General features: G+C 45.2%; 2 protein-coding genes across 11 annotated transcripts; both read left to right on the top strand.

Moving 5' to 3' along the window:
• The first annotated feature begins 89,849 nt into the window (after nucleotides 1-89,849).
• On the top strand, nucleotides 89,850-198,740 carry PCNX1 (pecanex 1). 5 transcript variants are annotated; one of them, XM_044272351.1, is made up of 36 exons: nucleotides 89,850-90,209; nucleotides 116,129-116,337; nucleotides 119,468-119,573; nucleotides 119,962-120,001; nucleotides 126,233-126,319; nucleotides 129,653-131,320; nucleotides 136,295-136,424; nucleotides 140,943-141,127; nucleotides 146,148-146,241; nucleotides 147,854-147,911; nucleotides 152,636-152,853; nucleotides 154,312-154,465; nucleotides 155,769-155,801; nucleotides 156,052-156,223; nucleotides 157,747-157,857; nucleotides 159,099-159,190; nucleotides 160,932-161,041; nucleotides 162,720-162,825; nucleotides 171,621-171,713; nucleotides 171,805-171,955; nucleotides 172,095-172,236; nucleotides 175,135-175,312; nucleotides 176,310-176,418; nucleotides 176,589-176,718; nucleotides 176,982-177,040; nucleotides 179,584-179,799; nucleotides 183,702-183,955; nucleotides 184,043-184,273; nucleotides 185,292-185,392; nucleotides 186,647-186,797; nucleotides 186,926-187,156; nucleotides 187,994-188,268; nucleotides 192,605-192,813; nucleotides 194,056-194,480; nucleotides 195,731-195,871; nucleotides 197,791-198,740. In XM_044272351.1, exons 1-36 carry the CDS (start codon nucleotides 90,057-90,059, stop codon nucleotides 197,929-197,931), a joined length of 6,963 nt encoding a protein of 2,320 aa, XP_044128286.1. In that variant the 5' UTR covers nucleotides 89,850-90,056; the 3' UTR covers nucleotides 197,932-198,740. The 5 variants fall into 5 exon arrangements, with proteins under 5 accessions (XP_044128286.1, XP_044128285.1, XP_044128284.1 ...); XM_044272350.1 differs by having other exon boundaries at nucleotides 140,943-141,184; nucleotides 152,651-152,853; XM_044272349.1 differs by having other exon boundaries at nucleotides 140,943-141,184.
• An 85,999-nt stretch (nucleotides 198,741-284,739) lies between these two features.
• SIPA1L1 (signal induced proliferation associated 1 like 1) lies at nucleotides 284,740-517,233 on the top strand. 6 transcript variants are annotated; one of them, XM_044272803.1, is made up of 23 exons: nucleotides 284,740-284,954; nucleotides 338,460-338,554; nucleotides 342,362-342,466; nucleotides 398,385-400,178; nucleotides 417,371-417,501; nucleotides 423,939-424,127; nucleotides 433,541-433,715; nucleotides 440,075-440,178; nucleotides 450,760-450,917; nucleotides 453,675-454,245; nucleotides 454,608-454,882; nucleotides 459,203-459,481; nucleotides 460,083-460,235; nucleotides 471,500-471,624; nucleotides 476,759-476,877; nucleotides 479,760-480,199; nucleotides 485,910-486,155; nucleotides 486,588-486,747; nucleotides 501,905-502,127; nucleotides 502,799-502,945; nucleotides 505,928-506,042; nucleotides 507,799-507,880; nucleotides 515,380-517,233. In XM_044272803.1, exons 4-23 carry the CDS (start codon nucleotides 398,690-398,692, stop codon nucleotides 515,521-515,523), a joined length of 5,325 nt encoding a protein of 1,774 aa, XP_044128738.1. In that variant the 5' UTR covers nucleotides 284,740-284,954; nucleotides 338,460-338,554; nucleotides 342,362-342,466; nucleotides 398,385-398,689; the 3' UTR covers nucleotides 515,524-517,233. The 6 variants fall into 6 exon arrangements, with proteins under 6 accessions (XP_044128738.1, XP_044128739.1, XP_044128740.1 ...); XM_044272804.1 differs by lacking the exon at nucleotides 338,460-338,554 and having other exon boundaries at nucleotides 459,206-459,481; XM_044272805.1 differs by lacking the exon at nucleotides 338,460-338,554 and having other exon boundaries at nucleotides 501,905-502,109.
• The last annotated feature ends 59,483 nt before the right edge of the window (nucleotides 517,234-576,716 follow it).

The raw sequence follows: 576,716 nt of genomic DNA, 5'->3' as shown, positions 1-576,716 counted from the left end.
CCCACCAATCAGTATACAATAGCATATCTTAATATGATGCCATAAAATACTAGGATGAGTAAAAGTTTCTTAAAGGACTTTGCAGCTTTTTATAAGTTTTTTAATTCCACCCTCTTTCCCCACCGGACCTGTGTCCAGCACACCTACCTGCTCCCTACTGCTTTGATCCACCATCCTCTTCACTACACTCTAGTCACCCCATATAAACTTCCTGCACGGATAGGGTTCATGTGCACCGCTGCAGCCAGTGCCAGGCTGCAGCAGTGCCATGTCCCCCAAGCGGCATGTCACTAGGAAGAGAGCAGACTAACGGCGTCAGAACCAAACAGAATGGGTAAGAATGGGTAAGTATGCACAGTTCTAGTGGTGAGGGGTGAAAAGCTGGAAAATGTTCACATTAAGTATTTGCCATCCATTTAACATACATGCCATGCCATATAAGTCTATCAATCTTAGGGTTAAATTGTAAAAACAAAACTATATGATTAACATATATTAATTAAAGAGGGTTTTCTGAGTCTTTGATATTGATGATCCATCCTCAGAATAGGTCATCGATATCAGAGTGCAGGGGGTCCGATACCCAGCACACCTGCCGATCAGCTGCTTGAAGAGGCTGCGGCACTTGTGGCCCCTCAGCTTAACAAACACAGTGCCGTCCATTGTATAGTGGCTGTGCTTGGTATTGCGGTTCAGCCTCATTCACTTGAATGGGACTGAGCTATTCCTGCGCCATTTGACCGATGAACGTGACGTCACTGGCCTAGGAAGAGGCCTAAGTGCTCAAACACCTGATGATGGAGGTCAAGGGAGTCAAACCCCCACGGATCAGATATTGATGACCTATCCTGTGGATAGGTCATCAATATCAAAATCTCAGACAGCCTCTTACTTCTAATACCCTATTCCATGTTTTGTCTCTTTGTGGTACACTGACATACAGTACAGACCAAAAGTTTGGACACACCTCATTCAAAGAGTTTTCTTTATTTTCATGACTATGAAGGCATCAAAACTATGAATTAACACATGTGGAATTATATACATAACAAAAAAGTGTGAAACAACTGTAAATATGTCATATTCTAGGTTCTTCAAAGTAGCCACCTTTTGCTTTGATTACTGCTTTGCACACTCTTGGCATTCTCTTGATGAGCTTCAAGAGGTAGTCACCTGAAATGGTCTTCCAACAGTCTTAAAGGAGTTCCCAGAGATGCTTAGCACTTGTTGGCCCTTTTGCCTTCACTCTGCGGTCCAGCTCACCCCAAACCATCTCGATTGGGTTCAGGTCCGGTGACTGTGGAGGCCAGGTCATCTGGCGCAGCACCCCATCACTCTCCTTCATGGTCAAATAGCCCTTACTTTCAAAGTTTTCCCAATTTTTCAGACTGACTGACCTTCATTTCTTAAAGTAATGATGGCCACTCGTTTTTCTTTACTTAGCTGCTTTTTTCTTGCCATAATACAAAGTCTAACAGTCTATTCAGTAGGACTATCAGCTGTGTATCCACCTGACTTCTCCTCAACGCAACTGATGGTCCCAACTCCATTTATAAGGCAAGAAATCCCACTTATTAAACCTGACAGGGCACACCTGTGAAGTGAAAACCATTTCAGGTGACTACCTCTTGAAGCTCATCAAGAGAATGCCAAGAGTGTGCAAAGCAGTAAACAAAGCAAAAGGTGGCTACTTTGAAGAACCTAGAATAGGACATATTTTCAGTTGTTTCACACTTTTTTGTTATGTATATAATTCCACATGTGTTAATTCATAGTTTTGATGCCTTCAGTGTGAATCTACAATTTTCATAGTCATGAAAATAAAGAAAACTCTTTGAATGAGAAGGTGTGTCTAAACTTTTGGTCTGTACTGTATACACTGGATAATTTTTTGGCCTCCGTCTAGCTAATAATAATATTCATATAGCGCCACCATATTCCGCATCGCTTTACAAGTCAGAGGGTTCATGTACAAAACAAAAGACATCACAACTTAACTGGCTCGTATACAAGTGAAATACTGGGAGTGAGCGCCCTGCTCGCAAGAGCTTGCAATCTATAAGGAAATGGGGGTAACCCTATGGGAACATAGCCAAATTTAAAATAATGTATAGATTTTGTGTCATTGAGTCATTTTCCTATAATTACGCTAGTGAAGAGACCTCGGGTCACCAGATGAATGCTCTCATTATCCGGTGGAGTAGGATTCTGTGCTGGAAGGAAAACATGTTTCTGTGTTTGGAGTGTCCTCTTGGTTTAGGTTTACTGTTGCTTTATCCTTGTCTTTTTGATCCAGGAAGTTAGGCTTGACTTTAGGCTAGCACTATTCATTGGCTGTCAGGAAATGTCCCATTGTTAACAGAAAAAAAAGATTTCCTATTACGGGAGTATTGTGTGAAACTCCCGCAAGATGTTCATCGTAATGACGGGGCCGTATGTACATGTTTACCTCTCTATAGCTTTCTGGATTGTCTTTCGTTCACAACTCTATTTCCTGTGCTGGGCCATTTGACACATAGATGAGCCCAATGCAAAGACTTTGTGAGGTCCGTCCTCCCTCCCCCCGCCTTCCTCCCTGCGCACATATCATGAAAATAATTAAATTATTGAAATAACCTTTTTTAGCATGCACACGGCAAAACGTCAAGATAGTACACAATGCAGACACCTATTTTTTTAAACCTGCCGTGAGCGGAAAAAGTCGCAGTTTTCGGCGCATAGTTAAATTAGACTGTGAGTCATTTGGGGACAAGGATTGATGTGAATGGTGGCAACCTTTCTACAGCAATATTTTGGGGCTTTATATGCTGCCTGTTTGAATTATAATCCTTAAAGGGGTTTTCCAGGGAGATTTAAAGAAAATAAATGGACCAGACTATTTTTGAAGCAAAGAATCCATGTTCACTTCCACCGATCCTATGACGCTGCCCCAGTCTTAGTTGCTCTGTATTTCTTGCCCCGGCTTAACAGGCCAAAAATGCTTAAAAGACCGTTGCTATCCCTTTAGTATAAACAGAAGAGAGGGGCGGTCCTTCACACTGCATGCCTGCATTAGGCTTCAGAGTGAGGAGGCGTGTCTCTCAGTTTTCCAATCTGATTGGCTGGCAGCGAGCTGCTGGCTACAGCAAGTGTGTATGGGAAGTGAGGGAAAGCAGTTTTGGCCTCAGAGAACTGACAGAGGAGCCATCTTGAGAAGGTCCTCATACTGTAAATGTTTAAACAGCCGTAACTAAGGGAAAAACTCAAGGAAAACAGTGGTATGTGAAGAAACTAAAGATTGCTTTATGCATAATGCTGCTGCAGTAGTAACATATGCTAAAATAGATTTTTTTATGAAAACATGACAGTTACCCTTTAACATTGTGTGGCCAAGTAAAGGGGTTGTCTGAAATAAATAACAATCTTGGAAAACTACAATAACGTAAAAAACAAAACAAAAAAACATGATATGCATACCCCTTTCTATAGCACCATTCCCTGTGGTGGTCATCTGGTCCTCCTGCCTCTCTGATTGATTACACATGCCTGGATCAATGCAGCCAATCACTGTCCTTAGTGGTCTAATAGGTAGAAATTTCGATTGCGCTCTTGGATGATAAACCTGGGTGTTGATTATTTGGAATATTGATATTAATATTATAGGGTGCAGTACCTATTAAGACTACTTTTACACTAGCGTTTTTGCTGGATCCGGCAGGGTTCAGCAAAAACGCTTCCGTTACTGATTATACAACCATTTGCATCCGTTATGAACGGATCCGGTTGTATCATCTTTAACATTGCCAAGACGCATTCATCATGAACTCCACTGAAAGTCAATAGGGGACGGATCCGTTTTCGATTGTGGCAGAGAAACTGGATCCGTCCCCATTGACTTACATTGTGTCATGACAGACTCGTCTTGCTCCACATCCCAGGACGGAAAGCAAACCGCAGCATTTTGGAGCGCTCCGTTCTGTTCAGGTACTTTTTGTCCCCATTGACAATGAATGGGGACAAAACGGAAGCGTTTTTTTTTTCCGGTATTGAGACCCTAAGACGGATCTCAATACCGTAAAATATTAACGCTAGTGTGAAAGAGGTTGATAAAAATTAAAGGATAATATTGATTAATATATATAATGTTTTACTCACGTCACCCGAGGGGGTGGGGGAAAAAGAATAAGCTCAAGACACCTGATACCTTACCCCGTTGCACCAAGTCACTTGTAGGTGTAATATCTCCCTGGTCTCCAGATGTAATTCAGAACTTCCAATCAGGGGATATGATGCTTTTATTTCCACTCAACGCATTTTAGGGTTCCGTATTAACTCCCTTTATCAGGAGCAATAAAAGCCACAAACAATACATGAATCCAGTGGCGTGCCTAGGGTGATTGGCACCCGGGGCGGGTCCTTTCTCTGGCACATACCCCCCTAATACTTGACCACACACCTCAAAGGCTACTTTCACACTTGCGTTTAGGTGCGGATCCGTCTGGTATCTGCACAGACGGATCCGCACCTATAATGCAAACGCTTAGATCCGTTCAGAACGGATCAGTTTGCATTACCAGTTTTGTTCATGATAGTGCAAACGGATCCGTTTTGACTTTACATTGAAAGTCAATGGAAACGGATCCGTTTGAAAATTGAGCCATACTGTGTCAACTTCAAACGGATCCGTCCCCATTGATTTCCATTGTAAGTCTGGATGGATCCGTTTGCCTCCGCGCGTTCAGGTGTCCGCCTGCTGAGCAGAGCGGAGGACAAACGCTGCCAGACTGATGCATTCTGAGCGGATACGCATCCACTCAGAATGCATTAGGGCTGGACGGATCCGTTCGGGGCCGCTTGTGAGAGCCTTCAAACGGAACTCACAAGCGGAGCCCCGAACGCAAGTGTGAAAGTAGCCTTACATCCAGGGACATCTCCTGTCATGCAGACCTTCTCTTTCCTCTTCTCCTCCGTTAGACCGCCATGACAAATTCTTTCAGCCGCATCTCGTCTCTACAGAGTTTGTAACACAGATGCGTTAGATTTCTCAGTTTTTCCATCAACCCCCCCATCCTGGTGTCCCCCACAGTGTCATCCTGCTGCCACCCCCAATACTGTTCCCGTTGTGTTCCCCCAATGCCCCAGGTACTATACTGCTGGAAAAATAGTGACCCTAATAGACATAATTGGAGTCATTTATTAAACTGGTGTAAAGTAGAACTGGATTTCCAAAAGAGCTGTCAAAAATGAAAGGTGGAATCTGATTGGCTGCTATAGGCAACTAGGCCAGTTCTACTTTACACCAATTTGATAAATTACCCCAAATGTCCCTATAGTGTCCACAGCAACTATAATGTCCCCTAGAGTGCCCCCAGTAATAATAACATCCTATATTGTGCTCCAGGTAATAATCCCTGTATAGTGTCCTCAGAAATAATAGAATTGCCCCTACAGTGCCTCCCCAATAGCAATGCCCCCATATAGTAATTTCCGACACACTGCCCCCCATAGTAATTTGTCCCACACAGTAATTTCACCCACACTGCCCCATACAGTAATTTCCCCCCCCCACTGCAGTTTCCCCCACACTGCCCCCACACAGTAATTTCCCCTTCACTGCCCCCACACAGTAGTTTCCCCCCCACAGTAGTGTCCCCCACACTGCCCCCACAGTAATTTCCCCCACACTGCCCCATATAGTAGATTGCCCCACACAGTAGTTTCCCCCCCACAGTAGTGTCCCCCACACTGCCCCCACAGTAATTTCCCCCACACTGCCCCATATAGTAATTTGCCCCACACAGTAGTTTCACCCACATTGCCCCATATAATAATTTGCCCCCTACATAGTAATCCCTCCCATAATAATTTGCCCCTACAGAGTAATCCCTCCCATAATAATTTGCCCCTACATAGTAATCCCTCCCATAATAATTTGCCCCCACACAGTATCCCACCATAATATTTCCCCCTACATGTCCTCCTGTGTGCTCCCAAGTCCCCCAAAGTTGGCACATAAAATTAAAATTAAAAAAACCTAAAAGCTAAATACTCACCTGTGCTTGCTCAAGCACGCCTGCGCCGGGATTTCACTACCGCATAGGTCTCAGGCCTACTGGGCCTGGAGACTATCGCGGTGATCGGTGACGGGGCAGGGAACTATGCGCTCCCGTGCCCCGCCGCAATATGTGGGCGTCAGCGCTCCAGGAATGAGCGCTTCTATCTGTATTGATGATGCTCTCATTGCTTCTGGCACCCCCCTGAGAGCCGCCACCCGGGGCGGACCGCATCCCCCGTGGCACGCCACTGCATGAATTAAAAAGACCCATGACATTGGGTTCAATTTACTTTGCATGATTTGTTGATTTGTTGTGTTTTGTTGATTGGAGTGCTCCTTTCTCTTATCTATTGTACTGTTAGGTTACTCAAAAGTTAGGTTTTAGGTATACCCTTAGGGGCAAATTTATTAAGACCAGCATTTTAGACGCCGGTCTTAAAAAAGGCTTATGAAGAGGCGCCAGTTCAGTTATGAAGAGGCGCCAGTTCTAAATGTAAGACAGGCGCCCACAATTTTAGACCTGGTGTGAGCTGGGTGAAGTCGCAGATAGGGGAGGAACTAACCCTTGTGCCACTATCTGCGCCTGAAATACACCTAATTTAGGCTACTTTCACATTAGCGTTTTTTGTGGATCCGTCATGGATCTGCAAAAACGCTTCCGTTACAATAATAAAACCGGTTGTATTATGTCTTCTATAGCCGTGATGGATCCGTCTTGAACACCATTGTAAGTCAATGGGGGACGGATACGTTTTCTATTGTGTCAGAAAAAACTGATCCGTCCCCATTGACTTACATTGTGTGTCCGTCTTGCTCCACATCACATCGCGGACAGAAAAACGCTGCGTTGGGGACGTGACCAAACGGAACGGAATGCATTCTGGTGCATTCCGTTTCGTTTAGTTTAGTTCTGTCCCCATTGACAATGAGTGGGGACAAAACGGAACGCGTTTTCTTCTTCCTACGACGGATCTCAATAGTGGAATTGAAAATGCTAATATGAAAGTAGAGATAGGCGTATTTCAGCTTAGTAAATGACCCCCTTAGTTTTCGATATTTTTGTCTTTAGCCTTTTAAGGGTTTTCTTTTCTCTTTCCACCTCATTGGTTGGAACCTGTATATACTGATTAGGTTTCACCCTTTCACTACACCGATCCGCATGGAGCAGCGGCCTGCGGTAGTGCACCGTGATACCCCATCTCATCGGCGCCACGACCACTCCCTTCCTGTGCACTGGCTCCTCAGGGGTTCGCTGCACATGCTTCATTCCAAGCACGGGATCAGATCCCATCACGAAAGTCTCAGAATATCGCCATACGGTCAGGTTTTTGTGTGCAGTTTTGGAAGCCAAAATCAAGCGTGGATCATAAATGGAACAAAGTGTATTCATCCCACACGAAAACAATGTGATAATGATTGTTCTGCTGTGGACAGCATTTATAAAACGCACTTTATCAATAAGTGCCGTTAAGGCCTCATGCACACTGCCGTGAATGGGTCAGCAATCCAGAGCTGCGGTTTCTGTCTGTGCCTCCGCACCGCAAAAAATAGAACATGTTCTATTTCTTTACGGTGCGGACGGATCACGAACCCATTGAAGTTGAATGGGTCTCGATCCGTGCCAGCCGCCGCACGGACGTTGCCCGTGCATTTAGGACCACAAATTGCAGTCCCCAATGCGCGGAACGGCCACACAATGGCCGTGTGCATGAGGCCTAAGTGTTCTGCCCTACTGTGAGTGAAACCGCCAAATAATCACAGGATGGTAAAGACTGAGTGGTGCCATCTAACGTCCGTAAATTAATTTATAAGATACAGATAGAAATATGACATCCCCTTGAAATACGCGTTCTTCACCACCAGCATGTTGTTCCTAAACCCTCGGCATGTTTTGTAGTATCCTTATTCTGCACTTGTGCTGCCCGGCAGGCCTCGCTGGCTCGTCATAAATAAATCAGATTAGTAATTCACCACACTCTGAATTTTGCAGATGGGAAAGGCTGATAAACAGCAACTTAAATGTATTCACATTGCTCTGGGGTATTGGAAATGCTTGCGAGTAATAGTGCAGCTCTCTGCTTCCTCATGTATGTGGCAATGTGCCTAATGAATTCCAGCATACCTGAATCTGAGATTAGCACCAGGCACAAACGGCTGACTCAACTCCGCTTTGTCATAGCTATGGCTTCTATCATTCTGCAGTGAGAACGCTGCTCAGGTAGTAGCCTGCCATCAAGTGACCGAGAGCAGGAACATCACTCTAAGAGCCATGGTATGGTACAGCCATTCCACATGTACCGCTATAATAGCCACAGGATGATACAGCCATTCACATGTACCGCTATAATAGCCACAGGATGATACAGCCATTCACATGTACCGCTATAATAGCCACAGGATGATACAGCCATTCACATGTACCGCTATAATAGCCACAGGATGATACAGCCATTCACATGTACCGCTATAATAGCCACAGTATGATACAGCCATTCCACATGTACCGCTATAATAGCCACAGGATGATACAGCCATTCCACATGTACCGCTATAATAGCCACAGGATGATACAGCCATTCACATGTACCACTATAATAGCCACAGTATGATACAGCCATTCACATGTACCTCTATAATAGCCACAGGATGATACAGCCATTCACATGTACCGCTATAATAGCCACAGTATGATACAGCCATTCACATGTACCTCTATAATAGCCACAGTATGATACAGCCATTCACATGTACCTCTATAATAGCCACAGGATGATACAGCCATTCACATGTACCGCTATAATAGCCACAGTATGATACAGCCATTCACATGTACCTCTATAATAGCCGCAGGATGATACTGCCATTCACATGTACCGCTATAATAGCCACAGGATGATACAGCCATTCACATGTACTGCTATAATAGCCGCAGTATGTTACAGCCATTCCACGTGTGCCACTATAAGAGTAATGGTATGATACAGCCATTCACATGTACAGCTGTAAGGCTACATGCACACGACGGTTGTTCTGGTCCGCATCCGAGCAGCAGTTTTTGCAGCTTGGATGCGGACCCATTCACTTCAATAGGGCAGCAAAAGATGTGGACAGCACTCCGTGTTCTGTTCGCATCCGTTGCTCTGTTCAGTGGTCCGCCCAAAAAAATATAACCTGTCCTATTCTTGTCCGTTTTGCAGACAACAATAGGCAGTTATATTAATGTCTGTCTGTGCTGTTCTGCAAACTGCGGAATGCACACGGACGCCATCCGTGTTTTGCGGATCCGCAATTTGCAGACCGCAAAACACACAACGGTCGTGTGCATGTAGCCTAAGAGCCGCAGTATAATACAGCCATTCCACATGTACCGCTATAAGAACGATGGTATGATACAGCCATTCCACATGTACCGCTATAAGAGCCGTGGTAACAGCCATTCTACATGTACCGCTATAAGAACGATGGTATGATACAGCCATTCCACATGTACCGCTATAAAAGCTGTGGTAACAGCCATTCCACATGTACCGCTATAAGAACGATGGTATGATATAGCGGTACATGTGGAATGGCTGTATCATACCATCGTTCTTATAGCGGTACATGTGGAATGGCTGTTACCACGGCTCTTATAGCGGTACATGTGGAATGGCTGTAAGAGCCGTGGTATGATACAGCCATTCCACATGTACCGCTATAAGAGCCGTGGTATGATACAGCCATTCCACATGTACCACTATAAGAGCCGTGGTATGATACAGCCATTCCACATGTACCACTATAAGAGCCGTGGTAACAGTCAGTCTACATGTACCACTATAAGAGCAATGGTATGACACAGCCATTCCACATGTACCACTATAAGAGCTGCTGTATGATACAGCCATTCCACATGTACCACTATAAGAGCCGTGGTAACAGCCATTCCACATGTACCACTATAAGAGCCGTGGTAACAGCCATTCCACATGTACCACTATAAGAGCCGTGGTAACAGCCATTCCACATGTACCACTATAAGAGCCGTGGTAACAGCCATTCCACATGTACCACTATAAGAGCCGTGGTAACAGCCATTCCACATGTACCACTATAAGAGCCGTGGTAACAGCCATTCCACATGTACCACTATAAGAGCCGTGGTATGTTACAGCCATTCCACATGTACCACAATAGTGTGTGCTGTGCATTAGATAGATAGGTAGGTAGATAGAAAAAAGAGGGGTAGCTATTGCATGCAAAGAGTCAATTTCTACTGAAGGTAACCACTACCTATGCTTAGCTTTCAACTGGGGCTTTCCAAACTTTTACAAGTGAAAGCCTATTGTTGGTGAAGTTCCGATACCCGCCCCCTTGCCGATCAACTATTTTTCAGGAGCGCGAGATGTCAGAGCTGGACCTACTGCAGAACAGCTGATAAGTAGGGGGTACAGGGTGTTGGAGCCCCACCGATCAGGTAGTGATGGCCTATTCTTAGGATAGGATTGGACTTGTAAAGGGTTGGACAACCCCCTTGTGGTGGCGTGGTGATAAATATGGTGATGATATATAGGCACCTATAGCACTGCCTCCCTGAATCGCGTGGTACGTTGACTTTGAACAAGTATGCTTTAACAAATATACCTTCTCACCATGTCAGCAACAGCATCAAGTTGCACCCAAGCACTGGTGCCAGAGGGGAACCTTCTGCCACGTTCCAGCATTATAAGTGGCACATAGTAAGAGGGACGCCATGTTAAAGATTTTGCATTGTGAACCAAGAGCTTAAAAGGGCTAATCCCATCTTCTACCATAAATGTCTGGTAGGTGCACATCCAACCTCTAGTACCGTCACTTATTGGTCTTGGGGGTCTGAGAATAGGAGTATGTGACTCTGATTTGCCAATTTGCACCAGATGCTTTTCACATAAAAGAGCATGGAGAGGCGGCTATCTACATTAAAGTGGTTTTCCGAGGGTACAGTAGTGATGACCTATCTTCTCCACGTCCCAGAATATCTGTACTGACCTGCTCATGGCGATATAAGGCCCACGACCTACGGTATGTTATCATTACAACTGCCTTGCAAAACTACCTAAAACCTATCAATTAATTTGCATCACGAGTTCCAATTATATTTTGTACCCTGCTCTATAGCGTCAGGCTGGGTGTTCTCCAGTATGTGCATCCTGCCAGTGACCCGATGGGGACCACGGAGCTTAAAACAACAAACGGTGTTGTCAGCGCCAGCAGATAATAGATGGAGCTGGCTTCACACACAAAAAGCCTTGCTAGGGGCACAAAATGGAAGAATGAAAGTACAGGTTTAGAGATTTGTGCTGAATTGTTTAGGTTGTAGTATTTTTTTTTTGTAAAGTGCTCCCGGGGCATTTGTGAAATCTCCAGCAAAGAGACACTGCTGTCAAAATTATTTTTTCTATTATCACAGATTAACAACCTACAACAACCTGTATATAATATTTTATACTTTTTTTTTTTTATAAAAATAATATCAGGTAGATGGTTTCTAGATATTATTTTCTGAAGTCACCATGTATTCTACTTCCTGTCCTGGCTCTTTAAAGGGGTTTTCCCAGAGTTTTAACTGATGACCTATCCTGATCGGTGGGGGTCCGGCTCCCAGCACCCCCCCCCCCCCCCAACCCTAACCAGATGTTCAAGAAGGCACCAGTGCTTGCAGTAGGGCTGTGGCCTTCTTGAGCTTTGCCTAGGCCATGTCCCATCACGTTCATCGGTCACATGGTGTAGGCATTGAGAATGGGGCAGAGCTGCGATACTGCTATCAAATGTACAGCGCTGTGCTTGGTGAGCAGGGAAAAGGCCGCAGTACTACTGCGAGCGCCGGTGCCTTCTCAAAAAGCCGAGTGTCGGACCCCCACCAATCAGATACTGATGACCTATCCAGATCGGTGAGGGTCCTTCACTGTTCTTCTTAGGTTCTGCTCATCCCAATCAAGTCCTGTTCACTTGATTGGGACGAGCAGTTGTAATTACACTGCACTGCCGCTACAAGTTAGACTGCGCGCAGTGAAACATGAAAGAGGCGGCACTGCTCACACTGCCCACACTGCCGGGAGTCAACCCCCTCGATCTGATATTGATGACCTATCCTGAGGATAGATCATCAATATACTTGCACTGCACAACTCTTTCCATCAGACCACCACTGTGACCAGAGAAAGCCCTCTTCTCCTGCAGTGACTCATTTAGAGCTGATAAGTGCAATGCTCTTCTGTAGGCACCTTTATCTAGACCTTTCAAGAGAACCTAACAGCTGTCATACTGTTATCTCAATTCTAAACCTACTGTTATCATGAGGATTACCCTTCAGATAACATTTCCCCCTCACAGCAGCAGTAAACTGACCTCAGATTACCTGTTTATGTAGACAGTCTTATAATTTGTGCGAAGCGCTACATCTTTCTGATGAAAGTATCCCTTTAGGGTTAACTAACTTATAGTGTACCAAATGAGCTCACTTTACAGTCGCCTCACCAGAGTACAGGGGGTAAACATTGCACCCACTGCTCACGTCTGGTCTAAAAAATAAGGTGTGTGGCATGGGGGAGGGCAGACCGACAGGCCCATCTAAATGATCATTTTCTACGCCCGTATATAGGTTCTGTGACCTATATATTAATATGTAGAAGGGTTCATGATAAATGGCTCAGTATTAGCTTTTTATTACAATTTCACAACCGCAACATTCCCAATTATAAAGGAGGCACAGGCTCGTCGCCAGCTAGGACATGTTTGGACCTACATAAAATGTGCTTATCACATACAATAATCCTCTCCTGTGTTGGGTCAAATGTACAAAAACATATATGCTGAGAGAGCGCAAAGACCAATGAGTTCCCCCCACACGGATTCTGACAGAGTGCTCCGCACTGCGGAAATGCACGTTCTATCTAAAAGTCTATCGTTTGTACCATCCCGTTCCTTCAACTTGTTCGAATGGATTAAAGGGAGTCTGTCACCACAATTTGCCCTTATAGACCACTTACATAGCACTGTAGAATAACTATAGATCAGTCAAATAGTACCTTTGTCTTTTTGTTTGGATGTTCAGCAGGGGCAAAAACTGAGTTTTATTCATATGTAAATGAGGTCTCGCAAGTGCCCAGGGGAGGCGTTCGGGCTGTAAGTGCCCAGGCCGCTCTGCCTTCTTCTCACATAACCCCTCCCCAGCCTGTTGCTTGGCCCGCCCTGTAAGCCTCTTACGTCATCCAGTGTACTGGCCGATCTCCCGCCTGCGCATGCGCACTGTATGGAATGATGCTGCTGTCCACAATGGTCATCACAGTGCGCATGCGCCGGCAGGATATCGGCCAGTACACTGGATGACGTAAGAGGCTTACAGGGCGGGCCAAGCAACAGGCTGGGGAGGGGTTATGTGAGAAGAAGGATGAGCGACCTGGGCACTTACAGCCCGAACGCCGCCCCTGGGCACTTGCGAGCCCTCATTTACATATGAATAAAACTCAGTTTTTGCCCCAGGTGAACATCCAAACAAAAAGACAAAGGTACTGTTTGACTGATCTATAGTTATTCTATAGTGCTATGTAAGTGGTCTATAAGGGCAAATTGTGGTGACAGACTCCCTTTAAGGATTTAAACCTATTCAGTCGCAAGTTGAAATGGAGGAAGTTCTTTGCTAACCATGATAAACTAAGGTGCATGGAACTAGGCATTGATGTGGGAGATTTGCCAGATGTGGACCTTCTATCTGACCTACTGGAAGAAAGTAGTAGACCAGTAGGGGAAGGTCCATTTACTGACTTGCTACCGAAATCACTTCTCAATCCGCCGTAAAATGACAACTCGCCATTGGAAACATTCCTAACGGTGATCACAGACCAGTTATCGACCCTGGAAGGGATGAGAGTTGGTCTGAACAATCTGCGGTCGGATGAATTGGAAGCTCTCCTGTTGCTTGAACAGGACACCTCCATAGTCATTAAGCCGTCCGATATGGACGGAAATATTGTGGTTATGGATGGTGACCAATACCTGGATATGTGTAACAGGATACTAGATGATCGAGCATGCTATAGGGTGCTCCAGTCTAATCCCCATCAGATGTTTTGTGCCGAGTTACGAGACATCCTGCGGGAAGGCCTTGAACAGCATTTAATCAATCAGAATGAGTTTAACTTTATGTGCCCTCTCTTTCCACAATAGGCTTGCTTCTATAGCTTGCCCTAGGTGCACAAGGGTCTAGACCTGCTAAAGAGTTGGCCCATTGTGTCAGGCACAGGTTGATTTACACATCCATCTAGTGTGTATGTGGACTTTATTCTAAGGCCCTTAGTCTCGGCATTGCCATCATATGTCCGTGACTCTATGGATATCCTCAAAAAGTTGGATAGTCTACAGGTGGACGCGGGCATAATGTTGGCAAGCCTCGACGTCGAGGACCTATATAGCTCTATACCTCACCAACAGGGCTGTTATGCTGTGGGTCAATTCCTGCAGGAAAGGGGTGCAGCAAGCCGGAACCGCAGGGGGATAACTTGTGAGGTCGACGGTGTACCGAGGAATAATAAACAGTTAGTTCTTTACTCACAGTATTGGCGCTCCCTGGGCCGGGCTGCAGTGAAGGGGAGAACAGCACTAGATTCTCCGGGGCACACTCTATTACAGGGGACACCTGCCAGGTGGTGATCGGCTTTTCTGGGTGCTTGTGCGGCTGGGCCCCTGAATTAAGGTAATGTCGGGATGCCAGCACCTTGGTGGTGCAAAATGATGAGAGTGGTTGTAGTATGGAGATAGAAGAATGAGGCAGGGTTTGAATCCAACTAAGAACTTTACTGTAAACAGGGTCTTGACAGCAATTTACATCCAGATATAAACAGTCTCTTATGAACATGTAGATAGGATGTGGCAAATCCCAGTAACAGGCTGTATATGTGGCTATCTCAGGCTATAGTAGGAGATTGTGTACTGACAGGTATTTAGTCCTGGATCTGGTCCTTGTTTCCTAGCTTATCAATGGTGAGGCTGCCGGAAGATAATAAATCCTTCACCTAGAATCCAAAGGTCCTTAAAGCCTGGTAAAATGACTATTGTCCTTTGTGACTTTATCCACTCCTTCTCACTTGAACTGACTTTCACTAACTCAGAGGGCGACTGCTCCCTCACTCCTACAACTCCTACTCCTCCTCTACCTAAACGAGGGCTGTGGAGTCGGAGTCGGAGTCGGAGTCGAGGAGTCGGAGTCGGAGTCAATTTTGGGTACCTGGAGTCGGAGTCGGCAAAAAATGAACCGACTCCGACTCCGACTCCTACTAAATTTAAATTGGAATAAAAAAAAAAAAAAAGCAAGTTTAAATGTCCGAATTCATAAACCGTTATAATTAATGACTTCTCTACTGTAAGAATAAAGGCCAATGCATGCAGTGCCTCACGTAACCGCAAAACAAACGCGTTCAGTGATGTGAAGAAGCATGCTTTTCATATGCTTCACTATATGGCACGCAATGCACAATTTGGAGTGGCAATACATATACTTTCCATTGTGTTGTGTTCTGATGTTACAGGGAACACAATGCCCATGGTTTACCTCGCCTCTCACTGATAAGGGATTAAGTAAATATGTGTTTTGCAGGACTAGAGACACTTGTATAAGTGAAGGGACTGGAGGGTCAATAGTTCAAGACTGAAGCTGTAAACCATTGGAAAAACTGCTGTCATTCAGCTAAGGCCCCATGCACACGGCCGTGTTTCACGGCCGTGTGCGGGCCGTGGAACCGCGGCCTGGATCCCTCCTGAGAGCAGGAGCGCACGGCGTCACTGGTTGCTATGACGCCGTGCGCTCCCTGCTGCCGGCACAGTACAGTAATACACTGGTATGATCTATACCAGTGTATTACTGTACTGTGCCGGCAGCAGGGAGCGCACGGCGTCATAGCAACCAGTGACGCCGTGCGCTCCTGCTCTCAGGAGGGATCCAGGCCGCGGTTCCACGGCCCGCACACGGCCGTGTGCATGGGGCCTAAGGCTATAAAACGTGTAAACTCAGAATGTTATCTTAAACTTTAAACTTGACTATGGGATTCTTCTAGGGAAATCATGTTTTAAAATAAATGTCCCTTCCTGGATCCTCCCACTGCCCGATGTTCAGCAGAAGATCAGCACACAAAGGAGAAGGCAGCAGCTTCTGCCCAACTACCTCTCTGTGCTAGAAGAGCTTAGAAGAACTTCTTTCTTTCCTTCAAGGAATGTATAAAATACATTTGCATATTAAATACAGAGGAGTCGGAGTCGGGGAGTCGGAGTCGGAGTCGGAGTCGGAAGTACAAAAAACTGAGGAGTCGGAGTCGGAGTATTTATCTACCGACTCCACAGCCCTGACCTAAACTAGGCCTGAACTGTGCTATATATACTGTGGTGCTATCTCCATCTAGTGGTGGAATGTGTGTAGTGCACCCATATGATATAACAAGCTTTTGCAGTGCCCACACAGGGGTCGAGTGGAGGGGGAACGCATGGGAACGGCGTTCCTGCACTTTTTTCATGGCAGGAACGCCGTTCCCTTTCACGGCTGAATCAGATTCACAGGGGGAGACGGAGCGCACTGTGCAGGGCAGGTTAAGGGAGGAGGGGCGGCTTCAGTTGAGAGGAAGCTGTCTGTGCGGTGCCGCTGCCTGCGACTCCTCTCATGGCGCCCCGCCCCCTAATGACATCATCTCCTTCACTACGAGATCATTTAGAATGTCTTTTAGAAAAGTTTGTCCTGGGATTCGAACTCACAACCTCTACACATCAGAGGAAGGCATTTACCCTCACAGCCATGAAAGCCGTCTAGGTAAATGCTTAAAAAAAAAAATATAAGACTTTTAATTATACCTAGTGTACTGATATCTAGTGTACAACCATACACATGACAGCTGCCCACTGTGTATGGATGTAGCAGAGCTGGGTGTGTTGGGGCAGCTGTCATGTGTATGGTTGTACACTAGATATCAGTACACTAGGTATAAGTAGAAGTCTTATTTTTTTTTTTTTAAACAGCTACCTTGACAGCTTTTATGGCTGTGAGGGTAAATGCCTTGCCTCTGATGTGTAGAGGTCATGAGTTCGAATCCCAGGACAAACTTTTCTAAAAGTGTTTTTTTTTTTTTATAAGACTTCTACTGATACCTAGTTTACTGATACCAAGTGTACAACCATACACATGACAGCTGCCCACTGTGTATGGATGTAGCAGGGCTGGGTGTGTTGGGGCAGCTGTCATGTGTATGGTTGTACACTAGGTATCAGTACACTAGGTATAAGTAGAAGTCTTAGTTTTTTTTTTTTTAAGCAACTACCTCAACAGCTTTTATGGCTGTGAGGGTAAATGCCTTGCCTGTAATGTGTAGAGGTCATGAGTTCGAATCCCAGGACAAACTTTTCTAAAAGTGTTTTTTTTTTTTTATAAGACTTCTACTGATACCTAGTTTACTGATACCAAGTGTACAACCATACACATGACAGCTGCCCACTGTGTATGGATGTAGAAGAGCTGGGTGTGTTGGGGCAGCTGTCATGTGTATGGTTGTACACTAGGTATCAGTACACTAGGTATAAGTAGAAGTCTTAGTTTTTTTTTTTTAAGCAACTACCTCAACAGCTTTTATGGCTGTGAGGGTAAATGCCTTGCCTGTAATGTGTAGAGGTCATGAGTTCGAATCCCAGGACAAACTAAAAGTGTTTTTTTTTCTTTTTCTGATACTTCTACTGATACCTTGTGTACTGATACCTAGTGTACAACCATACACATGACAGCTGCCCCAACACACCCAGCTCTGCTACATCCATACACAGTGGGCAAAGTTACCTACAGTAGAAGTCTTATATATATATTTTTTTTAAGTAGCAAGCTAGACAGCTTTCATAGCTGTGAGGGCATATGCCTTGCTTCTGCTGTGTAGAGGTCATGAGATCGAATCCCAGGACAAACTTTTCTAAAAGTGCTATTTTTTTAATTTATTTTTTAGTCCGCAGCGACACAAATTACAGCATGCTAGATTTTCTGTGCTTTTTTATTTTTTGGAGGGGGGGGGGGTTGCAGTGGATCTTGGGTGAGTTCCCACACTTTTTTTCCCAGGACTTGACCCCTGTGCCCACATACACTCGTGGTACGCTGCAGGGGGATTCAGCTTCGGGCACATAATGCATTTACAGTCCGACTCTGTGCCCCATCCTACGCCAACCTCTACCTAGGTGTCATGCCTTGCCCTGTGAATGTGTGGAGATCTGACAGGCTGGCTGCACATGTTTGACTCTTCTCTCTGTTTTGGTTTGAGTTGAGCTGGATCCACCTTCCCTCAGGTGTACTAGGTTGATTGTTAGCAAGGCTATTTATTCCTCCTTCTCCCAGTGGCCTGTGCAGGTTATAGTTCATTCCTGTGGGCTTTGGATGTGTTGTGGATTGTCTTCTCCAGCTCAGCTCAAGATAAGTCCTCTCTGTTTCTTCCCCAGTTGTCTTTTGTCTAGGCCTCTAGGGAGACGCTTACTTCCTCCTGCTTGAGGAAGCAGGTCGCCTCTTCCCCTTTCCCTTCTGCTCAGGGTTTTCCCTGGGTATATAGATGTAGGCATGAGGGCATGTGCATATCCACCATAAGGGTATGCACATGTGCACAGCAGTATAGGGAAAGCTTCAGGGATTGCTAGGAGGTGACCCTTTCTCCCTAGCTTTTGGGCCTAGTCTATTGTTCTGTTTGTTTTCCCTGTGTTTGGTTATTTCCCTGCTGATATACCTTCCGTGACACTAGGTTGTGGGAGAGAGATGTTGTCTTTGGGTAAGGAATGGAGATGTGGGCCGTTTCATTGATGATGTTCTCATCTTATGGAACGGGTCACAGGAGGACTTCCGCAATTCCATGGGGCTTTTCTTTACCTCGTAAATAGACCCCTTCCGCATCACCTTCTTGGACCTAAGCATCACACGTCATCTACCCACTAGCTTGTTGAGAAATCTATACTTACCTGGTTCCTTCCTCTAGGTTCTGGCTCCATGACTCCTGGGCCATATTTACTGGACTTCTAGTCCTCGTCTGTTAGGTTCCTGCACAGATAGGGTGACGTGCGACTGTCACAACCAGACAGCTGAGAAGCTCTGACAGAGGCCTTTCAGAACCTCCTCCTTGAGTTTTCTTTGTTGTGGTATTCAGTTCCTCATCTCGTTAGCCTCTCTCAGCTGTCATGTAGTTGGACTGATTGCTTCCCTTTAAATTCCTCCCCATAATGCTTTACTGGGCGGCTTATACTTCTTCCTGGAGTGTGTGTGCATGCTGATCCTGTTTCCCAGTCTGCTACAAAGTTAAGTGCTGTACATTTATCTGTTATTTTCTGTTTGCTGGATCCCAGGTGACCCTGACTCCCTCCGTGTCTGGTGTAGGGAGCCGGTGGTCGTGTCCCCTCACTATTGTAGGGTGTTCAGGGGTTATATAGTCGAGGTACGTGGATATGCAACCATCCACCTTTGGGATCTTTGCATAGGCTGAGCAGCCAGGGAAAGTGCTAGGTCTTGTGCAGGGGTCTCCCTTTTGGTTCCTTAGCTTTGGATCCAGTGAGTCATATATGCATGTTGCTTTGTCTTGTTTCCTGTTCACCGTCCGTGACAGCGACATTGCAGCCAATGACTGGCCTCTGTGGTGACGTGTTACTTCTGGCTCACATGCCACTTAGGGACACGTCACCACTAAGGCCAGCCATTGGCTGCAGCAGCACATGTGACCCTGTCCGTGCAGGAAATGCCGTTAGTCCAGTGAGCACAGCCCGGGATTTGATCCTTTACTACTGATCAATAATGGTCAATGGGAGTCCAACAACGCTCACCCCCGCCAATCAGCTGGTCTGCCGTTCCACAGCTCCATCCATTGTGTGTAGTGGTTGGGGATGGTTACCACAGTGCTGCTCCAATTTGCTTCAGCAGAATTGCACCTATGACACCGGCTGACCTGTTACATGTGCGCTTGCCAGCTGAAGACATCTGTGTTGGTCCCATGTTCATACAGTATGTGTCCGCGTTGCTGAGAAAAATGATGTTTTAAGGCTACTTTCACACTAGCGTTTTTTACTGGATCCGGCACGGTTCAGCAAAAACACTTCCATTACTGATAATACAGCCATCTGCATCCGTTATGAACGGATCCGGTTGTATTATCTTTAACGTAGCCAAGTCGGATCCGTCATGAACTCCATTGAAAGTCTATCGGACACGGATCTGTTTTCTGATGTGGCATATTGTGTCAGAGAAAACGGATCCGTCCATTGACTTGCATTGCGGGTCATGCAGGATCCGTCTTGCTCTGCATCCTAGGACGTAAAGCAAACCGCAACATGCTGGGGTTTGCTCTCCGGTATGAGAATGGAACGCATTTTGGAGCATTCCGTTCTGTTCAGTTATGTTTTGTCCCCATTGTCAATGAATGGGGACAAAACTGAAGTGTTTTTTTGCGGTATTGAGACCCTATGACGGAACTCAATACCGGAAAACTAAAACGCTAGTGTGAAACTAGCCTAATATGTGCAAATGAGCCACTAGGAGCAATGGGGGCGTTCCGCTTACACCTAGAGGCTCTTCTCTCTGCAACTGCCGTACCCTCTGCACTTTGATTGACAGGACCAGGTGTGATGACTTTAGCAAGTCTCACTTGAAAAAATAAGCATCTAAGAAATGTTTCATAAGGACAATGTACAATATGTTTTTGCCAAACTATAAATTTAACCAGAGCTATAACTGTAATTGCCAGACATACTAATTATGCTCAGATAATGAACTGAACACGTCACATGGATAACGAGGTAGGATATTGCAGGAGAATACATGAGAAGAAATGCATCGCGTATTAATGAAAAATATAGTTTATGGATCTGTGCAAGACATTCAGAGCATTATAAATGCATAATACTCACCTCTGCTAATAGTCGTGAGCATGAATTCTACTCAGCGGATTTTACACATCTATCTGATATCTAACTATTTATCTATCATCTATTTATCTATCTATCTAGTAATAATGGGAGTCATTTACTAACCAGAAATACGCCTATATTTTATTAATCTGCAACTTTTTCTGGTTCACGACAGGTCAAAAAAAGTGAGCGTGACATGGGCAGGGAAGGGTGCCGGCCCGTCTCATTTACCATGTTCTACACACGGTTTAGGCGTAGAATACGGTCTAAATGTAAGACAGTTAGGAAGCTGTCTAATATTTAGAAGTGGCGGTTGATCCAGCTATAGGGGACATTAAGATTGACGTCTAAAATACCCGTCTTAATAAATGACCCCCAAAGTGTCTACTTTGATTCTTCAGATAGTAGGCAACACTTTATCATGATAAAATGATGCGGTTCTTGCCAAAATGAGTAGCATCTGATTATATATAAGGATCCCGTAAACTACAGTTTCGTTGGAAGATCTTCTTCCACTGCTATCCCAGTGTCAATAGAATTTCATAGTATAAGGCCCCTTTCACACAGGCGAGTATTCCGGGCGGATGCGATGCGTGAGTTGAACACATTGCGCCCGCACTGAATCCCGACCCATTCATTTCTATAGGGCTGTTCACATGAGCGGTGATTTTCACGCATCACTTAAGCGTTGCGTGAAAATCGCAGCATGCTCTACTTTTGTGCGTTTTTCACGTAACGCAGGCCCCATAGAAATTAATGGGGTTGCGTGAAAATCGCAAGCATCCGCAAGCAAGTGAGGAAGCGGTGCGATTTTCACGCACGGTTGCTAGGAGACGATCGGGATGGAGACCCGATCATTATTATTTCCCCTTATAACAGGGGTGGCCAACCTTACAGACACAAAGAGCCAGAAAAAAAATCGTATGACTGCCAAGAGCCACAAGCTATCCGTTTACACAAATATGCGTGCACACGACAGTATTACTGCAATTGAGTTATCAAACGTTTAAAAGTGCATTTAAACCACCTCTCCTACCTGTAGTGTAGACAGCTTTAGTGAGACTTCTGGCAATCTTTGTTTTTCACAATGTGTTTCAAGATTTCTCAGATGACATCCTTATGCTCAGATGACCGCCTTATTATCAGATGACCGCCCCATGCTCAGATGACCACCCCATGCTCAGATGCTCAGGGGTGATTTGACATAGGGGAGATGTGTAGGAGGCAGGAGGCTTATCCTACCTCTGCTGCCGCTGCTCTGAAGACTGTGGCGCCCTCTCTACAGTGACCTAATGTGCACAGCGTCAGGTCAGAGCGCGGGCCTTCACGTATTTGCAGCACGCCAGACCTGCAGGGTATAGCGACAGTGAGGTCACGGTATGGGCAATCGAGGGTTACTCACTTTTTGGAGGAGAACCCTGGGCAGGCATGCAGCAGTGAAGGAGAGGTAGACACTAGTTCCTCGGGCACACTCTGGATGTGGAGACCTGGCCTGATGTTGGGTGAGGTGCCCTGGTTGTTGCAGGTGTTTAGAGTGCCTGAGGCAAGGTCCCTTTAAGGATTCGTGACGCCAGTGCCTTTGACGGTGGCACACCGGTTGGTAGTTAGAATGATGGAGGTACACAAGTAGAATAGTGAACCAAACGTTACTTTTAAGGGCTCATTCAGACGGCCGTATGCTATCCGCAAAAATGCGGATCCGTTTTTTTGCGGATTAGATGCTGACCTATTCACTTCTATGGGCCCTTTTCTATTCCAAGGTTCTGCAAAATAAATTAAACATGTCCTATACTTGTCCGTGAAAATCAGGACATGGCCCTATTGAAGTCTATGGGTCAGTAAAAATACTGAATGCTATCCGTTTTTTTGCGGATCCGCAAAAAAACTGATAGCATTCAGTATTTTTGCGGACAGCATACGGCCGTCTGAATGAGCCCTTACTGAACAGTCCAACTTTGTACAGCAGGTATTAACACAGTCTTTCAATCACAGTCCACAAGTAGGCTTATTCACAGAATGGCAGGCAATATTTATGCAAGATACACAGAGGGTAACTTCACAAGCACTCAGCAGCAGGTTGTACCTTTCCTCAGAATCAATGTACAGTGTCCTTTCTAGAACTCCTGCTCTGGCTTTATATCCCAAGGCCCGGATGTCTAAAGGGTGGCTTAAATCCTTGGTAGTTATATCTTCCTCAGGTATTAGATTCTTGCTGCACTTTCTATTTGCATCTGCCCATCAGGGTTACTTATCTTTCCCTGGATCTTTCTCACTTGCCTGGTGATTGACTGTGGATTTCTCCCAGGAGGTTGGGTCCTGCAACTGGGGTGTCTCTACTGAGCTAATCCTAGCCTCAGGAGCTTCAGGTGGATGAAGTAACTCCTCTAGTCCCCTGGAATGAACTAACTCTTTCCTGTCTGGGCCTTCCTATATATATCTAGGGCTCTCCAGCTCCCTCTAACGTCCGGGAGGCTAAACTACACCCTGACAGGCCTGATACCCAGATAATACAGGGAACAACATGCACATAACATTTAATGCAAATAAACACATTAACCTGTGCAGTGCCCACCTTTACCTAGTGGGACACTACATATTAAGGTGGGGGGCACTGCGCCACCAATGACATGCCAATTAACTACCGCGGATCTCAGCTACCTCTCATAGAGGTCGGGTGCGGGCTAAATTATTCTGCAGCCCGCACCCGCCTCCTGTATTTGAATAAATGAGTGAGTTACCTTCATTTGTGGCAGTGGCCACAGCCCCTCCCCTCCTCTTCCCCTCTGTATTCTCATTGGTGGCAGCGGCAGCAGCACAGGGGGTAGGGCAGACTGCTTTCTTCTTCCTTCTCCCCTGTGCTGCTAATATTTCGATACTTGCGAGATCCCTGGCCCGCTCCCCTGCGAGCCGCATATGTAAACGAGAGCGCGCTCCTCTGAGAGCCGCAGGTGAAGGAGCCGCATGCGGCTCGTGAGCCGCGGGTTGGCCACCCCTGCCTTATAACATTGTTATAAGGGAAAATAATAGCATTCTGAATACACAATGCATAGAAAAATAGCGCTGGAGGGGTTAAAAAAATAAATAAAAATTATTTAACTCACCTTAATCCACTTGATCGCGCAGCCGGCATCTTCTTCTGTCTTAATCTTAGCTGTGTGGAGGAACAGGACCTGTGGTGACGTCACTCCGGTCATCTTATGATCCATCACCATGGTAAAAGATCATGAAGAAGTTCGGGTTTGGGTACCAAACAAGCACGATTTTTCTCACGCAAACGCATTACAATGTTTTGCACTCGCGCTGAAAAATTGCGCGTTTTCCCGCAACGCCCGTGTGAAAGAGGCCTAACTGTTGTGGGGATTCGCTCTGGTAAACAGGATCAGCGGACGCACTATAGAGGCACCAACCAGTTTGTAAACCAAAAGTTCAGTGTTTATTCATACGTTAGAAAGTTCACCGAACAAAAAAACACTTTCAAGCAAAAAAAATCACCTTGCAGTATTGGTGTCAGTTCACACCATGCGGCCTGTTCTGCCAACAAGAGTCCATCAGCAGGCTTTAGGCGGCCTGTTTCCCCTCACATGGGTCTCAGCCCTCCACCCTGGCACAAGCCTCAGATCCCAATACAGAGATCCCCTCTGCATGAACCCAGCTGTCTTTTAAAGGCAGCTAGGTGTTAACAAAAACCCGGATCGGCACCTCCGATCCAGTCTGGTGTTTGACCTTACCTGACTGCTAATTAGTCCAGCAGCACACACTGGGAGGAAAATACCTGCCTCCACATACAATTCCCTTTACTGTGTCACACTCTCCATAAAAAATGTAATACTTAAAGGCATTGTCTCATGAAAAATATTCTACAGTTTTCAAACCAGCACCTGGATCTGAATACTTTTGTAATTGCATGTAATTAAAATTTAGCATAGCCACTGAGTTATTCAACAAAATGTATCTGTATAGCGCCACCTGCTGTTTCTTTGTCCTGCTCGCTGAGAAGGCCGCACATGCTCAGTTTCATCCTCCAACTGCCCCCTGAGCTGTGATAGGGAGAGCATGGGCACGCCCCCTGAGCTGTGATAGGGGGAGCATGGACACACCCCCTGAGCTGTGATAGGGAGAGCATGGGCATGCCCCCTGAGCTGTTATAGGGAGAGCATGGGCACGCCCCCTGAGCTGCAGCAAAAAAGACACTCCCCTCGAGCTTCCTGCTTGATATAAATCTAGCAGAGCAATGAATGGGGAGATCTCTGGATCCATGTGAGGTTCAGGGCTGTACAATACAATAATGTATTCTTATTTCTTAGCAAGGGGTCTAATTATCAGATCTGTAAATAACTTTTTTTTATTATTATTTGTTGGCATCCACCCAAACATAAGCTGCAAAGATATGACCATTAGGGGTCTCCCTAGTACACTGTGCTTAGGGATGGTCCAGCTCTCCCAGCAAATACAAGCAGGAGGAAGTGTGGGAGTGTTCTCTTGGAGCCGGTGATGCGTTATACTATTGATTATTACATCCGCACTTGTTACCCTGTGTGAGATGTCTATTATGGTACTTGTGGTTCGCCGCGGGCATCCTCCACCGTATGCATTTTGCTGGGGATCGCCATTAGCAACGGGCCACAAGTGCAGGATTTGCTCCCCTATATATATATGCACGACTGCATGTGGGTTTGAGCACCTCCTGCTAATGCCACTTTGTCTTTTTTGGTTTGTATATATAGATTCCTGGAGGTGTATAAACTCCAATTTAAATGTGCCTGTTTTCCATCTACAGGCCACATTTAGGTGCACCTGTGAGGCCTGGGCCATATCAGTCAGTCTTGAGTGGGACTCACAGACTCCTCCCTCCTCCCATTGCAAGAATGGTTACATGCTGGAGGTAACTGGTGAGCTGTTTGTGAGTCGGCCTCATGCTCCTGTAATTTGCCCACTGGCTCCTGGTATCGCCCATACGGCTCAGGTAGGAGAGCGTTAGGTCCCGGGCTACTTGAGAAACCTTGACGTGGTGCCCGGGCTTAGACATGTTCTACACCGTAGGACATGTTGACTAATCTCTCAATTTTAAAATCAGTTTGAGGGATTAGTGAGACCGCAGAGTGCACCTGTATTTGTTGTTGTTTTGTTATATTGTTATATTGATTATTACATCCGCACTTGTTACCCTGTGTGAGATGTCTATTATGGTACTTGTGGTTCGCCGCAGGCATCCTCCACCGTATGCATTTTGCTGGGGATCGCCATTAGCAACGGGCCACAAGTGCAGGATTTGCTCCCCTATATATATATATATGCACGACTGCATGTGGGTTTGAGCACCTCCTGCTAATGCCACTTTGTCTTTTTTGATGCGTTATACTACCCTACCTCGTGAGATTTCCCTGCCCTCTGACTTCCTGTCGCATGAGCGATGACGTCGGGAGGCGTGTCTCACTTTTCTCCATCTGCGCATGCCCAAAAGGACACTCTAGTGAAAATCTCAAGGCTGAACTTAGCAGCACACCGGGAACCTGCGCATGCGTTGGGGAGCCGAGGTAGGGAAAAATCACGGGTCAGTGCGCAAGCGCAGTTAACTCATTAAAATCCACCCGATATGCGCGCCTGCGCAATGTGGTGGTAGGGAAAAATTACGTCCCAGTGCGCAAGCGCCGAGGGTAAGCATGAATATCCATGCCAAAAGCACTTTTAACCCTTTGCAGGAGCTATTCTCATATTGGTTCTTGATTGATTGTCCTCCTATATATAGGTTCTATTATATAGGGGGTCTGTCTGCACAGTATATGGGGGGGTCTGTCTGCGCAGTATATAGGGGGCTGTCTGCACATTAAATGGGGGGGCTGTCTGCGCATTAAATGGGGGGGCTGTCTGCGCAGTATATGGGGGGGCTGTCTGCGCAGTATATGGGGGGGCTGTGTGCGCAGTATATGGGGGGCTGTGTGCGCAGTGTATTGGGGGGCTGTCGCACAGTATATGGGGGGGTCTGTCTGCGCAGTATATGGGGGGGCTGTCTGCGCAGTGTATTGGGGGGCTGTCGCGCAGTATATGGGGGGGTCTGTCTGCGCAGTATATGGGGGGGCTGTGTGCGCAGTGTATTGGGGGGCTGTCGCACAGTATATGGGGGGGCTGTGTGCGCAGTATATGGGGGGGCTGTGTGCGCAGTGTATTGGGGGGCTGTCTGCACAGTATATGGGGGGGTCTGTCTGCGCAGTATATGGGGGGGCTGTCTGCGCACTATATGGGGGGGCTGTCTGCGCAGTATATGGGGGGTCTGTCTGCGCAGTATATGGGGGGGCTGTCTGCGCAGTATATGGGGGGGCTGTCTGCGCAGTATATGGGGGGCTGTCTGCGCATTATATGGGGGGGCTGTCTGCGCAGTATATGAGGTGCTGTCTGCGCATTATATGGGGGGGCTGTCTGCGCATTATATGGGGGGGCTGTCTGCGCATTATATGGGGGGGCTGTCTGCGCAGTATATGGGGGGGCTGTCTGCGTAGTATATGGGGGGCTGTCTGCGCAGTATATGGGGGGGCTGTCTGCGCATTATATGGGGGGGCTGTCTGCGCATTATATGGGGGGGCTGTCTGCGCAGTATATGGGGGGGCTGTCTGCGCAGTATATGGGGGGGCTGTCTGCGCAGTATATGGGGGGGCTGTCTGCGCAGTATATGGGGGGGCTGTCTGCGCAGTATATGTGGTGCTGTCTGCGCATTATATGGGGGGGCTGTCTGTGCATTATATGGGGGGCTGTCTGCTCAGTATATGGGGGGCTGTCTGCGCAGTATATGGGGGGGTGTCTGCTCATTATATAGGGAGGTCTGTGCAGTATATGGGTGGGCTGTCTGTGAAGTATATGGGGGGGCTGTCTGTGCAGTATATTGGGGGGCTGTCTGTGCGGTACTGTATATTGGGGGATGTATGTGCAGCATATTTGGGGGGGGGGGGCAGTGTATTATATTTGTGGCCTGTGTGTTAGATGTGTACAACCCTATTTTAACAAAAAAAAAAAAAAAAATTCCCTATATCTCCTATGCCATGGCATGTTTTTTGCTACGAAACTGCAGTCATCTCGTCACTTGGAGAAGGATGAGAAGCGGCCCCCATCCAGAGGGACACACCTGCCACCAAATCCGTCTCTCACTGGATTCTGTAATCCCCGTCTGCTGTGTATATGTGCACCGTCCGTCTGCTGCACTGCGTCTGTTCTGCCATTTGCTCTAACCATTTTAATAAAAAAAAATTGTGTCACAACTCTGACCAGCATGTTCTCCTATGGAACACAAAGTACCTGAAGTGGTATGAAGAAGCCCATGTGTGAGGCCCACGCCCTGGCGGGAGCATTGAAGGGGCATCTGACAGGTGACGAGCTGCTCCAGCATTGTGTACTGTGATCACCACGAGTTCAGAAGTCGGCAACCATAGGCTGTCCACATGCTGTGAATTACATCTCCCATCATGCTGGTAAAGTATTATAGGAGGTGTAGTCCAAAACATCTGGAATACCAAATGCGTATTAATGAAAAGCATGGTGTGTGATTGGTCAGTAACAAGGGTTGAAGCCTTGACGTGGCGTTACTGCTCACATGTGTATCCATGTGCCAATTCAACCAATGTGAGTGACTGTAATTAATACTGATTAGGTAACTATAAATACTGTGACAATGGAGAATTAAACGACCGTATCTCCTACACACTGCTTACACCGTGACCGTATCTCCTACACACCGCTTACACTGTGACCGTATCTCCTACACACTGCTTACACCGTGACCGTATCTCCTACACACTGCTTACACCGTGACCGTATCTCCTACACACCGCTTACACTGTGACCGTATCTCCTACACACTGCTTACACCGTGACCGTATCTCCTACACACCGCTTACACCGTGACCGTATCTCCTACACACTGCTTACACCGTGACCGTATCTCCTACACACTGCTTACACCGTGACCGTATCTCCTACACACTGCTTACACCGTGACCGTATCTCCTACACACCGCTTACACTGTGACCGTATCTCCTACACACTGCTTACACCGTGACCGTATCTCCTACACACTGCTTACACCGTGACCGTATCTCCTACACACTGCTTACACCGTGACCGTATCTCCTACACACTGCTTACACCGTGACCGTATCTCCTACACACTGCTTACACCGTGACCGTATCTCCTACACACTGCTTACACCGTGACCGTATCTCCTACACACTGCTTACACCGTGACCGTATCTCCTACACACTGCTTACACCGTGACCGTATCTCCTACACACCGCTTACACCGTGACCGTATCTCCTACACACCGCTTACACTGTGACCGTATCACCTACACACTGCTTACACCGTGACCGTATCTCCTACACATTGCTTACACCGTGACCGTATCTCCTACACACTGCTTACACCGTGACCGTATCTCCTACACACTGCTTACACTGTGACCGTATCTCCTACACACTGCTTACACCGTGACCGTATCTCCTACACACTGCTTACACCGTGACCGTATCTCCTACACATTGCTTACACCGTGACCGTATCTCCTACACACTGCTTACACCGTGACCGTATCACCTACACACTGCTTACACTGTGACCGTATCACCTACACACTGCTTACACGGCCATAGAGGGACATATGTTCTGACCTTTCTGAGACCTGGGGGGATATAAATGCGGTGTCTCCGGAGATATGTTGTAAGAACAGCAATTTTTTTTTTTAAACATTCATATTGTTCTTAACCTTACATCATGTTATGGGTTTTTTTTTCAACATTTAAACAGGTTACACAACGCGTTGCTGATCTATCCAGGACGGCTTCAGGCTGGACTATAAGAAGGAGGTTCAGTCCCGATTGGGTCCGGCGCAACCTCAGGGAGTACATATACAGCGGCCTTGGTTTACGGCGACGCACAATGGCACAAAGAAGGTAAATTATATATATTTTTTAAAGAAATGTAAATGAAATGTAAAAAGAAATGTAATTTAAAGGGAACCTGTCACCGGGATTTGGGGTATAGCGCTGAGGACATGGGTTGCTAGATGGCCGCTAGCACATCCGCAATACCAAGTCCCCATAGCTCTGTGTGCTTTTATTGTGTAAGAAAACAGATTTGATACATATGCAAATTACCCTGAGATGAGTCCTGTACGTGAGATGAGTCAGGGACAGGACTCATCTCAGGTTAAGGCCTCATGCACACGACCGTTTTTTTTTAAGGTCCGCAAAAATGGGGTCCGTAGGTCCGTGATCCGTGACCGTTTTTTCGTCCGTGGGTCTTCCTTGTTTTTTGGAGGATCCACGGACATGAAAAATGAAAAAAAAATCTAAGTCAAGTTTGCCATTGAAATGATAGGAAAAAACGGACACGGATCACGGACACGGATCACGGACACGGATGACAATCTTGTGTGCATCCGTGATTTTTCACGGACCCATTGACTTGAATGGGTCCGTGAACCGTTGGCCGTGAAAAAAATAGGACAGGTCATATTTTTTTCACGGCTAGGAAACACGGATCACGGATGCGGCTGCCAAACGGAGCATTTTCCGATTTTTCCACGGACCCATTGAAAGTCAATGGGTCCGCGAAAAAAAACGGAAAACGGCACAACGGCCACGGATGCACACAACGGTCGTGTGCATGAGGCCTAATTTGCATATGTATCAAATCTGTTTTCTTACACAATAAAAGCACACAGAGCTATGGGGACTGGGTATTGAGGATGTGCTAGCGGCCATCTATCAGCCCATGCCCTCAGCTCTATACACAAAATCCCGGTGACAGGTTCCCTTTAAGGGACTGTCTGTAACAGCAGAGCGTTTGGCTACCCTGTTTTGGACAGCCAACTTATGGTGTAATGTAGACGTAGCATCGGACATGAATGGTGTTTTTAAAGGTAAATTTTTATTTCATTTTTTTCATACAGAACTAAGAGCAGCGCTCTGGAGACTGAACAACCTCCTGATGCGGAAAATGAATGGATCGCCAACGCCAGACCTCCTGTCCCTCATGCATCTGCTTGGGAGAATCCGGGTCCCCTACCGGATCCCTCTGCTCAACAGAGGCTCTTAGGTTGACATCAAAATTTAAGAGCCCTGCTGAGCATGCAGAGATCCGGTAGGCCAAAGCAAAATGATTATGTGGACCGTGTAGAGGTTGTTTCCAACACTGTAGAAGGTTTGGACGAACATCAGAAGGAGTTTAGTGCTGCCTTGATTCGCCGCTGGGAGGGGGCAGAGTCGGCGATCCAATGCAGCCCTAACTACCATTATGGGGTAAGCATAATCAATTTGGTGGACTCAATGACGCCCGAGCAGTTGCATGAGTTTAATATCATGCTTAGAGAATGTGTCACAGAAATTGGCCACGGCCCCCACAACCCCATCCCACACCAGTGACCATTACCGACAACCTTCCCATTCCCAGCCCCCGGGCATGTGTTCCCTTCTGTCTCTTTTCTACTTCTCCGTCCCACTATTTTCCCCACCACCTCTACACATGGTCGGGTACCCTCCTCCTCAGACCCTTATACAACCCACAATTTCAACCTGCATCCTTTCTTGTGGACTGTATTTTTAGCTCAGAGAATAAAGAGGACAGGGGGGCTACCATTGCCAACCTCAAACCACCTACCCGACAGTCCTACTCCACTAAAAAATGTTATTTTTTGTATAGTATGTATATATATATATATATATTTTTTTTTATGGATATATTGTAATTTATACAAAAATAAAAAAATGTATAGTTAACTTCGATGTATTTGTGTTTTCATTGGCCGGTACAGGGTAACAGTAACCTTTGGCACTACCGCTGTGGTGACATTAAAACTACCATAGGGTCACTACTGTACGTTTATTGAAAAGCCCTTGGTATTTTTTTTTTCCCTAAACGACATTATTGCCAAAGGTGAACCATGAACAATACAATCAATAATGAGCTATCTTTTGGCTCTTTATTGATCGTAGACCCTATGATTGGCACATGAACAGCAAAGGCTTGTTCATTGTTCAATCTTGCCCCTTTTCATATGAGCCCTTGTGGGAGTCACGGTCCATCAGCATCATCAGGAATTCATTAATAAATTGTAATTTAACAGTTTGATTAATGATTTCCCTATGACGCTATGACATAACTAGTGTGATTACCACAATGGACACACAAGGGACTAACTGCTGTTAAAGGGGTATCCCAATCAATGGTGGCATATCACTGAATATGCAACCATTGTCTGATAGGTGTGGGTACCACCGATGGGACACGCACCTATATTGAGAACGGAGCAGGTAGCGCTGTGGCTGGAGGACACCAGATTTAATGGGGTCCGTCGACCACTGTTTGCTAATCCACAACTCTCACATAGAGAAGAATGGAGGGCGGCAGAACATGCGCATTGCGCCATACTCCAATTTCGGGGACCAGTTCTCAATATAGGTGCGGGGAACAGCAGCTATAAGACAATGGGGGCATATCCAAGCGATATGCCCCTATTGTCTGAGATGAGAAAAACCATTTTAAGGCCTCTTTCACACGACTGTATTCCCTACAAGAGGGCCATATGTCCCACACTGGCATTGATCATGCCAACAGGAGTACACACAATCATAGATTACAATGATGCTGCGCATATCGAGCTTCAGGTGGGACTATTGCTTAGCACGAATAGAGAATAGATCATATGAATGCGGGACAATAGCCCATTGTGAGGCACAACATGAACAACATCAAGATCCCATGTACTCCTGTACGCACGATCAATATTGCCCGTTAACTAACACTATACATGTTTTAGTGCATATAGTCGTGTACAAGAGTCCAAAAGGTGAGATACGGTCACGGTGTAAGCAGTGTGTAGGAGATACGGTCACGGTGTAAGCAGTGTGTAGGAGATACGGTCACGGTGTAAGCGGTGTGTAGGAGATACGGTCACGGTGTAAGCAGTGTGTAGGAGATACGGTCACGGTGTAAGCAGTGTGTAGGAGATACGGTCACGGTGTAAGCAGTGTGTAGGAGATACGGTCACGGTGTAAGCAGTGTGTAGGAGATACGGTCACAGTGTTAGCGGTGTGTAGGTGATACGGTCACGGTGTAAGCGGTGTGTAGGAGATACGGTCACGGTGTAAGCAGTGTGTAGGAGATACGGTCACGGTGTAAGCAGTGTGTAGGAGATACGGTCACGGTGTAAGCAGTGTGTAGGAGATACGGTCACGGTGTAAGCAGTGTGTAGGAGATACGGTCACGGTGTAAGCAGTGTGTAGGAGATACGGTCACGGTGTAAGCAGTGTGTAGGAGATACGGTCACGGTGTAAGCGGTGTGTAGGAGATACGGTCACGGTGTAAGCGGTGTGTAGGAGATACGGTCACAGTGTAAGCAGTGTGTAGGAGATACGGTCACGGTGTAAGCAGTGTGTAGGAGATACGGTCACGGTGTAAGCGGTGTGTAGGAGATACGGTCACAGTGTAAGCAGTGTGTAGGAGATACGGTCACGGTGTAAGCAGTGTGTAGGAGATACGGTCACGGTGTAAGCGGTGTGTAGGAGATACGGTCACGGTGTAAGCAGTGTGTAGGAGATACGGTCACGGTGTAAGCAGTGTGTAGGAGATACAGTCACGGTGTAAGTGGTGTGTAGGAGATACGGTCACGGTGTAAGCAGTGTGTAGGAGATACGGTCACGGTGTAAGCAGTGTGTAGGAGATACAGTCACGGTGTAAGCAGTGTGTAGGAGATACGGTCACAGTGTAAGCGGTGTGTAGGTGATACGGTCACGGTGTAAGCGGTGTGTAGGAGATACGGTCACGGTGTAAGTGGTGTGTAGGAGATACGGTCACGGTGTAAGCAGTGTGTAGGAGATACGGTCACGGTGTAAGCAGTGTGTAGGAGATACGGTCACGGTGTAAGCAGTGTGTAGGAGATACGGTCACAGTGTAAGCGGTGTGTAGGAGATACGGTCACGGTGTAAGCAGTGTGTAGGAGATACGGTCGTTTAATTCTCCATTGTCACAGTATTTATAGTTACCTAATCAGTATTAATTACAGTCACTCACATTGGTTGAATTGGCACATGGATACACATGTGAGCAGTAACGCCACGTCAAGGCTTCAACCCTTGTTACTGACCAGTCACACACCATGCTTTTCATTAATACGCATTTGGTATTCCAGATGTTTTGGATTACACCTCCTATAATACTTTACCAGCATGATGGGAGATGTAATTCACAGCATGTGGACAGCCTATGGTTGCCGACTTCTGAACTCGTGGTGATCACAGTACACAATGCTGGAGCAGCTCGTCACCTGTCAGATGCCCCTTCAATGCTCCCGCCAGGGCGTGGGCCTCACACATGGGCTTCTTCATACCACTTCAGGTACTTTGTGTTCCATAGGAGAACATGCTGGTCAGAGTTGTGACACAATTTTTTTTTATTAAAATGGTTAGAGCAAATGGCAGAACAGACGCAGTGCAGCAGACGGACGGTGCACATATACACAGCAGACGGGGATTACAGAATCCAGTGAGAGACGGATTTGGTGGCAGGTGTGTCCCTCTGGATGGGGGCCGCTTCTCATCCTTCTCCAAGTGACGAGATGACTGCAGTTTCGTAGCAAAAAACATGCCATGGCATAGGAGATATAGGGAATTTTTATTTATTTTTTTGTTAAAATAGGGTTGTACACATCTAACACACAGGCCACAAATATAATACACTGCCCCCCCAAATATGCTGCACATACATCCCCCAATATACCGTACCGCACAGACAGCCCCCCCCCCATATACTTCACAGACAGCCCACCCATATACTGCACAGACCTCCCTATATAATGAGCAGACACCCCCCCCATATACTGAGCAGACAGCCCCCCATATACTGAGCAGACAGCCCCCCATATACTGCGCATACAGCCCCCCAGATACTACGCAGACAGCCCCCCCATATAATGCGCAGACAGCACCACATATACTGCGCAGACAGCCCCCCCATATACTACGCAGACAGTCCCCCCATATACTGCGCAGACAGCCCCCCCATATAATGCGCAGACAGCCCCCCCATATACTTCGCAGACAGCACCACATATACTGCGCAGACAGCCCCCCCATATAATGCGCAGACAGCCCCCCCATATAATGCGCAGACAGCACCACATATACTGCGCAGACAGCCCCCCATATACTACGCAGACAGCCCCCCCATATACTGCGCAGACAGCCCCCCCATATAATGCGCAGACAGCCCCCCCATATACTTCGCAGACAGCCCCCCCATATACTTCGCAGACAGCACCTCATATACTGCGCAGACAGCCCCCCCATATAATGCGCAGACAGCCCCCCCATATAATGCGCAGACAGCACCACATATACTGCGCAGACAGCCCCCCCATATACTGCGCAGACAGACCCCCCCATATACTGCGCAGACAGCCCCCCCATATACTGCGCAGACAGCCCCCCATATACTGCGCAGACAGACCCCCCCCATATACTGTGCAGACAGCCCCCCAATACACTGCGCACACAGCCCCCCCATATACTGCGCACACAGCCCCCCCATATACTGCGCGACAGCCCCCCAATACACTGCGCAGACAGCCCCCCCATATACTGCGCAGACAGACCCCCCCCATATACTGTGCGACAGCCCCCCAATACACTGCGCACACAGCCCCCCAATACACTGCGCACACAGCCCCCCCATATACTGCGCACACAGCCCCCCCATATACTGCGCACACAGCCCCCCCATATACTGCGCAGACAGCCCCCCATATACTGCGCAGACAGCCCCCCCCATTTAATGCGCAGACAGCCCCCCCATTTAATGTGCAGACAGCCCCCTATATACTGCGCAGACAGCCCCCCAAATATACTGTGCAGACAGACCCCACCATATACTGTGCAGACAGACCCCCTATATAATAGAACCTATATATAGGAGGACAATCAATCAAGAACCAATATGAGAATAGCTCCTGCAAAGGGTTAAAAGTGCTTTTGGCATGGATATTCATGCTTACCCTCGGCGCTTGCGCACTGGGACGTAATTTTTCCCTACCACCACATTGCGCAGGCGCGCATATCGGGTGGATTTTAATGAGTTAACTGCGCTTGCGCACTGACCCGTGATTTTTCCCTACCTCGGCTCACCGACGCATGCGCAGGTTCCCGGTGTGCTGCTAAGTTCAGCCTTGAGATTTTCACTAGAGTGTCCTTTTGGGCATGCGCAGATGGAGAAAAGTGAGACACGCCTCCCGACGTCATCGCTGATGCGACAGGAAGTCAGAGGGTAGGGAAATCTCACGAGGTAGGGTAGTATAACGCATCACCGGCGCTCTAGGAGACTTGCCAGATTCACTGATCTGCAAACCAACTAATCTTACTGTAAGGCCCTTTTTTACACGAGCGAGTTTTCCACGCGGGTGCAATGCGTGATGCGAACGCATTGCGCCCGCACGGAATCCAGACCCATTCATTTCTATAGGTCTGTGTACATGAGCGTTGGTTTTCAGGCATCACTTGTGCATTGCATGAAAATCGCAGCATGCTCAATATTGTGCGAGTTTCACGCAACGCTGGCCCCATAGAAGTAAATGGGCCTGCGTGAAAATCGCATCGCATCCGCAAGCAAGTGCAGATGCGATTTTCACGGATGGTTGCTAAGAGATGTTGTTTGTAAGCATTCAGTTTTTTTATCACGCGCGTGCAAAACACATTAAATCGCATTGCACCCGCATGATAAAAGCTGAACAACTGAACGCGATTGCATGCAAAACTGAATATAGTTGCTTGCGGAATCGCGCATTTTTCACTAAAGGCATCCGCAACGCATCCGGACCTATTCCGCACGCGCTCGTCTGCAAGGGGCCTAAGTGTGCTCTCCCTCCGCTATCTTACATGGCTTATTCATTGATTCACCTCTCTCAAATGTGTATGCAGTTCAATTTTAGCAAGAATAGCTATTTTTCTAGTAGTTTTGAAAACTGTCTAGTCATGCCGTTTTTACTGTATAGCTTCCTCTGATTTGTTGTGCATTTGCAATAATAGACATTTTAGGCATAATATAAGCCAGTTAGGAGATACAGCATGCCTACCTACTGTCCCTCTTTTCAACCAAAGTCCCTCTATCACTTTTTGCAACGTAAAAAAGTTGTCCGAGTTCAGCTCTGAACCCTGTATTGACTCACATAGCCTGTATAAGTGGAGCACCAGAGCTCCCCCTTGCCCTGCACTGCATGACAAGGGCTTTATCTTTACTACCGGTGACGTACTAGCAGTGAGCCCAGTGATGTCACTGTCACAAATGGGCAATCTACAACCCTGCCCTAGGCCGTTTTAGAGCCTAAGGCAGTACTGTAGACCGCCCGTTTGTGCCAGTGATGTCACCGGGCTCACTGCTAGGCGGAAATCTCTACCTAGCATAGTGAGGTGAAGCCCTCTAAGACCTGTGTGTAAAATGGCAGTAAAAATCCCTTATGTTTTTTTTATTTTTGTTGTAGTTGTGAAGCAGCATTAATGTGATGTGTAGCAACACCCTAATGTCTCTCTCACACGGGCGTCGCGTGTGAGGGCCGGACAAGATGTGGGTGCGTTGCAGGAAAATGCGTGATTTTTCCACGCGAGTGCAAAGCGTTTTAATGCGTTTTGCTCGCGCATGAGAAAAATCGGAATGTTTAGTACCCAGACCCGAACCCGGACTTCTTCACAGAAGTGGTAGATTTTATTATTTTCCCTTATAACATGGTTATAAGGGAAAATAATAGCATTCTGAATACAGAATGCTTAGTAAAATGTCCATTAAAAATAATAAAAAAATTTAACTCACCCCATCCACTTGATCGCGTAGCGGATCTCCTCTTCTTTCTATTTTCTTCAGGACCTGGCTAAAGGACCTTTGATGACGTCACTGCACTCATCACATGGTCCATCACCATGGTGATGGACCATGTGTTCAGCGCAGTGACGTCACCACAGGTCCTTTTCGTCAAAAAAGAAAGAAGACATGCCAGGCTGAGCGTTCAAGTGGATTAAGGTGAGTTTATTAATTGTTTTTTATTTTTTAACCCCCTCCATCACAATTTTACTAAGCATTCTGTATTAAAAATGCAATTATTTTCCTTTATAACCATGTTAATAAAGATTGGGTCTCCATCCCGATCGTCTCCTAGCAACCATGCGTGAAAATCGCACCGCATCCGCACTTGCTTGCGTATGCTTGCGATTTTAACGCAGCCCCACTCACTTCTATGCGTGAAAAACGCACAATATAGAGCTTGCTGCGATTTTCATGCAACGGATCAGTGATACGTGAAAATCACCGCTCATGTTCACAGCCCCATTGAAGTGAATGGGTCCGGATTCAGTGCGGGTGCAATGCGTTCACCTCACGCATTGCACCCGCGTGGAAAACTCGCCCGTGTTAAAGAGGCTTAAGGGTAAATGCACATTATCAGGTTTGCGTGAGGATTTTCTGTGCCGATTTGCGTGCGGAAAATCTGCACCGTAGGTCATGTATATTATATTGTATGAGAATTTAAAATTCTCATGCACACGATGAGGAATCTTTTCCATGCAGATTTTGACCTGCGTTGCGGCTTTTATAATCAGCAGCATGTCAATTTATTAAATTTTTCTTGACCAGATTTTCTCCATTCACTTCAACGGGGAGAGTAAAATCAGCATCAAATCGGCACCAATTGATGCGGATTGACCGCATAGATTTCCCTGCGAACATCTGCGGATTTCAGTGCAGATTGTCCACACATAAATCCTGAACGTTTGCATTTACCCTTAAAGGGATTCTGTCACCTCCCCTAACCCAAAAAACGATTTTAAAGCAGCCATGAAGCACAGCTTACCTTGATTAGGCTGTGCTCTTCTAATGTATCTTCTTGTAATCCGTCCAGCAGTTTCTGCAAAAAACTACTTTTATTGATATGCAAATGAGTCCTGAATGTGCCCAGAGGGGCGTTTTGTTCCCCTTAGTGAGCCCAGTAACGCCCCTCTTACAGTGCCCAGCCCTGTAATCAAGGTAAGCTGTGCTTCATGGCTGCTTTAAAATCGTTTTTTGGGTTAGGGGAGGTGACAGAATCCCTTTAAGCTGGGTTTACACATAGTATTTAAAGAGCTTTTGGAGTTCTTTTTTTTACTGATGATCTTTTCTCTGGATAGATCATCTGTTTGAGAAGGCAACGATGCTCCAGGAGCGCCGCGGCCTCCTCTCTGTTTCAGTGGCGTCTCTAGCTTTCAAATTTTGGGGGGGCACACTGGGGGCCAGGACAAAAGTAGGGGGGGCAGCTATAACAACGATACATTTACACAAGTACGCTTAGAAATGCTGCGATACTTTACCCAATACCTAAAACCGCAACAGGGAAGAAAAGTCCAGCTGTCTGTGGATGACACTTTTATAGAGAGGGGGATCTGTGGATGCCACATACCGGGTATAGCATCTTATGCTATATGTGTCATCCACAGATCCACCCCATGACAGTGTCATCCCCATTTCCCCCTCCATGACAGTGTCATCCACAGATCCCCCTCCCCGCCTCTCACAGGAGTGTACATTTGACATTTCTAAACCGTAATCCATATCCTGCAGTAACTTTAACTTTAAATCAGGATTCAGCAGCCGCTCATCTCTACTAGTTACACCACTCGGCTAGCTTCGGTAACAGGGCCAGGCTACAGCCTACAGGCACTGCCTGTTAGTGAGCACTCACACTATCTGGACCATGGGGAATAAATATTATTTAATTCTTATTTAATAATTCATAACACCACTCAGATACAATAAAATCACATAAAATAATAGGTGGTACCAACATAAAATCACACTGGCGGGTGATAGTTGCGCAAGCCTTGTATAGTAATCAATTCACACTTGCCACCAACTGGGATTATATGGTGGCAATAAAACCGCAGACCGCAAATATAATGTCCCAATACAAATTCGTGTGGCTCCGGATTAAAGTGTCCACGTGCATAAAGATGTCTCTCAATCAGGCAGTCTCTCCACAACTGGTACAGTGTGTCCGCAAGGGGCTATAGGTATTATATGCCCAATTCAGGTTCCTACCTTAATCCAAAGTTTTACCAGACTGTTCTCCGCTGAGCCGTCCTGCCACGAGCAGCAAGTGTGCCGGCCGCTTCGGCGTCTCACGTCACAGATCTCGAGCCGCTGACGTCACAGTATCGCGGGAACACAGGATTTGGCTGGTATGGATGGTAGGCAATTGTTGGGACCTGTATTCAGCTCCTATGTCTTAGTGGAGTATTAATAGGATTCCTTATCGCATGGCCATGCAATGTATTTTATCAGAATCCAGTAGATTGGGTGGGTGCTTCTTCCAGTCACCAGACGCGTTTCGGGGCGTTCTACACCCCTTCCTCAGTGGTAAGAGCGCAAGACCTCCCACTCCACCCTTTATAGTCCACTCGGTACTCACAAAAATCCGGATTTGGGACAAATGTGTTCCATTGCGGTTTCGATCCGGTAATGTTGCGGTTTTTCACAACCTCATTGCGTTTTATCACAAATCCAGTTAAAAACATATTAAAATTGACATATACCCCATTCAAAGATCAAAATAACATAATATTATCAATAAAAACCATTGGTAACATTAATATACCTAAAACACTAAAAATATAAATAGGTCCCTAATCATGCAAATTCATCCATATATACTAAGCTGGGAAGTCCATAGAACAAGATCATATATATGCATTTTTATGGAGAAACTGATAGCAGCATGGGAAGATCAAAAACGGACGTGTTTAATGCGGGAGCCCCAACTCCGAGGGAAAGTCCCAGAACCCAAAATGGTAAACTCTGGGACCCCCCATCGGAGATGGGACCCCCACCCTATAAGAAGCCGAAAATCTCCAGATCCGAATTCAGACCTGCCGGTAATAGGCAGCCAAATTCATAGATAAGTTTAGATTCGGCTCTGGACATCCTCTTTATATAGTCCCCACCTCTCCAGTGTTTATTGACTTTCTCTAACGCTGTAAAGAATAATTTAGACGGGTCCCTATTATGTACCTCATCATAATGTTTCGAAACAAAATGTTTTGCATAACCCTTTTTGATATTAGCAATGTGTTCACTGATTCTAATCTTTAATGTTCTTTTGGTTCTACCAATATACTGGCGTTTACACGGACACTGTAGTAGATAGATGACTCCAGATGTATTACATGTGAGACAATCATTTATCTCCCAAGTAAATGTATTGTGTGTCGAGTGTACGGTATCTGTCTTTCTTTCTTGAAGGCTCATTTTACATCCTATACACCTCCCACATTTGAAGAACCCCTTTAGATTTAGAAAAGAACCCATAATAGATGTAGATTTTTTCTCTTTTACTGATGGGGCAATTTTAAGTTTTAAATTCGTGGCCTTTGTATATATTATTACCGGTGTATTTGGTAGCTGTGGGCCAATCACCCTATCACTCAATATGTGATGCCAATGTTTTGTTATGATACTCTTGATCTTCTTATAATTACTACTAAACGGTAGAATCATCTTGATGTCAATCTTGGGATCCCCAGATGTTACTATTGGCCCTTTTATTTCAAAAAATGACTTTCTCTCAAGAGTTCTCACTTTCATCAGAGATTCATCCAAGATAGAGGTTGGATATTTCTTCTCTAAAAATTGGAGTCTCATTTTGACGGCTTCTTCCTCAAATCTAGCTTCTTCTGTACAATTCCTTTTGAGCCTACGAAATTGACCTAGAGGAACATTCAGTAGCCACCGTGGTAGGTGGCAACTGCTAAAGAGGATGAAGCCGTTCTTAGCCGTCGGTTTTTGGTATGTACTACACACATAACGATCATCCACTTTCTTAATTAACAGGTCTAGAAACTCCGTTTCTTCCTTAATGTTTGGTGTGAACACCAGATTACGATCATTGTTATTGATGGTTTCCAAAAATTCAGATAATTCAGTCTCCCCCTTCTTCCAGATAAAAATTATATCATCAATGTAGCGCCGCCATAGGACCAGATCCACCCCAAGTCTGGGCTCAATGTTGGTATGTTCCCATTCTGCCAAGAATAAATTAGCATAACTTGGGGCGAATCTCGTCCCCATGGCGGTGCCACATTTCTGCAAGAAGTATTCCCCCTCAAAATAAAAATAGTTGTGCTCCAAAATATATTGGATACCTTCCAATATAAATTGGATTTGGGGATCCTTAAATGTACCATTTTTAATCAATTGTTGCTCGATTGCATCCAACCCCTGCTGGTGGTCGATGACCGTATACAGGGATTGGATGTCCAGAGTCCCCATTAACCAACCAGGCTCAATATTCAATCCTTCCAAAATTTGTATGACCTGGGTTGTATCCTTCAGGTAGGATTTTATATTCTTCACTAGTGGTTGGAGCTGAGTGTCTATATATTTAGACAAATTGGAGGTAATAGATCCTATTCCGGACACTATGGGGCGTCCCGGGGGATTAATTAAGCTTTTGTGTACCTTGGGCAGACAGTAGAAGGTGGGTAGCCTTCCCTCTGTGCCCAAGATAAACTCTGACTCTTGTTTAAGGAGAACACCCTGTTCCAAGCCTTTGTTACAGAGGTCCTCCAACCCCTGGCTGAATCTTTGTATTGGATTATCTTTAAGTTTAACATATGTCCTCTGGTCCTCCAACAGTCTGAGACACTCTGTATTATATTGATCGGTGTCCAAGATAACTGTTGCTCCGCCTTTGTCGGCCGGACGGATGGTCACATTATTATCCTTCTGGAGCAATTTTATGGCCTGGATTTCCCTTTTCGTTAAATTATTGTTATTAGGGGGTCTAATTTTAATTCTCCTCAAATCGTCCTCAACACATTTTTGGAATGTTGCAATTTCTCTGCTGATCTCATTACGTGGAAACATTTTAAATTTCTTTTTTAGGGAAGTATGATTAAATCCCTCTGAGGGTTTATTAACCGGGAAGTTTTTTATTTGGGGATTTTTTAAAAAGTATTTTTTGAGGCAAAGGCTCCTAATGAACTTTTGGACACCTATATAGGTTGAAAATTTATCTATAGTATTGGATGGGGCAAATTTAAGCCCTTTATTTAATAAATTAATCTGTGATACAGTGAGAATTTTTGTGCTCAAATTAATTACCGATCCCATCTCTGGGTTTGTGAATGTCTCCGGTGTCTTGGATCCCTTTCTCCTACTTCTCCTTGTTTTTCTACGTGGTGGTGCTGTCGGTGATTGGTGTGGTTGTAATGATGGTGTGTGTACTGGTTCCGTGTTTGATAATTGGGATGTGAGTTCTTGCCTGTCGGGTGTTGATATCTGGTGTTCTTGTGCCTCAAATTGTACGGTGATCTGTGCTGTGGTGGTGTCTGTTCCCTGTACCTCGTACGTGTCCTGTGATGTGCCGGGGTTAAATCTAAAAAATGCTGTCCTGCTAATTCCTCATACCTATTATTCACTGGTACATTATAGGTATCCGTCACTTCCTCTCTCCCCAAATCCAACAATTCCTGATGAGAGTTGTTCCCTTCTCCCTCAGTCTCTACCAATCTATCCTGTCGTCTATCAGTATAGACTTCTATATGCTTATTACTTTTCTTATTTATTATATCAACTTCTAACTTATCTAAACTTTTACACAATCTATCTTGCCACATACTGAATTCTGTGTTTTTGGAGAATTTCTCTATATATTCTTTTAGTTTCCCAATCTTTATATTCAAATCACCAAGAATTTCTGTTCTCCTTTTAATGATACAATTCATCAGAGCAATCGACTGACTGGTAAGTAAATTGTTCCACTCTCTAGTGAATTCATCACTGACGAGGTCCTGTGCGGGACTCTTATTAATCAATAAACCTTTTGGGATCTTAGTTTCTTCCACAAAGTATTGTAGGGAACGGATCTCCCAATGCTGCCTTAACTGTTTCTGTAACAGATTCTCCAAAGTCCTGAAGCTCTCTGTCATTGTATTATTAGCTGGAGCTCCATTTTGATTAGAATCATTGAATCTATAGCTCTCAGCTTTCAACCGCTTACTTTCCATATGGTGCCAGATGTCCATAATATATCCAAGGGAGCCCAACCGCAGATTACGGGCCGTAATATAAAAATAGAATAAATTGGTGGTTGGCTCACACTTAGATAATTACGGGCGGGTGCTGCAAACTCACAAATTGGGTACCTGAACCCAAAAATTGATAAACAATATGACAAAAAGAGAAAGGAGTGAGCACTCACACTATCTGGACCATGGGGAATAAATATTATTTAATTCTTATTTAATAATTCATAACACCACTCAGATACAATAAAATCACATAAAATAATAGGTGGTACCAACATAAAATCACACTGGCGGGTGATAGTTGCGCAAGCCTTGTATAGTAATCAATTCACACTTGCCACCAACTGGGATTATATGGTGGCAATAAAACCGCAGACCGCAAATATAATGTCCCAATACAAATTCGTGTGGCTCCGGATTAAAGTGTCCACGTGCATAAAGATGTCTCTCAATCAGGCAGTCTCTCCACAACTGGTACAGTGTGTCCGCAAGGGGCTATAGGTATTATATGCCCAATTCAGGTTCCTACCTTAATCCAAAGTTTTACCAGACTGTTCTCCGCTGAGCCGTCCTGCCACGAGCAGCAAGTGTGCCGGCCGCGGACACACTGTACCAGTTGTGGAGAGACTGCCTGATTGAGAGACATCTTTATGCACGTGGACACTTTAATCCGGAGCCACACGAATTTGTATTGGGACATTATATTTGCGGTCTGCGGTTTTATTGCCACCATATAATCCCAGTTGGTGGCAAGTGTGAATTGATTACTATACAAGGCTTGCGCAACTATCACCCGCCAGTGTGATTTTAGGTTGGTACCACCTATTATTTTATGTGATTTTATTGTATCTGAGTGGTGTTATGAATTATTAAATAAGAATTAAATAATATTTATTCCCCATGGTCCAGATAGTGTGAGTGCTCACTCCTTTCTCTTTTTGTCATATTGTTTATCAATTTTTGGGTTCGGGTACCCAATTTGTGAGTTTGCAGCACCCGCCCGTAATTATCTAAGTGTGAGCCAACCACCAATTTATTCTACTGCCTGTTAGTTGTTATCGAGCGAGTGCTGATTTCTGCAGGTCAGAGGATACAGATTACAGTTTAGAAGAAATGTACACTCCTGTGAGCGGTCCAGTGGCGGATCAGAGCCTGGTCTCGGGAGGGGCACTTCCAGATTATTTTCTGTCCGCCGCCACAGAACAAGGGTGCTTATAGAACAGACTCCACAGTGTAGCGGTGTACTGTATACTGTGTGGCACAGTGTAGCGGTATACTGTATATTGTGTGGCACAGTGTAGGCTATATGTCTATAACATAAACATATTTCACATGAACACTTACAGTTACTTGGCTTGGCCCTTGGGGGTCTCGGTCGCCACTTCCACACTTTGGCCGGGGGCTCGGCGGAGCTGATGTTGTGTTTTATCCTAATGAGAAAGATTTCATAATTAGGATTTGGAGAAGGGGCAGAGGGATAGCAGAGCAGGGAGAGGCTGGTGCTGCTACTAGGGGGTCATACCATGTGGGAGTAATAAAGCCCACCATTATGCCCCCCAGTAGAAATAATTCTCCTTATAATGTGACAATGCAAAAAATACCCCCTTATGCCCCCAGTTGAGCTAATGTCCCCCATAATGTGCCAGTATAAAATACCCCTATATAGTGCCCCCAGTAAATGCCCCCATAGTGCTCCTCTCCCCCTTCCTCCTAGTGTCCCCCATAATGTACCAGTATAAAATGCCCCAGTAGATGCCCTCAGTGTCCCCCATAATTTTGCAAGTATAAATTACCCCTTCTTAGTGCCCCCGTAGATGACTCCATAGTACTCCTCTCCCCCCTTCCCCATAGTACCCACCATAATGTGTCCCAGTATAAAATGCTACTGTACAGAGCCCCCCATATAAAACACCCCTTCTTTGTCTTGCCTCAGTAGATGCCCCTATAGTGCCCACCAATAATGTGCCAGTAATAAGCACCCCATTACGTGCCAGTAATAAGCCCCCCATTACGTGCCAGTAATAAGCCCCCCATTACGTGCCAGTAATAAGCCCCCCATTACGAGCCAGTAATAAGCCCCCCCATCATGTGCCAGTATTAAGACCCCCCATCATGTGCCATTATTAAGTAAGTCCCCCCCTATCATGTGCCATTATTAAGTCCCCCCCCATCATGTGCCATTATTAAGTCCCCCCCATCATGTGCCATTATTAAGTCCCCCCCCCCATCATGTGCCATTATTAAGTAAGTCCCCCCCCATCATGTGCCATTATTAAGTAAGTCCCCCCCCCATCATGTGCCATTATTAAGTCCCCCCCATCATGTGCCATTATTAAGTCCCCCCCCATCATGTGCCATTATTAAGTAAGTCCCCCCCCATCATGTGCCATTATTAAGTAAGTCCCCCCCATCATGTGCCATTATTAAGTCCCCCCCCATCATGTGCCATTATTAAGTCCCCCCCATCATGTGCCATTATTAAGTCCCCCCCATCATGTGCCATTATTAAGTCCCCCCCATCATGTGCCATTATTAAGTCCCCCCCCATCATGTGCCATTATTAAGTCCCCCCCATCATGTGCCATTATTAAGTCCCCCCCATCATGTGCCAATTATTAAGTCCCCCCCCATCATGTGCCATTATTAAGTCCCCCCCATCATGTGCCATTATTAAGTCCCCCCCATCATGTGCCATTATTAAGTCCCCCCCCATCATGTGCCATTATTAAGTCCCCCCCCATCATGTGCCATTATTAAGTCCCCCCCCCATCATGTGCCATTATTAAGTCCCCCCCCATCATGTGCCATTATTAAGTCCCCCCCCCATCATGTGCCATTATTAAGTCCCCCCCATCATGTGCCATTATTAAGTCCCCCCCCCCCTTCAGTATCACTATTGTAAAAAAAAAAAAGAAAAAAAAAAAGAACACTTATACTTACCTCAGTGTCAGCGATGCAATGCAGGCCTCTTCTGGCCTGTGTCCAACGCTGTATGGCTCAGGCGGCGCGATGACATCATTGCGCCGCCTGCGCCGGCCTCTGATAGGCTGCCGGCCTAGTGCCTGCAGCCTATCAGAGCAAGGGGAAGGGACACGCCTCTCCCTCCCCTGCACCGCCGCTGGCACAGGCAGTAGTAAGGAGATGAGCGCAATGGAAGCGCTCATCTCCCTGTGCCCGGCGGCGGCTCACTTTGGGGGTGGCGCATTTTAGTTGGGGGGGCACATGGGGGGGCCCAGCATGATGTAGGGGGGGCCGTGGCCCCCTCTGGCCCCCCCTGGCGACGCCATTGCTCTGTTTCCCTCAGGCCCATTAACGTCACAACTAGTATCGCTGGCCTGGGCGCGGCTAAGCTCCATTCCAGTGAACGTGACGTAGCTGCGCCCAGGCCAGTGATACTAGTTATAGGCCTGCGGTAAACAGTGAGAAGGCCGCAGTGCTCCTTGTTTCGATGCTCCCCTTTGTCATGCTGCATTGCACTGCACTAGCCTGTGTGTGTTTGAGCTGGTGATGCACTGAGCTTCACATCACTATGCTAGTCTCTCCGCCAGTGAGCTATTCACCCCAGAGTTGTGTTACTAAACGCTTTTACCCCGCTACAACCTGTTAAGAGCTTTTACCTTGTCATCTTATGTAATTTCACATAATATCCTCACAAATGTGCATTGAAATTCTTGTTAAATATATATTGCTGTAATTTCAATGTTCACCAGCAAGTGGAAGCAATGTGTCAGCAGGGACTTAGAGTCAGTTTAGTGTTTTTAGGCTGGAATAGTACATTCCAGTTTAGCTCCCCCCTCTATGAGCAAAGTGGGTTGTTCCCATTTCCTGCCTCATGGGGAGAGAAGGAAGTTAAATTAGCGTGCCAGCCACCCCGGCTAGGGGAAGGCTGTGCATGTAGGAGCTCCCAGATATAGGGATCCAAAGCCAGGATCTTGTCTCGGCTGAGACAATTGATCATCATCCCCAGCCTGAGCCTTGCAGCCTCAGCTGGAAGAAAGCAAGCAGCCACCTCCAGTTACAGGAAGAAGCATACCCTGAGACAATAACTGTGAGTACCGTCCAGAGACCCAGGAGAAGCCATATTCCTCCTCAGCTAATCAGTCCCCAAGAAAGCAGAAGATAGTAAGCGCAGAAACCAAATTCCTGCCACATTACAGAGCAAGAAGCAGACGTCCTTTCCTGCAAAAGCTCCAGGCACATGATAGAGCAGAAGATAATTTCCTGCCACACATTGCCAATACCTACTGGGACCAAAGACTATTGCTGTATCTCACTTGGATTAAAGCTGCAACTAGTAATGACAAGTTTGAACTTTACCTAAGGTCTGGATCTCAATTACTGCTGCAAATCCCTCAATTATTCCTACTAGCACCACACTCATTTTATTGCAAGTGAGCCAGGATCCAGGAGTCCAGCCGTACCCAGGTAGGAGACACCGTTGACACCATTATCACTACCATACAGAGACATTACACCACTCTGGCATTCCTAACCTGGGGCCTGAGATACAACATCTTAAAGGGCCCTGTGAAAGTACCCTGCGCACGCTGCAATTGGCGTCACAAACAAAACAATAGACTATTATACCTTCATCCTGACCCACTGCATAATTTGGCGTCCGTGCAACTATACCCACGGTCCGGCTCATTGCACATGTTCTATCTTTTTTGCAGGGCCACAGAACCATGTGCTGTCTGCATTTTGAATTGGTCCACATCTTTGATCCGCAAAATTGCGGAACGGATGCGGACAGAAAAATATGGTTATGTAAATGGCCCTAAATCTTCAACTGCCACCAGCCATATATTCTGTTAGAAACTTTGGCAGGTACAGGACAGGAGAAAGGACATGCCCCGTGATCTGCCAGCTGAAGATAATCTAGCAGAGCAATTAGAGCAATAGATGGGGAGATCTCTGGACCCATTTGCTGTACAGGGCTGGTTCTAGCTTTGTCAGGGTACTTTCACACTAGCGTTATTCTTTTCCGGCATTGAGTTCCGTCCTAGGGGCTCAATACCGGAAAAGAACTGATCAGTTTTAGGCCTCATGCACACGGCCGTTGTTTGGATCCGCATCCGAGCCACCGTTTTGGCGGCTCGGATGCGGACTTATTCACTTCAATGGGGCTGCAAAAGATGCGGACAGCACTCCGTGTGCTGTCCGCATCCGTTGCTCCGTTCCGTGGTCTGCAAAAAAAATATAACATGCTCAACTCCCTACCTCCTTTGCCATTCCTTAAAATATTCTACAGTTTTGGAACCAGCACCTGGATCTGAATACTTTTGTAATTGCATGTAATTAAAAATTTAGCATAGCCACTGAGTTATTCAATAAAATGTATCTGTATAACTCCACCTACTGTTAGTTTTTTTCTTATTTCTTTGACCTGCTCACTGAGAAGGCCGCACATGCTCAGTTTCAACCTTCAACTGCCTCCTGAGCTGTGATAGGGAGCGCATGGACACGCCCCCTGAGCTGTGATAGGGAGAGCATGGACACGCCCCCCTGAGCTACAGCAGAAAAGACACTCCCCTTGAGCTGTCAGCTTGATATAAATCTAGCAGAGTAATGAGTGGGGAGATCTCTGGATCCATGTGAGGTGCAGGGCTGGTTCTAGCTTTGTTAAAAAAGAGATTGTCATTATTATATCAAGGATGCCCAACCTGTGGCCCTCCAGCTGTTCCAAAACTACAACTTCCAGCATACCCGTACAGCCTACAGCTATCAGCTTACAGCAAGGCATGGTGGGAGTTGTAGTTTTACAACAGCTGGAGGGCTGCAGGTTGAGAATCCTTGTACTATATGATGTCTGATTTTCATTTTTTACATTAGTCATGGGATAACCCCTTATTTTAGGATTTGGATATTACCCTATTTACACCTGACTTTGCTATTATAATATGAATTGGTTAGACATATATATTAGGATAATTATACCCAGGCCCAATCCAAGTTTTAGGGACTTTTTTTTATATTTATTTTAGTTATTTCCTTTACAGTAGAGAACTCATATGTATTTTATGTTTTATGCCTGCAAATGTCAAATGTTTATTGGTACACCATGGGTTTGAGAGAGACATGAAATTTCGGTTCTCTGTATGTCTTGTAATGCAGTATTGACAATAAAGTAGACTTTGACTATACTGATAAACCTCATTGCTAGCATTTACTGTGAGCTGTAAAATGGTGATAAAACTGCCAAAATAATTTAGTAAAGTACCACTAGTCCAAAAAAAAAAAAAATCACAGATACATCAATTTTTTTCATGAACACAGGAAAAAAGTCACCTATTTTTATAGACTGCCCAGAAATTTCTGGACAGTTGGCAACCCTGGCGCCACCTGTTGTGTGTTCCTTTGCTCATCTCTCTGTCCTGTATGACTAGGGACGTTAGGCCTTTACACCTAGCCAAAATGCAGTGGAGTCCATTAGCCAGAACCCGTGCGTTATCTCCACAGGCAGTCATCCACACACCTACCAATATGGCCGCTTAACCTTCTGTATATATATCTTCAGCTGCATTCCCTCTGGAAGAGATTCAATGAGCATTTCCAGTACTACATTTTTTTTACCACTGTTTGAGGGGCTTCATTATGTGCATTATTTGTACTGAGAGATGATTGCTATACAGCTGACTCACTTACTGGTCATGGAGTCCTGGAGTCAGCAGCCACTATTATATTTGCCACCTGCTTTTTTGTTCTTTTTCTTATTTTTCCATCCACCTATTGCCGAGGTTACATCTTTCAACTGCCCCAAGAAGGATCTAACATTAGAAGCTGTGACAGTTATATGGAGAGAGCTGCAGCAGAAAGAAATTGTCCCGTGAGCTGAGATAGGGAGAGAGCTGCAGCAAAAAGGAATTGTCCCCTGAGCTGAGATAGGGAGAGAGCTGCAGCAGAAAGGAATTGTCCCCTGAGCTGAGATAGGGAGAGAGCTGCAGCAGAAAGGAATTGTCCCCTGAGCTGAGATAGGGAGAGAGCTGCAGCAGGAAGGAATTGTCCCCTGAGCTGAGAGGGAGAGAGCTGCAGCATAAAGGAATTGTCCACTGAGCTGAGATAGGGAGAGAGCTGCAGCAGAAAGGAATTGTCCACTGAGCTGAGATAGGGAGAGAGCTGCAGCAGAAAGGAAACACTCCCTGTTAAAGGATACACCCCCCCATTTCTCAGCTTGTCATTTTGTCATTTATTCATTTTTTCCAGGATTATACCTGGTGCTAATAGGATTCAGGAGACTCTCCCATCACTTGGAGTAATTAGGTCATTACAGAGGACATGTCATTAAACACTTTCTCGCTGTTTCGTATGATCTGTGATTGTCAGGGTGTACACCTTTGAAAAATCCAGTCGCTCCCCTGCTAAACCATCATGCTTTCCAGGCAAACCCAATGCTATATTTATATTTCCTCACGTTGAGCTGTGTGATTATTAATGATACATATAATACATTGTACAGCCACTCTGACAAGCCTACTATGCGGCTAAACAGGTTGTATTTCTTCTCAACCGCATAGCTGATGAAATTTCTGGTGTTTATGATGTTTTTAGAAAGTCAAAGGAGGGACAGTAACATAATAAAACTAAACTTTTAATATTACTAAGTAAAATTCTCAAGAAGACAAAAGCCCCTACAAACATAAACACACAAACAGATGCAGGGCCTCAGACCATGCTCTACAGTGGTGAAGCAAGGTCACAAAACCTCAGATCCGTACGCCAGAATCCCCTAAACTGATTTTGGATCTGGAAACGTACCTTTCCAGATAAAAAGGAAAGGTCTTACCGGTTTCGGTAGATAATTAACGCTGTTGGAAATAAACGAAATGCCAGTAGAAAGGGAGGTTACTTTGATCCTGCGAGCTCAATACCCGGTATCCATTCTGGAGATGATGCTTCGCCTATGAGCTTGTCAGGTAAAAGGTCTTCAAAGTGGGGAAGCCTCAGGGAGGAAAAGCTGACCCTGTTGCGCCCTACTTGACCTATTGGACCCTAGTAGCCTTCTAACATGGGGTTGTGCCCCGCAAGGGGGGGCCCCGTCCGGAACCTTACCCTGATCTAGGATCCCCTGGAAAGCCCTACCGGAGGTTGTGCCCGGAGGCTAAAGAGCGGGTACCCGATCGGGTGCTGGAAAAAAGAGTGCATTCAACTCGTCATGATACATTTATGTGTTCCAACGCGTTTCATCAAGAGAACGTATCGAACTATATCTATATAAGAAAGCCCCATGAATCATCAGGGGACACGGGGCTTAAAACTAAACTAGCTGCACCTGCTGAAGGGCGTATGGTGTAACTCCGCAGTGTAACCTGAAACATATATAGAAAAATAAAAATAAAAATGGACCCTGTCAGGATACCAATCCTAAAAAGCGTGCCAACAATAAAGTAAACAAAATGACACTTACTATAGACACTCCCGGGAAGCGTATGGCAGATATCCCGAAGAGGGTCACGAGAGGTATGCGTGTCCCAATTAAGGCATTCGGTTTGGCAGCGCCATTAGGTGTGCCGGCTACATTTCAAGTAGAAGGCAGGTATCTGTGCGTGCGCGTGGGACGCCGCAGACTCACGTGACCATCCCTCATCACATGATCCGGCGTACGTCTAACCAGCGTCAGTGCGCACGCGCAGAGGCATACAGCCAGTGGAGGTAGGGACTGCCAATACCTGCCGTGGCCTCTGTGACATCAGCGTCTTACGGCGCCACCGAGGCATGCACACTACTCTTGATAGGCAAAGTCCAAATAACGCTTAACAGAAGAGCATTTAAATCAGGGGGATGGAGCTCCTAGTCAGTCAGGCCACTGAATACAGCTACAACACCTGCACCGTATTTTGAAAGCCCCGGGGGGGGAACGGTAAAAAACACCCCCAGTCTAAGACAAAGAGAAGGGACATTAGAGGCAGGATTAAAAAAACACCCGCCAGAGGGGGAACACTCCAGAATATATCCTGCTATCCATAGCTAAGGGGTAACAATCACCCCCCACTTACCAAAAAAGTAGGGGGGGGGGCACCCCGTTGCAATTTCTTGACATGTTCGATGCCCATAAAAGTGATAGCTGAACTACGGCCACCGTGGGTGATCTGTACGTGTCTTGCAATGGGGGTATCCCTGTTGTTCCGTACGTCCCCAATGTGTTCACCCATGCGCTTGCGTAGTTCCCTGCGGGTCTCAACCACATAAAGTTTGCCTCACTCGCATGTGAGGAGATAAATTACACCCGTGGTGCGGCAATTGATGAAATTACGTATCTGGTGGGCATTACACACGGGGTCCAGCACAAAAGATTTGCCTTGTACCAAAAACCTACAGAAACTACAGTGGCCGCATTTGAAACAACCTGTGACTGGTCTGTCTAGCCATGACCGTTGTCTCTCAGGGGGACTATAATGACTACGTATCAGCTGGTCTCTGAGGTTAGTACCTCTCCTAAACGTCACTGAAGGGTGAGGGCTGAGTACCTCAGTCAAGTCTGGGTCCATCAGTAGGGTTCCCCAGTTTCTACCTAGTATGTCCCTCATTTTGACCTCTGCCAAGTCAAAGGTTTCTACAACCCGTATGGTCTTTTCTGGTTCGATCTCCGGACGCGTGGTCGAGTGTAGGAGTGTGGTACATGTTTGTCCCCGAGCCCTTTCATAGGCCAGTCTCAGTATCTTATGCGGATAGCCCCATTCCCGGAAGCGTCTTCTCAGTTCACCTGCCTGGCGTTTAAACTCCCCCTGCTCTGAGCAGTTACGTCTCACTCTCAGACATTGTCCTATGGCTTTACCCCATTTAATTGGGGTGGGATGACAGCTGTCCCACCTGAGTAGGGAGTTTGTCGCTGTCGGTTTACGATAGATAGAGGTCTGTAGGTGTCACGACCATGGTCATGGTCGTGACTCAGGATCCGCATGCAGTTGCCTGCGGTTTGCTTTTATTGTCAACCACATGGTGAGGGCTGCTGGTATGTTGCCTCACGTGTGGTTGCCGCTGGTAACATGGTTGTACTTGGCAGTATAGCAGCCTGAGCTGTTGCTGGGCAGCTTGCTGTCAAGTGCAAGCGGTAACTCCTCGTTGGGTGTGTGTGTATGTTATAAACTTTATGTCTGGTGTTAGGTGATGTCTTTATGGTTTATCTGTTTATTGCAACTATGGATGTCCTGGTTACCTGTGTGATATGTGATATGTGTGCTGTGTCCCTTAGTGTTTTGTGGACATCAGTAGTCATGCATGGGTTCCAGTCAGCGTGGCTGTGGCAGGTAGGTTTGGAACTGCTTTAGTTCTCCTGCCATATCTATATGTTGTATTTGTTCCCCCATTCCTTGCAGCTTGGCCAGTGAGACTCCTGTTCCTCCGTATCCAGAAGGAACAGGTTGTCTTCCCAGCTCCTAGTCCAGGACCACCCTGAGGGCTAGCAGGGACTATTAGGTTTCGGTGTATGAGCCCTCCTACCATCAGGGTTGGCTCATACGGTTAGGAGTTTAGGGTCAGATTAGGGACGCAATAGGTAGTCACCTGCTTCCTAATTCTCTGTCCTGGCCTTGCACCGACTCCATCTTCTGGCAACGCACGGCTGAGGGTTTTCCCCATCCTCAGCCGTGACAGTAGGCCCCCACTACCGTCCCTGGAAATAGAAATATCCAGGAAATGCAGATAGTCCCTTACAATTATCGAGGTGAACCTAAGGTTAAAGGAGTTATGGTTAAATTCATAGACCAACCTGTTGAAATCACCCTCTAACCTGCTCCACAAGATAAAGACATCATCGATTTAGCGGGACCAGAGGGTGATATGTTCTGAGTACCAGCAGGGCGTGTGCCCAAAGACAACCGTCTCCTCCCACCAGCCCAGGAGCAAGTATGCATAGGACGGCACACACAAACTTCCCATAGCGGTGCCCCTGAGCTGGTGGTATATCCGGCCATCAAACAAGAAGAAGTTGCTGGACAGAACGAAATCCAGCAACTCGAGGACCAAATAATTGTGTGTGGAGTACTGTTGGCCCCTAGCCTTCAGGAAGTGTGCAGTGGCTTCGAGGCCCTTCTAATGGGGAATGGAGGAGTAAAGGGCCTCGACGTCTAATGAGGCCAAGAACCAGTCTGGTGATATACATATATTTTCCAATTTGGTCAACAGATCCCCCGAGTCCCTAACATAGGAGGGCAGGAATTGTACAAATGGTCGGAGGATATGGTCCACATAGATAGCACTGTTCTGTGAGAGGCTACCTATTCCTGAATAGGGCGTCCCTTAATGGGTAGTGTGTCCTTATGAACCTTCGGTAGACAATAGAAGATTGCTATTGCTGGATGGGGGAGATAAAGGAAATCATATTCATAATTGCTAATGAGTTGGTCAGATTTGGCTTTTATGAGAGTTTGTTGTAGCTCCTTTTGGTAACTCGCAGTGGGGTCGCTGGACAAGACCTCATAACCCTGTCTACCATTGAGAATTGCTAAACACATTTCTCTGTAAGTCAGGGTGTCCATGACAATGACATTCCCCCCTTTATCTGAGGGTTTGATCGTTTGATTTGTATCCCTCTCTAAACTCCTAATTGCATCCCTCTTCTCCCTACTGCAATTAAACCTTATGGGAGTGGAATTAAGGGTGGAGAGTTCTGTGATGCTATGTTTTAGGAAAACGTCAATGCATTAAAAACTTCCCCTATTGGAGGCATTTTGGTAGTCCTATTCTTGAGGTCGGTGAAGGGACCCCTTCCTTCAGGGTTGGTAGGTATATTGTCTAAACCAGGGATGCTCAACCTGCGGCCCTCCAGCTGTTGTAAAACTACAACTCCCACCATGCCCTTCTGTAGGATGATAGCTGTAGGCTGTCAGGGAATCATGGGAGTTGTAGTTTTGCAACAGCTGGAGGGCCGCAGGTTGAGCATGCCTGGTCTAAACTATAAAGGAGATGGAAGTCACTCAAGATCTCCACCGTGATGCCCAGTTCCTGACTTTCTCTCTTGTCCCTCAGCTTAAAGTGCAAACAGGCAAACAGGTGGGGATCCATGGTCCAGCAAAATAGGTCGAACCTCGTGGTAGGAACAAATGAGGGACCTCGTCTGAGTAGCTTAATCTCAGTTTGAGTTAAGTGGCGGGATGACAAATTGATGACCAATTTGTAATCAGTTAACACTGTTGTTGGTGATTTAGTATTTCGACTCCGCAATGGATAATGTGTCCCCTGGTCTAAAAAAGAGGAAGAGGAGGATGAGGCAGGTGCAGAAAATGCAGATTGTGGTTGGTAGGTGGATTGATTCATGTTGAATCCGCCCCCTCGTCTCCTAGATCTAGAGCTGCCCCGACCCCGGCCTCTAGTTTTAGGGTGCTTGTCAATCTCGTTATCAGAGGCCTCTGTCTCGGTAGAGAAGAGATCGGTTTTATGGGCAGTGTCAGGATTTGTTAAGAACAAGTATGCCTTATTGTCTTTGAAGTCCTGAAACTCCCTAGTGAACTGTTTATGCTTTCGTTCCTTCAAATGATACTGGAAACGTTCAATAGAACTTGGTGGAACTTTTTGGTTATCTCGATCCGTTCTACTAGATTCTTTTCCGCCCGCTCAAGTATAGCCCTCATTTCCTCTAATAGGAGTTGCATGAATCTTAAAGAACTGCTGGTGGCCTCTCTAACTCTTTATGAAATGCGTTGGGACACATGAATGTATCATGACGATTTGAATGCACTGATTTTTCCAGCACCCGATCAGGTACTTTAGCCTCCGGGCACAACCTCCGGTAGGGCTTTCCAGGGAATCCTAGATCTGGGTAAGGTTCCGGACGGGGCCACCCCTTGCGGGGCACGGACCCCGTGTTAGAAGGCTATTAGGGTCCAATAGGTCAAGTAGGGCGCAACAGGGTCAGCTTTCCCTCCCTGAGGCTTCCCCACTTTAAAGACCGTTTACCGGACAAGCTCATAGCCGATGCATCATCTCCAGAATGAATACCGGGTATTGAGCTTGCAGGATCAAAGTAACCTCTCTTTCTACTGGCATTTCGTTCATTGCGAACAGCGTTGATTATCTCCGAAACCAGTAAGACCTTTCCTTTTTATCTGAAAAGGTACGTTTCCAGATTCAAAATCAGTTTAGGGGATTCTGGCGTACGGACCTGAGGTTTTGTGATCTTGCTTCACCACTGTAGAGCATGGTCTGAGGCCCTGCATCTGTTTGTGTGTTTATGTTTGTAGGGGCTTTTGTCTTCTTGAGAATTTTACTTAGTAATATTAAAAGTTTAGTTTTATTATGTTACTGCCCTTCCTTTCACTTTCTGTATTTACGCTTTGAGCAGTACTTAGGGAGAGGTGCGAACGCACTGTTCTCTCCCAGATTGACAAATCAGTTTTCTTTCTATTTATGATGTTTTTAGGGCTCAGAAATCTGTGGCATATGAAGGTACATGAGATGCCCCATGTAATTCTGTCAGAGCCTGCAGTGTCCTGCACTGCTTAGTGTTGTGATTGTGTTTCATGTAAACTGTGCTTGTAAATGTGTTCTCATAAAGTTGCATAGGGAGGGGGGAGGTTCTAACAAGCCTCCCAGGGCTAACTCCATCCTACACATGCAATGAGCAGGACACTGGTACAATGGCCAATGATGCAGTGGGTCAGGATACTGTATGTGTATATATGTTTGAGTTGTTTGTGATGCCAATTGCAGCTTGCGCAGGTACTGTAGCAGGGCCCTTTAAGTTGTTATAGCTCACGTACCAGGTGAGGAATGCCAGAGGGGGATAATGTCTCTGTATAGTGTCAACGGTGTCTCCTACCTTGGTACGGCCTGGCTCACTTGCAATAAAATGAGTGTTGTTAATAGGAGTATTAGAGGAACTTTGGTAGCAGTAAATGAGATCCAGACTGGGGATATAATCCAACTTGTCTTTACTAAATAGCAGCAGTAATTCATACGAGTTACAGCAATAGTCTTGGGTCCCAGCAGGTATTGGCTATATGTGGCAGGTATCTGTCTTCTGCTCTACCTATCTTCTGCTTGTAATGGGCCTGACTAGCTGAGGAGGTATTTGGCTTCTCCTGGACTCTGGATCTGTACTCACAGTACTCCTTGCAGGGAATGCTTCTTCCTGGAGATCTATAGTTCTGGAGATGGCTGCTTTTCTTGTCGACCAGCTGAGGCTGGGGGCTCAGGCTGGGAAGGTTCTCTGGTCTCAACCGAGACAGGGTCCTGACTTGGGATCCCTATTTTCTGGGAGCTCCTACTAACACAGCCTACCCCAAGCGGGGGTAGCTGGTACACTACCCTAACTTCCTTCTTCTCCCCATGAGACAGGACATGGGACCAGCCCACTTCTGCTCACAGAGGGGGGAGCTAAAACTGGAATGAACTATTCCAGTCTAGCAATACCAAACTGGCCATGGACCTGATCACACATTGCTGCCACCTGCTGGTGTTCATGGAAATTACAGCAAAATATAAAACAGGCCTAGAAATACATAAAAATGACAGTAATGACAATATAATTACACCAGATGACAATGTACATACACCTAACATATTGTAGCGGGGATAAAGAGTTTGGTAACATACTTCAGGATGTTACACACACAGTGCACAGTGCAGGAAGAAGAAGGTCAGTGTGTGTGATGTCTGAGGACAAACTGAACCTCAGCAGCCATTTTGGAGAGTTATCCAAACTCCATACTTAGTTCCATGTACCAGCCCATAGAAGGGAAGAGATTATAGAAGAACCAGGCAACTCTGAGGGGGAATGAAAATATTGACAAAGGAAGGTAATTGTCATTTATCAGCCTCCAGACTCCTTTGCATCAGGTGGAGAGATTCTAAGCTACAAGCTACCCACCATAATTAAAGACAAAAAGGCCATTTGTCAGACTATAGTATTCCTAGAAGAGGATACAGAGGTTTAGGATTATACAGTACAGCAGAGATAGTTCATCCCTCCAACCTGGAGAAATAAGAGAGAGAATGACTGTTATAGAGGACTATGCCTTATGCAACTTCTGGGAACTAATGTGAATCCCTGTAAAAGCTGCCTTGATGTAAATGACTTTTTTATACATTGATGACCTGTGGAACAGCTTCAGTAAAGTACTGGGAGTTTGTTAAAAGCTCTAGTCTCCTTATTCTATATCATCATTACTACTACTCTCAATATTTGCACCTAGGGGTGCTGGCATTACGAACCAGGGGCCCAGCCACCAAAGCACCTTAAACACCAATTACCATCAAGGGCACCTCAACCAACATCTGGCTGATGTTCCCTGCAACAAAGAGTGCCCCGGGGGATTTCATGCTGTCTTCCCATCCACTGCACGCCGACCCTAAGGGACAACTTCACCGTGAGTACTACTATCCTCAGCACCTTATCACTAGTACACTCATGCACATCACCTCTAGCGTGTCCAGTTGTTGCAAGCCCTCTTATGGCTCTTTCCAAACAGATGTATGAGGGCCATGTGCACGTCCACTTAGTGTTAAAGGGCATCTTTGTACCTATGACACTGTCTGACCTGTTACATGTGCACCTGTTTTATACCTGTTTTCAGCAAACGTATAAAACTGCATCAAAAACAGCATATGCAAAAAGGGTCACTAAGGCTACTTTCACATTTGCATTTTCCTTCCCAATTTTGAGATCTGGCAGAGGCCCTCAAAACCGGAGGAAAAAGCTTCAATGTTAATGGGGACAAAACTGAATAAACCGGAACGGAGTGCACCAGAATGCATTCCTATGCCGGACATAAAACCGCTGCAAGCAGTGGTTTTGTGTGCGGCATGGGAAACTGAACATGCCGGATCCAGCACCAAAAACTATGTAAGTCAACGGTGCAGGATCCCATTTTCTTTTGGGACACGAAAAAAACAGATCCGGCACCCATTGTCTTTCGATATAATACAACTGGATCCATTCTGAACAGATGCAGCCGGTTGTATTATTTAGACAGATGTGTTTTGCTGTGGTTTTGAGATTCCATACACAGCAAAAACGCACATGTGAAAGTAGCCTAAAATCCCAAAAGAGCTGAAAAACACCACAAAATACCCATGCTTTACAAGTGATGGCCTACCCAAAATCCTATTCCAGTCAGCACCAGCGCTCATAAGAAAAACATACAAAGCATTGTGAATTTTACGTTTTATTCCTCGTCTTGGTATTAAAATGCTTCAAAACCAATCCACACACTGTAGTACCATGCCTGTGGCCATTATGCAGTCATGCTGTTTGTCTACACAATTTCTCAGATGTGAGTAAATGATGGCACAGAGAGAAGCCTCGATCACCAGCTTTATTACCTCCTCGTGTCTCAGAGAATTAGAGCTGCTCATATCTCATAACACAGAAATGAAGATAATAAATCAGAAGCTGCTGGGACCTCAGCTTCTAAGGAAGAAAAGCCATGAAGCAGCTCTGGGTAATTTACAAGCATCGGAGAATGGGGGAGATCTATCAAAATGGTGTAAAGTAGAAGTGGCTTAGTTGCCCATAGCAACCAATCAGATTCCACCTTTCATTTTCCAAAGGAGCTGTGAAAAATGAAAGGTGGAATCTGATTGGTTGCTATGGGCTACTAAGCCAGTTCTACACCAGTTTGATAAATCTCCCCCAAAGTTTCTCTATAACATTCAGCAGAGAACATGGTATAAAATCAGATTTACCTTCTGTGACCTAATCAGCAGACCTTGGCCAGGGTCATTTTCAAGAGGACCTCTCCGGACATGTCTGTTTTAGGGTACTTTCACACTAGCGTTTTCCATTTCCGCCATAGAGTTCCGTCCTAGGGGCTCTATACCGGAAAATAACTGATCAGGCATATCCTAATGCATTCTGAATGGAGAGTAATCCGTTCAGGAGGCATCAGGATGTCTTCAGTTCAGTCGTTTTGACTGATCAGGCAAAAGAGAAAACCTTAGCATGCTATGGTTTTATCTCCGGCGAAAAAAAACTGAAGACTTGCCTGAATGCCGGATCCGGCATTTTTCTCCATAGGAATGTATTAGTGCCGGATGCGGCATTCAAAATACCGGAATGCGCAGACCGGTAAAAATGTGAAAGAAGATACAAGACGGATCCGTCTGTCCGCATGACAAGTGGAGAGACAGATCCGTTCTTGCAATGCATTTGTGAGACGGATCCGCATCCGGATGCGTCTCAAAAATGCTTTCAGTCACATGCAGATCGGCGGATCCGGCGGGCAGTTCCGACGACGGAACTGCCTGCCGGATCACACTGCCGCAAGTGTGAAAGTAGCCTTAGTAACTCTTTGCATTCCCCATGTAATAACAATCAAAGGTTTTCTTCCGGCAAATTCTTGGCATATTGTGAATAGGGCCGGACGGAGATGCAGCACCTTCCAGCAATGCCGGAATGCAGAGAGGTCCGACAGGATATTCCCTGCTGGAACAGCGTGCGGGATCTCAAAATGGCAGTAAGAAACGAGCCTAACAGTTTGCAGTGAAGGTCCAACTGGGTGTTACCAGTTGGGGGGGTGTCACTGTTGGCCGGCAGAAATCTCGCGCAGGCGCAGTACCGCCTGTGGCCTGCGCAATCATCAAGCTCCTGAGGGCAACAGCCTTAAAAGTCTCACTGGGCATGCGCCGTGCCCAGTGACGAAATCCTAGCGCTGTTGCCTCAGGAGCTTGATGATCGCGCAGTACAGCCTGCGCAAGATTTCTTGCAGCCTACAGGAAGAAGAACAGGGCATTTCTTGAAGGTAGAAGATGATGTGGCGAGGGGGCGGAACCGTTTGCCGAGGCTGTAGGAGGTTATTTCAGGATCAGGAGGCGTTCTTGGGATTCAAATTAAGGTGGGCTGGGCACTGCAGGGGGCGTCACTGGGCTCCAGAGAGGAAAAAAACGCCCCTCTGGGCACCTTGGAGCTTCATTAGCATATCAGAAAAAGATCTTTTTTTTATCAAAATGACAAAATGAAATAAAGTAAGAAGACCACTGCAGGAAATAAGGTACTTTATTTAACATGGTAATGGTGAAAGCTTAAAATGCTAAAAGCAGGTGACAGATTCCCTTTAAAGTAACATTTCACATTGGAGAGCTGATAAAATTCTCACAAACGCAAGCCAGGCTGGCATTTTGCTCAGAAGGAATACTCAGGCACGTGCTACAGGACCAGTTATGGTAGGGGGAATACTGTAGAGCATGGATGTCAAACTCATGGCCCTCCAGATGTTGCAAAACTACAACTCCCATCATTCCCTGATAGCTGTAGTATGCCCAGGCATGATGGGAGTTGTAGTTTTGCAACAGCTGGAGGGCCACGAGTTTGACATCCCTGCTGTAGAGCTTTGTAAGATTGTAGGCTGTTGTGCTGCACCGCAGGCTAGCCCGTACCACACACCCATACTGTGTTTTTTGTTTTTTTAGGGTAATAAAAGGTAAGGTGAGGCAGTTTAGTTGTGCCCGGCAGTAGGTAAATTACTGCACTTTCCTCCTGCATCCATTGGAGGGTGCTGTGCTGTGCAGCACAAGGGTCTCAGCCTTTGGGCTGGGTGTATGTAAATTTATTGTATGTTCCCAGCATTTGTGGTTGTGTTTATTGCCACATTTAAGTAAAATTCTGTTTTGGCAAAAGCTGGTGTTGGGGTTACTTTCCTCGTTCTTGACTTCACTGTATCCTGGGGACCCCACCCCGGTACACGGCTTACACAGGGACACACTCCCAACTAGTAACACCCAGCTGGACCTTCACTTGAGACTGTTTGTAATTCATTCATTACTTCTAACAGGAATAATAAAGGAATGGCACAGCACAGGGTCATAAGAATAGATGATCCAGAATTTGTCATGCCCGGCTATGACTATGTGCGGAGGTCGGCCAGAATATCAGCACATGTTTAGTGTTTGTTTTGGAGTTGTGCTAGATCCGCCTCCCATCAGGTGCACTGGGTGGGGTCATTAGTTTAAATGGCTTTCAATTCCAGTGCTCTGAGCGGGTTATAGAAATCAGTCTGGCCTAGGAAGCAAGCAAGGAAGGTTTTCTGTCCCAGCTCAGATAAGATAAGTGTTGTTTCGGTTTTTGTTGTTTGCTGTTTAAGTTGTGTTTGTGTCATCTCTCCCATCCAGGTTCTGTGCGAGCGGGCTGCTCCTATTCCCCCTTTTCACCATCTCAGGGAATTTAGGGTGTATTAGCCCAGGCACGGGGACACAGCATTCCTACCACTAAGGTCTGCATGTGGGCTGAGCAGTGCAGGGAGAGAGGTCAGGGGTAAGCTAGGAGGTGACCCTTCCCCTGTTTCTCGCCTAGAGCCTGGTTGTTGGTTTTTCTGTGTGTCTGAGTGCTTGTCCGCTGTGCTGAGTGCTTGTCCAACTGAGTGCTTGTCCAACTGGTAACATCCATCTAGACCTTCATTGGAGACTGTTACTAATTCATTCAAAACCTCTAGTAGTAATAATAAAGTAATGACACAATATAGAGTCATAAGAATAGATGCTCCAGAATTATTATTACAAGGCGGATGCAAGTAGTTACCAAAACAGACAGGTCAGCAGAGACTACAGATCCCCTTTTATGTTTGGGAAGACATTTTTAAGTTCCATATGAGGAGCCATTTTACTGTGTATATTAGGGAATCACACTATGACCAATTCCCTAATACCAAGCACTATGTCTAGCACCATACTGCTTTATGCACAGACATTGACAATATGTAATATACTGAATTGCTATACTTAATGTACATACAACTTTTAGGCTCTTTGTGCACATTTTGGACCCATCTCTTAAGGACAATGTGGACTCCTTAGATGGGAACCTACATGATCAGACTTACCTCTCCTGGGTCTAGACCTACAAAATCAACTCAAATCATGTTGGATCCTTCCATACTCTGCAATAACTCATTCTATAGGCCTTAACCCAGGAGGGGCAAAGTCCTATAGTGTAGGGTCCCATCTGAAGAGGCAACCTTGTTTTCGGTAGGCGGATGTCACAAAGAGCCTCATATTTTTATGCAGTAAGGCTACTTTATATTCTGCAGCGTTGTGATCTCAGCCACCAGTTCCTGTAGAGAAAGCTTGAAATCCGACGTACACAAACCGCAGCATGCAGCTGTTTCTGTCCTGACTATTTTTGGGATTTTTGTCAGATAGCGGCCAGGTCTCTGCTGGACCCCATAATAATTAATGGAGCTGGTAGCATTCGGGTTGCATCCGGCAGTGACGGATATGGAGGCTGTTCTCTGCCAGAATTGTGCTGCAGATGAGAAACTAGCCTAACTACAGTAGTGTTGCAGTTTATGATACTCCATGTTTTCAGTGTCCACACATGGGGTACTACAAATTGCATATAGTTGTGCATTGCACTTTACTGTTTTTTCCTGGTCGTTATTACCAACAAGGTAGGTTGGCAAAGGTTGGCAGGAACAGGGTTAACCACCCTGTTCCTCCCCTCTTGGTAGGAGTAGGCTGGTCCTGCTGCTTGCCAGGTGTCACGGACGTTCCTGTCACGGTGCCTTCTGTGACATAGGTTAGAAGATCGGAGAGACTGACTGCACGTGATGTTAACTGAAAGCCTCTTGATTCTCAGTGTTGTAGTTTGGAAATGACGACACCTCTTGTCAGGTGCAGCCTGTGGTCATTACTGCATTCCCTACTTAGTTTGATCTCACACTTGATACCATGCGGTTGATATTCTCTGCTTGGATTTGGAAGAGTTGGTGTGTGGACCTTACCTGTGTTCAGGGCCGGCCTTAGGTGTTCAGGCGCCCTGTGCGAGCTAACCTTGTGGCGCCCTTGGGGATCTCGGACGCCACTTCCACACTTTGGCCGGGGGCTCGGTGGAGCTGATGAGGTGTTTTATCCTAATTAAAAAGATTTCATAATAAGTATTTGGAGAAGGGGCAGAGGGATAGCAGAGCAGGGAGAGGCTGGTGCTGCTACTAGGGGGTCATACCATGTGGGAGTAATAAAGCCCACCATAATGCCCCCCCAGTAGTAATAATTCTCCTTATAATGTGACAGTGCAAAAAATACCCCCTTGTAATGCCCCCATTTGAGCTAATGTCCTCATAGTGCCCCCATAATGTGCCAGTATAAAATACCCCTATATAGTGCCCCTAGTAAATTACCCCATAGTGCTCCACACCCTCCTTCCTCCTAGTGCCCCCCATAATGTACCAGTATAAAATGCTCCAGTAGATGCCCTCAGTGTCCCCCATAATTTGCATGTATAAAATACCCCTTCTTAGTGCCACCCGTAGATGACCCCATAGTACTCCTCTCCCCCCTTCCCCATAGTACCCACCATGTGTCCCAGTATAAAATTGTACTGTACAGAGAGCCCATATAAAATACCCCTTCTTTGTGGCCTCAGTAGATGCCCCTATAGTGCCCCCAATCATGTGCCAGTATTAACAGCCCCCCCCCTGTGCCAGTAATAATAGCCCCCTATGCCGGTAATAGCAGCCCCCCTGTGCCAGTAATAACAGCCCCCAGTAATAACAGCCCCCAGTAATAACAGCCCCCAGTAATAAGAGCCCCTCTGTGCCAGTAATAACAGCCCCCAGTAATAAGAGCCCCTCTGTGCCAGTAATAACAGCCCCCAGTAATAAGAGCCCCTCTGTGCCAGTAATAACAGCCCCCTTTGCCAGTAATAACAGCCCCCCTTTGCCAGTAATAACAGCCCCCCCTTTTGCCAGTAATAACAGCCCCCGCCAGTAATAACAGCCCCCCCTTTGCCAGTAATAACAAACAGCCCCCCCTTTGCCAGTAATAACAGCCCCCACCAGTAAAAGTATTGTACATAATAAAAAAAAAAAAAAACACATACTTACCTCCATGTCAGTGATGCGATGCAGGCCTCTTCTGGCCTGTGTCCCACGCTGTATGGCTCAGGCGGCACGATGACTTTATCGCGCCGCCTGCGCCGGCCTCTGATAGGCTGCCGGCCTAGTGCCTGCAGCCTATCAGAAGAAGGGAAAGGGACACGCCTCTCCCTCCCCTACCGCAGCACAGGCAGGCATCTGTATTGCTGTCCTGAGGACGGCGATACAGATGCCTGGAGATGAGCGCTTCCACAATAGAAGCGCTCATCTCCCTGTGCCCAGCCGCCGCCGCCAGCTCGGGGGGGGGGGGGGGCAATTGCCCCGTTGCCCCCCCCCCCCTGGATCTGCCACTGACACAGGGGAGGGGGAATCAGGTCAAACAGGGGAGGGGGCTGGGGGCCCGCCCCGAGGGAGAACACAAGTGCTGCCTCGCCTGCCGCATATTACACTGCGAGCTGTCGGCCGCCCGCACACCCCAAAGGCCGGCCCTGCCTGTGTTCCTGCTCATCCATTTTCTATAAGATAAGGCTACTTTCACACTGGCGTTTTGGCTTTCCGTTTGTGAGATCCGTTCAGGGATCTTACAAGCGGTGCAGAACGGATCAGTTTTGCCCTAATGCATTCTGAATGGAAAATGATCCGCTCAGAATGCATCAGTTTGCCTCCGTTCATTCTCCATTCCGCTTTGGAGGCGGTCACCAAAACGCTGCTTGCAGTGTTTTGGTGTCCGTCTAACGAAACTAAGCCAAACGGATCCGTTCTGACACACAATGTAAGTCAATGGGGACGGATCCGTTTTCTATGACACATTCTGGCACGATAGAAAACAGATCCGTCCTCCATTGACTTTCAATGGTGTTCAAGACGGATCCGTTTTGGCTATGTTACAGATAATACAAACGGATCTGTTCTGAACGGATGCAAACGTTTGTATTATCTGAACGGATCCGTCTGTACAGATCCATGACGCATCCGCACCAAACGCGAGTGTGAAAGTAGCCTAAGTTGTACAGCTCGTTGTATTTGGTTGTTCCCCTGTGCTTATTGTTTGCTAGGCCTCAGGGAGACGCTGGTTAATTCACCTGGGAAGGCATTTCAGGGCTCCTAGGGTCTAGGTTACGGCGTATGTATTTTTCCACCTTCGGAGTCTATACATACTGACAGAAGTCAGGGCCAGGTTTAGGGGCTTCCTAGGAGGTGAACTTTTCCATCTCCCTAGCCCTGAGGTCTAGTTCTGTGTCCCTCCCCTGTATTTGTGACCGTACTGAAACATACGGACGTCCCCGTGGCTGTGAGTGGCAGGAGATCTTTGAGACTCTCAACACGTGGTTTGACATGTTTACCTTGTGGATCAATTGGTGTCTGTGTTGTTTCTGGTACTGGCCACAGCCTTAACCTCCAGGTGTTACTATTGTGGTCATTTAACTTTCCCTATTTATAGTTGTGTCTCCCAGAATGCTGTGCGGTTTATAGCTTCAGTTGGACCTGTGGATAGCTGGTGTTTGGATCTCGGCTGAGTTCCTGGTGCTGCCATAGCTTCTTGGAAGTTAATTGTTACCTTTCCCTTTGTATTTTGGCTTTTCTGTGTGTTGCATTTCTTTGTTGTTTTGTGTTAGGCCTTAGGGAGACTCCCGTTCATCCTTCATTTTGGAAGAACAGGTTGTCTCGTTCCTGTCATTAGTACTAGGGTCCTTTAGGGTTAGATAGGACTCTAGGTATTCCTGTGTATGAACTCACTTACCTCTGGGGTCTGTTCATACTGGTAGTCAGTCAGGGCTTTCATTAGGGTTTTCACAAGGAGGTGTCCACTGTCCACCTTCCTTTTCTAGCTTTCAGGCCTTATTTCCTTTAACCTTTCCCTCCTATGTTCAGTGTGGGGTTTCCCAGGAGGGGGAGTTCCTGTCCAGAGACAGAGAGGACAGGAAGCATCCTGCAGTGCTCCTGCTCCTGTTACAGATTCTGCAGCGAGAAAATACTTACCGTATTTTTCGCTTTATAAGACGCACTCCCCCCTCCTAAAGTGGGGGGAAAATGGCAGTGAGTCTTATAAAGCGAATGCTGCCATTTTACTCTGGTGACGCTGATGCATCGCCGGCCTGCAATGTATCAGCAGGGAGGGAGGAGGGGCTGGAGGCCGGAAACTGGTGTTGGAATCGGGGTGGGGCCCGGTGCAGTCACTGTACTCTATTACACCGGCCCCGCTCACAGCAGTCTTTATATATAAAGTGTAGTTATGGGAGCTTTGTTAAAGTATGGCAATCCTCTGCAGTAGCGCAATCCTCTGTAGTACTCACTGTCAAACTACCATAGCAGGCAGGCCGGCCGGCAGCGTAACATCACTCACTCCCTCACACGCCTGCTCCTCCCACTTTATTAATGCAAGCAGGCGCGTGAGGGAGTGAGTGACGTTACGCTGCCGGCCGGCCTGCCTGCTACGGTAGTTTGACAGTGAGTACTACAGAGGATTGCGCTACTGCAGAGGATTGCCATACTTTAAAGGGGTTCTGCAGTTTGTTTTAACTGATGATCTATCCTCTGGATAGATCATCAGCATCTGACCGGCGGGGGTTCGACACCCGGTACCCCCGCCGATCAGCTGTTTGAAAAGGCAGCGGCGCTCCAGCAGCGCCGCGGCCTTCTTACTGTTTATTGCTGGCCCAGTGATGTCACGACTAGTATCAACTGGCCTGGGCGGGGCTAAGCTCTGTTCACTTGAATGGAGCTTAGCCCCGCCCAGGCCAGTTGATACTAGTCGTGACGTCACTGGGCCAGCGGTAAACACTGGAGTGCCGCTGCCTTTTCAAACAGCTGATCGGCGGGGGTCCCGGGTGTCGGACCCCCGCCGGTCAGATGCTGATGATCTATTCAGAGGATAGATCATCAGTTAAAACAAACTGTAGAACCCCTTTAACAAAGCTCCCATGACTACACTTTATATATAAAGACTGCTGTGAGCGGGGCCCGGTGTAACAAGGTACAGTGACTGCAGCGGGCCCCGCTGCGATTCCAACACCAGTTGCCGGCCTCCACCCCCAATATTGGGGTCACTATTTGCACAGGGACACTGTTATAGGGGATCTGCAGATGACACATACAGTATATAGCATAAGATGCTATATATGTGTCATCCACAGATCCCCCCCCCATAACAGTGTCATCCACAGATCCCCCCATAAGTGTCATCCACAGATATCTCCATAACAGTGTGTCATCCACAGATGCCCCTATAACAGTGCCATCCACAGATACCCATAACAGTGTCATCCACAGATCTCCCATAACAGTGCCATCCACAGATCCCCATAACAGTGTCATCCACAGATTTCCCATTACAGTGCGTCATCCACAGATCCCCTTCATAACAGTGTCAACCACAGATCCCCCATTAATAGTGTCATCCAAAGACCACCATTTGTTCAAAACCCATCAAAAGCACACCTTTTAGTTCAAAATATATTTTTTTCTTATTTTCCTCTGCAAAAACCTAGGTGCGTCTTATCATCAGGTGCGTCTTATAAAGCGAAAAAATACTACATGTTTGTCCTCAGGTAAACCCTTGAGAGTCTGGACATCAGAGTGACATACTACTTCTGTATCTACAGACACTGCTGCAAAGTGAGGGATCACAGCCAAGCCACCCATCACCAAACAACCACAATGCCAGTATCACCAGTCCTAGGCACTGAATCACCACCAACCAGCCTGCCTCCATATCCTTCTTGGTGCCAGAAGAGAATTGCACTTAGTTTGCCACTGTATGTATTTCAAGTTCTACATTGCAAAAAAGACTTTGTTATGTTTAACTCTGACCTCATTCTTCAGTACTATATTTCCACTGCACCGATCCCGAGGGAGCAACAGCTTGAGGGAATGCACTGTGATACAACACTTCATCAGGGCCACTACCACTCCTATCCTCTAGCCCGGCTTATCAGGTGGTCATTGAACACTCCCCTATCACTGCCCCACTCATGGACATAACATCACAAATAAGAAAGAGCTGCATGGACATGATCACAGCCCAGAACGGAATATAGGAGCAATAAAGGTAAATTAAATACCGGTACATTACAAATGTATAGCCACCTCTATAAATGATTATTTTAAAGCAGGGATGCTTATCCTGCGATTCTCCAGCTGTTGCAAAACTACAACTCCCAGCATGCCCTAATAGCTGTAGGCTGTCCAGGGATGCTGGGAGTTGTAGTTATGCAACAGCTGGAGGGCCGCAGGTTGAGCATCTCTGTTTTAAAGGATTCAGATGCAAACAGGAAAACCCCTTTAAGCAAGCCTGAGAAGTCATTGGACTTCTTTTTAGTTTTTTTTAGTTTTTGCCTGGTTTCACTTTATAGCAGAAATACGTTTTATCCATGTTATTTTTATAAAATCTGTGACGGAGGCCCTGAATGGAGCCTCCAAGGTAGGTATGAACGTAGCTGTTAGGCAGCTACAACAATAGTAAATTATTGAAAAGTCAAAGTATAAAGGATATAAAAAATAATGATGTCTTAAAAAAAAAAAAGTACCAAGCATTGGAATACTCAGTATTTAAAAAACAGAACTGACAGTCTGTATAAAAGAAAACACCACAGAAAAATGACTAGGAGTCAAAAATGAATCATATGGAAACTGGCAATGTATAAAAATCCAATAACCTATCATCAAAAAGCCACTATAATAGAAATACACTAAATGTAATCTCTATTGAACTCCCAGTGGAGGTCCTCTTGGTAGGATGCAGGGTGAAAATGGCTAATTCAGAAATAAAATGAAAAAGGACTGTTTATCAGCGTGTCCTACACTAGATCTCCCCACTACTACGCGCGTTTCACACTACTTCTTCAGTAGACAATTGTTAGTCTATAAAAAAGTTTCTCAGACAGCACCAAGGGGGAGATCTACGAAGAGCAGTGTTTTGTATAGTAGTCATAATCTGATCTGCCGTTGGGTAAGATGTGCCACACTTATTAAGAGATGCTGGAGTAGCTTAGAGGCGCAACATGCATGTACCAGATTTATGACACGTGTGGTTAAAGTGAATTTGTCACCACAATTCTGGACTATTATCTGCAGTCATACATTAGTAGTCCTGCAGATAAGGAGTCCAGATTAATATTTTTATTACTGCCACCTGTTGCACTGAAATACACAGTCCTGACTGCTGTGCTGTCTCTACATAATGGAGTGGACTCATGAGCGTATGCACAGCAGTCCTGACAAAGTATTTCAGTACATCTTTAAAGGGAACCTGTCACCTGGATTTTGTGTATAGAGCTGAGGACATGGGTTGCTAGGTGGCCGCTAGCACATCCGCAATACCCAGTCCCCATAGCTCTGTGTGCTTTTATTGTGTAAAAAAAACTGATTTGATACATATGCAAATTAACCTGAGAGGAGTCCTGTACGTGAGATGAGTCAGAGCTTGAAAATATGACTCTTCTCTGGTCACACAAGTAAGATATGACTCTTTTATGCATAATGCCTATTGAATTCGTCTGCAAATGAAATTAAAAGTGTAATTTATATGTTTGGGGTAACACAATGAACATTTGGAAACGCTCAGTGAGGGTAGCACAGTAGAGGTGACAGGTTCCCTTTAAACCCTGACAGCAAGGAACATGGGGGCAGTAGGAAAATAAAAAGTAGCAATCGGGATTACGTATCGGCAGGACTACTCATATAATACTGCAGGTAATAGTCCAAAATTACTGTGATAAATGTGTTCCAGCATGCTCCTATTTGGCCACACTTCTTCCACTTTTTGCAAAAGTGGCAATGATCTTGGAAAGGGAGAAAAAGATGCAACTTTTGGCAAAACTAGGGCAAGTTTCTCAGAAGCGTAATAAATCTTGTTCTATGTCAAGTCAGGCCATTATCTAAGACCCCCTCCTCCTTCACCGCCCTCACGCAGAGGACACAAGAAATATGTTTGCTGAATGTAATATAGAAATATATATCCCCCCCAATGCAAAGTAATTGTCTTACAAATCACTTTTATGAATGTAGCTATCCAAGAGCAAGGTTTCTAAATGTACTCAAAAAGCAATGCAGCAAGCCGCATTCGTGGCAAGAACTAGCATGATGTGAAATGATGTGCAGCGCTCCCATACATCTCTGCCATCTATAGTTCTTTATGATTTTTAGGTTGTTTTTTTTGGCACGCTGCACATTCTGAATAAAGCTCTGGGCTAGTGTGCAGAGTCCTCCTGTGAATTCTGTCACTCTCAGCATAAGGGCTCATCCACATAGCTGTATGTTGGGTCCGCGTCCGATTCAAATTTTTTTGTGGATCGGATGTAGACCCATTATTCTTTACGGGGCCGCAAAAGATGTGGACAGCACACCGATGTGCTGTCTGCATCCGCAAGTGCAGTGACCAGGAACGGGTACACTGACGCTACTTATGCAGTGGGTCAGGATATGGGTGGTTAATAGTCTATTGTTTGTTTGTGACGCCAATTGCAGCGTGCGCAGGGTACTATCACAGGGTCCTCCCAAGGTGTTATAACACACATCCCATGTTAGGAATGCCAGAGTGGTGTAATGGCCTATAATGTCTCTATAGGTGGTGATAGTTGTGTCGACGGTGTCTCCTACCTGGGTATGGCTGGACTCCTGGCTCACTTGCAATAAATTTGAATGTAGTGATAGTAGGAGTAATAGAGGAATTTTGCAGCAGAAATTATGTCCAGACCTTTAGATGAGGTTCAAACGTTTCTTTACTGAAGATAACTATACTACTACAGAGGGATCTGGATAGATTGGAGGCTTGGGCAGATAAGTGGCAGATGAGGTTTAACACTGATAAATGTAAAGTTATGCACATGGGAAGGAATAATGCAAGTCACCCGTACATACTAAATGGTAAAACATTCAATAACACTGACATGGAAAAGGATCTAGGAATTTTAATAAACAGCAAACTAAGCTGCAAAAAACAGTGTCAGGCAGCTGCTGCCATTTCTGGAGTGTAATAATATTACAGGCTATAGCTACTAGAGAGGGGTCGTTGATCCAGGGAGTTATTCTGATTGCCTGATTGGAGTCGGGAAGGAATTTTTTATTCCCCTAAAGTGGGGAAAATTGGCTTCTACCTCACAGGGTTTTCTATGCCTTCCTCTGGATCAACTTGCAGGATGACAGGCCAAACTGGATGGACAAATGTCTTGTTTTAACCTTATGAACTATGTTACTATGTCGCTTACTATGTTGCTAACTTGTATCCAAGCAGTATACAGCTTTGGTCTCTGGTCCCAGCAGGTTTTGGCAATCATTGGCAGGAATAAATCTTCTGCATTTTAAATCTGGAGCTTGCAGGATAATTCATCTGCTTGGTAGTTCTGTACTTGTGGCAGGAACTAATCTTCTGCACCTTTCTGTACTTCTGCTGTATGGGGACAGACTAGCTGAGGAGGATATGGCTTCTCCTAGGTCTCTGGACTTACTCTCAGATGGTTTCTCAGGTAATGCTTTCGTCCTGGAACTCTGGAGATTCATCCAGCTGAGGCTGAAAGTTCTCAGACTGGGTATGTGATCAATGTCTCAGCCGAGACAAAATCCTGGCTTTCTTCCCTATACAGGGTGACTCCTGAAGGCTATCACACAGCCTTCCCCTAGCAGGGGGGAGGCTACACTGACTCTAACTTCCTTCTCCACTGAAGCTGCAGGGTGTGGGAACAGTCCACACCTCCACAGAGGGGGAGCTAAGCTGGAATTGTTCATTCCAGCCTAGATTTACTAAACTAGGACTTGTACCTGGCCAATGCATTGCTGCCACCTGCTGGTGTACCTGGAAAATTACAGGAAACATTGTATTTAACATGGTTTTAGATGCACATTCGTGAAGACATAATATAAATTATATCAGATGACAATGTAAAGGCTCTTAGAAGATAGTAGCGGGATAGAGGCGCGTAGTAACACAACTCTAGGGTGTTATAAAAGTCAGTTTGGCTGCCCCACTATTCTTGTCCATTTTGCGGACAAGGGTAGGACATTTCTACAGGATTTTAAAAAAATGGCGGCATGCATACAGCCAATATCCGTGTTTTGTGGATCCGCAATTTGCAGAGCACAAAACATGGATGTGTGCATGAGCCCTTAGGGTGCATTCACACAACCGTATTTATGTTGCGTGTGCAAACCGCGGATCCGCAAAAAATACGAATGACGTGTGTATTGCATCATTTTTTTGTGTGGACCCATTGTAACAATGCTTATCCTTGTCCGCAAAACAGACAAGAATAGGAACTATCTTTTTTGCGGGGCTGGGGAACGGACATACAGATATAGACAGCATATAGTGTGCTGTCCGCATTTTTTGGAGCCCCATTGAAATGAATGAGCCCACATCCAATCCGGATCGGATGCAGTGAAAAAATACAGTCGTGTGAATAGGGTCTAAGGGTTCATGCACACACGTCGAGTCCGATCCGTATTTTCTGCAGATTGTACGCGGACCCATTCTTTTTTATGGGGCCACAGTGTGCTTTCTGCATCCATGCGGAGTTTCACAAATTAGAGATTTTCCTAAGTCATGACGTAAAGTCATGATTTTATTAAAGACACGGAGGCGAGTATTTGCTTAACTCTTTCTTTACTGAAAAATAGCAGCAAAGACAATTGAAGAAAAAACCATAAGAATATCCATGGTAACAGCTCCACCCCTTCTACCCCTATATAAGGGACATCACTGGCTGGACACTTCCTCTTTCTTTGCAGTCTTCAACGGCGAAAACTGGACTCTGGAACGGACAGTAACAACCGGAACAGCAGCCGTAGAACAGTCAAACGGAACCTCTGGAAGGTGAACATCAGACGATGGATGACCAAAGTGCATCAACCTGGAGGGAAGAGAAAAACAAACATCATGGCAGCAACTCACCCAACTGCATTGCTTCCGAACAAGCACCACAGCCCAAGTACTTCACATGCCGTAACAGACAGATAAATAATATGGAACAGTATAAAGACTCTAAAAACCCAGCAGGGAGGGTGAAACAGCAATGGGCGGGAAATACTCGCCTCCGTGTCTTTAATAAAATCATGACTTTACGTCATGACTTAGGAAAATCTCTAATTTTATTACAAGACACGGAGGCTCATATTTGCAAGTTTAAAGCTGGGCAATAACTGAAGCAAACACGTGAGGATCTGGCCTGAAATAGAATTCCCGAAAGGTAGAGACTCGGGACCAATCTGCCAACCGCATGACATCCTCCAAACGGGCACCAGCCACCGACAAAGAAGTAGCCGCTGCTCCCCGCACCGAATGCGCGGTGAAGATGGAAGTATCAACACCAGAGAGGGAAAGGATCCACTTAACCCAACGGGAAAGCGTAACACTGGTAACCGGGGAAAAAGGGCGACGAAAAGAGATGAACAACTGCGGGGAATCCCGAGAGCGAAAAGCTACGGTGCGAGACTCGTACTCCCGCAAACAAGCCACGGGGCACAGCTGCAGAGAAGAAGGAAAAGACGGGTAAGTAACCGACTTGATACCCGTCTTAGTGCGACGGGATATATTGAACAGTACCCCATGAGGCGTAAAATAACGCGCGTCAATATCTAAAGCTCGTACGTCCGAGACGCGCTTACAAGATACTAAACAAAGAAGGGTCACCAACTTGGCAGATAACTGCCGAAGAGACAGCAATGAATTGACGGGCCAACCCTCCAGAAACCGGAGAACCGTCGCCACGTCCCAAGTGGTAGAAAAACGCGGCCTAGGAGGACGCGACAATCGAGACCCACGCAACAGACGACAGATCAACGGGTGTTGACCAGCGGGGCAACCATCAAATCCGGAATGTCTAGCAGAAATCGCCGAGCGGTAGACGTTCAGGGTACGGTAAGCTTTACCCGCCTCAAAGAGAGAAGTGAGGAACTGAAGAACCGCGACTACAGGGGCGTGAACGGGATCCAAGTCCCGTGGATCGCACCAACGAACCCAGACGTCCCAAGCCGCCTGGTAGGCTCGTCTAGTGCCTGGAGCCCAAGCCGACTCCAACAGTTGTCTGGTTGCTGTGGAAAACTCAGAGGAATCCCAGGGCCCCCTGAAACCCGGCAAGCTAGAAGCTGCAGAGAGCCGTCTAGCAGAAGAGGGTGAAGGCGACCAAAAGGGTCGAGCAAAAGCTGTGGAAACGACGGTAGGAGTCGAGGCTCCTCCGCAAGAAGATGCAGCAACTGAGGAAACCACGATTGTGTTTGCCAGAAGGGAACCACAAGGACCAACTGAGCCATCTGGCGACGGACCTGGGCGAGCACCCGAGGGATGAGAGCGAACGGAGGAAAGGCATAATGGAGAGGACCCCCCCAGTTCTGGAGGAAAGCATCCACGGCCTCTGCCTGAGGATCCGGACGCCAACTGAAGTACCTGGGCAGTTGCGTGTTCAGGCGAGACGCGAACAGATCGATGCAACATGGGCCCCAAAGAGACACAATATCTCGGAAGACCCCCGGATCCAATCTCCAGTCGCTGGAGTCCGAAATGCAACGAGAACTCCAGTCGGCCAATGTGTTGTGGAGTCCAGGAATGTACTCCGCCACCACCGAAATTCCCCTGGAAAGACAAAACTCCCAAAAACCTTTGGCCAGATAGGCCAAAACCCTGGACCGCGTTCCCCCCAGGCAATTCACATAACGGACCGCAGAGACGTTGTCCATACGAAGGCGAATACACGCCCGTACGGACCCCTGAGCAAAGCTGCGGATCGCGAAAGAACCCGCTAAGAGTTCGAGGGCATTGATGTGAAGATGAGCCTCCTCCGGAGACCATGCTCCACCCGTGGATACTCCCTGACAGTGTGCTCCCCACCCCCTCAGACTGGCATCTGACTCGATGACCAGATCTGGAAGAGGACCGAATATCGCTCGACCATTCCATACCGACAAGTTGTGTATCCACCACGTCAATTCGTCCCTGGTCTCCGTGTCCAAGACAAGAGTGTCTGAATAAGAGGCCCCTGCCCGAAGGTGAGCAATCTTCAGCCTCTGTAGAGCCCGATAATGAAGAGGGGCAGGGAATATCGCCTGAATGGAGGAAGTGAGGAGACCGATCAGTCGAGCAAGGTGACGGAGAGATAACTGAGGAAGCAAGAGAGCATGCCGAATTTCCTTGCGTATTGATTTGACCTTGGCTAAGGGCAGACTGAGGGACTGATCCAAAGAGTTCACGGAGAAACCGAGAAACTCTACCGAGGTGTCCGGGACCAGACATGATTTTTCTAAGTTGAGAACAAAACCCAGCCCCTGAAGCAGGGACTTGGCCATCTCTAAATGATACAACAGAAGGGAAGGATTCTGGGCCATGATCAGGATGTCGTCCAAATAAATAATTAGACGCACCCCTCTCGCCCTGAGCCAAGCCACTACCGGCTTCATGATCTTCGTAAAGCACCACGGGGCGGATGACAGGCCAAACGGGAGGCACGTAAACCGCCAAGTCTGGCCGTTCCATAAGAACTGCAGGAGATCTCGAGATGGAGGAGCTACAGGGACCGTTAAATACGCATCCTTCAGATCCAGTTTGACAAACCAGTCTCCCGGCAAAAGCATATCCCGGAGCAGATGGATGCCCTCCATCTTGAAATGCCTGTAGCGAACGAAGACATTGAGATGTTTGAGATTTATGACTGGCCGAAACTGGCCACCTTTCTTTTGTACCAGGAAGATACTGCTCAAAACCCCCGAGAAGGGATGGGGAGACAATTCTATGGCCCCTTTGAATAGAAGGGATGACAGTTCTGAATCTAGGAGCGACTGGTCCGAGGTCGGACCCCCCCAAACAGCGGGAAGGCCCTGAGGGGTGGATACTAGCTCGATGGTAAAACCCCGGACCGTAGACAGGACCCACTGGTCTGAGGTGATTCCTGACCACACATGGAAAAAGTGACGGAGTCTTCCCCCAACCTGCTGGGAACTCAGGGGCGGCACACAAGGAGGACTTACCATATGGGCGCCTTGAGCCCGGAGTGCCACGGAAACCTCTGGAACGGGAAGGACCTCCGCGAGACGGAAAGAAGGTGGGTTGGTACCTGGAGTCCTGCAGCGACTGTCGATAAGTATAGGAGCCACGGCCCGTGCCTTTGGGCTGAAAGTTGGAGCGGCCGGACAATCGGCCCCTAGGATTGCCGGCCCTGGAGGAAAAACGCGCCTGAAAGACGCGGCGCATGGAGCTCTGCGCTTTATCAAGGGCCGTAAAGGCGCCAACATACTTCCCCAACTCTTTTATGAAGGGGTCCCCAAACAATAGGCCTTGCGCCTCTTTCCCGGATTCAGTCAGGGATAAATTTGCCAATTTAGGCTCGATTTTCATTAAAATGGCCTTTCTTCTTTCAATGGCTATAGAAGTATTAACATTGCCAGCTAGGCAAATTGCTCTTTGGGCCCAACCGCTAAGATCCTCAGGATCTACCTGGGTGCCCGCTGCCTTAGCAGATTCGGCTAGGTCAAAAATTTTGGCCAGCGGACCTGTCATATCCAGTAATTTATCCTGACAGGCCTTTAATGCAGAGTCTAAGCCTTTACGCGGGTTGAACCCCGTTTTGGCTAGAAATTGCACCACTTTTGGGTCCACACTAGGTGTCTCACAAATTTTGTGGGGGATCAGGGGACGTGGGCACTCTGCCCGAAGCTTACTGCGAGCTTCCTTGGAGAGGGGAGTACGAATCCTTGCTTCCAAATATTGCGCCACATGAGTGGCGGGAAGCCATTCTGAGGACCTAGGATGGTGTAACTGGTCCGGATTAAATAGGGGGTCACCCATGGGATCCAGAATAATGTCCTTGCCGGACTCTAAAGGGTCTGTATCGGTCCCCGCTGATTTAGACGGGTCCTCCTCAATAGCAGGATCCACTGCCACATCATGTAAATTATCTTCCCCAGAGTAAAGGGGGTAATCATCATACGCCTCCTCAACGGACTCTGCGTCCGAATCAGATACCTGCTCCGGTAAGGACCGGGCGGTCTTCCATGCACGTGCCCTTTCTGCCGGGCGTGAATTAGCTCTTTTGCGCGATTTGACTGCGCATTCATTGGATGGGCCAGAACCCACATTCACATTTGTTCTGGAGGCAGGAGGGGGCATTACAGGGTTAGTCTGAGCCCTTAGGGCCTGGGATATAGTGTGCGATAAGGACTCTGAAACTGTCCCCATAGCAGCAACTATTGCATCAGAAATAGACTGCTGGAGATTAGCAGCCTGCAATTCCTGAACAGGGGCATCATTAACCCTATGAGGGGGGGAAGGTGAGACCTGACTGGATCTTCTCACCGGTACCGAACTGGCAGGGGACACAGGGACCAAAGACATTCTTTAGATATGTACCTGAGGAGTAGGTCACCCCAACAGATAGCAGAAAAAACGCTGGTAAGAGAGCAGGAACCCGAACGAGCGATGCGGACAGCACTGTGGAGCAATGTAGCCGACGAGGAGCGCAGGAGCAAGAGCCCTCCCCTTCCACAGAAAGACCAATAGGAAGAGAGGGAGGAGAAAGATGGCGTCCGAGAATCTCGCCAAGAAACGCGAGATCTCGGCGTCTGAGGGGAGAAAAAAAAAAAACAAAGATGGCGCCTGAGAATCCCGTGCAACGAGACGTGAGGCGCCGAAGCCCGGGAAAACAGCGCGGGAAGGCACAGGTAAGGAGAAGGAACAATGGTAGTTAAAATGGCCGAAATATGACTAAGGGCTATGGAAAAGCGGCACCGAACAGCCGGAGACTGACCCGGTGTCACAGGGGTGAAACGGAGGGGACCGCAAGCGGCACGATTAACCCCTACAAGTCGAGACAGACCGACAGGGTACACAATAAGAAAATGGCCCTGAAAGATACCACTAGGACCCCTGTTCCCAAAGGAACTGGGGTAAAGGATATAATCCAAACACAATCTCCAAAAGGGGTACCCCTCAGAAACTAAAAAGGAGAAATCAATAAGACAAATAACATGAAAGAAATTTTAGACCACTTATCTGAGCTGGAGCAGCAAAGAAAGAGGAAGTGTCCAGCCAGTGATGTCCCTTATATAGGGGTAGAAGGGGTGGAGCTGTTACCATGGATATTCTTATGGTTTTTTCTTCAATTGTCTTTGCTGCTATTTTTCAGTAAAGAAAGAGTTAAGCAAATATGAGCCTCCGTGTCTTGTAATAAAATTATAAAATATGTCCTATTTTTGTCTTTTTTTTTTTTGCAGACAAGAATAGACATTTCTACAATAGGGCCTGCGGAAAGTGTGGGCTGCACACAGCCGGGATCCGTATTTTGCAAGTCTGCGTTTTGCAACGCCATGTGCATGAGCCCTAATACCCGGCGATACAGATCAAAAGTGTGGAAATCAAGTATCTCTAGTAGTAGTTGCCAGAAGCCGGCATAGAGCTAAAGCCGTGTAATGTCTTACTTCCTGAGACATGGACAGATGGTAGCAGTCCGTGAACACCTGCTCTTTCTGGGGTCACGGATAGTGTGAGTCGGGGGATCAGGTGTCTTTTTGGCTTTTTCTCACACTTTCTTTACACCTATGCCGAGCTGTACAGAACACAGGCAGGTCATTGTCTTGTCACACTGATTATTCTTCTCAGTCCCAATTTTTTATTTTATTTTTGCGTTCTCTTTTCTCTTACTTTTTCTTTAGTGTTTTACTTCAGTGGTTGAAATCAGACTCTTGGTTATAGAGGATGTAACAAAAACCACATTCCTGTGACTGTTATTTTGGGCGTGTTTGTTAATTTCGGACTAGCTTGCTGTTTTTACCATGAGATGCAGGTTCTTCCTAAAGGGGTTCTCCAGGATTCTCAGGATAGGCCATCAATATCAGATTGAAGGGGAAGGGGGCTGACTCCCAGCACTCCTGCTGATCAGCTGTTCTGCGGTAGCTTTGGCACCAGAAATAGGTGCTGGAACTACACAGCTCCATTTATTGTGCAGTAGAAGCAGCTGGTTACTGCAGCACTGGTCCCATTGAAGTGGACCAGTTCCATCCATTACCCAGTGGAGAGAGCTTGTAAGCGCCGGGTCGGGGAGGCAGAGCACTGCACTGGACTGGCACCCCACTGTTTCACTAACTCCTATAGAAGTAAATGGGAGCAGCGCAAGCAGCTCAGCTCAGCACAGCAAGATAGGCTGCTTCCATACCCCCAGCACATCTTGCGGGGCTATTCTGTTTGCGTAGCTCCCAATTCATTACTATGGGACTTACGGAAACAGCAGAGTACCAGTCCTTTCCATTTTTTTTTTAGGTTGGTGGTGCTTGGTCACATTATTTTGTTGGTAATTATCATAACAACTCACAGTAAGGGTCCATTCACACGTCCGTAGTGTATTGCGGATCCGCAAATTGCAGATATGCAATACACCAGGCCGGCACTCCTATAGAAATGCCTTTTCTTGTCTGCTATTGCGGACAAGAAAAGGACATGTTTTATTTTTTTTCGGAGCCGCGGACCGGAAGTACGGAGCCGCAGACCGGAAATGCGGATGCGGACAGCACAATGTGTGCTGTCCACATCCTTTTCATCCCCGTTGAGAATGAATGGGTCCGCACCCGTTCCGCAGAATTGCAGAATGGATGCGGACCCATTCTACGAACATGTGAATGGACCCTAAATGCTGGTATACAGGTGTTATCAGTATATTGAGCTATAGACATGTATTACTTATAATCTTTATCCAGTTATTATGGTTTTCCAATTTGTCATTTTGGGATAAGTTGTCCAGAAAAAAAGAAAAACTCTGGTTGACAACCCTGATTCCAATAGTAATAGGCCTAGCAGCTGCACCAATGTGCATTTCAGGCTTAGAGGGAAAATGTTGTGCCGGAGTAGGAGGGAATGGAAGGTCTCTCTAACAACCTACCCACCATTCTCCATAGGTATCCAAAGCCCATAAAACACTTTAAAGAAACGTGCTTCAGCAAACTACACTTTGCTGAAACAACACAGCTTTCGATTCTTTTTACCTCACTCATCTGAGCATTCTGGGTGAGATACACACTCCCTCCAGTACTTTACCATACACAGTGTTACACCCTTTAAAGGGGTTTAATAAAAAAAAAAAATTGTTTATGAAGGTTCCTCTAATTTTGTAATGAATTTATTTTACCTTCATTACTCCTTTCTTCCGTTCTGGGCTGAGGTCACATGACCATGTCCATGCAGCTCTTTCCTATTTCTTGTGATGTTATGTCCATGTCAGTGAGAGGGGAGTGTCTATGTAACTAGCTGGATGGGAGGAGCTATAAACTAGCTGGGAGTTGTTAGGGGTGGGGCTGGAGGTGTGGCAGGGAAAGGAGAAGAGAAGTGCATAATGGGTTTGGTTGGATACAGCAACAGGAAATGCCGCATACTGGACGGAAACCAGAATCAAGTGTTTAGGCTACTTTCACACTTGCGGCAGTGTGATCCGGCGGGCAGTTCCGTCGTCGGAACTGGCCGCCGGATCCGCCGATCTGCTGCTGCCTGAAAGCATTTGTGAGACGGATCCGGATGCGGATCCGTCTTACAAATGCATTGCAAGGACGGATCCGTCTCTCCGCTTGTCATGCGGACCGACGGATCCGTCTTGTACATTTTTCGCATTTTTACCGATCTGCGCATGCGCAGGCCGGAACGACGGATCCGGCATTCCGGTATTCTGAATGCCGGATCCGGCGCTAATACATTTCTATGGGAAAAAATGCCGGATCCGGCGTTCAGGCATGTCTTCAGTTTTTTTCGCCGGAGAAAAAACCGTAGCATGCTACGGTTTTCTCTTTTGCCTGATCAGTCAAAATGACTGAACTGAAGACATCCTGATGCAAACTGAACGGATTACTCTCCATTCAGAATGCATGGGGATATGCCTGATCAGTTCTTTTCCGGTATAGAGCCCCTGTGACGGAACTCTATGCCGGAAAAGAAAAACGCTAGTGTGAAAGTACCCTTACATGGTTAGAACAGGTCAGGAGGGTTCAAACTGAAAAAAGTATGAGGAAGATGTACATGAGGTAAGCAACTACATCTTAACCACCATAGTTTTCTTAGAAAACCCCCTTTAAAAGGGAACCTGTCATCAACTTTATGCTCATCTCACTGAGGGCAGTATAAAATAGTGACAGGAATGCTGATGTCAGCGGTGTGTCACTCATGAGCTAATAGTAAGTGGTTGCTGAGATCCAGCATCATAATCATTACAGCCCAGGCCTTGAGAAGAGTCACATCTACCTGAGAAGAGTCCTGGTTATTCATGATCTCCTGCTCTCTCCCCATCTGCTGATAATTGGCAGTTCTCTCCTAGAGAGAAAGAGAGAAAACTAGGTAGAAGACTGTCAGCCATCAGCAGGTGGGCAGGAGAGCAGGAGATCATGAAGAACCAGGACTCTTCTCAGGTGGCCCTGACTTTTCCAGGCCCAGTCTGCAATAATTGTGATGTTGGTTCTCGGCAACAACTTACTTTTAACTTATAAATGACAGACCGCTGAAATCAACTCACCTGTCTCTACTTTATACTGCCGTTAGTATGGGCAGCACAAAGTTGATGACAGGTTCCCATTTAGTCTCTAAAACATGCAAATCTGGGGCAATAACCCTGACACGAGGCATGTATGCCAGTTTTTTTTAGTGCACATTGCGTAGATGCAATAATGGTTAATGCAGCTGTGCAGGAATAACCTGAATATATATATATATATATACATACACAAGTACACACCCAATGTGGCATAATGTTGAAATACCTAAAGGAACAGGAAGATTTCACATAGGTCATGGGCAGAGTCTTTTGATCCTAGATAAGGAATAATAATAATATACTACAGTCGGTGTATTTGCCATGTGGCTCTTTATTAAAGCAATGTGTAGAAGTGCAGCCGTCGCTCATATTGTCTATAAAATTATGATGGTGGTAGCATTCTTCTTTGTGAAACAACACCCAGCACACTTTTACAACTGTTCAGTAGTGTTGATCACGAATATTCGAATTTTTATCGCGAATATAGGTACTTCGAAAATTCGAATATAGTTATATATATTCGTAATTTCGAATATTCAAATTATTTTTTCCTTTCTTTTTTTTTATTTTATTATTATTATTTTTTTTTTTTTATCAGTACACATGATCCCTCCCTGCTTCTAGCTTGTGGGCCAATAAGAAGGCTGCAATATACTTGACTTTAGGAGTAGTAGTGTTTGCGAATTTTGCTCTATATTAGGTTTTTTCGAATATTCGCTATATTGCTATATATTCTTGTTTTAGAATATTACGAATATTCAAAAAAACGGTTATAGCAATATAGCGAATATTCGAAAAAAATCGAATATAGAGCAATTTAGCTAATAGTGCTATAATCTTCTTTGTCTAATAGTTGCAAGTTGAAAAATTCGCAATAAAAAATTCGAATCCGAAAATTCGAATTACAAAAATTTGCATATTACACAATCATTACCTTGTCGATTTTTCGAGAAAAAAAAATCGCAAATATTCGAATTTGCGAATATTCGCTGAATATTCTACAAAATATTCGCGAAATATCGCGAATTCGAATATGACCTCTGCCGCTCATCCCTACTGTTCAGACCATATTGGGAGTTGTAGTTTCACTCTGTATAAACGTACATGGCAGGGGCTAACCTACCTATGCAAATGGAATCTGTACCGAGCTGTTTTTCAGCTTAGGGCTGTCACAATATCAATATTATTATCCGATTTCGATACCATAAAAACTATTGTGATACTCGATACCATTCGATACCACGCGGAAAAAAAAAATACACAGAAAGCTGCGTGCATTCCACATTTTATGGAATGTCCGGTTTATAATAGAACAGTCCGATCCTATTTTTAGGGGGGACAAGGTGACTAAAAATGGCAAATCGCGTGTTGTTTTTGTGTCACAGCGTTTATCGCATAGGAGATATTTTTTTATTTTTTAATAGCTCTGACTTTTTTGATGTGGCGATACCTAATATATATATATTTTTTATTGTGTTTATATTTTTATATGTAAAATTGGGAAAGGGGGTGATTTAAACTTTAGCCACCTTATGGGGCTAGAACCCTTGTCCTATTCACCCTAATAGAGAGCTATAAACATTCATGCTGCCCTGTGCTTTGTGCCCACGGCAGCAGGGAGCTTACCATGGCAGCCATGGATGGCTTCAGTAGCATCCTGGCTGCCACTGCCACCAATGAAGATACTGAGGGGGGGGGGGGGGGGTCATGTGGCCACTGCCATTAATGAATATAATATGGGGGGGGGGGGGGCGCACTGTGTCACCATCACCAATGATTATAATACTGGGGTGGGGGGGGCTGCATTGCTCAACCAATGAATATAATGAGTGCCGCACCTAAGGGGTTAATTGCTGAGGGATCTCCGCACCCTGTCATTGAGGCCTACATTTGTATTTAGGGGTAAATTATATTCATTGGTGGCGCAGTGGCCCCTCCCCTCCCCCTCAGTACTAACCCCTACTCCACTGTGCTGCTGAGAGCGGTGCGTCCCATGTTCTCTTACGGATACTAGGTTGTGCATTAGCGCAGCCTAGTATTGAAAAATAGCAATTCCCGGTATTGGATCGAACCAGGTAGAAAAGTATTGATTGGGTAACCAAAATTCGATACCCAGTGCAATCCTAGTAAGGGTACGGCCACACAATCAATTTTCTGGATGCCGTTTCGGAGCCAAAACCAGGAGTGAATAAAAAAAAAGAGTTGAAGTTGTATCTGTCCTTTTATACTTTCTTTCCTTTTATGATCAACTCCTAATTTTGGCTTCCAAAACTGCACTTAGAAACCTAACCATGTGGCAGCACCATAATGCTGTATATAGGAGCTTGGTTCTGGTGCTGTATATATGTACTGAGCTTGGTTCTGGTGCTGTATATATGTACTGAGCTTGGTTCTGGTGCTGTATATATGTACTGAGCTTGGTTCTGGTGCTGTATATATGTACTGAGCTTGGTTCTGGTGCTGTATATATGTACTGAGCTTGGTTCAGGTGCTGTATATACAGGTCCTTCTCAAAACATTAGCATATTGTGATAAAGTTCATTATTTTCTGTAATGTACTGATAAACATTAGACTTTCATATATTTTAGATTCATTACACACCAACTGAAGTAGTTCAAGCCTTTTATTGTTTTAATATTGATGATTTTGGCATACAGCTCATGAAAACCCAAATTTCCTATCTCAAAAAATTAGCATATTTCATCCGAATAATAAAAGAAAAGTGTTTTTAATACAAAAAAAGTCAACCTTCAAATAATTATGTTCAGTTATGCACTCAATACTTGGTCGGGAATCTTTTTGCAGAAATGACTGCTTCAATGCGGCGTGGCATGGAGGCAATCAGCCTGTGGCACTGCTGAGGTGTTATGGAGGCCCAGGATGCTTCGATAGCGGCCTTAAGCTCATCCAGAGTGTTGGGTCTTGCGTCTCTCAACTTTCTCTTCCCAATATCCCACAGATTCTCTATGGGGTTCAGGTCAGAAGAGTTGGCAGGCCAATTGAGCACAGTAATACCATGGTCAGTAAACCATTTACCAGTGGTTTTGGCACTGTGAGCAGGTGCCAGGTCGTGCTGAAAAATGAAATCTTCATCTCCATAAAGCTTTTCAGCAGATGGAAGCATGAAGTGCTCCAAAATCTCCTGATAGCTAGCTGCATCAACCCTGCCCTTGATAAAACACAGTGGACCAACACCAGCAGCTGACATGGCACCCCAGACCATCACTGACTGTGGGTACTTGACACTGGACTTCAGGCATTTTGGCATTTCCATCTCCCCAGTCTTCCTCCAGACTCTGGCACCTTGATTTCCGAATGACATGCAAAATTTGCTTTCATCCGAAAAAAGTACTTTGGACCACTGAGCAACAGTCCAGTGCTGCTTCTCTGTAGCCCAGGTCAGGCGCTTCTGCCGCTGTTTCTGGTTCAAAAGTGGCTTGACCTGGGGAATGCGGCACCTGTAGCCCATTTCCTGCACACGCCTGTACACGGTGGCTCTGGATGTTTCTACTCCAGACTCAGTCTACTGCTTCCGCAGGTCCCCCAAGGTCTGGAATCGGTCCTTCTCCACAATCTTCCTCAGGGTCCGGTCACCTCTTCTCGTTGTGCAGCGTTTTCTGCCACACTTTTTCCTTCCCACAGACTTCCCACTGAGGTGCCTTGATACAGCACTCTGGGAACAGCCTATTCGTTCAGAAATTTCTTTCTGTGTCCTACCCTCTTGCCTGAGGGTGTCAATGATGGCCTTCTGGACAGCAGTCAGGTCGGCAGTCTTACCCATGATTGCGGTTTTGAGTAATGAACCAGGCTGGGAGTTTTTAAAAGCCTCAGGAATCTTTTGCAGGTGTTTAGAGTTAATTAGTTGATTCAGATGATTAGGTTAATAGCTCATTTAGAGAACCTTTTCATGATATGCTAATTTTTTGAGATAGGAATTTTGGGTTTTCATCAGCTGTATGCCAAAATCATCAATATTAAAACAATAAAAGGCTTGAACTACTTCAGTTGGTGTGTAATGAATCTAAAATATATGAAAGTCTAATGTTTATCAGTACATTACAGAAAATAATAAACTTTATCACAATATGCTTATTTTTAGAGAAGGACCTGTATGTACTGAGCTTGGTTCTGGTGCTATATATTTGTACTGAGCTTGGTTCTGGTGCTGTATATAGGAGCTTGGTTCTGGTGCTGTATATATGTACTGAGCTTGGTTCTGGTGCTGTATATATGTACTGAGCTTGGTTCTGGTGCTATATATTTGTACTGAGCTTGGTTCTGGTGCTGTATATATGTACTGAGCTTGGTTCTGGTGCTGTATATATGTACTGAGCTTGGTTCAGGTGCTGTATATATGTACTGAGCTTGGTTTTGGTGCTGTATATATGTACTGAGCTTGGTTCTGGTGCTGTATATATGTACTGAACTTGGTTCTGGTGCTGTATATATGTACTGAGCTTGGTTCTGGTGCTGTATATATGTACTGAGCTTGGTTCTGGTGCTATATATATGTACTGAGCTTGGTTCTGGTGCTGTATATATGTACTGAGCTTGGTTCTGGTGCTGTATATATGTATTGAGCTTGGTTCTGGTGCTGTATATATGTATTGAGCTTGGTTCTGGTGCTGTATATATGTACTGAGCTTGGTTCTGGTGCTGTATATATGTACTGAGCTTGGTTCTGGTGCTGTATATATGTACTGAGCTTGGTTCAGGTGCTGTATATATGTACTGAGCTTGGTTCTGGTGCTGTATATATGTACTGAGCTTGGTTCTGGTGCTGTATATATGTACTGATCTTGGTTCTGGTGCTGTATATATGTACTGAGCTTGGTTTTGGTGCTGTATATATGTACTGAGCTTGGTTCTGGTGCTGTATATATGTACTGAACTTGGTTCTGGTGCTGTATATATGTACTGAGCTTGGTTCTGGTGCTGTATATATGTACTGAGCTTGGTTCTGGTGCTATATATATGTACTGATCTTGGTTCTGGTGCTGTATATATGTACTGAGCTTGGTTCTGGTGCTATATATATGTACTGAGCTTGGTTCTGGTGCTGTATATATGTACTGAGCTTGGTTCTGGTGCTGTATATATGTATTGAGCTTGGTTCTGGTGCTGTATATATGTATTGAGCTTGGTTCTGGTGCTGTATATATGTACTGAGCTTGGTTTTGGTGCTGTATATATGTACTGAGCTTGGTTCTGGTGCTGTATATATGTACTGAGCTTGGTTCTGGTGCTGTATATATGTACTGAGCTTGGTTCTGGTGCTGTATATATGTACTGATCTTGGTTCTGGTGCTGTATATATATACTGAGCTTGGTTCTGGTGCTGTATATATGTACTGAGCTTGGTTCTGGTGCTGTATATATGTACTGAGCTTGGTTCTGGTGCTGTATATATGTACTGATCTTGGTTCTGGTGCTGTATATATGTACTGAGCTTGGTTCTGGTGCTGTATATATGTACTGAGCTTGGTTCTGGTGCTGTATATATGTACTGAGCTTGGTACTGGTGCTGTATATATGTACTGAGCTTGGTTCTGGTGCTGTATATATGTACTGAGCTTGGTTCTGGTGCTGTATATATGTACTGAGCTTGGTTCTGGTGCTGTATATATGTATTGAGCTTGGTTCTGGTGCTGTATATATGTACTGAGCTTGGTTCTGGTGCTGTATATATGTACTGAGCTTGGTTCTGGTGCTGTATATATGTACTGAGCTTGGTTCTGGTGCTGTATATATGTACTGAGCTTGGTTCTGGTGCTGTATATATGTACTGAGCTTGGTTCTGGTGCTGTATATATGTACTGAGCTTGGTTCTGGTGCTGTATATATGATTGTTATGTAACAATATTGGTTCTGGTGCTGTATATATGAACCGAGCTTAGTTCTTGGTTTAAAAAAGCTAGAATATTTATTGTGGGACAACACCTTTAACTAGATTAGCCACAGCCCTCAAAAAAGCCCCTTCTATTTTTTCCACCACCTGTTGCACAATTATCAACCTGTGAAAGGCTCTCCAATGTTGACATCTCTGTATGTGACCGCTGCAGCCAATTACTGGCTTCAGCAGTATACGGACACATAACGTCTGATGGTGCTGGAGTAAAGGGTGTTCAGTAGTGTTGAGCGAACTTGTTTTAAGTTCGGCGCCTAAAGTTCGGGTTATCGAAGAATCTTATCATGTTATGGATTCCGCTACCACGGACCATAACGGAATTTAGAATCCATAACACGATTCTTCGATAACCCGAACCCAAACTTTAGACACAGAACTTAAAACACAAGTTCGCTCAACACTAGTGTTCAGAATGGGTAGTATCTTGGCATTCCTTTTTCAATTTTTCTTAATTTGGACAATCCCTTTAAGGAGAGCTTATATTGGGGGCTAATAATGTGGGTCTGTTAGAAAACTAGTGATTGGGAGTTGACATTTCTCCCCATTCATCTGCACAGTAGGTGTTGTAATGAGCAGGGTCAGCATAGTGTGTCTGCCTACATTATAAAATCATACAGGTACCTGCTGCGATTCTAGGAGCAGCCGCTAGGTGGCGATAAGTCTCCCACCAGATGATGCTAGCAGACGTTCTACACTGCGCTCTATGGTTGTACAGAAGGGAGAACCAGCGCTGAAGGCTAAGGCCGCTCGTCGCTGGAGGACCCGAGCTTCCTCCGGGGGTGAGAGGAGATAAAATGGCCGTCGTGAGGCCGCCCGGGCCTGTCTCCCGTCGTTGTGTACCTATCCCCTTGCGGACGGGAAGGTGAAGACGGCGACGGCCCGGAGGAGGAGGGGGTGACGGAGGACCATGGGGTCTCAGACGCTGCAAATCCTCCGGCAGGGAGTCTGGGCTTCCATCACCGGGGGCTGGTACTACGACCCTCACCAGAGCACCTTTGTCAACACCCTGCACCTCTACATATGGCTCTTCCTGCTCTGCTTCCCCTTCACCCTGTACATGGTGAGTGTGTGTCTCCTGCCTCCTCCATCTTGTGTGCTGTACAGGCCTTGCTCCTACTATAGCTGGCAGCCAGCCCTGGATATAGGCACTGCCAGGCTGTGGTGGGCACTGCTGGAATGTGGGCACCTCACTGCCAGTCTATAGAGCTGGCTCTGCTTCCAGATTTATCCTGTGGTTCATCAGTATACAGCACTGTGTGTGATAGGTGTACGGTGTACAGCACTGTGTGATAGGTGTACAGCACTGTGTGATAGGTGTACGGTGTACAGCACTCTGTGTGGTAGGTGTACAGCACTGTGTGGTAGGTGTACAGCACTGTGTGGTAGGTGTACAGCACTGTGTGATATGTGTACGGCACTGTGTGATAGGTGTACGGTGTACAGCACTGTGTGTGATAGGTGTACGGTGTACAGCACTGTGTGTGATAGGTGTACGGTGTACAGCACTGTGTGTGATAGGTGTACGGTGTACAGCACTGTGTGTGATAGGTGTACGGTGTACAGCACTGTGTGTGATAGGTGTACGGTGTACAGCACTGTGTGTGATAGGTGTACGGTGTACAGCACTGTGTGTGATAGGTGTACGGTGTACAGCACTGTGTGTGATAGGTGTACGGTGTACAGCACTGTGTGTGATAGGTGTACGGTGTACAGCACTGTGTGTGATAGGTGTACGGTGTACAGCACTGTGTGTGATAGGTGTACGGTGTACAGCACTGTGTGTGATAGGTGTACGGTGTACAGCACTGTGTGTGATAGGTGTACGGTGTACAGCACTGTGTGTGATAGGTGTACGGTGTACAGCACTGTGTGTGATAGGTGTACGGTGTACAGCACTGTGTGTGATAGGTGTACGGTGTACAGCACTGTGTGTGATAGGTGTACGGTGTACAGCACTGTGTGTGATAGGTGTACGGTGTACAGCACTGTGTGTGATAGGTGTACGGTGTACAGCACTGTGTGTGATAGGTGTACGGTGTACAGCACTGTGTGTGATAGGTGTACGGTGTACAGCACTGTGTGTGATAGGTGTACGGTGTACAGCACTGTGTGTGATAGGTGTACGGTGTACAGCACTGTGTGTGATAGGTGTACGGTGTACAGCACTGTGTGTGATAGGTGTACGGTGTACAGCACTGTGTGTGATGGGTGTACAGCACTGTGTGTGATATATATTGAAAAAAATGTAGAATAGTTTAGCTTCTCCGAAAGTCCTCTCTGAATGACCAGAAAGGTCTGAAACGCGTAAATGCTTTTTTTGGGTTATGGATTTTATCTGCAGGCATCATATTTGTTATAAAGAACATCACTTTTGGAGAAGCTGGACTCTTTTATCTAGCTATGTACAGCACCGGGTATATATACAGTACTCACAAAAAGGGATATTTGGTGTAAAAAGTTTACTCTGCTGATAAATTAAGTAGAAGCAGCAATGGTGATTTCCTCATCTCAAACTATTTATTGACACAAAAGCCAACACCAGTGCTGGGTACACCCCCACAAAATGTCAGTGTCTTAATAACTTGTCATGTGGCCTGGACCATCAATTACAGCTTGACAACAATGTCTCCTGCTGCTCACAAGTCGTCTTATTGTCTGCTGAGGTATGGCACCCCACTCTTCTTGAAGGGCGGCCTTCAGGTCATTGAGGTTCTGGGGTACAGAGTTACGAGCCTCTACATGGCGACTCAGCTGATCCCATAGGTTTTCAATGGGATTCAGATCTGGAGAAACTACAGGCCACTCCATTTGAGGTCCCCCAGTCTCCAGCAGCCGTTCCCTAATGATATGACCTCGATGAGCTGGTACATTGTTGTCCATGAAGATGAAATTAGGCCTGTGTTGTTCATGCAGAGGCACAATGACTGGATTAATGATGTTCTTCAAGTAGTATAGGCTTGTCAATGTGCCATTCACAAAGTGTAGGGCAGTTCTGTATGGACTAGTCACACCTGCTTCCCCTGTAACACCACCACCAGAGGCTCATCTGGTGACAACAGTTGGCGATGCATAGCGCTCTCCTTGACGTCTCCAACATCGTTGGCGGCCATCATTTCTGCTCAGCGTGAATAGACTTTCATCAGTGAACAGCACTGAGACCACTGGTCCTTCGTCCGGCGTAGATGCTCCCTGGTCCATGCATGGCGCCTGTGCCTGGTGGTGTGGTCAGGTATCCTTGCAGGTCGTCTAGCACATAGACCATGCTGATGTAAATGGTTTTGAATGGTCTGACGTGACACTTAGGTGCCTCTCACTTCCCTTAAATGTGCCTGGAGTTGTGTGGCATTCATCATCTGGTTCCCCTGGGCATTGTTCACAATGAAGCGGTTATCAGTGTGGGATGTGGCCAAAGGACATCCATCTCTATACCTTTCTGTGACTCCTCCAGTCTCTCTGTATCTCTGTTACAACCTGCTGATGACACTCTGAGCTCAGTGGCCACTTCCGTCTGAGAACATCCAACCTGAAGTCACACAATGGCGAGGAGCAATTGTTTTGTGTCGTTTTGGTCTCATGATGTCAAAATGTGAACATCATGATGAGGAGGAGGAATGTTTAAACACCAATTCTGATTGAACCAGGAATTTTATTGGGCGATTCATGGATCAAACATCTGTTGTGAATTTTGCCAATTAGCTCCTTGTTAGAGAACAGCAAGTTGTGCAAAAAGTCACACACAACACGCGCACACACATAATATATATCATTCACATACTGATATATACAGAACTGTGTGATAAATAGAGCACTGTACAATATGCAAATATTGTGATAATATATATATATATATATATATGTATGTGCATATACAGCACTGATATATACAACACTAATGTATACAGCATTATGTAAGATATAGATATATATACACAGCCCTGTGATGTGGGTGCAGCGCTCTGATACGGGTGGGTGTATGTATATGTACTGCACTACTGTTATATATACGTCACTATGTAATATATACAGCACTTCTGTCTAATGTGTGTGTGTGTGTGTGTGTATATAGTTATATCTTTATTGCACTTTTATGTTATACAGCACTATGATATATACACACACACACACACTCACTATCTGTCAGTATGATGGCCCTTATGGAAAGGCGTCTTGTAGATATTAGGTCATGGCTGTGGGAGAGCTTCTAGACCGCCTCCAGCTAGGCAGACTCTTTTCACTTTGTGCCATGGGGCACTGCCATGTTGATGGGGCCTGGCATGTTGCCATAAAGTTTCTAGCTGGTATGTTGCTCATACATCGGTGCCTAGGACTGGGTTTTTGGATAGTGCTTTTTGAACAGGCTGTAGTAGAACATCGGCATCATGTATGTTACACGTCACCACGTCAGAGCTCTTGTACCTGTGGTCTGCGACATTAACCTATGCGTATGATCAGTGAGGCAATGAAGTCCTGTCTCAGTGCATTGTAGAGGTGAACTGCGGCTCTCCAGTGGTGTGTAACTACAACTCTCAGCATGCCCAGACAGCCTGCAGCTTTACTAGAACCGGTAAGCCACTGGCTATAGGTCACGGCTTCATGGTGCCATTTGTGGACTTGCGTTCCTTCTGTGGCCACAGTTTGATGAAATTGGTGATATCTAGACTACTATATTTGACAGATTATTTTTTTTTTTTCCATGATAAATGACCTTGGAGTGATTGTAAGCCGGCTAGTGGTCACCTGAATGATGGCCATGCCTGCCGCGTCCTCTGACAGGCCACGCAATCTGTTATAAGAGGACTGGATGGGGGCAGAATACATATTTGATCCGATTATACATGAATAATCAATGGAGTCATGTAACATCGCATGACCACGGTGGCCAATCAAAGACGTTGTGTGATTGGCAATTATTACATACTGTTTGTAAAGGACAGAGTGGTGAGGTCGGTGGTGTGGGCCTGGCGTAGAATGAATATCGGAAATATAGTACAGTGAAAAAGTCTGTCACCTGATTGGTGGCCTCTTCAGTCATGTGACATACTACTGGCATCATGGCTCCCATCGCTGAATGGTGATGCCAGTACTGTACGTGACTGCCGAGGCCACTCGTGATCAGGTGATTTTTTTTTTTTGCGGCAACATTTAGGCTCATATTTGCCTTGTAATCCTCCGGCGGTACATGGTCCTGTGCTATACTGATAGGTTATCACTGCCCGTAGCGGCGACGTCTATGTATGGCACATGCCGGCTGCTGCCAGTGCAAACAGACTGGCAGAGCTGGAGCAGCAGAGGATTAGACAGGGAATATGAACCATTTTATATAAATCATACGAGCATATTTTTTATTTTATTTTTTTTATAACCCAAAAAAATAATACTTTGTAAGAAATAAGCAGAATATTAGGGCCCCCGTGCACTTCGGTGGGTGCCATATTACCCCTCTGTACAGATCACAGCTTTAAAGCAGTTGTGGAAAAGTGAATGAAGCCAGTGGAGGAAGCAACATGGACAATCACAATACATTAGTAAGTCCCTGGTATTAACGGTCTCTACATGATGAATGCCATTTCCTGAAGCGAGACACCCCTTTAACTTGTCAGTTTGCAAGACCCATCAGTCACGCCGGGGCTAATCCTTGGGTTTTCTCTGTGGAGTTAAGTAGCGTGCCATTTCCACTGCGGCAGCAAAGCAGAAAGTTGGCTTTGCACATGAGGGGTCTGCAGAAACCCAATTCACATGCATGGGGAGTGGATTACGGTCAGATATAAGGCCGTGTTCAATCAGCCTAATGATTAGGATGACAGGGCTCGGCCCTTTGATACGTCCTAGGAGAAGTTGTGTGAGGCTGTTTGTGTCGCTCCATAGACACAGACACCAGGGCCTGAGACAATGGTGGGGAATGTGGTGTTTGAGCTGCTGGTGACCGGTCTGACTCACATCTCCAGTCAGTAATGGAGATGAATGATCTCAGGAGGAGATAAGCTGCAGCCAGAAGAGTCTTGCAGAAGCTTGCCTTTCTCTAACAGGCACGCCCGTCAGAGCCAAGCATGCATGTTTATGGGGTGAATGGCCAGCTTTAGGAACCCATCACCTGACGAGGCATTACCCAGTGGTTTGCCATGTCCTCTAACTTGCTCAAGTTCCCAGCAATGATCTCCCCCGTACATGACCTATGTACAGATTGCTCTCTAATACAGTGAAAAGGGTTTTCCGAGATTTTAATACTGATGACATCTCGGAAATCCCCCTTAACATTGCCGGGGGTGTACTGCTGATTGGAGAGTCAAGCAAAAGAGAACAATTGTAGAGATCCTCATGCAGTAGTTTGGTTTTTCTTGTAGTGTTTGCCCTGATGAGCAAGCTTAAAGAGGCTGTCCGGGTTCAGAGCCGAACCCGGACATATCCCCTTCTTCACCCCTGATTGAACGCGGCCTCATATCTGACCATAATCTGCTCCCCATGCGTCTTCCCCCACCCTCTGATATGGGCATTGGAGCGTTTCGTGTGTTGCATCGCGCAGGGCAAGGGCTTTTTTGTTGTCATTTTTACACTGCTAGCGTAAGGAGGAGGAACTTGCACTCCTGGTACTTGGGCGAGGTGCTGTGGTATACGGCAGAGCCAGTGTATATTTGTAGAGAAAACCACGCACACTCTTTAGAGTTTAGATATGCCAGGTGAATTTATTGTGACTCATACAATCCAAACTGTGAAGTAGGTGCCAGCAACATTAGCAAGTAACTGATTCTGCTGGTAGGGTTACAAAATACTGCCCCAGTCGGGCGTTAATTGCTCAGTTTTTTTATGAAAAATTAAGTTGCGCCGTAAGTAGTATGGAGAGCTGCGATGCTTCAAGACGTTTCGGTCACATGAGACCTTTATCAACCGAAACGTCTTGAAACATCGCAGCTCTCCATACTACTCACGGCGCGACATAGTTGCTCAGTTTTTTTATGAAAATTAACACCCGACTGGGGCAGTATTTTGTGATCCTATCTAAACTCTCAAGAGTGTGCGAGGTTTTCTCTACAAAGGTTTACACTGCTAGGCTGAGGCTTCCACCTAGCAGTGTTCCTGGCAACGTCACCACCACTAATGGGCAGGCTAGGGCAGCACTAAAGCCCGTCCTTTTAGTGCCAGTGACATCACTGGGCTCACTGCTAGGCGAAGGATGGAACTGAGCATGTTTGTCCATTTCAGGCAAGTGGACAGAAAAAAAGGGAAAGAGCAAACAGCAGGTGGCGCTATACAGATAGATTTCAGTGAATAACTCAGTAGCTATAATACATTTTTATTACATGCAATTACTAAAGTATTCAGATCCTGGTGCTGGTTAGAAAACTGTAGAATATTTTTCATGGGACAAACCTTTAAAAGTGAACACTGAGTAAACAAGCCGTTCATTTATGTGAATTGTGAGAACTGCAACTAAGGCCTCATGCACACGACCGTGTTCCGTGCCGCAAAATTGGGGTTCGGGGATCCGTTTCCGTTTTTGTTTGCGTGTGTCTTCCTTTATTTTTGGAGGATCTCCAGACATAAAGGAAAGTAAAAAAAAAAAATCTAAGTCAAGTTTGCCATGCAAATGATAGGACAAAAACTGACGCGCGGATGACAATCTTGTGTGCCTCCGCGTTTTTTCACGGTCCCATTGACTTGAATGGGTCCGCGAATTATTTTCCGTGAAAAAAATAATACAGGTTATATCTTTTTGACGGACTGAAATCACGGACGCGGATGACAAATGGTGCATTAGCCGAGTTTTCAACGGACCCATTGAAAGTCAATCGGTCCGCAGAAAATCACGAAAAACAGAACAACGGACACGGAATGAAACAACGGTCGTGTGCATGAGGCCTAAAGCTGGGATTTATCCAAAAGGAGCTTATATGAGCTTTGTCAATGGGGTATTTTTCTATTTTTTTATATTTTTTATTGGGCTACTTTCACACCTGCGTTAGGTGCGGATCCGTCTGGTATCTGCACAGACGGATCCGCACCTATAATGCAAACGATTGTATCCGTTCAGAACAGATCCGTTTGGATTATGAAGAACAAAGTCGAAACGGATCCGTCCTGACTTACATTAAAAGTCAATGGAGGACGGATCCATTTTCAATTGCACCATATTGTGTCAGTGAAAACGGATCCGCTCCCATTGACTTACATTGTAAGTCAGGACGGATCAGTTTGGCTCCACATCGCTAGGTGTCCGCCTCCAGAGCGGAATTGAGGCTGAACGGAGGCAAACTGATGCATTCTGTACGGATCCTTATCCATTCAGCATGCATTGGGGCTGAACTGATACGTTTCAGGGCTCTCACAAACGGTTCAAAACGGAATTCAAAACACCTGTGTGAAAGAAGCCTTATTTTGGCTTAGCACCTCTCTGTGTGTACTTGCTGCCATACAGCTGCTATATACTTGTGGTTTGCCATTGGTTGCTATGGGCAACTGCCACAACCTTCTTTTTTTTGCGCACCTCTGAATATTCTTTCTGAGTGCATAGATGGCTGGTGCTGGCGGCTGAGCTTTTAGCTTTATTATTTGGCCAATCAATAACTTGAGATGTAGCTTTCTTCCATGGTTTATAGTAATTTGTTCATGCCTTAAAGGGGTTATCCGGTAAGAAATATTGCTGACCTATCGGCAGGGGTCTGACACCCGGGAGCCACTGCTGATCAGCTCCGTGAGGGCCGCTGCCTTTTCCTAGGCCATGTGACGTCTCCGTACATTGGTTATGTGGCCTACTTGCAGCTCATCCCCATTGAAGTGAATGGGGCTGAACTGTGATACCAAGCACTGCCACTATACGGCGCTGTGCTGGGACAGCTGCCGGGAGTTGGCTGTGCTCCCTAGAGCTCAGGACTCCTGATGTGATAACCTATCCTCAGGATAGGTCAGCATTATCTTTTTCAGGATAACCCCTCATGCACATGAACGTATTTTCTTTCCAAAAAAAAAACGGAAGGTACTCCGTGTGCATTCAGTTTCCATATGTCCGTATTTCCGTTCCGCAAAAAAATAGAACATGTCCTATTATTGTCCGCATTAGGGTACTTTCACACTTGGTTTAAATTTTCCAGCATAGAGTTCCGTCCTCGGGGCTCAATACCAGAAAAGAACGGATCAGTTTTATCCTAATGCATTCTGAATGGAGAGTAATCCGTTCAGGATGCATCAGTTTAGTCCCTCTTACGGTATTTGGATGGAGAAAATACCGCAGCATGCTGTGGTATTTTCTCCATCCAAAATTCCAGAACACTTGCCGGAATGCCAGATCCGGCATTATTTTCCATTGAAATGCATTAATGTTGGATCTGGCACGAAGTGTTCCGGCAAAACTTATCTGGATTTCCGGTCTGCACATGCGCAGACCTTTAAAAATGCAAAAAAAAAAAACGGATCCGTTTTTCCGGATGACACCGGAGAAATGGATCCGGTGTTTCAATGCACCGGATCTGTCTATGAATGCTATCCGTTTGCACAGTGTGAAATTGCCCTAACTGACAAGGATAGGACTGTTCTATTAGGGGCCAGTTGTTCCATTCTGCAAAATACAGAATGCACACGGACTTCGACCACAAAATACATACGGTCGTGTGCTTGAGGCCTCCCAACCTCCACATAAGTGCTCCGTTTCACCGTGTGTGAGGAGAGAAGAGAACTAAACTGCCAGACACCTGTTACAAATGCCTACAGACAAGAATTGGATATTTTTAACATTTTTCTTTTTTGGTGGATCCACAGAATAGACATACGGATGCGGACAGTGCGCTGTCCGCTTCTTTTGCGAACCCATTGAAGTGAATAGATCCCCATCCGATCTGCAAAATTGCAAGCAATGGACTTCACGGAGGGTATCCGCAGTATAATTTTTTTTTTTTTTTGCAGCATGTCGATGAGACGTCTTAAAATCTCATCTACTTTGCAAAATGTTTTTCGGCTTTGCTTCACCCAGATGTGCAGTTTGCAGCATGTGTGAATACACCCTTAGGAGGAGCCCACATTTATCCCCCTGCAGCACTGAAACGTTTGAATTGCTTACATTTTCTAGTTTTATCATTTCCCGGCACCTAAGAAATCACCTCTCAGGAATGTTGTGGTGACATCACCGTGACTCACCACCAGGAAAACACTGGGTTATGTGCTCCCTGCTGTAATATGTCATGTATACTTTTACAGCTAACGTTACCATATAGCTGTGGCTGCAGGAACCTTGGTGGCTTGTATTTCTCTGTGCATCCAGTCCATTGGGGGCCTGTTAGCAGACTGTTCCATCTTTGCAGGATCTGACCTCGCCAGACACTAATCAATTGGCCGGGCTCCTTAGATATTGAAATTCCCAGCTAGCAATGCAGAGTACTGTTGAGTATGTTTGTGCACATCATCAATAATCATCTATGATGAAGTCCTCTGCCGTGCGAAAAGCAAGTGAATGAGACCCCGAGCACCATTGTGCGGTAAAAATGCTGATGGAGATGCAGTGCTTGACCAGCACGGCAGCCACTTCATCCTCTGGGTTAGTGGTGGTTCCACAGGTCACCCGACAACTGATGATAGTGACCAAGTACATGGAGATGGTCCTGCAAACCTTCTACAGATCATACATTTAACCAGTTGTTAGAGGATTGAAGAATGGTGTATGGCCCTCAGACACATGCCTTTGCTCCAGATGTTCTTCAATGTCTTCAGGTAACATCAGGAACCTTGGACCAGAAAGGCTGAATCACTTCATAAAACCAAACCCGCCTAACCAACTTAAGCGTGGCGGCCACCTCATCCTCTGGTTCAGTGGTGGTTCCACAGGTCGCACGACAACTATGATAGTGATGAAATATCTCAACCAGGTACATGGAGATGGTCCTGCAAACCTTCCACAGATCATACATTTAACCAGTTAGAGGATTGAAAAATGGTATATGGCCATCAGACGAATGCCATCAGCTCCAGATCCTCACAAGCAGATCATCTTCAATGTCTCCAGGTAACATCAGGAACCTTGGACCAGAAAGGCTGCATGGCTTCACACAAAAAAAAAGCGCCTAACCAACTCCATATCTTTCAATGCACTTTGGGGGTTTGATTGAGTAGAGAATAAACAATGCCGTTGTGATCCGGGACCTTGATGTCGCAAATTTGGACAGATCCATGCTCCCCACAACAGAGCCTGGAAAACTCATATTTTTATCTAAAATGCATTGGTTTGAGGCAAACAAAAACTATCTTAAATATTCTGCTTGGTACAAGGAATGTGAAGTATAGGATGACCCCCTCATCTCACTCATTATGCAGTAGACTCGCAGGCTACCCCCTTGGCTAACCTTTGTCCGCATCAGGGCTGACTGCTCAGTTTTGGTTTGTGGGTCAGAGGCTAGGATATGAAACTTTTTTTTTTATTACTTTTGTACCTTTTGATTGACAGGGCCAGGCATTGACAGAGCAGTGAGGGAGGGGCTGGCCGCAGAAGGGAGTGGAGCTTGGGTGCAACAAGAGCAATGACTACGCCCTCATTGCACCAATGGCCTAATTGTCATATAAAGATAAAGTATCCTAACGTGGCAAAAAACTAAAAACAGCATTTTAATCAGATGAACTGCAGATATGTGTCTGTGCAAATAGTTTGATTTGGAGGTCGGTCTGCATTCAAGCCGCAAAAACTGCAGCTCGAATGCGGACCAAAACAACGATCGTGTGCATGAGGCCTTATAAAGATGATATCTGTCTGGTGAAAATCGGTTGTGGAGTTTATTCATTATGAAAATATGGCGTTCAGAGCACCAAGGAGCGGGGTCTAGCCCCCTGTGCACCTTGGCTTTCTGATGCTGGCCACACCCCTTGGTGCACAGAAGCCCTCATTTGTATAAATATATATATTTTACCCTCTGGAACTCCAACTGCTTTTCAGAAGATGGATATCAGCAGGATCAATCCTACCAGGTAGGTTGTCTGATTTAATAAAGTTGATCCTGTTGAAAGGTGCTGTCTAAGGGCTCTTTCACACTTGCGTATTTCTTTTCCGGCATAGAGTTCCGTCGTCGGGGCTCTATGCTGGAAGAATCCTGATCAGGATTATCCCAATGCATTCTGAATGGAGAGAAATCCGTTCAGGATGCATTAGGATGTCTTCAGTTCAGGACCGGAACGTTTTTTGGCCGGAGAAAATACCGCAGCATGCTGCGCTTTTTGCTCTGGCCAAAAATCCTGAACACTTGCCGCATGGCCGGATCCGGAATTAATGCCCATTGAAAGGCCTTAAACTAAACGTCGTTTCGGCGCATTACCGCATCCGACGTTTAGCTTTTTCTGAATGGTTACCATGGCTGCCAGGACGCTAAAGTCCTGTTTGCCATAGTAAAGTGTAGTGGGGAGCAGCATACTTACCGTCCGTGCGGCTCCCGGGGCGCTTCAGAGTGACGTCAGGGCGCCCCACGCGCATGGATGACGTATGGGGCGCTCTGGCATCATTCTGGAGTGCCCCGGGAGCCGCACGGGCGGTAAGTATACTGCTCCCCCACTCCCCACTACTACTATGGCAACCAGGACTTTAATAGTGTCCTGGCTGCCATAGTAACACTGAACGCATTTTGAAGACGGATCCGTCTTCAAATGCTTTCAGTTCACTTGCGTTTTTCCGGATCCAGCGTGTAATTCCGGCAAATGGAGTACACGACTGATCCGGACAACGCAAGTGTGAAAGAGCCCTAAGCCTTCAAAATGCTACTAATGTGGTTGTCTTGCAGGGCAAGCCTGATTTAATAGGGTTGATCCTGCTGACAGGTGCTGTTTAAAGAGAATGTTGCAATGAAGGAAATCAACACTTTTTTTTTTTTCTGGTGTTTTAAGGAGACCCTTATGGAAGATGACTAGATTTATGCACGTGACAGTCTGCAGCTCTTACAGTAACAGTAAAGTAACAGCTATACTGCTGCTCAGCTACCATATGATGCTGCACGCAACTTTGGGGGGGAAAATGGAAGAAAACATTGAGTACGGAGCAGTGATCCGCTATACAGTGCAGTAATGCAGCCTCGTTAGCTGTGGTTCGTCTGTGAGGAGACCCCTTCACCCCTACGTGTTGCTTTCCAATATCCTCTGTGTAGACTGGTTCTTGATAGCAGAGCTGCAGAAATATGGCCGATGTGATGGGCAGAGAAGTGACTATCCTTGTTGGGTTCCTGACCTGACCGGCATTAGGCGGTTCTGTTACTATTCCTTAGAAAGCAGAAATGAAAATGGATGTTTATGACAAGTTTACATTTCTGTCCAGATGCGATGCATGGAGTGAACTTGTAGCATCCGAGTAGAAGGTCTAGGCTTAAAGGGGTTGTCAGAGTTATGGGAAAAAAAAGATATAGCACTGTAATCTGATGGTCTGCGATATATAACTAAGCTAAGCAAGTTTTAAGGATAAAAAAAAATATCTATTTCCTCATTTCCCTGGTTCTCTTCTGGCCCTTTGTTTACTTGCAATAAAAACAATCTCTGCCCCTCCCCCTGCTCTGCTAAGGGAGTGGATACCAGAGCTGCCCTGAATGACACGTCTGCCTGCTGGGAGACTCGGCAGCATGTTGTATGTGTAGAACTACAAGTCCTAGCTGTACAATGACACCGCTAATACAAACAGGAACTTCCCCCTACCTGCAATGCTATGCAGAACTTCTCTTTCAGATCCTGCGCCCAGTATTTGTCTCCTCACTGCCTGCAGCTACACAGTAAACACTTCAGCCCTGAGTCTGTGCAGCTGAAGGGGTTAAGAATCCTGGGAGAGAGCAATAAGCAGCAGTGCAGGGGGGCGTGGCCAGCACAGTGACATCTCCTGTACAGATCTCTCAGGCTTGTGCACCTTATCACAGCAGGGAGAGAAGCTGACATCACAGGTCATGTGACCCTCAGTGAAATCTGAGAAACCAGCCACTGGAGATAAAGTGAGTTAATTGGAAAGCCGTTACATTTGCCTAGTTAGAAACATAGAATAAAAAAATAACTCGGACAACCCCTTTAAGGCCTCATGCACACAACCAAATTTTGGGTCCATGTCTGATCCACAATTTTTGCGGATTGTATGTGGACCCACTCATTTCTGTAGGTCCACGTTCGTGCGGCCGCTCTGCAAATTATAGTACATGTCCTATTCTTGTAAGTTTTGCGGACAAGAACAGGCAGGTCTATTAGAATAATGTGGCATGCACCCGGCCGGTATCTATATTTAGTGGATCGGCAGTTTGTGGACCTCTAAATACACACTGTTGTGTGCATGAGACCTGATTTGGTAACTTAAAGGGGTAGTCTCACCTGAGACATTGGTGGTATATCCTAGTGAGACAACCCCTTTAATGGGATCCAGTAGGGTTTATTATAAAGTGGATCCCTTTTATTTGACATGGTTAATGTGAAATGGAGCCTTGCGTAGCCATCTTTGTGTGTGTGGTCTTAAAGGGGTTGTCTCACTTTAGCAAATGGCATTAATCATGTAGAGGCAGTTACTAATGCATTGTGATTGTCCATATTGTTTCCTTTGCTGGATCAATTTTTCCATCACGTTATACACTGCTCGATTCCATTCAGCAGCAGTGGTCGTGGTTGCACACTATAGGAAAAAGCTTTGGCCAGGACTGTGGAAGCGCACATAGGCACGCACACGCGCAGCAGCTCCTGTCCCGACCACCTGGTATCTGCACTGCAGCGGTAAACGTAACAACAGTATATGAGCAGTGTATAATGTGATGGAAAAATGAATCCAGCCAACCAAGGAGGCGATATGGATGATGACAATGCATTAGTAAGTGGCTTGTAGTAACTTTCTCTACATGATAAATGCCACTTGCTGAAGGGAGACAACCCCTTTAATTTGTAGTACCAAACATGTGGGCTTTAGCTGGTGGTCATGCACGGCCAGAAGAATGTTAAGCTGGTTTAATCGTTATAGAAAGCTGTATGCGAGTTATTGTACAATACCGTATTATGATTTGTGTGTGCGGTCACCTATTGAGGTAGTTATCTGGTTCCCTGGCCTGAAGTCACACCCTAATTCCGTGATCCCCCTAGACTACAGACCCGGATGCTGCCTGGCAGCGCCAGCTTTTGGCCGGACAAAGTCATGCATGCAGGACTTTTTTTGGCAGAATCTGCAATGGAGGCTCCAGACAGATCCTCCAACGCAGATGTGAACAAACCCTAACGCTGGGTTCAGACCTGAGCGTTCTGAAACGAGCGCTCTGTATGCGCGATTGTACGGGCGTTTACAATCGCGCATACAGAGACAGGGGTGCACACATTGTCGCGCGTTCCCGAATATCTATGTGCGGGAACGCGCGACAAACGCCCAAAAAAAACCTCAAGCACTTGTTTGAGCGTCGGGCGTTTTACAGCGCGATCGTACGCGCTGTAAAACGCCCAGGTGAGAACCATTCCCATAGGGAATCATTGGTTCTTGCCTGTTGTGCGTTTTACAGCGCGTAGGAACGCGCTGTAAAACGCTCAGGTGTGAACCCAGCGTAAACGTCAGTTTTTTTTTTTTTTCCAATTTGTATCGGGGTGGACGGGGGACTTAGCAGCTCCCTGGCATGCATGAATGTATGCTTCACTGCTACCTTTTTTGTGACGTTGCATGAAAATGATGGAGGTTGTACAAATGTCTGGAATTTGTAGTCTTGTTGCTTCCTTACGGCATCCGTGTAACAAACAAGCTGAGTGCCGCGGTTCTCCTCCGCTCACACCTTATCACCCGGAGATTTCCTTGCCGTCTGAGCAGCTGTAGCTATTGTTTCTAAGCTCCATTCATAACAGGCCATTGTTGGATAAAGTCGCCAGGAAGCCGGTCACAAATGAGTCTCTGCCTGTGAAGTGTGCTTCGTGTCCCCGAGCAAAATCCTTTCCTCCGTGTAGCATGCTTGATAAGCTGATTTTTTATTTTTATTTTTTCCTTGAGTTGGGCAGGAACCTACGAATTCTATGGTAGACTGAGATGATCTTAAGACATAAAGGGTTAACTAACAAATCTGATGTGGTATATTTAAAGGGGCACTTCCAGCAGAAGTTGGTATTTTTGTAAACTCTGTATTCTTATCTTTTTTATTTTAGCGGTACTGTATAACTGAAAATTAAAGGGGGTTGGCCCGTCTCACACTAAGGATATGCCACCAATGTCAGGCATGAGAACCACCCTTGGGGCCCATGCCTATCTCTAGAACGGGACCTCAATGGGAACATGGGTGCACTGTGGAAGCACAGCCACCCTCCGTTTACTTTTATGGGAGTGCAAATGTGGAGAGGTGGCTGTGCTTGAACGGTGTGCTCTCAGTTTTCTTCTATGGGGATGCAAATGGAGAGGTGGTCGCGCTTGCGCAGTGTTCTTTCCGCTCACTTCTATGGGGGTGCAAGTGGAGAGGTGGTCGCACTTGCGCAGTGTGCTCTCCGTTCACTTCTATGAGGGTTCCAGGCATAGCTGATTGCCCTCGCTGAGTTCTTTTCTGATCTCCCATAGTAGTGAATGGAGACCATGCCACACCTGCACGATGCATTCTCCCTTGCTTTGGGGGCCCCTGTTTTAGAGAGAGGTGACAAGTGAGCCTGCGCCTACCTATCTGACAATGGTGTGTGTGAGGGGGGCCAAACCTTTAAATTCCAAATATTGTCTTAGCAGTCAGCACTGGGAGATGAAACCAGTATAGATTCGGCAAGTCATCATTAGTTTACTGCTGCTGTAAGGGAAATATGGGAAATACAGTGGGGCAAAAAAGCGTTTAGTCTCCACCAATTGTGCAGGTTCTCCCACTTAAAAGGATGAGAGGCCTGTAATTTGCATCATGGGTACACTTCAATTATGAGAGACAGAATGGGAGGGGGGGGGGGGAAGAATATAGGAAATCACATTGTAGGATTGAATTAATTGGTAAATTCCTCGGTAAAATAAGTATTTGGTCACCTACAAACAAGCAAGATTTCTGGCTCTCACAGACCTGTAACTACTTTTTTAAGAGTCTCCTCTTACGTTCACATCACCGTTCAGCCTTTCCATTCTCCTGCTCCGTTTAGAGGCAGGAGAATGGAAAGGACGGATAAGCACATAACTGACGCCAAATGGAGCCCTTAGGACCCCATAGACTATAATGGGGTCCGTTATGTTTCTGCTCAAAAGATTATTTTTAAGCGGAGACAAAAGTCCTGCATGCACAACTTTTGTCTCCGCTTAAAAATCATCTTCTGAGCGGAAACATAACAGACCCCATTATAGTCTATGGGGTCCTCCTAAGGGCTCCGTTTGACTCAGTTTGGCGTCAGTTATGTGCTTATCCGTCCTTTCCGTTCTCCTGCCCCTAAACGGAGCAGGAGAACGGAAAGGCTGAACGGTGATGTGAACGAAGCCTTATCAGTATAAAAGACACCTGTCCACAACCTCAGACAGTCACACTCCAAACTCTACTATGGCCAAGACCAAAGAGCTGTCGAAGGACACAAAAACAAAATTGTAGATCTGCACCAGGCTGGGAAGACTGAATCTGCAATAGGCAAGCAGCTTGGTGTGAAGAAATCAACTGAGGGAGCAATTATTAGAAAATGGAGGACATACAAGACCACTGATAATCTCCCTCGATCTGGGGCTCCACGCAAGACCTCACCCTGTGGGGTCAAAATGATGACCAGAACGGTGAGCCAAAATCCCAGAACCACACGGGGGGGGGGGGGGGGACCTAGTGAATGACCTGCAACCTAAGTAACAAAGGCTACCATCAGTAACACACTACGCCGCCAGGGACTGAAATCCTGCAGTGCCAGACGTGTCCCCCTTCTTAAAGGAGTTATAGCACTGTAAATCTAATGGTCAGCGATATATAACTAAGCAAAGCAAGTTTTAGGCAAAAAAAAAATATCTATTTCCTCATTTCCCTGGTTCTCTTCTGGCCCTTTGTTTACTTGCAATAAAAACAATTTCTGCCCCTCCCCCTGCTCTCTACTAAGGGAGTGAATACAAGTGCTGCCCTGAGTGACATGTCTGCCTGCTGGGAGACTCGGCAGCATGTTGTATATGTAGAAGTTAGAACTACAAGTTCAAGCTGTATAATGACAATGGTAAGGGAGTGAATACAAGTGCTGCCCTGAGTGACATGTCTGCCTGCTCGGAGACTTAGCAGCATGTTGTATGTGTAGAACTACAAGTCCTAGCTGTACAATAACACTGTTTATACACACAGGATCCCCCCCCCCCCCCCTGCAATGCTATGCAGAACTTCTCTTTCAGCTCCTGTGCCCAGCATTTGTCTCCTCACTGCCTGCAGCTACACAATAAACACTTCAGCCCTGAGTCTGTGCAGCTGAAGGGGTTAAGAATCCTGGGAGAGAGCAATAAACAGCAGCTGGCAGTGCAGGGGGCGTGTTCAGATCTCTAAGGCTTGTGCACAAACATTATCAGAGCAGGGCGAGAAGCTGACATCACAGGTCATGTGACCCTCATTGAAATATGAGAAACCACCCACTGGAGATAAAGTGAGTTAATTGGAAAGCTGTTACATTTGCCTAGTTAGAAACCTAGAATAAAAAAATAACTCTGACAACCCCTTTAAGCCAGTACATGCCCGGGCCCGTCTGAAGTTTGCTAGAGGGCATTTGGATGATCCAGAAAAGGATTGGGAGAATGTCATATGGTCAGATAAAGTAGAACTTTTTGGTAAAAACTCAACTCGTGTTTGGAGGAGAAAGAATGCTGAGTTGCATCCAAAGAGCACCATACCTACTGTGAAGCATGGGGGTGGAAACATCATGCTTTGGGGCTGTTTTTCTGCAAAGGGACCAGGACGATATATCCGTGTAAAGGAAAGAATGAATGGGGCCATAGATCTTGAGTAAAAACCTCCCATCAGCAAGGGCATTGAAGATGAAACGTGGCTGGGTCTTTCAGCATTACAATGATCCCAAACACACCGCCCGGGCAACGAAGGAGTGGCTTCATAAGAAGCATTTCAAGTTCCTGGAGTGGCCTAGCCAGTCTCCAGATCTCAACCCCATAGAAAACCTTTGGAGGGAGTTGAAAGTCCGTGTTACCCAGCGACAGCCCCAACACATCACTGCTCTAGAGGAGATCTGCATGGAGGAATGGGCCAAAATACCAGCAACAGTGTGTGAAAACCTTGTGAAGACTTACAGAAAATGTTTGACCTCTGTCATTGCCAACAAAGGGTATATAACAAAGTATTGGGATGACAAAATACTTATTTTCCACCATAATTTGCAAATAAATTCTTAAATCGGACAATGTGATTTTCTGGATATTTTTTTTTTTTCTCATTATGTCTCTCATAGTTAAGGTATACCTATGATGAAAATTACAGGCCTCATCTTTTTAAGTGGGAGAACTTGCACAATTGGTGGCTGACTAAATACTTGTTTGCCCCACTGTATGTTATCTGTAAGCTTACTCAATGTAGTTTACAATCCAGTTTTCCAGTATATGTGTGTGTGTGTGTGTGTGTGTGTATATATATATATATATATATATATATATATATATATATATATATCATACACACATATACACACACACACACACACACACACACACACACACACACACACACTATAAAAAGTCTACACACCCCTGTTAAAATGTCAGGTTTCTGTGCTGTAAAAAAGACAAAGATAAATCATTTCAGAACTTTTTCCACCTTTTTAAAGAGGACCTTTCACTAGTTTAAAAACTAACTATATCAGCGGGCAGAGCGGCGCCCAGGGGTCCCCCTGCACTTACTAGTATGTCTGGGCGCCGCTCCGTTCACTCGGTATAGGCTCCGGTGTCTGCAGCTCCATCTGTTGTACTGTGCAGAGTTTTTGTATTAGGGTTGTCCCTTGCTGCAGCGCTGGCCAATCGTAGCGCACAACTCATAGTCTGGGACTCCCAGGCTATGAGCTGTGCACTACGATTGGCCAGCGCTGCAGCAAGGGACAACCCTAATACAAAAACTCTGCACAGTACAACAGAGGGAGCTGCAGACACCGGAGCCTATACCAGGTGAACGGAGCGGCGCCCAGGCATACTAGTAAGTGCAGGGGGACCCCTGGGCGCCGCTCTGCCCGCTGATATAGTTAGTTTTTAGTTTTTAAACTAGTGAAAGGTCCTCTTTAATGTGACCTATAAACTGTACAACTCAATTGAAAAGCACAACCTCTTATTATTGGGGATGTAGCTGTGCTCAGAATTAAGCAATCACATTCAAAATCACGTTAAATAGGAGTCGGCATACACCTGCCATCATTTAAAGTGCCTCTGATTTACCCCAAATAAAGTTCAGCTGCTCTAGTTGGCCTTTCCTGAAATTTTCTTAGTCTCATCCCACAGCAAAAGTCATGGTCCACAGGGAGCTTCCAAAGCATCTGAGGGATCTCATTGTTAAAAGGTATCAGTCAGGAGAAGGGTACAAAAGAATTTCCAAGGCATTAGATATACCATGGAATACAGTGAAGACAGTCATCATCAAGTGGAGAAAATATGGCTCAACAGTGACATTACCAAGAACTGGACGTCCCTCCAAAATTGATGAAAAGACTAGAAGAAAGCTGGTCTGGGAGGCTACAAGAGGCCTACAGCAACATTAAAGGAGCTGCAGAAATATCTGGCAAGTGCTGGCTATGTGGTACATGTGACAACAATCCCATATTCTTCATATGTCTGGGCTATGGGGTAGAGTGGCAAGACGAAAGCCTTTTCTTACGAAGAAAAACATCCAAGCCAGGCTACATTTTGCGAAAACACATCTGAAGTCTCCCAAAAGCATGTGGGAAAAGGTGTTATGGTCTGATGAAACCAAGGTTGAACTTTTTGGCCATAATTCCCAAAACATTTTGGCGCAAAAACAACACTGCACATCACCAAAAGAACACCATTCCCACAGTGAAGCATGGTGGTGGCAGCATCGTGCCAAGGGGCTGTTTTTCTTCAGCTGGAACTGGGGCCTTAGTTAAGCTAGAGGGAATTATGAACAGTTCCAAATACCGGTCAATATTGGCACAAAACCTTCAGGCTTCTGCTAGAAAGCTGAACATGAAGAGGAACTTCATCTTTCAGCATGACAACGACCCAAAGCATACATCCAAATCAACAAAGGAATGGCTTCACCAGAAGAAGATTAAAGTTTTGGAATGGCCCAGCCAGAGCCCAGACCTGAATCCGATTGAAAATCTGTGGGGTGATCTGAAAAGGGCTGTGCCCAGGAGATGCCCTCGCAATCTGACAGATTTGGAGTGTTTTTGCAAAGAAGAGTGGGCAAATCTTGCCAAGTCAAAATGTACCATGCTGATGGACTCATACCCAAAAAGACTGAGTGCTGTAATAAAATGAAAAGGTGCTTCAAAGTATTAGTTTAAGGGTGTGCAAACTTATGCAACCATATTTTATTTTTATATTTTTTTTCTTCCCTACACCTAAAAGATTTCAGTTCGTTTTTCAATTGAGTTGTACAGTTTATAGGTCACATTAAAGGTGGAAAAAGTTCTGAAACGATTTGTCTGATTTTATTAATTCTATTTCCCCATCACAGAAACCTGACATTTTAACAGGGGTGTGTAGACTATTTATATCCACTGTATATAATTTAATTTATTTATTTTATGCACTTATAGATCCAAGGCAGCACACAAATATCCGTGAAAAGCAGAAGGGTATTTTATTCACCCATGTGTAAACTGCAATGTTTCAGCTCTCTCTATGGAGCCTTTGTCCATATGTGTATTATAAACAGGAGATGCCCAAGTTATACCAGCATGCTCCATATCCCTATATACAAGATGTATAACTTATACCAGTCTCCCAGGCCTCCGTGAACTGCACGTCTACTGCACTGTACACCTGACATAATCTCTGTAACGTTGTGACATCATGTACTGTGCCGCTATAGTGGACCAGGCCGATGGTAACGGGACCGCCGCCGAGAATAGTGATTGTAATGTAGAGAACTACGATGATATAATATTCTTCATAGTTGGTTACTTAAATTTGAGATCCACTGTTTCTCCTAGAGCAGTGGTCCCCAACCTTTTTTTCACCAAGGACCAGTTTTATGCAAGACAATTTTCCCAGGGACCGGGGGGGGGGGGGGGGGGGGGGGTTTTAGGGGTAGGGGGTACTGGTCGGCATTGAGTGATTCACACGCATAACAAAACACAAGGTGCATATTAATATATACACTCACCTAAACAATTATTAGGAACACCTGTTCTATTTCTCATTAATGCGATTATCTAGTCAACCAATCACATGGCAGTTGCTACAATGCATGTAGGGTTGTGGTCCTGGTCAAGACAATCTCCTGAACTCCAAACTGAATGTCAGAATGGGAAAGAAAGGTGATTTAAGCCATTTTGAGCGTGGCATGGTTGTTGGTGCCAGACGGGCCGGTCTGAGTATTTCACAATCTGCTCAGTTACTGGGATTTTCACGCACAACCATTTCTAGGGTTTATAAAGAATGGTGTGAAAAGGGAAAAACATCCAGTATGCGGCAGTCCTGTGGGCGAAAATGCCTTGTTGATGCTAGAGGTCAGAGGAGAATGGGCCGACTGATTCAAGCTGATAGAAGAGCAACGTTGACTGAAAAAAACATTCGTTACAACCGAGGTATGCAGCAAAGCATTTGTGAAGCCACAACACGCACAACCTTGAGGCGGATGGGTACAACAGCAGAAGACCCCACCGGGTACCACTCATCTCCACTACAAATAGGAAAAAGAGGCTACAATTTGCATGAGCTCACCAAAATTGGACTGTTGAAGACTGGAAAAATGTTGCCTGGTCTGAGTCTCGATTTCTGTTGAGACATTCAAATGGTAGAGTCCGAATTTGGCGTAAACAGAATGAGAACATGTATCCATCATGCCTTGTTACCACTGTACTGGCTGGTGGTGGTGGTGTAATGGTGTGGGGGATGTTTTCTGGGCACACTTTAGGCCCCTTAGTGCCAATTGGCCATCGTTTAAATGCCACGGGCTACCTGAGCATTGTTTTTGACCATGTCCATCCCTTCATGACCACCATGTACCCATCCTCTGATGGCTACTTCCAGCAGGATAATGCACCATGTCACAAAGCTTGAATCATTTCAAATTGGTTTCTTGAACATGACAATGAGTTCACTGTACTAAAATGGCCCCCACATGTCACCAGATGTCAACCCAATAGAGCATCTTTGGGATGTGGTGGAACGGGAGCTTCGTGCCCTGGATGTGCATCCCTCAAATCTTCATCAACTGCAAGATGCTATCCTATCAATATGGGCCAACATTTCTAAAGAATGCTATCAGCACCTTGTTGAATCAATGCCACGTGGAATTAAGGCAGTTCTGAAGGCAAAAGGGTGTCCAACACCGTATTAGTATGGTGTTCCTAATAATTCTTTAGGTGAGTGTATAATGACTATATAAACTGACTAGGGTCTCTGTTGCACTGTACCCTATTTTTTTGCCCTAAAAGACGCACCTAGGTTTTAGAGTAGAACAATAAGAAATATTTTTCATTACATCTCAGGTCAGACCAGCCGTCAGCCCCCCGTGTCAGCCGTCAGCCCCCTGGGCAAAAAACCCCCAAAAAAGACCTCTCCTGCTCCTGGTCACCATCGCGATCCTCTTCATCCTGCTGTGTATCGCGGTGCACAGTGTGAGGTCACAGAGCGACCTCGCGCTGTGCGCAGCCCTGTACAGCCGATAGCCGAGGACCAGGAAGCGGTGAGTACAGATCCTTCACCGCTTCCTGGTCCTCCTGTACTAATAAAGCACTTCCATAATGGAAGCGCTTCATTAGTACCATGTTAAAGACTGCCCTGATCGCCGTTGCCCGGCAAACAATCTTCCAGGGCCCGTTCCTGGGCCACGGCCCGGCAGAGGATAGCTGCCCTGCACATATAGAAAGGTTGCCAGCCACCCTAAAACTGGCCCTGTCTTTTTTTTTTTTTTGCCTAGCACAAGGATGCCCAACCTGCTTCCCTCCAGCTGTTGCAAAAATACAACTCCCAGCATGCCTGGACAGCCTACACCTATTGGAGCAGGGCTGGCCAACCTGCGGCTCTCCAGCTGTTGTAAAACTACAATTCTCTGCTGGAGAGGGCATGCTGGGAGTATTAGGGCATGCTGGGAGTTGTAGTTTTGCAACAGCTGGAGGGCTGCAGGTTGAGCATGCCTGACCTAGAATATTCTGGAATCTGTCTGGTCCCTGATAAGACGTTATATGCCCATTTTCCATTTCTCCGTAGGTTGCCATACAGTCCTGCGCTACGTGTTTGTGTATAGACCTACTGAGGACTGTATGGCAGCCGGTGGCTTCCTACCACAAGAGGCAGTGATCTGCACAATGCCACATGTGCTGCCAACAATGGCTGCCCCCACCCCCAACAGTTTTTCTTTTTTGATATGCCGTATGTTCAAGCACCGTTCCCCTGAGGAATGGCCGATAGAAATGAATCTATACAGTCATAAGGAAATGGCTTTTATTGTTGACCTCATTGTGGAGGTCTTGTGATTTCGGAGCTGCGCTCATTCAGGAGGAATCGGTCTGTTTTTAGACGATGAGTTATGATTAAGTCCCGGAGTATGTGTCGCACTGTTCTCCTCTGCCTGGAAAGGAAATGAGTCAGTCACAACAGAGCGGTATAGTTAGTGGTTGTTCTTAGACAAAAATGAATGTGCGGTTTTGCACAACGGGTCTTGTGAAAGCGTAAGCTTAATCTGCTGTTGCTTTCTTGTTCTGGAAGGTAATGACTGTGCAGTTTACAAGTGGGGATGATGCAGACGCCCAGCTGTTCTCCCTGCCTCCTCCTCTATTATGATCACCGCCGGTTGGAAAATTGCCCACAACACCTATTCTAAGGTGCAGCGGCTATGAATGAAGAGATGCATGCACAATCATGGCCTGATGAGGTAATGGGGCCGTGAATGACTGTGCGACAAAGCGAGCAAATAATGGGTAACTGCTGCACGCTGGGGAAGAGGCTCATGCTAGCTAATGAAGTGGTTAGCTTTTAGGATATTAAACCATTGCTCGTAAACAGATATTTTACATATTAAGTGCGTCAATAGACAGTTTTATTTTCTCAAGCTTGTTGAGTTGCAGACATGTAATTTCTGGAACGTATAGGCCAAAAAGATAACCATACCCAGAAAAGGCTGCACACGACCGTATCCATTTTGTGGGCCAGCAAATCGTGGAACCCGTTTTATTTGTGGACCTATGGTTTTGATTAGGTCCGAGGTCTTGCAGATGCAGAAAGCATACAGGAAAGTGTCCCGGCAGCTCTGTGGTATGGAGCCATAGGAATCCTTGTTCCGCCATATAGGCTCCTGCACACAGCTCTGCCATGTCCTGCTGCTGAAGCTCTCCATGTAGCCCTGGTCCTGAGTGTTTGTGGTTGTCCACTTGTATGTCACAGGCTACTTTCACATCTGCGTTGTTAACGCTGGTTTTGAGATCCGGCAGAGTATCTCAAAACCGGAATTAAACGGGTCTGTGCCATTTAATACATCCGGATGTATCAGTTTCGGGCGGATTCGGTTGTATTAAATCAGAACTGAACAAACTGGATCCGGCATGAAAATCATTGTCAATGGAATCCATTTTTTTTGCTAACAAAAGAACTAGATCCGGCACCATTGATTTACAGTTTTTTCTGCTGGATCCGGTTTGTTCTGTTTCGCAAACTAGACACACAGCCGCAGCATGCAGCAGTTTTGTGTCCTGCACCAAAACGGAACAGATGCATACTTACACGTTCTGATCCGTTTTGTCCAAGGTGACAAAACTGAACCGTTTAAGGCTACTTTCACACTAGTGTTCCTATTTTCCGGTATTGAGATCAGTCATAGGGGCTCAATACCGGGGGAAAAGGTTCAATTTTGTCCCCATTCATTGTCAATAGGGACAGAACGTAACTGAACAGAACGGAGCGCTCCAAAATGCATTCTGTTCTCATACCGGAGTGAAAACCGCAGCATGCGTCCTGGGATGCGGAGCAAGTCAATTGGGACGGATCTGTTTTCTCTGCCCCAATAGAAAACAGATCTGTCCCCCATTGACTTTCAATAGAGTTCATGACAGATCAGTCTTGGCAATGGTAAAGATAATACAACCGGATCTGTTCATAACGGATGCAGATGGTTGTATTATCAGTAACGGAAGCGTTTTTGCTGAACCCTGCCGGATCCAGCAAACCTCGGACAGATCTCAAAACCGGAATTGAAAATGCAGATGTGAAAGTAGCCTCGCTTACCACTGAAATTTTAGGTGATAGGGCCTATATCTATATACTGTACCCAGCTTCTTATTAGCAATGATCTTACTGTGGTCTGACCTGCACCATCATATCATTAGTTGCAAATGGCAGATGCAATGACTGGTTCCTTTTATAATCTAACATTTGTGTCTACGGCCTCTGCGTACCTATGTTTCCATGGTAACAGACTGCAGCCATACTGTGTAGTCTGTGTTGTCATGCTTTCTTCAATCTGTTCTCTATTTCTTTCAAACTTAAATTTGGTAGGTTACTCAAAAGTCGGACAAAGAAGGACCAAGTTAAACACAGTAGAGGATTTATCAAACTGGTGTAAAGTAGAAGTGAGTTAGTTGCCCATAGCAACCAATCAGATTCCACCTTTCATTTTCCAAAGGAGCTGTGAGAAATGAAAGGTGGAATCGGAATGGTTGTTATGGGCAACTAAGCCAGTGCTAAATTGCACCAGTTTGATAAGTCTCCCCAGTCTCTTTTAGAAGTACCTTAACCCACCGCTTTCAGACGAGCAAGGGGCATGCTGTGGACTTGCAGCGCGGCACCCTTCCTGAACTTCCTGCTGGATTCTGCAGGATCCATTGCGAATCTATATTTTGCACGTTTCCCCCTCAATGTATATGTTAAACGTGGGACAGAAATTTGGTTTGAACAGCCCCCGAGACATCCACCTGCTGGTCACATAAATGTGTTTAATAACTTCCACTTTTGCTTTTCCCTTCCAGGCTCTTCCCTCTTCTCTGGTGATTGTAGCTGTGTACTGCCCTGTGGTCGCTGCCGTTTTCATAGTGTTAAAGCTTGTCAACTACCGACTACACAGGGCCCTGGATGAAGGAGAGATTGTGGAGAGGAGTGCCAGTGAGTTGACGGAGCGGGTGGCAAAGGCAGAACGTAGTGACAGCTCAGCCAGAAGAGAGGATAGTAATGGACCTGGGTAAGAGGGCTTTTTTTTTTTTTGCAGATATTGTATATGTCATTTACATAGTAAATATAAATTATAAACAAATAGCTTTTCAATGTAATTTCCCCTGTGGGGCTAAAAAATAGAACACAATTTTAATTTGAGCTCTTACTCTTTTATAGACTATAGTAACCATTTTTTTAATTATTTTTATTATTATTATTATTATTATTATTGCAATGTACTCCTTTTGAGAACTAATTCTTTTAATTGGTCTTTATTAAAAATATGGAGCCCTTTTTTCTGTACAGAGTTGAGATGCTCTAGTACATGGATGTCAAACTCATGGCCCTCCAGATGTTGCAAAACTACAACTCCCATCATTCCCTGATAGCTGTAGTATGCCCAGGCATGATGGGAGTTGTAGTTTTGCAACAGCTGGAGGGCCACGAGTTTGACATCCCTGCTCTAGTAGCAGCCTGTGGATGTTCTGTCTTTTCCGTCACACCAGTTGCTGGCGGGCTCCTTATCTCTGCTCTCTGACCTTATAAACATTAGAGCTCAGTTGGTATCTTACTGATATGAATGTGGCTTAAATAAGATTTCTTAGATGACCAGTGAAAGTACCAGTTACACAGCTAGAAAAACAGTTAACTCTTTGTGACAGAACAGCTCAATATTTTTAATAAAGGCCAATTGACAAAATGATTTGTAGCCAAAATTTAAAGCTGTATTAGACCTGCCAATCAGCATTTCGAATGTCAGGAAGGAAGGATTTCTTCCCGGCAATTGCCTGCTCATTAGCGGAGGAGACAGCTGCGTTTACATGCAGCGATCTCCTCCACAGTATGGGGAGGAGCGATCACTTACCCTGGGTTCACACCTGAGCGTTTCTCAAACGCGCGTTTTTGTCGCGCGTTCTTATGCGCGTTTTTGTAATAGTAAACGCGCGTTTTACGCGCGTTTGTGTCATTGACTGCAGTGTCCTATGGCCACAAACGCGCGTCAAAACGCCCCAAAGAAGCTCAAGTACTTGTTTGAGCGTCGGGCGTTTTACAGCGCGTTCGTACGCGCTGTAAAACGCCCAGGTGTGAACCATTCCCATAGGGAAGCATTGGATTTCATGTCTTGAGCGTTTTACAGCGCGTTTGAACGCGCTGTAAAACGCTCAGGTGTGAACCCAGGGTAATGCCATCGCTTGTCCTGAAACAGAATCATTATGTGCTGGCTGCAGATGGTGCTGTCTAATTACGATCTGCTGCAATTGATTATTTTTAAACCTGCTGAAAGATTGATTCATTGATGAATGTTCATGGGGTAATCGGGGCAATAGTATTGCACAGGCAGATCATCTCTAACTAACATTCCTGCGGACGCTTGTCAGCAATGCTCTGCCCAACAGACGGCTGGTGTAATAGAGCCTTTGCTGGAAAGTAATCAGGCCAATTATTGGCAACGAGCATATGGCCCCTGTAAGGTACCTGCACACGTTGCGGATTATCACACAGATTCTTGTGCCAAAAAAACACAGTGTAATACTGCACCAGCAAAGTGAATGAGATCTGATAAATCATGTACACTTTGCTTTTTCATTCTGTGCGGAAATTAACCTGCTGGTTGAATTCTAAATCTGCAGCATGTCAATAATTCTTTGTGTGATTCTTTGGTGCAGATTTCACCGTCTTCAATGGAGGGGTAAGATCTGCTGCAAAGCCGACTCAAATCCCAAAACCCGCAAGTAACATGCAGTTTTTGGGCATAGTTGGTACAGAAGTACACAGAAAGCTGCACAGAAAATGTGTGGCCAGGGGAGAGGGGGGGTTAGTTCCAACGTGACACACGTTCGTCTGCAAGGGGCCTAAATGTTTCGGTGATTAGCCAGCAAATGCTATGGAACATGAAAATGCCCCCTGGTCTGCAACACATCTTCCCCCCCCCCATGTAAACAGGGCATGTGCTGCCCACCTAATGTAAAAAGTTTGTGGATGAATGTTTGCCCCCTTGCATGTTATTTAGGCGTTCACTTACAAGTGCTGATCTCCACTAGTTTATCTTCGATCATCGCTCATTAACCCTAAGTTCACACCTGAGCGTTTTACAGCGCGTTCAAACGCGCTGTAAAACGCTCAACACATGAAAACCAATGCTTCCCTATTGGAATGGTTCTCACCTGGGCGTTTTACAGCGCGTACGATCGCGCTGTAAAACGCCCGACGCATAATCAAGTTCTTGAGCTTCTTTGGGGCGTTTTGACGCGCGTTTGTGGCCATAGGACACTGCAGTCAATCACACAAACGCGCGTCAAACGCTCGTTTACTATTACAAAAAACGCGCATAAAAACGCATGTAAAACGCGCGTTTGAGAAACGCTCAGGTGTGAAAGCAGGGTAAGGGCCGTGTAAAAGGACCCTTTGAGATTTTGCCCATTAGCAGTAAGATATCTAGCTGTGGTTTAAAGGGTTTGTCTGGTTTCATGATATTGATGACCTGTCCACACGATAGGTCATGAATTTAATATCCTTGGGCGGGGTCTCTAACTCCCAGTTTGAAGGGGCCACGGTGCTGGTGCAATCATATGCAACTAAATATAAAGTTGCTATAGAGATATATAGAACAGTTGGGCAAGCCCTGAGTGATGCACAGACAAAACGATAGCCTCACCGCCCATTCTGAGGAATTTTAATCATTTTGATTTAGAGTTGATATTTTAAATGTAATAAATAAAGGTATATGTTTTATGAAATAAAAAGACAGTCAGAGGTGATTCAAGTCACGCTTCGGTCCTAGTGACCTCTGAAACTCATGTATTATATTTAAATAGCGTGGCCACCTCCTGTAGGACCTAAAAGTATGCACGGTGCTGGTGCAAGCGCTCTGTCCTCTTCAGTGTTTACCTGCATGCCGTCTAGGTTATGGTGGTGGTGCCGGGTAATGACAGCTGTTTGTTCATCCCAATGAGAGAGAAAGCTATAATACACTGCACCGCCATTACAATCTACATAATCGGGATCATGAAAACTTGACAACCCTTTTACATTTTATGAATGGTAAAGGGTGCTTTATGTATCATATATGGTAGCAATCCTTTTTTATTTTGAAATCCTTTTTTACTCAAAAAATCTGAGTTGTTCTTATCCTTGTAATCTCCTGTTTTCTCTATCAGTGACCCTGGTGGAGGGATTGAGATGTCAGAGTTTGTAAGAGAAGCCACCCCTCCTGTTGGATGCAGCTCACGGAATTCCTATTCTGGGTTGGATCCAAGTAACCAGGTATAATAGACACAATGGCGTTTTCCCAGTAAGTAAGTACATCGATCGTCTAAGCTAAAAATGGCCCGATTATTAGCATGGTTACATCAGTTTTACCATCGCTGGTCAGAATTTATAGTCAATAAAATGAGACCTGGGATGGAACGTGAGCGATTTACCAAAATATTCTACCACATTTCTACAGGAGTAGCTGGCACTGAACTATACCAGGTCAGCCATGCAGCATCCTTTCATTGCTCAGTAGTCAACCCTTTTATCAAAACCCTGACCATGAACCTATTATTGACATTTTATACAGTGAGGTTTTTGCCATAGAGACCTTATTAAAAAAAAATGTTGATGATAATAATTAGCTTTTTCATTTTTTCTTTTCTTCTTCCCTCCTTAGGTTGGAATGTCAAGATATGGAGCTGCATCGACCAGTAAAGGTATGAGTAAACTCTTTTAGACTTAGGCTACATGCACACAAACGTTGTTTGTATCCGTTCCGTTTTTTGTTTTTTTTTGCGGATAGGATGCAGACTCATTCATTTCAATGGGTCCGCAAAAAATGCGGACAACAGTGTGCTTTCCGCATCCATATGCCCGTTCGTAGCCCCGCAAAAAAAAATATAACCTGTCCTATTCTTGTCCGTTTTAGACATTGTTACAATGGATCCGCAAAAAAAAGAAAAGCGGATGGCATACTGATGTCGTGTTTTTTTTTTTTTTTTTTTTTTGCGGACTGCAAAGCGCATACGGTCGTGTGCATGTAGCCTTAAAGGACCTGTCACTTCTCTTGACATGGCTTGTTTAGTAACTGCTTGCTTTCCCCATGTAATAATTCTGTAGCTTCCTTTCATAAAACTGTGTGGCATTCCTCTATTTTTCCTACTAGATGTTTATGAATGAATTGCAAGCATTTTGTAAATAGGTCCAACTGGGTGTTACCAGATTAGATACTGTGCAGGGAACCCCCCCCCCCCCCCCCCAAACGACAATGCAGTATTACACAAAGAATGAAAGTAGTTTCCAAAACGGACATGTCGGGAGAGTTGACCGATTCTTTTGAACTAGAGCTGTATGTGTAAAAACACTGCCAGTTTGAAGCATAACACATTACTGCCATCACTATTTGGCATTTTATTCCTGCCTGTATTAAAGTTTCAACCCCCTGGCTCTCAGCTTTTATTGCAAAAGGGATCTGCAGAAGGCCATGAATAAGTAGTATTCATACTTTCTGACAAATGGGGCATTCAATGGGACAGCCCATAGAATTATATAAATTCATATTTTGGGAATGTAAATATAAGCCATGCATTTCTTTACACTATAGATAATTTAAATCCACGGGTTACGTCCACCCTGCAATCCTGCAGCGGTGGCCGTGCTTACACACTATAGGAAAAGACACCAGCCTATGCGCACTCCCACAGTCCCGGCCACCGGAGAGGCCAGCGCCTTTTCCTATAGTGTGCAAGCCGACCACCACTTATGGATTGCAGGGTGGTTGTAACCATTGAAACAGTGTATAATATGATGAAAAACTTAATCCAGCCAGCAAACATAGCAAAATGGACAATCATAATACATTAGTAAGTGCCTGGTACTAACTTCCTCTATGTAATAAATGCCATTTGATTAAGTGAGACTACCCCTTTAACTGATGTACCTGTCCTGGAAATGCATAGCGCTGATTACTGCACGCTACAGTGCGGCTACAAATGTATCAATTGACAGCAACTGTATTTAATAATTCCTTGATCGCTACTGAGGAAGTGTAGAGAGTTGAACTCTTTAAAGGGGTTGTCCGGGTTCAGAGCTGAACCCGGACATACCCTTATTTTCACCCGGGCAGCCCTCCTGAGCCTGGCATCGGAGCATCTCATGCTCCGATGCGCTCCCGTGCCCTGCGCTAGATCGCGCAGGGCACAGGCTCTTGTGTTTTCAATAACACACTGCCGGGCGGTAACTTCCGCCCAGCAGTGTGTTCGGTGACGTCACCGGCTCTGAGGGGCGGGCTTTAGCTCTGCCCTAGCCGTTTTACTGGCTAGGGCAGAGCCAAATCCCGCCCATCAGTGCCGGTGACGTCACCGGGCTGCCTGTCAGCCCGGTATGTCTCCGGAACTTAGAAAAATGCCTTTGCCCTGCGCAATTTAGCGCAGGGCAAAGGAGAGCATCGGAGCATGAACTGCTCCGATGCTCATGTCAGGGGGGCTGCCGGGGTGAAAATGGAGGGATGTCCAGGTTCAGCTCTGAACCTGGACAACCCCTTTAACTTTAGATTCTGTTAGGCAGGGCAGTGAGTAAGCTGTTAAACTGTGACACACAACTGAGAAGGGGCCAGAGTTATAGCTTCCTCCCACCCAGATAGTCCGTACAGTAGGAGTGGGCAATATAAACGATATGTGATATAAACTATATGAATTTGGGCAAGGATATAGATTTTGTCTATATCGCCCTACAGCGATAAAACATGGCATGCGCCATTTGCGGCGCGCACCATGTTATCCTGAGCCGTCACAGTGGAGAACGAGTCCCTCCCTCCCCACTGTGTGCGGCTGCAGCTGACCACCAATGAGAACAGAGTAGTAGGAGGAGGATTGGCGGGACTGTGGCCACTGCACCACCAATGAGTATAGTTAATGCCTGAATACAAACGTAGCCTGCGTGAGCCGGCCATATCCCATACCTGGTACCGGCCTCTATGACTGCATGCTGCTATCCGCCGCAATTTGCGGCACCTGAGGGGTTAATTGCGGGGGATCGCAACGCGCAGTCAGAGACCAGGTATGGCAGGCTACGTTTGTATTTAGGCATTAACTAAATTCATTGGTGGCGCAGTGGCCACAGTCCCTCCCTTCTACTGCCCCTCTTCTCAGTATTATAATAATCGCGGTCCCCCCCCACAGTATTATAGTCATTGGTGGCAGCCTCTGATCGGAGCCCCAGCTGTGTAATCCTGGGGCTCCGATCGGTTACCATGGCAGCCAGGACGCTACTGAAGCCCTGACTGCCATAGTCAGCTCCCTGCTGCTGTGTGCACTATGCACAGGGCAGCAGAGAGAGTGTAAAGTCCTATTTACCCTAATAGAGCTCTATAAGGGTGAATAGACAAGGGTTCTAGCCCCCTAAGGGGGCTAATAGTAACAAAAAATATTTAAATTTAAAGGGATTCTGTCACCAGGTTTCACCCCCTTCAGATAAAAATATGGTTATGTTCAGGGAGCTCTAACCATTCCTAATGTGGTCTTATAAATGTAATCTGTAGGCTCATTTTGCTAAAAATACGCTATTACTAACCTGTCATTCATAAAAATAAGGTGCCCAAGGGGATGTAAATGGATCCAAGCTGCCGTTCGTGCCCAGCTCCGCCTTTCCCGACCTCAGCGCCGCCTCATAATCTTCTGTGACGCCTCCCGCTCTCCCTCCCTCCCCCCTCCTCCTGCTGTAAGATCGCTGTGACGCCTCCCCCCTCCTCCTGCTGTTAGATCGCTGTGACGCCTCCCCCCTCCTCCTGCTGTTAGATCGCTGTGACGCCTCCCCCCTCCTCCTGCTGTTAGATCGCTGTGACGCCTCCCCCCTCCTCCTGCTGTAACATCGCTGTGACGCCTCCCCCCTCCTCCTGCTGTAACATCGCTGTGACGCCTCCCCCCTCCTCCTGCTGTAACATCGCTGTGACGCCTCCCCCCTCCTCCTGCTGTAACATCGCTGTGACGCCTCCCCCCTCCTCCTGCTGTAACATCGCTGTGACGCCTCCCCCTCCTCCTGCTGTAACATCGCTGTGACGCCTCCCCCCTCCTCCTGCTGTAACATCGCTGTGACGCCTCCCCCCTCCTCCTGCTGTAACATCGCTGTGACGCCTCCCCCCTCCTCCTGCTGTAACATCGCTGTGACGCCTCCCCCCTCCTCCTGCTGTAACATCGCTGTGACGCCTCCCCCCTCCTCCTGCTGTAACATCGCTGTGACGCCTCCCCCCTCCTCCTGCTGTAACATCGCTGTGACGCCTCCCCCCTCCTCCTGCTGTAACATCGCTGTGACGCCTCCCCCCTCCTCCTGCTGTAACATCGCTGTGACGCCTCCCCCCTCCTCCTGCTGTAACATCGCTGTGACGCCTCCCCCCTCCTCCTGCTGTAACATCGCTGTGACGCCTCCCCCCTCCTCCTGCTGTAACATCGCTGTGACGCCTCCCCCCTCCTCCTGCTGTAACATCGCTGTGACGCCTCCCCCCTCCTCCTGCTGTAACATCGCTTTGACGCCTCCCCCCTCCTCCTGCTGTAACATCGCTGTGACGCCTCCCCCCTCCTCCTGCTGTAACATCGCTGTGACGCCTCCCCCCTCCTCCTGCTGTAACATCGCTGTGACGCCTCCCCCCTCCTCCTGCTGTAACATCGCTGTGACGCCTCCCCCCTCCTCCTGCTGTAACATCGCTGTGACGCCTCCCCCCTCCTCCTGCTGTAACATCGCTGTGACGCCTCCCCCCTCCTCCTGCTGTAACATCGCTGTGACGCCTCCCCCCTCCTCCTGCTGTAACATCGCTGTGACGCCTCCCCCCCTCCTCCTGCTGTAACATCGCTGTGACGCCTCCCCCCCTCCTCCTGCTGTAACATCGCTGTGACGCCTCCCCCCCTCCTCCTGCTGTAACATCGCTGTGACGCCTCCCCCCCTCCTCCTGCTGTAACATCGCTGTGACGCCTCCCCCCCTCCTCCTGCTGTAACATCGCTGACGCCTCCCCCCTCCTCCTGCTGTAACATCGCTGTGACGCCTCCCGGTCTCCCCCCCCCTCCTCCTGCTGTAACATCGCTGTGACGCCTCCCGGTCTCCCCCCCCCCCCCCCTTCCTCCTGCTGTAACATCGCTGTGACGCCTCCCGGTCTCCCCCCCCCTCCTCCTGCTGTAACATCGCTGTGACGCCTCCCGGTCTCCCCCCCCCTCCTCCTGCTGTAACATCGCTGTGACGCCTCCCGGTCTCCCCCCCCCTCCTCCTGCTGTAACATCGCTGTGACACCTCCCCTTGGGCACCTTATTTTTATGAATGACAGGTTAGTAATAGCGTATTTTTAGCAAAATGAGCCTACAGATTACATTTATAAGACCACATTAGGAATGGTTAAAGCTCCCTGAACATAACCATATTTTTATCTGGAGGGGGTGAAACCTGGTGACAGAATCCCTTTAAATTGCCCCTTTCCTAATTTTACATATAAAAATGTAAACACAATAAAAAATATATTACATATCGCCACGTCTGAAAAAGTCCTAATGATTAAAATATCAAAAATATCTCCTATGCGGTGAATGCCGTAACAGGGGAAAACAAAACAACAACTTGCAATTTACCATTGCAAAAAAAAAAAGATGTTGGTGTTTTGAAGGGGGCACCTGTGATTTGAAGGGGCTGATGGCGCTGGCTTGGGGACATGGATGATGGCAATGGCATGGGGCTAGGAGTGGGCGATATGAATTTGGGCAACGATATAGATTTTGTCTACGGTATATCAGCCTACTGCGATAGATGACCACGGAATAATATATGGTGATATAGTTATCGCACATGCTTCAAATTATATTGCGATTTATAGATTTTAGGCCATATCGCCCAGCCCTACTGTACAGTAACACTGGGCGGTGAAAAATGTGGGAGATTTCTGACAGACAGGCACCTGCCTCTATTAGCTGTCTCATTTAACCTGTGTGTGTTATGTACTCATTGACACGAAAATCTGTACAAAGTGAGTCTATTCTAATGATAGTACACCACAGGTTTCTATTCAGGCTACAAGGCATATAAATGGCATTCATCTAGTCCCTCTATACTTGCACGGTATCCTGTTTGCCTGTTGACTGTAAAGGGTGTAGAGGTTCCCTTTATGCTCTTTTATACAATAGCTCTTAATAAATATTTTGTTTTTTTGCTTTTTAACGTTCTATCAGTCTGAGAATTTAATCCTGGAAAGATTCTGGCCCAAAAAGAAAATATGCTATGTTTCCAGTGATAAGCTGTTCTTTTTCTTTCCTTCCACCTTTCCTAAACAAACTTTCTCTCTGAGACCTGACGTGATAAATCCATCTACCTGAGAGTGACAGACACAGAGCTGATTAAGCAGCGATAGTGAAAGTTATTTCTCTCCCCCAAGTGCTTTACTTACATCACTACTGCTTAGTACTTCTCTGTAATGTCCTATATGGTGTTTCTTCGTGCATAACACATAGCAGAATCTCCGTTCCCTTTGTGTCTACTCTATGGGGAAGCATGATGAGCAGCTAGTACTGAGAATCAGAAGATTCTGAGCGGGAAAACTGGTGCTATCCCGCATGCATACACACACTGCAGCTCATTTGGAAAAGTTATCTTAAATAACCAGCATGCTTTAAAAAGAAAAGTTGTGATGAATGCTGTATATCTATGCAAAACTGACTTGAAATGCGTCAGTTTCCTTGCAGAAATGTCTGCAACGGAAAATCTCACATAAGATTACACACACGAGCTATAAGCCCATTCATATAAATGATAGCTTTCAGTAGCAGAAGTTTCTGCGGAAACATCATATGAACACTTAGTGTTTCTATACAAATGTGATCAGTGGCCATGCTGTTCTCTCACACATCATATTTACATGCATCGACCAGGCGTGTACTGTATGTAGCGATCACTGACAAGACACTGTTTTTCTCTGCAGGGGACACAGATGCAAAGACCTCAGATGATATCAGTCTGAGCCTTGGCCAGAGCTATAGTTTGTGCAAAGAAGGAAGTGAAGACCAAGGTAAATCAGTGAATGCAAGATGCCTTGGCTGTTTTATCCCCACCTATTGTTTTGCATCCTGCTATAGTAGTGACAGTTCACCGTCATTACAAACGCTGGTATCTGGAGTTGTCGCACTTAAAAAGACTTTCCAGGGCTTAAAGGGGTTATCCCATCTTAGACAGTGGGGACATAGCGCTAGTATATGCCCCCATTGTCTGATAGGTGCGGGTCCCACCTCTGGGACCCGCACCTACAAGGGGAACGGATCGGAGAAAGTTAAGGGCGCACTGCGCATGCGCAGCCACCCTCCGTTCATTTCTATGGAGCCGCCGAAAATAGCCGACCGCTGGCTCGTCTATTTCTGTTGGCCCCATAGAAATGAATGGGAGCGGTGGCCGCGCATGCACGGTGCGCTCCGATTCACTACAATGGGACAGGCGGGGAGCTGCGCCTGGTGGTGGACGGACCCCGGGACACCCGGGCTCCTGCAGCCACAACTCTCCCCAGCTCCGCTCTCTTTGTAGGAGTGGGACCCGCACCTATCAGACAATGGGGGCATATCCTAGCGCTATGCCCCCATTGTATAATATGGGATAAAACCTTTTAACTATTGATGATCTATCTTCAGGATGGGTCATCAATATCTAATTAATGGGAGATCAACTCATGGTACCCTCTCTGATCAGCAGTTGGAAGGGGCGTTTTTGCCCGGTGTGCTGCTCAGTTCATTATCTAAGGCAGCTCCTTCTCTAGAACAGCAGAAACTGAGCCACACAGTCAGTCCCATCATATAGTAAAACATATAAAACACAATGCGCTCCATAGTGTAAACCAGCTACGCTGGACAGAAATACTCACCAGATTGAGTTATGCAAGGACCAGGTGCAAGGAGTGCATCACCGGAGACTGCCGCTACCACTTTGCCCGTCGATCCACACAGAAACCAGGGGATAGATCAAAGGAAACAAAAGAAGGCTAGGTCCAAAGCACTGTCTACCAAAAGAACATTTATTAAAAATTAAGTGGAATTCCCATGTACAACGCATTTCGCAGGTGCTCTGCCTCCGAAACGCGTTATACATTCCAATTTTGGACCTAGCCTTTTTGGACAGCACTTTGAACCTAGCCTTTTGTTTCCTTGGGTCTAGCCTGATCATATAGTTTATAGAGAGCCTGTGTCAGAACAGATGTAGAATGGAGGTGATTCTGATATGGCATTATCTGAGCACATTTTTATGAAGTTTGATAAAATAAGTTATGGCTATTTCTCCTGACACACCATATGTGGCCGAGCATGCCTGTTTATTTCTACAGGTAAAGAGGATTTAGATTTAGGATTAAACCTCCTTAAACCTACGCTTTCAGACGAGCGTATTGAAATCAGTCAGTATTTTGGCTCAGTATACCATCAGTATTGTCATCAGGATTGCTTCCGGATTTACATGCGTATTTCTTCCTTCCTTCATTATTTATGCACTGTACTGTAATGTGCATATTTGGAAACAAATCCACACAAAATTCAGACATGCTGCGGATTTCAAAAACTGACGGAAATTATACGCCCATGTGAATAGCTCTATTCATTAACATTAGCAGCAGATTCTGGAATATAAAATCTGGACCTTATACGCATTGCAAATACGCTCGTCTGAAAGCGGCCTTTGAGTGTGTGGAGTATGGATCCCATATACCTTCTATGCATGCGTGCTCAAGAAAAGCAATTAGAACCAATGAAAACGGAAGGAACAGAGTGCTCCGAGCAGCGTTTCTGTCTTAGTTTTTTCATTTCAGTTTTATTTACCCTTTAGGGCTCATACACGCAACCGTTGGATGTTTTGCTCTCTGTAAACCTCTGATCTGCGAAACACGGATACCGGCTGTGGGCATTTCATATTTTGCAGAACGGAACATCTGGCCACTAATAGAACAGTCCTATCCTTGTCCGTAATGCGGGCAATAATAGGTCATGTTTGATTTATTTATAAAAAAAAATTATTTTTTGGAACAAACATTTCTTTTTTTTTTTTTTTGCGGTCTTCTTGGAGTGAATGGTTCTGAATGCGAGCCACAAAAAACGGGGAACGGACACGGGGAAAAAAAAGTTTGTGTGTAGGCTGCTGGTAGACACCTCTATGGGAAAAGGATTGGGCATGTTGAAATCCAACATCTGTTGGGAAGCCCCAATACCCATGACAAATTGGCAGATTCGACTTGGTTTTATTGCAAGTGTTTGGACAGCTTTAGCCCTCTTTCAGACGGGCGTTGTGGGAAAATGTGCGGGTGCGTTGCGGGAACACCCGCAATTTTTCCGCGCGAGTGCAAAACATTGTAATGCGTTTTGCACTCGCGTGAGAAAAATCGCGCATGTTTGGTACCCGAACTTCTTCACAGAAGTTCAGGTCTGGGATCGGTGTTCTGTAGATTGTATTATTTTCCCTTATAACATGGTTAAATAGCATTCTGAAAAATAAATATATAATTTAAATATAGAATGCATAGTAAAATAGCGCCTGGAGGGGTTAAAAAATTAAATAAATAATAATTTAACTCACCTTAGTCCACTTGATCGCGCTGCCCGGCATCTCTTCTGTCTCCTTTGCTGAACAGGACCTGTGGTGAGCATTCATTTCAGGAACAGGACCTGTGGTGACGTCACTCCGGTCATCACATGATCCATCACCATGGTAAAAGATCATATGATGGAACATGTGATGACCGGAGTGACGTCACCACAGGTCCTGTTCAGCAAAGAAGACAGACGAGATGCCGGGCAGTGCGATCAAGTGGACTAAGGTGAGTTAAATTATTATTTATTTATTTTTTTAACCCCTCCAGGCGCTATTTTACTATGCATTCTATATTCAGAATGCTATTATTTTCCCTTATAACCATGTTATAAGGGAAAATAATAATGATAGAGTCTCCATCCCGATCGTCTCCTAGCAACCGTGCGTGAAAATCGCACCGCATCCGCACTTGCTTGCGGATGCTTGCGATTTTCACGCATGCCCATTCACTTCTATGGGGCCTGCGTTGCGTGGATTATCGCACCGCAACGCACAATATAGAGCTTGCTGCGATTTTCACACAACGCATAAGTGATGCGTGAAAATCACAGCTCGTGTGCACAGCCCCATAGAAATGAATGGGTCCAGATTTAGTGCGGGTGCAATGCGTTCACATCACGCATTGCACCCGCGCGGAATACTCGCCCGTGTGAAAGGAGCCTTAGGGAATTTTAGTTTTGCCATCTATGAGTAATTCAAGATGCATGTTCTAGAATAATATTACTTACAGATGGCTATATAAACATTTAAGTAAATGTCACATATTATTATTATTTTTTTTCAGATTTAACTGTGGATCAGAAACTTTTTCGCCTGGTCTCCAATGACTCCTTTGTCTCCATCCAGCCTTCTATATCATCTGGAGGCAAGGACTTGAATAGGGACTTCAGTGACAAAGGTTCAATTGCAACACACAGCCACCATCACCACGTGGATCTGTCGCTGTCAAACGCGTGCGACACGGAAATGGCTTCACTCGTTCCATTGCATTCCCATTCATATAGAAAAGAACATAGACCAAGAGGTGTCCCGAGGACTTCAAGCTCTGCTGTCGCTTTTCCGGACACTTCCCTCACCGACTTTCCACTCTATCAACAAAGGCGCGGGCTGGATCCTGTTAGTGAACTTGAAGCTTCCAAACCACATTCTGGGTCCAAAGATTCTCTCATCGAAAATGCTTGTGCTTCAGGGATTTTTCAATTAGACTGTCTCAAAAGCAAAGGAGCCCAGCAGCTTTCAAGTAACGGAGGGGTGAAACACATGAAATCTGACAAGAGCATGGATAGTTTGAGGAGCCTCAGCACGAGGAGCAGCGGATCTACCGAAAGCTACTGCAGCGGGACAGACAGGGACACAAATAGCACCATTAGCAGCTATAAAAGTGAACAGACCAGCTCCACGCACGTAGAGAGCATTTTATCTGAACACGAGGAGGCGAGTGCTGTGAAGAGAGGCCTTTGTAGTGACCCAGAGGAGGAACATAGTTCAGCTACAGATAAAAGGACTAGTAGTATAAGGACTGCTGTAGAAAGAAATTCAGCTCAGGAAGCCAAGGATGCCAATACATCTGATGATGTGCAGAGTCCAAGGGGTCTTAGCTCGTCTGCATCTGAAGAAGCAAACAAGAACCCCCATGCAAATGAATTAACTGCACAAGTTGACTGGCTGCCTGGGAAGCTTTCGGTTAATCATGATGACCTGGGTGAGAAACCAGTGATTTTAGTGGACTTGAGATCCTTTAAGGATACGGGTATTAAACATCGGGATAGCGATGTGCGACCCAAATCATCCAGCTTAATTCACAGAACATCCTCCTCTCATAAATCATGCAGGAGACGGACAGGTAAAAAAAGAGCCAGCAGTTTTGATGCCAGTAGACACAAGGAGTACGTCTCGTTTCAAGGCATAGCTGATACCAAACCTCACAGCACCGGTTTTTGTCACGACGAGGACTCTAGCGACCAAAGCGACTTGAGCAGGACCTCAAGCGTGCAGTCGGCCCACCGTTTTAGCAGCGATAGCTCTTCCAGCACTACGTCGCATTCATGCCAGTCTCCTGAGGCCAGATACACTGCTCTAAGGACAAAATATCACCTCAAAGAAAAAGGAGCAGACTCGCGTCGAACTCACTTGAGTTGTGAAGGGAGCGGCAAAAAGCGCTCCAACCGCAGGACTTCAAGTGCAAGCGGTACTAAAAGTCGTGCCAGGGTGTTAAGCCTGGACAGTGGCACTGTAGTTAGCTTGGGGGACCCAAACAGACTGGCAGCCCCTGAAAGTATCAAACCATTAACCACTTCAAAATCAGATCTAGAGGCCAAAGAGGGGGAAGTTCTAGATCAGCTGTCTTTACTAGGTCGCGCGTCACAATTAGAATCTGTAACTCGGTCAAGAAATAGTTTGCCTAATCAGGTTACATTTCAGGACGTAGAAGAGAGAGAATCCGCTGTTGCAGGTACGTGTTACTGAAGACAAATTGTCATTGGATATGTTTTATACAATATATTATCTGATTAGTTGGATGATTACATTTCCGCCACTAGGCTAGAAATGTAAAGCGTAGCTCTGGTTTGCATGGATCTGATACATCTACTAGTCACAATATGCTCCTTCCCTTAGGACTCATGCACACGACCCTGTTTTCTGTCCGCATCTGATGTGCATTTTTTGCGGGTCGGACCCATTCACTTCAGTGGGGCTGCAATAGATGCGGACAGCACTCTGTGTTCTGTCCGCATCTGTATTTCTGTTCCACGGCCCTGAAGAAGAAAAGTAGAACATGTCTTATACCTGTCCTTTTTATGGACAAGGATACGACCGCTCTATAGAGGGCAGGACGTTCTGTTCTGCAAAGTGCGATTTTCAAACTGCAAAAAAACGGCTACGACCGTATGTATGAGCCCTTAGGCTTGGTTCACATTATGATTTTTTATGATCCCCCCCCCTCACTTCTATTCCGGTTAGATTTAGGGAATTCCAAAGTAGGGAAAAAGCTTTACATTTCATATATTCGTGTAAAACTAAATGCAAAGTATAAAGATCCTGATGTGATAGAATAATTTGCTGTGTGCTGGTAGCGGACGCTTCTTCCAATCTGTACATGTTATGTAATATAATGCTAGAATGTGCTGCAGGTTTTTTTTTTTTATATATTTCCATTTTTAAATTCTGAAAATCCTTTTCAATGGACAATTAGACGTTGCATTTAGGCAACCAGGTCCATAAAGAAACAAAAGGAAAGTGTGTGTGTATGTATGTGTACCAAATCACACCGCTACCATGTCAAGGTATGTTGCCCACATCGTATGTAATTCCAAGGAACCTGCAGCACATTGAAATGGGACAGTGCGGCACTATTCTGTGTTTATATGGCACCAACATGGATATCCTGATTGTGACCTTTATCTTGTGTCTCTGATAATTGCATGCCGGTCCTGCCTCGATGGGTGTCCCTTCTCAGTCCTGTTTGTTTTTATCCTTTTATTCTTTGTATGTGGTTTGCCCATAAGTTTTGATAAATCTGTATTTTTCAGCTACTGTTTTTGCAAAGTCAACATATGGCTTCCTAAATCCGCAAGCATCATTTTATACAAGGGCAGTTAGGACGCTTTCAGAAGACCCTGCCTCTGTGCGTCCATGTCACGGCCACATTACCTGAACCCCCTGAGGCGCATAGATTCCCAGGCACCAGTGTTGATTTAGGGGCGCTCTCACACCAGGATGTATGTTGGCTCATATGTCAAAAGATATGTGCACCAAATGTAAGCGGACGTATGCCTATAGTGATACGTGTGTTGTCCATAGGCTGCTGTGTGAAAGAATACATACCTCACTGTATGGTTATTTATTCTTAACCCCCCCCCCCCCCCCTTCCTTCCTTATACAGTAAAAAAATAAAAAAAAGTATGCTATTTGGACCTGCCCGGTCTACATCCCTGTATATGCTGAGTGGACACACCAAATGTCTTGTGTATAGACCCCAAGTCTTGTAGCCCTGTAAGAGGCATAAGCCCACCCCATGAACCAGTTAAGCTGGCCATACATTTGAGGGATTGATCCTATGCATGATCCCACCATCAGTATCGGCCTTCACAGTTATAATCCGTGCGGGTGAGATCTGCATTTAACATGCAGACTGGTTTTTAAATGTGTGCAGCATGTAAATTTATGTTGCGTGTTTCTGCGGAGGGTGAAATCTGCGACAAATCTGCAGCGTTTCCGCAGCAGACTCTGTAGCCATTTGCTGAATTCTGCCAGAACTTAGCCTTATAGGCCCTAATATCCAATACCATTCCATATAATAGACGCCAGAAGCATGTGTAAATGCACTTTTAATACCTCTTAATACCTCCCAAGATTTCTCCAGCCCGGGTTTAACCTGTTCTGAAACGTTGCTTGCTGGTATTTATTTTTCCCCATTTCTCCCCTTCCCTTGAATCTGTTTGGGGGACTGTGGACGATATCCAGTTTCGGCTTACTGCTGCTCGCTGTTTTTTATTGTCCAATGCAGGTTTTGATTCCTCTTGTTGGTTTCTCAAATCTTCTTTTTTTTATTTTTATTTTTTTTTATAATTTTTCTTCTACGTAGACGATACTTAACCTCTTCCCGGCACCTGTGTCCCTCCGGATCCCTGCATGGCTGCCGCTGCATCTCCCCTTCGCACGGATCAAAACATCCGGCGATGGGGGGAAGCAGCCAATAGCAAGCCGTGACGGTGACCAGCCTCCCTAGTGTCACCCGCAATCTGTACGACAGGGAGCAGCGGTGGCCTTCAGGAATCCGGAGGGACACTGGTGCTGAGGAGCCGGTAAGTATCGTCTGTTGGAGGGCCCGGGCATTGTGAGGAGAATTGGTACTATCGGATAACCCCTTTTAAATACTGGTAAATCGTAGCATTAAATATTTGACATTTTATATCCATATAAATTATCATATTAAGGCCTCTTTCACACTTGCGTTGTCCGGATCCGGCGTGTACTCCACTTGCCGGAATTACACGCCGGATCTGGAAAAACGCAAGTGTACTGAAAGCATTTGAAGACGGATCCGTCTTCAAAATGCTTTCAGTGTTACTATGGCACCCAGGACGCCATTAAAGTCCTGGTTGCCATAGTAGTAGTGGGGAGCGGGAGAGCGGTATACTTACCATCCGTGCGGCTCCCGGGGCGCTCCAGAGTGACGTCAGAGCGCCCCATGCGCATGGATGACGTGCCATGCGATCACGTCATCCATGCGCCTGGGGCGCCCTGACGTCACTCTGGAGCGCCCCGGGAGCCGCACGGATGGTAAGTATGCTGCTCCCCCGCTCCCCGCTACACTTTACCATGGCTGCCGGGACTTTAGCATCCCGGCACCCATGGTAACCACTCTAAAAAAGCTAAACGTCGGATCCGGTAATGCGCCGAAACGACGTTTAGCTTAAGGCCGGATCCAGATCAATGCCTTTCAATGGGCATTCATTCCGGATCCGGCCTTGCGGCAAGTCTTCTGTTTTTTTGGCCGGAGCAAAAAGCGCAGCATGCTGCGGTATTTTCTCCGGCCAAAAAACGTTCCGTTCCGGAACTGAAGACATCCTGATGCATCCTGAACGGATTTCACTCCATTCAGAATGCATTAGGATAAAACTGATCAGGATTCTTCCGGCATAGAGCCCCGACGACGGAACTCTATGCCGGAAGACAATAACGCAAGTGTGAAAGAGCCCTAAGTCTTTAATATTCTCTCTCTCTCTCTATCTATATCTATATCTAGTGAATGAAGTGCAAACCACGAGCAGCTGCAGCATTGTCGCTCCTTTCTTTTCTTGTGTATTGGATTACTACTTTTCTTGTTGATTAGCCCTTGTTCTGTTGAACGCACGTAATCGGAGCGAATATGGCTTTCTTGCTTTTTCTCTGTAGTTTATGCAGTCAGTGTGCATGTTCATTTGAATGCGAAGCAAGTGACACATGGGGTGCTGGGTTCTTTCCTATGGGGACAAAGTATTAGACATGTTGAAATCAGATGTGTGTGATCTTTCCCTATGTCTTTAATGGAGGATTCATTTTCATGAAACCTTTGATGCGTCTCCTGTAAAAGCCGTGCCTTCTGTGTGCAAACCCTCAGTATACTTTGTATGGATCAGTACACCAATCCAAGAGCCGATGGAAGCCAATGCGGCACAGAGTTTAGTTGAGTCCTCCGCACACGGACCCTCACCTGTCAAAAGTACTGACACGTCACTATGGCATGCCCAAAGTGTTATAAAAGTTTACTTACCCTTTAATGTCTGGGTGTGACAACATTCTAAAAAGGTTCCATACGCTTATCGTGACCCAAATAATTGCCCAGTTACATGTGTAGCCAGTCTTGGTTGCCATTTGGTAATTTACAGCGCATCTGTCGGCAGATTTGTACCCATGAAACTGGCAGACCTGTTACATGTGCGCTTGGCAGCTGAAGGCCTCTGTGTTGGTCCCATGTTCATATGTGCCCGCATTGCTGAGAAAAATGATGTTTTGATATATGCAAATGAGCCTCTAGGAGCAACAAGGGCGTTGTCATTACACCTAGAGGCTCTGCTCTCTCTGCAACTGCTGTGCCCCCTGCACTTTGCTTGACAGGACCAGGCAGTGTAAATGTTATCACATCCTGTCAAAGAACACAGGGCGTGGCAGTTGTAGGCAGAGCCTCTAGGTGTAACGACAACGCCCCCAATGCTCCTAGATGCTCATTTGCATATATTAAAACATCATTTTTCTCAGCAAAGCGGGCACCTATCGACATGGGACCAACACAGAGGCCTTCAGCTGCCAAGTGCACATGTAACAGGTCCGCCAGAGTCATAGGTACAAATCTGCTGACAAATGCCCTTTAAGTGTGCCATACTCTTAGATGGGGTCCACACAGGTCACATGCAGTACATTTTCACGTGCACAGTACAGCAGTATGAGGTTTTTCTCCTCCTTCCCAATCCCAGTGTCGGGCATTTTGTGGTGATTCTGTAGGACGCAGGATTTAACATGTAGACCGACACCCGTCATTTGTAGGTCTTACTTATGGGCAAGCCTTGCAATGAGTCACGAAATTTCCAAGTCGTTCTTCTGCTTGCTCAGCACTTGCTCTTTGTAATGTGTTTTTACAGTATTGCCACGAGTTTGACCACAGACTGTTTGTTTCTTGCTTTCTTCCTGTGTTTGCTCTGTTTTTCAGTGTCGGTGGAACTCGTGTTCTGTCCCTTCTGCCTTATGTTCGTCTTATTTTTTATTATTTTTTATGTGTACCATTATGTTTATGCAACTCGTCTAATGTCCAGAGGCTACAACCATGTCGGTTGTCGACTCTCTGGAATGGGGGGTAATCGGGGGGGATCTAAAGTCATATTTTGGATAGTTGATATGGGTTAGTTATTTTGGTTTTTCACCTGAAGTCTCTGTCTTGCTGCTGCAGCACACACCAGCGAGGAGACTGTAACATTTCGTCGTGAACGCAGCACATTTAGGCGCCAGGCGGTACGGCGCAGGCACAATGCAGGGAGCAATCCCACTCCTCCCGCATCGCTCATTGGATCACCCCTCAGGTATGGTATTCCAAGTTCCATCATATGGCATGCTGCAGGCTTCTAACCATTACCCTGAGCTTCCCCCCCCCCCCCCCCCAGTCCCCGTCATCTCTAACTCTGTGAAATACACCCGTCTTGCTTTGAACCCTCTCTATCGGCTTTCTCTGCATGACACCGTGAGCATGTGATCTGCATGGGTCTGCGGCAAGGCAGCCATTTATAGTGAGAAGTAGTCGGAAACCTATAGAGAGCATTAAAATCGCTGACCCCAATACGTAGAAATCCTTCAGCTCTCCTTCTGTCGAGCTGGTAATGATTGCAGTTGTGAGGGCCAGATAGGTTGATCAGACGTCTTGGTGGCATATCTGGCCAGTCATGGAGCAAGAGAATGGGGTTGGCGCCTCCTGTGTAATTTGGCATAAAATCTGCAGATTAGCTCCCGTCAGCCAAACCAGAGACTCCTCCATAAGGCCTCTTTCACACTACAGTATGTTGAATTCAGTGTTTTGCGTTCCGTTTTTCACGGATCCGTTGTTCCGTTTTTTGCTTCCGTTGTGGTTCTGTTTCCGTTCCGTTGTTCCGTTCCGTTTTTCCGTATGGCAAATACAGTATACAGTAATTTCATATAAAAAATTGGGCTGGGCATAACATTTTCAATAGATGGTTCCGCAAAAAACGGAACGGATACGGAAGACATACGGATGCATTTCCGTATGTGTTCCGTTTTTTTTGCGGACCCATTGACTTGAATGGAGCCACGGACTGTGATTTGCGGCCAAATATAGGACATGTTCTATCTTTTCAACGGAACGGAAAAACGGAATGCATACGGAACACATTCCGTTTTTTTTCGGAACCATTGAAATGAATGGTTCCGTATACGGACCGTATACGGAACGCAAAAAACGGACCGTATACGGAACGCAAAAAACTGTAGTGTGAAAGAGGCCTAAAGAAGAGCAACCTGTCTTTAGACAGCTGTCTGAATATCTCTTTGTGTTGGAGGAGTTCCTGGTTACTTTCTTTGGACCGTTGCCTGAAAAGAAGTCTCCTGAACATCCACTGGTTCTATTCCATGATTAACAGTCCCCAGGTCCCTTAGCTAATTTAAAAAAAAAAATTCTCCCCGGAAACAATATAGCAGTAGTGCGAGGAGTGCTGCACCACTATATGCCTGCCGTAGGTCTAGTATAGTAAGTAGATGGATGGCCATGTAGCCTCTGGGGCAAAAAAGCAGACATATCAGCGAGGTGTTGGCCCTTGAACCACCCTGACGTTATTCTAGTGGCAGGGGTCACTACGGTCGTTCCTCCTCCAGTAGGGCATGGATGGTATAACAGAGGCTCTATAAGGAAACCTCCTTTAAAGTAGAAATACTCACTTTACAGAACACCCGCTGTTGACTTTCCGAGTCTTTGCCGATTTTGACTTCATGGTCTCTCTCGACACAGGAAATGTGACTGCTCAGCCAATCGGTGGCCACAGAGGTGACCTGCCTCCGCCAACGATTGGCTGATCTGTCACATTTCTGTGTTGAGTAGGACCACGAATAGAGAATGAGATCAGAACAGTGGCGGGGATCAGAGAGGAGAGTACGCAGCTTTTTTTTTTTTTTTAAAGGCATCAGTCAGCAGATTTGTACCTATGACACTGGTTACATGTGCGCTTGGCATCTGAAGACATCTGTGTTGATCCCATGTTCATATGTGTCCGCATTGCTGAGAAAAATCAAGTGCTAATATATTCAAAATTAGCCTCTAGGTACAATAGGGGCATTGTCATTACACCTAGAGGCTCTGCTCTCTCTGCAACTGCCGCGCCCTGTGCACTTAGACATGACCATACAGAGAAAACATCATCATGTCTGATCCTGTCAATGAAAGAGCAGAGGGTGCAGCAGGTGCAGAGAGAACAGTCTTTAGGTGTAACGGCAACTCCCCCGTTGCTCCTAGAGGCTCATTTGCATATATTAAAACACATTTTTTTCTCAGCAATGCGGGCATGTATGAACATGGGACCAACACAGATGTCTTCAGCTGCCAAGCGCACATGTAGCAGGTCAGCCGGTGTCATAGGGACAAAACTGCTGACAGATGCCCTTCTCACCCTGTATTAACAAATTTTACCAGCCAGACAGCCCCTATTATGTCAATTTGCTAATAATGGAATGTCCTTTAGTTCCAGTTTTACACTGTATTTCTAGACCTATGTGCAAGCATATAGTACTCTCAGATTACATTATATGTGGAGCGGCGGTCTTATTTCTCTCTTTTGTCCTCCTTGCAGTTTGGCCGCTGATAAATTATCTCTTGCTACAGATTAAATAGACCCTAAACGCCACTTTTCTATCGCTTTCTACTTCTTTATTTGCTAGGAATGAGGATTTGAGCAGGCAATGAAATGCATCTTCCCATCCCTAGGCTGTATTTGGGTTCAACATTTTATGGAACCGTATTGGGTTTGATGTATCTGTTCTGAAGATCCATACATGACGGTCCACTAATATGTATATATAGTCCCTGCTTCAGCCTATCTAATATAGTCAGGCTGAACTTCAGCTTTGAATCGATTTACATGAATTCAACCATTAAACCCAGTATATCAGACTCTCTGATCCTCCAGCTGATAGGTCTAGTGGGGGAGCTGCATTCATTTTCACGTACCGCCATATAGGCGTCTATTTCTGTGAGTTAACCTTCATTTTAAGGAGGTACTGAAATGACCGGCTGTGACGACTGCTCTAATTCCTCATCTCAGTTGATTTTGGGCTGTAGGTTGCGCAGGGAGCGCTCCTGTAAGTAGCATCTTGTCTGTACCTGGAGGATAAGCATGTAGATCAGGAATGTATAAAAATGTCTGTAGGAGCCTGCCTGGATTGTTGTGGACTGTGTTACAGCATGCTGGTGCTATGTTATTTCAGCTAGATTTATGTGTATCCAGATAATCCCTTTAAGGCTTTCTTTTAAAATAGATTTTCTGCCTGTCATAGCAGTCTTTTCCATTATCAGAAAAGAGTCTAGGTGGGACCCGTGAGCATGGACCACATCTAGTTTTCAAAACCAAGTCGACCATCTGAACACCTTTTTCTACTGTTCAGAGGTATCCGTCATGGAAGCTTTTAGGTTACAACCAGATGCTGAAAACTCCACCAGAAATAATACTGCTTGTAGTGGAGAGGCGACTACAGCTCTGCGCGGTCTAGGTAACCCTCTGCACTCCAGGTCGATGCACGTTATTTGCACGGATACCTTGTGGACACCAGAGAAGTTTGCTCTGCCCCATACACATCATTGTATCGTCGGCGGAACCCCCGGAAAACAGTCTATAATGTGTATGGGGAGCTCCCGACTCTTCCCCAACAGATGATGTTGAGGAAGAGGACGATCGGGCAAACTGAATTTTGTTCGCCCGATCCCAAGAGATAAGTTGCCACAAGAAGTGTCTGGTAGCAGCTCTTTTCTCTCTCCCAAACGGTGACACACGTACGTTTGGCTGAACTGAGCTTGTACGGGACAGTTGGAAGACAGCTGTTGAATGCGTATGGTCGGCTTTAGTAGCAGATGATTGCTTAGACTGCACACAACTCTATGGCCGTCAACTAGGTGTTTCAGCCCCTGTAAACTAAATTGTTTCCATCCACTGACAGTAGACGGAGATGTTAAAAAAAATATTGAAGTACCTAATCAGGTAATTTTTTTAAAATCATATTTTTAAGTAGAAAATGTTATTAAGTAGTAGAACTTAAAAAAATTAGATTCCTTAGTAGTTGATACCTTCTAATGGCTAACTAAAAAGGTGATGACCAAATTGCCAGCTTTCGCGATTATTCTGGTCTCTTTATCAGACATCTTATAACACCGAAGATTCACATATTTGTACAGAAAAGTTCATGGGAATAATGAGGTAGGTGACACGAGTAATTTCCGTCTATATCTCAAGGAATTTGCCCCTCAGACCTATTGGGTCAATCACATTTGTGGAATGGATTTCTGGATATTGGAGGACAATAAAACTTTCACACTCCTCATCTAGAACTGCTCCAACAATTTACTGCTACAACTGTTTGTTCCTCCTCCACTCATATTGATCTTCATTACATCACTTGTCCCGTCCACCTCGCTATTCCCATGTACTTTTGTGTATAAATATGTGAATCTTCAGATACTATTATAAGATGCCTGGTGAAGAGACCCAAGTAGTCTCCAAAGCTTGCAGTTAGCCATTAAAAGGTATCAACCAGTAAGGAATCACATTTTTTTAATCTTATCACAATATCCCAAAGATATTTCTGACTTGATTAAATAGTAGAACACTTGACCTTATACCAGTGTTGCAATAAACCCATAGTCCACTCCAAGTATTACCTTTTCAGCATCCACTCTCTGCTCTCATCCACATTACAGAAGAGATATTGAACGGGTTATGACACAGAGTACATGCATTTTTGTGATATTGTTAGGATCTAGTCAGGTAATTTGTCACAGGTCTTGTTTCACTTCCCCCTTTAATGTCTACCCAATAACTGTTTTCTTGTAGCCTTCAAGATGGTCATCAAGGCCAGCAGCCATCCACCCAGGTCAAAGTCCAGTCCCGTCCCCCTTCCCAGGCTGCAGTGCTCAGCGCTAGCGCCTCCTTGCTGGTGAGAAATGGGAGTGTCCACTTAGAGGCATCACATGACAATGCATCTGCCGTAGGCAATTGCAGTTTGCACGATGAACTTGGTATGCAGGCCTTATGTAACCTTGGGGACATGGAAGTTTTAATGCAGCACATTTTGGGTAATGATGCAGTTCGCTTCTATTTTTTTCCATTCCAGAACCTGTGTGAATGTGGAGATTTTCTGCTTGATGACATTTAACTCTAAATCATAATTTATTTAATTTTTTTTTTATAATTTACTGATCTCTCTCCTGACAGCTTAGTGAACACAAGTCTGCATCTACTAATATACCCCATGGGGCTCATGTATAAAAAGTATCTTTAATGTGATGCATGTACGAAAACTCTTTAAAGGATTTGGCCCATCTTGCACCTCTGGGATCCACACCTCTCTAGAAAAGGGGCTCCCAAGTCAATGCAAGCACGACCACCTGTTCATCTCAATGGAAATGACAACCATAGCTGAGCGCCTGCTCTGGATCTCCAATAGAGCTGAATGGAGAGGTGACTGTGCTTGCCCTGTGTGCTCTCCAGTCACTTTTATGGGTTGCCCTGTGTGCTCTCCAGTCACTTTTATGGATTGCCCTGTGTGCTCTCTAATCGCCCCTATGGGCTGCCCTGTGTGCTCTCTAATCACCACTATGGGCTGCGCTGTGTGCTCTCTAATCACCACTATGGGCTGCGCTGTGTGCTCTCTAATCGCCCCTATGGGCTGCCCTGTGTGCTCTCTAATCACCACTATGGGCTGCCCTGTGTGCTCTCTAATCGCCCCTATGGGCTGCCCTGTGTGCTCTCTAATCACCACTATGGGCTGCGCTGTGTGCTCTCTAATCGCCTCTATGGGCTGCACTGTGCGCTCTCCAATCACTTTTATGGGAGTTCTGCAAATAGCCGCGGGCGCTTTCTCAGGCCCTTTTGTAACTCCCATAGAAATGAATAGAGAGCATGCTGTGCATGCACAGTGCGCTCCTCTTTGCTTTGGGACCCCGTTCTAGAGAAAGGTGCGGATATCCTAGCGAAATGCCACCGAAGTGTGAGATGGGCTAACCCCTTTAGAGGGGCTGCATCATTCACTCCACAGCACCTTTAACATAAGGGTGCTGCTGCCAAAGGTTGATCCCTGCAGGTCCTGTTCCTGAACCGCCAGCTGGTTTTGCTAGGGGAAGTTGCTGTCAGATGCTCGCTTCTTCTGCAGTGGTCAGCAGAAGGGAAGGATACCAGTTAAATGAATGGGCGCATGATACATGGATGGATCAGGCCCACCAGTGCGAGAGCTGCTGATTTCTGCACTGGGTCTTAGAGAGTGGCTTGAGGTGGGTGCCATCACTATAGGACATCCATCTTTAACTGGAGGCTGTCATTAAGTATTTGGCAAGTGTCCAGTATTGAATAGCGCGTAGTCTGTAAGCGGTCTCATAGCATCCAATTAGGTATAATTGCTGCAGGATTTCGAGACAAAGAAAGGACGTTCACAAGTTTAGTTTCGTTTTTTTCCCCCCCTTTCTATGCATGAGCCCTGTTGAGTTTCATATTTCAGATATGTATGTAGAATCTTTTAGAGTCTGACCGTATCCTGCTCAGCCATGTAATTCTTCTTTCTTTTCACATTTTTATTTTGTCAGAACTGTAAATAAATCGATTGCTGACGTTTTATATCCTTACAGCGTTTTATACGAGGACTGCTTGACCTCCCCTGCGTGCTTTTATAGAGGATTGTGTTTGGGATTTGCTGTTTATTGCTAACATTTACAGACCTTTTTTTCTTTTTTTTTTCCTTTTAGACTTTTAGGTTGCAGGGTCTTCTCATCGTACTGCATACTCTAATGTTTTGCATTGCTTGTGTTTATAGATATTCTAGCCTCCAATTTTAATGCTGTAATTTCTCCCCAGAGTAAAACGTTTGAAACAGTTTTGCATATAAACCACGTATAGTTGTCTTTTTGGCTTCTGAATGCTCATTTCATGTCTTGCTAACTATGTTGGTGCCATATAAACATTTGCAGAATGTGTGTATTATAATCTATAAATCATGGGTGCATCTGGTTGGACAAAAAAATGTCAATGGAATCGAATGTTATAATTCCTGAAATGCTACATTACTTTAATCCCATGCCCTTTTTTTTTATTTTGATCTTTAACTTAACTTTCTAATATTTTAAAGGGATTTTTAGAGATTTTAATACTATCCTCTGGATAGGTCATCAGTATGTGATCGGTGGGTGTCTGACACCCGGGACCCCGGCTGATCAGCTGTTTGAGAAGGCACTGGCTTATGTGATCTCCACGGTTTTCTCCCTGCTCACCAAGCCCAGCGCTGTGCATAGTATAGCGCCTGTGCTTGGTATCGCAGCTCAGCCCCATTCACGTGACCATTGAACGCAACATCAGTTGGCCTAGGGAAAGCTGAGAGAAGGCCGCGGCGCTACTGTGAGCGCTGTTACCTTTGCTTTCTCAAACAGCTGATTGGCAGCAGTCCTGGTTGTTTGACCCCCACTGATCAGAAACTAATGACCTATCCAGACTGAGCTACGCTTAGGTCATGTAACCGATGAATGTGACATCACTGGCCTAGGAGTAGTGCTGCAGCCTCTTTAAACAACTGATCAACGTGGGTGCTGAGTCTGACCCGCATGGATCCTATATTGATTTCCTATCCTGGGGGTAGGTCATCAATATTAAACACCCAGACAATCAGTTTAAATATATTTTGAATCATACTATCCCTAAATGGATTTAAAGGCTATGGACACCTTTTGAGCAGCAATCTTCATGCTTTATTTTCATACCCCCTCTTACATGCAATTTGCAACCTTCTCCTAGTTGCCAACTTTTCTCATACATGCTGCATGTGAAGAAAGTGTGTTCAGGATGCTGCTGCCTTCACTAGCTGTCGTTTATCAGCAAAGCTTCACTGCTGAACTGATTCATCTTTCTACAACCTGTGAGGGATCTCCTTTCTTCTACTAACAGTCACTGAAGCTGAGAAGTGTGTGATTCCTCTCCCCCGGCAGAGTTTGACCTGGGTGCTTTGCTTACTCTCTATTTTTGTACACGGCCAATGTGCTTTCGTACTTGCTTTTCATGGATGCTTTACCTCCTCTCCACACTCTGCGGTTTCCAAGCTCCTCCCTGCTGCTTTCTCTAACACTGAGAGATGGGTGGAGCTGAGGGAGCAGGGATCAGTACTGTTTCAGATCTAGGTTCAATTCAGCAGGGCAGTCAACTTTATGAAGGAGTTACAAAGACTTCATAACAGCATAATGGTAGGACATCATGAATGAGGATAATTTGGGAAGCAAGTGAACAATAAAAATATTCAGTGCACAGGTGTCTCCATAGCCTTTAAAATATTTCATTAAAGAGCCAGTACTCCAGCAGAGTCACTTGTAAAGAAGTGCTGGGTGGGCTCAGATGCCAGTTTCTGCAGGATTTTATATATTTTTTATTTAATTTTTTTGCAAAAAACACAATTTGACTGCACTGTGTGAGAGCTTTGATATATGGGATGTAGATAGGAATGTCCTCTTGTTGGCATCAATCAGGATTCTTGTATAGAGGCAGGAACTGATGCACAGAGCATAATGGAAAGTTTCATTACTACACCATAAAGCTTTATATTAAACAAATAAGGGTAGGTTCGCGTCACGTTTTAGGTCTGTTTGACATATACATTAGTAAATAAATAAAAAAAGATACAAAAACATAGCACATCGTGTTCTTGTATCCTGCACAGTCTGGAAAAAAAAAGGTTAATTTTTTATATTACATATTTTTCAGCGCTTTACATTCAGAGGGTTCATGTACAAACAAAATCATGCAGTCAACAATTAAAACCAGAGGAATGAGGGCCCTACTCGCAAGAGCTTACAATCTATGTAATAGCTGCTTAACCCTTCAGTTAATAGCATAGTGTGACTAAAAGGCTACGTACCTATACAATTGCCAGAAACTAACCGCCGCTTGTCGTAATGTCCTAGTGGATCCTGATCCATTTGCCCCAGCAATAGACGTGTAATTTGTGCCGTTGCGTTCCGAGCCGCTCTTCTGTTTGCTTCTGTACATTCTGCTTTTAGGGTGACATTCGCCGTGTAATTGAAGTGTGCTCTGTGGAATGGTAGACCTGAAACGGATGACTGACTCTGTTCCTTCCTCTCTTTAATAACATGTGATTTCATGTGCTTGGTAGTGCGGGTAGTATTGTTTTTTTTATGTTTTTATATGTAAAGGTGCCCACATGCACATTGATTATTTTGAGATTTTTGAGATTTTATAGGAAAATCTTTAGATGTTTGTAATTTCATATTTGCAGTAAATATTTCTGCGCTTGGTCGAATTGCTGATGGTGATATGCGGTCATTCTGTAAATATAAAATTATTATGACTCTGGCCTCATGGCTTCCATGTGTAATGGAGCCCTGGTGCTGCGGTCTACAGCAGATCCAAATGTGGACCAAAGGATCCCCTTTTACTACTGATGGGGTCTTTCTGGGTTCCTTTAATTCCAGTCATTTTCTCAGCTGGAGTAGCACCGCCTGTGAAAGGGATGTGAACTCCAGCTGTAACTCCCTGTTTGGGAAGTCTGACAGATTTAAAAGGGTTGTCCAAGTTGCAATTTGCAGGGAAGCAGTTAAAATAATAACAAGAAGAATCCTTAAAACTCCCTTTCTGCAGCCCCTTCCGATCCAGCGCTGCTGGTCCTTCCTCTCTGTCAGGCTGTAGCTGTGATGTAATATATACCACTGCAGCCAATCACTGGCCTCAGCATGTACAAGACTTCACCGCAGCCGGAACATATCATGGTTTGGAGAGAATGGAGCAGCGCTGCTGTATCGGAGGGGGCTCCAGAAAGTGATGTGTTTTTTTCTTTTAACCACCTCCCCGCAGTTGGCCTCTAACAAATGGCAAACCGACATCCTTTTACGTTTCTGAGCATCTTTGTGTCTGAGGGCATCTTTTAATGTTAATATATAGTGGGAAAAGTGCATTAATAGATGTTATCAATAGCAGCATAAATCCCATGTTTACTTGTGCAAAATTATTTTAACTGGTCCTATGTGCTCTCATTTTCTCCATCGCCTCCAGGTAAATTCACCCCATCCCTCTATGAAACTGGTGGCTGTGACATGTCACTGGTGAACTTTGAGCCAGCGGCGAGAAGAACGTCCAATAACCTCTGGTTGGTGTTAAAATGTCTCTGTCTAATGTTCTGTTTAATCACTGAATCTGCAAACTGCAATTTTAACGTTAAATTGCCTCATCTTAGACATTGGTGACCTATCACTAGTATTTCCCCCAGGGGCCGCAGGGACGTGCGCTCTGGAGGAAGCACAACCTTCCAGACGGTGTAGTACTGCACTTTGTTAGCAGTAGTCACAGCATATGGACCGCTGCTAATTGGGCTTTGAAGGGGTTGTCTCACTTCAGCATATGGCATTTATCATGTACTCAAAGTGAATACCAGTCACTTACTAATGTATTGTTGTTGTCCATATTGCCTCCTTTGTTTGATTCCATTTTTCAGTCGCATCATACACTGCTCATTTCCAGGGGTTATGACCACCACTGCAGCGCAAATACCAGGTGGTCGGGACAGGAGCTGCTGCACATGTGTGCCATTCTGTGCCATCCCTGTCCTAGCAATCATGGAGTCTGGAGCTTTTTCCTACAGTGTGCAAGCATGTCCACCGTTGGTGTATTGCAGGGTGGTCATAACCATGGAAACAAGCAGTGTATAATGTGATTGAAAAATGAATCCAGCCAGCAAAGGAGGCAATATGGACAATCACAATGCATTAGTAAGTGGCTTGTAGTAATTTTCTCTACATGATTAATGCCATTTTCTGAAGTGAGACAACCCCTTGAAGTAGATAATACAGTTCTCATTTCCTACATTAGTCTTTGCTGTAAAGATTACATGCATTCCTTAGAATGCAATCCACAGGGTGAAGAGCTGGGCGATTTCAGCTCTTTTAAGCCTGCCGGATTGTGTAGTGACCCAATGTGTCCACTCCAATCTTTATGTAGATTAATGCTGTCTATTGAGGGAATGTTGATGTGAAGTATGACTGTATCTGTATAGTCCTCTCCCAGCCTGGGTGCATGATACGGGATACATTCACTAAGTCAAGGGCAGGAGCTCACGCTCACCGGTAACTAGATCCCTCGCTCCTCCCTGCTTTATCTCAGTATGGTTGATTGCAGAAGGGCAAAGTTCTTCATGTCCCCTACATCTGTACGTGACCTAGAACAATTATGTAACTCGGACACACAGATCATTTTAAAGCGATATTTCCATCTTGTAACGCGATGGCATATCGCTGGGATCTCACCTCTGCCGATCCGAAGACTGAAGAGACCGCAGTGCTTATATAGCGTTCATTTGAAGTAGAGCGGTGCTGCAGTTTCATGCACATCTGGTAGATGGCGCTGCAGGGCAAAGCAGTGAAGTGCTAAATCGGCACCGTGTCCCCTTTCTTAGGATCTGTGGTGGTCCCAGAGGTCGGGCCCTCACTGATCATGAATTGGTGGCGTATTCTGTCTTCACTTGAAGATGGGGAAAGCGTTTGGCTGCCGGGGGGAAAGCAATTTACACTGTAATACAAGCGACTACCCCATTCTCGTGAACCTGAAAATTTCCTCACGGAAATGCAGATATTGAAATCCACAGCATGCTCGTTCTGTGCTGGAATTACAACACTATTGGCACATTAAATAATCTTTTCATATTTCTTGTGTTTATAATAAAAAATATTATTCTCTTCTAAACGGCCTGTTACTTTCTCTTACAGTGACACAGATTCCCATGTATCAAGTTCTACCTCAGTCCGATTCTACCCACATGATCTAGTAAGATTATTTTCAGTTCTTTCTGCTTTACTATCCTGAATGCTCCGTTGCCATGTCATTATCTGTACAATGCCCGATCGGCTGCCTGTGCACATTACAAGCCATTTGCTTTTAGTTCTAAAAGGGTATTTATTTTCCCCCTCCACCCTGTATATTACTTTCTGGGCTTCCTGTTTAATGGGTGAGACTGACAATCTGTGGAGCCAAACAGATGATTTATGATTGCAAACATTGTTAGCTGTGAGCCCGAAATGGAACAAGAAGCGCCTTCATTATTTATGTGTTATGGTACTCTTATATAGCGGTGTGCACTGCTGAATGGGAGTACAGTTCCCCCACCAAAGCTTTATATTGTGCAGTAAACTAGACTTCGTAAGGAAATATCTAACCGACCGGCTGCTTAAAGGGATTCTGTCACCAGATTTAACCCTATTAAGCTAGCTGACATTAGCGATGTGCTAATGTCAGCTAAACCTAACTGTCCTATTCCTACTTTTATCTATGCCCCCGTTAGGCCAGAAATCTAACTTTTTATAATATGCTAATTGGCCTCTAGGAGCAGGGGGGGGTAGTTCCTGCTCCTAGAGGCTCTGTTCTCCCACCATTGTCGTCTCCCACCAAGTCCTGATTAACAGGGCCACCGCGCTCGCACCCGTCTGCCAGCTTTGTGTTCTGGTGAAATCTCGCGCCGTTCAGTATCCGGCCCAAGCGCGGTGAGGAAGCTGGCAGCCTGCGCGGAATGCTGAACGGCGCGAGATTTCACAAGAGCACAGGGCTGGCAGACAGATGCGAGCGCGGTGGCCCTGTCAATCAGGACTTGGGGGGGGGGAGGCGACAAAGGTGGGAGAACGGAGCCTCTAGGAGCAGGAACAGCCCCCCCCCCCCCCCCCCACCTTCTCCTATAGGCTAATTAGCATATTATAAAAGTTAGATTTCTGGCATAACTGGGGCATAGATAATGTGAGCTAGCTTAATAGGGTTAAATCTGGTGACAGAAACCCTTTAAAGGGAAGGTGTCATCAGACAATGATCTATCGTTTAAAACTCGTGTTTTATGTTTAGCGTATAAAAAAAAAATTGGGGTGATATTTTTTATTTTCCATGTCAGTATCTATATTTAAACAAAAAACACAAAATCCTGCAGTTTTTTTTTTAAATCAGATGTTTCTTTATTAACATTTTTTTTAGACATGTTCTATCACATCAACATGACAGTTCTTTCAGGTCGCAGACCTATACAGTATCTATCGCATATAATATATACCATATACATTATATTACGCATATCCACGAAAGACATGACATAAATCGTCAAACACAGGTATCAAAACATATCTAGCGCGAATACTAATATTTTCCATGAACAAAAAGACCCATAACCCACCCCCCTCCCATTCCCAATAAGGCAGGGCACATATATAGTCACCTCTTTTATTCCAACATTCCCGGGGTGTCGGCACCACAATACCCCTCAGTAAACCATCTTCCACCATCAAGTTCCAACCCCCGATATTCCATAAGACATCACAATCCAGCAGCCATCTTCCTATACAGCCTCACTTAAACGTCAGGTAACCCATTCACCAACAAGCATCTGTATATGCACCACACACCTGCTACCACCCAATATCCTATGTATCCTCCATCCTCGCTGCATTTACATTATATAGAAAAACTCCTTGTAAGCGCCAACCAGGAGCTGCAACACCCAGAATTATCGATCCAGCTGCCCCAGATTGCTTCAAATTTGGATAGACATTTCCTTTTCTGATATACTCCTCTTTCTAAGCGAATTACTATATTTAATCTAGCAATATATTCTGATATGTCAGGAGGTATGGATTGGATCCACTTTGCTGCCAATGTTTTCCTAGCTTGATATAGCATTCTTCCTATACCAGTAGTTACAACAGATTGTAAATTATTATCCGGTACCAAGCCTAATACACACAGTTTGGGATCTAACTTTACTAAGATTAGCACTGTACACCTTGTTCACCAGGTGTAGTACTGCTTTCCAATAAGACGTCAGTGATGAGCATGTCCACAGCATGTGCAATAGATCAGCCTTCATACTTCCACACTTCGGACAGGCCGGGCTATCTCTCTAGCCTATTTTATGCAAAAATACTGGGGTCTTGTACACCCTATGTATTAAATACAGATGTGATAAACGCGCCGCCTCACTAAGGGATAGAGTAGGGGTAAGTTCCACCACTTCTGTCCACTGCTCATCCGTGAGTTCACCTAGATCTCTTTCCCACTGACGTCTACTCGTTAACGGATATCCCTTAAGGAAATCCTCTAATAGGGCCTGATACACCATGGAGATTGCTCCCCTCACTGATCCAGGCGCAATCACTACATTTAATGTCTGGTTTGATATAAATGTTACCGGGGCTATCTTAGACTGAGCTTGTAAAGCATGCCTAAGTTGCAAATATCGATAAAACTGCGAGGAGGGCAACCCAAATTCAGAGCACAATTGTTGATATTGTTTTAAGATTCCATTAGAATAAATATGGCTCAGATTCCACACCCCTTTATTATTCCACTGGGAGAATACAGTCAGGCTAGTCAGTTCCTGAAGTGCAGGGTTATGCCATAGAGGCGAGATGTTCATTAACCCTATTATCCCTAAAATACTCTTTACCTTATTCCATACTTTTCTCATAAGTAGCAAGGTCGGGATATTTCCCAATTCTTCGCTTATTACTCCTTCAATAGCTGTCAGCGGGGGAGACCTATTCGCAGCCCACCTGACCAACCGACCACTCTTCCCTCCCATGTCATCTATTACCCCCCACCCTTTAAAATGCTGGAGTTGGGCTGATAAAAAGTAAAGCATAGGGTTGGGTAAAGCCAGACCACCAGCTTCTTTATTCCTTTGCAGGATTTCGTATCTTATTCTTCCTCTATTATTTTTCCAAATAAAAAACCGGAACAACTGTTGTATTTTATGGAAGTAATGCACTGGGATCCATATGGGGGAATTATGTAAGATGTAAAGCAGCTGAGGCATGAATATCATTTTAAGCAAATTGCCTCTTCCGATCATAGAAAGAGGCAGTTTATGCCAGACAGCCACCTTGCTCCTAAATTTCCCTAACAAGGGTAGTAAATTATTGGGAATATAATCTGTTGGGTTCATTGATACAGTTACTCCAAGATATTTAAATGATTGCACCACTTTGAGTTCAGAAAAAGCAACATGAGTGGTATGCATTCGAGAGGATACCGGGAGAATTACTGATTTATCCCAGTTTATACGAAGTCCAGACTGGTCACCAAACTGCGATATTATAGAGATCGTAGAATCTATGGAATCCACTAGATTATCTACATAGATTAGCATATCATCTGCGTATAAAGATACGCGTTCCTCGCTAGAGCCCCTCCCTAGCCCTCTCATCAATGGAGTAGATCGTAAAAGACATGCCAATGGTTCGATTGCTATTGCAAATAGCAAGGGAGACAACGGACAGCCTTGTCTCGACCCCCTTTCCAATGCAACTGTGGGTGATAATTGACCATTTACTCTGATTCTAGCTCTGGGCTCGCAGTATAAAAGCTTAACCCATTTTAGAAAACCTGTTCCAAAGCCCATCCTAGTCATGACCGCCCACAAATACTCCCACTCGATGCTGTCAAAAGCTTTGGCAGCATCAAGTGAGATCACCGCAGCTCCACTATCCTGACCTTTCCTCCCTTCCAATTGCAGGTTTAGGAATAAGCGCCTAAGATTTAACGCCGTGGATTTTCCAGGCATGAACCCAGACTCCTCATCATGAATAATAGATTGAATAACCCTACATAATCGATTAGCCAAGACTTTGGCCAGAATTTTCACATCTACAGTTAGGAGTGAGATGGGTCTATATGAGTCCACGAGTGAGGGGTCTTTTCCTGGCTTAGGTAATACTACAACTATAGCCTCTCTCATGGAACAAGGCAATTTACCTTCGCGGTATGCATCTTTAAAGACCATTAATAGATGTGGAAGTAATATCTCCCCATGTTTTTTATAGAATTCCCCAGGAAGACCATCCCCACCAGGTGCTTTTTCATTGGGCATGGACTTCAGTGCCATTTCCAGCTCTTCCAGAGTTATGTCTTCCTCAAGAAGTGAGCTATCCTCCATAGATAAGGCAGGGATATTTATCCTCTCAAGATACCAAAATCCTGCAGTTTTTGCATTGACCACAAAGCCTAATTGGCGCCACTACGTGGTCTGCACATATGATTTTTCTGCAGTTATCTGCATATGTGTAATTCTAATCCTGCCTGTAATGATATCACCGCCGTGTACAGATTTGACCAGATCCACCATTCACAATAGGTGATTGTCAGCGCTTATCTATGTCTCTGCACACATCATGCCTATAGAACACTCCCATAGAAGTCAGTGAGGTCCCCACAATTTTCTTAACGCTTTCTAGATGCTGTTAAGAACAGCTCAGGCAAGATGGCCGTCCCCATAATCATGTTAAGGAAACAGAATAAAGAAATCTGCAATCCGAAAATATACACAGATTGGAAAGATGATGTGCCGCTATCTGGTTTTAACTGGTAGAAAACATTTTTTGGGCGACACATTTCCTTTAAGGTTACATCAGAACGATCATGCCATGTTAGGTGCAGGTCTAGATATTCATATCCTACGTGTCTATTCTTTAATGAAAGTTGGGTTTAGTTGGAGCATAAGGTGTCTAACTCTCTGGTAGCTCTCTCTCCCTCAGATTCGATTAAACCGGCTGCTGACCATAGACACAGACTTGCTGGAGCAGCCAGATATTGACCTAAGCCCCGACTTGCAGGACCAGATGCAGCCCCAGGAGCAGGCATCCCACAAAGTGAAACACTACTACCGCTTCTGGATTCTGCCCAAGCTCTGGGTTGGCATCAACTTTGACAGGTTGACACTCTTGGCCTTGTTTGACAGGTAAAGGCAGAAGCGTTGCATGTGATGTTATCTCTCTTTTGACCTTTTTGAAGGCCTATTTACACCGTGCGGTGTTCGCCAGAATAGTCCTCCATTGTAAATGCGTGCAACAATCGCACAATGAGCGATAATTTGCAGCATACCCCCTGATGTAAACTGGCATCGGCCCGTAATTTGTAGTGGAAACCTATGAGAGAGGGAATTTGAACAGTTGCGTGGTTGATGTTGTATGTGAAAAGAATGCACAATATTATTTTTATATATCTATATATCAATCATATTACTTGAGTTTATAGTGTGGGGTGTGTGTGTGTGTTTTTTTTTTTTTTTTTGCATAGGCGAGTTAAGGCCAAAGTAGTCAAAGTGTTTTTACTGAGTTACTCAGATCTTAAAGGAGTTCTCCGGGCTACAGATATTGATGACCTTTTTCTCAGGATAGGTCACCAGTTTCAGACTGGTAAGGGCTTTCACACCACATCACACTTATCAGTTTTCTCAGACTGCTGCTCTGCTGGAAACTATATAGTGTATGGAGCCAGAGGCTCCCATTCAAGTGAATGGGTGCAGAGCTGCAGTAACCATCCAGCTCAATTTCCAGTGGTAGTGCCAACAGCTTAAAGTAGTTTTCTTAAGCATAGGCCATCAATATCAGATAGGTGGGGGTCCGACACCTGGCATCCCCACCAATCTGATATTAATGGCCTAAAATAGTTCATTAGCCTGGAAAATGCCTTTAAGGGGGTTGTCCGGGTTCAGAGCTGAACTCGGACATAAGCTCCCCTACACTCATTTAGTCTGTATGAGTGGAGCATCGGAGCATTTTTTGCTCCCCCTTGCTGTGCATCACATAGCGCAGAGGCGAGCCAGGTGACGTCACGGTACTAATGGGCGGCCTTTAGCACTGCCCTAGCCTGTAAAACAGCCTAAGGCAGCAGTAAAGACCACCCATTTGTGCCAGTGACATCACTGGGCTCACTGCTAGGAGGAAGTCTCTGCCTAGCCTACCCATGTGAAGCACGGTACGTTACCGGTAGTGAAGAAATAGCCTTTGTCCTGGGCTATGCAAGGGGCAGCATCGAAGCAAGAAATACTCAAGCTTCCCTTCACTCATTTGTATGAGTGGAGCATCTATATCCGGGTTCAGCTTTGAACGTGGACAACCCCTTTTAGTACTGTAGCATTTCTCCTATTGAAGTAACAGATGATCATGGTATACATGGTGATGCCAGAACTGCAGCCGCTCTTTACAGTGGATCTCTGCCCTAGCTAATAAACAGCAGACTGAACTAATATACGACATGCACTTGGATTGTCCTGCATGGACAATCCCTTTTAATCTCCTGTATGTGCAGGTAATTATTTCTCCCTGTTGAGTACAATTTACAGCTTCTTATCTTGCCATACTGCTTTAGAAGTAATGATCTGGGCAGACATTTATGTTCCACGTTACCCTTCCAGGAATCGAGAGATCCTAGAAAACGTCCTGTCCATCATCCTTGCAATTCTCGTTGCCTTTTTGGGCTCCATTCTTCTCACAGAAGGCTTCTTCAAAGATATCTGGGTCTTCCAGTTTTGTCTTGTTATTGCCAGCTGTCAGTACTCCCTCCTTAAGGTGAGCCTTGTCTTTTTTTTCTTTTCTTTTTTTTTTTAGGATTGTTCTGCGTTATGGCCTCATGCACACGACTGTTGTGTGTTTTGCAGCACGGACAGCCATTAATATAACTGCCTATTCTTGTCCGCAAAGCGAACAAGAATAGGACAGGTTATTTTTTTTTGCGGACCACGGAACGTAGCAACGGATGCGGACAGCACACAGAGTGCTGTCCGCATCTTTTGCGGCCCCATTGAAGTGAGTGGGTCCGCAAAAACTGCGGTTCGGATGCCGATCAAAACAACGATCGTGTGCATGTAGCCTAAGAATACAAACTAAAAATGCAATTAAGAATGCAAAAGTTAACGAGTCTGGTTATGGTTATACGTACGGTAGGTCTTTGCCTGTGTGCCGCTCGGCAGGCTTTAACTAAGGGGCTGCATTTGTGGCATTGTTCAGGTCTGCCCAGTGTAACCCAAAATGCATGCTGTTCATGCTGTAGATAACTTTTCTATCCTTCGAATAACTCATCAATATTACATTGGTGATGGTCCGGCTCTCAACACCCCAACTGATCACCTATTTAAAGAGACTGCTGCACTCAGCCTCTTCATTATTTATGGTTTTCCTTGCACTCAGCACACCATATGTGTGTACCGGCCATGCTGGGTATTGCAGATTTGTCCTGTTCTTGTGTCAAAAATGCAATACACAGTACAGCCACTGCTCTGTGTACAATGTGCTGAAAAGATTGCAGTGCTCACATGAGCGCCACTTCCTCTACAGGCAGCTGATTGTCGGGGTGCTGATAGTTGAACCCCCACTGATCTGATATTGATGACCTGTCCTGAGAATAGGTCATCAGTATTAAATTCCTGGAAAACGCTTTTGAAGGGGTTGTCCCATTTCAACAATTTATCCTGATTATCCTATTGATAGGGGGGATAAGTGTCTGACTGGCGAGGGTCTGACCGCTGAAGCGAGATCAGTCACAAGAATGGGCCCTGTGTTCCCCCATTTGATTAAAATTAATCTCTGTGGGGCTGCCAGAGATAGCCGAACACTGGTACATAGAGCTAAGTGGAGTGGACGACGTGCATATGTGTCTGCTGCTCCTTTCAAATGGGGGAACACTGCCCCCTGTTTTTGTGACTGGCAGAACCCCACCAATCAGACGCTTATCCCCAGTTTTCCATGAGCGGTATGGTTTTCACTCTACTACACTGTAGGTAGTATCTGCGATGGCTGACAGTCAAGGAGTCATATGGAGTTATAAAGGTTGCTTTTTGTCCTGTTGAAAAAAATAAATTATTTTTTTTTCCAGAGTGTGCAACCTGATTCTTCTTCCCCTAGACATGTAAGTATGTGCATCTTACAGAATAGAAGTTTTAAGGCACAATTCTGTAATAAAGTTCTAATAGCTAAACATAACTCTACGAAGGATATTAATTTTGCAAGAGCGGATTGAAATAGTGCTGTGATTGATTGCTGTGGGCCCCAGGTTTCAGACGTAGTCACTCCTTACACGTTTCCGCGCTTATCTATTGTGTGACAAATGAAAGGATTGTGTTTTTCTTACAATCAGCATGTGCAACAATTTATTTCAGGGCCATAACCGTATCATAGCCTATAGTAGGCCTGTTTACTTCTGTGCCTGTTGTGGCCTTATTTGGTTACTGGACTATGGAAGCAAAAACCTGTCTGCCACCAAATACAAACTGTATGGAATGGCCTTCACCAATCCTGTGCTCCTCATCTCAGCAAGGGACTTAGTCATTGGTAAGTGTGCCTTCTGCTACTTGTTTAAGGCATTAGATCCTGTTCACACAGCGCAGGTATGTTTTTTTGTTTTTTTCTTGTTTTTTTTTTCTCTTGTTTTCTTTATAATCTAAAACATGTATTGGCCGCAAGCTGTGAACATGGACTCATGCACATGGCCAATGCACGGGCAACATCTGCGCAAATCCTGCAGACTGATCCAGAACCTGTTTTTGCGGTGCGGAGGCACGGAGCAAAAACCCACAAGTGCTTCCGTGGGGTTTCCGTTCCTCTGTTCTGCACTGGACCTTCCGGATTGCAGACCCATTCAAGTGATGCAGGCTGCACATGGCAGGAGCCCGTGTATTGCGGACCTGCTGTTTGCCCGGCCGGCACACAGTCGTGTGCATGAGCACATAAGTGTATATGAAATTTCAGGTATATCCACACATGCAGGTTTTTTTCAGGTTTGCAGCAGCTGATCGGTGGGGATGTTGGGAGTCAGACCTCAACTGATCAGATATTGATGACCTATATTCAGATGAGGCCATTAACATTTAAAGGGACTTTTTGTCAGAATATTTTTTTTTTTCTAATAGTTTAGGATTGACCTATAAATGAATATTGTGGGTGGTTTTCACTTTTTGTGATGTCACTGCTTGTATCTAACTTCCTGTCCTGACTCGTTCACTTCCTCTTTGCTTGGACTTGGTACCGCAAATAGCCTCACTGTGATTGGTTAAAGCTGAGATGCTTGCAAAGAAAAAGACTGATTAATAATTTTCGATTATCTGTAAATGAAAGTTTAAGGGGTTGTGCCAAGTTTTCAAGTTACCCCTTATCAGCAGAATTGGGGATAACTAACTGATTGCTGGGGGTCCGACTGCTGGGATAGAGGACAACATGGCACAAACCCTCTTAAGGGGCTGGCCACTTTCACAAATGTGCTGTGAACAGCATGAGGCCCTTAATAACGTATTGCTCTTATAAGATCAATGCCAGTGTCCTCCTTGGTAAAGCCCTGACCTGGTCCTAAACATGGCCGCTGATGCAGGGGGGCACGAGAGAAGTGTATTAGCAGCCTCCACTGAAAAGCACTGTTTGTGAGCTAGTTTCCCATTCCGTACACATTGGAGGCTGCTTATCTACATGTCTTGTTACGTGCCCCTCCATGTGTAGGACTGGATCATTGTGCAGTCTGTGGAGAAGACTGTAGAAAGAAGGCGACAGGGCGGCCCCATTGAAATGAATTACGGTCGTCTGAATGAGCCCTTAATCGGAGCAGTGCTGCGGTAACCCATTCTGTCCAATGTGTAGTTCTGGCACCTCTGCAGAACAGCTGATGGGCAGGTATCTGCTGGACCCTCACCGTGGGCTATCCTGAGGACAGGCCATCACTTGTAAAGCAGTGACCAACCCCTTTAAATCTGATCCAATGCCTCTTATTTGCTGAAGCTCTGCTGTGTGATCCTGTCCCTCAGAATGGGGGTGTCATAGGCGTTGGCACTTTATTCATACTTGTTGGTCTCTTCTTTCCTCCCCAGTGTTCACGCTCTGTTTCCCAGTCGTGTTTTTTATTGGTCTTCTGCCTCAGGTGAACACATTTGTTATGTACCTATGTGAACAAGTGGATATACATGTATTTGGTGGAAATGGTAAGCACTGCCTCCTGTGACCATTACTAACCTTAGTGTTATGTTATCGCAGGCTTCACGGCTCTCCAGTGTTAAGTACAGCAATATGAATCAGATTGTCACTTGCCTTTTAATTTAGGATGTGGTTTGAAGTTACTTCAGTATATAAAAATACCAGGTTCTGCAGCACATGAATGTTATCCTTGGTGCGAAGAAATGTTATATTGTAGGAACTTTCTTAGTTTACTGTCCTGGTCAGGTGATGGGCATGCAGGTACGTCTACGGCTCTGGTAACTGTATTGGCCACTAGACCTGAATACTGATGATCCCCATGAAGTGTCTGCAAAAAAAAATGCAGAAAGTATATTAGAACGTGATTACCAGTGATATTACAGGGACAGTTGGGCCACAGTGTAGGTCAGGGATGGCCAACCTGTGGCTCTCCAGCTGTTGCAAAACTACAACTCCCAGCATGCCCACACTGCCTACAGCTATCAGCCTACAGCAAGGCATGGTGGGAGTTGTAGTTTCACAATAGCTGGAGAGCCACAGGTTGGCCATCCCTGGTGTAGGATAAATGTATAATTGATGGGGGGCTGACCACTGGACCCTCAACTGATCACAAGACTCAGGTCCTGGAGTCCTCTGCCTGGATAGTGCAGTAGTACGCTTGTGTGACCCCTGCTTCATTATGGTGGGAGCGCTGCCTTTTCTGTCTGTCCCATAGTGAATGATGCAGTGGTCATGCAATACCATTCACACAAGGGACTCGGAGACCCCATTCTTGTGTTTATTATGGTGGTCCAAGTAGTCTGGACACCGACCAATAACTTTAAATAAAGTTGACCATAGACGTAACAGTCTGAATATTGATCTAGCTATAATTTTTGCCGGTAAATCTAATACTATTGGTCCTCGCAGCTCTCAGTGGGAAACCTCTTTCCACACGGGTCAGACATGCTCCAAAATTTGCCCTGTAGTTTTACCCTTTACTTCATTGTTGCTTAATTGCCAATGAATATACCATCAGTACAGATGATTTTCTATGGACATGGCTGAGATTTCAATGTATGTCTTATTTTTTTTTTTTCCTCAACACACATCCTGGGGCAAAAAAAAAGAAGCAAAACTCTTCTTTTTTGATTCTATATAGGGCCAGATAACCCTTTTTAGGCATTCTGACTACGTTATTATTCCTTGCAGCAAAGCAGAAACCTTGTCTTATGGAATGATCCCACTTATTCTGTATTTTATTTTCCAGCTACCACCAGCCTGCTTGCAGCACTTTACAGCTTTATTCGTAGCATTGTGGCAGTAGCTTTACTCTATGGACTATGTTATGGTGCTCTTAAGGTAAGTCATTGGACAGCCATTAGGTATGGCAGTGTCTTTTATCGCATAGGGATGGCTATTGATGAGTCTTACGCTGGGTTCACACCTGAGCGTTTTACAGCGCGTTCAAACGCGCTGTAAAACGCTCAAGACATGAAAACCAATGCTTCCCTATGGGAATGGTTCACACCTGGGCGTTTTACAGCGCGTACGAACGCGCTGTAAAACGCCCGACGCTCAAACAAGTACTTGAGCTTCTTTGGGGCGTTTTGACGCGCGTTTGTGGCCATAGGACACTGCAGTCAATGACACAAACGCGCGTCAAACGCGCGTTTACTATTACAAAAAACGCGCATAAAAACGTGTGACAAAAACGCGCGTAAAACACGCGTTTGAGAAACGCTCAGGTGTGAACCCAGCGTTATAGTCACATTACATATGGATTGTCGATTATAGAGTCCTGTAATCGGCCATTATATTAGACCATTCAGCGTTTTTACTTGGCCCTTCGAAATAACTAGTAAGATGTGAACATGCCCTTAAAACATATTCTGCGGCTGCTGAAGTGTGTATACTTCGCTTACTTAGTGACTTAGTGAAGCTCCTTATCTATCAGCGATTGCAGTACGTGCAGCCGGTGTTAGGAAAAAATCTAAGTACAATAGCGTTGCTGAGGAAAAAAATTACTATTAAAATATTTTCTGGTACTATAGCCGTTGGTGGAATTGCTGCCCTCTTGTTGCCCTCCTGTTAGACCTGGTTTCTTGCCTCAGCTGTTAAGTGATCCTTTCGTACACCAAATTATAAATATTACATAGCTGATCTGCCTCAGATTTCTACACCTTGTCTGTCTCAATGTAACATTTCACTTACGGTAACTTCCTGCATTGGCTTTTATTTGATAGATATATATATATTTATTTATTATTTTTTTGTATATTTTTTCTTTTATTTTAATTTTTTTCTTTTATTTGTTAATTTTTTCTTTATTGTATATTTTTATTTATATTTTTTCTTAATTTATTGTATATTTTTGTATATTTTTATGATGTCTCTCAGCCTCTATATTGTGCTCATACTTGCATATTTTTCAAGATGCCAGTCATTGTCTAGAACTGTTGGACCCCAAAACGTCTGTAATTTGGGTCCGCATCTGTTCCGCAATTTGCGGAACAGGTGCGGATCCCTTCACTTTCAATGGGGCTGGAAGGGATGCAGATCCGCAATTCCGTTCCCGAAAAAATAGAACATGTCCTATTCTTGTCTGCAATTGCGGACCAGAAAAGGCATTTTCTATTATAGTGTCGGTGATGTGCGGTCCGCAAATTGCGCATCACCATTGCCGGTGTCCGTGTTTTGCGGATCCACAAAACACTTACAGGCATGTGAATGGACCCTTTAGGCTCCATTCACACGTCCGCAATTCCGTTCCACGATGTGCGGCCCAAATCCGGAAATGCGGACCCGCACTTCCAGGTCCGCAATGCCGATCCCGAAAAAAAAAAAAGGAACATGTCCTATTCTTTTCCGCATCTGCAGACAATAATAGGCATTTTCTATTAAGTGTCGGCAATGTGCGGTCTGCAAAATGCGGAACGCACATTGCTGGTGTCCGTGTTTTGCAGATGCATGGATCCGCAAAACACACACGGACGTGTAAATGAATGGACCCTTAGGCGGTTTTTGTATGCAGTTAGGATGGCTAAAATCACTAGTACAGAGAGGACTTGAAATCTCACTGTTGCCTTCTGTTGTTCTTCAGGATCCCTGGGATGCCCCGCATGTTCCTGTGTTGTTCTCCATTTTTTGTGGTGTGCTAGTGGCGGTTTCTTACCATCTCAGCAGACAGAGCAGCGACCCCTCTGTCCTCATGTGAGTCAATGATCATTTCCAGCGCATACTAATCAGAAGACAAATGACTTCCCGGTCTGTGACTGTACTATGAGAGAAGCTTATAGGGCTGTTGGAGGCATTATTTACCTGTGACTGGATACGTTCGCACACGCAAAACCTCCCTTTGCCTGTTCTGTAATCTGATTTGAATTTTGTAAGTACAGATCCTCAGGGAATCCCCCTTTATGGTATCTTGCACACAGTGGGACAGATTTATTAGTACTGTCTAAGATACAAATCCCAGTCTTAATATTACAGATTCACGATTCAGTCGTACAGAGCCATATAAATTTGGCATATTGTAAATCCTACTGAGATGTATGCCAGATTTCTGTTCTTGTGCCAAGATTTTGTCTAAGTTCCAGTTCTGTGGGAGACAGCAGGTATATTAGAATGGCGATTACTAACCCTACATGTCGTAGTTTTATTCCGGCCGCCTCTCGGCATGTTTGCCGTGCTGCCTCCGGACCTCCGGCTTGCCCCCTATTATAGCAAATGGTGCCGGAGCGGAATTCCGGCGGCTTGCGTGCACTAGCGGCAGCACGGTCCAGCAGGCTGTTGCTAATGGGTAAGTAGTCTAAGACTAGACGGTCTGTACCAGAATTGTCAGTGGCAGTAACGGTCTAGTCTAAGTTTACACCACCTATAAGCTGGCTTACTTTTACTCCAAAAATGCAACAAACTATTAGCACACAGAGGCACATTTAGGCCAAGGTAAGGGTACTTTCACACTTGCGTTGTTGGATTCAGGGAGGAAACCCATAAAAACATGGGGAGAACATACAAACTCCAAGAAGATGTTGTCTTTGGGTGGATTTGAACCTAGGACCCCAGCGCTGCAAGGTACCAGTGCTAACCACTGAGCCACTGTGCATCCATGTGCTGTGTTGCATTTTTTTGCGGCCCCATAGAAATGAATGGGTAACCGTGTGATCTGCAAATAGAATGGATCAGACACGGACCCAAGATGCGTTCGTATGCTAATTTGAAAGGCATGTGTCACCTATTTTTTTTTTCTGCCAGTTAAAACACATTGGGGGTAAGTTATCAAACTGGTGTAAAGTAGAACTGGCTTAGTTGCCCATAGCAACCAATCAGATTCCACCTTTTTCATTTTCCAAAGAAGCTGTCCATGATGAAAAGTAGAATCTGATTGGTTGCCATTGACAACTAAGCCGGTTTTACTTTACACCAGTTTGTTAAATGACACCCATTATATATATAATATATATTTATATTTTGGTTTTTAATTTTTACTTTCTGATTCATTTTTTTTTTTTTTATATTCAAATTCTTGACCATGATTATGGGGGCGGCCATCTTGTCTGAACTTTTCTTAACAGCATTTAAAAATATGCTTTACAGTAGTCATCATGGGCCATATAGACAGTGGTCTGGAGCTGACCCCATTGACTTCTATGGGAGAGTTTTCTAGAGGTCAGGAAGGAGTAGATAAGCTTTGGCAATCACCTGTTGTGAGTGGTGGAACCTATATTATCTATGTATAGGTGCTATCTGTCGTAGTAATCCTTCCTATGATGAAAAGTGATCTGTATAGCCCAAGAACTGGTACCTATTATTGAGTTTAATGGTCACCCAAAATTGACACAAGTTTCTTGTGCTCATTCTAATGTCGTGTTACCTTGCCTTGTTTCAGCTCATTGGTGCAATCAAAACTCTTTCCAAACAATGAGGATAAAAATCCAGAGGACCCTCTGTCAGAAGTGAAAGACCCTCTTCCTGAGAAGCTAAGAAATTCTGTTGTAAGTGGATTTAAAGTTAAAGAACTTATTTGTCACAGTTCTGTTCTTCATGATTAAAAAAGTGACCTGCATCAGCTATTCAAATAGTAAGAATTCATGCAAAAATTGATCCAAGGCGTCGTCAATCAGCATTTCTTTTCAGTCTTTTTGGGTCCAACTTCTTCTACGTTTTGCTAGGTTCACATCTGCGGCAGAGGTTCCGGCAGGAGCTCTATTGCAGATTATGAGGAAAAAAGAATGAAATGCCACGGTATTTTGTTTAACAGAATGCTGGAAATCCAGTGAACCCCATTATAGTGAACGGGATTCTGTTGCTGTGCTGGGACACAATACTGGAATTTAAACACTGATCTAAACCTAGCCTCTGTGATGTGTGTGCGAAGTGTCTGCATTGTGTGGGGGGGGGGTCATGATTTTGTTTAACCCCTTCAGGACACAGCCTTATTTCACCTTAAGGACCAGGCCATTTTTTGCTAATCTGACCATTGTCACTTTATGTGGTGATAACTTTAAAACGCTTTTACTTATCCAGGCCATTCTGAGATTGTTTTTTCGTCACATATTGTACTTCATGACACTGGTAAAATGCAGTCAAAAAAATTCATTTTTATTTATAAAAAAAAATAAAAAATTTACCAAAAATTTTGAAAAATTAGCAAATTTCTAACTTTCAATTTCTCTACTTCTACAATACAATGTAATAACTCCCCAAAAAGTTATTAATTTACATACCCCATATGTCTTCTTCATGTTTGGATCATTTGGGGAATGCCATTTTATTTTTTGGGGATGTTACAAGGCTTAGAAGTTTAGAAGCAAATCTTGGAAATTTTCTGAAATTTTCAAAAATACATTTTTTTTTTTATTGAGGGACCAGTTCAGGTTTGAAGTCACTTTGTGAGGCTTACATAATAGAAACCACCCAAAAATGACCCCATGTTAGAAACTACACCCCTCAAGGTATTCAAAACTGATTTCTCGCCCAGTTTCCTTGGGGGACACAGAAGACCTTGGGTATAGCTCATCTCCCTAGGAGGCGTGACACTAAGTGAAAACTGTTAAGCCCCTCCTCCACAGCTATACCCTCAGCCTGGAGAGAGAGACTGCCAGTTTTTGCTTAGTGTCCAAGGAGGCAAGACACTCCCTGCTACTGCAGGGCTGTTTTCTCCTGTTTAGTTTTAGTTTTGCTTTTTACTTTTTTTCTTTTCTTTTTCTTCAGATCATCAGGGACAACAGAGACGCACTAGACCTCTCTGTTTCTCCCGGGGTTGAGCTGCGCCAGTGCCGGCATCCGCACTGCTGCCTCCCCCACAGAAGACAAGGTGGACCAGGGCAGCCTAGCTCCCCTGCATCCCGCCAGCGTAAGGGTCGCCCGCACGCCAAGTCCCTCTTCCAGCGTCCTGCCACTACGGTGCCAGTAGCTGAAGGGGCGACCCTGCTGGAACAGACCGAGGGTGAAGACGGCTATGGTGAGAGATTGGCTTCTCCAGCCCTACGTCCCCCCCCTCACCCCTCACCCCACCCCGGTCTCCTGCGTGCCTGACCCCCATACTGGGCCTCTGGACCCTTCTGTCCCTGCTAGACTAGGCTGGCCCCTGGGCTGCCGCAGGGCGACATTCTGCTCCCTCTCTCCTGGTCTCCATAGGACATTAGCACCTTCTCTCTGCAAGAAGGATGCCTAGGGAGCTGCAGAGGTCCGCACCTAGCTGCCCCTGACGGAGGGGTTATGCAGGCTTCCCACCCTCACTGGCACCCGGTCTCAGGTCTCCCTCTCTTACCGGCCACTGCTTCAGGGCCAGGGGGCCCGCGCCTTGCTGCCCCTGACCCTCCTCTACCCTCATGGGCACCGGTCCAAGGGCAAGGTGGTTGTGGCTGCCGGCCATATGGTGCAGTGAAAGGGCTGCCGGGCGCAGGGTCCTCGCTTCCGGGCAGCGGGGTGGGCACCCGCGGCCTGCAAATGAGCGCTATGCTTCAAGCCCCCGGCCGACCGTCGGAACATTCCGGTCGGCCGGGCGCAGCGAAATCAGGGTCCCCGGCTCTTCCGGCCCGCGGGGTGGGCATCCGCGGCCGGTATGTGCAGGCGCCGCTCCGTAGGCCCGGCCGGTATTTGAATACTGTGCGGCCCCGGTCAGCCGGGCGCCGCTACAAATTTAGGCCCGGCTTCACGGCCTGCTAGGCCGCAAAATTCCGGCCTCTGTTGGAGGGGGCTGGAACTTCTCCAGGCGCGAATTCTTCGCGCCTGGAGGTTCCCCCGCCCCCAGGGGATCGCAGCGCCGCCCCCCAGGCCGGATCCCTGTTAACCCTTTGGGTACAGGCCGGCTTCAGATGGGCCTGTGTGGCTGCCCCCCCCTTTTTTTCCCTGCTTCTCAGGGATTCTGTGCCCCTATAGGTGGCTCACCTTTCTGCCTCAGTGAGGCTGTTATAAAAAAAAAAAAAAAAAAAATATATATATATATATATATATATATATATATATATATATATATATATATATATATATATATATATTATTTATTTATCTATTATATATACCTTGTGGGCTGCGCAGGACGCTGCAGCCTGATCTCAGTAGTGCTGCCTGTATACATGCCCCCCTTCCATAGGCGGCATGTCGCGCTCCCCGGCTGCGGCGCTGCCAGGGTCATTTTCCCCTTCTAGGCGTTTTTCTTGCCCTCTTCCGCGATACGGCGCTGGTCAAGTGCATGCGGCCCTTTCTGTAGGCAGGATTCGTCACCCTCTCCAGTTATGACGCCTGCCATGTGCAGGACCCCCCTCCTCGGCGGGATACTGCACTCTCCCTGGCTGCGGGTTGGCCTTGTGCATGAACCCCTCTTCATTGGCAGACTACGGCAGTTTCTCCGGATACGGTGCTGGCCATGTGCACGGCCCCCTTCCACAAGTGGGACGCTGCCTCTCACTGGTTTCGTTGCCGATGATGTGCATGACCCCCATCATTCTTAAGCGGAATACTGCACTCACCGGATACGGTGCTGGCCATGTGCACGACCCCCTTCCATAGGTGGAACGCTGCACTCTCACTGGATTCGCTGCTGACCATGTGCGTGACCCCCTTCCATAGGCGGAACGCTACACTTGTGCGTCGCTGACGCCCATAGGCATGGCTCCCTTCCGTGGACGGCATTCGGCACTCTCACTGGATTCACTGCCAGCCATGTGCATGACCGCTTTTCCATAGGCGGTACGATGCGCTCTCATTGGATTCGTTGCCGGCCTTGGGCATGCCTCCTTCCCTGTGGCGGCATACATACACTCCCTCGGTCGGTGGTTGTTCTCTAACCGGTACGTTGTTGGCCATGTGCATGAACCCCATACGTGGCGGGGTGCTTGCACTCTCACTGGATCCGCTGCCGGCCGTATGCATGACCACTCTTCCGTGGGCGGTGTACGCACTCTCACTGGTTTCGCTGCCGGCCATGGGCATGCCTCCTTCAGGTGACATACACACATTCTCACCGACTGCTCGCACTCTCCCTGGATGCGATGCTGGCCATGTGCATGACCCCCCCCCCCCCCCCCCCCCCCCCCACTTTTTTCTGGGCGGCATACTACACTCTCACCGGATACGTTGCTGGCCTTGAGCATGGCCCTCTAACATGGGTGGAACGTTTACGCTCCCATTGTATACGGTGCTGGCCTTGTGCGTGACCACCCCTCATTCCTGGGCGGAAATTTGCACGCTCACGAGGTTCAAGGCTGTTCTTGTATGTGCTGTGTTGGACTTGCACATGTTTCCCTTTATTAGCGGAGTTGTTACACTCTCACGAAATTTCGGTGTTGGGTGGATTGTTGCACACTCACTTAATGCTAGGATAGCCCTGTGCATGTCCCCCTTTCACTAGGTGGACTTCCTGCTGGATACTGTGTGGCTATGTGCATGGCGCCCTTCTGGGCGAAGTATGGTACGCCCTACTTCTCTGACGTAGGTACGACCTTGGGCATCACCCCCCTTTTTTGGGGCGGGCCTTTGCACTCTTACAGACTACAGTTTGCCAGGTACATTTCCCCCCTTTCGGGGCGGTCAGTTTGCGTTCCATCGCATAAAATACTAGTCTTGTGCATAACTCTTTTTCAGTTTGCACTTTGCACTTCCGTAGATTCTGTGGCGCTCTGTGGCTGGCCCTCTTCGCTGAGTGATATTTTTGCAGTGAGCGGACGCTCTCGTGCGTTGTTCGGGCCGCGTATGCCTTCTCGTTCCGTAGGTGGGTTGGCCTCACTGCTTACGGGGCTACTCGTACGTATGCCTCCTTTCCTCCTGCGACATATTTATTATCTTGGGAGTCGGTGGTTGCAGCAAGACTTGCATTATTCTCTACAGAGATCATTCTGTCCACCTGTGTGAGCCTCAGGTGTTGTCCAATGAACAACAAATGAATACCTTTTATATATATAAGTAAACGGGCTCTACCTGCTCGCTACTGCACCGAGCTGGGCGGTGCTCATTCATTTCGTTGGCCCTTCCGCCCGGGGAGTGTTCGTGGTTCCTAGATACGTACCCATTCGTCCTCCCGTGGCATTGTTTCCCTGCGCTAGTGGTTACATGGTCGAGAGTGCTGTCTGCAGCGCCCGTCGCATTCTATGTTGGCTCTGGCGGGACTACAGTCCCCTCACCTACTACTATTTCCTCCTCTTCGAGTGCGGTGTGGTATGATTCTTTCCGGTTGGCGCCCTCGGCGTTCAGTCTGCTCTGCTACCAGGTTCGGTCACTCTTCTTGGGAAGGTCATCCAACTTCTCTTGGGTGCTCGCTTACCCAGGTCCGGAGGACCTCCACCTTGGGTTCTTCAGGGTATTCGCCTTCTGCGAGGCGGTGAACCGGGCGTCTCAGTGTAGCGGGGTTCTGCCTTTGAGCTGTCCTATGGCTTCTCTGTTACCCACTCCTCCTTTCGTTTGGAGGGTGTTATGCCGGCCTCTTTCTCGACTGCCTTTTCTCGCCGTCTCTGTTTGGCTCCCACTCGGTACGGATCACTCCGAATGTGGCTTCTGTTCCGGCCACGCTTCAGAGGCTGTTCCTTCACTGCCCTCCCCTCTGGGGAGAGCATGGTTGTTCCTGTTGATGGTTCTGGTGTTCCTTTTGGCCTCGTACTGTCCCCCTTGTTCAAACTGGCTGTACTTGCTGTGTGCCTATTTACCGGGTCTACCGCGTTCTGTCCTCCCGCTGGGTGCAGATTGCGTTTTTTCCACTCTAGGCAACGTTTCTGCTATGGACTTACCTTCTCGGTAACTTGGGAGGACTACCATTTAGTCAAGATTGTCTTTAGATCCCCCACACCGGGACTGTAGTCCGTCTTCCTGTGGTGGCTACATCGGCTTGGGCTTTAGCCTGTCTTGTACTGGCATCTGGCGGTTGCTGGACGGACCCTTTGGTCCCTGTCTGTCTGTCCTTCTGCTCCCCCACTCCGGTGGATACGGAACACCTTTGTTCGGGGCCGACGGGACCAGTTCTACGACCGTTCTGCCCGGGTTACTGGTCTGCGCCTGTTCATTGGGTTTTCGCCCGCTTGCCCAGGCGACTATTGTGGGCTCGCTAGTGTCACTCCTGGCCGTGTTTTCGTCCAGGATCTGTGGTAGGAATTAGGGCTTTCCTTGGGGTTCTGTGGGAAGCTGGGCGTTCCCCCACTCTGCCTTTCTCTCTCCATGGTTCTGTCCTTCTCCAGTCCGGCCTGGACCTGGGACTGGGACTCTGTTGCTTGAAGTGTCAGTGTCTGCGCTGTCCTTCCTCTTTCAGCGTTCCCCGCCCCTCTGGGCCTGTCAGGACCTTCTTCCGTGGAGCGGCTCTTGGTTTCCTTTTGTACTGCCCTCCGGTACCGCCCTGGGAACTACATACTGGGCTCTTGGCGCTCCAATCTTTCCCTTGGAACCGTTACAGCAGTTCTCTCTACTCCTTCTGTCCTGTACGGTTGTGTTTCTGTAGTCATCGTGTCTATGACGGGTGCCTGAGTGGCGGCCCTTCTTGTTCCGAGCCTTCTGTCTTTCCCCAGGACAGGGCTGTTCTCCATTCTGTCTCTTCCTTCCTTCTGAAGGTGGTGTTCGCCTTTCCTTTCATCAAGGCAGTCGTCCTCCCCTTCTCACCCCCGGGAACGGACACTTCACTTCACCGTTTTGGACGTTGTTTGGGCCTTGCAGTTTTTCCTTGGGGATCTCCGACTCTTGTCGACGTTTGGTCTCTTGTGTTTCCAGGAGGTCCGCGCAGAGGGTGGATGGCCTCCAGGGTGGCTTTCCTCCGCTTTCTCGGAGTGGCTTTTGCTGTGGTTGCCGCACCAAGGGCAGGGTTCTGCTTTTGGTGTCGCCATTCATTTCACCAGAGCTGTCGGTTCCTCCTGGGCCGGAGACATTAGGCTTCGGCCATGCATTTGTGCAAGGCTGTCACTGGTCTTCCTTGCACACCTTACCGAGTTCTGCAGGGTGCATACTCGGGCTTCGGCGTATGCTGCCTTGGGCCGCCTGGTCGGCAGGCGGCGGTTTTTTGATGCCTTCGGGTGCTTCGCCTTGGTGCTGTGGTCCCTCCCCTCTTGGACTGCTATTGAACGTCCCAAGGTCTTCTGTGTCCCCCAAGGAAACTGGGCGAGAAAACGAGATTTTTGTATAACTTACCAGTAAAATCTCTTTCTCGCTCTTTCCTTGGGGGACACAGCACCCACCCATTCTTTGTTTTTCTTGGCACGGTTTCCGAGTTGTTTTACCCTTTGGGTAGTTGGCTTGTTGGTTCCACTTTTGGACTTTGCCTTTTTTTTTCACTACTTGGACACGCAACTGGCAGTCTCTCTCTCCAGGCTGAGGGTATAGCTGTGGAGGAGGGGCTTAACAGTTTTCACTTAGTGTCACGCCTCCTAGGGAGATGAGCTATACCCAAGGTCTTCTGTGTCCCCCAAGGAAAGAGCGAGAAAGAGATTTTACTGGTAAGTTATACAAAAATCTCGTTTTTACTAACTTTAACCCTTTAGGTGTTGCACAAGAGTTATTGGCAAATGGGGATGAAATTTGTGAATTTAATTTTTTTGCCAGTTTTTCCATTTTAACCCTTTTTTTCACTAAAAAAATCAAGGGTTAACAGTCAAACAAGACTGTATCTTTATTGCCCTAACTCTGTCGTTTACAGAAACACCCCATATGTGGTCGTACACTACTGTACGTCCACACGGCGGGGTGTAGAGGTAAAGGAGCGCCGTGTGGGTTTTGGGGGGCTGAATTTTATGGACCGGTTTATTTGCACCGTGTCCTATTTCAAGACCCCCTGATGCACCCCTACAGTAGAAACTCCCTAAAAGTGACCCCATTATGGAAACTACGGGATAAGGTGGCGCTTTTTTGGGGACTATTTTTAGGGTACATATGTTTTTGGGTTGATCTATATTACATTTTTGTGAGGTAAGGTTACCAAAAATTGAAATTCTGAAATATCATCTCCATTTGCCATAAACTGTTAAACACCTAAAGGGTTAATAAAGTTTGTAAAACTTTATTAACCCTTTAGGCCCACCATCTTGTGGCAGCAAAAACTCACAAGATGGTGGGCAGCGTGATCTCCTGCTGCTCGCCCTGCTCCACGGACCGGACCGGTTAGTCAACCTTCATCCAAGGTTTTTTTGCGAAGGAAATTCACTGGACAATTTGTCGTAAGTATTTAGATTAACCGGTATGACAATTGTCCTAATGTCAGTAGATGTAAGTAAATTATCGAATAGCTGACCAGAAGACAAAGACTCATCCTACATACCTGGTGAGGCCTTGTGGTGAAACCCACTCAACCTGTACTAGACCATTGTTCTAGAGCAGGCATCCTCAAACTGCGGCCCTCCAGCTGTTGCAAAACTAGAACTGCCAGCATGGCCGAACAGCCTACAGGTATCAGCCTACAGCAGGGCATTGTGGGAGTTGTAGTTTTACAACAGCTGGAGGGTCGCAGTTTGAGGGGGCCTGTTCTCGAGGCTTGTCGAGTGCATCCACCCTACCTCCTGTTTTTTATGCATTTGTTATCTCTCAAAAAATTTCTCAAAATGTAAAAAGTGGCATTTCAGTGTAATTTAGGTTGTCACCACTACAATGCCCGTGTACTATAGTTTGCAACACAATTGCAGTGCAAAGCTCTATTTAGAACAGAGCTTGTGGTATGCCTAAATGAGTATTCCCACCTTGTTTATGTATGTAATATCTACAGGATATGCCATAAATATCTGGCAGGCATGGGTCACTCTCTTGGGACTCATACCTGTGTGGGAAATGTCCACGGACTCAGGTGGCCAAGGCAAAGTGGGATTTATGAGAGGATACGGTCTGCACTGCTGTAGGTGTTGGATTTAATTTGGTGCTGCACTGATCGAATGTGAGTAGTGGTGGTGCTCAGCAAATTTATGAAACCCGCTGGGTTTGGTGGCCCCCCATTCTCTACATATGTATGGGTTACAGAGGTTGGGCATGTCCACAAGATATACCATAAATGCTGCTTGAAGGGGACCAAGTTGGGAGCACCCCTTTAACTTGTCAGCACATTTTTCCACATTGTGGGAGGGGATGTGAATTAAGCATAGGGGTGAAACCGAGTTCTACACGTTTATATAAGAGTTAATGTTATTTAGTTCTAAGAAATCATCTAAGCGATTTAAAGGCCGTCATCTTTTCCTGCTGTGACCACAATATTCCACCGGTTCATACTGCTTATGGTGAAGAACTTTTTCTTTTCCAGATGAGGGCAATGCCTCCTTGTCTTTCCAGGGGATTTTTGTGGAAAAGCGTACTAGTTTTAAATGCTCATTACAGCTTTTTGTTTCGTATTTTGTAGAATGATCGCCTACAGTCTGACCTAGTTGTGTGTGTGGTCATAGCCGTTCTCTACTTTGCAATTCACGTCAGCACTGTGTTTACAGCATTACAGGTAAAACGCGCTCCCTGTTCTTATAGAAACCGATTAGTTGCCTTTTATATTTGTGTTGATGTCCTGACTCCTTCATCTCGCTGTTTTGTAGCCTGTCCTGAGTTACGTTCTCTATGCAGTAGTCGGTTCAGTTGGTTTCCTTACTCACTACGTTTTACCGCAAGTACGCAAGCAGCTTCCCTGGCACTGCTTCTCACACCCGCTGCTAAAAACAAAGGAATATTATCAGTTTGAAGTTCGAAGTAAGTAATTAAAGGGTAATATAACTTTAAAGAGGCTCTCACTTGGATGTACAAGATAACAGAATATTTCATTTTATTGAATTCTGTTAAAATTTTATTTATTTTTTTATTTTTTTTATAAACCCCCCCTCTTTCCAAGATGCTGCTCATATGATGTGGTTTGAAAAGGCTCACGTCTGTCTGCTCTTTGTGGAAAAGAATGTTATTTACCCACTCATAGTTCTTAATGAACTCAGCAATGGTGCCAAGGATATAGGAAGCCCTAAGAAGCTTGGTGCAGAGTGAGTAGATTCGAACATTTGTCTTAAAGAGGTACAAGTTTAAAGGGCATCACTGTACATTTGGTAGAAATCCAACCTGTGGTACTTGCACAGATGCAGAGCATTGAAGGAGTTTTATATTCCTCAGGATAGCTCATCAATATCTGATTGGCGGGGTCCGACACTTCTGCTGATCAGCTGTTTGAAGAGGAGGGGGCGCTCCATGCGATTGCTACTTCCTGTTCATTACATTTCACTCAGTTGAGTGGAGCGAGTATTTGTAATTAAGTGTTCTTCCATGGCAAGACCACTTACTGTTATCTCACATATATATTCTTATTATTATAGCCAAATTTACCACCCTAACTCCTATGTAGTGTAACAGTTTTCACACTACGTAGACAGTAATATACCGAAACGTGCAGATTGTTCTCGATTTGGTATGCTATTACTTTGTGGAACGTTTCGACGAATGGTTCACAAAATATCAGCGATTTTGTGGCGAGATTGGTCCCATAGGAATGAATGGCGGAATGTTCAAAACTAGAGTGGGAGCTGACAAAAGCTAGACTGGGAGCTGAAAAATCAGGACATGACTTCTAAACTGCCACCACTCTCATTTTCAAGCCCACCTACATTAATCTTTTATATAAAAACGTTCAGCTATCCCTGCGGTCACTAAAAATGTCCACGACTAAGCCATAGTCCTGATAGTTTTTACAATATGACCATTTGTTTGCAACTCACGCCGCCCATTGACATTCGTTGAAACTCCACTCTAGCCACCCTAACGCTGGGTTCAGACCTGAGCGTACTGAATGTACGCTCTGTATGCGCGATTGTACGGGCGTTTGCAATCTCGCATACAGAGACAAGCGAACGCCCATTGTCGCACGTTCTTGCTGAAGTCTATGTACGGGAACGCGCGACAAGACGCCCCAAAGAAGCTCCTGTACTTCTTGGGGCGTCGGGCGTTTTACAGCGCGATCGTACGCGCTGTAAAACGCTCAGGTGAGAACCCTTCCCATAGGGAATCATTGGTTCTTGCCTGTTGAGCATTTTACAGCGCGTAGGAACGCGCTGTAAAACGCTCAGGTCTGAACCCAGCCTTAATTTGAAGGGCAATTTCTAAATCAAAATGTAGGTCTGGGTATTGTGATTCTCACAATATAAAGTTCTTCGCTGTAGGATTTATAATTTTTAAACTACAACAGTTTGAAGATGGCAACCACCAGTGAATTGAGCAAGTTGGAGCAGTTTGTTCTTAGCCGCTCTTCTCTGCCCTTGCTGTAAAATGAGTTGCCATAGGAACCCAGGTGTGTGAGCAGCCAGCAGAGTGACAAAAGCTAGAGTGCGAGCTGAAAAATCAGGACATGATTTTCTAAACTGCCACCACTCCCTCAATTTCAAGCCCACCTACACAAATCGGCTGCTAATGTTTTTAGAAATGTATATTTTAATGTAACTGTGAAGCACTTTGGGCAACAACATTGCAATTAAATCTGCTATATAAATAAAAGTTGAAATGCATTTCTTACTCTATTAAGGCTTCGTTCACCTCACCGTTCAGCCTTTTCGTTCTCCTGCTCAGTTTAGGAGCAGGAGAACGGAAAGGACGGATAAGCACATAACTGATGCCAAACTGAGCCCTTAGGACCCCATAGACTATAATGGGGTCCGTTATGTTTCCGCTCAGAAGATGATTTTGAAGCGGAGACAAAAGTTGTGCATGCAGGACTTTTGTCTCCGCGTCAAAATCATCTTCTGAGCGGAAACATAACAGACCCCATTATAGTCTATAGGGTCCTAAGGGCTCCGTTTGGCGTCAGTTATGTGCTTATCCGTCCTTTCCGTTCTCCTGCTCCTAAACGGAGCAGGAGAACGGAAAGGCTGAACGGTGATGTGAACGAAGCCTTAGCTTGCCATGTGCACTTTTTAAATTTGATCAATAAATTGGTTAGTGTTTACTATGTTTACTCACTCCAACACTCCACACAGTTACTCTGCCCACTCCACACAGTTACTCTGCCCAGTCCAACCTTTCCACAGTTACTCCAGCCACTCCACCCAGTTACTCCGCCCACTCCAGTTATAGACTACTGGTGGAGGCAAGAACACTTCACACAATTTCCCCAGAAATTGTAGCTTTTCTAGTTACACTATGTCTCCACTGTAAGGGAGACGACGCGTAGTGTAATGAAGAGGAAGCTGCACTGGCATGGAGTGCTGCCTCCTCTACAAACAGCTGATTGACGGGAGTGATGGGTGTCGAACCCCAACCCATCAGATATTAATTACCTATACTGAGGATAGGTCATCAATATGCACAACCCCTTTGCGAAGCTACAATGTTGGTGTAGTGCTGCATTTTCATCTAAGTTCCTCCTGCACAGTGACTTGCCAGCCCCCCGGCTGTGCAGATAAGTCAATAGGACCGCACTGCAGTACCCTGTAAAGCTCTTGGTTAGGAGTGTCGGTGTGCACGGAAAGGGTGAAGGTGTTACAATGCTAAATCGGCACAGGATCTGTGGGTGGTCTCAGAGGTTGGATCTCTACCCTCTATAAAGTAACACATATCCTACCATTACTTTATAAAATGAGAATAACTCTTTATAGTATATAAATCATTTGGACATGCAAAATGAGACTGGGCTTTGGCAAGATGTCCGTATATAGCCTTTCAATCCATGTTGGCCATACTCTGCATCTCCTAGCCAGAATTTCTTAATTTGGCAGCACAGTTTAAGGGGGAAAAAAATGCCTAAGAGGGTCTTGATCCATACCCACATTGCATTTTACTGTGTGACCAGTATCCCTCTAGAACAGGGGTGCACAATGTTTTTTGGTCTGGTGGACACATGGTCACATTGCTTTACTTGTGCTATCTGCTATATATATGGCATCTGTTTTTCTCATCAGGGTTGGAGCATTGTTGATCACTATTGCTGGAATGAAGCTGCTAAGGTCGTCTTACAGTAGCCCCACCTGTCAGTATGCCACGTTCATCTTCACTATACTCTTCTTCACATTTGATTATAAGGACTGCTCAGAGAAACTGCTACTAGACCTGTTCTTTATGTCCATCCTCTTCAGCAAGGTATAAACTCAAACTTTGCAACATACATTTTGTCTTATGCACTACACCAAACCATAGGTACATCTTTTTTTTTCTGTTCTTATATCTATAGATATTTGAATCGTTGCATATAATACATTTGATGCAGGTGAAATGTAGATGATCAGAATTGTCCTCTAGTAATTCAGCTGAGAACTATCATGCCTATTTGTTACCTGATTATTTCCTATATAGATAAGGTTTAGAAAGGAATAAAACTTCCAAACTGTAGCTTTGTGCATTTAATCAGTCTTCACAACTTATAGGGGTTGTGTAAAAAAAAAAAAAAATCTTGATTCCCCTATAATTGCTTAAAGGGGTTGTATCATCTGTGAGTTTGATAGCATATCGCTAGGATATTCCATCAAAGTCAGATAGGTGCAGATCTCAGGGGGTGGGACTCGCACCATTCCCCAGAATGCTCTCCATTCCTTTCTTAGGGAGCTCCTCGGCTATTTTTGGAAGTCACATAGAAATGAATGGAGGGTGCACTGCGCAAGTGCGGCCAACGCTCCATTTATTTCTATGGGGCTGCCAGAAATAGCCAGCGCTTTGCTATTTTTGGAACTCCCATGGAAATGAATGGAGGGCGGCTGTGCATGCGCTGCAGCTCTCTGCTTACTTTGGGGGGGGGGGGGGCGGCCCCATTCTGGGGATAGGTGTGGGTCTCGAAGTTCCTCACCTATCTGACATTGGTGGCGTATCCTAGTGATATATACTACCAATGTCTCAGATGAGCAAACCCCTTTAAAAAAAATATAATTTAATTAATATATATATACCCTTTTCTGCAGTGCTGGTTCTGCTTGTTTGCAAACAGCAGCGGTGATGCACCGTTCTGCAGGACGTCATTGTGCACATTGTTTGTCATGCTGCTTCTTCTCTAGGGATCGGTCCCCAGTTTGCAGTCCTTTTTGGTAAAAGCACATGAGTGCCGTGTTCTTGTGCGGTATAACGACTTTTCTTCATTCTGTTTCAGCTTTGGGAGCTGTTCTACAAGTTACGCTTTGTCTACACATACATTGCTCCATGGCAAATTACATGGGGATCAGCATTCCATGCCTTTGCCCAGCCATTTGCTGTACCTCGTATCCTTTGTGGCTTTAACAGTATGAAAAATGTTAGTTTGCACCAAACTGTATTATTCCACTCCTAACATATTCTGCATATGTGCGCTGGTTGTAATCCCATCAGACCTTGTCCCGTATTGGGCTCGACACCCCGTTAAAGGGTCTGCTTCCTTAACCCTCTACTTCAGATTCTGCAATGCTTTTTGTCCAGGCTATTGTATCTGCTTTATTCTCAACACCTTTAAACCCTTTCCTTGGAAGTGCAATATTCATCACTTCATATGTGAGGCCTGTAAAGTTCTGGGAAAGAGACTACAAGTAAGTGAAAGAAAATTTGCGCATTTTCTCCATTACACTGCTATTATCATTAGACACCTTGGTGACAAGATTTTACTTAATGTATGCTGCTTTTTTCTCATGTTTGTATCAAAGGCAGGGGAAATGTGTTTTTGGGAAAGGCTTTTTCCCTCAGTGTCCGTTCTGTTGATGGCAAAAGTAGCGTATTCTGAGTTCTAATAATCATCAGATCAATAAAATATTTTATGGTTTGTCTGTAAATGTCCCATGGTTTTACGTTACAGCACAAAGCGTGTGGATCACTCAAATACAAGGCTGGCTTCTCAACTCGACCGAAATCCAGGTATGCCGTTACCTCCTTGAAGTTTAATGATCGACTTCCACATTGAGGAAATAGGAAAATAAAAGATAATCCTGGAAAGGGGGAAAAGGTGTAACAAGGTCCCCCAACTCCAGTTGTAGTTTCAGCTCATACACCTGTGAAATGCACACAATGTACTGGGATACTGTTTTTCGCTCTCCTCTGGGCATTCCATTGGAGATATCTTCTTGAATACCCGAAAGCTGTATTGAAATGTATACTGTTCAATTTAATGGGGCAAACAAAGTCCAAAGGATTAAGCTTTTAGACAGTTAGACTGGTTTCCTGTTTGTGTTTGTCTTTTTGCCAGACAGAGTAATATAGTCTACCCCGCTGTTCTGGCCAAAAAAATAAAAAATCCTGCCACAAAGATGATAAACACAAGTCACAATACAGATATCAGCGTATTGATATTCCTGTTAGAAATAATAGAATGTGATGGTACAGTGACGGGATAATAAACACTGATGTCACCGTACAGGCATGATAATTATAAGCACAGTGATGTCACAGTACAGGGATGATTATAACAAACAGTGATGTGTACTGTGACATCACTGTGTTTGAATGGATTTGTTATGATCATTGATGATAACTGATAAACATGGTGATGTCACAGGGCACTGATGACTAGCGGTGATGTCACAGGGCACTGATGACTAGCGGTGATGTCACAGGGCACTGATCACTAGTGGTGATGTCACAGGGCACTGATCACTAGTGGTGATGTCACAGGGCACTGATGACTAGCGGTGATGTCACAGGGCACTGATGACTAGCGGTGATGTCACAGGGCACTGATGACTAGCGGTGATGTCACAGGGCACTGATGACAATCATTAATGCTACTTTCACACTTGCGTTCGGGGTTCCGCTTGTGAGTTCCGTTTGAAGGCTCTCACAAGTGGCCCCGAACGGATCCGTCCAGCCCCAATGCATTCTGAGTGGATATGGATCCACTCAGAATGCATCAGTTTGGCTCCGTTTCGCCTCCATTCCGTTCAGCAGGCGGACACGCGAACGCTGCTTGCAGCGTTTTCGTGTCCGCCTGGCCGTGCGGAGCCAAACAGATCCGTCCAGCGTTACAATGTAAGTCAATAGGGACGGATCTGTTTTGACGTTGACACGATATGGTGCAATTTTAAACGGATCCGTCCCCCATTGACTTTTAATGCAAAGTCAGGATGGATCCGTCTGACTAACAATTAGACTTAGATTTTTTTCTGAAATATAATGCAGACGGATCCGTTCTGAACGGATACCATCGTTTGCATTATAGGAGCGGATTCGTCTGTGCAGATACCAGACAGATCTGCTCTGAACGCCTTAGGCTACATTCACACGTCAGTATTTTCCTATATCCCGATTTTCGGTCCGTTTTTTGCGGATCCGTTGTTCCTGAAAATGTTTCCGTATGTCATCCGTTTTTTGCGGATCCGCAAAAAACGGAACCATGTATAAATTTTAATAATCAAATAAAGTTGTTTGGATTTTGAAAAAAAAATTGGAAAAAAAATAAATAAAAAAATTTGTTTGTGTTTCCAGGAACGGATTCCGCATAAAACGGATGACATCCGAATGTCTTCCGTTTTTTGCGGATCCATTGACTTTGTATTGTACCAGGATCCGAATTTTGCGGAAAAGAATAGGACATGTTTTATATTTAAACGGACATGCGGAACGGAACAACGGAAACGGACAGCACACATTGTGCTGTCCGATTTTTTTCCAGGACCCATTGAAAATGAATGGGTCCAGATCTGGTCCAGATCTGTTCCGCAAAAAACGGAACAGATCAGGAAAGAAAAAACGCAAGTGTGAAAGTAGCCTTACACTGACCCAGCACAGGGGTGATCACCACAGTGATTAAACAGTACAGAAAAATAATTGTTATGGCACACTGCAGTAGTAATGGTCATAGTCTTTCTCAGGGATTATGTACATGCTGATGTCACCAGTAAAGTGGCAATTGGGACCCTTCAGGCATGAGGGACCAGATGAAACTGCAGTTTCTGCACCTCTTGTAGTTGCTGCCTTGAAAGAGAAGTCTTAGGGTTAATTCACACGTCCGTTGTTTCTTTCCTGATCTGTTCCGTTTTTTGCGGAACAGATCTGGACCAGATCTGGACCCATTCATTTTCAATGGGTCCTGAAAAAAAAAATCGGACATTGTGCTGTCTGATTTTTTTTTTCAGGACCCATTGAAAATAAATGGGTCCAGATCTGGTCCAGATCTGTTACGCAAAAAACGGAACAGATCAGGAAAGAAACAACGGACGTGTGAATGGACCCTTAACGTGGATGTTTTTTGGAAAACACGGTTGAACCATGTCTGCTGATATGTGTTACTATATCGGCACGTTCCTTGTTATATGAAACCTTCACATATGAGTTAAATGAAAACCGATTCCAATTACAAACTGGTTGCATAGATAAGTTTGACATTATGAATTCAGACAAAGAATTTTAGACTGAGATTTGCCGTTGCAATTATAATTCTGTGTCCCTTTTGTCCTGCTCTATAGGGTCAGACGACAACAATCTGAATTCAATATTTTATGAGCACCTGACGCGCTCCTTACAGCACAGTCTTTGTGGGGACCTTCTGCTTGGCCGTTGGGGCAATTACAATACAGGAGATTGTTTTATCCTCGCCTCTGATTATCTCAATGCTCTTGTCCACTTGATAGAAATTGGCAATGGACTTGTCACCTTCCAACTTCGAGGCTTAGAATTTAGAGGTACGTAGATTTGGTAACCATTTCCTGTTGTAGAATTGCAGCAATCCCCTTCACTTCTACAGTTATACCACAGCTTAACAGTAACCCCTAGACTCTAGGGCCTAGAGTATTTGCACTGACATCTGAAGAAAACATTGTGACTAAACAAAAGAACTATACTACTAGTAATTCTAGTTATTCTAGCAAATCGCAACATTAAAGCATCTAGAAGAGCTTGAGGGAACTCTGCGGATTATGTCCCCCTGGGTTATTTATTTTAATTTTTTTTAACAAAATTACTTAATGAAATATAAAACAAGCAATAAATTATGTACATCAATCTTTAATTGTTATCACTAAAAATATTGGCGGGTGTTAAAGGGGTTATCTGGGAAATAATACTGATGGCCTATCCACATCAATATCAGATTGGTGGGGATCTGAGTCCCGGCACCCGTCAGCTGTCAGTCACCAGTCAGCTGTTTCGGAAAGCTGCCGTGCTCACCGCAGATCTGGTGAGCGCTGCGGCCTCCTGAGCACTTACCAAGCTCAGTGGGTACAGCGTATAGTGGCTGCGCTTGGTATTGATGTTCAGCCCCATCGACTTGAATGGGTCTGAGCTGCGACTAGGCCATGTTACCAATGTACGTTGAATGGCCTAGAAAGTGGCTGCAGTGCACGCAGCACTGGCCTATCCTAACAGCTGATCAACGGGGGTCCTGGGTGTCTGAACCCCGATCTGATTTTTATGGTCTACTCTGAGGATAGGTCATCGGTATTGTTTCCCAGATAACCCTTTTAGGAAATTTACCTAAATAAATTAATCAAATGGGATATGATCTTCCCTTCCTCCAACTCTGCTGCATAAAGAAATGGTGTTGCAGAATATTACATGCTCAAAGGGGGTGGCTTAAAGGGCTTCTGTCCCCCACTAAATCGTTTTTTTTTTTTTGTTTTTTTTTGTTTACTTATAATCCCTATAGTGCGATTTCTGCATACATAAGGTAAATAATAATTTCTGTTCAGTAGAATTTGTTAAAAACATAATTTTAAATATGCTAATTACCTTGCTACTAGCAAGTAGGGCGGATACTTGCTGGTAGCAGCCGCATCCTCCGATCCTAACAGGGCCAGCACAGAACGATCCCGTTCCCTGGCCCTGTCAATCAACATGCGGAGGGGGCGTCTTTAGGATCGGAGGATGCGGCTGCTACCAGCAAGTAGCCGCTCTACTTGCTGGTAGCAAGGTAATTTGCATATTTTAAAATTATGTTTTTAACAAATTCGAAATTATTATTTACCGTATGTATGCAGAAATCGCACTATAGGGATTATAAGTAAACAAAAAAAAAAAACGATTTAGTGGGGTGACAGAAGCCCTTCAAGACAAGGACCCCTTTCCAGATGCCTTAGTAAGGTATATGGACTGCATGGATGAGCATCTCTTGCGCCCAACCCCCTCTCCATATGTCTACGGCTGGCATCTAGTGCTTCTATTACTTTGCAGCAAGAAGCCGAACCTGCTATGATCCTCAAACTTGTATTTGTAAGACAATCCTTTTAAGAAATGCAATCGATATGTGATTTAGTGGTGGTCCAAACCATCATGTCCCCACGTTTGGCATACTGAACGGAGTGTGGTATATTGCACTACATAACAAAACTCCCCTTTCATCTGTGTCTGTCCCCAGGACTACAACTTGGGGCTCGTTCACAAGACCTTATCTGTTTTTGCGAACCACAAATTGTGGATCTGCAAAACGCGGGATACCGGCCGTTTGTGTTATGCATTTTGCAGATCGGTATGTCCTGCCCTATGATAGAAATGCCTATTCTTGTCCGCAAAACCGACAAGAATAGGACATGTTCCGTTCCTCAGCCCCGCAAAAAGAATAGAAGTGCTGTCCGCATCTTTTGCAGTCCCATTGAAATGAATGGGTTCTTCATTTTGATAATTGGTGGAGACCCAGGAGTTGAACCCCCTACGTGTCGCACATTGATAATCGGGTCGTCAGTGTTATGTCCTTAGAAAATCCTATTGGAAGTTCATTCAAAATCTATTTGGGGTGTGGAATTGTCACATTTTAACATCATTTTGTATATTACAGTTGCAAGAAAAAGTATGTGAACCCTTTGGAATGATATGGATTTCTGCACAAATTGGTCATAAAATGTGATCTGATCTTCATCTAAGTCACAACAATAGACAATCACAGTCTGCTTAAACTAATAACACACAAAGAATTAAATGTTACCATGTTTTTATTGAACACACCATGTAAACATTCACAGTGCAGGTGGAAAAAGTATGTGAACCCTTGGATTTAATAACTGGTTGAACCTCCTTTGGCAGCAATAACCTCAACCAAACGTTTCCTGTAGTTGCAGATCAGACGTGGACAACGGTCAGGAGTAATTCTTGACCGTTCCTCTTTACAGAACTGTTTCAGTTCAGCGATATTCTTGGGATGTCTGGTGTGAATCTTTCTTGAGGTCATGCCACAGCTTCTCAATCGGGTTGAGGTCAGGACTCTGACTGGGCCACTCCAGAAGGCGTATTTTCTTCTGTTTAAGCCATTCTGTTGTTGATTTACTTCTATGCTTTGGGTCGTTGTCCTGTTGCAACACCCATCTTCTGTTGAGCTTCAGCTGGTGGACAGATGGCCTTAAAGGGACACTGACAGGCCCTATAAACATATTTAGTTATTCCTATGCAGTCATAGATCTATTAAAGTGTATTCCAATGATATAAGAGTACCCCCTGTCCGCATTGTAAACCATGTAAAAACAACTTTATATTGATCTGTCCATCACATTTCTTTATGCCCAAGGGGCGTTATGCCCAAGGGGCGCCCGAGAAAAGAGCGCTGGATTCAATTACAGGCTTGGTAGGGTGCCGGCGCACGCGCAGATGGTCCAATTGAGGCCGATGCCCATAAGTATCTATCGGGCATGCCCGACAACTGACAGGATCGGGGTATGTAAGAGCCGCCCAGCGCAGTGAATAATTATGAGCTGGGCGGCGCTAGGAATCGACAGTTGAGGCGAGACTGGGCACGAAGGTAGGAGAAAAAACGCCCCTTGGGCATAAAGAAATGTGATTGACAGATGAATATAAAGTTGTTTTTACATGGTTTACAATGCGGACAAGGGGTACTCTTATATCATTGGAATACACTTTAGTTATTCCTATGCAGTCATAGGTCTATTAAATATGTTTATAGGGCCTGTCAGTGTCCCTTTAAAGGCTATTTGTCCACCAGCTGAAGCTCAACAGAAGATGGGTGTTGCAACAGGACAACGACTCAAAGCATAGAAGTAAATCAACAACAGAATGGCTTGAACAGAAGAAAATACGCCTTCTGGAGTGGCCCAGTCAGAGTCCTGACCCCAACCCGATTGAGATGCTGTGGCATGACCTCAAGAAAGCGATTCACACCAGACATCCCAAGAATATTGCTGAACTGAAACAGTTCTGTAAAGAGGAATGGTCAAGAATTACTCCTGACCGTTGTGCACGTCTGATCTGCAACCACAGGGAACGTTTGGTTGAAGTTATTGCTGCCAAAGGAGGTTCAACCAGTTATTAAATACAAGGGTTCACATACTTTTTCCACCTGCACTGTGAATGTTTACATGGTGTGTTCAATAAAAACATGGTAACATGTAATTCTTTGTGTGTTATTAGTTTAAGCAGACTGTGATTGTCTATTGTTGTGACTTAGATGAAGATCAGATCACATTTTATGACCAATTTGTGCAGAAATCCATATCATTCCAAAGGGTTCACATACTTTTTCTTGCAACTGTATATTTGAAAAAAATGTGGTGTCCTGCATTATGGTGGTGTCTTAGAAGTGAGATTAGACAGAGGTGCTGTATTACAACTAATGCATGCATTTACATTTTTAAAACATTTTTAGGCACCTACTGCCAGCAACGTGAAGTAGAGGCCATCACAGAGGGGGTTGAAGAGGACGAGGGATTTTGTTGCTGTGAGCCTGGACATGTTCCCCACATGCTCTCTTTCAATGCTGCTTTTGGACAGCGGTGGCTTGCATGGGAAGTCTTGGTGACGAAGTATGTTTTAGAGGGTTACAGCATTACAGATAACAGTGCAGCCTCCATGCTTCAGGTTTTTGATCTTCGTCGGATTCTAACCACCTACTATGTTAAGGTATGGACTGTGCACAGTAGTGGTGAAAAGTGTAGGTTTACTTCTTCATTTTAGGATGTGTTAATTGGTGTGTGTATTTTCTACCAGGGCATTATCTACTACGTGACAACTTCTGCAAAACTGGAGGAATGGTTAGCCAATGAAACTATGCAGGAAGGACTCCGACCATGTTCAGATCACTGCTATGTGGATGTGGACCCTACATTTAATCCGAACATCGATGAAGACTATGACCTTCGCTTGGCTGGCATTTCAAGAGAGAGCTTCTGTGCAAGCTATCTGAACTGGATCAAGTACTGTTCCTCACGCAGAGAGAAGGTTAATATATAAGAAAAAGTTCTAAACATAAGCACCTAGGATATTTCTTAACTTAAAACCCCCCCTTATTGTTTTAAAGAGGTTGTCGATAAACCTAAGGATTTTTTTAAAACTGATGTTCGATGCTCACAGGTGCACCTCTAGTCTCTGTAGACTGGCATCCAGCAGTGTTATGTCCTCATACGCATGTAACACTAAAAGCCAATCACTGTTGTAGTGGAGACATGCCGGACTGCTGCGCTCACGTCTGTATCGACATGTCATTGCTGGATGCCAGTATACAGAGACTGGGAAGCATCAAAATTGGAACAGTGGGGATCAGTAAGGTGAGCGTTTCTACTTTTGGTACCTTTTTAAGCATCTTTCAACAATTTAAGGTTTCTACCTTTTAAATTTAAAAGGGTTGTCCCAGTTTCCTCCATTGATGACCTATCCGGATATAGGTCATCAATTTCAGATTGGCAAGAGTCCGACTCATGGCACCCCTGCCTATCCGCTGTTTAAAGAGAACGCAGCGCTGCTGCACGTGCTGCGTTCTCCTCACTCTTTACCTCCTCGCCGTTGGCATTGCCGCATTGAGCGGTGTAATTACAGCTCCTCAGTCCCATTCACTTGAATGGAAAGGAACAGTTGTAAAGAACTCACAGGATAGCTGCGTTCTCTTTAAGCAGCTGATTGGCAGGGGTGCCAGGAATTGGCCCCCATGGCCTATCTTATATTGCCGAGCTATCCTGAGGATAAGATCATCAATATAGGAAACCGGACAACCCCGGCATTACTAGTCTTAGTCCATGGTCATGAATGGTGCTTTTACTAGTGAGAAAAACAAGCCCTCTTATTTTGTGGTTAGAAACAACCCAATTAACACTCATCATAGTTATTGCTATGTATAAAACACTCTTCACTAACAGGTATAGACATTAAGGTATGCAGCTATTATTTATTAATCCCACTTTATTTCCTACGCATAATTATGGACAATTACATCATCTTCATCTTATCCTTGCTTATCTTTCAGCCTATTGAAGCCGAGAAGGATTCCCCTCTGGTGACACTTTGTTATGGACTGTGTATTTTGGGAAGAAGGGCTCTCGGGACAGCCTCCCATCATATGTCTAGGTACAATGGACTGTTTTTTTACATGTATATTAGAATTAGCTCAATTTCCCACTGAGATGCAGTTTAACTCTTCAAGAAAAAAATTTGTTTTGGTCAAATAGAACTATGGGGATCATATACTATGCTAAAATATGCCCAAATTAGGCGTATTTCAGGCGCACATAGCGGCGCAGCAGTTTATTGCGCCGCTATCTGCGACTTTCTACCTGCTCAAGCCAGGTTTAAAATTGTCGGCGTGGCCCGTCTCATTCACCGCTTTCAACACCTGTTTTAGGAATGTAAGACAGCTCAGAACATTTAGAACTGGCGCTGGATGCGCCCAAGTTATGGAGAGGCCAGTGCAGGGGGCTCGGCATCTGAAATGCTGGTCTTATCCCCTTAGTAACCACTAATGCCGCTTTTTACTGCCGTAAACAAAGGAGGTTTGAGCTAAACAGCTGGCTTTAATCAATCATTACATATACCCAAAATGGTGCATTTAAAAACTATAACTTGTCCTGCAAAAAATAAGATCTCATTGAGGAAAAAACTAAAAAGTTATAGCTCTTGGAATGCGATAAAAAAAGATTGTGGTCACTAAGGGGTTAATAGATGTGGCCCTATGTGTTAGACTGCAGACACTAGTTTTGTCAATGTATAATTGGTATCCTGCACAGTAGTTTTCAAATGCACTCATCCTGATAATTTGAGAGCCCTAATGCTGCAATTATTATTTTAGTTGCCTTGCATTGCGCCTGCTGTTTCCCCTGACCCCTTTGCTGTATATCGCCTCATTAACGGTGTCAAAACTTCATTTATTTCTTCTGTGGCTTTGTCACTGTTTTTGCTTTGATGCAGTGTTAGAGCCTGTACAACCCATACTACCACCATTCTTCTGTATTGTATGCTACCTACATTACTAGCTGCTTACAGTCTTGGGGCGCATTCACACGACCGAAGTGTTTTGCGGATCCGCAAAACATAGATATTCTCCCGTTTGCATTCTGCATTTTGCAGACCGCACATGGCCGGCACTGTGAGAGAAATCCCTATTTGCGGACAAGAATAGGACATGCTCCATCTCTGCGGGGCCGCAGAACAGAACTACGGATTGCAGACAGTACACTGTGTGCTGTCCTTATCTTTTGCGGCCCCATTGAAATGAATGGTTCCGCACCTGTTCCGCAGAATGGGTGCGGACCCGTTCATACAGTCATGTGAATGAGCCGTTTGGTTGCTGTAAATTTACAAGCTTGACCTTTTTTTTTCTTTTAGTAACCTGGAGTCATTTCTGTACGGTCTTCATGCCTTGTTTAAGGGAGATTTTCGCATCTCCTCCATTCGTGATGAGTGGATTTTTGCAGATATGGAATTGCTCCGAAAAGTCGTCGTCCCTGGAATCCGGATGTCACTAAAACTTCACCAGGTTTGTGCAGAGGACATACTGTATAAAAGATACACGCTAGGTAGATAAGGCTGCAATGCATTTATAGGAGTAAGTATTGGAGGTGTATATTGTCTGAGTTTCTCATCCAGTGATTTTACACTTTTTAGGATCATTTTACATCTCCAGACGAGTATGATGACCCCGCGGTGCTGTATGAAGCCATCATGTCTCATGAGCAAAATTTAGTCATTGCCCATGAGGGAGATCCAGCATGGAGAAGCGCAGTTCTCTCAAACTCTCCTTCACTGCTTGCCCTGCGCCATGTCATGGATGACGGGACTAACGAATACAAGATCATTATGTTAAATAAACGCTATCTCAGTTTCCGGGTTATCAAGGTGACCTTTTTTTTTTTTTTTCTAACCCTTTTCAATTTATGATGTTTAAGAGGATACAAAATGAATGAGCTGTATATTCAAGGGGTTTACCGACTTTTATTTATTTATTGGTGACCTGTCCTCTGGATAGGTCATCAGTATCTGATTGGTGGGGGTCCAACACCCGGGACCCCGCTGATCAGCTGTCTGAGAAGGACACGGTGCTTGCGACCTTCTCTCAGCTCACCAATCACAGCGCCGTACATTGTATAGAGGCTGTGCTTGGTATCCCATTCACTTCAATGAGGCTGAGTTGCACCTTGGCCACGTGACTGCTGAACGTGACTTCATAAGAACTAAGCTAGAGAAGGCTGTTGCGCTACTGCCTTCTCAAACAGCTGATCGGCAGGGGTGTCAGACCCTCACCAATCAGGTCAAAAAAATAAAAATTGTCGGAAAACCTCTTTAAAGTGTACCTCCAATTTTATAGAGCAACGAATTCTGTTTGTAAATGGCAGCACAGACCGCGTTTCCTGCTTTGTCTCCTAGCCTTCTGTGCCCAGTAGGGGAGACAGCACTGAAGAATGTATTGTAATACGGTGCTGGTTTCCCTACTGCGTACAGGAGCCTAGGTGACAGAAGCCCAAAGTACGAGGTGTGGATGGTCTGTGCTGCTGTTTGGAGACAGAATCTTATTACTGGGCGCACTCTTGCGCAATAATTTCCCCGTATAATTGGAGGTACAGTATAAAAAAATAAAAAATAAAGTTTGTGGCTTGTTTGTACCCTGTAACTTGCAGACACATCTGCTGGTTATAAATGACATTAATAAAAGCCAGGTTGCCCCTTTTCTAACAGGTAAACAAAGAATGTGTCCGTGGATTGTGGGCTGGCCAACAGCAGGAACTAGTTTTTCTCCGGAACCGCAACCCAGAGAGAGGAAGCATTCAAAATGCTAAACAGGCTCTCCGGAACATGATTAACTCATCTTGTGACCAGCCTATTGGATATCCTATCTACGTGTCCCCACTGACCACTTCCTACTCTGATAGCCACGATCAGCTGAAGGAAATTCTTGGAGGGCCGATAAGCGTGGCCAATATCAGAAATTTTATTGTTTCTACGTGGCACAGGTAAAAGAGTACCTTCATTATGTGTTTGATCCATAGAAGGCACTGATAAAATTAAAGAGGACCTGTCAGCTCTCCAGATATGTAAAATATTTGTATCCCCCAGAAATGAACAGTTCTGAAGCTTATTTCCTTCAAACAGAGATGCCCAACCTGCTACCCTCCAGCTGTTGCAAAACTACAACTCCCAGCATGCCTTGACAGTCTACAGCTATCAGCCTATGATACTAGGGGATGATGGGAGTTGTAGTTTTAAAACAGCTGGATGGCCGCTGGTTGAGCATCCCTGCCTTAGAACTATAGGTTGTGCCGTTCCTTTGTTATTCCTCCTTGAAATGTTTGATTTAAATTGATAGCTCAATGTTACCATTCTTCCTGTCAATGGGGCTTTCTCGCTCATATCATTGGGGGACACAGGACCGTGTTTATTGCTTGCTACTGCCACTAGGAGGCGACATTAGGCTGAAAGCTGTTAGCTTCTTTCCTGCAGTCTATATCTCCTCCAGCCTGGAGAGAGCATATCAGTTTTTAGCTTAGTGTCGTAGGAGGCAGACCTCCCTGCATTTAGCAGGGTGGCTCTTCTTTTTATATATATATACTTTTTATATATATATACTGGCTTCCCTCCTCTCGATGTTGGAGGGGGTGGGGCTTATTCTCCCGCTTAAGCAGGTTCTTCCTCCTCTCAGCGCTACAGGCAGGACACAAGACTGAGGAACGCTATATTGCCTGGTAGATCTCTACCCCCTCCAGCATAGAGACATAGACAATGTCTGACCCAGCCACTGCGCCACCCCCAGGCACCCTGCAGGACCACTTACTATGCATGCACTTCATGCTCAGTAAAATTCCATCGTGGCCAGTAATGCTCTGCATGTCATGCGCCTGCACAGAGCTATCCACCTTTTCTTCAGCAGCCCACAGAAGCACAGGACCATCATTGCTATGGGGAACCTGACTGGGCAAGGTTTCTATCCCAGGCAGTGTAAGACCTCTCAAAAATCTCCCATTCCACCCTTTCCTTGCTGGGTCGTTTGGTTGAGAAATCGCCACCGGTTTAATCCTCACCGTCGCAGTGCGTACAAACCAGAGGCAGACTTCCTAGTAAGCGTCCCGGACGCCCCTCCACCTGGCTCCCAATCACAGGCGTTCTCCCTTTTAAGTGGGAGGGTGAGATTGGAGATTTGGATGCGGAATTGGACCTGGACCACTCTTCTCAGATTGCGTCCATGGTAGATAGCCTGATATATCAGCTATTTGGGACACCTTCCAGGTTCAGGTGGATCTTCGGAGTGGGCCCTCCGTTTGAACCAAGACCTAGCGTCTGATCTTCTCCCCGCGGACCTTCAGTCCTTAGCACTCCAGATTTCTCAAGCAGGGAAATATCTCTGCGAAGCGGCTCTAGACGCTGGGACGATGGTCGCTCGTTCCTTGGCTCTCGCGGTATCTATCCGCCGTGAGTTATGGCTCAAGGTCTAGAAGGCAGACCCATCCTCTAAGCGCTCACTGTTGAGACTTCCCTTTGCAGGGTCGCGACTCTTTGGGCCCCGGCTGGACGAGATTATTGCGGAGGCAACGGGTGGGAGAAGCACCCATCTGCCCCAACCTAAGGTGAAACGTCCTTTTCATGCTAGAAATTCCTCCTCCTGTTACCAGTCCTTTTTGTAGCTTCTCTGGCACCTGTCCAGCCCCCACCTCAACGGCGGGACCATCCACTCAAGACCGACGGAAGGGACCGGCGTTTAAGACCCAACAGGCCTGGTGTCCTCGTACTCAACAACCTCGTTCCGCCCCAGGAAAACAGCCTTCAGCATGGGGGGGACGTCTCCTCCTGTTTCCGAAAATTTGGCAATCCCATATTTTGGACGCTCGAGGTAGTTTCCTCGGGCTACAAAATAGAGTTCAAGTCTATCCCCCCCAAACCGTTTTTTCCTCTCTCAGCCTCCCAGAGATCCTGTTTGAGCCGTGGCATTCTTTCACGCAATCCAACCCAATCTATCACTGGGGGGTGATGGCACCGGTACCCCTAGAGGAACGGTTTACAGGTTTTTATTCCAACCTGTTCGTGGTCCCCAAAAAGGAGCGAGATATGCGGCCAGTACTGGATCTCAAGTTCTTGAACAGATTCCTCTGGGTTCAGAGATTCAGGATGGAGTCCCTCCGTTCCGTTGTTGCTTCAATGGTAAAAGGGGAATTTATGGCATCCATAGACATTCAGGATGCCTACCTCCACGTTCCATTCGTAACACTTCACCAACATTTTCTTCGGTTCGCCATTCATTCGGACCATTACCAATTTGTCGCACTACTGTTCGGTCTGGCGACTGCACCGCGAGTATTTGCAAAGGTACTCGCACCCCTTCTGGGCCTACTGCTATCCAGAGGCATTACTCTTCTCCCGTATCTAGACGACATATTGAGCAAGGCCCCTACGGCATCTCAATGCGAGGAGAGCCTTCAACTCACCATGAGCACTCTGTCCCGCTTCGGGTGTATAATCAATCTGCGGAAGTCTTTCCTGTCTCCCGCTACTCAGGTGAGATTCCTGGGCATGACATTAGATTCGGGGGCAGCTGTGGTACGCCTACCACTGGAGAAGAGACTGGACATTCAGAGGTCGGTGATCTTACTACTCCAGCGCCGGAATACGTCTATCCGCAATTGTATGTGAGTACTAGGCCTGATGGTTGCCTCCCTCGAGGTGATTCCATTCGCCCAAGTCCCTGCACTCTTTGGATCTCGGGATCAGTCTATCTCATCAAGTGCGCTCGGCGCTCAGCTGGTGGACCGTGACTGTGCACCTGTCTTCAGGGAAATCCTTTCTCCCATTGACGCGGACCGTCATTACGACCGATGCCAGCCGGGGCGTGGTCTTCACCACCCGGACAGTCCAGGGTGTTTGGTCTCCATCGGAATCCACACTGCCCATCAACATCCTGGAACTCCGGGCCATCTACCTCTCCCTTCCCTATTGGACCCCCCTATTGCGGGGTCGTCAGATCAGAGTACAGTCGGCCAATGCCACGGCAATGGCTTATATCAACCATCAAGGGGGAACTCGCAGCAAGGCGGTGATGTAGGAGTCTGCGAAGATTCTACAGTGGGCACAAGCCAATGTTGCGGTGATTAGGTCCGCCATTACCGAGGCATATCGTTCTAAAGGCAAGGCTTCTCCTCCCGGAATCACGACTCACTCTTTCAAAGCTGTCGGGGCTTCTTGGGCGCACCTCCACCACGCTTATGCGTCTCAATTGTGTAAGGCTGCGACTTGGTCATCCTTGCACACCTTCACAAAATTTTACAAAGTGCATTCTTACAGGCCGCAGTGTAGCGACTTCCATGAGGGAGTATGTTTTTGACGGTTGTTGTTTCCCTCCCCGGGGACTGCTTTAGGACGTCCCACGGTTCTGTGTCCCCCAATGATATGAGCGAGAAAACAAGATTTTTGTGAACTCGCCTGTAAAATCTTTCTCGCTTTATTCATTGGGGGACACAGCACCCACCCAATGTTCTTTTTACGGCAAGTGGGATCCTGATTTGCCCGTTGGGACCTGGTTTTGGTTCGGTCTTATGGCAGTGTGCAGTTCTGGTTGTTTTTTCAGTTAGTACTTCTGCTTCTCCCACTGCTGGAGCACAAACTGATAGCTCCTCCCCTGCAGGCTATAGCCCCTCCAGCCTGGAGAGAGCATAACAGCTTTCAGCCTAGTGTCGCCTCCTAGTGGCAGCAGCAAGCTATACCCACAGTCCTGTGTCCCCCCAATGAATAAAGCGAGAGAGATTTTACAGGTGAGTTCACAAAAATCTAGTTTTTTCCTACACCCCTACAGTCTAAATAGTGCAGCTAGTTCAGAGACCCTGTTGACAAGGATAATGCAAATAATTGTCAGTTTGTGTACTTTACAAGGATGAATAAGAGAGGAACAGCACAGTGCAGCATTCTGTGAAAAGATGCTCCAGAAGTATTTGCTAAAACAGGCAAGTCAGAAGAACAGAATGGTCCTCTTTATGGACCCCTTTACACAGGCTGACGAGTGGGGCAATTATTGACAACGAGGCGTCTGTATACCTCGCATTCCTGATAATTCCCATGAGTTAATGTGCCACCAACCACCAAATGGACTAGCAAAAATGCTCATTCATATGGTGATCGCATCTTTAATGTGGCACTTAATATCCTCATTTCCCAGCAGCACATCACCTTACCTAAACAGGTCGGCTAATAATCTGTATGCAGATGAATGATCACAGTAGTGATCGTTGATCCCCCTACAGAAGAGATGTCTGCTGCATGCATTTTTTTTTTCTTTATCTGACTTATCTGTTGATTTATGACTTCTAGGTTAAGGAAAGGCTGTGGAGCAGGATGTAATAGCGGAGGAAACATAGAGGACTCTGATGCTGGAGGCGGGACCTCCATAAACAGCAACAACCCTTCTAATGCAAATGATGCTCAGATCAGTGTATCACAAGGGGGAATTCCTGGGGGTACAGGACCTGTACAGACTTCACGCCTCCAACCTCCAGGAGTCCCTCATCTATCAACACTAGGTAAGGATGAGCAGGATTGTAGTGCTTGTTACAGCGCAGCCATTGTTCATTGCTCATTCTCGATCTAGCTGACACGCATTAAATGTTAATAAAACTAGATATAAGAAAAGAACTGTCATAATACTGGCAATATGGGGCCATGAGAACAAGTGACCCATGTGACCATTCTAAATCTCTACTTAAGATTTGGCAAGTATTCACTTGATTCACTAACTCATTCCATGCCATTTGCCAGGATGATAGATATGACAGCTGTGACTTAGCAGTGATTATTGAGTAGTATATAATTTTGCCATTGTGGATGTAGCCTGAGAGGCATTGGCAGTACATTTGGTTTTGGTTTGGGAATTTTCGATATTGATAATCTGTTTTTAGGATAGACCATCAATATTAGATCTGACTCTCTCCAGTCCCTGACAATCCTCTGTTTACAACTCGTGGGTCAGGACCTCAGCCTTTTCATGGTTTCCAATGGTCTGTACACTGATGTAAAAAAAGAAAATCAGACATCATATAGTACATGACGATACCTTCCTAACACAGCTAGAACCAGCCGTGTACTGCATGTGGGTCCAGAGAGCTCCACGTTCACTGCTCCAATTGCTCTGCTAGATTACGTTCAGCCTGGCAGCGCAGGGGACGTGTCCTTTCTGCTGCAGCTCTCTCCCTGTATCTGCCACAGCTTCTTACAGAACATATGGCTGGTGGCAGTTGAAGATTTAAACTGAGCGTGTGTGACTGACAAAAAAATAAGGAAAAGAGCAAACAGCAGGTGGCGCTATACAGATACATTGTATTGAATAGCTCAGTGGCTATGCAAAATTTTTATTACATGCAAGTACAATAGTATTCCAATCCAGATGCTGGTTTGAAAAATGGAGAATATACTTCCTGACACAACCGCTTTAAGTGAATGGAACGGTACTGCAGTACTCGGCACGCCTTTACTTTATGTACAATGTGATGTGTATGGGCACTGTGAACAATTAAGAGGCTGATATGCTCATGGAGCCCAGTAGATTTCCTTCAAATAGCTGATCAGCGGGGGTGCCATATCCCCCCCCCCCCCCCCCCCCCATCAATATAAAAATCTCAGACATCCCTTTTTTCCCCTCTTCTTTTTTTTTTTTTTTTTTTTAAATGCATGGTTAATAACATATTCAATAGACATAGTAAAATGTGTGTAGTTCTTTAACATTACAAGACCTCATGTATTTATACTTGGATACTTTCTTGTTTCAGGAACCAGCCACAGTTCTCACTCCATGCAATCAAGTCTTGTCAGACATTCCCCTGCTCGAGGCTCTGTAGCTAGTCAATCATCTTACTGCTACAACAGCCGCCACTCATCCCTCCGAACGTCCAACACAGGGTTTGTGCCTTGCAGGCGATCCTCTACCAGCCAGATCTCTCTCCGTAATCTCCCAACATCTATCCAGTCACGTTTATCCATGGCAAATCAAGCAGACCCCACAAGCCAGTCAGTTGTGATTGGCCTTCCTTCCTCTAGCAGCTCCAGCCAGAGCATACCTGCATGCAAGCGGCACGCTTTAGTGGGGTTTTTGGGACCTGAGGGGGGAAATCTTATTGAAACACAGTCATGTGGCAATTCAAGTCCAGCAACACATTCAAGAGCCAAAAAGGAAGACGTCATGTACAGAGTACAGGTTAGAACACTTCTTGTGCGATACTGCATTGCTTTATGTAATATCCGTAGTGAAAGAACTACCCCCCCCCTAATACCCCGACAAGGCCTCTCAACTAAGATAATTTTCTCTGCTTTGATCTGATAAAGGGCATTAACCTAGTTTTTGTAGATTAGATGATGGCTTAGCTGTTACCCAAGTTATGCTTTAAGGCCTTAAAGGGACACTGACAGGCCCAATAAGCATATTTAGGTATATATATGACAGTACAGGTCTTATCAAGTGTATTAAAATCATCTAAGTATCCCCCCTGTCCACCTTATAAATACCAAAAACTAAAGTTTTATTAATCTGCTTGTCTCGTCTCCAATCTGCCCAAGGGGCGGCGTTTCATCTCAAAATGCGCCCAGCCAGCCGCTCCCAACTGCCGTTCTGAAACCCCGCCCAGCTCATCAATATTCACTTCGCTGGTCGGCGGCAACAACTCTCCCCCCGGCTCAAGTGCCCGGCGCATGCGCATAAAGCAGAGGCTGCAGCGGCCTCTAAGACGCAGACTGTCTGTACGCAGGTGCGATGTGACCCCGGCCGGGCGCATGCGCTGAAGATTAGACGGAGGACGTGCCCAGAGGATTGAATTGGCCATGCGCAGGATCTTGAGTCGGGGAGAGTTGTAGCCGCCGCCCAGCGAAGTGAATATTGATGAGCTGGGCGGGGCTTCAGAACGGCAGTTGGGAGCGGCTGGCTGGGCGCATTTTGAGATGAAACGCCTGCGGAAATTGACCTGCCATGCAGATTTGGAAAGTTGCCATGTTAATTCTTTCACCCTTATTTCATCCTTTTAAAAGCAAGGGTGAGTGATGAATTGTTAATACGCAGTGAGGTCCATGTGTCTACATACAACACGGGCCTGGCGACCGCCAGAGGCAGTTGTCTCCATGTCTGTCCTTTTAGACACATACCATAATGGTGCACGCCCTGAGTTCCTGCATATATTGCACCTTGCTCCCTGTGGTAAAACAGAGGTGTGAACTGCCCCTTTGACTTCTAGGTTTCAGTGTGTTGTCCACATGGTTAGCACACAGACGAAAATTACCGCTGTCCGAATCGGTCCTTATTTGGTCTAGCTATAAGCCATGAGCTTTGATGTTGTCTCTTCCATGGGTGATAACACACTCTATCAGCATAATTCTTGAAACCATACGTTGATATTTTTTTATTTTTTTGTTAGCTGTTTGAATATATACATTTCTGTTGTTTTTTGCCATTCATAGATTGTGGATCCAAGCCAGGTGCTTGAAGGAGTTAATATATCCAGAAGAAAAGAGCTGCAATGGCCAGATGAGCTAGTGCGGCTAAAAGCCGGTAAAAATAGCTGGAAAGACTGGAGCCCTCAGGAAGGCATGGAAGGCCATGTAGGTTGCTACAGTTATGATGATTGCTATTAATATCTCCAAGGGAGAAACTTTTTTCTTTTTTTCTGATCCTTGATGACAAATTTACATTGTTCCATCTGTCAGGATATTTTAAGTTAATAAAGTATTTTTCTTTTTTTTTTTATTAACGGTAGTCGCTAAGGATGTAAGTCCTAATTCCTGTTTTGCATATCTTGGGTATCACTCAAATTTGTCTCAGATGGGACAGATTGTTGCACTGCTGCTTTAATAAACAGGGATTACTTGTAAATCTGAGTTTTCAGTCCTACATTATTTTGCCTGAAGTTGGGGCATTCCCAACTGAAGAGTCGTCTTTGGTTGTGTTTTATTAGGCTTTACATATGATTTCCTAATGTGTTTTACAGACTGCTTGGCATCTTGCATACACCTAGGTTAAGAGCCCAGTAGGAGAAATTAACGTGCCAGATATTAACCCCATAAGGACAACCGCTGTACACGTACGGCAGATGTCTGTTCATTAATGATGGCTCCCACTCAGAAGCCTGGCGCTTACCATAGCCACTGGGTGCCTGCTGCTTTACACAACATACACCTGGAGGCATTGTCTTTGATTGGCGATAGTACCGATCATAGACTTTTAACCCCGTAGATGCTGTGGTCAGTTGTGACCACGACATCTGAGTGTTAAAATCCTTGGAACGCTGCAGTCCCAGGCTCAAATGGCTCCCCCCACACAGAGATCGAGGGAATCATTTGATTGCTATGGCAGCCTCTTGCCTTCTGAAGGATACAAGGCCTGACACAGCAATGTTCCTGTGGAGCCCTGCCTGTGGCTGGGCTCCATAGGAACACAGTAAATCATCTATAGACTGCAATGGTAATTTATTGCAGTCTATAGATGATCACATGTTGATGTCCCAAGAGGGAAAAATAGTTAAAAAAAAAATATAGGGAAAGGGGATGATGTATCCATCCCCTTTTCCCATATTAAAAATTAACAATAGAAAAAAAAAATTGATTACAAAAAAGGAAATGTGTTGCTTTCTGGTTTTAACTGGCCAATACAATTTTTGGTGACACTTTCCCTTTAATGTATGTTAACGAGTAGCTGAGGTGAGATGAAAGGGAATATGACTTTAGCTTCTGAGTGGTTGCCGTCTGTTTCAATCGGGATGTATTGGTCAGCATAACAGATGTAGACTCCAAATCTTAGAGTTGCTTTATTTTAGATGCATTGGGATAATTAAAAAATCTCCCAGTTTAAAGTTTTTTTTTTCATCCTGTAGATATTGATGACCTGTGCTCAGGATGGGTCATCAATATCAGATCGTTGGGGGTGTCGATCAGCTATTTCCAGGAGAAACTGGTATTGGAACCTAAACTATGGCCTGAGCTGGAAGTAGAAGGCTCCGTCCACTTTGTATTGGCCTCGCCGGTGTATTGGAGTAGAGTTGTAATATGCCACCATGGCAGAGCCTTCTGATTCCAACTCGTCTACTGTTTAAATTCTGACACCGGTGACTGCCGAAAACAGCTGATCAGCGGACGCGTTGGACCTCCGTCGATCTGGTATTGATGACCTATCCTGTTCCAGTTCCTGGGTAGAAAATGGGAAGTAAAGGCAATGTATACGTTGTGCATCTGCAGTTTCCCTGTGATGCAAGCCCCTGGTGCAGGCAAGTTTTTATGCCCAATTATTTTTGAGAAACATCCAATTCCGCTACCACAGGATTTTAAAATATTGTCATCGTTCCTATATTTTAATGCGTTTATGACATTGTGTAGCAAGCCGTGTATCGTAAAAGTTATGATCTCCATGTCACGGACCAAATGAAAACGCTGGTAACTTCACAAGACAGTCATCTAACGCCAGTTTCTCTCTCTCGGTCTCTTCCCCCCCTCTTTCTCTCTCGCTCTGTTCTGTCGCTTTTCCACAGGTAATTCACCGCTGGGTGCCTTGCAGCAGAGACCCTTGTAATAGGTCCCACATTGACAAAACTATCCTGCTGATTAAGATTGAGGACAAATATGTTGCTGTTATTGAGACTGGGGTGCTTGAGCTTGGGGCCGAAGTGTGATTCTGCGGTTCAGTCATCTTTTGAAGCTTTCAGACAGGAATGAACTTTTTACTGTTTGGGGACAGAGCACTCAAGATGGAGAAGGGCTCTGACACGGCCCAAACGTGTAAATTATTATTTTTCTGCGTTTGTTTTAATAATCTGCAGATGTTCATCTACATAAAGAGTATAAACAGAAAAAAAAAAAGCTATAAGACCATTATCTTATATGTACAATGGAATAATGCTATGCATTTCATATGCTTTAAGTCAGAAACCTATTGAATTTCTCCATGCAGAATATGATCGTCATATTTTTCTAATTTATTTGCCAAAAAACGATTGCCATGTCTCATACTGTAGCATGTCGTCTTTTCTTTCTTTTATTTTTTTCACATTATATTTCCTTGAAACGTGCAGATTCTTTTTTTTGTTATCTTCTATATGCAGTATAGGCTGCATTATTTTTTTTATCCCAAACTTTTTTTTTTTTATCATTTTGGATCCTGCCCTAAACCATATTTCCTAGAACCGTGCACTAAGAGAAATAAATCTGATATTGGTCAGAGTGTCTATTTATAAATATATAAATATAGAGATATACAGAAATAACCTAATTTAAATTGATTTTTATTGAATCTACACCCTTACTTGCCCTAGTCCAGTGATGTCAAACCTTTTAGAGGCCAAGTGCCTAAACTGCAACCCAAAGCCCACTTATTTATCGTAAAGTGCCAACACGGCAATTTAACCTGAATACTATAGTTCAATATAGTATATATTCCATGTACTTTATCATTTAGCTATAACAGCCTGCCCACATTCAGTGCGCTGCCTGTGCTGTTCATAGTGCGCCCTGCACTGATAAATGGCATTAAAAGTGTAAGGCATATTGGTACACCATAGACATTTTTTACAGTGCGGGTGCCCACAGAGAGGGCTCTGAGTGCCGCCTCTGGCACCCGTGCCAGAGGTTCGCCATCACTGCCCTAGTCCTTCCTATATATGGCTCTTGCCATTCAGTCTTTAATGCAGTGGCTTACTGTCACCGTTCCTTCAGTTTTTTCCTTAAAAACTAAATGTATTCCTAGAAAATGAAATGCCTGCTTGTAATCTGCTGCATCTCATTGTATGTCTATGTGTTACCTTCAGGAACATGTGCAAATGTTGGGCTCCTTCAGCACTAGACATGCGTCTGTATATACTGTATACATTTCTATTCACTGATCTCCCAATTTAAAATCCACTAACACCAGAAAGGGCTCTTCTAAGGGAACCTGCCATATTGAATTTGGTGGAAACTGAGCAGATTGATAAATTTGATTTGCGGGAAAAGATTCAGAACGTAACTTGTAATTTATTCCTTTAAATCCCTGCGCTTTCTATGTGTAGGAATCTCAGGTGTCTGTGCTTAGGCCTTCTTATTAGTGATTGATGGCAGTTTCTGTATGCACGGTGGTAAAAGAAAGGCTGTCTGTCACTGAATAGTACCACCACTGGACTGCTGCATATAGAATGACCAGAGAATTAAATGAATTAAATACAACTTATACTGAATTCACATCAATCCAATAGGAGTGAATAGGGAGGTGAACGATCATGCGGACAGATTGCAGGAGGTCAGACCCCCGACGATCCAACATTTATGGCCTAGCCCCAATACTTTTTGTAGGATGACCCCTTTCACGGCAGTCGTGCCTGATTATTTAGGTTATGATGGCATGGAGTTGGTGTCAGATTTGTGGGAATTTGTGTTTCTTTATTTTATTGGGCATATTTGAGAACAAGAAATTATTCCATTTCCCCGTGGTTGTAAATTTACAACTTCTCCCCATAGTAGTTTGACACCAGGCATGTCAGTTTCTGGTAAGACTTGGGCCGACTTCTTATTGTTTTAGAGAAATGAATGAATGCCTTTTATGCCACAATGTTAACATATCCGGACTATATTTCCTCCTTTCATGCTCCTTGTACTCCCTTCAATATAAAATGGACGTTTTGAGTATTTATAACTGTGACAATGAATTATTACATATGTGTTGTCAAATATGTTGGTTTCTTAGATTGATATCCATGCATTTTCAAGATGTGAGAATACCTTGTAGCTCTGTGTTTTAATACGATTCCTATACTCCTGCCTCAATCTTTCTATTGAAACTGATACTTTTGACTCCAGAAAGAGTGGTTGACACTTGGAAGAAAAGCCCATTATGATATGAATGTTCAATTTTTCTTTTTTTTTTTTTTTTCTTTCCACATTGCCTTTACTTTCCATATTTTTTTTTTTTATCCTGGAAATATTCTTATTTATTTGAAACCTTTTTCATTTTGTATTCAATTAGGTATAGAAGCTCAGGAAAAGCTGTGTGTATTCATCATTTTGCTATTTGTTCTCGTGCTGTTTAGAAACTTGGGCGACATGCCGAAAAATGGAATGTTATCAGTTGATTACAAAACAATTTAATTTAAAAAAAAAAAAAATAAATTGAACAAAAACGTGACCATGAGTTAATATTTATTTCATTTGATGCTTGTGTTCATTGTATTTGCAGCTTTATAAATTTTTGAGTTTCTTCAAACAAAGTGCTTTGAATACATAATTATATTGACTTTCATATCCACCGTGAGCTGTGACCCCTGTCGACTAAGCACTTGTTTGCCCTACAGCTTTGCCTCTCACTTGACTACCCCATACACGCTTGGTTTGGCAGAGCATGTATATGTTTTCCATCGGGAGACAGTAGAAAGCTTCTGCCGGACAACTTTGGCCGCAACATATGTCCTAGGAGAACAAAAGGATTAGACATTGAAATTTCACACCTCCTAAGCTTTCTGTCCAGGGCAAGCTGTGAGCTTGTTAATGCAGTAGTTCGGGCACATACAGTTGAATTATTATCCTTAGCACATCCCTGTTTACACAGGGGGAAATATGTTGCCGACAATTGATTACATTTTCAGAGCTGAACCCGGACATATCCCCATTTTCACCCAGGCAGGCCTTCTGAAATAAGCATTGGAGCATTTTATTGCATCGCGCAGGGCATGGGCTGTTAGTTAACATTTTTTACACCGCTAGGCGGAGACTTCCGCCTAGCAGTGTTCCCGGTGACCTCACCAGCACTGATGGGTGGGTTATATCGCTGCCCTAGCCGTTTTACAGGCTAGGGCAACGCAAAAACCCGCTTATTGGTGCCGGTGATGTCACCGGACTCACTGCCAAGCGGAAGCCTTCGCCTTGCTTTACCAATAGAGAGCCTGGTACGTCACCGGATCTCCAGAAAAAGCCTTTTCCCCGCGCGATTCAGTGCAGGGCAAAAGGGAGGGGCTGCCTGTTTTGAAAACAGTGATATGTCTGGGTTCAGCTCCGTGTGCACCCCATGGTCGTGCTGTGGCCCGCAATGCACGAACACAGTCCATGGGGCAGCCGCAGCCCATCGCGGACCCATTCACTTTAATGGGTCTGCAATCCGGCCGTTCCGCAAAAAGATAGAACATGTCCTATCTTTTTGCGGAACGGAAGTACGGGACGAATCCCCCGTAGTGCTTCCGTAGGGTTCCGTTCCGTGCTTCCAATCCGCATCTCTGGATTTGCGGACCCATTTAAGTGAATGGGTCTGCATTCGCGATGCGTAATGCCCACGGAACGGCACCCGTGTATTGCAGATCCGTAAATGCGGTCCGCAATACGGCAACGGGAAGCACACATTTGTGTGCAGGGGGCTTTTCTCAGTGAGTATCTCCTTCTCCCTGGCTGTGACGTGGACCGCTTCACAGCTAGGAAGGAGATTTGTTCTTGTGACATATGGGAAATCACTTAAGAAAAGGCTATGTAAGAGAGTACAGCAAGTACTATGCTCGCTTACATAGCCTGTTCTCACGAGATCCAGACTTTAAATTTAAAGGGAGTCTGTCATCACAGTTTCACCATTTTAACCCTTCCCATAGCTTTCTAGCAGCATTACAGTTGGTAAAAACGTTACCTTTATAAGCAATCGTGGACTTATAAAACTGTCAAAAATCATCTTAGTAGAATATGCAAATGACGGCTCGCAAGTGCCCAGGGGCGGCGTCAACCTCGTAGGTGCCCAGGCAGCTCTGCCTTATAAGAAGATGGGCGGGCAGAGGGAAAGACTGGGCGGGGGGAAGCGACGATAAGGCAGAGCTGCCTAGGCACCTACGAGGTTGACGCCGCCCCTGGGCACTTGCGAGCCCTCATTTGCATATTCTAAGTCCACGATTGCTTATAAAGGTAACGTTTTTATCAACTGAAATGCTGCTAGAAAGCTATAGGAAGGGTTAAAAAGGTGAAACTGTGATGACAGACTCCCTTTTAAAACAAAAATATATTCTACAGTTGATCTGTTTGGTGCAAACCCTTAAATCCGCCATCTTCAAACTGCGGCCCTTCAGCCGTAAAACTACAACTCCCACGATGCCCTGCTGTAGGCTGATACCTGTAGGCTGTTCGGGCATGCTGGGAGCTGTAGTTTTGCAACAGCTGGAGGGCTGCAGTTTGAGGATGCCTGCCTTAAATGGTCACTAAATTTACACACTGTTTAGGATAAGTTAATAGTACAAGCACCCATAAGAAACTTTGCAATATAGCTTGGTAAATGGCTTTTTTCTTTTAAAATTTTCTTGAATTTGTCAAGGACTGACCAGCTCACTGAAGGATCAGATTGCACATGTCAAAACAAGTATACGGAGAGGGTGAAGGGAGGAATGAGCAGGAGCTGAGTTAGTCAGAAGCAACACACACATAGACTGCTGCAGCTACATTTCTAGACGTTTCTCTCATAGCACAAGTGCCTTATTCACAACCATACAGGTCAGTACTTCTTTGTAATGTCCTCCATGATTCTAGTCAAATAATGTCCAGAATAGTGTTATTCCTCATGTACACACATTGTATTGTTGATTTAATGTAACGTTTGTTAAAAGGTTAGTTACACTTTGACTCTCCCAGAATGTTGATGCGATTGTCAGAATTACGTAGGCTGACTAGTTGGCGCATAGTAAATTTAAAGGGTTTGTCCTTGATTGCAGACACGGGTTTCTCTATTGTTGGTCTGCCACAATACATATTAGGAAAGCTCTATATCAGGGGTCAGCAACCTCCGGCACTCAAGTTATTGTAAAACTACAACTCCCAGCATGCACACTTGCAAAACGCTGATAAATGTGAAACTACACTTCCCAGATTGTCCATTCTCAACGGCTGGAGGTTTCTGACCCCTGCCCTATATTATTGGACCTCAGCCTGTGGCTCTCCAGCTGTTGCAAAAGTAAAAGGCCCATTAAGGAAAATAGTAGTTTTGCAGCAGCTGGAAAGCCTGCTCTGTACAGTGTTCATCTGATTGCTGCAAGTAATAGATCATAGGGGGATCTATAGCAGCTTCTACAGAGCTTTCTGTACAGGGTCAGCTCCTATCCAGGTTGGCTCTGTAATGTCTCTGCCTTCTTCATGCTGGGCAGCTCTAATCATTAACATATACATGAATACTTGATGGCACTGACTGTTCCATAAGTTTGGTATAGGTTCCCACCCTGTGACATAAGGAAAGCTTTTGTAAGTCAATTTTTCTCCAAAGCTTTCCTAACTTCACAGGATGGGATCTTATTCTATCTTTGTCTGTGATTATGCAGCTCATGCAACGAGAGGAATTGCCCAGGGTATTTATGCGTTAATTAACTTTGTGACAAGGGTTACTTGGGTGTTACTAAACCAATCAGACCCACGACTCCTTCCGAAAAGTTCACTGTCTACATGTTCACACAACCCATGAGCTCTGTCACCGGCAACTACCCAATTAGATGCACAAAGTAGGGCCTCACAAGTCCCCACGGAGTCGTCGGCAATCAACGTGCCTCTGTATGGCATTGTATTAAGGAAACCTAAAACTGCGTATTAAAGTGTCTGATGGGCGTGCTACTGGGTTTCCCTGTAAGATTCATAAAGGAATTCCGTTGGAAAGCCTTTGTAGAGAATAGAGATTTACATGGGTGCCAAAGAAGTCTATAGGTACCTACTTGGAGGTTACACAGAGCTGTAATACGCCTGCAGTTTAGCACTAAAAAGATGAAAATGAGGTAAAATGGCAAAAACTTAAAATATGGTCATGAGGCCACAGTTTGACAGCACAAAGAGTTGGATCTTGGTGCTGCCACTGCAAAAAAACATGACCGTGTGGCTTCCCATTCGAAACATTTGTGGTGGTTTTTCCGGAGCTGAATCAAATCAACCTAGTCAAGATGTTAGCAACGTCTCAGCCGCCGTCTTTCAGTCTCTAAGCAGATACCATCCTTCACAGAGAAGACATTTTCTCCACCATGAAGGTGGGTGAGCGATGTTCTGTAAGCGGCACCATGCCGCCATTAAATGAGCAGTATGTAATATCTATATGGTTAATAGATCACTTCAGATATAACTGCTGTCATTCACTACTAATATCACAGTCTATGAAGTCACTATGTAATCCCAGCGATATAACACTCTACATCTACACATTGTTTAATGGATTACTGTCTTCACAATGGCATGAAAAGAAAAGAAATCGTACTTTATGCAATTGTGGTTTTCCTCTTCTAACTTGGCATTATTGATAATACACAGGCAGGAGACTATATAACAGCACATGACCCCGGTTCTAGCAATGTGGAGCACTTTACAGGGAAGCAAACAGTGATGTCTCTGCATTACATCTTCACATGTGTTTTGTGGGTCTGTGTCATAGACTGACTAACATCATTCATCTCATCACTGGGTATGTTGACGTGTGGTTAAATCCAGATCAAAACAGCATTGGAGAAAACATGATTAAACATTTTTTTTTTTTGCAGTTTTTTTTTTGCAATTTGTCTTGGGGTTTTTATAGTGTAGGACCTGCAACTGCAGAGAAAACCACTACCTGCGAACATCTGATCACACCTATGGAAACAGTTTTTTCTTTACGTCCAGTTGAAGCTCAGTCCTCATCTACAGCTGACACACACATATACACATAAGGGCTCATGCACACCACTGTGATTTTAGTCCACATCCGATCCTTTATTTGTTTTGCAGACCCATTCATTTCAATGGAGCTGCAAAAGATGTGGACAGCTCACCGTGTGCGGTCTATATCCGGTCCGCTGCGCCACAAAAAAAAAGTACAAGTACATTTTGAAGACAAGAATAGCCGGTTCTAAACAGGCAGGGAGTATCTTTCCGCAAAAAGCGGAAAACACACAGTTGGTATCTGTTTTTTGCATTTTTTCACAAATAAGCTTTATGCACGTAAATCCCTTTCACTCCAGCAAGTGATGAAACTGCTGATTGGGGGGGGGGGGGGGGGGGGATTGCTCAAATGTTTTCCATACCTCAGTGTAATGTTAGATTTATTATCCGATAACATCTACTGATTGCTTTGGATCTAAACAGTGTGTAGCTCGTTTTGTCTTAAAGTGTTTTTCCATGTAGCTTCTCACCTAATAATAAGAACTTAACCAAGCTGTATGGATAATGGAACCTCCATTGGTAGTCTATGATGGTGCTATAGACAGGTTTAGCTGGGCAATCGTAGCAGTGCCCTGCTAGAAGAGATACCCAGCCCCTATCAGCTTAAATTGAGCACATTAAGGTCTCATGCACATGAACGGATGTATTTTTCAGGTCCCCAAAACACTGATCCACAAAAAAAAAAAAAAAAAAAAGATGACGTCCATGTGACATCCATATTGTATCCAGGTTTTTTTTTTGCGGATCCATTGTAGCAATGCCTATCCTTGTCTGCAAAACGGATAAGACTAGAACATGTTCTATCTTTCGGACTTGCAGATATACGGAATTGGAAGTCATTTTATTTATTTATTTTTTGACCCATTAAAGTGATTTGTTCCGCATACGGGCGGCCAAAATACCCCCAGAAAGGACATGGGGAAAAAAATACTTTCATGTGCATGAGCTGTAAGGGTACAGCCACACGGGAGGGAGATGCAGTGGACAAGTCTACTGTGGTATTTGCAACGGATCCAAAACAAAATCTGTGATGTTTTCACTGCCTGGCCCTGTCGATCAAAGTGCAGAGAGAGCAGAGCCTCCAGGTGTAATGACAACGCCCCCGTTGCTCCTGGAGGCTCATTTGCACGTATTAAAACATTTTTCTCAGCAGTGCGGGCACATATGAACATAGGACCAACACAGATGCCTTCAGCTGCCAGGTGCTCATGTAACAGGTCAGACAGTGTCATAGGTACAGATCTGCTGACAGATGCCCTTTAAATGCATTGCAAAGGGTAAAATCCACAGTGCAGATTTCAATTCCGCACCATAGTTCAATTTACACTGAAGATTTTTTTAATCAGTGTGTGGGTGACATTTGTTAAAATCTCATCCATATGGCTGGAATTGTACAATGCTGCGGATTACCTGCAATGACAAGTCCGCAGCAGTTCAATCATGTGGACGTCAGTGATCGGCGAGGTGCACAGACTTATAATAACGCTTTCTCCAGACATGAAAACTGAGATTTCCTGAGCTCTCGTCCTTCTGTCACTGTCTGTTGTGCATTTTCTTGCAGCCAGTTCTGTCCCTGATCTCCTCCTCTTGTAGTCTCCTCTAGTACGTAGCAGCCTATGACTGCCATGTTTAGCACCTAAAGGACTTTAGAGGTCAGCTTCCCAGTCACTGCATAGGCTCCTTCCACCAGATCCTGCACCAATATGAGTGCAGGGCCAGTGCTAGGCTGTATGATATGAAAGCTAGGAAAAAACAAACCGGTAACATTATAGCAAAATAATATGTTGGGGGCATCACTAGATGATGATGTATAGAAAATAATGGTTGTCCTCCATATTTTCCTATTCAGTGTTTTTTTTTTGTGTTTACGAGCATCAACATTGGGCCCTTCAGCGTGCACAATATCAAGAAATGGAATGAATGAATCTACATACAGTAGTTGGCTTTTTGCATGTGACGCATGCACTTTAGTTTAATAATCAGGTATACAAAGACCCCTCTATTCTGAGTGACCGCTTTAGTGGTCTCGTAGTTGGATGCTACATCTGTCACTGTGAGGAGGGACTGTGAAGCAGCTAACTGCAGAGAGTATTGCACAGTGAGAAAACACCTCCAGGGCATTTTCAGGAGCAGCATTTGGAAGAATAAGGCTGGGTTCACACGGGCGTTGCGGGAAAAGGTGCGGGTGTGTTGCGGGAACATGCGTGATTTTTCCGCGCGAGTGCAAAACACTAATGCATTTTGCATGCATGTGAAAAAAATCGTCATGTTTGGTACCCAAACTTCTTCACAGGTTTGGGAGCGGGGTTGTGTAGATTGTATTATTTCCCCTTATAACATGCATAGTACAATAGCGCTGGAGGGGTTAATTATTTTTTTTAACTCCCCTTAATCGTTAATTTCTAACGATAATTTGTTTTCCCTTAGTCCTAACAGCAGCACAGATGGGGTTAACTGCCCCCCGTGGACTGGTAGGACCGGCGGAATTTTAATGAGCCCAAAGATTAAACCAATAAAAACTCCAGCTCCCTTAAAGGGAGGGGTTCATCCCCCAGCCCACCGTGTATGTTACAAGAAAAAAAGTACTTTAGGGCGGGAAATTTGTGTGCTGCTGTTAGGACTAAGGGAAAACAAATTATCGTTAGAAATTAACGATTCCCTTACGTCCTACCAGCAGCACAGATGGGGAGATAGCAAGAAGAATCCCCTAGGGAGGGTCCTCATGCTCGGCAGAAGTAAGGACTGTCTGCCCAAAGGCCGAGAACTCCGATATCCTAGCATCGATCCTATAATGGGAGATGAAGGTAGACTCAGAGCTCCAGGAGGCTGCCTTACAGATCAACTCTAGGGGGAGAAGACTTCTTTCCGCAACAGAGGTAGCTACGGCCCTTGTAGAATGGGCCCTCACAAACTCCGGAGGATCTAAGGCTTGGGAAATGAAGGCTTCCCTAATGGCCTCCTTAACCCAGCGACTAATAGTCGTCTTAGACGCTTTCCGGCCTTTTGACTTACCGGCAAACAGGATAAAGAGATTTTCATCCAACCTGAATTCTTTAGATCTATCCACATAGATCTGAAGGCATCTAGCTATGTCCAGTGGATGTCGAACTGGAGCATCAGAGGAGGAGGCAGAGAGCAATACAGGTAGAGAGACTACCTGATTAATATTTTGGAAGGTAGAAACCTTAGGTCTGAAGTAAGGTAGAAATTTTAGAAGGACCCTGTCTTGTAGAAACATGGTATAAGGGTAAGATGCGGAGAAAGCTTGAAGCTCCGAGACTCTTTTGGCCGAAGTTATGGCCAGAAGAAAAACCATCTTAAGAGTTAAAAGTTTAAAACTTGCCTCCTCCAAGGGTTCAAAGGGGGGAGATGCTAGCCCCTTAAGAACAACTGACAAATCCCATTGAGGAACGGGTCTCAGTATTGTAGGCTTCAATCTTTCCGCTCCTTTAAGGAAGCGCTTGATGAGCGGGTCCCGAGAATATGGTCTGTTAAGACAGGCCGAGATGGCAAAAACTTGGACCTTCAGGGTAGAAGGGGAGAGACCTCTGTCTATCCCATCCTGGAGGAACTGTAAGATCGCTGCGAGGGGCGGATCTGCGGACGCCACCTGGTTGGAGCTACACCAAGAGGCGAAGATCCTCATAATCCGAGAGTAGGCCTTTCTGGTAGACTCTGCTCTGGAATGCGATAAAGTTCTCAGGACCGACTCAGAGAGCCCTTCCACTCTGGGAAGGGACTGGTCAACCTCCAGGCTGTCAGGTTGAATCTGTGCAGATCTGGGCAGAGATGCGTGTCCCACGACACCAGGGTCTGCTCCGGGGGGAGTCTCCAATATTGTCCCCGACTCATCTGAATGAGCTGGGTAAACCAGGATCTCCTGGGCCAGAACGGTATGATGGCTATTACCGAGGCCTGATCCTGACGGATTTTCATCAATACCCTCGGGATCATGGAAAAAGGAGGGAAGATGTACGCCAGCCTGAACCTCCACGGTATTGTCAGAGCATCTATCGCCAGGGGGTTGTCCTCCCTGTAAAGGGAACAGAACCTCTGTACCTTGGCGTTGAACTTGGTTGCCATGAGATCCACCTCTGGCATCCCCCACCTGAGGATTAACTGTTTGAAGATCTCCGGATGTAATGACCATTCCATGGTCGGTAGGCCACGACTTAGGCGGTCCGCGATGACATTGAGGGAGCCTTTGATGTGAGTGGCGGATAGATGGGATAGGTTCAGCTCTGCCCACCGAAGAATTACCCCAATCTCTAAGAGAAGGGGTACGGATCTTGTGCCCCCTTGCTTGTTTATATAAAGCACGGCAGTCATGTTGTCTGACTGGACTTTCACTGCTTTGCCCCGAATTTGAGGGGCGAAGTGAAGGAGGGCTAGCCGGATAGCACGCATCTCGCGGAGATTTGAGGAAAGATGCCGCTCCTGAGGAGACCAGGACCCCCGAACTGGGGACCCGTCTAGATGAGTGCCCCAGCCTACAAGGGACGCGTCCGTGGTCAATATGAGCCAAGCTGGTTGGGTCATAGACCTCCCTTCTGGTAGATGAAACCACCATCTGAGGGAATTCCGGGATTGATTGGATAGGGAGCACAGGGAATCTAGCCCCCTGGGGCTGCCGTTCCACTTGCTTAAGACCTCCGATTGAAGGGGTCGGAGGTGCCATAAAGCCCAAGGGACTGCATCCGCAGCCGCTGACATGAGCCCCACCATCTTCATGAGGGTCCGTATGGAGACTCGTCGTGGTACGTAAAGGAACCTTGCTAGGTCCTGAATCCGCATTCTTCTTTCTGGTGTCAACCGGAGGGACATCTGTAAAGAGTCGACTATGAATCCTAGATAGTGGATAGAAGTCGAAGGGCTCACGTTCGACTTCGACCAGTTGACCATCCAGCCTAGGCGGAGCAGAAAGGATATTGCGACATGAAGTTGGTGGGAAAGTAGAGGGACTGAAGAGGCTAGAAGAAGCCAGTCGTCCAGGTAAGGGACAATGGTCAGACCTTGGAGTCTCAATGCTGCCACTACCGATACTACCACCTTGGTGAAGATCAGGGGGGCAGAAGAGATTCCGAAGGGAAGGGCGGCAAACTGGAAATGTTTGCACACACCTGATATCTGGACCGCGATCCTGAGAAACTTCCGGGAGGAAGGGTGGATCGGGATGTGGAGGTAAGCGTCCTTGAGGTCCAGAGTAGCCATCACATCCCCAGGGTTGAGGAGGTGGCTGACTGACCTTATGGTTTCCATGCGGAACCTGGTCCTTTTTATGAAACGATTGAGAAATCTCAAATCTATAATCATCCGAAGATCTCCCGTTTTTTTGGGTACCAGAAATACCGGGGAATAAATCCCTGAACCCTTCTCCCCTGCCGGTACCTCCTCCAGGGCTCCCTTGGAAAGGTAGTCTTGGATATAGGCTTCCAAGACCCTCTGCCTGGTTGGCAAAAAACTGCGTGTAGCAATGAATCTTCCTGGGGGGGGGAGAAATAAGGTCTATTAGATAGCCGGTGGTTACTATATTTTGGACCCAGGGGTCTCGAATTTCCTGGGCCCACACGTGACTGAAAAAGAAAAGACGCCCCCCCACAGGGAGGTGGGGGAGGGGTACGGGATAATCGAGAGGCGTAACGGTAGGGACAGCAGGGTCTATCCAAGAGCCTCTGAGAGGCCCATAGTCAGGAGGGTTTTGCCTCCCTGGGTTTGCGGGAACGCCTGGAAAATTTTCTAGGCGGTCCCCCCCAATCCTTACGTCCCTGCTGTCCTGAGCGACCTCCGCGGGCTTGTCTTCCCCTGCCTCGAAAGGGCTGCTGGGGAAGGCTCTTCCCCTTCTTGTCTGATAGACCCTCCATAATAGTGTCTAGCTCAGACCCGAAAAGACGGCTAGGTTCAAAGGGGAGCCCACAGAGGTTATATTTGGATGCGTTATCCGCATTCCAAGGCTTGAGCCACAGAGGTCTCCTGGCGACAGACACCAAAGCCATAGTCTTGGCCGCCAATTTTAATTGGAGTTGGGCTGTGTCACAGAGGAAATCCACCGCTAAGTTGACGGACTTGAAGGCAGCAAGAATATCGTCCCGAGAGACACTCTGGTCAACATCAGTCTGAATTTGGTTCAGCTTGGATCTGAGGAAGGAGGAGACCTCTGTGGCAGCAATAGAGGTCGAGGCCGAGGCTGCGGCCGCTGAATAACCTCTCCTGAGGGTGCACTCTGCCCTCCTGTCTAGAGGGTCCTGCAGGCTAGACCCATCGTCTGCAGGAACCAGAGTGCGCCTGGACAACTTGGCAATCGCCATGTCCACCTTAGGAATGGAACCCCATGATTCCACTAAGGGTATAGCCATAGGAAACATAAGCTTAAACTTCCTAGTAAGGACTGGGCCTTTCTCAGGCTTTTTCCACTCCGTGCGCATCACGGAGAGAAGGGTCTCATCTGCCTTAAAGACCCGCTGGGTCCGGCAGGCGGGATCGGAAGACTCCCCGACGTCAACATCATGGTCTCCCGACCTGATGGACCTTAGAAGCTTCTGGGTCTTTTCCGGTGGAAAGAACCCCGAAGACGTCTCTTCCTCATCCGAGGAAGATGACCCCACAGAAAGGGGCATAGGCCTATCGGTGGGGAGGGGCACCTCCATTGGTGTTTGGGAGGGAACAGGTAGTCTCTCATTAAGGAGACTTACGACCCCTTTAATGGAGTCGTCGACATAAGTCTTAGCCCACTGGTACATGTCCTGCATGGAAGGCTCAGTAGCAGTGGCGGAACGACAGCTGTTGCATCTGGAAAATGGGCAGCTGTCCTCAAGAGGCGTATTGCAGTCATAGCAAGCCAGGTGTTTCCTCTTGGTGGCTGATTTCCGAAGCTGATCGGGCTCTCTGGGAGAGGCCATAGCTAAAAAGGGAACAAAAAGGAGAGGAATTTAAAGCATCATTAAATGGAAAATAAGAAAAAAAACCCTCCAGTGTTCTAGCACGAACCAGAGGAGAGAACAAGATAGCTGAGCAAAAGAGAAAGAGCAGTCTGAAGGCAATGTCTCACAAATCAGGAGACTCTGGAGCTAGCTTGTTAAAGCAGCGCAACCAGAGACCGACTGAGGGAATCAGGGAGCTTAAATAGGATAGCTCCGCCCAGGGGAGTGGTAAAGTCAAGGCTAAAAACCTCCCCCTAAGCACAGCTACAAACAAACTCTCTTTGGAAAGAAAAGGGGGGAAAAAAAGGCATAAGCCTATAAGGAAATGTCCCCACATAACACTCATCCCTGCTGCGCCAGAAAAAAAGAAAAAGAACGGCCGGATAACCCCGGCCGGCCGACGCCGAGGAAACCGGAAGTGACGCCGAGGCAAGAGCCGCGTCACTTCCGGTCATGGCGGCGCCCAGCAACAGGAGCGCTGCCGGCTATCGCAGGGGAGTGGGAGGACCTGTGAGCACGGAAAACACATGCTACAAGGAGCGCAATATAAGCGCACACAGATAAGTAAAAGAGGGACCGAGAACTAAGTCAGCATGGTCCCAAAACCCCTGTCTAATAAACCAGGGGGAAAAAAGAGAGAACTCGCCAGTCCACCTGTCCGCGAGGACAGAAAAAAAACGGTGGGCTGGGGGATGAACCCCTCCCTTTAAGGGAGCTGGAGTTCTTTTATTGGTTTAATCTTTGGGCTCATTAAAATTCCGCCGGTCCTACCAGTCCACGGGGGGCAGTTAACCCCATCTGTGCTGCTGGTAGGACGTAAGGGAATCCACTGTGGTGACGTCACTCCGGTCATCACATCGTATTTTACCATGGTGATTGATCATGTGATGGACCATGTGATGAGCGTAGTGACGTCATCAAAGGTCCTTTTCCTCACTGATGAAGACAGAAGAGATGCCGGCTGCGCGAACAAGTGGATTAAGGTGAGTTAAATTATTTTTTATTTTATTTTTTAACCCCTCCAGCGCTATTGTACTATGCATTCTGAATTCAGAATGCTATTATTTTCCCTTATAACCATGTTATAAGGGAAAATAATAATGATTGGGTCCCGATCGTCTCCTAGCAACCGTGCGTGAAAATCGCACCGCATCCGCACTTGCTTGCGATTGTCACACAGCCCTATTCACTTCTATGGGGCCTGCGTTGCGTGAAAAACGCACAAAATAGAGCTTGCTGCGATTTTCACGCAACGCACAAGTGATGCGTGAAAATCACCGCTCATGTGCACACCCCCATAGAAATGAATGGGCCCGGATTCAGTGCGGGTGCAATGCGTTCACCTCACGCATTGCACCCGTGCGGAAAACTCTCCCGTGTGAAAGGGGCCTAAGGCCTCATGCACACGACCGTTGTATTGCGGTCTGCAAAACACGGATACTGGCTGCGTGCATTCCACATTTTGCGGAACAGAACAGCCGGCCCCTAATAGAACAGTCCCATCCTTGTCCGTAATACGGACAATAATAGAACATGTTATTTATTTTTTTGCAGAAGGGACATGCGGACACAGAGTAATTTCCGTTTTGGCCCCATTGAAGTGAATGGTTTTGCATACGGGCCAGAAAAAAAAAAAAGCCACGGACAAACAATACCGTTGTGTGCATGAGCCCTAAGGGGTTACATTTGCACTACTTCTGATAATAAATGCTCCACAAAAGATAGGTTTGTCCTGCTTTTCCCAGTCAGACCACACATGGAGTACTGTGTACAGTTCTGGGCTCCTGTAAACAAGGCAGACATAGCAGAGCTGGAGAAGGTCCAGAGGAGGGCAACTAAAGTAATAACTGGAATGGGGCAACTACAGTACCCTGAAAGATTATCAAAATTAGGGTTATTCACTTTAGAAAAAAGACGACTGAGGGGAGATCTAATTAATATGTATAAATATATCAGGGGTCAGTACAGAGATCTATCCCATCAGCTATTTATCCCCAGGACTGTGACTGTGACGAGGGGACATCCTCTGTGTCTGGAGGAAAGAAGGTTTGTACACAAACATAGAAGAGGATTCTTTACGGTAAGAGCAGTGAGACTATGGAGCTCTCTGCCTGAGGAGGTGGTGATGGTGAGTACAATAAAGGAATTCAAGAGGGGCCTGGACGTATTTCTGGAGTGTAATAATATTACAGGCTATAGCTACTAGAGAGGGGTCTTCCTCTGGATCAACTTGCGGGATAACAGGCCGAACTGGATGGACAAATGTCTTTTTTCGGCCTTATGTACTATGTTACTATGTTACCCAGCACTGTCAGCAGTTTTGCATGTTTCATGTCTGGCAGATCCCATTTAAAATATACGTCCATTTATAAAGAAATTTTCATAATTGAATAGTAAAGGTACATCTTAGATACTTTGTAATATATCATAGTACAGAATGATGTTTCCTCGTGAGCTTCTCAGGCTGTTTTCCTCCTGCTTCCCTTCGCTCAGCCTCTTATCTCTAATTGCACCCATCTTGTCTTCAGTTTCACACACCCAATTCTATGGAGAGCTGAGGAGTTCACTGCCATCTAGTAAGTGATTTATTACATTGCTCCTAAACAGTGGTAGAGCCATATCCTACAGTAGAGTCAAAAGTGCTAAGTGTAGTAGAGGTAAGAATATTCTGTTTGTGTGTCTCTTGTCCAGCAGCCTTTTCCTCTCTCCATAGATGTCAATGTTAAAACCAGGAAAGAGCGAAGCAGATAGAAGCCTATTTATTTAATACTATATATTACAAGGTTTCTTATATTCACCTGTACTATTAATGTATTATGTTAAAGTTTTTATAATTGAAAGTACGTTTTAAATAAAGATATTTTAAGGGAAAATCTGTATAATCGGTGCATATTTTGTTATTGCCTGCCTATGCCACGTTACACACAGGTGGTTCAATCTGTCAGCAGATTTGTACATATGACACTGGCTGACCTGTTACATATACAATAGGCAGCTGAAGGCATCTGTGTTGGTCCCATGTTCATATAATATATATATATATATATATATATATGCAAATTATATAATGTATGCAAATTAGCCTCTTGGAGCAATGGGGGCGTTGCCATTACACCTAGAGGCTCTGCTTTCTCTGCAACTGCTGCGCCCTCTGCAATTTGATTGACAGGTGGTGAAAATGTCTTCTCTAGGACACACTACTTATGAAGCTCTTTTGCCACTTTTGTTTTTTTATTCTTTTTATTGAAATAGTTTTAGATGTCATAAAACATTGGGAAAACAGAAAGAAAAGGGGAGGGGTAGGGAAGACAATCTAAATACTTTCTGACATAATTGTTAAAACAATTGACATCTCATCTGTAGCATAATTCTAGTCACGTGTCAAACACAGTGATTTTACAACTTAAGGGCACCTAAAGTGCCTTTCAATGAGGAGGTAAGATACCAAGAGGTGTAGCGGAACGGACTGATCATCCCCTGGATTTCAGAGGGACTAAAGTGAGTGGTGAGGAAAATTTTCCATTTCTTGAAGAACTTCGTGGCTGAACTCTCTTTGTGCCTCTCCGCCTCCAATCGATCATGTCTTAGTAGCACTTTTAGTTGTGAGATCACGTCCGGCATCCCAGGCATAAGGTCAGACAGCCAATGCTGTAGCAGAACCTTACAGGATCGAGTGGAGGAAGAAGGGAACAGATTGAGGCGTTGCGAGGTGAATATATTGAAAAAGCATCACCTGGGGTTCTATAGGGAGGTCCACCTTCCAGTTTTTCCTAATATAATCGATCAGGTCTTTCTCAAATCTCGTCACCTTTACACAGGTCCATATTCCATGCCAAAAATCTGTATAGGATTCTTTGCATTTAGGACAATGGGTAATGCAATCTGGAAAGCTAGGTGAAGCGTGGAAATTAAAGCCATATATCGCATTATGCATCATCCTAAAATACGATTCCCGCCATCCTTCATTGATGACACAAGAGCGGACTTTGGTCCATCCCTCCAGTATTTTCTCACTGATGTCCGCATCATCCATGATTTTTTTCCCATGTGTGGAAAAGCTTAGCTGGAGAGGCCTTCGTGAAGGTCCCTGACATGGCTCTGTAAAGACCAGAGTGACACCTCATGTGGGGAGTACCCTAATATGTCATCAAAGTTATGTTTAACCGCTTCTTTAAGCTACTTTCACACTTGCGTTCAGAGCGGATCCGTCTGGTGTCTGCACAGACGGATCCGCTCCTATAATGCAGACAATGAGATCCGTTCAGAACGGATCCGTCTGCATTATAGTTTAGAAAAAATTGTAAGTGTGAAAGTAGCCTCAGACGGATCCGTCCAGACTTTACATTGAAAGCCAATGGGGGAAGGATCCGTTTGAAATTGAGCCATAGTGTGTCATATTCAACCGGAGCCGTCCCCATTGACTTACATTGTAAGTCTGGACGGATCCGTTTGCCTCCGCACGGCCAGGCGGACACCCGAACGCTGCAAGCAGCGTTCAGGTGTCCGCCTGCTGAGCGGGGGACAAACGCTGCCAGACTGATACATTCTGAGCGGATCCGCATCCACTCAGAATGCATTAGGGCTGGACGGATCCGTTCGGGGCCGCTTGTGAGCCCCTTCAAACGGAACTCGCAAGCGGAGCCCCGAACGCAAGTGTGAAAGTAGCCTGAGAGAGGTCATGAATCCTAGATCTGCAAAATCTCAATACTTGCAGGATATGTAAAAATTGGGACAATCAGGGGACAACCATCTCCTTTCCTCCACATGCATCAGATGCTCCACCCTAGTGATCTTCCATGTCTCCAGAAATGCGTTGTGCCTTCCTTGAGGGAACTCCGGGTGATTCCATAGTGGCATCCATTTGGATGTCGAGAAAGGGAGCCCAAATGCTTTCCTTGCCACTTTCCACGCAACTACCGTGTCTCTTATTAATATTGAGTTTTTTTCTTTTATTCCCGATGGTAAAGTAGCTAAGTTGGAGTGGAGGCATGACACCGGGCCCTACGGAGCTACTAAGTTCTGTTCTAAGTCTCTATTAGAGAAATGGTCTGTCCCGTGTAGCCAGTCTAAGATATGTCTCATAAGGCAGATAATGTTGTAGCCCCTAATGTTTGGGAACTTTATTCCCCCTTCAGGCTTCCATAGCATCAGTTTATGCAGGGATATTCGGGGTCGTTTTCCAACCCATATGAATTTAGTGAAGGCTTTGTTAAGTGTGGTCACATCCGAGTGTTTCAACAAAATCGGCAGGGTAAAGTAGCTTGGAGAAACTCATCATTTTGATCAGGTGACACCGTCCCATGAACGACAATGGAAGAGAATGCCATCTGTTCAAATCCGCCACTATGGTATTTATTAGAGGTGGGTAGTTTAAATGATATAGGGAGCTCGGAAGTTTGCAAATTTTGATTGAAAAGGCAAACCTAGGCTAAAAAGCAGCAGAAACAAAGTGAAGTCTGAGCTAGTGTTTTAGGCTATCAACAGGGCATGCAACCTGTTTATTAGGCCTCACGCCAATCCGCAAACTGCGCATCTGCTAAATACGCATACAGGCCGTGTGCATGCCGCAACATTGTAGAAATCCCTATAATTGTCTGCAAAATGGACAAGAATAATAGGACATTTGCAGAATGGCCACACAGATGACATCTGTTCTGTCTGCATTTTTTTGCGATCCAACAGAAATGAATGGGGCCATGAAATGTGGATCAGATACAGCGAAAATACGGTCGTGAGTAGTGGTGAGCGAACTTTTATTTTTAAAGTTCGGTCACAAGTTTCGCATTCAGATCCCTAACGGAATTCTTAGATAACCCGAACCTGTACGCCGAACTTGAAAACACAAGTTCGCTCATCAATAGTTATGAGTATAAGGTCTTAATCTGACACAAGCTGCATGGAGAGAAGATGCTGGCACGCCACTCAGTTACATTGGACTTAAATTCTCTAATATTACACAATCATGGAACTGTAATAATCAGTATTTTCCACCAGGTGGTGACATTGACTCCTGGACTATACACTACTGGAGTTTTTTCATTTCTTGCTCTTTTTTTTCTTTTTTCTTTTTTACCAGATATTAATTGGAGCACATTCAACAACAGAGTACATAGTTTGGGATTCAATAATGTCTCTTTACCTGTATTTCAACATATTTTGCAATGAAAGGCAAATTTATCTTTACATCTCTGTTTCTACATGCTGCTAAACATTTACTATAAAGACCTGGAGATAAAAAGGGAACGTTACAGAGTTCATAGTCTGTGTGATTATATGTGTAAGATATTAACATAGTAACATAGTACATAAGGCCGAAAAAAGACATTTGTCCATCCAGTTCGGCCTGTTATCCTGCAAGTTGATCCAGAGGAAGGCAAAAAAAAAACAACCCTGTGAGGTAGAAGCCAATTTTCTCCACTTTAGGGGAATATAAACTTCCTTCCCGACTCCAATCAGGCAATCAGAATAACTCCCTGGATCAACGACCCCTCTCTAGTAGCTATAGCCTGTAATATTATTACACTCCAGAAATACATCCAGGCCCCTCTTGAACTCTTTTATTGTACTCACCATCACCACCTCCTCAGGCAGAGAGATCCATAGTCTCACTGCTCTTACCGTAACGAATCCTCTTCTATGTTTGTGTACAAACCTTCTTTCCTCCGGACGCAGAGGATGTCCCTTCGTCACAGTCACCGTCCTGGGGATAAATAGATGATGGGAGAGATCTCTGTACTGACCCCTGATATATTTATACATAGTAATTAGATCTCCCCTCAGTCGTCTTTTTTCTAAAGTGAATAACCCTAATTTTGATAATCTTTCAGGGTACTGTAGTTGCCCCATTCCAGTTATTACTTTAGATGCTCTCCTCTGGACCTTCTCCAGCTCTGCTATGTCTGCCTTGTTTACAGGAGCCCAGAACTGTACACAGTACTCCATGTGTGGTCTGACTAGCGATTTGTAAAGTGGCAGGACTATGTTCTTATCACGGGAATCTATGCCCCTTCTGATGCCACCCATTATCTTGTTGGCCTTGGCAGCAGCTGCCTGACACTGGTTTTTGCAGCTTAGTTTGCTGTTTATTAAAATTCCTAGATCCTTTTCCATGTCAGTGTTACCGAGTGTTTTACCATTTAGTATGTACGGGTGACTTGCATTATTCCTTCCCATGTGCATAACCTTACATTTGTCAGTGTTAAACCTCATCTGCCACTTATCTGCCCAAGCCTCCAGTCTATCCAGATCCATCTGTAGTAGTATACTGTCCTCTTCCGTGTCAATTACTTTACACAGTTTAGTGTCATCTGCAAAAATTGATACTTTACTGTGCAAGCCTTCTACAAGATCATTAATATATTGAAGAGAATAGGGCCCAATACTGACCCCTGAGGTACCCCACTAGTGACAGTGACCCAATCTGAGTGTGTACCATTAATAACCACCCTCTGTTTTCTATCACTGAGCCAGTTACTTACCCACATACAGACATGTTCTCCCAGTCTGAGCATTCTCATTTTATATACTAACCTTTTATGTGGTACAGTGTCAAATGCTTTGGAGAAGTCCAGATATTGGCTGTATTTAAATGGGAAGTTTAAGCGATCTGCCCCTTAGACTTATTTCAGCGTGGAACTAGACACACTGGTATTACACCATCTACGTTGGCACTGTTCAGGGGCCAGGATTTGTCAGTGTGGATGCCATGTTGTAACCAGTGCATATGGCTATAGCCACCGATTAGGAGATCTCGTGCCACGTGCTTTCTGAGCCACTTGTTGGGGACCAAGAGTCTCCTGTGATAGGCACAAGTTCCCCGGAGATTACACTTGTGCATGTAACGGGGTCATATTTTGTGCATATTTTGGACGCCTATAAATAATTGACTTTCCATATTGAAGAGACATTTTAAAGCCTCATTCACACATCAGTGTTAGTTAGTATTTTGCACTAGAGATTGTTTTGCACCAGGTGAAGGTCAAAAACACAGAGGAGGTGCAAATCTTAACCTTAAACCATGTAAGGCTACTTTTACACTTGCGTTCAGAACGTATCCGTCTGCATTATACTGTAGAAAAAATTCTAAGTGTGAAAGTAGCTTTAGACGGATCCGTCCAGACTTTACATTGAAAGTCAATGGGGGGGGGGGGCGGATCCGTTTGAAAAATGCACCATATTGTGTCACCTTTGAACGGATCCGCCCCCATTGACTTCCATTGTAAGTCTGGACGGATCCGTTTGCCTCCACACGGCCAGGCGGACACCTGAAAGCTGCAAGCAGTGTTCAGGTGTCCGCCTGCTGAGCGGTGCGGAGGACAGACGGTGCCAGACTGATGCATTCTGAGCGGATCCGCATCCACTCAGAATGCATTAGGGCTGGACGGATCCGTTCGGGGCCGCTTGTGAGAGCCTTTAAACGGAACTCACAAGCGGAACCCCGAACGCAAGTGTGAAAGTAGCCTGAGACCCACTAAAATTTTTGGCTAACAAAAATAATCACTGATGCAAAATACTGACCGTGTGAATAAAGCCTTACAACTGTCTGTACAATGCTTTTCATCCACCCTCCCCCAAGTTTCCCACATTTAGTGGAGCAGTGCCAAGTCTCCGGAGCCGGGAGAGTCAGTACTTGTAACTGGTATATAAAACTAGCTAGGTTTCCTCTGTCTGGTGCAGACATTACTAGTGCAGCCAGCAGGTGGCAGCATCAGTCAGAGACCTACTAAACTCTTCAGAATAGTGATGAGTGAATTGATTTGTCTCCTTACCATAGATGACAAGATATCTAGCCCGGCCCTGACCATCTGGGCCCTGCGCCGCTGCTTTGAGTAGCAACGCAGGTGCAGAAGCTCAAATTTGGTTTTGGGAGCAGAGACTGCACAGTTACCTGGAAGTGTAACTGCACATGTGCAGTCACTCCCAAAGCCAAATTCAAGCTTTAAAGGGGTTCTGCAGTTTGTTTTAACTGATGATCTATCCTCTGGATAGATCATCAGCATCTGATTGGTGGGGGTCTGACACTGGGGACCCCCGCAGATCAGCTGTTTGAGAAGGCAGAGGCGCTATAGCAGCGCTGCGGCCTTCTCACTGTTTACCGCCGGCCCAGTGACGTCACGACTAGTATCAACTAGCGTGGGAGCAGCTATGCTCCGTTCAAGTGAACAGAGCTTAGCCGCGCCCAGGCCAGGTGATACTAGTCGTGACGTCACTGGGCCGGCGGTAAACAGTGAGAAGGCCGCAGCGCTGCTAGAGCGCCGCTGCCTTCTCAAACAGCTGATCGGCGGGGGTCCCGGGTGTCGGACCCCCGCCGATCAGATGCTGATGATCTATCCAGAGGATAGACGATCAGTTAAAACAAACTGCAGAACCCCTTTAATGCCTTTGGTCCCCTCGCAGGTGACAAGCTTTTGCTAATAAGATGACTCAGACATCATATAGATAATGATTATCGCTTTCTAACAAAGCTAGAACCTGCCCTGTACCTCACATGGGTCCAGAGATCTCCCCATTCATTACTCCAATCGCTCTGCTAGATTTTTACCAAGATGGCTGCTCACTGGATGTGTTCTTTCTGCTACAGCTCAGGCGACGTGTCCATCCTTCTGCAGCTTTCTCTCTATTACTGTCATGGCTCAGGAGGCAGCAGAAGGATGGAACCGAGCATGTGCGTCCACCCTAGCGAGGTGGACAGAGAAATAAGAAGAAGAGCAAACAGCAGGTGGCACTATACAGATACATTTTATTGAATAACTAATATACTAAATTTTTGATTACATGCAATTACAAAAGTATCCAGACCCAGGTGCTGGTATGAAAATTGATGAATATTTTTCGTGCGACAACCCCTTTAATTTAGAACGGACCCTGTGAAGAGGCAAGTGTTCTGTGACCTGTGGTCATACTGTACAGGAGACTTACAGTTCACATGCAGAATGTACTGCTGTGTGCATGCTTGTCCCACATTTGGAGGTATGCTTTAGGATTTTCTTTGGATTTCCTTGGCCCATGTTTTTGACCATACAGTGCCTCATTGTCTTGGAGTTTCTAGAAAAACATTTCAAGATTGCAGATGAGCGCTGTACGGATGTCCTGCTACAAGATGTCAGTTCATTAACGTACATTACATTTTAGGCTCCTTTTACAAGCAATCATTTTTAAACAAAGCTCCTCTGATGCCTCCATGAGAAGGAACGCACAGGAGTAGATTAAGTACATGAATGGAATGACAGTGTAGTCTGCAGCTGAGAAGACTATTTGAAGCAACGCATCGTCCCCCAGACTGCCCCAAGAATTTCAATTGCTCAGGCTCTTGCTGGCTCTATTTTGGTGCATGAGCTCACTGGGATTTTTTGGCAGAAGTCCAGCGTTTGTACCTACCCAGTCCAAAAAGAGAATGTAATTCCTTGTGAATGTATTTCCTGCTTTACTGGGTGAAGGAAGCGTTATTTACTTAGCATTATCTTAATGTGATGAGGTTTGCCTCTGACTCCGGTTATGATGTCTTGTTTCTCACTTGTTTTAATTTTAAGCCCTTCTGAGATAATGACAAACACTTACGTAAAGCTGATCAGCGAGCGACACGGAGGTGCGAGAAAGTCCTGGGCGCTGATTGCTGAGCTGAATCACCACAGATCTAGGCCGAGACTTTCAGCAGCCATTACATTGTGCTTCGAGACTGAACGCAAAGAGAAAAGTGTTATAGCCCAGGTTCGGGTCAGTCTCCCACAACCGATGACATGATACATGCATCTTGGATGTTCTCCAGACCTGTTTACCATGGACACAGACAACATGCATGGAGCTGCATCGTGGTTCGAGAGGCATATTACACCCATGTTTCGCCTTCCTTAACCCCTTAGGGACACAGCCTTTTTACACCTTAGGACCAGGCCATTTTTTGCAAATCTGACCAGTGTCACTTTAAGTGCTCATAACTTTAAAACGCTTTGACTTATCCAGGCCGTTCTGAGATTGTTTTTTCGTCACATATTGTACTTCATGACACTGGTGAAATGAAGTCAAAAAAATATTTTTTTTTGCACCAAAAAATACCTAATTTAACAAATTTTTGGAAAAATTAGCAAATTTCAAAGTTTCAGTTTCTCTACTTCTGTAATACATAGTAATACCCCCAAAAATTGTGATGACTTTACATTCCCCATATGTCTACTTTATGTTTGAATTGTTTTGGGAATGATATTTTATTTTTTGGGGATGTTATAAGGCTTAGAAGTTTAGAAGCAAATCTTGAAATTTTTCAGCAATTTACAAAAACGACATTTTTAGGGACCAGTTCAGGTCTGAAGTCACTTTGCGAGGCTTACATAATAGAAACCACCCAAAAATGACCCCATCTAAGAAACTACACCCCTCAAGGTATTCAAAACTGATTTTACATACGTTGTTAACCCTTTAGGTGTTGCACAAGAGTTATTGGCAAATGGGGATGAAATTTGAGAATTTCTTTTTTTTGTCAAATTTTTTATTTTAACCCATTTTTTCCACTAACAAAGCAAGGGTTAACAGCCAAACAAGACTGTATCTTTATTACCCTGACTCTGCCGTTTACAGAAACACCCAATATGTGGCCGTAAACTACTGTACGGCCACACAGCGGGGCATAGAGTGAAAGGTGCGCCGTTTGGTTTTTGGAGGGCTGATTTTTATGGACTGGTTTATTTACACCATGTCCCATTTGAAGACCCCTGATGCACCCCTAGAGTAGAAACTCCCTAAAAGTGACCCCATCTAAGAAACTACACCCCTCAAGGTATTCAAAACTGATTTTACATTCGTCGTTAACCCTTTAGGTGTTGCGCAAGAGTTATTGGCAAATGGGGATGAAATTGGAAAATTTCATTTTTTTGCCTTATTTTCCATTTTAACCCATGTTTTCTACTAACAAAGCAAGGGTTAACAGCCAAACAAGACTGTATCTTTATTACCCTGCCTCTGCCGTTTACAGAAATACCCAATATGTGGCCGTACACTACTGTACGGCCACACAGCGGGGCGTAGAGTGAAAGGTGCGCCGTTTGGTTTTTGGAGGGCTGATTTTTATGGACCGGTTTATTTACACCGTGTCCTGTTTCAACCCCCCTGATGCACCCCTGGAGTCGAAACTCCCTAAAAGTGACCCCATTTTGGAAACTACGGGATAAGGTGGCATTTTTTGGGGGAGTATTTTTAGGGTAAATATAATTTTTAGTTGCTCTATATTACATTTTTGTGAGGTAAGGTTACCAAAAATTGAAATTCTGATATTTCATCTCCATTTGCCATTAACTGTTGAGGAACACCTAAAGGGTTAATAAAGTTTGTATAATCATTTTTGAATACCTTGAGGGGTGTAGTTTCTTAGATGGGGTCAATTTTAGGGAGTTTTTACTCTAGGGGGGCATCAGGGGGGCTTCAAAAGGGATATGGTGTCAATAAAAAAGGCCATCAAAATCGGCCTTCCAGAAACCATGTCGGTCCTTTCCTTTTGCAGCCTCCCTTTTACGGATACAGCAGTTTACGACCACAAATGTGGCGTTTCTGTAAACTGCAGTATCAGGGTAATAAATTTTAACTTTTGTTTGGTTGTTAACCCTTGTTTTCTTACTGGAAAAAACGGACTGAAATGGAAAAGTGCCAAAAATAGCGGTTTTGGCACCGTTTTTTTGTTTTTTTTTTAACCGTGTTAATCTGGGTAGTTAGGTCATGGGATATTGTTATAGAGGAGATTCTTACGGACGCGGCAATATCTAATAAGTCTACTTTTTTTTACAATTATTTAGGTTTTTGACTATATTATCTTTTTTGATACAACTTTTTTTTTTGGGTATCTCTAAAGTCTAAGTGTAATTTTTTTAATTTTCTTTTAGCCAATTATCTTATGTGGGGGCTCATTTTTTGCGGGATGAGCGGACGGTTTTATTGGCACTATTTTGGGGGCTATATGACTTTTTGATCGCTTGCTATTAAACTTTTTGTTATGTAAGGTGACAAAAAAAAATTTTTTTGCACCTATTTTTTTTTTTTTTTTTTACTGTGTTAATCTGGGGGGTTGGGTCATGGGGTATTTTTATAGAGGAGATTCTTACGGACGTGGCGATACCTAATAAGTCAACTTTTTTTTTACAATTATTTAGGTTTTAGACTATATTATCCTTTTTGATACCCTAAAAAAAATTTTGTATCTCTAAAGTCTAAGAGTCATTTTCTATTTTTTTTTTTATCTGATTATCTTATGTGGGGGCTCATTTTTTGCGGGATGAGATGACGGTTTTATTGGCACTAATTTGGGGGCTATATGACTTTTTGATCGCTTGCTATTAAACTTTTTATTATGTAAGGTGACAAAAAAAAACTTTTTTTGCACCTTTTTTTTTTTCTGGACCGTGTTAATCTGGGGGGTTAGGTCATGGGGCATTTTTATAGAGGAGATTATTACAGACGCGGCAATACCTATGTCTACTTTTAATAAATTATTTTAGTTTTTTTGGGTGTCTCAAGTCTGAGAACCATTTTTTTTTATCTGATGTCAGTGCTAAATTGGGATATAAATTTAGTACTCCATGGAAGTGTGATACTCCCTGAAGCAACCGTCAATGCAGAGGCCCGGATGATCGGGGCATGTGTCGCACTGAGTAGTCGTGTCCTTCCGTATCCCCCTCCTGCGACACACTCTGCACTTTTTTTGGGTTCGTCCCTTCTTTCCAGTATGGGGGACCACACCTGGAAAGTGTTGGCCAGGGACGATCCGGGCGCCTACAGTTCCCGAGGTACTCCGGCCTGCTCTTTCCCGGTCCGAAAAGATCAGGGCCTTGAGGACTGCCTCATAGAACTGGAGGAATGTCCCTGTGCTGCCAGCGCTTCGGGATAGTACAAAAGAGTTGTACATGGCAACCTGCACCAAGTAGACCGCAACTTTTTTGTACCATGCCCGGGTTTTGCGCATGGCGTTATATGGCTTGAGGACTTGATCCGAGAGATCAACTCCTCCCATATACCGATTGTAGGCGACGATACAATCGGGCTTGAGGACCGTTGCCGCGGTACCTCGCACAGGGACAGGGGTGATGCCGTTACCATGAATTGTGGACAGCATAAGGACATCCCTCTTGTCCTTATACCTGACCAGCAACAGGTTTCCAGTGGTAAGGGCACGGGTCTCACCCCTGGGGATAGGTACCTGGAGGGGGTGGGCAGGGAGGCCGCGTTGATTTTTCCGCACGGTCCCACAAGCGGACGTGGATCTGGCGGCAAGGGACTGGAACAAGGGGATACTGGTATAAAAGTTATCCACGTACAAGTGGTAACCCTTATCCAGCAGTGGGTGCATAAGGTCCCACACAAGTTTCCCGGTAACACCCAGAGTGGGGGGACATTCTGGGGGTTGAATCCGGGAATCTCGCCCCTCGTATACACGAAATTTGTAAGTGTACCCTGAGGTACTCTCACAAATTTTGTATAGCTTCACGCCATACCTCGCCCGCTTGGAAGGCACATACTGGCGGAAAATGAGTCTCCCCTTGAACGCAATGAGAGACTCATCAACCACGACCTCCCTTCCAGGTACATAGGCCTCCATGAATTTGGCCCCAAAGTGATCGATGACCGGCCGTATCTTGTACAGACGGTCATGGGCAGGATCACCTCGGGGTGGACATGCTGCATTATCGGAATAATGCAGACATTTCCTGATGGCCTCAAACCGGGAGCGTGTCATAACCGTACTGTAAAGTGGGGTCTGATATAGGACGTCCCCACTCCAGTACAGCCTGGCACTGGGTTTCTTGACCAGGCCCATATGCAGCACGAGGCCCCAAAATGTCCTCATTTCGGCTGCACTGACCGGCGTCCAGCCACCGGGCCTGGCCAAAAAGGAGCCCGGGTGTTGAGCGACGAACTGTTGGGCGTACAGATTCGTCTGCTCCACCATCAGATTTACCAGTGGGTCACTGAAAAAATGACAAAAAAAGTCATATTCAGTGTAGCCCACTGTGGAAATCTGGATTCCTGATTGGCCTACAAAATCAGGAATCACGGGCTCGTATCGCTCTGGGCTACACCAGACAAGTTCACCGGCAGGGTGCTCCGGTGGATTTAACTGGTGGGCCGGGAAACCAGTACGAGCCCCAGAGCTGCTCGTACTAGTGTGGGCCACAGGGTCCCTAACATGGCGGTCCCCTTGCTCCGCCTGGCGGCGTCTCCGCCGCCTTGGGGGCTCATCATCATCGCTAGATGATGAGGAGGATGCGGATGACAACAGGAATGTGGGGTCATCCTCATCCTCACTGGGACTCTCGGACTCTGAGGCAAGCTGGGCGTATGCCTCCTCGGCCGAGAACGTCCGGCGGGCCATAGGGGAGTGTGTGTCTGCGTGTATATGTGCGTGTGTGTAACTCTTTATTTGGTGTGCGTGTGTGAGGGGGCACGGGTGTTCACGAACTCACCCTAAAACTAACAGAAAAAAATAAATAAAACTAACTAAAAAAAGGGCAAAAAAGTGAGGAAAAAAAATTCAAAACTGCTGATCAACCGTCCGAAGTTGATCAGCGGTGGGGTGTGCGATGCGCTAACAGTGGCCGGACGCTAAGTGCCGGTCACAGTCAGCGAACTCAAAAAAAAAAAAAAAAAAAAAAAAAAGCACCCCAAAAAAGGTGGGGGGGGGGGGCAAGTGGCAGGGGGAGGGGGGCAAGTGGCAGCACCCCTGGGGGGTCTAGGGTCACACAGCTGTGCTGTGGACCCCAGACACCCTAACTAGGGTGATGCAATGAAAAGTAAAAAAAAACTAACTTTCCCTTTTTTTTCCCTGCCTATCCCAAACTTTCCCTAGCTGTCCCTATGTACCTGATGGGGTGCTGGGGGCACAGATCGGGTCCTGGGGGCACAGATCAGGGGTGCTGGCAGCGATGGTGGACACGTGCAGGCAGCTCCTCTCTCCTCCGGCGCTGGAACACAAAAGGAGGAGGAGAGGGGCGCCTGCCTCTTTTGAATCTGCCGCCGGACCGCCCCCTGACCAATCAGAAAGCGATCCTGAGTGGTGATGTCACCATCACCACTCAGGATCGCTGGATGGTGATTGGTGGAGTGAAATCACACCACCATCACCATCCTGTTCCGGGTTATCGGGTCTTCAGAGACCCGAATAACCCGGAAACGCAGAAAACCGCAGGTCTGAATTGACCTGCGGTTTTTTGCTATCGCATACATGGGGGGGTCACCGGACCCCCCGACGCATTTGCCCCAAGTGCCTGCTCAATGATTTGAGCAGGCACGGGGTTCCGATCGCCGCCGGCCGCGCGGCGGTGATTGAAAATGCACAGGGCGTACATGTACGCCCTGTGTCCTTAAGTACCAGGGCACAAGGGCGTACCTGTACGCCCTGTGTCCTTAAGGGGTTAATGTCCACTATGCAGCCAGCCATACAGATACAGGATCTATTACACTTACCGATGCCCAGGCAATTATAGGGAACAAGACGAATGTTCCTGATAATTACAGCTGCGCCCTCCCTTTCACTTGAATGGGACAGTGTGTTGCTCCGTAGTATTCAAGTGACACAGGAGCGCTGTGTTCTCTTCAAACAGCTGATCGGCGGCGGTGCCGGGAGTCAAACCACAACCGATCTGATATTGATGACCTGTCCTGTGGATAGGTAATATGAGGAGAGCAGAAAACCCCTTTAACGTGACCCTCTGTATGGGGATGGATGACCGCCACGGCAATCGCTTGTCCCCATACAGATTCATTGTTTGCTGCCGGCAAAGAAAAATAATAATTATGGCTTTATGTGCTACATACAAAATACAATCACCTGATGAATGAACATTGGGTGTTAGACTTTACATTTACATGTGAGAGTTATCGGGAACGAGTGTCTGTAGGAACACTCATTCCTGATACTTTCCCTAATGTATAAAAATATATCATGTAAAACAATAAAGTTGGCTTGGATAAACTGGAAAATAATCGGCTACGTTCAGCCCATCCTGCCACGCCACTTTTGTGGTATGAAAATAATATACCCTTATAAATGATGGGCACACGCAAAAATGCTATAAAGCCAGAGGTAGAGGAAAAAAGGAAGATCAGCGGCACTATGTAAATTCACCTGTATGCACTTAACATCTGTGAAAAAACCATGGATGTGCATGCAGCTGTCAAAGGACCAGACTAGCGGTGCTCAGCATAGTGAATGGTAGTCAAGATAAATAGGTAGAGAGAGACGCGGCACTCACCGATGCTGTTGCTGGTTTCTTTTATTACAAATCAGACGACATACTGCGCAGGCAGGGGAGCGGGATGGCCACAATGTGCGTGTATTATCAAAATGTGTATTATCAAAAATGCTATAAATGCAGGTGCAAATACACAATAGAGAGCACCGATAAGGAAAGCACACTGCTACCAATATTTAGACCTCAGTAACATCTTTATTAAAGTACTATCAGTTAAAATACATATATAAGGCAAGGCACACATACCACACAAGTGCCATATAGAAGAGAGGCTACATGTAACAAAAAGTGTTGGGGAAGTTGTGTGCCATATCTTAGTCTGTATCTGTTATTGTATGTGGGAGGACTGTTTGTACTGACTATACCTATGTCTCTACTTTTTGTACTTTAGACTATGTCCATTTCTTTTTGTTACATGTAGCCTCTCTTCCATTTGGCACTTTCTGTGTGGTATGTGTGCCTTGCCCTATATATGTATTTTAACTTATACTACTTTAATAAAGATGTCATTGAGGTTTAAATATTGATAGCAGTATGAAAATATTTTAAATCTCCCTCAAAGTGTCTTTGTGTGGATCCGTATTAACCATAAGAGGACCTGTCACCAGAGATGTCTGCCATAACATTGCTGGAGCATCTATTGTTATAACTATATGTTCTGCCATTCCTCTGTTATCCCTAATTGAAGTTTGCAAGATCCAACTGGGTGTTACCAGTCGGGAGGTGTGTCACACTCTAGTGTGGGAGGGAAACCCCACACCAAACATAGGAGGGAAAGGGGAAAGTAAATGAGGCCTGAAAACTAGGGAAGAAAGATGGACACCTTCTAGTGAAAACCCTAACCAAAGCCCTGACTGACTACCAGTATGAACAGACTACAGAGGTAGGTGAGTTCATACACAGGAAAACCTGGAGTCCCGTCTAGCCCTAAAAGACCCTGGTACTAATGACAGGAACGAGACAACCTGTTCTTCCAAAAGAAAGGATGAACGGGAGTCTCCCTAAGGCCTAACACAAAACAACAACAAAATGCAACACACAGAAAAGCCAAAATACAAAGGGATAGGTAACTCTTAACTTTCAAGAAGCTATGGCAGCACCAGGAACTCAGCCGAGATCCAAACACCAGCTATCCACAGGTCGAACTGAAGCTATAAACCGCACAGCATTCTGGGAGAAACAACTATAAATAAGGAAGGTTAAATCACCACAATAGCAACACCTGGAGGTTAAGGCTGTGGCCAGTACCAGAAACAACACAGATGTCTATTGATCCACAAGGTAAACATGTCAAACCACATGTTGCCAGTCTCAAAGATCTCCTGCCACTCATTGTCGCCGGGTTTCGGTACGTCCGTGACAAGGTGTTCCTGCACAGTCTGACACTATCCAATTAGTGTTGTCAGTGTCAGACACACATTCAGCTAGACAATCTAGTTGGACCTTTATTGCAGACTGCTGGTAATTCATTCAAACATCTAGAAGGTATAACAGAGTCATGCCCCAATATAGAGTGATAAGAATAGATGCTCCAGAATCATTATTACATGAGGAATGCAAGTAGTTACTAAAACAGACATGTAAGATGTGAAATAACAGATGATCACAATATATGTAGTTTTAGTAATCTGTAAGGGATCGCTCTCTCACAGGGGGTCGGCAATGGCAGTCGGGGTTCAAGCTCAAACAGTGCTTTATTTGTCCCACAGCACATCACACTTCCAAGTTTGGCATTACTTGGCATGATGAAGTCGCAGCTTCACATCACAACATGTTACATCAACAAAAAACAATAAATCCTTGCCTGGCTAGGCGCTCACTATACAGAGGTTTACCCTAACTCACCTCTAGGTCAGTGCACTGTGGTATTCGGCTTTACTCAGCCTAGCTGTGACCAATGCAACCCATTGGGGTCTCAGTCCACCAGTCCTCCTGACGGTGACCACACAATACCTTGGGGGTATATGGTCCAGCAGTCCTCCCGACTCTGACCGTGTGACACCTCTTTTCCTCAGGCGTCGCTGGGCCCCTCAAAACTCAAGCTTTACTCCACCAACACTCCTGGCTGGGACCACGCGGAGCCTCTGCAGGCTTCTTTTTCAGTTCCTCTACTCCTCTACACACTGAGGATGTAACAGTCCTACAGGCTCACCTGTGTCAGAGGACCGCTGGCTGGAGGTAGGAGTGGAGCCCAGTGGCAAGGACCGCAGGCAGGTAGTAAGCGTGGTCAGACAATCCGGATGGCAACGGTGGTAGCAGTTCAGTAGGTAGGGATAAGGCAGAAGAGTAGTCGGTAGGCAGGCGGTGGGTCAGGGCAGGCGGCAGTAAGCGTGGTCAGACAATCCGGATGGCAACGGTGGTAGCAGTTCAGTAGGTAGGGATAAGGCAGAAGAGTAGTCGGTAGGCAATTCCTGGTCAGCAGTGGACTTCCAGCAGTAGCAAGAGCAACAGATGAGGAGAAGCTTGATCAAGGCTCAGGAGCTCAATAATCAGCAAGCTAGAGTGCAAGGGGCTGGACTTATATAGGGAAGTACCAGGTGTGGGGAATCAAGGGTGATGAGCAAGGCTTGGCAAGACTGAGGTTAACTAATAGGTTTCAGGGAGGAATGTCCAGAGAGGATGGTAGCCTAGTAAGCAGGGCTACTGCCTGGGATGTGGCTGGTCACGGGTTTGAATCCCGACAGTACTCCCCCCCTTCCAAGGTGACCTCTGGGCACCGCAGGGGCAGGCTTACCGGGGTGCCGTTGGTGGAACTCTTACCAGTCTGGGGGCGTGGACATTCTCTTCTGGCTCCCAGGAGTTATCCTCGGGAGGGTAACCTTCCCACCCAATTAGGTATTGTAGTCTTCCCCGGTGGATCCTGGAGTCGAGGATCTTTGCGACAACGTATTCTTCTTCACCCTGTACCCTCACGGGTGGTGGTGGGGGCGAGTGGCGGCCTGTGAAGGTGTTCTCCACGTATGGCTTGAGGAGAGAGCAATGGAAGACAGGGTGCACCCTAATGGAGTCCGGAAGGTCGAGCCGGAACGTGACCTCGTTGATTTGTGCGGTGATCCGGAACGGACCCATGTATCTTTGGGCAAATTTTTTGGAGGGGACCTTCAATCTGAGGTTCCTGGTGGACAGCCATACCTTGTCTCCCACATGGAAGCCCGGGGTGGGTTTGCGACGTCTGTCTGCTCCCTGTTTAAAGCGCCTCTGGGCAAGCTGGAGGTTGTCTATAATGTTCTCTTGTGCCTCCTGTAGGGTTGTTAGGCGTTCGGCCACTGCTGGGAGGGTGGAGGCAACGGGTAGGTGGGGAATGAACACCGGGTGTGAGCCTGTGTTAGCAAAGAAGGGGCTGTGCTTGGTTGAGCTGTGCTCAGCATTGTTGTAGGCGAACTCGGCCGTGGGGAGATGATCAAGCCAGTCATCCTGCAGGTGGGAGCTGAAACAGCATAGGTATTGCTCTAGGGTCTGATTAGTTCTCTCCGTCTGCCCGTTTGACTGAGGGTGGAAAGCAGAGGACAGGTTCACTTTAACCCCGAGCGCCAGGCAGAAGTTCTTCCAGAACTTTGAGGCAAATTGTACACCTCGGTCGGAGACCACGTCGTCCGGGATCCCATGCAGCCTGAAGACCTCTCTGAGAATAAGATCGGCCGTCTGTTTGGCTGTGGGTAGGCCTTTGTAGGGGATGAAATGGGCCATCTTGGTGAGACGGTCAACCACGACCAGGATGGTGTTCATCCCTTTTGAAGGAGGAAGGTCTACCACAAAGTCCATGGAGATCGAGCCCCAGGGGCGGGAGGGAATCGGGAGAGGTTGTAACAGACCCACGGGAGAGGAACGAGGAGTCTTATTGCGGGCACAGACCGTGCACGAGGAGATGTACCTCTTGATGTCCTCCCTGTATGTTGGCCACCAGAAGGAGCGGGAGAGAAGCTCCTGGGTCTTTCTTGTGCCAAAATGGCCGGCCACCTTGGAGTCATGGTTGAGTTTGAGCACTTCGAGCCGTGCGATTTCTGGTACATAGAGTTGTAGGTCCTGATGAAACCAATGACCGTTCTTAAACGTAAGGCTGACATTGCCTGTGGGGTGGGAGAGGAAGGGGTCATTTTCATATCCTTCTTTGATTGTGCCCAGGAGTTCTTTAGAGTAGGTGGCCCCTACGACCCTTCTCTCGGGCAAGATGTTATTTTGGCCCTTGTTACTCTGTGAGGGCTCGGAAAACATTCTGGAGAGGGCGTCAGCCTTGCCGTTTTTTGATCCAGGGCGATAGGTGATGAGATAGTTGAAGCGGGAAAAGAATAGGCTCCATCTGGCCTGTCTGGCTGAGAGTCTCTTAGCGCTGCGGATGAACTCGAGGTTCTTGTGGTCAGTTAGTACGATTATGGGGTTGGTGGCTCCCTCCAGCAGGTGTCTCCACTCGGAGAAGGCATCCTTGATCGCCAGTAGTTCTTTGTTCCCAATGTCATAGTTCTTCTCAGAGGGGGACATCTGGCGGGAGAAATATGCGCACGGGTGTAATAGCATCCTCTCCCCTGTCCGTTGTGACAAAACTGCCCCCACCGCAGAGTCTGATGCATCCACTTCGACTGTAAATGGGAGCTCGGGGTTCGGGTGGATTAGGATTGGGGCAGAAGTGAAGAGGAGTTTCAACTTGGTGAAGGCCTCCTGGGCCTCGGGTGTCCAGGAGAAGGGGACTGCCTTCTTGGTGAGTTGGGTGATTGGTGCTATGACCTTAGAGAAGTTCCGGATAAACTTCCGATAGAAGTTGGCGAAGCCAATGAATCTTTGTATCTCCTTCTCGTTTTTCGGAACGGGCCAGTTCATCACAGCTTGGACCTTCCCCGGGTCCATACTTAGGCCCTCTGGGGAGATGATGTATCCGAGGAACTGAGTGGTGGTTCGCTCAAACTCGCATTTCTCTAGCTTGATATAGAGAGAGTTCTGTCTGAGCCTCTGCAGTACCCTGCGGACGTGTTCGCGGTGCTGCTCGAGGTCTTCAGAGAAGATCAAGATGTCGTCCAGGTAAACGACTACAAACAGATCCAGCATGTCCCTGAGGACGTCGTTAATGAAGTGCTGGAAGGTGGCGGGAGCATTGCAGAGTCCGAAAGGCATGACCAGGTACTCGAAATGACCATAACGTGTCCGGAAGGCGGTCTTCCATTCGTCCCCAGGGCGGATTCGGACGAGGTTGTAGGCCCCTCGAAGGTCGAGTTTGGTGAAGATCTTCGCTTCCCGTAGTCTCTCTCAAGGAGTTCGGAAATCAGTGGGAGCGGGTACCGTTTTTTTACGGTTATGTCATTAAGCTTTCTGTAGTCTATGCAGGGACGCAGGGAGGAGTCTTTTTTCTCTACGAAGAAAAAGGGGGCTCCCGCGGGAGAGGTGGAGGGCCGGATGAACCCCTTCCTCAGGTCCTCGTCCAGGTACTCTTTCAGAGCCTTGAGTTCAGGCTCTGAGAGGGAGTAGATACTGCCAAAGGGTATTTCGGCCCCGGGCAACAGTTCTATAGGGCAGTCGTAGGGTCGGTGTGGTGGCAGCTTGTCTGCGTTTTTCTTGTCGCAGACATCCTGGAACTCGCTGTATTGAGGGGGAAGCAGATCCTTGACAGATAGTTTTGAGATGGTGGTGTCTTCGGGTGGAAGGACGGGTTTGTGGGAGCAATTTAGCGTGCAGAACTCGGACGGGAATCGTATGCAGCGGGTTTCCCAGTCCACCGAGGGGTTGTGGGTGGCCAACCATGGGATGCCCAAGATCACTGGGAACTTCGGGGAGGCGATCAGAGAGAAGTGGATCTTTTCACGGTGATCTGGTTCTATGAGGAGTTGTAGTTCGGTGGTCTCGTGAGTGTCCGGCCCCGAGGAGAGTGGGGATCCGTCGACGGTTTCCAGGTCAATGGGGGCTGCCTTGATTGTCAGTGGAATATTCTTTTCGCGGGCGAAGGTTAGGTCCATGAAGTTGCCTCCCGCCCCGGAGTCTAACATCGCTGAACAGGGGAGTTGTCGCCCCTCAATCTCGATGAGGATGGGGACGATGAAGTGGGATCCATGAGCCGCCGTGTTGTTATTTTCAGGGGCTGCTGGTGGGGTTGGAGTCTGTGGTTGCTCCTTTAGTTCCGTGACGGCAATAGTCTTTCGGATCTTTTGAGGACATTTGATGGCAAAATGACCCGGCTCCCCACAGTAGAGGCAGAGGTTTTCGGCCAGCCGTCTCTCCTTCTCAGCTGTGGATAGAGACCTACGTAGAGCGTCGACCTGCATAGGTTCAGTTGCTGACCGGGGGTCGCGCTGGGCGGTGGAAGAGAAGGAATAAGTGGGTCTGTGGTCCAAGGACCAGAGTCTTTCTTTCTTCCTCTCGGAGAGTCTTTGATCTATCCGGATGCATAACTGAATGAAGTCATCCAGATCGTCCGGGGCCTCAACTCTGGCGAGTTCGTCCTTTATTAATTCGGACAGGCCTCGCCGGAATTGGCTCCTCTGTGCCGCTGGGTTCCAGGTGGTGTCCGTGACCCAACGGCGAAACTCAGCGGTGTATTCGGCGACGGAGCGTCTCCCTTGCCGCAGACTATGTAGTCGCGCCTCGGCTGTCGCACAGCGGTTGGGGTCGTCGAAGACTTGGCTCATTGCGGTGATGAAGTTGTTTAGGTTGTTCAGGAGCTGACTGTTAGTCTCCACGTATGGTGATGCCCATGCTAATGCTTCATCCGTCAGGAGATTGACCATGAATAGCACCTTCTTCTTCTCGGTGGTGAAGGGGGCCGGGTACGTCTGAAAATAGATGCGGCATTGGTTTAGAAACCCCCGATACTGACATCTATCACCGCCGAATCTTGGTGGGAGTGGCATGCGGGCGTCTGCAGCCGTGCCGCGGACGTCCAGGAGTTGCCTCTGTAGTTCAATAATCTCGCTCTGTTGGCTTTGGACTACGACTTGGAGCTGGGCAAATTTCTCCTGATATGTAGTACCAAATTCTTGAAGTTCAGAGACCTGCTTACGCAGAGTGGCCATTGCGGACTCCATAGTGTGGCTGATTATTCTGTAACAGTCCTACAGGCTCACCTGTGTCAGAGGACCGCTGGCTGGAGGTAGGAGTGGAGCCCAGTGGCAAGGACCGCAGGCAGGTAGTAAGCGTGGTCAGACAATCCGGATGGCAACGGTGGTAGCAGTTCAGTAGGTAGGGATAAGGCAGAAGAGTAGTCGGTAGGCAGGCGGTGGGTCAGGGCAGGCGGCAGTAAGCGTGGTCAGACAATCCGGATGGCAACGGTGGTAGCAGTTCAGTAGGTAGGGATAAGGCAGAAGAGTAGTCGGTAGGCAATTCCTGGTCAGCAGTGGACTTCCAGCAGTAGCAAGAGCAACAGATGAGGAGAAGCTTGATCAAGGCTCAGGAGCTCAATAATCAGCAAGCTAGAGTGCAAGGGGCTAGACTTATATAGGGAAGTACCAGGTGTGGGGAATCAAGGGTGATGAGCAAGGCTTGGCAAGACTGAGGTTAACTAATAGGTTTCAGGGAGGAATGTCCAGAGAGGATGGTAGCCTAGTAAGCAGGGCTACTGCCTGGGATGTGGCTGGTCACGGGTTCGAATCCTGACAGAGGATTGATTTATCCCTCAGTGATTATCGCAGCTGGCCTCACCTCAGGCCAGGTAAATACCTGTAGTGGACTAGGGGTGTGGACTGAGAGACTCCCACTACCAACCTGTCTCCCAGTCCAGAGAAATCCAGCCCATATAATTTAAACAAACCAGCTCCAGTAACTATGTTTGCTGAAGCAACACCATTTCTGGATTTCTGTTACATCACCCAAAAAAACTGGAAAACCGGGTGAGATACATCACCACCACCACACCTATACCATGCACTTCACCACAAATCCTATAAATGATCTCATATATCTGTTTACAGCTTTGTTTGACTCTTAGCACGGTGGCTCAGTGGTTAGCACTGGTACCTTGCTGTCCTGGGGTCCTAAGTTAAAATCCGACCAAGGACAACATCTGCATGGAGTTGTTAGGTCCTCCCTGTGTTTACGTGGGTTTCCTCCCACACTCCAAAGACATACTGATAGGGAACTTAGATTGTGAGCCCCATTGGGGACAGCAAGTGATGATAATAACTGTAAAGTGCTGTGGACTACATTGCCACAATATACAGTGAGTTAAATCATTAGAATAATCACTTGTGATTGGTGTTAGACACACGAAAAGCTTCAGCATTAAGCATGGTTACTTGCCATGTGCCTTCATCTCTGGGCAGAGCTTGTCACCGTATATAGTACTTCCAGTTTTTTGCTGTATGTGCACAGCGGAATTTTAAGTATGCCATGTTATCATGAGTAAGGGGGTTGGGAAGTATTTTTCTGAGTTAAAAGCAATTTAGGAGGACTGTGTGCTCAGGCATAGACGGAAATGGTTCCTTGATAAAAACACTTTCAGGAGGCGCTGTGTGTGGGAAACCATTGACAAGTTTGTATTCAAAGAATAACACCATTGAGATAAAGGTTTTAGATATATAATTGCTGAATTGTGAATATCAAAACAGAGCATCAGATGGAACGGTGATGCCCCCCACCAGGCACCTTGGAAATAGCAGAACCCAGCAGCTCCAGCAAGAATCACTGAGCAGGATAAACATGAAACACATGAAAGCGTCTGAATTGTAATTCTGCTCTTTATGCATTTATTTATTTTGCCTAAAGAAAGAATTGATAGTTTAACTTGTGAGGGCCCTCGCTTGGAGATGCAGAAATATTCATGGAACTGCCACGTTCTCCTATAGACCACATGAAGAAAATGTTCTGCCAGCTCTGAATTTGTAAACTGTTTTGACAAGGGGATTAAGCTCCTGAGATAAGAGTCTTCAGGGAAAGAAACACAATGTCTGCTTCTTTATGAATGAATGATAGGTTTATAAACGCGACAAACTGTGCTAGACTGTATGTTCACGCCACATATTTGGAGTATAAACCAAGTGTATCCATAATGGGCATGACATATGCCAAAGGAGCATTCTACACAGTTTTAATATGAGGCCCGTCGATCATTTCCAAACTTTGGCAACTGCACTAAATTCTGACTTAGGGCTCTTGCACACGACTGTTGCTCGGTCGTTCCATGCATTGGGGACCACAATTTGCGGTCTTCTATGCATGGGCAACATCCGTGCGGATTCTGAAGACTGATCCAGACCCATTCAACTTGGATGGGTCTGTGATCCATCCGCTTCACAAAAAAAATAGAACATGTTTTTGTTTGCGGTGCGAAGGCTTGGAGAGAAACCCCATGGAAGAGCTCCGTAGTGCTACTGTGGGTTTCTGTGCCTCTGTTCCGCACCAGACTTTCCGTGATGCGGTGCAAAAAAAGGCGGGGCCCATATATTGCAGACCCACTGTTTGTGGGACGCAATACGGGGTTGGCCTGCACAGGGTCATGTGCATGAGCTCTTAAGGTGCATTTACATGGCCCGAGAATTGGGCAAATTATCGAGAACGACCGTTGAACTGGCAATCTGGCCATATAAATGTACCACCAATCACCCGAAACGCTCGTTCATTGGGTGATCCTGTCGTTCATGCAGGCATCATCGATCATGGCTTCTGGGCAGCAGATCGTGTGGTGTAAACAGCGATCTGCTGGCCAGAAACAATGATTCTGTATGAGGACGAGGGATCGCAGTAGCGATCCCTCGTCCTCATTTCGTGAAGGAGATCCTCATTTACATGCAGTGGTCTCCTTCACTGAACAAGCAACTGACTGTCGGGAAGGAATGCTTCCTTTCCGACAATCGGTCGCTCAGTCAACCTGTGTAAATGCAGCTTTAGGCTAGGTTCACCTCACCATTTCACTGTCTGTTCTTCTGATCCATCAGAAAAAATGGATCCTTTTTTTTGACCATCCGTTATGCTCATTTTGCCTCCGTTTTATACATTTTCGTCTTTTTTTCCGTCTAAAATAACGGATCTCAGACGGAAAAGGCTAAAACTGATGCAAAATGAGTATAACTGAGGATAACAGATGCTCAAAATAAAAGATCAGTTTTTTTCTGTTCTTCTGATGGATCAGAAGAATGAAAAATGAAACGGTAATGTGAACCTAGCCTTACAAGTATATGGTCATTTTTGTGTGGAAAGTCTTTTTTTAACTTTCTTTATTTCAGTCAGTCTTAGTGAGGAACAGTCCGAATGTGTAGCATGCTGAACAGATTCATGACAATTGAAGCTTGGAAAATTTGACAGGTAAGTGGCTCTACTGTTGGGACCTTATTGTCACCACTTACAGGGGCACTTGGAGACTCTCAAACAGAGGCATGTGAAGAATGTTCTGCACATACTTATCCATGGTTAGGTTGGGGGTAGAATAATCTTCTAAACTTCCATGGATGAGCTTGGTAAACCATAGACAATCAGGTGCTCGTTAATGTAAAAGAATTTTAGAACAGTGTCATATATCATAATGTAGTCATTAAACAACACATTATTGAAGATTAAATGTGACCGTACAGTCAGTTGTGGACACCATGAACACAGTGAAGTTTACTAAACTGACAAGTGGCTTAAATAACTTCAGTTCTAAGGAAAGATTGAAATCTCCAGCAGTATATTCTACCCATACAGGATGGACTTCTCAGAATAAGTAATGTGCAGAACGCGTATAAACTGTTATAATAATCAGCTGCGGGATGGGAAAATACAATAAGGGTGGATTAAGGTTTCTACATTTTTCTTCTAGGTTTCTTTTAAAATGCAATCATGAAGATAACGTCTTTATTCAGATGTTATGTGCGCCGTAAATCACTTAAGGGATGTGTAATTACTGGGAATACTTGTAATTTGATCTTGTGGGGGTTTATATGCGAGCACTTGGTGCATGAGACATAATTATGCCCTGGCAGGCATTACTGAGTTCTCATAGCTCGGCCTTCTTGCCGCAATTAACAAAGTATCACTCGTCCTCTATAAAAACCATTTCACTGAACTGTCATAGTCTCACAGTCCTTAAAAAAGATATCATGTGTATATATTCAAAGAAACGGACAGCACTCCCAGTAGAAAATAAGCGGTGGTTTATTCACCCATTCACCCATGTGGTACACAGTGAGTCAACGATTTGGCTCATACATAGAGCCTTTCTCAAGCCTTTCTTTGACTATTACATTGGGTAAGGAGCTATACCCCTGGACATAGCACCCACTTCATTGTTGGCTTATCAGTGCCGCCATTTTTTCCTATTTTTATATAAATATGTTTATATCAAGGCTTGAGAAAGGCTCTATTGTTGAGCCGAAACATTGCCTTTTTTGCCACATGGGTGAATAAAATTTCTGTTATTTTTGGAGTGCTGTCCGATCTTCGTTTTTTATATTTTGGCATTAAGCATATGCCTTTAGACATAGCACCCGCCCACAGTTTATTTGTTCGGTGCCGCCATCTTTTCCTAGACCTATATATATAGAGAGAGAGAGAGCAGTGGTAACCTGCTGCGTATTTTTACAAGACTATTCTGGAAAATTTCGTAGAAGCTGTTAATAGAAGCCATAAATACCTCTTTCTGCACCATAAATAACTGCCGTAAATATCTTTTAAAAGATCAGTACTCAAAAAAACTTTTCTGTTTAGTCCTCATGCTTCTGAATAGATAGAGCTCTGTTCAGGATGCATCAGGATGTCTTCCGTTCCATCAGCATTCTGTTTTGTCATAAAAACTGATCCGTCACTGAAAACAAGTCAATGTTGACGGATACGTTTTTTAGGAGCCTAAAAAAAACAGATCTCTCACCCATTGACTTTCAATGTATTTTGTGATGGATCCGTATTTTTTTTTTTTCGTTTTAATTTAACACAACCGCATCCTAACGGAACGGATGCATTCTGATGTGCAAAATGAAAACTGATCCGTTTAATTACGGTATTGAGATCCCCTGCCAGATCTCAATACTGCAATTAACAACACAAGTCTGAAAGTAGCCCAAGATGGAAATGTCTGCACCCACAGGCATCCCCTGAGCATAAGGAGTAGAGGCAGTAAACCTTGCTATACTTCTTAGGCGCCATACTGTAGCAATGAAACAGTACAGTAATCATTCATAAGCGTACCCGTCACATTAATTTGTTTTTTCATATTGGACAGGGAATATTGAAAACTTTGTAATTTTACTATATCTAAATAGGGAAAATTGAACTTTCCTTTCTTTCGAACAGTTGGTACTTCCACTTTTCCTGATTGCAGGCTTTGTTCAGAAACCTTTCCAAAAAATGTGTGCAGTAGTTACAGTAAGTGTTCAGTTACACGGCGATCTTGGTCACGTGACAGCTGTCGCACCCAAGGATCACAGTGCCGGTGCTAGAATAGAAATGAATGGGGTTGCAGAGTGACGCACATATTTGTGAGTCACACTGCAACCTCATTATTTTCTATACTAGCACTGTTACACTGCAGCACCACTACGACCCTTGGGCACGACAGGTGTTGCGCGAACAAGATCATCGTGTAACCGAACCCTAAGGCCTCTTTCACACAAGTGATACGGATTGTGTCAGGATCTGTTCAGGAAATAACTGATGGTTTTGCACACAAGTTCAATCACTTTTGTCTGCAATTGTGTTCAGTGTTTCAGTTTTTTTCCAAGCGGATGCAATCAGTTTTTTCATCTGTGTGAAGGAAAACTGAAGAATAACCATCTACATCTCCTAAAAGATGCGAACCAAACACCAACATTGAAGTCTCTGAGGGACATTCATTAAGCTAATTATGCCAGGCGTAAAAAAAAAAGCCACATTATGGCACATGCCATATGTGCGCCATAATTTGTGACTTTTAGGGCTTCTCGCTATTTTTCTGAATTGGCGAGAAAAGGGAGTGGGGCTTAGCGGGAGCAGGCGTGGCTTTTCACCGCCAGCACGTGAAAGTGGCGGAAGCTATAGCTGAAGTCTACGTCAGCCTGTAGCTAGCATAGACTTCAGTTTCTGGCATGCCTGATTTGTTAAGAGGCTTCTACCTCTAGGCGCCTCTCAGGCCAGTGCAGGGAGATCAAGACTGGTGGATGGATGTGCCAGTCTTGATATAATCTCCCCTTATGGATCTGTGAAAACCACAACACTGCGATCATTTTTAACAGACCGTTGACAGGAGATTCTCTGTAAAAAAAATTTCGGCTGAGTGTTATGCAAATGCAAATGAACTTGTACTAGAGACACCCATCTGTAAACAGCACTGTTTTGGGCTTCCGGACCTTCATCAGTACAGAGCTGGATACTGATGAGGGACAAAACCCCCCAAACTGTGCTGTCCACAGATAGGTGTCTTTGGTTTGACTGACGTTAGCTAATCTGTGTACTTTTTTTTCCCATGGAGCATTGCTCGAAAAATACGTTTCCATACACCACTGTGTGTCACAGCTGTGTCATGATCTGGTGGTAGTGGGCCGTGACACTTTAGCCGTACATGCTTGTTACCGGTGTCAACGTGTAGTTTTTAGCATGTTTTCACACTTCGCTTTTAAGGTTGTTGTCCCTTCCCATTCTGGTGGGTATGGGGTTAAAGTGTGAGCTGGGTGTGGGCTCTTATAGTACTTGAGCTTGGAGCCTGAGATTAGTGGGACTTCAGCTTCTTGTGGAGCTGGAGTTATGCTGCCATCCTGGACCTTAAAGAGGACCTTTCATCAGAATTAAACTTCTAAAGTAACTATACAGGCATGTAGAGCGGCGCCCAGGGACCCCCCTGCACTTACTGGTATACCTGGGCGCTGCTCCGTTCTCAGGTAATTGCCTCCGGTATCTTTACAGTTAGGCTCAACCCAGGGGAACCTGCCGGCGCCTCCTTCTCCCATGCTGCAGCGCTGGCCAATCACAGCGCTCAGCTCTCTCTCAGGCTATGAGCTGAGCGCTGTGATTGGCCAGCGCTGCAGCATTGGAGAATGAGCCGACGGCAGGTTCCCCTGGGTGGAGCCTAACTGTAAAGATACCGGAGGCAATTACCGGAGAACGGAGCGGCGCCCAGGTATACCAGTAAGTGCAGGGGGGTCCCTGGGCGCCGCTCTACACGCCTGTATAGTTACTTTAGAAGTTTAATTCTGATGAAAGGTCCTCTTTAACATCTGTCCAGTTTGAGGGCCACCTTGTTGGACATAGATTGTCATCTCTTATGTATCCTTCATGTTCCCTACCTTACCTGTGTTGATGTTTGGTGTGGGTTTATGTTCAAGGTGTGGTGTACGTCTTGTTGTAGTTTTATGTCTGGTCTATTGGTGTTGTTCGTCCAGCATGTATCCAAGGCGTTTCCCTGTGTGTTGTGCCTCCGGTGAGGCGGCTCCTGGGTTCCTCGGAGGGGGAACCGCATTGACCACCTGTCTGTGGAAGTGGGCTCCAGGGTTTAACCGGAGGGGGAACCACTAGTCAGTAGCAGTTGTTGTTTCATCCAGTCGTTGTGGCAGGTAAGTGCTGTTGTTCCAGTGTGTGTTGTTTGCGCTGGGTGCTTACCTGCCAATCTGGTTTATGCTACTGTCTGTCCCTTTCCTTGTTGCTAGGCCTGCTGGAGACTCCGATTCATCCGTGTCATGGATGAACAGGTCATCTGCTAGCCCTGACATTATTACCAGGGATCTCTAGGTTTACTAGGGCCCGAGGTTCCAGGTATGAGCCCTCCCACCATTAAGGTTCGCTCATACAGTTAGGAGGTCAGGGCTAGGATTTAGAGATGTGTTAGAAGGTTACCTGCTGCCTTTATTCCTGTTTCCAGGCCTAGTGGCATATCCTGCCAACCTACATTGTACGGTGTGGAGTTTCCCTCCACTCCCCACCGTGACACTGTGTCTCTTTAATCCAAAAACATAACACACTGAAATGCCAGCTGTCTAGAGTTTTTTTTAGTATGAAATAAGAAAAAAGGAGCCTTAGTAACCAGAACGTAGGCTTGCTTTCACTACTGGCACCATAAGTATCCAAGCAGCAGTCAGCTCCCCGGGAATTAAATCGTAGCATTTCCAGAAACCTTCAGCTGTCACTGTCTTCCAGCTCAGATCTTTCTGTAGAATATTATTGTTAGCAGAGCTATGAATGTAGAAGTCACTTTTGTTTATTATGACGAATAACAGGTCCCTTAACATTTTATAGCGAACACCCACGGAGCCTTTGACTTGTAAAGGAAGAAAGTGGGAAAAAGAGTCTTTATCAGTGTCAACGTATAGACGTCAGTGATACCAAGATCTAAGTATTGTAAAGCATACATACATCTTAGGCCAAGTTCACGCTTCAGTTATTTGATCAGTTATTTCTATCAGTTATTGTGAGCCAAATCCAGGTGCGGGTCAAAAACACAGAACAAGTGCAAATCTTTCCTTTACACCCTATGTCTGACTAGGCTTCACTACTGGTTTTGGCTCACAATCACTGATGGAAATAACTGACCAAATAACTGAAGTGTGAACCTGGCCTACCTAGTCATCCTTTAATCATTCATTTAATCTAATGAGTTATGTGGCTGAAGGTTGTTTGGCTCTTGCCCTGACATACTGGGAAAACTCACCAAACTTTTTACTGGTTATAGAAAGATTTCTAAACTTTAGAAGAATCTGTTATAACTCAAGCTTCCACAGAAGAAAGCCACAAGAATTCATTCAGAAGAGAGAGGGGCTGATGTAGGTGGTGTCAGTGCTGATAATACATCCAGTAATATATTTCAGTGGCTGAATGTAGACGTGGTCCAAGCTAAACTGTCACGCAAGACTCCGAGCCCAGATGGATTACACCCAAGAGTTCAGTTATTGCTGTGCCCCTGTTTAGAAAGATGACAGATTAGTGACTGGTACAGTGCCAAGTGACGGGCGCAAGGCAAATATGGTGCCAATTTTTAAAAGGAGCTCTAGGTCTTCCTAGGTATTTATAGACCAGTAAGCTTAAACGGGATGTCTCACCTGAGACATTAGGGGCACATCGCTAAGATATTCCCCCAATGTCCGGTAGGTGCGGGTCCCACATCTATCTTTAGAACGGAACCCGCAAAATGAAGGAGGGTGCAACGCACATGAGCGGCCGTCCTCCATTCATTCCTACGGGAGCTCTGAAAATAGCAGAACCAGCTGACTCGGCTATTTTTGCCAGTCCCACTGAAATGAATGGGAAGCGCACTGCGTAAGCGCGGCCACTGCTCCATTCACTTCTACGGGGCTGTCTTCAGAGCTCCCGTAGGAATGAATAGAGGGCAGCTGCGCATGTGCAGTATGCCCTCCATTACTTTGAGGGCTCTGTTCTGAAAATAGATGTGGGACCCGCAACTATCAGACATTGGGGGCATATCCTAGCGATGTGCCCCCAATGTCTCAGGTGAGACAACCCGTTTAGGCTTACTGGTCTATAATTACCTGGGAAGATCTAGAGCCCTTTTTGAAAATTGGTGTACCCCAAAATTCAGTGCAAGGTCCCCTATTACTTAACTTATTTATTAATGATATAGTCAATAGGATTAATAGCACCATATCTATTTTTGCAGATGACACTAAGCTATGTAGTACTTTGCAGTCTATGGAAGATGTCCATAAACTACAAGCTGACTTGGACACTCTGAGTTATTGGGCATCCACTTGGCAAATGAGGGTCAATGAGGACAAATGTAAAGTTATGCATCTGGGTAGTAATAATCTCCGTGCATAATATGTCCTAGGAGACGTAACACTACCAATGAAAACTACAAGTCATCCCACAAAAATCAAGCCCTCACACAGCTCCATAAAAATAAAAAAGTTATGGGTTTGGGGATTAGTTTTTTAATAAAAAAAAAGGGTTTTATTGTACAAAAGTAGTAAAACATAAAAAAAACGATATGTATATGGTATCGCTGTGATACTGATCCAAAGAATAAAGTTATTGTGCTATTTGTGCCGAAGAATGAACACGGCAAAATGTATTATGTAAAAACTCTGTGGCAGTATTGCTGCTTTTTCCCATCCCCCTCCCAGAAAGAGTTAATAAAAGTTAATCAGTAAGTTATGTGTACTCCAAAATGGCACCATTAAAAACTACAACTTGTTCCGCAAAAAAACAAGCCCCATACATCTACATAGATAGAAAAATAAAGATTAAGTTATAGCCCTTGGAAGGTGACAATGAAAAAATGTTATTATTCGCTTTGATATTAAGGCCCAAAACAGCTTGTCACTAAAGGGTTAAAATGCCCCATAGTGTTTCACTGTGCTGCAGTGAACATCAGAGTGTTTCAATGGGGAGAGGTGAATAAGTTGTGCGAGGCAGAACCCGGCAATAGCTAATCTCCTGTGAAACTCGATATGCTCAAGCTTCTGTCCCTGGTATATCCCGTCAACTGTGCCGCCTCTCCGACCATGCACATAAAATAGTTGGGATTGGATGAGTTTTGTCTAAGGCTACTTTCACACTCGCGTTTGGTGCGGATCCGTCATGGATCTGCACAGACTGATCCGTTCAGATAATACAACCGCATGCGTCCGTTCAGAACGGATCTGTTTGTATTATCTGTAACATAGCCAAGACTGATCCGTCTTCAACACTATTGAAAGTCAATGGGGGACGGATCCGTTTTCTATTGTGCCAGATTGTGTCAGTGAAAACGGATCCGTCCCCAATGACTTACATTATGTGTCAGAACGGATCCGTTTGGCTCAGTTTCGTCAGATGGACACCAAAACGCTGCAAGCAGTGTTTTGGTGTCCGCCTCCAAAGCGGAATGGAGACGGAACGGAGGCGAACTGATGCATTCTGAGCGGATCCTTTTCCATTCAGAATGCATTAGGGCAAAACTGATCCGTTTTGGACCGCGTGTAAGAGCCCTGAACGGATCTCACAAACGGAAAGCCAAAACGCCAGTGTGAAAGCAGACTTATGTGTATGTTTTCCTTTTAATTTCCTGTTATTTTCCTTTTTTGCTGACAGAAGGTTTGGGGGGAACTTCTGCTGCATTCAGTTGTTTTGCATCCAGACACAATGGTGAATAGGAGGGGAAAATCTCCAGGATCACATATATATGCACTCACTGACAAAAAAATGAACCACCCAGAAGTGTGGAGTGCTGCAAATCTCTGCATGCAGTTATGTAAATGATTACAGCCATGGTCTGATTTACTGGGTCTTGCCACAAGAGGGCGTAAAAATGATTCATCTGCCGCCCTAAAAAAAAAGACTCTTAGAGGCTGCTTTTGGGTATTGTACCTCTTGGTGAGAGATTGTTGACTGGTAAACATGCTACAACGATGCGCTTGAAGACATTTTGCCCCGTTGTCAGGCTTTGAGAAGGAGCGCATCATTGGACTGAGAGAAGCAGGATGGTAATTTCTATGAATTGCCCCACCATCTAGTTCATTCTGACCTAGCTGTTACGAAGTGTTGGGAGCAGGCTTCGAATGGCCTAGACAGACCACCGGTAGAAAGGATCATTTGATCCACTGACAGACATGAGCAGCTCCCATAGTTTAGTTGTCCACCATCTAGACACAGGTAGCACCTTCATTACACACCCCTTTCTCTGCCTGGTTTTGGTGTCACAGTACGCCTTGACAGCCAGCCACCGTCACCTTCATTTGCCGTGGTGTCGTCAACAAGACACCTGGACTGCTACGGACTGGAAACATACTGTTTTTAGTGATAAAGGTTCTGTTTATCCTATGACATTTGGATTTGAATATGGAGCTCATGAGAAATCTACCGGTTGTCGGTTATCGCTCTATCGTTCATTGCTTTTACACTGCTCGATAATCGTGCAGTTTCGCTCGATTTAACAATACTTTACGCGATAATCGGCTCGTGTAAAGGTACCAAATTACTGAGATTTGTTTAGCATTTTTATGGGCTTTCCGGTAACATAAACAATGCAATGGAATAAAATGGAGAAATGCGTCCGTAACAATCAGCAAATGATTACTAAGAGCTCTGCTCTAAAATCGTCTCTAACTCTAGGCCCCCATGATTGAAAGAGTGAAAGTGGAGATGCTGATGCAGATAACCTCACAGCGCTTCCCCTTTGTTAAATGCCTCGACTAGACTAACAGGGCATACCTCACAGTTCATGAAGCGCATCCTAATGGATACCTACTTATCTCTCAAACTGTAATTGGAGAATTAGTCTTTCATTTAACTCACAGGGAAAAGGCTCCAGTAAGAAATTCATTGGAAGTGGTTGATGAAATGTTTTGCTATTACTAAAATAACGTTTCCGGTTTATGTCCCTGCTTACAGTAAGGGCTCGTGCACACGACCGTGATCAGTCCGGGAAACATGGTCCATGGCTCAGCTAGATCTCTCCGGTGGACCACAGCTCCCCTGACCTGAACAGACTGTATCATAAATTATTTAGTCGTGGTCGGCCTGGGAGGTATGGCCGACAGGGACCGTGTTGAGTATTTGTGTCTATAGGCAATTCTGCTTATGGCAGCTATTGTGATTTGGTGTGGCATTTACTGTAGAGCAAGCATGTCAAACTCAAAGGCTAACATGGGCCAAAAAAACTAAATTTAAGTTTATGTGGGCCGCATCAAAAGCAAAAAAAATTTTTTTACAATATAATGCAGACGGATCCGTTCTGAACGGATCCACCGTCTGCATTATATGAGCGGATCCGTCTCAGACGGATCCGCTCTGAACGCAAGTGTAAAAGTAGCCTTAGGGGCGAGAACCTGGGATCTTTCATCCCTTGTCCTATTCAGCTCTATCAGGGTGAATAGGACTTCACACTGTCCCTGCTGCTCTGTGCCTTGTGCACACAGCATCAGGGATGTTACCATGGCAACCAGGGCTTCTGTAGCGTCCTGGCTGCCATGGTAACTGATCGGAGCCCCAGGCTTACACAGCTGGGGCTCCGATCAGAAGCTGCCACTGCCACCAATGATTTTAATACTGGGGGGCTTGAGAGGGGCCGGCGCACTGTGCCACCAATTATTTTAATGGGATGGGGGGTTGAGGGGGGGGGGGGCACACTGCACCACCAATGATAAATTACCCCTTTATACAGGAGGCTGGTACTGGCAGATCAGCAGTTAACCCCTCAGGTGCGGCACCTAAGGGGTTAACTGCCTCTGATCGCAGCTCACTGTCAGCGGCAGGGTGCCGGCAATGCGATTCTGCTGCCGGCACCCGCCTCCTGTATTGTGTTAAAGACTGACTTTCACTATTAGGCTACACAGAGCGGCGCCCAGCGATGTCCCAGCACTCACCATTAGTCCTGGGCGCCGCTCCGTTCGCCCGCAGTGCCCCATTACTGTCTCCTCTCCTGCTCCACATGCTGCTGATTACTATCGGAGCGATGGGAGGAGACATCAGCTTCACTAGTGGGCGTTCCTTCTTCCTGGCTGTAGCGCTGTCCAATCGCAGCGCAGGGAGAAGGAACGCCCACTAGTGAAGCTGATGTCTCCTCCCATCGCTCCGATAGTAATCAGCAGCATGTGGAGCAGGAGAGGAGATAGTAATGGGGCACTGCGGGCGAACGGAGCGGCGCCCAGGACTAATGGTGAGTGCTGAGACATCGCTGGGTGCCGCTCTGTGTGGGAAATGGGAATAGTCCTATCATTGGTGGCTCAGTGCGCCCGCCCCTCCTCCGCCCCTCTCTCCTCATTGGTGGCGCAGTGCGCCCGCCCCTCCTCCCCCCCTCTCTTCTCATTGGTGGCAGCGGCAGCAGCACAGGGGGAGGGAGGACAGCTTCCTTCTCCCTGTGCTGCTGAGAGAACATGAGCGCGCCGATAGCAGCGCGCTCATGTTCAGAGATACTAGACTGCCGGGCCGCAAAGATATTTATTGCGGGCCGCATGTTTGACACCCATGCTGTAGAGGGACTCTGTGAGGATACTGTGGGTTTGCCAGCATGTTACAGGAAAGGTTTACACCAGAAACTTGTCCATTTAGAGATGATATATTCAAGGGATACTGCAGACCACATTCCCAGATACACTGATGAGCAAAAGGGTAACAATGTTTTGAACTTTTGACTTTCAGGCACCATATCTCACCATCCACTACAACTTCGAACATGAGACTCCCATAATTTTATAGTCAATCATCTTGGCTATCTCCTACATAAATTGGACTTGCAATGATTTAGAATATGATTATTTATGCAGATTCTTTTCTGTTTTGCTCCTGGTGGTGGAACATTGTTTTTCTTCTTGTATACTACAAATTGCAACCTGTTCTTACATAATCTAATAGCTCAGTGTGTTATTAAATCCGAAGTATACGTCGAGATTGGCAAAGAAATGCTTAAATGACAATGGAGTAGAGGTGTTGGATTGTCCCCCACAGTCCTCAGTCCTCGAACACTTGTGGGTAGAGTTGAAGAAAAAGCTGTATTTTTTCCCAAGTGAGTCGACCAGTATGCACCAACACTGGAAATGTGTAGAAGAGACCAGGGAACAGATTTCAGTTGAGACTGTCATGCTTCGGTGAGGGAGGGAAACGCCAGACCGAGCATAGGAGGGAAGGGGGAAACAGGGAATCAGGCCTGAGAACTAGGGAAGGAAGATGGACACCTCCTAGTGAAAACCCTAACTAAAATCCTGACTGACTACCAGTATGAACAGACCTCAAAGGTAGGTGAGTTTATACACAGGAATACCTGGAGTCCTGTCTAGCCCTGGTACTAATGGCAGGGACAAGACTACCTGTTCCTCCAAAAGGAAGTACGAACAGGAGTCTACTTCAGGCCTAATACAAACAATAGGGAAATGCAACACACAGAACCCAAACAAAATACAAAAGGGAAAGGAAAGACTTAACTTCAAAGCAGCTATGGAAGCACCAGGAACCCAGCCGAGATCCAACCACAAACTATCCACAGGCACAGAAGCTATAAACCGCACAGCATAGTGGGAGAAGCAACTATAAATAAAGAAGGTTAAATAACCACATAAGCAACACCTGGAGGCAAGGGGTGTGGCCATTACCAGACACAACAAAGACGCCTATTGATCCACATGGAAAACCTGTCAGATCAAACCACGTGTTGCCAGTCTCACAGATTTCCTGCCACTCACTGTCACCCGGACGTCTGTATGTCTCTGTACGTCCGTGACAGAGACATGCTTAAATCTGATCGAGAGCATGCTCAGAAGGATTCAGGCAGTGTTGAAAGCCAAAAGTGGTTTTACAAAATACTAAAAAATTTGATGTAGAACTTTAGGAGCAAAACAGTAACAATGCAGTTACATAACAAGAATCTGCATAACTAATTCTATGCTAAATAGTTGCAAGTCCAATGTATGTATGAGATAGCCAAGATGATTGTCTATAATGATGATAGTCTCACATTCAAAGCTGTAATGGATGGTGAGATACGGAGCCTGAAAGTCAAAAGTTCAAAACATTGTCCTAATTTAATGAATGACACTGGATGTTTTTTACTGTCTACATCGTACAGGTTTAATCGCCAGGTCCTTTCATCTCAACTTATAAGGAAACTTCTAACATGCATGTTTATTATGTATTTTTTAACAGGTTGTTAAAGAAAGGAAACAATTTGACAAAACCAAGACAACACAATTGTCCACCAGGTACAAGTGTCAAATAAGAACAATATAAACATCACATAAGAAATATATATATCGCCATAAAAATATCAATAAGAACAAAGGAGGACATTTATCATCCCCTGTATAGCAGAAAACTGGTGTCAAAAAGTCACAGAGTTTGGTGCACGCCATGGTTGTGCAAAATTCAGCTACTTTTTGTCAGTTTAGAGACCCTCTCGCGCAGGGCAGGGCAGGGCAGTGCAAAGGCAGCTATAGCCGGCACCACACATTTATTATGATGTACACCCGGAAACTGGTGTGGATTATAACTGAAATTTTGGAGCAAAGATGTGCTACAATTTTTAAGAGGCATGTACCCCTTTAATAACTGTGACGCATCTGAATCTAACGGGGGAAAGATTAAGGCCCGCATGAGAAACACTGCTCTTAATAAATATTCCTCAAAGTGAGTGTCACGGATGGTGTTGCAGAAAACTAGAAGACAACAAATGAAGATCCGACTGACTTGATCCCAAACTAAGGAACATAAGGGTGAGCCCTGTAAAAGCCCTAGCGCTCTCCCTGACTTTTCAGCCCATGCAAAGATCTCTATGATAGATAATTGCATGCCCTCGTGCCTCGACTGTATGACACCTGAACACCCTATAATAGTGAGGGGACACGACCACCGGCTGCCTAAACTAAATACAGAGGGAGTCAGGGTCACCTAGGATCAAGCCAACAGGAAAACACAAATAAAGGAACAGACTTATCTGTAGAAGCATCAGTTGCAGCATCCAGCATGAGCACAATCCAGGAAGTTGTATAAACCGCAAAGTGATGCAGTATGGGAGGGGATTTAAAGGGATGCAATCAGTGCAACTAGATGACAGCTGAGAGAGGCTAACAAGATGACAAAACGAAAGCAAAACAAAAGAACCTCAAGCAAGAGGTTCTGAAGGACGTCTGTCAGAGCTTCTCAGATATCTGGCGGTGACAGTGAGCCCCATTGGGGACAGTGTGATGCTAATGTCTGTAAAGCACTGCGGAATATGTTAGCACTATATAAGTGCATAAAATAAATAAAAGTGTCTAAAAACTTGTCATTGTATAAATGTCCATTTTTCACACTCAACATTCACACACACACACACACACACACACACACACACTGCATTAGACCCTCTGATACAACTGACATTTATGCCCGAATACATAAATACCAGTTAGGGATCATGCACACAAACGTATTTTCTTTCTGTTCCGTTTTTTGTTTTTTTGCGCTGCGGACTGTATGCCGAACCATTCATTTTAATAGGTCCGCAAAAAAATGGAAGTTACTCTGTGTGCATTCCGTTTCCGTATGTCTGCATGTCCATTCCGTAAAAAAAAAAAAAAGAACATGTCTTATTGTATTCCGCATAACGGACAAGGATAGGACTGTTCTATTAGGGGTCAGCTGTTCCGTTCTGCAAAATACGTTATGCACACGAACGTCATCCGTATTTTTTTTTTCGGATCCGTTTTTTGTGGGCCGCAAAATGGTCGTGTGCATGAGCCCTTAACTTGTACATTGATAGCTCAGCATTAATCAATTGCACCCACTGCAACACAGTTGGAACCCCAGGAAGCTTCCAGTTGAGAAGAATAACCTTCCTTGCATAGAACATCAAAATCTATGGAACTTCACATATAAGGAGAGGAATTAGTTCAGATACTAGACCCAACAAACTGACTGTGGGAGACCATACTCCTGAGAGCGCCAGTTTAGACTTTATAAAACCATGCACCTCCAACCAATGGTGTCTCGCAAGTCCACACCCTGTGAATCCGAGAACCTCTAGATGAATCACTTCTGGTATAAATGGGTGTTGGAAGCCTATAACCTGAAACAACCTTGGAGGTGTCAAATACACCACGTGAAGCCATTTGACCAGTATGAGTTGATCTCTTGAACTAATTACAGTGGAGGGGAATTCCTTCTGTTTCAACTCTGCTATGTCATCTTTGCTTTTAGCAAAATACCTCACTACAGGGGACTCCTGCTTGCCCAGAAATGTCTTATCAAAAGCAAAGATTTTTTTTATTTTTTAAAGATTTACCCCTCTTGCTACTATCTCCACAGGACCACACTCCAGTGTCAGAGGTCCCCTGCCAAACTGAGCAACACACGCATGTCTCAACTGGCAATACCTAGATAAACTGGACTGTGGCAAATTAAACTCTTGATTCAGGCTGGCAAAAGACCCAACTGTGCCACCTTCATACAACTGAGCTGACTACAATATTTATGACTTACCTGTTAGATCATTTTTGTACTATACCACTTATGTTATTACTGTTCTTACTTATTATGTTATTACTGTTCTTACCTATTACTACTGTCTGTTAAAGATATTTATATTTTTATTTTTTTTTGGGCATGCTCAATCTTGCTAATGCTCAAGCTCAAACTGTTGTATCTGCGCCCCATGCTGGAGCTTCCTTCCTGGTTAAAGTCCTGTACTGTTTGTTAGGGCGTGCGCGGGCGTGTTTCTCCTCCTTTTGTGAGGCAGCACGTACATGCCCTCTATCTCCCCAGCCTATGGCTGGGTTGCAGGATATATTTAAAGGTGCTTCCTGCTTCAGGAAGGCGTTTGAGCAATCTTGGTCACTAGCTAGTCTAGCTCCTTGTGTGAAGATGCTTGAAAGTTTCTGCTTTACTGTGTACCGGACCCTGCTTCTCGTTTAAGCGGACTTTGCTTGATTGCCGCCTGGCCCTGACCTTGCACTTTGATTACGGACCTTGCTTGATCGCTCACTTCCCTGACTTTGGACTTCCTGACCACGTCTTTTACCTTGGTGCTTTGCACGGGTATTATCATGACCAGCGTGCCGATCACATACGTGACGCAAAGGGAGGGAAATGGGAAGGCCCTGTCCAAGGGAGAGGGAAAGGTGGTGACCCCTAACTCACCTTGAGGCTGGCACCTGACTGCCCTGACGTCCCTAGACGGGTTCCTCACCCGTACGCCGATCACATGCCTAAACCCTGGCTTTCCCTAAGATGAGCCCTACGTAGTGAATAGGGCAGTGGGAACACTAGTCCGCACCACTAACACTAAAGGAAAACACCAAGGAGAGGACAGACAATACAGACAAAACATATAATCCCAGGTGGGCGACAACAGCGGACAACAAAAGCCCAACAGGGATACAGAGGGTAACGCTCTGGTACGACAACCAGGAATAACAGCTACACAGCTCCAGTGGGTCAGTATAGAAGTCCAGGCAGGAAGCTCTATATCTGGCAACCAGAGAAGAGGGAGAGGGGAATATAAGGAGGTTGGGAGTGCTGGACAAGAAACAGCTGAGGAGAAGAAGCTACGGATCCCTGAGTGAGCCAAAAAGGATTGCAAGGCAAACCCAGAAAGCTACCATTAAGAAACTGCACTATCTTTAGACATAGAGCGCGCAGCCACCCGCTGTGACTTCCTGACCCCGGGTATAACGGAGTCAGACGTGGCTCTTGACACCCTCGTGACAGGTATCTCTGACCCCCAGGTCAGCTGCCCTGGAGTGGTACCTGGTAAATACCCTCACGTCCCAATCCTATTTGAACATTTAAAACCAATGTGCGCCATCCTTTTTGCACCCAACTGATGGCTCCATGCACATTAGATCTGGCTTAGTAAAGCTAGACCTAGTAAGGCATATGGACATCATCAAAGATGGTTCCATTAAGGAGCCCAGCTTTTTTTTCCTAAATAGATAATGTATACGGAGGAGAGGATATCTTGATGCACACTGTCATAGTTGCGGCTACCTTCAGACACTCCAGATATACAGTGGATATAAAAAGTCTACACACCCCTGTTAAAATGTCAGGTTTCTGTGATGTAAAAAAAATGAGATAAAGATAAATTATTTCAGAACTTTTTCCACCTTTTATGTGACCTATAAACTGTACAACTCAAAAACGAACTGAAATCTTTTAGGTAGAGGGAAGAAAAAAATAAAATAATATGGTTGCATAAGTGTGCACACCCTTAAACTAATACTTTGTTGAAGCACCTTTTGATTTTATTACAGCACTCAGTCTTTTTGGGTATGGCACATTTTGACTTGGCAAAATTTGCCCACTCTTCTTTGCAAAAACACTCCAAATCTGTCAGATTTCGAGGGCATCTCCTGGGCACAGCCCTCTTCAGATCACCCCACAGATTTTCAATCGGATTCAGGTCTGGGCTCTGGCTGGGCCATTCCAAAACTTTAATCTTCTTCTGGTGAAGCCATTCCTTTGTTGATTTGGATGTATGCTTTGGGTCGTTGTCATGCTGAAAGATAAGGTTCCTCTTCATGTTCAGCTTTCTAGCAGAAGCCTGAAGGCTTTGTGCCAATATTGACTGGTATTTGGAACTGTTCATAATTCCCTCTAGCTTAACTAAGGCCCCAGTTCCAGCTGAAGAAAAACAGCCCCTTGGCATGATGCTGCCACCACCATGCTTCACTGTGGGGATGGTGTTCTTTTGGTGATGTGCAGTGTTGTTTTTGCGCCAAACATATCTTTTGGAATTATGGCCAAAAAGTTCAACCTTGGTTTCATCAGACCATAACACCTTTTCCCACATGCTTTTGGGAGACTTCAGATGTGTTTTTGCAAAATGTCGCCTGGCTTGGATGTTTTTCTTTGTAAGAAAAGGCTTTCGTCTTGCCACTCTACCCCATAGCCCAGACATATGAAGAATATGGGAGATTGTTGTCACATGTACCACACAGCCAGTATTTGCCAGATATTCCTGCAGCTCCTTTAATGTTGCTGTAGGCCTCTTGGTAGCCTCCCAGACCAGTTTTCTTCTCGTCTTTTCATCAATTTTGGAGGGACGTCCAGTTCTTGGTAATGTCACTGTTGTGCCATATTTTCTCCACTTGATGATGACTGTCTTCACTGTGTTCCATGGTATATCTAATGCCTTGGAAATTCTTTTGTACCCTTCTCCTGACTGACACCTTTTAACAATGAGATCGCTCTGATGCTTTGGAAGCTCTCTGTGGACCATGGGTTTTGCTGTGGGATGTGACTAAGAAAATTTTAGGAAAGACCAACTAGAGCAGCTGAACTTTATTTGGGGTTAATCAGAGCCACTTTAAATGATGGCCGGTGTATGCTGACTCCTATTTAACATGATTTTGAATGTGATTGCTTAATTCTGAACATAGCTATATCCCCAGTTATAAGAGGGTGTGCACACTTTTGCAATCACATTATTTTAGTTTTTTTTGTTTTCTTCCCTGAACCTAAAAGATTTCAGTTTGTTTTTCAATTGAGTTGTACAGTTTATAGGTCACATTAAAGGTGGAAAAAGTTCTGAAATGATTTATCTGTCTCATTTCTTTGCAGCACAGAAACCTGACATTTTTAACAAGGGTGTGTAGACTTTTTATATCCACTGTATAACGCTACAATCTAATTCTATGAATAAAAAGAATGACAAAAGGCTATTTTGGCAGATAAAAGATGAACGTGAGTCAGCAGCATAATTGATTTCTAATGAGATTTATGAGCAGAATAATTACCATGTCATTTAGTGGGAATGAACATCTGACTGCTTATTCGTGGTTTTCAGTGATCCTATTGCCGACACTATTTGAAAGGTCAAACTTAAGAGAGAAAAACTCCTCAGGCAGAAACGACAAGATCAGAATAGATCTTTACCAATCCACAGTCCACTGGGCAGCTAATGCAGTGTCTTAACGTATCCTAAGTTACTCATCTCAGCGCACAATACATTTAATATAGTTAGCAGAAGGGCATTAAGGGCAGGTTCCTGTATGCCTGCCTGCACACAATTTTGGTTAACTTGAATTTTCATCAGACATAAAATAAAGAATATTCTCCCCCAGTATGTATGATTACTATGAGACTGGTTTCAGACTGCTGGAATACTGCCACATTTTAGAGCTTGTATTGCAGCCACAAAATGTGCATGCATTGTGACCTTCGGAAACCAGCCCAAAGGTAGGAAATACCCAGGGCCAAAATCTCCATGAACTGGCCCAGGCGTCATCTACTATCCTATATAGTTGCTGATCTATACCGATTCTCATTGGTGTGGTAACGGTGCATTATTACGCTGTATTATCGTTAACAAGCCCGACCCAATTTTGGTTTTATTCACCCGAAATTAAGACCTGTGATGCTGTTAGTTCCAGTGGGAAAATGTGTCTGTATTACACATGTGTGAACGTTGCCTTGCATCTGTCCAAACATCACTGATGAATAACCTAAGGAACACCTATAGAACATTTTTGAAGGATACAAAACTGATAAGTCTATAATAAATAACTGGTTTAATAAAATAATGATTGAACCGTATAATAAATAACTGGTAACAAATGTTCTTCAAGTTTCAGTGGAACTAGAGACCAAGCGAATGAGATCACATTATTTAGTAGGACTCACTGAGCGACAATTGGTATATAATATATCTGATCTTTTATTTAATGGGGTATTCCCATCTCAGACAATGGGGGCATCTTGCTAGGATATGCCCCCATTGTCTGATAGGTGCGGGTCCTACATCTAGGACCCATACCTATCTAGTAAAGGCAGCCGGAAAAGTTCCTGAGTGCGCACCACGCATGGGCGGCTGCCCTCCATTCATTTCTATGGGGCCGCTGAAAATAGCCGAGTGCTGGCTCGGCTATTTCCTTCGGACCCATTGAAATGGATGGGAGCGGTGGCCGCACAAGCACGGTGTGCTCCCATTCGCTTCTATGGGAGAGCGCTTGGTGGCCGGATCCAGTGAAACCCAGGTTCCTCTAGCCACCACTTTCCCCGCTCTGTTCTCGATATAGGTGCGGGTCACAGCGGTGGGAACCACATCTATGAGACAATAGGAAATATCCTAGCAATATGCCCCGATTGTTTCAGATGGGAATACCCCTTTAAAACCCCAAACTAAATCATCACAAAACATAATGTTCATGTTCTCAGTATACTTGAAACAAAATCCGATTTGTCACCCTATTATCATAAAAATGTAACCTTTAATGGTCAAATACTTCATAAAATAGAGCTGAACTTAAATTATGAGCCATATTATTTAGAAAATTATGAACTTTTTTTGTACTCTTTACAAAAAGTTTTCTTTAAAAAGACTAAAGCAAGTGGCAAACGGGTTAAACAGAGTCCAAAGATTCCTTTAGACTCCATTATAGAGGATGGATCCATCATGGTATACATTTAAATAATATTTTGGGGTATTCAAGCTTATATCTTCTATGGTAAATCCATCTGAGGGCTAAAAGGGAATCAGTCAGCATTTTATACTTCAACTATCTTGAGGGCACCATAAACTACAGGTAGTTACAGAGACCCTTAATAAAATTCTGGGTCACTTAATTTTTTTAATGCAATTTTTGCTTTATAATCCCTGGTAAGAACCTCCAGGGCCGGCCAAGTGCTAGAGTTCCCATATTCATGAGCTGCGGCTGCTCCCACCCTCTGACAGATAGTTGATAGTTATCTTTGTATTCTGTGTATTCTAAAGAAGGGGAAGCAGGGACAGCGGGGATCTGATGCACACGGGGTCTCCTGAGCTTGTGCACTATATTGGGTGGGCTCCATCGCTTGGTTTTTGCTAGAGCTGAACAATAAGGGTTTTAAAGTAATTGTTCGAGTTACTTTTTTGCTGTGGGGCTGGTAAAAAAAAATAAAAAAAATCTTTAATTATCTTATTATTTTACCGGCCCCACTCAAGTTTCCAATAAATAAAATTAACCCAGACAGCCAGTTTATGATGCCCTCAGATAGGGCGGCAAAATTGGGGACAGATTCCCTTTACAAGTAGAGGTGCACACGTTCTGTATAGATGGAGGTTGGGCAATATTTCCTTTGGTAGACGCAAGGAAACCCATTCTGTCCGACATTGATTGGAAAGCAAAGTGGAGAACCTGATATGCACGTACAGTAAGGACAGGTTCACATCTGCATTGGAGACTCCCTTCAAGGCCTCTGTTGCAGATTTTGCCAAAACGAGCTGCCAAAAAAGTCCTGCATGCAGGACTTTTTTTTCCGTATGCCCAAACGGAAACCGAATGGACCCTGTTATAGTCAATAAGATCTGTTCAACTAATGGAGCAGCACAATGGAAATACCTAGCTGTGATGGGAGCGTGGCCTAGGCGTGCTATGCATTTGCTAGAGTTACAGCTGTGCGTCCTCCTTAAATACAGTAGATGTGTATATACTGTAGCCGTCCTCCTCATCAGAGAGCTCAGTGTTCAGCGCACTGTGCTGAATGTGCAGTTCTGTGCCACCAGTATCTTGTTTCCCAGTGGGACCAGTGTGTACACAGACCATTCCTGTTCCCAGCTTGTGCAGTTCCTGCTTCCTAGTCCACGAAGAGCTCTTCAATGATGCCAGTGTCCTTTTCATTCACATATTTTGGTTGCTAAGCAACATCACTCCCACATTCCGTTCCAAGCGTTTTTTTTCTGAATACATTTATCTCTATTTTTATCTCCAGAATGGAAAAAGCCAGAAATTGTCAGGTGTCAGAAAAGGGGCCAAGTCAGCAAATAAGACGTCCGTGTACTCTCTGTGCCATTCCTTCACAAACTGAGGATCATTATGTAACTCCCCAAGATAGAGCACGCACCGTCACATCGTATTATTATAAAGGGGCAGATTTATTTATCCCGTCTAAAACGTAGACACGCAGCACATTGATCACAGCGGCGCATGGTGGCTAGGCGCCTATGTCTCACTTAAAAGGGTTTTCCAAGACTTTTATACTGATGACCTATCCTCAGGATAGATCACTAGTATCTGATTGGTGGGGGTCTAACACCAGCTCTGATCAGCGGTTTGAGAAGGCACCAGTGCTCCTGTGAGCGCCGTGGCCTTCTCCGTGCTTAGCAAGCACAGCATTGTCCATTGTACAGCGGCTGTGCTTGGTATCGCAGCTCAGCCCTATTCACTTCTATGGGGCTTATATGCTCCTAGGCCATGTGACCGATGTGTCATCACTTGGCCTAGGAAAAACTGTAATATGGCTGCGGCTCTACTGCACGCGCCACTGCCGAACTTCACCCCGAACCCGGACCCCATTTAAGTCAATGGGGACCCGAACTTCACTTTGTTATTTTCCGTTATAACATGGTTATAACGGAAAATAATAGCATTCTTAAAACAGAATGCTAAATAAAATGTCTATTGAGGGGTTAAAAATAAAATAAAATCACCTCATCCACTTGATCGCGCAGCCGGAATCTTCTTTTCTTCAGGACCTGCGGTGATGTCACTGCAGGTCCTTTTGCAGGTCCTGAAGAAGAGAAGATACTGGCTGTGTGATCAAGTGGATGAGGTGTTTTTTTCTTTTTCTTTTTAACCCCTCAGTAGATATTTTATTTAGCATTCTGTTTTAAGAATGCTATTATTTTCAATTATAACCATGTTATAACGGAAAATAATAAAATCACCCGAACACTGAACCCGAACTTTAATGAAAAAGTTCGGGTTCGGGTCCGGGTACCCGAACTCGCAAAGTTCACTACGAACCCGAACTTTGCAGTTCGGGTTCGCTCAACTCTAAAGGCTACCCATCTTTACATACTAGATTAACAGAGAGAATGAGTAGTAGGGGTCTCCTACATGGCACCCTCCACCCTATATTAGCTTGGAGAGCACCACATGGATAGTGGCATTCATGCTGGAGGACATGTGAACATTGGGGGTCACTTATCAAACTGGTGTAAAGTAGAACTGGCTTAGTTGCCCATAGCAAGTAATCAGATTCCTCCTTTCATTTTCCAAAGGAGCTGTCCATAATGAAAGGTGGAATCTGATTGGTTGCTATGGGAAACTAAACCAGTTCTAATTTACACCAGTTTCATAAATGACCCTCATTGAGTTTTCAGGCAGAACAGAGCCATCAGAACAGTGAGCAGTACAGCATACACATATTTTCAAATGTACCTTAAATGTATAATACAGTAGTATGCCAAAATACATGGGTGTAACTACCAGGGTAGCAGGCATAGCAGCTGCCATGGGGCCCAATCTCTAGGGGGCCATTTCCACTCGGAAATATGTGCAGTTAGTGATTTGTGTGAACAATGGAGAAGTACACTATGTGTGCATGATTTCTGTGCTGTGACATCGCTGATTTATTTCTACAGTATACATCACCATGTGCATTATCATAGTATTGTGATATCACTGTGAGCCTTATTGCTGTACTGTGACATCACTGTGCACATTACGCTTGTGCTCTAACTTCATTGTGCACATTATCCCACTATTGTGACATAACTGTGTGCATTATCCCTGTGTATTAGGGAAACCAACAGGGGCGTAACGATCACAGTCGCAGAGGGTGCTTTTAATGGCCAGTCGGGGCCTCTGTGCCTGGCCTGTGGCGCAGCACTGCATACCTAACCTCACCCACCCCCACCCATACCCTCTCCGGCGCCGTGCCACCAGACACTTTCTTGTGATGATCCTGCCAGATCACATGGGATGACGGGGCACACGCCGCATGTGAAGGGGATTGCGGCAGCGTGAGAACAAGACAGCGTCAACTGAAGTCCAGAGCGGAGCAGAGTAGGTAAGTTTTTTTTGGTATGTGTAATGTCTGTGCACACCGCCGGCTTCATACTCACAGGGGGCATCTGGCAATGGATGCACAGTGGCACGCCGCACTTAATAAACTTAATGGTCGACACCACAGCTCACTGCCGGCCATGAGGGCGGGGCACAGCAAATCCTTCATTCATTCCGTCAGCCCCATAGAAATGAATGGGAGCGGGGGCCACGTATGTGCGGTACGCACCAATTCACTTCTATGGGGAGCCGGCATGGTGGTGGCCGGACCGGAGTCCTCCAGCCACCACCTTGCAGGGCTCCGTTCTCTATATAGGTGCAGGTACCAGCAGTGGGACCCGCACGTATAAGACAATGGGGGCGTATCCTAGCGATATGTCCCTATTTCTATGATGAGACAACCCCTTTAAGGAACTTTTAATGCTCTTTTCTCCAGTGATCTTCTAGTTTGTATAAAAAAAAATTGGGAACTGTAAGGGCCAGTTCACATGGTGTTTCTGCTTCAGAATCAGCTCCAAAAAGCCTCAAAACAGCCTCTTGTACATTTCAATTGAGCAGCACTTGTTTTTCCACTTGTAAAAGAGAAGCATCATGCCCTATCTTAGGGTGGAATGAGTCTCCAATTGAAATGAACGGGAAGCATAAAAAAAACTGCTCCATGTAAGTCCAGAATTTTTTGTGCATTTCCTGTGCATTTTTGGGTGTAAATCTGTGCCAAAAACCTTGAGCTGAAAATGTAGCTTTGTATTGGTTAAAAAAGACACTTCAAACAACTGCATCAAATGCATCAAAAACCACACAAAAAAAAACATGCTGAAAAAATACCCTCGGCCTCCTTTAAACACCCTTTTTTTCAGTGGTTGAATCTCAAGGTTTTTTCATAAGCATTTTTTTATTTCTCATTGTAACATATTTTTCTGCCACTTTTCATCTATAGAGAAATCTATTGAAAAATGCCCGAAAAAAATGCCCAGAAGAAGAAACAAGATTCCTTTCACAAGCTTGCCTACACATTTTGGGGACCATTTGCTCCTTCAGTTTGTCTAAAAGTGCCTTTGCCGTGGTAGTTGCTCCCTTTTCCAGGAAATCTTTGCATCTTTGTCCATGAAAACGGATGCCAACAACTTAGTTATTGAATTCTGTGTCTGTCTTTCTCTAGACATTGGTGTAAAAATGTCCAGTGAGTCTCTTCTGGTCATCATTGTGACATGTGGGAACCTACTTGTCTGAGAGCTTTCTGAGCTGTAAAATCTCGTGAATAATCTAACCTCATCGTGCTCAGGTCTCTGTTATATTCATAGGAGACCTTCTTCAGTCTTCTAAGATCATGAAATAAATGACATCTGCAGTTTCTGGAAATATCACTCAAGTTGGTCTGTGTGAATGTTCTTGACCCAACATAGTGAAGTCACCTCGGTGGTGGAGCTAAACAACTCTCTCCCGTGGCCTCCCCATAAATATCTGTGTTTTTTCTGTGGAGTAGGAAGGGCACTTTAAGGCCTCATGCACCCATCCGTGGCCGTATTGTGGCCCGCAAACAGCAGGTCCGCAATATGCGGGCACCGGCCGTGTGCTCCCCGCATCATAGATGCAGACCCATTTACTTGCTTCCTGTCCGTGCCTATAGTAAAATAATAAACTCACTCATATAAAAGCATATTTACTATGCAATATGTGCCAGAATTCTGAAAACGACCAAAAACTGGCATACATGCCTTGTGCCAGATTTATTATGTGTTTTAGATACTTTTTACAACCCTCCAAACGTGTGGCTTAGAAGAAGTGATCTGATATTGATGACCTATCCTAAGGAATAGGTCATCAATATTAAAATCCCGGAAAACCTTTTTAAATGTCAAAACTTGGTGCCGAAAAAAGCCCCAAAAATGCTTTAAAAAAACGCCAAGAAATAGCCACAAAAATTGGTATAGTTCAGAAAACTGCTGTATGTAAACCCCTCCGATAGGATATTGAAAATATTAATAACCATAATAACAATAACATGATATTTTTTAAGCATTTTAAGCAATGTCATTAACATGGGGTGGCAACGCTTTTCCAAGACATTACTTAAATTAGAAACTGTATGCCATACATGCCCATCATGTAAAGTTTTTCTTTAGGGAAAAAAAAAAGAAAATCATCCCCACGTCTGCACACAGACATTAATTACTGGGTGTGGATGTCTGTATTAGATCCCATAACCATACAGTCAGGAAATCCATAAAGCAATTTAGTGCCATTAGGAATGTCAATAAATGTACCGTAAACAAGGAAGGAAAACCGTGTTCATAATAATATGCGATCAGCTTTATTGGCTCACCAAAGGCATGTGTGAACAGCAAGCCAGCGGACGGCGGTGTAATGTGAGTGGATGTGTATGGTGCGGTGTATATAATTCTTTAGATGATCGCTCTTGGTTTTGCAGCCAGCAGGCAACAATATAGGAGACGAGACTAATGCAAAGATTCACCGCATTTTATTGGATCTGCTCCAACGAACAATGTCTCAGCCACTCAAGCCATTCTCCAATTGAGATGCTGCCTGCTTGGTTCTTGGCTTTTGTGGGTCAAGTAAAGATACAGAAAATACAATATCATTAATATTTTGAAAATGTTTTCATGAAATTTAAAGGAATAGCAAACCTAGAAATGATTGCGAACAGAACCCTAGTTGTCTTCATTGTCAGTCTGCAGGATTTTCTGCAAGTTCCTGAAGCAAACAATCTTAGGCCTCTTTCACATAAGCGTTACGGATTCTCTCAGGACCTGTTCAGGAAAAAACGGATGGTTTTAGAAGCAAGTTCAGTCAGTTTTGCCTGCGATGGCGTTCAGTGTCTCAGTTTTTTTCCGTGTGGGTGCAATCAGTTTTGATGCGTTTTTCACAAGCGTGAAAAAAAACCCCTGAAGAATAACAATCTACATCTAGTAACCATGAGTGAAAAACGTATTGCATTCGGATGCCTTCCATTTTTCACTGAAACCCCATTCACTTCTATGAAACCAGAGCTGCGTAAAAAATGCAGAATATAGAACATGCTGTGATTTTTCCTGTACGCAGAAATGATGCGTGAAAAACTTATGTGCACGGACCCATTGAAATGGATGGGTCAGGGTTGAGTCCGGATGCTATGCATTTGCTTCACGCATCGCACCCTGCTGGAAAACTCGCTCATGTAAAAGAGGCCTTATAGAAATCCTGCAGCGAAAATAGGTTTTGCTTATCTGTTCCATTCTCCACTGGTGGCTGGCTGAGGTCTCTCTCTCTCTCTATATATATTCGGTATGTATTTTGTCCTACTGTAGACAGGGCAGAGGGAGGGAGGCTCCTGCTCCAGCCAGCTGGAAGGCCCCAGATCTGCCTGCAGTATATGCGCATCAGGCAGCACCTCTTTGACATGTATTATAGAAGCAATGAAAAGGTTGTCTGTTAAAGTCCCCTTGTGGGACTAGTAAATGGTTAAAAAAATAAAAAATTAAATAAAAGCAAATCTACAATTTAAAAAACAAACAAATATCGTTTTCTATTGAAAAAGGCTCTTCAGTGGAAAAAAAATTACAAAAAAAACATCCACCTGTTAGGCATCGCCGCATCCATAACAAGACTTAATTCATTACGCACCGTGAACGGCGTAACAAAATGGCAGAATCACTGTTCTTTGCTTATTTGTCACCAAAATTATAGATTTTTTTTTTATATACTCTCAAATGGTACCAATGAAAACTACAGGTCTTCCTGCAAAAATCTAGCCCTCATACAGTTCTAAAGAATAAAAGATAAAATTTTAAATATAAATCTTATAAAAGTTGTATGTATTTGCTGTATAGCTTAATCGTACTGACCCAGAGAATAAAGTTATTGCGTGAATGTCACAAAATTTACAACATAAAAACTCAGTGGCAGTCTTGCTATATTTTTCCACCCCCCCCCCCCCCCCCCACACACAAAACAGTTAATAGAAGTAAATTACTGTATTTTTCACCCAATAAGAAGCACCCTTACCCCCCCCCCAAGTGAAGGAAGGGAAAACGTCAGTGCGTCTTATGGGCCGAATACTAGTGATGATCGAGCATGCTTGACCGAACACATGTTAGGCTTGAGCATCTCGATGCTCGGCACATGGCGGTATTCGGCTGAACACCGCATGTGCTCGAGCGCAATGCTCGAGTCTCCGCCCCACACATTTCTTGGCTGCTACGCAGCCAATAAACGTGCAGGTGAGTACTGCCCTCACTGTAATGCCGTAGCATGTTGGCTGATGGCATTACAGTGATTGGCTGGCCGGAACTCGTCATCGTCAGCACCCGATGACGCATGTTCGGCTCATTCTTAGTCACGGAGAGCTGTGCTGAGGAAGGGACAGATAGTGTAGGGAGTGATTTAAGAATATTACCACCAAAACTTGCAGCAGCAATCTGTATTTTTAGCGCAACCTGCGCTAAATAGCTAAAACTTTACAGACCCAAAAGTCCTTCTAAGGACTATTGTGTGTGGCAGCAATATCTATTTTTAGCACATCCTGCGCTAAATCGCGTACAATAGTTAAGCCGCTGCAGACAGTGACATTAGCTGCGCCACATCTCCAGTGTAAAGTGTGCGCATCCCCAAAAAATTTGTGACATCCAGTGTACTTTTTCCGTAGACGGTGTCCGCTGCGGACAGTGATATTAGCTGCGCCACATCTCCAGCGTAAAGTGTGCGCATCCAAAATATATCAGTGACATCCAGTGTACTTTTTTAATAGACTGTGTCCACTGCGGACAGTGACATTAGCTGCGCCACATCTCCAGTGTAAAGTGTGCGCATCCAAAAAATATCTGTGACATTCAGTGTACTTTTTCCGTAGATGGTGTCCGCTGCAGACAGTGACATTAGCTGCGCCACATCTCCAGTGTAAAGTGTGCGCATCCAAAAAATATCTGTGACATACAGTGTACTTTTCCGTAGATGGTGTCCGCTGCGGACAGTGACATTACCTGTGCCACATCTGCAGTGTAACGTGTGCACTTAAAAAATGGGGGTCATTCATGTGGAGGTATGATCTGAGGTCTGTCTGGGGGACTTATGGAGGTCTGACTGGGGATCATTCACATGGAGGTCTAATCTGACGTCTGATTGGGGAATTTATGGAGGTCTAAATGGGGGTCATTCCCATGGAGGTCTGATTGGGGGACTTATTAACATTGAGGGTCTGTTCTGAGGTCTGATTAACATTGGGGATCTGAGCTGAGGTCTAGTGTAAAATATTTTTTTCCTTATTTTCCTCATCTAAAATCTAGGTGCGTCTTTTGGGCAGGTGCATATTATAGGGCGAAAAATATGTTATGTGTACCCCAAAATGATGCCATTAAAAACTGCAACTTGTCCAGCAAAAATCAAGCCCTCATATGACTAAGTTGACAGGAAAATGTAAAAAAATTATATCTGAAGGCGACAATGAATTGATGTAAAACAAAATGCATGGTCACTAAGGCCCCAAATGCATACAGGGGGAAGGGGTTTCAAAAAAGGAATGTAATATTTTTCGGTGTTCAGTCCTCCCTTAGAGAGCGGAGGGCAGAAAGCCCAGAAAGTGAGTCTTTTAGGTAGGATTAATAATTTACTTTTAACTAATTTTGTAAGCAATTTTAAAAGCAAAATTGTAAAAACTAAATAGTGTCCAACAACAGGATTTAAATGACCAATAGTTGTTGAAAGTAAAGTATAATACTATATGAAGAGGAGTGTCATGCCTGCAGCAGCTTCTATTATGTGTGTATTGTATTCACGAGGTTATAGCTCCATCTAGTGGCTGTTCGTGAAAACAGTTTCTAGCTAGTCAGCATTTAAAAGGGAATCTCAGTATTAAATGAAGAGCACTGTCAGATTCCTTCTGTTCTGCTGATTAAAACGTTTCTGCCCCCATCCAGATCTGTGCCTGCGTTGCAAAGAAATCATGTCTATTCTGATATGCAAATTAGCTCTTTGGTGCAACAAGGGCAGCACCCTTGCACCTCATCGCACCTAAAGCTCTGACATAAAGCCCCCTGACTCCTTGCTATTTTACTTACTGAGTGTCAGGAGGGGGACAACAGCCAAAGGCACCCCAATCCAGGGATACCATAACCTCCCGAAAGTCCAGTAACCAGACCCAAGCCGATTTTAGCATAGTAGAGAGAGAAAGCAGAGTATTTATGTTTGCCTGCCAGTTTATGCCAAAGCCTGCTGGAGCCAAGAGAAAGCCTGAATATTGTCTGGATGAAAATTGATACAAGTAAGGGCCCTTGCACACGACCGCATGCCCTCCGAGACATACGGTCCGGAGCGGCATTGATCGTGTGCAGGGGAGCACACAGCATCATAGATTACAATGATGCTGTGCACGATGGGTCGCCCGCGGTGCTATTGTCCTGCACTCATAAGATCATATGAGTGCAGGACAATAGTCCTAAGGGCGACCTGACGTGCACAGCTTCATTGTAATCTATGATGCTGTGTGCTCCCCTGCACATGTCTCGGAGGGCATGCAGTCGTGTGCAAGGGCTCTCAAGCTGTTGAAGTTTAACTTATTCTCCCCCATTACTCTCTGCTTTATTGCTTCGGAGCCTAACCCTGGGGAGCGAGGGTATCCATGTAGGAGCAACGTGACACACACAGAGACTATTAGGGCCGCACGACACCACTCAGCATTCCTATAAACCTGGGACACGGTGCAGCAAACACTTGTAACAGTTCTTGCATCCTACGGATAAAAAAAAAAAGCTGAAGTATGACTACAGATAATAGCAGAACTACAACTCCCATCATTTGCCTTCATTGTTTTGTACTTTTGTTGAGGATTTAGTGTTTTTCTTGAGGAAATTCCCAACAAATACGCAATGTGTATGTACATACACAATACTCGGTATTTACAACATATATGATTTATAGGGCAATGCTATACAGTCTCCAATGTCTCCAACTACGCAGGAAATTTGATGCTATAGCCTTAATTCTATTGTGTTTGCAAGTGATTGTTTAGTTTCCTGTATTTTCACCTCACAGGAAAACTAAACTTCAGATTTCTCAGTGCCCTGCAGTTTATTTAAAATGGACAAGGTCAAGTATATGAGAAATGACTCCAGGTTTCCAGAGCGAGACCATGCGTGGTAGGGAAAAGGCAAGAACTCCCTAATTGGGCAATATGAAGCAAAGATCCTCAATCAGATGTGTTCCATTAGGCTGCATTTACACGACGTATCCATTTTGTGGTCCACAAATCAGCAAAATATGGATGCGGTCCATGTGCATACTGCACTTTTCGTGGGCCCCATTGCAAAATGCCTATTCTTGTCCGCAAAATGGACAAAAATAGGACATCTTCTAAAATTTGCAACATGGCCGTATGGATGTGGACAGTACACAAATGAAATCCGTATGATGTGCGCCTTTTCTTTTACATCCCCATAGACAGATTAAGTGCTGTGCCTGGGGCTTTTTATCCAACTCAAGCACCCTCCCTCCATTTTCCACTGACATCCCCCCTTCTGTGTTCCGCCCAATACGTGCTTTTTTTTCTGTATGAAGAGGCTGCGGTTCCTTTCTACCTAGACCATGTGACATCACATTCATCAGTCACGTGGCCTAGGACTGTGATGGCTAACCTCTGGCACTCCAGCTGTGGTAAAACTACAACTCTCAAGATACACACATGCTTGGCTGTTTTCAGAACTCCATAGAAATTAATGGAGCATGCTGGGAGTCGTTGTTTCACCACAGCTGGAGTGCTGGAGGTTAGCCATCACTGCTAGGAGCAGCTCAGTCCTATCCAATTGAATAGGGCTGAGCTGCAAAACATAGCCACTATCAAATGGACAGCACTGGAGCAACACAAAACTGCTGATCAGCAGGGGCGCTGGGAGTTGGACCCCGCCAATCTCATATTGATGACCTATCCTGAGGATAAGCCATCAATATGTAAATGCCTGAGAAACCTATGTTATTTGTAGTGTTACATAGGACTGCAGGTACCATCTATACATTATCTGTTCTCAGAGGGCTATCACTGTTATCAGTGCTGTTACATAAGACTGCAGTGACATCTACTATATTATCTACTCGGAGAGCTATGACTGTGTTATCTGTGGTGTTACATAGGACTGCAGGTGACATCTACTACATTATCTATACTCAGAGAGTTATCATTGTGTTATCTGTGGTGTTACATAGGACTGCCGGTACCATCTACTACATTATCTATACTAAGGGAGCTATCACTGTTATCTGTGCTGTTACATAGGACTGCAGGTACTATTACATTATCTGTACTCAGAAAGCTATCACTGTTATCTGTGCTGTTACATAGGACTGCAGGTGACATCTACTACATTATTTGTACTTCGAGAGCTATCACTGTGTTATCTGTGCTATTACATAGGACTGCAGGTGACGTATATTACATTATCTGTACTCAGAAAAGCTATCACTGTGTTGTTTGTGCTGTTACATAGGACTGCAGGTGACATCTACTACATTACTTGTAGTTCGAGAGCTATCACTGTGTTATCTCTGTGCTATTACATAAGACTGCAGGTGACATCTACTACATTATTTGTACTCAGAAAGCTATCACTGTTATCTGTGGTGTTACATAGGACTGCATGTACCGTTTACTACATTATCTGTACTCGGAGTGTGATCACTGTGTTATCTGTGGTGTTACATAGGACTCCATGTGACATCTATTACATTATCTGTACTCAGAGAGCTATCACTGTGTGATCTGTGCTGTTACATAGGGCTGCAGGTGACATCTATTACATTATCTGTACTCAGAGAGCTATCACTGTGTGATCTGTGCTGTTACATAGGGCTGCAGGTGACATCTATTACATTATCTGTACTCAGAGAGCTTTCACTGTGTGATCTGTGCTGTTACATAGGGCTGCAGGTGACATCTACTACATTATTTGTACTTTGAGAGCTATCACTGTGTGATCTGTGCTGTTACATAGGACTGCAGGTGACATCTATTACATAATTTGTACTCAGAGAGCTATCACTATTTTTACAATAGTACACGATGTGAAGAACGGGAAAGTGTTGGCGGCACACAAACAGTATCCGTGTTTTGCAGATCCACGGTTTGCAGACTGCAAAACCGATATGGTTTGTTATAACAAAACCGCCCCAAAGCCCTGAAAATCTGATGAAATCATCAAAGAACATATCCCCCACTGTTTCCAGTGCTGCCGGTTTGTGTTTGTAGGCTGCAACGATGATATACTTGTATATGGAACGTGACTGCTTCAGTGGTATACAGCATAAGACTGCTGAGGCCATTAATTGGTTGCAGTGGTCACATGCCATATACGGGTACATCACCACTGCAGCCTTTAAACAGAAAATAGAGGTGAGGACCAGAGCTGCATCACTTATTTTTTTAACTAAGGGAGTTTTGTCATAACCCAGACAACCCCTTCAATATAGATAAATGTAAAGCTATGCATCTTGGAGCTAATAATCTTCATGCAGCATAATTCCTAGGTGGAGTAAAACTGGTTGGAGAGTAACTGGTTGAGAAGGATCTGGGTGTATTAATATATCATAGACTAAATAACACCTTGCAATGCCAGTCAGCTGCCTCTAAGGACAACAGAATTTTGTCTTGTAGTAAAAGAGCTATGAACTCGTGGGACAGGGATGTAATATTGCCACTATACAAAGCGTTGGTACGGACTCAGTTCTGGGCATAAGTCCATAAAAAGGATGCCCTGGAGTTAGAAAAAGTGCAAAGGAGAGCGACTAAACTCATAAAGGGCCTGGAAAATCTTAGCTATGAGCAAAGATTAAACCAACTGAATTTGTTTAGCCTTGAAAAAATACGTCTAAGGCCTCGTTCACATTTCAGTTTTTCACTGACGTGTGCTGTCCGCATTTTCTGTGGACAGCAACACGTACCCATTGATTTAAATGTGTCTGTTCACATTTCAGTATTTTTTTACTGACCGTGGGTCAGTTAAAAAAGTTCACGGGGACATGCACTACTTGATCCGTGATGCGGACCAAGCACACCCATTGAAGTCTATAGGTCCGTGAAAATCACTGACACGCATCCATGCTGTGTCCGTTTTTCACTAAAGACTAATAGAAGATTCTTTGGAAATTAATTTTCAGCTGAGCAACGTCAGTGATTTACAGATGACACACAGATGGTAAAAACGGACACATGGACCAACCATGGCTCCTTCACGGACAGCTTCACAGATGAAACATGTAGTATTTTTCGCCCTATAAGACGCACCGGCCCATAAGACGTACCTAGGTTTTTGAGGAGGAAAATAAGAAAAAAATATTTTTTAACCAAAAGTTGTGCTTTTGGTGGGTTTGGAACTAATGGTGGTCTGTGGATGGCACTATTACTGGGGATCTGTGGATGACGGACACTGTTATGGGGGTATCTGTGGATGACGGACACTGTTATGGGGGATCTGTGGATGACGGACACTGTTATGGGGGGATCTGTGGATGACAGACACTGTTATGGGGGGGATCTGTGGATGACGGACACTGTTATGGGGGATCTGTGGATGACGGACACTGTTACGGGGGGATCTATGGATGATGGACACTGTTACGGGGGGATCTGTGGATGACGGACACTGTTACGGGGGGATCTGTGGATGACGGACACTGTTACAGGGGGGATCTGTGGATGACGGACACTGTTACAGGGGGGGATCTGTGGCTGCCACTGTTACAGGGGGGGGATCTGTGGATGGCACTGTTACGGGGGGGATCTGTGGATGGCACTGTTATATATGTGCCATCCACAGACCCCCACCCCTTAACTGTGCCATCCACGGATGTTATCCACAGATTTCCCCCCCCCCAGCCGCTCCAGTATACAAATATAAAATGTCTTATTCAATTAAAAGTGATTACACATGCCCCCTCACTCCTATTAGTACCGTACATCCTAACAGCTTCAGTAGAATGCCGGCAGGCAGGCCGGACGGCCGGCGCGTCACTCACTGACGTCACTTGCCAGCGCCGCCTGCTTCATTCATAAAGTAGGCGGCGCAGGCACATGACATCAGGGAGTTACGCTGCCGCCTGCCCGGCCTGCCGGCATTCTACTGAAGCTGTTGGGATGTACGGTACTAATAGGAGTAAGGGGGCATGTGTCATCACTTTTAATTGAATAAGACATTTTATATTTGTGCAGCACTGGAGCGGCGTGGCTAAGTACAGTGACTGCACCGCCCCGCCGCAATTGCCGGCCCCCAGCTCCTCCTCCCAGTCCCTCCCCCGCTTGCTCGTACATCGCAGACTGCGATGTTAAACTGTCAGCATTCGCCCCATAAGACGCAGGGGCATTTTCGCCCATTTTTTGGGGGGGGAAAGTGCGTCTTATGGAGCGAAAAATACGGTACTCCTTTTTTCATGGACGCGACACTAAAACGGAAATGTGAACGAGGCCTAAGGGGGGCATGATTAACCTGTACAAATATATAAACTGACTATACAAAAAATATCGAGGGAAGCTATTTTGCGTTAAATCCCCTAAAAAAACAAGGGGCCGCTCCCTAAGCCTGGAGAAAAAAAGATTCAGTCATAAGAAGCGGGAAGCATTCTTTACAGTAAGGGCTGTTTCACACGAGCGAGTCCATTGCGGGAATCGCGCTCCGTGTGTGAGTGTGATCCTCCGCTCTGGACTTGCAGGAGAGCGCGGCATTATCATGATTTATAATGCTGTGTGTCTGCATGGCCTTTTTTCCACAGAATCGTAGTGACATAAAGCTGTCAGTATCATTCTGTAGAAATAAGGTCAAGCAGAGACACACAGCATTATAACTCATGATAATGCTGTGCGCTCCTGCAGGTCCAGAGCAGAGGATCACACACACACACGGAGCGCGATTCCCGCAATGGACTCGCTCGTGACTCGCTGTGATTCTCTGGGATAGCCGCAGGGGCTGGTCACAGCAAATACGGGAGATGCTTCAGAAAAGGTTTAGATGACTTTTTAATTCAAAATATCATTGAGGCTTCTGACAATGTATAGAAATCATGTTCTACACTGCCTTTCTCTTTGGCCCAACCCCTTTCTAGAAGATGGACATTGATCCAGGGATGTGTTCCGTGGATTGATATAGCGGGATTACACGTCGGACTTGATGGACTTTTGTCCTTTTCCAACCTTAACAACTATGTGACTGTAAAAAAAAAAAAGCTGATGTGTATGCGTATGCATTGAGAAAATGACATCCCCATCATATAGATGGCACTGTTGTGCCATCACCTCTGCATGATTGTGTGGTGAACGTTCTGGCATCTTCTTTTTTTTCGTTTTTTTCACGTCGTTACTTGAATACAGTGTTTCCATGGCGTATTTCAAGAACCAAGAACAAAGAACTGGCTAAATACATAGAATTTCCATTGAAGTTCAGCAAGAGTCAATGACTGCTGCCAAGTCAGTGCTGGGATCAGTTCCAGGGTTCGGAGTACTATCACTAGATAAACTTGTATTGCATTTCTCATATTGTGTATTTTAACCCCGTAGCTGATAGCCGTGTCCATTCCACATACAGAGCTGACATCACACAAGGAGGGACAAACAACATAACGCTGGACGCCGTCCAGACTGCTGCTTTTGGTAAATTCCTTGCGAACTCCGTCAACCTCACAAATATTTTATTCCTGGGAATTGGAGGGATCTGAAATGATAAGTATCATAGTACAATAAGAAGATGTATAGGTCCCATTAGCATATGAGAAAACCTTGTGCTAATAAATGTCAAGTAATATGTGTCTGAAGGAAGGAAAGCCGATAATTGCATGTTATGGAATTGTTATGTCTGCAATTTCCTAATGCATTAGGATTTGTCTACGTTGGTGAGCTAGAGATGTTACTTTTTACTGCACATTTACAGTATTCCCCCAATATTAAACATTTCTACCTGTGACTCTGAACTATCCAAGTGAGAATCAGCAACGCAACCGCTATTCTGCGACATCAAGAAATGAAGGCCCCTATTCACATTAGACTGTTGTCAGCTGAACCCGACCTTTTTGATGAGACTGGCTGACAATCTAATGTAACATAGTTTATAAGGCTGAAAAAAAGACACCTGTCCATCCAGTTCGGCCTGTCATCCTGCAAGTTGATCCAGAGGAAGGCAAAAAAAAATGTGAGGTAGAAGCCAATTTTTCTCACTTTAGGGGCGAAACAATTCCTTCCCGACTCCAATCAGGCAATCAGAATAACTCCCTGGATCAACGACCCCTCTCTAGTAGCTATAGCCTGTAATATTATTAAGCTCCAGAAATACATCCAGGCCCCTCTTGAACTCTTTTATTGTACTCACCATCACCACCTCCTCAGGCAGAGATTTCCATAGTCTCACTGCTCTTACCGTAAAGAATCCTCTTCTATGTTTGTGTACAAACCTTCTCTCCTCCAGACGCAGAGGATGTCCCCTCGTCACAGTCCTGGGGATAAAGACTGGTTTCTACAGCTTAGTTTGCAGTTCACTAAAATTCCTGTCCTTTTCCATGTCAGTGTTATTGAGTGTTTTACCATTTAGTACGTACAGGTGACTTGCATTATTCCTTCCCATGTGCATAACCTTACATTTGTCAGTGTTAAACCTCATCTGCCACTTCTCTGCCCAAGCCTCTAATCTATCCAGATCCCTCTGTAGCAGTATACTGTCCTCTTCCGTGTCCTTTACTTTACACAGTTTAACATTTACATAAAACATTTTTATTTTGCTATGCAAGCCTTCTACAAGATAATTAATAAATATATTGGTGAGAATAGGGCCCAATACTGACCCCTGAGGTACCCCACTAGTGACAGTGACCCAATCTGAGTGTGTATCATTAATAACCACCCTCTGTTTTTTATCCACTACTTACCCTTACAAAGGCCTCATGCATAAGGCCGTTCCTCTGCCAATCCGCTATCTGCTGTCCCCAATGCACGGGCACCATCCATGCGGATGCTGCAGAATGATCAGCACCCACTCAAGTTAATCCGTTCGCACTGCAAAAAATAGAACATGTTCAGGTTTTTTTTGCGGTGTGGGGGCACGGACAGAAACTCCACAGAAGCACTCCGTGGTGCTTCTGTAGGGTTCTGTGCCTCCGTTCCACACTGCACCTTCTGGATTGCGGACCTATTCAAGTGACTGCGGACTTTCTGGATTGCGGACCTGTTTGTGGGCCGCAATATGGGCACGGCCTGTGTACCCACATACACACATTTTCTCCCAGTCCAAAGATTCTCATTTTATATACTAACCTTTTCTGTGGGACAGTATCAAATGCTTTGGAGAAGTCCAGATATACGACATGAAATGACTCATTCGCTTCCTCCTTTTCACGCTCTACAACTCCTCCGTTATCAGCTTTAATGGGGTTCTGCACTTTGTTTAAACTGCAGCGCCGCGGCCTTCTCACTGTTTACCGCAGGCCCAGTGACGTCATGACTAGTATCACTGGTTTGGGCGCGGCTAAGCTCCATTCAAGTGAACAGAGCCCAGGCCATTGATACTAGTCGTAACGTCACTGGGCCAGCGGTAAACAGTGAGAAGGCCGTGGCGCTGTTGGAGCGCAGGACCCCTGCCGATCAGAAGCTGATGATCATCAGTTTAAACAAAGTGCAGAACCCCTTTAAATGGTCAACACTTTCAGGTTTAACCTTTTTACCATTTACTGTATATAATTGAAGAACATTTTAGGGCTAGTGTTACTCTCTTTGGAAATGAGCCGCTCCGTCTCCAGCTTCTCTGCCTTTATCCATCTTTTATATATTCTGTTTTTATCCTTATAGTTTTTTTTGTGCTTCCTCACTCAGTATAGGTCATCAGTAGGTGTTCGATGCCCAGAACCCCCACTGATCAGCTGTTTAGGGAGCCTGTGTCGCACTGTGGCCTTCTCGCAGCTTACCCTAGGCTAGTGACGTCATGTGAATTCTAATGAATGAGGCTGAGCTGCAATACCAATAACAGCCACTATACAATGTACAGCACTGTGCATGGTAACCTGTCAGGAGGCTGCGGCGCCCATCGGAGTGCTACAGCCTTTCTTAAACAGCTGATTGGCTTGTGACCCCCACTGATCAGATACTGATAGCCTATCCTGAGAATAGGTCGTCCGTAGGAAACAGTCGGGAAAACACCTTTCATTCACAAATTAGATGTGAATTTCAGAAAACACTAAGAGACAGTTTTAAATGAACCAGAACACAATGCTATTTAGCAAAGCACATCAGCTCCATTAAAACGATTGCCGCCTGTGTTTTCATGGCGCGTTTTTTTTTTTCATGCGGTTGCAAGGATTAGAAATGAGAACGTGGTACTTTATAACACCCCTCTCCATGACACCACCGAAATATCAAGCTTTCCTTTGCACTTAATTTTTTAGAAAAACAAGTCTTCTTAATTGATCCACCAGTTATTTCACATCAACCCGGGAGCAATAAAATGTTTAATGAGCCTGAGCGGAAAATGACATGCCCAGAAAGAAAGAAACTGTCCGTTTTCTGCTGTATACAGGGCCTTTCAGCAAATCGCAAAGAACTGGAGGACAGTTTTGCGATGCTAAGGAGGATGTGTTTTTTTTCTCTGAGTGGGATGTATGCCCAGAATTGCAGGATGACTGGTGGGCCTGTACGTGGCGGATATCAATGTCCATGTAACAGTGGGAGCAGATGACTGACTGCTATACGTATCAGAAGTGTGCGCTCATTCATCAGACACTGAATATACATTTCATCTCATGGTGTCACATTCAGACACATGGGAGTCCATCACTACGCAGCTAAGTATGGTTCTCCGGTCTATGAGGAGCTCAGATTGTGTCGAGGGTCATCTAGGCCCAGTCACAGCAGTGAGCCACTGGCCAGAAAACAGGGCGAATGCTTTCCAGAGACTACAAATGGCACCAAAAATCTTCCCCCCCCCCCCCCCGAGTTTCTGGACAGATAAAATCATCAGCAGATAATCAGATGTCCATAGACATCATTATTAATTCTTCCTTTAAAGGGCTTGTCCGAGATTTTTTTAACTGATGAACTATCCTCAGGACAGGTGATCAGTATCTGATGGGTGGGGGTCCGACACCTGGGAACCCCACCGATCAGCTGTTTGAGAAGGCACCAGGGATCGCAGTAGGGCTGCGGCCTTCTCATAGGTTTGCCTAGGCTACGAGACGTTACGTTCATCGGTCACAAAGGCCTAGGTGCAGCTCAGCGCCATTGAAGTGATTGGGGCTGAGCCGTGATGCCAAGCACTACCGCTATACAATGTACGGCACTGTGCTTGGTGCGCAGAGAGAAGGCCGCGGCGCTACTGTGAGCACCGGCGCCTTCTCAAACAGCTCCCGGGTGTTGGACCCACAGCGATCAGATACTGATGACCTATACAGAGGATAGGTCATCAGTTAAAAAAAACCTTTAAGCAATATTTTATATACGGAAGGATTTTTTAACCCCTTAGAGACAATTTTTTTTTATTTTTTCCTCTCCTACCTTCCAAACTTGTATTTCTTTCCATCAGCTTAGCAGTTTGAGGGCTTGTTTTTCTTTCACTAGGTGAGCTGTATATATTAATGGCACCAGTAATTGTACCATATACGGTAATACACTCATTGACAAAACAAATAACGCACCCAGATAGAAAGGTCAGATTGCTGCAAAAGTCTGCATGCTGTCATGTCTCTGTAATGATCTGTAAATGATTACAGGTGGGGTCTGATTAGACACTGGGTCTTCCCACAAGAGGGCGTAAAAATGCTTTCCCTGAAGCACTATAGGGCGGCTCCCAGAGGCTACTTTTGGGTAGTGTACATCTTGGTGATCCTGCTAGAAATGCCTCTACGACACACTCAAAGACATTTTGCCCAGTTGTGTATGAGAACAGGATGGTCGTTTTGATGAATTGGCCATTCTGACCTAGTTGTTTTGAGAGTAGTAGTAGTAGGAGAGCACGCCTGGGGAACAGGCTCCAGACAGACCACCAGTAGAGGGGATTGATTACAGAACTAGCGGAAGAGAATTTCTCAAAATTTTATCCACATTCTGTAACAAAAAACAAAAAAACCTAGAGAGTAAATTGACCTGAGATGAGGAGTTTAAATGTGCGGCGTGTCAATTTATACTGCAGATTTCACCCTCTGCAATGCATGGGGGGCAATCTGTCACAAATCCACATGTAATCTGCTGCAGAAAATCCACCCTGTGTGGCCTTACCCTTAAGGGAGTCGGTTAGCAGCTCTGAGCCCTCGGTACTGGTGACATTGCCAGATAGGTGAAGTGTAAAGCAAATTTAGGGATACCTGCGTGGATGGTCGTACTAGTTTTGAGCTCAAGAAAAAAAGGCCTTTATTAACCTCACACCATTCCCTTTAGGCCTCATGCACACAACTGTGCTTTTTTTTTGCGTTCCGCAAACCGCGGATCCGCAAAAAACGGAAGCCTTCCACAATTTTCGGAACGGAACGGGCGGCCCATTGTAGAAATGCCTATCCTTGTCCGCAAAACGGACCAGAATAGGACGGCTTATATATTTTTTTGTGGGGCCACGGAACGGTGCAACGGATGCAGACAGCAAACGGAGTGCTGTCCACATCTTTTGCGGCCCCATTGAAGTGAATGGGTCCGCACCCTAGACGCAAAAAATGCGGCTTGGATGCGGACCACAAAAACGGTCGTGTGCATGAGGCCTTACAATGAGGTCTCCTGGCCATTCTGAATTGAATGCTCCCCAACTCCTCGTCTCTTGAGTGCCAGCTCTAGCGGTCTCCCGGATTGATGTTTTATATATATGTCTATCCACTCGCACTGTCTACTGTATGCCGCCGGGCAATTACAGCTACTCACGGGGGGCTTCTGAAGCCAGATTAAATTTAAATAGAGACAACGCTATTAAAGATGGATTTTAGAATATCAGAGTATTCATTTTACAAGCGTGAAACCTTGCCACCAGTGTTTTCACAAAATAATCTGCATTATTTGAACATAACGCCCATAATTGTGTGGTCTAACTTCACTTCTTTTAATATAATACCATAACTCTTACAAGTACTATGTGTATATCGTTGGTACCCAGGGAATGTATGGAATGAGCTCACCAAACGTGACAGCTCCATACGTGGCGTATGCCGGCAGTGTAATACAACTAGTACCCGATTGGAGATGACTCCGATCCTGGTTGTTTAATGGGTTATCCTGCCATATACATTGAGGAACTATCGTCAGGATAGGTCACCAATATCTGATTGGTGGAGGTCTGACACGCCCGCCTATCAGCTGTTTGAGGAGGTGCTGCTTCCTCCTTATTGCGCTACCTGTCGTCTCGGAAGTGCAGTGTAATGACGACTACTCGCTCCATTCACTTGAATACAGCGAGTGCTTGTGATTACACTACACCACCGCTACAGGGGAGATGATATGTAGTGTAATGAAGAGGAAGCAGCACTCGCATTGAGCGTCGCCTCCGCTTCAAACACCTGATCGGTGGGGGTCCTACACCCTGACCATAGGTCATCAATATATATGGCAGGACAACCAACCCCTCAGATACTGCAGTCAATAGCAAACGCAGCATCTGAGGGGTTAGACAGAGGCAGTGGGCGTCCCTCTGTCCTCTGGTCAGCGAAATATTGGTGCTCTGATCTGTTACTATGGAAACCTGTGGCCTTGGGAAGGCTCCCAGGCCTGCCATAGCAAACTGCCTAATAAACCCTGATGCTTAATAGGCAGCCAGTAAAAATTCCATAGACTGCAATATAATACTATGGCAGCCTATGGTATAAGTGATTAGAAGACCACGTATTTAAGTCCTCTACGGCTCTTAGAAAACGGAGATTAGGAATACAAAAATATAAATAAAATAGGCTGAATACTCAAAGGGTTAAGAAATAAAAATTGGAAAAGGTGAGCTAGATGCCACCATAAGATAAAGCTTGTGAGAAGTTGAGTCTTTGCTAGATTTTCACACACACCGAACGTGTGTGTATTTGAGCGGCGCGGCCATCTTGCTTGAAGATCCAGCGCGAAAGCTTGCGCGGTGCGTGATAACGTCATCATGCTGGCTAGCGTGGTGATGTCATACGTCATCGCGCACAAGATTTCACGCGGGATCGCTCAAATGGATGAGGCGAGTATGATTTTTAAAATTTCAGGGAGAATTGATTCGTTACCACAAAGCAAGAAGAAATTAGGCTTCGCGGCAAATCAAATTTTCCCTAAAATTCAGATCGAAGTCCACTTCAGATGCCTCGATTCGCTCAACACTAGTCATTAATAAGATAATAATTCCTCCTTCCGTCACAAACGCCGTGTTGTTGTTTTCTTTTACCATAGGAGACAGGTTTTTATTTGCAGCGCTTTGTACTTATGTGACAAATAGGAACTCAGATGCTTGCATGAAACTATCCACCAGGAGTCACAAGATGCGCAAAGCGGCCACTGTAAAAGGCGAGTTCCTCTATGGGGATGTTTCGCCCGTTGATACTTATAATAGGATGTGATGTGATTAAAGGAAGCATGCTAGATGTGCTCTGAGCAATGCAATAAAAAGCATTAAGCACGCAAAAGTGCCACATGTAATAAAGACAGCTGGATGCCCTTCACAGGCGCCACGACACGCAGAGCCGTTATGTTTTTCTTTCTTTTTTTTTTTCTTTTATTGGGTTTTTAGAAGCAAAGTAGAGGATACAATCAAAAGTAATAACTCTTGGTGCAGAACTGTATTGTACATTAGAGTATCACCCCTAGACCAAATACTGCTGAACAGGAATGAAACCTCTCCAGAAGACCACCTCTTTGAGAAGACTACCCTTTATGCAGATCAGATTTCACATGACAGGTTATAGTCCCATCATGAATTACACATACTGGCTATCTTCTCTGAGAGCACTTCAGCAATGCTCTACAGGCGCACATCTTACCGGAGCCGTCTATCACAAGTCTGAGCGTCCTCCTCGGGTATTTAAACAATTGGTTCATTTTTTTTATGGTACACACCTACGATAAAAGGGCATCTGTCAGCAGATCTGTCCCTAGGACACTGGCTGACCTGTTACATGTGCACTTGGCAGGTGAAGTCACCTGTGTTGGTCCCATGGTCATATGTGTCCGCATTGCTGAGAAAGATGAAGTTTTACTATATGCAAATGAGCCTCTAGGAGCAACGGGGGCGTTGCCATTACACCTAGAGGCTCTGCTCTCTCTGCAACTGCCGCATCCTCTGCACTTTGATTGACAGAGCCAGCAGTATTGACGTTCACACTGCCTGGTGGTGGAGAGGGCATGGTAGCTCCAGAGAGGGCAGAGCCTGTAAGTGTAATGGCAACGCCCCCGCTGCTCCTTGAGGCTCATTTGCATATGTTAAAACTTTTTTTTTTCTCAGCAATGTGGACACATATGAACATGGGACCAACACAGATGTCTTCAGCTGCCAAGCGCACATGTAACAGGTCAGCCAGTGTCATAGGTGCAAATCTGCCCTTTAAAGAAATGTATAAAAGTAGAGCAACAATTCGGGCACATTCCCACCCTTCTGGATAGCGTGGCTGCTGGAGAATCTGTAGAGGTGGATTGGAAGATTCCTTGGCAATCACACTAGCCTGAAGAAGGGTGATAATACTCCTGAAACGTTGCTCTACTTCTGTGCATGTCCTAAAGGCTATGGATGCCTTTGACCTGGAAACAAAAATCTGTATACAACGCGCATCTACTTTCAGACTTTTGTCATGTAGGGGTGTGTGTCCCCCCACCAGTAATAATACATATGGGACCTGTGTGTCCAGGATGCTGCTGCCTTCGCCTTGTGTGCCTAGCTACAGCCTGTGTGTGCTGCCCTCTTTTGGTCCTCTCCTCCTCTCCCAAAAGATCTGCTCTGAACATCCTCTTCCTCCCTGCTGCTATCTCTTAGGCCTCTTTCACACGGGCGTTGCGTGTGAGGGCCGGATAGGATGCGGGTGCGTCGTGGGAAAATGCGTGATTTTTCTGCGCAAGTGCAAAGCGTTTTAACGCGTTTTGCACGCGTTTGAGAAAAATCTGCATGTTTGGTACCCAGACCCAAACCCGGACTTCTTCACAGAAGTTCAGGTTTGGGATCGGAGTTGTGTAGATTTTATTATTTTTCCTTATAACATGGTTATAAGGGAAAATAATAGCATTCTTAATACAGAATGCTTAGTACAATAGGGATGGAGGGGTTAAAAATAATAATAAAACTCACCTCATCCACTTGTTTGCGCTGCCGGGCTCGTCTTCTTTCTTCTTCTTTGATGACCTGGGAGGAAAAGGACCTTTGATAATGTCACTGTGTGCATCACCTGGTCCATCACATGATCTATCACCATGGATCATGTGATGACCATGTGATGAGCGCAGTGACGTCACCACAGGTCCTTTTCCTCCTGGTCATCAAAGAAGAAGACAGAAGAGAAGCCAGGGAGCGCGAACAAGTGGATGAGGTGAGTTAAATATATATATATTTTTTTTTTAACCCCTCCAGCGCTATTGTACTTTGCATTCTGTATTAAAAATGCTATTATTTTCCTTTATAACCATGTTATAAGGGAAAATAATAATGATCGGGTCCCCATCCCGATCGTCACCTAGCAACCATGAGTGAAAATCGCACTGCATCCGCACTTGCTTGCGATTTTTTACGCAGCCCCATTCACTTCTATGGGGCATGTGTTGCGTGAAAATCACCGCTCATGTGCACAGCCCCATAGAAATGAATGGGTCCTGATTCAGTGCGGGTGCAATGCGTTCACCTCACGCATTGCACCCGCGTGGAAATCTCGCCCATGTGAAAGGGGCCTTGGGGTACGGCCACACAGGTTTCCCGGTGCAGTTTTTGGAAACCAAAAAACATGAGTGGATCATAAAAAAAGGAGAAAAAGTACACAGAACAGATGCGTCTTCTCTTTTTTTTTTTTATTCAGTCCTGGTTTTGGCTTAAAAAACTTCAGGAAACCTGACCGTGTGGGGAGCTCACTGCACTGATTGATTTCTATTGTAGCGATGTAAATTCATATGTAAAGAGCTCCACCTAGTGGTGGCTGCAGGCAGCCCCAGCTTTATCGTTTACTGCTTTCCATCCGACCGCTTGGCATTGTGTTTGCCCTGGTAATGGGGATGAGAAACAGCCTCCTCTGTGTAACCACTTAGATGCCATGGTCAGTAATAACCATAGCATATAAGGGGTTAATTGTACGGTATGCGTTATCTCTGATCCCGTCCATTAGACGGGTTGGTTCCAGTTTCAAAATCAGCACCCATAGAAATGATCCATAGTGTGGATTCCCATTGAAAACAATGGAAGGCAGATTTAGGGGCGGAAACTGCACTGAATTCCACAAGGAAAATCCTGTGTGTGAACATGTCCCTAAGTTTATATGCACAGGTGCAGGTTTTTGTGATGTGGGTCATAAAAGGCGAGAATAAAGCACGGATTCTACTTCATTTTTTTAAACCTCTCCGGATTTCGGCTTTAAAAACCCGCACCAGAAAAGCTGCAGGTGTGAATGTCCCCGATGTCCACAGAGGAGGAGCCCCCGAGAATCGTATTGGGAGAGCTAGGAGGCGCGTTACGTTGCCATGGCAACCTGCACCGCCCTCGGTACCGCCTGTCGCCATTTTGGCCAATGGGAAGTCTCGCGAGAATCCGCCGCAGGGGCTCAGTGCGAGCGGGCGGGGAGTAACTTTGTTCTCAACTTGTGTGATCGGAGAAGGGATTGTGTCTGGAGAGGGAGAGGCCGCTGGAGATATCGGGGCTCCGGGAGCACCCCCGGACTGCTGCGGGTGGGGTGCGGGGTGCATGGTGGCGCGCAGCCCCCTCGCTGGATTATTGTGTGGACGGGAGCGCAGCCTGCGGAGGAGCGGTGACAGGAGGTAAGAGCTGCGGCATGTCTGCACGGCGCCCGCATCCCTCCCCGCACAATAGCCCTCCTCACACCCTGCGCTGGCACCAGCACCCGCACAGCCTGGCACCCGGCATCACCCTCCACACTGACTGGCGCCCAGTATCCCCCTCCATACAGCCTGGCACCCGGCATCACCCTCCACACTGACTGGCGCCCAGTATCCCCATCCACACAGCCTGGCACCCTGAATCCCCCACCGCACAGCCTGGCACCCTGCATCCCTCACCGCACCAACTGGCATAAGGCATCCCCATCCACACAGCCTGGCACCTTGCATCCCTCACTGCACTGACTGGTGCCCAGTATCCCCATCCATACAGCCTGGCACCCTGAATCCCCCACCGCACAGCCTGGCACCCTGAATCCCCCAACGCACAGCCTGGCACCCTGCATTCCTTACCACACCAACTGGCATCAGGCACCCAGTGCTCGCCACCGCACAGCCTGGCACCCTGCATCCCTTACCGCACCAACTGGCATCAGGCATCTCCATCCACACAGCCTTGCACCCAGTGCTCGCCACCACGCAGCCTGGCACCTTGCATCCCTCACCGCACTGACTGGTGCCTAGGATCCCCATCCATACAGCCTGGCACCCTAAATCCCCCACCGCACAGCCTGGCACACTGCATCCCTTGCCAGCCAACCAACTGGCCCCGGGCATCCCCCTCCACACATGGTGGCACCCACCTCACAGCCTGGTACCCAGCATCCCCCTCCACACAGCCTGCCACCCTGCATCCTCCACATTACTGACTGGCACCCAGTATCCTCATCCACACTGGCACCCGGCATCTCCCGCTGCACCACACTGTCACATGCTTTGCGCACTGTGTAATACAACACAGTCTTGTTGCCCGTGGTGGACGGTGATGCCACATCTTTAATTTGGAAAAAGAAAAGTTTAATTACACATTGTGCCCCTTCAAGCTGGAGTGTTTATCAAAGAGTGCCCACTGGCAAATCGGGGACAACAACCCCCATCTTCCACACTTGTAACTGAATGGTGGCCATCATTAGCAACACAGGGTGCCACGCTGAGCATCAGCCTTTACTGTACCGGGCACCACGCTACATATGTGTCATCACCTTGAAGCCTGCTGTACCACACTTTGGGTCTCGCTACATATCTTGCCACACTGCATATCACCCCTCACCATACATTGCTGCCACTCCACATGCAGCCCTTGTGTGCCCTGCCTGACAGTGTACCACGGTGCTGAGGTCAGGCGCCCTCTACCACGCCTGGAGCGGACATAATGCACCTGTACGTGACCCTTTGCAAGTAAATGGGAACTGAGCTGCATTTCCACGGCACGGCCACTACAGAGTGGATGGCGCTGTCTGCTTCAGGCTTTGTCCACTTTTTTTTATTTATTGTTTCTGGTGCCCACCAGTCTGATATGGATGACCAGTCCTGTGCCTAGGTCATCAGTATCTAGAATCTGGACAACCCCTTTAATATAGTTATGACACCCTGAGGTCAGCACCCAAGCTTCATCCACTTGCTGGCTGTGGACATGCTGGTGCCGCCCCCTGGTGTATTCCCTGGGCCTGTACTACGCAGTAGGCCAGGGCTGTGTATCGGTGTGCCCAGCAGACGGCCCTGTAATCTCATTTCCAGCTGTGTTACCGGAGTAGTTGTCATGGTGCGGTGATTTATTGCATTCTTCTGGCCTCCAGCAATCTTTCAGCGCTCTCCTGCGCACACACAGCTCTGCTCTACCCATCCCCGCTCTCCTCAGCACACACAGCTCTGCTCTACCCATCCCCGCTCTCCTCCGCACACACAGCTCTGCTCTACCCATCCCCGCTCTCCTCCGCACACACAGCTCTGCTCTACCCATCCCCGCTCTCCTCCGCACACACAGCTCTGCTCTACCCATCCCCGCTCTCCTCAGCACACACAGCTCTGCTCTACCCATCCCCGCTCTCCTCCGCACACACAGCTCTGCTCTACCCATCCCCGCTCTCCTCCGCACACACAGCTCTGCTCTACCCATCCCCGCTCTCCTCCGCACACACAGCTCTGCTCTACCCATCCCCGCTCTCCTCCGCACACACAGCTCTGCTCTACCCATCCCCGCTCTCCTCAGCACACACAGCTCTGCTCTACCCATCCCCGCTCTCCTCCGCACACACAGCTCTGCTCTACCCATCCCCGCTCTCCTCCGCACACACAGCTCTGCTCTACCCATCCCCGCTCTCCTCCGCACACACAGCTCTGCTCTACCCATCCCCGCTCTCCTCCGCACACACAGCTCTGCTCTACCCATCCCCGCTCTCCTCCGCACACACAGCTCTGCTCTACCCATCCCCGCTCTCCTCCGCACACACAGCTCTGCTCTACCCATCCCCGCTCTCCTCCGCACACACAGCTCTGCTTTACCCATACCACACTATTCCATACAAAAGTATACAGTAAAAACCACTGCACGGTATACAACTTTTTGCTATGCTGGTCTGTTGGTGTTGCTGTATGCCTCTTGCAGCAATCTGTCGTATGAGCCTGGTTTTTAAATAGATCGTCATCATTGTCAGATTGGCGGGAGTCCGTCACCTGGCATCCCCTCGATGTTTGAAGAATCTGCGGAGCTCCGATGAGTGCCGGTGCCTCCTCGCAGCTTACAAAGCACAGCGCCCTCCACTGGATAGTGGCTGTGCTTGGTATTACAGCTCAGCTCCATTAAAGTGAATGGAGCTATTGAGCCGCAGCTGGGTCATGTGACTGATGAGCGTTACGTCACTGGCCTGGGAAGAGGCCACAGCGCCCACCGGAGCGCCGCATCCTCTTCATATAGCTGATCGGAGGGTCAGACCCCGCCAATGTGATATTAATGACCTGCCCTGAGGATAGACCATCAGTATCAAAATCTCAGACCACCCCTTTAAAGCATGTAAACAGAGCCTTAAAGGGGTTGCCCGACTTATTGAAAAAATTCCCCAAGCCAGTAATTGTCATAAAGTAATGAAAGAATGCGTAGTCATTTCATACCCTTACCCTTCCGGCGCCGCTGTTCTTGCCTGCATTGAGAGGTCCATATACACCAGACCTGCTGCTACAGCCAATCACTGGCCTCAGAGGTATACTGAAAGAGTCTGCAGAGGTCAGTGATTGGCTGCAGTGGTCATGTGGAGTATATGGGCACGTTATTGATTCTACCAAACGATCAAAGCCTCGACGAGGCGGCAGATGAAATGCTGAGTGTACGTTTTTAATTATTTTATGATAATTGCTGGTTTGGGGGGAATGTTTAATAAGTCGGACGCCCCTTTAAAGTTGTCCAGTGGGGAATCATTTTTAGGAAAGGGCCCAGAGAGGATTGAACTAAAAGAACCATTACTTGCGGATCCCCTGCTGTTATAGACCCTTTGCAAAAATGAATTCCCCCCTAAACCATCCCTTTAAATATTCATGCAATTGTCATCTCCCTTAAAGGGGTATTCCAGTTGTTACAAGTAATCCCCTAGCCACAGAATAGGGGATAACTATTAGATCAGTGTGGTGGGGTCCTACCTCTTGAGACCCCACTAATGACAAGAACGAGGACTCTATGCCCCTCAGACCCTCCTGAAATGAACGGAGCGGCAGGTCAGGCATGTGAAATGCTGCGCCATTCATCTCTATGGGAGTTCCAGAAATCGCTGAGCGCTGTACTGCGTTGTCTCCGGAACCCCCCCCGTACAGATAAAGGGAGCGGCAATGCACATGCTCGACCTGCAGCTCCATTCATTTTGGAGGCTCCGAGGGGTATAGGTTCCCTGTTCTTTTGTTCGGTGGTGGTCCCACTGAACTACCAGTTTACCCTATCTTGTGGAATACCCTTTTAAAGGGGTTGTCCGGGTTCAGAGCTGTACCCGGCCATGCCCATATTTTCACCCAGACAGCCCCTCTGACAAGAGCATCAGAGCAGTTCATGTAAAACGGCTAGGGCAGCGCTAAAGCCCGCCCATCGGAGCCGGTGACGTCACCGAACACACCGCTGGGCAGAAGCCTCCGCCCGGCAGTGTGTTATTGTAAATAAAAGAGCCCTTGCCCTGCGCGATTCAGCGCAGGGAAAGGGAGAGCATTGGAGCATGAAATACTCCGATGCTCTTGTCAGGGGGGCTGCGTGGGTGAAAATATGGGTATGTCCGGGTTCAGCTCTGAACCTGGACAACCCCTTTAAGGGATCCATGCTGGATTTGCATGCTATAGCCGGCGTAGCTACACTATAAAAGTCATACAGACAAAAAAAAAAGCAACGTTTTTTTTTTGGAGCGTTGGTTGTGTCTTGAGGCTGAGAAACCTTGTTACAGTTGCCCTCTAGTGAAGGAAAGGGATGTGTGGATGGCGGTGAGGGCCAGAGGCAGTATACCCAGTGCTGGGACGTGCCGCTAGTGGAGCTGCTGTTTTAGGAACCCTGCGCTGTCGCCTCTCATTGATGCTGCTGTCACTTATTGACTCTGGAATCCACATTTATCACCGGTTAGTCGCGCATGTCGGAGCGGGCTCAGCGCCTTATACCGTACAGGTACAGGCTTCTGGCTGACATATAGGGGGAGGAGGGTGATTGTATTAAAGCTAGAATACTGTGAGTATTCCTCCCTGGTATCATGTAACATGCGAACCCTAACGAGGTGTCATTAATCATGCAGCGTCCATAGCACAGCACCTCCTTTGTGCTGGAAAGAGCGCTCCATGGAGACGTATAGAACAGAACGTCTTCCAGAATAGGCTAATATTTTACCCAAGGTCGGACCGCAGTGACCAGGATTTTGTAACCGTAAGGCCTCATGCACACGACCGTTGTTCTGGTCCGCATCCGAGCTCCGTGTGCTGTCCGCATCCGCTGCTCCGTTCCGCGGCCCCGCAAAAAAAATATAACATGTCCTATTCTTGTCCGTTTTGCAGACAAGAATAGGCATTTCTACAATGGGCCACCTGTTCTGTTCCGCAAATTGTGGAAGGCACACAGAAGGCTTCCCTGTTTTGCGGACCGCAAAAAAACAGAACGGTCGTGTGCATGAGGCTTAAGCCCCCATGCGCACAACCATATCCATTTTGCAGTCCGTAAACCACGGAGCCGCAAAATACAGATCTACCTGTTCACATTTTCATGCGGATTTCTCAGCATTTCCGAGCCAAAATCTGCACGTTACTTGCAGATTTTGATGCAGATTTGCCCTTGATCTGACCCATTACATGGCAAGTCCCTGCTAAAAATCCACAGGCCGCTTTCTGACGAACGTATTGAAATCCGTCAGTTTTCTGTCAGTATACCATCAGTATTGCTTCAGGGTTTCATCAGGATTTACATGCGTATTTCTTCCTTCATTATTAGTGCACGTACTAATGTGCGTATTTGGAAACAAATCCGCACAAAGCTCGGACATGCTGCGGATTCCAAATACTGACGGAAATTATACGCCCATGTGAATAGCTCCATTCATTAACATTAGCAGCGGATTCCGCAACATAAAACCCGGACCATATATTGCAAATACGCTCATCTGAAAGCGGCCAAACAATTGACATAATGCAAATTTCATGATCCTCATGGAAAGTAAATGCAAAGTGTACATGTGATTTGGGAAATCCGCTGCTACTGTATTAGGGCTCATGCACGCGGCTGTTGCACGGCCTTTCCGTTTCGCAATTTGCCGTCCTCAATGCACGGGTACCATCCGTGCGGATTCTGCAGACAGGACCAGGCAAGTGAATGGGTCCGCATCTGTGATCCGGTGAGCACACGGCCGGTGCCTGCATATTGCGGACCTGCTCTATCATGTTTGGTAAAATAGTAAAATGTTATGTGCCTACAAAAATACCACTCTAGAAAGAAAAATTATTGTAAAAAAAACGTGAAATTATATTTTTTACCAGCATTTTTACATGTTTTTTTACAAGCTTAAGGCTGCGGGCCGCATACGGCGGTTCCGCAATACACGGGTCACCAGCCATGTGCATTCAACATCACAGATGCAGACCCATTCACTTGAATGGGTCCACAAATCCGGAGATGCGGTGCAGAGCAGTAGCAGGAACCCCACGGAAGCACTACAGAGTTCTTCTGGGGTGTTCCGTTCCGTGCTTTCATGTCGCAAAAAGGTAGAACTTGTTCTATCTTAACGGGCAGATTGCGGACCCCATTCAAGTGAATGGGTCTGCGAACTGCATGCGGCTGCCCCACGGAGCAATTTGCGGTCCACAGCACGGGCACTGAGCCCTTACATTTGTGTGAAAGAGGCCTAAAAGTAATAAGGCCGCACCCTTAATGTTCTGGATCCGCTCCTAGTTTGGCTACTTAAACAAATATGTACATGTGCTAAATAGAACCAAATCTGCTCTGTGTGAACACGGCCTGAGGGTTTATTTTTTTGTATTTTTTTTCCAAGGCAGCATTTCTTATGCGCAGGCTTAATTCCAGGATGTCCCCTTTCATTTAAGTGAATAGAGGGTAAATGCTTGGTCTTCTTTTCATATGTGTGAACATAGCTTTAGGGCTAATGAGGTTTTAATCCCTCTATTAGCGGTAGCTGGTGGACGTGTAGTAAAAGCTTTGTCCCCTTTCAGCTATTGTTTTTCTCTAAGTACAGGCCTGGAATAGTATCCGTGTGACCCTAACCGAAAATACCTCCTTCCCATCCATAGAAATAAAACTCCAGGAAGGACAGAACCGTGTGAAATGTACGGCAGCCTCGACGTGTAGTCAGAAGATCATTGACCGGGTTTGGGAGATCCCAGGAACCAGGTGGCTAATGTGTCTAGATATTTGCCACCTGGTACCTAACTGGTTCAATGAAGGTTCCTTTTACAGGGGTCAATAAAAAAAAAAAAGTCAAGCCGAATAGGCCTCTTTCACGTGTCAGTGGTTTTCCATTGTCCATGGTGACACCACGGATGCACGCCCTATTTTATCCCTCACGCACATTATAGTCTACGGATCCGTGAAAATCACCAACACAACATGGATGCCATCTGTGTTTGGTCCATGGTTTTCACAGATCTTTCCTAGGAGATGCCCTGGAAATTAATTTTCAGCCTAGCAGGGTACGTGGTCTACGGATGACGCACAGAGGGCAACTGACCATCTCGTCAAGGATCTCATCATGGACACGGAAGGAGGCCTAACTCTGTACTGTTTTCCCATCCCCGAACGGGACCCAGCCTGACCTTCTCCCACTTAAATGCGTCACCTTAGAGGTGGTCCGTTCTACAGGAACAGCATAGCACAGCCCATTAGATGGTTTCTGAAGTTCTCACCACCCTGGAGACCGCATCTAGCCAGGCCAGGTCTGTCTGCCAGATCTTCTGTAGAAAATCTGCAGCAGACCCACCATGTGTGGTCATGCCTTTACAGGAATTGTCTCATGTGGGTTCCCCTTTCTAAATTGAAGGCAGCCCAGTAATCAGCTGGTCTTTGTGGTCTGGCTTTACAGATGGGGCTGAGCTGCAAGACCAGACTCTGCTCATTGGACATCCCTGGTGATGAGCCTGTAGTAGAGAAACGATTTCTACTAAGGTCTCTGGCAGGCTGTTCCGGCTGAGACTAGTGTGCCAGAGCTCTCTGGATCTGGCATAGCCGGATGTTCCCCCAAAGCCCACTGGTGGCCTGCTGGATCCACTGCTGCAGACACAAACGAGGTCTTCTTACCTGTCAGATCCTGCACCAACGTTCCCCCGGCTAGGATCTGTTTATCCGGTGGTTACCTGTACGTCGTCTCGCTTGTAGAGGGACGAGCAGTTGTAGACTCTGTTCCGCCGAGACAGAGCGCAGGTAATTTTGAAGCAGTAGCAGCGCTGACATGGCTTCTGCTACCTCTTCATACAGCCAACTCCTGCTACCCGCCCCCCCTCCGATCTGATATTGATGGCCTATCTGACACTACACAACCCCTTTAAGTGAAATCCTTTCATCCAGGGAATTGGATGCTCTTATGTTTTTATAGACAAATTCACCATGCCGGGAGCAGATCTGCAGGCTGTGTCATGATACGAAGAGCATATCACATATAGCTCTAATGAAAATCTAGTGGTCCTGATTATCCCAGCAACGGATGCTGGGGCGTGTAGTTCCTCAACAGCTGGAAGCACACAACCTGCCAGTGTGCTTCATACGGTCTGGATCATCTCTTTGGATGGCGTGCTGGGTTGTAGAGCTCTTACGGGAACACTTTATAATGGGCTTTTCTGTGTTTTCTTTTTTTATTTCCCCACGGCGTTGTAGTATATTGTTTTATGCAGAATATATAACGTCCCGGCATTTTACACCGTGTTATGCAGTGACATTTGTGAGAAGACTTAAACAAAGGGTAAGCGGGCCCTGAGCATCTCCTTGAGGAGGCGGAAGGTGTGGGCTGTGAGAAGGTGGCATGGTGGAGGACAATCACCGATGTAGTCACTGGTCATAGCAAGGACGTTCCTGAGATCACCAACACTAATCCTTTATAAAAAGCTTAACGAGAAGACTTTATAAAAGAAACTTCAGGTTGCAAATTGACTTCTCTTGACTGGGGGCCTAGAATGTTTGACCTTCATTTAGATTAAGGGGGTATGCGAATATCATCCAGAGTTACAGTCACTCATTTCTATGGGAGTTACAGGAACGTCTAGTACAGCCCACTTGGCTGTTTTTGTAACCCTCGCCGATGGGCTCAGCCATGAACGATGAAGATAGTCAACCCCTTTGGCCACCTGCACACGTTGCATATTTTTGCTTATTTGTATGTAGAAGCTCCCTATGAAAACCGCATTAACAACACACAAAAAAAGCTCATAAACCTGCACTATTTAATTTTTTTATTTTTTTTGGAGAGTTTTTAATGCGATTTTGTTGATGTTTGTGTGCGATCAGAAAATTACTTATTTTTTAAATCGCCCTTTTACTAATATATATATATATATATTTTTTTTTTTTACTTTTTCCATATCACTATCTATATTTAAAAATCGTATATTAATCCCGCAGTTTTCACACTGGCCGTTAGGCCTAACATATGTGTAGACTTACTGGGCCTCATTTATCAAATCCGTCTAACAGGAAAACTGTCTTAGTTGCTCATAGCTAGAGATGAGCGAATCGACTTCTGATGAAACATCCAAAGTCGATTTGCATAAAACTTTGTTTCAATACTGTACGGAGCGAGCTCTCCATACAGTATTAGAATGTATTGGCTCCTATGAGCCGAAGTTATTACTCCCAAAGTCTGTAATAACTTCTTGTCAATTGATTTATACTGTAAACAACCATTTCCCGAACTCTGGTTCGGTTCCAAGTGGTACATTGGAACTGAACCCGAGTTTCGGGAAATTTTTTTACAGTAGAAATCAATTCATGAAGTTATTACCTGAATTCTTGCGAGACTTTGCGAAGTAATAACTTCGGCTCATAGGAGCCAATACATTTTAATACTGTACGGAGCGCTCACTCCATACAGTATTGAAACAAAGTTTTATGCAAATCAACTTTGGATGTTTTATCCGAAGTCGATTCGCTCATCCCTTCTCATAGCAACCAATCGGCGCTCACCTTTAATTTCTTAGTGTTCTGAAAAAAATGAAAAGTGAGCTCTGGTTTCTATGGTCAACTACAGCTACGTTCAAATCTCTGTTTTGGGGGTCCGGAATGCAACGGTTTTTGTCTGGCCGAAACCCGGCCTTTATTGGAATCAATGGGGAACGGCGGTGAAGTAGAGGATACGAAACAGCCTTCCGGATCTCCTCACGGAGATGTGAACGAGGCCTTACAGTTGTCTTTTTAGATGGTTTTCATAAATGAAGCCCCCTGTCATTCGAGAGCGGCCGCATGGGCCATAGACACAGTGGACAGGAGGGGATCATGCCCTGTGCAGAGGTCAGGAGGGAGTAGATAAGCTGTGATATCGCCTATTGTGAATGGATCCTGTCTTATCTACATAGAGGTGATATCTGCCTGTGATAATAATGGCTACCTGTACAGAACAGAAATACATGACCAGACCTAGAGTTCAGTGTGAAAATTGCAGGATAAGGCTACATGCACACGACTGTGTTTTGCGCTCCGCAAAAAAAAAAAAAACAGATGACATCTGTATACCATCCTTTTTAAATTTTTTTTTTTTTTTTTTTTTTTTTTTTTTTCCGGATCAACTGTAACAATGCCTAAAACGGACAAGAATAGGACATGTTATATTATAAATTTTTTTGCAGGGCTACAGAACAGACATACTGATGTGGACAGTACACAGTGTAATGAATGGGTCTGCATCCTATCCACAAAAAAAAACGGAACTGAAACAAACAACGTTCGTGTGCATGTAGCCTATTATACATTTTTCTAATATAGATAGAAACATGTAAGTCCTCTTTCACACTTGCGTTGTCCGCATCCGGCGTGTACTCCACTTGCCGGAATTACACGCCGGATCCGGAAAAACGCAAGTGTACTGAAAGCATTTGAAGACGGATCCGGCCTTGCGGCAAGTCTTCAGGATTTTTGGCCGGAGCAAAAAGCGCAGCATGCTGCGGTATTTTCTCCGGCCAAAAAACGTTCTGTTCCGGAACTGACTGAAGACATCCTGATGCTTCCTGAACGGATTTCTCTCCATTCAGAATGCATTAGGATAAAACTGATCAGGATTCTTCCGGCATAGAGCCCCGACGACGGAACTCTATGCCGGAAGAAAAGAACGCAGGTGTGAAAGAGCCCTAAAAGAAATTTAAAAAATCACCAAAAATTCTAACAAAAGATATAACATAAAAACGTGATTTAAACAATCGGTCGTTTTCTGGTGACCCATTCCCTTTATCAAACCTCATTCAAGTCTAGCCTAGCATCGCGGGTGAAAAGTATAGAATAAAGCGCCGGCCTCTCTGGTGGCCGAGACTTTGTGAGCTCACATAGGCACGCATGTGCAGCAGCTCCCGTCCTGGCAACCTCGTATCTGGAAACAAGCAGTGTATGTGATGGAAAAATGAATCCCTCTGGCAAAGGAGGCAATATGGACAATCGCAATACATTACTAAGTGCCTTGTAATTACTTTCTCTACATGATAAATGCCATTTGCTGAAGTGAGACAACCCCTTTAAGGGCTACATGCATACAGCCGCTCTGGGTACCGGCCGTGGGCATCCCACACTTTCCTCTGTCCCTTTTATAGAAATGCCTATTCTTGTCCCCAATAAAGACAACGGCCACACGGATGCGGACAGCACAGAAATGACATCTGTGTGCTTTCCCCTTTATATAGAAATAAATTAGTCCACATCCGAGCTGCAAAAAATGCGTACCGTCGTGTGAATGTAGCCTCGGGAACATGTTTCGGGGCTGAGGCCTTCATCAGGTCTTATCTGTTTATGGACATGTCCTACTTGCAGCACTGTGAGATTGCACACAGCCTTGGAAAAGTCCACTTCTTCTGTTTGACTTGTCTTATTTGCTCTGCTGAGAAGTCTCCGTCTGGCTGTATACTGTGCTAACATTCACTGTGTATCCTCGCCGGCCGGTGCCAGAGATTAGCGGGGGCTCAGGACTAGCTCCCGAGAGGCTGACTTCTCTCTTTTCCTTGCATACATATTTTGAAGCATTCTCTCCTTGTAATACATCCCTTGGCAATATTTTAGTTAATGGTTCTGTACTGGTGGAAATGTGTCCCTCGTGTGTGTCTCCCCCCCCCATTACTGGATGGCTCGTTACTGGGGTCATTGTTGTGCTTCCTGTATTAAGTGCACACACCGTTTGAAGTAATGTGACTCTTTTAACACTTCTGGAGGCTAAAAAGGAGCTCCCACCCCGTTAACAGAAACCTTTCACACATAATATTGAAATGGAGGTGGGGTGTCCCGAAGAACAAAAGGCAAGTAAACCTTATTTCAGTAATTGGTGAGTCCACACTGAGGGATGATTGCTTACATCTGCCACTAAAATTTAAAGGGGATGCTTAGCAGTATAACATTCTTTATATATGGCTCCCAGTGGGTTAAAAAAAAAAAATAGAGAACCCATACCCACCCTTACTGATCCCCCAATGCTGCTTCGGTTCCTTCTGCTCTCCACTTCCTAGTCCAGGCTCAACGTGCTGGAGATGCCTGCTCAGCCTATCACTGCCCGTAGCTGTGACTTTCCTGCACGTTGAGCTAGGGCCAGGAGGTGGAGAGCTGCCAATTCCAGCGAGATCAGCTCACAATCTAATGTGTATGTGGGTCTCCCCTCATGGCAGATGTTTGGGGAAGGAAGAATCAAGTATGTTAGATTTTCAGAGGAGCCTGGTAGTGGTGTATTCTTCTTTTCCCATTGAAATAGACATGCATGCTTGGCCGGGAATGCTTATGGAATGCTAGGAAAAAGTACAAATTTCAAGTCTATCATCATTTGCCAAATGACACCAAAAATGGTGCATCTTCTGGCTACATGGTCTAGTTTTAGGCTACCTGCACATGTTGCGGATTATATGCAAATTTTTGCATGGGAACACTACAGCGTGATAAAGTACCCGCAAAGTGAATATTTGTACATTTCTTTTTTTCCATGCGGAAATTGACTTAGAAATCCTCAGCATGGCAATTATTTGTGCGGATTTTCAGTGTTAGGTTTCACTACTGGGCTGTCTATGTGCAGCATTACACAAGCAGTTATCAGGAAAGAGCATTGGTAGGAAGGTTTGTTCCTGATAATTGACCCCATAATCTGCTCATGTAAATGGGCCCTCTTAGAATTGATTTTTTTAGCTTGGACATAAAAACCGCCCATAGACGGAGCAAACAACCCAACTTTTTAACTGTTTAGGCTAATATTTATCATCTGATTCTCAGCATACGACTCACAGGGATGCGTGCCCTGATTTGCGGCTTGGCTTATGTTTTCTACTGCCATTACTTTACCTTTTTTATGTGCTGCGGGGTTCCAACAATGAAGGGAAATTGGTGGTTTTCAGTGGCCATTAGCTTGCATGGTTGCGTCCTCCTGTTCTCATGTGAATCCATAATCAAACATCTTTTGTAAGAAATACATTTATTTTAGGATGGCCGATTTCAGGGAGAGGGCTTAGGCTACATGCACCCGACCGTATGTGTTTTTGCGGATCCGCAAAAAAAATGGACCCGCGGATCGATTTTTATTTTTGGGGCGGATCCATTGTAATAATGCCTATCCTTGTCCGCAAACTAGAAAAAAATAGGACATGCACTATTTTTTTACCGGAACGAACATACTGATGCGGACCGCACACGGTGTGCTGTCCGCGTTTTTTGCGGACCCATTAAAATGAATGGGTCCGCATCCTAGCCGCAAAAAAAACGGATTGGACACGGAAACAAAATGCGGTCGTGTGCATGAGGCCTTAGCCTTATGCGTTACATATGCCTATGACATATCAAAGGTTTTCTCAAAACTCAATGACCCTTGAACCTTCTGCAGTGAAACGGTTCACACCATTGGGGTCTGTTTGGTTATTTTCTGATGACCTAAACCAGGGATGGCCAACCTGAGGCTCTCTAGTTGTTGCAAAACTACAACTCCCAGCATGCCCGGTTAGCCTACAGCAGGGCATGGTGGGAGTTGTAGTTTTACAACAGCTGGAGAGGACGCAGGTTGAACAAAGTACCAATGCCAAGAGAAATAATCCTAAAAATTGGCTGTAGGATCTGTAATAACTCCTATGGCACCAGTAACAATGGAAGCCATTATACTAGTGTGAACAGAGTCTAAGGTCTCATGCACACGGCCATAGTTTTGGTCCGCATAAGAACCGCGTTTTTTGGTGGATCCCTTAATCTCAATAGGGCCACAAAAGATACAGATAGACCACAGTATACTGTCCACATCCGTAAGTCCTTTCCATGGCCGTGCAAGAAAATAGACAAGGATAGGATATTACTGCAGGAGTAAAAAAAATACGGTGGCAATGGCATGCTCTCAGCCGGTATCCTTGTTTTGTGTACAGCCTTGTGCATGAACCCTAATGGAGGGAGAGTTGTTCTGAACAATCACACACCCCAGGCATAAAATCTTCACAGTACAATGATGGGGCTTTTGCAAGGCCTCGTTTACATTGGCGTTGGTGGCTCTGATAGGGGCTTTATCACAGATCAAAGAAGCTAGACATAACAAGCCATCATGCTGCCCTTTTTTTGGCCAGTAACACCTTGGCGGTAAACCGACAGATCCCATTATAGTCAATGGGGTCCATCCATGTGTTGGAGTCCACTCAGGAGTCCTCATAGTCATGAGCTGCCGGCTCTCAATGGCTGCTGATTGGCAGTTTTCCTCCAATAGCAATCAGCAGCGAGGACAGGGGGGCTCATGAGCATCAGGACTCCTGAGCCTGCGGTCTGTATTGAGAGGACTCCAGTTTAGCAGAACGACTGGGTCACTTCAAGTAACTGGCGCGACTTTTTTGCTCAGGGTTTCTGTCCTCACACAGGACAACATAAAGCTGGTTACAGACTGCCATTAAAGGTGTTGTGCAGCAATAGATATTGATGCCCTATCCTCAGGATAGATCCTCAATATCAGATTGGCGGGGGTCCAACACCAGATCCTCCCGCCGATCCGTTATTTGAAGAGGAGGCGTCGCTCCATGCGAGCACTGCTCGTCGTCTCCTGCGGAGCGGCAGCGTAGTGTAATAACAAGTACTTGCTCCATTCAGGTGAATAGAGTGAGTACTTGTCGTTACAGTCCCGAGATGATGGGCAGTGCTCGCATGGAGCGACGCCTCCTCTTCAAACAGCTGATCGGCGGGGGTCCGACACACAGCCCCTGAGGATAGATCATCAATATATATTGCTGCACAACCCCTTTAAACCCTCATTTTTATTTAACGTACTGATTTAGAAGTTTGGATCAACTTTCATGTGTTGAAATCTGCTTAGAAATATTACATAACTACTTTCTCCTTTCTTGGCGGCTTTTCTTCTATATGAATATGATACGGTATTAGGTGTAAAGCTTACGCCTTCGGAGGAGAGTCTTCAGGGCAGCACAGTGAGGTTCATGAGTCCAAAACCGACCAGGGCCACCACCTGCATGGAGTCCTTATGTTCTCTGTGCTGCTGTATTGGTTTGGACATAATGGATATTTGCTCCAAAAGATACTGAGAGGTCGATTGACTTCCTGGTTTGCGGGTGCGGATATTTGAATTTGTGAATTGTGGCACAGCATTTGTTTCTAGATGAATAACTTTTAAAAATAAATAAAATAAAAGTTTTGCTCACTTGCCTTTATGATGTGATTGTATTATTTGGCTCTAAGAATGGTGCCCCCCCGCCCCCTTCCCCAAGAGGTCAGTGAAAGGCTTCTGGGGGACACTGACAATTATTTGTATTTTGCATTTTTTTCACATCCAAAGAGCCCCATTTACAGGGGAAAACAGAGCCTGTGGGGGCTTTTGACACAGACAGAGCTGATCGGGGCCTGCTAAGACCTGACAGCTCTGCCCGATCACATGATCGCCAGGTAGGGAAAGCGGTATAGGTCATATTTTCCGTGCCACCATATATTTTGCATACTGGCCATCATGACTTTTCGATTTGGTTCTGCATCAGCACATTGGCTTATGTTGACATGCACACAACGCAGTAGAAATCTGCGTGCCCATCGCATACTGTCAGAGGCATGGTATGCCACCTACTGCGTTCTCTTCATCGTGTTTCCAAGGTGATGTGACTCACGGTTTTAAAAGCCTCTCCAAGTAAGAAAATTTGTACCAACAAGCAGAAACCAGCCTATAAAATATTGCCAATCAATCCCTCTATCTGGACACGAGTCTTGTCCGTGCCTCTGATGGCGTTCCCACTGGACTATTGAATCCGCTATTTACGTTTCTAGAGCACACAGTTTATTTTCATTTTAAAAAGCTAAAAATTAAAGGGGTTTTCTCACTTCAACAAATAGCATTTATCATGTAGAGAAAGTTAATACAAGGTGCTTACTAATGTATTGGGATTGTCCATATTGCCTCCTTTGCTGGCTGGATTAATTTTTTCCATCACATTATACACTGCTCGTTTTCATGGTTATGATCACCCTGCAATCCAGCAGCAGTGGTCGTGCTTGCACACGAGGAAAAAGTACGAGTTTATGTGCACTCCCGCTGTCCCGGCCACCAAGTAGGCTGGCGCTTTTTTCCTATAGTGTACAAATATGACCACCACTGATGAAATGCAGGGTGGTCGTAACCATGGAAATGAGCATTGTATAATGTGATGGGGAAAAATGAATCCAGCCAGCAAAGGAAGCATCATGGACAATCATAATACATTAGGAAGTGGCTTGTATTAAAGGGGTCCTCCGGGCTTTTCCATATTGATGACCTATCCTTAGGTACCACCGCCGATCAGCTGTATGAGGAGACTGTGCGCTCAGTGCCCACGTGCCGTCTCCAGTCTCCCTGCTCTGCTGCTGCGCACCGTCTCCTCATACAGCTGATCGGCGGGGGTGCCAGGTGTCGGACCCTCCGCCGATCTGATATTGAAGAACTATCCTGAGCGTAGGTCATTAGGTAAATATATCACAGAAAATCACTTTAATCCTGCAGGCTGTTTCGGCGTTGACCAGATCGGGCAACTGTGATTGGTTGCAAGATTTACAGTTTATTTTTTGGACAGTTTTTTTTTTTTTTTTTTTTTTGTCGTCTTCGGGGGTCCTTGCTGCTGCTTCAAGCTGTCTCCAAGCAAGAGACCTAGCAGCTAACATGTGCACTTGCATTGGTAGGGGGAGACCTAAAAGGGGCAAATGGGGTGTCCTTTTTCTTTTCTTCCAACTCTTGTGATCTGGAGCAGGATATGTTTGTGGTGAGTGTTGTTGTTTTTCCCTTATTTCTGGGTCATGATATTAGTTTGGAGTTCTCCTACCTAGGCCTGTGAGCAGAACATATAATTTCCCTTTATCCCGTCATGCATGACACGGACAGCCCAGCATTGACTCATTGCGACTTCCATTTATTGTTTGATGCAAGGTCTCATTTAAGCGTTTGCTTTGTGCTGACTCCCTTTCTCATTGTGCGGAACATAAATTCCTCCATGAGTCACACTCCTCACTAATCACTCCCATTTTACAAGATGAGGTCTAATCCCTGCAATCGGGGGGTTACGTCTCATTTTACTTGTTCTCTCTGGCCATGCAGCATTCCAATACAGACAGTCCCCTAAAATGGGAACACACCCTTTAATCTCTGGTGAAACACCGTCCATTCAGGCAGTGGAGCATTCCCATCTTAATGTGTCAGTCTGCTGCCGCGTGTAATTGTTCTCTTTACCTATTAGCTGTTAAGTAAAATTATCTGTCATTAGCTGGGATGTCTCCTGTTAGTGCTCCAGTTTATGAGAGTCATGCTGTCACTTACGTCAGCGTGTGAATGCTGCGGCTACACGGGAGTCTGGACCAGACCAAATTCCTTTACTGGGACACTGGAATTTAAAAGCCTTTTTATTTTATTTTAGTCTTTTTAACTGTTTATCTTTTCAGTGCTTGCAGTTGGTGACTACTGTCATAATGCGGCATGGCATATGACAATTTAAAGGGGACCTGTCTCCTCTCCTGACATGTCTGTTTTACTGATTAGTTACATGCTTTGCCCATGTAATTACCATTCCAGAACATCTATTCTTATGACTGCCATTACACTATTATTCCTGCTAGATGTTACGAATAAACTGCTAGTCGTTTGCTAGCAGGTCCAGATAAGTGTAACGATAAGTGTAACCAGCGACTGGATAGTGGCAGACTGTGCAAGGACACACCCCAACTGGTAACACCCAGCTGGACCTTTATTGCAGATTGCTAGTAATTTATGTATAACTTCTAGTAGGAATATTAAGGGAATGGCACAACATAAGAGTTAGGGCTCATGCATACTAATGTATTTTCTTTCCTTGCCCGTTCCGTGTTTTTTTTTTTTTTTGCAGACCGTATGCGGAACCATTTATTTTAATGGGTGCGCAAAAAAAACGGAAGTTACTCCGTGTGCATTACATTTACGTATGTCCGTATTTCCGTTCCGCAAAAAAATAGAACATGTCCTATTATTGTCTGCATTACAGACAAGGATAGTACTGTTCTATCAGTGGCCAGCTGTTCCGTTCTGTAAAATACAGAATGCACACGGACGTCATCGACACCTGGGACCCCCACTAATCAGCCAGTGCTCACACTATTGACGTGGCCTTGCAGCTTTGGACATGTGACGTCACATTACTGAGAGAGACGGTGCCTTCTCAAACAGGTGATCAGCAGGGGTCCTGCGTGTAGCGTGATAGATCATCAGTTCCACAATCCTGGAAAACCCCCTTAAAGGGGTTGTCCGGGTTCAGAGCTGACCCCGGACATACCTCCATTTTCACCCAGGCAGAGTCCCTGACGGGAGCATCGGAGCAGTTCATGCTCCGATGCTCTCCTTCGCCCTGCGCTGGGGGGGCTGCCTGGGTGAAAATAAGGGTACGTCCGGGTTCAGCTCTGAACCCGGACAACCCCTTTTAAAGGATACTTTCTATTGTTCATCATATTGCATCCACCTCACTCCCCTCCCCCCTTAGGGTATGAACACATGGCGGAAATACACAGCGGAAAAATCCAATATGTATTTGCCGCTTCTGCAGTTTGCACGGCCGCAGACCTGCTTGCAGATTTATTCCCATTCAACCATGGTAAGAATTGACGCGCTCGTTCTTTTTGTCTGCGAGATGGATTTTAAGTCAGCGTATGGCAAAATCTGTACAGTGCGGCTGTCCATTGAAATCAATAGGAGACTTATGTTGGCCCCTTTTTGGCTGGATTCTAGTGTTTAAAAGGCATTGGAGACCTAGCAAAAAATCAGAGCAGATAGATAATAAATCAGTCTGCTCAGCATCTTCCGCTGTGTAGCACACGGACCACAGATACAAGTGCATGTACTATACAATACGGCAGGCACCTGCAGATTTCTACTGTTTCTACTATGAGTGTATTTTATTTGGCAGAACACGGACTTGTGCTTCCTGTGTGGGTCTATAGGTTTTCTGAGAAGTAAACGGCTACAGTTCAGAGGATATTGTTACCCAACACCTTCTCTGTTGCAATCCCATGCCCCAAAGACTTTCCGCAGGAGACACTTGATGTATTTTGCATTTTTGTTCCATTCTGATATCTGCAAAAAAAGTATTCGAAAAAATTATATTTATCGCAGATGCAATGCTTTTACTTTATATTACGTTATGCACATGTAAGGCTACTTTCACACTAGCGTTTTTTTGCGGATCCATCATGGATCTGCCAAAACACTTCTGTTACAATAATACAACCGAATGCATCCGTCATGAACAGATCCAGTTGTATTATGTCTTCTATAGCCATGACTGATCCATCATGAACACCATTTAAAGTCATTGAGGGATGGATCAGTTTTCTATTGTGTCAGAGAAAACGGATCCTTCCCCATTGACTTACATTGTGTGCCAGGACGGATCCGTTTGGCTCAGTTTCATCAGACTGCAAGCAGCGTTTTGGTGTCCGCCTCCAGAGCGGAATGGAAACTGAACGGAGGCAAACTGACGCATTCTGAGAGGATCCTTTTCCATTCAGAATGCATTAAAGGCAAAACTGATCTGTTTAGGACCGCTTGTAAGAGCCCTGAACGGATCTCAGAAACGGAAAGCCAAAACGCGAGTGTGAAAGTAGCTGGTATAAAATGGTAGTATGTGCCTATTCCTTCCCATACTCTACTAAATGCAGGCTTCCTGCTTTGGACTATTTTAGGGCAGCAGATGGTTTTATAAAAGATATTTTGTTGTACAGTTCATCTGAAATAAAATTAAATCGAGCAACTTTCCAATTGATATCCTATTATTTTGTGTTTATAGCTAGTTTTTAACCTGCGTTTCCATGGTTACAGACTACAAACAAAGCCTGTGTAGTCGGATGGTAAAGTCATACTTCCTTCCATCTCTCCTCTACTGCATCCTGATGTACGTTAGGCCTGTTTAGATTTGCGGTAAACGGATCCGGCAGCAGCTTTCGTCCGGCCGCTTCTCGGGCGTGTTTGCCGGGTAGCGTCTGACTCTCTCCTCCTCCAGTGAATGAGGCCGGACAGTATCTCGGCTGCGCATGGTTGCACCCAGTATTAACGGATCTGGCAGGCTGTTCCTGGCCAGAAAGGTCTGTTGGTTCTGTTTACCGCAAATGTGAAACAGACCTAACAAGAAGTAGAGGGCAGATGGAAGTGAGCATGACTGCAGGATTACACCGGTTTCGGGCAATCAAGTGTAGTCCATGAAACGTTTTCTGGACCACCAGTGGCTCAGCTGACCTGAACTCACTGCTTCACGGTGATTTATGATGCTTCAAGTTCCAGCCTGACCACGGACGGTTCCTACACTTGTGACCGTAGACCTGCAGTCTGTCTGGAACTCCTCATAAATGACTATGATGCAGTGAGTTTGATTCAGACGAGCCATGGTCTGTCAGGAAATGTGGCCATCACTTGACCTTTTTCCTGGACCACTTTCTCCCAGGTGACAATAGCCTTAGGGCTTTATTACACTAACAGATGATCTGAGCAATTTCTATCCAATCAGTCCTATAGTTAGTGTTAGGGGTGCACCGAAATTCCGGCGGCCGAAAATGGGCCTAATCCATTTCGGCCGATATTGGTACATATCGGCAGAAAATATGGTTGGCTATATACGTTCGGGCGGCCGGCGGCGCCCCTCATGCTGTGCCTCCTAAACGCTTGCCGCTCTAAAGAATCTCCGGCTCAGTGCTGCGCAGCCTGCTGTGTCTGCTCTGTGCTACTGCTGTTAGTGTAGCGTGGCCGAGCTCTGTTCGTTCCGCGGTACAGGAGCTTTTGTTTCCTGTACCCGGCCGGACTGACAGGAAGTGCTCACTTAGTGTGCACTTCCTTTCAGTCCGGCCGGGTACAAGAAACAAATGCTCCTGTACCGCGGACCGAACAGAGCTCGGCCAGGCTACACAGGCTACACTAGAGGTGACAAGGGAGGGGGAGGGGGGGGTGTAAAATGAGTGACAAGGGAGGGGGGTAGAATGAGAGTGACAAGGGAGGGGGGTAGAATGAGAGTGACAAGGGAGGGGGGGTAGAATGAGAGTGACAAGGGAGGGGGGGTAGAATGAGAGTGACAAGGGAGGGGGGGTAGAATGAGAGTGACAAGGGGGGGGGGGGTAGAATGAGAGTGACAAGGGGGGGGGGGGTAGAATGAGAGTGACAAGGGAGGGGGGGGGGTAGAATGAGAGTGACAAGGGAGGGGGGGGGGGTAGAATGAGAGTGACAAGGGAGGGGGGGGTAGAATGAGTGACAAGGGAGGGGGGGTAGAATGAGAGTGACAAGGGAGGGGGGGGTAGAATGAGAGTGACAAGGGAGGGAGGGGGGGTAGAATGAGAGTGACAAGGGAGGGAGGGGGGGTAGAATAAGTGACATTTTTTTTTAAAATAACCACTTTGGGTGGCATTGTGTGTATAATATCTATGTATCTGATTAACTTTATATTTTAATTCACTTTCCTTTTTTTTTAATCTATAGCTGAGGCATAGTCCTCTTTTTCAGTGACTTTACAATGTCAGCGGTTTGGAAATATTTATTAAATTCATGAAAAAGAATTATTAATAAAATCATTAAAAAAAAAGTATTTGGGCAAAAAGGCGGTTTCGGTTTTCGGTCAAGGGCATCCTGAATTTTCGGTTTCGGACCAGAATTTTCATTTCGGTGCACCCCTATTTAGTGTGTGTAATTGGCCATCTGACCAATTGACGTATTGGTCAGAAAATCTAAATCTGGCGGATAATCTGTTGGTGTAATGCAGCCCCTAGACTACACAGTGCTTATTTGTAGTCTGTAACCATGGAGATGCACAAGTCTTCCTGGGAGCTGCAGATACTAAATGGTAGGGGAAGTTTATTTAGGACAATCTGCAAAGTTCTTCGGCAGGAGTGAACAGTATATAGAGGCTTAATCGGTCTTTTACGGTTGATATAGGCCTGACAGATCCCATGTTGAGGTCTTTTATACGATGCCAACTGGTTGACTGTCTAGAACGTGTTTTGTAAGCCTGATTTTGCTGCATTGTTTTTTATCTCAACACTGTGAAATAAGTTTAGCTATGTATATCTCAGTGTATCCTAGTCCAGTGCGGAACTAGCAGAAGACCGGACCGGGCAGCTGCTGACCCCTCCATTTGGGATGCTGACTGCAGGTGGCTGATGAAAACAAGCCTCTATGAATCGGACTGATTGAGGACAGATTGTGTGGATTTGGCCGTAATGAATGTGTTTTCTGTTTTCCATCAGTATTACTAAATTCCATGGCTAGGACAAACGTCCTCTTCATCCCCATGGAGTATACAATCACAGGAGGAAGGGAGGTAAAAACATTTTGGTAGAGGGGGGGGGGGGGGGGGGATTTTGAAGAACAAAATGAACTTTTCTCTTTTCTGATGATCTTTAGGAAGTCCATTAATTCTTGTAGCCTTTTTAGATCTGTTTTTCTCTCGATGTCTAGCTGGTCATACACATTAGTCTTTTGTCGGGGGTTCGGCAGACACACTAGTGTGTGTGTGTGTGTGTGTGTGTGTGTGTGTGTGTGTGTGTGTGGGGGGGGGGTGCTCCCAACTCTCCACTGACAGGTGATGTTGAGGGAGAGAAGGATCTGGTGAAGTGACCACCAGAAGCGGCTTTTTTTTTTTTACTATGAGCCGATCGTTTATAGGTAAGATGGTAGGGAGATAGGAGAGATAGCTATGAGGTAATTGGGTTGCTGTGGGCTTTGTTCACATTACAGCCATGGCTTACATTCTTAACGTAGATGGTAGTGCGAACTGAGACCACAGGTTGATGCATGTGGCTGTGTCTTACAGATCCGTTTTAGTCATTGCCATGACCCCTTAGAAGTGGGGATCGGAGACTCATTTAATTCTACATGTACAAGGAGCTTTGCGTAAGACCACTTTCACATGGCCAGTATTTGGTCAGTATTTTCCATCAGTATTTGTAAGCCAAAACCAGGAGTGGAACCGACAGAGAAAAGTATTATGGGGACATTTATGTGTCTTATGTGCTTTGGAGGATCTTCTGGTTTGGCCTACAAATAATGATGTAAAATGCAGGCCAACCACTTACCATGTGAAGGTGGCCTTACCCAGAGCGCCTTTTACATGTACAAGTGGCCTTTGTTTAGGGATATGAAAGCAACAAGCAAATTATGCAGAGGTATCTCCCAAGGAAGAGAACCTTTGCCAATGCCACCTCTTGGAAGTGCCTCCATATGACTCAGAATCTGACTTTCCATTTTGACAAGGGAATATAGCCAAGCCAGACATCCATCCGTTTCGAGGTGCTTGCCTCTCGTCGGTAAAGAGTTGATGCTGGTTGGCTGGGTAAGAAAGTTTTATCATGGGTTGGGAAGATCAGAACTACAATAACTTATCTGTTGGCTATTACGGTAACTGGAAGTGTTTCCTAGGCCAGACTTACACAGGATGTGTTAGGGGTGGATTGTCTAGGCCAAATTACTTGGGTATGATTGCCTAAAATGTAGTAAAAATACTAAGGAAAAATCCCAAGTGCATATAAAACCGTTTTGCATTGTTTTAGTTTAGAACCTGTACATAGAACATCTTCTGTAAGTATTTGCACCATAAAACCCGAGCCTGCGCCCCCTTTACTGCTGAGGTCTGTGTCTGACCCCAGCCTCATTGGACTTGTATAGTCCGTTCCTCTACTTTGGTGGTCCTTACTGCCTGTTGTAGTTCTTGTTAGATAGCAGCTGAGCGTCCTTTGAGGTCAGGTTTATCTAGGCTAGTAACTGCAGATCAATAAGCAGATGTTTTCTTGCTACTCACCATGAAGATCATTTAAATAGAAGTCAAATTTAACTTCTTTAAAAAAAAATCTTGACTGCTCCCCGGCAGTTCACATGAGTGGGATGAAGTTTAGAGGAACTAGCACCTTTCCCTTTTCATTACTCATCCAGTAATCCAGATGTTGGAGCACATCAGCCCATCGTCACTTCATCACATCTGTCTGTCCTTCACTTTAGGGCCCAATAAGACAAGTGGCAGTGAACGCCATGTAAGACCCCAAATAGGAGTCACCAGTGACTTTATCAGTTGTAAATGGTAAATTATCTTTTATGCAATTTAGTAAATCTGTACAATTGAAGGGAATCTGTTTTCTCAAAAAGATTTGGTGGGATGTTAATATTGGTGGCCTAGCCTCGGTCTTTGATCGGCACTCCCTGCTGATCAGCTGCTTCAGAGTAGCTCGGGTGTCGGAGCCACACAATGTGGAGTATTTGAAGGAGCTAGCAACTGCAGCGCAGCTCCAATTCATTTTGATAACTGGTTCCATCTACACCACTTATAGAGCTGTGTAGTCATGGAGCTAATGCAGAACAGCTGATCAGAAAGGGTGAGGGGTCAGATATCAGGTATTGATGACCTACAATATTAAAATATGGGAATGCCCCTTTAAAGTCAATGTTGAGCACCTATAGTAGCGCTGGTGCCCCCATGTTCCTGAGCTGATGCTACCTCCCATGTACTACTGACAGCTTGTATTCTGTACTGTATTTAGGGGTGAGGGTGCCGGGAGCTCATGAACACGAGGATTCCCAGGTGCATGCATTGGACCCATGGAGATACTCAACAGGGATTTTAAAGGGGTTTCCTTGAGTTTTTTTTACTGAATACATATCCTCAGCTGCTATACAATGTACAGCACTGTGCCTGGTGATCTGAGAGAAGGTGGTGGTGCTACTTCGAGTGCCGGTGTCTTCTCAAATAGTTGATCGGCGGGTGTCCCGGGTGTCGGACCCCCACCAATCAGACACTGCTGACCTATCCTGAGGATAGATATAATGTATACAGAGCAGCACAACTGTACCTTTCAGCTTGAAAACTCAGGAATGCATCAGCCAGTCCAACTCCCCCGACCCTTGGGGGTTACAGCGATGAATAGTACAAAAATGTGACTGCAGCATCTCCAGTCTAATAAGGCTTTATTCACACACGGTGCATGAAACAGTACACACGGTCGGGATACAGCCACGTTTTGGCTACATAGTAGCCTTTATCAAGCTGAAACGTTGCTGTATCTGGACCGTGTGTACTGTTTCATGCACAGTGTGTGAATAAAGCCTTAGGCTGCTGTCACATTCTTTGTACTATCCTGAAGATAGGCCATCGTTAAAAAACAAAAACTCTCCTTTAGGCCTGTGTTACGCTGTGTGGAGCTGAAACCCACGGAAGCACTATGGATCGCTTCGATGGGATCTCAGTCCGTGCCTCCGCAACGCAAAAAAAAAAAAAAAACGCGCTCTATTTTTTGATGGTGTGGACTGAATCTTGTGGATAGCGGACCCATTCGGTTGAATGGGTCTGCATCTGCAAAAGGTGGCCACGCGGCCTGTGCCTGTACAAATAGCGGTCCGCAGCAAGGGCACTGGGCTCACGCGTTCGTGTGCTTGAGCCCGAATATAAATTTGTGCCTCTTCTGTGTTTTGGACTCGCTCCTAGTTTTGGCTTACAAATAGTGAGCTAATACTGACCATGTGAATTAGGCCTTTAGAAAAGAAAGTAAGTGACCCCTGCCTCTGACATCACAGCATAAATGTGGTGGCCGATTCCCTTTAAATGTACTTTTCCTCTATTGTTATAGAATGTTTGGCACCTTCTTCCTGTCGGGCCTCCTACACACATCGTCTCACTGGCCGGTCTTTTTTCCGTTGTGCTTGTTTGCTAACTCGCAGCCTTTATTCTGGTGGTTTGATGAAATGTCACATTGAAGCAATGAATATCCTTACCCTTCAGCGCTGCATCCGACTCTTTAATTTACCTCATTGGAACAATTTCCTTTTGCTTAATTATAAAGGAAGGGGGTTGTCTAGACAGGCCCCGCGTACGCTCGAAAAGAGCAGGATCAAAGTCCAGCTTTTGTTGACAGGCCAAACATGCCCGGTCTATGAGTGATAGCAGAAATGTGCTGCTCCTGGTCCAAGAAGACTACAGGCAGGCAATGTAGGGCTAGGTTCACACAGAGGTTTTCGGAGGAGGTTTTAAAGGAAGATTTTCCTGCAGGTTTTTCAGCCAAAGCCATAAGTGGATCCAGCAGGAAAGAGAAGGATAAGTCCTTCCTTTTATATTTCTAATTCCTTTAGCTTTGGCTAAAAAAAACCTCTAGGGGAAGGGTAGCTTTTGGTGGAAAAATAGTCAAAAGCCCCTTTTTTGTACTCGCATGCGACAATATTTTGTCCCACAAGGAAACGGGTGTAAAAGAGGAGTAAAAAAAATACTAAAGTCGGGGCCTGGAGTAGTTTTTAGTTCAGACGCAAGGGCTGCCGGAGGTGCTCCTAATTTCTGACCAGGCCTGAACGTCTTCTTAAATGAGTTGCTTTCTCCGCCAGAACAGGGGAGAACTGGCGTAAAAAGCCAGTCTTTGTAAATGACCCCCTCTGTGTGAACTGAGCCCAAGCATGTTCCAAAAGATGCTGATGAGTGTGCAATGAGAAAATGCTTTATATTGTGGGAAATATCCATATCTGAGGAGGATCTATACCGCACGATATCAGTATCTGGAATAGTTGGTCTGTGTTTTAGCCCCGGTAAAATAAAACCCCTGCTCCGGATGAGAGTTGTCATTCAGATTTGGTAATGAACAGGAGCGGATTGGGAACTTAAAGTGGCCCTGGGAAAAAGAAACACTAAAAGTCGCCCCATGTAGGCAGGTCCAAATTTACAGAAGAAGGGCCAGCACAGGTAGGCAGGGCCAACAAAACCATAGTGCAAAATACCGCCCCCGCAGAACCAGATATCACACTACAGCACAAAATACCGCCCCCGCAGAACCAAATACCACAGTGAAAAACCAAAACACAGCACCAGCAGAACCAAATATCACAGTGCATTGCGAATTACTGCCCCAGCAGAACCAAATATCAGTGCATTGCAAAATACTGCCCCAGCAGAACCAAATATCAGTGCAGCGGAAAATACCACCCAATCAGAACCAAGTATCACAAATTCACAATACAGCATAAAATGCCGTCCCAGCAGAACCAAATATCACAGTGCATTGCAAAATACTGCCCCAGCAGAACCAAATATCAGTGCAGCGGAAAATACCACCCAATCAGAACCAAGTATCACAATACAGCATAAAATGCCGTCCCAGCAGAACCAAATATCACAGTGCATCGCAAAATACTGCCCCAGCAGAACCAAATACCATAGTGTAGCACAAAATACTGCCCCCCTCGCCACAGTATTCAACTATATCACCATCCTGTGGACTGTGATAGTAGAATTCAGGAGGGCACCTGTAGCTGTTTAGGAGTAATAAATGCTGAGATCATCGGCCCACAGGGAAAGTTCCCTTTAGGATCTATTGCCAGTCTGCTCCTGGTAATGGTGCCCCATACAGCGGCACACGGAGTGCTTCCAGATCCGTAAAGACTCCTGTGCCACCGCACAGAATCTACACGTGTGACTTTAGCCTAAATGAGACTCGGACACAGCAAATATATGATTGTCTCCTTTCTTTTTTTATCCATTCTTTATTTAGATTTTTTTTATTGTATTTTATAGCAGACACAAATATCATAGATGGGGCGCAGCCCAACAACATCATTAGGTAGCTTGCATAAAGGAACAACTGTCTCCATTCTTTTGACTTGCGAAGGAACCCATTGAACTGCAAATCACTGAGGGGAATGGGTTAACTGCGTCCTTAAGAAGTGGAGCTTCCTTTAGAGGAGGATTAGGTTGTTTCTAATAAAGCCGTCGTTGGCTTTGTATTACTCAGGAGGAGGTTAAAAGACTGGAGAGAGAAAATCAATAGTAAAGCGATCTGGAATAGATTTTGCCCACATATTCTGAGTCGGCTCATTATGAGCGGGGAACGGCTGCGTCTCGATGTGTGGAAAGCTACTCTTCGAAACGCAATGGGCTTTAATTGACTGTTTGCTCAACTGGAAGTGAAAATCTGACGTCTGTGAATGTTTCGTTCCCTTCTTTTCAGAGGTTTGGATTTCAGGACGGATCAGCCATGTCCTCTGGCTTGCAGTCGTACGTTATATGGTTTGGGATGTAGTTAAAAAAAAAAAAAGGCCCTCATGGCACGTCAGCACGTGAAACGTTATACGATCTGTCAGTACAGCAGAGGGGACGGTGTTGGAACGTGGAAATCACATAGTGGCCGGTTATCTTCCCCGACACCTTGGTAAACACACACTCCATATGCCAGGTGCTCATGTTTACTGCCATAGGGAGCGCTTATCTCCAGGGTGCCATAGGGTTGGGTATAGTGAAATCCAGCATACCCATCCCCCGTGCCAGTTAGATGTGCATGGCTAGCTGTATGTGGTGCACCTTTCTTAATCAAATCGTTTTTATTAAACCAATAAAGACAGAAGTTCACAGATCAATACAATGTCTTTTCTTACTTCGTCCACATCACGGACTCAGAGTACATTGGTATCAAGTCAGTACCGACACATTCATGAATCAAGTATCTGCATGTACTATATAGCCATATGTAAAACAATAGACACCAGGCATTATAAATGTCTAGACCCTCCCAGAACCCCTCCCGCCACCTCCCCCATCCCAACACCCCCCCACCCCCCCACCCTGTAAACCAGTCTTGTATCGATCTGAGCCTATATAACCACATGGGTATGGGATAACCAATCACTCCACAGTTTGTCAAACTTTTGAGGACACCCTCTTTTCACATACACCCCTTTCTCTAATATCAACATATCATGCACCTTCCTCTCAAACTCCTCCAATGTAGGCGGACTTCCCTGGATCCATCTCATAGCCACCAGCTTCCTGGCCACATACAACAACCGTCCAACAGCCACCCTGACCGATTCATTCCCTCCAATCTCAGACACATATCCCAATACACATGTGGTGCACCTTTAACCTCTTAAAGGGAACCTGTCACCGGGATTTTGTGTATAGAGCTGAGGACATGGGTTGCTAGATGGCCGCTAGCACATCCGCAATACCCAGTCCCCATAGCTCTGTGTGCTTTTATTGTGTAAAAAAAACAAAACAATTTGATACATATGCAAATTAACCTGAGATGAGTCCTGTCCCTGACTCATCTCACGTACAGGACTCATCTTAGGTTAAATTGCATATGTATCAAATTGTTTTTTTTTTTTTACACAATAAAAGCACACAGAGCTATGGGGACTGGGTATTGCGGATGTGCTAGAGCATCTATTCTTATGACTTAATGAATCGAAATTCCCCCGTTATTCCAGCTAGAAGTTATGAATGAATTACTAGCAGTTTGCAATGGAGGTCCAGCTGGGTGTTACCAGTTGGGAGTGTGTCACCTGTTCCCTTTTATTTCTTTTGGTATTCCGCCACCGCGGCTTTGCTTCCCTCATTATTCTAATCACAGATGACCATCCTATAAAACTTAGCCTTTATTTCTATAAAAAACAGAGTGCCCCTAGTAGACCAATACATTGAAAAAAAGAAAACATAAACAAAACAAGAAACAAAAAATACTCTTGTAGAAGAGACAATCCTCACACTGGTGCGCGCAGAGAGGGCAGGGATTCATGTGATGAACGATGTTTGGGGGGGGCTGTCCCTATAGATGACCCTATCTATGTTCTGCCCTGCCTAGAACAGAGTGGCCGCTCCAATAGGAGTGATCCCGTACCGGGAACCTCCTGGACGCCCTAGAATGGCCCTGATCCGGGAATATAGAGCAAACTACAATTAGTTAGTCTTATTCAAATGAAAAATAAAGGTACCAAAAGTAATAAACAATAGCACTGATATGTGCATGTCCACTCCCATCAACAAACCATGAGTCATTAAGTCACAGTTATTTCATAGTAAAATCCTGGGACGTGTGAGATACACACATCCTTGTCCCAACGCGTTTCGCCCAAACACTTGGAGGGCTCATCAGGGGACACCAAAGAAGATTGAAAAGAAAACTCTTGTCAGAAAACAGCACGTATACGAGGCCCCTCTAGTCTGCTACTATGGTTGTTATTTATGTGTCTGTATAATACCCGACTACGTTAGATGTTGCCCAACAGGGGCAGCTTGATGTACCGAGTACACCTGCATAGGGTACAGAGTAGGGTTGTTGCGGGTATCTGATTTCCATTTTTTCAATACTGGCCTGCGCTGCTGCGCAGTCTAGTATCACAGGACATGAGAGCGCTGCTGCGCAGTCTAGTATCACAGGACATGAGAGCGCTGCTGCGCAGTCTAGTATCACAGAACATGAGAGCGCTGCTGCGCAGTCTAGTATCACAGAACATGAGAGCGCTGCTGTCGGCGCACTCATGTTCCCTCAGCGGCACAGGGGAGTAGGAAGCAGTCTCTCCCTCCCCCCTGTGCCGCTGCCACCAATGAGGAGAGAGGGGCGGGCGCACTGCGCCACCAATGATAGGAGGACCTTTTTTATGGGTTTGGACTTAGTTAAGTTAGCAGGACATTTAGAGCGGCGCCCAGGAATAATAGTAGGTGTAGGGAGATACCTGGGCGCTGCTCTACATGTCCTGCTAACTTAACAAAGTCCGAACCCACGAAAGGTAGTCTTTAACTTTTAATACATGAGGCAGGTGCCAGCAGCAGAATCACATTGCCGGCACCCTGCCTCTGACAGGGAGCTGTGATCAGCGGCAGTTAACCCCTCTGATTTGCTGCCAGTACTCGCCTCCTGTATTAAAAGTTAATTATCATTGGTGGCGCAGTGCGCCCGCCACCCTCCCTCCCTCCCCCAGTATTAAAATCATTGGTGGCAGTGGCCACAGAGTCCCCTCGCCTCCTCCTCACATTAGTGGTGCAGTGGCAGCTTCTGATCGGAGCCCCAGCAGTGTAATCCTGGGACTCCGATCGGTTACCATGGCCAGGACGCTACTGAAGCCCTGGCTGCCATTGTCATCTCCCTGCTGCTGTGTGTACTATGCACAGGGCAGCAGGGAGAGTGTGAAGTCGTATTTACCCTAATAGAGCTCTATCAGGGTGAATAGGACAAGGGATGAAAAAATCCCAGGTTCTAGCCCCTAAGGGGGAAAATTAGTTATTAAATAAAAAGTAAAAAAAACAAACATCAAAATATTAAGTATAAATTACATATAAAATATATAAACAATAAATAAATAAACATTACACATATTGCCACGTCCAAAAAGTCCAAACTAATAAAATAGAAAAAAATTTATGCGGTGAACTCCGGAACAGAAAAAAAAAAACAGCGATTTGCCTTTTTTTTTTTTTTTTGCATGGTTTCGAGTATCGCAATACTTTTTTATGGTATCGAAATTGAATCAAAAATGTGGTATCGCAAAAACTGTAGTACAGAGAGGGACTAGACTGCCTGGCTTGATAAAAGCAAAGAACAGCGTAACATATATATGTTAGATAGGCTGAACAGACAGGGACCCTGTTAGTAAAATGGTTACTACTTGCGTGTCCACGGTATATATCAATGTATCTAAGACCTTGCCATGCAGGGAGCGCCGCCTATCAATAACAGACATCTAAATAGGATAAGGTTAGGGTGCAGGTAACCTAGTTGGATAAGGTTTGAGGGGCGATCTGGTCACCTGTGTGGGCAAAGATGGCATCCACCGGCGCTGTGGCGTGACATATATAGATTACGCTGTTCTTTGCTTTTATCAAGCCAGCAGTCTAGTCCCCCTCTGTACCCTATACAGGTGTACTCGGTACGTCAAGCTGCCCCTGTTGGGCAACATCTAACGCAGTCGGGTATTATACAGACACATAAATACCAACCATAGTAGCAGACTAGAGGGCCTCGTATACGTGGTGTTTTCTGACAAGTTTTCTTTTCAACTCCACGGTTTATATTTGATTTATATTGTTTGACATCAGTATCTACATGAACCGCACCTTTACAATCTTCTTTGATGTCCCCTGATGAGCCCTCCAAGTGTTTGGGCGAAACGCGTTGGGACAAGGATGTGTGTATCTCGCACGTCCCAGGATTTTACTATGAAATAACTGTGACTTAATGACTCATGGTTTGTTGATGGGAGTGGACATGCACATATCAGTGCTATTGTTTATTATTTTTGGTACCTTTATTTTTCATTTGAATAAGACTAACTAATTGTAGTTTGCTCTATATTCCCGGATCAGGGCCAGTTTAGGGCGTCCAGGAGGTTCTTGATACGGGATTATCGGGGCGGCCACTCTGTTCTAGGCAGGGCAGAACGTAGATAGGGTCCTCTATAGGGACAGCCCCCCAAACATAATTTATCTCACAAATCCCTGCCCTCTCTGCGCGCACCAGTGTGAGGATTGTCTCTTTCACAAGAGTATTTTTCTTTTGTTTCTCGTTTTGCTTATACGTTTTTTCTTTTTTTTATGTATTGGTCTACTAGGGGCACGCTGTGTTTTTTATTTTTATACAAATAAAGGCAAAGTTTTATAGGACGGTCTCTGTAGACAATCACTAACTATATTGCCCTCTGACGGGTTACAGTCTGTACTGTGAGCTTTATTTTCCCTCATTATCAGCCTGTCCTCCTCATTGCCCCACACCCAGGCCTGATGTATGCCGTGGCATTCAGGAGCGATGCCTTGTAATTCATTTGCCGTCTGCCCCCATGATCTATGCCCCGTTACACCCCTCCCCCAGGTGATTGCAGGAGGCTTTTATTTTAATGCGATCCATCATCTAGGATCTCTACACTTTGTAAAGTCTGCTGGTCTTTAGATTACTTAAGTGTTTTATGTGCGGCAGATGAAAACCATTTCTTCTCCTGTCTAACTTTTATTAGGTTTTTCTGTATTGTAAATCTGAATTATGTACATTTAGATGTTTTCTGACTATATGAAAGCACAGTACTGCAAAGGCCCTCATACACACTAGACCATTGTCATTGCCACCCACCGACAGTCTGATTATTGGGGTGCTTCTGCATGGACCCCAGCACTCTTCCCATATAAGTGAATGGGAGCGCACCTCGCATGACCGGCCACCGCTCCTATCCACTTTGATGGGCCTGACGGAAGTAGCTGAGCCAGCGCTTGTCTATGTTCGGTGGCCCCATACAAATGAATGGCGGGCGGCTGTGCATGCGCAGTGCACCCTCCACCACTTTCGGGCCTCCATTTAGGAGATAGGGGCAGGTCCCAGCTGTGGGAACCGCTCCTTCCAGACAGTGGGGGCATATCCTAGCAATATGTCCCCATTGTCTCAGATGAGTCAATCCCTTTAATGGGGCTGGCGGGCATTCTGGTTACATCTGGCAGTGCTGGCTCTGGAGAATTCTGGCAGGCTGTACTCTGCCAGGACCCATGCCGCAGATGTGAAACTAGCCTTAGGCTTCTCACACACATAAATTTGCACTTGCTTTTTTTTATTCATTTTTTTTGGGTTGTAAAAATGCCAGAATCAGTGCATGCATTTTCTTGAACACCTGTGTGTTGCCTTTTTGTGCCATATTTTCTGGCTTTTATTTTTCTTCATGGCATCGTTCCCCCCCCCCCCCCCTATAGTTAAGGAGATGGCTAGCCCTATACCATCAAAGCCTGAGATGAGACAAAATAATTCCAAGTACTGTATTATAAATGTCTGCTTCCCGAGGGGCATTTATCAAAGTGTTTATGCCACTTTTCTGGGGTAAAAAAGTCATGGATTATGGCGTGTGCCATATTTGCACGATAATTTACAACTTTTCTCTTGCCACTTTTTAAGTGTGTGTGTGGCGCTTAGTGGGAGGGGCGTGACCTCCCGCAGACCAGCGGATTTACTATTGTTTATGCCAGCTCATAGCTTATGTAGCCTAGCGCCCAGACTGCCCGGAGACCTGCGCCCCCTAATAAATTTGGCACATTCTGCACCAGCGGACCACATACTAAGACCAGCGTATGTATCGGCCATCTTAGTAGATCTGCCCTGTTTCTATAGTCACTCATTTCCCATTATTCTTATAGCACATGCCTATAATGTGGTGCTGTACACAGACTCGGCAATACTAGGCATAGACACTAGGTATATACATTACATAGGACGTGTGTATTAAATGCCTTTTAACTAGTCTGCTGTGTCGTGTGACCGAGCCGGAGACGTGGATATGGGATTATGCTATGATTTGTGATTTAGGCCATCTGAGACCAAGGAGAGTCGGCATGAGCCTAACACCCTCATTATCTGCTTGTTATCTCTGCATGAATTGACTGACGTAAGCTCTGAGAGCACCAGGACCTCTAGGAGATGTTATTCTTCACAGGGTCACCAGTCGGTAAATGACCAAACTCCAGCTGTCCTCAGTCATTAGACCTCTTCCCCCTGCTCTGTGCATTAGGTTATTGGTGGGAAGTCTTGCTGTTATGTCGCCTTTCATTTTGTCGCTGTGACCTTGGCATATGTCTGCAATCATCCCGCGTTAGGTCAGCAGTATTGTGTAGGTTTTTGGTACCACCCACCATAGACCATGAGCTCCGATGGGCAGGGTCCTCACTCCTTTTGTCTCTTTTTAGATACTTTGTAGTGCTTCCGTGGGCTTTCCGATCCGTGCCTCTGATCTGATCTTCACCGCAACGTATCTTGAGGATTGTGTACCCATATGGTGATTCGTGTGAAGAAAATCCACAGCGTAAGGCCCCATTCACACCGTTTTGTTGTTCCCAAATTTGGGATCTGCAAAATACGGATGTGGGCCATGTTGTATCTGCATTTTTTGAGGACCCGTTGACTTCAGTGGGTCCACAGTCCACATTTTTAGGACAAGTGTAGGATATGTTCTATCTGTTTGCAGAACAGACATACGGATGCGGAAAGCACACAGCTCATCTGTGTGTTTTCTGCAAAAAGATAGACTATGTCCGCAAAATGCGACAGACCGATTGAAAACAATAGGTCCATAAGTAAAATGCGGACAGCACACGCACCACATCCGTTTTTTGCAGACCTCAAATTGGATATGGTTGTGCGCATGAGGCCTAATACAGTGCCAGCTAAGTAGATGACTTTGAAAATCCCATCTGCCGGGTGAGGAAACTTTTCATGCAGAAATTCACCAGAGGTGTGGATTTTGAAATCCGCAGCATGTCAGTTGTTTGTGCGGAATTTCAGTGCAGATTTTACCCTTCACAGTGCGGATTTGGTGCGGAAGTGTAGCAAAATCCATGTGGACCATCTGCATAAACTACACTGTTGTGCTCCTATACCCTTTGGCCAGCTGCAGAAATGGCGTAATACGTGCGTTTTTTTCCCCTTGGGGGAACGCATTGCACCCGCACTGAATCCGGACCTATTCATTTCTATGGGGCTGTGCACACGAGCAATGATTTTCACGCATCACTTGTGTGTTGCGTGAAAATCGCAGCATGCTGCTCTTTGTGCGTTTTTCACGTAACGCAGGCCCCATAGAAATGAATGGGGTTGCGTGAAAATCGCAAGCATCCGCAAGCAAGTGCGGATGCGGTGCGATTTTCACGCACGGTTGCTAGGAGACTATCGGGATGGAGACCCGATCATTATTATTTCCCCTTATAACATGGTTAGAAGGGAAAATAATAGCATTCTGAATACAGAATGCATAGTACAATAGGGCTGGAGGGGTTAAAAAAAAAATATATATTCTCTAACCTTAATCCACTTCATCTCTTCTGTCTTCGTCTGTGAGCAATAGGACCTTTGACGTCACTACGCTCATCATATGATCCATCACCATGTGATGGATCATGTGATGGACCATGTGATGAACGCAGTGACGTCATCAAAGGTCCTATTGCTCACAGATGAAGACTGAAGAGATGCCGGCTGCGCGAACAAGTGGATTAAGGTGAGTTAAATTTGTTTACATTTTTTTTAACCCCTCCAGCGATATTGTACTATGCATTCTGTATTCAGAATGCTATTATTACAATGTACACTACCACTACAACTAACCCAAACCTGAACTTCTGTGAAGAAGTTCGGGTCTGGGTACCACAGTCGTTTTTTTATCACGCACGTGCAAAACACATTGCACCCGCGCGATAAAAATTGAACATCGGAACGCAATCGCAGTCAAAACTGACTACAATTGCGTACCCACTCGCGCGGGTTTGCCGCAATGCACTGGGACGCATCCGGACCTAATCCGGACACGCTCGTCTGCAAGGGGCCTTAGAGTACAACCCCATGTAACTAGTCTGCTGCAGATTTTACACCTCGGTCTGTCCACCAGGTGTAGAAATATCATCTGGTTTGTTCTTCCTGCTGTATTTGTTGTATTGCTTATTCCATAAATTGATGATTTTTAAAAAAAAAATCTTTTTGATTTGCACAGTTGTTTGCTTACTTTTAGAAGAAATGTATATGCACGCCAAGCGGAGCCCAGCGTCCGAGCAATCAGCGATTGTGATTGCCAATCCTGATAATGGGAGCGCTACAGAATAATGCTGGCAACAAGCACAGGCAGATTGTGTAATCTGTGCCGCTGCATTTCTGTAGGAGGGGGTTTTTTATTTGACCTCTGACCAGATTCCCTTCTGCCTCTTGTTAACATAACTAGCAGGTCTTTTTGCGCTCATCAGTGAACGTGATGCGAATGCGTTTTTAATGCGGTGTTCTCCCCAGATTTGTACCTTACATCTGAGAAATTTAGGGATACGGTATACTAAAGATGCTTTTCCATGGTCAGTGTTTGATCAGTGATTTCCATTAGTGAATAGCCTCAAGCACACGACCGTTGTGTGTTTTGCGGTCTGCAAACTTCGGATATGCAAAACGCGGATGGTGTCCGTGTGCGTTCCGCAATTTTTAGGAACGGCACGAACAGCCATTGATATAACTGCCTATTCTTGTCCGCAAAATGCGGACAAGAATAGGACAGGTTATATATTTTTTTTGCGGGCAACGTATGCGGACAGCACACGGAGTGCTGTCTGCATCTTTTGCGGCCCCATTGAAGTGAATGGGTCCACATCCGAGCCGCGTGTGCATGAGGCCAAGGGAGTGGTCCTCCACAGAAATAATGGAAAGATCTGCACCTCTTCTGCGTTTTTGACCTGCACCTTGTTTTAGCTTACAATTGCCTCATTCACACGTCAGTGTTCGGTCAGTGATTTCCATATGTGATTTTGAGCCAATCACTGACCAAACACTGACCGTGCGAAAGCTGCCAAAGTCTTCCTGCACATGACCGTATCTGTTTGTGGTCCACAAAACACGAATACCGCTCATGGGTGTGCCACATTTTCCCATCCTGGTCTATTGTAAAAATGACTCTTCTTGTCCACAAAACAGACAAGAATAGGACATGTTCTATATTTTTTTGCAGGATTTTTTCAGAATCTTTTATGTTCCCTCAACCTTTGGTTGTTTGATAATAATGGATTTAATTGCCATTGATCTTTGTAATAAAATAAATTACACTTTCTTTGCTTGTAAGGCATGGTCGCCTAGAGAGTTTTGTACAGTTCCCTACCCTTAGGATAGGCCGTAAGGTTCGGATCGATGGGAGTCCGACCCCCAACTCCCCCGTCAGTCAGCTCTACTGCTTGTAGTGGTTGTGCCTGGTATTGCAGCTCACTGCAGCTGAATCCCACTCCTGTGAATGGGTCTGAGCTGCAATATGAAACATAGCCACAAGTGTGGAGCTGTGCCTGGTAAACAGTGGAGGGGACTCCCACTCATCTGATACTGATGGCATAGCCTAAGGATTAGTGTTGAGCGAACTTGTGGTTTCAAGTTCGGCGTACAAGGTTTGGGTTGTCTAAGAATTCCGTTATGGATTCTGCTACCACGGACCATAAGTTATGGTCCGTGGTAGCGGAATCTGTAATGGAGTTCTTAGATAACCCAAACCTTGCACGCCGAACTTGAAACCACAAGTTCGCTCAACATTACTAAGGATCCTTAGCCACAAGTGTGGAGCTGTGCCTGGTGAACAGTGGAGGGGACCCCCACCAATCCGATACTGATGAAATAGCCTAAGGACCCTTAGCCACTAGTGTGGAGCTTTGCCTGGTGAACAGTGGAGGGGACCCCCACCAATCTCCTATTGATGTCGTATAATAAGGAATGCCTGACCAACATATTTAGGAAGAATACTTATCTGGAATATGTCTGCACGATGGAAGCCTTTGAGTACATTTCCAGGTGGCGTTTACGCCATTTTTAACAACTTACGTTAGATGGTCATTTCGGCACACATAACGTACCCCCAGCATTCATGAGAATGGTGGTCCCCGAGTCTGTTAGAGCCACGCGCTGTACTCAGCAGTCCCACAAAAGTGGACAGTGCGTCGGTCACGCATGAGCAGCGCGGGACCCTCATTCTCATGATCAGTGGGGGTCTCCAGTGGTCAGACTTCCAGCAATCATAAATTTATCACCTATCATAGTAAAATGGAAAGATTTCTTTTGATAAATCCAGTGGCTGACAGGAGGGTGAGGGATCTGGGCACTGTTGTGCTGCTCGCATACAGATGAGATCAAGGACCGATCCCAACAAAATTGGCGTACGGTGTTTGTGTATAGACATTTCTATCTTTTATTGCCTGCAGGATGCGGTCATGTATTTTTACTGCACGTGTCTGAGGCACGCTCATTCATAGAAGGCAGCCCTGGAATAGAACACAAGTGATCTTACATGACATTCAAGATGATCCAGCTGGTAAACAGTTCGCTATTATCCCCCCTCCTGACTGCAGGCCATGCCTCTGGTACGTGCCAAGTAATAAGCGCTTTAGACGAAAGGACACTACGCAGGAGGTTCATATGTGCCTGGCCAAGGAGTCTCTACGCACGAGCTCTAATGAACATGCCACTTAAAGCGAAATGAAAAATGTGTGAGCCATAGGAAGCACTTTGTCTCCGAAAGGAACTGTCAGCGTTCTCGCCTCTAATGAAGACATCGGGAGCCCGGAGAGGGAGTTTCGAGAGGTGCTGATAAAAGATTCCTCCGTATGAGCGGAGAATGGAAATCGTCAGACTAATTAATATGCGCTGTTGATGAGAAGCCGTGTACCTATTTTTAATTAAACCCGCACCCCCACAGTTACATAACGGAGGCCATGGCAGACAAGGGTTGTGTCTTCACCAGCGTTATTTCGTCTTTTCCAAATGTGTCTCCGTTTCCTTGCATTCTGGGGTTCTGCCTAATTTGCTGCCTGCTTAAAGATTCTTACAAAATAAAAATGGGGGTGACCACTTGCTTTGTGGATCAGTGATGTCACTAAACTGTTCAGAACGGGCCTATTGTACCCATGTATCACTGTGTGTTGAACACATGGACCCCTGTGGCTCTAACCAAACAAACCCATGGCACCGCAGATCTTTGGTGGGTCTGGAGCACCCAAGTCTTGGGGCTGGAGGCTGTTGGTCCTGGAGTGCTACCTTCACTCTTGAGTTGTCATATTGCCATGTGTAAGGGCTTGTTGTTGGCATGCACATGCATGGGCAGGTTTCCATTCCAGTTTCCTATTCTCTAGTGATTGTACATGAGGGATGCAGATGAGCAATGGTTCTGTAGAAGGGAATGAGCTCATAGGTGCACTGTACTGACTGAGCCGTTCATACTCCGACATGTCTGGGCCTTGGAATTCACAAGATATGGTTTCCTAAAGGTGCCAGTCCCATCTACTGATGTTCTCTAGGCGGACATCAATATAGCATAAAGGGGGGATTTGGCATGATTGGCTGTTCATTAGATTAGGCACATCTCTGGTCCTCCGTTCTCCAGATATCTACCGACCTCTCACTAAACCCCATCCACGCCACACTTTTTTACACCGATGCCGAGAATTCTGCAAAAACGCTCAACTTTTCTTATGCCATGTAGCAGCATTGATAAATTTCCCCAAAAAGTCCTGATGCTCCAGCCTCTCCCAACATCATCAGGCATGCAAGCATCTGGAAAAACCAGAAAGGCCTGCAATCATTTTTTTGGCCAGAATCCCTACACTCGCATTGTAAAACATTGCAGAAAGTGAAATCTTTCACGTGATGTCAGACTGAGCAACAGCACGCCGCCTTTCATGGAAAGAACCGCACAGGCTGTAACGCGGGTCACTTGAGCTTTTGTATATAGCGCCAGCTAGTGCCCGAGGATTGCACACATTTAAACACTGATGAAATAGAAATATTTTCTTTTGGCCTTGTACGATCAGGAGATACCTGGGAGAGAACGTGACACTGATGAGCGGATAAGTGTGGAACTGGCTTAAAAAAGGGCATTTGTAAGCAGATTTGTACCTATGACACTGGCTGACCTGTCACATGTGTGCTTGGCATCTGTGCTGGTCCCATGTTCATATGTGCCCGCATTGCTGAGAAATATGAAGTTTTAATATATGCAAATGAGTCTCTAGGAGCAACGGGGGCGTTGCCATTACACCTGGAGGTCCTGCTCTCTCTGCAACCGCTCCCTCCTCTGCATTTTGATTGATAAGACCGGGCGTGATGAGGTTTTCACTGCCTGGTCCTGTCAATCAAAGTGCAGAGGATGCAGCAGTTGCAGAGAGAGCAGAGCCTCTAGGTGTAACTGCAACGCCCCCGTTGCTCCTAGAGACTCATTTGCATATATGAAAACTTCATTTTTCTCAGCAATGCGGGCACATATGAACATGGGACCAACACAGATGCCAAGCACACATGTGACAGGTCAGCCAGTGTCATAGTTACAAATCTGCTGACAGATGCCCTTTAATCCAGCGTGCTGGCCACCTTAACAGTCATCTTTGTCCCCTACACATACATTGGCCCTCATAGTGTGACAATGAGGAGAACGTGCATCTGTGATAGCGTTAATCTGCAGCCCCGGCTTTACTCTGCATTCTTGGCAGTTCTAGGTAATTGCATCTCTCCAAGTGGTGCTGGTAGCAGACATGTCACTTCTATTTGACATCTGCAGTCTCTCTGGCAACAGGGTCTCGCTTTATGTGCGGCCCTGATAAAGGAATCCGTGTACAGACAGATACTCCAGTATGCTATCAAAAAAGCAAAATAACTGCATTCTCGTAGAAATTCTGAGCCAAGTTTGAGCGAATATAAAATTTTAGACATGTTTGAAGCAGATAAAATTTTCTAAAGACCTATATTTGCTGTGTTTTTTGCTGAGACCTCTGCAATTTGCTTAGAAGCACAGGTGACCTCTAAAGGCACAGTACCCAAAGAGGTTGTTAAGTCCCCTTTGCAGGGGCCGATGAACGGGCAATTATCGGGAAAAAGTGTAAGAAAATGGGTTCCCAATAATTGCCCTGTGTAAAGGTGACACTGATTACTCAAATGTGAAAGCATGGCAATGGGGTCACCGAAATCATGGGTAGCAGAATGTGCCGTATAAACAGAGTCTGCTGTCTGTATGGTGGGGGCCAAGTGATCGCTGTAGCTGTGGCTCGTATGGTGGATATACTGTAAGTCCTGCATGTAATTGCAGCTCTCGCCTCCTCTGCGTAGACAGCTATTTGTTTTGTTCCCGATAATTGCCTGCTGAGTCAGTCCATTTAAAGGGGCTATTAATGGGGATCAGCGGGGGGCTAGGGAGCAGCTATCTCTATCTCATGGACATTTTGATACTGCATAGGCCTCACAGCCTCTGCAGAGAGTCACGCTGGTCTTCAAGGGCTGGCCTAATTGTATAGGAAAGTTTAACAGGCTTTTTTAACGGGAACCTGTCATCAACTTTATGCTGATCTCACTAAGGGCAGCATAAAATAGTGACAGGAATGCTGATGTCAGCGCTGTGTCACTCATGAGCTAATAGTAAGTGGTCGCTGAGAACCAGCATCATAATCATTGCAGCCCAGGCCTTGATAAGAGTCCTGGTTATTCCTAATCTCCTGCTCTCTCCCCATCTGCTGATGATTGGCAGTTCTCTCCTAGAGAGAAAGAGAGAAAACTAGGTAGAAGACTGTCAGCCATCAGCAGGTGGGCAGGAATAACCAGGACTCTTCTCAGGTGGCCGTGACTCTTTTCCAGGCCCAGTCTGCAATGATTGTGATGTTGGTTCTCAGCATCAACTTACTTTTAACTTATAAATGACAGACGTCTGAAATCAACTCGCCTGTCTCTACTTTATACTGCTGTTAGAATAGGTAGGTTCCCTTTAATTGGGCCTTCAGGAAGAATTTCCATAGTATTCAATAGGAAATGAATGTTTATTGCAATTACAGTGGGAAATCTATGAAGACTGGCACTCCATGCACTGGTCTTAGTACACAGACCTGCGTGAGTTGTCTCCATTCTATTCACACGTCCGTTGTTTCTTTCCTGATCTGTTCCATTTTTTGCGGAACAGATCTGGACCCATTCATTTTCAAAGGGTCCTGAAAAAAATCGGACAACACAATGTGTGCTGTCCGTTTCTGTTGTTCCGTTCCGCATGTCCGATTTAAATATAAAACTTGTCCTATTCTTTTCCGCAAAAATCGGATCCTGGTACAATACAAAGTCAATGGTTCCGCAAAAAACAGATGACATTCGTATGTCATTACGTATGTCATCCGTTTTATGCGGAATCCGTTCCTGGAAATTAAATCCTGCCCACAGAAATCACTTACCGTATATGCCGGCGTATAAGACGAATGGGTGTATAAGACGACCCCCAACTTTTACACTGAAAATATAGAGTTTGGGATATACTCGCCGTATAAGACTACCCCTTTTTCAACACACACCAAAGAAAAATTTAAAAAGCATTAGATCTGATTTCAATATGGTAATTTTAGTTCAAATAAGTATGACATGCTGTTTGTCATCAAACATGTAAAAATAAAACAGTGCAAGTGGATTAGGCTACTTTCACACTTGCGTTGCTTGATTCCGGCAGGCAGTTCCGTTGCCTGAACTGACTGCCTGATCAGGCAAACTGTATGCAAACGGATGTCATTTTTTCTGACTGATCAGGCATTTTTCTGACTGATCAGGATCCTGATCAGTCAGAAAAATGCCTGATCAGTCAGAAAAATGCCTGATCAGTCAGAAAAATGCATTGCAATACCGGATCCGTTTTTCCGGTGTCATCAGGCAAAACGGATCCGTTTTTTTTTTTTTTTTTCATTTTTAAAGGTCTGCGCATGCGCAGACCGGAAGGACGGATCCGGCATTCCGGTATTTTGAATGCCGGATCCGGCACTAATACATTCCTATGGAAAAAAATGCCGGATCCGGCGTTCAGGCATTTCTTCAGTTTTTTTCGCCGGAGATAAAACCGTAGCATGCTACGGTTTTCTCTTTTGCCTGATCAGTCAAAACGACTGAACTGAAGACATCCTGATGCAAACTGAACGGATTACTCTCCATTCAGAATGCATGGGGATATGCCTGATCAGTTATTTTCCGGTATAGAGCCCCTGTGACGGAACTCTATGCCGGAAAAGAAAAACGCAAGTGTGAAAGTACCCTTAAACTTTTCCTAATTCACTCTTAAGCTGAAAGGAAGGGAAATACAATAAACCCATGGGAGCTGCCATGCTGTCAACCAAACTGGAACTGATAGTGATAGGAGGAAGATAGCGATGCACATATGCACATCTGCGCCGCACTTAGATACGCCGCACGGAGATCTCGCACATGCGCAGGAGCGAGATGCGAGCGGCCGTGAGGATCCCGTGTATCCACGCTCGCCGCATGAAATCTCACACATGCGTAGGAGCGAGATGCGAGCGGCCGGGAGGATGGCGGTACAAGGAGCATACAAGGCACAGGGCAGGGGAGAGGCATACAAGGTACAGCGCAGGGGGGGGGGGGGGGCATATGCCGTGGGTTACATCGCAGCTCTCAGCTGCTGGGGATACAAGGCAATAGCCCGGGCTCTCTCTGTTGATAATTCGGGCGTCCCGGCACTGCAGCGCCCGCCATACCCGGCGTATAAGACGACCCCCCACTCTAGAAAATATTTTCTAGGGCTCAAAAGTCGTCTTATACGCCGGTATATACTGTATTCACTTTTTTTTCTCCAAAGAAATCCAAACAACTTTATTTGCTTTGTGAAATTTATACATGTTTCCGTTTTTTGCGGATCCGCAAAAAACGCATGACATACGGAAACATTTTCAGGAAAAACGGATCCGCAAAAAACGGACCAAAATTCGGGATATAGAAAAATACTGACGTGTGAATGTAGCCTAAGGGCCACGTGGCTCCTAATTATTTTGGCACTGGTCTGTGCACCAGGAACTAAAATCTACACGAGCTAGAAGCTGGCACAGATTTCAGCTGTCATTTATACCAATTTTCTGGTGTAACTAATGTTAAATTTGGGTTTTTAAGAAATGTTGAGAATGGTGTAAATAGGGGAAATTTTTTTGCACAAAACGGGGCTATTAATAAATATCCCCATAGTGATTAGATTGGAATGTGGTGGTGTAATCCAATCCAAATACCATGTCCATCCTTTATATGGAATATATCCTGATATTTGAGATTCATTATTTTGGTTGTGATTTTTCTGTTTTGCTAAATTTTTGTAATGGGGCCCACAAAAAGTACAGGATGCACAGTGATGGAATGCCTCTGTATTTTGCGAAATCCGCAATTTGCGGACCCCAAAATGGATATGGTCGTGTGAATGCCCCCTTATTGTGAGACACGTAGCAGTTCACGGAAAGGTGAGTCTTGGTTACAGACTGCTGGAGACGCCTGTGAGTCACCGGGGTGCCTCATATTTCATTCCACACACCTCTTCGCGCACTAAGGCTTTGCAGCAAGGTGCGCTGTCTAGCCTGTGTGCCTGCTGATGCATGCAGATAGGAATTCTGCTCTCGACACCGTGTGACCGTCTGGGATCTATTGACAGCATACGGGTCTGTGTTTTATGTGCTATGAAAAAAGTAGAATTAGAAAGAATTTAGTGTAATGTGTTCCAGAAGGATTTTCTTCCCATAGCAGATAGCACCCACATATGCCAGCACTGTCTACACAGAGTGGTGCTTGCGTGACTCGGCAGACCGTACTCCGAATCAAAATCAAAAAGGACAGATTTCATAGGAAACTAATAAAGTGGTTGTCCCATCTTGGACATTGAGGGCATATCGCTATCCCACTTCATCAGTGCTTAGAACGGTGCCCGCAAAGTGCGTTTATTTAAATTTTCGGAAGTCCCATTGAAATGAATAGAAAGCGCACCATATAAGTGCTGCCACTGCTCCGTTTACTTCTCGGGGGCTTATGGAAATAGCCAAGCTCGTCTATTTTCTGCAGTTCCCTAGAAATGAATGGAGGTGGGCTGCACATGCGCGGTGCACCCTCCCAAATTTGTAGAGGTGGGACCCGCACCTATGAGACATTGGGGGACATATCCTAGTGATATGCCCCCAAACTCCAAGATGGGAATACCTCTCTAACATATTAGGAAATGTAGCAAGACTGGCGTTTCTTAGGCCAGTCTTATTAGCAGACCTCGCTGGCGTACAATGCACCACGAGTATTAGAAGGTAATAATTCTGGCTCGTTGTTGGGAGTTCGGTGCACCAGGAAAATAAATTTGTAAACTTTTTGTAAAAGTGGTGAAGGAAATAAATGTGTTCAAAAAGTTCAAATTTTTGGCTCAAAATAGCGACTGTGCCAAAAATGGCTTCTTTTTGAACCAGAAAAGTGCAAATGAAGTCGGCACGTTCTCCCCCTTTTGTTTTTGGAGTGTGACAGAAAGCAATGGCAGAACTTACAAACTTTTGGTGAGATTCGGGATTCGTGACCCGCAAGGCAGCATCGTCAATCAGTGAAGCTCTGCCGTTCACATTAAGCCTCATTCACATGACCGTATTTTCAGTCTGCATCTGATCCGCATTTTTTGCGGGTGGCAGATTGACCCATTCATTGGCTGTTCTCCACTTTGCTAGTGTCATCAGTTTTGGGCCCCTCACAATAATTGCCGGACTGCCGGCTATACAGAAGACATTTTGGAACAACTTCACAAGAATATTTTAGTTATGTCTAGGATTGCGCCCTAATCCCCTGGTTTTCTGTGCTGTTTATTTAGGGGGGAGCCTTGTTTGGTGTGTAGATTACATATGTATATATTACATAGTATGCGTGTATATTCTGCGCTCAGCCTGTGTAAGCTGCACTCGTGTAAAGCCTGTAAGTCATGAAGTACCGTTCAGACAGCTTACAAATCATTGTATTCTTTAGAAATCTGTTACTTTTACGGATTAATGTTTCTGTACTTATTTTCTGCTGCGGTTTACAGACATTATCATCACTTGCTGTTGGCAGTGGGGCTCACAATCAGGATTCCCTATCAGTATGGATTTGGAATGTGGGAGCTAGGCTTGAGCGAATCGACCTTAGGATCATAGATCCAAAGTTAATTTGTTCAAATACTTTAAAGGGGTTATCCCATCTTAGACAATGGGGGCATATCGCAAGGATATGCCCCCATTGTCTGATAGGTGCGGGTCCCACCTCTGGGACCCGCACCTACAACGAGAAAGGAGCCGGGGAGAGTTGTGGCTGGAGGACCCCGGGTTTCCCAGGGTCCGACCACCACCAGGCACAGCTCCCCGCCTCTCCCATTGAAGTGAATAGGAGCGCACCGCACATGCGCGGCCAACGCTCCCATTCATTTCTATGGGGCCGACGGAAATAGCTGAGCCAGCTCGGCTATTTTCGGCGGCTCCATAGAAATGAACGGAGGGCGGCTGCGCATGCGCAGTGCGCCGCCCTCCACTTTCTCTGCTCCGTTCTCCTTATAGGTGCGGGTCCCAGCGGTGGGACCCGCACCTATCAGACAATGGGGGCATATCCTTGTGATATGCCCCCATTGTCTAAGATGGGATAACCCCTTTAATTTTAATGCTGTTTCCGTACATCTTTAAAATGTATTTAGTTTCGCCCAAAGTCTATGATCCGAAGGACGATTCGCTCAAGCCTAGTGGGAGCAAACCAGAGTACACAGAGGAAACCCATTCAAACAGGGGGAGAACATACAAACAGTGATGGGCAGTTCGCAGGGTTCGCCAACGAACACATGCGGGCTGTCATCTTGACTCACCCGTCCGGCGATGCACAGGTAAGCCCTTACCTGTGCCTGTGCTGGGAGCCGGTCTGAAATCAAATGCAGTCACTGGGAGCAGGCAGTTCCGAGAACAGCCGCCGGGGGCCTTCAGAAGGTCACACGGCTTTGTCCTTCTGCTGTGCATTTTGTGTTGCTTTTTTCAGGTGTTTTTGCTGTGTATTTGAACACTAGTGTTTTGTTCATGGTGGTTTCCCCCTATAGACAATGTGACCATGCCAGAAAAAAAAAAAAGCCAAGAGCTAATGCATACTGGATTTTCGAAAAGAAGTATAAAACGCCACGCAAATAACAAAAAATCCTGTGTCCTGCGTTTCATATTTCCCATAGACCTTCAGATTACATCTGCAGCTGGCCTTTTTTACTGCCAAAAAATCTCACCAAAAATGCAGGTGCCAAAAACACCACAAAAAATGCAAAAGTACAGCAAAACACCAGCAAAAATCTACACGTCAAAGCAGCCTAATGCTCTCTCCAGTCCAGGCCCCTGAAAGTTTACAATCACTTCTGCTGCACTGGTTGTTAGATGTAATTCTCCACAACTGCATCTTTTGGGCACATCCTGCTAGGTCACACACATTTTAGAAGTAAATACAGGGATTTATTGGGGTACACCAGCTGCACGACCAGGGCTGTGGGGTCGATAAGCCAAAGTACTGACTCTGACTTCATAAATGGGCAATAATTCCTCGTGCCTCATTTACAAAGCTGAGTTCAGTTTCGTATTATGTAAATAGACAAACTGACGTGATTGATAGAAGCGAGACTAAGTAAGTCTTCTGATATTTGTAGAAAATTCGGACAGACCCTCCGCAGAGGACATACATTTTACAGTAAGATGGAGCCTATATTATAAGGGTAGTTTTTAAAAGAATCTGGTTCGGACACAGCAATCCAAACCCCAATTCGCTCAACTCTAATTATAGTATAAGGGACAGGACGGAACACAAGAGATGAGAACTGATTATCTATCACCACTAGAACACCCTGCTTATTACTGATTTATAGTATAAGGACAGGAGAGGTGAGAACTGATTATCTATCACCACTAGAACATCCTGCTTATCGCTGATTATAGTGTAAGGACAGGAGAGAACCCAGGAGAGGTGAGAACTGATTATCTATCACCACTAGAACATTCTGCTTATCACTGATTATAGTATAAAGACAGAAGAGAACACAGGAGAACTGAGAACTGATTCTCCATCACCACTAGAACATTCTGCTTATCTTTGTTTTTGATAAAATAGGGGCCTTAGGCTACTTTCACACTAGCGTTCGGCTGTCCGCTCGTGAGCTCCGTTTGAAGGGGCTCACGAGCGGACCCGAACGCTTCCGTCCAGCCCTGATGCAGTCTGAATGGATGCGGATCCGCTCAGACTGCATCAGTCTGGCGGCGTTCAGCCTCCGCTCCGCTCGCCTCCGCACGGACAGGCGGACAGCTGAACGCTGCTTGCAGCGTTCGGGTGTCCGCCTGGCCGTGTGGAGGCGTGCGGATCCGTCCAGACTTACAATGTAAGTCAATGGGGACGGATCCGTTTGAAGATGCCACAATATGGCTCAATCTTCAAGCGGATCCGTCCCCCATTGACTTTACATTGAAAGTCTGGACGGATCCGTCCGAGGCTATTTTCACACTTAGCTTTTATATGCCAAAATAATGCAGACGGATCCGTTCTGAACGGAGCCTCCGTCTGCATTATTATGATCGGATCCGTTCAGAACGGATCCGATCGAACGCTAGTGTGAAAGTAGCCTTAGATTGATAGGACATTAGTAATGTTAACCATAAATATATCTTAAGTTGTGTAAATTTATATCAACGTTTAGAAGTTAATTGCACAATGTTAGTAACAGATAATATTCTTTTTAAGCTGGAGTCGGCACATTTCTTCTGACTCCACCCAAAACTAGCTTTCACTCCAAGTCCACAGCCCTGGGCAGGACTGCATGACCATCTGCAGATGTTTTTCAGATTGATGTCATTGATTATGATACTACTGTAATAAATGCTTTGGTCCTCTTGATGGCTGGTAAAATTATGGAACACAAAAGTCTTTTTCAGGTGTTTGATATTTCAGCCCCGTGGCGCTGATGTAATGTTAGTTGGAAACCACAGCATTCCTTTCTTGCAAAGTAATCCTGCCATGGCCTTGCCATGCTAATTTGCAAAAACTTAAAAAGAAGTTTAGAGAAAGTTCCATAGATGGGGGTATTTATTTTAAGGGCAATTACCGTCTTTGACTCAGCAGATAGTTTAGTTTTGTTTCTGAGAAAATCTCTATCAACAATTGGAACGAGTAAATAGATTATTGAACGAGAGCCAAGTGGCTGCAGTCCTTGAATGTGCTCTTATGAATAGGCTGGCGTGTATTTAGTCAAGTGCTTGGTTGGGGAACACTTGGTTTGCCTGGTGTACCCTCTGTGTGGTTTGTTGTCAGGAAACTTGATCCATCAATTAGAAGCTCGCCAAGGATGTGTTCTCTCGGGCACTTGTTAGAGGTCTTGTCTAGTCCTGGGCTGCACCTTTTGTTATGTTCTGGGCAGGATTTCACAGGCTAGGTTTACATAGTTATTTGTGCCATGGTATGTGGACTCTTGTCCTCACTGTTCTAGGGTGTAGTTAATGCTGCAGTATTGTACCCTCAATACAAGCCTCTTGTCACATAGTCATTGATTCTCAACTGTTGGCACATTCTTATGGGATGTATCATTGCATTTAGGCTCTCGCTGTCACAGTAGCTGAAGAATCGCAGACTGTCGACCACTGCTTTGTACAGAGAATGACCACTGATGACAAGATGGTCAGTGGTTCTAACGTGAAGAATCAGTGTTTGGTCCATGTGTCCATTTTTTGCCTTCCGTGTGTTATCCTTATTTCATGTACACTGCTAGGCCGGGAATTCATTTCCAGAGAATAGCCTAGCAACAATCCATGAAAACCACAGACCAAACACAGATGGCATCCGTATTGTGTCCGTGGTCTTCACAGACCCATGGACTATTATGTGCGTAAGGAATCCATAATCATGGCTAAAATAGGGCACTCTTTCGTGGTGTCACCTCAGACCCACAGTTCATCGGAAACCAATGATGTGTGACTACACACATTAAAGTCAATGGATATGTATGAGCAAGGTCCAATACATTCTTGTTTAATATTCTTTATTGCACCAAAATGACAGCAGCAACATTTCGACACTATAGTCTTTATCAAGCTTGATGAAGACTATACTGTCGAAACGTTGCTGCTGTCATTTTGGTGCAATAAAGAATATTGAACAAGGAAGCTTTTGGAGTGCCGTGACCTTCTTCATCTTCACATGGTATTTTGGGGGTCTCTGAGGCCGAGACCTGACGCCACGAGCACCGCCGCAAAACCTTTTGAGTTGATCCAAGTAAGTGGTGCTGTCCTACCACCTTTTTTTCAAGGTCCAATACAGGTATCTCTTTGATACTCTTTACCTAAATTTGGTTCATTTGCACCTCGGAAGGACCTGGTATTATCGCCATAATATGGACACGTGATACCAGCCATATAAAAATGACCTTCTGTAGAAGGACCTGTTCTCCGTGAAGAAGCCTTCAGATCTACTGACAAACCATGGGGGAATTTGGAGTTGGTTTTTTTTTTTACATCCCCATTGTTATTTTTAGTAGAGAGGGAAAGGTTATAGTATAGAGCTATTATGTGTGTATATAATATGCTGTAGTATGGCGCTACTATATATGTGCACGTAGCACCATGCTGCCATAGCTTGGTAGTCTCCACTACTCTATGAAATGAGGGTTAGTGAGAGGTCCAAATAGCAATCTATAGTGTGACTGGGGTGGAGGAAAGTGCAGAGGGATCTAACATAAAGCCGAGACTCCTTGTCTCGTGTGCCAGGGCGTCCATTGTTCCTATTGATTTTCTGACATTCTTTTACATGCGTATTGACTTGGAAGAAGGACCATCTCAAGGTCCCTCATGTCAGAGCTGTCAATGTTCATTTGATAAAACACGGCCTCCATTATCCTCTGAAGGTGAATTTTTGTGTGTCAGTCATTGGAATCGGTCGGCCAGGTCGCCGTATGTATTGATCCAACCCAGAAAAGAAAAGACTGCCATCGCTGCATGTAAGCGACATGTAAACCTCAACTCTTATTGACAACGCTGTCACTTGAAAATTCTTCTTCGAGATTTATTAGCCGGGGCCATCTGCTCTCTGCCAATTAATTTGCAAGTGCTTCCATGTTAATTACTTTGCCCACATGCTCACATGTAAATCTTGTGGTGAAAGTCACCTTTGTAGATGTTCTGCCGGCTGACCGCCTGCTGGCTGCCGATACACCGCAAATTGTCCTGCACGGAGAAGGTCACCGATCAGCCGGCGTACGCTGACCTATACATTATCTGCCTCCCTGTATTAAAATTACTGTAATCTTGGTGGACACGGCATCCTGTTACTCTCTACAGGTTCACACTGGAACCGCCAGATCCTACAGCGTATCGTATGTTTTAAAGATCAGATCTTTTTTTATTACTTTTCTTCCCAGAAATGACTGCTTACTTTACGTAACCCTTTCATCGTAATCGGGTATCCTAGCAACTGTGAGAGGGTGAGTGATGTCACCGCTTTCCTGTATTCTAAGATACACTGCGTCTTCTAAAATTAGAGTGTGTGGCTCGGACTATGTATCCCTTAAAGGGGTTGTCCAGAATTAGAAATACATGGATGCTGGGACCAAGCTGAAATACCACATACAACCCGTCGACACGTGTGGCGCTGTTTTTAGAAGGAAGTAGCCAAGTTTATGTGATCCTGAACAGCCCCTTTATAAATGCCTTTATGATTTTTCACATAGTATCCTTTGGTTATGGCTCATGCACATGTCCGTCAGTGTTTTGTGGTCCGCAAATCGCAGATGCTGGCCATGTGCATGCTGCCATTTTCTTTTTCACTTCAACAGAAATGTCCTATTCTTATCTGCAAAACGTACAAGAATAGGACATGTTCTATCTTTTTTGCAGACCAGCGGAACTGACGCTTGGATACAGTGTGCTGTCTGCACCTTTTGCGGCCCTACTATAATGAGTGGGTCCGCATCTGATCCGCAAAATGCATATGGGATGCGGAGCACACATGTGATTGTATCCATGAGCCCTTAAAGAGGGGCTGTCACCTCTCCTGACATGTCTGTTATAGTAACTCCTGGCGTTCCCCATGTAATACCAAATCTAGGGCTTCTGTTCTTCTGACTCTGATATCCCATTATATGAGATGTGAGTACTCTGCGTTAAAGGGGTTGTCCCAACATAAGAGCCTATCAGCCAGTGGGGGTGCCAGTGATTGGAGATAGCCGAGCGCTATACTCTACTTATCTTTCCGTCAGAAAAGTCAGCAGTGGGCATGTGTGACTATTCCCTCTGGGGACTCCAGTGGGCATGTGTGACCATTCTTGTAATTGAACGGTCAGGCTACTTTCACAGTAGCGTTAATGTTTTTCGGTATTGAGATCCGTGATAGGTTCTCAATACCGGAAAAAAAACGCTTCCGTTTTGTCCCCATTCATTGTCAATGACAAAACTTAACAGAACGGAGTGCTCCAAAATGCATTCCGTTCTGACTGATCCGTTTTCTCTGACCCAATAGAAAACTGATCTGTCCCCCATTGACTTTCAGTGGAGTCCATGACGGATCCATCATGCATGACCCACAATGCATGGGGAGCTCCGACTCACTATGACAAATGATGTCAGGCGTGAGAAGGATCGGGAGCATTGAATTTTGTCTCCTGGGAAATAAGCTACCGCCAGAACAGTGTGACAATGGCTTTCTCCCCTCCACCCCCATGGAAAACACAACATATATGGGGGAGATAGCTGATGTCTGCCAGCTATGGAAGGTGTATGGCCACCTAAAGGTTGCTGTGATATGGTAGTCATACACAGGTGATTGACCTAGGATCTTGTCTAATATGGTAAGATGGATTTACTCATAAAAAGCCAGTTTAGTAGATCTCAGTCACTTAAGGTGAAGCTCATCCTGTGTGCAACCTATTGAGGGATTATTTCGGACCACTGCATGGAGCGCCATTACAGAGCTCTTACGTAGCTGAAGATATGTCCATGTCTAGTGAGTCCACCAGGAACCCTCTACATTTTCTTTCTTCTATCCTTGCTTTGACCTCGGCTTTGGTTAAGCTAGCGGAAATGTACCTTCCACTTGTACATTTATTAGCCTTAATCTCCTCTGTTCACTTTGGTAGAACAGATTTTCAGCAGCAGGAATAGTAGGTACTCCGGAGTAATCAATTCTGTATATTGTCGCAACGGGCTGTATGTTGGCAGTCAGGGATGCGGGTATACCTGTCTTTGTTGTAATTGTTTCTGAAACCTTGTGCTTCAAAGCGCAGATGGAAGAGGGGCTTTCAGAGCGGTCTACAATTATCTTCCAGTGTCTCTGAAAATGATCATCCTTGAAGCCTATCTAAACTGGCAATCGGCATTGTATCTTCATTTAACCATACCTATTCCTGTAGAATCAGAGTCTTATGTAGTTTTCTGGTTCTTTCTTCCTGTTGACAGATTTGACTCGGTTTCTTCATCTTCATTTTCGGTGTTCTTTCCTGTTTCCTGGAGTATACAGAATTTGAGAAAAAAATAAAGCCTTCTGCAAGCGGGTAAGGAGAAAGATTTGGAGTAGTACCATATATCTTGCCCACACATCAGTTTAGATCCATAGGCACGCAGAGGAACATCACGGCGCTGTATCTGTAGTATCCCTGTGGGCAAAGGCTCTTGAAGCGCAATTCCATCCAGTTCTGGCTTTGGGTGCAGACATTGAATCAGATACTTGTTCTGAGGAGGATGTACAGTGTGATAAAGTAGCATCTTGTGTGAGTTAGGGTATGACCCTACGGTTCGGCTGGTCGCAATGAACAGTGGAGCACAATATAGCAGTAAAAATGTACAGCCATTGACTGACGTGGGTAGAAATACTTTGACCACATGCTGGCAGCCGAACCACGTGGTTGTACCCTGACACATGAACAGTTGTCACTTCTTCATCCCGTCCAAAGCATAGTGGGAATGGAACCATCCGTTGGTGTAGTTGGGATGGTTTTGGGCCTCTACTGAACTGCAGGTGACTTAAAGGGAGTCTGTCAGCACATGCTACACTGCTGACAGCACTAGGTATGGTCTGAGGAGAGCACTACAAGAACGTATGAATTTTAAGCCTAATTCACACGACGGTGGGATTGTCGTGCCTCTGCTGCTGACCGGGTATGCAAAACACTGGCACCGTCCGTGTGCACCCAGCATCACGGGGACGACTCATTAACTTCAATGGGTCAGTGATCCGCATGATGTGAGCAAAAGATAGGACATGTTCTATCTTTTGCAGCTCGGAGACATGGACCCAGAAGCTCAGAGAAGGACTTTGGTGGGCTTCCAGGTCCGTACCTCCGCTCTGTGGATGTGGTTAGACTATCGAGTTGATGGAAGCCACCCTCATCAACTGTGACCTTCCAGAAAGTTGACAATAGTTGCAAAAATTTTTACAAGCTGAGACCTCTTTCAAACATCCGTGATGACATCCATAACAAGTTGGTCAGTGGTTTTTTGCTCTCTGTGTGTCGTCCGTATTCCACAGACACTGCTAGGCTGAGAATTAATTTCCAGAGCATCTCCTACCAATGGTCAAGGAAAATTGGACCAAACACTGATGGCATCCATGTTGTGTCCATGGTTTTCAAGGTTGCATAGACTATAATGTGCGTGAGGGATCCTTAATCGTGGACAAAATAGGACCTTTTTCCGTGGTGCCACCATGGACTCACGGTCTGTGGGAAACCACTGATGTGTGACTACACAGACTCACAAACAAGCTGCGCTTCTGCTCATTTTATCTGACGCATTAAAACTCAGTTTTTTTTACTGGATTCAATTAACCCATTTAAACAACCATCGAAATGTGAGATGAGCTCTTCCTCTTGTGTACGGGTTGCGGATAATGCTATCCCATTTTATAGCTGTCGTGGTTAATTATTAATGGTCTAGCAATCTCCATACCTAAACGTCCGCTGTATTTTTTGAGAGTTGATGATTGTATCGTCACGTGCCAGGAGGGCGCAGATCTAGAAATGTTCTCTTGGTGCCAGCACAGGGAAAGTTAAAACATTTCTCCGATTATTTCCCTTCCTACGCCTACATCTATAGCTCTCCGGGTTCCACGGCACCCTCCTCCTCTCCCCCTATTACATTTGTGTAGGCAGATTGTATGCTTGTCAGATTCTACTGAGCATGTTGGGTGTCCACACCTGAAAACTATCTTGTCGCTTCTTTAGTATTAGGCTGGGTTTTTACGTTTTGCGGACAAGCGGCAGTTAAAATAAAAGTAAAAAGCCACAAACAACGTATTATAAAAACTGCATGTGTTTACCGCAATTGCCACGATTTTGTAATGCAGTGACCGCCTGTATGTTTTTTTTTTTTTTTTTTTGTTTTTTTTTTACTAGTGAAAACATGTGAAGTGAAATGTCTCACATGTTAGAAGCTTTGTCTCTAGTGTGGAAAAAAACAAAAAGACAATAGAAAACATCAGATCACGCCTCTAAATGATTTTCTGGAAATGGACAATTGTAAAACTTGATGTGACATGTACTCGATAAACCCAGTTTCTGCCAAAATGTCAATGCAAGTCTTGTTACTGTAGGCTTCATAGTTCCATCACGTTGAGATTTATTTTTTTGTTTTCATTCTAAAATATCAAAGAATAAAAAAGTCCAGGTCTTCAAGGCTTAGTTCAGACCAGTGCTATCAGTTTCTGTTGTTCTGCTTCATTATTTGAGCAGAATAATAAAAAATAATAGAAGTGCCTGATCTGGCACATAACTGAACCAAATCTATTGATTATAATGGGGTCTTTTTGGTTTCCATTCGGGAGGCCACTCTTCTAATGGAAAAAGGGCCCACTTGCGACCCTTTTTTTTTTTTTTGTCCTCCACACGTTTTAAGAATTGTTGGTGATTTATTTTTATTTTTTTCAATGTCAATATCTCTATTAAAAAAAATAAAATCTTGCAGTTTTCATTCTGACCAGCGAGCCTCATAATAGGCTGACACTTCCTGTTCTGTAGAGATAATTTCTCAACAGTCCTCTCATTAGCATTTGAGGCAGGATTGCAATGAATAATAACACCTATATATAGACGACACAGGATCTACCATAAAAAATAGGTGATAGTCACGGATCCTTCCTGCACAATGACCTTGACCTTTGCACACATCGGAGCATGCCCGCGACGCTCTCCCATAGATACCAATTACGGTAGTCATTTCCAGATTACAGGTTCCTATTGTCCACAGGCTGCTGTAAAGCAGGAGCTGCCTCCATAATTATTATAGAAAATAAAAGCAAAAAAACTAATCTGAAAAAATAAATAAAAAATATTACAGTAAAAGAGTATTCACCAATATGTGGTTTTAGTTGGTAAGCAAAAAATACAGGTGATAGATTTCTTTTTAGTAGGCATATTGCACAGTATAGCGTCGTCTTTATGGCTTGATACGTTTAAAACACTTCATACAGCAAAAAAAAACTAAAAACATCATGCTATACAAATTGCTTTGCTTTTTGTATGTTAAGGGTATGTTCACGTGGGCAGCAGGAGCTCAGATAAGCTTCGCTTTTAGGCAGGTAAATGCTGTGACATCACAACTGTGTCAACTAAGCTTTTGTGACATCACCAGGGGTTTTTAAGTCAGGTAAACTGCTGTCATCTTTTGTGACATCACAAGTGAGTTTTAGTTGGGTAAACATCTTTCATGACATCACAGGTGTGATAAAACAAGACAAACCGCTCTGACATCACAGTTGGGTGTCAGGTAATATGCTATGACATCACAAATTAGGTATTCTGCTGTGGTCACAGCTCACCTCCTCCCCCTCCCTGCTCCACAACCTGTGCATAGAGCCTAGAAAACTCTCCGTAGAAGCAAATAATGTGTTTGTTAGGTAACTGTCTTGAAATCACAGCTGTTTTTCGGTCAGGTGAGTTGAGTTAAGCCGTATTAGAGACTTTAAGGTCATAAGTTTCAATCAAGTTAGCTGCTGTGATATTTCAAGGGGGGAAAGGGTCAGTCAGGCAAACCGCTGGGTCTTCACAAGTGTGTTTCCTCCAGGTAAGCTCCAGGGTATGACATGGCGTATGTAGCATCAAATTAGGAGTTGGAAAGATAAATTGCTGCATTCATACGCTCGGGTTGCCCCATACATGAATTTTTCAGGCCTGGCTTTATACCTACAGCTTTATAATATTTTTTACCTTGTGATAAAATGCATTTTGTGAGGATGTGTCCTTAACGGTCCTGCTTATACTGATCAGGGATGATTATGTACAGTCTCCATATACTGACATTAAGTCAGAGAAACGGTGGAAAGCCGATGCATCTCATAAACCAGTGGCTTTGTTTTATTTCTCTAGAGTCTGGTAATGGGTCTTCATGCCGAAGCTTGAGATGCTAATGCCGGAGCTTGAGATGCTATGCACATATCGAAGAGAACATCCAGAAACACAATGCTATAGCAGGTAAGCCGGTTTTATCCAGGTCAGGGGCAAGGTCCAGCATTAGGCAGACTGCTGACGTCTAAATGTATACAGTGACTTGTGTACTGGCCATAGGCTTGGTTGGAAGAACGTGAGGTTGAAAGCGGTTAAAAGATGAAACCACATGGTGTGCGAGGTGGAGACAGTGCATGGGGACATTTCTCATGACCTAACCGAGGACTTTTTCATCTTCATAGCCGCCTTTTTGTGTTGGAAGATTCCTACTTGACAGAAGTCTTTAACTTTTATTTGGTGCCCAAATCAAGTATCGAAGACTGAAGATGGTCAGAGAGGACCATCTTCTGCTTCTGCAAACATGACACTAATTTATAACATGGCTAAAAACAATGATTTATATAAAGTTATAGCTGCATATTATAAGGCTATGAGATGGGATTTACCTTTTGTATTTTACTTCTTACGTTTCTCGTGTTTCATGTTTAGGAGAATGTGTCATCAGGAAATGACCTAATGTTAAAAGCAAATTTTATGCTAAGCATATTTTGGGTGATTTTATTTTTGCAGTTTCAACGTAATTAGCTCTGTACAAAAATAAATACATTTCTGAAGTTTCTTTGAACAGTCCTTACATTATCATTACAGACAGGATAACCATGATAGGTAACACAGGATCCACCCTCTACAATAGGTGATGGTCACAGCTCACCTCCTCCCCCTCCCTGCGCAACAACCTATGCATAAAGCCTAGTAAACTCTCCATAGAAGCAAATCATTCCCCTCCAGACTATCGTGTCTGTGGTTAATGTGGCTGCAGCAAAGCATAAATCTTAATGCTGTTAGAAACGGCTCAGGCAAGATGGCCGCCCCCCATAATCATATGCAGTAAAATAAAAACAGATGAGGGAAAAATAATTGCCCAGATCTACTAATGTGTCTGCGGGGAAAAAAAAAAAAGTGGGGTACAATTTCACAATTTGGCACTCTTTTAGGGGTTGTACATGCTTGGGAATGGGTTGGCGCGTCATGGGAAAGGGGTGGGACCTAAGACGTGCCATTTTGCACCAAAATTCTGACGTAAAATTTCTGTCTCAAAGTAAGCCAACCAAAGGTTGGTATAGAGTCTGAGAAAAATGTCTATCCCTTCACCATATATATCATCCAGCCTGAGCCTCTCTAATAAATCTGATCCAGGTCTAGGCGGCCGGTCTAGGCTTACACCATCTTTACGATTAGTAAATCTGGGCCACGGTGTATCAGGTTTCCGTTTTCTATGGTCCATAGTACTACTACCTGGCAGATCAAGCACGGTCTTTGAGAAGCCCTCTTTACTGTCTTTCCAGGTCCAGGTGATGGATCATCAGGAGTTCATGAGGTTGTAGAAATAATTCAGAAATTCTTTTTATGGAGCGGTTATTATTTTACATGAATTTTTTAGGGCTCTTTTAATAAAGAATTATTTGTAGAACTGGACTGCAGTTCATGTGCTGATTTATTAGGGTGGAACATCTGGGAATGTATTTGTGAGATATCCAAGTAAAACATTGTAAGTACCTTCCTACAAAGTCAGCGTCCTTGTGTTCTCGGACATTGCTTCTTGTTTTCACTAGTAACGCTCTCTTTGAAGACGATGGTGTTTCTTTAGTAGCTAAGCTCCAAAAAAAAACACTAAACGATATTCGTTTTCCATGTGTGCCAAACACTTCATGCTGATCGGTTTGACAGATCGAAAGTTGAGCAGGCCAATGCATGACGTTTGCAGGATCGTCCACCTCTCCACCCCCAGATCACAGATGGTTGGGCATGGACTGGGGTACAGCCTTTAAACCAGTCATGTACAGATTGTAACCATCATCGGCTATCACGTGTTTGCTGGCCCGTTCTTAAAGGGATTCTGTCATGACATTTTAGGCTTATAACCTAAACATATGGCCAGGTCCGTCCAAATAGCATGAATCCGAAACTGTCCTTATTAAATGTGCCTGTGGCTCTATTAGCACATAAAACAGGTTTTTATAACCTGTCATTCACCTCCCTAAGGTGCCCAAGGGGACGTCTCTTCATACAGGGTGCCCGGCTGCAGCCATCTCCGCCTGGTGCCCAGCGCCGCCTTCCCAGTTGAAATCGCCGCCTTCCTCACCTCAGCCCCGCCTCCGCAATCGTCCGGTTCCTCTGCCAGATCCCGCGAGTGCGCACTAGGCATAACCTGAGGGACCGGACGATTGCGGAGGTGGGGCTGAGATGAGGAAAGCGGCGATTTCTAGTGGGAAGGCGGCGCTGGGCACCAGGCGGAGATGGCTGCAGCCGGCACCCTGTATGAAGTGACGTCCCCTTGGGCACCTTAGGTAGGTGAATGACAGGTTATAAAAACCTGTTTTATGTGCTAATAGAGCCACAGGCACATTTAATAAGGACCGTTTCGGATTCGTGCTATTTGGACGGACCTGGCCATATGTTTAGGTTATAGGCCTAAAATGTCATGACAGAATCCCTTTAAGAATGATCTGACCATCCGCATGCCGGAGGGAACTGGCAGCTCGACTTGCTCCAAGTTGAAACTGATCGGCCATCTCTAGCTGATCATGCCATAGACTTACCTGTTCAGCACATAATGGACAAAAAATTCAACCTGACAGTTCACATTTTTTGCAGACAGCTGTCCACCCTAGGTCATCGCAATCAATGATTTGCTTATCCATTAATAGACATTGTCCATAATGGTCAAAGTTGGCCAATGTTTATCTTAGGTGTATGGATGGACAGCTTTAAAGCGTTATTCAAGGATTTGGTTATTGATGGTGTATTCTCAGGAGAGGCCACAAGTGTCTGCTCGGCGGTGATCCAACACCTCACACCCTTGCTTATCAGCTGCTCTGCATCATCCATTACACAATGGATGGAGCTGTGTACCTCTAGAGCTACACCGAAACAGCTGATTGGTGGCGGTGTGGAGTCGCACCCCCTCCACTCAGCTATTGAGAGGCCAAAACTAAATCCCGGAGAGCCCCTTTAAGGGTAATTTGATGCACGTTTTAGTTATGTAGTTTCAGAGCATCTGTGCAGAAACCATTACCAGACATTAAAGGGATGGTTCACCTTTAGGGCCTCTCAGGCAGACCCCCAAATATGGTGGCGATAACATGTCTCCCATGCAATGGGACATGTGACACATGAGCTACACGTCACCTCTGCCGCCAGTCATTGGCTGCAGCAACCACGTAAATGTGTCAAAGCCGATATTGACCTGGGGAGACCTGAGAGCTCCAGTGCCCTGGGAAGGAGGGAGGGGGATTGATGGTGGACGTCAGATAAGGTTGTTTCCCTCCTACATAGGTTAGAAAGCACAAGTTATCCAGTTGTCCATGTATCGGTTTATCTATTGAGCGCCAACATTTTTGGCTTTATTGCATCTTAATGTATAGTAACCCGTGTTATATGCAGTATCATAAAAATTAGTTTTTTGTGCAGAGCATTTCTCAGTTCTTATAAATGATTTGCTGTTGCGAACAGTTCCTTGATTTTTAATTTTTTTCCCCTTTTCTGTTGCATCCGACGTTCTGGTCTCCGCACACACACGATTTTTTGTGTCCCTCTGCCGTATGTAACTGTAGATCACTGGGGTTTTCCACATAACCCATTCTGAATGGAAAGAGGGTAAGGATGTCATGAACTCGTGTTGGCTTTGGCAGTACGAATCCTGCGTCTGCAGCCGCCGTCCTTAATAAAACATTTGTCTCTTCAGCGAGGCTCGATATTCCCGATTCCCACAGGCCCTGTCTAATAATATTGAACTTTCCATATTCATTTCCCTCGCATGTCAAAATGAAGTTGTTGTAACGCATTTTTGAGGTGCTTCATTGCCGTTTAAGAGCTGTTTTATGGCCGCCTGGAGACATCCTCGGTAGAATGGAGGCATTATTAGCTCTGAGATGCATGTATAATATGGCGTGTTTTTTTCTTCAGATTATCTAAAAGTAGCATGTATTGTTACTCGTGGGAACGGCGCCGTAAAGTGTTTATTGTGGGTTCAAACGGATATACACACCGCATATCTACACGACTGCAAAATACTGCACTACTGGAAGACCATGATGAGATTTATATGGCTTTATAGAGCTTATCCAGGTTTAGAAAACAACATTTAGCTCCCCCCCCCCTGAAATGGCACCATGGTTGTCCATGGGCTGTGTCTGGGATTGCACCAACTTGGCACAGTTTTTGAAAATAGACCATTTTTGAAAATAATTGTAATCCTTAGGACAGGCCATCAATATCAGATTGTGGTTTGGAGGGTCCACAGAATTGAGCGCCATGACCTCTTCATTACCAGGCACAGCGTTTCACACACTATAGTCATTATGTATGGTACTACGCTCTCTCCTATTGACTTGAAAAGTAGGACTACAGAATGTACAGGATTAGGCCCCATTCACACAACCAGATTTGTGGTCTGCATCTAGTCCACATTTTTTTGCGGATCGGATGCAGACCCATTCATTTCAATGGTTCTGCAAAAGATGCATCCGTATGTCCGCTCTGCGGCGCAAAAATAAATAAATAGAACATGTCCTATTCTTTCTCACTTTTGTTTATTTACCTGGTTCTTAGGAGGCTTTAGAGAACTAAAAAAAGCCAGGTACTTGTGCCATAGTTGCTTTAGAAGCATTTGTAACTAGCTATAGACAGTCGATGTGAACTGGTATGTCTTCCCATTATGTCTTCTTCATATCTAGAATCTCTGCAAGCCCTGCTTTATCCATTGTAAGTTGAGGTATAACGAATTATGTGCCCTAAACCACCAATGGCGGTTTCTAGAATTTTCCCCTCCCAAGAGCGTGAACAAGGTCACATGCCATGTAGCTACATCCCTCTCCTGGTTCCTGCGGGGGTCTCTTGACAAGTTCAGTGACACTTTAAAGTCCTCTAAAGCTGGGGCTCCACCTCCAATGCCACATCCACATGCTGAGGGCAGGGTTTTCGAAGAGCGTATTAATGGCCTGGCCAATTTTGCAGGTAAAACCGGCCATGGTGAAATCATGGGGGGTGATTAGCTCATGGTTTGAAAACCACGCCCACAGCATTTGGGTGTGGTTTTGCCCTCTACTGCCACATAAATATCCAGCCGAACACTTTTTTTTTATTTCCGTTTGGCTGATACGAGAGAGTCCTCTTCCTTCTAGAGGAGAGGTAATTTGCATATTATTTCCCACTGGGTATTTCAAGTAGATCTCCATACGCCGACTGGATCTTTACAATGAGAACCAGTTTTCCCCCTGCGCTTAATCCTATTCCATGTCAAATAGGCAGAAGCTAGAAGTATTTCGGTGATGACCTCATCTAACCTTACATGCAACGTGTCATGGTCACCTTACTCTAGTGTCTTCAGCTTTAGATTGTCTCTTGCGGCTCTCCTCTCTAGGTCATTTACTATTTATGTGGGATTTTCTTATTATGATGTTATTTGCTGAATATTAATACAGTTTATAGATGAGATTAGACCATGGCTGTGGAAATCCTCTTATTAGATTAATTACCTTGGAGCCATGTTTACAGATCAATGTTTGCAATGTGCGTTTGTGATGTTCTTGAAGGGCAGCCATTATATTGCTTTGTATACTATGAAGAGGTCACAGTGCTGTTGTCCGAATGGCATTGCCTCTTTAAACAGCTGATTTTGATATTGATGACCCATACCTAAAATACGTCATGAATATTTAACTCCTGGAAACCCCCCTTTGGCTCCCCCCCCCCTATCTTTTTTGATTTATTGGTGTCTAAAACCAGTATTTGGATGTCTATCAGAATTGAAGGTGGTCCAAGTTGCTTAGTTGAGAATGATGAGTATTATAGTTTGGATACAATCATTTTTGGCTTGACAATGGTTCCATGGAGGGAGTGGAATGTTGCTTGTGCATTGGTTGAATAAATATAAAAGTTTTCCAATGGAAGAAGTGTTGCCTCTTCCATTGGAGGTGTACTATCAAGACGAGATTTGGAATCCAACCTTGTGGCTTTACCTGTGCTGCTCCACCACTGTGAATTTTTGTAGTGATATAATTATTGGAGCAGATTATATCTTCTAAACACTCGACATGTCTGACCACCGACAAGCTAAAGCCCACAGGAATGTAAGACTGTTCCTTACAAAAGGTCTTTAGATCCAGGGTGTTCCCATGGATGTAGCAGAGCGGGTGATTGTTCGAGGTCATGTTTTGCTGCTCTCTGTGGATACAATCCAGCTCAGTTCATACTTCTGTCATAAAATGTAAAACACACACAAGAAGATAGATGTTTTTGTGTCATGACGCTCAAGTTGGGTTTTGATCCTTACCTCAGGGAACGAGCGATGAATACAAATCGCATACAGCTCCTTTCTGTTGTGACCTAGACTATGACTCAGACATTCCTCCACCGCTCTGAGAGCTTTTGTCTATGCTAATTGTTCTGCAAGACCTACCCAAAATGAGCATGGAACTTAATATGCCTGTACTTGGTGATTTGTGTGATTATGTGGGAGCAGCTGTTAGTTACTTGGAGAGGTTTAGCTTCTAAACCACCAGATAATCTAGTAATCTACTTGTCAAACTGAAGCTCTTACTGAAATCAATTTGCAAATGTCTGTCCGACAAATGCAATGTTATTTTCTTAATGAGGGGTATCCAAAAATTCCAGTCCCTCCGACAATGTCATGTGTACGGGGGGATCCCGAATGTTGAGGGAAACAAGGATCAGATGTACTGGATTCCCGTAAGAGTTGGCAGAAGTGAATCCCCCTTATTCTATTTTTATATGGATGGACAGTTGGGCGATCCAAGTGTGGTCAACGATTAAGAACTACAAGCAACCAAACTACCGGTGAGGAAAAATTTATATCTTCATGCTCAAGTAGCAAACAAAGAAATGGAGGAATCAATGCTCCTAATTTGGCTCCAGTGTCTGGTTATACTACAGTTCCCCAAAAAGTATTCTGGTATCAGAGCTGAGGTGGACATTTTGACTTCTTCATTTCTTTGACTGTTTCCATCTGATAGGTGATACCTATCTGTAAGGGCATACAGATGCAGACAGCGTCCCTTACTGTAGAACATAGAGTTGTGCCCATTTCTTAATAAAGGGGTTATCCTGCCATATATATTTATGCTAAGGATAGGTCATCAATATCTGATTGGGGAGGGTTCGGCATGATCAGCTGTTTGAAGAGGGAATGGCACTCCATTACACTGCCTATCATCTCAGAAGAGCAGTGTGATGTCGAGTACTTGCTCCATTCATTTAAGTGAGTGAGTTGTAATTGACACTACGCCGCTGCTCCACATGGAGCGCCACCTCGTCTTCAAATAACTGATTGGCAGTGGTCCAACATCCTGCACCCCCGCCTATCTTGATGATAGGTGATCAATATAAATGGCAGGACAACCCCTTTAAGTTAAGCCTTCGTCATCCGCTTTACTCTTCTGTTGCACTGAATGTACTTGCGATATGGTGCACCTTCTCAGGGTTTGAACCTAGTCCTGTCTGTGTTCCATCCTTTAATAGGGAATATGGAAAGGGGTTGTCAAGATCGTCACATAGCTGATAAGGTTGAAAAAAGACAGCGGTCCATCAAGTCCAGTCTATAATCCTAGTGTGATGAGATGAGACAACCTCTTTAGAGTGGTCATACAAAACGTAATAACGAATTTTTCTGTATGCATTTAGTCAAATGAACATTTAAAGAACCCGTCTCCTCACCTGACATGTCTGATTTAGTAGCTCCTTGCATTCTTCATGAAATAACAATTGGGGAGCATCTATTCGTATGACTCTATGTTGTGCCGTTTCTTTGTTATTCATGCTAGAAATTGTGAAAGCATTACTAGCAGTTTACAATGAAGGTCCAGCTGGGTTTTACCAGTGGGGTGTGTCCCCCAGACCTGCATCATTTGATACTACACAGTCAGTGCTGCAAGTGCAGGGACACCGCCTCAGCTGGTAACACCCATGTGGACCTTCACTGCCAACTGATAGTAACTGTTTCATAACTTCTAGAAGGAATAATAAAGGAATGGCACATTATAGAATGAAAGTAGTTAATAAAACAGAAGTGACAGGTCCTCTATAAAGGCAGGTCATTTCCACGTGTACACAATGTGCTTCTGCTGTCATGCTTATTGTAATTGCGTTAATTCGTTTTTGCTGTTAGTCAGACGTATCACCATTACTTACTATTTTATGTTGGATACCATTGTCGTCCACCTAATAGTCACATTTTTGGTGACATTAAATATAGTTTCCTTTGTACTATTTAGTCTCTTAAAGCAGATCTGTCACAAGGTACGTACATATCTTGCAGCAAGGAATTTTGTGCCGTTTTGGTACTAGCAGCGGTGGAAGAATACACCGATCTCTAGTCAGGCCTCATGCACACCACCATATTTTTCCATCCTTGCTATAGGTCCACAACAAATAAATAATAATAGCCCAGGGATGTCATCAGTGTTTTGACTACTGCAATTCATTACCAATTGGTCTTCTTCTCACTAAATTCTCCCCCCTTCAGTCTGTCCTATCTGGCAGTGTAATACTGCCGCCGATTACCCTATGAACAAGCAATCGCTCGTTTATCAGGTAATCCAGATTTTTAAGCAGGCCGGGTTGGTGTATTCTTAGATTGGGTCGATGTCTTCTTAGATTGGGTCGATGTCTTCTTAGATTGGGTCGATGTCTTCTTAGATTGGGTCGGTGCCTTCTTAGATTGGGTCGATGTCTTCTTAGATTGGGTCGGTGCCTTCTTAGATTGGGTCGGTGCCTTCTTAGATTGGGTCGGTGCCTTCTTAGATTGGGTCGGTGCCTTCTTAGATTGGGTCGGTGCCTTCTTAGATTGGGTCGGTGCCTTCTTAGATTGGGTCGGTGCCTTCTTAGATTGGGTCGGTGCCTTCTTAGATTGGGTCGGTGTCTTCTTAGATTGGGTCGGTGTATCTTGTAGTAACGGCACATTTGTTGTGCTGTTTTGGCTACCAGTAGTCCAGTCTTGTAGCTGTAATGGGCTGTCCTTGCATAGGGCAGTATATAAAGCAGACTGATCCACTTTAGGCCTTGTGCACACAGTTGTATGTATTTTGCGCTCTACAAACCGCAGATACGTAAAATATGAATACCGGCCGTGCCCATGCCATTTTGTCCTAATAGAACTGCCCGTTCTTGTCTGCAAAACGGTCAAGAATATGACATGTTTTGTAACTTGTGGAACGACCGCATGTATGCGCCGGCCCACATTGTGCGGACCCATAGAAATGAATGGGCCTGCGTGCCATCTGCAAAAAATTTTGATTGGCCATGGACCCAAAATACGGTCTGAGGCCTTAAAGGGGTTTTCAAAGAGTTTATTTTTATTGCGACTCATTCTCTGGATAGGTCATCAGTATCTGATTGGTGGGGGTCCGACACCCAGGACCCCTCCCTCCACTGATCAGGTGTTTGAAATGGCACCGCCACTTGCAGTAGGGGGACCTTCTAGTGGCTTTGCCTTGGCCAGTGACTACACATTCATCGGTCAGATGGCTCTGTCCCATAGAAGTGAATGGGGCTGAGCTGTGATACCAAGCACAACCGCTATACAGTGTACGACTCTGTGCTTAGAAAAGGCTGTGGGTGTAAGACCCACTATAGATCATCAGTTAAACAAAACAAAAAACGGAAAACTCCTTTTAAAATTGTTCTCTGGCATCTTGTCACTTACATGTCAGCCTTCTACGTTCTGGCTGCCTGTTCTCGGTAGGTTAAGTCAGATTGTCACATGAATTAAGCTTTCTGTAGAACATGTGGAAGAGCCAAGGTTTCGTACATTGAAAGGTCGCGCTATCCGTATAATTACATAAGTCCCATAGGGTAGTGGTCACCAGCTGCTCATTTACTGCTCTGCACAATGGGCCTGCCTGACACGTGAGCTGCGGTGGTATATCTTCACGCTTGAGAACGTCTGTATGAAAGACCCTCAGGTAATCTTTCCCTCATCAAAAACTGCAAGATAATCATGCAGATTGTGATTCAGACTTCAGCCATGTCAGTAAAATCTCACAGCAGAATTAGAGCATGCCCCCCAAACCTGCGGATATTTTCACAGCTTTGTAAAATCCCATCGACATCCATTGTACTATGCAGACGACAAATCCACCATATGTCAACATGACCTATGAGCTGCGGAGGGCTTGACCGTTTCCCTGTACAGATAGATCGGTGGTGTCTGGGGGTGGACGTTATCGTCTCATACAGAAGCCTTTTCTGTTTTTTTTTTTTTCTTCCCGGTGACATCCTCGGCACTGATGAACGGGATTTAGTGCTGCCCTAGCCATTTTACAGTCCAGGGCAGCACTAAAGCCCATCCATTAGTGCTGGTGACATCACCGTGCTCACTGCTAGGTGGAAGCCTCTGCCTAGCTTACCCATGGAGAGCCCAGAACGTCATCGGATCTCCAGAAGTAGCCCTTGCCCTGCACAATTCCATGCTCCCATGCTCATGTCAGAGGGGATGAGTGGGGGAAGTAAGGGGTTATGTCCGGGTTCAGCTCTGGACCTGGACAACCCCTTTAACGGGACCTGTGAGGTCTCCATTCTCTGACGTACAGCACATGTATTGGTATTAAAGGGATTCTCCAGGATTTAACAGTTGATGACCTATCCCTAGGATTGGTCACCGATATTTAATCAGTGGAGATCCGATCCCCCACACCCCGATCATCTGTAGTGGAGTAGCTCCAGTGCTCCGTCCATGGTGTTACTGCAGCACTGCTCCTACCACCTCCATCCACGCGGAGCTGTGCAGCGCCGTAGTTCCCCCAGTACAGCTGATTGGTGGGCGTGTAGGGTGTCCACCCCTGATCATAGGACAGTGATGTCTTATCCCAGGGATAGGTCATCCATACTGGATAACCCCTTTATGTTTTTCTCCATGCGAATTTGGGTGGGGGATGGGGGTTGACTCAGAATGAAACAATGTCTGCTAAGCGAGCATTTGTCCGCTAGCTGGTCTGAGGCTCTTTAACACATCTGTAGACCTGAGTTTCGTTTTGGCGTCTTTTGGACTGGGATGTGTCAGTATACCTTTTAGTGCTTGAAAAGCACTATATCAAAATTCATCATATTTTATTATTATTATTCTTTTCCAACTTTCCGCTATCAATAAACCTCGAAACGCTTAATATACAGACTCTGATTGGTGTACTGTGTATTTTTGGAGTTGATCGAATTTGTTGTTTTTAATCAATTTGCATTTAACAGTAAAAAAAATAATCCTCATGAATGTCGGGATGTTTGGAAAATGAACTGCCATAGATGATATCCTAAGTCTCACAGGCGCGGCGGTGGATCCGCCATAGTTATGAAGAGGCGCCGACCTCTACAAACCTTTGGCGCATCCAGCACCACTATAGATGTAAGCCGGCTTCCTTGCTGTCTTACATTTAGACCATTTTCTACACCTAAAACAGGCATAGAAAATGAATGAGGTGGGCCTGCTGGACTGTCCCCTTCCTCGCTCACTTTTTTAGACCTGGTGTGAGCGGGGAAAAGGACCTTTGCGCTGCAATCTGTTCCAGAAATAAGCCTGATATAGTCGTATTTCTGGTTAGTGAATGACCCGCTATGTACTTCCTTCAGGAAATGCAGGATGTGTAAATGGAACAGCACAGTACACTGCACCATACAGAGGGGGGCAGCTAAAAATATATACTGCTTATACCTTATTGAGGAAAAAAAAAAAAAAAGTATATACATATACACACTTTCACATAGATGCCCTCACACGTACATACATACACACGTACATACATACATACATACATACACACACACACACACACACACACACACACACATACATACACACAAACACACATACACAGCCTACGGGCACATAGTGGCATGAGTCCGAGGAATTTATCTGGATATCCACTTGCCGTATACCTCTGGCGGACGCTGCAAACACGTGTGTGGTCAGCCTCTGTCTGAAGCCTGTCATTAGTCCGCAGTGTACACAGCATCACAGATAACCAATAATGAGCCAATAAATGTTAATCAGCTGCCTACTGCCAGGGGCAAGTTCTGAAGCTGTCAGGGCACTTTGCTGAAATTGACCTTGCTGCGTCCCTAATTAAACCTGTGGGTTATCGAATATTCAAGGTAAGTGTCCTTGTCCGGATCCATGTAGCACATTTAGCCTTCTGTTCTAATGGGGCAGCTTTACAGGGATCTTCCTATAGATCAGCCTTGCAGTTGGATTGATACAAGCTCGTTTCTAACCAAAAGGCCCTTAAAAGATCCAGATGGTGGCATTTTGCGGTAATTTTTGCATCGCCGCCAAGTTTGTTCTAAATATTGTGTAGGCGAAATAATGAAACAATTTTTTTTGTTTTTTTTGAGACGTATGTAAATTGGTTGTCATAAATTGCTTTTACCGGGTTGCTTTTATTTGGAAAGAGCCTGATATAGCTTGTATTAATTCAGCAGGACAGGATCATCTGCCCGGGAGGCTAGATACGGCCCTTAAAGGCTTACTACATTTAATAACCTTATTGTATGACGCTCTTAAACTGCTACTTCATTACAATCTCACCTCCCCTGACATGTCTGATTTAATAATTTTTTTGCATCTCTTCTGTGTTGCGCCATTCTTCTGTTATTCCTTCTAGAAGTTTATGAATGAATTGCTAGCAGTCTGCAATAAAGGTCCAGTTGGTGGGGGTGTCCCGCCACAGTCTGGCACACTGCTGGCGATTAGTTCTGGGCACCAGTCCATAGAAAGGACGCTCTGCAGCGACTGTTGAGAGTGACTAAACTGATAAGGGGCATGGAGGGTCTTAGTTATGAAGAAATCAGGAATAATAGAGAAATGGCCTAACATACAGACGTGTCAGAAGAGTTGAGAAGAGTCAGAATGTCAGAAAAACGAAACAGAAGAAGGGATACTGACTTCACTTATCCCCGTGCCTCCCCATTACATTGCTTTCTGGGTCCCCAGCTGCTCTCTACTTTTTTGGCTCCGCTTGACACACAGGAAATGCTGGTGAGCCAATCACAGGCATCGGCGGTAACCCGCCTCTGCCAATGATTGGCTGAGCAGTCATTTCCATTGTGGGAGGGACGGACCAGGAAGTAGAGACCAACGAGAAGTGGGAAAGCCTCAGAGCAGGGGGAGTGATAAGGTCTGTATGACTTCTTTTGCTTTTTATGCTGTTCTGATCCTTTTTTTTTTTTTTTAAACATTTAAGGGCATCCAGAGATTCCCTTTAATAGTGCCTGCAAATATAAATCATTTAATACAGCCATATAATACCCTGTGATTTTAAAAAGTAGGAATTAAAAAATTAATTTGCCCACCTATAGTATGGTATCCTACACCCTACTGGTATCAAGATAATAAAATGAACTCCTTTTTATATGTTAAATTTCCGCCCTTTGTCCGATCCCTGTGTTGCCTCCTCCGTATTGTTCCCCTGAGGCTCCTCTGCACTCCAGGAATGTTTTGTGCTTTGCATTTTGTAAACTTTTTATGTCTAGATGTTTTTTCCCTCAATTGCTTATGCTGTTTCTTAAACGACATCTGGCAGACGTCTTAATGGCTGAGCGAAAAATTTTTGCCCGGGGGGCCTTATAAACACTAAAATTAAGGCATTCAAGAATCCTTCATCTCCTTCCTCCCCCTTCTGAGCAGAATATAATTGCCCATCCAAATATGCCCAGCGATCACATTCGTTACAGTAATGCTTGTAAACTTATGGTGCTTGAAACTTTGCAGGGCTTAGGTTAACTTTCCATCAGTTGGAGTAGCTGCTGAGTTTGGGATTGAAGAAACAAGGTCAAGTCCTGGTGTAACGCTTTGATTCTAGAATAAATCTGTAGATTACATTGAGCACATATGATTGGCACGCTCCCCCTGTTATTCCTTCCTCAGCTGTGGATAAAGACAACTGCAGAATATCTTACGCACAAGTGTCAAGCTGCTTTTTTTTTTTTTGTCTGGGCCTACCCTACTGGCTTGGAGAAATGTTCTTGATTGACCTTTATGCTATGGTAGGGATCAGCAACCTCAGGCACTGCTGCTGTGAAACGACAACTCCCAGCATGCACACTTGGAGGAGGATTCTGGGAGTTGTAGTTTCAGAACAGCTGGAGTAGCAGAGGTTGCCGACCTCTGTCCCATGGGGGTAAAAGATGCTTAGATACTGTCGATCTAATTTTTGTGGGGCTGGCAGAACCTCAAACAACCATCAGCCAGAAGATGTTTCGGCAGCCATTGGAGAGTCTGCCGCGTGTTAAAGTGCTGAAGCCCCTGATCAGCATCCAAAGGTGAAACGGGTATCCGTCAGAAGATGTTTTGGCGATCATTAGAGAAGCCACAGCTTGTAGGTGTGCCGAAGCCTCTGATTAGCACCCAAAGATGAAACGGGTATCCGCCAGAAGATGTTTTGGCAATCATTGGAGAAGCTACAGCTTGTAGGTGTGCCGAAGTTCCTGATCGGCAACCAAAGATGAAATGGGTATTAGCCAGAAGATGTTTCGGCAATCATTGGAAAGGCTGCAGCTTGTTCCAGTCCCGAAGCCCCTGATCGGCAACCAAAGATGAAATGGGTATCAACCAGGATATTTTTCATCTAACAGTCGTATGTCTCTGGTTGGCATGAGCCTATTTTCATGCTGCGCATATGTCAGACTAGATTATAAGTTGCTGGGTTTAAATCGCTGTATTGTGCTAACCTGTAACAAATGAGGTGAAATATCAGCATATATATGATGCATATCACGTTAGTGACAGATGTATTTGCTCGCTGTGTTGGATCCTTACATCTGATGATCATCCGGAGCCCACTCCAGTAGTTACACCCTTTTGAAGGCAGCACTCCAAATCCATGGATTTCCCATGGGGTGTGTCGAAGACAAGTATTTGACAGGGGAAACTACAATAATGGTTTTCAGGTTCTTTTTAAGTTTTATGTCTTTTCCGCCAAAATGGTTCTGCACACGCTGAACAGATCAGCAAGTCGTCTGGAAGTTCTGGCCTTGAGAAGACCGTTTCCACTGGCAGCAGGACTCCCTTGTACCCATAATGTATTCACCATGACGTCTCAACCACAATTAATTCCAGACGTCTGAGCAGCAGTCACCTATAATACGCGCTCTCTGCCTGTATTCTTTTGACAGTGGGTCCAGGGAGATGAGCGCCTTGTGACATGTTGTTACGAAGTTTTAAAGCTTATTCTTGTTATGTCCTAATCATTCATTTATGAGGCACCAGGTATCTGTGCAGTTGTTATATCTACTCATCTACACAGTGACACAGATGGTGGGGAGGCAGGCCGCCGAGAGTTTTCACATTTTTCTAGAATATAGAAGCATATGGCGGGGGTGGGCATATACAGAATTAATCCCATAGAGGTGGGATTGGACAGGGTGAGTAGGATTTGATGACAGAGGGAGCACGCATTTGTAAGGGTTGCATACACATTAGCATCTGTGCTGCTTTTTACATCCGGCTGCTTGAAGCTCATGGAGAAACAGCTTGGATGGTTGTAATGGATATTAAAAGTGAGGCAGTATACACCGACCCACATCTGAAACAAATATAAAATTGCATGTTCTAATGCAGTGGAGACAAGACATTTTCGGGTGTATATTTTGAAAAGCAATGGATCAGTGGTATTTTTGTAAGAAGCTTCTCGGCGCCCATCCTTTAAAATAATCACTGCTTTCAACAAATTATGCAGAAATCAATAGCAGAAGTGAATGTAAGTAACTTAGTAATATGTCTTGAAAGAGAAAAATGCCTCTTTCTCCACTTATAGACATTTATCCCTCCCCCAATACTGAGCTGATCATTCAGTGTCAGCTGAAAGCTAAAAGTCTACCTTGAGAGATGCAACGGGCTATCAGTTTGCTGCTGAATCAGGTTACATGCTCCTCATAGAAGTCTGTGGTGAAGGGAGAGGGTGGAGCTGAAGAGACAGAGGCACAGACACACAGAGATGCTGTTGCCACTTCTCAGAGTGCACTACAGAGAGATGTAGGAGCAGGATCTCCTCTTGTCTTAATGTGCTGTGTATGGGAGACATCATAGCAACTAGATTATCACTAGCTCAAAGATTGCTAACAATTAGAGCTGAAGCCTGCAAAGGGGTAATTCATATAATGGCCAGAAATAGTGTTATTTGTCATGTATGCACTCTGTGGTGTTCAGGGTCCGTACAATGTTTACTTCCAGAACCTGTGGCTGCCGCTAGAGCTTCTTAGTGGGAGTGTCAGACCCTGTACCAGTCTCATATTGATGACCTCTCCTGTGGAAGTCCCAGAAAAACCCTTAACATTAAATCATAAGAAATAAACAAAAGAAAGAAAACCCTTTTATTTCTGCATCGTCTGCTTTACTAAAACCCTCTTAGGACCTCTTGCATAAAAACTGATTGGTCTTGTTATTCCTGGCTTCATTGAGGCTTGTTATTGGCATCACATGCAGATTACCGTACTTATATTATCATTTATTTCCAACCACATTATCATTCACGATCTGCTGCAATAAAAACAATTCATATTTCAGGTTGCATTATTAATTTTATGCTTGGACATAGAAACTCTTTACAAAGTAACAACACCCATAGTCCATAATTTCTTTTATTACTTTTGTGTTCTTTTATCCCACGTCAGGGTATAACCGGTCTCTCTTCGTCCTCGGTCCTCAAGGTCAGCCTTCAAGACAGCAAGGTATATTCATATAGTGCAGTGCTGGACTCTTGTAAACCTCATGTAGGACTCCTTTAAAGAGATTGTTCATACCTCCTCAGGATAACTCATTAATATCTGATCAGTGATGGTTCAAGACCCTGCCCCCCCCCCCCCCCCCCCCCCAACCACAGCTCAGCTGTTTTATGCACCCTTCAGCGCTGGGACGAGCACTAGTAGGTGTGTGTTATTGCCGCTAAGCCCCATTGAAGTGAATGGAATCTGAGCTGCAGTACCCAGCACGGCCACTACACTTTGAACGGAGCTGTACTTCCTGTTCCTTTCAAAGTGCTAGTCCTAGTGGCGGAGGCTGCATGGAACAGCTGAGGAGTGGGGGTGCAGAGTGTCTGACCCTCACCAATCGGATATTAATGATCTATCCTGAGGATAGGTTATCGATATCAGGAGCTTGGAAAGCCCTGGTATGTAAGCTATTCATCTTGCATACTTGTTCCTCTCCTCATTCCCCATCTGCTAAGCATCTTGCTAGACTTATGATGTCAAAAGAAGATGTAGAAAAATTGCTCATTATTCCTTCAAATGCTGTGAATTAATGGGCAGTCCTTTACCGGATGTACCAGGAACCTAACGTTAAACACCCGCTCCTCTTGTTAGCATTTTGAGCTTGTCCACAATCCATTCGGAATCCATGTCCATTAAATATTTATCGAGGACGGTCAAAGCAAATTTAGGTGAGCTCCGAAGCAGTCACTGCCGCCCTCATTGAGGTTTACATTCCTAACTAAAAGAACATGGCAAGCGGTGTTGATTTTACGGATCAAAAGAGGATAAATCTACAGTAATTCTCTTCTTATAAAATCAGACTATGAGGAGCTTTCGGTTGTCTTCCTGTTTAAATGAACGTGACAGCGCTGCACATTGACCTTTTATGCAGGTACAACAGTTTTGTCGAGATTATTCATAAGCCAAGAGCAGTCACACAATATCACAGCCAGCGGTGGATGTGGTCTGGAAATGACTATATGTACGTGCATATAGTCTACCTGCCAAGAGACCTCTCAGGCTTGTGGTCAAGTTGGATCCAATGTTCTGTTGGTTGGTGAATTGATTCACCATTTATATTGACCATTAGACATTTCCAAGTCTGCCCAGATGCCGTGTGACTGATGTACGACTCATATTTGTTCCTGGTACTTTCTGTAAAATTCGTTCTTTGAAACTTGGGATTGTGTCCTCCACGAGCCAATTCTGAATTCTAACCTAGAGATGTTTGCAGTGATGTTTAGAGGACAAGACGAATGGTCATTATCCAACACGTCAAGTTTGAGGACAACATTTTTTGTACTTCTGTCATCTTTTTCTTTCTGTTAATGGCTAGAAAAACTCTTGTTGCCTCCTGGATTGTGAATTTTCTTCTGAAGCCTAGTCTTAAAGAAGCGTTCCCACAAAGTAAGTTATTCTCTGACCTATTAGAAAGGTAGATGATGTAGATTGTAGTGAAGGTAACCTTCTTACCAGTGACTGTATTTGTGAGTTATAACCTCCTTTCTGATTCTCAGCTGTGTCATGTGACCAACAACTCCCTGAATCCTCCATTCACTTCTGTGCCAAGAAAGCGTGCTTGCTGGGAGTTGTAGTTTCACTGCACCTGGAGTGCAAAAGGTTGTTGACCTCTGGTCTTCATGTTGAAGTCAGACGCTTCCTATGAATGATTCAACAGAGGACTGACCAGCCACATTGCTGCTGATGCTTATCTTTCACATATGGCCGGCTTTACGGTATATGGCTCGTCCCTGATGTTTACAGCACCTATAAATGGAATTTGGAAGGAAAACTGTGAGGGTGGACGTCTATAAATGGATGTTCTAAATGGACAGAAAACCCATGAGGGTTATTTTAAAACCAATGGGAACATTAGTGGATTTTGCTGTCAAATACTATTCAAAGCTTGCCACCTTCTACCAAGTGAATGGTCCCCCTGAGGCGTGACGCAGTTATTATACGCTACAATGGGTCAGAATTGAGTGTTCAGATTTTCTCATTGCGTTAAAAGCACATTGACACAATTAGTGCCTCCTTTGCATGGTGTGTTCCCTGCATACAGGAGATGTCAGTGTCTCCGCTGTCTGTCTTCCCTTAGAAATCTTTAGAAAAAGCAATGCGCTGCAATCTGCATATAGCAGCCGACCAAATTCTAGTTAATTTGGATAATGGCTTTTCTAAGGCCTCGTGCACATGGCTGTGTGTCCGTATTTTAGTCTGAAGAAAATATGGATCCATTTCATGTGCATTCTTTGTTTTTCTCAATCCTTTCAGTAGAAAGTGCTGCTGTTTTGTGGACAAGAATAGGACAAGTTCTATCGTTCGCAGAACTGGAAAAAACTGATCAACAAAAAACAGTGTGTGCAAGGCTGCAGAGAAATGAATGGGTCCTTGTGCACACGGATCGACAGAAAACGGACCCACAAAAAACACTGATGTGTGCAGGGCTGCACAGAGCTTAATGGGTTAGTGTGCACACGGATCCACAAAAAACACTGATGTGTGCAGGGCTGCACAGAGCTTAATGGGTTAGTGTGCACACGGATCCACAAAAAACACTGATGTGTGCATGGCCGCCCAGAGCTTAATGGGTCAGTGTGCACATGGATCCACAAAAAACACTGATGTGTGCAGGGCTGCACAGAGCTTAATGGGTTAGTGTGCACATGGATCCACGAAAAACACTGTGTGCATGGCCGCCCAGAGCTTAATGGGTCAGTGTGCACACGGATCGACAGAAAACGGACCCACAAAAAACACTGATGTGTGCAGGGCTGCCCAGAGCTTAATGGGTCAGTGTGCACATGGATCCACAAAAAACACTGATGTGTGCATGGCCGCCCAGAAATTCATAGATTAGTGTGCACACGGATCCGCTAAAAACACAGATGTGTGCATGGCCGCCCAGAAATTCATGGGTCAGTGTGCACACGGATCCACGAAAAACACTGATGTGTGCATGGCCGCCCAGAGCTTAATGGGTCAGTGTGCACATGGATCCACAAAAAACACTGATGTGTGCATGGCCGCCCAGAAATTAACGGGTCAGTGTGCACACGCATGAAAAATACAGTTGTGTGCGTGAGGCGTAAGAGCTACTTTTATAAATGTTTTTGATTTTCCCCTTATCTGACCCTTTATCCAACAATAAGGCTTCATGCACACAACCGTTTTGTGGTCCACAACCTGCGCATACCAGCCGCCCTGCATCCTGCACTTACTGCGGGCTCCGAAATGCCAATTTTTGTCTGCAAAATGGACCAGAATAGGACAAGTTCTGTCTCGTTTGTGGACATCCTACGGGCTGACATTCGTGTGCTGTCCACATTTTTGCGGCCACTTGTGATGTGCAAAACAAATGTGACCAATGGGGTAGGCACCATCCCGTTGAAGTGAATGGGGACGGCAGAGTTGCAATTACACTGCTTGTCGCTGCCGTGTTGATGGTGAGCAGGTAAACGGTGAAGAGAAGCCAGCGCTCCTACTTGCGCGGCATTCTCTTCAAACAGCTGATCGGCGGGGGTGCCTGGAGTCAGCCTGGAGTCCATCTGATATTGATGACTTATCCTGAGGATAGGTCATCAGTCTAAAAAAGTGGACAACCCTTTTAAGGCCTCTTAAGAAGGTGATTGATGGTTGAACAAACATCTGGTGAACGTTCCTTTCACAGACTCGGCCTTACACACTTTAGTCCGTATTGGCCGTGGCAGTTGATGAATCTGGCCATACATGTTCAATGAAAGCGGGGAGTGGACGCAAGAGCTTAATGGGAACGTTCTTTTAAAGGAAGTTCTTTTGTTCACAAACAATCTTTCTTTGAACAAAGGATCTTTTGTCTGTCTGTTGGACGAAAATATTAAACGTGACAGTTTTTTTTGCAGACGATCATAGTCGCCTAAAACGATCATTCGTTGTTAAATTTCAACAGACAAACCGTTCGTTTTAGGCTACTTTCACACTGGCTTTCCGTTCGTGAGATCCGTTCAGGGCTCTCAGAAGCGGTCCAAAACGGATCAGTTTTGCCCTAATGCATTCTGAAAGGAAAAGGATCCGCTCAGAATGCATCAGTTTGCCTCCGTTCCGTCTCCATTGCGCTCTGGAGGCGGACACCAAAACACTGCATGCAGCGTTTTTCTGTCCGTCCTGGGATGCGGAGCAAGATGGATCCGTCCTGACACACAGTGTAAGTCAATGGGGACGGATCCGTTTTCTCTAACACAATAGAAAACTGATCCGTCCCCCATTGACTTTCATTGGTGTTCATGACTGATTAGTCACGGCTATAGAAGACATAATACAACCGGATCTGTTCATGACGGATACATGCGGTTGTATTATTGTAACGGAAGCGGTTTTTGCAGATCCATAATGGATCCACAAAAAACACCAGTGTGAAAGTAGCCTTAGTTGAAATTGTCAATTTTTATCAAATGCCCCTTTAGAGCTGTGAATTTTAAGAAAATCTTTCTAATAGCTGCTTTTCTATAGCGTCCTTGTTGTGTTTACAGTGTCGATGACCGTCCTGTGACTTCACTCTCTAGAGACATTTCACGTTAACAAAGCCGTAATGGAATTATACGTCGCTTTTACCATGTAATTTGTTGGGACCATGTATTATCCTATTCATATTTGTCGAAATTTGTAGAAAAAGCCCACGGGATGTATTGTGTTCTGGGCGAGAATATTGTGTTACCTCTCATTTAGTTAATCTACAATGCATCTACTTAAGGTATTAAGAGTATTATGCTTTCCCTTACCTTCTAGGCAGAAGCGGCTAAGGCCTTGGCAGCGTATCTCGGCTACATCTGTAGAAATGTCTTTCTAGTCTGCAATTTGTTTGCTTGCTGTTCACTCCCCTTTTAAAACCAGTTTGACAGGGTTGTTTTTCTTTCTTACATCTGTGCGGTTGAACTTTCTCTACCATTTCACCCTCTTGTAATACATGCATGGGCCATTGCGGGTAGGTCCATGAGCTTATAGCTGCCGCCTTTCCAAATGTTCTAGATTAATGGCCGGTCATCCAAATTATTATAAAACTGGCTAGAGAATAAAAAAAAAAACTTAAATGAACACTGAGCTTTGACAAACCTTTTCATATATCATCGACATCTTGGAGGTTTTGATTGGTGGGGATGTGAGTGCTTTTAATCCCACCAGTCACTAGAACGAGGAGAGTAAAGTGCTTGCATAGTGCGCTCGCGCTCTCTCCTTGCTGCAGGAGAGGTATCAAGACGGACTCAATAGAAACCAGGCGCATAGCTATAGGGGGTGCAGAGGTAGCAGTCGCTACCGGGCCCAGAAGCCTGAGGGGGCCCAAAGACCCTTGTGCTGCATAAGACACCAGTATTAAAGAAAGTGCAAGCTGGTCAAGTTACACCACCTGGGAGGAGGGAAGGGGTTAGGTCAAGAACTTGGCATGGGGGGCTGGTTCAATCGGGCAGCACAAAGGCTATGTGCCTCCCTGCCCCTGGCCACAAAGCACCGAGGGATGTGAACTCTTGCACCAGGGCCCATGAGCCTTTAGCTACGCCTCTGATAGAAAGTCGGTCAGTCCGAGGAGAAAGCGCGCTATTCGAGCACTTCTCTTCTTGTTCTAGTGATCAATGGTGGTCTTGGTACTCAGCCTCCTCAATCAGTGACCCTGAAAAGGAACCCTTTAAAATATGCTGCTATCACTCACTAATCAGAGCCATCTCATAACCACAGTCGCCCGACAAATGAGTAAACGCTTGCTTCTCAAGTGGTCATCAATTGGGAGCAAACCTCACCAATTATGTATGGTTGTTTCAGTGAGGAAAAAAGAGAATAAACCTCTTGAAGACCCCTGTGGCTGTAAGAAATCTAAATTCCCTATCCTTATTTCCCAGTGGAGAGTTAGGAACAGATTTGTCTACCCCCAGATACATTAGATCTCTGCCCATTTCCAACAAAATTATTGAGCTTGACCAACCTGAATGTATATAGCCAACGTATGTTCTCTGCTCCCAAAGTTTCATGTCACAGTACAATATGTCTTCCCAAACAGTTCTGCCTGTAGCATTTCCTTCATGTTCTTAAATCTGCAAATTACCAGTCTGCTTCTAGAGTTCTGAATATTGCCAGTACATAGGGTTCTTCTCCTAGTGCGAGAAGAACTGATGCTCCCAGAAGTTGCAGGATGGAGTTCGTTGCTGAAGTCCTCTGCTCTGTTCTAGAATAAATTAGGCCATTTAGTGTCTGTCTCCTTTTGTTTTCTTGGATGAATTTTCTGCATGACAGTTTCCCAAAGCCAGGAATGTAAGACATTTTTATCTAATTACCCTCACATAAGCTGCTGCACAAGGACGCGGGGACTGTTATTTCAGGACAATTTCTGTAGGCTTAGTTTTTTCCAGACAAGCCATGTTGTGGTATTCTGTACAGGTGTCCTTTGTGCCACACAATATTCCTGTGTTTGGGATTCCTGATGTGAACGCCTCCTGCTCTATAACCTGCTGCCTGCAGATTGCGCCACTTTTTCATGGTGACAGGTTCCCTTTAAACCAGGCATGCTCAACCTGCGGCCCTCCCATCATTCACGGACAGCCTACAGCTATCAGCCTACAGCAGGGCATGGTGGGAGTTGTAGTTTTACAACAGCTGGAGGGCCGCAGGTTGAGCATCCCTGCTTTAAACTAATCTTTTCTTTTCAATCTACATTATACTCTAGTAGCAATTGCAAGCAGACGCCTCATACAGGTCCTTGTAATAAAGGGGTTCTTTAGCAGTTCTTGGGCATGCTTGTGGCAAGAGGGAAAATAATCATTGAGGATGGTCTTTACTTGATATTAGGACTGTGTGGGTCATTAAAGGGCATCTGTCAGCAGATTTGTACCTATAACACTGGCTGACCTGTTACATGTGCGCTTGGCAGCTGAAGCCATCTGTGCTGGTCCCATGTTCATACGTGCCCGCATTGCTGAGAAATTATGTTTTAATATGTGCAGATTGCCCTCTAAGAGCAACAGGGGCATTGCCGTTACACCTAGAGGCTCTGCTGTCTGTGCAAATGCTGTGCCCTCTGCACTTTGACTTAAAGGGGTTGTCCGGGTTCAGAGCTGAACCTGGACATACCCTTATTTTTACCCATGTAGCCCCCCTGATGTTGGCATCGGAGCATCTCATGCTCCGATGCGCTCCCTTGCCCTGCGCTAGATCGCGCTGGGCACGGACTCTTTTTTTTTCCAATAACACACTGCCGGGTAGAAGCTTCCGCCTGGCAGTGTGTTCGGTGACGTCACTGGCTCTGATGGGCAGGCTTTAGCGCTGCCCTAGCCGTTTTACTGGCTAAATCCCGCCCATCAGAGCCAGTGACGTCACCGGGCTTCCTGGCAGCCCCATGGAGAGCCAAAAAATGCCTTTGCCCTGCGCAATTTAGCGCAGGGCAAGGGAGAGCATCGGAGCATGAACTGCTCCGATGCTCCTGTCAGGGGGGCTGCTGGGGGGAAAATGGAGGTATGTCCGGGTACAGCTCTGAACCCGGACAACCCCTTTAAGGAGAAGTCGGGGCCAGATGTGATGATGCCTGGTCCTGTCAATCAGGGCTATGGTACAACCCTCGTAGAGTATACTGCGCAGGTCCTGTTCTCTCCATCCCTGATGACCCGTAGAAAGGGGAGAGACCTGAATTTGGAAGGACATTTTAACTTCTTGCTGTGAGTTTGGAAGGAAAGGACTGTTTTCATTAGCTGAGAAGCGCCAGATGTCCTTACACTTGTAGATCGTATCTCAAACCCTGCCTGAACTACATCACTGCGGACTACCTGGTGGTCAATTTAATATTTTTCTGGCTGGAGATGGACTGACACATGGCTGCACAACTCATTTAAAACTGGTACGTTCAGTGTTTTTTCAGTAGTAAATACTAGGGTACAAATCTCCATTAAAGTAACCTAAATGATTACTAATGAAAATAAAAATCCTATTATCATTCTATACTATTATTATATTATAGATCAGTGTGTCAACTACGGTATATGATTTGTCATGGGGCTCATATCTCATCCAGTGACCAACAGAGCCTGCAATCACACCTGGCTTCTCTTCCATCCCGTGGTAACCAATCACTGGCTCGACCTTCCAATCCGTTTCCTGTTCGCGGACATGCCTGATTGAAGATATAGACTGACAGCTGGCATAAATAATGCATGTAGGCATTGGAGGCAGGATAAATAATATATAAATTGGCATTAATAATAGCTCCCCAGTGAATAACAGCAGCTAGGCAGAAAAATATAGAAATGTCACCTTAAAGTATATGAAACATATCCCAAAATTTGTGTCTAGATCTCTGGAATGTGTTTTTATTTTTATTTTTATCTTCTGATGATTCTATAGCTCTTGCAGTCAGTCTGAGGAAGTATAGAGTTGCAGAGAATAGCCGGCACTCTATGAATTGCCAAATATATTTTGAAATCATCCAAAAAGTAATTTTCTAAGTGCATGTTAAATGAAAATGAAGCAATCAGTCAATATGTCACACCAATATTTCTCAGGCTCCTATGCTGACTGTGTCTCCATGGTAACAGACAACAAAGAAACTCTGTGTAGTCTGATCCTGTTGTCTCTCTGTTCTACAAAATAGTACTTTGGTACAAAGTAGTCGACAAATGGAAGAAATGATGAGACTGACAGACTACTAGATTATGTGTTTGCTGTCTGTTATCTTGGAGACGCATAATCTGCATAGGAGCTGCGGGACCTAAACAATTTGAAGTAGTTACTTAAAGGGAACCTGTCATGTGGATATTTGATTATAATCTAACTAATTATATACAATCATTAACTACTAAAAAGTACCTTAGATGTATTCACTTACTGGTGTGACAGATGGTTACCTCATAATATGCACACAAAGATACCTCATACTAATGAGCTGATTTGAGTCCAGCGTGATGTCATTGAGTCCAGCGTATATTTAATTCAGAGCTATAGCCACTCCCCTGCCCACCTGCTGCTGATTCATATGGAAAATAACTGTCATTCAGCAGCAGGTGGGCGGGGAGAGTCAGGAGCTCATAAATATTCATGACTCATCATTATCATCTGGAGCTTTTCAATACAAGATGTTGGCAGATTGACTGGGTCAATTAAAGAAAGTGACCCAGGATTTTGCTAAGAAAATCAGTCACTTATTTATGTTGCCCTTAGTTAGGACACCATAAAACTGGTGACAGGTTCCCTTTAAGGCAGGCATCTCAAACTCGCGGCCCTCCAGCTGTTGTAAAACTACAACTCCCACAATGCCCTGCTGTAGGCTGATACCTGTAGGCTGTCCGGGCATGCTGGGAGTGGTAGTTTTGCAACAGCTGGAGGGCCGTGAGTTTGAGATGCCTGCTTTAAGGCCTGTTGCACAGTTGCTTCATTTTTTCATTTCAGGTTTAATGGAACAATAAAAATAATGGAAATGGGTTGCGAATGTGTGTATATAGCCTGTAAGAATCCAAGTCCAAGAATATGGTTGGCACCACTATAACGCCAGTTAGGATTATGAGGCTGAGTGACAAAAAAGGTGGAAAGACAGTTCACGACACTCAGGCTATGGACACCTTTGGTAACCATTTTTTTTAAATTATTATTGCATTGTAATCATTTTGAGTTAAAAATCATTTTTTCAATTGGTCTTTATTAAAAATTTTGAGCCACTTTCTCTGTACAGCCTTGAGATTCTTTACTTGGAAGCTCTGTATTTTTACTGTTTCCCGTCAGGCAGCTTAGCTGAGGGCTCCTTATCTCTGACCTTATAAACACTCATTATAGCTCAATTCTTATCTTACTGATAACAATTTTGCTAAGGGCCCGTTTACAAGGGACGATGTACAAGCAGATTTTTGGGAAGGAAGCGTTCTTTCCCGACAATCCGCTGATCTCTAGCAGAGGAGACCGGTTCATTTACATGCACCGATCTCCTCCAGAGTATGGGGAGGAGTGATCGCTAATGCCATCGCTCTTCCCCGTACAGACTCACTGTTTCCCAGCAGCAGATTGTGTGTTTACACAGCTTTTTCACAAATTTTGTGCTGCACAAACGATACAATTACCCGATGAAAGAGTGTTTTGCTCGTTCATGGGGTAATCAGCGGTACATTTACACAGCCAGATGATTGCTAAGTAGCGTTATTATGAATGCACGTTAGCGATTACCTTTTCAATTCTCAGCCCCTGTAAAGGGCCCTTTTAGTGAGTGTTTATGATCTTTTAGTAATTTAGAGATAAGGTTGACTAGATGACCAGCACAAAGTGAAAGTACGATTCACACAGCTAGACAATTAAGGCTACTTTCACACTAGCGTTCGGGTTTCCGTTCGTGAGCTCCGTTTGAAGGAGCTCACGAGCGGACCCGAACGCAGCCGTCCAGCCCTGATGCAGTCTGAATGGAGGCGGATCCGCTCAGACTGCATCAGTCTGGTGGCGTTCAGCCTCCGCTCCGCTCGCCTCCGCACGGACAGGCGGACAGCTGAACGCTGCTTGCAGCGTTCGGGTGTCCGCCTGGCCGTTCGGAGGCGTGCGGATCCGTGCAGATCCGTCCAGACTTTCAATGTAAGTCAATGGGGACGGATCCGTTTGAAGATGCCACAATGTGGCTCAATCTTCAAGCGGATCCGTCCCCCATTGACTTTACATTGAAAGTCTGGACGGATCCGTACTAGGCTATTTTCACACTTAGCTTTTTTTTGCTAAAATAATGCAGACGGATCCGTACTGAACGGAGCCTCCGTCTGCATTATTATGATCGGATCCGTTCAGAACGGATCCGATCGAACGCTAGCCGAACGCTAGTGTGAAAGTAGCCTAACTCTTTGTGACAGAACAAATGAATATTTTTAATAAAGACAAATAGAAAAAAAAAAATTTTTTTAGCTCAAAATTAGTAAATTGAAGGTGTACATAGCCTTCAAGTTTGACCATGTCAGTGACAGTCTCTGTTGCGGCCCCCCCCCCCCCCCCCTTGTTATATTTCACTTGCCCAGGGCTATTTGGCTCCTTCTATCTGACTGATTAGCGGTCTTGAGCTCAAGTCTCCCAATATGAGTTATATCACCTCTTTCTCTTTATAGAAGTCAGTGTAAATCCAATTTGTCTTGTCAAACTTTTTGTGTGGACTACAACTGTTAAGCATATTGTCACAATGCGCACCAGTTGTGTTCAGGTTTGTTAGTCAATTCCTGTGGGAGCCAAGTCATTTCTGTGCCTAAGGTGCCGAGTCCTAGCATTAACGAGCCCGAGGATTTGTGGCTTTCATTTCTACTTCACATGCGTTTTCCGCGATTTTGCAAACTGGGTACTGGCATTAACAAAAAGGGCTGATGATGGAACGTATGTAAGGTGTGGTATCATTTCGGATATCGTGATCCTGTCCAACATCACTGTTTCGGGTCCCAAAGTCTGAATATTGCTGCTGTGGTTATGAGTTAACCGTATGTCATAAATGTGTTGGCAACTCAATGGTGGAAGTCAGCAATGGAAAGTCATTGAAGTGCTCTTAGGTTTTTGTGAAAAGGAAATTTCTGTCCGGGATAATTTATTGTTGCCCCGAGCTGAAAAGAAGGTGAATTTCAAACAAAAGTGTACTTTTATTTATATTGCTGGCAAGGCTTCTGTTCTCTGTAAACTGTCCAAATTAGCCCCCAGTAAATCTGCGTAACTTTATATACCCCAGGGTTCCATGTTAATCTGCGTTCAGTGGCATCTGAAACACTGTACATTATTCACTACACAGAAAGATAAACTTGCTTCCAGCCAAAAATAAAAGGAAAACATTTCTTGTAAAGCCCCTTACACACGAGCATGACGGATTAGGTCCGGGTGCGTTCAGTGAAACTCGCACCATTTTTCAAGCAAGTTCAGTCAGTTTTGTCTGCAGTTGCGTTCAGTTTTTTCTGTGCGGGTAAAATGCGTTTTGATGCGTTTTTCACGCGCGTGATAAAAAACGGAAGGTTTACAAACAACATCTCTGAGCAACCATCCGTGAAAAATGCATTGCATCCGCACTTGCTGTTTTTTCATTGAAGCCTTTCACTTCTATGGGGCCAGGGCTGCGTGAAAAACGCTGACTATAGAACATGCTGCGTTTTTCACGCAACACAGAACTGATCCGTAAAAAAAATAAACAAAATGAATGGGTCATTATTCAGTGCGGATGCTGTGTGTTCACGTCACACATTGCACCCGCGCAGAAAACTCGCTCGTGTGAAAGGAGCCTAACTTTTTACTAAATTTCTTTTGCCCGATTTTTATGCTTTTTTTTTTTGTGGAACTTGATTACAATATCTCAGAGGGGAGCTGAATTGGTAGTAGATGAAACCCATTGTGTAATATATATTTTTTTTTATATACTCATTTTAAGAAAGTAGAAGAAATACCCATAATGACCCCTGTTACATAATTATAGCTATTAAAAGTCCGTGGGACCTCTTATCAATGCCCTTAGCTTGACCACTCTCCAGGGTATGCCATAGACATTTTAATAAAGTCCTACAACTGGGATGCGACACCTCGAGAACAGAGATCCTCCTATTACAGAAACTACAGCAAGCTTGGCTGTCTCCGCAATCCCAACCACCTCTGCACCTCTGGAGGTCCTCTGTTCTTGAGATATCCTGTAGACATACCATAAATGTCTGAGACAAGAATACCCCTTTAAGTTTTAAAGTAAGTAGAAGTCATGGCCGGACAAACTCCAGGAATGTAGTAGATGGTGGGCCTAGAAATTTACTTCTGGTACCTAACCTATTGTATCTGCTGGCCACTAGCATAGTTAGTTAATAAAGGTAGATTTGGTCCTGTGGTGGTCTGTAATAGTCACAGTCCTTCAGGAAAGACTGATACTGTTATGTGGAGAAGAGGTAACGGTTCATTTGCACCACATTTCACTGGAGTATTTCTCACATAAAACGGTTTTCCGAGAATTTTATACTGATGACCTATCCTTTGGATCGGTCACCAGTACCTGATTGGTGGGGGCTCGACACCAGGGACCCCCAGCGATCAGCTGTTTGAGAAGGCAGTGGTGCTCGCAGTAGCGCCATGGCCTTCTCTCAGCTAGGCCTGTGGCAACATGCTTATCGGTCATGTGACTTAGGCCCAGCTCAGCCCCATTGAAGTGAATGGACCTGCACTGCGATACCAAGCACAGCCGCTATACAGTGCACAGTGTTGTGCATGGTAAGCGCTCACGGGACTGCTGGTGCCTTATCAAACAGCTGATCGGCGGGGGTCATGGGTGTCGGACCCCCACTGATCAGATACTGATGCCCTATCCAGAGGATGGGTCATTAGTGTTAAAGTCTTGGAAGGCCCTTTTAAGACATTGATAGGATATTGATAAACTATACCTGTCATGGACGGGGGTAGGGAAGCGTGCACCCCTGACTGCCACCCACGCCTCTGCCCCTACCTACTTGCACGATCTGTTCTAGGTAACGGGGCGCAACTGGACGGCAGTCCCTAACTTAAGTAAGTGCAGGGGAAAACAAAAGAAAGGACAAACGGAACACAAAGCAAGTCAAACTAGCCGAAGTCAAATACCAAGAAGTCAAATCAGTACAAGGGAGCAACAAGAGCGACTCCAAGCACAAGCCGGAAGTCAGTGCCAGGAGATCACGACAAGCAGCAGGGGATGAGCAGAAGAGAGGTCAAATGAGCAGAGCCGAGGTCAGGATTCAGGAAGACAATGCTAGGAATACAGGAGCGTATAAAGACCTTAATCACGGGCAATCTGGGGCCAGCAGGCTGCCTGTTTAAATAGGCCTGGCTGGTGAGTCACATGACGTGGCCAGCGTCACGTGACTCACAGCAGCCCAACTCAGCCGAGCACCGATCATAATCATTGGTGTTTGGCTCGCCTGCTGCCATGGAGACTAGGGCGCAGGCTACGTCCTTGCCCCTCTCCTTCTGCAGGTTGCCGGCGGTGCTGCAAAGGAAGCACACGCCGCCTGCCCCTCGTTACAATACCCTCAATATCTGATCTTTGGTGTCCCAGTGGCTAGAACAGTACTCGGCTCCCTCACCTCTTGTCTGCCTTGCTGTTTTCATTCGCATGTCGGATTGTTGGCCCAGTATAGTAATTTGCTTTCTATCCACGGTCACATTTACGTGTAGTCCTAGAGGGACTGTCATCGCTTCAGCTTGTTATATTAGTTCAGAGTAAATCAAACTCACAAGGCCTAGCTTCAGTTGTATGTTATAAGAGAGCTGCCATATGTAGCCTAAATAAGATGCCCAAGGCTAGACACCTCTGGTGGTCCTTATCTCTACTGGTCACAAGTGGAATAACCCTTGCTTTGTCATTGTGAGCCTTTGCCGCCTTTAACCAATTTGCACTGACAGTGAGCATGATGAGAGACGTCTGCGCAGTGTGGTATAGTCCCACGCTGTTCTAATTAGCATCTACAGCAGAAACACATCTCCTTGTGGGCACAGTATAGAGATGGCAACCCTTACGTCTGCACGAATGAATGCTGAATATATTGACCCTGGCCCGGTAATGGGCTTTACGGTAATAGATTAGTTCATTCACAGAGAGGTACGGCTTTTTGCATGGTTACATGACAGGGGTGCGCAGCCTTTTGCACTTGTAGCTGTAGCCGTCATCTGCCACCAATTACACCAACTAAATTGTAAGTAAAATTACTCAGTCCATGTCAATTTTCATTTTTATCAGACTGTTAAATGTAAGAGTTCATAGAGAACGTTACCTTGCTACACAAATGGTATCACTGACCTCAAATGTTGCTGCTTGCCACAGACACTGCACCTCCTTCCCTGGTTTTGTTCTCACTACGTCCTGGCACCCTGGCCTCAGCAGTGCAGATTATGTCCAAAACCCCTTTTTATTTTCCTTTTAGTCTTTGGGAATATGGGACAAATTATCAGTCCTGCTACTAAGGCAGGTACAGGCTAGCTTGTTCTTGGAGCCTACCCATTAATGCTAGTCTCCACTAAGGCCTCTTTCACACGGGCGCGATGCGTGAGGTGAACGCATTGCACCTGCGCTGAATCCGGACCCATTTTTTTTAAATGGGGCTGTGCACATGAGCCGTGATTTTCACGCATCACTTGTGCGTTGCGTGAAAATAGCAGCATGCTCCGCTTTGTGCGTTTTCCACGCAGCACAGGCCCCATAGAAGTGAATGAGGCTGCGTGAAAATCACAAGCATCCGCAAGCAAGTGCGGATGCGGTGAGATTTTCGCGCACGGTTGCTAGGAGACGATCGGGATGGGGACCCAATCATTATTATTTTCCCTTATAACATGGTTATAAGGGAAAATAATAGCATTCTTAATACAGAATGCTTAGTACAATAGGGCTGGAGGGGTTAAAAAAATTAAAAATAATTTAACTCACCTTAATCCACTTGTTAGCGCAGCCCGGCTTCTCTTCTGTCTTAATCTGTGAGGAAAAGGACCTGTAGTGACGTCACTGCGCTCATCACACGGTCCGTCACATGATCCATCACCATGGTGATGGACCATGTGATGAGCGCAGTGACATCACCACAGGTCCTTTTCCTGTGCACAGCAAATATGAAGACAGAAGAGAAGCCGGGCTGCGGGAACAAGTGGATTAAGGTGAGTTAGATTTATTTTATTTTTTTACCCCTCCAGCCCTATTGTACTAAGCATTCTGTATTAAGAATGTATTATTTTCCCTTATAACATGGTTATAAGGGAAAATAATAGCAATCTACACAACACCAAACCCAAACTTCTGTGAAGAAGTCCAGGTTTGGGTCTGGGTACCAAACATGCCGATTTTTCTCACACGCGTGCAAAACGCATTACAATGTTTTGCACTCGCATGGAAAAATCGCGCATTTTTCCGCCACGCACCCGCATCTTATCCAGGCCAAAAACATGGCGCCCGTGTGAAAGAGGTCTAAGGGTACTCTCACATTAGCGTTATTCTTTTCCGGTATTGGAATCTGGTAAAGGGTCTCAATACCGGAAAAAAATATGCATCAGTTTTGTCCTAATGCATTCTGAATGGAAAGCAACCGGCCAGTATGCATCAGGATGTCTTCCGTTCCGTCCCATGTACGGTATTTGACCGGCCAAAATACCTTAGCTTGCTGCGGTATTTTTTCTGGCCCAAATCCCGGAACACTACTGCACTTGCCGGATCCGGCATTAATTTCCATAGAGATGTATTAATGCCGGATCTGGTTTTCCACTGGGACATAGGAGGAGCTATTTTTGCTTTTGATCTTTGAAAAAATGTAAATACCGGATCCGTTATTCCGGGTGAGATGGATCCAGTATATCCCTGGATCCGTCTAACAGATCCGGAAAAAAATATATTTCCGTTTGCATACCGTTGCCGGAACTGCCTGCCGGATCTTAACAACGCTAGTGTGAAAGTACCCTTAGCTGCCCTGGCCTAGGCAGTGCAGATTTTGTCCAAAACCCATTTTATTTTCCTTTAGTGTCTGAGAATAAGGGACTAATTATCAGTCCTGCTAATAAGGCAGGTACAGGCTAGCTTGTTCTTGGAGCCTACCCATTAGCGCTTGTAGTTTTCTATTTTAAGCGATAATCCTAAAGTAATTTTTGCCATCTTCACTCACAGTTCATGTGTCTGTCTGGCCAGTGCTCTTCTTTGTCGGTAGTGCTGACCACATCATGTCTATAGATGGAAACAAATCGCATTTCAGCGTAGCTGCACGGAAATTACCGAATAAAGAACATGCACCAGGGGATCGCTTTCAAATGCTTAATAGTTTCTGATACTTTATAAAACCTCAACCAGTCATACATTATTGCATTACTGTAGGTTTCCGCTTTGTTAGTGTTGAATTGAATTTTTGCCGTACGTTACGATCACCGTCCTCCTTGGCCATCATCTCTGTAAGGGAATGTGACGGAACATATGCTCTATTGGCCATTACCCCTCTACCTTTTGATTGGGGGGGACCTTCAGGATAAATCTGGCACTTTTCATTAGACATCTGGAAAAGCAGAACTGTACCGCCGCTCCAGGAGGTCTTTACAGGTTATGCTTTTTATTGCATTATGTAGGAGAACACTCGGTTTATGTCTTGTGTAGACCTGCCTTCATTCTGCATTCATTGCCCATGTCCGCACTATAAAGCAGGCACATCTGCTGGCTTGTCCTTCCTTTGTGTCCTCTGCAGAAGATGTGATTTGCTGTGCAGTAGCCTCACTGAGCTAATGGCATTGCAATGCTGTTATCTGCCTCGCCAGCACGATTGTGATACCCCCCAAAGGACCAGCGCTTTATTAGTTGTGCCGTTTGTGCGCTCAGCAAGATCTCTCCTCCTTTATCCTCTTTTTCTGGAAATATCATTTGAAATACACCACATCAGTAACGTAAACTAATTGTGGGTACTTGGGGACGGGTTACAACCTCTTTACAGTTAAAATGCCCTGAAATGCACATTTAATTATGGTGATATCAATATGGTTAAGGGAGAGAAAACTTTACAAACCACCCTCTTAAAGGTGATGTTTTGTTTTTAATAAGGATCAGGGAAACTAAAAAAAAAGAGTCAAAATACATATTCTTTAGGCAATCTACAAGCTATCATTCTGTATGCATTTACAGATTTTTGGCAAATTGAATGCATTAAAGGGGTTATCCCATGATTAATGTGAAAAATGAAAATCAGAGCTCATAAAGTACATGGCAATCTTTTTCTAACAAAGCTAGAACCAGCCCTGTACCTCACATGGATCCAGAGATCTCCCCACTAGGGCTGAAACGATTATTCGAATAACTCGATTAAATCGAGTCAAAAAATTCATCGATGCAGTTTCCCTGCATCGAGGAATCGTTTACATCACGTGATCACGGAGCGGGAGTGAAATTAAGCGTCTCACTCACCGCTTTCGTGTCCCCTGGAGGCCAGAGAGGCAGGACTGAGCCGGCCGGCACGGCGGAGGGGGGAGGAGGGGGGAGGAGGAGGGAGGAGGAGGGAGTCCCTCCCTCCCCACTGTGCGCGGCTGCCGCTGAAGACCAATGAGGACAGAGTAGGAGGAGGAGGGGAGGGACTGTGGCCACTGCGCTACCAATGACTGTGCCGGCCATATCCCACAGGGTCCCCCTCCTCCCCCCCATCATTGGTGGCAGTGTCAGTTCCGATCGGAGCCCCAGCAGTGTAATGCTGGGGCTCCGATCGGTTACCATGGCAGCCAGGACGCTACTGAAGCCCTGGCTGCCATGGTATGTTAGTGAGCAGAGAGCAGCGCATTATACTCACATGCGCTGTGGCCGGCGGTCGCTCCTTCTCATAGGTCTGTGCGGCGCATTGCTAATGCTGTAAGCATTAGCAATCCGCCGCACAGACAGAAGAAGGAGTGACCGGCGGCAACAGCGCTCGTGAGTATAATGCGCTGCTCTCTGCTCACTAACATACCATGGCAGCCAGGGCTTCAGTAGCGTGACTCCTGGCTGCCATGGTAACCGATCGGAGCCCCAGCATTACACTGCTGGGGCTCCGATCGGAACTGACACTGCCACCAATGATGGGGGGGAGGAGGGGGACCCTGTGGCCACTGCCACCAATAATTAATACTGGGGAGGGAGGGGGGGGGGGGTTGCGTTACCAGAGGGGGCAGGCAGATCAGAGGCTGGGGGCAGGCAGATCAGAGGCTGGGGGGAGGGGGAGGCAGATCAGAGGCTGGGGGGAAGGCAGATCAGAGGCTGGGGGGAAGGCAGATCAGAGGCTGGGGGGGGAGGCAGATCAGAGGCTGGGGGGGGAGGCAGATCAGAGGCTGGGGGGGGGGAGGCAGATCAGAGGCTGGGGGCAAGCAGATCAGAGGCTGGGGGGAGGCAGATGGAGAGAGAGAGTGGTTAATGGAGGCTGCAAGCACCACCTTGGCATGTATAAAGTTATTGGTTTAGAGAGGGATTAATGAAGGCACCTCCAAGGTGCTTTCATTAACCTCTTCAAACCAAAAACTTTATACATGCCTAATGCCAAGGTGCTTCCATTAACCCCTCCAAACCCAATGGGCATGTATAAAGTTATTGGTTTGGAGGGGTTAATGGAAGCACCTTGGCATTAGGCATGTATAAAGTTATTAACCCCTTCAAACCAATAACTTTATACATACCTAATTACGTACGTTATTTTAAGTAGCTTTTTCTTTTTTTTTTTTAAAACATATTTTATTGTTTTCATACACAAAATCACAACAATAACAAAACAAAACCATATTACTCCATAGACAAACAATGGTCATCAAGTTAAACACATACATGTGCACATTAGATACTGCAAATATCTTACTGTAAATTGCGTCGGATGTCAGTCATAGAAACCCGAAAAATACAGACATAAAAGGACAAGCCTTATAATGTTTAGCAACATGTCCTGTAGCCGTATAAACAGCTGGCCCATGTGCCCAACCAGTCGCCTGCTGGCTGCCCCTCTACAATTAACCCACCGCCTGAAATATGTTCCTTCTCCCTCATGACTTCACCCTAACGCCCAGCATCGAATTCTACCGACCGTAGCGGTCCCTGTACCAATCTGCCCATTTACCCCAAGTCAATATAAATTTGTCATGTGATAGAGACTCCCAACTTGTCAACTCCTCCAATTGGCATATCTCCTGTACTTTATTTACCCACTCCCGTAGACTTGGAACATTCTTTGAGAGCCAATATTTGGGTATGAGCAATTTTGCTGCGGAAATAAGGTGCGCAGATAGCGAGTGTTTGGCAAGAGTGTAATTACAGTCAGGCAAATTCAGGAGAGCCACCAGTGGGGTGATAGGAGAACTGATCCTACAAATGTCTTGGACTATTTTAGATATCTCGTCCCAATATACTGAAATAATAGGGCAAGTCCACCATATGTGGTACATGGTGCCCTTGTCGACGCCACACCTCCAGCATTCCGCTGAATATGTAGGGGATATAGAGTGCATTACTGCTGGTGTTTTATACCACCTGGTTATTATCTTGTAGGAGTTTTCCTGCAGTTTAAGACATCTCGATTGTCCGTGTGAATGGGATAAAATTCTACTTACAATTCCTTCGCTTAAGGGTTGCCCCAGCTCCTCCCCCCATTTTTCTATAAACCCGGGTTTAGTATCCACGCCGAACTCTAGGATTTTCCCGTAAAGTAGTGATATCAAGCCCTTCTTACCCGCAGTCTGGTTCCACACCGCATCATACCAAGTGGGAGTATAATTGTTTTGCGTGGTGGACAAGTATAGCTTGCAATACCATTTGAACTGGTAGTATTGTGGTGTAGTCCAAGGAATATGCTTGAATCGAGCTTTTAAGGCCGGCACCTCCGGGACTTGTCGGCCCGCAATCACATCTCCAATGGCTGCATCACCCAAGGAGGCCCATAAACCCATATCGTCCCGGAATTCCATGTTCAACAAGTATGGTAGGTACTTAATAGGTGTTAAAGGTGACATGGCTGTGGAACTGCCCAATTGTCTACTCAAGGTGCGCCAACAATCCAACACCCCCTTTAATGATGTAGGTATCTTAGAGTGGTGCTGTGTAGAACCACCTGTGTCCCATAACAGCGCTAATGTCCTTGACCCTAGCACTATCCTAGCAATTAGGCATCCCAATTTATGAACCTTGGGGCTGATTAACTCCGAATGCAATCTCATTTGAATAGCCTTATAATAACAACTGATATCAGGTAAGCTAAAGCCCCCTTTGGATCTAGGGAGAATCAGTCTCTGGTAGGCGAGTCTGGGTCTAGCTTGATTCCATATGAATGCTGAAAAAGTTTTCCTGATCTGTGTTAAAAAGTGATGGGGTAAATGCACTGGCAACGCCTGCATCAAATATAGTAATTTGGGGAGTACGTATGTTTTGAGAACGTTCTTCCTCCCCATCCAAGTCAGGAAAGGAATTTTCAGCTCTTTCAGTTGAATTCTAATATCAGCTAAGAGTTGGGGATAGTTCTGGGAGAAAAGTTTATCCGGGTCTTTGGTAATGTTTACCCCCAAATATTTGATGTGGTCACTTTCCCATTGGAAGGGATAACCCTTTTTGAGTTGGGCTATTGTCGTCTGAGGTGTGTTAATTCCCAGAGCCACACATTTGGCCAGGTTTATTTTAAAATTGGATAAGAACCCAAAGTCATCTAATTGCTTCAACAAAGCAGGGAATGCTACTATCGGGTCTGGAAGTAAAAGGAGCATATCATCCGCGAATGCGGCTATAGTGTGAGACTGGGTCCCAATCTTTAGTCCCTGTATGTCCTTATCTTGCCTAATGGCCTGTAATAGGGTTTCCAAACAAAGAATGAAGAGGGTGGGGGAGAGTGGACAACCCTGTCGAGTCCCATTGCGTATGTCAAAATGAGACGTGAGAGCACCATTGATACGAATTCTGGCCGTGGGGCAGGAGTACAAGGACAGCACAGCGGTTACAAATAGAGGGGGAAACCCAAATTTGCGTAAGGTAGCTTCCATAAAGTGCCAATCAACTCTGTCGAATGCCTTTTCGGCATCAGTACTCAACAGTGTAAGCTTCTGACCATGACTCAAAGCATACTGCTGTGCTAGTATTACCCGAAATGTGCTGTCCCTGCACTCCCTCCCCCCCACAAACCCGGACTGTTCTGGTGAGACCAGGCCTCCCAACCAAGTTGCTATGCGATACGCCAAAATCTTTGCCCATAGCTTGATGTCTGCGTTGAGCAAGGATATCGGGCGATAACTAGATGGGAGAGTTAGGTCCTTCCCAGGTTTAGGCAGGACAGTAATGTGAGCCTCTAATGACTGTTTGGGGAGAGGAGACCCATTCATCAAGGAGTTGAACATAGAGACCAGGTGAGGGCCCAATATAGTGAAAAACTTTTTATAATAAGCAATAGTCAGGCCATCTGGTCCCGGACTCTTGCCTTTAGGGGTCGATTTTAGGGCTTTCTGAACCTCCTCCAAGGTCACCGGAGCCACTAGGGCCTCCTTGCCTGTGTCTGACAGAGCTGGTAAGTTAAGTTTTTGCAAGAATGAGGCCGTCTTGTCCTGTCGGTCCCTGTGTACTGCCCCAGATTCTCCCTTCCGTAAATCATATAAGTCCTGATAGTACTCAATGAATACCTTAGAAATAACATTGCTGTCCGTGGAAATATGGCCATCTACTGCCTTCATTTGTTTAATATAGGCCTGTTCTTCTCTCTTTTTTATCATCGCCGTCATAACCTTACTGCCTCTATTGCCATGTATATAATGTTTATGTTTGGCCCGTAAGTATGCTCTGGCCGCCCTAACGTTTAGTACCGACTTTAGTTCTTGCCGGAGTGAGACAAGCTGATCAAACTCTTTTTCCGCTAGTGATCTTTTATGTGTCTTTTCTATCTGAGATATTCGCGTTAAAAGTTCCACTATGCGTTTATTCCTTTCTTTCTTAATATGTGTGCCCAATGCAATGAATTCTCCCCGTATTACCGCCTTGTGTGCCTCCCAGGAGATAGCTGGTGACGTAGCCGTGCCGACATTTAACTCAAAATAATCTTGCAATTTTTTCGCAATCGACTCCACATGAGCTTGTGTGTCAAGTATTGTGTGATTAAGTCTCCAAGACCACTCTCTGCCAACTAGCTCAGGAAGCTGAATGGCACACAGCACCATTGCGTGATCCGACACTGTTATATTGTCTATTTTAGCGGATTTCACTAGTGGCAAACTAGTCTCAGGGAACATAAGATAATCCAATCTCTGATACGACTTGTGCGGATTAGAGTAGAATGTATAATCCCTATCAACCCCATGGATAGATCGCCAGACGTCTACTAATTGTAGCGCTTTCAACCGCACCTGTAAGGTTTTTAGGGCCCTAAAAGAGATTGCCGACCTCTGGGTTGAGGAATCCAATAGGGGGTTTAAAGTCACATTGAAATCACCGCCCATTAAAATCTTGCCAATTGCAAAAGCCGAGATTTTATCTAGTGTCTCCAGCAGCCACTGTACGGTACCAACGTTTGGGGCATATAAGTTGCAAAGTGTAAACTTAGAGTGGCCTATCTCACAATTTAGAAGTAAATAACGACCTGCTGGGTCAAGTAGCTGTGAGTGCAAGACAAAAGGGACGCTTTTCCGCACACCTATGCTGACCCCCTTGGACGCATTCCTATCTGAGCATGCGTGATACCAATAATGAAAGTTAGAATTACTTAGTTTAGGAATATAACTAGTAGTAAAATGGGTCTCTTGCAGCATAATAATATCAACCAGTGCTGACTTAATAGACCTAAAAACCCTACTTCTCTTCACTGGGCCTTTACAGCCGTGGACATTGAATGTCGCTATATTAACCTCCAACGGCGCCATTTATGCACTGCGTTGGATAAGACATCAAGCTTAGACTGAGCAAGACCAAGTATGGAGTGTGAAACATAATAAACTTCAAACTTATGATAACAAAACATAGTGAAAAATACCAACGTTGGTATTAATGGATCAGAGTCCTGGGTAGGACTCAGTACCCGGGGGGTGGTAATATGTAACAAAAACATATCCTGATCGGCCTAGATCCTTCTGATATACCCGCTAACGTCAGTGCTAGCCCCGGCATAGATAATTCCTAGCACCATATCTCAGTGACTCTAGCAGTGCTATTGATATACATAAAATTAAACTGACCAGATTCTGCAGAGTACCAAAGCACGTCCCACATCATAATACCGCAGGAAAACCATATGCTAGAGAAGGATAGGGTAAAGAAAAATAAAACATCAAACAGTAAAGATAGTACTTCCCTGTTAAGCACATAAGGGAAGCAATCAGACCTCCAGTGTGTGTGAGCACATGTCCTAGGTAGCTGCCAGAGAATCACATGTCCATGCCTCTATCAGCTGCCCTCTTATTCCTTCCGCTCCTTTGCTGCTTTGGCTTCATCCATGGGGTGACCGCTGGCAGAGGTGGCAGCTCCCCTTCTGTAGGGACAGGCAACCAGGAGGGGATCTCCACAGGGGTGATGTCCACCATTTCCCAGAAGGGGACCAAGTCTGCCGGCGCTCTCACGGTAAATCGGCGGTTTCCAGCAGTGATTAAGATACCAAATGGAAAGAGCCACCGGTATGGGAATTTCGAAGCCCGCAGGAGATCCGTTAATGGCTTCATCAGTCTCCGCTTCTGAAGGGTAGACGCTGCCAGGTCTTGATAAATCTGTACACTTCTTCCTTGCAGTGTCACCTCCTTTGATTCCCTAGCCTTTTGCAGCAATTCTTCTGTGTCCCTGTAGCTCAATAAGCCACAGATGATGTCTCTAGGGTTCTCTGAGGTGCCTGGCTTGGGTCTCAATGCACGATGAACCCTTTCTACAATAATGGACTGAGCTCTCTCCTGCCCCAACAGTGAGGTGAATAATGCGTTCATTACAAGCTCCAAGTCCTCTTTGTCAGCAGCCTCAGGTAGGCCCCGAATCCTGATGTTACGGCGGCGGCTTCTATTTTCCTGATCCTCCATTTGAAACAACAGGGTGTTCATGGCTCTGGTGTGGGATCCCAGCGCGTCTTTGACCGCCGTATTAAAAGTGAGCATGGCGTCCTGCACTTGTTCTAAAGACTCCACTCTGTCCCCAATATGGCGGACATCTGTCTTTATGGCAGTTAGATCCGCTGCGATGGGTGCCAGAGCTCTTTGCAGCGCTTGCTCTATAAAGTCCCTAGTGAGCGCCGCACCGCCCGTCTCTGCTTGAGACCCGCTCACCTCGCTTGCTTCTTCCTGCAGGGTCTCGGGACTCGATGCTTCACAGGAGCCTCCTTCAGTTTGCCGCTTAGGCGCCATCTTAGGTGGTCGCGCCGGGACCTGAGGTGCCGATTTCTGAAGGTATCTCTCCATGTCTGACTGATGCGGTGAGTCCTTTCTTTGTTCTGCGGCGGCTCTAGTCTGTTCCTTCGACTGAATCTTCATCATTATGTGTCGGGTATCGCTATTACAGGGCTTAGTTAGGATCCAGTGGCGGGAGCTCCGCTCTCAAGCAGCCGCCATCTAGCTCGGTCAGGCCACGCCCCTTAAGTAGCTTTTTCTTATTAGATTACTCGATGAATCGAGAAATATAATCGATAGAATACTCGATTACAAAAATATTCGTTTACTGCAGCCCTACTCCCCACTCATTGCTCTGCTAGATTTATATCAAGCTGACAGCTCAAGGGGCGTGTCTTTTCGGCGGCAGCTCAAGAGGCGTGTCCATGCTCTCCCTATCACAGCTCAGGAGGCGTGTCCATGTTCTCCCTATCACAGCTCAGGAGGCAGTTGGAGGATGAAACTGAGCATGTGTGGCCCTCTCGGTGAATCGGACAAAGTAAAATACCCAACAGGTGGCTCTACGGAAAATTTTTATTGATTAACTCAGTGGCTATGCTACATTTTTAATTACATGCAAATGCAATCACAAAAGTATTCAGATCCAGGTGCTGGTTTAAAAACTGTAGAAGTTTTCATCAGACAACCCCTTTAAATGCTTATTTCCCTGTAGCATGGGATGGGCCATGGGATAAAGAGAGCCTGTCAACATTTTTGACCCCTCAAAATTACTGGCAATGCTATGTAGGTAAAGGAGATCAGTGTAGTCTTACCTGGGGCAACGGTGAACTTTTAATCTCCTTGGTGTCATAGAGGTTGACTTTTTTTTGTTCTCTAAGCACTTCGCCCTCTGGGTGAAGGCTGCGGCATCTAATCAGGAGAGAGCTAGAGCATTGACTCCCCCAAAGGGACAACCTCCATGGCACTTGTGATCATGGTGTCAAGGGGAAGGAGGGATTTAAGTTTGATTTCTTGGTCATGCAAACTCCATGACCATTGCCCCAGCTATGCTTATGCTTCCCCATCATTTATACAGGGCAGACTCCCATTAAGCTGGCCGTATACATCAGAAAAAAGTCAGCAAAACCTTCTGCTAAAAGGGACATGCCCTCCTCTCCATTGAAATTTGTGTTTTCTGGGGCAGTTGAGTTATTGGTGTTGGTTGACAGCAGTTGAACATGAATGGCCTCCAGATATCTCTAGTTGTATCCCATCGAAATGGACGTGACATATGCAAACAATATCTTCCCCACACCCTGCGCCCATTGATCTTGAGGTCATTGCTCTGTAATTAAAAGGTTTTCCTTTCTAATTAAAAATATCTGATATTAAAAATATCAGACGTGTCTCTGAATGTTCTTAAATAAAAAATGATGGTATACATACTGCTTTCTCACAGGTCCGGTCTTCCTCCCTCTGCTTGTTTACAAACTGTATGCATGGTGCCGATTAATCATTCAAAGAGGTTATCTCCGAAATCTAGAAGAATGCATACCATTATATTAACTATATCCATGCAAAAATAATTGCTGCTCTCCAGCAAAAATTCTCACTCCTTTACTCAGCCCACCTGGGGCTCTGGTCTCGTCAGTTTCTGTGGGTGGCCAGTATAGATGAATGAAAGGTGCCTGGGCCACTTCACTATGAGATCACTACATTGGCACTGAGAGGAGGAAGGGAGCAGGTGGGTCCACCTCTGAATGCAGAAGGTGGACCAGAATTTTGGCCGCAGGAGAAACGGGGGGCACAGCCGTAGAGGAAATTGTATTACAAAAAAATCTTAATAGCTAGAGAGAATGTATATTGCAATAATACTTAATTTAAAATGCCACGTTCATTGCATAAGAAAAAATGTTTTCTTGGAATACATTGCCGACCAGCTGTAGTCTCATTCATGGGGTTATCAGACAGCGACTAGTCTGATATTGGCCACTTTCACACCCGATATTGCATCTATAGTACAGATCAGTAATACTCATGGGCTGTGTTCTAGGGAGGAAATTAAACTACTGGAGAAAGCCAAACTAATGACATTCTGAAGACATTTGGATGACACATGGATCACACACAGATGCATCTGCATAGACTTTAGTAGATGTTCTCAGTCCATGAAACAGATCAATGTAGTGTAATATTTTATGCACTCATGTTACTATCCCCTAAGAATAATAGCTCTGTATTATGGACAGAGACTAAACGAATAATATACTGATAAAAAATACGCTCATGTGAAAGAAGCCTTTCTTAGGTATGAAGCTGAAGGACAAAATGAGACTGAGAGCAAGAATGCGCGACTGAAAGAAACCTCAAGCCAAATCTCTTTTGAGGAGAAACCAGTCTCTAGGTTAAGGGTTATTGAACGTCTCTAGTCTCTTTAGGGTATGTTCATATGTGGCAGAATCGTTGGCAATACTCTGTCGTGGAGTTGTGTGTGGAAGATCCATTGTATATTACAGTAGAGTAGACCATCTTTTACCAAATTTTCATGTGTACACTCTAGAAAAAAAATCCACATCACATTTTTACATTTTTATGTCTTAGGTTTTGCCATGAAACTGAAATTTTGTTGCGTAAAATCTGACGTGGAGGCCATAGCATCATTGCTCATCTTGGTGAATGCTTCTTCTAAAGATTTATGATGTGATTTTATAACTGGGCTAAATGTGTTCCACACCTTCATAGAGAGATGTCTGAAGATGGTCTCGGTGGGAGTCCACAAACCTCTTTGAAGAAAATGGAACTGCTGTCAACATAGCTTGGAGCTGCAGCAATCTCTGAGCTAATGGCCTAATGATAGATGAAGGTCGCTGCCCACGGACCCCCACTATCTTTTAGCATACCTCACTAACATCAGAAGATGATGGGTAGAAGCAGAGGTACCTCCTTGTATTTGCATGCAAAATTTGTTTAGTTAAAAGCTTTTTTGGGAGCCTGGTGGGACCCATTTCAGCGATCCTATGGAGGCCTACTCTGATGACACGTTACCGTAACACTCGCCTGCTCTTCGGTCTCATCCAGGTCTCGACTATATGAAAAAATAAAAGAAAGAAATAAAGAAGATGAATGCATCTCCAGTACTTGATCCAGAAATGATTTATTAAAGAGTCTGGTATTGCAATGGGAAACTCCAGATTTTAGTGCTAATAACATATGAGTGCAAGGTTAGATTGGATGTCGGCATTCTGCAGACCAATGATCTATTGCCTATTTCTGCAAGAGTCTAATGTGTCTAATAAAAGACAACCTGTTCGACTCACACTATAATTACTCTGGATGAATCTGTTCTTTCTGGAAGGTGGATATTCCATTGTATGCTCAAGAGCAAAGTGGACGTCTGTGTTTCTCCTCTGAAAGGATCAAATGGCCCTTGTTCAAAAACGCATAGAGAGCAGGATGAAAGCTATACATGGGCAATTATATTCCCTTAGCATATCATGAAAGTAAGATCTGCACTTATAGTCCATTAATTTATAATACTGCAGACCTCCAAATCTGTCCTGCCATATATTCAGGTTATTAATAATCATCATAATTTCCTATAATGGCCTAGTTTCCTCTACATTTATGTAGTATCTTTTACTTCTCGTAGTTAATAGGAAACGTACGTCGGGACATAAAGAACGATTATTCATTGATTGTACTGTAAGTTGTCAAGCCTCATGATTTACAAATCAGACGGTACATGTGCAGACAAGATCATACATTTATGTAATAACAAGCTAATTAACACTTCAAACAATAGGAGTGCGGGCCCAACGGCTTACAATCTATGAGGAAATAGAGTTGGCACAAAAGGTAAAAGTACTTGTTTTTTGTAATAATCCAGCCTTTTTTTTTTTTTTTTTTTTTTTAAATATACATGAGGAGGTAACCAGCAAGTATCTGTGTCTGTACAAGGTAGTACCCCAAAAAATTACATGAGGAGGTAACCAGCAAGTATCTGTGTATGTACGAGGTAGTACACAAAATATTACATGAAGTGGTAACCAGCAAGTGTATGTACGAGGTATTGCATGTAAAAACTACACAAGGCAGTAACCAGCAAGTGTCTGTACGAAGTAGTATACACAAAACTACATTAGTAGGTAACCAGCAATTTTTAATGTATGTATGAGGTAGTACACATTAAACTACATGAGACAGTCACCACAAAGTATCTGTGTATGTATGAGGTAGTACACATAGAACTACATGAGGTAGTAATCAGCAAGTATTTGTGTATATACAAGGTAGTACACATAAAACTACATTAGGAGGTAACCAGCAAGTATCTGTGTATATACAAGGTAGTACACCTTAAACTACATGAGCCAGTCACCAGCAAGTATCTGTGTATGTATGAGGTAGTACACACAACACTACATGAGGTGGTAATCAGCAAGTATCTGTGTATATACAAGGTAGTACACATACTACATGAGCTAGTCACCAGCAAGTATCTGTGTATATACAAGGTAGTACACATAAAACTGCATTAGGAGGTAACCAGCAAGTTTCTATGCATGTACGAGATAGTGTCTACATGAGCCAGTCACCAGCAAGTATCTGTGTATGTATGAGGTAGTACACATAAAACTACATGAGGTGGTAACCAGCAAGTATCTGCGTATATACAAGGTAGTACACATAAAACTACATGAGGTGGTAACCAGCAAGTATCTATGTATATACAAGGTAGTACACCTAAAACTACATGATGTGGTAACCAGCAAGTATCTGTGTATATACAAGGTAGTTCACACAAAACTACATGAGCCAGTCACCAACATTGTGAAACGCCCATAGATTATCCTTATGGTAAGCCTTTAATGTATTACTGGTGGGGGTCCAAACAAGTACATGAATTGTCCATAAGGCACTAAATATCTAAAATATTTAAATAGAGGGGCCTTTGCATCCATATGCCAGAGACCCACCTCTATAAATCAGAGAACAAAGCTCCTCCCCTGGTCCTGGTGGATTTGGCACAATGACACGTGTCAATATCAATAGTATGTTTCCACCTTCAGGAGCTCGGACACAACACGATCAGCTGCTGGGGCGACTTATTTTTGAGTAGGGTATGGAAAGTCTCTGCTGTGGTGGAGTACCAACAATACTACACTGAAATACCATGGGTTATGAAGAATTGATTTAAATTGCGGGAGTGTGTATTTTTCCCAAGTGTTTCGGGGCTCCTTCAAACTTTTCCCAATTTCACTTTGTTTATAGGTGTTTTTTTTTGAAAATCTAAATTTAGTTTTTGATAATTATTCTTCAGAAGTGACTTTGTTTCCTTTATCCGTTTTTATTGTGGGGGTGCACTGTGCTGATTTCTTATTCTAGTTCAAGTTAATGCAAGAAAAGGAAGCATATGGTAAAGATAATCTGTGCCGAGTACGTCACAAGCTTTTTATAGGTTTTTCTGAGTAATAGCGAAATCTTTGTAAAGGCCATGTGTGTTCTTTTATAGTGAGACTCTGATTAATAATTCAGGTTGACATATTGCCAGAGGGACAAATCCCAACAAACTATTCAGTAGCCAACAGTAAAGCACCAGACTCTGGAAGGCAAGCGTAGTGCCTATGCTTCTGGTTCTCAGGAAGGAGTGAGGTACAATTGAATATAAGAAACTTTGTAAGTTATTATATCTTAGAAAAATTTCTCTTTCTCCACTATTGAGTCACTTTATTGAATAGCTCACGGACTATACAATTTTTTTTATTACATGCAATTACAAATATTCAGATCCAGCTGCTGGTTTGAAAAATGTAGAATATTCTTTGTGGCACAATCCCTCTAAGGTATATGTGCTAAACCATCCTAGAACCATTTCTGGTGGCAATGGAAATGCAGGAGATGAAGAACAGTCTCTAGTCACACATCACATTTAATGGACTTAAAGTCTCGTGGGAGCGTTTTCCAGTGCTTCAGCTATACAAACTTCTGTCTTTTATATTATAAGAGCTTTACCTTATCTCTTGTGACGTGACAACCTTCACAATGACGGACATGAGTGGGGATTTTATTTGTAAAAGTAAGCGTGGAGTAAATAGGTCAAGATGAACGTGGAGGACACGAGTCGCTCTTACATTTTCTATAGAATGTCTGTTTAAGACACCTGTTTGGGAAAGACTTTAAAGGTTACAAGTGGCACTGATGAAAATGTGCCCATGGAAAGAGCCGTGTAAATGTCACAATGTCTCTTATAGACGGAATTGTAATGATCAAATCCCAGATTCTCCAGTAAACGGGGAATGTCGGGTGTGATGCTTCCAGTTATGGTCTCTGATCGACCGCAGGAGTAATATATTTGGTGATAATGTGTTCCGTATCCTTTGGCCCTTTTCACAAGACTTTGCAAAGTGATATCTGTTGGGAAGAAATGTTTTATTTTCGATGAGATCCAGTGACCATAGGGCTCAACCTCATGTGGACCCACTGGCACATCCACAGTAGACATCAGAGTGTCAGCTTTGAATTTCTCCTGCGGTATTCTTTATAAAACACGTCGAATATGCAAATCTATTAGATGCTAGTTTAGTACAATTCTTCCTGAAAAACAAGTCAATTTAGTACTTTACTTTGTTACAAAAGTGTTCCAGTTGTGAGGTATTCTCACACACGGCCGTTGCCCGGCTGTTCCATGCATTGGGGACCACAATTTGCCGTCCCCAATGCACGGGCAACATCCGTGCCGTTGCCGCAGACGGATCCAGACCCATTCCACTTGAATGGGTCCGTGATCCGTCCACACCGCAAACAAATAGAACCCCCACAAAAGCAATCCATAGTGCTTCCGTGGGGTTCCGTGCCTCCCTTCTGCACCCTCCGGATTCTGGACCCATTCAAGTGAATAGGTCCGCGTCCAGGGCTCGTATATTGCGGACCCACTGTTTGCGGGCCGCAATATGGGCCCGGCTGCCACACGTTCCTGTGAATGAGCCCTCAGAATGTTGTTCCCTGGTGTTTAATTTGTATAATAAAGTTCACGTCCACCTTATCAGGTGGACGCACATGCTCAGTTCCGACCTTCAACTGCCACCAGCCATATCTGTTAGATGCTGGGACAGTTACAGGGAGAGAGCTGCGTCAGAAAGTACATGCCCGCTGAGTGGTGATGGAGAACTGCAGCAGAAAAGACATGCTCCCTGAGCTGTAACCGAAAAGACACACCCCAAGCTGCCAGCAAATATCCGAGCGATTGGAGCAATGACTGGGGAGATCTCTGGACCCATGGCATAAGCCCTTTACAGTGTGAACATAGCCTTGTAAAGCCTTTAGCTGACAGAATCATGGAAAGTCAATAATGTATGCTTATTTTTTTTTTTTTTTTTTCCTTCATTAAATTTTATTTTCCAGCTGAAGTTTTGTAACTTATTTGGCACGTGTAGAATAGACTTTCTTTTGACAGTCTTTGTGACGGGTTATTTATGAACTTCTGTCGAGTGCTTATCTGAAATGTGGACATTTTAATATACTTTCTATTATTGAATCTCCTTCCATCTCCCGCTCATCTGTTTCTCATCTGTGTTGATTATTTGTGTGAAATAAAACCACATGGGCAGAACATTTACCGTGCGTCTGCAGACAAACCGGATCAGATATCTGGATTATTGCAGTTTGCAAGATTTTATCCAACACAAGTGATTGTGTGTCTTTTTTTTTTTTTTTTTTTTTTTAAAGGAAATGTCCTCTTTCATTTGCTTAGGATTTACACAATCTGACATATCTAAAGAAAGCGTCGCCCTTCACTGACGCAACTTTTGTTTTTATTCTGTTTTCTTTATTTATTATGTGCATACGTGGCATTTTTTATTTTAATATATGCACCCAGTGCAAATGATGAATGCATTTCATTTATTACTACTTTTTTATTTTGCACATCATGATTTTTCTCTGTATAGGTGCTGAATAGAGATTAATGTAATTTGTTTTATTTATTTTTTAATAGTGAAGTATTTTTGACATGACTTCCCATAATTGTACCATCGGTGGTCTCGTCAGAGAAGAGTACAGTATGGTGAATGCTGGTTAAATCTTTGACTTCAGTCATTTCCCTCTGCCTCTCTTAGACATATGTGACCAATTGCAGCCAATCAGCGGTTACTTTTTGGATTTTATGATTTGATGCTAGCTGTAGTGAAACAGCTTGAGGAACACTGCATTACAGCATATAGTACTGTATCCTTCTCAGACCACTTTCTTCAACATCCTGTATGGTTTCACTTCCCTCAATAACTTCACTTTAGTTCTTAGTCCTCAGCATTTCTCCAGTTTGCTTCTTAGTCCTCAACATGGCCCTACTCGCTTTTCCAGTCCCCACTGTGACCCCACCCTCCTTCCTGGTCCACTTCATGGCTCCCTTGCTTTCTCAATCCCCAGCATGGCTCTCCTTGCCTTCTCAGTCCCCATCATGGCTCCCCTTGACTTCTCGGTCCCCATCATGGCTCCCCTTGACTTCTCGGTCCCCATCATGGCTCCCCTTGACTTCTCGGTCCCCATCATGGCTCCCCTTGACTTCTCGGTCCCCATCATGGCTCCCCTTGCCTTCTCGGTCCCCATCATGGCTCCCCTTGCCTTCTCGGTCCCCATCATGGCTCCCCTTGCCTTCTCGGTCCCCATCATGGCTCCCCTTGACTTCTCGGTCCCCAGCATGGCTCCCCTTGACTTCTCGGTCCCCAGCATGGCTCCCCTTGACTTCTCGGTCCCCAGCATGGCTCCCCTTGACTTCTCGGTCCCCAGCATGGCTCCCCTTGACTTCTCGGTCCCCAGCATGGCTCCCCTTGACTTCTCGGTCCCCAGCATGGCTCCCCTTGACTTCTCGGTCCCCAGCATGGCTCCCCTTGCCCTTTCAGTCCACTGCATGGCTCCCCTTGCCCTTTCAGTCCACTGCATGGCTCCCCTTGCCCTTTCAGTCCACTGCATGGCTCCCCTTGCCCTTTCAGTCCACTGCATGGCTCCCCTTGCCCTTTCAGTCCACTGCATGGCTCCCCTTGCCCTTTCAGTCCACTGCATGGCTCCCCTTGCCCTTTCAGTCCACTGCATGGCTCCCCTTGCCCTTTCAGTCCACTGCATGGCTCCCCTTGCCCTTTCAGTCCACTGCATGGCTCCCCTTGCCCTTTCAGTCCACTGCATGGCTCCCCTTGCCCTTTCAGTCCACTGCATGGCTCCCCTTGCCCTTTCAGTCCACTGCATGGCTCCCCTTGCCCTTTCAGTCCACTGCATGGCTCCCCTTGCCCTTTCAGTCCACTGCATGGCTCCCCTCGCCCTTTCAGTCCACTGCATGGCTCCCCTCGCCTTCTTTGACTGCAGCATGCTCCCACACTCTTCCTTAAAATGGTTATTCCATGACTAATCTAAAAAATTATTAAATTATAAATTATATAATCGGATATAATGTAGTACCAGCCCTGTATCTCACATCATGGATTCAGAGATCTCCCCGTTCATTGCTCTGCTAGATTTATATCAAGCTGACAGCTCAAGGGGAATGTCCTTTCTGAGTCAGCTCTGGGTGTGTGTCCTTTTCTACCGCAGCTCCTTATAGGGAACACTGTAAAAATCAAACCCATAAAACAGTGGAGGAATTAAAAAATTTTTTTTCCAATTCCATGCCATTTTTACAACCTACCACTACATCTTATACATTATTAAATGATGCCATTAGAAAGTACAACTTGTCCTGCCAAAAAACAAGCCCACGTGCAGGTATGTAAATGGTAAAATAAAAATGTTAGGGCTCGGGAAAGGCAGGGAGTGAAAAATGAAAAGGCAAAAGTAGAAAATTGCCTAGTAATAAAGTGGTTAATTTGATAATCCACTACGGTCAGGTGGTGAGGTTGGACCTTTTGTGTTTGGTTTATTAGCTAATGACATTGGTCAATCAACAAGCAGGTTTTAATTGGCTCTATTACTCTAATCGTTCTTTAAGTTCTTTTCGGGACAGATAGTTACAGTGCGCTGGTCAGGGGCTTAAAGCCGTTTCATCTTAGCGGGCTGCATAATTGATAGTACGGTAATTAACTTTTATGCTGCACAAATATCCTTTAATCATGTGGAATTTTTATTACTCTGCAGACAGACCTGTAGATTTAGATAAGTTAATGTCCCAAAGCCCACCGCTTTGTAGTAAATCTGCTTAATTGATGATCTAAGCAGAAAAGCAGATCCTGCTCAAATTGTCTGGTGTTTTGTAAGAAGCTGATCAGACTCACCAGCACCTTGCTGGCCCTGGAAGTCAAGATAGACATATACCGTAGATAAGATGTACCGCTGGCCAAACCTTCTAATGGTGGCCATCTCATGTTTTAGGGGGGGCCTCCGACTCGTCCTTGAAAGCAGATATTGGGGGAGGATAAGGATCAGGCTGGTAGTTGGATGTTCTCAGGGACATTAGCCTCTTTTAAGGGTGTCTTGCCGCAACTTTTTCCCCTCTTCCATTCACAATGGACGCATGATCAGCCAAGCGTGCACTTGTGTAAGGAGATCAGGAGACGTCACTGCCAAACGAACAAGTGTTTGGTCGCCAATTAGCTAATGTGTATGGCCAGCCTAACATGTCGTTTTTTAATTTTTTAATTTTTTTTGAATTTTTGGAAATTTAGTTAGATTTTGCATGTCCCTGTCTGTATTTAAAAATATCCTAGTGTAATTTAGTTTTCACACTGGCCACTAGACTTAATATCCTGTTGTTTGAGAGCCACCAAGACACAATGAACAGGAGCTGACTTCTACAGGGGAGTCTTCTAGGCCTGTTTCTGTGACCTGTGCAGAGGTCAGGAGGGAGCTGATAAGCTGCGGTATCACCTACTGGGAATAGTGGATCCGGTGTTATCTATACAAAGGTGATATCTGTCTGCCTGTGATGATCATGCGATGACCACTGAAAAATAACTTGTACGGAATAGGAAGTCTTTGCATATTTTAGGCCCAGTAGTCAGTACGAACACTGCACAATTTTAGGTTTTTGTTTCAAATCCTGTATAGATGGTGACGTGGAAAATGAAAATAAAAATCACCCAACTTTTTAAATAATAGGTCATTTTCTGTTGACCAATCATGTCATGTGACCACGGAGCGCGAGTGAAGTGCTTGCCATTACTGACGCTCTGTGGTCCCCTGCCGGCTGGCACAGCGCTGTACTGTATCCTGACATACACACATCGTCAGGGTGTAGTGCATGTAAGCGCGCACTATGACCTAATGCTGTGTGACGTCAGGAGGGCAGTGCAGCGCGCGAAGAAGAGGATGGAAGATCTGTGGAGGGTCGGCAGTGCCCCTACAGGAAAGGTAAGTATTTCACTGTTACTGGGGACTAATGACTAGGAGGGGGAGATGGTAGCACTGGGGGAGTAACTGATGGCACTGAGGCAGCTGAGGGCATGGAGGACTGATGGCACTGGAGGGGGTGCTGATGGCATTGAGGAACTGATAGTACATAAATTAAGGATAAGACAGCACTACTCACTGACTTGTACTAGTCATTCAATTTCTGTGGCGGTGCCCGCAGTGATAAGTTCTGGCCTTGAACCCCTTAATTACCAGGACATAGAAGGAAACAGCGGCACTCCAATTTCTTCAATATTTTCTTGCGTTTATTCCACCAAAATCACCACAACGCTTCGACCTTCTGGTCTTTATCGAGCTTGATAAAGACCAGAAGGTCGAAACGTTGTGGTGATTTTGGTGGAATAAACGCAAGAAAATATTGAAGAGATTGAGGAACTGATGGCACTTGGGGGGGGGGGGGGAAACCTGATGGCATAGACGAGGCTGATGGCACCCCCTGATGACATTGGTGGGGCTGATGAGTTTTTATAAAGGAAAGCGTTCTTTTAATTAGTTTTTTTTTTTTCTTATTAGGGTACTCTATTAATTGTTGGATTCCTCGGTAGAATACTTAATTACAAAAATAATAGATGGCTCATCCGAACAGAAAAATGACAATAAGGCCTCTTTCACACTACAGTATGTTGAATTCAGTGTTTTGCGTTCCGTTTTTCACGGATCCGTTGTTCCGTTTTTTGCTTCCGTTGTGGTTCCGTTTCCGTTCCGTTGTTCCGTTCCGTTTTTCCGTATGGCATATACAGTATACAGTAATTACATAGAAAAAATTGGGCTGGGCATAACATTTTCAATTGATGGTTCCGCAAAAAACAGAACGGATACGGAAGACATACGGATGCATTTCCGTATGTGTTCCGTTTTTTTTGCGGACCCATTGACTTGAATGGAGCCACGGACCGTGATTTGCGGCCAAATATAGGACATGTTCTATCTTTTCAACGGAACGGAAAAACGGAAATACGGAAACGGAATGCATACGGAACACATTCCGTTTTTTTGCGGAACCATTGAAATGAATGGTTCCGTATACGGACCGTATACGGACCGCAAAAAACGGACCGCAAAACGAAAAAAAAAAACGGTAGTGTGAAAGAGGCCTAACGCAAATACCACCACCTGACGGATAGAGGTAGACCCTAGTGATGATATTGAGGTTCCTCTAGTTTGTCGTAGAGTCTGTCATCTTCAAGACCTGGTACCTGATGCTGTAGCTTTGCTCAGCTTCTTCATAGTCACTCCTATACATCTCGGAGCCCTCTATCGTTACCTACCCTAACTGAGATTACTTCAGACCAGCTTTACAGAAAACCATCCCAATGTTTCCTTCATGCACAAATAACCAAAGTTTCCAATTTTTTTTTTAACTGGTCATTATCATGGTTTGGTTTCCCTGTGATTGTACAAGCCGAGATGTTTTTCACAACGCTCATGGTAATAGGACACTTGCCACCAGTGAAGAGCTTGTCAGAGAGGGAGCATGAAGTGCGTCTTTTGTTTGCCCCCAGCCATCTCATTTGCTACCATTGTCTTGAGTTCGGTCTCTTGGGTTTTCTTAACTAGTCAACTGTAAGGCCTGACTACAGAAGAGCGGTTACTGAGAAATCTATTGTATCTTCCTTCTGAATGGCTTTGGAGTGACAAGTTTTTCTTAGTGAAGCTTGCTGGCAAGCTTTCCTAAAGCCCGTTGGCCTTAATTCCTGAAGAAATGGTGCGATTAGGAACTGCTGCGTAATGAAGCGTCTTTGCCCATGGCAGAGATCATTTATAGCACTTGCAAACTACCTGACATAAAAAGCAAAGTCTGCAGCACTATAATATTTTAAGATGCGTTCCAGGGATGCAGAGCCATTTCCTTCATCTACGTCACTTCTGATGGCGTCTAGACAGACCCAGGAGCACTGTAATCCCCATCGTGTAATGTTTGCTGAATTGCCTTTGAATGCATGTTTGTGTATGTTTAGGGCTCATGCACACGACAGTATTTTGCGTTCAGTATACTGGCCGTTTTTTTTTGGGTTCAGTATGCGGTACATATACTGAACTATTCATTTCAATGGTTCAGCAAAAATAAATAAAATGAAGTGTCTCCGTGTGCATTCCGTTTCAGTATTTCCGTACCGTGAAAAGATAGAACATGTCCTATTCTTGTCCGCAAATCACAGAGCTTGGCTCTATTCAAGTCAATGGGTCCGCAAAAAAACCAGAACACATACGGAAATGCATCCGTATGTCTTCTGTATCGGTTCAGTTTTTGCGGAACCTTCTATTGAAAATGTTATGCCCAGACCAATTTTTTCTATGTAATTACTGTATACTGTACATGGCATACGGAAAAACCGAACGGAAAAACCGAACGGAAAAACCGAAAACACAATGGAAAGAAAAAACAGAACGGATCCGTAAAAAACGGACCGCAAAACACTGAAAAAGCCATACAGTCGTGTGCAGGAGGCCTTACTCTTTATTTCAGTTTCACTTGCCATTTTTTTTTTTTTTTTTTTTTTTTTTTTTTTGTGCTTTTGTCTGAAGACTCTTGCCATCCTTATAAATGGAAGCAATCAACTTCTGTTGAATTTAGGAGTGGTTATGAAAAGCTACTTTTGTAAATTACCTTTTCTGCCATCAAATTTGGGACCATTGTCCAAATTCATGCTACTAATCGGGAGGATAGCTTTTTTTCTTTTTTTTTTTTTTAATAGAAAATGTGTGAGAATTTGCTGGGTTGAACTGTTTCCTTATTCAGTGATTTTGATATAGTGCCATGTTTTTCATGAAACTTTTTGGGCCCCTGGGCTGGAGCTTAACACTGTGGGCACAATAAGAGCATGATTATTGCAGAATATTTGGAATGCTGTTGGCTTCTATCGGGATGCATAGTTTGATCGTTTTTTTGTTAATCCGGTTACCTAATTGGAGAGTTTTCCAGTTCTGGTTGGAATGGAGTGCCAGATTATGAGCTTGTATGCATCTGTAGATTTTCTGAGTTGAAATTAAATATATTTATAGTATATACAACATTATAGATTTTTGTATAACCATGTGAATATTTCATAGCTTACAGCTGATGCAAACTTTTTTTCCTTTTTTTGTTTTTCAGGTTTACTTCCAGAAAAGCTTGGGATTGATGTAATGATGTTGCACGAACCATCTTTGACGGGATACTAAGCTGCACAGAGTTGCAAAGAGAAAATGGGTCGTCTCAGATTCTTCATAAATTAGCGACAAGTCATTAAACATTTTATTTTTATTTTTTATTATAAAAATATTTTTCTAACTTGGCAGATCTCATGAAACCAGTGTGTTCTCTGGAGTATTCTCTCCAGGAGAACATTATCCTTTCAAAGAATAAAGATGGACACGTTTTACTCTGGAATTTTCTAAAGTTGAGTACTTCTTCAGATCATGACAAGTTTGAAAAGGTCCCAGACTGAAAGGTCCGTTGCAAGTGGGACTCAATCATCTGTACCAGATGGACCACCAAAGGCTCGTTCTGATGATTTTTATATGAGACGTTTTAGGTCACAGAATGGTAGTTTAGGTTCTTCCGCCATGTCTCCCGTAGGACCACCACGCAGTGAGAGCTCCCACCACATATCCTCTACACCAGGTGTACCTAAAATGGGTGTTAGAGCACGTATTGCAGACTGGCCTCCGAGGAAAGAAAATGTGAAAGAAATTAGTAGAACTAGTCAGGATATTGAGACAAGCAGCATAGAAACCATGTCTGTTAAGAGTAGTCCTAGTAGTCAAGTTAGTACGTCTAGTATGAATTCTAGCGACTCTGTTATGCTAAAAAGTATTCAGAACACACTTAAGAATAAAACAAGACAGGCGGAAAGTTTAGACTCAAGGTTTCTGTCTCCTGAAGGTTACTCCAGCGGTAGCTCCCCTAGGAAAGTTCACCGCAGAATAAGGCAACGGAGCAACAGTGATATTACAATAAGTGAATTTGATATGGATAATTTTGAAGAGTGTATGTCACCAACCTTTAAAACTGGTCCATCACTCCACAGGGAATATGGCAGCACCTCCTCAATAGACAAACAGGGAACATCAAGTGACAGCTTCTTTGATATAATAAAGGGATATAAAAACGAGAGAGCTGATCATCGTGGTCATGGGCCATCAAAGTTGAGTGAACTATTACTGAGCAGTGGCAGTAGGGGCTCTGGATTCTCTCTAGATGTTATAGATGGTCAGAGAGATGGGCATAGGGCCTTCAAAGACAGGGACAAGCCACTAAAAAGACGTTCCAAATCTGAAACAGGAGATTCTTCAATTTTCCGTAAGCTTCGAAATGCAAAAGGGGAAGGAGAGCTTGGAAAAGCTGGGGACATTGAGGACAGTCGCTCTGATGACAGTATCAAACCATGGACATGCCCTAAATGTTTTGCTCATTACGATGTTCAGAGCGTCCTGTTCGATTTGAATGAAGTTGTTATCAACCGGCATAATGTCATCAAACGACGAAACACCACCACCGGAGCTTCAGCTGCCGCAGCCGCCTCTCTGTCTGCTGGACCATTATCGCACTCCTCCAGCTTCAATTCTCCTACCGGCAGCACCGAAGACTTAAACTCAAAAGAGAACGTTGACCAAGGAGATGACAAAAGCAATGATTTAGTAATGAGCTGTCCATACTTCCGTAACGAAATGGGAGGTGAAGGGGAAAAGAAAGTCAGCTTGTCCAAATCCAACTCTGGTTCTTTCTCCGGCTGTGAAAATTCTTCTTTTGAGTCCACAATGAGTTCACACTGTGCAAACGCAGGACTGGCTGTCCTTGAGGTCCCCAAGGAAAATTTGATTTTGCATATTGACAGAGCTAAAAGATATATTGTTGAGCATATAGACCTTGGTGCATACTATTATCGGAAATATTTCTATCAAAAAGGTGAGTTTTTGCCTATTTTGTTCCTTGTGATTTTTGCGCTCAACCGTGTGTTAAATGAATTTATTCCAGCATATTTTTTTACATTGTAGGCCTATCCTCAAGAAAAGCCATCAGCATCGGATCACTGTAGGTCCAGCACCCCATACCTCCACCGATCAGCTGTTCTGTCGTAGCTCCAGCTCTGGAATGTCCAAGGATGGAACTGGTTACTGCAGCACTCCCCCCATTAACTTCAGTGGGAGCAACGCTGCAGTAACCAGCTCCGTCCACTAGGCCCAGTAGACGGAGCTGTAGTTCCAGTGCTAGAGCTACTGGAGAATGCTGATCGGCAGGGCTCTGGGGTGTCGGACTCCCGCTGATCAGATATTGACGGCTTATGAGGCTAGGCCATCAATGTTAAAGGACTGGAAACATCTTTGATCATTTTAATTTGTATTTAAGGCTTCTTTAAGTAGTTTTAGTTGAAAACCTACGAGGAGCAGAAAAGCATTACATTTCCAGTTAAAATAGATTTTGCCTGGCAATAGATTTTGCACTTCAGTGCCATTGACTAAATTATCTACTTATCCTTATGTGCCCTTATATGTTTTCTATAGATTTTTATTTTTATTTTTTACCTCTTCGCGGCTGAATATATTGAAGGGAAAGGCTATAATTTGGAGTAATATAATTATGTCAGATCTTGGAGGAATTCCACATATATTCAGTACTAGGAAATGTTGCTATGATTGCTTCTGTTGGAAAATGCATAGGAAAAAAAGTATTGCTGTGTGCACCGCTGCCTTCTTGCAGCTTACCAAGCACAGCACTGCTGCCTTCTCAAACAGCTGATCGGCGGGGGTCCCGGGTGTCGCCCCCCCCCCCCCCCCCCCCACCAATCAGATACTGATGACATATTAATGTGCACAGCCACCTTTATTCCAATACACAGCATCTGATGCTGTGATTTTTTTTTTTTAAATACATACCTTTATTTGTTTATGGCAGTATACAGGACCCCACCGAAGTACCTTATCTTTTGTGGGTACGGATCCCGAATTGTGCCTGAAGCAAAAGCAGAGGAACACATCATAGCTTAGGTCTGCTCTGGTTTTCACAATCTTTCTTTTTACTGATGGGCCTGTTTAACCGTGCAGTATATATTGGTAAAAAAAAAAAAGCCTAAAAAGACAATCTACCTAGAAAGACACGCTGACATTTTCTGCCACGTTTTCTTCATGTGCTTCTGGTGTAAACGTGCCACCAACCCTTTTGCACTGTGACAAGTGGCACTGCTAGCCTCCAGAAAGAGATGCCAATGTGGAGTAGTTAAATGGGAAACGTGACATTTTTTACTAGAGTCTCCCTTTACATAATTGCTGTACTGTCCTGTCCACATTATGGTCTGCTGACTGGAAGTGGTCTTCAGAGTATTGCTGCCCCTCCGCCATCCTGAAGAGTCTATTCAGGCATTGTAGGACATTATGTTGAATTCATGTGGTCTGTATACAGTTCCTTGGATTGTTGCTGTTCTCGCTCAACCTCAGATGGCCTGAAATAATTTTAAAGGGATCTGCCGGATAGGTCATCATTATCAGCAGGGGTCCAAGTCCCAAGTCGTTTCAGGGAGCCACTATGCTCGCCGGAGCTCTGGTCAGGGACGCAGGCACCCGGCAGCTTTCCAAGGACAGCGCCATGCATTGTATAGTGGCAGTGCTTGGTATTGCAGCTCATCCCCATTGAATGGGGGTGAGCTGCAACTAGGCCACGTGAACGATGGAAGAGGGTGTGCGCCCAAGGCCTCTTCTAACAGCTAATTAACAGGGGGTCATGGATGTCGCACCCCTGCAGATCTGATACTGATGACCTATCCTGAGGATAAGTCATAAATATCTTTTCCCGGGTAACCACTTTAATAACCTAAATGTACCGTAATTTTGCTTGCGGAACTATGTGAAGAACATATAGAAGAAGCTGGTGACTTGAACGAAAACAAGCTGAATCTCATTTGTATGGGAGACTGTTTCCCGTGTATTTATAGACGTGTCCGTGTTGCTATGCAGGGCTGGCAGAATAGTGAAATCACAGCTATAAATTGTCATTTGCTTTAAAAGCTATGCAGATAGTTGTAATGGAGGCAGTGGATGCCTATTTTTCACTGCTGTACCAATCTTTTGCTATATGTTATCATGCATAAAAAAAGAAAAAATCCCTATACCCTGTTGACTTGTGCATTTATTGCGCCTACGTGCTATTGAGTCTTGCAGCAAAATTTGCCATGACCCCCCCCCCCCCCCATTCCCGCACATAAGGGAGCATCAGGATGTGACATCAACACAGTTCACGGTCACAATAAACCATACTAGTTACAGGCAGCAGCAGCATGTCCATCAAAGACGGCTGCATTTACAGTTAGGGCTATATGGAAGTAATAGTGGGGTTCCCTGATCAAGGCACCAGTGTATTGTCTAGACCAGGGGTGCACAACGTTTCTTGGTTGGGGGCCACATTGCCAGACTTAACCAATGACGAGGGCCGAAATAAAAATTTAAATGTGTATTAACAACTGAAATATTGTACTTATGGCATATTGAACACACATTATATACCATTAATGTCTAGTTAAACTTCCAGGACTCCCATCTAATGGGAGAAATACATGAAAAATACATGAGTAGCCACAAGCCATAGGCATACATGTCTGTTACCAGATGGTTGGGGGCCACACAGAATGGTATCAAGGGCCGCATGTGGCCCCCGGGCCGCAGGTTGTGCACCTCTGGTCTAGACCATAGGTCTGTTGCAAGGAGGACCACTTGTGCTATGGCATGGAAACCAGTGCAAGAGCTGCTCTTTAGCATCCCAAAGAAGGATGAACTATTTGGCATATTTGGGATTATTCTTGAGTTAGTGACACTGGGAATGCCTGGAACGTAGCACTAGTTTGATAGCATTTTTCCACGCTGCTCCTTACCATCCAGTGTGCTCAGTGAGAAGCCTGCCCAATGGAAAGCAGTCTGTGATTGTCAGCCAGTCAGCACAGGTGAGAAGCTGCTGTTGTGTAGCCTGAGATAAGGGAGCACTAGGTATATTTACCTGGTTGCAGGTAAATAATATTATTAGAAAACCCTTGTAAATGGTAGTCAGAAAGGCTATGAGAAGGGGTCGCCAGAAAGCTCACGAGAAGCGGTCGGCAGAAAGCTCACGAGAAGTGGCTGCCAGGAAGCCCACGTGATGGGATTGTCAGGAAAGCCACGAGATGGGGTTGTCAGGAAAGCCACGAGATGGGGTTGTCAGGAAAGCCACGAGATGGGGTTGTCAGGAAAGCCACGAGATGGGGTCACCACGAAACCCACAAAAAGGGGTCGCCAGAAAGCTCAAGAAAAGGGACTCCCTGGAACTCTCACAAGAAGGGGTCATCAGAAAGCCGCTGAGAGGGAGTTGTCAGCAACTCCAAGAAAATGAGTTGTCAAATTCCGTGGGAATGGGTTGTCAGAAAGCCCTTGAGAAAGGGAACTGCTTGTAGCTGCCAGAACATGTACATTATGATAGGTTTAAAAACGATAGCATTGCTTTACTGAGTCACACATCAATCTGAAATGTTCTGGAAAGGTGTCATTATTGCTCTAGAGCATGAACCTCTTAAGGAGATGCGTTGTGCAAATGCAAGTCAGATCCCCCTGCATGTTACCGATGCCGGATGCTATTTTTACTAGTTCCTCCCACATCACCTTGGTCAGGAGCTAATGACACACTGTAACGCAAGTGTCACCGATTGTGGGCGGTGTGCTAATATTGAGCTTTTGCAAGAAATGTCTATTTTTAATATATCAAAGTTTTAATGATCCTTTTCCTTGCATGCTTCATCAATGGAGAAGAAAAAGAAGGGAACCCACGACTAAAATTGACCATCTCTTTGCTGACCATGGTACCCTACAGTGTAATTACAGAGAGGAGATCCACAAATGTCTGCTCCCATGATCACTAGTTTATCTTAGGCGTCTACAGTACTTGGGCTGTGTTCACACGCCAGGATGTATACATTAAAGGGCATCTGTCAGCAGATTTGTACCTGTGGGAAATATATAACCAGAAGTGGCCTACTTGGCAGTAACAGGTCTTCATGGTCTCCATAAGGAAACCCTTTCATGTCCCAGCTTCACCATGCCATTGGGGTGCAGAAGGTATGCTGCTTGTTCTTTTATACATTTTTTAAATAGTTCACTAAATGTCTGAAGGACATGGTCACCTTTGCCCATGTAACATCTTAAGTAGTCTTGCGCGACTTTGTTGAATAACTTCGATAGTTGATTTTTAAAATGGAAAACCACTTGAAAACGAACTCTTCTTCGGTTCCGAGTTAGGCCTCTTTCACACTTGCGTTGTCCGGATCCGGCGTGTACTCCACTTGCCGGAATTACACGCCTGATCCGGAAAAACGCAAGTGTACTGAAAGCATTTGAAGACGGATCCGTCTTCAAAATGCTTTCAGTGTTACTATGGCAGCCAGGACGCTATTAAAGTCCTGGTTGCCATAGTAGGAGCGGGGAGCGGGGGAGCGGTATACTTACAGTCCGTGCGGCTCCCGGGGCGCTCCAGAGTGACGTCAGAGCGCCCCATGCGCATGGATCATGTGATCCATGCGATCACGTCATCCATGCGCTTGGGGCGCCCTGACGTCACTCTGGAGCGCCCCGGGAGCCGCACGGACGGTAAGTATACTGCTCCCCCGCTACACTTTACCATGGCTGCCAGGACTTTAGCGTCCCGGCAGCCATGGTAACCATTGAGAAAAAGCTAAACGTCGCATCCGGCAATGCGCCTAAACGACGTTTAGCTTAAGGCCGGATCCGGATCAATGCCTTTCAATGGGCATTCATTCCGGATCCGGCCTTGCGGCAAGTGTTCCGGATTTGAAGACATCCTGATGCATCCTGAAGGACGGACTGTCCATTCAGAATGCATTAGGATAATCCTGATCAGTATTCTTCCGGCATAGAGCCCCGACGACGGAACTCTATGCCGGAAGAAAAGAACGCAGATGTGAAAGAGCCCTTACCAGTCTGTATTTATATTCTCAAGATGTACTTCCTTTAAGCTTAGTTTTGTGCTTGCAGAACATAAAGAAAGTACTTCTCAAGGTTCTCCAGTAGGAAGCCCTTGCATTATATACCGGTAATATTGTGGTTTCTGAGGTCTGGAGAACAACCACAGGCCTTTCCCAGAAGGACCACAAATTAACGTATTCAAGAGTCAAAATTGATCAAGTATTACTTGGTGGCTTAGTACAACTCTCTAGCATTGTATTTATGTATGGCCATCAAACAGAATGCATCACCGCTGTAACGGTCACATACACACACACACACAAGGGGGAGGATAGTGACCACTGCGCTCCACCCTCACCCCTGGCCCTGCCTACTTGCCTCGCAAGTCCTGATGACAGGGGACAACTGGACGGCAGTCCCTAGCTTAGAATACGTGCTGGGAGGACAGACAAGACAAACAACGGATAGTGAACGGACAGAGTCAATACCAAGACAGCAACGAAGTACAAATGAAGTAAGCAGAGAATACTCAGGAGAATCCGGGGTCAAATACCAGGAGAGTAATAAAGTACCACTGGAGTCTGCAGAGAATCGTCAGGTGGAAGCCGTGGTCGGAATACCAGGTGAACAGCGCAGTACAGGAGGAGCAGGAAGAGGATCGTCAGGGAACACAGGAACAGGTAAGTATGCCAGGTAACAGAATCGCAAATGAACCTAATTAACAGGCAACCTGTGACCAGCAGTCTGCCTGTTAAATACTGACTAGCTGGGGTCATGTGACGTGGCCAGCGTCACATGACCCATGCTGCTGAATACAGCTGAGCACCGAGTGCCCAGCTCGGTGCTCAGACCTCCCCTGCTTGCCGGGGGAACTAAGGACGCCGGCCGGGATGAGGAGATGTGCGCGGCCGGTCCGTCCCGACCCCTATCACCTAAGAGACGAGGACGCTGCACGCGTCCTCTCTCCTGCACAGAGGCGGGACGCTGACTGCGCTGAGGAGAGCGAGCGCCTCGTCGGCATCCCGTGACAACCGCATGTTCTAGAAACAGACAAATGAAAATGACGACTGATCCGTCGCATAACAAACACCAACGAGGCCTATTGTACCTCATTGGGTATTGGATTTCCATCATGACTTCCATCATTGTACCAGAAACTGAGCGCTGCATGCTGTGCCATGTGTTTTTGCAATTTTGATAGGATCTGCAACGGACCCTCCAAAATGGAGTCTACAATGCAGACATAAACATAGCCTAAAGCAAAAAAATTGATATTTTATTGAGTATCTGTTTTATTACACTATATTCAAAACTATTAAAACTTTTTTTTTTTTTTATGTCCCCTTGCACCATTATTCTGATACTTTGCAGTGAATTGTCCAGCCTTAGCGTTAGTCTGTGGGGGAGGGGTCTTCAGTATGAGCTTTGACCTATCACATTCAGTGTTGCTCAGCGCTGAATGTGGGATTTGGTCATTTAGCTGTTAGAATATGGAGGAAACTGCTGGAATATGGCCCATGGCCCACTTTGTCCTCTCTCTGAATCGATACGTTCTAATACTTGTTAAAGGGGTTGTCCCATTACAACAACTTTTGTCCTGCCCACAGGATTAGGGATAATTGTCCAATCGGCAGCTATCCGACCGCTGATGCCTGTGGCGATCACTAGAGCAGGGGACAATGGTCCCCCAATTAAATGGAGCTGTAGGAAAGAGTGCTTGTACTTGGCTACCCCTGGCAATCTCATACAGTTGAATGGAGCATCAGCTTGCATGTATGTCCACCGCTCCATTCAAGTTGGGCCCCATTCTAATGATTGGCAGGGACTCCAGCAGTCGGACCTCCACGATCAGATCTATAGAGGATAAGTTGTAATGAGACAACCCATTTGATGGGGTTGTGAACTCATTTCCAGACCTCTCATACCCACGTTGGTGATCAAACTTGCCTGGTGCTTGGTCTTGACTGGTCTTTCGCTCCCCGGCCTCTGCTGCTCATCTTGGGTCCCTCCAGCCAGTTACTGGCCACTGCTCCCCTTGCATCATGTCAAATGGTCATGTGACACAGGGCGAGCAGATACACTGGCTGCAGCGGCTTCAAACCAGAAGTTTACATAGAAGGAACTGAGACCAGCAGCGGAGCCCGGAAAGCGAACGAGCTGGGACTCCGTGCAGGGGGTTTGGTAAGTATGACCGCGACATGGGTCCCACCAGTCTGCGAGGTCTGGGAATTGGTACACAGCATCTTTAAAGGCTATGGACACCTTTTGGCATATCTTTATTATACAGGCAAGAGGGTAGGTCAGGTGTCTAGCTATTAAAGTAGATGACGGGTAAGACCTAAAACATGTCTGGTCATTTCATTTCCAGCATCTTGACCATTACACTTTGATTGGAGGTTGGAGGCGATTTGAGGTTTCAAAGTATAAATGTAAAAATATAATAAAAGACCATATCAATGAAACTTTGTCTTCTGACACTTAAGCCTTTTTCCTTTGACTGCTGATATTAAAGAGCCTTTAAACGGCATGGCTATATTTTATTATGCTGTAAAACCTCTAGGGTTGTGGCCGCCTCCATCCCTAGTATTTCTATAGTTACTACCCGGAACTAGACCTCATTCGTGGACTAGAACAGCACTGGTCTGGTCCAGTGATTCCTGTTGCATCATTAAAGCGGTATTTCCATCTGGACCATTGGTGGCATGTGGCTAGGATAGGCCCCCCAGATATGTCAGATAGGTGCTGGTCCCACCTCTGAGACCTGCACCTATCTCCAGAACTGGGCCCCCAAAGTAAGAGAGCTCAGCTATTTTCTGCACACCCATAAAAGTGAAGGGAAGGTGGCCACCCTTGCGTGGTGCACCCTGGTTGACTTTGGGGCCCCATTCTAGAGAGAGGTGCTGGTCCCAGAGATGGGACCTTCACCTATCTGACATTGGTGCCATATCCTAACAATATGCCAGCCATCTAAGAGGCGGTTAATTCCCATCAATGCCAATCACTGAACATGATTCCTGTTTTATGCGTTTTATGCTGACTGATCTTCAGAATGCAGGAAGTAACTGGTGATACCTTCACTGGGTTCTTTATACATTGAAGGAGAAGTGGCTAAATAATGCTGACCTTTAGCATTAATTTCTGGGTAATGGTGTAACACACCTTGTTGTGGCTTGGGACAGAGATTGTAGTGAAGCAAACATATTACTCATGAGAAACCGTACGATCAGGGTAGCTTATATCAGCCTACAAGGGAAAATATTACCTAGATTTTTTTACCAATTAAAACCATATAGTGATGCATTATATTTTTTTGCTTCTAATATGTTTTATTTTTTGGTGAAGATTTTTGTTAACAATATTTTATGTACATGATTATAGGACAGCCATCCTGCCATTCAGAGAGCGTCCATGTAGCACATAGCAACCGATAGAATGCAGATGTTCATTACCTTCTATGGTAGAGTATTGTGAGCATGCTCTGTGACCTGTGTAGAGGTCGTTGTGCAGGGAGGGGGAGGTAGTGAGCAGTGACCGTCACCTATTATCAGTGGTCGAATCAAGATTTAATTTTTTTACATTATTGTTTTATATGTTTAAAAAAAGGTCGTATGATCGTATGATCCTGCGCCGGAAAAGACTGCCGGATTACCACCAGCAGATGTGAACCCAGCATTAGGCTGCAGTCTCTGGTCTGTATCAGTATGTTAGGATTAAGGGTGCCGATAAGACGCATCCAAAGCGCGTCAGCTAATCAGACTGTGCCTGTTCACATGCTTCAATAATTCTTGGATGTTTTTTACCGCAGCGGGCGGCAGGTTTCTTCTACATTTGCTCGGTGTTGGTGCTGTCCTGCATTTTACGTGCCCCGGGTTCCTGTTTTGCGAGCTGGCTACTTGGCACTTTGAACGTGTTATCTGCCTCTGGCTGGCCCTATAATAGAGGTGTGACCTGTCATTGTAATCATGCTTGTGATGATAATGAAATGACTCGGGAGAATTGGTCTGTTCAGAACAGGAAGTGTCAGCCTGTTGTGAGGCTCAGTGGGATAACTGCAAGATTTCACACATTTTATTATGGAAAAAGCGTCACTGAAAATTTTAGACCTAAAACCACCTGGCATTTTCTCATGAATGATTCCTTTTTAGGAAACACTCCATCACCCCAAATCTATTGTGCCTCCATCGAGTCATTATATGCTAATGATAATATTGTTCCTCTGTTATCCACCTTGACAAAAATTTTTTATTTTTATTTAATTTTTTTCTTATATTTTAACCAAGCTGTTCTGTTAGGCTGCGTTCACATCTGTATTGGAGGCCTCCATCGCAGTTTCCGTTAACAATGCTGGACAAAATAGAAGAGTGTACTGTGCTATTTTTTGTGGTAAAGCGCCGGACTCCCTGACGGAAACCCGATGGACCCCATTTTAGTCAGTGGGTTTCATTGGGTGGCACTTAGTTCAATCATTTTTGGGGTGCAGAATCCGCGCCAAAATCCATGTTGAAAAAACTGGTGAAAATGCTGGATCCGACGTATCTCTGAAACCAATGGTGCTTCTGTTAAAGGGGGTGTACCACGACAAATAGTCTCCATTTTTCAACCCAGCACCTGGATCTCAATACTTCTGTAATTGCATGTATAGTCACTGAGCTAGTCAATAAAATGTATGTGTATACCGCCACCTGCTGTTTATTTTCATTATTTCTTGTCCACCTCACTGAGGTGGTCGCGTGCGCTCAATTTAAATCTTCGACTTCTACCAGGCATGTGTTCTATTAGAAGCTCTGGCAGTCACAGGGAAAGCGCTGCGGCGCAAAGCACACGCTCCTTGCGAATGAACGCCCCCAGATCGGCCAGCCTGAAATTAATCTAGCAGAGCAGTTGAAGCAATGAACGGTGAGATCTCTGGCTCCATGTGATGTACAGGACTGGTTCTAGCTTTGGCTACTTTCACACTGGCGTTTTGGCTTTCCGTTTTGTGAGATCCGTTCAGGGCTCTCAGAAGCGGTCCAAAACGGATCAGTTTTGCCCTAATGCATTCTGAATGGAAAAGGATCCGCTCAGTTCGCCTCCGTTCCGTCTCCATTCCTCTTTGGAGGTGGACACCAAAACCTTGCCTGCAGCGTTTTGGTGTCCGTCTGACGAATCTGAGCCAAACTGATCCGTTCTGACACACAATGTAAGTCAGTGGGGACGGATCCGTTTTCTATGACACAATCTGGCACAATAGAAAACGGATCCGTCCCCCATTAACTTTCAATGGTGTTCAAGACGGATGTTAAAGATTATACAAACGGATGCAGACTGTTGTATTATCTGAACGGATCAGTCTGTGCAGATCCATGACTGATCCGCACCAAACACAAGTGTGAAAGTAGCCTTTGTTAGAAGGATATTGTCCTGTACTATATGAGGTCTGATTTTTATTTTTTTACATCAGTCCTGGCATAACCCCTTTAGGCCTCATGCAGACGACCGTTGTTGTGTCCCGTGTCCGTTGTTCCGTTTTCCGTGATTTTCTGCGGACCCATTGACTTTCAATGGGTCCGTTGAAAACTCGGCTAATGCACCGTTTGTCATCCGCGACCGTGATCTGTGTTTCCAGTCAGTGAAAAAAATATGACCTGTCCTATTTTTTTCACGGACAACGGTTCGCGGACCCATTCAAGTCAATGGGTCCGGCAAAAAACACGGAGGCACACAAGATTGTCGTCCGCGTCAGTTTTTTTTCTCTATCATTTGTATGGCAAACTTGACTTTCCTTCATGTCTGGAGATCCTCCAAAAATAAAGGAAGACACATGGAAACAAAAACAGACACGGATCACGGAACAACGGAACCCCTTTTTGCGGACCGCAAAAAAATACTGTCGTGTGCATGAGGCCTTAATGGGGACATCTGATATAGGACACTCTCTAATGGAGCCTCTGACGCCAATGTGAATGAAGCCTTATCTATTGACCCACTGAAAGCTTTGCTTTTTGAGCGGAAACAGATCACATAGAATGTCGCCTTCACTTTGTCGGTTCCCATCTGGAGTATATGATGGACGTGCACGAGACAAATGGTTTCAGAAGTGTGTGGGAAGTGCCGCGACCTGTCGTCGTCATATAACATTTTTACTGCAGATTTGCTTCTGCTATAAATACACATTTGACAATGGCTGAATCTAGAGCCATTCAGATGGGAGGTTGCATAAGAGCCTATTCATAAACTGCATTATTTCCTTGCTCTCTCGCTAATTTGACTGATACCAGCACGGGGTCCTAATTGTAGAGCCACCCACTTGGAATTAAAGAATATTATGGATGCTATAATGGGAAAAACAATGAAGGCTGAGGAAGGAAAATGCATCTAAGGCTCTTATTAATCTGTGCTCAGCGTTGCAAGATTTTAAGGGGTTTTAGGGCAATCATGCTATTTGGGGAACAAAAGGGTCAGAAGGAGTTAAAAAATAAGTAAATAAATTCTTGCCAATCTCTAGACACTATCGTTGCGATGCTCCTCCGTTCCCTGCTCTCTGGCTTGCCGCACTGGACGTGGCTTGGTCTGTCCGGTGCTGGCTGAGGCAGGTGAAGTTGTGGCCAGCGATTGGCTGCATGAGTTGTCCAAGCCATTTCCTCTGTGTCAAGCCAGGGAGCAGGAAGTGGAGAACAGAAGGGATCGGACCAGTGCTGGAACGGCAGCGGCTGGTGATTGGTGAAGGGGAGTATTGATGGTTGTTTTTGTTTTTTTATATTTAATAACTTCTGACCCATTTTTCAAATTAAACAATTCTCCAAGAAAGCCGTTAATAGGTGTACACTGTGATTTGCTGGACTTGTTTTTTTCCCTTGCTTTACAGTACCATGGCATGGCATATATATTTGCGATAGGACAGGGTTGCTCAACCTGCGGCCCTCCAGCTGTTGCCAAACTACAACTCCCAGCATGCCCTAATAGCTGTAAGCTGGCCAGGGATGCTGGGAATTGTAGTTTTGCAACAGCTGAAGGGCCGCAGGTTGTGCATCCCCGCTATAGGATGTAAGGTTGTCCGGTTTTTAGAAAGTGGGTCAGATGCAGGCACACTAAATATTCCGTAACTGCTGTACAAATGAGCGAGATGAACGGTCAGCACCTTGGTGGTTTGCTAGGAGTACCTTCGGATTCCTGATTTAGTCCCATGTGTACCGGTTCTCTGTGGTAAATATGGTGCTATTCTGGTCCCTCTGTGATGCCATGATTTTTTGTATAGGAACATTTATATGTAGGCTACCAGTCTAACACACTACAGATGTAGCTGACCTGTTACATGTGCGCTTGGCAGCTGAAGGCATCTGTGTTGGTCCCATGTTCTTATGTGCCCGCATTGCTGAGAAAAATTATATTTTAATATATGCAAATGAGCTTCTAGGACCAACGGGGGCGTTGTCATTACACCTAGAGGCTCTGCTCTCTCTGCAACTGCCTCTCTCTCTCTCCACTCTAACAGGTGTGATTAAATTTTCAATGCCTGGCCCTGTCAAAGTGCAGAGGATTCGGCAGTTGAAGAGAGAGCTGAGCCTCTAGGTGTAACAGCAACGCCCCCGTTGCTCCTAGAGGCTCATTTGCATATATTAAAACATCATTTTTCTCAGCAATGCGGGCACATATGAACATGGGACCAACACAGATGCCTTCAGCTGCCAAGCGCACATGTAACAGGTCAGCCAGTGTCATAGGTACAAAACTGCTGACAGATGCCCTTTAACTTGACACTTAACGCATTCATTACACAGTTGCAACATACTCTAATTTGATCCATAAAAGTCAGGATAAAGCTTGCTGCAGCAGTGAGATTCTCGTACTAAAAGTTAAGGTTTGCTAGATCTGTAATGGCCATCATAAAATAGGAAGCTCACAAGCTATGGGGAAGATGTAATGGATTTATTTTCCTAATTTCCGTTTTATTTCTGGGTCACGTCTACAGGATGACATTGTAGCAGAGCTGTGCTGTTCTAATACATCCTGGAGAGTAGGTGGAGGGCCCCTTTAATTGCTTTTTTTATTCTGTTTTTGCTGTGATTTTGGTTTTTATAGCACGCCGGCTCATGCCATACCGTTACAATGAGAGCGCCGCAGTCACTGAGATCACACGTTTAGTTAATGAGGTGACCTATAAAGTATTAATAAAACAGTCGGTGTGACATTTAGTTTGGTCTTTTAAACGGGGGCTACTCGCTGGAGTTTTGCCCTTTGTTGTAGATGCATCTGTGCAGAAAAAGGGCAGCTGTCCTGTACGTGCGAGGGGCGCTTCTGTTCAATTGACTATTAATGGATTGGATTATTCACCTGCTTAACTCTTTTCTTATGTTGCCAAGTAATGTTCAGATGAAATATGGTTATAATACATGGCAGCGGGAAAATACAAGCTCCCTTTTGATGCCCATTGGGATTTTACTCTAACGAATTGGCCTTGCTACTGTGTATTGTTGCTTGTTCTGATGTCATTGAGGTTGTGCCTACTTTTATGTGTCAGCTCCTATATGCTCTTCTTTCCCGACTTATTATATATACCATTGTCTATTTTTGTTATTTCTATATTTATTTATTTTTTTATTAAAGGGATTTTCTGAGACTTTAATACTGATGCCCTAAAGTCAGGATAGGTCATCAGTATCTGATTGGTGAGGATCAGACCCCCGGGACCCCCGGCGATCAGTTATTTGAGAAAGTAGTGCTGTGCCACAACCTTGTCTCAGCTTTTCCTAGACCAGTGACAACATGTTCATCGGTCACATGGCCTTTGTGCAGTGAATGATGCTGAGCGTGATATCAAACACAGCCACTATACGGCTCTGTGCTTGGTGAGCTGAGACAGCTGATCGTGGGGGTCCCGGACCCCCACCTATCAGATACTGATGACCTATAAAATCCTGGCAAACCCTTTTAAATACTACTGACATGATGTATTATATTTAGGTAGATATGATGATATATTTAGGGTACATGCACACGTTTAGGATTCATGTGCGGAGAAATCGCACTGAAATCCGCAGGTGTTCGCAGGCAAATCTGTGCGGTCAATCCGCATTAATTGGTGCGGATTTGGTGCGGATTTCACTAAGTGAATGAAGAAAATCCGGTCAGGTCAAAATGCGCGCGGAAAAAATCTGCATCATGTGCATTAAGAATTTCAAATTCTCATAGAATACAATGTACATGACCTACGGTGCGGATTTTCCGCACGCAAATCCGCGCATAAAATCCGCACGCAATCATGATCGTGTGCATGTAGTCTAAAGCTCTATGCAAATCTATTTATATATACACTGAACAAAAATATAAACGTAACACTTACGGTTTTGCTCCCATTTTGCATGAGCTGAACTCAATGATCTGAAACATTTTCTACATACCCAAAAGACCTATTACTCTCATATATTGTTCACAAATCTGTCTAAATCTGTGTTAGTGAGCACTTCTCCTTTGCCGAGATAATCCATCCCACCTCACAGGTGTGGCATATCAAGGTGCTGATTAGACAGCATTAATATTGCACAGGTGTGCCTTAGACTGCCCACAATAAAAGGCCACTCTGAAATGTGCACAGTTTGATCACACAGCACAATGCCACAGATGTCGCAACGTTTGAGGGAGTATGCAATTGATCTACCAGAGCTGTTGCCCGTGCAATAAATGTTCATTTCTCTACCATAAGCCGTCTCCATAGGCGTATCAGATAATTTGGCAGTACATCCAACCAGCCTCACAACCGCAGACCACGTGTAACCACACCAGCACCAGGACCTCCACATCCAGCATGTTCACCTCCATGATCGTCTGAGACCAGCCACCCGGACAGCTGCAGCAACAATCGGTTTGCATAACCCAAACATTTCTGCACAAACTGTCAGACACCGTCTTAGGGAAGCTCATCTCCATGCTCGTCGTCCTGATGGGGGTCTGGACCTGACTGCAGTTCGTCATTGTAACAGACTTGAGTGGGCAAATGATCACATTCTATGGCGTCTGGCACATTGGAGAGGCGTTCTGCTCACGGATGAGTCCCGTTTTTTTACTGTTCAGGGCAGATGGCAGTCACCGTGTGTGGCGTCGTGTGGTTAAGCGGTTTGCTGACGTCAACGTTGTGGATCGAGTGGCCCATGGTGGCGGTGGGGTTATGGTATGGGGAGGTGTATGTTATGGACAACGAACACAGGTGCATTTTATTGAAGGCATTTTGAATGCACAAAGATACCGTGACGAGATCCATTGTTGTGCCATTTATCCACGACCATCACCTCATGTTGCAGCATGGTAATGCACGGCCCCATATTGCAAGGATCTGTGCACAATTCCTGGAGGCTGAAAACATCACAGTTCTTGCATGGCCAGCATACTCACCGGACATGTCACCCATTGAGCATGTTTGGGATGCTCTGGATCACGACAGCGTGTTCAAGTTCCTGCCAATATTCTGCAATTTCGCACAACTACTGAAGAGGAGTGGACCAACATTCCACAGGCCACAATCAGCAACCTGATCAACTCTTTACGACGGAGATGTGTTGCACTATGTGAGGCAAATGGTGGCCACACCAGATACTGACTGGTTTTCTGCCCCCCCCCCCCTCCCCCTGCAGTAAGGCAAAACTGTGCACATTTAAGAGTGGCCTTTTATTGTGAGCAGTCTAAGGCACACCTGTGCAATATTCATGCTGTCTAATCAGCACCTTGATATACCACACCTGTAGGGTGGGATGGATTATCTTGGCAAAGGAGAAGTGCTCACTGACACAAATTTAGACAGATTTGTGAACAATATTTGAGAGTAATGGATCTTTTTTTGTATGTAGAAAATGTTTCAGATCTTTGAGTTCAACTCATGCAAAATGGGAGCAAAACCAAAAGTGTTGCGTTTATATTTTAGTTCAGTGTAGTTTAGGGACTCTGTGTGTGAACAGGGCCGGCGATGACAAACGTCACTGGGTTCAACAGTCTTAAAAGTCCAAACTCTGTTTATTTTGTATCCAGAACAAAACAAGGCATCCAAATTATACAAGCATTTGGGATGAATGCACAGCACCAAAATAAACCATAAACATTTAAATCAAAATCGTGACCCCTCTGGGTGCTAACTAAACATTGGTTTCTACCTCCCCTAGGTACAAATCCCATGCATATAAGACACTTCACAGGAGAGAGGTCTACCAGCTTCAAGTCTCTGACCCAGAGTGAGGAACTGAGGCCTCTGTTTATTCCCCAGTGACTGTCCCAGTGATTACACCTGCCAACACTTCAGGCTAGGGGGAATAGCTGTACTGGAGTGGGGTGGAATGGTAGGTCCCTCTACCAATCCTACCTACCATTTTTTTTTCAAATCCAGCCCATAAACAGTCTGAATAAACCAGCTCCATCAAACTATACTTTGCTGAAACTAAACAGCCTTCTGGATTCCTTTCATCTCACCCACCTGGCTTTGCCTACAACAGGTTCACAGGATTGGCCTATATGTCAGGAGATTTTCCCAGGATATTTGTTGGTGCTATAGAAAATCAAAGTGTGAACAGAGCCGGAGACACACATGTACCAGCCTCTGCTTCCACATATCGTAATGCCAAGTGTAATACGTAGCCTCTCTATATTCAGTGCGCTCAATTCTTCGGTGTTTCATTTCATACAGATTATTAGAAAGCCGCATGCTGTTAAAGGGGGTGTGCGGCTTGTAATTCTAAAGGGTCAGAATGACATAAAAAAATGGGGACACACGCCTCACCAATCTTCCACCACTTCCATTCCAACACTTCCCATTTCCCCGCTTATCTCTACTTCTTGCTTCCTTTCGACACACAGGAAGTGACCTCAACCAATCACTGGCTGCAGCGGTGGCCTGCCTCAACCTGTGATTGGCCGAGTGGTTATTTCCTATGTGTCGAGAGGGACCAGGAAGTAAAAAGGCCAGCAGAGCGGGAGCAGTGGATGTTCAATGAGTATCTCATTTTTTTAATGCCATTCTGACCTTTTTTGATTTTTTTTTTTTTATCCCTTTAAGCCAATACCAATCTAATTATATGAAATGGATTTATTTTGTAGAAGTGACATTTTTCAGTATCTCTACTGATACACGACAGACCCTTCTATCAGCTAATATGTTGTAGGATTGTACATGCCTTGTATAACTCAGTTTTTTTTTTATTTTTTCAGAGCACTGGAATTACTTTGGATCTGAGGAGAGTCTCGGTCCAGTGGCTGTGAGTATCCGAAGAGAAAAATTGGAAGATGCGAAAGAAAATGGACCCCAGTACAATTATCGGATCATCTTTCGAACCAGTGAGGTAAAAACGCTTTTCACAAAGGCATATTAGTAAATCGATTTGCTTTTCAGTTTTCACATTCAAAATCGGTGGGGGGAAAAAATAATAATAATAAAAAATGTTTAAATGGCAGAAAAAGTGGTGGGAATGTAGCACTCGCGCCTTACTACTATTTTCAATGTGCTGCACCCAGTAATGTACAAGCAGTTTTCAGCATGGTAAGGGGGAAGTTAAAGGAGTTAGTGCAGTGGCGTAATATTGATGTTCTGTCCTAAGGAAAGGTCACCAATATCCGATCAGCTGGTGTCGCATTCCTGGTATCCCTGCCGATCAGCTGAGCGTGCCAGCGCTGCGCCCTCTTCAGAGTTTACCTGCATTTCGTCTCCTTTGCAGCAGCAGCAGCGCAGCAGAATTGCAACTGCTCGTCCCATTTATGTGATTTACACTGCAGTGCTGCTGCAAAGGAGTCAACATGTTGGTAAACTTCGAAGAGGAAGCAGCACTTGTACAAGCGCCGTGACCCCTTCAAACAGTCGATCGGTGGGGTTGCCAGTAGTTGGTCCCCCGCCAGCCTGATATTAATGACCTATCCTGAGGATAGCCCATCAATATTATGTCACTGCACAACTCCTTTAACCTCATTCGAAAGTGAAGTTCTTGTCTATGGGATGTCTGATATTACAGCTCTGCTCAGTTCACCTGATTGGAGCTGTAATACTAGATCCAGCCTGCGGATAGGAGTGGCGCTCTTTCTGGAAATAAAACTGAATATTTCTTCTACTCTCTTTGCAAACTTTTTAAAGGGTTCGTCCAGGATGTCCTCAGGATAGCTCATCAATATCTGATCAGCGGGTGTCTGATTCCTAGCCCCTCCACCGATCAGCTGTTTGTAGGGGCCTCCTTATTGTGTAGTAAGCACAGTGCCATACATTGTATAGCAACTGTGCTTGGGTATGGCAGCTCAGATGAACGGGACGAGCTGCAGAAAGGCCATGTGAACTATGGACATGACGTGGCAGGTCAAGGAAGAGTCGCTGACCTGAGCACTGCAGCACCATCCTACAGCTGATTGATAGGGGTCTCAGGAGTCAGACCCCTACTGATCAGGCATTGATGACCTATTTTGAGGATAGATCATCAGTATTCAAGTCTTGGACAATCTCTTTTTACATTTTTATATCTAGCTGTAAACAGTAACTTTTTAATCTAAATTGTTAGCTCACATGGTTAGCGCGCTCTCCCCGGTTGTATCTGGTCATCGCCATTTTGGTGCGTTATATCACGCGTTAAGGGTGCGTTCACTCGTTTTGGATTTTGTTGCCCAAAATCTGCAGATTAGACGCTTGCATTCAAAAGGGTGGAATCAGCCGTATAAATTGACATGCTGCAGATTTAAAGCCGCCAGTTTCTGAGTTGCTGAAAGCTCGTCCACTTTGCTGGTACTGTACAACGCCGCAGATCTGCTGCACAAAAATCCGCATCTAATCGGTCACTTGTGAACCCAGACTCAAAGTCCATGGAATAGGAGTACAATTTATAAATTATTTTTATTCTCAGCCGTAATCATGTCCCTAATGTATGAGGAGGAACACGGCCTCTGGGTCTTCGTGCACACTCAGTTCAATCCTAACTTTTAATACAGTAATTGCCGACGAAGACCAGAATGGAGTACGACATAGCGGACAACCCCTTCAACTGAAATGTGTGCCCCCGGTTAGCAGGATTTCTTCTCTCGTGTTATTCCTTCTTTTGTGTGACCTGGAGCTAGCATTACTCGGACGTTCCTTCCCTGTAACATTATTGCCTCGTCTCATATGACAGAAGAAGGTGTGCATTACCACTGCCAAGGGGCACATTCTCATTGGACTTGGGATCTGTATCAAAAACTGACCCTGAAGGTACAGAACCTGCAGACATCCTCTGGACAGAGATACACCTGGACGACTGGAGTGACGCTTCTTGTGGCGTAGCTCCTGGGTGGACATAACAAAGTATAGGGTTCTAGGATGGGAATGAGTTTGGGGTTTATTCACTGCTGCATGTGATACATAATGGATATCAATCCGTGTACGATGTCCATAGGGGATGTATAAAGTGTTCAGCCTTTCAGGCCTTGTAGACATTTTACCTATTGAATCATGGGGCACCCTGTGGTCTTAGTATTGAAATCAGATGGAGATGCAGCATGCTGCCCATACACCTTCTTCAGCTGTTGGTCAAAAGACCGCCATCTTTCCTGACTTCCCCATACACATACGAGCGTGTATGTTTTCAATGTGGAGAGACCACTACCAGACACCTCTGACTGCGGCTTATCTCCTGGCAGGAGGCGTTGAAATTCAAAGTGCCTGATCCTCCTCTCCCTCGACAACATCTCCCCACACATTAGATTGTTGGCCGGTCATGATGGAAATGGGCTCGGCCAACAATATAATCTATATGGGAGCCTTTGCAAGGAGATAATGATGTCATTAGAGACATCACAAACTTGCTCTTCTACACAGAGACTCCAGACTGTCATGTTTATTGTGCATATGGATGTCATCATCTGGAGCTTCAGTAGCTAGACCCATGGTGACCAGCTAAATGTTGGATGACATACTGTACCTATAAGAGGGATTGCCAAGATGAGACAACCCTGTTAAAGGGGCTGCTTTATGAAAACCCATACTCTAAAGATAGCCTCTCCCAGGATCAGCTGATCACCACAGGTCCAACTCCTGGGTCATGGCCATGCTTTTCAGCCACCGCTGGAAAAAAAGTCTAAATGTCACTAATTCACAAGAATGTCTGAACATGTCAATAGTTGGACAGGCTGGTTATGCTAAAGTGCGTTAACACATGAAACAACTCCTCTCTCATGAAGGAGGGTCCTGACCACAGGGCTCTTCTTTATGACATACATATATATACTCTATGCCTATGAGCAGTTAGGTGTTGCCTTGAGGAGACAACCCCTTCAAAGTTCCTTTGTCCAAGGTGGTGGGCTGTTTTCAATGCACATATGAAGTAACCGGTTAGACTGGTAAAAATTTTGTGTTTTCAGCCTCCATTGTTAGGTAAATTAGAGTATTTTTCAGCGTTCTTCAACATAAATGGAATGAAAGTTGTTTACTTAAGCTGCCTATGAAATGTGGCTGACATGCGAATCACCTTAGACATCTGCCCTAGGCCATGTATCTACGAAATGTTGGCAGCCTAATGATCAGAAAACATTCAGTGCAGGCACCTCTCATCTAAAGGCGAAGACTGTATAGATGTGGGTGGGATAGCTGTCATGGTCAGCCCTGATCTGCAACTTTGGAGATGTTATTTCTAGCACTTAGGTTTCTTTGCTTTACATTAACTTTGCTCCCCTGCAACCTTGTGAACTTAGGATTTTATGTTTTCTATATAAACATAACACTTAAAGGGAACCTGTCACCGGGATTTTGTGTATAGAGCTGAGGACATGAGTTGCTAGATGGCCGCTAGCACATCTCCAATATCCAGTCCCCATAGTCCCCAATATCCAGTGCCCCGGCTGTGAGCCGGACACAACCCCTCACTGTGTCACACCCCACATAAAGATGAATGAGTCCGTATCTGATCAGTGAAAGACACAAACTACCGTGTTCAGAAGACCTTATTTTCTGCTTAAATACAACTTCTTCTCCAAGCTGCTTTATTTTTTAGAATAATTATTTCCAGTCCAGTGAACTGAGAGTTTATACCACGGAGGTTTGTGCACTTGCTGGAACACCACGCTGAATCAAATGGGATTGGGAGTTGAGCCATTTATCTGTTTCTGATCTGCGTCTTGCATTCCGGAAATGCTTTTGGACTGTCAGAACCAGGGCAGACTGTCTGGCTTCTTAAGCACAAGGACGGGTAGCTGTGTGGTCTGGGTTCAGGACTTGACAAGCTATAGGATACACACATTGAGATTGTTTTTTCTGGACAAATATAGCCGCATTCCATTTATAGAACGTGTAGGTCGTCCGTCACATCGGCTGACATTTATTGAAAGCTACAGCTCGTGTCAGTGTCTACATGTATTTGTCAAATTGCAGTGATTCTTCTAAGCACGGGTTCCTTTCTCTTGCTTGTCTACCCTTAATGATGATGTTTAAAGCAGTAATGGAAAAAATGTAAAGGAAAGCCCTAATAAATCAATGGTGAAGGAGAAGTTGGTAGACATCACAAGCAGAAGTAACTAGTCATTATTACAGCCAGGGAGAAGACCAAACAGAAGGCGGCGTGGGATAATCTAGCTATAGTATTATTACTTAGGCTACATACACAGGAAAGTGAAATGATGCAGATGTCAGTTTTTCATGTCCATTTTTCAACTATTTTTGTAGACATTTTCTGTCCGTCTGTCCATTTTTTATGGCCGTTTTGCATCTATTTTAAACTGTGAATACAATCCTGTCTAAACGGCTATTAAAAAAGAATCAATTGATTTCAGATGAGTCCATCTGGTCGTTAAAACAGTCAAAAATAGGACATGTTTTATTTTCTGATGGCCGCTTTTCACTGGCCTCGTGAATGGTCCCATTTGACTTCAATTGGTTCTAAAGATGGCCCTCACACTGCCGTTTTTCACCTTCCTGCGAAAGTAGTGGATGTATACAGCCTGATAATCGGGCAGATTATCGGCAACAAACGTTCTAAATGTGTTGCCGATCACCTGATGAGCGAGTGAAATGCTCGTCCATCGAGTGATCCTGACGTTCATGTGGGCACGTCAATTAGCGTTTCTGGGCAGAGGTTTGTGCAGTCTAAGTGATTTGCTGCGCAGAAACAAGGATTCTGTTTTGGCACAAGGGATCACAATAACGATCCCCCGTCCACATACCGTGAAGGAGATCAATGCATGTAAATGCAGCAGTCTCCTCCACTGAGCGAGCAGCCGACTGTCGGGAGGGAACGCTCCCTTCCCAACAATTAGCTGTTACATCGGAACGTGTAAACACACCTTTACACATTTGATTATAGGGTCTTTTATTTGCCAGTCAGCCACAACATTAATACCATCGGCCTAATATGATATAGGTCCCCCTCGTGGTGCTGAAACGGCACTGACTTACTGAGACCTGTGAAGGTGTCCTGTTGTTTCTGGCACACTGACATTTTTAGCAGATTTTGTATTTATTTTTTTAATCTTTTTGTGAAGTGGAACTCCCAGGAATAGAACTTGTTTTTTCACACCCCACAAAGATACTGGATCAGATTGAGATCTCTAAATCCATACCTTGAACTGTTTGTCATGTGCCTGTAGCAGTTCCGAAACAGGCTCATTATCCTGCTGAAAGAGGTCACTGTCATAAGGGAATACCGCTGCCATGATGGGTGTAATTGGTCTGTACAATGTTTGGTTAGGTGTCAAAATTACACCCACAAATATACCAGGACCCAAGGTTTCCCAGCAAAGCATTGCCCAGTGTCTGCTTCATAATTCCCATAGTGTATTCTGCTGCCATCTCTTACCCAAGTAAGGCTGAGTTCACACTTCAGTTATTTCCATCAGTTATTGTGAACCAAAACCAGGTTCGGGTCAAAAACACAGAACAGGTGCAGATAGTTCCATTATACCTTATGTCTGTGTAGGCTTCACTACTGGTTTTGGCTCACAATCATTGATGGCAGTAACTGAAGTGTGAACTCCAGCCTAAGTGATGCGCGTGATTTAAAAGACAGGCCAACTTCTTCCATTTCTCCATAGTCATGTTCTGATGTTCACGTGTCAATTGTAAGCATTAAGGTGGACGACTTTTGGTAAGTAAGTACTAACCATTGCATACATATCAGAAACCCCACACATGGCCTGCCATTTTGGAAATGCTCTGACCAAGTTGTCTGGCCACAACAATTTTGACTTTTTGTCAAAGTCACTTTCTTCAATTTCCGTTAAACATCTGTTATTTTGGATGGGAGAAAACAGGAGGCTCTCTAACGGAATGGACACAAACGGATGCCAAATGAGCACAACAGATGCTCAAAATAATAGATCCGTTTGTTTTTTTTTAATTCTTTTTTTTTTTCGGAACAGAAGAATGGAAAACAAAACGAGGATGTGACCGCGACCCAAGTGGTGTGAAAATGTAAAAAGTCACAAAGTTTGCACAGGTGACCCCAAAAAGTTGCAAAAGCCCTATTTTCTGTCTTTTTGAAGACAGAATTCTGGAGAGCAGGGCATGATAAATTCCCTCCATGGTATTATCAGGCCCTGATTAATGGTAAAACGTAAATTCTGTCCAATTTGCTTACACTGGTAATCTGTATGATTTATCCGTCTTGCGTTTCTAAATAAGAATTGAGTGGAAGGGATGATGAATTGACGCGTGCTGAACTGTAACGCAGAAAATGGGCAACCAACGTCACGACCTAGGCGTTACTATTAAATGTCCTTGTAGTAATTGCTGCAGTGAGCTGATGATATGTTATGTGACTTGTAGTTCTCCTTTTATTCTTAGCTCATGACGTTACGCGGATCAGTGCTTGAAGATGCAATTCCGTCAACTGCGAAACACGGCACAGCGAGGGGACTGCCTCTAAAAGAGGTGCTCGAGCATATCATTCCTGAGCTGAACGTGCAAGGTCTCCGACTGGCCTTCAACACTCCGAAAGTTACAGAGCAGCTCATGAAACTGGATGAACAAGGGGTAAGTGCTGTGTGGTTTGTCTGAAGTCATTTCAGGTAATCTTCTTCTGCGTTGCGAACAGTCTTGTTAATAGCGATTTGCAAGTTCCCGCAAAGGGATTTAAAGGGCACCTGTCAGCAGATTTGTTCCTATGACACTGGCTGACCTGTTACCTGTGCTCTTGGCAGCTAAAGGCTTCTGTGTTTGCCCCATGGTCCTATGTGCCCGCATTGCCGTGAAAAAATGTTTTAATCAATGCAAATGAGCCTCTAGGAGCAACGGGGGCGATGCCGTTACTCCTAGAGGCTTAGTTCTCCCAACTCTGATTTTGGAATACAAGTTATACAGTCTTTTCCTACAAAATGATATATTCCTCTGGACATGTTCTCCAGGCTGCCCACAGATAGGACTGTCTATGAATAATATATGGCGCCTATAGGCCTTACCCTGTCCCATCCACGTGGTCTGATGTTAGAACATAGCCACCTACATTTGGATGGTCACGTTGGTGCATAGATACATCTCGAGCTCTCTGTACGGATGGATTTTATGAGGTTACAGTGTGAAAAGGAACCTCTCAGATTTTTCCCTCCTGATATGGAGGAGATTTTTTGGGGGGTAAAATTTGTAGTCTGGACTGCTAAGCAGACTTATCGTATGTGTGGAAGAAATACTCTGTGATCTCTAAGAGTAAAGTCCAAGTTAGATGGATGGCAGTCTGAAGGTGGCCGTATTGCCAATAATATTTCAATTAGACCCTTGGTCTAATGAGGGCATTGCCATTGCACCCACAGGCTCCCCTCATTCTCCTACGGCCCAACGTAAACATGCCTGGCCCTGAAGTTTCACGTCTGCACCTTCGCTTCAGTGTTTGGTACAGTACAGAAGCGCCCTGGTTGATGTGTACTGTGCGTGAGCTAAACATCGGCCGCGCTCCCGCACTGCACGTCAGCTAAACACTCAAGCGCAGGCGCAAGACTTTGGGCCAGATGTAATGACATCTTGCCTGCCTGGCCCTGTCAGTGGGGGCGTGGCCTGTAGAAGAGTGAGCGGAGCTTCTGAGTGCAATGGCAACGCCCGTGTTGCACCCAGGGACTCATTTGCGTTTTATTAAAACACTGTTTTCTCTGCAATGGAGCGAGATGGGACTAACGCCTTTGGATTCAACTGACAAGGGCACATCTCCCATGTCGGCTAGTTTTATTGGGAGGTATTTAGTGACAGGTTCCCTTTAAGTCCTTCCTTCATATGCGTCCTTCATTTATGGCTTTGGCTGCGAAAAACAAAAAAACCCTGATTGTAAAAATCCAGCCAAACAGTGCATTATTTCTTGTATTGCTTGTTACTTTCTTTCTGGATCTTTGTTTAGTGCGGTATGTGTACTTCATGGCCGGGTAACAATGCGCCTCTAATGCTGTGAGTCAGATCTGTTCAGTTTCAGGGACACCTGCGAATATCTTTTTTCATTGCTGTGATAGCAAACTCATTTCTATTCCTACAGAGGCTAAAAGCTTTCTTTTGTAGTGTAGAGATTGCAGTAATCACATCATGTTTAAAGCAACACACCCTATAAATGGTCCGTGGTTAGCAGCTCCAACCTCCACCAAACCATGGCATTAAAGCGGTTTTCCCAGACTCTTTTAAATTTATTTCTTTTAAATATATATTTTTTTTTTTACTGATGACCCATCCTCTGGATCGGTGGAGGTCTGATACCCGAGACCCCCGCCGATCAGCTGTTTGAGAAGTCACCGACGCTCCTGTGAGCGCAGCGGTCTTCTCTCAGCTCACCAAGCACAGCGCCGTACATTGTATAGTAGCTGTGCTTGGTATCCCTCTCGGCCCAATTCACTCCTAGGCTACATGACCGATGACCATGGCCTAGGCAAATCTGAGAGAAGACCCCAGCGCCCCGGTTAGGGTACTTTCACACTAGCGTTTTTCTTTTCCGGCACTGCATTCTGTATGGAGAGCAATCCGTTCAGGACGGATCAGGATGTCTTCAGTTCAGTCTTTTTGACTGATCAGGCAAAAGAGAAAACCACAGCATGCTACCGTTTTATCTCTGGGCAAAAAAACAGAAGACTTGCCTGAATGCTGGATCCGGCATGCGCAGACCGAAAAAAAAACAAAAGAAAAGTGAAAAAAATAAATGCCGTATCAGTTTTGCCGGATGACACCGGAAAGACGGATCCGGCATTTCAATGAATTTTTCTGGCTGATCAGGCATTTTTAAGACTGATCAGTCTTACAAATGCCATCAGTTGGCATACGTTTTGGCGGATCCGGCAGGCAGTTCCGGCGACGGAACTGCTTGCCGGATCACTCTGCCGCAAGTGTGAAAGTAGCCTTAGCGTCGCTGCCTTCTCAAGACAGCTGATCCCCCACCGATCAGATACTGATGACCTATCCAGAGGGAAAAAAATCTCGGAAACCCCCTTTAAAAGATAAAGAAAGTTACTTACCAAACATGAGTCTCTTGGGCACTGCGAGTTGGCCGTCACCTTATCTGCAGAAGCCGGGGCCTGAGATGGTTGTGGCGATGTGTAATGTTCTGCTTGTGCTGTGTAGTGGGAGACATTACTCAACCTCAGTGGACCACGGAGATTGCTTCTTGTTGGACAGCAGCTCAGAAATGTTCAAAATTAAAAGATTTATGAGGCACTGTATGAAGGGGCCACAGCGATCCTGAGACTAACTGCACAAGTGCTTATATTCCAGTATTCTGTTCCAGCATAGAAAAAGCCGTATCCAGCATATGCACCTCTGGCACAGTATTGTCCTTTTTTTGCCGGGCTCTGCAGTCATGGTTCCTACTGGAGCTGGAGCTGTGAACCTAGCTCAAGAGTGCTGCATCCACTTGGTTGTTTACCGGGCATACCAGCTTCATAGCGCCATACTATACATAGTGGCTACACCTGGTACTGCAGCTTAGTCTTATCAATCAAAAGTGAAGAAATTGGTGACAACTGTAACGTCAGCACAGCCAATATAAAAAGTGTGGAGCTTTTTTGGTGCTCTCAAGTGTGCTGTGACCCCTTCAAACAGCTGAACGATGTCCGTGCCGAGAGTAAGATCCCCACAAAATATTGATGGTGTATCCTTAGGATAGGTCATACATTTCAGTGTTACGGATAATCCCTTCAAGTACTCAAAAACATTCATTTTGACTGCAAATATTTTTTTATTTTTTTTTAAAAGATGGCCTGACATTTGCACAGTACTCAGTGTACTGCCAGTAATCCAAGTTATTTCAAGGGGTTGTCCACTTTGAACCATTCCTAATGATTCTCAGACAATAAGAAGATCACAGGATCACCTCTACCAGGGATCGGCAACCTCCGCCACTCCAGCGTTCTGAAACCACAACTCCCAGAATGCTCCGTTCACTTCTATGGGAGTTACAAGAACAGCAGAGTGAGTGTGCATGATCGGAGTTGTAGTTTCACAGCAGCTTGAGTGCTGAAGGCTGCTGACACCTGACCTACACTGTAACCCCCAGCCTCCGTCATCTGTCCATGGACGTGACAGCCACTCACACTCAATGAGAATCCAGAGCAGGATACCCTCCTCCATACCAACACACACCTCAATAGGCTTTTTGAATTTGGGTTTTTAAAGGAGAGCGTTTCTTCAGTATATATCAGATTGTAGGAAGACGTTGAATCTTGTATTATCTATGTGTCACACTAATTGTGCATGAAAAGCCTACAGCCGTGTTTCTAACGCCATCCATCATCAAAGTTTCATGTAATGGTTAAACGGTCTGCTTACACGCAACTCCAAAAATACCGGAGAATTCCCTTACTATACCTCTCCACTTTTTTATTTTACTGGCTCTGGGCATTGAAAATGTGCATGCCTAACATACATGCTAATTTTCTCTATGTAACTAGCCCCCAACCCAGGATTTTTAGGTATCGGTCACATGCTAAATCCATGTTTGCTGCATTTTTCTCATATACCGGGGAAACCTGGCGCCAGACTCCTGAATATGAAGTAGAGATGTACAGTGAATAGCATTTAGTATAATATGGACGTGTGATGCTCTAAGAAAAGGCTCGTGAATCCCTTCTCTGTCTGCTCAACCTTCTTGACTCAGGGGCGGACTAGGAACTTGGCCCTGGAAACCTAAAAGTTGCCACATGTGGTAGGCAAATACAAATTGACAGAAGGCAGGGCAACACTAGAAGGCAGATCCAGCAATACTGTAGTGCAGCACAAAATACCACCCCTGCAGCGCAAAAATACCACCACTGCAGCTCAAAAATACCACCCCTGCAGCGCAAAAATACCACAGTGGTGCACAAAATACCAGCACCCTCACTTCAGTATTCAAATATATCACTGTTCTGAGGACGGTGATACACTTGAATTCAGGAGGGCACCTGCGGCCTCTGGTCAGGTGTATAATTACCTGATGTTCCCAACATTATTTAATGCTGAGAGCATCAGATCATTATGTACCCGGCCAGCGGCCATAAGAAGAGCTTGGGCCCAGCCCTGACAATCTTGCATCTCCGAGTAGCGTCCCAAGCACAGAGGCTCTGCTTCCGCTACCGGAGCAGCAACTGTGCATGCACCACTACACTTCTGGGTAGCGCAGGGCATGAAGGTGTTGGATGGGGTTGCGGTCCCCGTGTAATAACAATTTTGGAGCATCTATTCTTAGGACCCCTTTATTATTCCTGCTAGAAGATTTGAATGAATTGCTAGCAGTCTGCAGTGAAGGCTCAGTTGGTAGCGTGTCCCTGCACAGTCTGACATTGGCTCCACTGATTGGATAGTGTCAGCCTGTGCAGGGACACACCCCAAACTGGTAGCACCCATCTGGACCTTCATTGCAGACTGCTAGTAATTCATGCATAACTTCTAGCTGGAATGATAAATGAATGGCAGAGCATAGAGCCATAAGAACAGAAGCTCCAGAATTATTATTGCGTGGGGGATGCAGGTAGTTACCAAAGCAGGTGACCGCTCCTCTTGAACGGTTACTACAAAGTTGGATGAATCCTACAATTTTGTTAAATGTCCTTGTATGCTGTAGCATAGGCATTACCCTTTAGGCTAGCACGACAACATGTGTGGCGTGACTTCTAGTCGCCGAAAAGTCGCACATCTTTTTTTGTAATGATGGTCAATGGTGTCACGCTGCGAATCCATGCCACTGTCGCAGTGCGACCTCATTGACTGTCATTACAACAATGTCGCACGACACATTTTGCAGCGTAATTGTTCCCTTTTTGTCGTGCAACCTATTGTCGCACAACGCATGTCACCGTGTACCCCTAGCCTTAGGCCTCATGCACACAACAGTTTTTTTTCACGGCCCGCAAAAACGGGGTCCGTGGGTCCGTGATCCGTGACCGTTTTTTCGTCCGTGGGTCTTCCTTGATTTTTGGAGGATCCACGGACATGAAAAAAAAGTCGTTTTGGTGTCCGCCTGGCCGTGCGGAGCCAAACGGATCCGTCCTGAATTACAATGCAAGTCAATGGGGACGGATCCGTTTGATGTTGACACAATATGGTGCCATTTCAAACGGATCTGTCCCCATTGACTTTCAATGTAAAGTCTGGAGTTCTTTTATACCATCGGATTGGAGTTTTCTCCAATCCGATGGTATATTTTAACTTGAAGCGTCCCCATCACCATGGGAACGCCTCTATGTTAGAATATACTGTCGGATATGAGCTACTTCGTGAACCTCAGATCCGACAGTATATTCTAACACAGAGGCGTTCCCATGGTGATGGGGACGCTTCAGGTTAGAATACACTACAAACTTTGTACAAGACTGCCCCCTGCTGCCTGGCAGCACCCGATCTCTTACTGGGGGATATGATGGCACAATTAACCCCTTTAGGTGCGGCACCTAAAGGGGTTAATTGTACTATCATATTCCCCTGTAAGAGATCAGGGCTGCCAGGCAGCAGGGGGCAGCCCCCCGGGCAGCCCCCCCCCCCTCCCCAGTTTGAATATCGTTGGTGGCACAGTGTGCCCCCACCATCGCCCCCCCCCCCCTCCCTCCCTCTATTGTATTAAATCGTTGGTGGCACAGTGTGCCAACCACCATCGGCCCCCCTCCCTCCCTCTATTGTATTAAATCGTTGGTGGCACAGTGTGCCAACCACCATCGCCCCCCCCTCCCTCTATAGCAGTAACATTGGTGGCAGTGTGCGGTCTCAACAGTAGAAGATTCATACTTACCTGCTTGCTGCTGCGATGTCTGTGTCCGGCCGGGAGCTCCTCCTACTGGTAAGTGAAAGGTCTGTGCGGCGCATTGCTAAAGAACTGTCACTTACCAGTAGGAGGAGCTCCCGGCCGTTCACAGACATCGCAGCAGCAAGCAGGTAAGTATGAATCTTCTACTGTTGAGACCGCACACTGCCACCAATGTTACTGCTATAGAGGGAGGGGGGGGCGATGGTGGTTGGCACACTGTGCCACCAACGATTTAATACAATAGAGGGAGGGAGGGGGGCCGATGGTGGTTGGCACACTGTGCCACCAACGATTTAATACAATAGAGGGAGGGGGGCCGATGGTGGTTGGCACACTGTGCCACCAACGATTTAATACAATAGAGGGAGGGAGGGGGGCCGATGGTGGTTGGCACACTGTGCCACCAACGATTTAATGCAATAGAGGGAGGGGGGGGGGGCGATGGTGGGGGCACACTGTGCCACCAATGATATTCAAACTGGGGAGGGGGCCTGGCAGTCCTGATCTCTTACAGGGGAATATGATAGTACAATTAACCCCTTTAGGTGCCGCACCTGAAGGGGTTAATTGTGCTATCATATCCCCCTGTAAGAGATCGGGTGCTGCCAGGCAGCAGGGGGCAGTCTTGTACAAAGTTTGCAGTGTATTCTAACTAGAAGCGTCCCCATCACCATGGGAACGCTTCTGTGTTAGAATATACTGTCGGAAATGAGTTTTCACGAAGTGAAAACTTAGATCAGAAAAAGCTTTTATGCAGACGGATCTTCGGATCCGTCTGTATGAAAGCAACCTACGGCCACGGATCACGGACACGGATGCCAATCTTGTGTGCATCCGTGTTCTTTCACGGACCCATTGACTTGAATGGGTCCGTGAACCGTTGTCCGTCAAAAAAATAGGACAGGTCATATTTTTTTGACGGACAGGATACACGGATCACGGCCTCGGCTGCAAAACGGTGCATTTTCCGATTTTTCCACGGACCCATTGAAAGTCAATGGGTCCGCGAAAAAAAAACGGAGAACGCCACAACGGCCACGGATGCACACAACGGTCGTGTGCATGAGGCCTTACTGGAAATAAGGGACCGCTCCCAGACAGACAGCCTCATGCCATTTATTCCTCCACCACCAAATTTTATTCTAAACTTGATGCATTGCAGTAAGTAGCGTTCTCCGGGAATCCACGAAACCCGGAACTGTCCTTCAGACCACTAGTTATACGACGGTGAAGCCTTCTGTGTTTGTGCTGTTCTCTCTTTGTGTGCGCCTGAAATTGATGTTACTGTTTTTCAGATAAATTGTATATTTTATTACCAAATCTGTTCCGTTAATATGGTAATAACAGACTTTGAAGAACACATTCTTAACTGTGAGATGTAAATCTTGCTGTACAAGTAAGTCCTTCAAGCGCGCCATGGCTGCCAAGGACTCTGTTATAAATAGAGGAGGTTTTGTGTGCAGTATAGAAGGTTGGAGTGGAAAATGAGAGTGGGCTCGCTCCCAGTTTCCGTGCTCTGGTTTCCACTTTCTTATAGCTTAGGCAACTGAAGAAATCTATTAAAGTAAGGATACTTGGACCCGCTGCGGCCTCAAACACATGACCATGTGTGTTCTGCAGATCCGGGCTGTGTGCGCGCGCCTCCATGTTTTTTTTTTAAACTCCTGTAGAAAAGTATTTTCCTTGTCCTAAAAAAAAATGGACAAGAACAGGGAAGTAACCAAACATTTTCTAGTTATAAAAGGAAAACCAAGTCCTCAGACCTCCCCCCAACTGCGCGCCCTGTGTAATGACCATAAACATCAGCATCCAGTAGAAGATTATACGGGTATGGGTTCATGTCCACACACCTGTTCACACACACGCCAGGAGATTACGGTAATCTGAGCTTTGTTGTGACTGGCCGGGTCTCAATATGTTTTCCCCGTGTTGTAAAGAATTTTTGGTTGGTCATAATTAGGTTTAATAAAAACTAAAATCCATTTTTACGTAGCTAGAACCGACTGGGCCCTATAGCAAATTTTTGAGATGCCACAACCCCCTCTTCGTGTTATCACTAATAGGTTGCATTACTTCTGATATGGAGGAGTGCAACTACTACAGGACTGACCTGTAAACTAAAGCCCTGATCTAACTATTACATTTTTTGCACAAAATGGTGAGGGAAATGTTACTTAATGTGAGAGGAGCACTAGCATCCCTCCTTAAAGGGGTTATCCAAAGTATAAAACATGCCCGCCAAGGCCCCGCATATAGATTATACTTACCTGATTATACTTACCTGTTCCCTGGGACCCGCGTCGCTCCGGTTGCCCGCATTGCAGCTGCATCTCCCCGTCGCTCTGGGTGAGCTGCCAATAGCAGACTGCGACGTGGGCCCGCGATGCTAGGGAGGCTCGTCCATGTCGCGGCCTGCTATTGGTTGCTTTCCCCATCGCCGGATGTTTGAGAGATGCAGTGACGGCCGTCCAGGGATCAGGAGTGACACGGGAACCTTGGAGCAGGTAAGTATAATCTATATGAGGGGCATGTTTTATACTTTGGATAACCCCTTTAAAGGGGATGTCTCAGAAAAATATTCTACAGTTTTCAAACCAGGACTGGTTCTGAATACGTTTGTAATTGCATGTAAGTAAAAATGTATTACAACTTTATTATAATTTATTATATAACTTTTTTTTTTTGCTGCATCCTCCTGCTGTCCATGTGCCTAACCAGAAATCTAAAACCGCTCAGAGCTGCCATAGATTTCGGGCTTTATTTACGCTAGAAAAATGGCGTAAATAAAAATTTATTTGTCGGGGCAGCTGGCTATGCCTCCTTGCCATGCACCCTTTCAGAAAAGTGGCGAAAAAGTGGGAGATGCGACAATAAAAAAAATATAAAAAAAAGTCTCGCCTGCAACTTTTTGACACCAATTTTCAGGCTCAAAGGAGATGAAAAATCTCCCTATGGAATCCAGATATTTCCAAATTATTAATTGCACAGGGAATCCAAAGTCTCCCTTTAGGAAGAATTTCCAGATAAATAATATTTATCAGAAAATTCATCTAAAGTTGGCAAACTACGGTATCTCTTCTTGTACCGGTAAATGGCCTAAAAGAAAGCAATCCACTTTCACAAGGCAGTTATGGGATATTTATTGTCAGTGGATAATAAATATACAACATGTCTTGTCATTATATCCACTAACAACTTTTTCTCATTCCAGCTAAGTTACCAGTTGAAAGTTGGCATCATGTACTGCAAAGCGGGTCAGAGCACAGAAGAAGAAATGTACAATAATGAGTCGGCTGGGCCAGCCTTCGAAGAATTCCTTCAGCTCTTGGGAGAAAGAGTGCGACTTAAAGGATTTGAGAAGTATAGAGCTCAGCTCGATACTAAAAGTAAGAAAACTCAACTAGATCCTGTTCTTCAACAAAATACTGCGCCGTGTTTAGTGTCGCCCATAAAGTGTCTGTCTGCTAATCTGTTGTACAGAAAGGTTTTGTGTCACTTTAAATTAAAACGTGTGTAAATTAATTTTACTTTTCCATTTAATTTTATGACTAATTTAAAGGCTATGTTCACCTTTTGGTGGCAGCTTTTTTTTTATTATTGCATTGTACTCATTTTGTGCTAAAAAAAACCCTTTCAATTGGTCTTTATTGAAAATATTGAGCTATTTTCCCTGCACAGCTTTGAGTTTATCTAGTAGCTGGTTCTGATTTTTCTCTCTGCTTAGTTGCTGAGGGGCTCCTTATCTCTGATCTGATCGCATTATATCAAAATGTTTATTTTGCTGACAAGAATACGGCTTAAATAAGGGGTTATAACCTTTTAGTAATTTACAGACAATGGTTATCAGATAACCAGCACAAAGTGAAAGTACCATTCACACACCTAGAGAAACGGTTAACCCTTTGTGGCAGAACGGCTCAATATTTTTAATAAAGACAAATGAAAAAAAATATTTTTAGCCCAAAATTAGTCAAATGCAATCATAAAAAAAAAATTGCCCCGGAAGGTGTACATAGCCTTTTAAATCATTTAGATAGGATTCACACCTTTAGTATGATAGAGCCACAGTTTAGTGATTATTGTTGCTTTTTTCTGTGTTGTTGGGGTGGCCATTTTGACCAAAACTGACAAACAGGAAGTGCAGCCATATTGTTTGTCACTTTTAGGGTAGGTTCACACAGTTGTTTTTGGAGGAGGTCTTGAGGCAGATTTTCCTGCAGGTTTTTTAGCCCAAGCTTGAAGTGGATCCAGCAGGAAGAAGTAGAAGCTCCTTTATATTTCTGACTCCTTTTAGACTCACTTTTGGCTTTGGCCAAAAAACCTGCAAGAAAATCAGCCTCAAAACCTCCTCCAAAAAACTCAGTGTGAATCTACCTTTAATTAGCTTTTCGGAAGTTTTGTCAGCCTATTCAATCAATAGTGAATCTATTGGAAAGGACAAGTGTAACAGCCCGCGCTGCCATGTCCCCCCCCCCCCCCCCCTATTTTTTGCACCTAGAAATGTAATTAAAGGGAACCTGACATCAACTTTATGCTGACCTTACTGAGGGCAGGATAAAGTAGTGACAGAAATGCTGATGTCCGCGCTGTGTCACTCATGAGCTAAAAGTAAGTGGTTGGTGAGAACCAGGATCATAATCATTGCAGCCCAGGCCTTGAAAAGAGTCGCATCTACCCGAGAAGAGTCCTGGTTATTCCTAATCTCCTTCTCTCTCCCCATCTGCTGATGGTTGGCAGTTCTCTCCTAGAGAGAAAGGGAGAAAACTAGGTAGAAGACTGTCAGCCATCAGCAGGTGGCCAAGAATTTATGAAGAACCAGGACTCTTCTCAGGTGGCCGGACTCTTTTCCAGGCCCAGTCTGCAATGATTGTGATGGTGGTTCTCGGCAACCACTTACTTTTAACTTTTACATGACAAACCGCTGAAATCAACTCGCCTGTCTCTACCTATTCTGCTGTTAGTATGGGCAGCATAAAGTTGATGACAGGTTCCCTTTAAAGAGGTTTTCCACTTTTGATAGTTGCTTAGGCCTGTTCACATGTCTATGACAATCCAGTTGTATTTCCACCTAGTCTGGTACAGAAACGCCATAGAGAAACTAATTCCATGCTAAACTAGCAGTTTTTGTGATTGGCGGCAGCACCGGACTGGGTCACAAAGTGCGCCAAAATGTCATCAGTTCAGTCCACCTCAGGCATAAATGATAAATGAAAACCCAGCCACACGGTATAAAATACCAGATGCGCACAACTGTCTTTCAAGCGTCCCGCCGCTCCAGTGCCAGCTGCCCCACAGCCCTCTGCCAGCCTATGCTTGTATTGCTGCCGTGCTGACCTGCCATACTGAAGCATGTCCGCTGTGACTAGTGATTAATCTGCTCATCACTGCTGCCGCGTGAACATTTGCTATTTCGAGCCATAAGCAGCTGCCAAAAACTTTTCAGAAACCAGGGGACACCTTTTAAGTACCGTGGATTATCGGGCAGATATAATAATACCTAGTGGAAGTTTTGTTTTCATGGAGCATTGGCCTGCTAAAGTAATCGCGGACCGTAAGAAAATGTCTAGTTTAATCTCATGTATGAGATGGTCAGTCCAAAAAAAGTATGACCAGAAAGGTAAGAGATTTATTTGATATGTTAGAATGTATTAGTTCTGTAAGTAGGACTAAGGTTCAGATAGTTAAAGGGGTTGTCCACTTTGTTCATCCTCATCCCATATTTCCTTGTAGGGCTTTAAGCCAAGGCTACATTCACATGACATGAAAAAACGGCCATTAAAAGCCGTTTTGCATCCGTTTTTAATGGCCGTTAAAAACTCTTAGGCCTCGTTCACACTTCAGTGTTTGGTCAGTGATTTCCATCAGTGATTTGTGAGCCAAAACCATAAGTGGAGCCTCCACAGACATGAGGTAGAAGGGAAATATCTGCTCCTGTTCTGTGTTTAGAGTTGCACCTGGTTTTGGCTCACAAATCACTGATGGAAATCACTGACTAAACACTGAAGTGTGAACGAGGCCTTAGGGTCCATTCACACATCCGTGAATGTGTCCGCACTCGTTCCGCAAATTGCGGAATGGGTGCGGACCCATTCATTCTCTATGGGGCAGGAATGGATGCGGACATCACACAGTGTGCTGTCCGCATACGCATTTCCGGAGCGCGGACCCAATCTTCAGGTTCGCGGCTCCGGAAAAATATAGAACATGTCCTATTCTTGTCCACAATTGCGGACAAGAATATGCAGTTCTATGGAGGTGCCGTCCGTAGTGTATTGTGGATCCCCAAATTGCAGATCCGCAATGCACCCATAAAACTGCTTATTCTTGTCCGCAATTGCGGACGTGTGAATAGACCCTAAAACTGAAGAATTTCATTAGCTTTTTTTTTTTATTATTTATTTATTTATTTATTATTATTATTAATAATATAAACATTGCAACCCCTGCAGTGCCCTCACAGTATTCATAATTCCTCCATAGTGCCTTCTGGACATCACATGGACCCCATAGTGCCCCCCAGGATTATTAATGCCCCCATTAGTGGCTCCCAGTATCAATAATGCCCCTATTTATGACCCCCAGATCTCCTTGTGTTTGTGTAAAAAAAAAAATATATATAATAAATACACACCTCATCCATTTGCACCCACAGGGATAGTCACGTTTCCCTTGATGCAGAAGGACCTGCAATCCCAGCATGATGACATCACCTTAAGCTCCCAGTGATCACGCTCGCACCGCATGGTGACGCCATCAAGCTGGGAGTGATTTTTTCCCCCTAAAAATAAATTTTTCACTAATGTACCCCTTTAGTGACCGTTAGACAGGTGCACTCCTTTCTAAACAGCCCCATTGATTTCAATGTCCTGTTTTTTGACGCGAAAAGCCTTGTGTGATGGCAGTTCAAAAACGTCTGTCACACACCCATTTTTCATGTGACTGTAGCCCAATAGTGGTCTTGATTGGGACCCCCCCTCCCCCCGCTGTCGGCCAGAACGTGTGTCCCCACAAAGACTGAATACTGAGCTGATTGATTGCAGTGATCCGCAGTTACATCCACCATGGGTTCCGGCGACAGGACCCCCATTACTGGTTAGTATCAGGAAATAAGTGCAGAAATCCTCCTTTTAACTCTTTCCTATTCCACTCGCACAAGTACGCCCATCACACAGATAAATGTCCCCATCGACTCGTCTCTCGTTCTTGAACCCTACAAGTACAGCGCTCCTCCTGACTCATTAGGAACAGAACATAAAGCCCACCTATCTGTCTGCAGACTCCAGACCACCATCAAAAAGAAATGTGTGATTCATTGTTCCAGAAAGCATTCCCTGGCATGCAGCTCTGTCGATTCAGCGCATCGGAAACGTGAAATGATTGCAGGGCTGGTTTTCGCAGCAAGCATTTTAGGCATGGTTCAGCTCACATTTGGAACAGTTCAGTTCTGAGGAACCATGTTTTTATTTGCCTTGCCCGGCAACGGGAGGCGGCAGCTGTAAAATCGATACACATGGTAAAGACGTCCATCCATACTGTAGCAAGCAGTCTGTGTTCACTGCCGAAGCAAGCTCATGCCGTCCTCACTTGGAGAATAGATGAGTGTATTGAGCTAATGTGACAGCTAGACATGGGGCTCAAGAACTTGTCGGTAAAGAGACACTTCAAAATGAAGAATTTTTTTTTTTTGGGTGGGTGGCAATCATATCTGTAATAAACCAAAACACGTTGGGGGAGACGCCACTTAAAGTTGTAAATTATGGGGCACACCATCATTTGCAACTTTTTGAGCTTCTCAACATTTTTCTAAAATGTGGTGGAGCTAAGTAAGAGGGGCAGAGCCTCCCGCGGCCTGCCAGATTTCTATAATTTATGTCAAAAACTGATGTAAATTATAGCTCAAGACTAGCCCACCCCTTGCTGGAGTACATGGAGGGCCGAAGAGGCGCCTAATTTATTAGGAGGCATCTGCCCCTTGATGAAATAGGCACATCTTACTCTTAAGAAATTAGGCACATCTCATTCCAGTGCGCAGGAGATCGGCTGCTGCAGAAAACGCCAGTCTTCGTAACTCTTTGTACGTGTTTCGGGCATTGAGAAGAGATACTGAATTCTTCCTTCTTTTCTGCCTCCCATTCTTTGCAGTAGGAGGCAGCACTGAAGATCATGAGGCGGGGATTTAAAGCGACATGTGGGATTTTGGCGTTGCTGTGACATGGCTGTCCGTACCAAAATTCTGCGGAATAATACGCTGTGTGAACTACGCTGATAATTATTTTTTATGTTTTCATATATGCAGAATAATATCACTATTCTCTTTCATAACCCTTGAGTTTTATGGGTGAAATATAAAGGGAAGATGTGAGAACAGAATAAACCGCATAGAATTGCATAATACATGGGAGGGTACAAAGCCAACGAGCCAGGGGAAGACAATGGAGACTATAGAGGAACACTATGTACCAGCCGTCTGGTCTTCTCATTCCGTTCATTTGGTCCATACATCCAGATGACTCATGGCGTGGGCTGATACATTGCCCAAGTCCTTCTCTGTGAACAAAGAACTATGATAGACGCCAGTACATCATTTATCACTGGTGTCTGGGATTTATATCATTATCTGCCGACACTTCTTTACCGCCACTGATGGACCTTCTCTTAGAGGGGTTCTCTCGTGAATGATTTAAATTGGCTGCCAGAAACCTGTCCTAGAATGTGAGCAGAATTGGTTGCCACCACTTGCAGAAACTGTCTAGCGCGTCGAGGGGCAGAGCCTCACTACACACTACGCTCAAGCGCTAGCATATACTACATATTGGTGAGCGTTCCTGTCAGGCTCCTCAGCCATGATGGCATATCATAGGCAGGATCCCCTTTAATGTGCATGTTTTCTATCCTAACACCATAGACTATTTCATTTGGTGCTTCTCCCCTTATGTTATGTACATTTCAATTCACCATGTTTTTCGAATGGTAGAGCGCTTTCAAGAAAGCGCTTGCCACCTCTTCTGTACACCCCATTAAGTTTTGTACACCCCAGAAAATTGCAGATTGTCTAGTCCAATAAGGAGTGCAGACATTAGTATATGGTGTCACTTATAGTAATATTATTCATGTATCCTGTGGGCATGTGCCCTGCTGTTGCTCCCTGGCGGTCTCTGTAATCAGGGGGTTAGGTGGAGGTATCCCTTAGTGTTTATTTTCCTACCCCCATTGATTGTTTTCACACATGTAATTGTTTAATTATACTCAATAAATATTTTTGTTATATTTTATATGATATTCTTTCTGTATATTAGTTAGTTCTATTGTAGGAGTTGTTTTATGGTTTACTAGGCCCCAAGATGTATTGCTTTATGTAATCTGCGGTACTGGTTGGTTCTCAATGTCTAGCATCTACCTGGAGATTAACCAGCGTACACGCTAAACCTAAGCATAGAGCATGATGTGACTGGGGTCTTCAGGGCGCACTGGACACGGAAAATAGCAACAGGATTGTATAGAGGAAAAATGTAACCCAGCTGGAAATCAGGGAGTTAATTTTCCTTTTTTGTAAATCATGTTAAAAATTCCTTCTCTGTTCCTGATGGCTACACATACCATAGGAGGGTGAGGAATTCCTACAATCTTCTCAGTCCGTTACCAGTATCACATGTAATCCCTCTGTTATGCAGAGATATACTTTTCTAAGTTTTGTCTGAAAACTGATAAATATTAACCCTTTTTTGTATTTTTTTTTTTTTTACAGCCGATTCCACAGGTACCCACTCTCTTTACACAACCTATAAGGATTATGAGATAATGTTTCACGTCTCTACCATGTTGCCATACACGCCAAACAACAAGCAGCAGGTAAACATATCTTATTTCGCATATTGTGCCGCTCCTGTTATTCTTCCTGGAAATGTAAAAATAAGGCTGTGTTCACATCTGGGTCAGAGACTCCATCAGTCAGTGCCATGAGCTTGAACCTATATTGACAACTATATTGTATGGTAATGTCCCCTTACATGCTTTGATACTGTCCACATAGGGCCTTTACATGGGCCAAGAATGTCGGGGCTGAGTCTGCTCAGGACATGGTTCTACGCTCGGACAATACCAGACTATATCTCAAACTGGTTTAGACTATGTAATGTATGTTTGGATCTGCTCCTGAACCTTTTCATGACCTTTCCATGGCATCATATGTTAGATTTTGCTTTTACAAGCTATAATGCCCCTGTTTAATGTTCTGTAAGAGATCTGCCCGGGCACTTCACCAGTCTGGGGGGAAAAAGGGGGATTTCTTTAAATTTTGGACACCCTGGGACAGAAAAATTAAGATAGGGTTATTTTGCACCAGAATATTGTGCCTGCATCATTTTTAGCTTGCGCCAAATTTATGATTTGGGTTGTTAAATGTCTAAATCTATGATAATGTTTTAGAAAGTGGTGAAGGGAAGATGTGACACACAAATCCCTGTTTGCGACACAATGCGCCACTTCGGAGTTGACACAGTTTTTGTCTAAAACATGTGCCGTAAAGAGGTGCAAAGTAGGGGCAAAAAAGTCATCACAAATCAAGACACCTAAAAGGATAGGATAGGCCAGGGATGCTCAACCTGCGGCCCTCCAGCTGTTGTAAACCTACAACTCCCATCATGCCATGCTGTAGGCTGATAGCTGTAAACTGTCTGGGCATGCTGGGAGTTGTAGTTTTGTAACAGCTGGAGGGCCGCAGGTTGGGCATCCCTGGGATAGGCCATCAATATCTGATTGGTGGGGGTTCAACTCGGCGATCGTCTGTTTTAAAGAGGTCTCTGCACTTACTAGGGCTCTGTTGAGCGCTGCTGCTTCTCTCTTTACAGCTTACCATCCACAGTGATGTACATTGTATAGAGGCTCTGATTGGTAATGCAGCTCAGCTCTATTCCTTTGCATGAGATTGCGCTGAATGTAGGCCATGCAACCAATGAACATGACCTCACATGGCCTAGGAAGAGGCCTTAGAGCTCATGGCGCCACAGCCTTTCCATACAGCTGATCGGCGGGGGTGCCGGGAGGAGGACGCTCCACTAGTCAGATATCGTTGACCTATCCTGAGGATAGGCCATCAGTATCAAAATTCTTTAGAACCCATTTAATTAGGTAGAGCTGCAATATCCCACACAACTTATGGACAGGGCTGGTGCTGTGTTTTGGAGCCATGCAGCTAGGCCATGTGACCGATGTACAGTGAACATCACTGGGGTAGGAAGAGGCCTAAGCTCGGGGCAGGTCTCCGAACCTGATATTGATGATCTATCCTGAGGATAGGCTATCAAATTCCCAGATAACCCCTTTTAAAGGCTACTGTATGTCTAAAGCCTCTTTGCTAGTAGTCTTTATTACAAATTTCCTACTATTTTGTGTCTAGAGCTTTAGTGCAGATTCATGGTTACAAACAAACCTAGGGGAGTCTGATCCTGCATTCATACTCTTTAACTTGTTCCCTATTTCTTACTAACCTACACATTTTACTTAAAGGGGTTCTCCGGGAATTAAGAAATTGAAAATACTTAAAGGAGAACTGTAATTTTATTTTTTTATTTGCTAGTTTATTAGAGCTAGGCATGTATGCCTGAGTTAGTCTGTCAATGATTGCTAAAAGATCTGTAATTACTTTATAACAGCAGCTTTCATTAATGTCTCCTGTCCCTTTCCACTTCTCCCTTAAAAGACCGTTGCTAGGGCTCATCTGTCTCCCAACTTAATGTAAACAGAAGACAGAGGCGTGGTCCTCCACACTGCATGCCTGCATTAGGCTTAAGAGTGAGGAGGCGTGTCTTTCAGTAATCTAATCTGATTGGCTGGCAGGAAGCTCAGACATCCCAACTTGCGAAAACTCATTTCAGGGAGGTGCACTTCTCATTTCCGGGAGGTTTTCTTTTTTTTTTTTTCTTTCACAAACTTTTTATTACATTTTCCAAACATATGCATTATCTGCACACTTTGCTCTATGGTGTGGAGGACTGGGCTCATTACCCTGCCTCAAATTATCATATTTATGTACATGATTAAAGGTATTCTGTCACCACCTATAAGCCCTGTGAGCTAAACATATGCTCATGTCCGGGGTAGCATTCTGATTTCTAAGGTGGCCTTATACAATCTATTTGTGGCTTTATTCTGCGGAAAAACAGGTTTTACTAACCTGTCAATTTATTAAGGTGCCCAAGCAGGGGAGGTCTGTGGATGCATGGTGCCCGGCCGCACGCATCGCCGTTCGTGCCCAGCGCCGCCTTCTACTCCTCAGTGCTGCCTCTCCCACTCCCTCCCTCTCCCCCTCCTCCCGCTTTGAGCTCCCGCGCGTGCGCCGTTGCGGACTGCTAGAATCAGCTTCTTCTTGCACTGTGCGCACGTGCCGAGAAGGGGACACTGCTACAGGTTGCCGGAAAGGTTTACTGCGAGTAAACCTTTCCGGGATATATTGTTTTACATGCGGGCGTCAGGGAGCCGCTATCTAATAGCGGGAGACTCCCTGAACGTCCGGGAGACTTGAGATCCTTGGAAGCTGCTGGCTACCGCAAGTGTGTATGGGAAGTAAGGGAAGGCAGTTTTGGCCTCAGAGAACTGGCAGAGGAGCCATCTTGAGAAGATTCTCATATTGTAGGATTCAAGACAGCTGTAACTAAGGGGAAAACGGTGGTATGTGAAGAAACTAAAGATTGCTTAATCCGTAATGCTGCTTCAGCAGTAACATTTGCTAAAATACATTTTTTGATGAAAACATGACAGTTATCCTTTAAATATTACTTCTTCTCAAATACCTTTCATTGTTTATAATGGCTCGTTTTGTTGGGGGAGCAATCATCAGGGGAAACAAAATGGCCACTGTCCCATTAGTTCACACAAAACCTGTCCTGACCACACATGAGGACAAATTACTTTACAACACTGAGGTAAAGAGCTGCCTCATCCTCCTCTCTGCTCTGCTTGTCAGAGATTATTATTCCAAATACAGCTGATAAGAATCTCTGGGGAATTTAGTTTGAGGAGACATAAAGTACAGAGCGGATGGACAGTACAGACTGGTGATATAGCGCTATGGTGATGGTGACTGCATACAAGAGCTGCTGCTCATTAGCCACACCTCATCCTCCTCTCATGTCTCCTCATCTTCATTCCCACAGAGATTCACCTGTATTCAGGATGATGATTCCTGACAAGTAGAGCAGAGGGGAGGAGCACTATGGAGCATGCGCAGTAGGTATTGCGATGCCCTGCCAGGATCGGGCATCGCATTGCGCATGCGCCAGCTACAAGACTCGTAGCTGGCGCATGCGCAATGCGATGCCCGGTCCTGGCAGGGCATCGCAATACCTACTGCGCATGCGCCGGCTACGAATTTGTCCGCGCAGCCGCAATGGAAAAGGGGAGGGGAGTAAACGGGCGGGCACAGGCACAAGGAGGGCAGGGTTATGAGCCGTTAGGGAGGTCCGGTCTTGGGCTCGAAAGATTGAGACACCGCCCTGGGCACTTGAGAGGGCTCGTTTACACAATCTTCAAAGTTCATTTTTGGCAGAAAGAAGACTCGGTTATATGCAACAAAGGTACCGTTTTTAACTGCTGGGTGGCACATATAACGCTATAGGATCTGTCTAATATGGTCAAATGTGGTGACAGACTCCCTTTAAGTATTTTAATTTTTTTATTTTATTTCTGGAGGACCCCTTTAACCTCCTAAGAGTCACGTTAAAATTGGAAAAACCCTCCTAAAAATGTCACTTTTTTATTGTAGATTTTTAATGTGTGTCTGCAGTAAATCTTGTTGGCGCACAACTCAAGGGACACTATTGCATTTTTAACCCCTTAGTGACATCATTAATTTTAGCCTTAAAGGGCTTCTGTCACCCCACTAAAGTCATTATTATTATTTTTTTGGCTACTTAAATTCCTTATACTGCGATATATCAATATATAATGCTCTTACTCATTTTCGTTCAGCAGTTTCTTCAAAAAACGGACTTTTATAATATGTAAATTACCTGTCTACCAGCAAGTAGGGCGGCTACTTGCTGGTAGCAGCCGCATCCTCCTTTCATAAAGGCGCCCCCCTCCTCATGTTGATTGACAGGGCCAGCGAACGCGCTTGTCCTCTGGCTGGCCCTGTCTGCGTTCAAAATCTGGCGCCTGCGCCGTACCAGTCTTCAGTCGGCACAGGCGCACTGAGAGGAGGACGCTCGCTCGGCCGGGTGTAGATGTGACGTCATCTGCGCAGGCGCATTGAGGATGGAGCGGCCGAGCGATCGTCCTCCTCTCAGTGCGCCTGCGCCAACTGAAAACCGGTACGGCGCAGGCGCCAGATTTTGAATGCAGACAGGGCTAGCCAGAGGACGAGCGCGTTCGCTGGCCCTGTCAATCAACATGAGGAGGGGGCGTCTTTATGAAAGGCGGATGCGGCTGCTACCAGCAAGTAGCCGCCCTACTTGCTGGTAGAGAGGTAATTTGCATATTATTAAAGTCCGTTTTTTGAAGAAACTGCTGAACGAAAATGAGTAAGAGCATTATATATTGATATATCGCAGTAAAAGGAATTTAAGTAGCCAAAAAAATATATATATGACTTTAGTGGGGTGGCAGATTCCCTTTAATGGGGTTGTCCCATGAAAAATATTCTACAGTTTGGAAACCAGCACCTGGATCTCAGTACTTTTGGAATGGCACGTAATTAAAAATGTTGTATAGCCACTGAGTTATTCAATAAAATGTATCTGTATTGTGCCACTTAATTTATTTATTTGACCTGCTCACTGAGAAGGCCGCACATGCTCAGTTTCATCTTTCAACTGCCCCCTGAGCTGTGATGGGGAGAGCTGCAGTGGAATAGACACGCCCCCTGAGCTGTGATAGGGAGAGCATGGACACGCCTCCAGAGCTGCAGCAGAAAAGACACTCCCCTTGAGCTGTCAGCTTGATATAAATCTAGCAGAGCAATGAATGAGGAGATCTCTGGATCCATGGGAGGTACAGGGCTGGTTCTAGCTTTGTTAGAAATAGTTTGTCATGTACTATGTGATGTCTGATTTTCATTTTTTACATTATTCATGGGATAATCCCTTTAAGGACCAATAATATTTTCCCCCTTTGTGTTCTAGCAGTCATACATTTTTTATTTTTTATTCTATTTTTATTTTTTTATTTAGCAGGATTAGTTGTAGGTTTTTTAGGAACCATTTTGGGATATATATATATAGTGTATTAAATAACTTTTATTATTTTATTTTTTAAGGGGAAAGATTAAAAAAAAATTTTTACGGTGTTTACTGTGTGGTAAGAATAACGTAATTTTATTATGATAATACCAAGTTTTTATATAGATTTTTTTTTTTACAGTTTTTTTTTCTCTCCTCCTGCAGCTGCTCCCTCATTCTCCTCCACACTGGGGGGTGGGGGGCTTTTTTAACTGCTCATATCTCTGGTTTGGTACCAGCTAGAGGTTTGGGCTTTGTATTATTTGAAAGCTGGCATTCCAAGTTTTCAGACGCATTCAGTACAGGGGAAGATATCACTGATAGAAATCGGGATGCTGTCAATGCAGCTGAAAGTAAAAACAGATTTTACCTGCTATTATTCCCGACTCTATTTCTAACAGTGATTTATCCTCTGTTGCTCGGACTAATGCTGTCATTTTGGTCTTGAATGAAAGCCTGGTATGTCAGCTTTCAAACAAGACCAGTTGCATGTTTCTAGCTGCCATTCAGGAGATAGCAGCATCTAAAGCAGCCCTCCATTTTCTGCCCGAGCCAAGGTCGGGCAGAACAGTTAGCTACTTTTCCCACTGCCCGAGCTGGACGCGGGGAAAACAGTTAGGTGGTTAAAGGGGTTTTCTGATTTCACCATGTTGATGACCTATCCACAGCATAGGTCATCAATATCAGATCAGCCACTGCAATATTAATGATGAGCAGGTAAGCTGTGACAAGCATGAGCAATGCGTTCTTTTCGTATAGCTGATCGTCGGGGGTGCCAGGAGTCGGACCTGGCGATCTGACACTGAGGACCTATCCTGAGGATAGGTCATCAATATGGGCAAAGCTTAAAACCCCTTTAAAGGTTCTTAGAGCCGGAATGGAGCAGCGGCGGGCCTGCAGACACATAAGTGGGGAGTTTTATGTTCATGGGACAACCTCTTTAAGCAAGTAAAATGAGGGGGAAATAGTGCAGGATCGGGCTCCACATGGTTTGTTTGTAGTCTATACCATGGAGTCAAAGAGGGTCATTTGTATGCCGGTCTTGATATCCCCCTGTGTTGCTGAAGGATGCACTTAATTTATGACCAGGCTCACAACTCGTCATAAATTTAGGGCATTTTCTGGCAGTCCATGTCCCTGGATTAGAATCTTGGCCACCTCTTATATGGTGTAGATATCAGTTATCATTTACTCCAGAAAACTGCCATAAAGGATAAGGGTTCATCGCACAGAGATTTTGGGCGCACTGCCATAAGAATGAATGGGGTTGCAGCGCGACTTGCATGTTTGCTGCGACATGCAAATTGCAAAACATGGCCCCTACCACACCCTCTTTCTGGATAGTAACGAGGGCAGTGTAGAAATGCCATTTCCGTCTATATTTAGGCTGAATGGCTTTTAAAAAGTCGCAGACCTAGGGTTTGTGAATTTTTTCCTGCTGGGAAAGTGGCGCAGGAGAGGTGATAAATCTTCCCATAGTGGCTGCAACCCCTGTGCAGTAAAATGAGACAACGTTGACAATGTGTTAATTAAAAATCTCCCATAATTTAGTGTTTAAAACCCCCTAAAGGCCATTACATTTTTAATCAAGGTATTGTCAAAGTTGCCTAATTTTTTTTTTTTTTTTTTGGTATATTGGTTTCGAAGGTGGCCATAGCCAGACAGTTGTTACATTCCTGTTGCATTCATAAAATACCCTTGTATGGAGACGCTGCTGAGGGATTTGCATTCTGTTTTATATTTCTGGATGGCTTAGAGCTCAGTAGACAGATCGTCTAGCCGTTTCTTGAGGATGCTTATATCTCAAACATCCTACTGTCATCCTACTTATTGCAGTATGACCTGTGTGCACAGCGCCACGGTGGCGAAAAGCGGTACTGCAGGTAACAGAAATAGCATTTTAGGAAAGCATTCCCTAGAAACAGTAAACCACTGGAAAGATTAGCAAGGCCTGTTCTGTGCTAATGTTTATTGCAGATGGTAGCCGCGTCCGTGGACCAGTAAGACTTTCTGCATTGTAACAAGGTCCATGGTATCTTTCTGTACAGACAGGATTAACACATCCTCGACTTGTTCTTCCTGTTTGGTCTGTGAAGGTTGATGATTTGAATGACAGTTCCATAAGTTAAAGTGGAAAATCACTGAGGGATCTCTGCTTTGATCTATGGCCCAGTCTTGGACATTGATGGACTGCAGATTTGTCATTCGGCCAAAAACTTTTCAATTACAACCCCCAACGGCCAAAAACATCTAACACTGCAGATCCACTTTTCTCCAGATATCTGCCTCAGTCACATTCCCCGATGTCACAAAGCGGTCCTGATATTCAGCAGAAAACAGCCTGAGGCTGGACTCGCACACAGCAGTGGATGCAACAGTCCTTCCTTTATGTGTTTCCTTCCTTTTTGATCCAATATTGGTTTTGGCTAAAAAAAACTGCATATGTGATTCCGGAAACTGGAAAATGACTTAAAAACTGCATATGTGATTCCGACCTAAATCTACAGGCCAAAATCTCTATTATATGGCCAGTTTAACAGGTATCCCTTTAAGGGTATGTTCTCATGGCCTAAATTTCAAGTGTATCAGAAACTACATCCCATTGCTTCCAGCGGGAATCTGCTTTGCTGTAGCTGTGGATTTTTTAAATATTTTTTTTGTTGTGCAGATTTGAAATCTGTCTACTTGACGCAGAAACTTAACGCAGAATCAAAAAAAATACGTGAAGAAACCACCCACAGGGTAACCACTGAAGGGTTAGCCCCACTGAATGGGGCTGCTGCATGGCGTGACAAACTGAACATCTGCTGTAGATCCATGAGGATCAACCTCCGATTTCTGCCATGGATTCCACAGCAAAAAATAATCATTTTTTTCTAGCATGTATTTTCAGTCTTTTGAACATACCCGCTGGGACATGCCCCCATTGCGGGTCCCACCGCATGCGCAGCCGGCCTCCAATCATTTGTGTGGGGCCGCCGAAAATAGCCGAGCGCTGGCTTGGCTATTTCTGTCGGCCCAATAGAAATGAATGGGCAAGCGTGTTTCTCTCCCATTCACTACTATAGGGAGAGCGCTTGGTGGGGAAACCAGGGGTTCTCTGGCCACCACATTTCCTTCTCCAGGTGTAGGAGCAGGTGGGAGGTGGGACCCGCACTTATCAAAGAATGGGGGCATATTGCTAGGCATCTCAGATGGGAATACCCCTTTAAAGGGGTTGTGTCATCATAGAGAATGGGGGCATAGCTCTAGGATATGCCCCCATTGTCTTATAGGTCCCGCACCTATATAGAGAATGGAGCCCCGCATGGTGGTGGCTGGAGGACTCTGGTCCGGCCACCACCAAGCCATAGAAGTGAATAGGAGTGTACCGAACATGAGCGGCCCCCGCTCCCATTCATTTCTATTGGGCCGACGGAAATAGCCAAGCCAGCGCTCGTCTATTTTATAGCCCTATAGAAAATGAATGCTCAGTGCGCCCTCCTTCACTTGCGGGGCTCCGTTCTCGATATAGGTGCGGGTACCAGCGGTGGGACCCGCACCTATAAGGCAATCGGGTCATAACCTAGCGGTATGCCCCCACTGTCCATGATGAGACAACCCCTTTAAAGCCCACATTTTTAGTCCAGACCCATTCATTTCAATGCCTGTTCTGCAGTCCTGCAAAAAAGATAAGACATGTCCTATTGTCCATTTGCAGGGGATGCAACATGAATGTCACACAGTCGTCATCTGTATTTTTTGCAGATCTGCATTTTGCGGACCGCAAAATACATACGGTCGTGTGAATGCACTTTACTTATGGGTTTTTGGAGGTTTCGTCCATGGACCCCATTGTCTTGTCATGCTCCAAAACATACTGAAGGTTATTAACGTGAAACAAATGCGTGTCCAAGTTAGGCCTCATGCACACATTTGCGTTTTGCATCCGCATTCCGATCCGCCTTTTTTGCTGATTGCACACAGACCCATTCATTTCTACTGTCCACCTCCGTACCTCCATTCTGCAAATTATAGAACATGTCCTATTGTCCGTATTGTGGATGAGAATAGTCATTTCTAGCACACAGAAGGTATCCAAATTTTTGGGATCTGGGGTATGTGGGCCCCCATATATGGACATGGTCATGTGAGTCCCTCTAAGGACAGGTCCCGTTGCCAGCATGCATATACATGGACTCAATAATCAAATATTAGATATACATTATTTATTTATTTTGGCTCAGAGCGGTTATCTTATAATCCTTAAGTAATTGCATTGCTCCTTAAAAATGATGAGCGCAATAAAAGATGCCCATTGTGTGCATGATACCGCCATTCCTCATTTCCAGCGCCGAACATCCTAATAGGAAGGAGACAATAAAGTAATGCTATATTATAGGTAATTATGCAGATCCCACAGCAGTTAAACCCGTCAGCTCCATAGAGAAATAATTACAAGTGCGCTACAGTAAGTGGTTGGCAGCGCGCGTTGCTATGGAAACGGAAGTCTGGATCCCTGCTGGTTGCTTTATGTTCACAAATAGAATCCACTGCTGGTGGAGGAGGAGGAGGATGAGGGGGGTCGCTCAGTGTTAAATTGGAAATGCATTATTCATTTAATATAACATGTTTTCGGAGGTTATGTTTATGGACACGCACTGTTGTACCTCCAGGCATTAGAAAGGTCAGGGGCCGCAGTCTGGGAAGATTGAGTGCGTTCATTTGTTTCTTACCATCTGGGTTCAGGTCCATTGTTTTGTTTTTTTACGCCTGGCGTGCAGATCGGCGGCTCACAAAGCGAAATTACAGATTTTTTATTTATTTATTAAATTACAAGAATTGAAGGTGGCGGTTGTTTTCTGTTTGTATTGTATTTTATGTTGTTTTAGACGTAGGTGCGAGATGATGGTCATGTACAGGCTATCCTGCCCGTAAAATGCAAATGTGCATTCTATTTTAAAGCTTCACCCCCAAAATTGAAGCAGTTATTGGAAAGGGGAAGGGGGCACGTGGACAGAAAATATGTCTATCCTTTTCTATGGGGTTCACTTAAATATGAAACACAAAATCCGAAGAACCTATACAGAGTATATACATTAACACACGCCATCAATCAGGGCGAAGATCTGCCTGCGTCTGTCACAGGCGATACCCCTGCATATTTTCGCAGAGCTTTGGTGCACAATCTATCGCGTCCCTATAAAATGTGTGAAGCTGTGATTTTCTTTAATTGCAGCTGCTGAGGAAGCGGCACATCGGAAACGACATTGTGACAATAGTGTTTCAGGAGCCTGGAGCCCAGCCGTTCAGTCCCAAGAACATCCGCTCTCATTTCCAGCATGTCTTTGTGGTCGTAAGAGCTCACAATCCGTGCACGGACTCGGTCTGTTACAGGTATGATTGCCCAGCGCTTTATAGAGCAGTAATTGGTGAGGGGGCTTCACGGCCTGCTCCGCAGTTCAGAAAGCGTAGGACAGATGTGTATTCTACATTTGACTCTCTGATTTCCATAGTAGAAATGGGCAGTCTATGCTCTTCGCTGCCTTTTTTTTAAATTATAAATTGAGGTGCTAGATTACATTGCACAATTGCCTTTTTGATTTGCGATCTAAAGATGTCCAAATATTATGTGCATTTATTATAATTTTTTTTCTCTTACTGAAACAAGATCAATAAATTCTCCGGCAATCTGCAGTGATTTGCTCTATTGCTCTAACATGTGTTGTCGTTGGATTATGTTCCTGTTTGATTTACTGTTTATGCAGATTTACGGCGTAAGTCACTATCCCACATTGTGCGCTGGATTGAAAATGTATATTTAAAATGTTATTGTTGAGATAAATTATTTATTACACATTTTTATGTGATGTATAAACCTGTTAATTAATGGCACTAATCCTGTGATTAGGCCTTTTCTTTAGTGCGAGCTCCACATACATTATCTCAGCTGTGTGCATTTTTTTTGGTCACATTGTTTTGTCTCATTTAGCATGTAAAATATATTTATCATATAATTTTGTAGGGCTATGTTTATAACTTGTTTTTTCATCCATTTTTTCCCTAATCATTAAAAAGCATTATTTTTTTTTATTTATTTTTTTAGAAGAGATCATGTACAAAAAGCAGTGCAATGTGTAGGCAACATGCTGTAGAGCTGGGGGGCTAAGCAAACTGTTATATAGTTTGGGGGGAAATATTTAGCATAACGATTAACTGTAATTTGACTGCCCTTGATATGCTTAAGAGTCCAGTAGGCGGATCTAATCTGTAAATGACAGCCTTCTCTCTATGACTCGATCACCAAGTAGGACTGCCCACTGGACTCCTCAGCATAGAAAGAGAAAAGGTGTGAAACACAAAAGTTTTAGCCATAGTCTTAACCCACAATCTGCTCACACAGTCACAACTAAATGCAGTACTATCTGCAGGCAGCAGGTTATAGAGCAGGAGGAGCTGATCAGATTGATATATAGGTTTGTGGAAAATGATTCAGCAAAATCTGTAATTTTATAAATGTTCGTCTTTGCGTGTTCTGAGTTCTGTTGTACATGGGGGAAGTGTTTATCAGTAACTGATAGCTGATATCTCTGTATACACACTTACACAGAGAATGTTACCAATCACTGATAACACCTACCGTGTACAGTTATCAGTGACTGACAGCTATCTTTGTGTACACACTTAGGGCTCGTTCACACTACCATATAGCTTTTTCAGTGTTTTGCGGGCCGTTTTTAACGGCTTTGTTTTTTATTTCAGTAGTATTTCCGGTTCTGTCCCATTCTGTTTTTCCGTATGGCATATACAGTAATTACATAGAAAAACTTGGACTGGGCATAACATATTCAATAGATGCTTCCGCAAAAACTGAACGGATACGGAAGACATACGGCGTACATTCCATGTTTTTTGCAGACCCATGGACTTGAATGGCTCCACGGAACGTGATTTGCGGGCAATAATAGGACATGGTCTATCTTTGAACGGAATGCATACGGAGTACATTCCGTTTTTTTTGCGGAACCATTGAAATGAATGGTTTCGTATATGGACCATATGCGGAACTGAAAAATAAAAAAAAATAAAAACACGGCCCGTTTACGGAATGCAAAAACAGTTTGTGTGAACTAGCCCTTATACAGAGAATGCTATCAATGACTGATAACACCTCCCCTTTGTACTACTATCGGTGACCGACAGCTTTCTCTGTGTACACACTGATGGCATTCTCTGTGTAAGTGTGTATACAGAGAACTGTCAGCATTCTCTGTGTAAATCGCTGATAACACCCCCCCCCCCGTACAGATATCAGTGACTGACAGTTATCTCTGTATGCACACTTACACAGAGAATGCTATCAATCACCACTAATAGCTAAACGGACATTCTTGAGCTCTAAAAGAGCAGAGATTTAAATGTATAAAATTGCAAAGTATAAAAAATTGTATTGAATCTTTTCTCAAACTTTATATCGGTCTTCTCAGCTCCTCCTGCTCTATAACATGCTGCCTGCAAATGGCAAAGTATTTCTTGGTGACGGGTTCACTTTAGGAGGTTCTTAGCCAAAATGTTTACTATCCAGAAATTCTGATTCCTAATGCAGGCTGATATGGAGATTATCCAGGATTGACTACTGCCAAGCTGCTTGTCCGCTGTTGCCACAGATCTAATTAAGCTTTGAGAGTCATGTCTGACCAGTAGTCAGTGTTTTGTTGTCAAGCAGTACATCCCGAGCAACCAGTCTGCCCCCAATTTCTTAGATTTTCATCTTAAGACAGAACTGCTATTGAACAGGATAAAGCCTTGTCCATATGTCCTATTAGGTCCTCAGATAAGTGTCTTTATCTCTTATAATGAAATACGTTATAAAGTCCACAAAGTACTTTGTACATAGTTCAGAAGAAGATTTGATTATTTTAACTGTCATAGGCAATCTGAACTTCTCATGACTTATGGCAGTACATTTGACTTGTCCTGCATTTGACTTTATGTACAACCAGTGTTCTAGCTTTGTTTCCAGTTCTGCTAATGGGACCGCATTTTCCATGATGGTCTATATAAGTTATGATAATAAATACCTTTTGTGTAATTGTAAGTAGCCAACAACTTAATCAGACGAGGGTTCATATTCTGCATGTTTTTGTATTGCAGTGTTGCTGTCACACGATCAAGAGATGTTCCTGCTTTTGGTCCGCCAATTCCAAAAAGTTTCACCTTCCCTAAATCCACAGTGTTCAGGGACTTCCTCTTAGCTAAAGTAATTAATGCAGAGAATGCCGCTCACAAGTCTGAGAAGTTTCGAGCTATGGCTACTAGAACCCACCAAGAGTACCTGAAAGACTTGGCAGAAAAAAATGTCACAAACACCTCCATTGATTCATCTGGAAAGTTTCCATTCATCTCACTGGCCTCAAAGAAGAAAGAAAAGCTAAAGCCATATCCATGGGCTGAACTGTACAGCACGGGGGCAATCGTCTGGGCTGTCCAAGTTGAAGACTTTAGCAATGCTTTGGAGATTGATTGTCTCCTGTGCATCTCAAATGAAGTACTGGCTCTACTTGACCAGGAAACAAAAAACGTGATATTAAACTGCTCAAGTCGAGATGTTATAGGATGGACATCTAACAATACCACTGTTAAAATTTTCTACGAGCGAGGAGAATGTGTGTTTATCAGAAGCTACAACAATGATGAGATAAAGGAAATTGTCAAGAGGCTGGAAGTAAGATCTAACTCCGTAAAGTATTGCTGAAGTCAAATGTCTCTTAATGTCAGATAATGTCACCACGACACCATTAACAGTAATTGACCAATGTTCTTGAAGCATCAGAGATTTTGAGCTAGTCATTACATGAAGTACTATTAATAGAGGTACTTTATAGGTTATTACGACATGTAGACTGGTTCATGTTCATTGAGTAGACAAGTTCATTGGATAAGGTCAATCTCTTGCACATCTTTCTTTGGTCTTTATCTATGCGCTGTGCCTTTTGTATCCTCTCTGTTTTTGTGCTTTCTTTTATATTTTAAAATTCATTTTTTTAGGCTTGCTTATTTTTTTTTACTATTTTTAATCCATTTCAGATTGTCACGAAAGGATGCGAGTCAGTGGAAATGACACTGAGAAGAAATGGTTTGGGGCAGCTCGGCTTTCATGTCAATTACGAAGGGATAGTTGCTGAAGTAGAGCCCTATGGCTATGCTTGGCAGGCTGGCTTAAGACAAGGAAGCCGTCTGGTTGAAATCTGTAAAGTTGCCGTAGCCACATTAAGTCATGAGCAGATGATTGACCTTCTGAGAACATCAGTGACTGTGAAAGTGGTCATTATCCCTCCACACGATGATGGCATTCCACGCAGGTATTATTTGTGACTATTGTCTACTGACACCAAAATGTGTGCTTCAGTACAATTCGCAATGTATTAGTTTACTATGTGAAATCAACATTATAAGGCCTCATGCAGACGGGCATATTTCCTGTCTCTGTGCTATCCATGTGGCGGTGCACAGAACACAGATCCATAGGACAATTCTCACCACCCTTTTTTGACTTGGACCTAGGTCCATGAGGAGAAACTAGGGGCATGCACTATGTTGGTCCCACAAAGCACAGACCTGGAAACCATTGGCAGTGCCAGGTTTGTGTGTTGCACTGACATACAGACTTCTCTGTACCAAATCCGGCCTAAGGTATATTATACTACAGTACATGATCACAAGCTACAAAAACATGATCAGTCTAGATTCACATTAAGTTATGTTCCGCTACTGGGCTTATCAGGTGTATACGTTTGAGTGCTCGCCAAGGGGGGGGGTTCAAATGTACGCCAGAATGGTTAAGTTGACCTGAATAAGGGAGATGGAGTCCAAAGGAGTCTTTGGTCTAAATATGACCTGTTTCCTGTTTGTTTCAGGCTTGAAGTCAAATGGGGTCTAAAGATAAATCTTATGGAGTCTGTCTGCTTCATTCAAATCAATGTACTTACCGTGGTATACTTTTCATTACATATTTGGTGGTATTGAAATGTATACCCGTGACAAAGTCTAGTGGTGGGGGGGGATAACACATTGTGAACCCAGCCTAATAACTCTGAACTGCTTACTTTTGTTTCTTACTCACTCGGCGAGTATCACGATAGGTAGGGAACAGTGCAGTTTCACCCACACCGCTGTCCCTAAATACTTGTATTATCCTCCCTAAATAGCGTCCCCCAACTGGGCGACGGTCCCTTACCTGGTTAAATGTACAGGGCCTACACAAGAAGTAGTAGTCAGACCGAACTGGTCTCAATCAGATGAGCAAAGCAAGGACCGAACCAGAATGCAAAAGCGGAACCAAATACAAGCCAGAGTCCAAACCAAAGAGTAACGTCAGAACCAAAATAAGAGATAAACACAGAGTCCAACACCATACAGAGTCAGCACCAGGAGATAATGTCAGTGGTAAAATCGGAAACCAGGAGTGAAGTCAGAGGCAATCCAAAGATCATGCTAGTGAAGCTAGGAAGACCAGTCACAGGTGACTGTGGCCAGCACTCACCTGTTTAAATAGCACGCTGTAAGGAAGCAGGGGATGCCAGTTACCAGCCTAATTGGCCCAGCATCACTGCTATCTGCCTTGACATTAGCATGTACGGTACGCCTGCGCCGAGCCGGATATGCTTGGCGTCCCTGCACACGGATAGGCCGGCCAACCCTGCTGTCAACAGGGCTGGTTGCAATGAAGCAGTGCCGCCACAGAGAAGATACTCGCTTGTGGGAGCGAGGACAGGTAAGTACATGACAGTCAGCGATCTCTATATACAGTACCTTTAGAACCATGCACCTCCAATCACACAACGTTTCGTAGTAGGCAAAGTTCCAGAAGATCATGGCCCACAGACTAGCATTATTAGATTTGACTTGAAATAAAACCTTCATATCTGCCATCTGTGCATGGGAAAGAAAATATCCTGTGTGACATTTTTTTTTTTTTAACTAGATGGAAAGAAGTGGAGCGGTTGCCCCTAGCAATCAACTTGCAGTAGAAAGATGAAAGTTAAAGCTGAAATATGGATGGTTGCTATGGGCAAAGTCTCCATTTTTATCTGTACTAGTGAGCATAAATCGGTCCCATTATGTGTGTTAATGGCATGTGCGAGTTATTCGTTTCAGGTCCGCACTATGATATCCGTGTCAAGCGAGCAGACCGGTATTTGCGGGGAGATCCGGATCTTCGTTTTCTATATTGCTTCTTTAATGTAGAACTTAATTTCAATTTTGTGGACATTGACAGCACTTGTTTAATATTTAACGTGCCTCTTGGTTTGGGGGCTCGCTAGTGGGCTGGCTGCAGGAATAATCTTATAGCTAGGTTATTGCGCGGCCGCCGAGGACTTTATTTCTGAATTTGCAGAACTCTGAAATGACTCTCCGAGGTGTCGTTTGTGCAGAAGAAAACACCAGCTCGGTGCTTTAATGGAAGGAGTAATATTCCTTTGAGCGGAGAATCTGCAGCTAGACATTTTAACAAACCGCCCTTATTACCCAGCAGCATCACGGGGGGAGGGGCAGTTCTGCAGTATCTAGGGTGCTGAGGTATTCATTTATTTATTTAGTAAGTGGTAATAGAACATGAAGTGATTTGTAATTAGTATTCTGTGTCTTCGGGGGCTTTCGGTAGCAGTTTCAGGTAGACCCGAAGGGGAATAATTAGTTGTTAAGACTTGTGCATCTCTTCACTTAATGTACAAACCCTACAATTCCGTTGCTTAAAGAATAACTAAACTTTTATTCAACTTTTTTTTTAAATGTCCCAAATCCCTGAAAAATCATTTTTCTAATATACTTTATTAATGGATTTCGCATTTTAATAGTCAAGCAGGGATGAGCGCTGTCCACTACAACGTTGGCGATGCTCTGTAGCTCCAGCGCCAACTTCTGCCAACAGCGATGCACCAAACAGCTGATAGGAGGTGCAGTGCCGGATCCCCGCTGATCAGCTAGTGACGGCCTAGTTGATACCATTTTTTTTTTTGGGGGGGGAAAAGGGGACATCAACATTTTCAAAAATGTTATGAAAAATGGCTCATCATCATCTGCAGCATATTCCTCACCTGGCATGCATCATGTTACACTGCATACTGGAATTGGGGGGGGGGGGGTTTGTAGATCTGTGTTAATTACTTAGGTTGAGCCATTCAACCCACAGGGCATTCTCATTGTAATGCAAGCTCCATAATACATACTGTATTTTTCGCCCTATAAGACGCACTGGCCCATAAGATGCACCTAGGTTTTTGAGGAGGAAAATTAGAAAAAAAATATTTTGAACCAAAAGGTGTGCTTTTGGTGGGCTTTGAACTAATGGTAGCCTGTGAATGACGCACTGTTATGGGAGCATCTGTGGATGACGCACTGTTATGGGAGCATCTGTGGATGACGCACTGTTATGGGAGCATCTGTGGCTGACGCACTGTTATGGGGGATCTGTGGCTGACGCACTGTTATGGGGGATCTGTGGCTGACGCACTGTTATGGGGGATCTGTGGCTGACGCACTGTTATGGGGGATCTGTGGCTGACGCACTGTTATGGGGGATCTGTGGCTGACGCACTGTTATGGGGGATCTGTGGCTGACGCACTGTTATGGGGGATCTGTGGCTGACGCACTGTTATGGGGGATCTGTGGCTGACGCACTGTTATGGGGGATCTGTGGCTGACGCACTGTTATGGGGGATCTGTGGCTGACGCACTGTTATGGGGGATCTGTGGCTGACGCACTGTTATGGGGGATCTGTGGCTGACGCACTGTTATGGGGGATCTGTGGCTGACGCACTGTTATGGGGGATCTGTGGCTGACGCACTGTTATGGGGGATCTGTGGCTGACGCACTGTTATGGGGGATCTGTGGCTGACGCACTGTTATGGGGGATCTGTGGCTGACGCACTGTTATGGGGGATCTGTGGCTGACGCACTGTTATGGGGGATCTGTGGCTGACGCACTGTTATGGGGGATCTGTGGCTGACGCACTGTTATGGGGGATCTGTGGCTGACGCACTGTTATGGGGGATCTGTGGCTGACGCACTGTTATGGGGGATCTGTGGCTGACGCACTGTTATGGGGGATCTGTGGCTGACGCACTGTTATGGGGGATCTGTGGCTGACGCACTGTTATGGGGGATCTGTGGCTGACGCACTGTTATGGGGGATCTGTGGCTGACGCACTGTTATGGGGGATCTGTGGCTGACGCACTGTTATGGGGGATCTGTGGCTGACGCACTGTTATGGGGGATCTGTGGCTGACGCACTGTTATGGGGGATCTGTGGCTGACGCACTGTTATGGGGGATCTGTGGCTGACGCACTGTTATGGGGGATCTGTGGCTGACGCACTGTTATGGGGGATCTGTGGCTGACGCACTGTTATGGGGGGGGGGGGGGTCTGTGTTAATTACTTAGGTTGAGCCATTCAACCCACAGTGCATTCTCATTGTAATGTCAAGCTCCATTATACATACTTTTGGGTGCTTCTCATTTGCCAGGACAGCTGACTGAACACACTTCTCGGGGGTCTCTGTGCTGTGATTCTCAACCCCTGTCCCTTTTGGTGGCCACTGAATGGCTGTTAGAAATGTATAATAACCTAATAACTCCTAATGTCCTATCTAACTACCATGGACACTTCCGTTTCAGAAGTTGCTCGGAAACCTACCGCTTGCCGACTGTAGAGTATAAAGTGACGGAGGGCATCCCATACGAGCTGAAGTTTCCTTTCCGAAACAACAACAAATGGCAAAGAAACGCAGCCAAAGGAGAGGTCGCCCAACTGCGGCAAATTCCTTCTCAGCTTCAGAGTCCAGTCTCGTCCAGAGTATCTTCTGTTAAAGGAGATGGGAAGATGCAGACACCAGAACGCTCCGCCAACATTCCACGGAGCATTTCCAGTGACGGTCGTCCGCTGGAAAACAAGAGGTAAGGTGGAAGTTGCACGCAGTAGAATAAAGTGGGTTTATAGGCTGGCATGTGAAAACTGTGGAAACCATCTCCATTAATAGTTACATAACCCCCCCCCCCCCCTGTGAAACATCGCTTTGAGGGGTTGCCCAGGAGTTTAAAAGATGACCCCGACAGCAGGAAATATGATAACATCAATGAATACTTGCAGACACCCTAGCGGTTCTTGACGACTTTGTTAGATCCATAAAACTGCTGCAGCCAATCACCGGCCTCTGTGGTCTTGTGAATTGGCTGGAGCACCAACACTGTGGAGGATTTAACAGGTGAGTACTGGTTATTATTTTTTTTTAGTTTATCACATTTCCTGCTGCTAGACACATTTTTGAAATTCCAAGACAACCCATCAGAAGTATATTAATATCAGCAATAGTTCCGTCACAGGCCTAACACCCCCCATCCCCCCCATAACTTAGCATGCTGCACCATGTATGAGATTTGTACTACTTTCATTTTGGATCAACTTCCATTTAACCCCCCTTACTAACGTGATGCTAACAGTCAGGGGAAGCAGGGAAGACATCTACTCTGTCCAATAATCTTATCTGGTTTGAATAAGGCTGTCTCCGGCGTCAGAGATATATGTCTCTGTTTCATCTGTCGCTATCGGACGATCCCAGCAGTGCCGTAGTTCTCCCAGCAATCTTTCTACCTCCAGTGATACCGGCTCCAGTGGAGGCTCCACTCACAGGCAGAAATCCATGCCCGAAGGGTATGTCACTCCTCCTTGTTTTCGTTGTCAACGTCCATCTCTTTTAGCTTTTGGATTTAATGATAAATTATAATATTGGTCTCAGTTCTTGCAGCTTTTAGAAAGTTGCCCAGGGGAACGTTTTGCTATCACTTTCCCAGGAAGGTGGTTTCTTAAATATTATGGCTTCCGGTCTTAAACCGCTATTGTGGTGTAACTCAATAAAACGTTTTTCCTCCTCCATACTTTAGTTAAATAGGACCTGTCACCTCTCCAGACATATCTGTTGCATTTCCCAATGTCAAAATAATTCTGGAGCCGCTATTCTTATGTCTCTATGTTGTACCTTTCCTTTGTTGTTTAATGAATTGCCAGCAGCTTGCAGCAAAGGTACAGATGGGTGTTACTAGTTGAGGGTGTCCCCCCTGCAGTCTAACACCAGCAGCACTGATTGGACAGAGTCAGACACACCCACTACTGGTAACACCCAGCAGGACCCTTACTGCAGACTGCGGGCGATCTATTCGTAAACTTCTAGAAGGAATAAGAGCTGAATGGCACAGCATAGAGTCATAAAAATAGATGCTCCAGAATTGTTATTACATGGGGAATGCAAGGAGTTACTAAAACAGACCTGTCAGGAGAGGTCCTCTTTAAGGTGTGTCCACGCTGGAATATACCTTGAAGATTGCGTAGGACCCTCAATGATGAGTTGTCAGCTGCAGGCACCTGGCGCTGCCACTTGAGTGCCACCACAGGGTCTGTGTAGCCATGTGCCCCTCAGAGCATGGAGTGTTGTTGTTTAATGCCACAGCCTTTTCTTGGCAGCAGACATTTAATTACAAGTTGATCCAATATGAAAAGACCTGTAATCACAAGTGTGTCCTGCTGGTCTGATGGGATGTGTTAACTACATGTGTGTGTGTGTGTGTGTGTGTGTGTATATATATATATATATATATATATATATATATATATATATATATAGTGTGTGTATATATATATATATATATATATATATGTATATACCTGTGCTGTATAAGGGGTATTCCAGCACAAGAAAAAAACCTTCTTCCTGGGCTGCCCATGATTAAAAAATAAAAAATCGTATACATACCTCACCCATCTCTCGCCGCTGCCGTTCCGATGGTGCCACGGTCCTGCTGTTCTCCCGATGCAGCAGGAAATGGCTATGAATACCGCTTAGCCAATCACTGGCTGCAGCAGTGACCCACCTCAGCCAATGGCAGCCCCAGCCGTTTCCTGTTGTGCCAAGACAGGAGCAGGTATTGGGCCCAGGCACTGTCGGGACAGCAGCAGGTAATAGGCAAGGTAAGTATAAGTTGTGTTATATTTTATTTTCTGGCACTGGAAATACCCCTTTAATTGTCGTATCATGTCCTCCACCTTCCTAATGTCATTTGAGTTTCAATTCCATCATGTCATCATTTCCAAGGTCTTTTTTGTTGTTGTCAGTGAATGGAAACCGTCTTGCTTACATCCAGTGGCCTGGAAACTGTCCAGATCTATTTCTTTTCACAGCAGGGTTTGCTACAATCTCATCAGTGCAGCCCACTGTGGGCTAAACAGTCTGAACTGGAGACTGATAAATGTTACCCACACCGACACATTGCACCAAACTATCAGGAAATAAATAACCGTGCTGATGTTTTTGGAGGATTGCCTAGACTGGGTAGACAGCAGTGACCAGCATTAGGCCTGTTGAGTTTTTAGCCTCTGTGTGATAGGAAGATGCTTGTTTTGTTGGTAATATGCCAGCTAGTGGTGGTTTTACATGGCATAAAGTGATGTTATATCACATGTGATCGATGCCATCTGGGAACCATACGATACTGGTTTAGAGCTTCGTTCTCCGGGCACCTGATGTGCAGGAAACTGCAGCACCCCATTACAAGTGAATAGGGGCGGCTGCAGTTCATTGCACAGCCAGGTGGCCAATAATGCCTACAAGGAGAACTTAAAGGGGACCTGTCCGCTCCAAAACACCCCCCAAACTAGAGTGCGTGAAGTATAGTGTAAGTGATGCAGTCCAGTTATGCAATTTATATCTTCACTAGCTGAAGGACCCGGCTTTGCACGGGTATATTTATTTAATCTATTTTGCTTAATGTTTGTGTGTGTCGTTAAAAAATATCTACAGTATCCACTATAACAGTGACCGCCACAGTGCCCCGTCTCCCTAAAATAGGACCTCCACAACAGCCACCCCCTTAACTTTGACCTTTACAGCAGCCTGCCCCTTTAACAGTGAGTTCCACAGCACCCCACCCCCTTAACAGTGACCTCTACAGCACCTGCCCCTTCACACTGACCATAGGTTACAGTCCCCTTAACTGACCTCCACCATTCCCGGCCCCCTTAACAGAGACCTCCACAGTGACTGACCCTTTATCAGTGATTGCCACAGTACCCCGCTCCCTTAACAGTGACCTCCACTGTATCCCGCCCCTTTAACAGTGACCTCCACAGAGCTCCGTTCCCTTAAAATGTGACTTCCACAACACCCAACTCCCTTAACAGTGACACCTACAGCACCCCGCCCTTTAACACTGACCTCCATAGCGGCCCGTCCCCTTAACTGTGACCTCCACCGTTCCCTGTCCCCTTAACAGAGACCTCCCCAGTGCCCACCCCTTTAACAGTGACCTCCACAGCATCCTGCCCCCTTAACAGTGACCTCCACAGCTGCCGCCCCTTTATTAGTGACCTCCACAGTACTCCATCTCTTTAACAGTGATTTCCACAACACCACCCCCCCCCTTAACAGTGGCCTCTACAGCAATATGCCCCTTAACATTGACCTCCATAGCGGACCATCCCCTTAACTGTGACTTCCACAGCAGCCTACCCCTAGGATGGCCAGAGGTCCGGTTTTAGGCCAGGCAGTCTAGCTTTCAGACTCCCTATCCTCCATCCGGGACAGGGTCTGGACGGACACAGGGATGTCCTTTTGCACAGCTCACTCTCAGACAGCAGCACTGTGCTGTCTGAGCGTGAGCTGCAGGGAGAAAGTCACCGTCTCTCCCGCCCCTGCAGCTGACAGAAGTTGATTTTTACCTTCATTTTTTTCAGCCCCCTTCGGCTATGAAGTGAAAGGGGGCATGGCTTAGTGCGACCTGGGGGCAGGGTTTTTAACTCCGTCTTTTTAGGGTGGCCTGAATGGCCACCCTACCTGCCCCCTGAACTGTGACCCCACAGCACTTCGCTCCCTTCAACAGTGTCATCCACAGCGCCCTGCCCCTTTTAAAGCTGCAGCAGTGAAGAAAAATGGCTGGGTTGTTATGGAAACCTGGTGTAAAACTGTGTATGTGGAGACTAAGATCCCATGAGCTTCTATTGGCTGATAAGGGACATGTGACCGTGTGTGGGCAGTTGAAATATGAAGAGAAAGACCTGCAGGCTTCTATTGGCTAATGTAGGTCATGTGATGTGCCATATTTGCATTTTTGGGGGGAATATCTCAGGAACGGTACGTGCTAGAGAGCTGAGACCCGGTCTAAAACCTTCACGGACACCTGCAGTAAAGTACATTATGTGTGTGAGCTCAGGAGCCCCCTCAATGTATTTTACTGCTGGATTGTCGGAGCACAGAGTCAGAATGAGAATGAAGATAAAAATGATATAACCCGACTCGGCGTCACTTGCACTGCGATTTGCCATTACTTTATATATTTTTTTATTTTTATTTTTTTTTTGTTAGTTTTTTGGGATTGAGGACTTTTTTCCATTAGTACAAGACAGACATACATATAACATACATCCATGTCCTACCTTTTCCACATGTTTCTGAAGCCCCGTTTTCTTATAGGAAATTCTTCGCTGGAAGTGAAGTTTTCTTAGACTCTGTGACATACCAGGTCCTTTGCAGGAGCTTCGTCTTCCGGCTGCTCAGGGAGTCCGGTGACGTCAGCGGCACTGATGGGCGGGCGTTAGCTAAACGGCTAGGGTAGCGCTAAAGCCCGCCCATCAGAGCCGGTGACATCACCACCCATACTGCCGGGTGGAAGCCAACGCCCGGCAGCGTGTTATTGTAAACAAAAGAGCCTTTGCCCTGCGCAATTTAGCGCAGCGCAAAGGAGAGCATCGGAGCATGAACTGCTCCGATGCTCAAGTCAGGGGGGCTGCCTGGGTGCAAATAGAGGTTTGTCCGGGTTCAGATCTGAACCCGGACAACCCCTTTAATAGAAGCCACTTACTAATGTATTGTCATTGTCCAATATTTGCTGGCTGGATTCATTTTTCCATCACATTATACACTGCTCGTTTCCATGGTTACGACCACCCTGAAATCCATCAGAGGTGGTCGTGCTTGCACACTATAGAAAAAAGCACCAGCCTATGTGACCTCCCATGGTCCCGGGCACCAGAGAAGCTGACTCATTTTTTTTTTTTCTATATTGTGCAAGCACGACCACCACTGATGGATTGCATGGTGGTCTGTAACCATGGAAACGAGCAGTGTATAATGTGATGGAAAAATGAATCCAGCCAGCAAAGGAGGCAATATGGACAATCACATTACGTAGTAAGTGTCTTGTTCAGTAACCACGTTCATTGGTATATTTAACCCGTTAGTGACCACCTATACGCCTTTTTTTTGGTGGTCACTAAGGGGCCTGGGCTGGTACCCCGTGCAGAGGCAAGTGGGGACCCAGCTCTCACATGAGAACCACGGCCCAGACTGGCAGGAGTGCCGATCCGGGCTGTATAACACTTTCCATGGAGCGAGCAATGGCGCCCGGCGCATGTAAAGTGCTGACAGAGGGAGCGGACTCCCTCTGTCTCCCATTGGCACCCCGCAAATGCGATCGCGGGGTGCCGATCTGTGTGAAGGCTGCCTGGGGTCTGATGTATGCCCCAGACCAGCCTTGAGTAATTTCCAGCAGGCTGCGCCTCTCTGGCGCAGCCTGCTGGTCAATGTCAGAATAGCATTGCCATTAAAATGCAATGCACTATGGTGCGGTGCATTTTAAAAGCAATAAAAAAGCTGTCTGTTATAGTCCCCTTGTGGGACTATTAAGTGGTAAAATAAAAAGTAAAAAAAAAAAAAAAAATCCCATAAAAAAATTCCGCTTTTTTTCCAATTGAAAATACGCATTTCAATGAAAAAAATAGCAAAAAAAAATTATCTTCCCCATATATTTGGTATTGCCGTGTCCGTAACGACCCGGACTACATAAATATCACGTAAATTGTCCCCTAGGGTGAACGCTGTAAAAAAAAAGACAGAATTGCTAATTTGTTCTTAGTTGCCACCGAAAAAGCAACCAAAAAGCGCCATTTACTCCAAAATGATACCAATGAAAAATACAAGTTGTCCCCCAAAAATCAAGCCCTCACACAACTCCATATAAAGAAAAATAAAAGTTATGGGTCTTGGGAAGTGGCAATGCAAAAAAAAAAATTTCTTAAAAAAAAAAAAAAAAAAAAGGGGTTTTGTTGCAAAAAATTTGTAAAATGTAAAAAATAGATATGGATTTGGTATCACTGTAATAAAGATATTAGGTTATTTATACCAAAAAATGAACGCCGTAAAAAATTTAAAAACCGCAGTGGCAGTATTGCTGTTTTTCCCATCTCCCTCCCAGAAAGAGTTAATAAAAGTAATCAGAAAGATATGTGTACCACAAAATGGCGCCATTAAAAATTACAACTTGTACCGCAAAAAAACAAGCCTGCATAAAGCTATATAGACTGAAAACTAAAAAAGTTAGAGCTTTTGGAACACGACGATGAAAAAAGGAAGAAAAACGCTTGGTCAGTAAGGCCCAAAACAGGCTGGTCACTAAGGGGTTAATAGCACTGTAATAAACGGATTTGCTGCAGTTAAATATCGGTATATTGGAGCATTTGCTTGTGTGTGAGAACTGGTGTGTAAGCTCTGAAGCGGTATTAGTGAATATCATTTCTATATGCCTTGCAATATGGCTGCTGCTCTTCTATAAAAAGACTTTACAGTCTCCAGTGAGCTCACATTTGGCCAAGAGCTTGAAATATCCTTAGTTTACACCCCAGAGAGATGTGTGTGGTTTTTTTATATAGTCTCTGTGCCGTCTCTGGTCTTGTATGCCTGGCAAAGGTATACATGAGAAAAATTCCTCGGCACTATGTAAAATAATTGAAAACCTCATTTTCTACGGAGCTTGTCGTTTTGCTTCAGCTTCCCATGTGGCCATGGTTGCACTGGTAATAGACCCTACAGGGAAATTTCATGGTGGCCGATGCCCACGGTGCTATTTGAGCCATTCTCACGCCCAGGTACATAATGATCTGATGCACTCAACTTAATTATTGTTCTCATGCACCTGGTGCTCCTGAGTTCAACAGCATGACCGTCTTCAGGTGGTGGTATATTGTGCTGCACTGTGGTATTTGCTTCTGCAGGGGTGGTATTTTGTGCTGCACTGTGGTATTTGCTTCTGCAGGGGTGGTATATTGTGCTGCACTGTGGTATTTGCTTCTGCAGGGGTGGTATTTTGTGCTGCACTGTGGTATTTGCTTCTGCAGGGGTGGTATATTGTGCTGCACTGTGGTATTTGCTTCTGCAGGGGTGGTATTTTGTGCTGCACTGTGGTATTTGCTTCTGCAGGGGTGGTATATTGTGCTGCACTGTGGTATTTGCTTCTGCAGGGGTGGTATTTTGTGCTGCACTGTGGTATTTATGCTGCACTGTGGTATTTGCTTCTGCATAGGCGGTATTTTGTGCTGCACTGTGGTATTTTGTTCTGCAGGGTGGTATTTTGTGCTGCACTGTGGTATTTGGTTCTGCACTGTGGTATTTTGTGCTGCACTACAGTATTGCTGGAATGCTTAAAGGGGTATTCCTATCACATACAATGGGGGTATATCGCTAGGAGCTGTGGCTGGGGGACCCAGAGTTTCCTGGGGTCCGTCCACCACCAAGCGCTGCTTCCATACAAGTAAATAGGAGCACACCCCGCCCACGCGTGGCCCTTGCTCCCATTCTATGGGGCAGATGGAAATAGCCAAGCCAGTGCTTGGCTATTTTCGGTGGCCCTATCAAAAAGAATGGAGGACGACTGCGCATGTGCATTGCGCCCTCCATTAATTTCCCCGCTCTGTTCTCCTTGTAGGTGCGCATCCCAAAGGCGGGACCCGCACCTATCAGACAATTGGGGCATATCTTAGCGATATACCCCTAATGTATGTGATGGCAAAACCCCTTTAATTGTGTTGGCCCCTCCTTCTTTCCATTTGGACCCGCCTACAACATAGAACCACTTTTAGTTTTCCAAGGCCACTTTAAGTTCCCATTCTGCTGTTGCAGGCGGCTACACCTCTGAAACCGGTAAGGCCTTGTTCACACGTCGGTTATTTCATCAGTTATTGTGAGCCGAAACCAGGAGCGGGTCAAAAACGCAGAACAGTTGTAGATCTTTCTATTACACCTCATCTCTGTGTAGCCTCCACTCCTGGTTTAGGCTCAGAAAAAATGGTGGCAATAACTGATCAAACTGAGGTGTGAACAAGGCCTAAGATGTAAAGCACGAGTCGAGGAACACAAGGAGTGATGCTCACAAGCTCTACACAGAAGACCTAGGCAAAGTGACAAACGGAACGGTCTTAAAGGGAATCTATTGTACTGTTTGTTTGCGTTTTAGTTTATGGAGGCAGGCCCGCAACAGTCCCCCGTAGAAGTTAATGAGCCATTTTCTGCCGCTGTTTCTTATGTCTGAATATAAAGATGTCACATCATGCGTCCCAGAGGAGCGCTACACAAGCTCATCTAGTTTATGGCCTTCTCCCCATATACCACTAATTGTCATGAATATTGATGGCCATCTAGAACGCGGCAACGTTCACGTCAGCATGTTAAAAGGTCAGCGTTGTTAAAACCATTCAAGTGCTATGCATAGGTTAATGCACAACAAGGCCAATGCCTGTCGCAATGGTTTATTAGTGTGCTACCAAACAAGCAAAGGACAAAGCGGTTTTCTTACATACCTTACATATCAAAGATGGTGCCACTGAGTTACCGATCTTATACGGCACAGGGCCCCATAGACATTTCTACTACTCCGAAGGCAGCAGAAGACAAGAGCTATACCTGCTGCCAAGTAAGGCTCTGGTCCCATCTGAATCATGGTTTCTGTTGATAACATTGCCGGATACATCATATGATGGTTACCAGCAGGACCAGCCGAATGTCATTCACTTACCTTGGTGGAATGCAAAGGACCCCATTATTGGTTTTGAACGGAAAAAAAGCCCTGCTTGCAGAGCTTTTTTTCAATAAGGTGTAACAGAGTCTGTGATGCAGATGAGAACAGAGCCGAATTTCTCAAATTGTAAAGAAAATCATCTGTGGCCTGTACTCCAGAAGATGCAACTTAAGCACCCATACACCTTCAATACACCTCTCCCGGCTTCTGCCAGGTACCCACTGGAGAAGAAAGCTGCTGCCAGCTGCCTGCCAGAATAACAAAAGGATTGGATTAGGCTAGTTTCACAATAGCGCTAAAATGTTCCAGTAGAGGAATGGCCTTGCAGAGCATAGCCAGATACTTCCTTTTCCCGCCAAAGCCCATTGAGTATAATAGGACCCAGTGGGGATCGAGGCCAGATCGCCACTGGGTCCCTTTATAGTCAGTGGGGCCTGGTAGTGCTCCGGCAGTTTCCGGCTATGCCGAATATGATGAAGCCTGGCAGGCTGTTCCTCTGCTAGAACATTTTAACCCTAGTGTGAAACTTGCCTTAGGCTTCAAAACCCCCGATCCTTCTCTCCCCTGACATCATCTGTCTGGAGAGGGTCGGAAGATCCCCATACACAGGTGACTGTTGCTATTTCATTTGTTTGAAATGGGGTTTTATTTACAGCGTTTTTGTTCTTCTGTCCTCCACATTGTCCTCTACTCACTTATGGAGAACTATTGCTTGCATTGAATTGCCAGAAACCTGATAGTCTTTCGAGCAATGGTGCAGGTTAGTTAGGGTACTGACTCTCTCCTTAAAGAGACCAGCCCTGTATAAATCCTTACTGGATGTGCTCCATGGTATTGAGACTCATCTCCCAAGGAAAAGAGAACCATCTTGTGGAAGTGGCTCCCTATAAGTCAGAATCCGACTTTCTAACAAGCCTTGGACATGACCAGGGAAAAGAGATATCTAGCTTGGCTGTTTTCCCTTGTCATGTCCCAAGGTTCCTTCCAGCTTAATATCTGTATCATAAACGTTGTCTTGCATTGTACATTTATACATGACTTTGGGCAGGGGTGCCCCTAGCCTTTATGCTGCCTGAGGCGAAAACTGAAACGGCGCCCCTCCCATGCCAATTTCTTAACCTAACCCCTTTTGCTCATTGCCCATGGCCCTTCTGCTGCCCCTCTCTTGCTACTACCTGGTGCTGCCTGAGGCGATCGCCTCACCTGGCCTCATTGGTGGTGCACCCCTGACTTTGGGCTAAAGAGAATAGTGATGGCCGTAGACTACGGTAAAGCCTGGAAGATGATGGGTAAGAGCATCAATTCAGCTTGTAATATGGTGCTTAGTGTATGGTAGACCGCATTGTAGACCACTTAGTTCCCTTCAAGAATTAATAAATCCCCTAGGATCATTGAAAGCAATCTGATATACGGCATCTGATGGAGCTTTATTTTGATGCGTTGGTTTGCACGGCCCCTTGAAATGCAGTAGCACCATAGCCCTGATGTGTATGCTCGTAGCACTCGTACATTGGCTGACTGTTCGAGAAAATCAAGCAGGATTTACAGTGAAAAAGGAAACCAAGGAGGAAGCTGTTTTCTAGGGGCATGGAAAGTGCAAGGTCTGATTTACAGCTGTAAGATCTGCCTAAAGAAGGGAGGCTTTAATAACGGAGCCAATGTATTCAGTGAGCCAGGAGACCGTAAATGTGAGAAAACAAAGCCGAGTGCTGCAAGTCCCTTCTTCTCTAATGAGCGACTGTGACCAGAGTGTCAAGTCTCAGAGCCGGGTGTGCAGAAGAAATGTGTTGTTCCTTCTGATGATGACTTATCACTTGCAGACAACTCCTTGTTCTTCACCGGTATGGCCGTTGATTGCCTTGGAGGTTGATATTGCGCAGAGCAGACGTTAGTTTATCCTTTCCAGAAGGCTCAGCATGAAAGACACAGAGAACATCAATGTAAAAAGAGTTGAACCAGACGTCAGTGGAAACTCTCTGCACCAGGAGCTGCTTCTTATGTGTTTCCAGATTTAACTGAACCCAAAATACTCAGTGGGGCAAAGTCACTAATATTGTCGCACTTTGGCTAGTTTCTCATCTGCGGCACAGTTTCTCCGAGCAGGCTGTTCCGGCAGAGGAGTTCTCCAGATCCAGCATTGCCGGCTAGGGCCTCCTGCCCGCTGGACCCTATTGACTAGAATAGGATCAGACAGTTCCTCTGTAAATATCCCAGCAGTCCTCCAGTCAAAAACCGCTGCACACATCGGTTTTGGTCCGGCCGATTCCCTGCATTCTCTGTCGGAGCAGCCTGCTTGAGAGCTGCGTTGCAGATGTGAAACTAGCCTAAGCATACGCATCACAGTCTTAGTCTTAGACGGCTTTACTATTCAGGCACATGACCTTTATAACTTTAGAGTATCGTAGATCCTGCGCCAGATTTATGCTAGAATTCTGTCCATGTGTAGAACTATTCAGCTAATTATATGGTTTAATTTAGTCCTAAGTATCTCAAGGACCTCTGTTGTATAGAGGTGGTGTGTTTATTTCATACATATGACCAGTAGTTCGCTCCATACGACCACCACCTGCATGTATGGGCAGCTATGGTTGGGGGATGCTGCTTTTAAAAGCTGACTGTTCAGGGTCCAGCTAATAAACATACAGTAGGTTGTTTTAGGTAGTTACAAATTCAACTTTGCAACCATTTTAATTGCCCCAATGCATCTAATAGTCTTGATGAAAACTACCCTACGATTTATATCTACAGCTTCTGACCTATGTGCCCCCATGGCTATACAAATGATCCCGCAGCCATCCTCTTCCACCCTACCCCCTACTTTCTGCTACCACGTCCAGTGCATTTATTATGTTCTTTAGTAATGCTCCCCTTAATATTGCGGGGGTCTTGATGTGTGCATTAGTGGGATTTTATTACCAAGCAGCAGGTAAAGCAAGAAATCTCCGAATGCTGGTGGTATTCACCAACCAACGTCCACGGGCTTGTTATCTTGTAAAAGGAAAATGCATGAAATGCGTTAGCGGTAAACGGACATGACTGAAATATATATCTGTAGCGATAATCTTCTTTTCCTTCAAACAGATTTGGAGTTGGACGAAGGTCACCAGCCTCTATTGACAGGCAGAATACGCAGGGAGAACTGGTGGCCAGTGGAAAGTCTACACCCAACTGGCAGAGGAATGACGACAATGCCAACGATCAGATAGGTATCTGTGTCTACTACGAGACTTCCATGTAGTCTATATTTCTTTTTTATTTTTGGTCTTGCAGCAGTTTGAACATGCACGTTTTCTCCTTGCTTGTAGATGTACCTGGCTATGATGTATTAATACGGTGCATAAGCACTGTGCCCTTCAGCGGTCATCGGCTCTGGATTGGTGATGTGCAGGCTCACAGAGGTCAATGGGGGACATTTACTAAGAGTGCTTTTTTCGCCAGTCTTAGTTGTTGTCCCCCCCCCCCCTCTCTGCTGTAGTATGCAGCCAATTTGACTCATCATAAATTAGGCGCATAGATGGCAGTCCGTGCGCCCATAGCTGGTGCAGTTTTTCATCTACTTTTCGCCTGCACAGTCCCTGAAATGCCCCCACTCCACCACCGTGCTTGTCATAAAAAAATGCCCGTTTGACAAATGAATGCCCTTTGTGACTACTTTTACGCCAGGTGACCTTAATGAATGACCCCCTATGAGTCTGTATACCTCTAACTTGTCCTGCAGGGCAAAGAGAGGAACCGTGCTTACCTGAGCACTTCAGTTCCTTTGGTGAGCAATTTGCGCGAGTTTCAGCACCTGCCCACACCCCGATCAAAACTTGTGGCATGTCACTATGAAGCATGAAAGGTTTCATAAAGCGGCAACATTAAAATCCCAGACAATGGCTATAGAGAATGCATTGGAGGCTCCCTACAAGAACCTATTAGCTTGTGGTGTAATCTATGATGATCACGACTGACTATCAGTATAAAATATATATTTTTTTTTTAAATGCTTTCGCTGCCCAAATACATCATGGCGATACTGCCGGAGGCATTGCTTGGGAATGTGTTTAAGGCAGCCCAGCCCATTGATCCCCCAGGAGACTAGTAATGTCATAGACACGCGGCAGCTCCTCATTCCCATTACTTTACTGATATAAACAGGCTGGGCCGACCTCCATGTTCATATCTCTAGAGCGCAGACAAGCATCCGAAAATTTCTTTTAGCTAAAATGCTTGTGTCCGTGTAAAGAATTCAGACCATGTTGTCTACTTGCAAATTTACATTTTTATTGCATTACGCCAATACGCTGTCAGTGCAAGTAAATGATGAGATGTATAAAGCAGCAGGGGTGCGGATCTGCATGGTGGGCATAGATGTTTGCTCCTTTCTTCTCATACAGGCATTGCAGTTTGTGCTCCCCATCAGGAGTCTCGCAGGAATCAGTGTGACACAGAAGTAATATTCCGTCTGCTAGGGTTGAACAGAAACACAGTAATATATGTATAATATATATTGTATATGTATAAAGATTCCAAAATGCCGTTTAGAAGCTGAGCGATCTCAAGATGCTGCCACACGGTCGGGTTTTTTAGGCAATTTTTTAAAGCCAAAAACAAGAGTGGGTCATAAAAGGAGAGGAAGTATTAGGGCGCATTCACACAAGCGTATTTTTGGCCCACGTCCGATCTGCATTTTTTGTGGTTCCAACGTTCACCCATTCATTTCTGAGTCTGCAAAAAATGTTGTCATGTGTGGGCTGTCCACATCCAAATTGTAGGGCATGTCCTATTCTTGTCCATTTTGCAGACAAGAATAGCCATTTTTTTTTTCCAATGGGGCCCACAAAAAGTGCAGGATGCACATGGTCACATCTGTATTTTGCAGATCCGCAATTTTATGGACCCTCGACACGCATATGGTTTTGTGTTTTCCTAAGGACAGACACTAAACGCTGCATCCAAGCCACACAGCCGCCTGTGGTGGAGTCGCTCCAATTGCTGAGCTTCACCTGTACTTTCCAGACAAAACATGGCAAGTGCAAACAGAGGGCATAGACTACTCGACTGCAACGTGAACGGGCACCTGAATAAAAATGGCCAGGTTTGGATATTTAAAGTAATATACAATTGTGACATGTAGAGTTGCCAAGGAAAAGACGCTCTGTTGTACAAAGCTACGGCTCCATGATGACGCGGGGTTGCTTGAGTAGGCATTAACGCTACCTTAGTGTTTCTCTATGGGCAGACAAGTCACACATCTTATCCCGTATATGGAAGCAATAGGGTGACTCGTACTAATGTGACCCAGTGTCACCATGAAGCTTTAGTCCCCAGCCTTAACTGTAGACAAGCACTAAAGGTAAGTCTAGTTGAACGTTCTCTTTGGGAATTAGAAGTTAAAGGAGTTTTCTGGGAGTTTGTTACTGATGAGCTATCCTTTGAATGGGTCATCAGTATCTGATTGGTGGGGGTCCGACACCCGGGACCCCCATCGATCAGCTGTTTGAGAAGGCAGCTGCACTCACAGCTTTTCCAGATTTGCCTCCTAGGCCATGTGATGTCACATTTATCGATGCCAAGCACAGCCGCTGTACAATGCGGCGAGCAGAGAGAAGGCCGCCACACTACTGCGAGCACCGGTGCTTTCTCAAACAGCTGATTAGCGGGGGTCCTGAGTGTCCTGGATAGGTCGTCAGTAGTGATGAGCGAAACTATTCAAAAATGTAATTCTGCTGCTTTGCTGAATATTACCAAAAAATTAGCTCTGTCACCGAAGCACATATTTTTTTTTTTTTAAGTAGTGGGTGCAATGACAGGGAGCGGCAATTGCGCCACTCCCCATCATTGTACACGTCAGATGCCGCGATCTAGCTGATCGTGGCATCTGACAGTAATAACACAGTGTAAAATAAATAAAAAAAAATAATAAAATCATAATTACCTCCTCCACTTCAGCGCGAAGAACTGGCCGCCGACATCTTAATTGAAGATCTAGCGCAAAATCTCACGCAGCCTACTATGACATATATCGCTGCACACGGGATTTCGTGCAAGATCTTCAGTCAAGATGGCAGCAACCAGCTTTTCACGCTCAAATCGAGAAGGTATGTTTTTTTTTTTACCACCATTCAGGGCAAATCTATTCGCTACCATTAAGCACGAGGAAATTCGGCTTCACGGAGAATCTAATTTTCTATGAAATTCGGATCAAATTTCACTTTGTGGAGTTCGATTCACTCAACACAAGTTATTAGTAAAAGTACATTCTCAGAAAACCCCTTAAATGCATTACTGACGAGCGGTTATCAGGGGAAGCCGTATTCCCTGCCATCAGAAAGCGGGCAGAAGGTATTGCTCCTGTATAGTGACGGTGGAGACAGGAGAGGAATTGTTGTCACAGTCAGCACATCACGATGGCCCCGCAGCTCTTCACCGCAAGAATAAAGATGCCAATACAGGTCTCCTGTCATCTGCTGATGGTGCTCGGGCCGGTACGAGATCGAATTGAGATGCACCAATATTTCACTGCTACAGAACAAGACAGTCATTTTGTTGCTAAGTAGAAAAGATCTCGCCAAACCACCTCGAGAAAGTGAGATTAATGCCGTGAGATCTGGAGTTGCTTAGTAACGTAAAACTCTGCCTTGGCCATTTCTGGGTTGTCAAGCCATCTGTTCAGCTAGTGTCTATGCACATTTCAATACGGCAAAGCCACAATTAAAGTGCTTCGTAATTTATTAGAGGGACAGAATTAATTATTTTTTTCCTGTAATGTAAAATGTGTGTTTATTGCCACTGCATGATGCAATGGAGGTTGGAGGTGTAAGCGAAACACCGAGATACTCGGGTATGATACTTCACATTAGTTTAGAAAACCCATTTCTAATAGTCTTTTAGGAAAATTCTGCTTTAAAGGGAAAGTACTGCATGAATATCCCTGCGTTAAACACCCTATAAGCAAACTGTGCAGTGCTTCATTCTCCCTGTGGTGGCGCTGCAGGAGAATTGAACACTTGCTACCAAGTTCCCCCACAATTTACAGCTGATTGCTGGGGTCCTAACAGCAGGACACCTTGAAATCGGATGGGGGATAGTGCAAGCAAAAATTGATTAAAGGGGTTATCTAGGAAAAGATATTTGACTTATCCGCAGGATAGGTCATCTGTATCAGATCTGCGAGCGTGCGACACCTGGGACCCCCACCGATCAGCTTTTAGAAGAGGCCTTGAGCGCCACAGCCTCTTCCTAGGCCAGTGACATCATTGTACATCGTTCACGTGGCCTAATTGCAGCTCAGCCCCATTCAAGTCAATACTGTACGATGTATGGCGCTGTCCTTGGAAAGCTGCCAGGAGCCTGCATTGCTCACTAGAGCTCTGGTGAGCATAGCAGCTCCCTGAAACAGCTGATCAACGGGGGTGCTGGAACTTGGACCCCCAGTGATGTGATAATGATGACCTATCCTGAGGATAACCCCTTTAAGGAGTTATATATTTAGCCTCCATGGTGTGACCACTTGTGCATTAGGAATTCACAGCGAACACCAGAGGCACCCGTATCAGTAAAAACCTTTTGGACATCTCTTTGTAAATTTAGAAAACCATTGTTTAAGCCAAATCCTCAAAAATGTGCACATGCTTGCTCTGCCTTATGTGAGCTGCTGAGAGTAGATGGAGTCAATTATAATTATTACCCAAGTCCTTCAGGACTATAATGAAGCAACATCAATGATCCTCTCAGCATACCGTCTTTACCAGGGCCTTTTTAAAGATCTAATGGAGAATGGAATGTGATGAAAATGTGGAAAGGGAACAGTAATACATTGGCAGTTTTTTTTTAAAGCGTACAGTACCTGAGTTTTCAAAGAAAGTTTGCATAATGGCTGTACTTTTTTGTACAATCATAACTGTGAAGAAATAGGTCTTTTTTGGGCTTCTCTAATATATTTTTCAGCCTAATTATTCTCATCTTCAGCTGCACACTTAGATGCATTTCTCTCAGAAGCAGGGGGCGTCTCCCATCTGTGGAATCTGCCAACACTTTACAGATAAGGAGGGGGAAATCACACGTACAGACACGATGCTCCTGGGATGTTCTGAAGCAGTGTAGAAGCCACTTTGCCTTTTCCTGTCTCTGTTACTACGGACAGATCTTGGCTGACAACAGGCAGTGGACTGCCAATTACATGGAAGTGATACCCCTAGTTTATTTTTTCCAGGTAGATGCAGGCAGATTTTTTAAATGAAGTGATTTAGAAATTTGCTATTTACACTGTTCTCTAATAAATGAAGTGAAGTTGTGTGAAAATAGTGACTTTTATATATACGTGGCGCTAAATGCTTGAAATAATCTGTTTTACAGAGCCAACATGTCACATGCCTGCTGTGTCTAAGGTACATCCGTCATACAGAGACAGCCCTACCGGAAGACTTATACGACAGGATCCAGTGCTTCATCTATCTCCCCACAAACAGGGACAGGTGTGTGCTAAACCTTCTTTTTGCATTCCCACAATTAATAATTATCATGTAGGCAATAAATGTCCTGATTGCTGGGACCCCCACAATCACTAGAATAGCCCCACTGACATAGAACGGTGCCGCAGGGAGCATGCTTCCCCTGTGGCTCCATTTGAACTCCACAGTGAGGTGGAGTTCAAATGGAGCCACAGGGGAAGCATGCTCCCTGCGACACCGTTCTATGTCAGTGGGGCTGATGTAAATAGCCGAGCCTTGTACTTGGCTATCTCTCATGGATTTTGAATGGAGGAGCACTGAGCATTCTTGACTGCTGCCCTTAATGTGGTCTCCTTAATGTAGTCATGCAGCGAGGACACACAGTATGGCTCTCATACCCTGTCCTAGTGATGATTGGCATCCTAACAGTGAGGCCCCAGCAATCAGATATTGAATTTGCTTAGGAAAATCCTTAATGTAAATTTAAAGAGAGCCTATTATCATAAAAATGCAGTGTAATCTGCCAGGAGCATGTTTCAGATCAGGAGGAGCTGAGCAGATTTTTATATAGTTTTATAAGAAGAGATTCAGTAAAACATTCATTTGAATTCTTGCTCACTCAGGGCTTTGAAGTCCAGGAGGCGGTCCTATCAGTGATTGACAGCCTTCCCTCTATGAGGAGGAGGTCCTATCAGTGACTGACAGCCTTCCCTCTATAAGAAGGAGGTCCTATCAGTGATTGACTGCCTTCCCTCTATGAGCAGGAGGTCCTATCAGTTTTTGACAGCCTTCCCTCTGAGGAGGAGGTCCTATCAGTGATTGACGGCCTTCCCTCTATGAGGAGGAGGTCCTATCAGTGATTGACGGCCTTCCCTCTATGAGGAGGAGGTCCTATCAGTGACTGACAGCCTTCCCTCTATGAGGAGGAGGTCCTATCAGTGACTGACAGCCTTCCCTCTATAAGAAGGAGGTCCTATCAGTGACTGACAGCCTTCCCTCTATAAGAAGGAGGTCCTATCAGTGATTGACAGCCTTCCCTCTATGAGGAGGAGGTCCTATCAGTGATTGACGGCCTTCCCTCTATGAGGAGGAGGTCCTATCAGTGATTGACGGCCTTCCCTCTATGAGGAGGAGGTCCTATCAGTGATTGACGGCCTTCCCTCTATGAGGAGGAGGTCCTATCAGTGACTGACGGCCTTCCCTCTATGAGGAGGAGGTCCTATCAGTGATTGACGGCCTTCCCTCTATGAGGAGGAGGTCCTATCAGTGATTGACGGCCTTCCCTCTATGAGGAGGAGGTCCTATCAGTGATTGACAGCCTTTCCTCCATGAGGAGGAGGTCCTATCAGTGATTGACAGCCTTCGCTCTATGAGGAGGAGGTCCTATCAGTGACTGACAGCCTTCGCTCTATGACTGTGTATACAGAGAGAAGTGTCATTCATTGATAGGACCGTGGACTTCAAAGTCCAGAATGAGCAGGAATGTAAATGAATAAGGTTATACTGAATCTCTTCTTATAACAATATAACAATCTGCTCTGCTCCTCCTGCTCTATAACATGCTGCCTGCAGATTGAATTGCATTCTGTGGTGACAGGTCCTCTTTAAAGGCATTGGAAACTAGCCACCATCTTCCCCTGTGTAATGTAGAGGAGGGGGCTTCAGTTTGTCCCATATCAATACAAACCACCAGACCTTCTGCAATATAGTTGTCCACAAGAGCAGAGAGACTCAAACTGATGACGTTCCACTGTAGATCTGTAACACCTACTATGTGCCATTTATTATACTAGTGTCTTCGTGTGTGTTTTTATGGATAATACGACATTGGGGAACTTTTGGCACAATGACCTGGATAGAACTGCTACCTCTACTGACTCAAAAGACAGCAGTGCGAGTCAGTAGAGCACCAGATAAGTGTCAGTCTCGCACTGCCTAAATTTACAGAACACAAAGGACCCATGAAATGAAGTATACTCATATCATCTATAAGTATTTCCGAATAATCAGTCAGTGGTTGCTCATTCTACTACTTAGACCATATATTTGGTCTGCAGCTGATCTGCATTTTTTGAGGATCGGATGCCGTCCACATCCATTCCGCGGCCCCGCAAAAAAGATAGAACATGTTTTACAGACAAGGATATAACATTTCTACAGAAGTTAAAAAATAAATGGTGGCATGTACTCGGCTGTGATCTGCCATTTGCGGAGCGCTAAACACTTATGGCCATGTGCATAAGCCCTTATTTTTGGTCCATGTCCGATCCGCATTTTTTGCAGACTGCACACAGACCCATTAATTTCTATAGGTCCACCAAAAAAAGAAAACCGCACACGGACATAATTTGCAAAACACTTACAGCGATGTGCATAAGCCCTTAAAGGGGTTGTCCAGGCTTTTAATATTGATATCCTCGGGTCAGTTGTTTGAGGAGACGGCGCGCGCAGTGTGCACGTGCTGTCTCTCTTCCTGCTCTGACGCTGCTGTCTATGGCAAAGTAGCGGCAGGAAGAGAGAAGGGAGACGGCACGTGCACTCTGCGTGCGCCTTTTGTTCATACAGCTGATCGCTGGGTGTCGAACCCGCGCCAATCTGATATTGATGACCTATCCTGAAGATAGGTCATTAATCTTAAAACCCCTTTAAGGCCTCATGCACACTATTGTACTTTTGTAATAACATTTTCTTATTTGAGAGAATGAAATTTAGTAGCATACCGGCATTGCATCGAAATATGTAGTAAGTATCATAAACTAAAATTGTGGGGTGCACACGGACCACATCCATATTTTGCGGATCCGTGATTTGCTGATTGCATGTACAGGAGGCCTAAAGCCTATTTTTCTCCATTGAATGCATAACAGCTATTTTAACGTTTGATGCAAAACTGCCTTTATTTCCAGACTGACAGCCATTACTCCAGCCATTCAAGCACCAATACACTTTCCAGCAATGCTTCCAGCGCTCACAGTGAAGAGAAGTGGTATGACAGTGGGGAACGGCTGGAGTCGGATCTGAACAGCTACACGTATATTCAAGGAACATCCGCCGACAGCGGGATTGACACTACTTCATACAGCCATGCCAATTCTGCCGTCCCTGGGGCATCAGCCACTTCTCCGCGCTCTGGCCCTCCCAAAGAGAAAGTGGCGCCTCTGTGGCACAGCGTCAGTGATGTGGGGTTAATCTCTGATAGGACTTGTGACAGAGACACTCACGCAATGGATGGGAAAAGGGAATCTCCCGTCACTATGGAGAATCACACTAAAGTCCCCACAGGCTCCAAGCCATTAACAAGAGAAAACAGCGCCTACAGCCTGAGCGATGTGGCGTCACATACCAGGTAATATCTCGGTGTTACAGCTTGTGTTCATGCAGGTGTGTCCCTCTGTGGTGTCATCCCAGCGGTGGTGGGTCCTTTTGCTAGAAGACACGGTACGCAGAATGGAGATTAGAAAACGGTCACGGTTTGTCACATCTCCTTTCCACCATTCCTTTTTCCCTAACATTAGAAATAAAATCATTCCATTCTCTCCCACACAACTTTACCACATTAGTCCAAACCAACCTAAAATACATGCACACTGTAGAAAAAATATACTGTATCAGCTCCAATGTGTGAAATTATTAGAATTTAGTCTAGTCCCTTAAAGAGAACCTGTCACCATGAGACTGCTATCCAATCTACCGCCATCATGTTACAGAGCAGGAGGAGCTGAGCTGATGCCATTTTGGGCTCAGGGGTCCAGCGATAACTAGCTTGGCTAGAGATAACGACCAGTCACTTAGTAGGACCACCTACTAGACTCATAAACTCAGAATGAGCAGGGATTTCAATGAATAGCAAGTTAGGATACACCTTAAGGCCTGAATGTCCACGGCCGTGAGCGGTCCGTGGAACCGCGATCTGGATTCCTGCTGAGAGCAGGAGCGCACGGCGTTATTGGTTGCTATGACGCCGTGCGCTCCCTGCTGCCGCCACAGTACAGTAATACACTGGTATGATCTATACCAGTGTATTACTGTACTGTGGTGGCAGCAGGGAGCGCACGGCGTCATAGCAACCAATGACGCCGTGCGCTCCTGCTCTCAGCAGGAATCCAGGCCGCGGTTCCACGGAACCGATCACGGCCGTGAAAAACGGCTGTGGACATTCGGGCCTAACTCTACTACATCCGTACATTTACACAACCGTGAAAAATGGACGTCACACTGACGTTTTTTAGAACAAATTGAAGTCAATGGGGCTATTGACATGGCCATTTTTGTCAGTCAATAGCAGCTGTCAAAAATAGAACATGTCTTATTTTTGGCCGTTTCACGGCCACACGGAACCCGTTGAAATCATAGATCTGGTACAGTAGTGCAGAATGGCCTTTTAGGGGTTAAAAAAATACCTCATCCACTTGCATGTGCAGAGGCATTCGCTTGTCTCTCAATGCCGAAGGACCTGTCGTAGGACCTCCATTCAAGCGTGATGACATCACCTAGTGCTCTCGTGGTGACATCATCATTCTTGAGCGCAGAACCTCTGTGCGTGTCCAAGGGGATGAGGTGAGTAAATAATTTTTCCCAACTTAAAGCACTATGTGGGGCATTATTATTGCTGGAGGCCACTATGGGAGACATTATTACTGCTGGGGGCCACTGTGGGGGACATTATGTATACTGCAGGGATTGGGAGTTTATAATAAAAAAAGCCAATGAAAATCCTCAATTTTTCATGACCATTAAAAACGGATGCAAAACAGCCATTAAAGGGGTTGTCTGGGTTCAGAGGCTAACCTGGACATAACCCCCTTCTTCACTCATTCAGCATGAATGAGTGGAGCATAGGAGCATTTCATGCTCCGATTCTCCCCCTTGCGCTGCGCTGGATTGCGCAGGGCAAGGGCTGTTTTGTTTACATTTTTCCACTGCTAGGCAGAGGCTTCCGCCTAGCAGTGATCCTGGTTATGTGAAGGCACTAATGGGAGGTCTAGAGCGCTGCCCAAGGCTGTTTTACAGGCCAGGACAGCGCTAAAGATCGCCCATTAGTGCCGATGATGTCACCGGGCTCACTGCTAGGCAGAAGCCTCTGCCTAGCATTCCCTTACAGAGATCCTGTACGTCACTGGATCTAAAGAAAAAGCTCTTGCCCTCCACGATGCAGAGCAGGCCAAGGGGAAGCATCGGAGCATGACATGCTCCACTCATTCTTGCGGGATGAGGGAAGAAGGGGTTATGTCTAGGTTCAGCTCTGAACCCAGACAATCCCTTTAATTGCTGTTTTGCATCTGTTTTTAACGGCCATTAAAAATGGAGGATTTTTTATTTTTTTTTTTTATATTATAATATCGCAATCCCTGCAGTATACATAATGTCCCCCACAGAGCTGAACCAGACATAACCCCTTTAAAAATGGACAGACAGAAAATGGATGCAAAACTGGTTGGAAAACGGCCATGTGAAACTCGACATCAATCTGCTCTGCTCCTCCTGCTCTATACCAGGATGGTGAACGGGACTCGTTCCCTTTAAAGGAAATGTATGGGGACAGACATTTTTATAGACTTCTCTCCACATAATAAAGACACTGAAGATCAGTGAAAAGGGCTCATTGCCGGGAAAAGTAGATTGCATTGAACTCCACAAATATGTGATTAGATATGGGAGGCTTCAGGTTTAGCGTCCCTTTAGGTATCACCGTGAAGTGCAATACTGAACACTAGTATTGATAACAAAAATGGACACGTCAGCATTGTATATAACGAGGGTAAACATTTGCACAGTGGTAATACATTGCTCACAGTGATGCGATACTCGTGCTGGAGTCTGCTGTTGTATTGGGATGCAGTTATCACTGTGTGCTTGTTTGTCTTGTAGGCCGTTCTCAGTGTAGCCTTGTCATTGAGTCAGCAGTGCTCTATGTGGCTTTGTCTTTGGGTCAGATGTGTATTTTTGGGAAGCGGTGTTTTTCTTGGGCAGTGGTTGTCGGCGTCACCTTGTCCTGTGGCCGTGCTCATCTGTGCTCTGTTGTCCTAAGCCCTTGCTTGTCCATGTAACGTTGTGCCGGGCTCATGTTCGTTTATACGGTGTCGTCCTCGGCTTTTTGGAAATGAACATGTGGTCTCTAAATACAGATTTTTATTTCCCAGGCAATAGGTTGTACAGCTTGGTCTTTGAAGGAAATAATGATGTATTTGTGTCATTGGTTCCTCTGTTCTGTACGGAAAGTACAAATCCACCAAAGTCCAGAAATGCAAATGTATGCACAAAAGGTCCTATAACAATAGGTGGAGTTAGTTACCGTATCTTATCTCCAAACTCACTTGTGGATTTCCGATAGTTTGCGCCAAAACGCTTGAGCATGCAAGGCCTTGTCCAATTATGTTTTTCAATTTTAGTGGAAATCCACATGGAAATTTGTAATATTTATAAATAAATTAAAATAATGTCCACTATTTCCCGTTTCTTTCCTATACATTCATAGCTCCTCTTCTACCAGCAGGATCTTAAAGTTTATAGAATGCATCTTAGGCTACGTTCACATCTGCATCATCAAAGAGTTTGTCAAAAATAGGGGAGAGAAAAGTCCTACATGCAGGACTTTTTGTCTCCTCTAAGACTGGTCTCCTGAACTGAAACCTAACTGATCCCATTATAGTCAATGGCTGTCCGTTTTGTGTCGAATCTCGGCACTTCCGTTATTTTTGTTCTTCTGTTCCTATAACAGAGCAGAAGGACACATATGGCACTAATATGAAAGAACCCTAAGGCATGTGCAGTCCGTGAAATGTGGTCTGTGCGACCGCCAACATTTGCCGGACTGATTGCGGCTCATGTGAGCCGAACTCACTGCAGCATAGAGATCTCCGAATCTGGGAGTTCCAGCCCAAGAGCCAGTGCACTGTCCTGTACTCGCAGCATCATCTGTGTATAGGGCAATACCACGGTTGGTCTGATGGTCATGGCCATGTGAAAGCAGCCTAATGTGTTTTATATACTGATGCTTATGCCTCTGGCGTTAGCTTTTGACCCATAAGGTATCACCAGCTACAACCCGTAGTCTAAAGGTGGCCATAAACATGACATAGAAGTTGGTTGAACAACCATTGAGTCCATATTGCCCATTACAGTCATTCAAACTTCATGTAAATGGGAGTGAGCTGCACCTAGGCCATGTGACCAATAAATCAGACGTCACATGACCTAGAAAGAGGCCTAAGCACTCACGAAGCCTCTTCATACAGCTGATCGGCAGGGGTGCTGGGCGCCAGACCCCCACCGATCACATACTGATGACCTATCCTGAGGTTAGATCATCTGTATAAGGCTACTTTCACATATTCATTGTGCATTCCGATTTTGAGACCCAACAGAGTATCTCAAAACCATGGCAAAACGCTCCAGTTTTGTTCCCATTCATTGTCCATGGGCCAAAGAATAACCTCAGATGCATCCGTCCAGACAGTTTTTGACTGGAACAGAAACGCTGCAATCCTCAGTTTGTGTCTGGTTGCGGGAAACGAACAACCGAATCCGGCACTATAAAACAATTAACAATGGCCGCTGATCTTTTGTGTTTTTCAGGTCCGAACAAAAAATGAGATCCGCGGCCGCCCTTGACTTAGAAGAATGTTTCGTTTTTTTGCAGTTCGGTTCTACAACAACGTTGGCATCTCTGATGGCTATTAAATTGTAGCTGATGCGTTTGAGCTCCAGTTTTGAGATATCCAGGCTTCAAAGAAACCGGAATGTCAAATGCCTAAAAAAAGCTAAAATCACTCGGACACAACCCTTTAAATTTAATTCGGCAAATGGTCCATTTTTATTAATTTTAGACTCGTGTGTGGGCATCTTATACCTTTCCTTGAACAGCCTATTTTTTATTTTTTTTGAGATATCCCACAATGATAGTCTGATCACAGGAAGGCCTGCTGCTGCGGCCAACAGCCATTCGCTGTAACCCATGGGGTAACCCCTCAGCGACACCACCGGGAAAAATGAAGCATTTTAATGCTCCCATTACCATCAATAGGTTTTCCCTGTAATACATGGATATTCCATGTCATCCAGAGCTAGGGAATGCTCTTCATAGCCACTTTCCGCTCTGGTTATATTAGATTTGGATACTGAATTACTACTAATAGGTTTCCTAAACCAAATCATTGAGGCCGGGTTCAGATCACTGTTTTTCCGTTCTTCTGATTAGTTAAAAGAACATGAAAAATTAAAAAATAAAAGATTCTTAATTTTGAGCATCATTTTGCATCCATTTTTGTCAGGTTCCATCAGAGATCCCTTATTTTAGATGGGAGAAAAAGTCTTTTGTGGAGGAAGCAAACAGATACGAAACTGAGCACAACAGATGCTCAAAATAAAGGATCCAGTTTTATTTTTCTGTTCTTCTGACAGATCAGAAAGCAAAACCGTGATGTGACCCCGGCTCAACCATGCTGCTGAGAGGATTGGACATCTCTGTTCAGCCTCCGCTTTGAGCACCTAGGGAATTGTAGAATATTTGTACTTGGCGTTTGGGCACATCTGCGCTGGACACTCCATTTTTGCAGTGAGCATACATTTGTATTTTTTTACTTTTCTTTGCAAATAACCATAATTGTTCAGTATTTGGAATCATTTGGTTTGACCACATTTAATGAAGAGAGTTGGTCAGTCAGACTCGTGATTAAAGAATGCGATTTGTGCATTTTTATTCAAGTTTTTAGATATATTTTCCAACATCTCCCCAATTCTAAACAATTTTTTCTAATTTTTAATGCAAAATGTCCACTCGTCCAAAGGACAATTTAATACCTGAGCACAAAATCTAAGTTTCAATTTGTCAAAGCCAAAACCATCAATCCCTTGCTGTGGGGCATACTGTTTTTATTTTTTACTCATGGACCATGGATGATGGATGTCCTGCTATTTCAGGATTAGAAACTAGTACATACAACATTTACTAAAAATGTATGGCAAACCATGGTTCCAACCCTGGATATGGTGTAGGATATTTACAAAGTGGGTGAAAATCCAAGAATTAAGATTAGCTTTCTCTCATTCTCCCCCAGCACCATGAGCTCTCGGCACTCAGGAAGTCCTGTTGTTTTCACTAGTGCCAGAAGTTCACCCAAAGAAGAGTCTCATTCTGCCACTTCCCCACAGCTCGCACCTTCTTTCTCCTCCTCCTCCTCCTCCTCCTCCCCTTCTGGTCCTAGGACTTTCTACCCTCGCCAGGGTGCTACCAGCAAGTACCTGATTGGATGGAAAAAACCTGAAGGGACTATAAACTCTGTGGGCTTTATGGATTCAAGAAAGTAAGAGCCCTTTATGTTCTGCTCGTAATTTACAGTAGTGATGCCCTATTAGCTTGGAACGTGTTCTGAGGTTTTAGACGCTCTACTCTATGTTCAGCATTGGAGAATACCGCTAGACAGCTTGTGCTTCTCTTGCGACTTTTTAGGGATTTCTTTTTTTTCCTGCATGTTTTGTAGTCTTACATAATAACAACTAAAGCTCACACAGCGCTTTACACACACGACACAGCTGAGATCAGGTTTCTTCCTCGCAGGTCTTCATGCATGATTTTGTGGTGCTCATTACAAACGTAGATCTCATTCTCCTTTTCCCTGCTTTCCTCCATATCTTTCCTCATTCCTGGTGTTAAATAATACAGAGTCCCAGCCTAAGCCAGTCTTTAATTTTTAAAGTCCATCTTCCTGAACTGTTTCTGTTTCCTTCAATGAAAGAAGACACCAGATTGATTGTGCGGAGATGCCACCCGCGAGGCTACGTGCATCGATAAGGGATCTGCAGGCTTCTCCAAAGAGGGTTTCCACTGTTCAAGAGGATCTTAAGAAGTTTATTGATATGGAAGAATCATCTACCCGATCAGAGAAACCTTTAAAGGTACACATAATGCATGTGGAAATTACGTAAATGCTGCAAAGTAACCTGTGTTCTTTTGGTTCCTTCTGTCCACCTATTATGTGTTCAGTGTTGGTGGATGCCTATTCCGAGTGGCTCAGTACCACTGCCTGAATCCTCTTATACATGTGCAGTGGAGTCATACCTGGTCTTCTGCAGGCCAGCCAATAAGAATAGAAGCGGCTACCCCACCGGCACTTAACACACATGTTCTCAAAGGGACTTGAACACCAGGGGACATCATAGGTATGGAACAGCAATACCTAAACAACACATTTTTAAAGAAATTGTTATATTTTGCTTTATTTAACAAGAATTGACTCCTTTCGCAAAAGAAGGCTTCAGCAAACAAGGTTGAAATACAAACAAAATGTATTAACATGTTACAACGTATCTATAAAACAGATCGGTAATATTTAGGATTATGGATGGAAAATGACGTGAATGTAATTGGTGCTTTCTTACTTTAGCCTTGGCAAAGCATTTTTAAGAATACTGAAGTCAATTGAGAATTTTATGACGGGTTCCGGCTCATTAGAAAACTGGTAAATGTTGTGAAGGTTCCGGACATGGAGCTCACAGTTGAGGAGCATTAGGCTAGCTTCTAGGGATGAGCGAACCCGACGTTCTCAGGTTCGGCGTTTGGGCACTTTAAGGAATTAGCACGGAATTCTATGACAGAATGCAAAACGGAAACCATTATGAGATATTGCGTTTTGCATTCCATCATGATAGAAGTCTATGGGGCAGCATAACGGATTAGTCTGGTTTCCGTTATGCAGTTGTCAGAATTATTCCACCGTCCAAACATGAAAACGTCAGGTTCGCTCATCCCTACTAGCTTACATCTACAGCATAATTCTATATTTTTTTTTTTTTCAGCATAGCAGCGTACCTCTTGTGCCCTGATGGATTCCATTGACCATAATGGGTTCCTTCGGGTTTCAAGCTTTTTTTTTTTTTTTTTTTTTTTTTCTGCTGCCAGAATCTGCGACAGAATCCCATGCTGCAGATGTGAATCCGGCCTATGCCCATTTAATAGTGGCATATTTATTGCAGGTTTTCCATGTCAATTTCACTCTGGAAGTCAGTGACAAAATACTGTGAAAGGGATTTGGAAAACCTCCTTTACACAGTTTAGATAATGCCAGCCTATGGCTTCCTTCACTACATTCTTTTCAGGTTAAAGCACCATGGGTTTGATTTATGATAGACCTGTGGTGTACGCCAGTCTATGATAACCCCGTGCGCTGCTGGAGGGTACTCCTTATTTAGGATGCGATGTACACCTCATCATAAATTAGGTGCAGCCTCCGGCAATCCGTGTGCCAGAGTGAATTCAAAAAAGAGAAATCGTATCTGCCCTTTATACTTTCCTTTTATGTTCCATAAAAAACTCCATGCAGAAACCTGACCATGTGGCTGTTCTCTAATACATTTTTCGCGAGATACTATTCTTATGGAAATCAACAACTTTTCTAACAGTACAGTACATCTTAATTTAATCCAGAATGTAGTGATGCCTTACGTTAATGGGATTGTGCCAAGTATTAAAATGATCCCCTATCCACAGGATAATGAATAACTGACTCATTGGTGGTGGTCTGGACCCCCACGATCAGTTAGGTATTCCCTATCCACTGGATAGAAGATAACTTTAATACTTGGTAGTACAATCCCTTTAAAGGGATTATCTCATGAAAAGTATCCACAGGATAGGTGATAAATACCAGACTTTGGAAGTTCTGACTACTGGGATTCTCAACGATCCAGAGAACGAAAGGCCCCCGAGTACCCTCTCTCAGTGGAGCAGTAGTGTGCATGTCAGTCCATTGCTCTCTTTACTTGTATGGGACTGACAAAGACGACACTCAATGCAGCAATGCACCAAAATGCACACTACTGCTCCATTTTGAGAGTGGACTTGAGGACCCGCCATTCTCAGGATCACTGGAAGTCCCAGCGTTCAGAACACCCACAATCTGATATTTATTACTTATACTGTGGAAAAGACTAAAAATACTTTTCATGGGATAACTCCTTTTTAAAAGGGTTTTTCCAGCTTCTCAATACTGATGATCTATCCTTTGGAGGGGTCAATAATATCAGATCTAAGGTTGTCAACATACCAAAGTTTTTCGATACCAAGAAAAAGTATTGTGATACTCTATACCAGGCATCCTCAAACTGCGGCCCTCCAGCTGTTGTAAAACTACAACTCCCACAATGCCCTGCTGTAGGCTGATACCTGTAGGCTGTTCGGGCATGCTGGGAGTTGTAGTTTTGCAACAGCTGGAGGGCCGCAGTTTGAGGATGCCTGCTCTTTACCATGCAAAAAAACCCACAAAAAAGTACCCAAATATTAACCTCATTTTGCCGGCTCAATACGATTATGGCAATACCAAACTTATATAGTATAGTTTTTATTTAGTTTTATTACTTATAAACCTGACTTATTTTTGGTCTACAGAGCTCTATGGGGGCTAGTTTTTTGCAGGACGAACTGTAGTATTTATTGGTACCAATTTTGCGTTACATACAACTTTTTGATCACTGTCGTTCAACATTTTTTTTTGGGGGGGGGAACAAAGTGATTAAAAATGGCAAACAACGTTTTTATTTTTCCCTTACGGAGTATACTATGCAGGAACATTTAATATTTTAGTAGTTCGGACTGTGGTTTAAACTTTTAATATTTTTGTGTTTTTTTCTTTTTTTAATCTTTTGAATCCTTGTCCCATTCACCCTAATAGAGATCTATTATGGTGAATTGGGTTTTGACACACTCCCCTCTGAGCTCTGCTTCGTGCACAGCTTAGCAGCAAGCTTTCCATGGTAGGCCTGGGAACCTTCTGCAGCTCCCAGTCTGCTATGGTAACCGATTGGAGGCCTGCAGTTTCACTGCGGGGGCTCTAACCTCATAGATGCCTCAATCTCAGTTGAATGCGACATCTGAGAGGTTAATGTGCCTCAAATTAATAACTGTGTACACAGCATGAGCCACATACCTATAAAACTGCAGGACACCTCCTGCAGAAAAACCTTCCGGGATGTGGAAAAGTTAAAGGACCTTTGATGATGTAATTGCCATGTGATCATTAACAATTGGATGTTATTGGTCACATGGCAATGACATCAAAGTTCCTTTAACTTATCAGCTTCCAGCACCGCGAGGACACAATGAGTTTTCTTTCCCCCTGACACTCCGCCATTGGGTCCTTCAGCTCTTTCGTTGGTGGCAGTGGCCCGCTGAGTTGCAGTGAGGAGGGAGGGACTCTCTCTCTCCTCCTCCACTGTGCGGCCGCTTATGAGAAGACGCGCGCTTTGTTCTCTGATAGGGACTGATACAATAGCGCAGCTTAGTATCCGAAAAATGTGAATCCTGTTATCATATTGAACCGGGCATCAAAAAATTATTGAGACTTCGATACCCAGTGCAACCCTAATCAGATCAGCTGTTCAATGGATTAGCAGTGCCAGCTTTGCCATCCAGTTAAGAAAATGGATAGGAATCAAACTAGACAGCTACACTTTTTGCCTATGTTTTTATTGAAGTCTAGGTATCCCATAAATGCATCTATGTTTGTAATGTTTTTGGGTAAAAACGTATAGCTTTAAAGGGAATGTCAGCTCCAAAACACCCACAAAGTAGAGTAAGTAGGGTTTAGTGCGAGAGACGCTAAGTCCGGTTATGTCATTTTTATCTTCATACTCCCTTCCATTCTGACTCTGCTCCCACAAACCAGCAGTAAAATGCATTGAGAGGACTCCCGTACTCATGCACCTAATGGAGAAGACTCGGAGGCATTTTACTGCTGATCGGTGGAAGCAGATAAATAATAAAGTGGTGTCAGAAACATAGAATGTGTCGGCAGATAAGAACCATTTGGCCCATCTAGTCTGCCCAATATACTGAAGTACTATGGATAGTCCTCTGGCCCTATCTTATATGAAGGATGGCCTTATGCCTATCCCATGCATGCTTAAACTCCTCCACTGTATTTGCAGCTGCCACTTCTGCAGGAAGGCTATTCCATGCATCCACTACTCTCTCAGTAAAGTAATACTTCCTGATATTACTTTTAAACCTTTGCCCCTCTAATTTAAAGCTATGTCCTCTTGTAGCAGTTTTTCTACTTTTAAATATTCTCTCCTCTTTTACCTTGTTGATTCCCTTTATGTATTTAAAAGTTTCTATCATATCCCCTCGGTCTCGTCTTTCTTCCAAGCTATACATGTTGAGGTCCTTTAATCTTTCCTGGTAAGTTTTATCCTACAATCCATGTACCAGTTTAGTAGCTCTTCTTTGAACTCTCTCCAAAGTATCAATATCCTTCTGGAGATATGGTCTCCAGTACTGAGCACAATACTCCAGATGAGGTCTCACTAGTGCTCTGTAGAGCGGCATGAGCACCTCCCTCTTTCTACTAGTAATGCCTCTCCCTATACACCCAAGCATTCTGCTAGCATTTCCTGCTGCTCTATGACATTGTCTGCCTACCTTTAAGTCTTCTGAAATAATGACCCCTAAATCCCTTTCCTCAGATACTGGGGTTAGGACTGTATCACTGATTTTATATTCTGCTCTTGGGTTTTTACGCCCCAGGTGCATTATCTTGCACTTATCAACATTAAATTTTAGTTGCCAGATTTTTGACCATTCCTCTAGTTTTCCTAAATCCTCCTCCATTTGGTGTATCCCTCCAGGAACATCAACCCTGTTACATATCTTTGTGAATATGAAGATAAAAACATGTGTCTATTCTTTAAAACAGCTTACACCTGGGACTAAATGTCTGTGATCGGCAATGAAGCCAATCACAGACATTTCACCCCTCAGATGCCATGGTCATTTGTAAACATGGCAACTGATGCAGCCTTCCCAGGAGCATAGCGCCCCCAGGGCCCAAACGGCTCCTCCGCACTGAGATTAGGGGAGTTGTTCGTTCCTTGTGCATCAGTCCCTCCGAAGGATCCAATGCTACCACAACAGTAGTTCCTATGGAGGCGTGCAGGAGGCCTCTGTTAAAATCCTCTAAGGGGACTTAAAATATGTGGTTGAAAAGGGTAAAATTTTGAAAAATTGTAGAAACAAAATTATAATCAAATGCCTTCCTCCATAATAAAAAAAAAAAATAACGATCACTTGCACTGCCACATCCCAAAATGACAGTACTGTTAAAATATAAATGTATTTATCCCATACATTGTACACCGTAACACGTATAAAATCAAAATGGCTGATTCACCGCTTTTTCAGCACTTCATCACGCAAACAAAGTGAGCCCTCATTCAGCTCCATAGATATAACTATAAAAAAACTTATAGGGGTCAGGATGCAATGAAAAAATATATTTTCCAAATTTTTATTTTTTTATATTAAAATACAAGAAAAACTGTATAAATGTGCTATTGCTGTAATCATACTGTCCCATAGAATAAAGGCAACAGGTCAGTCTTACCACAGTGGGATAGCTGTAAAAATGAGACCCATAAAAGTTACTATGGTGGAATTTTTTATTTTTTTTGTTTGTTTTAGTTTTTTTCCAATTTCACCCCATTTGGAATTTTTTTGCCAGTTTTCCTCTACATCATATACAATATTAAATAGTACCATTAGAAAGTCCAACCTGCATCTGACTGGAGATAATTTACACTGGATGAGTAAAAATTGGGTGATCCATGCGCTACATTCAACTCATTCCTCTCACTCTAGAGGTGTGAAGCATGATTGTGCATAGTAGTATTAGGTATGAACACTTGCAGGAATGTGTGGACGCAGATGGCAGGTATGTGTGTGTTGTGTGTAAGGTGGATGGAATACAAGTGGTGCTCGTGTCCGTGCCCCCACCATTTGCTTCCTCATTGATGAGAGAGGTTATGGACTTTGTGGCGGACTTCCCTGGGTTGCCGTGGTTACTGGTTGGGGACTTCAATTGCACGCTAAATGACTCCCTGGATAGATGTCGGGTGGAAGGAGCAGGAGGTTTACCGGGGAGCAGGGCTCTCAGAAATATTATGTGTGAAATAGAGGTACATGATGTATGGAGATTGCGTAACCCTGATAAGCGGGAATTCTCGTGTAGATCAGCCACGCATCATTCGCTATCGCGTATTGATATGGCCCTTGTTAATGATATAATGCTGCCACTGGTTAAAGATGTTGTCTATCATCCTCGGTCGCTGTCTGACCACTCTCTGATGCAGATTGACTTGTGTCTGGGGGTGCTCAGACAGGGACCTAGGCTGTGGAAGTGTAACTCACATTGGCTGAATGTGTTGGATGATTTGTCTGGGATCTCTCTGGAGATTAAAGAATTTTTTGCTATTAATACAGGGACGGCTTCAATACCGGGGGTCTGGGACGCCATGAAAGCATTCCTGAGTGGAGTCTTGATGAAAGAAATTAGCAAGCACAAATCTAGGTCTAGGGAGGCGGATGTTAAGGCGCATGTCCTAGTGGCTGAGGCTGAGAGAGTGTTTGGTAGCTCCCCCACCCTGATTAACAGTGAGGCGCTGGCGGTAGCCCAGGAGCAGCTGAGGTGTCATTTAGTGCAGGCCGCAGAGAGAAAGAGGAGTTTTTATCGTCAGAGATCCTTTGCAGAGGGTGGGACACCTGTTGTCGGTGGTTTCCCAGGCCCAGAGAGGCTCCTCATGTATTCAGGAATTGAAAGATATCTTGGGGAACAGTAGTCAGGACACAAAAGGAATATTAGATATTCTAAAAAGTTTTTATGTATCTCTATATTCTTCCACTGGTTTTAGCTCTGAAGAGGCATTGAATGATTTTTTAGGGGAGGCACAGTTAGCGGCGCTGTCAGAGGAGGATAGAGAAAGGCTGGAGGAGCCAATTACACTTGAGGAACTGGAAGCCGCGCTTGGGGATATGGCGAACGGTAAGGCGCCTGGAGCCGATGGACTACCAGTAGAGGTATATAAAAAGTTGCAGGGGATACTACTCAGGGCCACTGAGGAAGGGGCTTGAGACCCCGAAACGCGTCTGGCGGTGTCTAGAGTAAGCGTTGATCTACACACGAGCAAAGAAAAAGCGAGAAAGCCGGCAAAGAAAAGAAAGAGTTACGTAACTAAAAGCATAGAGTGGACGCTGACGCACAAGTTACACGTCACACGAGCTTGCATCCGGTCCCCTTGGAAACCAGGTCACGTGGGACGCCGCGTACAGGCAGCAGCACACCACGTGGGACGCTGCGGGTGTGCGGCCTCCTGGAACAACGCTACAACAGCGGTGAAGGGTAAGACCGGGCTCGGTTTGGAGCACTTTACCTCATAACAGCATTTTCAAGTTCTTGACTGTCAGCTCCTAAGTGTGGGCATGAGATTGAGAGGGCATTGGAACAAACAGTAGATGTGAATATATACATCTGCCCCACTTACTTGCGGGACACTATCACCTTTAGCTTGAAGGTGCCGGACTTTAGCTATCAATTGTTTGGTTAGCACTGCCGATTGTGGACAACAGTATATATTGCTTTACAGAGCCATCCTGCGAATTGAGTGTGCAGTTTAATTGATTGGAACATATTCAATGATGTACCATATTTTATGTATGTTTTAGGGGAGTAATCTTAATTTAAATTTTATTAAATTGTATTATTATCATCCCTCAGAGTGTTGTCATTTGAAGTGTGCCCCCCCCCACACCTGGTTTTTTCTAGACACTTCCTGAATTACTTAAGGTGCTTGAGCACTCATTGGAGGCAGGTTCGCTACCACATTCGATGCAGGAAGCTATTATTGTGGTTATACCTAAACCTGGGAAGGATCCTAAAAATCCGGATTCCTACAGACCAATTTCGCTTCTTACGGCCGATGTTAAGCTCCTGGCGAAGGTGTTGGCGAACAGGTTGTCCAAGGTGATCCTGAATATCGTGCATCCGGACCAGACGGGGTTTATGCCTGGGAAATCGACAGCTATTAATCTCCGTAGGTTGTATACTAGTTTGAGTATTCCGGCAGATAATAGTGGAGATAGGGCTTTGCTTGCTCTCGACGCCGCCAAGGCGTTTGATAGTGTGGAGTGGAGTTATCTGAGGGGGGTCTTGAGAATCATGGGCTTTGGAGAGCGGTTCATTCAGTGGGTAAAGGTCCTGTATTCTAGTCCCAAGGCGAGAATCAGAGCCAATGGAGGGTTGTCGGACCGTTTCGCCCTGACCAGGGACACCAGACAGGGATGCCCTTTGTCGCCCTTATTATTTGCTCTTGCAATAGAGCCGCTTGCGGCACACATTCGCTTGTCAACGAATATAAAGGGATTTAAATATGGTGGGCTGCACAACAAAGTGGCTATGTACGCAGAGGACACTCTGCTTTTTATGGGTGATACTGGGGCGTCCCTGGATGCGGCCATGGCATTGATTGACAGATTTGGTGGCTTTTCTGGTCTTCGGATAAATTGGCAAAAATCCTCTTTGATGCCAATTGATGGGCAGGCCCTGTCAGGTAGACAGGCAGATAGTTTGGTTCCTTGGGTGGATAAATGTAAATACTTGGGACTGTTTATAACACCTAGAATTTCAGATTTTGAGGTCCTCAATCTGTCCCCGTTGCTGGCTACTTTCAGGCTAAAGGTGAGGTCATGGTGTAGGCTCTTTCTCTCTGTGGTAGGTAGAGTGAACCTTTTAAAAATGGTTATGATGCCTCAGCTGCTCTACATATTGAATAATGCTCCCGTATGGATCCCCCTAGATAGATTTAAGAAAATTCACTCTATATTTAGGGATCTTATTTGGAAGTATGGTCAGGCTAGGATTAAACTAGAGACATTGCAGTACGCCAAGTCTGAAGGAGGCCTGGCTGTTCCTAATGCATTGATTTACTTTTTGGCTTCCCAGTGTCAGCATTTCAAGGGATGGATTAGTTTCCAGGTGCCGGATATGACTGGGCAGATATTGCAGCATTGGTTGGGTAGTCGGGACCTCATGGGTATTCTGGAAGGGTCAGGTATGCATGCTGAGAGGGGAAAACTTCCTCTTATCGAACTCATGAAAAAGATTTGGGCAAGGGTGAAGCAACTGAGAGGTGTAGGTGGAATCAGTGAGCTCTCCCCTATTAGAAATAATCACCTATTGCCTGAATTCTTTAACATGTCTGGACTTGGAAGTTGGGAAACTCAGGGAGTGATGAGAATTGGCCAATTAATTGAGGGCAAGATATGTAAGTCATTTCAGATCCTGCAGCAGGAATTTAATATCCCTAAGGGATGGTTTTATAAATATCTTCAGGTGAGACATGCCCTTGAGGTCACGCTGCGGAAAGGATGTGTGATAGCACAAATGGAGGTGGTTCATAAGCTTGTCCTTCTGACAGGGGGGGGGGGAAAGAGGGCTGATATCGCAGGTATACGCTCTTTTACTTGGTAAATTTTTAGAGGGGTTTCCGCTCTCAAGAATGAAGAAATGGGAGGCTGACTTGGGAGATATGTCTAAGGATGAGTGGGAGGATATACTGGAAGGTGTCCCCAGGGTGTCCTTGAGTGAACAGGGTAAATTGTCCCAATTATTTATCATACATAGAGTATCCAAAACGCCGGTGTTCCTAAAAAAAAAGTTGGAGTGAGATCTGATGACAGATGTCCGAAATGTATGGAAGATGGTGCGGATTTGCTACATATGTTGTGGTCTTGTCCAGTAATTGGGAAATATTGGGATGATGTAAGGAATATGATTAATAGTAAAATGACGTTGAAAATTCAAAATGACCCTAAGGTGTGCGTATTGGGTTATGTGTCTGAGATTGGAGGGAATGAATCGGTCAAGGTGGCAGTGGGAAGGTTGTTGTATGTGGCCAGGAAGCTGGTGGCTATGAGATGGATCCAGGGGAGTCCGCCTACATTGGATGAGTTTGAGAGGAAGGTGCATGATATGTTGATATTGGAGAAAGGGGTGTTTGTGAAAAGGGGGTGTCCACAGAAGTTTGACAAACTATGGAGTGATTGGTTATCTCATACTCATGTGGTTATATAGGCTCAGATAGATACAAGACTAGTTTACAGGGCGGGGGTGGGTGTTGTGATGGGGGGGGGGGGGATGGGAGGGGTTCTGGGAGGGTCTAGACATTTATAATTCCTGGTTTCTATGGTTTCCGTATGAGTATATATTACATGCAGATACTTGATTTATAAGTGTGTTGGTACTGATGTGATACTGATGTACACTAATTCCATAACGTGGATAAAGTAAGAAAAGACATTGTATTGATCTGTGAACTTTTGTCTTTAGTGGTTTAATAAAAACGATTTGATTTAAAAAAAAAAAGAAAGTCCAACCTGTCCCGCAAAAATCAAGCCCCCATACAGCTATGTGAATGGAAAAATAAAAAAGTTTTATGGCTCCTGGAAGGAGTAAAAAATGAAAACGGAAAATTGCCTCATCCTCTAAGGGTTCAAAAGCTCCTTTAAAAGTATATTTATCTTTTTACCCTGACGAATAACCTACGGGTGAGGCTAAGGTATTTACTTTTATTATCTTGCATTATTATTATTTTTATTATGTGACACTGGATTTAGATTACTTCTGCTGATGTATTAAGCTTTGCAATATTTAATAAAGTAAACAAATAAAAAATAAAATTCTGAATTTTTCCCATTTCCATAAATGTCAAAATGCTGTCCAGGTCTGAACTCAACAGATTTTCAGTATTTGCAATCACACAGAGTGTGCAAGGCACCGTACAGGAAAATAGCCCCCCATGGTGCTCGGAGCACTTTATAGCGGTCCTTCCAGGGCACACAGTTTCCATGGCAGCAGTGAACCATATACTCCTCCTCTTTGTGTAAAGCTAAAAAAAATGCATTGGGAAATAGCAATTTTTATATTTTTTTTAAAGATCTCGGCAAGCTGCCATTTTTTTTGCTTTGCATTACAGAAGTGTCTGAACATGGCGCTATATGTTACAGTATCGCTTTGGCTTCGTTTTTTCACGGCCTCCCTTTTTGCTTGCTTTCTGTCTCCCTATCTAATTTTTATGACACAGTTCTAAGAAGATGGCCCTTTGGGTACTTCCTTGTCATGTTTCATTTCAGGGTTTTATCCTGAAGGATCTTCTAAACATGTCTAGCAGTAAACAGAATGTAATGTGTGACCGAGCAGACACGAAGCATTGGGAATGCAGGCTCCTCACACCGAGGCTTTATTATCTGCCTCTGTATTGTGTGCCAATTACTGGATAATCTTTTTCTTGCTGATTAGTTTAGTAGTCTGTAATTTTTAATCATTCCGTCCTTGCTGTAATGGAAATCCGCCCTCCATGCACTGTCTTCCTGGAGAGCTTGTGATGGGCTTGTGCTTATACACAGCAGACAATCTAAAGAAGCCGAGCTGCAGAAGGAGGGATCAAATAATAAGACAGTAGGTGGGTTCCAGACTACCGCAGACTGTATGCACAGATCTGTTGTTCTAGACCCATTAAAATAGGCAAATGTGCAATTCTTTGGCATCTGTGAGTGGTGTAAATGACGTTATAAATCAGAAACCCAGAAATGGGCAATCGGGGTTCCTATACCGAGTCCATAGGGATACATAGTTGGTATTGCTGCTGCGCTGTAGCTGAATATTGCGGCGGGGCATGGGAGCCAAGAATTCCTTGCCCTGCTGCCCCAGCGCAGGCGTTCGCTCAGCAGCACTGGGGAGAAGGAAGCAGTCTCTCCCTCCCCCCTGTGCCGCTGCTGCCGCCAATAAGAAGAGAGAGGGGCGGAGGAGGGGAGGGGTTGTGGCCACTGCTCCACCAATGATGTTAACTCGCCCATTAATTAAAATACAGGAGGCTATGTGATTCTATGTGCGGCACCTGAGGGGTTAACTGCTGCGGATAGCAGCTACCTGCGATAGAGGTTGGGTGCCGGCCATGTGATTCTGCAGCCGGCACCCAACCTCTATGACAGGGCGCTGCGATCCGCGGCATGTAACCCCTCCTGTATTTGAATTAATGGGTAAGTTAACATCATTGGTGGCACAGTGTAGCAACCCCCCCCCCCCCCAAGTATTAGTCATTGGTGGCAGTGGCCACAGGGTCCCCTCCCCTCCTCCTCACTCCTCAGTTGCAGTTTCCATCGGAGCCCCATCTGTGTAATCCTGGGGCTCCAATCGTTTACCATGGCAGCCATGACGCTACTGAAGCCCTGGCTGCCATGGTCAGCTCCCTGCTGCTGTGTGTACTATGCACAGGGCAGCAGGGACAGTGTGAGATCCTATTCACCCTGATAAAGCTCTGTTAGGTGAATAGGACAAGGGATTAAAAGATCACAGGTTGTAGCCCTTAAGGTGGGAAATAGTTATTAAATAAAAAAGAAAGAAAAGTAAAAAACACAAACACCAAAATATTAAGCATAAATCGCCTTCTTTCCCAGTTTTACTTATAAAATATATAAACAATAAATAAACATATTACATATCACCACTTCCGAAAAGTCCAAACTATTAAAAAATATCTCCTATGCGGTGAACGTCGTAAAAAAAAAAAAATAACAGTGTCACCTTGTCCCCCCAAAAAATAGGATAGGACTGATCTTTTTCTATAATAGAAACCATGAGCTGGTGCCAGGTTGAAGCAGGTTGAAGTTTTTTGACTTCATTGTCTCATTTTCCCATGCACTTGGTATTATTTAGCTCTTTCGTGGAGCAGAAGAGGTCCGTCTTTTCTCCCTGATGACAGCTGGATAGGAAACAAGAAAGCAGCTGAATCAGTAAACAGTTGACTTGTGACTCAGAGGAGCTCGCAGCCAGGGGCAGAGCCGCAGAAAACACATCCCGCTGAAGAGTGCGACACACTCAGATGGCTTAGTCACAAATAACTAGGGATGAGCGAACTTCTGTTTTCAAGTTCGGCGTACAAGGTTCGGGTTATCTAAGAATTCCGTTATTGATTCCGCTACCACGGACCATAAGTCATGGCCCGTAGTAGCTGAATCCATAACCGAATTCTTAGTTAACTCGAACCCAAACCGTGTACGCCGACCTTGAAAACAGAAGTTCGCTCAACACTACAGATAAACTAACCAATGTACAATAAGGCTGGGATCCGCATGTGGCCCACCGGTAATTGCTGGCCTGCATCTATACATGAGATTTGTTCCAAATACCTAGAACGGTCATCCTAATACAGAGAGGTTGCGAGGTCTGTAGACATGAATACGACTGTTCGTGGTATGTCTGTTGGGTCACCTAAGACAGTGCTTTCCAACTCCACCCGCGTGGGTTCCCAAACCGGGGCGAATTTAGGCCTAGTGCACATGAGCAAGTGTTGTCCAAGGAAACAAACCCCTGTGATGGCCTCATTTCCAGAACTCGCTGCATCATGGTGATTTATAATGCTTCTAGATCCAGCCCCACTGTGGGTCTGCTGTCTTGTATAAATCACTATGATGCATTGAGTTTAGGTCAGCCAAGCCACAGTCACTCCAGGATATATAGTTTTCTGTGATTTAGTTCACTATTTTCAAGTATAAAGCTGTAAATTCTGCAAAGCCTGCGAGTCCTGCTTCCCCAAACACACAGCGATTGACAGCACTTTGAGCTTTGTATCTTAGATCCAAAGTTGCTTCGCTCCAAACTTCTATTAATGCTGTAAATCTGTGCACAGCATTAAAGTGGACGGACTCCGTCAGGGCAAATCCATGATCACTGAAGTCTGGCGGGACTTTGGTGAATCACTTTGGAGTTTGATTTTTCAACTTGGAAAACAATTTTAAAACTTGTTTCCAAAGTCGGCTTTGGTACCGAGGTACCCAGAACCTGGGTGTAGAAGACTAACAGGCATTCAGGATTCGTGTACACGGCAGTGTCCGTATTTCTGTCTGCAAACAACAGATCCACAAAATACAGATACCTTCCGTGTGCAATCCATATATTTCTCCCTTCTATCCAAAATATTATCGACAAGAATAGGACATGTTCTATCATTTATGGAACGACCGCATGGATCTGCAAAATATATGGATGTGTGCTATCTGCAAAAAAAATGCTGATCGCACACAGTGGGACAATTATGGTCGTGCGCAGGAGGCCATAAACGGCTTTTATATGGAAATGGTGAACTACAAAGCTATATATCCCAGAGCTCAGCCTCTTCTGCCTGTAGATATAGAGGCATTGGAGAACTGAAATATCACCGCCGATAGAGAAGCTATTAGGCATTTCTATATCAATAATAAATCACTTTTTTGATAATTGTTTAAAACATACCGTATATAAGTGGATAGGGAAAAAGTCCCAGCTAGCTTGAGGGGTAGGTGGGGTGCGGGGTGACTGGTGTATGTTCCGCATCACCACATGCCCTATTGGTGGGGGCTAATTTGTATGCTCCCACTGATGGAAGGATAGGGGTGTGGATGTTAACCACTCTCCCAAATGGGAGCCTCCCTACTACAACACGTGGCTGTGGGTAAAGACCTGTTCACACTGGTAAGCAGTCGTAGGCAAATGCTGCATGCGAACTAGTCTGCCACACTATACAGCTGGCACAGGTCAGGCTATGTAGTCTTCGGAGAGGTACACCTACATTTGCCGGAGACCCTGTTATTGTACCTAGTGTTTTAGTTGTGGCCCCCCCCCTTTTGCCTCCAGTCTGCAGTTTATTTTTTATTTCATGTCCCCCTCCCTTTGATAATAGTAACAACTTTTCCATTGGTAGCTATTAATAGTTGCATATGGGGCCAGCACTGGGCTCCAGGTAAAATGATATGCTCCTGGCATTTCTGGAATCATGTGATCCTAGCCTGGTTACATCCCACACTGCACGAGTGAGAATGAATCTATGGTGACCGATTCCTTCTCCTGCATGAGCTGCGGGTTGTAACCAGGCTAGGATCACATGCACAATGTATGGCACGTGTCCTTAGTTCAAGGAGCATATACTGGCCCAGTAGGCAAGTTGAGTACCAATGAAATCAAGAGGGGGGTGGGGACACATTAAATGTAAAAAAAAACAAAAATAAAAGATAGCCCCTTTAATGGAGAGTTTTGATTCAGGAATCTGTCCGATTGGGTTACTGCCATTTAAAGAGTGGTTTTTGCCTTCCCCGGATCACCTGGGGTTTGCAAGTACAGAACAAAAAAGTTGTGCTTGATGAACTTATGCCTTTTTTGCAACCCATTAACTATGTAACTTTTACTCTTTTTTAAAGTCATCTTTCTCTACAACGTCAAGCAAAAGATCCTTGCACAGGACACTTTCTGATGAGAGCATCTACAGCAGTCAGCGCGAGATGGTGTTCATCAATGCTCGAGCTTCACTCCTGGACCAAGCTCTTCCCAACGATGTCCTCTTCAGCAGCACATACCCCTCTCTGAATAAGTCACTGCAAATGCGCAGACCATCATACACTATGGGTATGAAGTCCATACATGGTGAGAAATGTAGAAAGTATTGTATACTAGGATCTCCTCTTGTATCCCAAGATGCAAATATTATACAAAGTGTCTAGTGGGCAAGAGCCCTAATGTAGAGTTTCAGCCTAAACCTTTTCAGAAAAGAAGCCCTAAATCCTCTCTGATTATAGCGATTTTCTTAAGATGTCCTGTGTTCCTTCTATGTGAGGGAAGAGATTAGAAATAGTCTGCTTTTCTATGGGTTAGACCCATTTACTCAACAGGTGTGGAAGCCTTTTTTCATAAGTAGGCCTACCGATAAGCTGTGTCCATAACATTTCTTGAAGTAGAAGCCAGCAAAACATTTACAAAGCGACACGTGGTGGTCTTTCAAATGAATGGATGTCCTGTAGTACCTGGTCCTTGAGAGTGGAGCCCCTTCTTAGTGGCCAGCAGGCAACAGACTTCAAATTGTCAGACGTAACAACAGCGGAGGCAATTTTTAGGTTTTATGATCTTACTGAAAGGTGTTTAAATATTTTAAGGTCATATAACGTTGCTGTTGAAGACAGATCTAAAAGAACATTGTGTGCGTCAGTCATTCGTTCATGTTCAGGCAGTAGCAGGGCATTTTGTGAAAGATAAGTAATAAGTCTTTGTTCATTTGACTGATGTTCAAAAACAATACATATGATCCTTCCTATTTCTAGGAGAGTTTTCTGCCTCAGACACCTCCCTCACAGACATTCATGATCAGAGAAGACAGGCCATGCCTGACCCAGGACTTATGCCCCTTCCAGATGCTGCTTCTGATATAGAGTGGTCAAATTTAGTAGATGCTGCCAAGGCCTTTGAGGGTAAGGTGGTCTAGAAAAGTTAAGATGTATGATAGAGGGTTTTGTTTTTTTCCATGCAACTGTGTTTTATAAAAAGTTTTTTGAACTGTAGGACATGTAAATATGAGGGTTATTTAAAGGGGTTGTCTCACTTCAGCAAATAACTTTCTCTACATGATGAATACTAATACAAGGCGCTTACTAATGCCTATTGTGATTGTCCATGTTGCCTCCTTTGCTGGCTGGATTCAATTTTCCATCACATTATGCACTGCACATACCCAGGGTTTACATCCACAGCTGCAGCACAGATATGAGGTGGCTGGGACAGGGCTCTACTGCGCATGCATGCCTATGTGCGCTGCCGTCGTCTCGGCCACCAGAAAGGACTGAATTTTTTTTCCTTTAGTGTGCAAGCACGTCCATCGCTGCTGGATTGCAGGGTGGTCGTAATCCATGGAAACGAGCAGTGTATAACGTGATGGAAAAAGTAGTCCAGCAAGCAAGGGAGGCAATATGGACAATCACAATACATTAGTAAGTGCCTTGTATTAACTTTGTCTACTCTACATGATAAATGATCAATAGTTTCCAACTTCTGCATACACCTGCATGGCTGGGTCAAACATTTCCCTTGAGACAACACAACATGCTCCTTCCTGCTTCCTACAAAATCTGCTTTGTGGGGAGAGTCGGCACACCCTCATAGACATTAGATATTATGCCAATCCCACCAAAGTTGTCGAGTTCAGCCAACTTTGGCTAGGTAGGGCAACATGCCTACCCAGCTAATCGTATAGCAGACATACACATAAGAGCAGAAAGTTGCAAGGTCCCCCACATTGATCTACACCGAGTTTGCGTTGTGGTAGTAATTATGCTACGATTTCACCACAACCCAAAGTGGTTGTTTAGCCCTACACTAGTGCCTACTGTCGGAATTGGTGGTAATCATTTGGTATTTCCTGGAGACATGTGAGAAGATGGCATTGGTGAAGCCTATGTTCTCCTCCCACCGTCTCTATAGAGCACTTAACCTCTTTGGCAGTGATTTCCATGACCTATTGCTTGCACGTGTCAGGCATTGCTCAGAGATTTGTCGTAGTAATATTCTAAGGGGCTGGAGCACACTGCGGAGCCATTCAGTTGGTGAACAGAGATCACAGACATCATCAATGTGATCTTCTGATAGGTCGTAGATACATGGAAGATCATTACCCCATTTAAAATTTAGCTGCACACATTCAGGAGAATGGACTAGTAAGAGTAGCACCCGCTGTCTGGTGCTCAGTGATGTGAGCCCGCACCCAGCAGAGAGAATGGTTAGACAGCATGTCTTCTCCATCCCCAGAAGAAGGCCTTTTTGTATCCTGGAGCTTCACAAACCGATGTCTGATATTGCTGTATTATTGTCTTTTCAAACAGGCCCTTAGCTTAGGCTCCGTTCACACCTGTATTTTTTAGAATAAGAATATCACAAGCCGCAGTGCTATTTTTGCCTTAAAAAAAAATAGGTTCCACTAAACCTCTGTCTTCCAGACCGACGTTAGCAAACAGGTTAGACATATTCTGAAAATAGACACCGTACAAATTGAAAATGCCACCTGGTACCTTCATGCCATCTTTCATCAGTGTAACTGTTTATTTAAAAAAAAACTATTAATTCTGACTCAATTACAGAGTTCATACTTGCTGTTTATGCCAACATCAACATGCACACATCTTTAGAGGGTCAGAGGAGCGGAGGTGAGGCCCTGAAAGTCCTGAAATCTACTGAATTACACTGTCCGCATTGTGCGGACAATAGATTCCAGGACTCTCAGGGTCACACAGCCTTATACATCATTATAATACTGTCCAATCCTGTACGTAACCTCTTTAGGGGACAGCTACATGCGACATGTCACGCAATGTTTGTCAATGGTGCCGCAATGAGACGGTCACAAGAAATCCAGACATAGACTATCTTGGATAAATTGAGTGAGACCAAGGGTGACTTTAAAATTTCTTTAGCCTACGGTAATTAAAAAGCAAAAAAAAAAAAACTAAATAACATTCACCGGAAATCTGGGGTGTTGTGCTTTGTGTTGCCTGGGATTACTGGTCACACCCGTACTGGGAAACTCTGTGGGGTCCATACAAAGGTTTGCTATGGGACCCTATGAGAGCTCCTGGCTACAAGCCCTGTCACATGGATACACGTAGCTAGTGGTGCATTATGTCACCTACTACTATTCCATTTTGGGGCAAAAAGTTCATGAATAGTTTATAATATATCTTAGTGTTGGAGTGATATTTTACTGATAAAGCGCCCCACATCCCCTGGGAAGGGGAATAATAACGGAAGGATTTATAGCTCGCCTTCCTGCTGGATCCACACTGCATCCAATCCTTTACAGTAGGATTGTATGAAGGGATGCAGATCTTCAACCATTCTAAAGAGATTTTAGGAAATGACGTGTGGCTGACACGACTTTACTTAGTTCTTGAGTGAAAATGATGATGTGTACAAAGAACACTCTCTGTTTGCATTGTGTAACTGGGTAAGGCTGCTTTCACACTGGCGTTTTTACTTTCCGTTTCTGAGATCCGTTCAGGGCTCTCACAAGCGGTCCAAAACGGATCAGTTTGCATTCTGAATGGATAAGGATCTGCTCAGAATGCATCAGTCCAATTTCCATTCCGCTTTGGAGACTGACACCAAAACGCTGCTTGCAGAGTTTTGGTGTCCGTCTGAAGAAACTGAGCCAAACTGATCCGTTTTCACTGACGCAATCAGGCACCATAGAAAACGGATCCGCCCTCCATTGACTTTCAATGGTGTTCCAGACGTCTTGGCTATGTTACGGATAATACAAACGGGTCCGTTCTGAACAGATGCAGACTGTTGTATTATCTGAACAGATCCGTCCATGACGGATCCGCACAAACCGCGAGTGTGAAAGTAGCCTAATGCATTTTATCTAAGTCATGCTGCTGAACTTTATTTCTATGTTTCCATAGATCAGAGGGCTTCCTTCTTTTCCTCCCCAGATGAGGAGCATAGACCTGGGAGCTCAGCCTCAATGGGTGAGCAGTTGGAGGGCCAGGCTTCCTCTCAGGCCAGCACTTATTTTGGGTATGACCTCCAATGCTTTCATTTATCCTCTTCAGTACATTGCACTTCCCCAGTTATTTCCAGGGGACTGTTTTTGAACCTCAATAACCTGTTTCATCCTCTTACATATGTGGCGAAGAAGGACCGGCACTGACTTTCTTGACGATATGAAGAGACTTTTATTCAAAGCATAATAGCATCAGTGACTGTGACTGAGGATGCCGGTCCTTCTTCACTATATACTAGTGGGACGCCTTCCCTGGATGCATGCACCTTGTGCAAACCGCGGTGCCGATCATCCTCTTACATGGGATAATGAAAAACACTGTAAATAAATACCTCAGGTGGCTCCATGATTTGTCCCTATGACGCTGGCTGACCTGTTACATGTGCACTTGGCAGCTGAAGGCATCTGTGTTGGTCCCATGTTCATATGTGCCCGCACTGCTGAGGAAAATGATGTTTATTATATGCAAATGAGCCTCTAGGAGCAACAGGGGCGTTGCCGTTACACCTAGAGGCTCTGCTCTCTCTGCAACTGCTGCGTCCTCTGCACTTTAATTGACAGGTCCAGGGATGATGAGGTTTTCACTGCTTGGTCCCTATCAAAGTGCAGAGGGCGCAGCAGTTGCAGAGAGAGCAGAGGCTCTAGGTGTAACCGCAACGCCCCCATTGCTCCTAGAGGCTCATTTGCATATAATAAACATCATTTTTCTCAGCAATGCGGGCACATATGAACATGGGACCAACACAGATGCCTTCAGCTGCCAAGTGCACATGTAACAGGTCAGCCAGCGTCATAGGTGCAAATCTGCTGATGGATGCTCTTTAATGTTTTAATTTGTATAAACATAGGCGCAGTTCTGGATAATAAATGACCGTCTATGTTAGGCGTATTTCTAGCGCAGATTGCGGTGCAAGGGTTAGGCTACATTCACACTCGCGTTTAGTGCGGATCTGTCTTGTATCTGCACAGATGGATCCGCACTGATAATGCAAACGCTTGTATCCGTTCATAACGGATCCGTTTGCATTAGTCATTCAAAAAAAAAGTCTAAATCAAAATGGATCCGTCTTGACTTACATTGAAAGTCAATGGGGGACGGATCTGTTTTCAATTGCACCATTAACTTACATTGTAAGACAGATCCGTTTGGCTCCGCATCATCAGACGGTCACCAAAACGCTGCAAGCTGCGTTTTAGTGACCGTCTACAAAATGCAACGGAGACTAAACGCAGCCAAATTGATGCATTCTGAACGGATCCTTTTCCATGCAGAATGCATTGGGGTTGAACTGATCCGTTTTGTACCGCTTGTGAGAGCCCTGAAACGGATCTCACAAGCGGACCCAGAAACGCCAGTGTAAAAGTAGCCTTAGTTTGTTAGTTTTCCCTGCTCTTAATAGGTCTACAAAAGCGGTCACGGCCTGGGGACAGGTCGGCAGGACCGTCTCATTTATCATTTTCTGTGCCTGTTGTAGGCGTAGAAAATAGTTGAAATGTAAGACCGCAAGGAAGCTGGCGTACATTTAGACTGGCGCTGGATGCGACGAAGTTGTGTAGAGGCCGGCGCTTCTTCATAACTATGGCGGATCCACCGCCATCTATAGCGGTTATTAAGACCGGCATCTAAAACGCCAATCTTAATAAATGACCCCCATAATTCACTTCAGTTAGAAGAGTAGACTTGAAATGGTAAAACTCCTACTGGGTTTAATTTGTCACTTTCTTATCCAGCGCCATGTTATAGATCTTATTGCTGTTTCTCCACCGCAGGAAAGACTCTCCCACCTCACTGGCTTTGAAGGTTGAACAGCTGGAAAGCATGCTGAAGATGCTGCAGTATGACTTGAAAAAGGTATGGCGGCGTACAGGAAGCGTACTATACTTGTGGACGTGGGGCAGATTGTAGACAGGCAGTCTATAGAGGCGCCAGGTTTATCTCAGTGGCTCGCATTGTATGATAAATTTAGTGCCTAGCCAGACCCTTTTGTCTAACTTTACACCAAAATTGTGGTGATGTTTTTGCGCACACGGTCGCATCTTGAGTCACAGATTTTTTCATTGGAGCACAGGGAGAAGCAGCGGCGGTGCGGGGTAATTATATTCCATGTGAGGGGCCTGGCGCATGGGGGGGCAGTCTATAGTTTCTTTCAAAAGGGATATTTTATTGTGACAGAGCTTGGGCCCACTGGAGGATTCTCTGGAGGGTCAGTTCAACACTGAGGTGAGGGAATCTACAGAACACGGAACAGCGATATCTAGACAGGATTCCATTTTAAAAAAATTATATATGTTTTACCTGATCCAACAGAGAAGGCCCAATAATAATAAAAAACCATCCAAACTTTTTAGGCACTTATACCCAGTGGACATATACTGATCTGCTGTCTTAAAAGGGATTGTGCCAAGTTTTTAGGTTATCTGGATAGGGGATAACTAGCTGATCCCTGAGAGCCCCACTGGAGGTCCCGTTCCCCGTTCTGATGGAGCAGCATGTCGTGCGTGCGCGCCGCCACTCTATTCATTCTTTATGGGAGCAATGATGATGGCTGAGCGCTGTGGATAGGGGATAACCTAAAAACTTGGCACAACCCCTTTTAATTAAGACTATATACTTAATTTTAGATTTGTGTTCACACTTGCTTCATGGATATACATTGCTGGATCCGCGGTATATAATGGATACCAACACCACCTGACAAATCCCATTTATAATGCAGTCCGTGCTTATGTTCTTCCCATCGGATCTGATGGGAATATGCATCAGAGGCTCTGAACAGATGGGAACAGAGCCTAAAAGACAAATCTGAGAGTTCTAAACGTTTAAGAAATGGATCCGTTATTCTGTAATCTAAACCTTATTGCTGTTTAATGCATTCAGTGTTTGGTCAGTGATTAGGAGCCAAAACCAGGATTGGAGCCTCCACAGACATAAGGTATAAGGGAAAGATCTGCACCTGTTCTGTGTTTAGAGCTGTGCCTGGTTTTGGCTCAAAATCACTGATGGAAATCACTGACCGAACACTGACGTGTGAATGAGGCAATATTCCCATTCTGGGAATGCAGCCATAAATAATGGATGCTTTCATTGTGTTGCCAAGGCTTCAACCAGGCACATGTATAGATCTCTAACAGAATTTTTTCCTCGAAATAAGGGCTCGTGCGCATGAGTGCGTGTGTGCCCCGTGCTGCAGACCGCAAATAGCGCTCCACATTGCACGGGTACCGTCCATGTGCACGCTGTTTGCAGATGCGGACCCAATCACCTGAATGGGTCCACGATCTGCAAGATTCATTCAGCACCGCAAAAAAAATAGAACATTGACTTGAATGGGCCCGCACCACAAAAAAAAAAAGCACATTGTAGTGCTTCCGCTCCGTGCCTCTGCTCCGTATCTTCCAGATTGCGAACCTATTCAAGTCAATGTGTGCATGAGCCCTAAAAGGATTTTCTAAACACCACTAGCGCAAATATTTTTGCACAAGTACCGTTTCTCTGCCGCCCTTTCCGATTTTTCCGGAAAAGGGGCATGGTGAAGGGTGGGGCACTGGCATATTTATCTGCTTTTACAACCGTTTTCTGGTGTAAAAGACAGAAATCTACGCCAGCTAGTAGGCACGTGGACTGCGAAGCTGCGCCTAATTCATGGTAACGTGGTCATAAATTAGGCACAGCCTTCGGCAGCACTTGGGGATGTCATAGACCAGCGTAAAAGGCCAGTCTATGATAAACTCCCTCCATTATATTTTTATATTGGTTTCCCTGGACACAGCCATGGCCAGCAGAATGAAACCATCCATTGTTCAAATTGCTTCAGAGAACTGAGAAATGGTACAGAGTGCAGAAAGCGAAGTGTATATTAACCCTGTGCGCAAACCAGGCCAGCGTGTATTCTAGATGACCTTACGCCACATGATTTGAGATTGTTCATAAACCTGTACACTTATCAGTAAGGCGTCCCTCTCCCAGAGGAGGTTTCAATGCTGGTAATTGGAGACCTGCAAATAGCCTGCGTAGGAGACTTCTTGGCAGGTTCCTCTGACTCTGCATCTGATGGTTCCCTCACAGCAGGAAGGGGACGGTCCCCGGAATGCCTTTGTTTAACCATCAACTATGCCGACTTCTTTCTCATCAGCCGCCTCCTGGTATTAAACCTTACGTGTTGTTGTCAGATTTGTATTTGATTTTATTGCAGTTTTATTGCCAAGATGCATTTAGCTCTAAATCGGCTTCATGTTTGGTAAAGTATATGGAGAGTATACATCGCATTTCAACAACGGTTTGCAAGCAAATCTTGCAGCAATGAATATGCCTTTTATTATTAATGGTGTTTTCCCGTAAAGGGCTATTCTGCTTGTTAAAATTCATCCACTATCCACAGGACAGGGGGTAACTATTAGATCAATGAGTGTCCTACTGCTGGGACAAGAATGGGTACCCCCTACTCTTCGGAGCGGCAAAATGCCACTCCATTCATCTGTATGGGACCTACTGGAAGTAGCTGTCTCCTGAACTCCCATAGAGATGAATGCAGTGGCAATGCGCATGCTAGACCATTTTGACGGCCATTAAAAAAAAAACTTTCACATGGTGTCTGACTGGGGCCCACCAGTAAAATTTATTTTGGGGGCCCACCGTTCGGATGCATTCAAATATTACCTTGCTCGCACAGCAGCAAGAATATGGGGGTCACTGCAGCAACTTTGAGAAGGTAGGTCCTGGGAAAGGAGGACATTGGCAGCTTTCCTCTATACCTAGAAGTCATCTCAGCTTTGATCGGATCTATAATAATAAACTGGGGAGTTTCTTTAATAATCTATCAAGTTTTTCTCTATGAACATAGGCTGGTTGAGGTGCTGTACATTGAGTATATGCATGTAGTGCAGTAAGTCTACTGTTTTATGTGCCACTTGTGCCGGGGGTGGGAGACTAGGGGCCCACCGGGGGGTTCACCTGTACCCCTGTGGGCCAGTCCGAGCCAGCATGTCCGTATGATCGTAGCCTTAGGCCACCTGCACATAGGATCCGCACAAATTTCCGTGCAGATTTATGTTGGTTTCTGCACCATAGCCACAATTTCTAATTGCAGATTTTGGTGCGAATTGGAAGGCGGTATGTTACAGAGCAGGAGGATACCTGATCATTCTGGGCTTTTGACGTCAAGAAGACAGTCCTATCAGTGACTGGCAGCCTTCCCTCTATGACTGTGTATACTAATAGCTGTCAATCAATCACTGATAGGACCTCCTCCTGGACTTCAAAGCCCAGAATGAGCAGGAATTTAAAGTTTTCCTCATACAGATTAATTGTTTCTGGGCAGCAGATCGCAGTTTACATACCATGATCTGCTGCCCAGAAACAATGATTTAATGTGCTGCATAAACTATGAATTGACCGGATAAAGGAACATTTTGCTCATACATTGGATGATTGGAGGCACATTTACATGGCCTGTTATGAGGAACGAGCACTCGTAGCAACGTTTGTTCCAAATAATTGGCCTGACAATTGTGCGATATGAATCTACCTTTACTGTTTGGGTCAGAAGTGGCTAGAGAGTTGGTCAGGCATGCTCGGTCAGGCATTCTCCTTTTGATGGAAAATCAAGATTGCAATGGGTGGGAATTTCCAGTGGTCACATCATTTATAAAGCACAATTTTTAAAAATATAAAATTCACTTGCAATAACGACCCCTTTATTCAGTCCACCTTTGTTTAGATAGAAGCAGCGGTCCAAAAGGAACAACTAGCCCTGGTACTGTAGATAAGGGCTACGTGGGGATCAATACTGGTGACATTGCAGGTAGAGATGGCCCATAGAGAATCATACTGATCGTAATATATGTGGAATTTAATATCCATTGATTGGATTCATTTAGTAGTCCCCTAGAGGGGGCTTTCTTACCCGCCATGTAGGGCTGCAATGATTAATCAAAGTGATCGATAATATTCGATAACTGGATTCGTTGCTATGCGGGGTGGGAGCGGGCGGTCAGGGTCCTTAACCAGCAGTAACTTTTACTTCAACTTTAAATCAGCGCATCTTTACTAACTTACAATGAAACTCCGGTAACAGGCAGAGCGGGCGGCGGCGGCATTATGTCACTTACTCACATGACGCGCCTGCTTCATTCATAAAGTGGGCGGAGCAGGCGCATCACGTGAGTGAGTGCTCCGCCTGTTACTGGAGCTTAATTGTATTTGTAAGGTAATAAAGATCATAGAGCTAATTTAAAGTTTAAGTAAAAGTTACTGCCAGTTAAGGCCTCATGCACACGACCGTTGTTTTATTCCGTGTCCGTTGTGCCGTTTTTCGTGATTTTCTGCAGACCCATTGACTTTCAATGGGTCTGTTTAAAACTCAGCTAATGCACCGTTTGCCATCCGCATCCGTGGTTCCAGTCCGTAAAAAAATATATAACCTGTCCTATTATTTTCGCGGAAAACGGTTCACGGACCCATTCAAGTCAATGGGACTGCTAAAAAACGCGGAGGCACACAAGATTGTCGTCCGCGTCCGTTTTTTTCCTATCATTTGCATGGCAAACCTGTCTTAGACTTTTTTTTTTTACTTTCCTTTATGTCTGGTGGTCCTCCAAAAATAAAGGAAGACACACGGAAACAAAAATGGATCGCGGAACGGAACACAACAACGGTTGTGTGCATGAGGCCTACGGAATAGTCTGAATACTGATGTGGCCGGTGTATTGGTCGATCTGTGGATGGCACTGTTATGGGGGAGATCTGTGGATGACACATATAGCATACGATGCTATATAGTGTCATCCATAGATCCCCCCCCATAGCAGTGTCATCCACTGATCCCCCTCCCCATAACAGTACCACTGCCACCCACAGATCCCCCTCCCTATAACACTGCCATCCATCAAAACAGTGCCATCCACAGATCCCCTCCATAACAGTGCCATCCACAGATCCCCTCCATAACAGTGCCATCCACAGATCCCCTCCATAACAGTGCCATCCACAGATCCCCCTCCCCATAACAGTGCCATCCACAGATCCCCCTCCCCATAACAGTGCCATCCACAGATCCCCCTCCCCATAACAGTGCCATCCACAGATCCCCCTCCCCATAACAGTGCCATCCACAGATCCACTCCATAACAGTACCATCCACAGATCCACTCCATAACAGTACCATCCACAGATCCCCCATAACAGTGCCATCTACAGATCACCCCCATAACTTTTTTACATTGTAATGCAAAATTTGTATAATTATGTAACTCCTAAATTTGTTTTAATATGGCATTTGAACATAATTTTTGAAGTAAAATCATATAAAACCCTTTTTTTTGTCATTTTGGTGTTCTTTCCCGATTTAATCAATGAAATTATCGACAACTAATCGATTATTCAAATAATTGTTAGCTGCAGCCCTACCGCAATGTTGATACAGTTTCTGCAGCCACTGTTAGGAATGTATCGTAAAGGGAAGTAAATTAGATATGCGACATTCACCCCTCCTTATTGTCTAGTCTCAATTGGGTTGCCCTTGTTCTGATATTGATGACCTTTGCGAAGTCATAAATACAGTGGGATGCGAAAATTTGGGCAACCTTGTTAATCGTCATGATTTTCCTGTATAAATCGTTGGTTGTTACGATAAAAAATGTCAGTTAAATATATCATATAGGAGACACACACAGTGATATTTGAGAAGTGAAATAAAGTTTATTGGATTTACAGAAAGTGTGCTACAATTGTTTAAACAAAATTAGGCAGGTGCATAAATTTGGGCACCACAAAAAAGAAATGAAATCAATATTTAGTAGATCCTCCTTTTGCAGAAATTACAGCCTCTAAACGCTTCCTGTAGGTTCCAATGAGAGTCTGGATTCTGGTTGAAGCTATTTTGGACCATTCCTCTTTACAAAACATCTTTAGTTCATTCAGGTTTGATGGCTTCCGAGCATGGACAGCTCGCTTTAAGTAACACCACAGATTTTCAATTATATTCAGGTCTGGGGACTGAGATGGCCATTCCAGAACGTTGTACTTGTTCCTCTGCATAAATGCCTTAGTGGATTTTGAGCAGTGTTTAGGGTCGTTGTCTTGTTGAAAGATCCAGCCCCGGCGCAGCTTCAGCTTTGTCACTGATTCGTGGACATTGGTCTCCAGAATCTGCTGATACTGAGTGGAATCCATGCGTCCCTCAACTTTGACAAGATTCCCAGTCCCTGCACTGGCCACACAGCCCCACAGCATGATGGAACCACCACCATATTTTACTGTAGGTAGCAGGTGTTTTTCTTGGAATGCTGTGTTCTTTTTTCTCCATGCATTACGTCCCTTGTTATGGCCAAATAACTCAACTCAATTTTAGTTTCATCAGTCCACAGCACCTTATTCCAAAATGAAGCTGGCTTGTCCAAATGTGCCGACCTCAAGCGGCACTTTTTGTGCTGTGGGCAGAGAAAAGGCTTCCTCTGCATCACTCTCGCATACAGCATCTCCTTATGTAAAGTGCGCCGAAGAGTTGAACGATGCACAGTGACTCCATCTGCAGCAAGATGATGTTGTAGGTCTTTGGTGCTGGTCTGTGGGTTGACTCTGACTGTTCTCACCATTCGTCGCTTCTGTCTATCCGAGATTTTTCTTGGTTTTTCACTTCGAGCCTTAACTTGACCTGAGCCTGTGGTCTTCCATTTCCTCAATATGTTCCTAACTGTGGAAACAGACGGCTGAAATCTCTGAGACAGCTTTCTGTATCCTTCCCCTAAACCATGATGGTGAACAATCTTTGTCTTCAGGTCATTTGAGAGTTGTTTTGAGACCCCCATGTTGCTACTCTTCAGAGAAAATTAAAAGAGGAGGGAAACTTACAATTGACCCCCTTAAATACTCTTTCTCATAATTGGATTCCCCTGTGTATGTAGGTCAGGGGTCACTGAGCTTACCAAGCCAATTTGAGTTCCAATAATTAGTTCTAAAGGTTTTGAAATCAATAAAATGACAACAACAGTGCCCAAATTTATGCACCTGCCTAATTTTGTTTAAACAATTATAGCACACTTTCTGCAAATCCAATAAACTTCATTTCACTTCTCAAATATCACTGTGTGTGTCTCCTATATGATAGATTTAACTGACATTTTTTATCGTAACAACCAACGATTTATACAGGAAAATCATGACGATTAACAAGGGTGCCCAAACTTTCGCATCCCACTGTATCTAGCATCAGAGCAACCCCAATTAAAAAATAAAACTAACTATTCAAATATGGGAGATATTTCCCTTGTGCTGTTGAATGTTGTAATAAAAGGAACAGGCACAAGGTAATATATCAGAAGTTGCTTACTAATGATCCTATGTGTTTGTTATAGGAAAAGGAAGATAAAGCAAATCTTCAAGCTGAAGTGCAGCTCTTACGAGAGGACAACCTACGCTTGCAGGAAGAATCACAGAATGCAACTGCAAAGTTGAAGAAGTTCACAGAATGGGTGTTCAACACTATAGACATGAGCTAATAACGGACGATACAGACTTGTACAGAGCCGAACACTCCTTGTGTCCAGTCGAGTGTGTCCCGTAGACCTTTAGCTTTAACTGCACCTGGATCCAAGTGTACATAGAAAGAAGCCGCAGCGTTTCACATCTCTCTACTTTTAGACCTGCCTGCATGTGTCCAGCAAAGTGTCACTTCTACACACTGCCTATGTTCTGAGAGTTACACAGAATATGAAATCTATTAGCTGAAATGTGAATATTTGAGAAGTAAATCTTGTACAGTTTTGAACGCAAAAACAAATGCCAAACCTGGTCGCTTTTTGGGCAATAATCCCCGAGCAAAAAAAAATAAAATGACTATTCCTTTGGCTCTGAATGGGTTGTATCACTTGAAATAAATTTTCTTGTGCAAATCCGCATAAGAAAGCAAATTAAGCCATCTAATAAGAAGAAGAAACATCGCCGCTGACGCGCTGTGTATGTTTTCCATTGAGCAATGGAATTTTGGTTGTGTTTTTATTGTAGTACGGTGTTTACCACAGTCTTTTCATTTTCCTTTTTTACCCCACTAGTGTAGATAGTTACTTGTACCTCAACTTTCAATTTGTAAAATAGCAATAACCTCCAATCCACTGATAAATTATAGGTACAGGGAGATTACGCATTCGTTTTTTTGGCTGTCGCATAAACATGGAAAAGACCTTCTGCCATCATGCATTCAATAGAATTCTATTTTGCATTTCTTAACTATAGTAGCCTGTACTAATAATCTGTTAAACTGTACAGGACCATGGATTGTCTGTCCCTGGTGGACCTTTTTCGTATTGAGCCCTGCGTCGTATTCAGAAACTTCATTATTTTTTATTTTTTTTGTTAATTGAACACTAACGTTTGCTTCTTTTATCGTTTTCTAGAAGCACATATCACAGCGAACAATTTCAAATTCAATATTCTTCGTAGTGACCTTGTCTGAACAGTCCCCTCTGCCTGTAAAATTGCTGTACAAATATTGTACAGTCATAATTTGGGCTATTTATTTCAGCAATATAGAGGATAAAGCTACAGCGTTCAGTCACCTGCACTTTTATGTTCCACTATACATGGAAATCTACATGGCATCAAAATGGACAGTTGAAAATTTACCTATAACATGAATTTTTAAACCAAACCCTATATTTGCTACCAGATTCTATCTAGGCAGAGAGATTTATATTTTGTAAGAAAATGTAATTTGTTCTCTGAAAATATTGTTTGCAATGCTTTTTATTAGTAATGTTTGTGACACTTTTGTTTTTTTGCAATGTTTAAAAAAAAAAAAAGTGCTTTTTGCTTTTTTTTTTTTGGTCTTGTTTTTAATTGCTTAAAACGATGTGTACAGAAATACTTTATTCACTCACATGGCAAAAAGCTTACAGTTCAGTTATTCACCCTGCCAGAGTCGTTTGGTAAGTTGTTATCATGGAGATCAAAAAGTGTTTGAGTGTCTTTTTTTTAATGACTGTATGAAGGAGATTTATATAATAATGCCTGGTATCACTTGTACATTGAATTATAATTTTTTTTTTTTCCCCGCAAGCCTCTCTCAACCGTTCTGAAATCTTTGATTTCTCCTCTTCAAAAAGGGAGGTGCTTGAGGAAGGCTATTTATTAGAAATTTGCAACAAAGTTATTGTATCTGAGGTTGCAGAGAAACTTGTAAAATCCTGAAAATAAACTGGTTTTAAAAGTTTACTGCTTTTGGTTATTTTTTGTGAGCAACTCAGAAATCCAGGTTGACACTAGTTTTTATTTTTATTTTTTTCAAAATCTTTTTCTCCGAGGCTTTTGTAAATTTATTGGTGGCCCTAATTTATATACCCAGCAAAAAACACATCATCAACCCCTTTAAGTGGACCCCAGTAAATGCAGCAGAGATTACATTTTGGGGGCTCGTGCTACATATGGCCCATGTAAGAAAGCCAGAAATTAGACAGTGTTGGTGTAAACGTGTTTTCTACCGCACTCCAATTTATAGTATGGTCATGACCCGGCACGGATTCAAATCAGTTCTGAAATTTTTGCATTACAATGATAATGCACAGTGCTTGCCCCCAAAATGACCCAAGATTTGATCTATTTAAAATTAGGCCAGCGCTTAACCACTTCAGCACCAAGTTTGCTGAGGTGTACACTCCCGAAAAAAACATCTGTAGAGTTGACATCTGTCGTTTATACTTTTTAAAAGGGAGGGTAAAATCCAATAACTGCCCAGCAAAAAGGGCAATGTATTGCATTAAAATGTATAAACCAGGCATGTCCAATCTGCGGCCCTCCAGCTGTTGCTAAACTACAACTCCCAGCATGCCCTAATAGCTGTAAGCTATCCAGGCATGCTGGGAGTTGTAGTTTAGCAGCAGCTGGAGGGCCGCAGTTTGGACATGCCTGGTATAAGCTGTGTGAGAGTCCCTCTGGGTACATCCACAGGTTCTAGGTTCAGGAAGGTAAGAACACCAGGATTTAACCTCGCCTCCCACTGCTGGACCAAGGTTACCACTTTTGTGGATAACTTCTACACCTGCATACCACTGTTTAAGGGTTCATGCACACGAACGTGTGTGGCCTGCAAACAGCGGGTCCACAATATACGGGGCACCAGCCTTGTGCGCTCCGTATCACAGGTGTGGACCCATTCACTTGAGCACTTCTGTGGGATTTCGGTCCATCCCAAAAAAATATAACATGACTGAATCTTTCAGATCGCGGACCCTTTCAAGTCAATGGGTCTGCAAACAGTAGGCACACGGCCGTTGCCCGTGCACTGTGGACCGCTTTTTGCAGTCTGCAGCACGGGGCACACAAGTTCTAAGTCCTTAAATTCTAGATGTACTGTACTTTGCGGCACGTTACTCAAAAATCTGAGAGGCCTCCCTAGATCCCTGCTCAGGCATCCATTCAGAAAGGGCGACAACAGGGCTCTCCTCAATAAGAACATGTTAGTGGTTAATTACAAGAGGGATGTCCTTATACTGACCACGGTTTGTGTTAACAGCACCTCTTGTGCCACTATATCCAAGCCAGGCTCCAGACATGGGAGAGGTTGATCTGAAGCCGTACAGTGCCATGCAGAAAACAAAGGTGTGGTACAGATGGCACTGTATAATTACGTGTTATTTAAATCTGCATGCCAAATGGGAATATTCCTTCAATTTCAAGAGGTGGTGATTAGAGATGAGCAAATTTCATATTTTAAAATCCTCCCCTGCATAAAAAACGGGACGGATCCGTTTTGCAGCTCATAGACTTCTATTATGACAGAATGAATAACGGAATCCCTCTAAAGACATTCCGGTATGCATTCAGTCATAAAATGCAATTCTGCTTTTACCAACAGACGAAGTGTGAACGAATTTCATAAGCGGAAATTCACTCATCTCTAGTGGTGATCATTGGTGCCTGTATTTTACCATTTTCCTGAAGTCTCCCAAATGGCAAGGAAGGGAAGGTCCAAAAAAAAAAAAGATGCAGAGTGGTTCCAAAAGGGGGATATGAAAGGACATAATTTATCACTGTGATACTTGCCTAGAAAACACATCCTCTGCATAAAGGATTTCTTCAAAATGTACCACTCAACCATGGATTATTAACTTCATCCTTTACATACCCTGTAATATTACCACCTTATTACACTCTGATATACTCTGCACAGGTTACATATTCACTTTTCACCATCCATTACACATTCATTTCTCAAAAACACCTGTGGTCAAAATGCTCGCTACACCTCTCAAAAGATTCCCCGAGGGGTGTAGGTTCCAAAACGGGACTAGCACATCCATGAGGCTAACATACAAACAGCAAACAAAATATGGCAGCCCCCTGTTATACATGCAAACAATGGAACTAGGAATTAGGGATTACTTTGGATTCCAGTGGTTTTATACATGGAAAAAAAAAAAAAAAAAAGGTCTTCACGCACATTTTTGATCATACGTGTGTCGGCCCATCTACCAACGTCAAGGTGGATTCTGCAGATGGGTGCCTTCCACTATCAGAACTGCCTCTCCTGGGCCCAACCTAAGCTTACAATGTTCAGTGCGGTGTAGGAACCAGCTATATTCATACTCTGCTTAGAAGCCCTGGGCAGGGAGAGCTTAATCTAAATACTGACAGTTTTATGTCACTATGATTCTGTATAAGTAAGGTCAAGCAGCGACACACAGCATTATAAATCATGATTATGCGCAAGCTCCTGCAATTGCAAAATGGAGGATCATGCTCACACATAGAGCGTGGTTCCTGCAATGGACTCGCTCGTGTGAAACAGCCCTAAAGATACCAGAGTTTTACATATAATTGTCCGGTGTATATATGCCGGATTGATAATCCAGGGATGGACAGGGAATATCACTGTCTGCACTGTCAATACATTGTATTCCCTTACGTCCTACCAGCAGCACAGATGGGGTTAACTGCCCCCGTGGACTGGTAGGACCGGCGGAATTTTAATGAGCCCAAGAACCAGTAAACGATCTTCAGCTCCCTGAAAGGGAGGAGATCACCCCCCAGCCCACCGTGTTTTTTTCTGTCCTTTGGACAGGTTGGACTGGCGTATCGCTCCCTTTCAGGGAGCTGAGAGTGTCAGGGGCTCCTTTCGTCTATATAGGATCGCCCCGTTTTTTGGCTCTCTTTCTTTGCCTTTATTTTAGGCTGATTGCGGTGATTTTTTGTACCTGGGGACCGTCGGGGAGTGGGGTGTCCCCCTCCCCTCTCCTTTCAGTTTTTCTGGTGTCCGTTCCTTCTCATCGCCACATGCATGCGGCTCTATGGGCGCCGCCATCTTCCGGAAGTGACGCGCACTTGGTGCGCTACGTCACTTCCGGTTTCTTCGCAGCGCGATCTGAGGTTTTTATCCTCACCTCCCTGATTAAAGTTGCTCCCCTATATACATCCTGGGATCCAGGATGAACCAGGGGAGCTATCTACAGCAGGTTGAGCCAGTATTGGCTCTCTTATATATCTGGGCTATTCACGATCTGGGACCCGCCCAGGGGGCGGGGCTTTCTCCTTTTAAGCGCCCAGAGCCTGTCATTCAGTGCTCTGGTTGCATCGCTTTGACAAGCTAGCTCCAGAGTTCCCTGCGCCTTGTGATATCCTTAGTAGTATTGCTTGACGTGGGTTTGTGTGTTCCTCTGCTGCAGCTCTATTTTTCTTCTAGTGCTGGTGGGCCCCCTTAAGGTCTTGTTTTTCCACCTCCAATTTTTTTAGGTGTTATGACCTGTCTTTTCTTTCCAATTACAGACTATGGCTTCCCCCAGGGATCCGGATCAGCGAAAGTCTGGGGCCAAGAGGAAGCATTTGGCGTGTTTTGATTGCAACACGCCCTTAGACGACGGCTGTCCCTATTCTAGGTGTGAGAGTTGTCGCACGACATCCACGGAACCCACGATGCAGGAAATGTTTCAGTGGACGAAGACATACGTGGATGATTCCATTAAGGGAGTGGTGCATTTACTCAATGAGAGGTTACCAGCACCCTCTCAGACTCCCATGGATGTGGTCGCTCCAGTCGCACCAGTCGAGAGACCTACCCCCTGGTCGGTGGGGTCTTCTTCTGAGGAAGAAGAAAATACTTCTTGCTTTTTCCCTCCAGAAAAGACGCAGAAGTTACTTAAGTCCATCAGGTCGGGGGACCAGGATGTTGACATTGGGGAGTCCTCCGATCCCGCCGTACGGACACAGCGTGTCTTCAGAGCGGATGAGACCCTTCTCTCTGTGATGCGCACAGAATGGCGCAAACCTGAGAAAGGCCCAGTTCTCACCAGAAAGTTTAAACTCATGTACCCGATGGCTAAACCCTTGGTGGAATCGTGGGGTTCCGTTCCCAAGGTGGACATGGCTATAGCCAAGTTGTCCCGGCGCACTCTAGTCCCCGCAGACGATGGGTCTAGTCTGCAGGACCCTCTTGATCGGAGGGCAGAGTGCACCCTTAGGAGGAGTTATGCGGCGGCCGCTGCCTCCGCATCAACTTCAATCGCGGCCACTGAAGTAGCCACCTATTTACGCTCTAGGCTCAACCAGATCCAAACAGACGTGGACCAGAGCGTATCCAGGGATGATATCCTGGCAGCCTTCAAATCAGCCAACCTGGCTATGGACTTCCTAGTTGACTCCACCCAGATGCAGCTGAAGCTGGCCGCCAAAACTATGGCCTTAGTTTCGGCTGCCCGCAGACCACTTTGGCTGAAACCCTGGATCGCGGACAACGCGTCCAAATTCAACCTCTGTGGGCTCCCCTTCGAACCAAACAGGCTGTTCGGGTCCGAATTGGACAAGATAATGGAGGGGCTCTCCGACAAAAAGGGGAAGAGCCTCCCCCAGCAGCCCTTTCGGGGACGCCCCAGGCAGGGAAAGAGGCGCGAAGGACGCCCGGGGCAGCAATCTAGGCGCAGAGATTGGGGGGGACCGTCTCGTAAGTATTCGAGGCGCTCCCGTAAACCCGCCAAGGAGGCAAAACCCTCCTGACTATGGGCCTCATCGAGGCTCTTGGATAAGCCCTGCTGCCCCTGCAGTGTCTCCTCTAGACTTTCCCATACCACTCCCCCAAACACCCGTGGGGGGCCGTCTCTCCTTTTTCAAAGACTCCTGGAGTCAGTTGATCGCAGACCCTTGGGTTCTGAACTTAGTCTCCGTCGGGTACCGGGTAGACTTTCTCTCTCTCCCCCCAGAGAGATTCGTCGCTACACGAAACTTCGCGCCGGCCAAACAAGTGGTCCTGGAATCTTACATCCAGGACTATATCTCCAAGGGAGCCCTAGAGGAGGTGCCGGCAGGGGAGAGAGGCCTAGGCATTTATTCACCAGTGTTCCTGGTTCCCAAGAAGACGGGAGACCTCCAGATTATCATCGATTTGAGATTTCTCAATCGATTTATAAGGAAAACAAGGTTTCGTATGGAAACCATAAGGTCAGTCACCCATATCCTCAACCTCGGGGATGTCATGGCTACCCTGGACCTCAAAGATGCTTACCTTCACATCCCGATCCATTCCTCCTTCCGGAAATTTCTCAGGATCGCGGTCCAGATTTCAGGGGTTCGCAGGCACTTTCAGTTCACCGCGCTCCCCTTCGGAATCTCTTCTACCCCCCTTATCTTCACCAAGGTGGTGGTATCGGTGGTGGCAGCATTGAGACTCCAAGGGCTGACTATCATTCCTTATCTGGACGATTGGCTTTTCATAGCCTCTTCAGTTCCGATCCTTACCCACCATCTTCAGATCGCAATCTCCTTTCTTCTCCGCCTAGGCTGGATCATCAACTGGCAGAAGTCGAATGTGAGCCCATCATCTTCAATCCAATATTTAGGATTCGTGGTCGACTCTGTGGAGATGTCCCTCCGGTTGACTCAAGAAAGGAAAGCACGGATTCAGGACCTGGCAAAGGTCCTTCATGTCCCTCGTCGAGTCTCTATTCGGACTCTCATGAAGATGGTGGGGCTCATGTCAGCGGCTGCGGACGCAGTCCCTTGGGCGCTATGGCACCTCCGTCCTCTTCAGTCGGAGGTCTTACACTTATGGAATGGCAGCCCTGCGGGGCTAGATTCCCTGTGCTCCCTGTCCGGTCAAACCCGGAATTCCCTCAGATGGTGGTTTCGGCTGCCAGCAGGGAAGTCTATGACCCAACCAGTTTGGGTCATATTGACTACAGACGCGTCCCTTGTAGGCTGGGGCGCTCACCTGGACGGATCCCAAGTGCAGGGATCTTGGTCCCCCCTGGAGCGGCATCTTTCTTCCAATCTTCGCGAGATGCGAGCTATCCGGCTAGCCCTCCTTCACTTCGCCCCTCAGATTCGGGGCAAAGCGGTGAAAGTCCAGTCAGACAATATGACTGCGGTTCTCTATATAAACAAGCAGGGAGGCACAAGGTCATTACCCCTTCTATCAGAGATCGGGGTGATTCTTCGGTGGGCAGAGCTGAACCTTTCCCATCTATCTGCCGTTCATATCCGAGGTTCCCTCAATATGATAGCAGACCGCTTAAGTCGAGGATTACCGACCATGGAGTGGTCTCTGCATCCGGAGGTCTTCAGGCAGCTAGTTCACAGTTGGGGTATGCCAGAGGTGGACCTCATGGCAACCAGGTTCAACGCCAAGGTGCTGAGGTTCTGTTCCCTGTACCGGGAAGACAACCCCCTGGCGATAGATGCTCTGTCGATACCGTGGAGGTTCAGGCTGGCTTACATCTTCCCTCCTTTTTGCATGATACCGAGGGTATTGATGAAAATCCGTCAGGATCAGGCCTCGGTAATAGCCATCATACCGTTTTGGCCCAAAAGATCCTGGTTTACCCAGCTCATTCAGATGAGTCGGGGACAATACTGGAGACTCCCCCCGGAGCAGACCCTGGTGTCGTGGGACACTCACCTCTGCCCAGATCTGCACAGGTTCAACCTGACAGCCTGGAGGTTGATCAGCCCCTTCCCAACATAGAAGGGCTTTCCGAGTCGGTCCTGAGAACTTTGTCGCATTCCCGAGCAGAGTCTACAAACAAGGCCTACTCCAGGATCATGAGAATCTTCGTGGCATGGTGTGATTCCAAACAGGTGGCGTCTGCAGATCCGCCCCTTCCTGCGATACTACATTTCCTTCAGGACGGATTAGATAGAGGCCTATCTCCAGCTACCTTGAAGGTACAAATGTGTGCCATCTCGGCCTGTCTCAACAGGCCATACTCTCGGGATCCACTCATCAAACGCTTCCTGAAGGGAGCGGAAAGACTAAAGCCTACTATACTGAAACCCATTCCCCAGTGGGATCTTTCAGTAGTGCTCAGGGGTCTAGCATCTCCCCCCTTCGAGCCTTTGGAGGAGGTTGATTTCAAATATTTAACTTTAAAGATGGTTTTTCTTCTGGCTATAGCCTCAGCCAAAAGAGTTTCTGAATTGCAGGCTTTCTCTGCAATTCATCCATATATTATTTTCTTACAGGACAGAGTACTCCTGAAGTTTCTACCATACTTCAGACCTAAGGTGCCTACTTTTCAGAATATCAACCAGGTAATCTCCTTACCAGTTTTGTTTACAGCCTCCTCCTCTGATGCTCCAGCTAGAGATCCGCTGGATATTTCTAGATGCCTCCAGATCTATGTGGATAGATCCAGAGAGTTCAGGATAGATGAGAATCTCCTTATCCTGTTTGCCGGTAAGTCTAAAGGCCGTAAAGCGTCTAAAGCTACCATTAGTCGCTGGATCAAGGAGGCCATTAAGGAAGCCTTTGTCTCCCAAACCTTAGATCCTCCCGAGTTTGTGAGAGCCCATTCTACTAGGGCGGTCTCCACCTCGGTTGCGGAAAGAAGCCTTCTCCCCTTAGAGTTGATCTGTAAGGCGGCCTCCTGGAGCTCTGAGTCAACCTTCATCTCCCATTATAGGATAGATGCTAGGATGGCAGAGTTTTCGGCTTTCGGGCAGACAGTTCTTACTTCTGCCAGGCATGAGGACCCTCCCTAGGGGTTTTATCTTGCTATCTCCCCATCTGTGCTGCTGGTAGGACGTAAGGGAATCGTTAATTTCTAACGATAATTTGTTTTCCCTTAGTCCTAACAGCAGCACACAAATATCCCTCCCTAATTTACATCATACTTGTTAAAGACACGGTGGGCTGGGGGGTGATCTCCTCCCTTTCAGGGAGCTGAAGATCGTTTATTGGTTCTTGGGCTCATTAAAATTCCGCCGGTCCTACCAGTCCACGGGGGCAGTTAACCCCATCTGTGCTGCTGTTAGGACTAAGGGAAAACAAATTATCGTTAGAAATTAACGATTACTCTTTTAATGACACAGCCATATACTTTCTGACCTACTTTATTTACAGATCCTATTTTTCTCCATAGCACTTTTTACATTTTGGGGTTTATAGTCTTATTTAGGCCATTATTTTTATGATATGACTTTATTGCCTATGGTCAACTCAACACAGTGTTTTAAAGTATATTGCAGCGACCCACAGGGGGAGAGCGGGGAGGAGTGGACTGGTAGTTGTGGCACTGATAGGGGTGGTGGTTTACGGTGGCTATCCTCCCTCCAATGCTCCCAGGGCTGTACAGTGAATGGAAGGTGCACCCTTCCCTCAGGGCAAACCTAGGACCCTTTGGGGCTTTTGCCTGGTGTTGTGGTGTGGTCTTGATATTGGGTAGATGGTTGCAAGACAGGAGGGCAGGTGTAGGAGCCGGCGGATGTTGATGGACTCAATGACCGGGGCAGATCCAGACCGTCTCCTGTAAACCTAGCTAGGACTGCCAGTGTTAAAGGGGTTATCTGTGAAATAATACTGATGAACTATCCACAGGATAGGTAATCAATATCACATTGGTGGGGGTGGGTGTCCCGGCACCCCCACCGATCAGCTTTTTAGGGAAGCTGTGGCTCTGCGCTGTACATTGTTTAGAGGCTGTGCCAGTATTGCAGCTTAGCCCCATTGACTTGAATGGGGCTGAGCAGCAACTAGGCCATATGACTTATGTACGAAGACTTAACATGGTCTAGCAAGAGACCATGGAGCGCAAGGAGCACCTGGCCTCTTCTAACTGCTGATTGGTAGGGGTCGCACATGTCGGACCCCTGCTGATCTGATATTGATTACCTATCCTGAGGATAGGTCATCAATATTAATTCATGGATAACCCCTTTAATTATTTGTTGCCTATACATAACCATTCCATAGTGCACAGAATATTTTTTTTTTAGCTCTTTAGCATAAGGTTCAACATTCAATTAACCATTTGCAGTGATCTACTGTGTCACTGCAATATCTTCCTGCATTTTCCATCTTACACAGGGATTGTAATAACTGTAATATCACATAATTTATTATTTCTCTACTACACGATCATTGTCCTGTGACATTAGTACATTCTTTAGCCAATAGTTTTTTATTTCCCTGATGTCACATTACATAAGAATAGTAGTAATGTCAAAGCATTGAGATAATGTCATAGAAGTGAAATAAGCAATGTGATGTTGCAGATAACTACAATGGCGTCACACTACATCCAACATGAAACATTCTTAGGTCACCACAAACAACATAGATTTACAAACATGTCACGGTACAAGGTCAATGTCAGCTAATGGTTATGTATGACAAATCTTAAAAGGGGTTCTTTAAAATTGTATTATTAAAAAAGTTAGGTGGGGGTCAGCCTCTCACCTTGCCCTCCAATCAGCAGTTTGAAAAGAACGCAACACGGGTGGGCACCATGTCCCCTGCATTGTTATACTGCAGTGTAGAATACAACTCCATATGTTTAGGCTACATTCACATGACCGTATGCGTTTTGTGGTCCGCAAATATGGGATCTGCGGAAAAAAAAATGGATGACGTCCGTATGGCATCTGTTTTTTTTTTTTTTTTTGCAGATCCATTGTAACAATGCCTATCCTTTCCGCAAAACGGGCAAGAATAGGACATGTCCTATTTTTTTTGCTGGGCTACGGAATGGACATACAGACGCGGATTGCACACTGTGTGCTGTCCGCATTTTTTGCAGACCCATTGAAATGAATGGGTCTGCATCCTATCCGCAAAAAAAAACCCAAAAAACGGAACGGACACGGAAACAAAATACGTTCGGGTGAATGTAGCCTTAGTAGAGGCCGTCCCTGGTGTTACACCTCCTGTACATTCATTTAGCTGTGCCTGGTAAACAATGAAGAGGATGCAGTGCTCATTGTGGCACAGTGACCCTTAAAATGGTGGGCAGGCAGAGTCCCACCCCACCTAATATTGAGAAACAATTTTAAAGAATCTGCAAACCCCTTTAAAGTGGACTACTTTTACACCACCTACAACAGAGCAGGATCCAACCAGAAGAAAGCAAAAACCCTTCTCCCCTTTCCTCTGATGGGATCAGATCAAATTTTTCAAATCAAATATATTAACATTAATGTATCTCTACAGCTGTACACATTCAAATATGCACGGAGGATTAGGACTCATACACACAAGTGTATCATAAGGAGCTTTACTGGATTATCTCCCTGTCATAAAGATGTTCTGCTGAATGGGTTGCAGTGTAAGCACTAAGCCCTATTCATCTGCATTTGGTTCACAAAAGTGGCATCTACAGACTGGTGTGGGACCTAATGTGGCAGTCAGCGTCCATGCCCCAGATGTTATATTATTATTCATTAAACATTGGTTGTGAATTGCTTGCTTATTTCTAATGGCAGCACAGTTTGGCAGGAAAACCAACAAAAGCATGACAATAGCAAGCAATTTATAATGGAGAACAGCTGTGTCTTGAACGGCAGCAACTCCGCTGGTAACTGCCACGTTTGGGTCTCTAGGTTTTTTCCAGGATTTTTATATTGCTGGCCTAGCCTAAGGGCACCTCACCCCCTGCCAATCCACTGTTCCTGAGTAGCTTCGTTGCTCAAACTACACAGCTCTGTCCATTATGTATCGGGCCAAGCTGGTTATGCAGCACTGCACCCATTCACTTTTGATTGGATCATTAACCAGCTGCGCCCACTGCGCCGGAGCGCAGTTTTCTGGCGCCGAAGCTACTGAGGAACAGCTGATAGAGGTGTGGGGTATCAGACCTCTACAAATCTGATATTTATGGCCTCCCCTCAGGATAGGCCATCAATATAAAAATAATCACATATATTAGATACACCCCTAGAGTACCAAAAGACTCATCATATAATATAACACATATATTCTCTTGGATCTAATCTAAAAAAAAAAAAAAATCACTACACAAAAGACGTACCTTATTTTTCACTTTATAAGACATACTTTTTCCGAATGTAAGTCTTAAAAAGCGAATACTAATGAGCATTTCCATTATGGAAGTGCTCACTATTATGCAGTAGGCGCAGGGAGTGGGGAGTGTGTAATACCCCAGAGTGGCATTGCCACCTTTTTACACCCACTATCTCCTAAGGTTGATACTGTATCATCTTGCATATTTATTGCCATGTCCTGCATAATGTATATTTATTTTCCTTGCAAATGACTTTTTAAGTGTAATGTACCTGGTTCACCGGCAGATGGCGGCAGTATTGGCAGAGCTAGTTTCCCTGGAGTAACCTTCTATCCATTCCAGTCCTCTTTACAGAGGGATGTGTTAGTTAGAGGTCAGTCTAGCTTACCCCCTGTAAGGGGAAGGCTGTGTGTCGGCCAGCAGAGCACTGTCTGCTCTGCTGGGCCTAAGGGCCCATGCTACAAGCTTCAGAGCCAGGAGGAAAGATTCCCTGGATAAAGAAAAAGTCCAAGATAAAGATAGAGTCAGACTACAGATAGCTAAGTTGCAGCCTGCAGCAGAAGAGGAAAAATTCCTATTTACTTCAGTCAGCATAGCAGAGCTGAAGGAGTACAGATATAGCAGAGCTGATTGTGTTTGCCAGCCAAAACTTCATGTCAAAACCTGCCAATGACCAAGATAAAGTTGGAAGATTGTTCCTTGATGAAAGTTTACCCAAGTAAAGCTGTTTTAACGTTAATAAAAGTCTGGACTCCATTTATTCTACAAATCCCTCAACTGTTAACCCTTTTATCACTGCTTCGGACGACCACGTTTGGGGTTCCAGATATCCAGGTAGGAGCACCGTGACAAGTGCAAAAGCCACACCTAAAGGGCTACTATAGGCAACCCTTACACCACTATGGCATTTCTACACCTGGGTTCCACAATCACCTTCTACATAGGGGAACCTAGTCCCTCGTTGCTGAAATGCAACTGGCGTCACGACAAAAACTCTCATAACACCAGTAAAAGAGGCCCCTAGCACTGGTTATAGTCCGCTGCAAGTGAAGCGCTGGTTGTACTCACCGCTCCCTGGTCTTCTCCAGGCACTGCTTGTCCTGACTGTGTACTGCGTCAGGACATAGTGCGTGCACTGTGACCTGATGCTGTGCAACGTCAGGTCACAATGCAGTGCAGGCCTGGAGAAAAGAACAGAGCAGTAGGCCCGTCCGGGGAGGTAAGATTATTTAGTTATTTTTGGTGTTTCACTGACACTGCACAGCTGAAAAATAATTTTTAAAGCATCTCTTCCTAATGATCCATGAAACACTGATGGCATCTGTGTTGCAATCCGTGGTTTTCATGGACCCGTAGACTATAATGGACGTGATGGATCCGTGAACAGGGACAAAATAGAGCATTCATCCGTGCAAAAAAAAAACTGACCCACAGACCTGGTTAAAACAATGATGTGTGAATACACACATTAAAATGAATGGGAAGTGTGCTGTCCATGAAGAACACATACAGCGCATGTCCGTGGAACACTGATATGTGAATGAGGCTCAAGGCTGGTTTTCAGACTTTGGATAAAAATAAGAATGTTTCCTTCCTATTTATTTAACGTAATAATGCCCTAATAACATAAAAAACAATAAAAAAATAAATAAATATATATATATATATATATATATGTATATATATATATACACACAGTACAGACCAAAAGTTTGGACACACCTTCTCATTCAAAGAGTTTTCTTTATTTTCATGACTATGAAAATTGTAGATTCACACTGAAGGCATCAAAACTATGAATTAATACATGTGGAATTATATACAAAAAAAAGTGTGAAACAACTGAAAATATGTCATATTCTAGGTTCTTCAAAGTAGCCACCTTTTGCTTTGATTACTGCTTTGCACACTCTTGGCATTCTCTTGATGAGCTTCAAGAGGTAGTCACCTGAAATGGTTTTCACTTCACAGGTGTGCCCTGTCCGGTTTTACAACTGGGATTTCTTGCCTTATAAATGGGGTTGGGACCATCAGTTGCGTTGTGGAGAAGTCAGGTGGATACACAGCTGATAGTCCTACTGAATAGACTGTTAGAATTTGTATTATGGCAAGAAAAAAGCAGCTAAGTAAAGAAAAACGAGTGGCCATCATTACTTTAAGAAATGAAGGTCAGTCAGTCCGAAAAATTGGGAAAACTTTGAAAGTGTCCCCAAGTGCAGTCACAAAAACCATCAAGCGCTACAAAGAAACTGGCTCACATGCGGACCGCCCCAGGAAAGGAAGACCAAGAGTCACCTCTGCTGCGGAGGATAGGTTCATCCGAGTCACCAGCCTCAGAAATCGCAGGTTAACAGCAGCTCAGATTAGAGACCAGGTCAATGCCACACAGAGTTCTAGCAGCAGACACATCTCTAGAACAACTGTTAAGAGGAGAATATCTGCTAGGAAACCACTGCTAAGGACAGGCAACAAGCAGAAGAGACTTGTTTGGGCTAAAGAACACAAGGGATGGACATTAGACCAGTGGAAATCTGTGCTTTGGTCTGATGAGTCCAAATTTGAGATCTTTGGTTCCAACCACCGTGTCTTTGTGCGATGCAGAAAAGGTGAACGGATGGACTCTACCTGCCTGGTTCCCACCGTGAAGCATGGAGGAGGAGGTGTGATGGTGTTTGTTGGTGACACTGTTGGGGATTTATTCAAAATTGAAGGCATACTGAACCAGCATGGCTACCACAGCATCTTGCAGCGGCATGCTATTCCATCCGGTTTGCGTTTAGTTGGACCATCATTTATTTTTCAACAGGACAGTGACCCCAAACACACCTCCAGGCTGTGTAAGGGCTATTTGACCATGAAGGAGAGTGATGGGGTGCTGCGCCAGATGACCTGGCCTTCACAGTCGCCAGACCTGAACCCAATCGAGATGGTTTGGGGTGAGCTGGACCGCAGAGTGAAGGCAAAAGGGCCAACAAGTGCTAAGCATCTCTGGGAACTCCTTCAAGACTGTTGGAAGACCATTTCAGGTGACTACCTCTTGAAGCTCATCAAGAGAATGCCAAGAGTGTGCAAAGCGGTAATCAAAGCAAAAAGGTGCCTACTTTGAAGAACCTAGAATATGACATATTTTCAGTTGTTTCACACTTTTTTGTTATGTATATAATTCCACATGTGTTAATTCATAGTTTTCATGCCTTCAGTGTGAATCTACAATTTTCATAGTCATGAAAATAAAGAAAACTCTTTGAATGAGGTGTGTCCAAACTTTTGGTCTGTACTGTGTATATATATATATATATATATATATATATACATACATACATATACACACACACACACACACACACACGCACACATACACACTTCAGATTGTATTAAAGTTCTATAATCGAAGCCCAAAGTTTTTCACCGAAGTCTCGCAGGACTTAAGACGAATTTTACCTCGGCACAGCCCATACATTTGAATGTTGTACGAAAACGGTCTCCGTACAGAAGTCAAACGAAGTTTTGAACTAAATGATCCGAAGCTAATTTCACCTCGGCGCAGCCGATATATTTGAATGCTATATGAAAATGCTCTCCGTACAGAATTTAAACAAAGTTTTAAACAAAACGATCTTAAGCGCGCTTTGCTCAACACTAGTTGATGCTTCAAGAAACAGTAGCTTGTTCTGTACAAGCATCCAAAAATTAAGGGGAGCAGTATGCCTGTCCATATTTATACATATAAGTGTTAGTTGTCAGAAGAATCAGTGGCTTGTTCTGAAGTTAAACAAGTCTGATAAAATTCGTCCTTATATTTGGGAGCAGCAGCAGCACAGTCTGGATGTAGAAAGGGTAAGGCTGTAGGGGTAATAGTAGCAGCAATAGTAGTGCCAGCAGTAGCATCACAGCATGGAACAGAAAAGACAGCAAGTAAATAGCAATGGCTATATAGGGGTAATGGTAGTAATAGTAGGGGGATTAGCAGCAGGGAGTAGCAGCTGTGGCAGTGCCAGCAGACATACAGTACAGAACATGATGGTAGGCAGGCAAACAGCTGCAGTGGCATGATGGGGCACTATTATCTAAAGGTAGATCCATTTATCGGCCTCGGGTTAATGCACACAAATGTATTTTCTTTCCGTGTCCATTTTTTTTTTTGTATGCGGAACCATTCGCTTCAATGGATCCGCAAAAAAAAAAAAAAACAGAAGTTACTCTGTGTGCATTCCGTTTCTGTATGTCCATCCGGCAAAAATGTAAAACATGTCCTAATTTTGTCTGCATTACGGACAAGGATAGTACTGTTCTATTAGGGGCCAGCTGTTCCGTTCCGCAAAACAGGGAATGCACACTGATGTCATCCGTATTTTTTGCAGATCCGATTTTGCGGACCGCAAAATACATACGGTTGTGTGCATGAGCCCTCAGTCAGCTTTCCATGTCTTTTTCATTTTGATAAAAGTGGTGTTTTGTACAAGTATCTATTTGGGTGTCATGATGCCACCTGCCACTTTGATCACCCTCTACGAGAGGACACTGGAGGCTGGACAATAAGAAAAATGGGCCAATTCTGGCCACTGTTCCAATCTGCCTTACCAGAAGTCCATGGGGTCAGGAGACAAGGTATGTGGTGGGGAAAGCCACAGTGATTTAGAAAACGAGGTAATTTTAACAATTGGTACAGCAGCAACTGCACCGCCAGCAACTTGGCCAGGTCGGAGTTCAGGTTTCACACAAGCTAATTGCTGGTTGCGAATAGTTTTCTCACGCCCACACATTCTGTTATGGATGTCTCACAATGGAGAGGAGGGAAAAGAGGAGGAATCTGGGCAGGAGAAGCACCTGATAATGATGACAAGGACACTGTACTGCTTAGGGAAAGCAGCCTAGCTGCTACAACTAAGACCACAGGAGAAGGAGACTTTTTCCAGTTTGGAATGCTGGCCACTTCTAATTTCCAAAAGAATCCAGTAATGCCACCTCAGGTTCTGCAATAGTTCTGGTACCTATGTTTGTGTTTGAATGCCCATGGCTTATTTTAATACTGCAGATCTTGCACACACCTATGGTTTTGTGTACAAGCCTTGCGGAAAAAGAACGTCATATGGAAGATTCTAGCACAGAACCAGCGGCAGCTGAGCTTGGCCTAGGTCTGGCACATTTTGAACCTGCGCCCACAGCATCAGCGAATCACCAGTTCCCGAGCCGATCACAAAAGAAGCAGATCCGGCATTGCCAGTGCTTTTGGAGGTTTTGGCAAAAGGGTGCCTCCGCTTTTTATTGTCTCAGCAGCCACTGCTCTTCTCCTCCTCCTCAGGTCTTCTTTCACTTTCCCCAAAACTTTAATCTATGCTAATGCTTCTAATATAAGTCATCAACAGGAAGACTCCCTTAGGAATCTTTCATAGCGCATGGGGTTTTGTTGCCTTTTCTTAGAGAAAAACAAGGCACCACACTAGGAGGGCCTGTGAAGACAGAGAGGATGCAAGTGATATACTGTTTTAGGACAGCAAGAAGATGAACAGGAGGAATACGTTGAACCCTGTCTCCAAGCAGGGGCGGATTAAGTGCATGATAGGCCCGGGGCTGTCTACCCAACTTGGGCCCCCCCCCCTCCCCTCCATTTTAGTTTATTTTTTTGTATGAAGAGGCTGCGGTGCTTTATGAGCGCCACAGTCTCTTCTTAGGCCATATGACATCTTCAGACAAAAAAAAAAAAAATACCCCAAATTGGGTCCTAAACTGAAAAATTTGGTTGTCAAATTTAAAATACATATAATTGTAATAAAAAAAGACATGGAGGAGAATACAGCACCACATACCTCTTACATCCAGTGACATCTCCTGTCATGTAGACCTTCTATTTCCTCTTCTCCTCCATTTGACCCAGACCACCATGGCAAATTCTTTTAGCCGCATCTCGTCTCTACAGTTTGTAACACAGACACGTTAGATTTCTAAATTTTTCCATTAACCTCCTCATCCTGGTGTCCCCACAGTGTCATCCTGCCACCCCCAATACTGTGCCCGTTGTGCTCCCCAATGCCCCAGGAACTATACTGATGAAAAAATAGTGACCCTGATAGATATAATTGGGGTAATTTATCAAACTGGTGTAAAGTAGAACTGGATTTCCAAAAGAGCTGTCAAATATGAAAGCTGGAATCTGATTGGCTGCTATGGGCAACTAAGCCAGTTCTGCGTTACACCAGTTTGATAAATTACCCCAAATGTCCCTATAGTGTCCACAGCAGCTATAATGTCCCCTAGAGACCCCCAGTAATAATACCACCTTCTATTGTGCTCCAGGCAATAATCCCTGTATAGTGTCCCCAGAAATAATAGAATTGCCCCTATAGTGCCTCCCCAATAGCAACACCCCCATATAGTAATTTCCACCACACTGCCCCCACATAGTAATCCCCCATACAGTAATTTCTCCCAAACTGCCCCCATATAGTAGTTTGCCCCCACACAGTAATTTGCCCCACACTGCCCCCATATAGTAGTTTGCCCCCACACTGCCCCATCTAGTAATTTGCCCCCACACTGCCCCATCTAGTAATTTGCCCACACATAGTAGTCCGTCTCATAATAATTTGCCCCCACGTAGTAATTTGTCCCCACATAGTATTCCCTCTCATAATAATTTGCCCCCACACAATAGTTTTCCCCACACTGCCCCCACATAGTAATTTGCCCCCACATAGCAATTTGCCCCCACATAGCAATTACCCCACACTGTCCCCACATAGAAATTACCCCACACTGTCCCCACATGGCAATTTCCCCCACACAATAGTTTCCCCCACATAGTAATTACCCCCACACAATAGTTTCCCCCACACTACCCCCAGATAGAAATTTGCCCCCACATAGTAGTCCCTCCCATAATAATTTGCCCCCACACAGCAATTTGCCCCCACATAGTATTCCCTCATAATAATTTGCCCCCACACTGCCCCATCTAGTAATTTGTCCTCACATAGTATTCCCTCCCATAATAATTTGGCCCCATACAGCCCCCACATTCCCCCCCATGTAATCGATTTATCTTCCCTAATAGGTCCTCCTGTGTCCCCCCCAAGTAGGCACATGAAATAATAGGCAAATGAAATAAAATAAAAATAAATGAACAAAAAATGAAAAAATAAATACTCACCTATGTCCAGGGCCAGGCGCTTGCTCGCAGAGGAAGGCGGGCGGGATGAGTCAGGCGCGTCACAGTGCTGCGTCCCGGCACAGGCGCGCGATGACGTCATCACGCACGCCTGCGCCGGGATTTCACTACCGCATAGGCCTCAGGCCTACAAGGCCTGAGGCCTATGCGGTGAATGCCGGTGATCGACGACGGGACAGGGAGCTATGCGCTCCGGTGCCCCGCCGCAGTATGTGGGCGTTCGGGTCAGCGTTGGGCCCCCCAGCGGTGCTGGGCCCGGGGCTGCCGACCCGAATGTCCCTATTGTAATCCGCCACTGTCTCCAAGGCAGGGTGTCCTACTCAGAGGTGACCTCCCCATTATCCTGCTGTAAGTGAGAGGAGGAGTGAGCCATTCAGTTCAAAATTTCATCCTCCTCTTCTCAATAATAATGTTGCGCCTACTGGAAGCCAGGAAGAACTGCCATTATCACTCCTCCCGTGTTTTCAATGTAAGCCAGGCCAGTGCCCTTACATCATGGACTCTGCTCTCTGAAATCCCGCTCTCGTCACTGCCGGGCCCGGGTATGCGCAGTCAGTTTACTGCTGCAGCTGTCACAGGATTTTTAGAGAGCAGAGTCCATGACATAAGGGCACTGGCCTGGTGTAACAGCGGCTGCTGTGCGCCGCTGTTCCCCTTCTACCACAGTGGTCCCAGGCGCCATGCTCAGCGGTGATCTGTGGCCAGAGCTTCCCATTCACCATTGCAGCTCTGTCTGATCCCTGCCAGCTTGACTCTCCTGTTGCTGACACAGATTGCCTGACCTGTACCTGTGCCGTCTGCCCTGATCTTTTGTCTGTCTGACTACGCCTCTGCCTCATACTTCGGTCCTCCACTGTTGCTCCTGGTAATGACTCTACGCCTGTACTTCTGGTACCTTTCTCAGGTACCTCCTGGTCCGCCTGGACCAGCTGCCTCGTGTACTTATTCTCCTCAAGAGGTAGCAACCTGGTGTTACCCTCGGGAAAAGTCTATCCCCACCATCAGGGGTATTGTGAAGAATCGAGGGGTTCACGCGCTTAGAGGAGGTAGAACACGTGGCACAGTGGGTTCACACCCGCTGGTTCATGACACCTGGCTTATATTGAAACATGGGAGGAGATATAACAGCATTCTCATGGCATGGCTGCACGTACAGAAAATATGATTTAGTTGCACAATTTTGTAATGCAGAACTAGTTGCCACCAAGCTGCATGAAATAACAGATAGTGACAAGTCCCTCACGCTCTCTATAGGCTTTCCCTAATCAAAAGCTAAAATATAACCAATGATATCTCCCTATTCTCACTTTACAGTTTCCATATATTGTCCCTATCACACTATATTAGTGTAATAACATTTTACACAGGCAAAAGAATGTATGGATTACTCGAGCCTCACTTTAGGGTGATAGCTGGCAGGTACAAATCAACGACCAATGTGGTGACGAACTGTCGAACTTTATTGAATCATGTGGACAGCGCATTTTAGGATACGGAGCAGAGTAGGCACTAGAGACATGTAGTGTCCAACAAGGGCCTCCTCAGATGCCGCATGTGTCCAGTGCCTGCTGTGCTCCCGCCTCAAGTGACATTCTCTCAACAGACATCAACCTCCTATGAGACTTGACAAAGAGGTCCCGGGTATCCTGAAACGCGCTGTCCATATAAAAACATTCACACTCATTTGCCAGATTTATCGCCAATCAAGTATTTATGCGACCAGCTAGGAGGTCAGCTTCGGCGGATGAGTGTGCAGGATCTGCAGGCCCAGCTGCAATACTTGTGAGCAAATGTACCGCCGCAGGATACCATGTGGAACCTGTATGCCTCCATGCCCAACCGTATTTCATCTTGCATGTAGGCTAGAGGCAGCCCAACATGGCAGGAGCGCTCTGTTTTAGTTATACAGTTTCCCCCAATAAACTTCCTATCACCGTAATATTATAATCACTTACATATATCATCATTTAATTCACAAATGTAAAGTTTCATTCTACTCCAACAACTCATTATTTTTTTTCAATGAGTATGCATATATTTGTAGTTATGTATGGCGAGTATTTTAGGAGATCCAATGATCTTAAAGCGAACCTTTCACCAGGATTTCACTTAATAAACTATTACCAGTACCTTATAGATTATCCTCATTGTGTTTCAATGCATTCTTGTGCCGCTTTCCTGGGATGGATATTCATGAAAGAAACGACTTATAAAGTCCTCGTCTCAAGCTCCTGAAGTCACGCTAGCAGTCAAGGGGGTAGCCCTTCCCTCACTCCGGGCTGTAACGCCCCTGCCCTAACCCCGCCTCTAAGTAGTGTAACCGACACCCGGCTCAGTCGCCGGGACCGCGCTTGTAAAGGCTGCGCATGCGCCGGACTCAAGCGCGATCCTGTAACTGAATCGCGCGTGAGGAAGAGAAGACAGGCAGACATCGGGGACGGCGCATGCGCGATTCAGTTACAGAATCGCGCTTGAGTCCGACGGCGTATGCGCCACCTGTACAAGCGCGGTCCCGGCGACTCAGCCGGGTGTTAGTTACACTACTTAGAGGCGGGGTTAGGGCAGGGGCGTTACAGCCTGGAGTGAGGGAAGGGCTACCCCCTTGACTGCTAGCGTGACTTCAGGAGCTTGAGACGAGGACTTTATAAGTCGTTTCTTTCATGAATATCCATCCCAGGAAAGCGGCACAAGAATGCATTGAAACACAATGAGGATAATCTATAAGGTACTGGTAATAGTTTATTAAGTGAAATTCTGGTGAAAGGTTCGCTTTAAGTATGTTACATCTAGATAACTGCAAGGTATGGAAACCATATATTATAAACACACAATTTTTTCAAGGACACTATTTTCGTCTATCTTGGGATCACTCATATAAGATGTTCTGAAGTGTGACTTGCTGTGTCCTCCTGTAGATGTACTGTACTTTGTTTAATAATATGTATAAGTCAGATATTAGACATTTATTCCCTGTGATTCCTGCCAACAGGTACAAGGTAGTAATTGGTGGGCATCACGCTGGGCCCGCATGAGACCTTGAAAATCCTACATGCAAGAACAGTGAGCATTAGATTAAATTTTATTACTTTGCTCTCACTCGGTTTCTATCTGCATCCCTGCCGTGTGAGGGATTCAGATAAATGTATCTAAAAAACATTTTTTGTCTGTGGGTATTGAAATGGCCAGTAAAATTACCAATTTGCAGTTAGTTTGTTTACGGCAAGTATTTTACGATCATACAGGCATTAAGTATGTTTACATGTAGATGACTGCAACATATGAAAACCATTCACACAATGGAGCAATTTATTTAAGGGAGTCTGTCACCAAGTTTTCATGTTTTACACTGCTTATATTGCGTTCTAGCACACACACACGATAATAACGGTACCTCTCTAGTTACATCCTCCTCTCCAATTCCCGAGATCCCGTACATGCACAGTTCACTGCCGGGCCCGGGCATGTGCACTCCAATAACCACATTGCCGCTGCTGGTTGCTGTCTCTTCCTGCTCCATTCCTTCCATCTTTGCCAATTTCACACCAGTAGCCGGCGCATGCGCACTTGCAGTGTCCTGAAACACACTGCTTAAAGGGATTCTGTCACCAGGTTTCACCCCTGTCAGCTAAACATATGCTGATGTTCAGGGCCTCATCAGGATTCCTAATGTGGGCTTTTAAATGTGATCCGTAGCCTTATTTTGCAAAAAAAATGGTTTTACTAACCTGTCACTCAAAGAAATAAGGTGCCCAAGGGGATGTCAAGGGATGCAAGGTGCCAGCGGCACCCACCGCCGTTCGTACCCAGCGCCACCTTTCCAGACTTCTGCACCGCCTCCTAATCCTCTGTGTCGCCTCTCGCTCTCCCTCCCTCCTCCTGCTGTAAGATCTCGCGCGTGCGCACAGGGCTCTGCCTGATGCACCCGTGCGGACTTCTCGATTTGGCTTCTTAAAGCGAAGTGCGCATGCGCCGGCACTTCGCTCAACCCAGGTATGACCTGCACTCTGGCGCCAGCCTCTTAGAGCCCTGTGCGCACGTGCGAGATCTTACAGCAGGAGGAGGGGGGAGGGAGGGAGAGCGAGAGGCGACACAGAGGATTAGGAGGCGGTGTAGAAGTCTGGAAAGGCGGTGCTGGGCACGAACAGCGGTGGGTGCGGCCGGCACCTTGCATCCCTTGACATCCCCTTGGGCACCTTATTTCTTTGAGTGACAGGTTAGTAAAACCTGTTTTTTAGCAAAATAAGGCTACGGATCACATTTAGAAGCCCACATTAGGAATCCTGATGAGGCCCTGAACATCACGATATATGTTTAGCTGACAGGGGTGAAACCTGGTGACAGAATCCCTTTAATGTTGTTCAGGGGCGTAGCTATAAGGGGTGCAGAGGTAGCAGTCGCTACCAGGCCCAGGAGCCTGGGGGGCCCAAAAACCCTTGTGCCACATAAGACACTGGCATTATAGAAAGTGCATACTGGTCAAAATACACCTGTGGTTGTAGAGAAGGGGTTAGGTCAAGAATTTGGCATGAGGGGGTGCCCTTTCAATGTTTCCCTCAGGCAGCAGGAAGGTTATGTGCTCCCCTGCCCCTTGCCAACAAGCAGTAAGGGAAGGGGGGCCCAAGCTAAACTCTTGCACCAGGGCCCATGAGCCTTTAGCTACGCCCTTGATGTTGTGATTGTTGCATAGGGAGGGGGAGGTTCTAACAAGCCTCCCAGGGCTAACACCATCCTACACACAGTGAACAGTGCAGGAAGAAGAAGGTCAGTGTGTGTGATGTCTGAGGACAAGCTGAACCTCAGCAGACATCTTGCAGAGATATAAAAAGCTCCATAGTTAGTTCCATGCACCAGCCCATAGAAGGGAAAAGATTACAGTATCTCCAGGCAACCCAGAGAGGGAATGAGGGTATTGACAAAAGGAAGGTAACTGTCATTTATCAGACTCCAGACTCCTTTGCATCAGGGGGAGAGATTCTAAGCTACAAGCTACCCACCATAATTAAAGACAAAAGGGCCATTTGTCTGAGTATAGTATTCCTAGAAGAGGATACAGAGGTTTAGGATTATACAGTACAGCAGAGATAGTTCATCCCTCCAACCTGGAGAAATAAGAGAGAGAATGACTCTTATAGAGGACTATGCCTTATGCACCTTCTGGGAACTAATGTGAATCCCTGTGAAAGCTGCCTTGATGTAAATGACTGTTGCATACCTTGATGATCTGTGGAACAGCTTCAGTAAAGTACTGGGAGTTTGTTAAAAGCTCTAGTCTCCCTTATCCTATTTCATCATTTCAACTACTACCACTAACATTTGCACCTAATGGTGCTGGCGTCACGAACCAGAGGCCCAGCCGCAAAAGCACCTTACACCAATTACCATCAAGGGCACCTCAACCAACATCTTGCTGGTGGCTGGTGTTCCCTGCAACAGAGAGTGCCCCGGAGGATTTCATGCTGTCTTCCCATTTACTGCACGCCGACCCCAAGGGACAACTAAACTGTGAGTACTACTATCCTTGGCACCTTATCACTAGTTCGCTCATGCGTGCATCTTCCATAGGGAGCCCTGGCTTGCTGCACACTGCTGAAAACAAAGAAGATGCCCTCAGTGGTTATCGGAGAGCGCATGCTCGGGAGTGATATGTGCACACACATCATGAAAGGGCTGGCCAGCCGATACACTGGGATGGAGTTAGGCACGTAAAACGCCGAGGGGCCTGGGTATTAACAGCAAGAACACTGCCCCTGGGCATTTGCAAGCCCTCATTTGCATACCATTATAACCTCGCTTTTGCAGCTTAAAGGGGTTGTCTCACTTCAGAAAATGGCATTTATCATGTAGACAAAGTTAATACAAGGCACTTAGTAATGTATTGTGATTGTCCATATTGCTTCCGTTGCTGGCTAGACTAATTTTTCCATCACATTATACACTGCTTGTTTCCATGGTTACGACCACCCTTCAATCCAGCACAGGTGGTCGTGCTTGCACACTATAGGAATAGGTGCAGGCCTATGTGCGCTCCTATGAACTTTACCACCGGAGAGGCCAGAGCTTTTTTATATAGTTTGCAGGCACGGCCACCGAGGCTGGATTGCAGCGTGGCCGTAACCATGGAAATGAGCAGTGTATAATGTGATGGAAAAATTAATCCATCTGGCAAAGGAGGCAATATGGACAATCACAGTACGTTAGTAAGTGCCTTGTATTAACTTTCTCTACATGATAAATGCCATTTGCGGAAGTGAGACAACCCCTTTAGCAGAATCAGATCAAAGCAAGAAAGGTACAGTTATTATCTTGTGTGTGACAATATAAGCAGTGTAAATATAAAAAGTTGGTGACAAACTCCCTTTAAAGATGTAATACAGTATGTTTGAGGCTGAAAAATGGTGCACATTTTGTGCCATCAATGTAAAGTGTATGGCTGCCATTGTTTGCAGGTTTTTCTTACATTTAGCAGTTTCCTATCATTCCATTTCCACAAACATTCTCCTAATATATAAGCATGTGTAAAATCCCCATGTCTAGAAATGTACCCAGCACCAGGCCAGTCAGATATGAGTAAAATAATTAAGTGCACAGTTTCCATTTCTTTTGTTGCATTTCATTTCAATTTCAACTGGGTAGCAAATATCTAGTAAACTGCACCATTTTTGAAGAAATGTACAGTACCCTTGAAAAAGGGTAGGTGGCCAGACTATCATATTATCACACTACCATCATGGCTTTTATTAGAGGGTTTCTTCAGGACTGAACTACTGATCTATTCTCAGGATAGAACTTCAATATCAGATCAGCAGGGGTCCAACTCCCAGCACCCCCTGTCGATTGTAACGCCTCAGAGTGGCATTACCACTTCTGTTCCTCACTACTATCTCCTATGGTTAACCTAATGTCATCACATGTATTTATTTCCAGGTCCCATAGAATGTGCATTTCATATTTTGAAACTGTTTATGTTATCATGTAATTTGCCTGGTTCAACAGCAGATGGCAGCATAAATGGCAGAGCGACAGGTACATAGAATGGAACCTTTCTTTCCATTCTAACCCTCCTCTGTGGTGGGGCGAGTGTGTCCCACTTGCTGCAGGAAGGGTGGGGACTAGTCTAGTTTAGCATTAGTTCAGCTTACCCCCTTCTAGAGAAAGGTCTAGCTTACCCCCTGCTAGGGGAAGGAAGCAAAGGCTGGGCATGTTGCTGTTTGATGTGCCCACGCCAATCCTGAGCTAAGACAGCTAAAGCACCTTCAGCTCTGCTGGATGTGGAGTCCACAGCTAGAAGCCTCTGAAGCCAGGAGGAGTTTTCCCTGGACAAACCTAGAGTCAGACTACAGAAAGAAGTTGCAGCCGACAGCTAAAGCTGAGTTACATAGTCAGCCTGTAGGTACAGCAGAGCCAGAGAGCTACAGATATAGCAGAGAGGTGTTTCCCTGCCACAGTTTTGTTTATGCTAAAGCCTGCTGGAACCAAGTTAAAGCTTGAAGAATGTATCTGACGAATGTTTATGCAAAGTAAAGCTGCTGTTCAACATTATACAAGGTCTGGACTCATTCATTTCTTCACCCTACCATTCAACTACCCCCTTTTCATTGCTTCGGAGCCAACTCTTAGGGTCCAGTGTATCCATGTAGGAGCACCGTGACAAGTGCACAACACTTTAAGGGAGATTATAGGCCTCCCTACACCACTCTGGCATTCCTAAACCTGGGTACCACCCACTATATCACTAAAAGGGGCCCTGTGCCCTTGTTGCTTCACTGCAACTGGCATCACAAAAAAAGTTTTTTTTCCCACTTAAAGGGCCCTGGGGGGAGGCGCCCAATGAAATTTTGGCATCCCGAACAGGATAAAGCTGTGTGCCCTTGGATTATACTGCCTATAGGATTTACAAAAAAAACTTTAAAAATCACGGTATTGAATTTGCTGCAGAGCGACAGGCGCAGGAGTGCGCGCTGGTATCCGAAGGGTTAATCCGCCATTTTCATCAGCCATGGCGCAGTTTCTTCTTGAACAGACAGAGCGGGAAAGTAGAGGGACGCCCCTGACTGAAGCGGGAAAATCTACCCCTGCCCACAGGGAACAATGTCGCAGCACAGAAAGATGAAGGAGACTCCTCCCCTAAAGCCCCTCCTCCTTCACCAGTTGGAATCAAGATGGCGCATCCTCAACAATCCGACTGGAGCGGTATGTGCTGGGGAGATGAATAACCTGAGATGCGGGCAGCCACAGAGGAGATACGCATCTCCCAAGTAAAGCGACCCCCACGAGAGCAATCGAGAGCTTTCCCCATGCTGGCTGGCGCGGCTGCAGGAGTTACCACTCCGCCGCCCAAGAAGAGCGGGACTTATGACAGCCTTAACCCCATCGTACCCCTTGCAGTTACGGCCCATGCGACCAATACCTGGGTCTATCTTAAGGCCATTGAAAACTGGGTGGTTCGGTTGCTGGACCGACCACTGCCCCATAACCCATGTGCTTGAGAGGAGGACCGAAACTGTGATCTGGTTCTCTGTTGAGAGGGGCAGTAGGTTCATCCAAGATAACCAGTCCGGGACAGAGTTATTTGTTAACAGACGCTCTGTAAAGCGCTTACACCCTTAATAAAAGGGGAACAAGTTGAGTATACCCAGATTGTGTCATCAAAAGGCCCCTTTGCTACTGGGGTGAATCTGCTTGACAAGCCCTTTGTTCCAGTGTCCTCACCGGAGCACTGGCAGGAGGACCCAGCTGCGGTGGAGAGAGTGAGATGCCTGCAGGAGACCGCAGGGGAAGTGTTGTGCTTCAGAGACAAACCCCAACCGGAGCCTCGCATACCGGGACTGCCTGCACCCCCAACAATCAGTCAGCAGTTGGGAAGTATGTCCAGCGCTTCCTTCGTATTTAGTCTCACTGTGGTGGCATATCAGCTACCGTGGAAGTCAGAGCCACTGAAGAGGAGGGTCGTCCCAGAGCTATCCCTAAGACCGCCAAGAGAAAAAAATCTACCTACAAGCTCCTATGCAGCCGGAGGTCCTGGACCCTTTCATGATGGCAGGAGCATCCGCTCCTGTGAAGCAGAAGGTCACGGCGGCAATGAGAAGCGTAACAACCAGGAGCTTACCATGTTCCGACAGTAGGTGTTGCCAGAAAACCACTGTTGCTGCCAGGATGGATTATCAAAGGCAGGACAGATCTCTCAACCAACTCACCAGCAGCAGCAGTAGCGAGGAGGATCTGAGGTCCTTCCTCTAAGGAGCTTCTCTACCAGCATCTTAAAGAAAAACCAGGACTATGGGAGCCACTTTGTGGACTGGACCTGAAGGGTGAGGAAATGTTGACGTTTTATTTGTTTTTATGTTCTGGTTGTCCTTTTTGTTCCTCATCCGGATGGCCATGTTAGTCAGGACTCCCCCCATTCTCAGGAACACCCCAACTGTCGGCTATATCCCAATTGCGTACGGTTACGCACAAACTCCCCTTTTTTCCCCCTTTTCAGGTTAACTGGGAGCACCCTTTTGCCAAAAGGGTTCTCATGACCCGTGCTGCTATTTTATATTGCCATTTGCTACCCATGTGGATTACAAATGACATTGTTACCTTATGTGGATCACAAATGGTGATGTTACGTTATTTCCCATGGATTACAAAGGACTCTTTTGTTCCAATTTGCAATGGATCCTCAAACACTGAAAAAGAGACTTTCATGTGATTTTATTGCACTATTTAATTGTGGGCACACGACAGGGCACAGAAGGCAATGAGCACCATATATAGTTTATAGAGGGCAGATTTTGCTGGAATGGTCTTTGGACACCATGTTGCATTTGAAGATGGCCTGAGGTAACCCCACAGTCAAAACCTCCAAAAATACACCACCCAAGGAATTTTTAAGGGGTGTAGCGAGCTCTTCACTTAACAGCTGTTTCATAGACTTTTTAATAGTTGGTTGTGAAAATGAAAAAAGACTTTTTTTTTTTTACAAGAAAATTGTGCTTTAGGCCTTTCTTTTTCACAAAAGAAAACAGGAGACTATCCCCCCCAATTTGCTACCCACTTTCTCCTGACTACAGTAACACCCCAATTGTGGTCGTAAACTGTTATTTGGGGATATGCCAAGGTTCAGAAGGGAAGGAGCGGCATCTGGATTTTTTTAACATGGAATTTTCTGTCATGGTTTTTAAGAGCAACAACTTTTTTTATTTTGTTGTTGAATGAGCTGTGTGAGTGCTTATTTTGTGCAAGACAAGCTATAGTTTTTATTGTCACCATTTTGGGGTACATTTGGCTCTGTGGTTGCTTTTTATCTTATTTTTGAGAGGTGAAGTAAAAAAAAAGCTGGTGTCATTTTTCAAATAGTTTTTTTTACACTGTTCAGTTGATGGGGTAGATCATGTGATACTTTTATAGATCCGGTCATTACAGACGCAACGATACCAATTATGTCTAGGTTTTTTTTATTTTTACGTTTTACACAATAAAAACATTTTAAGGGCTCTTTCACACCTGCGTTCTTTTCTTCCGGCATAGAGTTCCGTCGTCGGGGCTCTATGCCGGAAGAATCCTGATCAGTTTTATCCTAATGCATTCTGAATGGAGTGAAATCCGTTCAGGATGCATCAGGATGTCTTCAGTTCCGGAACGGAACGTTTTTTGGCCAGAGAAAATACCGCAGCATGCTGCGCTTTTTGCTCCGGCCAAAAATCCTGAAGACTTGCCGCAAGGCCGGATCCGGAATTAATGCCCATTGAAAGGCATTGATCCGGACTTAAGCTAAACGTCGTTTCGGCGCATTGCCGGATCCGACGTTTAGCTTTTTCTGAATGGTTACCATGGCTGCCGGGGCGCTAAAGTCCTGGCAGCCATGGTAAAGTGTAGTGGGGAGCGGGGGAGCAGTATACTTACAGTCCGTGCGGCTCCCGGGGCGCTCCAGAGTGACATCAGGGCGCCCCACGCGCATGGATGACATGATCGCATGGCACGTCATCCATGCGCATGGGGCGCTCTGACGTCATTCTGGAGCGCCCCGGGAGCCGCACGGACTGTAAGTATACCGCAACCCCGCTCCCTGCTCCTACTATGGCAACCAGGACTTTAATAGCGTCCTGGCTGCCATAGTAACACTGAAAGCATTTTGAAGACGGATCAGTCTTCAAATGCTTTCAGTACACTTGCGTTTTTCCGGATCCGGCGTGTAATTCCGGCAAGTGGAGTACACGCCGGATCCGGACAATGCAAGTGTGAAAGAGGCCTTAGAAAAAAAATGCTTTTGTGTTGCCATTTTCTTAGAGCCATATTTTTTTTAATTTTTCTGGCTATAGTCTTGTGTGAGGGCTTGTTTTTTGCGGGACGAGGTGACGTTTTTATTGCTACCATTTTGGGCTACATATGACTTTTTGATTGATTGATTGATATGTTTATTGTGAGGGGAGGTGACAAAAAAAACTGTTTTGGCATAATTTTTTTTATTTTTTTACATCGTTCACTTGATGGGGTAGATCATGTGATATTTTTGTAAAGCCAATTGTTACAGACGTGGCGATACCAAATATGTCTATTTTTTTTTAGAATAAAAATCATGTTTTTGTGTTGCAATTTTCATAGAGCCATATTTTTCTGGATATGGTCTTGTGTGGAGACTAATTTTTTGCGGGATGAGGTCACGTTTTTATTGCTACCATTTTGGGGTACATACGACTTTTTGATTGATTAACATTATGTTTTTTGGGAGGTGAGCTCACAATGTTTATTTATTTATTTTTGTTAAGGCGTTCACCTGATGGATTACATCATATGATTATTATAGAGCCGGTCATTGCGGATGTGGCAATACCAAATATGTCTATTTTATTCTATTTTTAAATAATGGATTGGGGGGGGGGGGGATTTTTTTTTTAATGTGAATATATTATTATTATTTTTTTCAAAACACTATTTTTTATTTTACACTATGTATCCCCCATAAGGTCATACAAGACCTCTGGGGGACATTTAACTTCATTTTTCTTTTTACTATTGATTTCTCCTGTAACTGGGGCTGATATAGTAGCCCCAGTTACAGGGGAAATACACCCCTCAGAGAGGCTGTACACCATAATACAGCACTGTACAGCCACAGTGCAGGGCTTATCGAGGTCGATGATGATGATGTATAGTGTTGTGTACACGCAGTCTTACCCTTAGGGCCTCGATGTGCTTAGCTGGCTAAAGAAGAAGGCATGACACTTGGGCTGCAAAGGCCTAGAGGATAAGGCACCTATTTCAGAGACCAATTTCCTAGCACTTATCAAATGGAGAATCAAGAAAAGGGAAGTGAAGGTAGTGTGATCTCAAGGTTCAAAGGGTTCGGATGAGATATAGAAAATGTGAAGAGAACAAAATTAATAAACGTGAGGAAAAGGTATCTTTAAAATAGAAGGGACACTACCAACCGTGAATTTATAGACTAAGATTTAGGAAACCCCCAAAATTATATGAACCAAAAATAAGTGTTATATAGGAAGATCAAACGCCTGTTTGAAAAGAAAGGTTTTCAGTGCACGTCGGAATGAGAGAAGACTGGGAATCATTTTTAGGGCCAGAGGTAGGCGATTCCAAAATCTGGCCCCTTGAGCCAAAAAGGATCTACCTCCACATCTGATCTTATTAACTTGCGGGATGTTAAAATTCGAAGAGTTAGTAGGCCTCAATGTCCTCAACGGGGCGTACCTGGTCAATTTACTTCGCAGGTACAAGGGCCCCACACCATGTAATACCCTATGCACGAAGCATCCAATCTTGAACATCACCCGTTGTTGGACGGGGAGCCAGTGCAAGGCATTAGGAGAGGGAGTGATATGCTCTCGGCGGGCAACACCCGGAAGACACTTCCCCCTGCCCCGGGACAGGAAGTGGCACATCGCTTCCTCAGCTGTATACACAGCGCTTGTTGAGTGTATACAGCGATCTAGAAGGCAGGAACACCCAGGAACTTCTCTTTGGAGTGCCCTGCTGTCACTGACAGCAGGCCCCCTGCTTGGCACCTGCATGATTAGCGTGCAGCTGCCATCTCTGAAAGGGCGTTCCAGAACGTCCATTAAGAAATAAACCCGACCGCCCAGGACATTTATAGTCAATGGGCAGTCAGGAAGTGACTAAGCAACTGCTCGCCAGTGTGGTTACTCTCTACCAGGCCAGTCAGCTCCAACACAGCATGACAACTCTTGACTTGACACATGTGATAAAAAGGAAGAGTTGTGCAAGCAACCCTATGCCCTGCTGCTGTTGGGGACAGGAACATGGCCATAGAGTAGGAGGTGTCACGGTCCCTCGAGTGACAGAGGTTAGAAGATCTGAAAGACTGGCAGCACGTGAGGTTATTTGACAGTCTCTCTGTTTTCACTTGTTGCTGTGTTGTTGTTGGTAATGACCACACCTCTTGTCAGGTGAAGCTTGTGGTCATTACTGCTGCTCTATTTAGTCTGGACTCACACTTCATACCATGCGGTTGATATTCTCTGCCTGGAGTTGGAAGAGCTGGTGTGTGGTCCTCATCCGAGTTCCTGCTCATCCATTTTCTATTGAAGATAAAATTACTTCTCTTTATATTTTGTTGTTCCCATTTGCTCGTTATTTACTAGGCCTCAAGGAGACGCTGGTTTATTCATCTGGGAAGGAACCAGTAGTCTCAGACCCTGCCACTAATCTTAGGGATTTTTAGGGTTACTAGGGCCTAGGTTTACGGTGTATGAATATTTCCACCTTCAGGGTCTATTCATACTAACAGGACTAGGTTAAGGGTTTCCATAGGTGGTCACCATTTCCATTTCCCTAGCATTGAGACCTAGTTCCTGGTAATTTTCCTTCTGTTGTCATACTGGTGTTTCTCGCCTCCCCTTACACTGTGACAGGAGGAAGTGGCAGATAATGCCTGTTGTGGGAACCAGGCTGACATTATTAGGGGGGGGGGGGGTCAAAAAGACCTGGCCTCGTTGAAGAGGTGCTGCCTCATCACTGCCAGAAAAAACATTGACCGAGTGGGCCGTGAAAGACATATACTGTCCCTGCCCGTAAGAGCTGCTCCAGGTGTCCACTGTGGCGTGAACCTTGCAGCACAGCGGAAATCATAGGGAGCGTCCCACGTTGTCCGCCATGTGAGAGTACAAGGCAGGGATGGCTTTTTGGGAGAAAAAATGGCGGCTAAGAATTTTCCAGCGAGGCTGAGCACACGCCATTAGCTCCCTAAAAGCAGCAGACTCGACTAAATGGCACGGCAGCAACTGCACCGCCAGCAACTTGGCCAGGTGGGAATTAAGTTTGCGCACCATCGGATTGCTGGGCGTGTAAAGTTGTTTCCTGGCCACGCATTCCTTTATCGATGGCTGATGACGGAGTGGAGGAGTAGGAGGAGGAGTCTGAGTGGGAGAAGTGGAAAAGAGATGATGACAATGTGAAAGACACCGTACTGCTCGTGGATGCGGCCTGGCTGAAACAAGCTGGACCGGGAGAAGGATGGAACTCCTGCCTTTCTGAAGCCAACAGGGACAACTGCAGCCTACTACTTCTACTTCTGGCCGGATAATGTTGATGCTGCTACTACCCACATAATGGCTTTGGATCTTTCGTTTGGAACCCTTCCGCAGATAATGTTGTACATTAAACTGTGCATTGGTGTAGTAATCACATACATATGCTGCTTTGAATATAATCAACAACCCCCTTCCCCCATAAAAAATTTTTTTTATTGAAAACATGTGAAGAGTAGACTGAAATAAAGGGAAACAGATTCAGGCCTAAATTTATTATCACTCGCAGATAGTTTTGTGTCCTACCCTGTCTATTGATGTAGTAATCCTGTATATATGCTGGTTTGAATATAATCAACAACCCCAATAAAAAGTTATTTTAAAATGTGTGAACACAGAAATAAAGGGAAACAGAATTAGGCCTAAATGTGTTATCACTCAGATACTTGTGTGTGCTGGCCTGTGTATTGGTGTACTGATCACCTATATGTTGGTTTAATGAAATTGAACAAGTCCCAAAAAAAATAACATTCCAACCGTGCTGCTAGGAGGGACAGCAGCCACAGCTCCTGTCTTCTCACTCCCTGAGTGACAGCTTTCCTGCTTCTCCATTTTCTACACACACAATTCTTCTTCTTTGTAATTCTAGCCTTTTCCTTCACTCTCCCTGGCAACAGAATACAAGCTTGATTGATTTCTGACTGTCCTTGATTGTTTTTTCACTCTCCCTGACTCCCTAAGATCGTTTTTCTGGAAGACACTGTGAGATCCAACATGTCACGCTTCGGTGTGGGAGGGAAACACCACCCCGAGAATAGGAGGGAAGGGGGAAACAGGGAATCAGGCCTGAGAACTAGGGAAGGTAGATGGACACCTCCTAGTGAAAACCCTAACCAAAATCCTGACTGACTACCAGTATGAACAGACCCCAAAAGGTAGGCAAGTTCATACGCAGGAATACCTAGAGTCCTATCTAGCCCTATAGGACCCTGGTACTACTGGCAGGGACGAGACTACCTGTTCCTCCAAAAGGAAGGACGAACAGGAGTCTACTTCAGGCCTAATACAAACAATGGGGAAATGCAACACACAGAACCCAAACAAAATACAAAAAGGAAAGGAAAAGACTTAACTTCAAAGAGGCTATGGAAGCACCAGGAACTCAGCCGAGATCCAACCACAAACAATCCACAGGCACAGAATTATAAACCACACAACATAGTGGGGGAAGCAAATATAAATAAGGAAGGTCAAATGACCACATAAGCAACACCTGGAGACAAGGGGAGTGGCCATTACCAGAAACAACACAGATGCCTATTGATCCACAAGGAAAACCTGTCAGATCAAACCACTTGTTGCCAGTCTCACAGATCTCCTGCCACTCACTGTCGCCGGGACGTCCATGACGTAACCACCCTCCTTCACAGCCCAGAACAGAATGACATTTTTCTCGGGCATCTCCCTGCCTGTTGCAGCACTAATTGGCTCATCTAGGCTGTCTGTCAACCTGGAAGCCAATTAGGGCAAGCTCTCCCCACCACTTCCTCTTAGGGTCATGTGAGAACCCTTCTTCCTCCCTAGTGCTTCTTTCCCGCCAGAATGTGCACTAAAATGGCACTAAGCACCGTTTAAGAGGATTTGTCTGAAAGTTTGGACCCAAACTGTTTTGCTCATCCTTATATCTGACCATTGTAGGCTCCATCCAATGTAGTACAGAAACACTGAAGGGAAACTCAAGCCAGATCTAATCCCATAGTTTTCCATGAGCTCATTTATAGCATCCGGTGCATCCGTTTTGATACCAGACGTCACCTAACACTGGACAGAAAAATGTATCAAGGAGTGCTTTTTGCCTAGTTATTTCAGACTATGGATGCTGAAGGGACCATGCATTAAAATGTACATTCATCAGTTGTGTCTGGCTCTGGCTAAAACAGCTGGACAGCTGCTGATATACACTCACCTAAAGAATTATTAGGAACACCTGTTCTATTTCTCATTAATGCGATTATCTAGTCAACCAATCATATGGCAGTTGTTTCAATACATGTAGGGTTGTGGTCCTGGTCAAGACAATCTCCTGAACTCCAAACTGAATCTCAGAATGGGAAAGAAAGGTGATTTAAGCAATTTTGAGTGTGGCATGATTGTTGGTGCCAGACGGGCCGGTCTGAGTATTTCACAGTCTGCTCAGTTACTGGGATTTTCACCCACAACCATTTCTAGGGTTTGCAAAGAATGGTGTGAAAAGGGAAAAACATCCAGTATGCGGCAGTCCTGTGGGCGAAAATGCCTTGTTGATGCTAGAGGTCAGAGGAGAATGGGCCGACTGATTCAAGCTGATAGAAGAGCAACTTTGACTGAAATAACCACTCGTTACAACCGAGGTATGCAGCAAAGCATTTGTGAAGCCACAACACGCACAACCTTGAGGCGGATGGGCTACAACAGCAGAAGACCCCACCGGGTACCACTCATCTCCACTACAAACTGGAAAAAGAGGCTACAATTTGCACCAGCTCACCAAAATTGGACTGTTGAAGACTGGAAAAATGTTGCCTGGTTTGATGAGTCTCGATTTCTGTTGAGACATTCAAATGGTAGAGTCCGAATTTGGCGTAAACAGAATGAGAACATGTATCCATCATGCCTTGTTACCACTGTGCAGGCTGGTGGTGGTGGTGTAATGGTGTGGGGGATGTTTTCTGGGCACACTTTAGGCCCCTTAGTGCCAATTGGCCATCGTTTAAATGCCACGGGCTACCTGAGCATTGTTTCTGACCATGTCCATCCCTTCATGACCACCATGTACTCATCCTCTAAATGCTACTTCCAGCAGGATAATGCACCATGTCACAAAGCTCGAATAATTTCAAATTGGTTTCTTGAACATGACAATGAGTTCACTGTACTAAAATGGCCCCCAAGTCACCAGATCTCAACCCAATAGAGCATCTTTGGGATGTGGTGGAACGGGAGCTTCATGCCCTGGATGTGCATCCCTTAAATCTCCATCAACTGCAAGATGCTATCCTATCAATATGGGCAAACATTTCTAAAGAATGCTATCAGCACCTTGTTGAATCAATGCCACGTAGAATTAAGGCAGTTCTGAAGGCAAAAGGGGTCCAACACCGTATTAGTATGGTGTTCCTAATAATTCTTTAGGTGAGTGTATTTGTACCTAAGGCTACTTTCACACCTGCGTTTAAGTGCGGATCCGTCTGGTATCTGCACAGACGGATCCGCACCTATAATGCAAACGCTTGTATCTGTTCAGAACAGATCCGTTTGCATTACCATGAACAAAAAAAAATGTTTTCAATTGCACCATATTGTGTCAGTAAAAACAGATCCGTCCCCATTGACTTACATTGTAAGTCAGGGCGGATCCGTTTGGCTCAGTTTCGTCAGACGGACATCAAAACGCTGGAAGCAGTGTTTTGGTGTCCGCCTCCAGAGCGGAATGGAGGCTGAACGGAGGCAAACTGATGCATTCTGAACGGATCCTTATCCATTTAGAATGCATTGGGGCTGAACTGATCCGTTTTGGGCCGCTTGTGAGAGCCGTGAAACGCGTCTCACAGGCGGACCCAGAAACGGCAGTGTGAAAGTAGCCTAACTAAGTTTTTTTGCTAGAAAGATTGAACAAGATGAATGGTTGTCCATCTAGTACATGGACAGGTCAGGATGCTCAGTGTAGGAGCTTCTCATTGCAAGCAGCTCTGTCTGCGTTTGCTTGAAGCAGATAACATCTCTCTATAAAGTTATCTTTATCGCTTTCAGCCACCGTAACATACCTGATATCACATAAAATAGTTATGGCTGTCAGAAAATGGCGATGCAAAGAAAATTTAGATAGTACTTAAAAAAATAAATAAATAAATAAATAAAAGAAACTATACAAATTTGGTATAGCCATAATCGTATTGAGCCACAGAATAAGGATGCTCTTTAAAGGATCTTTCAGTAGATATTGCAATTTCTTTTTATGATCTTCTCCGTTGCGTCGCTGTGCCCCCGTTCAGTTTTAGCGCCAGGTATGCTAATTAATACCACTGGTGGAGGAGGAGACATCAGCTTTTCTCAGTGGGTGTTTCCTTCTCCCTGGCTGTGGCGCAGTCCAAATGCAGTGGGCCACGTCTCAGCCAGGAAGAGGGTGACCTGTTTTTTTCCCAATGGTTGTGACGCAGTCTGCTGCGATTGGACCCCGCCACAGCCAGGGAGAAGGAGACGCCTACTGAAAAAAGTCTCCTCCTCCCTGTAATAATGCTATTAATTAGCATACCAGGGGGGAAAGGCACAGCAGCACAACGGAGGAGCTAAAAAATTTAGCAACATTTGAGTTTGTAAAATAGGGGCATATAAGCCCCACCACGGTAACACCCCAGACCCACTATTTGTAGGAGGAGTTTGCGTTAATCCTGGTCATTTTCGGCCTCGGACAGCGCAAATTTCTGGTGAAAGGTCCTCTAAGTAATGATGATGCAACCCTGGAGCTTCTTACCTTTCAATTTCTACAAGATATCCAGAAGTTTGAATATTCAAATAAAAAAACACGATGATAGTTAGTTTAGGGCAAGAGGAGTTACATTTTATTGGTGTTAAATCTCAGTTTCAGGAAGGCTGTGAGGACATAGGAACTGAGGTTATTTCCATCTGATGTGTGTTCACCATGTAATGACTACACAGAGGGCATACCGTATACTAAAACAGAGCGTCATTTGACTGCATGGTAAATGCAGACTGTGCAAGCTGACAGTTCAGTAAAAGCTGAATATGCCCAAAACAGGGCAAGAAAGGCCTACGGTGAATTCAGCTTTTTAAGCAACGGTCTATGGGGAACGTACAACTGCTGCAGAGACTAATGAATCTGCACAGTGGACACAGACGATACAGGGCGATAAAAGTGCAGCGTTGACATCACTGTGAACCCGACCGAAGTAAGTTTTATTATTCTGCTCTTAAACTGCAGTAGAAATACCTCATAGGCCGAGTGCACGCAATTTCTGAGGAAATGGATTAAACAGATGCCATACAGGGAAGGCAAAGGAGAGTTTCTGTGTAGCTTTATCTTCCTCTTAGGGCCTGTTCACACCGAGTATTTTGGCGCTGATTTTGGAGCCTTTCCGCCATTTGTTTCAATAGGAAGCAGCACTATGTTATTTTTATTTTTTTACCAAGTGGAAAAAAAGAAGCAGCATGCCCCATCTTGGGGACAGAATCCACATTGAATCACCCATTGAAATGAATGGAAAGCATAAAAAAGCAGCTGCGTACATGTTCATGGGGTTTTTGCGCATTTTTCAGTGCGGATCTGCACCATAAAACGCAAGCCGAAAATGTAATTTTGTTGTTTTTTACCTTCCTGCCTTTTGAGAGCCAATATTTTTTAAGACTTGTTTAAAAAGGTGTGACGCACGACAATACGCCCCAAAGAAGCTCCTGTACTTCTTGGGGCGTAGGGCGTTTTACAGCGCGTATGAACGCACTGTAAAACGCTTAGGTGAGAACCATGCCCATAGGGAAGCATTGGTTTTTGCCTGTTGAGCGTTTTACAGCGCGTAGGAACGCGCTGTAAAACGCTCAGGTGTGAACCCAGCCTTAGGACCCTTTCACACGGGCGAGTATTGAGCGCGGATGCGATGCGCGAGTTGAACGCATTGCACCCGCACTGAATCCTGACCCATTCATTTCTATAGGGCTGTTCACATGAGCGGTGATTTTCACGGATCACTTATGCATTGCGTGAAAATCGCAGCCTGCTCTATTTTGTGCGTTTTTTCACGTAACGCAGGCCCCCTAGAAATGAATGGGGTTGCGTGAAAATCACAAGCATCCGCAAGCAAGTGCGGATGCGGTGCGATTTTCATGCACGGTTGCTAGGAGACGATCGGGATGGAGACCCGATCATTATTATTTTCCCTTATAACATGGTTATAAGGGAAAATAATAGCATTCTGAATACAGAATGCATAGTAAAATAGCGCTGGAGGGGTTAAAAAAAATAAAAAATAATCTAACTCACCTTAATCCACTTGATTGCGAAGCCCGGCATCTCTTCTGTCTGTCTTCTGTGCAGGAACAGGACCTGTGGTGACGTCACTCCGGTCATCACATGATCCATCACTATGGTAAAAGATCATGTGATGACCGGAGTGACGTCACCACAGGTCCTGTTCCTCCACACAGCTAAGATGAAGACAGAAGGAGATGCCGGGGTTCGCGATCAAAAGGATTAAGATGAGTTTTAAAAAAATTACTTTTTTTTTTAAAGGGAACCTGTCACCGGGATTTTGTCTATAGAGCTGAGGACATGGTTTGCTAGATGCCTGCTAGCACATCCGCAATCCCCAGTCCCCATAGCTCTGTGTGCTTTCATTGTGTAAAAAAAACTATTTGATACATATGCAAATTAACCTGAGATGAGTCCTGTCTCTGACTCATCTCACGTACAGGACTCATCTCAGGTTAATTTGCATATGTATCAAATCGGTTTTTTTTACACAACAAAAGCACACAGAGCTATGGGGACTGGGTATTGCGGATGTGCTAGCGGCCATCTAGCAACCCATGTCCTCAGCTCTATACACAAAATCCAGGTGACAGGTTCCCTTTAAGCCCTCCAGCGCTATTTTACTATGCATTCTGTATTCCGAATGCTATTATTTTCCCTTATAACCATGTTATAAGGGAAAATAATACAATCTACAGAACACCAATCCCAAGCCTGAACCTCTGTGAAGAAGTTCGGGTTAGGGTACCAAACATGCGCGATTTTTCTCACGCAAGTGCAAAACGCATTACAATGTTTTGCACTCGCGTGGAAAAATCGCGTGTGTTCCCGCAATGCACCCGCACATTTTCCCGCAACGCCCGAAAGAGGCCTTAAGGTGTCTATGGTGCACCAAAAATGACACGACAACCTTAAGCCTCTTTCACACTACCATATGGCTATTTCAATGTTTTTTGGTCCATTGTTCCGTTTTTTGTTTCCGTTGTGTTTCTGTTTTTCCATTCCGTTTTTCCGTTCGGCATATACAGTAATTACATAGAAAAAATTGGGCTGGGCATAACATTTTCAATTAGATGGTTTAGCAAAAAATGGAACGGATACGGATGCATTCTGTTTTTTTTGCGGACCCATTGACTTTGGCCTCATGCACACGACAGTATTTTTTTGCGGTCCGTAAAAAGGGGTTCCGTGATCCGTGTCCGTTTTTGCTTCCGTGTGTCTTACTTTATTTTTGGAGGATCTCCAAACATGAAGGAAAGTAAAAAAAAAATCTAAGTTTAGTTTGCCATGCAAATGATAGCAAAAAAACGGACGCGGACGCGGATGACAATCTTCTGTGCATCCGTGTTTTTTCACGGACCCATTGACTTGAATGGGTCTGCGAACCGTTTTCTGTGATAAAAATAGGACAGGTCACACGGATCACAGACGCGGATGACAAACGGTGCATTAGCCGAGTTTTTCACGGACCCGTTGAAAGTCAATGGGTCCGCAGAAAATCACGGAAAACGAAACAACGGACATGGGACACAACAACGGTCGTGTGCATGAGGCCTTTATTGGAGCCACGGAACGTGATTTGTGGCCAAATATAGGACATGTTCTATCTTTGCACGGAATGGAGATACGGAAACACGGAAGCAGAATGCATACGGAGTACATTCCGTTTTTTTTGCGGACCCATTGAAATAAATGGTTCCGTAAACAGCCCGCAAAACGAAAAAAAAAAAAAAACGTAGTGTGAAAGAAGCCTAAGGCTCCATTCACACGTTCATTATGTGTTGCGGATCCGCAAATTGCTGGTCCGCAACACACCAGCCCGGCACCCCCATAGAAATGCCTATTCTTGTCCGTAAGCTGCGGACAAGAATAGGACATGTTCTATCTTTTGCGGAGCCGAAGATCTGGGTCGCGCTCCGCAATTGCGGATGCAGACAGCACACTGTGTGCTGTCCGCATCCTTCCGTCCCCATTGAGAATGAATGGGTCTGCACCCGTTCCGCAATATTGCAGAACGGATGCGGAACCATTTTGCGGACGTGTGAATGGAGCCTTATTCCTGTGGGTCAGTACAATTACAGCAAAACATTTATATGGTTTTTATTAGGTTTTACTACTTTGAAAAAATAAAAACCTTTGAAAAAACATTTTTCCCTTGCTTCACCAGCTGTCTGAGGTCTTGTTTTTTGCAGGACAAACTGTAGTTTTTATTGGTACCTTCTGGGACACAAACTTTTTATTAACTTTTTTGTGAAGCAAGGTGAAAAACAAAGCAGCAATTGAGCCATTGTACGGTATTCACAGCACAGGAATTTTTATTATATTTTAATAGTTCAGACATTATTAGGCATGACAATTTTTTTTATAGTTTGTTTTTATATGTAAATTGTGTTTGTACCATAGACTGTACCATAGCCTGCAATAGTATATTATTGCAGTCTATGGGATTTTTATAGGCTGCCTGTCAGCCGGTGCCTCAGGCACGGCTTTGCAGGCAGCTCACTATGACAGCGCTGGAAGCCTTCACAAGGCCCCAGGCTGCCATAGCAACTGAACAGCACCCAGCGATTTTGCTGTGGGAGGCTCCAATTGCGGCCATTTGTATTACACAGCGAGTACTCACCACATATGGCGCATGCTCAGCTCGTAAGCCCTCTCTATAAACTTACACTGCACCAACGACATACAGTTACGTTGTGGTGTGTAAGATAGTAAGTGACATATATGCTTAACCACCTCAGCCCCCCTAGCTTAAAGGGGTTATCCGAGTTTTTTGTTCTTTCTATGTTCCTAACTAAGCAAATGTAACGGCTTTCCAATTCACTCACTTTATCTCCAGGGGCTGGTTTCTCAGATCTCACTGAGGGTCACATGACCTGTGATGTCAGCTTCTCTCCCTGCTCTGATAAAGGTCATTTACAAGCCTGTAAACGAGACGTCACTGTGCTGGCCACGCCCCCTTCACTGCTGTCTACTCTCTGCTAGGATTCTTAACCCCTTCAGCTGCACAGCTCTGCAGGCAGTGAGGAGACAATGCTGGGCACTGGAGCTGACATACTAGAGAGAGCATTGCACAAGAAGGTAGGGGGAAGATCCTGTGTGTATTAGCAGTGTCATTATACAGGTGGGACATGTAGTCCTACACATACAACATGCTGTAGAGTCTCCCAGCACTCAGGGCAGCTCTTGTATCCACTCCCTTAGCAGTGTCATTATACAGCTGGGACTTGTAGTCCTACACATACAACATGCTGCAGAGTCTCCCAGCAGGCAGACATGTCACTCAGGGCAGCTCTTGTATTCACTCCCTTAGCAGTGCAGGGGGAGGGGCAGAGATTGTTTACATGCAATAAAAACAAAGGGCCAGAAAAGAACCAGGGAAATGAGGAAAAATATATATTTTTTTTGCATAAAACTTGCTTAGCTCGGTTATATATCAGATTTTCAGTGCTATATTATTTTTTTTTCATAACTCGGACAACCTCTTTAATGACCAGACCACTTTTTACAATTCTGAACTACACTACTTTCACGGTTTATTGCTCGGTCATACAACTTACCACTCAAATGAATTTTACCTCCTTTTCTTCTCACTAATAGAGATTTCATTTGGTGGTATTTCATTGCTGCTGGCATTTTTACTTTTTTTGTTATTAATTGAAATTTACCGTTTTTTTTTTGCAAAAAAAAGACTTTTTTCACTTTCAGTTGTAAAATTTTTCAAATAAAACTACATTTCTATATACATTTTTATCTAAATTTATTGTTCTACATGTCTTTGATTAAAAAAAATGTTTGGGTAAAAGTTATAGCGTTTACAAACTATGGTACAAAAATGTGAATTTCCGCATTTTGAAGCAGCTCTGACTTTCTGAGCACCTGTCATGTTTCCTGAGGTTCTACAATGCCCAGACAGTAGAAAACCCCCACAAATGACCCCATTTCGGAAAGTAGACACCCTAAGGTATTCGCTGATGGGCATAGTGAGTTCATAGAACTTTTTATTTTTTGTCACAAGTTAGTGGAAAATGATGATTTTTTTTATATTTTTTTTCTTACAAAGTCTCATATTCCACTAACTTGTGACACAAAATGAAAACTTCCATGAACTCACTATGCCCATCACGAAATACCTTGGGGTGTCTTCTTTCCAAAATAGGGTCACTTGTGGGGTAGTTATACTGCCCTGGCATTTTAGGGGCCCTAATGCGTGAGAAGTAGTTTGAAATTCAAATGTGTAAATAATGTCCTGTGAAATCCTAAAAGTGCTCTTTAGAATTTGGGCCCCTTTGCCCACCTAGGCTGCAAAAAAGTGTCACACATGTGGTATCGCCATACTCAGGAGAAGTTGGGCAATGTGTTTTGGGGTGTCTTTTTACATATACCCATGCTGGGTGAGAGAAATATCTCTCTAAAAGACAACTTTTCCCATTTTTTTTATACAAAGTTGTCATTTGACAGAGATATTTCTCTCACCCAGCATGGTTATATGTAAAAAGACACCCCAAAACACATAGCCCTACTTCTCCTGAGTACGGCGATGCCACATGTGTGACACTCTTTTGCAGCCTAGGTGGGCAAAGGGGCGCAAATTCTGAAGAGCACCTTTAGGATTTCACAGGGCATTTTTAACACATTTGGATTTCAAACTACTTCTCACGCATTAGGGCCCCTAAAATGCCAAGGCAGTATAACTACCCCACAAGTGACCCCATTTTGGAAAGAAGACACCCCAAGGTATTCCGTGAGGGGCATGGCGAGTTCCTATAATTTTTTTTGGCACAAGTTAGCGGAAAATGATGATTATTTATTTATTTTTCTTACAAAGTCTCATATTCCACTAACTTGTGACACAAAATGAAAACTTCCATGAACTCACTATGCCCATCACGAAATACCTTGGGGTGTCTTCTTTCCAAAATGGGGTAGTTATACTGTCCTGGCATTTTAGGGGCCCTAATGCGCGAGAAGTAGTTTGAAATCCAAATGTGTAAAAAAAGCCCTGTGAAATCCTAAAGGTGCTCTTTAGAATTTGGGCCCCTTTGCCCACCTAGGCTGAAAAAAAGTGTCACACATGTGGTATCGCTGTACTCAGAAGAAGTAGGGCAATGTGTTTTGGGGTGTCTTTTTACATATACCCATGCTGGGTGAGAGAAACATCTCTCTAAATGACAACTTTTCCCATTTTTTTATACAAAGTTGTCATTCTAGAGAGATATTTCTCTCACCCAGCATGGGTATATGTAAAAAGACACCCCAAAACACATTGCCCAACTTCTCCTGAGTACGGCGATAACACATGTGTGACACTATTTGCAGCCTAGGTGTGCAAAGGGGCCCAAATTCCTTTTAGGAGGGCATTTTTAGACATTTGGATTCCAGACTTCTTCTCACGCTTTAGGTCCCCTAAAATGCCAGGGCAGTATAAATACCCCACAAGTGAACCCATTTGGAATTAAGACACCCCAAGGTATTCCGTGAGGGGCATGGCAAGTTCATAGATTTTTTTTGGCACAAGTTAGCGGAAATAGATTTTTTTAGTTTTTTCTCACAAAGTCTTCCTTTCCGCTAACTTGTGACAAAAAGTTCAATCTTTCATGGACTCAATATGCCCCTCAGCAAATACCTTGGGGTGTCTTCTTTCCAAAATGGGGTCACATGTGGGGTATTTATACTGCCCTGGCATTTTTGGGGCCCTAAAGCGTGAGAAGTCTGGAATATAAATGTCTAAAATATTTTACGCATTTGGATTCCGTGAGGGGTATGGTGAGTTCATGTGAGATTTTATTTTTATTTATCCGCGGTGTCCGTGTTTTGCGGATCCGCAGTGTCCGTGTTTTGCGGATCCGCAGTGTCCGTGTTTTGCGGATCCGCAGTGTCCGTGTTTTGCGGATCCGCAGTGTCCGTGTTTTGCGGATCCGCAGTGTCCGTGTTTTGCGGATCCGCAGTGTCCGTGTTTTGCGGATCCGCAGTGTCCGTGTTTTGCGGATCCGCAAAACACATACGGACGTCTGAATGGAGCCTTACAGGAGGGTGATCAATGACAGGGGGGTGATATAGAGTCCCTGATCACCGCCCTGTCATTGATCACCCCCCTGTAAGGCTCCATTAAGACGTCTGTATGTGTTTTACGGATCCACGGATCCGCAAAACACATACGGACGTCTAAATGGAGCCTTACAGGGGGGGTGATCAATGACAGGGGGGTGATCACCCCATATAGACTCCCTGATCACCCCCCTGTAAGGCTCCATTCAGACGTCGTATGTGTTTTGCGGATCCGATCCATGGATCCGTGGATCCGCAAAACACATACGGACCTCTGAATGGAGCCTTACAGGGGGGTGATTAGGGAGTCTTTATGGGGTGATCACCCCCCTCTAAGGCTCCATTCAGACATCCGTATGTGTTTTGAGGATCCGCTGATCCATGGATCGGATCCGCAAAACACATACGGACGTCTGAATGGAGCCTTACAGGGGGGGTGATCAATGACAGGGGGGTGATCAGGGAGTCTATATGGGGTGATCACCCCCCTGTCATTGATCACCCCCCTGTAAGGCTCCATTCAGACGTCCGTATGTGTTTTGCGGATCCGCGGATCCATGGATCCGCAAAACACGGACACCGCGGATCCGCAAAACACATCTAAATGGAGCCTACCAGGGGGGTGATCAATGACAGGGGGGTGATCAATGACAGGGGGTGATCAGGGAGTCTATATGGGGTTATCAGGGGGTTAATAAGGGGTTAATAAGTGACAGGGTGGGGGGGGGGTGTAGTGTAGTGGTGTTTGGTGCTACTTTACAGAGCTGCCTGTGTCCTCTGGTGGTCGATCCAAGTAAAAGGGACCACCAGAGGACCAGGTAGCAGGTATATTAGACGCTGTTATCAAAACAGCGTCTAATATACCTTTTAGGGGTTAAAAAAAATTGCATCTACAGCCTGCCAGTGAACGATCACCGCTGGCAGGCTGTAGATCCATTCGCTTACCTGCAGTTCCTGTGAACGCGCACGCCTGTGTGCGCGCGTTCACAGGAAATCTCGCGTCTCGCGAGATGATGCGCCGGCGCGTCCAGGAGGAATTACAGGGCCGCCGCAAAGACGCATCCCTGCGTGCGGCGGTCCTGTAGAGGTTAAAGAGGATCCATCACCTCTCCTAACATGTCTGTTTTAGTAAATAATTGTATTCCATATGAAATTACATTTCTGGAACATTTATTCTTATGACTCTGAGTTGTGCCATTCCTCTTTTATTCCTGCTAGAAACATATAAATAAAAATGTCCAACTGAATGCTGCACAGTCTGGCACTAACCCATCTGTGCTGCCAGTGTCAGACTGTGCAGGGAACCACTCCCAGCTGTTAAAACCCAAATTGTACCTTTATAAATAAACTTCTATCAGGAATAAAAGAGTTAGTAGAGAATAGATGCTTCAAAATTGTTATAGCATGGGGGAAAGTTTTTTTTACCTTTGCAAAAGTGTTTGTAAATCTCCCCAGTATACCTCACATCTAGTAGCGCTGTGCCCGTGTCCCCTGGCACTACTGTTTTTGCTGTTTACTTCTAAACACACGACTTGTAATATTTCTTTTTGGAAATAGTGAGATTACGCTTTTATGAATGTTTAATGTATAGACAAGCGCTGGCTCTGGATCATTCTTTAGGGACTAGGATTAGTAAAAGAGCAGATGAAGTTGCTGGGTGAGACTCTGACAACTGCAGCCAAGAACAGAGATTACCGCAGACACCAACTAGAACAGCGCTTTAGAGATAATGCCGGTTCTAGAATAGAAATTTTTGGTTTGTCCTGTGGTCATGTTACTTGCACCTTATAATTTTATCCTACACTACTCACAGAACATTTGTGATATTTGGCTCTCGGGTGAAATGTATGGAAAACGTAAAAAGAACTTTATTCGCAAACTGGTATGTATTTTTGCAGCTTTTTTTCCATTAAAAACCCCCCCCCCTCTCATTTAAGGAAACAATTCAGAGGGAGTTAAACCCAGATGAGGTACTAGAAATATATGTAAAAAGTAGAGAACACACGATGTGAGCAAGACACAATTTACAGTATACAGTATACAGAGCAGCATTAATTAGTTCCAGGTCGACCAATGTAAGGACTCATCCCACAACTGTATTTTTTATGTGTGTGCCATCTGCACACCTTTTGCGGATAGCACACTGACCCATTCATTGCTATGGGGCCATGCACACATCTACAATTTTTAGAACATAAGCTATTCTTAGCAGTATTGCAATCCAGAATAGCCATTTCTATTAATGGGTGTGAGAAAAATGCAGCATGCACATGGAAGGTGTCCGAATTTTTCAGATCGGTTGTTTGCGGACTGAATTACGATCATGCACATGAAGCCTATAAAATCATAACTATGTACAGTAACTCATTAAACCCCCAAAAATGTCAACCGAAAACAAGAAAAAAGAAAATAAATCAACAATTGTAAATATATTTTCTATTTTCTGCCTACAGAGCTGAGTGGAGGCTCATTTTGTTTTGCGGGGCGAGCTGTAGTTATTATTATCTTCTGAATACTTGTACCATATAGAATACTTTTGCAAACTATGGGATTTTCATTGGCTGCTTGTCAGGCAGCTCTCTATGACAGTGCTGGGAGCCTTCACAAGGCCGCAGTCTGCCATAGGAACCAATCAGCGCCCAGCAATTTAGCTGTGGGGGCTGTGACTGGAAGACAGAAGAATCCCCCTTAGGCTACATTCACACGTCAGTATTTTTCTATATCCCGAATTTCGGTCCGTTTTTTGCGGATCCGTTGTTCCTGAAAATGTTTCCGTATGTCATCTGTATGTCATCCGTTTTTTGCGGATCCGCAAAAAACTGAAACATGTATAAATTTCACAAAGCAAATAAAGTTGTTTGGATTTCTTTGAAAAAAAAATTGAAAAAAAAAGTGAATAAGTGATTTCTGTGGGCAGGATTTAATTTCCAGGAACGGATTCCGCATAAAACGGATGACATACGTAATGACATACGAATGTCATCCGTTTTTTGCGGAACCATTGACTTTGTTTTGTACCAGGATCCGATTTTTGCGGAAAAGAATAGGACAAGTTTTATATTTAATCGGACATGCGGAACGGAACAACGGAAACGGACAGCACACTGTGTTGTCCGATTTTTTCCAGGACCCATTGAAAATGAATGGGTCCAGATCTGTTCCGCAAAAAAACGGAACAGATCAGGAAAGAAAAAACTGACGTGTGAATGGACCCTTAATCTGTCTAACCCATTAGATGCCACAGTTGCTATTGACTGCGGCACCTGAGGTTTTTCAAAATCAGTCAGCTTAGGCTACTTTCACACTAGCGTTTTTAATTTTGCTATTGAGATACACCATAGGAGCTCAATAGCAGAAAAAAATGCTTCAGTTTTGTCACCGTTTATTGTCAATGGGGATAAAACTGAACTGAATGAAGCTGAATGCACCAAAATGCGTTCCGTTCCGTTTGGTTGCGCTCCTATCGTGGACAGAATAACGCTGCAAGCAGTGTTTTTCTGTCTGCGATGTGGTGAGGAGCAAGACGGATCTGTCCTGGCACACAATGCAAGTCAATGGGGACGCATCTGTTTTCTCTGACACAATAGAAAACGGATCCGTCCCCTATTGAATTTCAATGGTGCTCATGACGGATCATCATGGCTATACAGTCAGGTCCATAAATATTGGGACATCGACACAATTCTAACATTTTTGTCTCTATACACCACCACAATGGATTTGAAATGAAACTAACAAGATGTGCTTTACCTGCAGACTGCCAGCTTTAATTTGAGGGTATTTACACCCAAATCAGGTGAACGGTGTAGGAATTACAACAGTTTGCATATGTGCCTTCCACTTGTTAAGGGACTAAAAGTAATGGGACAATTGGCTTCTCAGCTGTTCCATGTCCAGGTGTGTGTTATTCCCTCATTATCCCAGTTACAATGAGCAGATACAAGGTCAAGAGTTTATTTCAAGTGTGCTATTTGCATTTGGAATCTGTTGCTGTCAACTCTCAAGATGAGATCCAAAATGCTGTCACTATCAGGGAAGCAAGCCATCATTAGGCTGAAAAAACACAACAAACCCATCAGAGAGATAGCAAAAACATTAGGGGTGGCCAAAACAACTGTTTGTAACATCCTTAAAAAGAAGGAACGCACCGGTGAGCTCAGCAACACCAAAAGACCCGGAAGACCACGGAAAACAACTGTGGTGGATGACTGAAGAATTCTTTCCCTGGTGAAGAAAACACCCTTCACAACAGTTGGCCAGATCAAGAACACTCTCCAGGAGGTAGGTGTATGTGTGTCAAAGTCAACAATCAAGAGAAGACTTTACCAGAGTGAATACAGAGGGTTCACCACAAGATGTAAACCATTGGTGAGCCTCAAAAACAGGAAGGCCAGATTAGAGTTTGCCAAACAACATCTAAAAAAGCCTTCACAGTTCTGGAACAACATCCGATGGACAGATGAGACCAAGATCAACTTGTACCCGAGTGATGGGAAGAGAAGAGTATGGCGAAGGAAAGGAACTGCTTATGATCCTAAGCATACCTGTCACAACCAGACAGCTGAGAAGCTCTGACAGAGGCCTTTCAGAACCTCCTCCTTGAGTTTCTGTGTTGTGGTATTCAGCTCCTCCTCTCGTTAGCCTCTCTCAGCTGTCATGTGTTGGACTAATTGCTTCCCTTTAAATTCTTCCCCAGAAGGCTTTTCTGGGCGGCTTATACTACTTCCTGGAGTGTGTGTGCTTGCTGACTCTGTCCTCCTGTTTGCTTCAAAGCTAAGTATTGTACCTTTATCTGTTATTTTCTGTTTGCTGGATCCCAGGTGACCCTGACTCCCTCCGTATCTTGTGTAGGGAGCCGGTGGTCGTGTCCCCTCACTATTGTAGGGTGCTCGGGGCTTTATAGTCAAGGTTCATGGATATGCAAACCTCCACCATTCGGATCTTTGCATAGGCTGAGCAGCCAGGGAAAGTGCCAGGTCTTCTGCAGGGGTCTCCCTTGGTTCCTTAGTTTTGGGATCCAGCGAGTCGTTTATACATGTTGCTTTGCCTTGTTTCCTGTACACCGTCCGTGACATTATAAGCCGCCATAACCGTCTCAAGCATGGATCCGGTTTCACTTTTGGCTGAACGCTTCCAGGGTCTTTCATTGGAGGTAGCTGATCTCCGTAAGACTTTTTCTCAGCTTCAAGTGACCGGTTCAGCTTGCGTTCATGGAGTTTGTTCTGAGCCTAAGATCTCGCTCCCGGATACGTTCTCCGGGGGTAGTGAGAATTTTGTGCGTTTTAGAGAGGCTTGCAAACTCCATTTTCGCCTTCTTCCCCACTCCTCTGGTGATGAGGAACGGAGGGTGGGGATCATTATATCGCTGCTCAGAGGTAACGCTCAGTCCTGGGCCTTTTCGCTGCCGGAGGGGGCACGGCCTCTCCATTCAGTGGATGAATTCTTTTTAGCCCTGGGTCAGATATATGATGATCCGGATCGTATTGCTCTGGCTGAGTCTAAACTACGTCTACTATGCCAGGGTAAACAATCCGCAGAAATATACTGCTCAGAATTTCGGAGATGGGCAGTTGATACTGGTTGGAATGATGCTGCGCTCCGAAGTCAATTTTGCCATGGTCTTTCAGAGGGATTGAAAGATGCATTTGCCTTTCATGAGAGGCCTATTTCTTTGGACTCTGCTATGTCTCAGGCCGTTCGTATTGACAGGCGTCTTAGAGAGAGGGGAGAGATGTCCCCTTCCTGTCATACTCAGTCCCAGGACAGTGCAGCGGTCCCGTTCTGTGCGCAGGGGTCTCAGTCGCCGTCAGCCCCTTCTGAGCAGGAGCCCATGCAGCTGGGGTTGATTGCTTCTGACAATAGAAGATTCAGCCCGCATGGGAGGGTTTGTTTTTGTTGTGGAGGTATAAATCATTTGGCAAATATTTGCCCCTCTAGGAGATTCAGGCAGTTTTCTGGGAGTAATAAAGAAACAAACAGGAAAAAATCTTTTAAAAATGTTCCGTCTGTTACTATTGGCAGGGTTGAGGCGGAAATTGAAGGTTTTCCCATTTGCTTGTAGTTCCCGTTTTGTCCTGCCGGCTAGGGTGGCGCTAGAGAGCAAGAACATTTTTTGTGAGATTTTTGTGGATAGTGGAGCAGCGGTTAATCTCATTGATAATCAATTTGCGATAACTCATGGTTTCCAGGTGCGCACTTTGGGAAAGGATATTCCTGTTTTTGCTATCGATTCCGCTCCACTTTCTCAAAAATCATTAAAGGGCATAGTTCACAATATTCGTTTAATTGTGAGTGATGCTCATGTTGAGGATGTGTCATGTTTCGTCCTTAGCGGTTTACCCACCCCTCTGGTGTTGGGGCTGCCCTGGCTCACTAAGCATAACCCCACCATTGATTGGCAAGCGAGGCAAATAAATGGTTGGAGTGACTTTTGCAGAGAGAATTGCCTCATGACATCTGTACCTTCTTTTCTCTCTGAATTTTCGGATGTCTTCTCTGAGAGTGGAGTTCAGGATTTGCCCCCGCACAGGGAGTACGATTGCCCTATTAATCTCATCCCAGACGCCAAGCTGCCTAAATCTCGTTTATACAATCTTTCCCAACCTGAGAGGATCGCTATGCGTGCTTATATCTCTGAGAGTCTGAGAAAGGGACACATACGACCCTCGAAGTCACCTGTTGCCTCTGGTTTTTTCTTTGTTAAGAAAAAAGATGGTTCTTTAAGACCTTGTCTGGATTTCAGGGAGCTGAACAATATCACAATTCGTGACCCTTATCCGCTTCCTCTGATCCCGGACCTATTTAACCAGGTTGTTGGGGCTAAAGTCTTTTCCAAATTAGATTTAAGAGGGGCATACAACCTGGTCAGGGTCAGAGAAGGGGACGAATGGAAGACAGCCTTCAATACCCCTGAGGGCCATTTTGAAAACTTGGTTATGCCTTTTGGTTTGATGAATGCCCCAGCCGTTTTTCAGCATTTCGTGAACAGCATTTTTTATCATTTGATGGGAAAATTTGTATTGGTGTATTTGGATGACATTTTGATTTTTTCTCCCGATTTCAAAACCCATAAGGAACATTTACGTCAGGTCTTGCTCATCCTGCGGGAGAATAAATTATATGCGAAACTGGAAAAATGTGTGTTTGCGGTTCCAGAAATTCATCTTCTGGGGTTTCTTCTCTCCGCTTCTGGTTTTCGCATGGACCCCGAGAAGGTCCGCGCTGTGCTTGAGTGGGAGCTTCCTGAGAATCAAAAGGCGCTGATGCGTTTTTTGGGCTTTGCCAATTATTACAGGAAGTTCATTTTGAATTATTCTTCTATTGTTAAACCACTCACTGATATGACCAGAAAGGGGGTAGATTTTTCTTCTTGGTCAGTAGAGGCGCGTAAGGCTTTTTCTGATATCAAGGAGAGTTTTGCTTCCGCTCCCATCTTGGTGCAACCTGATGTTTCTTTACCCTTCATAGTTGAGGTTGATGCTTCTGAGGTGGGTCTGGGGGCGGTCTTGTCTCAGGGTTCCTCTCCTGCCAATTGGCGACCGTGTGTCTTTTTCTCAAGAAAATTCTCCTCCGCAGAGAGAAATTACGATGTGGGAGATAGGGAATTGTTGGCCATCAAGTTGGCTTTTGAGGAATGGCGCCATTGGCTAGAGGGAGCCAGACACCCTATTACCGTATTTACTGACCATAAAAATCTGGCCTACTTGGAGTCAGCCAAGCGTCTGAACCCGAGACAGGCCAGATGGTCGTTGTTCTTTTCTAGGTTTAATTTTGTTGTCACGTTCCGCCCTGGAGTTAAGAATGTGAAGGCAGATGCCCTGTCACATTGTTTTCCGGGAGGCGGGAATTTTGAAGACCCGGGTCCCATTTTGGCTGAAGGTGTGGTGGCCTCTGCTCTTTTTCCTGAATTGGAGGCAGAGGTGCAGGCAGCCCAGTCAGAGGCTCCTGATCTTTGTCCTCCTGGGAGGTTGTTTGTGCCTCTCGCTTTAAGACACAAGATTTTTAAAGAACACCACGATACGGTCCTTGCTGGGCACCCGGGGGTAAGAGCCACACTGGATCTCATCGCTCGGAGATTCTGGTGGCCTGCGCTTCGTAAGTCGGTTGAGGGTTTTGTGGCAGCCTGCGAGACTTGCGCTCGTGCCAAAGTCCCTCATTCACGGCCATCAGGTCCTCTCCTTCCCTTACCCATTCCTTCCCGTCCTTGGACACATCTGTCCATGGACTTCATAACGGACCTGCCTCGTTCCTCGGGGAAGACTGTGATTCTGGTGGTGGTGGACCGTTTTAGCAAAATGGTGCATTTCATCCCTTTTCCTGGTTTGCCCAATGCTAAGACGCTGGCGCAGGCATTTGTTGATCACATTGTCAAATTGCACGGTATTCCTTCAGACATAGTCTCTGATAGGGGCACGCAGTTTGTTTCCAGATTCTGGAAGGCTTTCTGTTCTCGCTTGGGGGTTCGGTTGTCATTCTCTTCTGCTTTCCACCCGCAGTCGAATGGCCAGACAGAGCGCGTCAATCAGAATCTGGAGACATATCTGCGTTGTTTTGTGGCGGAGAATCAAGAGGATTGGTGTTCTTTTTTGTCCCTTGCTGAGTTTGCTTTAAATAACCGTCGTCAGGAGTCCTCTGATAAGTCACCATTTTTTGGTGCATATGGGTTTCATCCACAGTTTGGGACTTTCTCGGGAGAGGGGTCTTCTGGTTTACCTGATGAGGACAGATTCTCCTCGTCTTTGTCATCTATTTGGCAAAAGATTCAAGATAATCTAAAGAGCATGAGTGAGAGATATAAGCGTGTGGCTGATAAGAGACGTGTGCTTGGTCCGGACCTGAATGTTGGTGATCTGGTGTGGTTGTCTACCAAGAATATCAAATTGAAGGTTCCCTCCTGGAAGTTGGGTCCTAGGTTTATTGGGCCTTACAAAATCCTGTCTGTCATCAATCCTGTTGCATACCGTCTTGATCTTCCTCAGACTTGGAAGATCCATAATGTTTTTCATAAGTCCTTATTGAAACCTTATGTTCAACCCATTGTACCCTCGCCTTTGCCTCCTCCTCCGATTATGGTTGATGGGAATCTTGAATTTCAGGTCTCTAGGATTGTGGATTCTCGTCTTGTCCGCGGTTCTCTTCAGTACCTTGTTCACTGGGAGGGGTATGGTCCTGAAGAGAGGATGTGGGTCCCAGTGACGGACATTAAAGCCTCTCGTCTCATCAGGGCTTTCCATAGGTCCCATCCTGAGAAGGTGGGTTCTGAGTGTCCGGAGTCCACTCGTAGAGGGAGGGGTACTGTCACAACCAGACAGCTGAGAAGCTCTGACAGAGGCCTTTCAGAACCTCCTCCTTGAGTTTCTGTGTTGTGGTATTCAGCTCCTCCTCTCGTTAGCCTCTCTCAGCTGTCATGTGTTGGACTAATTGCTTCCCTTTAAATTCTTCCCCAGAAGGCTTTTCTGGGCGGCTTATACTACTTCCTGGAGTGTGTGTGCTCGCTGACTCTGTCCTCCTGTTTGCTTCAAAGCTAAGTATTGTGCCTTTATCTGTTATTTTCTGTTTGCTGGATCCCAGGTGACCCTGACTCCCTCCGTATCTTGTGTAGGGAGCCGGTGGTCGTGTCCCCTCACTATTGTAGGGTGCTCAGGGCTTTATAGTCAAGGTTCGTGGATATGCAAACCTCCACCATTCGGATCTTTGCATAGGCTGAGCAGCCAGGGAAAGTGCCAGGTCTTCTGCAGAGGTCTCCCTTGGTTCCTTAGTTTTGGGATCCAGCGAGTCGTTTATACATGTTGCTTTGCCTTGTTTCCTGTACACCGTCCGTGACAATACCACCTTATCAGTGAAGCATGGTGGTGGTAGTGTCATGGCGTGGGCATGTATGGCTGCCAATGGAACTGGTTCTCTTGTATTTATTGATGATGTGACTACTGACAAAAGCAGCAGGATGAATTCTGAAGTGTTTCAGGCAATATTATCTGCTCATATTCTGCCAAATGCTTCAGAACTTATTGGACGGCGCTTCACAGTGCAGATGGACAATGACCCAAAGCATACTGCAAAAGCAACCAAAGAGTTTTTTAAGGGAAAGAAGTGGAATGTTCTGCAATGGCCAAGTCAATCCCCTGACCTGAATCTGATTGATCATGCATTTCACTTGCTGAAGACAAAACTGAAGGAAAAATGCCCCAAGAACAGGTAGGAACTGAAGACAGTTGCAGTAGAGGCCTGGCAGAGCATCACCAGGGATGAAACCCAGCGTCTGGTGATGTTTATGTGCTCCAGACTTCAGGCTGTAATTGACTGCAAAGGATTTGCAACCAAGTATTAAAAAGTGAAAGTTTGATTTAGGATTATTATTCTGTCCCATTACTTTTAGTCCCTTAACAAGTGGGAGGCACATATGCAAACTGTTGTAATTCCTGCACCGTTCACCTGATTTGGATGTAAATTCCCTCAAATTAAAGCTGACAGTCTGCAGGTAAAGCACATCTAGTTAGTTTCATTTCAAATCCATTGTGGTGGTGTATAGAGCCACAAATGTTAGAATTGTGTCAATGTCCCAACATATATGGACTTGACTGTATACGACATAATACAACCGGATGCATGCGGTTGTATTATTGTAAAGGAAAAGTTCTTGCAGATCCATGACGGATTTGCAAAAAAAGCTAGTGTGAAAGTAGCCTTATTATGACAGTGCTGACAGCCTTCATAAAGCCGCAGGCAGTCACGGCAACTGATCAGTGCCCCGGAACTTTGTCGCCTGCCTCAGATTGAAAGGCAGAGAAAGCCACCTCCATCTGTCTAACCCTACAGATGCAGTGATTTCTACTGACCGCAACATCTGAGGGGTTAAAAGACATAGATCCTTGTCATCTCCAAACCCAGTCATTACCAGCAGGAATCTGCTGGGTTATATAGCCGACACCCGCTGCGTATGGAGTCATCTTAGCACATGGGCCGGCCCCATGCAACCCCTTAAGCTTCATGATGTACGGTTACGTCATGGTGAGTTAAAGGAATATTTCTATCTGAGACAATGAGGGCATATCTCTAGGATATGTCCCCCATTGTCTATATTGAGAACAGAGCAGGGAAGGTGGTGGCTGGAGGACTCTGGGTTTCACCGGGTCCGGCCACCACCAAGCGCTTTCCCCATAGCAGTGAATGGGATCGCATTGCGCTTGTCCAGCCACTGCTCCAATTCATTTATATGAGGCCGAACGTTCGTCTATTTTCAGCGGCCCCATAGAAATGAATGTGGTGCAGGTCCCAGCGATCCACACTTATCAGACAATGGGGGCATATACAGTGGCCCCTTAAGATACAATACTAATTGGTTTCAGAACGACCATTGCATTTTGAAACCATTCTAAGTTGAGTAATCGGTTCCAAAGCCCCAAAATGTCATCCAAGATAAGAGAAAATTAAGATTTTAGAAAAATAAGCAGATAACCAAGACAGATTAAACATGTCCTTACAAATAACAGTCAGGAATAGCTGCTAAATAGCAACGAATACAGTTATTTTACCAGAGAAGTGGCCTAGATTGGTTGGATCCGAGTCTGAGACATTGTATGTTGAGTGTGGTTTCAACTTAAAGGGAACCTGTCACCAGGATTTTGGGTATAGAGCTGAGGACATGGGTTGCTAGATGGCCGCTAGCACCAGGGCCGTCTTTAATATTGATTGGACCCTGGGCAAAAATTTACTTGGGCCCCCTGGATCCCGCCTTCCCACACCTTAGCAGGCAATCACACACACAAAAAATCCACACATCTGGTAGAGTACAGTGAATGACTGTAAATACTTCCAGTTCTGAAGACTCCAGCGGCTCAGGATCAGTGCTCTGGGCAGCTGGGCTCAGGCTGGAAGTGGGCACCGCTCTGCAGGAAGGAGACCAGGGCTCGGCTCACCCCAGTGTTACAGTGCACCCCAGCACCCCACAGTATGCAGTATAGCACCCTATAGTATACAGCAACCCACAGTATGCAGTATAGCACCCTATAGTATACAGCACCACACAGTATGCAGTATAGAACCCCACACTATACAGTACCCCATAGTATATAGTAGATCAGTATAGCAGCCCACAGTATACAGCACCCCACAGTATACAACACCTCACAGTATACAGTAGAGCAGTTTAGCACCTCACCGTATACAGCACCCCAAACTATACACAATACAGCACCCCACACTATACAGCACCCAACACTATACAGTACAGCAGTATAGCACTCCACAATATACAGCACCTACAGTATACAGCCCCCCACAGTATATAGCCCCCACAGTATACAGTACAGCAGTATAGCACTCCACAATATACAGCACCCACAGTATACAGTCCCCCACAGTATACAGTACAGCAGTATAGCACTCCACAATATACAGCCCCCCACAGTATACAGCCCCCCACAGTATACAGGCCCCCACAGTATACAGCACCCCACTATACAGTAGTTTACAGTATATTAGCATAACAGCCCCTGTCCTTTTTCTGATGTAATCTTTAAAAAAAAAGCTCCACAGTTAAGGCAAACGTCTACAGCAACACTCCTGGTAGAAAGGACCTTGATGACCTCATAGCCATGTGACCAGTAATATTGCTAGGTTACTGGTCACATGGTGATGATGTCATCTAAGGTCCTAGAGAATCACAGCTCTCACAGTATGCTGCCTGGAGTGCCGGCAGGCATGGCATGGCAGCACCCCCTCTGTAGCTGACAGCCTGACACCCGGGGAAGTGGCTAGCAGGGCTCAAGAGGCAGCTGCTTTGGGCACCCCAGGAGCAACTGGGCCCAGGGCAGCTGCCCCTTTTGCAAGACGGCCCTGGCTAGCACATCCGCAATACCCAGTCCCCATAGCTCTGTGTGCTTTTATTGTGTAAAAAAACGATTTGATACATATGCAAATTAACCTAAGATGAGTCCTGTATGTGACTCATCTCACATATAGGACTCCTCTCAGGTTAATTTACATATGTATCAAATCGGGTTTTTTTTACACAATAAAAGCACACAGAGCTATGGGGACTGGATATTGCGGATGTGCTAGCGGCCATCTAGCAACCCATGTCCTCAGCTCTATACACAAAATCCCGGTGACAGGTTCCCTTTAAGATGGGTCAGAAAAGACCATTGTATGTTGAAAATATTGTATCCTGAGGCCATTGTATCCTGATGGAGCACTGTACTAGCGATATGCTCCCATTGTGCGAGATAGGAATACCTCTTTAAGGGATTACACAGATAATGTATTTTTATATTCTAACCAGAAAGAGCTGCTGGAAGGACATGTAGTACCTCACTGTACTATGGAGAGGCACTACTAGACAGCCAGCCACATTGAATGTGGTTACATTGGTCTAGGAAACAACATTGCATGTGTACACTGCATATGAGGGAGCTCATCCTGTGCCCTCAGTAAACATGGAGGAGAGCGGGGGGCCTGGAAACCTGCAAGCCTAAGGGGTCAGGGCTGAGCTGCCAGTCCATGAGGAAATAGAGAACGAAGGGTCACGTGTGAGGTTACTGTGTGAAGTAATTTCACAAAATCTTGAAACCCATGATGCCACCCATGCAACTAGGACCTCCCATCCAGGACAGGAAACCTGGAAAGATAAAATGGTTCACACCCCCACCACACCTCAGCAGGAGCATAGCTAAAGGCTCATGGGCCCTGGTGCAAGAGTTCAGCTTGTGCCCCTCCCCCTTCACTCAGCGCTGGTCCGTTCTAGGATGTGTCATCATGTTCCGATCCCTACAACTAAGTAGGCCGTTCACTAACCATTACATGGAGCAGGAGCTGCCATTGTTTGAGAGGACTTCTCTTCTTATTTTTGAGCCCCTCTCTAAGTTCTTTTTGCAAGGACTCCACCTACTTCAAGGATTTTGCACTACAATTGTGTGTTTTACCATGTTTAACCCCTTTTTACCCCATTTTCAGGTTATCAAGGGACTTTATTAATGCAACGTTTAAAGCAAAATACCCAGAAAGACTTTTCTGTGCTCAACTTGTTTAACAACAAAATTTTTGCACTTTAAAATGTTTTATACATGTTTTATACCCCATTTTAGGTATGGACTTTATCTTCTAAACCCATATGCTATACACATTAGGACCTTACTGCCCTAATGTGAGATCATTCTCTTATAACTATTTTGGCCGTAACACATCTACCATAAAAAGAGAAAATGTATGCGAAATATTTTATATATTTGCCTAGAATGTATTTTTGTGCATAACCCTTTATTTACAGGAGGTTATTGAAGAGTCATGATAATGCATTGCAATATTTATATTCACATGTGCATATTTGGTGGAGTGTATTTGGTGTATTTCAGGACACGGCTTAGAGATCCACAGCTTCAGACATTACCAACATCGAGGGCGACTTACATTTTACCATGGGTGTATGCAGCGTCCCACTACGTGTGTGGGCACTGCTTAAAAGCACTTTTTACCTTGTCAACAGTACTATGTTGTAATGTATGATTTTGTGTGTATGTATCTGTAAAAACCCTGTTACCAGGCAGATTAGGTGAAATTTATACATCCCGCCACTAGATGGGGATATAGTTCAGGTCTTATATATACCTAGGTCAGGCCTAGTGAGACAGATTAGTCGAGGCAGATCAGAGTACAGAGGAGTTCAGACAAGTGGAGTAAAAATGTAGTCCAGAAGAGAGCAGATCTGAGGTAGTCAGATCAGATTAGTGGGAGAGAAGATAGAGTGAAGACTTCATGACACAGA

The sequence above is a fragment of the Bufo gargarizans genome, chromosome 11 (assembly GCF_014858855.1).
Source record: "Bufo gargarizans isolate SCDJY-AF-19 chromosome 11, ASM1485885v1, whole genome shotgun sequence".
NCBI classification, from domain to species: domain Eukaryota; kingdom Metazoa; phylum Chordata; class Amphibia; order Anura; family Bufonidae; genus Bufo; species Bufo gargarizans.
The sequence above is the reverse complement of the archived record's forward strand: the minus strand, read 5'-3'. Positions and strand labels throughout refer to the sequence as shown.

What these genes read in the sequence shown, in the direction of transcription:
- PCNX1 (XM_044272349.1), top strand. Translation starts at nt 90,057, where the DNA reads ATGGGGTCTCAGACGCTGCAAATCCTCCGGCAGGGAGTCTGGGCTTCC. An exon ending in GCCTCCCATCATATGTCTAG is followed by an intron (nt 185,393 to 186,646) that starts GTACAATGGACT and finishes TTTTTCTTTTAG; the next exon opens with TAACCTGGAGTCATTTCTGT. An exon ending in CCCTCATCTATCAACACTAG is followed by an intron (nt 192,814 to 194,055) that starts GTAAGGATGAGC and finishes TTCTTGTTTCAG; the next exon opens with GAACCAGCCACAGTTCTCAC.
- SIPA1L1 (XM_044272802.1), top strand. Translation starts at nt 398,690, where the DNA reads ATGACAAGTTTGAAAAGGTCCCAGACTGAAAGGTCCGTTGCAAGTGGG. An exon ending in GAAATATTTCTATCAAAAAG is followed by an intron (nt 400,179 to 417,370) that starts GTGAGTTTTTGC and finishes TTATTTTTTCAG; the next exon opens with AGCACTGGAATTACTTTGGA. An exon ending in CGCCAAACAACAAGCAGCAG is followed by an intron (nt 440,179 to 450,759) that starts GTAAACATATCT and finishes CTTTAATTGCAG; the next exon opens with CTGCTGAGGAAGCGGCACAT.